The sequence below is a fragment of the Neoarius graeffei genome, chromosome 7, assembly GCF_027579695.1.
Source record: "Neoarius graeffei isolate fNeoGra1 chromosome 7, fNeoGra1.pri, whole genome shotgun sequence".
Lineage (NCBI taxonomy): Eukaryota > Metazoa > Chordata > Actinopteri > Siluriformes > Ariidae > Neoarius > Neoarius graeffei.
Window position 1 is genome coordinate 47,842,719 of NC_083575.1, and position 534,451 is coordinate 48,377,169.

Below are 534,451 nucleotides of genomic sequence, written 5' to 3' on the forward strand. Positions count from 1 at the left end.
TTTCTTGCAAGTGGATGTTGAGAAACCTTTTTCTTAAACTGTTAGACTATTTGCCCACAGTTTTTCCACAAATTGGTGAACCTCACCCCATCCTCGCTTGTGACCAACTGAGCTTTTCCAATTATCAGTTAACCTGTTTACCTGTAGAATGTTTGAAACAGGTGTTTTTGAGCATCCTACAACTTTTCCAATCTTTTGTTACCCTTGCCCCAACTTTTTTGGAACGTGTTGCAGGCTTCAAATCCAGAATGAGTGTATATTTACAAAAAACAGTAAAGTTTATCAGTTTGAACATTAAATATTTTTTATTTGTATTGTATTTAAAATGTATTTATGTTTTACACAGTATTAAAAATGTATTTATGTTTTACACAGCATCCCAACATTTTTGGAATTGTGGTTGTACTTTTTCCCACTGATGTTGTGTTGGCACTGTGTTTTGGCTCATTGTCTTGCTACATGATGAAGTTCCTGCCAATCAGATTGGATGCATTTCTCTGTAAATTGGCAGACAGTTTCTGTTCATGTTTTCCTTGACTTCTGGATTCATTCTGCTGTTACCATCATGAGTTACATCATCAATAAAGATTAGTGAGGCCATTCCAGAAGCTGCCATGCAAGCTCAAGCCATGGCAGTCTTGACCGATGAGTTTGTATGTTTAGGATCATGAACAGTTCCTTTCTTTTTCTATACTTTGGCCTTTCCATCACTTTGGTAGAGATTAATCTTGGCTACAGAATATTTGTGGCTCATCTCAGTATTTCTTTGCAAATTCCAATCTGGTCTTCTGTTTTTTATTGCTGATGAGTGGATTGCATCTTGTGGTATGGCCTCTATATTTCTGCTCTTGAATTATTCTTCAAACAGCGGATTGTGATCCCTTCACCCCTGTCCTGTGAAGGTTGTTGGTGATGTTACTGACTGTTTTTGAGTTTTTCTTCACAGCTCTCACAATGGTTCTCTCATCAACTGATGTTGTTTTCCTTGACTGACCTGTTTGATATCTGTTTGTTAGTATACCAGTGGTTTTTTTCTTTTTCAGAACATTCCAAATTGTTGTATTGGACATGCCCAATGCTTATACAATGAATATGATTAATTTCCCCCTCTTTTCTCAAGAGGCATTTGAAGATCTTTAACATCTATAGTATCAAGTCTTCTGTTTTTGTCCTGTCTTATATCTGTAGTTTTGTTTTTAATGTTTTTATTTCTCCTTTGATTTATTGATTTAGATTTATTCATTTTATTCTATTGTTTGAAATATTTTACCTTATTTTATTTGCCTTTTATTTCATTGCTTATATTTATCCAAGATGATGCACAGCACTTTGGCTGACGCTCATTGTCTTTTAAATGTGCTAAATAAAGGTGACGACCTGACTTGATTTTTCTAATTAAATTGTTGCATTTTTAATAGAATACAGAATATTTTGAATTGTATTGACATTGATATCTTTCTATTGACTCCTGTAAAGATAGAATCTGCTGATGCAGCAGTTGTATTTCTACATTAGTGTAGTTATTTTCAAAAATACATGGATTCCTTAGGTATGAGATATTTTTGTTAAATGAAGCTTGCGCTTCTATGTAATCCTCAAGGTGAGTTCTTTTTTCGATGCAGTGAATCTTTTATAATGACATTTATTTGAATATATCTCATTTTTTATTTAGAGTAGGGTATTAGCTGAAGGGAACACTGATTATTTCAGTGATCTGCAGGAAATTCATCTACTTCGATGATCCATAAGGCAATTCACTCACAGGATGTACATGATTCACATTCTCAAAATTTGTTCATTTAATGCATCCAAATTATTGATCTTTACAAACCAGAACAACAAAACCTTCAAAATGGTAACATCTTTTAGTATGTGCCATTCCAGGTATTGTGTATATACAGTGCCTTGAGAAAGTATTCATACCCCTTGAACTTTTTCACATTTTTCCACCTTACAACCACGAACTTAAAAGTTTTTTATTGAGATTTTATGTGATAGACCAACACAGAGTAGCACATAATTGTGAAGTGAAATGAAAATGATAAATGGTCTTCAAAATTTTAAACAAATAAAAATCTGAAAAACATGGTGTGCATTAGTATTCAGCCCCCTCTGATACCTCTAATACAATCCAGTGCAATCAATTGCCTTCAGAAGTCATCTAATTAAATAGAGTCCTACTGTGTGTAATTTACTCTCAGCATAAATACACTTGTTCTGTGAAGGCCTCAGTGGTTTGTTAGAGAACACTGAAGAACAAACAGCATCATGAAGACCAAAGAACTCACCAGACAGGTCAGGGATAAAGTTCTGGAGAAGTTTAAAGCAGGGTTAGGTTATAAAAAAATATCCCAAGCTCTGAACATCTCAAGAAGCACTGTTCAGTCCATCATTCAAAAATGGAAAAAGTATGGCACAACTGCAAACCTACCAAGACATGGTCGTCCACCTAAACTGACAGAGCGAGCAAGGAGAGCACTGGTCAGAGAAGCAGCCAAGAGGCCCATGATCACTCTGGAGGAGCTGCAGAAATCCACAACTCAGGTGGGAGAATCTGTGCACAGGACAACTATAAGTCGTACACTCCACAAATCTGGCCTTTTTGGAAGAGTGGCAAGAAGAAAGCCATTGTTGAAAGACAGGCATAAGAAGTCCCATTTGCAGTTTGCCAGAAGCCATGTAGGGGACACAGCAAACATGTGGAAGAAGGTGCTTTGGTCAGATGAGACCAAAGTTGAACTTTTTGGCCTAAATGCAAAGCGCTATGTGTGGCGGAAAACTAACACTGCTCATCACTCTGCACACACCATCCCCACTGTGAAACATGGTGGTGGCAGCATCATACTATGGGGATGCTTTTCTTCATCAGGGACAGGGAAGCTGGTCAGAGTTGATGGGAAGATGGATGGAGCTAAATACAGGGCAATCCTGGAAAAAAACCTGTTGGAGGCTGCAAAAGACTTGAGACTGGGAAGGAGATTCACCTTCCAGCAAGACAATGACCCTAAACATGTTAGGACTAGGACTGTTTTGGCCTCTAGAGGCCGCTGTTATTTCCTTTTCATGTCGTGTTCATTTTGGCCTCTAGAGGCCGCCACTGTTCCTGTGTTTTGAGTTTGTGTTAATTGCCTAATTATCTTCACCTGTGTCCTTAATTAGTTTGTCTATTTATACCCCTGAGTTCAGTCCTCTTGTCACGGAGTCTTTGTGCTGTTATGTTTATCTCCAGTTTCCTTTGTACTGTGTTTTTTGATCTTCTTAGCTTTTGTATTTTTGCACTTTGCTTTTCTTTTGGATCATACTCTTTGGTTTTTTTTTGTCTTTTGTTTTGCCCTGTATATAGTGTATATAGTTTAAATAAACCTTTTGATTCTTTTTCTACTTCCGCCTCACGCCTCTGCATTTGAGTCATCCCCCTGGTGGCCTAGTGGGGGTTTGCTGGATTATCACACCAACGAACCAGGTTCGAATCCCAGCAAAACCCTAACAGAAAGACTCCGTCATGACCGACTCAGCAGAGGCTGCTTCAACTGTCTACCCGGCCAACCTTCAGGGAATTATGGCAGCTTTGACACGCTTCGGAGCGACCATGGACACTCATGGACGTACGCTCACCAGCCAACGTGAGGCCCTCGCTCGCCACGAGGAACTGCTTCAGCAAATTGGGAAAACCCTGGCACAGCTGACATCTCTGCCTGCATCTCCTGCCCCTGATCCAGTTCCTGCTCCTGATCCAGCTCCCACTCCTGCTCCAGTGCCTCCTGCAATGCTGCCTTCTTCACCTCGCGAACCCAGCCTTCCTGCACCACAGAGGTATGACGGCAAGCACAGTGAGTGCCGAGAGTTCCTTACCCAGTGTCAACTCACCTTTGAGCTTCAGCCTACCACCTACACTACGGATCGCCGCAAGATTGCCTTTGTGATCACCTTATTAGCTGGTAAGGCGCGAGCCTGGGCTACTGCTATCTGGCAAAGACAGGGACCTGAGTGCTTTGATTTCCAGCTGTTTTCTGAAGAGATGCTTCGGGTCTTCGATCAGGCAGACATCAGTACTGACGCAGCCCGAAAGCTCATGTCCATCCGGCAAGGAGGAAGCGTCGCAGATTACGCCATCTCGTTCCGAACACTCGCAGCAGTAAGTGGATGGAACGAGACTGCCCTGGTGTCAGCCTTCCACCATGGTCTGTCTGACCCCATCAAGGACGGTCTGGCCTCTATTGGATGCCCAAGTGACCTCGAAACCCTCATCTCACATGCTATTCGTCTGGACAACAGGATGAGAGAACGCCACCAAGCCTTGAGCCCCCCCAGCCTCCCTACCTCTACCTGGAGACCGTCTACCTCCTTCAGTGACTGTCCAGAACCCATGCAAGTGGGTCGTACTCGCCTCTCCGCATCTGAGAGGGAGCGCAGAAGGAGGGACAAGTGCTGCATCTACTGTGGCAAGCCTGGTCACTTCCGAGCATCATGTCCCGAACTCTTGGGAAAAGGACCGCCCCGTCCAGCCGAGGGAGGGTTGTGACGGGGCCTACCCTCTCTCCCGGACTCCCTGGCCAAGGAATCTACATCCCGGTCTCCATCTCCTGGGGTGAGTCTGTCCACTCTTGTCAAGCTTTGATAGACTCAGGGGCGGCTGGGAACTTTATGGATATTCACTTCGCCCAAAGCATCAATATTCCGACTGCACCTCTTGAAGTCCCACTGTCTGTGTCTGCCCTCGATGGCCAAGCGTTAGGTGATGGAAGAGTCACCCAAGTTACTTCTCCAGTTTTCCTCCAGTCTCAAGGTCACAAGGAAGAAATATCCCTGCACCTGATTCCTTCACCTGAGTTCCCAGTTATTCTAGGCCTTCCTTGGCTTACTCGCCACAACCCTCGCATAGACTGGGTAACAAGCCAGGTTGTGGAATGGGGCCCTGCATCCCATGCCTCTTGTCTGCTCTCTAGCTCTCCTGTGTCTCCTGCCGAGCCCCCTGATCTCACCGAGTTATCTCAAGTTCCCACAGAGTACTGGGATCTCAAGGAGGTATTCAGCAAGAGCAGGGCCGCCGTTCTTCCTCCGCACCGGGCCTACGACTGTGCCATCGACTTGCTCCCTGGGACTACCCCTCCTCGTGGCAGACTGTTTTCCCTCTCTCAGCCAGAACGCAAGGCCATGGAGGAATACCTCAAAGATGCCCTGGTCTCTGGGTTTATTCGACCCTCCACTTCACCTGCTGGAGCCGGCTTCTTCTTTGTCGGCAAGAAGGATGGGGGGCTCCGACCATGTATTGATTACAGGGGCCTGAATAAGATCACTGTGCGCAACCGATATCCCCTTCCGCTGATGTCCACAGCTTTCGACCTGCTCCAAGGCGCCACCGTCTTCACCAAGTTGGACCTACGGAACGCATACCACCTCATCCGTATCCGACAGGGAGACGAGTGGAAGACTGCCTTTAACACCCCGTCTGGGCACTACGAATACCAGGTGATGCCCTTCGGACTCACCAACGCACCAGCTGTTTTTCAGACCCTAATCAACGACGTCTTAAGGGACATGATTAACCTATACGTTTTTGTCTACCTCGACGACATCCTTATCTTTTCCAAGACCGTGCAGGAGCACCGCCACCATGTCCGCCAGGTTCTCCAGAGGCTGCTACAGAACAATCTGTTCGCCAAGGCCCAGAAATGCGAATTTCATGTTCCCGAGGTCTCCTTTCTGGGATTTATTGTACGGACAGGCCAACTCCAAATGGACCCTGCCAAGACCCTGGCCGTCCGGGATTGGCCTACTCCCAAGTCCGTTAAGGAGGTTCAGCGGTTCTTAGGATTCGCTAACTTCTACCGCAAGTTCATCAGGAACTTCAGTTCTGTGGCAGCACCCATGTCAGACCTCACCAAAGGGACAGGTGGATCTTATGGCTGGTCTCCTCAGGCAGAAAAGGCGTTCAAAGACCTCAAGGACCGCTTCTGTACGGCACCCATTCTGGTTCTCCCGGACACCTCCCAACCATTCATCGTGGAGGTGGACGCCTCGGACAGTGGTGTCGGCGCGGTGCTCTCTCAACGTTCGGAAGGAAAGCTGCACCCCTGCGCTTACTTCTCCCACCGCCTGAGTCCTGCTGAGTCCCGGTACGATGTGGGGGATCGAGAACTGCTAGCGGTCAAACTGGCCCTTGAGGAGTGGAGGCACTGGCTGGAGGGAGCACAACATCCATTCCTGGTTTGGACTGACCACAAGAACCTGGAGTACCTCCAGCAAGCCAAGAGACTGAACCCTCGACAGGCTAGGTGGGCCCTGTTTTTCAGTCGGTTTGACTTCACCCTCTCATACCGCCCCGGCTCCAAGAACACCAAACCTGACGCACTGTCCAGACTGTTCTCTGCCACTAACAGGGAGAATGAAGTCGGGCCTATTATCCCTGTGTCCCGGATTGTGGCCCCTGTCCGCTGGGGTATTGAGGAGGCTGTCCGACGAGCCCAACGCCAGGACCCCGGTCCTGGGACGGGGCCACCAGGCCTCTTGTACGTCCCACATCAAGCCCGGGCCAAGGTTCTCCAGTGGGGTCACTCTTCCCCTCTCACCGCCCACCCGGGAGCTCGGAGGACCCTGGACTTCCTGAAAAGACGCTTCTGGTGGCCTAACATGGAGAAGGAAGTAAGGTCATTTGTCCTGTCCTGTGAGGTTTGCACCAGAACCAAGAACCCACGACAGCGTCCCCAGGGTCTCCTGCATCCTCTGACCATTCCCCGGCGTCCCTGGTCCCACGTAGCAGTCGACTTTATCACGGGTCTCCCTGAGTCACAAGGTAACACGGTCATTTTGGTCTTAGTTGACAGATTCTCCAAGGCCTGCCGCTTCATACCACTGTGCAAACTCCCCTCTGCTCTTGAAACTGCGAAACTTTTGTTTAATCATGTCTTCCGAGTCTTTGGTCTTCCACAGGACATCGTCTCAGACCGAGGGCCCCAGTTCTCCTCCCGAGTGTGGCACGGGTTCTGCAAGGTCATCGGAGCCACTGCCAGCCTCTCCTCTGGGTTTCACCCACAGTCCAATGGTCAGACGGAGAGGCTCAACCAGGACCTGGAAACCACCCTGCGAGGCCTGGCTATGGATAACCCGACATCGTGGAGCACCTGGCTGCCATGGGCGGAGTACGCCCACAACACCCTGCAGTCATCGGCCACCAAGCTGTCGCCATTCCAGTGCCAATTCGGGTTCCAGCCACCTCTGTTCCCGGACCAGGAGGAGGACGCGGGGGTGCCCTCGGTCAACCAATATGTGAGACGGTGTCGCAAGACCTGGAGCAAGGTCAGGAAGACCCTCATACAGACCTCCAGAACCAACCAGACTCAGGCCAACCGCCATAGAAGACCTGCACACGCTTTCCGCCCTGGGCAGCGTGTTTGGCTGTCCACTAAGGACCTTCCACTGCGGGTGGAGAACCGCAAGCTTGCTCCTCGCTACATTGGCCCCTTCAAGGTGGTGCGCAGGGTGAACCCTGTCTCCTACCGGCTCCAGTTGCCCCGGACTCTGAGGATCAACCCCACTTTCCATGTTTCCCTGTTACGGCCCGTACTGACGTCTACGTATGCCCCTGCCCCTAGGAACCCCCCACCCCCCCGCATCTTCCAGGGGCAGACTGTGTTCACTGTGAATCGCCTGCTTGACTCCCGCCGGGTCCGCGGCGGGTTGCAATATCTGGTGGACTGGGAGGGCTATGGTCCTGAGGAGCGCTGCTGGGTTCCTGCTCGGGATGTCCTTGATAAAGAACTATGTCGGGACTTCCATTCGGCCCATCCGGATCGCCCTGGGAACGTCAGGAGACGCTCCTAGAGGGGGGGGTCCTGTTAGGACTAGGACTGTTTTGGCCTCTAGAGGCCGCTGTTATTTCCTTTTCATGTCGTGTTCATTTTGGCCTCTAGAGGCCGCCACTGTTCCTGTGTTTTGAGTTTGTGTTAATTGCCTAATTATCTTCACCTGTGTCCTTAATTAGTTTGTCTATTTATACCCCTGAGTTCAGTCCTCTTGTCACGGAGTCTTTGTGCTGTTATGTTTATCTCCAGTTTCCTTTGTACTGTGTTTTTTGATCTTCTTAGCTTTTGTATTTTTGCACTTTGCTTTTCTTTTGGATCATACTCTTTGGTTTTTTTTTTGTCTTTTGTTTTGCCCTGTATATAGTGTATATAGTTTAAATAAACCTTTTGATTCTTTTTCTACTTCCGCCTCACACCTCTGCATTTGAGTCATCCCCCTGGTGGCCTAGTGGGGGTTTGCTGGATTATCACACCAACGAACCAGGTTCGAATCCCAGCAAAACCCTAACAAAACATACAGCCAGAGCTACAATGGAATGGTTTAGATCAAAGAATATCCATGTGTTAGAATGGCCCAGTCAAAGTCCAGACCTAAATCCCATTGAGCATCTGTGGCAAGACTTGAAAATTGCTGTTCACAGACACTCTCCATCCAATCTGGCTGAGCTTGAGCTATTTTGCAAAGAAGAATGGGCAAAAAGTTCAGTGTCTAGATGTGCAAAGCTGGTAGACACATACCACAAAAGACTTGCAGCTGTAATTGCAGTAAAAGGTGGCTCTACAAAGTATTGACGCAGGGGGGCTGAATACTAATGCACACCACATTTTTCAGATTTTTATTTGTTTAAAATTTTGAAGACCATTTATCATTTTCGTTTCACTTCACAATTATGTGCTACTCTGTGTTGGTCTATCACATAAAATCTCAATAAAAAACTTTTAAGTTCATGGTTGTAAGGTGGAAAAATGTGAAAAAGTTCAAGGGGTATGAATAGTTTTTCAAGGCACTGTAACAATGACTGTAGCGCTACTATTGTGTTATTCTATTATAATTCAATGCTAGTCACGTTTTATAAATGGCTCTATCTTAATGGCTTTTTAACAAATGTACCGTGTTACCAGGGATGAACTTTATATTATTTCCTCCCCCTAACTGGGCATGAAAAAGCCTTTTCACAGGTACTGCATTAACTGATTTTCTCACAGGTTCCATATTTATGCATCTGCTCCGAGCAAACCATTACCACATTGTCACTTGCTGAGTTTAGGCCCCCTGCCTTCTTTTTAGCCAGCAGTGACCCTATTCAGCATTGATGTAACAACTTCATCTCTTGAGTGACACACACACACAGGAACAATTCACAGCCAAGTTACAGAACACAACCCCAATCCCAAATTTTACTATTTTGAAATCAGGCCTACATGCTATGACCTGAATATTACTGGACTGGATCGATTGTTCTAGTGTTAGAAGAAGCACTTCTTTGTGAGGAGGTGAAGCCAGAGTAAACAGCCTGGGTACCACTACTGAAATGCTTCTCTGCTTACATTTTTTAAATGCTGAATTAATGATTTTCCTGTCTCATCCCATCAGAGCATCCTTGTGGAAATGACTGTGACAGACTGAAAAAAATCAATCACATTAATGCAGATTTTTGCTGGATCAGAAGAAAGTTTTTTAAAGGATGTAATCACCTCACCTGAGGCCCAACACTCATTTTGTATGCAAGAGCGGATGGCATCCTCCTGCCATACCCCTCATTCACAGCTTTGGAAAAAAAAATACCTATGTACACCCACACACATAAAATGTCACCGCTCTTGCCAGAGGTGTTGAATGTCATCTGGACCACTTCTCTTGTTCATGTGCACACATGCTGAGACCAAATCATAAAGTGATACATTTAACAGTTATTCCACGAAACTGAGTTGTACATGAGCTGATAGCCAACGAGGCGTGGAGCGCTGAGTCGGCTATAAGCCATGTACGATGAGACTGAGTGGAATAACTGTTCTATTCTATCCACATTCACTGGATTTTGAAAAACAGAGCATTTTTATTTATTTATTTTTTGCAAATTTGATAAATAAAAACTTTATACAAAATGTCAGACTAAATCATTTCCGCTTAGAATGTAAACAAACTGGTGAAATGACAGCAGCAATTTGTGAAAAATGCTATAATTATAATAATTCTTGAAAAATAAAAAACTACGTTCTTACCATAAAATACTTTTATTCCATATTTTGATGCTTTTTTTTGCATTTTGTTTTCCAGTAAAGTTTTTATTTTGTCCTCGGTTGGTTCAGCAACACGCTCTGCCATCTTGTTTTTCTCTACTCCAGTATATGAGCTGATATCCTAGTAGTAGAGTAGCTAATCAGAGTGCACAATTGCTCATATCCAGTGAATGTGGACAGAATCATACATAATATTTACAATAAACCCTATTTTTCTATAGCCATAATTTCCTTTCTTCTTCGAACCTCTTACTATGTCAAATCTCATGTACACCTTATGAAGCTATCAGCTTAACAGCTTGTGAATACTTGTGAGATATAGTGTTCTCCAAAGCTGTTGATAGACTCCTGTTATGTACTATCATCTCTTCAGCTGTGGTGAGTGTAATATTCATTTGCGTCCATTTGAAATTCTGTCTTCTAGCTTGAGTTGGATTCCCACATTAGTTTGTTAGCATTGTTAACTATCTCTCACCATGGTGTCCATGAGTCAGCTATAGATTGTTCTCAGTATGGGGTAGCATGGTGATGCAGTGGTTAGCACTGTTGCCTCCACAACAAGCACGGTCTGGGTTCGAACCTGGGGGTCAACCTGGGTCTTTTTCTCTGTGGAGGTTGCATGTTCTCTTTGTGTTTCTGTGCGTTTCCTACCACAGTCCAAAGACATGCGGATTAGGTCAACTGACTACAACCCCGATTCCGACAAAGTACAAATTGTAAATAAAAACGGAATGCAATGATGTAGAAATTTCAAAATTCCATATTTTATTCAGAATAGAACATAGATGACATATCAAATGTTTAAACTGAGAAAATGTATCATTTAAAGAGAAAAATTAGGTGATTTTAAATTTCATGACAACAACACATCTCAAAAAAGTTGGGACAAGGCCATGTTTACCACTGTGAGACATCCCCTTTTCTCTTTACAACAGTCTGTAAACGTCTGGGGACTGAGGAGACAAGTTGCTCAAGTTTAGGGATAGGAATGTTAACCCATTCTTGTCTAATGTAGGATTCTAGTTGCTCAACTGTCTTAGGTCTTTTTTGTCGTATCTTCCGTTTTATGATGCGCCAAATGTTTTCTATGGGTGAAAGATCTGGACTGCAGGCTGGCCAGTTCAGTACCCGGACCCTTCTTCCACGCAGCCATGATGCTGTAATTGATGCAGTATGTGGTTTGGCATTGTCATGTTGGAAAATGCAAGGTCTTCCCTGAAAGAGACGTCGTCTGGATGGGAGCATATGTTGCTCTAGAACCTGGATATACCTTTCAGCATTGATGGTGTCTTTCCAGATGTGTAAGCTGCCCATGCCACATGCACTAATGCAACCCCATATCAGAGATGCAGGCTTCTGAACTGAGCACTGATAACAACTGGGGTCGTCCTTCTCCTCTTTAGTCCGAATGACACAGCGTCCCTGATTTCCATAAAGAACTTCAAATTTTGATTCATCTGACCACAGAACAGTTTTCCACTTTGCCACAGTCCATTTTAAATGAGCCTTGGCCCAGAGAAGATGTCTGCGCTTCTGGATCATGTTTAGATACGGCTTCTTCTTTGAACTATAGAGTGTTAGCTGGCAATGGCGGATGGCACGGTGAATTGTGTTCACAGATAATGTTCTCTGGAAATATTCCTGAGCCCATTTTGTGATTTCCAATACAGAAGCATGCCTGTATGTGATGCAGTGCCGTCTAAGGGCCCGAAGATCACGGGCACCCAGTATGGTTTTCCAGCCTTGACCCTTACGCACAGAGATTCTTCCAGATTCTCTGAATCTTTTGATGATATTATGCACTGTAGATGATGATATGTTCAAACTCTTTGCAATTTTACACTGTCGAACTCCTTTCTGATATTGCTCCACTATTTGTCAGTGCAGAATTAGGGGGATTGGTGATCCTCTTCCCATCTTTACTTCTGAGAGCCTCTGCCACTCCAAGATGCTCTTTTTATACCCAGTCATGTTAATGACCTATTGCCAATTGACCTAATGAGTTGCAATTTGGTCCTCCAGCTGTTCCTTTTTTGTACCTTTAACTTTTCCAGCCTCTTATTGCCCCGTCCCAACTTTTTTGAGATGTGTTGCTGTCATGAAATTTCAAATGAGCCAATATTTGGCATGAAATTTCAAAATGTCTCACTTTTGACATTTGATATGTTGTCTATGTTCTATTGTGAATACAATATCAGTTTTTGAGATTTGTAAATTATTGCATTCCATTTTTATTTACAATTTGTACTTTGTCCCAACTTTTTTGGAATTGGGGTTGTACTTTAAATTGCCCATAGGTGTGAATGTTGATGTGAGTGTGAATGGCTGTCTAGCTCTGTAGCCACTTTCACATAAGAAACCCGTTAATGTATCGGGTAAAAACAACACAGGATAGATAACAAATTTTCTTGATCATGGTATTGCCCCTGCCTGGTGAGTATAACACATTTTCATATCCACTCAATTTTCCATAATGGTAAAGTAACAGGTGTCATGTATTCCCATCTGACTGTATTTAACAGAATGCTACAGAGCGTGAACCTCTGGGAGACTGGATATGACATATAATTCATTCCATTTCCAGCCATATTTGCCAATGTTTTCTTTCCTTGTTGCTTTGACTTTGCCATCAGTTGTGTTACAGTGAAGCAGTATGAGTATTCAGATTATGCAGGTATCAGTAGTTCAGTTGCAGTATCACTGCATCATCATTTATGTATGTTTTCCCACACATAGGCTGCATCTGAATACTCATACTGCCTTACTATATCGTATGCAAAAAAACAGTATGGCATAACCCACTGGGTGTCCGAATACTCAGTAGGCATTTAATAGTAATTGAACAATACCTGGCTGATCTACTACTGTACATTCATAGTATGTAAACGTACTAGAAGGTACAGTCATGGTTGGGTAGTAGGTACTTAACTGATGTTAGTGCATACTGAGTATTTGGATTCAGCCATAGACTTTACTTGGCAACTTTAATTACTTTAATTTGGTGACCCATTTTAGCCAACAAGTATGAAGAAAGAGAATGGTTTTCAATGTGAGTGGGAATGGGGTATGTGTTAGCCCTGTGTTAGATTGGTGACCTATCCAGGGTGTACCCTGCCATTGTTGCCCAATGTCAGCTGGGACTGCCTCCATGACCTACATACAGTGGATAAGCAGTATAGAAATTGAATGAATGTTCTCAGTATGGCACTCACCTGTCTCTGAGTGGGATCTCCTTCTGTGTTTTGTTTTTCACATCGCCTACCATCTACTGACCTACAGGATGGTGAATACATGCTACTAGTATGGTTGAGTCATCCTCTTTTGCTATACCATGCCCTTCACCACTGAACCTGTGAAGCTAGCTGGACTTCACTAACATGCATACAAGGGCTGGAGTAGACTTCCCCTTGTATATCCACTGAGTCTCCCTTGGTGCTTTGGCTCAGCACGACAGCCCCCACACTCTCATGACAAGTGAGCCTATGGCTAAGTGAAGCTAACCCAGTCATGTGGGTCTCCCTCACTATACCATGCTCTGTTCACTCTTGAGCCTGCTACATTAGCCGGATCACTGATGTATGACACCGGAACTGGGTGGAGTCTCCCTCTGTGTATCCTGATTCAACCCACCAGTCAAATTCTTTCTTGGCGTCTTGTCTTTTTCCACATGTCCCACTGTCTAGCTACTAGTGTTATCTAAGCACTGTTCATAGTTAGCCTGATATGTTAGACACTTGCTAACAACACCAGAGCTGTAGTCAGTTTCCTTCTGTTCTTCATGCTGATGAGGTAGCATAGCATTTTTTTTTTACCTATAATCTTCCACAGGCGGCATGGTGGTGTAGTGGTTAGCACTGTCGCCTCACAGCAAGAAGGTTCTGGGTTTGAACCCAGCGGCCGACAAGGACCTTTCTGTGTGGAGTTAGCGTGTTCTCCCTGTGTCTGCATGGGTTTCCTCCCACAGTCCAAAGATATGCAGGTTAGGTTAATTGGTGGCTCTAAATTGACCATGAGTGTGAATGGTTGTTTGTGTCTCTATGTGTGTGCGCCAGCCCTGTGATGAGCTGGCGACTTGTCCAGGGTGTACCCCGCCTCTCGCCCATGGTCAGCTAGGATAGGCTTCAGCTTGCCCTGTGACCCTGCACGGGATAAGCGGTTACAGACACAACAACAACAATCTTCCACATCCCCATACCCTCACATGTGAGGGAGCTGGTTGAGGTCTTGCTCCTAGTAGTGCACTACCTGGGCCAGGACATGAGGCAGCTCTCTGCTCTAGTTTATGCACAACACTAGGTATGGTCGGACACCAATAAATCATACCGTGCAGCCACAGAACTGCTTCATGTCAGTTTATCTGTGTGATGCATACTTCCATGTTTCTACTGTGCCAAAAATACTTTTGGTGTTGAAGTATGCCTTTCAAGGACAGGCAGAGTCTGATAGCCAGGTGTGTCAGGATAGTGCTATAATTGAATGACTTTCTCCTATGTGCCTTGACCACACTTTATATTACTTAGTCTCATGGTGAACACTAACAAAGTGGTGTCCCAGATCTGTGAAAGGTTTGGCAAGATACAGGAGGACATTTTCACTGATGCTAAATTAACTCACTGTTGACTGTGGTTCAAGCCATAAAGCCTACAAGAACAAGAAGCATTGGCCCTTGACTGGCCTTTCTGTCTTTCCATTGCATGTCCCCATCTATGCTAAAGATGTATGTTGTGACCAATGCAGTGTGCCACTGGACTGGCATCTCACTGGGTGCTCATGAAAGGAAAAAGGTGCTTCTTTTCGACCTTTCCAGTCAGTCATAAGGTGTCAGTTCTGTTTGACATTGTAGCACTGTATGATAGTATTATAAGGCTTTATCTGAGTTAATATTAAAAGGCAGATAGACCCTTTTGAAACTAAGGTCACAATATAGGGTGTTTCAAAAAAATGTGATATTATTTGAGATGTAAATATCCCAGAAACTACACAGTCTAGGCAAATGAAACTGAACAGGTTTAATGTTGAGCAATATAAGATTTAGTCCTCAAAAATTTGAATGAGAAATTCAAAGGTATGTGGATTCCATGAATGATTTCACAAATTTTCAATATATGCGCTGCCTGAGACACAGACAGCGTTCCTCTTTGAACTTTTTGTGCCGTGTCCTAATCTGCATTGCAGTTGGTGCATTTTTAGAGAATTCTCTCATAAATGCACGCTGCACAGTCTTGTTCGACTGTGTTTGAGCGTACTCAAATTGAGGTTCTACCATGCACACAAAACGTCTTTTCTTTTCCAGTGAATGGCATTTCTATACCTAAAAAGATAAAAATAAAAACCATTAAACCTACAATTTTGACCTGTTTCCACACATGCGGTTAAAATTTGAGGTCAATTGAACGAGAATTGGTAAAGTTATTAGATTGTGAAATGATAGCAAATTTTTTGAAACACCCTGTATGTTACCCAGGTGATATTCACCACACATAGTGTTCAGGAGGGGTGAGGTTCTACAATGCAAAAAGGTATTTAGGTGATATTTACTGCCCCTGACATTTATCCATTGTTCATAGAACCATAGTTACATACCTTTCTATTTATGTTACATCATCTCATCTCATTATCTCTAGCCGCTTTATCCTGTTCTACAGGGTCGCAGGCAAGCTGGAGCCTATCCCAGCTGACTACGGGCGAAAGGCGGGGTACACCCTGGACAAGTCGCCAGGTCATCATAGGGCCGACACATAGACACAGACAACCATTCACACTCACATTCACACCTACGGTCAATTTAGAGTCACCAGTTAACCTAACCTGCATGTCTTTGGACTGTGGGGGAAACCGGAGCACCCGGAGGAAACCCACGCGGACACGGGGAGAACATGCAAACTCCGCACAGAAAGGCCCTCGCCGGCCACGGGGCTCGAACCCGGACCTTCTTGCTGTGAGGCGACAGCGCTAACCACTACACCACCGTGCCGCCCTATGTTACATCAAACATATTAATACTACAATCTCATTATTGCTACATGCAAAACTCTACACATCATCTCTCTTCATAAGTCAAACAGCATCATAAAGGAATACAAATTATCTCCAGTTTTCTCTGTCACTGAAGTAGGGGATGTGCTACTTGGCAGTTGGACTTCATGCACCCATATATCCATTCACATACACATTGCTTGGTTTGTACGGCTTTTACCAGTTCCACATTGCTGCACTCCACTTGATACAACATCAGGAGAGGCTTTTTTCTATCCACAGAGCCCATTAAGGTCTCTAAGGTTCAGTCCCTTTGTCATTTTGAGAGTGGACTAGTGCAATTCAGTCCTGGCAGGTTGTGCATCTGTGTGCGAGATGAGAATACACCTTGGATGGGACTAGAGTCCATTACAGGGCAACACACACACACACACACACACACACACACACACACACACACATCTAAATGCAATTTAGAGTGATGTTTTCAGTAGGGGCGGCATGGTGGTGTAGTGGTTAGCACTGTCACCTCACAGCAAGAGGTCCTGGGTTCGAGCCCAGTGGCCAGCGAGGGCCTTTCTGTGTGGAGTCTCCCCATGTCTGTGTGGGTTTCCACCAGGTCCTCCGGTTCAAGGCAGCCATTCAGCCCAAACCCTGACAGTAACCAGATTCCCCCACAGTCCAAAGACATGCAGGTTAGGTTAACTGGTGACTCTAAATTGACCGTAGGTGTGAATGTGAGTGTGAATGGTTGTCTGTGTCTATGTGTCGGCCCTGTGATGACCTGGCGACTTGTCCAGGGTGTACCCCACCTTTCGCCCGTAGTCAGCTGGGATAGGCTCCAGCTTGCCTGCGACCCTGTAGGACATGGATGGATGGATGGATGTTTTCAGTAGGTAGGAGGAAACTGCATGCTAACACACTTAACTGTATGAGGATATGGTTTGACAGAGACTACAAAGCACTTGTGTAAGTGGCTCTGAATAAAGGTGTACGCTGGAGATGCAAATGAACTTCACCACAGAACAGAAATGCTGCAGCCACCCAGGTTTGTTTTGCTGGCATGAGGTTACATCCCACTACTGCGCAGTATACTGATGTGTTCGACACCATAAGAAGCCTAACATTTGATTAGTACATTAATATGAGTTTTGAAACGTATCCCTCGTTTCAGTATGGACCCCCTCTCTCTCAGCCTGAACTTATTGTTCAAGGCAGCCATTCAGCCCAAACCCTGACAGTAACCAGACTGTTGCCAGATTGGGATTAGATCCTCACACGTCTATAGTCTTAAATATAATTTGTATGAAAATAAAGCTGCGTTATCTGATATTATTTAAGATTCTTTAATCGATTATTTGCAACTATTTTTATTGTTATTTTATATAACTCAGGTTTAAAGTGGAGGAACGTTTGAGGAAAAAAGGAGGATTCTTGGAGCAGCAGCTCGGAACAACCTGGCAACCCTGAATGCTGAGAGCGTTGGCCAGCGTTTGAGAGCGCAGTTCGGACTGGGAGATGGATATGCATGCACAGTGTGTGCTGGAGTCAGTGTGCAGATGTTCAGAAACCTGAACTGGAAGAGCACGGATTAAATCCACATCTGTTTCGAAGCAGGCATCTTAAAAAACGCTTCCTCGAAAGACATGCAGGTATTGGCATTAAATCCAAAATAGCATGGGTTTGTGTTGGAGCATTAAGATTATTCCTAAAGGGAACAATTAAGTTAAATGTGCAGGAGATGGACTTAGTCAAGCCACACTGGGAAAGTGATTTGTTCAGAATAAAAACAGATATGTTAGGGAATATAGTCACCACCAGGGGAAAAAAAGATAATAATATTAATTTGGACCTTTATTTATTTATTTATTTATTTATTTATTTATTTATTTATTATTTTGGCACCAGCACTAGTATGGTGACTTAAAGGAAAAATAAGAAATGCGCATTGAGAAGCAGCAGCACTGATACAGGCTTCCAGTGAAGAGTCTTTGGGCTCCTGAATACCTTTTTAAAGTCCGTGGGCGAGCCGCAAAGTGGTCAGGATAGCGGAATGTTAATGTGGAATCACTACATTGATGGCAGATAAATAAATCAGCTAACACTGTTTCCACAGTGGGCTTTAGGATGTGGGGCTTTTAGGCGATGCTATGAAGCGTTTATGCAGCTGTTTATGGCATCAACAGGCTCTTTATCTGTTCCCCAGCCCTCCATCTGTATTACTGCAGGTTCCAGGTTTCCCTAAACCTACTGTAATCTCATGAAGGGAACTGATAAGTTGTGTCTGATGGCAGAGAGCACTGGAATGTGTAGAACAAGGGGACTTGAGGACCGTGACTGTCAATCCCTTGTGTTAAACTGATGGACTGACATCTGATTGATCAAGTTTCATGGATGGTGATATCCCATCCGTTATGCCGACTAGAAATCAAAATTTCATTTTGTCACTTCTGCCTGAGTGTGATTCAGGTCCATTTCCCAATTAACCCCTCTGCTCATCGAAGCGACTTTAATTTCTTGGATTAACAGAGAGTATAGAAATGGCGAGAAGGGTTGAGAAGCTGATGATCAAGCCCTCCAATCTTTGAAGCAATTTACTTTTGTGTCTATCACCAATGTGTAGAGGTGCGACTGAAAGATTGCTGTCACCGTGTGGGATTGCACTCGATTCTGTCACATTTAACACGTTTCCATCTCCCCTTCTGCTTCATGTTCTATGTACAGAAACAATTTCAAGGAGCATAATCACAACCAGTAAATGGACAGTAAAATCGATAAAAGGTGGCTTGAATGAGGGCACTATATTACTGCTGGATTGCTCGAGGATGTACATTAATACTTCAGTTTTATTAATTTACTGTGTTATTGATTTTGGCTAACTGTTTTGCTGTTCTTGCTGAATACGCCCATAACAGACCTTGGAGAGTTCTGTTAACTTGGGCAACATCCATGGTGCTGATGTCCAGAATGTTTCATTATGACTGTTTTAAAAAGGTGAATAGCTGAAGTTTTTTTTTTGCTGCAGATTAGTCTGATCCAATTTGCCACATGAGGAGTGATATGTAAGCCCAGGTGTGATCCCACCTTGTGGGTGGTGGGGAGAAGAAATGCTGTGCTCCATTGCCATGACAACAAGACTTCTCATTCTACCCTGGCTCATACAGATGAGTGCATGGGGCTCTCCCATTGTACCAGTGCCCGAGACAGGGGAGAGGGAGTGGCTGGAACGGGCACTAAACCATTCCAAGCAGGGTGTGGTGAACCCCAGTGGCCAGCAGCGCCTGGAGGAGATTGATAATCTAGGACTGGAAGGGGTGAGAGGAAGTAACAGAACAAGCAGCAGCAAAATGAAACCCACCTGGAGCTCCTTAAAGCGAGGATCCAAACTTCAGGGAAAGACACTGGAGGCCTGGGCTGAGCAGAACTCTGTAAAGAAAACTGATGAAGATCCAACAGGAGATGCCAATGCCTCAGTGGACACAACTGATGAGTATGTTTACCCTGATTATAGAGGCAAGGGCTGCATGGACGAGACAGGGTTTGTGTTTGCCATTGGTGAGAAGTTTACTCCTGGACCCTCCACATGCCCTTGCCTATGCACAGACGAGGGACCCCTGTGTGACCAACCAGAGTGTCCAAAAGTCCACCCTCGTTGTCTGCGTGTGGACACCAGCCAGTGCTGTCCTCAGTGTAAAGAACAGAAGAATTACTGTGAATTCAGAGGAAAGACCTACGCATCTCTGGAGGAGTTTAAGGTTAGACCATACTTGCTGTAATTAATAGCTTGTTATTCCACTGCTTTATAACAGCCTTTCTCAACCGGGGTGCCGTGGCACCCTGGGGTGCCGTCTGGCTTCGTTAGGGGTGCCGTCAAAAAATTATATATTCTAACATTGAAATAAATAAAATGAATTAAAATTCCAAAAAACGATAGTTACACTAACGCAGATCATCGCCGCCTCATGCATCATCAAAATTTGTCTCACGGCCCCCTTTCCCATGTCACAATGTCACTGCCGGGGTCAGCGTATGGTCAGCATGACTGCATAATAATTAGCCTGCAGGTGATTTTTCATTGCCGCGCAAAGCATTATGAGGTGTGTGTGTGTGTGGGGGGGGGGGGCATCGGGGGATGCAGTGTAGTTTTTGAGTATATTTTATATGGGGGTGCCTTGAGAATTTGCATACTTCTGAAGGCTGCCGTGAGTGAAAAAAGGTTGAGAAACGCTACTTTATAAAACACTCAACTCTGTTCTACAGCATAACAAATATGTAAACAGTTATTTGCTTGTATTTCACCAGCTAAGATTGCAGCCATTTCAAGTAATTGCTAGATACACTGGATGTATTATTAAAGGAAAACTCTGGATTTTTTTTAACCTGGGCCCTATTTTCCAATTTCTTTGGGTCCAAATATTGATAAGGACAAAAACGATTGAAATCGGTCCAATATTGAGTTTGAACACTATAATTAGCAACTGGAAAACGGCTATACAATGTAATTCTACAGGGCAATCATTCATGTCAAAGTGAACCGCTTCTTTTCGTGACTGACAGGCTCATAATCTTATTAGTCAAATCAGTTTATTTGTATAGCGCTTTTAACAACAGACATTGTCGCAAAATAGCTTTACAGAAAAATGAAGTCCTTAAACATATGAGCTAATTTTATCCATCCATCCATTATCCATAACTGCTTATCCTGTGTAGGGTCGCAGGCAAGCTGGAGCCTATCCCAGCTGACTATGGGCGAAAGGCGGGGTACGCCCTGGACAAGTCGCCAGGTCATCACAGGGCTGACACATAGACACAGACAACCATTCACACTCACATTCACACCTACGGTCAATTTAGAGTCACCAGTTAACCTAACCTGCATGTCTTTGGACTGTGGGGGAAACCGGAGCACCCGGAGGAAACCCGCGTAGACACGGGGAGAACATGCAAACTCCACACAGAAAGGGCCCCCGTCGGCCACTGAGCTCAAACCCAGAACTTTCTTGCTGTGAGGTGACAGTGCTAACCACTACACCACCGTGCCGCCACTAATTTTATCCTTAATAAATTTATTTATCCCTGATGAGCAAGCCTGAGGTGCCGGCGGCAAGGAAAAACTCCCTCAGATGACACGAGGAAGAAACCTTGAGAGTAACCAGACTCAAAAGGGAACCCGTCCTCATTTGGGTGATAACAGATAGCGTGATTATAAATAACTTGCTTCTATACTGTAACTGTGTCCTATATATGTCCTATATAGTCACAAAATATAATTGTGTAACCAGCAAATTCATTATAGTTTTAGCATGAAGTCTATTTTGCTAAAACCAGAAATGAACTTGCTGATTGCATAATTAGAATTGTCTGACAAGGTGGAAAGGATCCTAAAAGAGATACACCTGTATCTGTTTACCTCAGTAATTCTAAAGAAACTGCAGAAAATGACTGTTTCTACAGTCATCATTTTTATTTTATTTATCTCTTCTTCCAGTCTCTGACGCAGCAACCCCATTCAGTGCCTGTAGTCGATTATCACACTGGGTCTGGTTTCTGATATTTACAAAAAGGAGTCTTTCCATATTGTCAGACACTCACTCATATTGTCATAATCCACTAAATATTCAGGCATTATTTTGGAAATAGACTTCTTCCTAAATTCTGCATGACTTCTCCTTTTGTAAACATCAGAAAACAGACCCCTTATGATAATCAACTACAGACACTGAATAGGGTTCTGTTTCGCCTGAAAATAGAGCCCAGATTAAAAATCCCAGAATTTTCCTTTAATAGACAATTAATTATCTAGTTCTAGTGATATTTATTTAACAGTTATTCCATTAAATCGAGCCGTACATGTATGGAATCAATTTTGTGCCAAAATGTTCATACAATACTTTTGAAATATCAAACAAAAACGACAAATCAAAATACAAAAAAAGAAAAAAAAGTCAATTTTTTTAGACTGGCAAACAAATTATTCGTGTAATCGTGCAAAATATCAGTCTATTACTCTTCAGAAACCTTTTATTTTTGTTCCGCGTCTTTCTCAGTTTTGTTTGACGTGATTTATTTTGGTTGCGATTCCAGCTTTCTCGTTTGCGCTCCCGGACTTTTTGCTTGCGGTTTTGGCACAAACTTCGCGTGTGGGTGGGCTGTCCAGGAATGCATTCCCATTGGGTAACTTGTGTTTGACTGACAGCTACGCTCAGCCATTCCCCGGAGGCTGTTGCGGCCATTTCCTACTCGGATTCTGGCGGACTGTTTGACGAGTGACCGATCCATTGACGGTAAACAAGGATCGAGTGGACTTCAGTGGCGACTATGATATTGAATTTACACTTTGTTGAATTAATTCAATATCATTGTCACCACTGAAGTCCACTCGATCCTTGTTTACCGTCAATGGATCGGTCACTCGTCAAACAGTCCGCCAGAATCCGAGTAGGAAATGGCCGCAACAGCCTCCGGGGAATGGCTGAGCGTAGCTGTCAGTCAAACACAAGTTACCCAATGGGAATGCATTCCTGGACAGCCCACCCACAAAGCAAAAAGTCAGGGAGCGCAAACGAGAAAGCTGGAATCGCAACCAAAATAAATCACGTCAAACAAAACTGAGAAAGACGCGGAACAAAAATAAAAGGTTTCTGAAGAGTAATAGACTGATATTTTGCACGATTACACGAATAATTTGTTTGCCAGTCTAAAAAATTTGACTTTTTTTTCTTTTTTTGTATTTTGATTTGTCGTTTTTGTTTGATATTTCAAAAGTATTGTATGAACATTTTGGCACAAAATTGATTCCATATACATGAGCTAATAGCCGACGAGGTGCATAGCACCTCGTCGGCTATAAGGCATGTACGACGAGATTGAGTGGAATAACTGTTTTATTCTATCCACATTCACTGGATTTTGAGAAACGGAGCATTTTTATTTTTATTTTTTGCAAATTCGACAAATAAAACCTTTATCCAAAATGTCCGACAAAATCATTTATGCTTAGAATGTAAACAAACCGGCAAAATGACAGTAGCAATTTGTGAAAAATGCTGTAATAATAATTCTTGAAAAATAAAAAAGATGCGTCCTTGCCATCAAATACTTTTATTCCATATTTTGTTGCTTTTTTTGTATTTTTTGGGGGTTTTGTTTTCAAGTAGTTTTTATTTTGTACTCGGTTGGTTCAGCAACACACTCTGCCATTTTGTTTGTTTCTACTCATGGTATATGAGCTGATAGCCTAGTAGTAGAGTAGCTAATCAGAGTGCGCGATTGCTCATATCTAGTGAATGTGGATAAAATAAAGTGCATTATATGGCAGAAAAAAAAATGATAGTCAGCTCAGGTATCACTCACATTACCCTGCTGGTTCCCTGGATATCTGTTCATCACATACTGTAGGTGAATTGAATTTTTGTGCACCAGTGGACTCAAGTCGAAATAATTTAATATGTACACATCATACCTTGATTCACTATTGATTTCAGCAGAACAAAATTTGCTGCATTCTTGTTCTTACTTTTTCTTTGTCTCAGTCAAAAGATTCATCAGAGCTTTTTTGTTTAAAAATCTTATCCTTGTCCGCCTGGAATAACCCCATAATGGCAAGATGATATTATTGTTTTCCCTGGTGCTCAATGATCTAAATGGCATCTGCAGTCCCAGAGCTGCTATTCAGATGTAAATCATGATGTTAAAAAAGCACACATTTTGGTGGCTATCCAGTGCTTACTGATTAGTCACAAGCCTTACTCGGACGCAGCACTTGTGTTGTAAGGTGAGAAACAGTATCAGGTCTACAAATATTTTTTTTGAACTCTGAGTCACTCACCAGAGAGATATTTGTAGCTGCTTGTTGTTTGTTGTTAGGTCTCTGCTCATTTTCATGCTTTCATATTTTTCATGTCTGCTTTCATTTGCCTTATCATTGAAGACCTCTGCAACACAAATTAAGTCTATTTACAAAGAATGGCAATATCTAGAGGCCGGGTTTAATATTCCTAATACATATGTAAAAGGCAAGCTTAACAATTAGAGTCTTGGCAGAGGAAACATACTCAGCATAATATGTGTTAAGAAAACCCTGCAGGGCTGTTCTCTTATGGAGGTGAGGTGTGGTTTCATCTGTTCAACATTTATTATCCTTTTCAGTGTAGATGATATGTCACAAGTTCATGCTCAACAAGTTGCCATAAATAAATCCCTTTTCTTCTGGCAGAAATAGAGTACGTAGCATGCTGTTCATTGTTCTCTCAGCTGGAGATACTCTTCATGCGTTTTGTGCCTGGAAAATAAAGAGAAGTGAGCATAACCTGTTAGTAAGCATACTAGGTGTTTTCTGGGGCATTAGGATGTGGGTCTCTGAACACCAATACCTTAGTAAACCTCTGTAAACCTCAAGATTTACCACGCTGGCAGAATTAGTTTCTCTATCATGAAACTGCATTTACAAAACATAGCAGCTACAAAGGTGTGTCATGTTCATCGATCTAGCTGTCTGCCAGAGTATATTGGAGTTGTCTAGCAGACTTTCAGCTTTAATTTGTGGGAATTTACATCCAAATTAGGTGAACAGATTAGGAATTGCAGCACTTTTTATATATAACTCTCCTGTTTTTAAAGAACCAATAGTAATTGGACATACAGTACTAAGATGATCAAAATTAAATGGTCATTTTTGATACTTGGTTGCAAATTCTATGCAGTCAATGACTGCCTGAAGTCTGGAACCCACAGATATCACCAGACGCTCGGGTTTCTTTCATGGTGATTCCCTGCCAGGACTGTGTTTCAGCTTTTCTTAGTTCCTGCTTGTTTTTGGAGTATTTTGCCTTCAGCAAGTGAAATCCATATTCAATCAGATTCGGATCACGTGATTAACTTGGCCATTGCAGAACATTCCACGTCTTTGCGTTAAAAAGTCTTGATTTGCTTTTGAAGTATGCTTTGGGTCATTGTCCATCTGCATTGTGAAATGCTATCTGATGAGTTTGGAAGCAGTTGGCTGAATCTGAGCAGAGAATATAGCCTTATAGCCTGGCTAACGCGACTTCAAAGCTCTCCGAGCTATTGGTCTGGCCAAGCTATTAAGCCAAACCGTTTCCCAGAGCCCGTGCTTGACCCGCCTCCCTGAAATGCCTCAGTTTGCTACTGGTCGAAGCCAGAAAAGGCTGTGACGAAGCTTAAACCAATCACATCACTCTTTCCTCTGACGTATGCGACGCGACGGGGCTAACTGGTAGATTAAACTCTTACCGAAGCCGGTCGGGAGCAAGGCGAAAACGTCCTTCCTTTCAATAAATACCTCCAGGGCTGCTGTTTGCTCCATTTTCAATGAGAACTTCCCGTTGAATGCTTTCAATACAGCATCTACCGCTGTGTTAAAGGCTTGCCGCTGCTCCATGTTCGTGATGTGAATGAAGCACTTCCGGCATAGATTCTGTAAACAATCTATGGCTTCCGGTCGCAGTTCTACTACGTCACTGCCTTGAACACGCCTCTACCCAGGGCCGTTGGAGATGCTCAAAGTTGATTGGTTCCCGATTTTTCGGGAGTTTGGAAATGCTGTAGATAGCCTGCCTGGCCAGACTAAGCTCGGAACAGGCCCTCGTGTTGCATCACGCTTAGGATGGGCGGGCCCAGGCTAATAGCCTTATATTATATGGATATGAGTGTTTTACTGGGAAATACGTCACTCATATTTTTCATACAAACTACATCCGGGACAGGCGGCACGGTGGTGTAGTGGTTAGCACTGTCGCCTCACAGCAAGAAGGTCCGAGGACCTTTCTATGTGGAGTTTGCATGTTCTCCCCGTGTCTGTGTGGATTTCCTCCACACAGCTCCGGTTTCCCCCACAGTCCAAAGACATGCAGGTTAGGTTAACTGGTGGCTCTAAATTGAGCGTAGGTGTGAATGTGAGTGTGAATGGTTGTCTGTGTCTATGCGTCAGCCCTGTGATGACCTGGCGACTTGTCCAGGGTGTACCCCGCCTCTCGCCCATAGTCAGCTGGGATAGGCTCCAGCTTGCCTGTGACCCTGTAGAACAGGATAAGTGGCTACAGATAATGGATGGATGGATGGATGGATGGATGGATGGATGGATACATCCGGGACATGGAGAACGGCAACTGTGACATATTTCTCTATATGTCACTCGTGAGGACATTGATGAATTGTTTTGATAAATTTGGGTACTTTTTGTTTGTGAATGCATCTATATAATAAAAAGAAAATCACACGTTAGCTTGAAGATATGAAGTTTATCTTCTCGTGTTGAAAAACTTGTATTTTCATATGAAATACATCGTGGATCTGAGTGACATATTTCCCCGATATTTCACTCCGATGACGTCACTCCCAATGTTTTCCGACTGACTAGACGTGCGTTGTCAAAATGGTGAATTGGTTCGAAATTAAAATTCTTTTGATTAACTTGCATATTTTTTGTTTTGTGGATGTGTCCATATAATATAAAGAACATTACATGGTGGCGCAAAGATATGAAGTTTATCTTCTCGTGTTGAAAAATGTATCGCTTGTTCGCATCGTTCACTCGTGAAATATGCATTTACTACTCGAAGATAAACTTCATATCTTCACGCAACCATGTAATATCCTCTATTTACACTTCATAATTCATCCTGCTGCTTTTGTTAGTAGTCACATCATCAATAAATACAAGGGAACCAGTTCCCCTGGCAGCCGTACATGTCTACATCATAAGTTATGTGGTATGCTTCAGGTCATGAGCAGTTCTTTTCCTTTTCCATAAATTTCTCTTTCCATCATTCTGATACAATTTGATATTTGTGTTATCTGTCCATAGAATATTGTCCCAGAACTGTATGGGCATTTTTAGATGCCTTTTGACAAACTGTATTCTGGCCTTCCTGTTTGGAGGCTTACCACTGGTTTACATCTTTATGGTAAACCCTCTGATTTACTCTGGTGAAGTTGCCTCTTGATTGTTGACACAGAGTTGAGCTCATATTCGTTATTTAATTTCAACTCCATTACACTGTGATATACTGTACATGATCAACAGCTAAAATAACGATAACTTTGTCATTGTTCAAATGTATATGGACCTGACTGTGTGTACTGTGTATATTGTATATACTATAAATATATTATATGGCTATCACACCCATATCTGGTTCCCATAACTGTTGCTATAAAGTTGGAAGCACACAATTGTATAGGATGTCTTTGTCTGCTGTAGCATTAAAGTTTCCCTTCACTAGAACTAAGAGGCCCAAATATGTTCCAGCATGACAATGCTCCTATGCACAAAGTGAGGTCCATAAAGACATGGATTGCAAGGTTGGAGCTAAAGAACTCGAGTGGCTCAAGTCCTGACCTCAACGCCACTGAATGCCATAGGGATGAATTGGAATGCCGACTGCGTGCCTGGTCACATAATTACCTAACGTCACTAATGAACAATCCAAAATCTAGTAGTAAGCCTTTCCAGAAGCATGGAGATTATTATGACCGCAATCAGGGGACCAACTGCATGTTAATACCCATGGTTTTGGAATGGGCATATATGGGTGCGATGGTCAGGTGTCCACATACTTTTGGATATATAGTGTGTGTATACACACTTACAAACAGTCCATAAATATATGCTCTTTTGGATTAGTGTATAGTGAGTTTGGTATCACTGTGTAACAATTTTGCTGTGTACATATGTAATGTTTATGTGGGTTCATGTACTGTATCTAGGTGTCTCCATGTGAGAAATGCCGATGTGAACCCAATGGGGAGGTTTTGTGTTCTGTGTCAGCTTGCCCGCAGACAGAGTGTGTGGATCCTGTATATGAACCTGACCAGTGCTGCCCAGTGTGCAAGAGCGGTAAGTCCCTTATCTCTTGCTCCCTCCCTTTTCTTTTACACTTTTTGCCTTAATCTTTCTTGGTGTGTTTCGTTCCCTGTCTGTATCTCTGCCTCTTTTTCTCATCTCCTTCTGAGTCTCCCTGTCTCTTATAAGCAAAGTGAAAATCACTTCTCAGAAGCGACTGTAGTGACTTGCCTGCAGTACGTTCAATTACCTCCCCTCACAGTTCCCCAGAAAGACAGCATGGTAGAAGTGTACCATGATTGGGCATTGCATGTGTTTTCATCTCATTCACCCATTGACAACTTGAACATTTACATTTAGATGACATAACGGGTTTTGATTTTTCATGAAAATAAAATAGTTTTGTGAACTGTCAGGATGTTACATTATGTAAATTAAATGTTTGCTACAGAGTTCTTTGTTTCTTTCATAAAATTTAGTTAAGCAAGTAAATAATCAGCTGAGTACCACATAACACCACAGTAAAGATTTCATTTAAGAAATAACTAACCAAAGCCATTTGACTCCCCCACCCCCATTACCTGTAATCTGGCAGTGCTCAGAATTATGGTGGAAAAACTCTACCATTTCACTACATGACAATGAATGACTTGAATAGGGTCAATATTTGCAGACGCATCAAGTTTTAAAATGGCTTGATAACGTTTTCCATGAGCAACATTACCAGAATGGAGAAATTCTTTTACCAGTCCTTCTACTAATAAACCATCAGAGTTCCTCTGCCTGATTTATGAAGGTGAGATGAGATGATTAACTCTAGCAGGTGTTTCAGTGCCTGCTTTCAGCAGCCCAAGGGCACTGATGATTAAACATTTGCACAAAAAACGATGTTATCACTTTATTTGTCTGCAAAAACTGTTGAGTGAGCTGTGGAAAACCACTCAATCAGGAAACTGCCGAGAATAGAAAAGACTCCATTTTCTGCAGTGCTGCCTGATTAGTGCAAATGAAAAATTCGTCTTTGCACTTTCACTTTTCTGGGCTGTGCCTGCTGGCACAATTTGGCTAATGAAATGAGCTAAAAAGCCTGAACATTGTATAAAATAAGTGTATGTGTGGATTGCTGAATCAGAACATATTATAGTGTTTGGGGGAAAGTTTGCAGAATCACAGATTATTTGGAGCCATAGCAATCTAAGATCATTTCACACTGCACACCCTATACTGTGGCTCCCTGTGCTTCTTCTCTGATCCTAATCCAACATGGCACCATTAGCTGTGTTGCTTTCTTCAGCAAAACAGGATGACAACTCAGGATATGGATCTCAGGCTCACAGCTAAAATTCCGTGCTCAGTTGTTAAAAAAAAAAAGAAAAAAGGGAAATTTATTATTTTAAAAAGGCATCAAAATTAATTATAGAGGAATTTTGTTAAGCCTGGCTTGGATGAACAGAATATTTGAATACATGGATATAGAGCCCGTGAAACAGAAAAGCAAATGTCAACGGGAACAGGGGTGATATTAAGACTGAAGCACCAAACACAGCAGCAGAACAAATGCCAGTGTGTGCACTCAAGCAGTCAGGATTTATGCTTTTAAGATGAGGTGGAACTCCTTCCTCTATGCAGAGAATTACAGTTGCTAGTATTTTACGATATTTCACAAGACCACCTAATTTCAGTGTGCTTACCAGGTGATGTGACATGAAAATGTTAATGCATTTTTCTTCTGCATATTTCCGAGTGAAACTGCTTATTTGGGTAGACGAGGGTTTTGACTTTATTCATCAAAATTTGATTGCCATGTGACGGGTGCTCAGGCCAAAACCAACATGAAGTCTGGTCTGGACACTCGCCTGCAGTCAGTTGTGAAGGACAACTCACCTGCAACACCACTGGCACACTCATTAGAGGAGGCAGAGATGGAGGAATAGGATGAACATTTTGTTCTCGGGTCAGGCCATAATTATTTAAGGATGTGTACATGCAGCTGAGAACAGGCAAAAGCAAAGGCCAGTGTAGAGCTGTCTTAGGTGTGGGTGGAGCACAGAGGACGGCAGGACAAAGCTTCAGGGAACAACAGGCTTTTATTGCCAGACTTTTCAGTATAACAATCGTTCCTATTTGGTAAATACACACACACACACACACACACACACGCTGTGTTCTTGTCCCGGGAAGAGTTCTCCTCTGCTCTCCCTCTGCCTCCTTAAATAGGGCGCGGTTACTGGGAAGACACACAAACACAGGTTAATTACCGTCAGGTGTAGTGATTCTGCCACTCACCTTCCCTGGCTCCGCCCTCCTGTCACAGACCGGCGCTTGACCACGCCCCCGCTGCCACATACCCTCACCGCCCGACTCAGGCCGGGCGCCCGTCCGGCCCGCAGCCGACTCCCCCCACCTGACGGGAGAGGAAGTCCGCCACGACCATCTGCGCCCCCGGCCTGTGGACCACCTTGAAATTGAAGGGTTGGAGTGCCAGATACCAACAGGTGATCCGCGCGTTGGCATCTTTCATGCGGTGGAGCCACTGGAGGGGCGCATGGTCCGAACAGAGGGTGAAAGGGCACCCCAGCAGGTAGTAACGGAGGGCGAGGACCGCCCACTTGATCGCCAGGCATTCCTTCTCAATAGTGCTGTAGCGCCCCTCACGCACCGACAGCTTCCTGCTGATGTACAGGATGGGGCGGTCCTCCCCCTCCACCTCCTGGGACAACACCGCCCCCAGCCCTCTGTCCGACGCGTCGGTCTGCAACACAAAAGGGAGAGAAAAGTCAGGGGAGTATAATAGTGGCCCCCCACACAGTGCAGCCTTTACCTCAGAGAATGCCCGCTGCCAGTCGTTACTATAAATGATAATATCATCAAGATATGCGGCCGCATAGGTGGCGTGGGGCCGGAGGACCCTGTCCATCAGCCGCTGAAACGTAGCGGGCGCCCCAAACAGCCCAAAAGGAAGTGTGACAAATTGGTGTAAGCCGAACGGTGTGGAAAAGGCCGTTTTCTCCCGGGATAATGGAGTCAAGGGGATCTGCCAATATCCCTTCGTCAAATCCAGTGTCGAGTAAAAGCGAGCCGTGCCTAGTTGATCGAGCAGCTGGTCAATACGAGGCATTGGGTACGCGTCGAATTTAGACACCGCGTTGACTTTTCTATAGTCCACACAGAACCGGACCGACCCGTCGGCCTTGGGTACCAAGACCACCGGGCTGCTCCAGTCACTGTGGGACTCCTCGACGATGCCCATTTCGAGCATGGTCTGAAGTTCTTCCCGAACCACCTTTTTTTTGTGTTCGGGTAGCCTGTAAGGGCGGCTACGCACTACCACCCCTGGGGGTGTCTCTATGTGGTGTTCTATGAGGTTAGTGCGACCGGGCAGGGGCGAGAACACATCCGAAAACTCGGCCTGCAACTGGGCGACCTCTGTGAGTTGGGTTGGGGAGAGGTGGTCTCCACAGGGGACCGGAGAGGTACGTGATGCCAATGTCCCTTTTTGAACCTCCGGCCCCAGCTCCACCTTCTCCGGAACTACCGACACCAACGCCACGGGGACCTCCTCGTTCCAGAGTTTAAGCAGATTGAGGTGGTAGATCTGTAGCGCCCCCCCCCCCCCCCCCCCCCCGTCCGTTCGCCTCACCTCATAGTCGACGGCCCTGACTCGCCGTGTGACCTCAAAGGGTCCTTGCCACTTGGCGATTAATTTGGAGCTTGACATGGGCAACAGTATGAGTACCTTATCTCCCGGAGTGAACTCTCTAAGGCGCGTGCCCTTGTTGTACAGGCGGGCTTGCCGTTCCTGGGCCTGCCGCAAATTCTCCTGAGTTAGGTGGGTGAGCGTGTGGAGTTTTGCGCGCAGGTCCATAACGTACTGAATTTCGTTTTTACTCTGTGAAGGTCCCTCCTCCCAATTTTCTCGCAGCACATCTAAAATGCCACGCGGCTTACGCCCATATAACAATTCAAACGGGGAGAACCCCGTGGAGGCTTGGGGGACCTCTCGCACTGAAAATAACAAGGGTTCGAGCCATTTATCTCAGTTACGTGCGTCCTCACTTACGAATTTTTTAATTATATTCTTGAGGGTGCAATTGAACCGTTCAACTAAACCGTCCGTTTGTGGGTGATAAACGCTGGTGCGGATCGGCTTAATACCTAATAGCCCATACAGTTCGCTCAGTGTTCGTGACATAAACGAGGTGCCTTGGTCAGTCAGAATCTCTTTCGGGATTCCAACTCGGGAGATGACGTGGAAGAGGGCCTCCGCAATACTGCGTGCTGAGATATTGCGCAGAGGCACCGCTTCCGGGTATCGCGTTGCATAGTCCACCAGAACTAATATAAAGCGGTACCCTCGTGTTGACCGATCTAATGGCCCGACAAGATCCATCCCAATTCTTTCGAGCGGGGTCTCGATTAATGGTAGGGGGCGCAAAGGCGCTTTTGGAATGGCCGCTGGATTTACTAACTGGCATTCGCGGCACGCCGTACACCACCTACGGACATCGCCGCGAATCCCCGGCCAATAGAATCGGGCCATTATTCGGGCTAGTGTCTTATCCTGCCCTAGGTATCCAGCCATGGGATTAAAGTGAGCCGCCTGAAATACCAATTCCCGGCGGCTCTTTGGAATTAACAGCTGTGTGACTCGCTCTTTCGTCTGAGTGTCCTGCGTCACTCGGTATAATCTATCCTTCATAATAGAAAAATAGGGGAAGGACGGGGTGGCGTTCGGCTGGAGCGTTTGACCATCGATTACTCTCACTTGGTCAAACGCATGTCGCAGAGTCTCGTCTCGCGATTGTTCTAATGGGAAATCCGCGAGGGATTCCCCAACAGAAAGAGGAGGAGCCGGCGGCTCCTCACTCTGTCGTGGAGATGACGTAGATGGCTCTGCGACAGCAGCTCCAGCCAAAGTGACACCGGGACCTCCCCCTATCAAATGGCAGGACCCACTCTTTACTAGGCGCGTCATTAAACCCCGAAATCCCGGCCAATCAGTCCCCAAAATTAAAGAGTGGGTAAGGCGAGGATTAAACGCCGCCTTCACTATAGATTTTTCCCCTCTGAAAAATATGTGGACCGACACCAAAGGGTAGCTGTGAACATCCCCGTGCACACACAACACCTTCACCCCCTGTGCTCCCCCAATGCCTCGTCTTGCACCAGGCTTTGGCGGATCGAGGTCTGATTGCAACCAGAATCCACCAACGCCTGATATGTAGCCCCTTGGACACTCATCGGTATGCGATACGCTCCGGCCCGATCGAGGGCAGCCTCTGGCGCGTCGGGGATCCGTACCACCGCGCCCACCTCCATTGCTGCGCACTGTTGTTGCAGGTGGCCCGGCTCCCCGCAGCGCCAGCAAACCGGCCCGGGCTTTCCCTCTGCACCGGCGCTCTGGGGCTCACTCACCTGAGGGGGGGGAGAGACAGACACAGAAGGGAGAAACGAGAGGGCACCACGGGTGCGGCGGGCTGGCTGGGGTGGAGCCGGCCCCCATCTCCGTGGTGGGGGAATGGGGCAAGGACGGGACACAGAAGGGAGGGGAGAAAGAGAGAGAGAAGAGGAGAGAAGAGAAGACGTCGTCGGCTGTCCTGCCGCCGGAACAGCCGCCAAATGATCCTCCGCCAGTCCTACTACCTGATCCAGCGACGCCGGGCGGTGGCACTGGACCCATTCCGCGGTTCCGGCTGGTAAGCGGGCGATGAACTGCTCCAGCACCACCTGATCGATGATTCCCTCGGCGTCGCGATCGTCGGCCCTCAGCCACCGCCAGCAGGCATCCCGGAGCTGCTGGCCGAATGCGAACGGCTGGCCGACTTCCTCCAACCGCAGCGCGCGGAAGCGCTGGCGCTGTTGTTCTGGTGTGCGCCCCACGCGCTGGAGGATGGCCCGGCGAAGGTCTGCGTAGGCCAGCCGGCGGTCGGCGGGGAGCTGTAGTGCGGCCAGCTGCGCCTCTCCCGTCAGGAGGGGGAGGAGGCGCGCCGCGCGCTGCTCCATCGGCCACCCCGAGGCTTTGGCGACCTGTTCGAACAATGCGAGGAACGCCTCAGGGTCGTCCTGTGGGCCCATCTTGGTCACGGTGAGGGGAGACGGGCCCGCGGCCGGGATGTTGGTGGACCCCGCCGACGTGAGGAGATGCCGGAACGCCTCGCGATCTTCCTGCTGGGCCAGCACCAGGGCTTCGAAGCGCCGCTCTTGTTCCTTTCGGAGCGTGATGAGTGCCTGGTGCTGGCTTTGCTGAGCCGTGGCGAGGGCGTGGACCAGGTCCGCGAACGGGGAGGATTCCATGGGGCTGCTGTGTTGGTGCTCCACCTTTTTCCCGGGTTTCGGCACCACTGTAGAGCTCTCTTAGGTGTGGGTGGAGCACAGAGGACGGCAGGACAAAGCTTCAAGGAACAACAGGCTTTTATTGCCAGACTTTTCAGTATAACAATCGTTCCTATTTGGTAAATACACACACACACACACGCTGTGTTCTTGTCCCGGGAAGAGCTCTCCTCTGCTCTCCCTCTGCCTCCTTAAATAGGGCGCGGTTACTGGGAAGACACACAAACACAGGTTAATTACCGTCAGGTGTAGTGATTCTGCCACTCACCTTCCCTGGCTCCGCCCTCCTGTCACAGACCGGCGCTTGATCACGCCCCCGCTGCCACAGCCAAAGTTTGCGCTCTCTTCGTGAGCATCTCAACGTGTTACAAATAACAAATGTTTGGTTATTTTATTTTTATATATATATATATATATATATATATATATATATATATATATATATATACACACAGTGCTGCTTGAAAGTTTGTGAACCCTTTAGAATTTTCTATATTTCTGCATAAATATGACCTAAAACATCATCAGATTTTCACACAAGTCCTAAAAGTAGATAAAGAGAACCCAGCTAAACAAACTAGACAAAAATATTATACTTGGTCATTTATTTATTGAGGGAAATGATCCAATATTACATATCTGTGAGTGGAAAAAGTATGTGAACCTCTAGGATTAGCAGTTAATTTGAAGGTGAAATTAGAGTCAGGTGTTTTCAATCAATGGGATGACAATCAGGTCTGAGTGGGCACCCTGTTTTATTGAAAGAACAGGGATCTATCAAAGTCTGATCTTCACAACACATTTGTGGAAGTGTATCATGGCACGAACAAAGGAGATTTCTGAGGTCCTCAGAAAAAGCGTTGTTGATGCTCATCAGGCTGGAAAAGGTTACAAAACCATCTCTAAAGAGTTTGGACTCCACCAATCCACAGTCAGACAGATTGTGTACTCTAACACTTCCTGATGTGGGTGGAGCACAGAAGCACGGCAGGCGAGAGTTGATATTTGTACGAATACTTTTATTCGGGCTTTTCAGCTTGCTTCCTTTCATCCATCACTCACTCACTCACTCGCTCGCTCGCTCGCTCGCATGCATGCATGCATGCATGCATGCATTGTGGTTGGGGAGAGAGCTCCCTTTCTCTGCTTTCTCTCTCCTTTTATGCTCCGTCCCTGTAACAGACACACACACACACACAAATTGACAGCAGGTGGAATGACTTAGCCACTTACCTTCCCCGACCCTGCCCTCCATTCACAGACTGCTGCTTGGCCATGCCCCCGCTGCCACATACCCCCACCGCCTGACTCAGGCTGGGGAGCCGTCCGGCCTGAAGCTGACTCCCCCCCTGACGGGACAGGAAGTCCGCCACCACCATCTGCGCCCCCGGCCTATGGATCACCTCGAACTTAAATGGCTGGGGGGCGAGATACCAATGGGTGATCCGCGCATTGACATCCTTCATGCGGTGGAGCCACTGGATGGGCGCGTGGTCCGAATAGAGAGTGAAAGGGTGCCCCAGCAGGTAGTATTGGAGGGCGAGGACCGCCCACTTGATGGCGAGACACTCCTTCTCAATTGTGCTGTACCTGCTTTCATGCATCAAGAGTTTCTGGCTGATGTACAGCACGGGGCGTTCCTCGCCCTCCACCTCCTGGGACAAAACAGCCCCCAGCCTTCTGTCCGATGCATCAGTCTGCAAAATAAAGGGGAGAGAGAAGTCAGGGGAGTGTAAAAGTGGCCCCCCACACAGTGCAGCTTTTACCTCAGAGAAGGCCTGTTGACACTGCTCCGTCCACTGGACCGGATCTGGAGCCCCCTTTTTAGTGAGATCGGTTAGTGGGCTGGTGACGTCCGAATAATTAGGTAGAAACCTACGATAATAGCCAGCCAGCCCCAAAAACTGTTTCACCTCCTTTTTGGTCTTGGGCCTTGGGCAGGCCGCAATTGCTGCGGTCTTGTTAATTTGGGGATGCACCTGCCCATGACCCAAGTGGAACCCCAGATACCGTACTTCCACCCGCCCAATCGCACACTTTTTTGGGTTAGCTGTGAGGCCTGCTTGCCTCAGTGACTTTAGAACAGCCCTCAGGTGTTCCAAGTGCCGCGGCCAATCATCACTGTAGATTACGATGTTGTCTAGATAGGCGGCCACGTAGGCAGCGTGAGGGCGGAGGACCCAGTCCATAAGCTGCTGGAATGTAGCGGGTGCCCCAAACAACCCAAAAGGGAGCGTGACAAATTGGTGTAATCCAAACAGTGTGGAAAAGGCCGTTTTCTCTCAGGATAGAGGAGTCAAGGGGATCTGCCAATATCTCTTTGTTAGATCCAGTGTTGAATAAAAGCGAGCAGCGCCTAACTGATCAAGCAACTCACCAATGCAAGGCATTGGGTATGCATCAAATTTAGACACCGCGTAGACCTTTCTATAGTCCACACAGAACTGGACTGACCCGTCGGTCTTGGGAACCAGGACCACTGGGCTGCTCCAGTCACTGTGGGACTCCTCAACTATGCGCATTTCGAGCATGGCCTTGAGTTCGTCCTGAACCATGTTTTTCTTGTGTTCGGGCAAGTGGTAAGGGCGGCTACGCACTACCACCCCTGGGGTCGTTTCGATGTGGTGTTCTATGAGGTGGGTACAACCAGGAAGGGGCAAGAACACATCGGAAAATTCCTTCTGCAACTTGGCTACCTCCGTGAGTTGAGCCGGTGAGAGGTGGTCTCCACAAGGGACTGGAGTGGTCTGAGATGTTATCTTTTTTACCTCCAGCCCCAGCTCCGCTTTTTCTGGGACTACCGACGCCAACGCCACGGGGACCCCCTCATTCCAGCGTTTTAAAAGGTTGAGGTGGTAGATTTGCAGTGCCCCACCCCATCCGTTCGCTTCACCTCATAGTCAACGTCCCCGACTCGCCGTGTGACCTCAAAGGGCCCATGCCACTTGGCGATTAATTTAGAACTCAATGTGGGCAATAATACGAGCACTTTGTCTCCCGGCGTGAACTCTCTAAGGCGCGTGCCCCTGTCATACAGCCGGCTTTGACGTTCTTGTGCCTGCCGTAAATTCTCCTGGGTTAGGTGCGTGAGGGTGTGGAGTTTTGCGTGCATGTCAAGAACGTACTGGATTTCATTTTTACTCGGTGAAGGTCCCTCCTCCCAATTTTCCCGTAGCACGTCCAGAATGCCACGCAGCTTATGCCCATATAATAATTCGAAGGGAGAAAACCCCGTGGAGGCTTGTGGGACCTCTCGTACTGTGAACAACAGGGGCTCGAGCCACTTATCGCAATTATGCGCATCTTTACTTACGAATTTACGGATTATGTTTTTGAGTGTCTGGTTAAATCGCTTTACTAAGCCATCCGTTTGTGGGTGATAGACACTGGTGCGGATAGACTTAATCCCCAGTAACCCATACAGCTCGCGCAGTGTGCGTGACATAAACGAAGTGCCTTGGTCTGTCAGGATTTCTTTCGGAATCCCGACCCGGGAGATAAAGCGGAAGAGCGCTTCCGCAATACTGCGTGCTGAGATATTGCGGAGAGGCACTGCTTCTGGATATCATGTTGCATAGTCCACTCGAACTAAAATAAAGCGATATCCCCGTGCTGACCGATCTAATGGCCTGTCAAGATCCATCCCAATTTGCTCAAACAGAGTCTTGATTAGAGGAGGAGGGCGCAAAGGCGCTTTTGGAGTGGCCGCAGGATTTACTAATTGGCATTCACGGCATGCCGCACACCACCGACGGACATCCCCGTGAATCCCTGGCCAATAGAACCGGGCCATTATTCGGGCTAGTGTTTTATCTTGTCCCAAGTGTCCAACCATTGGATTAAAGTGAGCCGCATGGAACACGAGTTCCCTACGGCTCTTTGGGATTAACAACTGGGTTATTTGTTCCTTGGTTTGAGTGTCCTGCGTCACTCGGTACAATCTCTCTTTAATAATGGCAAAATAGGGGAAGGTCGGTGCTGCGCTTGGCTGAAGAGTTTGACCATCGATTACTCTCACTTGGTCAAACGCATGCTGCAGAGTCTCGTCTCTGATGCGGTGTTGACATAGACGGCTCTGCAACAGTTTCTCCAGTCAATGCCACACCGGGATCTTCCCGTGACCTACTAGTGCAGGACCCACTGCATGTTAAATATTCCATTAGGTTTTTAAATCCCGGCCAATCAGTACCCAAAATCAATGAGTGGGTGAGACAGGAACTAACCGCCGCCTTTATTCTATGCATTTGGCCCCGGAATAGAATTTGGACAGACACTAGAGGGTAATGGTGAACATCCCAATGCACACACAACACTTTCACCGCTTGTGCTCCCCTCAGTGCCTCACCTTGCACCAGGCATTGGTGAATTGAGGTCTGATTACAACCGGAATCCACCAAAGCGTGATATGTAGCCCCTTGAATACTCACCAGTATGGATACATTCTGGCCCGATTGGGGGCGGTTTCTGGTGCGTCGGGGATCCGGATTACAGCACCCACCTCCCTTGTGGAGCTCTGACCTTGGAAATGCTCCGATTCCCCGCCGTGCCAGCACACCGGCCCAGGCTTTCCCTCTGTACTGGTGTTATGGTTGTCACTCACCTGAGGGGGAGACAACACAGACACAGGAGAGGGAGAGGGGAGGACACCACGGGTGCGATGGGCTGGCTGGGGAGGAGCCAGCCGCTGCCTCCGTGGCAGGGGAACGGGGTGGGGAGGGGGGTGAGAGACAGGGGAAAGAGAGAGAGAGAGAGAAGAGAAGTGAGGGGAGACACCTCGTCTGCCTGCCGTCGGAGCCGCCTCCAGATGGTCCTCTGCCAGCTCGATGGCTCGCTCCAGCGACGCCGGGTGATGACACTGGACCCATTCCGCCATTCCTTCCGGAAGTCGAAAGACAAACTGCTCCAGTGCCACCAAATCGATGATCTCGTCGGCATCGCAGTTTTCCGCCCTCAGCCACCGCCAGCAGGCATCCCGGAGTTGCTGGCTGAATGCAAACGGCCGGCCGACTTCCTCCAATGCCAGCGTCCGGAAGCGCTGGCGATGTTGCTCCAGGGAGCGGCCGAGCCGCTGCAGGATGGCTTTCGTTAGGTCCGTGTAGACCAGCCGGCTGTCAGCAGGGAGCTGCTGCGCTGCGAGCTGCACCTCGCCAGTCAGGAGCGGGAGAAGGCACGCTGCGCGCTGCTCCTGCGGCCACCCCCACACCTTGGCTGCTTGCTCGAAAACGTCGAGGAACGCTTCCGGATCGTCCTGCAGTCCCATCTTCGTGAGGGTGGCGGCAGCGGTGGTTGAAGCCCCTGCTGACGCGAGCCGGTGCCGGAACGCCTGGTAATCTTCCTGCTGGGCCAGCATCAAGGCTTCAAAGCGTTGCTCCTGCTCCTTTCGGAGGGCAATCAGCGCTTGATGCTGGTTCTGCTGGGCGGTAGCGAGGGCAAAGATGAGCTCTTCTAATGGTGGGGACTCCATGGGGTAGTTCTCTTCTGTGCTCCCGGGTTTCGGCACCACTGTAACACTTCCTGATGTGGGTGGAGCACAGAAACACGGCAGGCGAGAGTTGATATTTGTGCGAATACTTTGATTCGGGCTTTTCGGCTTGCTTGCTTCCTTTCATCACTCACTCACTCACTCACTCACTCACTCACTCGCATTATGGTTGGGGAGAGAGCTCCCTTTCTCTGCTCTCTCTCTCCTTTTATGCTCCGTCTCTGTAACAGAGACACACACACACACACTAATTAACAGCAGGTGGAATGACTTAGCCACTTACCTTCCCCAACCCCGCCCTCCATTCACAGACTGCTGCTTGGCCACGCCCCCGCTGCCACATGTACAAATGGAGGAAATTCAAGACCATTGTTACCCTCCCCAGGAGTGGTTGACCAACAAAGATCACTCCAAGAGTAAGGCGTGTAATAGTCCATGGGCGTCGCCACCATTGAATGTGAAGGGGACGTGTCCCCCTCACATTTCATAACTCTTCGTTTGGACCCCCCACTTAACATAAAATATTAGTTCACCCAGCGCCGTTTCTATTGCTTCGTGAAAGAATCCATTCCACTTGATCGATAAGAGAATACACAGACCACTGAAAATCCACTCTGGGTTTTCCGGGCGTTCCCTACAACAGCTCACCGCGCGCGAGTGAATCTCAGCGCGAGCAGAGAAATGTTGGTGCAGCTGCTCGAGAGTGGAGGAGGTGACGTCAGCCCCATTGCCACCTCACAATGGCTAGCTTTTGCTGAAATCTTATTCTTTTGTTATCTGCTCTCAAAATTAACCCTAGGCCACGTTAAATTAATGTTCAACTAAACAATGAAATAAGCTTAGCCTAATGGGGTATTCTTGATTGATGGTGAATTGTTTGCAGTATTTGCCCCTCCCCAGACACAATGGACATAAGGACATTCTTTACAAAGCAAAGTCAGAATTTCCCCACAGGACAGGGTTTTTTTTTGTCCCAATGGAAATGTTAGTGCAGTTAGCTGGTGAGTCAATGTTAGGAGATGTATCAGCTAGCTTAATGTTAGCTATCATTTAATTCAAACCCAGTAGGCCTGCCTTACTGTAATGCCAAGAATGAGGTCAAGTCTGCTCTGATGATATTTACTGATTCACTGTTGTGATTTGAAGAACTTGTTTTGTCTGGTCTTTGCTGGTTTTCTGGAAAGTAACATGGGAAATCAGTGTATGGGGAAGGAATAGTAGAAAGGAAAGCGATGGAGAGAGATGGATGTTATTCCAGGTGGATTGTGAAGGAAAGGGGAATAAAAGTTATGAAGTGGTAGAAATTGTGGTGGCACCAATGTAAGAAGGAGTTATATCTATAAATCTATTTGTTATACTGATCTGTAAATGTTACTGTAGTACCACCATTGCATGTAGGTTGACAAAACTGCACTTGCTCATTGTGTGAAGTTCTCTTTTATGTGTCGTTGCTTGACAGTGTAATTTTGTGTTATGAAGACTGCATGATGCCATGTCATTTTTGTTATGAGTATCACTAAATCGGAAAAAAGTAAAACGCACCCACTAAAGTCACTGTTGGTGGTGAACCAAACTGCACTTGTTCATTGTGTGAAGTTGTTTTTTATGTCACCGTTGCTTGACACAGTGTGATTTTGTGTTATGAAGTTTGCATGATGCCATGTCATGCCTGTTCATTGTGTGAAATTATGAATATTCTTATTTTTAAACATACAGTTGAGTGTCACTATTGCTTGGCACAGTGGCATGGTGTGTTACGTCTAAAACTAAATAAAAAAGGAAACACAAAATAAAAAGTAAAATGCACCCATAAAGTCATTGTTGGTGATAAACTGTGTCACATTCATCTCATTATCTTAGGCAGAGCAGTGGGTTTAAAAACAGGCTGATGAGTACATAGACTAGTTGAATGAGGACTTATTGTTGAGTCTCTAAAATAGTCATTGAATTAAGTGACTTTTGGAGGTAAAATTAGGTGTTTAATAACCTGTTAAAAATACACCAGAATGCAGGAAATGGCCTCTAATTAATTAATAAATGTTCTGGGGGAGGACCCCACACACCCCCCGCCAGTGTGTCCCCCCCACATTAAAAATGCTTCTGACGCCCCTGTAATAGTCAGTGAGGTCACAAAGGACCTCAGGGTAACTTCTAAGCAACTGAAGCCCTCTCTCACATTGGCTAATGTTAATGTTCATGAGTCCACCATCAGGAGAACTCTGAACAACAGTGGTGTGCATGGCAGGGTTGCAAGAAGAAAGCCACTGCTCTCCAAAAAGAACATTGCTGCTCATCTGCAGTTTGCTAAAGATCATGTGGACAAGCCAGAAGGCTATTGGAAAAATGTTTTGTGGACAGCTGAGACCAAAATAGGACTTTTTGGTTTAAATGAGAAGCGTTATGTTTGGAGAAAGGAAAACATTGCATTCCAGCATAAGAACCTTATCCCATCTGTGAAACATGGTGGTGGTAGTATCATGGTTTGGGCCCGTTTTGCTGCATCTGGGCCAGGACGGCTTGCCATCATTGATGGAATAATGAATTCTGAATTATACCAGCGAATTCTAAAGGAAAATGTCAGGACATCTGTCCATGAACTGAATCTCAAGAGAAGGTGGGTCATGCAGCAAGACAACAACCTGAAGCACACAAGTCGTTCTACCAAAGAAAGGTTAAAGAAGAATAAAGTTAATGTTTTGGAATGGCCAAGTCAAAGTCCTGACCTTAATCCAATCGAAATGTTGTGGTAGGACCTGAAGCGAGCAGTTCATGTGAGGAAACCCACCAATATCCCAGAGTTGAAGCTGTTCTGAATGGAGGAATGGGCTAAAATTCCTCCAAGCCGGTGTGCAGGACTGATCAACAGTTACCGGAAACGTTTAGTTGTAGTTATTGCTGCACAAGGGGGTCACACCAGATACTGAAAGCAAAGGTTCACATACTTTTGCCACTCACAGATATGTAATATTGGATCATTTTCCTCAATAAATAAATGACCAAGTATAATATTTTTGTCTCATTTGTTTAACTGGGTTCTCTTTATCTACTTTTAGGACTTGTGTGAAAATCTGATGATGTTTTAGGTCATATTTATGCAGAAATATAGAAAATTCTAAAGGGTTCACAAACTTTCAAGCACCACTGTGTGTATGTATGTATGTGTGTGTGTGTGTGTGTGTGTGTGTGTACATATAGGGTTAGTCAAAATTATGTTAACACTTAAATGGTCGAAACCATTTATTCACAAAACGTACATCATTATGCAAGATGATTTACAGGACGGTCTCAGCCTGTTTGCCATCGTGTTCAACACATAGAAACCAGCGAGCAACAGTACCATTTAATCTGTCACCCATGCCGCATGTCTATCTGCTGGAGAAAAATAATCCATTTTGACTAACTAACTAACTAACTAAATATATATATATATATATATCAATATCAGTGTTCAAAATAAGGCGGCACGGTGGTGTAGTGGTTAGCGCTGTCGCCTCACAGCAAGAAGGTCCTGGGTTTGAGCCCCGGGGCCGGCGAGGGCCTTTCTGTGTGGAGTTTGCATGTTCTCCCCGTGTCCGCGTGGGTTTCCTCCGGGTGCTCCGGTTTCCCCCACAGTCCAAAGACATGCAGGTTAGGTTAACTGGTGACTCTGAATTGACCGTAGGTGTGAATGTGAGTGTGAATGGTTGTCTGTGTCTATGTGTCAGCCCTGTGATGACCTGGCGACTTGTCCAGGGTGTACCCCGCCTTTCGCCCGTAGTCAGCTGGGATAGGCTCCAGCTTGCCTGCGACCCTGTAGAAGGATAAAGCGGCTAGAGATAATGAGATGAGATGAGTGTTCAAAATACCTGTCTGCAGTCTGCATTTTGCAGAATGATTTTCAAGATTGCAGAAGAAAAATTAAACAACCTGCAATTTTGCAGAATGAAAAATCAGGCTCGGGATTCAATGGTTCTCAATTTAGCAAATTAGCGGCGCTGTAAATAAACTGAAACCTGCGCCGCGCGAACCTGACGGCGTTTTCCAGGTCAAAGTTGAGCAATATTTACGTAATACCGACAAAAGGCGACGACAACCAAATAAGGGCAGTTGCCATTTTCCGATGTAAGATTTCGTCACTTTTAATACCCGCCGGGAGGACCCGACAACTACCTCGGCAGTGTTCAGCAGTTTCCGCCATGCATCTCCCAGAATTCAATGCGGCACAACAAACATGGCTCCCAAGAAGAGGATTGTTTCTTCGGGGCAAGAGTCCGACAAAAACGCCAAGAAAACAAGGACGATTTTGTCGTATCTCGGCAAAACCGGCAGCCAGCGTGACTCCAACAACAGCAACAGATTGCACGTCTGCGAGGGTGACAAAAAAAAAAGCGAAAGCGAAGACTCTGACTAGTTCTTATCTTGCATACGTATATATTGGTAAATTGTATAGGTTTGTATATATTGTATTGTTGAATCATGCAAAATTATACTGATATTATATCCCTTTTGAAGACAGCAACAGTATTTTACCTTTATTCATAGATACTTTTGAATATTTTGTTTTCTCATACCAAGCTACACTAATACATGTTTTGTGTACATGTTTTATGTTTTTTTCTTTTTTTACTGGTGCTGTCTTGCCTGTGGTGCAGACTAGCACAAAGTAAAACAGTTGCCCTGTAAGACAAAGCTCCTAGGTTCAGTTCTGTAGCTCTCAGTTCTGCCATGATTAGTTTGTACCCAGTTCTCTGCTGTTAGTTTAGAGCAGTGAAGCCTCTGCAGTCGTTCTCAGTTCAGTTCATGACCTTGCACTTTGGAAGCCAGGCAAACACAATGAACCCAAACGTCTTTCCATTTGCCAGTTGGGTTTTATTCCTTAATGGCATCAATTCTTTGCATCATCATAAGATGTAACAGAGTGTAGAATTGAAACCTTGCTTTCAATTTAAAACTACAGGTTGCAGATGCAAACACTGTGAATGAAGTGCATTTTGGGTAACAATCTATTGTTCAAGCTAGAAACTTAATCTTGACAAAATGTAACATGACGTGTAACATGAAAATGAATGTTTTGTTTCTTGAAGAGCAGTTGTGTTCTATTTTTTATTGTGGTGATCCCTTTATTAGTATGTTGTGTGGAAGGATAACGTGTGGGTGTGATAACTAGTACATTTATGAATTAGTTGGTATGCTTCAAGTTGTAGTAGCCCGTAGTGTCAGAGCGAGGGGGATGAAAGACCTGTAGAGGTATCATGGAATGATAACTTTGCTGCAGAGAAGGATCTGTGAAGACTGAAATTAAAAATAGAGTGAGAGAATAAAGAATTACAGTAATGCTATGAGTTGTAAAGCTAGCTATGATGTAAATATAGGCATTATTAGGTTGAGAAGGGTGTAGTATGGAGGCTTGTGTATTTGCAGAAAATATATCCAAATTGCAGAACAAAATTTTGACATTCTGCAATATTGCAGAACACTGGAAAAAAGTATTTCGACCACTGTATATGTATGCCCAGCCCATGATTCTGCAATGAAACAAAAAATATCTGAGGACACTCAGAGGTAGGATGAATTGCTGCACTTTAGTAAAAGCTTACAAAAAAAGGGTAATTTTTTCTTTTATGTAATTAGTACAGATGTATCGTACCGGTATACAGTCTAGCCAAGGCCATGAGCTTGCAAAATTAGTCAGTTATGATATCAGGTTATCTTTAAGTTTGAATGCATTCATAATTTGCTCATTGCATTCAGGATTCTGTCATTTTCAGATTCCATTTCACCAGATTTTGCTGTAAAACATTGGCACATATTTTTATTTCCTGATGTTTGGAGTGTCTGGTAAGTGTGGCATTATTTTTATACCTTGTGTTGCAGGGGTTTCAGGTACAAAGTGTCTGGAACAGATGTGGTGTGATAGGTAGGCAGATGCTCAGACCTCCTGAGATTTACGTAGATCAGTAGTAAGACTTCAAAGCCTTGCTCTGCGACACGACACAATGGCTGCCTTTCCTCTGCACTGCTAATAAGGATCAGCTTATCAGTGCCATCAATATCTTAAATCTTACTTTCTCCACAGCTTTTGTTTGGCATCATTTTTAGTCGAAACCGAGTCTGTGTAATTGTTTAATTGGAACCATCAAGAGGCCATTATCATCTGGCTGGCTCTTATTTGGTCCAGCTACAAGAAAGAGAGCCCTCAGTCTGGAGTTTTAAAAAATGGATTGTCTTCTGTATGAAATCATAGTAGCTGCTGAAGAAAATAAGAAACTGGAGGTGTCATCTTCATTTTGGATCATGGACTTGATGCAAAATGGGAAGACGCTGTGGAGAATTAGTAAATAAACCGGATGCTGGCAGTTTTCCTATAATCATAATGATGCACCCAGTCAATGCTGAGCACACTTTGCCCAGTGGGGCTGCAGTCTGGCCAGCTGATATCAGGTCTCACAGAAAGCCGGCAACTCAAAGGGGATATATATATATATATCTATCATTTTCCACAATTATTAGCCTATCATTTCTTCTACTTCTTCTGCGGCCATTGCAGGCAAGTATTAAAAAGAAAAGTTCAGCTAAGCCAAGGACAGTTCAAGCCTCCTGAAAGCCTTCATCAAGTCATTGCACACTGCATCATATACACCTAAATGTCATTAATTTTATGTGGGTGTTAGGTCATGAAAATCACAGAGATTCTTGAAAGCAGTCCAGGGGATTGATGTCTCCATTTGTTGCTTATGAAGAGGCGAGGTTTAGCTCTTTTTCAGGATTGCTGAATGAAGCATTATGTGCAGTCCCTGGGATGTGTTGCTGGGGCGGTATGCTGGGAGACACTTGAGGAAGTGCCATGGGGTTGAGATGAAAGTGAGTGCTATTGGTAACATCCACCACAGGCAGTTGTTCATGAATATCAAAGAACATCTGCGAGCGGCAGCATCGCTGGGAATTGAATTGAAGGCGCAAACACTCACACAATCATGTCTAGCATGAAAGCTGTGCTTTTAGTCACTCACGGTCTGTCATTAAATACAAGACTTGACATTAAACATTTTCCTGCTGGCTTAGAAGGAGGAAAAAAATCTAATATTTTGAATAGTTGGGTGTATCAAGCAAAACATACAACAACTTCACCAATGTCACAACCACAAACAGGATACTTTCAGATCGGATGGTGCCACGCTTTTTAACTCCATGGCCACGCAGGCAGAACATGTCTTCCTCTTGTACTATAACACGAGCTCACAGCACGGTGCTGTAGAAGCTTCTTAAGAAAACAGACTTGCTGCCTATTTCCCTGCTGTGTACTCCGTTTTGGCAACCCTGCATCATGCAAGCCATCGCCTTGGCAACACATGGAAAAATGGGCGCTCTTCTTGAAGAGCTTAGACACTGGGGTTGCCACAAAGCCAAGCATCGCAGTAAACAGGCTGAGTGAGAGCTGAAAGCCTCTCACACTGTGGAATGGCAGGAAGAGAGACCACAATGCTGAGGGATTAGGGGCTCTCATGTTTTCAAATGAGATATTTAGATGATTGGGTAAAATATTCATGACAGATCATGATGGAGTTTTCAGGGTTCATTATTTGTGCTATAGGCATCACATCATATACAGTGCCCTCCACAGTTATTGGCACTCCTTGTAAAGATTAGTAAAAATGATTAGAAAAAAAATCCACCTTTTGGTGAAGTAGCTTCATCTTGCACTGAAAAAATGAGAAAAATCCAACTTTTATTTGAAATAAATTTATTCAGAGAAAAACAAATCCCTCATCAAGTAATAATTAATTTCAACAAAAACACATGTGCCACAATTATTGGCACCCCTGCATTTAATACTTTGTACAACCTCCTTTTGCCAGTAAAACAGTACTGAATCTTCTCCTATAACATTCAGTGCATTTACATGCACATAGAGAAAATCGAATTTATGCCGTTGCTCGACTGAAATCGAAGTTCTAAATGGCATGTAAACACCTTAGCTAGGCTGAAATTGAACCGAACTTGATTTCTCGCAATCAAGCTACACGACCTAGATTATGCGATTTCTGCCGAGCTACTTAGTGCATGTAAACCCTATCGAGCTACGTAGTCGAGCTGCTTACTTCAGCACTGCCCCTTCCGGAAGTGACGAGTGACGAGACCACAAGCGGGAAACACAACAGCCTCGGTCGGCATGACAAAGAATCATGACAACGGCATGAATCTTTTCTTTTTGTGGCATTGTTTGCACTGTTAAAATTTAGCTCACTTACTGTATCACCAAATACATCTGTACAGCTGTTGCATAGCTGTGAATTGTGTACATAAACAAGTCATTGTATGTGTGTATATATATATATATATATATATATATATATATATATATATATATATATATATATAAAATGTCCAACATCTGAAGAATGTCAATAAAAACAAAACAATTGAACTGTGTGTTTATTAAGACATAAGTTAAATTGTAAGCAAAAAAATGGACTTTAGAAAAATATACAATTGTGCAAAATAAGTTGTCTTACAAAACAGTGGTCTGCGCAGGACAGTTTGTAGCCATACAGTCTGTTAGAGCAAGCCTAACAGCTTGAGCACGGAACTGCCAGTGTTGCCAGATTGGGAGGTTTTAAGTGCATTTTGGCGGATTTGAACATGTTTTGGGCTGGAAAACGTCAGCAGTATCTGGCAACACTTTAGCTCTTCTTCATGACGACAACCGGAAGTGTACCAACACGATGGGGCGTGTAGCGCCACCTGAGGCTCGGGTGCACAATGCACCTTACACAATAGCTCAATTTCACAGTTGCATGTAGGATTGGATTTCTCTGGCACCCCTGCTGGGACCCTTTGCTCGATTACGGACAGTAGCTCGATTTGGATGTGCATGTAAACGTACTGAGTGTATAAGTTTGGAGATACAGAGCAGGGCATCTGAGACCATTCCTCTTTACACAATCTCTCCAGATCATCCAGGCTCCCAGGCCCTCTCTTGTGGACTCTCCTCTTCAGCTCATCCCACTGGTTTCCAATGGGTTCAGCTCAGGGGACTGAGATGGCCATGGCAGAAGCTTGATTCTGTGCTCAAATAAACATTTTTGTGTTGATTTGGACATATGCTTTGGATCATTGTCCTGCTGGAAAATCCAGTGACAATCCAGTTTTAGTTTTTGAGCAGAGACAGACAGATTTTGATTTAAAATGTCCTGGTATTTCATGGAGTCCATGATTCCATGCACCTTAACAAGTTTTCCAGGGACTTTGGAGGAAAAACAGCCCCAAAACATTACAAAACTTCCACCATATTTTACAGTTGAGATCGGATTCTTTTCATTATAGCCAGCCTTCTTTTCACGCCAAACCCGCCTTAAGTGTTTATTGCCAAAAAGCTCCATTTTTGTTACAGCAGACCATAGAACACGGTTCCAGTCAAAGTTGGAGTAGCGTTTCACAAACTTCAGGCACTTACGTTTGTGGTTAACTGATAGAAAAGGATTTTTTCTTTCATACCTTTCAAGTAATCTGTTGTCATGGAGGTGGCGTCTGATGCTGGTTTTGGAGATTTGGAAACCCCAAGATTTTACTTTTTCTTGTAATTCACCAACAGTGATCCTTGGGGATATTGTTTTGCCTCTCTTACCCTCCTCTTCACTGTATGTGGGGGCAAAATAAACTTGGGTCCTCTTCCAGATAAGTTTGTAACAGTTCCAGTTGGTGTCCACATCTTTATTATTGCCCTAACAATCAAAATGGACATTTTCAAGAAGGTACCAATTTATCTTATACCCTGTCCACACTAGGGATTTTGTACTGATATGATACTACTTTCGTACCGCAACACCTGTCCACACTAGCAACTATACCGGTACTGTAGCGGTATAACTGTATCGGTACGAAACCCACAAATGTATGGGTTTCGTACCGGTACAGTATCGGTACTGTAGCGCTTCGCTGTAGTGTGGACAGATGAAGCGGTTCTGTATCGATACAAATATAATGCGCATGCGCAATGAACCATTCCTACTTCTTCCGGGTTATTCATACAATACAATACGCACGTGCTTTCCAGCTGTAAATAAAACGTCAAAATGGCTCAAAACGACCGTGGAGCTACATGGAGCAAAGACGAAGTTATGTGTTTGTTGGAGCTTTGGGGAGACGAGCGATGCCAGGAACAGTTGGAACAGGAGATTCGTTTTCTTTGTTTCTTTCTCAACTGCCTTGCGCGTTTTATATGATTCGACTGAATAAATGACCACCAGAAATACAGACTGTACATTGACAACAAAAAGCACACACACGTTGTTTCATCCGCCATATTCTCGGAAGGAAGTTACTCGGTAACCACGGAAACATTTCGCGCATGCGCATTTCAACTACCGTGAAAGAAAACCGCAAACATTTCTCGCTAGTGTGGACAGATGCACTAAACTGTACCGGTATACTTTGTATCGATACAGTTATACCACTATCGTACCGGTATATATGTGAACACAGCTTTATAACCATTCCTTGACTTATGAAGGTCAACACATTTCTCCCTCATTTGGTCTGTGTGTTTTCTTATCTTTCCCATGTTGATGGATGACTAAGGGAATTTGACCTCTGTGTCACCTCATATTTGTTTCCCAGTTAGTCAGGAAGTCATGGATTACAGCTTGAAAATTCCTACACACTTCAATCAACTCAAAAACTTAAAATTTAAATTGGAAACATGATTCATTTACATTTTCACTATAATTTCCAGGGGTGCTAATAATAGTGGCACATGTTTTTGTTGAAAATAATTATTTGTTGATGAGGGATTTGTTTTTCTCTGGATAAATTTATTTCAGTTAAAGGTTGATTTTTCTCATTTTTTCATTGTGAGATGAAGCTACTTCACCAAAAGGTAGATTTGTTTCTAACCCTTTTGACTAATCTTTACAAGAGGTGCCAATAGTCATGGAGGACACTGTATGTGTCTATGTGTATATAATAAGTATATATTATAAAAAGAATTTCTTGTATTCAGTCCTCATTAAAAGGAAGAGTAATAATGATCATCAATGTAATATTTCAATGTATCCAACAAAATTCTAAATTCACTTTCATTGCATTTTATTATAAGTGAAAAACAGGAAGTGTTTTACCATCCATATATGCCAATTCGTTTTAACTTCCAGAGTTTTAATTTGAAAATCCAGAGCAACATGTGACTTTTTATGATAAAAGTTTAATTAATGTTTTAGCAAAAATATGGCTCACTTCCCATAGCCCCACACCACGAAAAAGAAAATCAAACTTCATTTTTCCTCCAGCACTACAAAGCAAGGTCATTTAGCTGCATTTATAATGCATGTGTGCTGAAAGACTGCATTAGAGGGAGATCTTTTGCTGTGATTCTGAGTGCAGTGTTCATTTGCTATGCTTTGGGCTCTCTTCAAGAGCACGAGCTCTAATGAGGTATAAAAGATCATACCGTTTTCAGGGTTCAAGCTTTTCTCCTCCTTTACTCTTTATCTCAATTACTTCTGAAGCATAGGGAAATGAAGCTCATCCCTGAATGCACCAAAGAACATTTAATGGCATTCCCCTATGAGTTTAGCCATTACACTGCTGCTTTGGTACTTAGGATAAGGGTTAGGACCATGTATCTCTTTCTGGTGTGAAAAATCTAGTGCTATTGTCTGTGACGTGTTCATTTTTATTCTTCATCATTCTTCTTTTTCTTCTCTTTCCAATTGTTCATCACCAAGTTTGATGTAATCATGCAAAAAATCCTCATCTCATCTCATTATCTGTAGCCGCTTTATCCTTCTACAGGGTCGCAGGCAAGCTGGAGCCTATCCCAGCTGACTATGGGCGAAAGGCGGGGTACACCCTGGACAAGTCGCCAGGTCATCACAGGGCTGACACATAGACACAGACAACCATTCACACTCACATTCACACCTACGGTCAATTTAGAGTCACCAGTTAACCTAACCTGCATGTCTTTGGACTGTGGGGGAAACCGGAGCACCCGGAGGAAACCCACGCAGACACGGGGAGAACATGCAAACTCCGCACAGAAAGGCCCTCGCCGGCCACGGGGCTCGAACCCAGGACCTTCTTGCTGTGAGGCGACAGCGCTAACCACTACACCACCGTGCCGCCTGCAAAAAATCCTCTTTTGTGTAAAAGTTAAATATCTAGAACATCATATTAACTAATCTTCAGGGTCAGAGATTAATGTGAGATGCAAATCTTCTTGATGGAACAGCAATGACAGTGTCATTTCCATAAACAGACTTGGTATTCAGTAGGGACTCTGAAACTCGGATTGAAATTATTATAAATACAACTGCACTGACGTTTTGACAGCATCGACTAAATATTCATGCAGATTGATGCACCTACATCCTGAAAAGCCTAATATCTAGGCTTGGTGCATATCAGTCACCTGTGTAAAAAAAAAAAAAGAAAAGAACCCATGTTGCCCAAACCCAGTGTCAGAGGCAATTAAAATGGCATTTTGTGAATCTGTCATTTACAGGGGAAAAAAGCATTTTGAATTTTTTTTAAACTTAAAAGATCAATATAGCATACATCATAAAATAACAGCACATGTGCTAGTTCCCTTGAATCATTTCAACTTCTTGATCAGAAAATCTTAGGGGTATCAGAGCCAATCTGTCTTAGCCAGGCAAGGAAGCTGAAATCACGATTTTTTTCTTTCATTGGCATGTGAATGTGTTCTTGCAATGTCTAAATTTAGGCCTTTGTCATTGTTGTGCCTTTCTGAAAGATATTAGTACAGTTTTTTGAGAGAAACATCTGCAAATAAATAAATAAATAAATAAATAAATAAAAATCAGGTGTCAGGTTTCTCTTATGATTTTGCATTATACAATCGGGTTAATAAGTATTTGAACAGTGACATGATTTTCATAATTTTACATCTGTAAACCATCACAGTGTACCGCGAGCTGTCCTAGTGGTTAGCATGTTCATCTCTTGACCGGGAGCTCGCAAGTTCTATTCGCTGTCGGGTCATACCAAAGACCATCATAAAAATGGTACCTACTGCCGTCTGGTAAGGCACACTGCAATACAGATGCGAGTGGGGAGTCAAACTTTCGCGATTACCAGTGGACTAGCCCCCCACTGTAACCCTAGCTGTATAGGTGAGAGGCTGAGGGCTATGGAAATGGAGATTGGCGCCGCCCAATGCGCCTCAAGGGCCTGGTTAGTACCAAGAGGGGAGACTGCCTGGGAAGACCAGGCAGGTCTGGGAATGTCACCAGGTGTGGGAAGAACTTATGACTTAAACCATCACAGTGGATTTGAAATGAAGCAATCAAGATGTGATTGATGTGTAGACTTTCAGCTGTAATTCAGGGGTTTAACGAAAATATTACATGAACCATTTAGGAATTGTAGTAATTTTCTACATAGTCCCTTCATTATCAGAGGTTCAAAAGTAATTGGACAAACGAACATAATTATAAATACAAGGATTATTTCTTATTTATGTAAATCCTTTGATCTTTGGACTGCCTAAAGTCTGGAACCCATGGACATCACCGAATGCTTTGCCAGGTCTTTACTGTAGGTGCCTTCAGTTGCTGCTTGTTTCAGGGTCTTTCTGCCTTCAGTAAGTGAAAAGCGTACTCAACTGGGTTGAGGTCAGGTGACTGACTTGGCAATTTAAGAATTTTCCACTTTTTTTTACTTGTGTTACTTTAGTGGTATGTTTTTGGTCATTATTCATCTGTACTGTGACGTGCCATCCTATCAGTTTTGCAGCATTTGACTGACTCTGAGCATAAAGTATAGCTCTATACATTTCAGAATTCATCCTGCTACTTCAATCACATCATCCTGCTACTTCTATTCACATCATCAATAAATACCAGTGACCACTGACAGCCATACATGCCCTTGCCATAACACTTCTGCCAAGATGTTCAACAGATGATATGTTATGCTGAGCCCTTCTTTTCCTTTTCCATACTTTTGTCTTCCCATCATTCTGGTACAAGTTAATCTTGGTTTCATCTGACCAAAGAATCTTGTTCTAGAACTGGACAGGCTTTCTAACAAAGTCTAAGCTGTTCTTTAAATTCGTTTTTTAAGACAAGGATTTTTTTAAGATGTTACCTTGACAGTTTCGGCGATAAACTTCCGCCTTCTTCAAACAGTTGGACTGTTTGAAGAAGGCGGAAGTTTATCGCCGAAACTGTCAAGATAACATCTTTAAAAAAATCCTTGTCTTAAAAAACGAATTTAAAGAATAGTTTCAATAGGTAGACATAATGAACTTTTACTACATATTAAAAGTCTAAGCTGGTCTTTCTGTTCTTGAGTGTTACCAGTGGTTTGCATCTTGAGATAAACCCTCTGTAATTACATTCACGAAGGCATCTCTGGATTGCAGACTTTGATATACCTACCTTTTCAAGAGTGTTCTTGACTTGGTTAGATGTTGTGAAGAGTTTCTTCTTCACCAAGGAAAGAATTCTGCAATCATCCACTTTAGTTGGCCTTCTGTGGTCCAGGCCTTTTGGTGTTACTGAGCTCATCAGTGCATTCCTTCTTTTTAAGAATGTACCTTAAAGATCTGTTTTGATTTTTCAGCCTAATGATGACCTTCATTTGTATTGATACGTCTTTGGACTGCATATTGAGAGTTCCCATGAACAGATATCAAATACAAATTCAATACTTGGAATCACGCCAGACCTTTTATCATCTTAATTTGTCATGAAATAATGAGGAAACAGGCCATGCCTTTTTAACATGTGCAGAATGTGGTTGTGGATGTACCTCCATATTGTAGTGCTTGGCAAAGGTTTGCCAAAGTAATCCTGAGCCCATGTTGTTATATCAGCTACAGGTGAATGATGGTTCTTGATACCATGTCAGGGATCGGAGATCACGGGTGTTCAGCTTAGGCTTGCGCCCTTGTCTTTTACACACCGAAATTCGTTTAAATTGAATTGTTTAATGATAACATCATAGAGGGTGAAATATCCAAATCCCTTCATATCCTTCTTTGAGAAACATTGTTTTTAATCATTTCTACAATTTTCTCATGCATTTGTTGACAAACTGGAGAGCCCCAGCCCATCTTTGCTTCTCAAAGACTAGGCCTTTCCTGGATACTGATTTTGTACCAAATTGTGATTATAATCACCTGTTGACATCACCTGTTTCAAATTATTTAATTTATTTAATTGTTTATCATTTAATTATTCATTATTTAATTGTTTTACCTCATTACTAGCCCTAAATTTGCCCTGTCCCAACTTTTGCTGGAATGTGTTGCAGGCCTGAGACCCAGGAATGGATGGATATTAACAAATTAAATTAATTTGACCAGACACACTGCAAAAAATTGAAAACTGAATTTGAGGAGAAAGTTGCTTGATACTAGTGAAATTATCTTGCTGCTTGGACAGATATTTTTACTTGATAAGACATCTTAAAATAAGTTGGTTGCAATCTAGAACTAGGTTTAATAATCTCAAAACTGGTGTCTTGTATTGCTATGCTAGGAAATGCTAGAACGTTTCAACTATTTTCAGGATATTTTCACTTGCTAAGATATTTTTTGCAGTGCAAAGCATAGTGCCTGCTATGAAATACAAATAAAAATAAATGTAGAAATTGCTGTTCTCTTTTTATTTGCATTTTCCATGCCATCCCAACTCTTTCTGATTTTGGGCTTGTACTTGTGAAAATGGAGGGACTATGTAAAAAATAGCTATAGTTCCTAAATGGTTAATGTACCATTTTTGTTAAACTCCTTGAATAAAAGCCTAAAGTCTTCACTTCATTTCAAATACATTGTGGTGGTATATGAAGGCAGAATTACGAAAATTGTGTCACTGTCCAAATACTTACAGTACAGACTCAACTGTATATTGATTGGTGTGTTTAATACAATGCCATTATACTTCTTATTTCTTAAGTATATCCTGTCATAAGACAGATGGGTGTATTTATATTGCACATCCATAAATTCTTTATACCTTGATTTCTCTACCTAGTAATTTTCTTTGGTCTGACATTGTAATGTGATCATGTTTTATGTAAACCCTGAGGCTGAGGTCTCCAGTGTCTGAGCAGTATCTTTTGTCATGTAATGGTTTTTCCTTTGAGATCCCCAAGAGGACCATTTCCATGCTGATTGCGATCTGTGTGAGGTTATGCTGAAGTGGAACACAGAGGGACTGCAGGCAAATGAGATAATTCAGGTTGCATTTATGTACATCAGCAGACGAAGAGGGAAAATGGATATTGTACATTAAAACCATTTTAATGTTTGACTATTTAGGTATTCCAAACTGTCCTACTGTTAATGAGGATGCTACCCAAAACCCCATTAACAGCTACAGAAAGCAACATCATGTTATAGTCTATGGATTCATGCTCATCCGTCTCTGAAGACCTGCATTGTATGTAATGATTTGCATATAGATTCAGCCATACTGCATTCCATTTTCCTGTGCTTTAAGTGAGGCAAAGTTAAACGCTGAGCACACCACTGCATTTTGCTTAATCTCTACAGAATATGGGGCTGGGTTGAGAAACAATTCAGTGCCATTGCTTGGGCTGCAATCAGTGGAGCACAGGTTGTGTGCTGTTTCAATATTTGATGATGTACCATTGGACTCTTCAAGACCAGTATGTGCTTCTCACAACTAATCTACAAGACAAATTTTCCCAACCATTTCTCCTTCTATTTTTCAAAGAAAATGAGCTGGAAAAATGCTTTCAGTTGAATGTTACAAAGACAGGTGAAGTCAAATGCTGAACGCACCCAAATTTCAATAGAGGTCTTGAACACTTCTGACATTTTCACTGCTACTGTTTTGACCTGAAATGCAGCAAAGACAATCACATCGTTTGGAGAAAAATGTGTTTATTGTTAAGCTCTGGAAATTTTAAAACTCCATTTCACTTTTTTATTGTGGCAGTGCATGCAAAGCATGGCATTTCTTCTGTTCTATAATGACTGCATTTTGGTGCAACATGAATTCCTCTCTAGAATAAACAAATGGATTTGAACACAGGTTTTGTTCTCCATGTATTTTAATCCTGAGCCTGCCCCCCCCCCCCCTTTTTTTAATCTTTCTGCATTTAGGACCCAACTGTTACGCGGACACTGCAGTGATCCCTGCAGGTCGCGAGGTTAAGATTGACGACTGCACCATCTGCTACTGCACGTATGAGGAAGGCACCTGGCGCATTGAACGGCAGGCCACCTGTAGCAGGAACGAGTGCCAGCGAAGCTAGGGATACCTAGTGCTCACACCACATCCAGCCTTCACCTAGACAGCTGTCAGTCAAGAGGACGCAGCCCAGCTGGGCTCTGTAACGTCCCAACAGCAGCACTGACTCTCACATACACTGCTGGGATTTTGGGGGGATTACATCTGTCATGACTGTTTGTGACAGCTCGTCACCATCTGACCTCAGCCTGTCAGTAGCATTGTCAGTTAGCCTTGGAGAAAGGCCAGTGGCCAGGCCACATTGTTCTACATTCCTCATGCCGTTGCAGAGCCTGAAATATGACATAAAGTGTCATGTAAAGTGCTGTGTTCCTAATACTGTTATATATATACACAAACTGGAGCAAGGGGCATGGGGGATCAATTCAGTTATATTACTACATAAACTTTGTACAGAGATTTCTTACTAGTGTAATAAAAGATATTTATTTACATATGTATTGATAAAATTACAGAGATGGGAGGATATTTGATTTACAGTTAAATTATATTTTTTATAGTTACTGTATTTTGATATGTTGTCATAAATGTAACAGGGTCAGACTTTAGTGCTACTTATTAGAATGTATGCAGAATAAATAGCTGTCACTGCGGATGAAGGCAAAACATTGTCAGACGTCAGGAAGACAAGCTGTAGCCAGCAATCAAATGATAAACACACTTCTCAGCATGTTCCACAGCACAATGGATGTGTATAACAGTTTCAGTAAATTAAAGGGGGAAAATAGGAGCTGTTTATGATGTTTATATCTTAGGTTTTTCTTGTGTTCTGAACTACATTTGAACAAGAAAGTGTTTCTGTATTTGTGTTTACATGTTTCAAATAAATCAAGTTACACTGTACACTAACATGTAAGCCAGACATTTCTGATTATGTAGGTTAACTGGGGACACTGTCCCACTATGTTGGATGGATGGATTTATTTACACTCACCAGCCACTTTAATAGGAACTTGTTCTTGATTGTCAGATTCCTGTTCTTGACTAGCAGGAGTGGAACCCAATGTGGTCTTCTGCTGTTGCATGCTGAGATGCTTTTCTGCTCACCATGGTTGTAAAGAGTTGCTATGAGTTATTATATCCTTCCTGGCAGCTCGAACCAATCTGGCCATTTTCCTCTGACTTCTCTTATCAACAAGACGTTTTCACCCACAGAACTGTTGCTCACTCAGTGTTTTTTGTTTTTCGCACCATTCTGTGTAAACTCTAGAGAGTGTTATGTGTGAAAACCCCAGGAGATCAGCAGTTTCTGAAATACTCAAACTAGTCCATCTGGCATCAACACCCATGCCACAGTGAAAGTCACAGAGATCACAATTTTTCCCATTCTGATGTTTGAAGTGAACATTAACTGAAGCTCTTGATTTGTATCTGCATGATTTGATGCATTGTGCTGCTGTCAAGGGATCGGCTGATTAGAGAACTGCATAAAACAGTAGGTGTATGGGTGCTCCTAATAAAGTGGCCAGCGAATTTGTCTATTTATTTAAAAAATAAGGCATTCTTAAGATGTATTGATCTGGAAAAAAAAATCAATTTTAGCTAAATTTTCAGTTGTCCAAAGGTCTGAATGAAACCTAGTTGTTACTTATGAGAGATCGCTGCCTCTTTGCAACTCCTTGAAACTAAATTAAGGTTTGGATGATTGCATCAGTGGCTGGATGATGGGGTGTCTGCCCTGCTCACCTGCGAAAGTCAAAGTAGCTTAGCAGAGTCAAAGCCCCCAGTAATGACATTCTGTAAAACAATCAGTGTTCTGAAATGGATGACTGAGAAATATTCTGTCAAAATACTGAAACCCCACTTCATAGAAGACTTCAACATTGGGATTCCTACAGTAAAAACGAGAGTGACAACATGCTTCAACACAAGGTGTTGTGATATTAAAGGATTATGAGCCACGTGCAGCAATGAAAAAAAGCAAAAAGGGTGGAAAAAAATAAATTACTTTCATAATCCCAAATTCCATCTTTTAGCTGCAACCAAGCCTGACACTGCAAAACTGCAATTTCAAACTTGGAAAGAGTGTACAGTATCACTTGCATAGATAAGAAGGCACTTTTTATTTAGCATGCTGTACTGTTTAAAGAACTCTCTATGTATATGTATAATAATCTTGTGTTCCTTATCTATTATTAATAGCACAGATGTTATATTACTTACTTCTGACAGTAACAAACTCAAACAGCACAAATGACTTAAATGATCAAATTATAATACATAATTAAATTAAATTAAATTAAATTAAATTTGCCTTGTGATGGATCTATTCCCACCTCATGCTCAGTGTTCCTAGAATAGTCTCCAGATCCATCTTGAACCTGATGGAGGACAAACTAGTTACTGAAGACGAATGAAAGAATAATGAATTTGCATTTGCTAGTATATAAAACCTGCTCATGACTTATGACTTTATGACAGATTTCAAATTTAACTCAAAATATATTTTTTAAATGCATCTTTTTTTTTTGGTTCATCATACATCCTGTAGTTTCTGTTATTGATTTTGACCCACAACCAGCATATTCCTCCTTTGAGTTGTGCTGTGAGATGGATTAGGGACTGTAGGAAATAAAGTCATATGTATGCACATGCATTATAGTGTGAACTCTGCCATGCTAACAAACACTCTTACCCATCTGTCTGCAGAAGGGCCATAGTCTTTCTGTCTTCTCTGTCTAATCCTGCCTAGAAGCAAGTGTCAGTGAGTAAACATGGAACATACATGCATTGATTTTGTCCAAAATGACTTAGAATTGAGCTGAACAGATAAGGGTTAAGAGCTTCGCCCAAGGGTTCAGCAGTGGCAGCTTGGTCAGTTGAACTCACACCCTTCTGTTTACGAGCCTGAAGCTGAAGTGTCTTAAATAATAGACAACATCCATCCGCTAGCACAGAGACGAGCAAAGCTTGACAATTTTATACCAATCTGCTTAGGCATTTCAGCAATGCGTATAATTGGCAGATACTGAAAAAAAATTATGCTAAATAAAGAGAGCATTTAAAATCATCTGTAAATAAACAGCTTACAGTCATTTATTTAATGATTCTATGGTCTGATCTGCTTTGCATAAAATATGCATTATCACTTGAAAAAATATTTAAACTGGGGAGTTTGACAGTTTTATTGCTAGTGTGTGCTTGGTTTCCTACCCAGTCAGAGTCCAATTAACAACACTAACTCTAAGGACTACATATCTGGGAAGATGCCCTAAATTAGACGACTTCTTTGAAATGAAACTCCCCAAAGTGTATTAATATCCAGCTAGCCTCTGCTTCTTTCAAACAGAGTTCCTAATGATGTGTTGCAGAAGAGCAAAACGATTACCCTCCTCCCTTCTCATACAAATGATATACTTTTCCCCTAACAAGCAGTAACACTGAAGTTTTGGCCTAGAGCCAGCACAGAAAAATCCGCCTGTGCTGAATTAACACGTACACTATTTACATAAGTCTAGGTGGACACAAATTAACACGGGAAGAGTTTAATTCAACACTCTAGGTCTTAATTCAACACAGAGGATTTTGCTGTGAAATTAGTTATGTCAAAACTGATATCTAATTACATATAACAGTGAATCACTTCCTCTGCACCAGAGTTTATTCAAAGGACTGTCTGTAATCTCACTGGTTTTAACGATCCAAAGAAGGCTTTTATAGATTTTGACAGTAAAGATAACTTTTTCAGATGAGTCCTTCAGTGATTTCCTACATAATTGTGGTGATATTGAGAGTATGGATTGAAGAATGAACTGTGCACTGTTGAATGTGTTCCAGGCTTAGTTCATCACTTATAACTTGGCATGAGGAAAAAATGCTCTCAGCGAAAATATCATTACTGACCCGGCTTCATCTTTCCACACTACGACAAGTGACAAAATGAGAGCAGAGACTCAAAATTAGCAAAATTTATAAGAAAGCACAGACCTAATTTATCAGTGACATTGTTCATTATAGAAAGAAAAGTAGAGAAGGACAATGGATGTGGATGAATTATAATGGCTAGAATTTCCAGAAAAACACATTTTTTTTCCTAATGGCATAATGTCTTAAGATAAACAGATAGTTTGGCAGTGCTCACTTTAAAAAAACAAAACAAAAAAACAACCAATTTAATAGATATTTTGAATAAAATGTGTGCATGCAGCTTGAATGATATAGCTTGCAGATTATTGATTGATGTTTTTGCATCATTCTTCTTTGAGCTAAAAGTATAAAAATTCTGATAGCCATGTGTAGCTGGACAACATGCATTATTATTATTATTATTATTATTATTATTATTATTACATAAATAAATAATGCCTACTATTGTGATATCTCAGTGCTATTGTCCTACTGAATAATAGTCTCAATTTTTTTTACTGTTATCAGTATATTTACAACGTCATATACAGTATAGTATGGCTGATAATATCCATCCATTATCTATACCACTTATCCATCAGGGGGAAGCTGGAGTCAATCCCAGCTGACTTCAGGTGAGGGTTCACCCTGGGGAGGTTGCCAATCTATCACAGGGCTAACAGAGAAATGAACAACCATCACACTCACATTTACGGGCAATTTTGAATCGCCAGTTGACCTAATCCACGTCTTTGTACTGTGGGAGGAAACCAGAGCACTCAAAGGAAACCATACAAGCACAAGGAGAACATGAAAACTCCAGACACAAAGGCCCCAGTCAGCCGTGAGGTTCGAACCCAGAACATTCTTGGTGATAGGTGACAGTGTTGCCCACTGCATCACCGTGCTGCCTGGCTGAGAACATGCTTTCAGCAACTTTTATCCACAGGTTCCTCCTACGTATTCATGACTTGTTATTCTGACTAACACATTTTGCTGGTCCAAAAACAGTCAGCTATCAAGTTCTTTACCTACCCAGGTATGTGCACAAGTCTAGAGGCATGAGTACCAGCAAAGTTTGCTGATTTTCTTGCTTAAACACAATTGATTCAGTGTTTCACAGGTGTGATGAAGCAGTGAAATCACTGAATCATGCTGGACACTGCTACCTAACAACTAGCAAACCAAGTGATTAAAAGAGAGAAAACATGGGTACAAAGTTTGTTTTGGACAGAAACAGAGATAGCAGGTAGCTATTGACAATCTGCTTTTGTAAGCAACAGTGGCGTGTTGCATCTCCCTGTGTGTGCGTTATTGATTGGTGTGTGGCTCTGTTGGGGAGTGATTGGGCAGGAAGGATAATCCTGCACATCCTGCTCCATGCCGGAGTTAGTGTGTGCTTAGGGAGAAACCGCCTTTGCGCTCCGCTCTGCTGTGACCTGAATACACAATGTGCTGTGGTGAAGTTCAGCTCAGGAGAGAACATTGCTTCTGTACAGGTGTCTGCATAACTAGATGTCAAGCTGTCTGAACATGAAGTCATGTTAACAAAAACCTATTCTTTTCTCATTTTTCTGTGTAACATGAAAGTAGCATTCTGACTATTTACTGCAAAACATGCCATCTTAGCAAGAAAAAATGTCTTAAATATAGTCACTTATCTAGTATTCCCTAGTCTAAGATTACAAGTAACCAAATAAAAGATTAAATATATTTCTAGAAATATTTGCTCATTTCAAACAGCTTGGAACGATCTTGATCTATTGACAGATAATGTTCATAATTTTAAGCAAAATAGCCAAAAGCTTGAAATAAAAAAAAAGCCCTGAAATAGGTTTAATAACCTTATATTTGGTTTATTGTAATCTTATAATAGGAAGTCATAGATAAAATTTTATTCAAGATATTTTCACTCGCTGTCACTCAGTGTCATTTTTTGCATTGTAACCTGTGCACACTGATTTTGTCACTCTTCCTGTCACGAACCTTTATTCCATTCTGTTTCCTTGTTTCATTGAAGGAAATGGCAACATGTTTTTACGATGGGTAAATAACTACTCTGGGCTGAAATAGACACGTGTTTCTGCGCCTAAAAGCCACAAAGGAGAACATGCACAAAAGCCACAAATGAGCAGGTATGCCAGAAGGAAAGGAGAGTTGTATTTGACATGTTTTAAATGCGGTAGTGCTAAAACACCCAGTTCACTGACAGCAATTAAGGAAGTAAGGGAACGGGCATTCACTTCAGCAGCTACTTTTAAGCATCTTTGGTCCAGGTAATTTCAGCCCACAGGCCAAGAAAATAAAAACAGCCTGACTGTGCAATTGCATGGTAGTTTAATAATGGAAACACAGGGATCTCAAGAGACAAGCCCATTTCACCAAGCAACAGAACAAATCCATTACTCTACATGTTGCCTATCTAATATTGCCTTTTACTCCTTAATTGAAACTGTTGGCTGTTATAAGACAGAGAAAGTCTGAAGGCATGGGGAATTGAGGGGATAGTTGGTGTGTGTGTGTGTGTGTGTGTGTGTGTGTGTGTGTGTGTGTGTGTGTGTGTGTGTGTGTGTGTGTGTGTGTGTTGGAGGAGATGGGGTGGTTAGGAAGCAGGCAGCCAAATTTAGAGGCCGTCGTTTTCACATCTGGTAATGGGATTTCTAAAAATATATATATATGAGCAAGCAGCAATGAGTGCGATGTTTCCAGTGAGGGCACATTACACCAAAATTCACTTTCATGCACTATGCCAGCCTGAAATAATTAATAGCTAAAGATGTGTAATTTGATGCTAAGGCAGAATTTGTCACTTAATAGAGGGGCTTATAAAATAATATCAGTCTAACCATATGTTGATGGGCTTATAAAACAACCTAAGTTCATTTAATTGCACAGTACAGCTTTAACCATCCCAGCAGCTGCACTGTAATGAATACTGTTGGGGGGAAAAGCAACCCAAGCAGAAGAGAGATTTGCTTAGATAAGATATACCATCTTACAACCGCAAATCAGAAAAAGCTGGGACGGTAAGGAAATGCAAAATAAAAAAAGAAAGCAGTGATTTCTAAATTTACTTTGACTTGTATTTCATTACAGACAGTATGAACCCAAGATATGGTCAACTTCATTTCATTTGTTAATATACATCCATTCATTCATTTCAGGCCTGACACGCATATACATGTAAAAACAATGCTTCTCAAAGAAAGATAGAAAGGGATTTGGATATTTCACCCTCTACAGTGCATAATATAATTAAACGATTTAAGGAATCTGGAGGAATTTCAGTGCGTAAAGAGCAAGGGCGCAAGCCTAAGCTGAACACCCGTGATCTCTGATCGCTCAGATGGCATCAAGAACCATCATTCATCTATAGCTAATATAACCACATGGGCTTGGGATTACTTTAGCAAACCTTTGTTAAGCACTACAATACAGAGTTACATCCACAAATGTCAGTTAAATGTTACTGTGCAAAAAGGAAGCCTGATGTTAACTGTGTTCAGATGTGCCATTGACTTCTCTGGGCTTGGAGGCATCTGTGACCATGACACAGTGGAAATGTGTATTGTGGTCAGATGAATCAGTATTCCAGGTCTTTTTTGTAAGAAACAGCCGCCGTGTGCTCTGAACCAAAGACAGAAAGGAACATCCAGACTGTTATCAGCAACAAGTCCAAAAGCCAGGGTCTGTCATGGTATGGGGTTGAATCAGTGCCCTTGGCAAAGGTAACTTTGCACTTTTTTGATGGCAGCATTAATGCAGAAAAGTACACTGAGATTTCAGAGAAACATATTCTGCCTTCAACATCCCGTACTGTTGCACACCTTAAGACTGTTTGTAGGAAAAATGGAACAAAATAACATCTGAAACGTTTCATCACTTGGTGTCTTCAGACCATAAACATCTTTTAAGTGTCATGAGAAGGAATAACAGCATTACAAATTGGTAAATGCTTTACCATCCCAACTTTTTTTGAAATGTGTTGCAAGAATCACAATTGAAATAAGTGTTTATTTGAAAAAAAGGTAAATTTCATGAGGTAAAACATCAAATAATGTGCTGCTGTGTTGTTTTTTTTAATGCAATACAATTCAAAGATTATTTACTTTTTTTTAAGTTTTATTTTCGATTTCAACATACCATCCCAACTTTTTCTGATTTGGGGTTGTACTACTTTAACTGAATCGGATTCAGCTTCTCATCTCATCTCATCTCATCTCATTATCTGTAGCCACTTTATCCTGTTCTACAGGGTCGCAGGCAAGCTGGAGCCTATCCCAGCTGACTACGGGCGAAAGGTGGGGTACACCCTGGACAAGTCGCCAGGTCATCACAGGGCTGACACATAGACACAGACAACCATTCACACTCACATTCACACCTACGGTCAATTTAGAGTCACCAGTTAACCTAACCTGCATGTCTTTGGACTGTGGGGGAAACCGGAGCACCCGGAGGAAACCCACGCGGACACGGGGAGAACATGCAAACTCCGCACAGAAAGGCCCTCGCCGGCCACGGGGCTCGAACCCGGACCTTCTTGCTGTGAGGCGGCAGCGCTAACCACTACACCACCGTGCCACCCGGATTCAGCTTCATATAATCAAAATTTAATGTTCTTTAAAAGAGCAAAGTTTTTTTTTTCAATTGAGTGTCTAATCATTACAATGAGCAACAAATACAGATTTTTTTTCCTCCAAACGGTATTAAATGTTTTATAAATAAGGCTGACGTTTGATGCATTTTACAGCAGATTAGATGATAACTGAATCTGGCAAGCCAATGGTTTCACAGCAGATGGGTCTCAGTACCACACTTCACATTGTTATGTTACAAAAAACATGATTTTATCAAATATTTGTATGAGCATCAGGACACTTTGGTTAGAGCTCTTTTGATTTTGTACAAATTAATTTGTTAGAAATGGGGCCACCACTCACCTTTACCAACGGAACATTTTCATACAAATTGAGTTGAAATGTTACAAATATAAGCATGAGGGCTCCAGAATAAGATATATTCTTTAGTGACTGCTTTTCACATTATGTTATTTCACATTATGGACTTTGTTATGAGCTGACAGCTCACTAAAATTAAACATAAACTCTTCTTGGAGCAGTGTTCCTGTCCTGGGCGTTCAGAAAGCTGTACTCGCTATGCTTGTTAAAGAAGCTTTAGGCTAAGGCATGTTTTGCTGTAGTAAACCTTCTGATTTCAAACAAACATGACAGTTCACAGATATCTCTTCTTCCCAAGTCTGTCATGAAACTACAAAGGTGTACGTTTTTTACTCAAATCAGCTAAATGAGTGTGACAGGCTCAGAACAAGAAGCAGGAAGGAAGCGCTGCATGCAAATGCTGCCCAGAGCAAAACCAGACAGGACAAAGCTGCTTGAGGTGCCTGTTGAAATTTCACTTCTGTTTCAATGGTTGTAAATGCCAGAGCCAGCAGGGCATAAGAGAGCAGAACAGGCAGTAAAAGTGCAATAATGCATGAGATGTATGAAGCAGAATAATTACCATGGTGACAGCTAGGGGCTATAGCCTATGGCATAGGGTTATAAATAATATGAAACAAATTTAGAAAGGGAGTGTTTTGTTAAAAGATGTTTGTGTGTAATTTCTGTAATATGCACAGTTATAATTCACACACACACACACACACACACACACACACACACACACACACACACACACACACACACACACAGTCCTGTGGTCTAAATGTGTCCTCAGCTCCACTACTGGAGCCCACTGCCCTACTCTGTACACAATCCAGCTTATTTAGGCCATGATATTTTGATTTGGATGGAGGCAAAATGTTAAACGTGTGTTGATCAGTGGGCCTCCAGGACTGCCTCTAAAATGTCGGTCTGTGTTTCTTTTAAGACCTGCTGAATTCAGGTGCAGTGCCACAGTCGTGTATGGCAGGACACTGAATGGATGTAGTACTATTTAAATAATTTGAGATGCTGCAAATTATTTAAAAGAGGTGGGGACAGCTGACTAAAAATGGCCTCAGATTTTAGCCAGACACTTTATTTAGCTCTTTCCTTGGAGAACATTATTTCTTACACCAAAAATACCAAGACAAAAATATTAGACATTGTAATTCATTAAGAGTAGTCCTCCTCCCCTCAATGAGCCTGAAGCAGAGAGAGAGAGAGAGAGAGAGAGAGAGAGTAAATGAATTCCAGACTGCATTAATTGAAATGAAAAATAGTATAGCACAAATTACCACCACACAGAGCCTATACATGAGCAGATCCTATGCATATTTCACAAAACAGAGGAAAGAGCAATACTGTATATCTTGCTGTGGCATTCTCATTTTCTTGCATTTATTATGCGACATGATTCAAAGCAAAGTAATCAAAGTAATGCAAAAATACCACATTGAACCATGAACAGTAAATTAACTGTATTCCTACTTGCTTGAACTTCAGTATTAGGTAATCCATGAACACAAGTCCCCACACTGAAAAAAAAAAAAAAAGGAAATATATGGTTGGTCAGATTTTATTGAGTCACACATTGTTTAACCTCCTAAGGCCCAAGCTGTTTTTTTTACATGCATTTTTTATTTCTCTTTGCTATTTGGGCTTATTAGAACCTGATTAGAATAAAAACTAAGCATCATCTTTTGATAAGATGTACTTTTAGAGAAAAAGTGTGTCCACATATGTGGATTCTTGTTCCGAATTTCCATAAAGTGCTGTCCACGCATGTGACCGCTAAGCCCTAGGCCAGGGGTGTCAAACCTGATCCATAAAGGGCCGTGTGGCTGCAGGTTTTCATTCCAGCCATGCAGCAGCACCCTGATTTGGCTTATTCAATCAACTGACACACCCACCCTTTAATCAAGGGTGGGTGTGGCTGCAAGTATTTGACTGTGTGAAGACAGTTCAGTTGATTGAATGAGCCAAGTCAGGTGTGCTGCTGCATGGCTGGAATGAAAACCTGCAGCCACAAGGCCCTTTATGGATCAGGTTTGACACCCCTGCCCTAGGAGGTTAAGAAAACAAAAAACAATGGCGCAAACAAGACCTCAGGAGAGTAAGAGCAAAGGACAAGGACAATAAAATAAGTTCTAACAAGCTCAGTGCTGTCCTTGTTGATAGTGTTATCAATCATGGCATGAGGGAAGCTGGGCAGTGAGTCCAGACACATGTGAGCCTTTACATCATGGCTGGAATCATTACAAACATTAAGAAATACTTTTGATCAGATGCCACATAAATGAGTGAGTCTTCTTGCAGCAAGACATGGATCATGTGAAAACATCAGTCAAGTCATATCAAGGAAGGGTCCGACGTTCTAGACACTGTTTTGGGCAGGGAAGCCATCAGCTTGTGATGTGGTTAAAATTATTTTTGGTTGAAATTCTAGCAATTAATGAATGGATGCCCCCCCCCCATTTCTTTTCTTAGTACAGTTTTCTTGATTAAATTGTTGCATTTGAAAAATGAATTGAAATTACTCGGTATGTTTTTTGTTGTGCGTGTGTAGTTTGACAAGAGTGTGTATTGTGAGTAGTTGTGTTTTACTACAGTGTTACATGGAGGGTGGTGTGTACACACGTATACTTGATGTGTGTGATTCCGACTATTCAGATTATCAGGGTTAGGGGTGTGTACTGTTTTTCATATATAATTTTATTTATTTATTTATTTATTTGACATTTGTTTGATTTAAGGTTTCAGGTTACTGGGATTTTCACAATGTGGGAAACTGTGTATGTAAAATGTGAAATGTGTGTATCCAATTGGGAAAAAAATGACTGGGAGGGAACACATTTGTATGATGTCTATGTATTCTGCATATTAAGGAAGATTCAAAAGGCAAAACTTCTTTCAAGAATCACAGATGGACAGCTGCATGAGTTGGCTGCATTTTGGGGTCATAAAATCTCTAAAACTGTCACCACTTCCAAATCTAATTTTGAAAGGCTTCCTAGTAGCCAATCTTATTTTAAAAAAAAAAAAAAAGACCTCAATACAGATATTTTTCTGAGAGGGGTTGATTTTGTTTGTTTGTGTGTTTTTCTTAAACTCAGGGTTATGCAGAAAAGAGGTATTGTATCTGTGAGTTCATTGGGATTTTTCCAAAATAGAAGGTTCTTTCACTGACCCCATACCTCCGAGGCCACACAATATCACGTGGCCATCACAATAATTCTCTCACTCCACCAAATATAATTGGACTCAATACGCTTGTCTTGCAAAAGCACTAATTTGTTTATACAGAAATAACCTTCTCCTGAAATGTACTCCATACTTAATTTTTCCATTATTATTATTTTTTAATTGCTTCGCATATTAACATTTCAGGGTCATGACTTCAACTACATAGTGCAATGTAATATGTTTGGTACAGGTTATATTTGGAGTTCTATGAAGAAATTGTGAGAATGATACAGAATCTCCAAAACAATTTCAGCAGGGGTTTTCAGGGCTTAAAAAAAAAAAAATCAGTGATGGGTATCTTAGTGGATCAGACTACTGCCACCAGTTTGAAGGAGGTTCGTTCCTAATAGGGCTGAGTTGTTCTGCTGAGTTTCTTAAAAACACACCAAGGATTGTTCAAGTCATCCCAAATTTACTTGAAATTCAGAGGGGAAAAAAATTCAGCTTCTGGAAATTGGGTAAACATGGTGGTGTAATGGATGGTGGTATAATGGATGGTGGTGTAGCGGATGGTGGTATAACGGATGGTGGTGTAGCGGATGGTGGTGTAGCGGATGGTGGTGTAATGGATGGTGGTATAATGGATGGTGGTGTAGCGGATGGTGGTATAATGGATGGTCGTGTAGCGGATGGTGGTATAATGGATGGTGGTATAGCGGATGGTGGTGTAGCGGATGGTGGTGTAATGGATGGTGGTATAATGGATGGTGGTGTAGCAGATGGTGGTGTAATGGATGGTGGTGTAGCGGATGGTGGTGTAACGGATGGTGGTATAGTGGATAGTGGTGCAGCATTTTCACCCTGCGTTTGTTTGAGGTATCCTTCAGGTTCTCCGGTTTCCTCCCACACACAAAAACATGCCAGTAGGGGGATTGGTGTCTCAGCTCATGCCTGGAGTTCCTGGAATAGGCCCAGATTCACTATGACGTTGGCCAGGATAAAGCTGCTACTGAAGACAAGTCAATCTCAGTGTTCGCATAACTACAGAGAATGTATGGCCATTTCAGATAACTATGAAGTACTTTAGAGTGCATATGTACGACAGCAGTTATGTAAATGCACCTGATTATTCTGATTCCATTTATGAGTCACTAGACCTAGCATTTGCTGTGTATAGTAATAAACACCGGGTCAGTTTGAATCACTGTATCCAGCTTTGTGCATAGTGCAGGAGCTATATAAGGCTCTACAAGAGTGTCGATTACTCAGTTAAAAGCCTGAATGTGAGCTCCTACAGAAAGCACTCTGCTGAAATGAAACTGTAAAATCATTTTCAACATAATTACCTTGAGGGGGCATTACATGCCCCACTCCCTTGTCAAATAACATTAATTAGGTTCTGTAGATATTTGCTGAGTATTTGTGTTAAATATGATCTAACATTTACAATTTTACAGTTTATTTATAACATTTAAGCTTTAGTAGAATTATAATATAATTAAGATCATTTATTAGATAAAAAATAAATACTAAATGTTTAACTTTACATTAAAAGATTTTTAAATGGTTTACTTTGCTTGAATGTTTTATTCTGATTATACAGAGGTTTTAAAATGCTAAACATGTTTTCCAACAAAGAAAAAGGTAGTGTTACATATGAGCTCAGTTTGTGAACTTATAAAGTAACAGTTTATCATCATCTCTAGCCGCTTTATCCTTCTACAGGGTCGCAGGCAAGCTGGAGCCTATCCCAGCTGACTACGGGCGAAAGGCGGGGTACACCCTGGACAAGTCGCCAGGTCATCACAGGGCTGACACATAGACACAGATACTGTAACCATTCACACTCACATTCACACCTACGGTCAATTTAGAGTCACCAGTTAACCTAACCTGCATGTCTTTGGACTGTGGGGGAAACCGGAGCACCCGGAGGAAACCCACGCGGACACGGGGAGAACATGCAAACTCCGCACAGAAAGGCCCTCGCCGGCCCTGGGGCTCGAACCCAGGACCTTCTTGCTGTGAGGCGACAGCGCTAACCACTACACCACCGTGCCGCCCAGTAACAGTTTAATACAGAAATTATTGAAGTGGTACTCCAAAACATTTAGATTCCAGCATGCTAAACTAACTAACTAACTAACTAACTAACTAACTAACAGCAGTGATAAACAAAATCATTATTATTATCCATCCATCCATTATCTGTAGCTGTTCAGGGTCGCAGGCAAGCTGGAGCCTATCCCAGCTGACTATAGGTGAGAGGCGGGGTACACTGTGGACAAGTCACCAGATCATCGCAGGGCTGACACAGAGAGACAAACAACCATTCACACTCATACCTACGGTCAATTTAGAGCCACCAATTAGCCTAACCTGCATGTCTTTGGACTATGGAGGAAACTGGAGCACCCGGTGGACACACAGGGAGAACATGCAAACTCCAAACAGAAAGGCCCCCGTCAGCCACTGGGCTCGAACCCAGAACCTTCTTGCTGTGAGGTGACAGTGTTAACCACTACACCACCGTGCTGCCTATATTATTATTATTATCTCATCTCATCTCATTATCTCTAGCCGCTTTATCCTGTCCTACAGGGTCACAGGCAAGCTGAAGCCTATCCCAGCTGACTACGGGCGAAAGGCGGGGTACACCCTGGACAAGTCGCCAGGTCATCACAGGGCTGACACATAGACACAGACAACCATTCACACTCACATTCACACCTACGGTCAATTTAGAGTCACCAGTTAACCTAACCTGCATGTCTTTGGACTGTGGGGGAAACCGGAGCACCCGGAGGAAACCCACGCGGACACGGGGAGAACATGCAAACTCCGCACAGAAAGGCCCTCGCTGGCCCCGGGGCTCGAACCCGGACCTTCTTGCTGTGAGGCGACAGCGCTAACCACTACACCACCGTGCCGCCTATTATTATTATTATTATTATTATTATTATATTTTGACAGGACTAGTCAAACCTGTGGTGGATCATGTTATGTAACAATTCACTTACCTGTGTAGGTTTAAGCGTTTACATAACTTGCATTTTTAAAAATACTCAAGTAAAATAGAAGCATCCTCAAATATCTATTTGAGTATCAATAATCAATATCTAGTAAAAGTACTCAAGAAGAAAGACATTGCCAGAGGAATTTAAAATTTTGATTGTGAGAATTCACAAAGATGGAAGATCAGTGGCTAACTAAAAATCAGTCGAAACACAGTAGCAGCAGTAATCAGGAGGTATAGAATGAGCCCTAGTACCACTAATCAGTGCTGCAATGGCCATTCTCCTAAAATGATGCCAAGCATAGTGCACTACTTACAGAAGGGGCAAGTGCTTCAGATTTGGCACAGGGGATATCAAAATCGGGTTTCTATGACAACTCAAACAGCGCAAAGGACATATAATGTCAACCTCCATGGATGGGGTCCAAGAAAAAACCCTTGCTTACTCTTGAGCATAAAACTGCAAGATTAATCTTTGCTAAAGAATATGAAAAGAATCCTCATGAATATGGGGAGCACGTTCTTTGGCCAAACAAGATCAGGATAAATTTGTTTGGGTCAGATGGGGTCCAGCATGTTTGACGTAAACCTGGCCAGGACTCACACAGTGAATGCACAATCCTTGTTAGGGAGATATACATGGCACCATGAATGCCTATGGATATACCAAAATACTGGCTGACAAGATGACTCCCAGTAACCAGAAGCTTGGCAGAAGAGGAATATTCCAGCATGATATTCTGCAATAAATGATATCTTAGCAAGTTAGAATATCTTGAATATAGATGAAACAATCTAGTATTTCCTATTAGAATAATACAAGACACCAACTCTGAGATTATTAAAACTAGTTCTACATTTTAATCAACTTATTCCAAGATGTCTTGTCAAGTAAAATTATCTGTCCATGCAACAAGATAATTTCACTATTAAGTAATTTTCTCCTCAAATCTAGTTTTCATTTTTTTTTTTTTTGCAGTGTAATCAGATGCGCAGCTTGTGAACAGACAAGGCAGGCAACTGCTTGGGGCCCCCTGGCCCAGGGCCCCCCCGAGATTCGGGGCCCGAGGGCTTATTTATTTTGTTTTTTATTGTTCTTTACCATTGTATTTTCACATTTGGAATTTAAAAAACTTTGGTTTCATACATTTTTCGTTGGTGTCAGATTATTTATAACATATTGGTGATGAACACTGGTCAGAAGGGCCCCCTGGAAATTTTTGCTTGGGGCCACAACAGACTCTAGAATCGCCTCTGAGTGTAATGATCAAATGCGCACTGCCATAATCATGAAAAAGTGCATAAAGAACAAAAAATGTGAAAACTATGACCTGGCCAAGTATGTTGCCAAACTTGAATCCACCCTTGAGGTATTTTAAAGTGAAAGGTAGAACAACACAACCCCTCCAGCTAGAAAAAAATTGTCTGTGAAGAATGGCAGAACCTCTCTCTAGGAGTTTGTGCAACTACTGGTATCCTCCATACCAAAAAGCATTGTGTCTGTTATCAAAAATAATGGTGGACATACAAAGTATTGAAAACAATAAAAGATTTGAATCTCAGTAATCAAAGTTTCAGGTGATATTTTGTCCCATTCTTCCTGTAAACAGGTCTTAAGGTGTGCAACAGTATGGGGTCGTCATTGCCATATTTTTCGTTTCAAAATTTGCCACATATTCTCTTTTGGAGACAGAGGGGACAGACACCCTCTTCTTCCACAGCCATGCTTTTGTAACGTGCGCAGAATGTGGTTTTGCATTACCTTGTTGAAATATCCCTGGAAAAGATGTCGTCTTAAAGGCAGAATATGTAGCTCCAAAATCTCAACATACGTTTCTGCATTAATGCTGCCATCAGGAGAAGTGTAAGTTACCTTTGCCAAGGGCACTGACACAACCCCATACCATGACAGACCCTGGCTTTTGTTGCTACTAACAGTCTGGATGGCCATTCTTGTCTTTGTTCCGGACCACACAGTATCCATTTCTTCTGAAGAAGACCTGGAATACTGATTCATCTGACTACAATACACATTTCCACTGTGTGATGGTCCATCCCAGATTCTTCCAATCTCAGAGAAGTTGACAGCGCTTCTGGACACAGTTAACATAAGTTTTCCTTTTTGCACAGTAAAGTTTTAACCGACATTTGTGGCTGTAATTCCTTATTGTAGTGCTTAACAAAGGTTTGCCAAAGTAATCCCGAACCCATGTGGTTATATCAGGTATAGATGAATGATGGTTCTTGATGCCATCTGAGGGATCGGAGATCACAGGTGTTCAGCTTAGGCTTGCGCCCTTGCTCTTTACGCACTGAAATTCCTCCAGAGTCCTTAAATCTCACCTCATCTCATCTCATTATCTGTAGCCGCTTTATCCTGTTCTACAGGGTGCAGGCGAGCTGGAGCCTATCCCAGCTGACTACGGGCGAAAGGCGGGGTACACCCTGGACAAGTCGCCAGGTCATCACAGGGCTGACACAGAGACACAGACAACCATTCACACTCACATTCACACCTACGGTCAATTTAGAGTCACCAGTTAACCTAACCTGCATGTCTTTGGACTGTGGGGGAAACCGGAGCACCCGGAGGAAACCCACGCAGACACGGGGAGAACATGCAAACTCCGCACAGAAAGGCCCTCGCCGGCCACGGGTCTCGAACCTGGACCTTCTTGCTGTGAGGCGACAGCGCTAACCACTACACCACCGTGCCGCCAGTCCTTAAATCATTTAATTATATTATGCACTATAGAGGGTGAAATATCCAAATCCCCTTCTATCTTTCTTTGAGGAGCATTGTTTTTATGTGTGTCAGGCCTGACACATCGTTATTTGTTTTTCTGGAATGTGTTGCAGGCCTGAAACACAGGAATGGATGCATATTAACAAATGAAATAAAGTTGACCAGACAAAACATGAAATATCTTGGCTTCATACTGTAATGAAATACAAGTCAAAATAAATTTAAAAATCACCGTTTTCTTTTTTTTTAATTTGCATTTTCCATACTGTCCAAACTTTCTGATTTTGGGTTGTAAGCCTTTAGTTTTTAATTTTACAGAAGAGAAAATAACCTACTGTTCAACTTAGAAGTAATTACTATAAGGTGATACAATTTTGAATCATTTGACATTTAAGTGATATTGCATGGGTTGTACACACTTCTGTTGTTTACTGTAAAAGGAAGTTTTTACTTTTTGTCTGAAAAAGAATGTATACATTACACAATTGCATTCACCACTTGTTAACCATGTAGCATGGCTAATGGTAGCACCCAACATGTTCCTCATGATCGATATGTTCTCATAAGCTGAAATGTATATGTTTATCCATGAAAATAAACATGTTTATGTTTAGAGTAGGGCGGCACGGTGGTGTAGTGGTTAGCGCTGTCGCCTCACAGCAAGAAGGTCCTGGGTTCGAGCCCCGGGGCCGGCGAGGGCCTTTCTGTGTGGAGTTTGCATGTTCTCCCCGTGTCCGCGTGGGTTTCCTCCGGGTGCTCCGGTTTCCCCCACAGTCCAAAGACATGCAGGTTAGGTTAACTGGTGACTCTAAATTGACCGTAGGTGTGAATGTGAGTGTGAATGGTTGTCTGTGTCTATGTGTTGGCCCTGTGATGACCTGGCGACTTGTCCAGGGTGTACCCCGCCTTTCGCCCATAGTCAGTTGGGATAGGCTCCAGCTTGCCTGCGACCCTGTAGAAGGATAAAGCGGCTAGAGATAATGAGATGAGATGAGATGTTTAGAGTACAAATTAGGTAGTCTATTGCATAGCTACAGGTTTTGATAGTCTGAAAGGAAAAACGACGTTTTAGCATGCACCCAGGGACGCCTCGTATCCACTGACTAGTCTGTAAAACTCATTTGTCTCTGCCTTTGTTGATAATCATTTAGGCCATGACCTTACTGTGACCTTACCATCATGATTTGAATAAATGAAAGAATCTCCAGTGAAGAAAACAAGAACACTCATAGAATTAGTAAGCTTTTATCTTTTTAATTTCAATATTTCCCTGTAAAGAATGATCAAAACAGTTCACTCAACATATCAATAACATTGTGCAACAATGAATAAATTATTCTGAACTATGAATAGAATAATAAAATAACACTATGAAACATGAATTCAAAAACTAAAACTGTTGCATAATAAAGGACTAAGGATCAGACAGAGACAGATACAAGAAAATGTTTTGTAAAGCTGGATTTATGTAGTTTTATTTTTCAAACACTGTCGCAAAAAGTAATTCTGGTTGCATTCCCCAAGTGTAAGTGTTATCAGGCTATCACTCTGACTAACAAAGATATTATAAAAAATTATATAAAAACATGTTACTAAAAATATATGAGAATGAGGACAGGCAGACTATATAGGTGATGATGAAATTGAGAGTAAGTCTGTGACTGGTCTTCTTGTATTTTGTGTATAGTTATAGGTACGTGTATATGTATGTACTGTATATATGTATTGTATGTGTGTATATATGCATAACATAAGTATCTGTATATATGATTTGATTTGGTCGATATTATACCATGTCGGTATGTCTTGGTATGTTGGTAGTTTTCTTTTTGTTTGTTGCTTTTGTTTTCTTTTGTATATATAGTTTATTATGGCGGAAAGTGACGTTTGATTAGCGGTGGTATAGAGGGTTAGGATTGGATAAGTTATTACTTCTTCCTAATCCTTTCTGAACATTATTATGTTACTGCCTTGTGCCTACGCTTTTCTGTTTGTTTATGACGATGTTTTGATTATTGCATTTTTTATTTAAATTTTTTTTATTTTTATATCTTTCTTCTTTATTGTTCAGAATAAAGTAATCAATCAATATAGAAAATCCAGACAGTGCTGTTCTGAACCACTTTCACGTGTCAGCATCCCCACCACATTAGTAAGCCAATTCAGCTTGAAGGGAAGGTGCAGCTCTACTCTTATTAAATCTGCTGTACGTTCAACTGATTTTCAAATATTTTCTTTGTTACATGTGTCCTGTGGTTCTGCAGGTGATGTGAATATAAATATAACTGCATTGATGATAATTGTACTTAGTCTAACTGTTAGAAACATTAGCAAAGCAGTGGGATGTAAGCGAATGTAAATGTGCAATGGGAAAGAAATTATCATAAAGCAAAACCTGCCTGTCTTGAGCAAGTATTTTACCGCTATTCATCCATTATCTACTACATCTCTTATCCGTCAGCATTGTGGGGGAAGCTGGAGAAAATTCGATCTGACTTTGGGTGGGAGGCGGGGTTCACCATGGGCAGGTCACCAATGTATCACAGGGCTAACACAGAGATGAACAACCATCACACTCACACCTACAGGCAATTTAGAGTCTCCAGTTGACCTAATTTGCATGTCTTTGGACTGCAGGAGGAAACTGGAGCATCCAGAGGAAACCCACACAGGTACGGGGAGAACATACAAACTCCCCCGTCGGCTGAAGGTTTGAATCCAGAATATTTTTTCTGTGAGATGACAGTGCTAATCACTGTACCACCACACTACCCCTTTACTGCTATTCATAGATTTAAATCTACTAAGACGTCATATAGCATGACCCCAGGGTTACCTATTCGATCCTATGTTTCACATTCTCCCAATGTCTACATGGGTTTCCTTTGGGTTCTCTGGTTTCCTTCCAAAAGCATGACAGATTGGCTATGCTGAATTGCCCCTAGTTGTCAATCAGTGCGTTTACATGCACATAGAGAAAATCGAATTTCTGCCGTAGCTCGACTGAAATCGAAGTTCTAAATGCCATGGAAACACCTTAGCTCGGCTGAAATCGAACCGAACTGGATTTCTCATAATCGAGCTACGCGACCTAGATTATGCGATTGTAGCCGAGCTACTTAGTGCATGTAAACCCTATCAAGCTACGTAGTCGAGCTACTTACTTCAGCACTGCCCCTTCCGGAAGTGACGAGTGACGAGACCACAAGCGGGAAACACAACAGCCTCGGTCGGCATGACAACAGTAGTAGAAACGTGCACTTCTGGAGCAATGAGGAGATAGAGTTCATGCTCATTCAGCTTAAGGAGTTGAATATATATATAATATATCTCGATGTTGCTGTCCTCGTCGTCATTCTTCTTGTGAACACGGAACTGATAACTTTGTTTATACTCTTGAATAGCTCTTCTTCATGACGACAACCGGAAGTGTACCAACACGATGGGGCGTGTAGCGCCACCTGTGGCTCGGGTGCACAATGTACCTCACACAATAGCTCGATTTCCTTGTGTGCATGTAGGATTGGATTTCTCTGGCACCCCTGCTGGGACCCTTAGCTCGATTACCGACAGTAGCTCGATTTGGATGTGCATGTAAACGCACTGAATGAGAGTGTGTGTGTGTGTGTGTGTGTGTGTGTGTACGGAGCCCTGCAATGGACTAGTGTCCCATCCAAGGTGTATTCAGACCTAGCATCCAGTGTTCCCAGTATAGACTCCAGATCCACCATGAACATGTCCAGAATCAGGCGGATGAATGAGTACAATCTACAGTAAGCTATGCTATTACAAAGAGGCAAGATGCAAGGGGAAATCTGACTGACATCTCTTCACCAAATTTCAGTCATGTTTTTACCATTTTAGGTTGAATAAGTATATGTTTCCATGTAAAGTCATGAAATTATAGTGTTTATTTATACCAGTCAAATAGGCATGCAGTACAACAAGTTTATTTTCACACATAAATAAAGAGATAATTAATTTTTACTTCAGTTCTAACAGAGTAGCCTATACTTGTTTACTATACTTTGATTAGCAAAGGTACTATTTTTTCCCTTTTTTTTTTTACATATTTGACTTATATTTAGGCGGCACGGTGGTGTAGTGGTTAGCGCTGTCGCCTCACAGCAAGAAGGTCCTGGGTTCGAGCCCCGGGGCCGGCGAGGGCCTTTCTGTGCGGAGTTTGCATGGTGTCCGCGTGGGTTTCCTCCGGGTGCTCCGGTTTCCCCCACAGCCCAAAGACATGCAGGTTAGGTTAACTGGTGACTCTAAATTGACCGTGAGTGTGAATGGTTGTCTGTGTCTATGTGTCAGCCCTGTGATGACCTGGCGACTTGTCCAGGGTGTACCCCGCCTTTCGCCTGTAGTCAGCTGGGATGGGCTCCAGCTTGCCTGCGACCCTGTAGAAGGATAAAGCGGCATGAGATGAGACTTATATTTATTTACTCCTACACTGCAATTAGATATGTTTTTTTCTAATTATTAAAAAGTCTCTATTAGAGCAAACTATTCACTGTATATTTTAACTTAAAGGTACTGACTGCAAAGACATCTGAAATTTTCAAAATTTTTTATTGTGCATGGCATTTTCCTATGTCTCACAAGAACAATATAATGTGGACAAGGTGTGATCATTTTGCTGAGGGTCACTTTTCTCCGTTTTGGAACTGTTTTCCTACCTCTTGAGGGAAACAGTATGGCCCTATACGGAAACAGCTGCACACGAAGAGCTTTAAATAATTAGTATAATTATAGAACTGTGTCACACCAAGATGGCAACATATGGAAAACATCATGACTCTGCATCAACCTCGGAGAGTTTTGAGTCGCAAGTATGTAATTTGTGGTTGATATTCGCGAATAGATCCGTGAAACAAAAGACAAATATATATTTTCTCTGTTACTGCTTTTGTATTATCATTTCTTTCTCTGTAAGACCAAAAAAACATTAGGTGTATAACTCCATACTCATTATTGTGGAGTTGAGCCCATACATTCTATGACAAAGATAGCTAAGCATTAGCTAGAAGGATTTAGTTATCTGTCCAGAAAAATGGCATGTCATCTAACCTTGCTCTACTTGTATTTTGCAGTTGCACTCACTAGGCAGGCTTTCCTTTTCTTTTCCGCTGGCTTTTAGCTAGAGGGAGAACGGAATCCGCCATGTTTGCCAATGCCGACTTGTTTTGGTTAAAAGTAGGACCATGGTGGTCATGTGTTTGCTTGCTTCGGTAATCTCTGGAATCGTAAAATGCGGGACGCGTTTTATCTCGGCAAAACATTTACACACAGGATACAGTGTGTGTGTGCAGCAGCGAAACATCTCGAAACTCCAACAGCAGTAGAAATACAACCCTTTGCCCAGAATTCAACTTTGCAGTCAGAACCTTTAACATCAGTATGACAGGTTTGACATTTCCGGCCTGTCAGCCATAACTCCTCCTGTAGTGAAGCAAATGGGAGCACAAGGTACACATTTTCAAGACTGTAAATGTTTTTCATGTATTTTTCAAACCAAACTGAGGTATTTTTGCCTCACTGACTGTAAACAAACCTTTCACAGTCAGACAGACGGTGCATTTCCTGTCACCGTGTCCACATACAAAACAAAACTGTGATTAAAATAAAATAAAATGTTAACGAACGCTGAAACAATTTAACCACGGATTTGTTTTTCATAATCTGCTTGGGAGACTAAATAGTCTTGGGAAACTTGGCGCCAGTTAATACTTGTAGAGTTCACTGTACAGGTCTGGCCTTAGCACATTATCGCCACCTAGTGGACACATTGTGTATTTGCACAAACAGAATTGTCTCCTGTTGCAGGTCTTGTATTGTGCTCCAAAGGTCTGTCATCACCTTTTTACAAACCAGTCCATTAAGACAACTTCAAACAATTTTGCTGTATAACTTGTAGGGGCACCCATCATACATCACTAATCAAGTGAAACAAATGACGGGTTATGTCCCAAACTGCACAGACCTAGTACTGTAGCCTATTAAATGATATGACAAAGTTAGTTCGCGTTAGTATTCGGCCTGCTGTCAAATATTGAACAGGAATAAGTAATGTACACTGACATAATGCCACGACAGAGGGTTCATCAGTATTCCTTACCCGCTCAGTCGATTGCATACTTGATAGCGGCGTGATCACTTCTCAGTAGGGTATCACTGTTTGGCAGACGAGTTTTGAAGGCATGTAGGCCTTGCTGTGTGATTTTGGATGCGACCGCAGTCTCTAGGTAACAAAGGACACTGACGCTCTGTCGTATCAGTGTCGTTAGTGCAGTAGTCCTCTGTCTCATCACATACTCAGAGAAACACACATATAAAAAGTCGCATCAGTTATTTTGAGCCGTGCTAATGATGATCAAAAGGAGCTGCGCTTCCGGTTTTCCCCAGAATGAGCCTCCTGAGGCAGTCTTCCTCCTCCTCCTCCTGCTGTCAGAGCCTCGTTGCGATGAGCAGGTGGTTATGCAGATGTATGAATGTACAGGGTACAACAGTGAGAGCTTGATGGAAAGAGACAGTGATGCTTTTCTGAAGTTCCAGCCCCAGGCCTCTCCCCCGAGCCCCCGTGTTCCTGTGGCGCTGCTGCGGGATGACGTGCCGCTCACTGAGCCCCTCTCCTGGGACTCAGCGACAGGGACACACACACACTCACACTTACACACTGTGTGCTGCTGCTGCTCCGTGCGACCTGAGCACAGAGACACATCACACTCACACTCCCTCACTTAGACCTTGAGCCTGGACGTGTGAGACATCCGCCAACAAGCTCTGGAGCTCCGGAGTCAAGTTCACGGTGCCAGTTATCCTTCCAAGTAAAGATAATAAACCACAGGTTCACTGTTTTGGTTTTATACCACAGCACTGTTGAATTCTCCAGTAGTACCGACTGCAGGCTAATCACAGGTTTATGTTAATATACTCACTCTTAGCTAATACATATTTGTTTCCATAGTAACAGTTCATAAACAGGGACATGTATGATGGACGAGCTACAAACTCCAGGACTAATAATAAAAGAATGTGTTCTGGGGGCGTCGTGGCTCAGGTGGCTAAGGCGCCATACCATAAGTCCAGGGACCTGGGTTCGATTCCAACTCGAGGTCATTTCCCAATCCCTCCCTGTCTCTCTCTCCCGCTCATTTCCTGTCCTGTCTCTACACTGTCCTATCCAATAAAGGTGAAAAAAGCCCAAAAAAAATCTTTAAAAAAAAGAATGTGTTCTAATTAAAGCTAGACTGCCTTTCAGATTTTTTAAGTGTAGGTCATTAAAACAAGAAAAAATGTCTGCACACTTAGATCCTTTTATTCATTTAATTGCCAAGCTTTCGGTCAGAGACCTTCCTCAGGGCACAAACAGCACAAACTGTTTGTGCCCTGAGGAAGGTCTCTGACCAAAAGCTTGGCAATTAAATGAATAAAAGGATCTAAGTGTGCAGACATTTTTTCTTGTTTTAATAGTCTTTTGGTTTTGTTTTGCAGCTTTTAATCGTGAGTGCGGTGTGATCCGTTTAAATGCAGTTAAGTGTAGGTCATAAAAAGAATTTTCCCTGACACGCAATTGTTTTTGTTTAGTGGACTGAAAGCTACTGAATTTGAATCACAGACTTCCAATTTTATTATCCATCCATTATCTGTAGCTGCTTATCCTGTTCTACAGGGCTGCAGGCAAGCTGGAGCCTATCCCAGCTGACTATGGGCGAAAGGCAGGGTACATCGTGGACAAGTCACCAGGTTATCGCAGGACTGACACATAGAGACAAACAACCATTCACCCTCACATTCACACTCATATTCACACCTACGGTCAATTTAGAGCCACCAGTTAGCCTAACCTGCATGTCTTTGGACTGTGGGGGAAACCGGAGCAGCCGGAGGAGACCCATACGGACATGGGGAGAACATGCAAACTCCATATAGAAAGGCCCTCGCCAGCCGCTGGGCTCGAACCCAGGACCTTCTTGCTGTGAGGCGACAGCGCTAACCACTACACCACCATGCTGCCCCCAATTTTATTAATTTTTAAAAAATAGAACAATTAATGAATTTAGGGCCACGTGGCCTTAAATTCTCTGCTATTTTTTCCTGCTTCACCATGACCAAATTCAAGATACTATGCCATGCAACACATGGTGGGCTTTCCCCGTTCGTGCAAGGCATTGTGGGATGCAAATTTGAAACAGGAGAGAAAAATGGAGGATGTGAGTGTGCGAATGAAATGTGAAAGCCTGACGACAGTAACGGAAAGCAAGAAGAAAAGACATTATATTGCAAAGGAAAGGAAACGCAGGACCAAACTAATAAATATCGGCGGTCAGCGAGCACCTCGGCATGATCAGCTGTTCATTTAGCGACAGAATGATGTAACTGTCAGTGCACGGTCAAAGGTTAACCTGCTCATGCACACAGACTTCCTCTGTGTGCTTGACTGCGCGAAGCAAGTGATTTCATGCACATTATTTGCTCGGGAATCCCCTCAAATTAAATAACTTCCCAGCCACAGGATGGCCCGATATTTTGTGAGATATTGCAGAAATAAACATATATCACAATGACTAAATTTCAGAGGGAACTAAATTTCACCGATTTTATGAAATCAAAAGGCCGTCTCGCTTTAATAAAGAAAAAAGAACAATTGCTGATATGGTCAAGTTTTCTATCTGCTTTCAGATGTTTATTTAATGACTTTAAATAATTTATGGAAGGAGTCTAAATCAGCACTTTGTAATGCAGAGTCTTCAGGACAGGAAATTTGGTGTGTGTGTGTGTGTGTGTGAGAGAGAGAGAGAATGAATTAATGTTTCCTATAACAGTATATCTCAAAGAGTTTTATTCCTTACTACTTACCCTCCTTAACATATTTAATGATTATAGAAACAGGAAGTGTGTAATTGCCTGAGTCATTAATTTTTTTTAATTAATAATTTATGTTTATTTATTTATTTATTGCTCTTACAAGTCCACAGCAAATGTGAGTATGAATGGTTGTCTGTGTCTATGTGTCAGCCCTGTGATGACCTGGCAACTTGTCCAGGGTGTACCCCGCCTTTCGCCCGTAGTCAGCTAGGATAGGCTCCAGCTTGCCTGCAACCCTGTAGAAGGATAAAGCGGCTAGAGATAATGAGATGAGATGAGAAGTCCACAGCAGCAGGGAGATACCTGATCCAGGTTCCACCAGTCATCTGGAATGTGAAGATCTGAAGAGGGTCAGGGTTGGGTTGGGGTCACATAGGGCACAAAGGCTAGCTCATATGGTCCAATCTCACAGAAGAGCTACTGTAGCACAAATTGCTTAAAAAGTTAATGCTGACACCTTTCTGTTTTAGCCAGCATTAACTTTTTCAGCAGTTTGTGCTACAGTAGCTCTTCTGTAGGATTGGGCCATATGAGCTACCCTTCATGCCCCGTGTGAATCAGTGAGCCTTCAACACCCATGACCCTGTCTCTAGTTCACCGGTTGTCCTTCCTTGGACCACTTTTGGTACATACTAACCAATGCATATCATCAGCTTCGAGAATTGACTGTTCTCTTGCTGCCTAATATATCCCACCCCTTGACAGGTGCCACTGTAATGAGATAATCAATGTAATTCACTTCACTTGTCACTGGTTTTATGTTATGGCTGATCAGTGTATATTTGTCCCATTTGCATGTTGCTGAATTAATACAACCCCAATTCCAAAAAAGTTGGGACACTGTGTAAAGCATAAATAAAAACAGAATGTAAAGATTTGCAAATCTTGCAAACCATATATTTCATTGAAAATAGTACAAAGACAACATATCAAATGTTGAAACTGAGAAATTTTATTGCTTTTTTGAAAAATATATGCTCATTTTGAATTTCATGTCAGCAACACATTTCAGACAAGTTGGGACGGGGCAACAAAAGACTGAAAAAGTTGTGTAATGCTAAAAAAAAAACAACCTAATTTGGTTAATTGGCAACAGGTGAGTAACATGATTGGGTATAAAAGAGCATCCCAAAGAGGCGGAGTCTCTCAGAAGTAAAGATGGGGAGGGGTTCACCGCTCTGCGAAAGACTACATGGGCAAACCGTGCAACAATTTAAGAATAACGGTCCTCAATGTAAAATTGTAAAGAATTTGCGGATCACATCATCTATGGTCCATAATATCATTAAAAGATTCAGAGAGTCTGGAGAAATCTCTGTATGCAAGAGACAAGGCTGAACACTGACATTGGATGCCTGTGATCTTCAGGCCCTCAAGCAACACTGCATTAAAATTAGCATTAGCATTAGCTCATGTTTTAAGTCGTTCAAATTCTGTAAAGCTGCTTTGCGACAATGTTTATTGTTAAAAGCACTATACAAATAAACTTGATTTGATTTTGATTTGATTAAAAGCAGACACGTGTCTGTAGTGTAAATCACTGTATGGACTCAGGAACACTTCAGAAAACCATCATCTGTGAAAACGGTTCATTATTGAATCCGCAAATGCAAGTTAAAACCAGATATAAACAATATACAGAAACACTGTCACCTTCTCTGGGCCCAAGCTCTTTTACTATGGACTGAGGCGAAGTGGAAAACTGTCCCGAGGTCTGAAGAAGCAAAAGTAGAAATTCTTTTTAGAAATTATGGCCACAACATCCTCCGGGCTAAAGAGAAGAGGGACCATCCGGCTTGTTATCAGTGCACAGTTCAAAAGCCAGCATTTGTGATAGTATGAGGGTGCATTAGTGCAGGGGTTCTCAACCTTTTCTGCTTTAAGGCCCACCTATTCATGCTTGTAACGCGTTGGGGCCCATTAAAAAAGATCCCCAATTATTTTGGCTCATCTATTCTATTAGAATCTAATAATCTATTGTAAAGTGGATTAATAGAATGCAACATCACTCCCTGTTACAGACGGGAGCCCAGGAATTAAATAAATTCAATAAAAACAGGCTGTTTTAATTGTAGGTATTGTATTTAAAACTGTATGGATGTGCCAGAAGCCAACATAAAACCATGCATGCAGGGCATTCTCACTCAAAAGGGATTAATTATCCAAAAGGGGAGTCTGGTCCATTAACATGAGAACTTATTGCCATGTTTGTGTACAGCAAACAAGCAAGTTATTAAAACAAAGAAGTACACTCAGAAGAAGTGGATACAGAAACCACTCAGTGCGATAGATCCTTACACGCTAACAAAGAAGGATTTTTCCTATGAGTTGGAAAATTATCCATCTGTTGAGTTCCCCGACATCTCAAACTACCTGGTGCTGCAGACATCATGCTACACGGACAAACAGATGAAAACCTGGAAGAGCGTGGAGGAGAACAACTTTTTATATGTGGCTGGGTTAAAGATCTGGGGATCAGGACACTACAAAACAGACAACAGTAGACAGATCTAAGTGCAGGAAGAGTGTTTATTGGCAGGCATGATATTTACAAAAACAAAACACAAATGAAAAAGCTGAATCATAAAGAGTATTTAAACAGTGTTATAAACATGGCTGGAAACAAACATGACCATGAAAATGATGATACTTCGCAAAGCCTCTGTGAAAACAGCGTCCATATTCTGTGTGTGCTGATTGTGCTCAAATCAGTATCAGGTGTTTCCCATAACGATTAGGTCCCAAGAGTGCGCACAACGACCTCTGTGAACATGCATGGCCGCTCGAGCTGTGCCAGACTCAAGTGCACAAAGGCTTGACAGTCAAGTGTTCACCTGCTGTGTGACCACAGCTTTTAGCTCACGTGTATATCACCACGCATCGCCACCAAAACGCCTCATTTTCATCAATAACCCATCGCAAAGCATTGCGAGCTGTAGTGTGACTGCAGCTTAATGAGGTGGATGTGATGTCGGATGCAACCCAGCAGTTTTACCCTACTATGAGTACAACCCCGATTCCAAAAAAGTTGGGACAAAGTACAAATTGTAAATAAAAACGGAATGCAATGATGTGGAAGCTTCAAAATTCCATATTTTATTCAGAATGGAACATAGATGACATATCAAATGTTTAAACTGAGAAAATGTATCATTTAAAGAGAAAAATTAGGTGATTTTAAATTTCATGACAACAACACATCTCAAAAAAGTTGGGACAAGGCCATGTTTACCACTATGAGACATCCCCTTTTCTCTTTCCAACAGTCTGTAAACGTCTGGGGACTGAGGAGACAAATTGCTCAAGTTTAGGGATAGGAATGTTAACCCATTCTTGTCTAATGTAGGATTCTAGTTGCTCAACTGTCTCAGGTCTTTTTTGTCGTATCTTCCGTTTTATGATGCGCCAAATGTTTTCTGTGGGTGAAAGATCTGGACTGCAGGCTGGCCAGTTCAGTACCTGGACCCTTCTTCTATGCAGCCATGATGCTGTAATTGATGCAGTATGTGGTTTGGCATTGTCATGTTGGAAAATGCAAGGTCTTCCCTGAAAGAGACATCATCTGGATGGGAGCATATGTTGCTCTAGAACCTGGATATACCTTTCAGCATTGATGGTGTCTTTCCAGATGTGTAAGCTGCCCATGCCACACGCACTAATGCAACCCCATACCATCAGAGACGCAGGCTTCTGAACTGAGCGCTGATAACAACTTGGGTCGTCCTTCTCCTCTTTAGTCCGAATGACACGGCGTCCCTGATTTCCATAAAGAACTTCAAATTTTGATTCGTCTGACCACAGAATAGTTTTCCACTTTGCCACAGTCCATTTTAAATGATCCTTGGCCCAGAGAAGACGTCTGCGCTTCTGGATCATGTTTAGATACGGCTTCTTCTTTGAACTATAGAGTTTTAGCTGGCAACGGCGGATGGCACGGTGAATTGTGTTCACAGATAATGTTCTCTGGAAATATTCCTGAGCCCATTTTGTGGTTTCCAATACAGAAGCATGCCTGTATGTGATGCAGTACCGTCTAAGGGCCCGAAGATCACGGGCACCCAGTATGGTTTTCTGGCCTTGACCCTTATGCACAGAGATTCTTCCAGATTCTCTGAATCTTTTGATGATATTATGCACTGTAGATGATGATATGTTCAAACTCTTTGCAATTTTACACTGTCGAACTCCTTTCTGATATTGCTCCACTATTTGGCGGTGCAGAATTAGGGGGATTGGTGATCCTCTTCCCATCTTTACTTCTGAGAGCCGCTGCCACTCCAAGATGCTCTTTTTATACTCAGTCATGTTAATGACCTATTGCCAATTGACCTAATGAGTTGCAGTTTGGTCCTCCAGCTGTTCCTTTTTTGTACCTTTAACTTTTCCAGCCTCTTATTGCCCCTGTCCCAACTTTTTTGGGATGTGTTGCTGTCATGAAATTTCAAATGAGCCAATATTTGGCATGAAATTTCAAAATGTCTCACTTTCGACATTTGATATGTTGTCTATGTTCTATTGTGAACACAATATCAGTTTTTGAGATTTGTAAATTATTGCATTCCATTTTTATTTATAATTTGTACTTTGTCCCAACTTTTTTGGAATCGGGGTTGTAAAAAATTAGCTTCAACTTGAAAAAAAAAAATTTGCCGCCTACTAATGGGCTGTGGACCAGTGGTTGAGAAACACTGTATTAGTGCACATGACATGGGTCACTTGTCTGGGAAGGCATCATTAATGCTGAATGATATAAACACATTTCAGAGCAATATGCTGCAATCCAGACAAAATCTTTTTCAGGGAAGGCCTTCCTTCTTTCAGCAAGACAATGCCAAACCGTTTTCTGCACATATTAAAACTGCATGGCTCCGTAGTAAAAGAGTCTGGGTGCTAAACTGGCCTGTCTGCAGTCCAGACCTGTCTCCCATTTAAAACATTTGGCGCATTATGAAGCGCAAAATATGACAAAGGAGACCACAAACTGTTGAAAAACTGAAATTGTATATCAGGCAAAAATGGGACAACATTTCTCTTTCAAACTACAGCAACTGGTCTCTTCAGTTCCCAAACATTTATAAAGTGTTGTTAAAAGTAGAGGTGATGCAACACAATGGTAAGCATGCCCCTGTCCCAACTTTTTTGAAGCGTGTTATGACATCAAATTCAAAATGAGCACATATTTTTCAAAAAACAATAAAATTTCTCAGTTTCAACATTTCATATATTGTCTTTGTACTATTTTCAATGAAATACAGGATTTCCATGATTTGCAAGTCATTGTAGGCTTTTCTGTAGGCTTTACAGGATATGGCATCATTAAGTTTTTTTATTGCATCATTTTAGCTTTTCATTCTCCTATTTAATATGAAACATCAGATTACAAGTTAGATAATTTTCAGTTTCATTTTATTTTGTTGAGCAAACTTGGAGCCTGTTGTGTTAGTTTTCACTGCACACATCCCTGCAAATACACACTGAGTTAGCTCAGCAGGTGGCAGCAGTGCAGTATATTTCATACTGCTTTCCTGAGAGACCTGACACAATAAGTGCTTTTGAAGTTATGTTGTACTTGTCTCAGATGAGACACACAATTTTATTATTTAAAAAAAATCTGTTTGGCTGTAATGTAATGCAGGAGACCATTATTTGATAATAATAGTTTTAATCAAATAAATAATAAATAGTAGAAAATTTCTCAGTTATCTCTCTGACATTTCCTTTCTATCGCTGTCCTTTTCTCTATTTTTTCTCTCTTATCTAGGTCTCTGTCTTTGTCAGAAGAACTTACAAACATAGCTGGATGCATGGATCTTTTGGGAATCTCTGTTGGGACCATTCCCAGTTGCAAACTGTTTAGTCCCATTTCCTTTAGGGTCTCTTTCATCTAGATCTGTGGTTCTCAAAGTGGGGTCCGTGAAGCATAGAAGAAGAAGAAGAAGAAGAAGAAACCTTTATATGTCACATGCACACTTCAAGCACAGTGAAATTCATCCTCTGCATTTAACCCATCTGAAGCAGTGAACACACGCACACACACCCAGAGCAGTGGGCAGCCACACCAGAGTGCCCGGGGAGCGGTAAGGGGTCAGGTACCTTGCTCAAGGGCACCTCAGCCCAAGGCCGCCCCATGTCAACCTAACTGCATGTCTTTGGATTGTGGGGGAAACCGGAGCACCCAGAGGAAACCCACGCAGACACGGGGAGAACATGCAAACTCCACACAGAAAGGCCCTCACTGGCCTCTGGGTTTGAACCCGGAACCTTCTTGCTGTGAGGCGACCGTGCTAACCACTACACTACCATGCCACCCATAGCCAGGGGTTCCACAATTTTTACAAATTTCTTGCAGCGGTGGAAATCAACAAGCACAATACTTATTAGCCTATTTGACTTTTCACATACACTGAATGAGTTTAATCCAAACCTCAGTAATTTAAAAACAAAGAAAGTTCATGAATAAAAAACTCTATGGCTCCAACCAATTGTCAAAATAATCATTGTACATATTTTAATAATGAGCCTAATATTTGAATCGTTGGATTATGTTTAAAAATAAATCGGTAATTAGGGGGTCCATAAAATACAGGTTGTCCCAAAAGTCTCCAGACACAGGGGAAACTTTTGTGTTAAGACAAAACTGTAAATGTTCAGACAAAACTTACACTTTTTAGCAAAGTGCCTTCCAAAATTTTAGCCTTTAAGAATGCCTTTGACAACAGAAGAATGTTATGAAATCATTCTCATAGCTACAGCACAAAGATCATTTAAAGGAAAGCATTCGAAGTACAGTTACATGCATAACACCAGATGTGTTAATCAGTTCATCATGAGTGGGAGAGACAATTCTGTGTGTTTGCAGAGAAATGGCAATCATGTAGAGGATGTTTTTTAAATAAAGTTACATTTTGCTAAAAAGTGCTAATTTCCTTGATTGTATGAAGACTTTTGGGACACCCTGTAGTTTCACAGTTAAAAGGATCCCTGGCTGAAAAAAAAATGTTTGAGAACCCCTGGTCTCAAGGCCCTGAGTAGTCAGTTTCACTATTCACCCCACGGTAACTCCCTTCTGTTCCTTATTGTTTGAAAGAAAATTCTGTGGTTGGCATAAATTTACAACTCTTCAACTCTTGGACTACCTTCTTTATCAGAGAGGTCTGAGATGCCACATACATAGATTAAAGGCACCAAAAAATGGTTTATGTTCAAGGCTTGACAAGGTCATCACTCCACAAAGTGTGCTGAAATGTGTGGAATATGGAGACAAAGATAGATGGAAAAGGAACTTGTAAACCATTAAAATGAGGAACTGTAAAAAGTACCACTGTGAGTGTTAATGCTGAGAAGAGTGCCCCACACTTGGGGTAGGTCAGGTCAACAGTCTCCCTCCCTTTCAGTGTCAGCATCAACGGTAAAACGTCCTTTCAGCTTTCAGAATGAGTAGGATTGAGCCATGTGCAGCTTGAGCAGAGAGGAAGGAGGAGGAGGCAATGTGTAAAAGAGGCACTAGAGGAAAACCAAACACAGGGACTGTTTTTTTTTTTTTCATTTGAAAACGTGTTTCCTACCTGGGTCTCAGAAGAGCTAGTTTACCGGCTTTTGGAGAAGCCTTCCACAGATGGCCGTATCCAGAGCTGAGCTGCTGGTGGTAATCGTGGTTTTCGGTCGACCCAGATCCATTTTCCTGGAGCGACTCGCCCTCTGAAATCTGTTTCCTTTGCTGATAAAGCAGCCCTCCCAGCTTTCCCTCATAGAGGACAAGTTAGCACCTTAAGTGCTTCCTCTTAACTCTGCTTATAACAAGCATTTTTGTTTTGGTTCCTCTACACTTTGTACATGACTTGTTACAAAGCAACCAATCTTCTGTTTCATCTCGAAACACTGCTACATTTGGAGAAGCTGAATGGCTTCATGCCACTAGCTGCACCACCGATTATTAGATTATTTTCTGAGACACTTTATACAATAAAAGGTATAGTGTGTTGACGTTCATCATTATTCTGCTGTTTTGACTGCAACTAAATGTGAGTGAACCTATGTAATTTGTAAGAGCAGTTCAACACTATCATCCGATGGACAGCAGGCTCCTCTGTCCAGAACGGTCATCACTGTCCCACCGGGCAATCCTTTCCTTCAACCTAAAGCTCCTACCCTCCCATTTATTCATGGTCTCAGTGCACAAAAATGGCATAGCCACCAAATGGAGGAAGAAAGAAAAATGTTGCTTTTCAAGAAATTGAGTCTGTATTTGTGAATAGATCTTTAATGGTGTGATTGCACAGACTGCTTCTCTGTAAGTTCAGAATAATAAGATGCTTCATTAGCATAATTTCCTTTGATACAGATGAGACGTTCTGTGAATATGGAGGAATATTTCATTGTGTTTCACTCTCATATGTGTGCGGTGTGTGTGTGTGTGCATCAAAGTGTGATGCCTGCATATTGTTCTCTCAAGTCCTCTTTACATATTGTGACTTCCTCCCTGAATTTACACAATCATTTGCAAAAACAAAATGTTGCAACAGTGCCGCTAAACTTTGCCACTGTTTCATTATGCCTCAGGTGTTTATACAGCAGTAGGTAAACTATGAAGAAATAGCTTCTTTTTCTTAAAAAGACTTTCTGAAATACTCTACACCCCAAGAACTGTGGTTGGAGAATAAAAGAGAAAAGGCAATGTAGCTTCACCTGTTGACAGGAAATAGGAACGTGCTGGTTTCCTGTTTCCCCCCTGTAACCTTCATTTCTGTGCTACAAACCCCCCAGGATTTCACTTAGTTTAGCACACCCAAACATACTTTAATCTAAAGGATGATTTCCCTTCATCGAAGTTTTAACTTTTTTTTTAAATGAGCTCTAATGAATGAAATAATTTTATATTTATATGGAGTAGGCCTTACAGTTTATCATACAACAGTACACCATAAAAAGTTTTATTCAGTAATAAATGAATTCATTCAAGTATCTTCCATCTGTATACGTGACTAAAGCACGTGTCGGAATGATGTGTTAAAAAGAGGCCACCTTACTAATTTTAGTGTGTGTTAGATGCTATTATTGATGCCTGCATACTCCAGTAGCGTGCTTAGCTTGCTGTTTCTGTCTGTTAGTTAGAGAGCAGAGCCGTGGAGGGAACAGCCCTGTCCACACCATTTCCAGAGATGGAGATGTGGTTAGAAGATAACTAACGTCCACGCTGGTGCTATGGACGTTTTACTGGCCAGGGTATGGTTTGGAGGGGCCTCACATCTGCATCTCCTTTCACAAGATACAAAATGCTTTTTCCGAGCTCTCATTCTCCAGGCATTATGAGCCCTGATACCATTAAAATAAGAAGACACAACAGTCACCGCATGCCAAAACCCTCACCACTGCATTTTATATATATATATATATATATATATATATATATATATATATATATATATATATATATATATATATATATATATATATTCTAGTGGACTGGACATTTTTGGTATTAATTAACATCATACAGGTTTATAATAAAGAGAAATTAGAAAATAAAGTGAGACAATATACTTGCAAGGTTCAGTTTGACTGTTGAGTTTATTTTATGCTAATCCACTTTTCTTGCATTAGGCTAATTTTGTTTTTAGAGTTAAACCTTTTAATAAGAAATGGAACAAATCTACCTACCACTACAGTAACACACAGTATTTTAGTGTAGAAGAATGCTATGATTAGATTAGATTAGATTAGATTAGATTAGATTAGATTAGATTAGATTAGATAAAACTTTATTGATCCCTTTGGGCGGGTTCCCTCAGGGAAATTAAGATTCCAGCAGCATCATTACAGATAAACAGAGAAAATAAGTAGAGAAAACTTCTAGATAAATTAAAATAAATTATTTACATATACAAATATAAAAAGAATAAGATATGGGGAAGGGGGGGAAGGGGGGGCGGCGGCAGGAGAGATATTGCACATTATATTGCACATTGTCCGGTATTGCTTATTGTTAGGCTAGGCTACTGCTCCTTCCCGTCCTCTGTCCTCCTGTTACCCCTCCTCCCCCCCAGAGAGGAGTTGTACAGTCTGATGGCGTGAAGGACAAAGGAGTTTTTAAGTCTGTTCGTCCTGCACTTGGGAAGGAGCATTCTGTCACTGAACAGGCTCCTCTGGTTGCTGATGATGGTGTGCAGAGGGTGACTGGCCTCGTCCATGATGTTCAATAGTTTGTCCATAGATCTCTTCTCTGCCACCGTTACCAGAGAGTCCAGCTTCATGCCGACCACAGAGCCGGCCTGCCTGATCAGTTTGTCCAGCCTGGATGTGTCCTTCTTGGATGTGCTGCCTCCCCAGCACACCACGGTGTAAAACAGGACACTGGCGACCACAGACTGATAGAACATCCACAGGAGTTTCCTGCAGATGTTAAAGGACCGCAGCCTCCTAAGGCAGTATAGCCTGCTCTGTCCCTTCCTGTATAAGTGTTTGGTGTTGCAAGTCCAGTCCAGCTTGCTGTCCAGCCACAGCCCGAGGTACTTGTAGGAATCCACAGCCTCCACTTCGACTCCCTCGATCAGAACTGGTCGTGACCTTGGTCTAGACCTCCCAAAGTCAATGACCAGCTCCTTGGTCTTCGAGGTGTTGAGCTGCAGATGGTTCCTGTTGCACGAGGTGTTGAGCTGCAGATGGTTCCTCTTATACCATAGCAATTTGCCTGCACTTGCATTTTTCTTATTAAAGAAAAATTTATTTGTATTATAACATATTTGAATGAGCACAGTAATATAATCTATGTTCAAACCAGTGAGTAAAGAATAAAACACAGTAGGGTGCGCTGTTATAGGAAACTAATAAACAACAGAGTGGTGTGATGTGTTATCCACCAAAGTTGATTATTTTCCAAAAACAGCATGCCCCGAAGTGCTTGATTCCTCTTATACCATAGCAATTTGCCTGCACTTGCATTTTTCTTATTAAAGAAGAATGTATTTGTATTATAAAATATTCGAATGAGCACATTAATATAATCTAATCACTTCCATTACAGCTAAAGTGCTGTAAAAGTAAATTAATTAATTCACAATGTCTGATCCGAATTGAGAATTTGACAATGCTGTTTTAAAGTATGATACTGCAGTTGCTGTGGTATTCTGGGAAAAAATATTTACAGTCCTGGCAGATTATGCCATATGAAATGACCTTACTGAGTAGCTACCACAACATTGCTGTGACCATATTATAATAACATAGTAGGACATCCAGTATTGTTAGCTTACTTCAGTAAAGCATCAAAAGCAGCGTCCTATGCATCTTTCAAGTTTATTTAAGATGCACATTTGAGAGTGAAAAAGTTTGAAAGAAATGATAAATGTAAAACTGAAGCAGTGTTTTTAAAGTAATATGCTGCAACCAATGTGTAGTTGTGTAAAAATAGTTTTGATAACTATTTTAAAAATACTGTATAGTGTTCTTTTACAAAGTGATAGTTGATGCTTTAAATTGATTACAGTAGCTACCTGGCACCTGCTTTACTAGTAAGTTAATGTAAGCTTAAAAGTTTGTTTGTTTGTTTGTTTGTTTGTTTGTTTGTTTGTTTGTTTACAGTGTTGGGCAGCATGGTGGTGTAATGGTGAGCACTGCCGTCTCACAGCAAGGAGGTTCTGGGTTTGAGCCCAGTGGCTAGTGAGGGCCTTTCTGTGTGGAGTTTGCATGTTCTCCCCGTGTCTGCGTGGGTTTCCTCCGTGTGCTCCAGTTTTCCCTCACAGTCCAAAGACATGCGGTTAGGTTAACTGGCTACTTTAAATTGCCCATAGGTGTCAATGGTTGTTTTCCAAGCCTGGAAATGGGAGGGTTGCGGCAGGAAGGGCATCTAGTGTAAAACTATGCTTCAATTAATATACTGTAACATGTGGATCAGTAGGGTTCACATGGCAGTGACCCCATACACGTAAGTGGGATAAACTGGAAGAAGTGAGTGAACATTTGTTTACAGTGGTATAAAGATTAAAAACAAATACATTTTCACTTGTTTAAAATAAGTGGCAGGAATCGTGGATGGGGATTTACATAGTATTGTTCAATAGAACGGTGTGTACACTGATAATTACTGTAAATAAGCTTATGGAGTGCCAGTCCTATACCCTCTTAGGTTCCTCAGCTTTTCCCTCTGGTAGATCTTTATTTTTTTATTTATTTAAATCAGAGAATGTTCTCATGAGAGCCCCTTTAAAAAGTTAAGGCCACTCAAACTCTATCTATATTAAAATAAAAGTGTAATTCTTCATACAATTAAGTCAGGTTTCCATCCCTGGTGCTGGAATACACCTGCCTGAGGCATTTTAGTTTTTTTAATTAATCAGCTAATTGCCAGCCCTTCCTGAGCTGAAGTGGGTGTGTTCGAGCAGGAAAACACTAAAATTTGTCGGACAGGGTATATTCCAGGGTTGGTGCAGTAGGTTAATTCCCTTGTCTGCAAAAGCTTACTGAAAAAACAAATACAACTAGATAGAACTCGACGCCAACGGCGTCGATAGGGATGCCTCCGCCCGGTAGACTACACGCCTTATTAAGTTGTGATTTGGGGATGGACATTTGACCTCACAGTAATCGTGACCTGGTGAAATTACTTGTATCAGCCTTAGAGACATTGTGTTCACAGGGTTTTCGGACAGACATTTGACCTCACAGTGACCTTGACCTTAGACCTTTTGATCTCAAAATCTAATCAGTTTATCTTTGTCCCCAATTCCACAAATGGTGAAAGTTTGGTGAAATTCCTTTCATTCGCCTTGGAGATATTGTGTTCACAAGGTTTTTGGACAGACTTTTGACCTCACAGCGACCTTGACCTTAGACCTTTTGATCTCAAAATCTAATCAGTTCATGTTTGTCCCAAAGTGCACAAATGGTGAAAGTTTGGTGAAGTTCCTTTCATTAGCCTTTGAGATATCGCGTTCACAAGGTTTCGGGACGGACGCACGCGGACAGACATTTGACCTCACAGTGACCTTGACCTTAGACCCTTTGATCTCAAAATCTAATCAGTTTATCTTTGTCACCAAATGCACAAATGGTGAAAGTTTGGTGAAATTCCTTTCATCTGCTTTGGAGATATCGCGTTCACAAGGTTTCGGGACGGACGCACGTGGACAGACATTTGACCTCACAGTGGCCTTGACCTTAGACCTTTTGATCTCAAAATCTAATCAGTTTATCTTTGTCCCCAAATGCACAAATGGTGAAAGTTTGGTGAAATTCCTTTCATCTGCCTTGGAGATATTGTGTTCACAAGGTTTACGGGCAGACATTTGACCTCACAGTGACCTTGACCTTAGACCTTTTGATCTCAAAATCTAATCAGTTCATGTTTGTCCCAAAGTGTACAAATGGTGAAAGTTTGGTGAAATTCCTTGCATCAGCCTTTGAGATATCACGTTCACAATGTTTCGGGACGGACGCACGCACGCACGCACGCACGGACGGACAATCCGTAAACATAATGTCTCCTGCACCTTACGGTGGTGGAGGCATAAAAACCACATTTCATTTCTTATTAAATGAAAGCAACTATTACTTTTTTTTAAAACTAAATTTTAACTACAGCTGGCACTGACATTCTTGTGACCCCCCCCCCCCCCTTTTTTTGCTTATGACCTCCACCTTAATTCATATACAGTTATCTATTAAATTAAAATAAATTAATAAGTATTAGTAGTTTTTATGATATTTGGTGGTCTTAGAAGTCAATTTTCTGTTGCTTATGTATCTCATGTGCTCACGAACTACATTTGAAGTGTATCTTTGATTCTTTCCCCTGAATAATTCCAACAACCTGAAGGTTAGCTGTCTAACCAATGACAGAAAAGAAAGAACTAAAACATTCATCCATCCATTATCTGTAGCCGCTTATCCTGTGCAGGGTCATGGGCAAGCTGGAGCCTATCCCAGCTGACTATGGGCGAGAGGCAGGGTACACCCCAGGGGCGTAGCTAGGATTTTTCAAAGGGGGGGGTCACACACTGACTGGCAGCCTGAGTACATTATGTCACAAAAAATAATTACCATTTCTAGTTTGAGAGAGCTTAGAAACCAGCTCTTCCACTATTGCTGTTTCTTCCACATTTTCTTGATGTTGCATTCTAGAAACGGCACACTAAAACTTAGCTTCAAAGCCACAAAATGCAACTTTGATGGAAAAATATATATAATAAATTGCTTACCTCTCTTCACGTCGAAAGAAGGAGGAAAGTTTCGCTTGTTTTGACATGGCGAATTATTAACACGAGGAAATACTCGTAATTCGCAACTAAAAAGACTGCAGCTACACTGGCAGCTTGACCGTGCTTTCTAGTGCGATCGTGTTGTGCTTGCGCAGAACTGTGTCAGTCCTGTGCGCCTGAAGGCACGCCTTGGACTGCACGCACGCCGTTAACAAAGAACACCTGTCTTTAATCAATGAACTATGTTTGGACTATTTAAGGGCTGCGCCCATGCAAGGACGATGCGAAGTATTACGCCATGTCTAGTGTGCCTTACAGAGCCTTGTTTCCTCTCCTTGTTCTTGTTGACCTCCTGGTTTGTCGACTCCTGTTTCTCATCCCTTGATCTTGTATAGTTTTGCCTCTGATATTCTGTCCGCGCCTCGATTGACCTCCTGCCTGTTTCCTCGATTACGACTTTGCCTGCTGTTTCAGACTGTTTGCCTGTTGTGTGCGTTTCACGCATTTTATGCTCATATCGCACTGTGTATTATTTAATATATCTGCACTTGCATCTGCCTCTCCCGCACACACTCTGACAAACTGGATTTTCGCGCCCAAACCACAGGAAGTCCATACAAGGTTATAGAAACCCTAATGAGGCTGAGGTGACAATCTAGTTTTAAAAAAATGTTAGAAAAATCACAGTGGGCACTTTTCTAATATTCTTATGTGGCTATTGAAAAAATGTATGGCCCGTGACCCCCCCAGCTACGCCCCTGCACCCTGGACAAGTTGCCAGGTCATCGCAGGGCCGACACAAACAACCATTCACACTCACATTCACACCTACGGTCAATTTAGAGCCACCAATTAACCTAGCCTGCATGTCTTTGGACCATGGGGGAAACCGGAGCACCTGGAGGAAACCCATGCAGACATGAGAAGAACATGCAAACTCCACACAGAAAGGCCCCCATCGGCCACTGGGCTCAAACCCAGAACCTTCTTGTTGTGATGTGACAGTGCTAACCACTACACCATGCCACCCAAGAACTACAACCCCGATTCCAAAAAAGTTGGGACAAAGTACAAATTGTAAATAAAAACGGAATGCAATAATTTACAAATATCAAAAACTGATATTGTATTCACAATAGAACATAGACAACATATCAAATGTCAAAAGTGAGACATTTTGAAATTTCATGCCAAATATTGGCTCATTTGAAATTTCATGACAGCAACACATCCCAAAAAAGTTGGGACAGGGGCAATAAGAGGCTGGAAAAGTTAAAGGTACAAAAAAGGAACAGCTGGAGGACCAAATTGCAACTCATTAGGTCAATTGGCAATAGGTCATTAACATGACTGGGTATAAAAAGAGCATCTTGGAGTGGCAGCGGCTCTCAGAAGTAAAGATGGGAAGAGGATCACCAATCCCCCTAATTCTGCGCCGACAAATAGTGGAGCAATATCAGAAAGGAGTTCGACAGTGTAAAATTGCAAAGAGTTTGAATATATCATCATCTACAGTGCATAATATCATCAAAAGATTCAGAGAATCTGGAAGAATCTCTGTGCGTAAGGGTCAAGGCCGGAAAACCATACTGGGTGCCCGTGATCTTCGGGCCCTTAGATGGCACTGCATCACATACAGGCATGCTTCTGTATTGGAAATCACAAAATGGGCTCAGGAATATTTCCAGAGAACATTATCTGTGAACACAATTCACCGTGCCATCCGCCGTTGCCAGCTAAAACTCTATAGTTCAAAGAAGAAGCCGTATCTAAACATGATCCAGAAGCGCAGACGTCTTCTCTGGGCCAAGGCTCATTTAAAATGGACTGTGGCAAAGCGGAAAACTGTTCTGTGGTCAGATGAATCAAAATTTGAAGTTCTTTATGGAAATCTGGGATGCCATGTCATTCGGACTAAAGAGGAGAAGGACGACCCAAGTTGTTATCAGCGCTCAGTTCAGAAGCCTGCATCTCTGATGGTATGGGGTTGCATTAGTGCATGTGGCATGGGCAGCTTACACATCTGGAAAGACACCATCAATGCTGAAAGGTATATCCAGGTTCTAGAGCAACATATGCTCCCATCCAGACGACGTCTCTTTCAGGGAAGACCTTGCATTTTCCAACATAACAATGCCAAACCACATACTGCATCAATTACAGCATCATGGCTGCGTAGAAGAAGGGTCCGGGTACTGAACTGGCTAGCCTGCAGTCCAGATCTTTCACCCACAGAAAACATTTGGCGCATCATAAAACGGAAGATGCGACAAAAAAGACCTAAGACAGTTGAGCAACTAGAATCCTACATTAGACAAGAATGGGTTAACATTCCTATCCCTAAACTTGAGCAACTTGTCTCCTCAGTCCCCAGACGTTTACAGACTGTTGTAAAGAGAAAAGAGGATGTCTCACAGTGGTAAACATGGCCTTGTCCCAACTTTTTTGAGATGTGTTGTCATGCAATTTAAAATCACCTAATTTTTCTCTTTAAATGATACATTTTCTCAGTTTAAACATTTGATATGTCATCTATGTTCTATTCTGAATAAAATATGGAATTTTGAAACTTCCACATCATTGCATTCCGTTTTTATTTGCAATTTGTACTTTGTCCCAACTTTTTTGGAATCGGGGTTGTAAAACATCATATATGATATTCACATTTATTTTTTTACTTGAGACTTTCTCACTATCTGAGGAAAAACACACATCCCCAGAAGACATGGAAACATTTTTAAATAGAATATCATCTCAGTTAGATTCCCAAAAAACTAGTCTGCCTCGTACAGAGGTCATGGCACTGACCAGGTAGGTAAACGAATGCAAAAGTCATTGAATGCTATTACACCACAAATGAGTTTGCAGTACCAGTGGAGAAAAAGTTTTAAAGTAATGATGGATGTCATTTCTCTTTACTTAGTTGAGTGGTTCTCGACATAATATGGATTACTACAGTTGTGGAATAGGTATATTTACTGTATTTTTATTATTTCCTGTTTACTGTTTGATCTCAAAATCATTAAGAAGGCAAGAAATTGCACTAATTAACTTTTGACGAGGCACCTGTTAACTGAAAAGTATTCCAGGTGACGACCTCATGAAGCTGGTTAAGATAATGCCAATAGTGTGTAAAGCGTCATCAAGGTAAACGGTGGCTACTCTGAAGAATCTAAAATATGAAACATTAAACACTTTTTGCTTACCACATAATTCCATATATGTTCCATATGTTATTTCATCATTTTGATGCCTTCACTATTGTTGTACAATTTCGAAAATAGTCAAAATACAGAAAGAACTCTGAATAAGTAGGTGTACCCAAACTTTTAACTGGTACTGTATGTTTGGTGTCCAGTAACATTAATTTATTCTTCATTCATTCTTTGTTTGATCATAAGATTGGATGCCATCTGTAAATATATTTATAATTCCAAATAATTTTGTTTAAAATGTTAGAAGCCAAACACTTAGAAGGAACAATATAATAATTATGCTCTGATACAGTATTATTGTACAATACCACTAAAGAATATTTGCAGCATGTTATTAGTGCTCTTATGAGAAATGCTTATTCAACAGAAGCTTGTCAGTACCTTATTTCCTAAACTAGCATACCTGATTTTGTTTCTTTGGCCATGATATTATTGTGCAGCATCATTCACATAAAAAAATCACCCCCTCAATAGCTGTGTATGCATAGTTCTCTTCCTCTCATATCATCAGCCTCTCTGTCCCCTCTCATCCTCCTTGGTCTATTTGCTATCATTGGCTCAATTTTCATGTTGGGGTCACAAACATAATGGTTGATTCTTCAACAGTCTTTAAGGCGCTTTTCTATACTCACTCGTGCGAAAGATTAATTTCTCTGCCTCCCCTTGATTCCCCCCCCCCCATCATTTCTCCATAAAGAGGGTAAATGTCAGGCATGCCTGACTCCTACTGACACATCCATTCCAGCAGATGATTGCCATAAGGAAATTGACACTTTAGTGGGCACAAGGGAATTTAATTTACTCTGACATCTTGCTGCATAATGTATTCCCAAAGAACGTGAAGCTCCGGATTGAGATTTTAAATAAATTTGACTATTAATGTGATTACCAATCTCAGGCATCTAAATCAATTACAGATTACAAGTTGTTTAAGTGTCTAAAATATGGGCTGTTTAAAGATCCATGAAATAACAATGGACTGCTCAGTTCTATCAGTCGATCCATAATTGGTACTCGTTTAACTGAGTTAATGAGTTTTAACCACTACATCAATCTGTGGTGAATCTGATGAGGTTATATGGTCAACTTATATGAGTGTGTCTCACTCAGTTTGTATAATGTAGTTCGTACATTTTCAGAAGCAAGTTCATATGTAAAACCCATTTTTTACAATATATTATGACTTTGTGACAAAAAGGCTAACTATAATGTTTGCACTACAATGAGCCAGGGTTTAGTTATAATAATAATAATAATAATAATAATAATAATAATAATAATAGAAAAAGCTGAAGAAATTAGTATACATATAACCTAACCATCCAATTCATTATTTGTTTGAACACTATATTCATTGTATTACATTACAAATCTTTTCATATTGGTTTATTTTGGTTGTATTTATGCTGTTTGTGAATATTTATTAGTTTATTGGTCAGAAAATTTTGGCATGATAGTTTCTAGTCTGGAGTTTTTGACTGATTTGTTTCACTTTAACATAGCAATGATATTATTTTGGCCAAAATTTTTTCTTACACATAAAAAAAGGAGTGAATAGACTGGTTACTCTTGTGTATCTGTTGATCTGTTAAGTATCCATATGCAGAACATGCTGTTTGTATGTGAGGTTATGACATGTCTTGATATCCTCCAGTGCTCCTGACCTTTCAGACACAGTCATTTATGCTGAGTCAGTGGGATTTTTTTGGTATCTCTCTGCTTTGGAAGGCCCTGTTCAGCTCTGGTAGTGTTGATTGGAGCCGGAGTACAGTTTGCTGAGTCATATAGTTTGAATTCCCTCTGCCTGGCCTCTGGCCTATGGAGTGGACCTACACCACACCGCCATACTGTCATAGAGCTAAAGAACAAGATAAAACAACGATCTCCACTGGCATTGACAGTCCTCTTAAGACTTTTTAACATAATCAGTAATCATCCAATGAACCTACCCAACATACCAGTGCAGGTAATCCTGCAGCAGCAGACCAATATCATCCATGTTTCCTCACTCACATAGACCAACTGCTTGTGAAAGTCCTCCTGGCTGACTGGAGATAAGAGCAGCGTCCTACTTCACATGACTCAGCAGCTCAGACAGCAACCTGGGAGGGTCAAACATTAGGATCACTAGGAGAGAAAAGTTTGAATTCTCCAACTGGCTTATTGGCTTCCAATGTAGCAATGAAGCAGTGTACTGGAAATATCATTTACAATGTAATGACAAAACATGGGAATGAAATGAGTCTATTTATTTGAACCAAACTTGCTTCCATTCTCATTATTTATTGACATCTTCTATAAATATTAATGAAAAAATGATATCTCTTGGAATAATTGGCAGTATCATCAGTGCATCCATTTTGAGTCAAATGATTAGTTTTATAATAGTAATAAAGGAGTGGCCGAGGATGTTCCCCATGAGATCATGGAACAGAATCGATGTGTTTAATATGACTGGAAACTAAAACGGCTAAGCAAATGTATAAAGGTTTGTAAAGCATTTTGATAGGGTTGCATGATTATACTGTGCTTAAAGTATTGTTTTGCTTCATGTGAGGTTCTTCAGATTTAACATAAAATGAAAACAATCAAAACAACAGTCCAGTAATTTTGTAAACAAAGATACCATCCAATTAAGGTCACTAAGGCAAGAATGGTTAAACCGAAGTGTCATATTTGTAGTGTGTGGGCTCTAATAAATGGAGTGGGTGAAACAGGTCATGGTTAGATGCAATCTATAGAGTGACAGAGAATACATTGCCACGTGACCTTTTTGGCTGCTCAGGAAAATGATTCTAAGTTCCTTAAAAAAAAAAAAAACATTTGAAAATGAATTGCATGGGAATTAACTTGTAAGAGCATTGCATAAGTTGTTGCCAGTGAAGCCCCTGCAGATGACACACCTCTACTGAAGTGAGACTCAGAGATGAAACCAGAACCCCAGCACATGAAGCAAGTCTGAAAGATACTGTAGGCCGGGGAACAAACATGGCTTAGAACATACAGGAAAATATTGGATAGATACCTGCTGATGGAGATGTCGAGTGAGATTAAAATGAATAGGTTAAGGAAGAGCTCAGTCATAAAATGCTGTGCTTGGAAAATCTTTTGGGAAATTATATGTAATGCATTTTATATGTTCCCATTGTATTGTTAGTGAAATCAGGTAACAAGAAGAGACCCTCAGTGCGATCTCACTCTTTCTCTCTCTCTCTCTCTCTTGAGAGAAACTGAATGAATAACCCATGAAGGGTCCACTCTGCTCATCCCATCTCATGCATGGCTGCCAGCGCGCCTCTTTGACTGGCACGACGCAAAGCGAGGTGCCAAGGGCTTGCGGGAGCCGCTCGGCCTGTGGAAAATAAAAGCTTGCGGGAGGTTTCGGCTGATTGCAGACGCGTGAGGCATGCTGGGCTGGAAGGAGGAAGTGCAGTGGGGAGGAGGGGAGGGACCGCGCATCCCCAGCGCCTCCGCGCCGCCTCGGACTGCGCCACATGGAGCGGCGCGCGCCTGGAACAGCTTCATACTGCACCCGAGCCGAGGACTAACAGGTATGGACACCACCTCCACCGCGCTCTCACACACCCACACACTCTCACACACACTCAGGTGCACCAGGTTGGGGTCAGAGTCGAAATAAAGTTCTGCTAGGGGAGTGAGAAAGAGCCGGCATATAGTGGAAAACTTTAGTCCAGGCAGCAGGTGCGCTTCACTTCTCCCAGACTCTAACAGCGTGGAGTGGGTCAAAACAAGTCTCAGAGTTCTCCATCACTATACAATGACCTTACCTTTCTTACTAAATGATAACCAGGAAACAGATTTGGGTTTCTTTTGGACATGGATATGTGACATTTTCCCTCTGGTTTTCCAGAAAGGAATCATCTCCTGAGATCCAACCGACTGATTGGATTCAAAATGTATTTATTTTGCTCGTATACAAATCAGTCTTCACACAGAAAAGTGTAAAACATTTATTTTCGTTACACACATTAATTTTAGGAATGATCTTTGCTGAGAGAAATGTTGTCCTTTACTTTCGGAAGCGCCTCACACTCAGAGGCACCTGTTGCTCTTTCCGCTCTTTACACCACACTTTTCCCTCTCTTTCTTTCTTTTTCTTTCTTTCTTTCTTTTGTTGCGTTTCGTTAAACATCCCATTTCTAATCACTTATTAATATATAAAATGTCCATGTAAGTTCATACACAGTATATTTTCACACCCTCGAATATTTTTAATAATAATAATAATAATAATAATAATAATAATAATAATAATGACCCTGACTGTTATCCCTTTATTCTCACCGAGCAAATAAATATATTTATCCATCTCATATTTTCTGTCAGAATTAATGTGCTCGGTTAGATGAGGTGAAAAACAGCAGGCAAAGTATGAACGATTTGCATGTTTTCCCTCGTGGGACAACCAACCCAAAGCCTAATTTAGTCTCGTTAGCCTTTCCTGTGACAGAAATGACTTTCTGTGTCTGATTAACTTCATGTCTGTGTTGATTCAGTCCCAAGAAACGAAAAATGAACAAATGCGCACTCGGTGATCAGGAGGAACTTTTCTCCACAAAGTGTTCAGTTTTGATTAATTCAATATTTAACATTTGTGGGGTTTTTTTTTTTTTTTTTACAAATTGAACATATACGACTCATATTTTCGGTTAAAATTAAAAAGATAAAACCCGCCCTTGTGCTTCAATTTTCAAATTAGGAAACAAGGCATTACTTTTTATTTATTTATTTATTTATTTATATTTTTATTAAGGTGATTTCTGTGTTTCATATTTGCAACATGAATTTCCTCTTAAAGCACTGAGGAACAACTCAACCTTACAAGAACTTTATATATGCTTAACTAGCATGGGTTTTATATATATATATATATATATATATATATATATATATATATATATATATATATATATGTCATAAATTAAAAAAAATTAAAAATAAAAAGTGCAATTAAACTAGAGAGAGAGAGAGAGAGAGAGAGAGAGATGGACTTGTGAAGGCCAGTCAGTGTAGTGAAGTGGAGCAGATGTAAATGAGCCTCTCCTGGAGTTTTATTTGAGTGAAAGCAGTGAGCTCCAGATCACCATCATCATCTTATACTGACAGAGATCAACTTGTCCAGCACTGTGCCGAAATCCCCATTGATGCAAGACCAGTCAGTCAGAGAAGTTGTTATTCCAATCCTTCCTGAGTTACTAAGTTTTACCCCAGCTAATTAGAAATGGTTAGTAATATTTCAGCTCAGAAGCCCACCCATTCCCATCATCTCTGTGAGGCTTGTAGCAGTTTTTTAGAAGTGCACGCAATTTCTGTAAGGGGTGGACATGCATCAGCAGTTAGAGGCACACTTTGAAAATTAAAAACATCAGCAAAACTACATTTACTCAATTTGGGGCTTACATTTCTGAATGGTAATGGGAAAGTCAATATTTATTATCAGAAACTGAAAAACTGGAATTATAAGAATGAAAAAAAAACATTTATTTGTCATTAACAAGGACTATACATATATATCACTAAATACTATTAAATGAAAATACCCAGACCTTTTTACTTTCCTATAAAACTCATGCCTACTTTTTTGATAGAATTATAAATAAAATGGTTCCATGTACACACCTCATCTGGATCTGGATCACCTGCATAAAAAAGTACAATGAGACAGAAGCTAATTTTGTGACGTCTGTAAACACATTAGGCTGGGAGTTTCAGGAATATCCCTGATATATTATTCAGCAGATGTCTTTAGAAAACATGGAATTTACCAGACGTTTTTTCAGTACAGTGAGTGTGATATCCTTTTAGTTTCACCCAAAGCAAAAAATCCCATAATTCCACCCTTACATAAACTTTATTGCTATAAGGATTCCTTAGATCCAGACTATTTTGTTATATTTTAATCCTGAGTTGAATGAACCAGCTCCAAGTAGTAGCGTAGAAAAGTTGTTCTCACCTCTGAATTCCTCTGACCTGAGCCATGTCATTTTGTCTGTTTAACGGTTTTGCACCTCACAGTCTCCACCCTGCTCTGCTTGAGCGTCTTTGTTGTGCTGCTTTGCTCTTCCTTACAAACACACACTCTCTGTCTCTGTATATTTCACATCTGCAAATGGCGCTTAAAGTCTTCTTACTGTCAACATGTCAAATAAACTACATCTCCTGACAGCAAAGTTACCTGTCGATTGTGTCTATACACATGCAGAGAACAAGTCAAAAGCATAAAAACAGTATAACAATTGCATTAATGGTTAGGCAGTCATATAAAAAGTTATATTCCAGTTCATTAACTTCTTTATTAACTGTCTGTTAAGATAAAAGTGAGTGTTTGATGTCTTCAGAGCAACTTGTTGTCTGTCATTAGCACACAGTTTATTCCATTGAACTTCCTATTCTCTGAAGTCCTCAGTACATTATGACTGACATTAAAATTCTGGGGTTTCTGCCCCTGTATTATATGAAATGTACTAGGAATGAAAATGAAGCTGTTTATACACAGTTGCTCTAGTTCCAGTAATTTATGAATTGAAGTAAATGAATCATGAGTGATCTGGAGCCTTTTTTCAAATATCAATACTTTAACACCTACAGTTCAGAAGTACGTATAGTCAGATCTAAATTATTTGAATAGTTTCCCAGAAGAATGGTAACACTATCTTCACTGGGAAACAAATTTGCTCTGTAATTTGAAAACCTTTAAAACTTTGAGGAAACTTGGCTCACATTTCCTGGCTCACTCCTATTTAACGATGCGTGGTCTGCCCAGGATGCTCACATGGAATTTAAAAATTTCAGTTGCGCTGTGTAATTTATCACTGATATTTTTTTCTGGAATTTACACTTTTTAAAACATGGTTTCATTAAATTAATGACAAACAATTGTGATTAAATACATATACTCATTAAATGAATGACAAACAATTGTGATTTCGTACATACATTTTTTTGAAATAGAAAAAAATGATAAAATGAAAATGCGATCATTTGTACTTTTTGTACAAACACATCAATGTAGACATATTGACACACAATTTCCAGACCTACACCAATACTGAAGAATGTGCTGTCATAAGAAATATTAATGTCTCCACCCCCTCCTTTATCCAGAGCATCACTCTTTCCCTTTACACTAGCTACTCAGAAGAGGGGGCACAATGGGAATACTGACTAAATACACTTAAATACACCCGCACATAATCACAACCATGCGCACAGTCAGAAATCTTGTTCGGCCAAGAAGCCGCGGTGTCGAGCCTTGCAGATCAGCACGCAGACATACGGACTTAGTCTAACCTTTAACTTTTACTCCCAGTACACAAGCACGCCTCCTTCTCTACAAATACACCTAGGTCTAATTAGAGTCTGTGTGCTGTTGTGGAGTCATCCACAGAAAAGCTGAGGCATTGCGACATACGGATCACAAACTTGCTTCCCGCTATTTGTTCCAAATGTGTGGAGCCATCTGTCAGTGAAAACAGGAAGGCCTAGGTTCCCCTTCTCCCAGGGGCGCGCTTCAGCTTGCTTGGCTATTTTCGGGAGCTTCACTTCTCCCTGCGTGGCTGCAGGGCCGGGTGCGGACCTCCAGCGGGAGCGTCTTGAAGTGGCAGCGAGAAGGCCGAGGCTGTTGTGCCCATCTGCTGCAGGCCTGAGGGGACTCTGCATTATTAATGGGGCCACGCGCACTGGTGACTCCTTCGATATGCAGGCCTGGCCAAGGAAGCACTGCTATTTCGGCCTGCTGCATTCTAAAGCACTCCTTTCTTTTCCTTTTGTATTTTTCTTGCACTTAATTTCTCTTGCTCATGTTTCTAGCTTGATGTTTTCACTTTTTCTCCTTCTGTCGTCCCCCCTCTATCATACTTCCTCTCTTTCTTGCTCTCTCTCTTTCATTTACTCCCCCTGTCTTTCTTCCTCTTTACTATCTCTGTCACCTCTCTCTCTTTCTCAGTCCATTTCTGTGTCCACTTCACCTTTTGTTTATGTCTATGGCTTGCCTGTGTGAACGTGTATGAGCGAGCGAGAAAGAAAGAGAGACGGGCTGCCGGGCTTACCCATGCATGCTCAGTAAATTAGAGTGAACACGAGCACCAATCAGCTGGCTATGCCAAACACCCGCATCCCCCGTGACCCAGGGCCATCTAATTTTCTGCTTAATTTTGCGGCAGTCAGTTTGCATTTTTGGATGATTATGTGCTGGGAAATTAACAATAAATAACAAATGTGGTCTGAAAGGCTGCTCTTGAGTTCCCAACACCCCACCCCTGAAGCCCACCATCCAGTTGCTCAGTCTACCCCGGCTGTCAGCCAGGGTAATGAAAATGTCTGTAGTTCTTTTGTAATGTAATGTGCAGGACAGTGGTGTCTGATACTGGAATAGGAGTGTTATTGTAGGGGGTGATGGAGACACACAAAGAAAGGGCATTCCCCCTTTAATCACTAACCGCCCCCTCTTAGAGTGTTACATTTGCAACAGTAGGTGTTGATGAAACTGAAACACTTTTCTCTTACTCTGTCTCTCTGCTTGTCTTCTTCTGTCTATCTGACTCCCTCTGTTTTTCACTTGCTCCTGTTAGAGTATCTGCACAGGATGGAGACCGAAGAGGCACAGGAAATGTCCCAAATAACAGGTATAGCACAATTTCATGCAAGCAGAGCAATGCCAGAATGTGGTAGGCCTCAGTAAACCCAGATCCTGCTTCACAGTAAGCTTCTTAAAACAGCTCAGTCACATCCAGCAGGATGATTAAACACTGTGTTAAAGACATGTTGCAGCAAGCACTTTTCTAGGAAAACAGGGAAACAAAAAAGGAACAAGTAATGCACACATAAAACAATAGGTTTTAACTACAGGACTGAACGTCGACATTCTTGCTTAAAAGCTCCTGACTAAACATACTGGAGCTAGAAATGACAACCTTAATAAAAGTATCAAATACATGTGTGAGTATGGAGAGTTATTTTGTGTTTTATATTTAGGGAGGGACAGCCCCACTACTAATGAGGGGGCAGAAGAGCAAGAGGAGACCATGCCTGTCCCAGAGGACCTGTCCACCAGCACAGGTCTCCAGCACAACAATCGCACTGACAAACCAACAGGTGTGTGAATGTAAAAAGCCCATTAAATCACCTTAAGAGTTTTACACCAACAGTAGAATCTGTGCAATAACCAGAGTCTAATGCAGACCATAAAATACCTCAATTATGATTTGGGAGAAAATAAAACCAATTTAGAAAAGTACTAGGTTTAACTATAATCCAAAGAGTTTATTCCAAGAAATTGGAAAAGAGCCAACAGATGAAAAATCAATAATTTTTTTAAATAAAATGTGTGTTTGCACACTAAAAGTGCTGAAGAAAATGTGAGAATTTTAGAATAAACCTTCACAGGAAGACAAATCTGGAAATGTATTGCCGTAGGGACCTACCTTTTTGGACATACTAAGAAGTTTAATCCAATTCTTCATTCAAGTGTGGCATGGTGTAAATTTCTCATGACTAATTTTCGCACATGTCCTGGACCTTTCAAAAAGCAGTAGTTACCATGTTATCACATGGAGTTTATTTAGACCCTGGTTTGAGTCCCCCTTTTTTGCACATCGATGATTATGATTAGAATGTTTATGTTCCTTTTTCTCCATATTCAGAAACAGAAAAGAGAAGGCAGGAAACAAGAAACTGTTAAACACACACACACACACACACACACACACACACACACACACACACACACACACACACACACACACCTCAAAGCAATTATTTTCTCTTTGTATCAAACGTCCCATTGATGTATCCTTAAAAATGTACAATAAGTACATTTGCCCTGTGTACTTATTAAGCACCACAGTTGAATTTCTACACAGCTTAAATTATAGACTAGATTATTAACTTCTCATATTGCTCCATGTTACTTGGAAAATTAGTTTTGTTTTATTTTGTTTTTTTTTTTAAAGGTTGTTAAAAATATTATCTTGATATCGCTTCAACACCTGGCTGGATGTTCATTAGCTTCACTAGTTTTTGTGCTCTGAGTGCAGACCAGCAGTCTCACAGCAGTGTATTACATGAAATTCAGTGTATTACATGAAGAAGATACTCTGATGGGTGAAATAGAGATTTCTCAGTAAGACATGTTATCTTAGGATGAGAGTCGCAGAGCAGCGCATGAATATGAAGTAGGTTAAGTAGAAGCAAAGTCTGTGATGTGGATAGGAATGGACCTGGCTAAGCTGAGGTTAGCAGATGGCCTGTTTAAAATCTTGATGTGTATTTTAGTTTAGGAATTATCCCCTCCAGTAGTTCCAGATTAGCTTGCCCTGAACACTTTGAAGCTGTAGTAATTTTAAAAAAAAAGAGTGAGAGAAAAAAAGTAAGATGTCAGAGGAAACTGAAATAGGATGTGCAAGAGTTTCCTAAGAAGAACTTGCCAGAACACTGTTTCAACACACATACGGGGAGATAAAATGTTCAGGAGCAACACCAGACTGGCGAAGGCAGCACTACATGTACACACACAGACATACAAGCACACAGGACTGCACCTGCACATTTTGCCATGCTTTCACTTCAACTGCCAAACTACACACACACACACACACACACACACACACACACACACACACACACACACACACACACGATTGTCTTACTATCCTTTTCAGGACCTTACACTGGCATCGTTATTAATACGATGTAGTGTAAATTAATCATAGTGCACAAACTTTCCAGAAAAACAGAAGTCCTTCATCAATTATGCGAAGTAAAATGTGTTGTAGGGTGAAGGAGGTGAAATCAGTAAATATGCATATTATGCTCTGGTGAGACCTTTCGTGTTGTGCTCAATGGAAGTGCATCAGCTAGAGTCATCCGCATTAAATAGCGGTTATAAAGTACTGAAGCTTGTATTGGAGGAACAGAATGTTAGAAAGACTATAACAAAAGTTCATTGTGGACAGCGGTATTTACACCATTCACACTGACAGTACCACACAGATAGCTATTGATTAGTCATTTCACTTCTCACTGACTCACTGTCAGCATGATTTTTAAAGTCCAGACCATAACGTTCATCACACACAGGAAAAAGGGACAGCAAGTGAACACATAAGCAAACTTTAATAAACACTGTTCTTTTAACCTGCAGGAATGTTTTATCCAAAAGCTTATAATTAGAAAGTTCAAGCTGTCATAATTTACTGAATAATTTACTGGCATGAAGGAAATGAATTATATAGGAAACCTCAACATTCAAAATATTTTTGTGAACCTTATGGAATGCTGAACTTCATCTCCAGCTGTCTGACAAGTTACATGTTTGCAAGATAAAATGTTCTACTTCAGAGATTCGTATTTTGCAGGATAATGGGTTTTAAACAGGCTATTTGATACAGGCTGTAGATAATCTTAAATTTTGCCTGTGTGTGTGCGTGCGTGTGTGTGCACTGTCCTTGAAGATGTAATCAGCCAGTGTGTGAGAGGATGTGACTATTATATCTTTGCAGTGCATCACTGCTTCTCAGATTAATGCAGAAACTTGGTAATGGAGCAGTAGCTATCTGTGCTGATCATTTACTGCTGGGTCGCAATGTGCTATTCGATCAGGAGTATGTAAGTGAGACAGGAAGGAGAAGAGCATCAGAATTGCACACACTGTGATGGCTCACGCTGTCAGTTTTCGCTCTGCTCTTAATGACGCCATGCGAAAAAAAAAACACTCTGTACATGCAGACTTCAAGAACAGGGTCATATAATGTCAGCTAGTTCATTTCAGGTCTTGATACTCAAAATTCTTATAATGAATAATCTAAAGATTGAAAGCGGCTCTTAATTTAGTGCTACTTTATAAATAATATTTGCAATTGCAAACTGATTTCTTGAAACTATTGGCCGGTAGCTTTTGTGCCTCTGCCATTTTACAGTCAAACGTTTTGAAGTTCCTAAAAATGCAAAAGAAGCAGTGTCTTTTTTTCCTCCTTATCAAGGGTTGCATATGTGCAAGCGCACATGCACATATTCACACTGAGCACAGCCGTGGTTAAGTGTGTGGCTCCAAGGCAACAAGTACAAAACTATTTTCGGTTTGAGACAACAGTAGCAGTGCCTTGAGACGAACATAGCTGACACCTAGTTTTACAAATGCAGGACTATTGCAGTTAGGTGGCACATCTGTCCCACCGTTAGTAGCATGTATTTTACTGCAAACCTATCACGCTTCAGGGTGATTGTAAATCTGTTCTGCGCTGTTTAATAGAGTTCGGGTTAATGTGACAGGAAGTCACAGGAGTCATGTTGTGAGCAGGATGAAATGAGCTACAATGCATCCTCTCTTTTCTCTGCACTAGCGTAGTGCTCTTTGTTTGTTCTTGCCTGTGGGTTTTGACACTTGCTTCCCAAAAAGGGTAAATTAGGATGTGTGACAAGCATTATATAAAGTAAAAGCTCCTGTTCCCATCTCCAGTTTAGTCACAACTTCCCCAAATCCATGAGAGATTTCAGCACACCAGCAACGCTAGTTCCTTCTGCCAAGCTTAGGTCACATATCTCTGGACAAAACATTAAACGATACAAGCAGAGGGACTGTGAGTCAGCAGCTGTAACGGCGTACCGTATATGAGACGATTTGGATCCACATACTGTATAGCTATAGATCAGTACATATTCCTGTTTTTCACTTAGGATTTTTACAGCATGCAGTACTTGGAAAACTTCAAGTTGTTCTTATAAATTAAATCTTAATAGTGGTTTTATTGTGTGACTTAAGTAACTTGTTTAAGTAGCTTAAGAGTTGCTTGAAATTTACTATATTAATGCTACAAGAGCTAACCTGCTCTCAGGATCAGATCAGACGGAATGTAAGCACGGATCAGTGGCGGTATCTTGCAGGCCATGGCTCATGGAGAGAAGCACTTTTGCTATCAGTATAGTGAGCTCACACATTTTCATCTTTGAGCTGACACTTACTCAACTTCCTCTTAAAATGATCTATTCTGTTTGGTTGCTTCTCCCAGAGTGGTTTGCGGCCTTTTGTAGCAGCGAATGCGCCTCTCTGTCTTTACATATTTCTTCTTATGATATTTTAGATTAATATAATATTTTAGTTAAAATAAAGGCATAGTTAGTTGTACAGAATAGAGCACAAAGAAACTGACGTATGCTCTCTGTATGAGTCATGTGACAGATTTCTGATCCATGTAGTGCACATGAAAAAAGAAAAATACCTTTTGTGTTCCACAGAAACACTGTTTCAGTTGCACAGCTTCACAATTCCCTGTCTGTGCTTCCCTTTCTGTCACTTCTCCATAATTCTTGGCCTTGTTTTTTTTTTTTTTTTCGGTTGGGCTGGCTCTGTTACTGAAGCTTCCCCTTTTCTCCTAGATTCCTATATTTCATTATTTCCACTTCTTCCTCTTCAGTGTGTACAAATGGAGGTGAATGCATGAGGAAATCAAACATGGCACCATGACATGTTAACTACACGACCCAAACCCAGGGAGAACGTTTTTAAGCAAACGGCAGTAGTGCGAAAGCTACTGCATCAAATCGCACACACAAAAAAGTACAGTAGTCCCAAAGGCACAGTCGTATTAAAATCATCTTTTGTCTTCGGAGTGAAAACCTTCTGTAGTCTGTTGTTTTCAGGTTAGCGCTACATTAGCTGTTGTTTTTGTTCTCAAATTCAAACCCTTTCATGCATTAGAAATTTAGATTGTTTTATTAATCACCCTAACTCCCTCATCTCTATAGTCTCACTTGCGTTAGAGTCAGCGTGTATGTATTTACCACGGTTTGTTGGTCTGGTTTACACCGCTGCACTCCTCAGTTTCACAGTGCTTCCTGTGTCTCTGTTTCCTGTTTATCAGTCATTTGTTTCAGAGAACTGTGACACTGAGAGAGATGGGGAATGGAGTTTGTATTTCCCAATTCCTGAGTGAGCAAACTCATATAGGAGTTTACTGTCTGACTGCTCAAAACAGAATTGTGTTTGTGTAGTGTGAAGAGAAACCCAAAACACTTATATTAGAAATTGGCGCTATTATCTAGGTTAGAAGCCTGAGTTTTTCTTTGCAGCTTCTGTTTGAGGTTATCCTTTAACATTTAAGGGAAAAATGTAATTCACACACTTTCTGGTTTAGTACTCAAAAAGAGACACATATGCCCAGATTGGCCTCAGGTTGTACAGTACCAGTCAAAATTTTGGACACACTTACAAATGATTATGAATGAGTAAGTGTGTCCAAATTTTTGACTGGTACTGGATGTCTTTCTCTAAAGTTACATAACATTATAATACAGTAATAAATTCACTAAAGCCTGTACACTGGATATAAACATGAGACCCCTGCCCCAGGACAAAATCAGTTGTCATCTATACTAGAAGAATGTTGAAAGTGTTAGCTTAGGTGATAGTCAGGGTGAGCATTCAGCCTGATGCGTCACTAAACAGGCCCACTGCCCTCTTTTTCCAGCCTGCAATATAAAAGTTGAGGCTCGGAGTGATGAGGAGAACGGGCTGGCCGCTGAGATGAATGGAGAGGAAGAGGAGTGTGTGGCCGAGGACTTGCGCATGCTCGATGGCTCAGGGGCCAAAGTGAACGGCTCCCACGCAGGCCCAGACAGCAAGCCAGCGCCCGCCTACCCTATGGCCGGGGGCATCCGCCTCCCCAATGGGAAGCTCAAGTGTGATATCTGTGGAATAGTTTGCATTGGGCCCAATGTGCTGATGGTGCACAAGCGAAGCCACACTGGTAAGCACAACTGCCATCTACTCTTCCCTCCCCTTAGTGTCACTCACACTTATAGCACAGAAGAGCTGACAGTGTGCAGGGCTTGATAGGATGCACACAACACGCAAGACACACTTTGCAGCTAGATGCAGAGCAGATTAGGAGAGCCTGATGAGGCAGAGTGCATTAAAGTACTATAATGGTCACATTTTCTGAGGAACTACAGTGCATTTTAAAAGTCCTAAATTTGTCCTTGATATTAAAATGACAAATAAAAGTAAACTAAACTCATTAAGGCTACCAGTCTGTGGATTACATGCCACTATTAGTACAGTCGAAAGCATTAACCTTTCAATATCCTGAAGGCTCAAATGTCACCTTAGCTAGTTTGGTGTTTTGAGTGTTTTGTCTTGCTCAGTAAATCTATTCAAGCAAAAATTTAAAAAGGAATGAAGTAAATACCTGTGTATTTAAACTACAGTTGAGGGCAACATCAACAATTAGGCTGGAAGAAACTCTACTAAATTAAAATTATCACAGTACTTAGTTATTTTCTATCTCACTCAAGATTGGTATTCAGTTGTAATGAGCTCAAACCAGTGGTGGGGAACATTTTTCAAAAAGGCACTTAACTTCAGCGCTTGAGAAGCTAATGAAACCCAAAATGGAAGAAAGGAACTGAGGACTAATGCAAATGCAAACAGAAACTACAATAAAAGATATAATGAAGTGCTTCCTATTTAAATATAAATATTCGCTGGTGAGACTGTTCTCCTAAAATGCCTTTTTAATGAGTTTCTTTTTTTCTTCTTCTTCCAGTAGTTTTACTGCTTCACTGGTGACTCTTATTTTATAGGGGGCCTTTGAAGAGAAGCTCGCATTAAAACGGTTCTCTGAGAATGCCACAACACTCGCGCACCCTGGATATTGGTTTATTCCAGAGGCGCTGATCAGGAAGAGTGGCTCTCAAACACAAAGCGCTTCCCTCGCTTTATTTAAATGAGCTCTGCCATTTGCATTGTGATGGGCCACCCTTATTTGAGAGTAGAAGAAGTGGGGGGGGGAAATGAGATTTTGAGATCAAATTGACCCAGGCAGCGGTGCATTACGAAGCTGGCAGGCCGAGTCGGAAAGGCTCGTGTTCGATCTGAGGGGCAGGCAGCACGCACACCACGGTGCACAGTGGGCGGGGCTTCCAGCTCTGACGGGCCTCACGCACTCTATGGCAGCGTGTAGAGCTGTGACCCGAATGTACAGTGCAAACAGGGCCACTGAGAGAGAGAGAGCAAGAGAGAGAGCTGCAGAGAAAGGCCCAGAGTAATCACTGTACGCTTATCATTGACATGTTTGAGGTTTGCCTGCATATAGCTTGTCCATGTAGTGCAAATGACTAACATAGTCACAGAGTAAATCTCATCCTGGATTGAATTATAGATGGAGTCAGGGTTCACAGATATCACAAGACGTAACCGGTTTCTATAATTTACGGTGTGAATAATAATAATAATAATAATAATAATATGAAAATCTTAAAAGTGCAACATAAATTTGAATTGAATTTTTTTTTTATCTAGAGGCATCCGGACACTAGTTAAGTGCTGGAATGTTTTTGTCATACGTATTTGCAATAATAAAGAAAAATAAAACAGTAGAGTTTTCATTTGACCCACCTTCATCATCACCATCACATCATCATCTAACCATTTATACATTTATCATTTACACCATTGTAATGTTGATTTAAAAAGCTGCTTCAAAAACGTCTTTCAGTTAAAATATCCCTATAAATACTGACACTTTTTTGTATTATAGTTTTATAAAATTATGCTTTGACGTCATAGTGTTGTTTTTTTCTGCAGTATCCTAAATAGATAGTTTGAAAATGTGTAGTGTGTGAGTTGCTCAAGTGTACACTTCATGTTTTTTTCTTAGGTGAAAGGCCCTTCCAGTGCAATCAGTGTGGTGCCTCTTTCACTCAGAAAGGCAACCTGCTACGCCACATCAAACTTCACTCTGGAGAGAAACCCTTCAAGTGTCACCTATGTAACTATGCCTGCCGCCGAAGAGATGCCCTTACCGGACACCTTCGCACACACTCTGGTAACTTACACTCCTTTCAATGAACAGCATCCTATTAAAGACTGCACTGATAAATAATCTAATGTTTCGGCCTATTTTTGAGCTGCTGTATAAAGAACACAAACTGAACGCATGGTTCACTGAGAAAAGAAAAGCACACTGAGTGCCATCATTTTTCTTTTGAACTGACAGTTGGAAAACCCCACAAATGTGCATACTGTGGACGCAGCTACAAGCAGCGAAGCTCGCTCGAAGAACACAAAGAGCGATGCCACAACTACCTGCAGTGCATGGGCCTTCAGAACAGCATCTATTCAGGTCAGTGCAGGACTGACTTCGCTGTTCTCACCCTTTCATACAAGCTCAGAGATACGATCCTTTAATAATAATAAAAAATGTAGACTACAATCATCACCTAAAACTAATCAGAGAATATCAGCATATTATCTGTAACAACTAATTATGTAGTCTTATAACATGTAGGCATATTTTCATAGCTAATGGCGAGTATTTATTTATTCCAATTCATAGGTTTACATGATTAAACATATTATTTTATCAATTATACCCAATTGTTTATTTATATTTTTAAAATTTAAATTAAAATATTCAATGTCTCACCATCTCCCTTGGAAAAGGTTGTATTTGATATCAAAGATTATTTTATGATTTATTGCATTATTTGCCTGAGAAGACTGTAAAAAAAAAAGCAAAGATATAAACTTTATGGCAGAAACCTAAGAAAGAATTTAGTTAAAAAAAACAAAAAACAAAGAGGAGATGAGGGTTCACGACAGGTTTAAAAAGGCAAAATGTCAGTGCAGATTATGTCAGCCCAAAAGCACAGGTGTGTATATCTGAATCTTATACGTGGTTTCTCTGTCTTATATTTTATAGTGAAGGAAGAGAACAGCCAGAGTGAGCAGAGGGAAGACTTAAACCTGGCTGCATCTGAGAGAGCTTTGGTGCTAGACAGGATAGCAAACAATGTAGCTAAGCGTAAAAGCTCTATGCCACAGAAGTTTATAGGTAAGAGCGGCAGTTTATGTTCTCTGTGTTTAAAGGAATTTGTATATTTCATAAAACCAGGATAATCGAATTGCACTCATCTCTGTGGTATGTGTCTTAAGACAAATACAGTGTGTGCACACAAACAATGTTTGTAATAGTATGTGGTCATTTATTATTATACTGTACATATATACACACATGCTAAATATGGACTTTATTTATATTATTATACTATTTCTCATTTGGATGTTTTAACTGTAACCTAGGCCACCTATTTTTAATTTTTATGTATTGTATCGGGCGGCACGGTGGTGTAGTGGTTAGCGCTGTCGCCTCACAGCAAGAAGGTCCTGGGTTCGAGCCCCGGGGCCGGCGAGGGCCTTTCTGTGTGGAGTTTGCATGTTCTCCCCGTGTCCGCGTGGGTTTCCTCCGGGTGCTCCGGTTTCCCCCACAGTCCAAAGACATGCAGGTTAGGTTAACTGGTGACTCTAAATTGACCGTAGGTGTGAATGTGAGTGTGAATGGTTGTCTGTGTCTATGTGTCAGCCCTGTGATGACCTGGCGACTTGTCCAGGGTGTACCCCGCCTTTCGCCCGTAGTCAGCTGGGATAGGCTCCAGCTTGCCTGCGACCCTGTAGAAGGATAAAGCAGCTAGAGATAATGAGATGAGATGAGATGTATTGTATCTCTGGGCAAAATAAAGGTTCTGCTATTTTTAAAGTTATTTTAAATGTAATCATTTATTCTTTATTTATTATTGTTCATATTTTTAAAAAATGTCTTTTATAATGAATTCAAAGCACAACAGTTAGCCTAAATAGCTCTTGTGCTCCTTAAACATAAAGGACAGGGAAAGATCATCCCCTTTTTATATACTGATTGGGGCCTCAAAAAAATGTCCCATTCAGTGTGGACTCCATATCAATTTTCTCCATCTCTCTTCCTTGTTCTTTCTGTTAGGTGAGAAGCGCTTTGCTGACCTCTCATTTGAGAACAACTCAGGTGAGATGATGCAGCCATCAGCAGTGATTGACCAGGCCATCAACAGCGCCATAAGCTACCTGGGAGCTGAGGCTCTGCGGCCGCTGGTTCAGACCCCGCCAGGCTCCACCAGTGATATGGTTGTCAGCCCAATCTACAACCTGCACAAGTCCCAGTCGTCGGAGAGCAACGGCATGTCTGCTAAAGATAGCGCAGCCGAGAACTTGCTCCTGCTTTCTAAGTCCAAATCTGCAATGAGTGAGAAAGACGGCTCACCCAGTCACAGTGGCCAGGACTCCACTGACACTGAGAGCAACAACGAGGAGAGGGCAGCTGGGGGAGGAGGGCCGGCGGCAAGTGGTCTCATCTATCTGACCAATCATATGGCTGCGGGAGCACGAAACGGAGCTTTGCCCCTGGTGAAGGAAGAACAGAGGCACTATGAGTCTCTGCGGGCAGTGGGAATGGAGCTGGGCATGTCAGTAGCTACAGAGGGCTTTAAAGTGCTAAGTGCTGAGGGTGAGGAAGTGAGGGCATATCGTTGCGTCCACTGCAGGGTGCTCTTCCTGGACCATGTCATGTATACCATTCACATGGGATGCCATGGCTTCCGAGACCCCTTCGAATGCAATCTATGTGGCTACCGCAGTCAGGACCGCTACGAGTTCTCCTCACACATCACACGTGGAGAACACCGCTACTGAGCATGCAGACACATACACACACACACCTTATGCATATAGAAATGACAGCATACCTACACAGATACACAGTCATCAAATATACAGAATATGTATAATTGTTGTTGTTTTTTTTATTGTCTGAACACTGTGTGCATGCTGAAAAGGTCGATTAGTAATTTAATATACACTGATTAATGTAGACAGATGTAAATATCACCATGGACATCACCATGTCTATTTTTATACAGTTGTGTGAGACACTGATAAATGTAAGAAAATACTTTTTAAAAACAAGCAGTACTGGACAATGGAATTGAAATCGAGGCAAGACAGTAAATTGTTTTCAAGAAAAATAATTTTTCTCCAAATATTTTTTTTTCCTGGATTCCCACCTTAAACTGACCCTGTTTTGGAAGCAGCATTCAATTTATTGAAAATACTACATTATATTTGCATTCATAGCCAATATTGATCAACCAAATTGTGTAACTTTATGAGTTAGTACTCACCTATTCTACTTGTATGTAAATATACAGATTGTCAAAACTATTAAAATACACTTTCAAGTGTTACATGTGAGGTTAAAGATATATGGCAATAAGGATTGTATCCACTACCAGTCAAAAGTTTGGACACATTAGTTTGAATATATGTTTATCATTGTCTTAAAGAGCATTTGATACAGCTATTGAAATTTTTTTCGATGACAAACGTAAATAATGAAGTTAATTAACATGTACAATGTATGTTTTTTTTAACAGCCCATTTATAATTGATCCAAGTAGTTGTTGCTAAAATTAAATTGTTTCCACCAACAAGTATTTTTTATTTAGAACTTAGGAGAAGCAAGCATCAACACGACCTCAGGAAGCTGGCTGAGAAGCTTCTAAGAACGTGCAAAGTTTCGTCAGGAGTACTATTAAGAAGCTGAAAACTAAAATAGTTTTGATTTGTTTAACACTTTTCTTGGTCACGGAATAATTCCATACTTGTAATGTCCCAATGTTAATTTTTTATTATTATTATTATTATTATTATTATTATTATTCTAAAATAGCAGAATATACTAAAAATGAAGAAATTCATTCGATGCACTTGTGTGTCCAAGTGTTTGCCTGGGAGTGTACTTCTTGTATCAGCAGTATTGAGAACTTAACACTTCTCAAACTGAGAACAGCGCTCCCCTTCCTGTATGTATTATGAGCAAGTTTTTGGTCCGTTGTATCTCTTTTTTAATTTTCATGTTTTGTTTTTGTTTTGTTTTTATTATTATTTAACCTCAGATTTTCACAAGATTCGACACATACATATATTAGCATCACTAATGCTAAAACGTGCTTGCAAAATATCAATAAAAAAAATTACATTCAACTAGTGTTTCTGTATTTGTGTTTTTGACAATCTATTATAGGGTGTCCCAAAATTATCCATACATAGGAGAAATTAATACTTTTTAGCAAAAGGTCTTGCAAAATTGTTCATACTTAGTTTATATATTTTTCCAGATCGTCTTTAAGAATGTCTTTGACAAAAGAAGAACATACTGAAACATTGTGTACCAGGAAAAGATATGACACAAAGATCATTTAAAGGAAACCATTTGAAGTGCAATTATATGCATAACATCAAATGTGTTAATGAGTTCATCATGAGTGGGAGAAACGACTCTGTGCATTTACAGAGAAATGGCAATGATGTAGAGGATGTCTTGTAAATAAAGTTAAATTTTGCTAAAAAAAAAAGTGTTAATTTCTCCTATGTATGGCGACTTTTGGGGCACTCTGTATATTAGATAGTCCATTGCAATGACATCAAGTTAAATGTAAAAGCAGTATTTAAAAAAATAAACCTTCATGAGGCATTTAATAGTGAATGTAAGTAATTTTTAATAATTAAAAAAAAATCCTGGATGTAATTCCATAAATCTGGACATCATAGCTCATTTTCTGCTTGTCATTGTAGAATCCGGGGTTGGGGAATAGGGCACTAAGAGCATAGCCATATTTATTTTCTATACTTTTGAGGAGAAAACAGTACTTGACTATTTCAGCGGAAATGACAAAGAGGGAATTTATCAATGTACTGTATGTGTTCCATCAACTTGGCACACCTGCTCTGTCAATAATGAGCAGCAGCTATGCCATATCTGAGTGAGTGCCCATTTACTGTTCAAAAATGTGTTAGGGCACCAGCTCAGTGCAGCAACACACACACACACACACACACACACACACACACACACACACACACACACACACACATCCAGATGGCACTGGTGTGATTGGGTGAAAACGGGAAGCAGCTGTAGCCAACACAGTGTCCCCACGCTTCAGTGGGACCTAACGGTGGAGGCAGCGCATTTGCATGAGAGGGATAATCTCTCCAGCACCCACCCCGACTGTCTCAATCCAAGATCTCACTTCTCCTTTTGATCCAAACTAATATGAGACTTTTTACTGAGACCACACAGCTACATGAATGTCATCATGGACATAAATGTCATGGCAATAGTGGGCCTTAAATGATTTCTATAAACTGTTATTTTTCTGTGGCAGAATGTATAAGATACATCTTTAATAAAAAGAAAAACCCAATAATTTCATGCACAAATTTTAATTTATTTGGTTTTCTGAAATCAACACAGGGTCAAAATTATTCATACAGGATCGAAAATTTACATATGGTCACTTAGATTATTAATTCAGTGGTGCTGAAACTTCCAAAATGTCTTTTAACTTGCCAAGGCCAAGACCTCTTAACTTCTTGTTAGTGATCATGATTGACTGCAGCTGGTAGCTTCTCTTTGCCAACATAAAAAGGGTTTGTTTGACATCACTCATTGGATGGACACAGTATAATGAGAAGTCCAACGAGCTCAGTGCAGATCTGAGAAAAAGGATCATAGATTTACATAACTGACTAATGTCTCTTGGAGCCATTTCTAAACAACTGCAGATTCCAAGATCATCAGTTCAGTATGTAAGTACATGTTGTTGGGAACCGCAAGCTGGCCTAGTGGTTAGCGTGTCCGCCTCTCAATCGCAAGTTCTACTCATGGTCGGGTCATACCAAAGACCATCATAAAAACAGCACCTACTTAGGGTTGCAAAATTCCCAGGAATTTTCAGAGTGGAAAATTTCCATGGAAATTTTGGGAATTAACAGGAATTTATGGGAATTTTGGGGAACTTTCGGGAATTTTCAAAACCAACTTTACTTAAAAATTGATACAAAAAATAAGGTCCTTTTATTCAGATTAGGATATTTCTCTGGGTCTCTGTTCTATTCAGAAGAACATACTGTACAAGCAAAAACAAGCATGTAACTAATTAAACAACTGAGAAATTAATAACCACCAAATGTTTTACAAAAACAATACGGATTTTCCCTGGTACATGTATAATGAATGAAACAATAACCTTAGCCTTTGTGAGAACTTATCTTCAAAAGCAACTTTAACTCTACTTATGATTTTGAAGACTGCTTCCTGTAACTTTTTTGTTTACTAATTATACTTCAACAACTTGAATTCCTTTTTCCTTTTACAACTGGTTTGTAAACCATATCCTGTCAAGTAATTTGCTTGCAAATTATCGGATTAGAAGTAATGATTAGGGTATACAATGCTATTAAAACAATGACATTAAACAGCCTTGCTCCAGATTCAAAGGAAAAAGTTGCACTAATATATTTTACAAGCAGCAAAACTTAATTCAAGACTGTTAGTTATTAGAAATTTTAAATTTTACATTTTTAAAATATTCCTTGTTATTTTATGATGTGGTACCTTTGTGATTAAATCTGCAGACAAGTCTTCAAGTTTTGTAAAATTTTGTAATAAAAATGGTCAAAATTGAGTTTTTGCAAGATTTTTAGAAATCACTACTTGTTATGCAATGAGTTAGATTTCCAGTTAATTCTTATCAAAGTGTACACACTAGAAAAATAATCTATTCAATTCAAAATTACTAGATATCTTGTCTGAGAGACACTTAATAGAAATCTATTCAAATGCAGAGTCGAGAGGTCCCCAACACAAAAAAAAAAATTATTCAAAATATGTGTAGTAGACCAAGGGATACAAGACCTTCTACACTTTTGTGGTAGGGAACTTGGGAATGCGCATTTGACCTTTGACAATTTTGACTGGATTTCTATTAAGTGTTCCTTGGACTAGATAATTAAGATTGAGAATAATAATTTTTCACTGAAAAATCTGAATATAATACTAATATTGAAAAACTAAAAGCCTTTTATTAACTGGCCTTAAGCAATATGTCCTATTCTTAATTAGCACAAAACAGTACATAATTGAAAGAAAGGCTTAACATGGGTTTTAATTTGTTTTTCTGGGTGATGAAATGTTTTAAAATGTTTAAAACTTAATAAATGCCAAAATTGAAAATTCCCAAAAATTCCCAATATTCCCGGGCCCTTCAAAATTCCCAGAAACTTTCCGGGAAAGTTTCCAAAATTCCCAGAAACTTTCCACCCCTTTGCAACGCTACACCTACTACCATCTGGCAAGGCACACTGCAATACAGATACGAGTGGGGAGTCAAACTCTCATGGTTACCAGAGGACTAGCCCCCCACCGTAACCCTAGCTGTATAGGCTGAGGGCTACAGAAACGGAGATCAACGCCGCTCAATGTGCCTTAAGGACCTGGTTAGTACTGGGATGGGAGACTGCCTGGGAAGACCAGGGCATAGCGCGGGAAGGACTTTAGACTTTTTAGACATGTTATTGGGGAGTGTAGCCATTTTGCCAAGCTGCTTTGCTGGAAGAAGACACAAACTTGTTTCAGATGGTCAGGAACAACCCAGGAAACAACAAGGCACAGGACTGCATTGAACTGGAAGCGGCTGGAATATCAGTGTCACTGTCTACAGTTAAGTGAGTTTCACATCACCATGGAGTGAGACCAGGGCTGTAGCCAGCATTTTTAAATTACTGAGGTCTGTGATGTGCGCACAAGGCACATGCCGAAAAATTTTTGACATATTTAAATGAGAGGGGTGAATTACATGTCACACAAGAGATCTATTCCTGAAATTACTTTTAATGGTGTTTGAACTGAATATCATCAGTTTTGAAAAAAAAAATCATGTATGTGGCAAGAGTAAGAATAATTTAAGCTTGTTTAATGGTTTGATCTGGCCCAAGCAATGAGGACAAAAGATACCCTAACCATGTAGCCTATGTAACTAAGATACATTAACAATCTGGCATCCGTTACACCTACACACAAAAAAATTATGGGAAAAAAATCAGTATACACCACCATGTTTGAATAAAGAGTAGGGGTAACTTTAAACTTGTTGAACAATTTGCCTTATCAAGTGTGTGTGTGTGTGTGTGTGTGAGCATACTCTCATAGCCTGCCCTACCTTGTTGTTTTTTTTCTGTTCTTGCTCTCCCACGCACGCAAGATACAGACGCAGAAGACCCAATCCCACCAAGATCCTCTTACCCTCTCTAATGCCGCTTTTCCACTACCAACGCGGCTGAGTTGGGCTGAGCCGTGCCGTGCTGAGTTGGGCTGAGTCGAGCTGAGTGGGGCTGTTGGAGTTGCATTTCGACTACAACCGCGCTGAACCGTGCTGGCTGGAAGTGGGTGGACACATTGGGTGGAGTTAGCGAAAGTGGGTGGACGTCACGTGATGTCGTTAGGCAGCGCAAACAGTGACATCAGTGACCTTTTAAGCGGTAGTCTCACGACCCGGATAGTAAACAATAAACATGGAGGACATGGAGTCATTAGTGTTGCTGGTCTTGGTGCTGTGGCTTGTTGTCACCGACAACGCCAACAGATACTGGCAAGAGCGTATAGATGAGGCGAGGCGCATAAGGCTTCAGAAATTCTCGTAATTCGTAATTATTATTCTTCCGGGTTTACGGTGTTTACAGATCCCAGCGTGCTCGAGGGGTGTGTGTGGGCGTGTGAGGACACTCCTCCTCACCAATCAGTGCACAGGGGAGTGTCTCCTCACTCCCCTAGCCCCACTTGGCTCGGTTTGGCTCGCTTCAGCCCCACTCCAAAACCGTGCGAGTTTTGGGTGCTAAGTAGGGCTGAAGCGAGCTGAGTCGTGCTGCTCTGAGGTAGTCGAAACGCGAGCCGTGTCGGGCTGAAGTGAGCTGAAGCGAGCTGAAGTGAGCTGAAAAAGGGTAGTGGAAAAGGGCCATAATATCACAAGGCAAAGTTGAAACTTTCCACTCTATTGCTTTGGCTTATCGAATGATTTATTTTTAAAATCACAAACAAGGTAGGCTACAACTGCACTGCTTCGAAAATGTAAATTTAACAGCTTCATGAAAGTGCGCTGATGAAAAACCCGTGTCTCATGCACTGCGTTCCATCCCAAGTCGCGCACTCATTCGTTTTTGTGTTCTTGGTCTCAGAGCCACATGAAACAGACACAGAAGACAGAATCAACGTTTAACATAATTAACAATGCACTTTTTACAGAGACGTTTTAATGTTATTCTTTATTTTTTTATCCAGTTGAATATTTAGCGTACAAATGTATTTTCAGCTCTTAAAAATGACCGAGGTCTGGACCTCGGTGGCCTCATAGTTGGCTACGGCCATGACTGAGAGGCTGCCATCCAAAAAAGAAGCCCTGTTCCAAAATCAACACCTTCAAGCTCAACTAAAGTTTGTAGCCTTCTGGAAGAAGTCTTTATTCTCAGATGAGACAATGATTGAGCTGTTTGGCCAAAATGACCACAGGTACAGAGAAACACTGAACCAACTGTTAAGCATGGTGGTGGCAACATCATACTCTGGGGCTGTTTTGCTGCCAGTGGAACTGGTGCATTGCACAAAGTGGATGGAATAATGAAGGAGGAGAACTACCTCAGAATTCTTCAGCATAACCTCAAACCATCAGAAACACAGTTGGATGTTCCAACAGGACAGTAACCCCAAACACACATCAAAGGTGGTTGTGGAATAGGTAAAGCAGGTTAATATTAAGCTTAAAACAGGTCCTGACCCTATCGAAAATATGTCAACTGTGCTTAAATGTCAGTTCAGTACCAAAAAACACACAAATATAATTTTGGCAAGAAGAGTGGTCAAATATTCAAGCAGAATTCTGCCAGATGGCTACCAAAAGCGTCTGGTCAAGCTGAAACTTGCTAAAGGATCTCATTTCATCTCATTATCTCTAGCTGCTTTATCCTGTTCTACAGGGTCGCAGGCAAGCTGGAGCCTATCCCAGCTGACTACGGGCAAAAGGCGGGGTACACAAGTCGCCAGGTCATCACAGGGCTGACACATAGACACAGACAACCATTCACACTCACATTCACACCTACGGTCAATTTAGAGTCACCAGTTAACCTAACCTGCATGTCTTTGGACTGTGGGGGAAACCGGAGCACCCAGAGGAAACCCACGCAGACATGGGGAGAACATGCAAACTCCGCACAGAAAGGCCCTCGTCGGCCACGGGGCTCGAACCCAGACCTTCTTGCTGTGAGGCAACAGCACTAACCACTACACCACCGTGCCTTGCATATTTTTGATCCTGTATGTATAATTTTGACCGTGTTGATTTCAGAAAACCCAAAATAAATTACAACTTGTGCATCAAATTCTTGGGTTTTTTTCTATTAATGATGTATGTTGTACAATCAATCTGCCACAGAAAAAGAACAGTTCAAAGAAATCATTGAAAGCCTAATACTACCATGACATTCATGCACATGATGACATGACTGTATGTAAACTCCTGACCACAGCTGTACTTTAATGCCAATAAAACCTGAAATATGGTGAGCGACTGATGAAAGTGTTGTTTTTGTTGGTGTTGCACATAATAAAAGTATGTGGTGCCTCTATATATTTCAGGTATTCAAGTGATCTCCTTTTGTCTATCAAGGAATAACTCAAGGGATAAGGTTTGCCCAGCTACAGAGGAATTCTGGGTATCTTGTCCTCACAGTCCAGCTGTGGTCTGCCCCTGATGTGCTGACAGCTTTCCATCAGTCCTCTGGGAAACGCTCACTACTTGCACTGCTGGCTAGTTTTACAAAGTTCCAATACTGTAGCCAACCACATGACTGAAATATTCATTAACCGACTTGACAAAAAAGATAAAAAATAAATGAAGCACATTTTTCATGGTCTTCCAGTTTTTCTAAGATTGTTTCATAAAATTTACATGACTGCTTCATTTCATGTGAGTAAAGTCTGTAATCAGTGTCACTCTGCTGAAGGCAAGGAGATCGGCTACACTTTTTCCATCTCACCCTTTGAGATTATTTAGAAACTTCAGCTGACGTTTTTTTTCCCCCGGAAAAAAGGTATTAACAAAAATCACTTATCCAATCATTCACATATAACCTTTTTCATTACCTTGGGTGCAAGCAACACACAGACTGGCTCTTGTCATATGAACTGTAAGAGAAGATAAAAACCAAATGAGTAATACAGCCACTTGTCATTGCATAATAAGTAATCACTAAATGAATATTTCCAGAAATTCTATTTAACTATTAATTACATCACATATGTGGGCGTTTCCTTTCGTAAACACCTGGAGCAGAAGATCAGACACATAGCTATGGATATTCCAAATATAAACCACCAAAGGTTTTCAGACATAAAAATTCACTCCTGAGAAATTTCAAAGTGAAACACAATGGCTGAATATATTTACACGAGTAGAAGCAATTGATATGTATGAATTTGAAGTGGTGGCTTTATGTAGAAATCCACATTTCGTTTACAGAATATCACTGACATTTAAGAGTGAAAGGAGACAGGATGAGTCTGGACTTCTTGTATGTCTCATGATTTCAGGAACTACCCATACTACTATAAACAGCTAGTTTTCCAAAAACAGAATATGTCTTATAGGGGACACTTACATTCTAGTCGACAGTCTTATGTACAGAAAACCAGGAAATAAACCTAAAGTAAATAATGAAATCATATATTTTGTTACTAAAACAGCAAAATATTTTTACTTAATGTTATTTAATGAATACAGGGCTCAACATTAATGGTCACCCAACTGTCCGGGACAAGTAATTGTTTGGTCCGGACAAATAAAATCCACGTCTGCTTGTCCGACAAGACAAGTTGAGTTATTCCCAACTCTTGTGGAAGTTCTGGGAGTCTCTCGCATATTGATAGCGGCTCCCTGATGCCCACAAATTAGATACAATATCCCGGAATCTACAAGTATGTAGGTACATAAAAACAATACAGTACAGGCAAAAGCAATATAAGATTCATTCAGCAGTGACTTGATACCGAGGTCCTTTACCCAGCCACATACAAAAAAGTTGTGAGCCTCCATACTCTTCCACGCTTTCATCTGTTTTGTGGTGTACAAGAATGTCTGCAACACCAGATAGTCTGAGATGTCTGGGAACTCGACTGAAGGGTAGTTTTCGAGATTGTATGACAAATCTTTCTTTCCCAGACTGTAGGGGTTGATTCCATTGCACATAGCAATCTTCTGAATATATCTAAAGCAAGCAGTGGCTTCTAGATAGATAGATAGACAGATAGATAGATAGATAGATAGATAGATAGATAGATAGAGTGAGCCATAATGAATACAGTGAGACTCGTAATGAAGACTCGTAATGCGTACTCTGATAAGTTATTGCTAGTTGTTTGCACTACGGCAGCTGTTTAGACCACCAACTATTTGCTAAGGCTACATGATAAGGCCAAACTCCTTGAAAACTTGATTAAAGTTGCAGAAGAATATAAAATGAGTTAAATAATAGTAATAAGCAGTTTACATCAATAGTATAAGTATTCTACATATTTTATTGTCACATTTTCTACATATAAGCCGATCTCATCTGGTTTACAGACTAGAAAAATTACTCAACAGAGTATTCCGCCCTTCAATATATACTCAACATATAAGCACTCCAGACAATATAGTAATGATACCTTATGCTTTTGGGTCATATCATATCAAATGAACCAAAATTTTTTAACTTTCACGCTCAAAAATTTTTATTTTGTTTAAACTTTTTTGGATGAAGGGGACATGTATTCTGATCCCAACTGCCAAGTTTTAAAGCTGAAATGTTACTATTAGCAGAGATAAACTACTGATTTGGGGTCAATTTTAAGAAATCAAACATATTTCTGGAACCATTTGGAGGACTCTGTATGCTCACTTATAGACTATTCAGGTGAACTATTTTTTTCCTCTAGCCCTATAGTACATACACTTCTGAAATATATAGTTTGAGCTTTCTTTATTGTCACCACTTTCCAACTATTTAGGTCAGAAATAAAAAAAAAAATCACAACGTGAATTCGCGAGTGTTTTTTACTGGTTTTAAAGAGCTGTTTTCTAGAAAACTAAGCAAGTCTCAGACATGCCACTTGGTGACCAAAGTCTCAGTAAACTTTTCAGGCCAGGGTTATGTTAATATAGCTCTAGGATAGCATATGGCTGATATTCAGGTGCCCAAAGGTGCCTAAATATTTTAGTAACAGAAGCAAAACTGGGCAAAATATTTTGCCAGTGCTCTCCAAAGACAGTAAGGGTGCAATCCTGATTTTTTTTATTCGGTCAATATCAAACTTCCCCTTTATCTCCAAGATCCTTGAAAAAGCTGTGGCACAGCAGTTATGCTCATATTTACATAGGAATAACATCCATGAAATGTATCAGTCAGGATTTAGACCTCATCATAGCACAGAGAGAGCTCTGGTTAAAGTAGTAAACAACCTACTGTTGGCGTCTGATCAGGGCTGTGTATCGCTGCTTGTGTTGCTTGACCTTAGTGCAGCATTTGATACCACTGAGCATTCCATTCTTCTGGATAGACTAGAAAATGTTATGGGAGTTAAGGGAATGGCCCTCTCCTGGCTCAGGTCTTATGTAACTGATCACTATCAGTATGTTGATGTAAATGGTGATTTTTCTCGACATACTGAGGTAAAGTTTGGTGTTCCACAAGGTTTTGTCTTGGGTCCACTGCTTTTTTCTTTATACATGTTACCTCTGGGTGATGATATTCGTAAGCATGGTATTAGTTTCCACTGTTATGCTGATGACACACAGTTGTATGTTTCTGCAAAACCAGATGACAGACACCAGCGTAATAGAATTGAGGAATGTGTAAAGGACATTAGACACTGGATGCTTATTAACTTCCTTCTGCTTAACTCTGACAAGACTGAAGTACTTGTACTAGGACCACATGCAGCTAGAAGTAAGTTTTCTGATTACACAGTAACTCTGGATGGCCTTTCTGTTTCTTCATGTGCAGCAGTAAAAGACCTCGGGGTGATTATTGACCCCAGTCTTTCATTTGAAACTCACATTGATAATATTACCCGGATAGCTTTCTTTCATCTCAGAAATATTGCTAAGAAATTTAATGTCACTACACGATGCAGAAAAACTAGTTCATGCTTTCATTACCTCCAGGTTGGATTATTGTAATGCCTGTAGGTACAGTTCCTTTAAGAAACTACATTTCCCATCAGCCAACTTCTGCATTGACCTACGTCACGCCTGGGCGGGATCACCAACATCACATCCTCCAGGAAGGCATAAGTAACGGAACAACGCTTCCGTCTCTCTCTCTCTCGTCTGGACTTCAAGCCATCTGGACACAAAGAGATACCTTGCACCAGAAAACCAGATAAAGACGTCTTTTCTTTTCCTCAAGAATCAGAGTTTCGCGCTTTTCTTTCACCTCTGGCCACGGTAGATTCTAGAATCGCGCGATTTTTAAACTCAGCTTGAGTTACAACCGGTTTTCAGTTATTCATTATACGTACGTACGGACTGGAGCCCGAGCAGTTAATTAATGTTAGAAGCGACCGGCTCCTTCTAATAAAGCGCTGTGCACATTATTTTAATCCGAGATTTTCTTCCCACGACCACGCGTCGGACCAAGAAATCCTCTGCTTTCCACGGAGGCGACTCATGTGCTCCACAACAGTGAAACTCCAAAAGTCTCGGAACATCTCTCCATAATTTTGCGTAGAAGCAAGACACTAAGTAAGATTTGGCTTTTTCGGCAAAAGGACTAGTCTTAGGAATTAGTTTATTTACTTAGTGTGAATTTAAACTCAGGAACTGTTTAAGTGTGCACACTGATTGTGTGTTTCTATCATTGTTCTATTTTGATCTCTCAATTGTTTAATAGATAGGTTTTGCATGCCCCCTTTTTCTTTCTAACACTTTAATTTCATTATTTACACATATTTTGACCTCATCAAGATTTCAGTGAATTTGGTAATGTTATAAAGCTAGTGGGTTAGCTGCTACGGCTAATTCTTCTGTCTCATTAGCATCCAGAGCTAACTGTATTGTCTCCAAGGGACTGTAAGGCCTCACCACGTGGTCAAACACACCTCAGTTAGCATCCCACGCTAGCCTTTTTCTTTGCTAGGCCACAGGCCTCACAAACACACCTTAGCTAAACACACAGCTAATTCCTTTGTCTCATTAGCAAGCTAGGCTAACCTTTTGCTTAGGCCACAGGCCACACACAAGCACACCTTAGCTAGCAATCCATGCTAACTTTTGTTCAGGCTACACACAGGCCTCACAAACACATCTTAGCTAGCATTCCTTTGTCTTAGCTAGCGACACAAGGCTAATCTGTGTCTCCACACGTGGCCAACACATCTCAATTAGCAACTAAAGCTCTTGCTGTACTTAGAAACACGTGGTCATAAGGCCTCTCACACACACACACAAACACACATACCATATTATATTTGTATATAATGATTCCAACTGCTATTATCCATTTTTATCTTTGTTATAATAAATTCATTTATTATTGAAACTGTGTTTATTTGTGTTCCGATATTTTTGAAGTCGCCCAACCTCAAATAATTCAAGGTGCATATGAGTTGTGTAATACGGTAAGTGATCATAATAATTTGGAATATACCATAATTTAGCTGTTTGGTAATTTATTATTAAGCACCAAAATTAATGGTATTATTTAATGATATTTATTAATGAGACTGATTTAACGAGATTGATCACTCAATTACCAAGTGCACCCACATGCCTTACTGTCTGGATGTTCCAATAAGTGCATAAACAAGCTCCAGTTAGTTCAAAATGCAGCAGCAAGAGTCCTTACTAGAACTAGAAAATATGACCACATCACCCATCTTATCCACACTGCATTGGCTCCCAATCAAATTTCGTATTGATTATAAAATACTACTATTGACCTTTAAAGCACTAAATGGTCTTGCACCACAGTGCCTGAGTGAACTTCTGGTCCTTTATGACCCGCCACGCCTACTTAGAGCAAAAGGTGCAGGCTATCTGCTGGTACCTCGTATAGTGAAGGCTACATCAGGGGGCAGAGCCTTTTCTTACAAAGCCCCACAGTTATGGAACAGCCTTCCAAGTAGTGTTAGGGAATCAGACACAGTCTCAGCGTTTAAGTCTAGGCTGAAAACATATCTGTTTAGTCAAGCCTTTTGTTAATAGTGTTTATGAGGTAAAGGTGTAGATCTGGAGGGTCCTCAGACAGAGTGCTTTGGTAAACTGGGCTGTGTGGATGCTGTCAGTCCCCACTCGCTTGCTCACTTGAGTTTGTTGACGGTGTAGTAGCTGGCTGCTTTATGTCCCGGGGCTCCCTCATGCCTGTGTTACCTTCTGGTTCTCTCCTTTTAGTTATGCTGTCATAGTTAGTTTTGCCGGAGTCCCTGCTTGTACTCAGTGCAAAATGTATACTGTACCTACTTATTCAGGTGACATTAGGCATACCTAACAACCTGTGTTTTCTCCCCCCCCCCCCCCCCCCCCCCAAATCTGTTCCTCTGAGTTACATGTCAATCCTGGGATTGAGATGCTGACCTCTTCTGCTCCTTGGACCTGCCTGATCCATCCTGATGCCCTGTGTCTGGTTGGAGTCTCATCACATCGCTCCTGTGGAGGACAGCCCCATATGGACAGTTGAAAGTCACACTTGGAAGACACTCTGGACACTTACAGTAATGCTTTTGTGGCTGAGGACTACAGTTGGCTTGCTAACTTTGGGATTGCGGTTGTCATGAACAGTTTTGCACTCAAGTTTCCATTAATGAAGAGTTATAACATCAATGAAACTGACTTCATGTTAAAACTGTTAATGTTATAGTCATGTTGTCTGTTGTTGTCCAGGTGAGGATGGGTTCCCTTTTGGGTCTGGTTCCTCTCGAGGTTTCTTCCTCATGTTGTCTGGGGGAGTTTTTCCTTGCCACTGTCGCCACAGGCTTGCTCACTGGGGATAGATTAGGGATAAAATTGGCTCATGTCTTGGGTCATTCAGATTCTGTAAAGCTGCTATGGGACAATGTCTATTGTTAAAAGCGCTATACAAACAAACGACTTAAGCAAAATCGATGATGTAAGGCGTGAGGCTCTGGTTGAATTGACATGGAATGACCCTTTTATATCTTTTAGGGACTACATCTTTCAGGGATTTTTGAAAATGACCATTTTAAAAGTAATTATTCTAGAGTTACCTCAATAAAGTTCCAAAAAAACTAGTTCAATCCCCTCAGTGATCTGGCCATCTTATTGTTTACAAAATTCCAGGAAAGCCGAGTACAGCAGGTGCGTGTGCAAAAATAACCACGGTGTAATATCAAATTATTAGACTCTGAATTCATTGAAATTAGAGAAATGGCAATCAAATACCTCAATAAAATAAATATCTGTGGTGAATCTTTATTTCATTTGGACATTCGTTGTATTTTTCTTTTGTATGGTACACATTAACCATCACAATAATTGTAAAATATTTGGCGGGAATTTTACGACAGCGCTGAACTCACTGACTGTTTGTTTTCATTTACAACGCGATTCTGTCACCCTTATTATGTCCAACTTGTTTTCTTTCGGTTTCATTTCTTTGAATTAATTTATACTTCAAGCTTTACTGGATGAATCAAGATTTAACTTTATTTCCTCCAGAAGCTTTGAATTTAAGTGAGTCTAACTCTTAAAACTGAAGCTCAGGTAATGGGTTATAACAACACGCGCACTATAATGGGGCACTGAATAGTTTTTGTTTATTGTTACGGTTAAAGTTTGAGTTTTATTGAAAAATTTAAAATAATTAAAGCATAATGATCATCATAACTATACCTGTGTTTTGATAAATTTTATTTATCACTTTCCTTTTATTTAACTAGTAAATACATAGTAATAAAAAGTTTATCATTAGGACAAGTTAATCCATGGTTAGGACGAGTGGAAAATCTTGCTGCTTGTCCAACTGGACAAGTGGATTAAAAAGTTAATGTCGAGCCCTGGAATAGTCAAATATCTTGACTAAAAACAAAAAGCAAAACTCTGAAACATTAAGCAAGATAAATAACAGGGCCTACTTTTCCCACCACATGGAACCCTAACGACTTGGGGGGGGGGGGGGGGGGGGGGGGAGCCTGATCAGTCAGTTAATTAGTTAGTACACAATCCACTGCAGAAATTAAACAACTGGTCTTAATTAAAACAGTCTAGGATGTCTTTAGAAGTGCTTGTGCAAACACCAGTGAGCTAATAAGCAATGCAACATCCTCAGACATCTGTAATAGCTCAAATTCCCACCGTATCTTAAACTAAGAAAGGAAGCAGAAACAACATTCACAAACATTTCCTAGTAAATAATGCTTCCTTTTAAACAGACTCTTTCACAAAACATGAACGTCCCAGTGCCAGGTGTGGGAACCCAATCCCTGATTGAACAAATTTGATTCCATTCATGACGTTCTTGCTAATAAACTATAACAGGTGTGTTAGCCTATGGAAAACAGTAAGCATCTGCTCCCCAAAAGTAGGATAGAGAACCTGTAACCATAGAGGGCAAACATGAGTGATCACTTCACCCTCATCAGCCCATCCACTGTACAAAATCATTTTCTCTGATTCCCCAAATGCAGCGTCAGACCGCATGGCCAAATCCAGAACAGGAAGAGCAGTGCAAGAGTTAGACTGCGGGTTAGTGTTATCATGAGACCAGAATGCCTGTAACATTGCCCAACTTCCCTCACCAGATCCACATACATGCAGAGAAAAAGGATATTTAGCCGTGAGCTGAAGAGCAATGAGAAATGAAAAGTGGTGCTAGTGACAAAAGCAATTCAGTAAATATGGTAAGTGAACATATCAGCACTATATTCACTATTGGCTCTCCTTTGGATATTACACATTAGTGGAAAAAGCAGACACAGAACTCCTTGTTCCCTTTTAGTATGAACTTGGCACATTTCCTATGTATTACCAGGAAAGGGTTGCCACTAGTTTTAACACTTTATATCAGTGGTTCTCAGAATGGAGTCCAGAGACCCCCATGGGTATGTGAAGCACGGTATGGTTATATGAAATTTACTAGCATAATTCTTTCTCAGAAACACACCCTAACATGCCACTACCATTGGTCTCAATAATAGTCCACCTTTATGGCAGGTGAACCTGACAAAACGGTTAGTGTGTGTAACTGTAAGGGAGGTGAAATTCAGTAAAGTGTGAATGCTGTGAAAACCATTTCCAGTCCTTCAGGACCATTTCACTTTCGAGGCTTACGTGTGAGCTTAGGTACTACCTTATCAGAACCGATTGCAACTGCAATAATCTAGGTAACAGTTGGGATACATTTCTAATGATTACATCTTTAATAAGCATAAAACTATTGAAAACTAGAAAAGCACTCAGAGAGCGCAGACCTCCGCCAAGAATCCTTTAAAAAAATCCGGGATCCAGAAGGTGATCCGGATCACCACCAAAATTTAATGGATTGTTACTTGTGCCCAGTCACGCCTCTGGAAAAAAATTTCAGAGCAATCCGTTCATAACTTTTTCCGTAATGTTGCTAACAGACAAACCAACAAACAAACAAACCAATGCTACCGAAAACATAACCTCCTTGGCGGAGGTAACAACTCATATAAAGGACATTCTCAATGTTTCTCTTAACAGAGCAGCACCAAGAGACAACATTCTGTTTTCACCAAACACACAAATGATAAAAACAATCCATGATGTCATTACTAGAAATGGTTAATCCTCAGGAAGTGACTTAGGATGAATTTTATCTTCAGTAACACTTCAAGAACAGACATCAAGTTGCACAACCGTTAACTTCCACATCCTATGCTAATGCATGGTACATTCGATGGACTCGATCTCATTATTCAGAAGGCTGAATGGTTGATGTAGGCAGGCGACTAGGGAGCAGCAAACAAAGCCTACTGGGACTAACACAGTGGAACGACTTGTGGTTATCTCACTTTGAACGAATGCAGAGCAGTTCTGCAATCAAATAAGATGAGGCCTCTTAGACACTGGACTATAAAACACCTTAAATACACCACTTTATTAGGAACACCTGCCGAATACTGGGTATTTCCTCCTTTATTCTCAGAACAGCCAGTCAACTCTTTATTGCATGGATTCCACAAGGTGCTGGAAACGTTTCTGAGAAATTCTGGACCATGCTGTCATGTTCACACTGTTCTCCCATTCTACCACATCCCAGAAGTGCTCTAATGGGTTCAGATCTGGTGAAAGTTTTGGTGAGCCTGTGCCCAATTTTGCCTTGGTCCTTGGAGGCAGCAATGGCCTGTAGGTTGGAGAAGCAGCCTTGGGCCCAAAGGGTCACCGTTTCAATTCCTAGGACCGGCAGGAAAAATGTGAGGAGAGTTGAGTGAATGAACAGCACTTTCTCCTCCCTCTGTATTCATGACTGACGCTCCCTTGAGCAAGGCACCTAACCCCCAACTGTTCCCTGTGCGCTATACATACGGTACAGTAGCTGCCCACTGCTCTGGGTGTGCATGTGTGTTCACTGCTTCAGATGGGTTAAATGCAGAGGAGGAATTTCGCTGTGCTTGAATGTGCATGTAACAAACAATCTTCTTCTTCTGTTCTTAGTTAACAGGAATGGAATCAGATGTGGAGTTCAATGTGCTGTGCACCGAGATGATTTTCTGCTCGCCATGGATGTAAAGAGTGATTAATTGAGTTACTGTATCCTTCCTGTCAGTTCAAACCAGTCTGGCCATTTTCACTTGAACTCTCTCAACAAGGCATTTCTGTGCACAGACCAGGGGCCTCATGTACAAAGACCTGCGTGGATTTCCCACTAAATATGTGCGCACGTCAAAATCGGGAAATTTGCGTACGACCAAAAAAATCCGGATGTATCAATCAGTGCGTACGAAGGTTTCCACGCACTCTCCTGTTGTACATCCCAATCAACGTGGAATTCGGCACACATGCACGAGCCCCGTTCCCCTCCCCGTCTCCTCCCTCAATTATTCCACACTGAATATGTTAATTAGTATAAATAGACCTGCAGTAAGGCCTGCGTTAGGTAAAAGACCTGGCAACTTTTACTAACGCGTTAATGTTAATTAAATGTTAGAAAATTCGCGTTAATCAAATTAACATTTAACATTTATTATTAACATTTAACATTAACATTTATTCGCGTTAATCCCTGCCTTTAGCACAGTGTAATAGAATTCACATACATCACTTAATTGTTCTGTCACCTCCAATTAAAGTGATGTTCAAAGTGTATGCTTTGAGACATGCAACGGTCACTGATTGTATGCCACTGAATGTGAATGTAGCCTATACCAAAATAACGGTATGATTCGCATCGTCCGCAGTGCCTGCGCCACAATGAGTGTCTATTTGAGTTACATGGGTTTTGAAAACAAAAAAACACCTTTAGTGCTCTAATGTGTACATTTTTTCGGGGACACCCTGTATTTGAGGAAATGTCTTCCTCTCTTAGTAGGCCCAATATTCCTAGCCACATGTAACCAGAAATAAAACATGTGCACATATTTTCCACAATAGGATTTTAATGACAAATGTATTCTAGCAGGGTGCTAGGGAACAACAGGAGGCCCCCAGTCCATCCCACCCGAGCAGGAAGAGGACCCCCAGCCGAGCGGATCCAGCGTCACTGTCACCTGCCCCCCTTCTCCACCGCCTGCCCCTGTCGCCGGGTCCACAGGCCGGGTGCTGACGCGCATGGTCCTTGAGTCGCAGGGGGAAATTTTAAAGGGGATAGAGGCGATTAACGACAACCTCGAGGGAATCCGCGAGGAATTGAAGGAACTGAATAACACGTTAAAAGAATATCTTAAAAAATGAATGGTGTCCCGTCTGTCCTTACCTTTTCACATTGTGGCTATTAAGCGCTGCCGGGTTTGTATGCCATGTCGCTGTAGCACCTCGTTGTGAGGCCCAGGGTCTGGGTCCTCCGGCAGGTCTCGCTCCATTATTGGCACGCCGTGCCGCTGCGCCACATTGTGTAACACGCCACACACCACGGTTGTGTCTGATTTGTACGCACTTGGAAATCGTTTCATATATTGATCTTGGTAATTATGTGATAAGGCTACCCCACACAACATCAACTAATAATATTTCAGTCTGACACCTCGCGGCAAATGCGCGAGGAAGCTCTATTAAGCTAGCTGCAATGCATGGTCCTGCATGTGCATTCTTTAATTTAATTAATTAACCAATAGTCAATGGGAATAATATCGAAATGATATTGCTGGGGTTTCTCATTTCCCGTAATTACAATATGGAAGGGATGGTTGATGGATCTGTTGGCATTTACCCAACAGTCTCGCATTATGTGTCTCGACAATGTCGTATGACTGACATACATTTCAATTCACGCATCCTGATGTTCCGATGCATTTTTGGATGCCTCTTATCGCCATGTCATGACTCTTGACCGAGTAGGCCTAAATGTAGTTGCGTTGCTCTGCCTCTAAGTGTCGCCAAGTACCAAGATGCACCAGAAATGTGCGTACGCCAGCCATGAGGTTTGCGTAGAGTACCGCACTTTTCCACCCCAAGTCAATCTTTGTACATACGAATGTTTGCGCAGAAAGTGACGTACGTAGCTTTTTTGTGCGTACGCAAGCTTTGTACATGAGGCCCCTGATGTTCACTGGGTGTTTTTTGTTGTCGTTTTTGAGCAGGATACTATTGAGAAACGGATCTAAAATTTAGGCAACAAACATGATTTTTAACTTACTATGAGCTGACTAGCCAACATGTTGATGTGTTCAAATTACAGTTTAGTACTAACTGACTATAGCAACAGGAAATCACCATAGCAATATGCCAAATAGATAGATCTGACCATAATCCCACGGACTTAAAGATTACTTGCAGAGGGATAAGAAGCTTTAAGATGGAAAGGGATACATGTTGAAAAAGGACAACTTATGAGTGAGTTAATATTAATATTGGAAAAAAAACTTGGGGGGGGGGGGGGACCCCAAAAAAAAGGATCCATTTATTTATTCATTTTCCAACATTTTCCAAAATCCAGACCCCAGTGTAGAAAATTGTACTGGGTAACAACTGAACTTATAGAAAATGTATCAAGAGGCTTTCAAAATTAAAACATTTCCAAACAAAGAAAGTCAACACTGGTTTCAGTCACCTGTTGAACTTACAATATTAAAGCAAAACACACGTTTCAAGTTTGTTACCATTCAATTTTACACACAGAAATACCGAACAATGATGAAACACACCACAAATTAAGACTTAATGATTATCTCCCACAACCAAAAGTCTTGTTCCATTCTTCATAGAGCTCCAGATCTTTGGTAGACACACTGGGCCGTACAGTCTTAAGAGCCTCCTGAAAGTCACAGTAAAGTATAGGTCGCACCTGCTCGGGTGCGATGGTGGCAATGTCACTCAGCCGGATGCTGCGGATTGGACCGAGTGCTGCTTCACGGCACAGTTGTGTCATATCAGCCCCTGAGAAACCTTCTGTGCTTGACACCACTTTCTCAAGCTCATCAGTTCCCAGCTGGCTCTTCTCCTGTGACATTAGGTTGGTCACTATCTGCTGACGAGCTGTAGCCTCTGGAAGGGGGATGTAGAGTCGCTTGGCCAGGCGACGCCGAGCCGCTTCATCAATCTCTTGCGGCCGATTGGTGGCCCCCACCACCAATATTCGATCCTCAGAGGAGGTTGCAGCACCGTCAAGCTGGACAAGAAACTCGGTCTTAATCCGGCGAGATGAGTCATGTTCTCCATCGGTGCGCTGAGAAAGCAGGGAGTCAATCTCATCGATAAAAATGACCGCTGGCTGATGGCACCGGGCAATGGCAAACAGAGCTCTAACCATTTTTTCCCCTTCTCCCACCCACTTAGAGGTGAGTGATGATGCGCTAATGCTGAAAAACGTGGCACCAGACTGACAGGCTATGCACTTCCCTATGAGCGTTTTCCCAGTACCTGGAGGACCAAACAAAAGAATGCCCTTAGGTGGACCTCTGAGACCAGTGAAAATATCAGGCCTGAGCATGGGCCAAACAACAATTTCCTTAATTGTAGCTTTGGCAAACTCAAGGCCAGCAATATCCTCCCAAACCACAGGTGGGCCATGGTCCATAATTTCACTCATAATCAGTTCAATAATTTTAGGCTCGAAGTTCTTTAGCCGTTCATCAACAGGCTGAGCATCTTGTGTTGGGTCATCCCTGGTGTTGCTTTCTTCCTCCTGCTTTGGCACTGGTGAGACAAATTTGGAGTTGGTCCCCCGGGACCTGTTTGCCCCTAGAGATTTTTTGGTTATTGTACCAACAGGAGCTGATGGACCCCGCTGGCCCTGATGGGAATATTTTTTCTGCTGGTCGACAAGAAGCTGCTCTCGTGCTGTTTTAAAGTTAGTGCCATTAAACTCTTCTCTTCTCTGACCACTACCTCCACCTTCATGACCTCCCTGTGATAGGAATGTGCTTCTGTTGCTTTCAGTTCCTGAACTGTACATGTTCTTCCTCTTAGAGGGATTTGTGGAAGAGTAGAACACAGAATGGTAATTGTTTGCACTGGACACACTGGTACTAGCAAAACTCGAATGAGGAAAAGAGCCAGAGTTGTTAGGGGAATTACAAGTGTTATGAACCAAGAGTGGAGTTACCCCTGTTGGGGCTCTAGGAGCATTATAGGCTGAAGGAAGACCAGTTTCTTTGCTTCTGGTCCTTTCTACAGCACCACTGGTCAAGTTACTTGCTGTTCTCTCTCCCACACCACTGATATGGGGCGTAGGCCAGGGTGAAGGATGCTCAGGTTTACAACCACCAGCAGCACGAGACTCAATCAGACCTTTGCCACAACTCCGACTGACTTCCCCACCAACAATAATGTCAGCATCTGCTGGATCCACAGAGACACTGTCGTCGTCCACCGTACTCTGCATCATCTTCTGCACGCACGGCAGGCTGAACACATTTTCAACTGTTAATGATGACTCCCATTTGTCGCTGTGGTTTTTCTGATTGCGGGCCAGGTGCAGGGCACTGTCGGCGTAGTTATTCAGTCCTGTGCGCTGGTCGTCTGAGTCCAGCACTGCAGCGTAGCGCTCAGTGTAGGTCCTGAATAGGCTGGCAGCTCCAGCCGGAGAGAGCTCGGCATTCGCCCATGCATACTGAATGGACAGAATGTGCGCCCGATAAGCGTCAGCCGTCTGTTCAGGTGTACACGTGCCAGACGAAATGTCAAAGGACCTTCTCTGCCACTTGTCCAGGTGTGCACGGCTCATGCCTGGCCTGCTTCAGTCTGTGTGAGGAATGGCCACAGATTCAGTTAAAAGATGCATTTAATTGAGCGCCTTGCTACATTACTAGCAGTGAATGGTAGTAAATTATGATGACACAACGTGTTCATAAAAATAAATTTGGGCTGTTTCTAAATCACACATTCAGTTTCGGTTTTGCATTAAGTCATCACTTTAACTGACTTTGAGCTGAGCTTTCCAAAAGGACATCACTTCCCATAATCTCTTCCCACGAGTCACTACTGAGCGCTCACTTCTTCTGTGGAGAGTTTAGTGACTTAAATACAGCAAGGCTCAATATTAAATACTCAATAACCTCATGACCCAAATATGAATCAATTAAATATGAACTGATTTGAAAAGTTGGCATAAATATTCATGGTTATGTGAGCGTTTAAACTGCAAAACCCCACGTCTTAAATGCCTCACTTTACTGACAGCTGAACACTCCATGTACTCCAATACAGTGGTGGCTAATAAGAGCTAACAGCTAACCAGCCTGGTGGGTCTGAGTGAGTGAATAAGTAAATAAACAAACACACTCGACACTATTTCCTCAGCAATATATAACTCCCGTGTTCGTGCCGAGCAAAACAACTTACCTCTAGAGTTATGAGCTTCTTGTGTCAGTAATTCAAATAATTTAACAGCGAATAATAACTTTATAAGCGCCTCAGACATTCAAGTATAAACTCACACCATGCTCAACTTTCCCGCCGCCTTCAAAACATTTTTAAATCCCACCCGTATTCGGATAAGCCCCGCCATTACGTCAGGACTGATGTATGAGCATTGACCAATCCAATCCACGAACTGGGTATCTGTCTGTACTACTGGCCAATCAGAAAGGCGAAAAAGAAATATGCCGGAAAATGGTTGGGGGATAAATATCATGTATGTGCTGCTGAGACAGCCATTCGGAACTAGTTAATGCGGTGTTTATTAGGTTACTAGTGCCACCGTGTGGTGAAAAGTGCTCATTGTGTATGTAGGCAAGGAAATATAATTTAACTACAATAACCATGAACCCCTGCTGTGCGCGTCGGTCTTTGCTTATGCTTGTGGCTGCAACGTCACATCAGTGTTGCCAAATCCTTCGTTATATCGTAGGGCTAATAAACACTCATCTCATCTCATCTCTAGCCGCTTTATCCTGTTCTACAGGGTCGCAGGCAAGCTGGAGCCTATCCCAGCTGACTACGGGCGAAAGGCGGGGTACACCCTGGACAAGTCGCCAGGTCATCACAGGGTTGACACATAGACACAGACAGGGTTGGGGGTTTGAGACTTTGCAAATATCAGAAATATGTATGTGAAGGTTCTTAGTCATCCAGGTCATAGTAAACTATCTGAGAAACTCAGGAGGATCTTCGACAAACACAACAACCCTGTATACTTCAGACCCAGTAACAGAATACCCAGGCACAAACAGGACAACGTAGTGTACGCAATTCAGTGCAGTGAGGAATGCACAGACCTGTACACTGGGGAAACGAAACAACCACGTCACAAGTGCATGGCTTAACACAGGATAGCCAGTTCCTCAGGCCAGGACTCTGCAGTCTATCTTCATCTCAACAATAAAGGACATTCGTTTCAGGACTGCAATGTACGCATTTTAGCCAGAGAAGACCAGTGGTCTGAAAGAGGAGTGAAAGAAGCCATCTTTGCCAACCTGGAACGACCATCACTGAACAAAGGAGGTGGTCTGAGACACCACTTATCAGCCACCTACAATGCAGTCCTTGGCACACTTCTCAGAAAACTGAATACACATCCACACCAAGACTCAGCTGACTTCAGTGACTCACATGATGGCAGAGAGAGTCAGTGACCCACAGATCACCCTAACGACCCTCTAGGCTGCAAACACTGTTCACACCCGACCTCAAGCAACCCTAACAACCTGCAGGATGACTGAGAGGGTCAACGACCCATGTGACCTCAACAACTCTCCTTAGGGTTGCTTTTGGTCCACTAGAGGATAAATACCTGGAACTCCCCACTAGTCAGACAGAACTGAAGAAGCCTTTCGGATGAGAGGTGAAGAGTCTTCAAGAATTTCAAGCAAGTTCAGTTGATTCTTTAACACCTACAGCAAATGTCAAAGTATTTTACTTGCAAAATCATCTCAAACACACGTCCATGAATAATCCCAATACATGCCTAAACTTCTCTGTGACCTGGTCTAATAATTCTCATAAATATTATATGACTATGCAATAATATATAGGAGTTTAGTTAAATAACTATTTCAGACAGCTGATTTTAAGACTTTTTTTTTAACCATTACAAGTTGTACCTTAGACAATAAAAGTCGTAATGTTAAACCTGGGAAAGACACTGCAATTGAACAGGGTTATTTTTTTCAAGCAACAGATATCACAATCAGTCTTTGCCGAGACAAGACAAGCACCCAGGGGTATGGAACCCCACACAGAGACAAGACAAGCACCCAGGGCTATGTAACACCACCCAGGGACAAGACGAGCACCCAGGGGTATGGAACCCCACCCAGAGACAAGAGGAACACCCAGGGGTATGGAACCCCACCCAGAGACACGAGGAGCACCCAGGCGTATGGAACCCCACCCAGAGACACGAGGAGCACCCAGGGGTATGGAACACCACCCAGAGACAAGACGAGCACCCAGGGGTATGGAACCCCACCCAAAGACAAGACGAGCACCAGGGGTATGGAACCCCACCCAGAGACAAGACGAGCACACAGGGGTATGGAACCCCACCCAGAGACAAGATGAGCACCCAGGGCTATGTAGCACCACCCAGAGACAAGATGAGCACCCAGGGCTATGGAACACCACCCAGAGACAAGACGAGCACCCAGGGCTATGTAGCACCACCCAGAGACAAGACGAGCACCCAGGGCTATGGAACACCACCCAGAGACAAGATGAGCACCCAGGGCTATGTAGCACCACCCAGAGACAAGATGAGCACCCAGGGCTATGTAGCACCACCCAGAGACAAGATGAGCACCCAGGGGTATGGAACCCCACACAGAGACAAGATGAGCACCCAGGGCTATGTAACACCACCCAGGGACAAGATGAGCACCCAGGGGTATGGAACCCCACCCAGAGACAAGAGGAACACCCAGGGGTATGTAGCACCACCCAGAGACAAGATGAGCACCCAGGGCTATGGAACACCACCCAGAGACAAGACGAGCACCCAGGGCTATGTAGCACCACCCAGAGACAAGACGAGCACCCAGGGCTATGGAACACCACCCAGAGACAAGATGAGCACCCAGGGCTATGTAGCACCACCCAGAGACAAGATGAGCACCCAGGGCTATGTAGCACCACCCAGAGACAAGATGAGCACCCAGGGGTATGGAACCCCACACAGAGACAAGATGAGCACCCAGGGCTATGTAACACCACCCAGGGACAAGATGAGCACCCAGGGGTATGGAACCCCACCCAGAGACAAGAGGAACACCCAGGGGTATGTAGCACCACCCAGAGACAAGATGAGCACCCAGGGCTATGGAACACCACCCAGAGACAAGATGAGCACCCAGGGCTATGTAGCACCACCCAGAGACAAGATGAGCACCCAGGGCTATGTAGCACCACCCAGAGACAAGATGAGCACCCAGGGGTATGAAACCCCACACAGAGACAAGACAAGCACCCAGGGCTATGTAACACCACCCAGGGACAAGATGAGCACCCAGGGGTATGGAACCCCACCCAGAGACAAGAGGAACACCCAGGGGTATGGAACCCCACCCAGAGACACGAGGAGCACCCAGGGGTATGGAACACCACCCAGAGACACGAGGAGCACCCAGGGGTATGGAACCCCACCCAGAGACACGAGGAGCACCCAGGGGTATGGAACACCACCCAGAGACAAGACGAGCACCCAGGGGTATGGAACCCCACCCAAAGACAAGACGAGCACCCGGGGTATGGAACCCCACCCAGAGACAAGACGAGCACACAGGGGTATGGAACCCCACCCAGAGACAAGATGAGCACCCAGGGCTATGTAGCACCACCCAGAGACAAGATGAGCACCCAGGGCTATGGAACACCACCCAGAGACAAGATGAGCACCCAGGGCTATGGAACACCACCCAGAGACAAGATGAGCACCCAGGGGTATGGAACCCCACCCAGAGACAAGACGAGCACTCAGGTGTCTGTAGCCCACAATGCTATTTACACTCTAACCTCAACCAGTTGTAACAGCTGAATCACTTTTATATAACTAATCTCACCTGGGTGAAAATAGACACTCTTTTAAAGGATATACCATCCATCCATCATCTGTAGCCGCTTATCCTGTTCTACAGGGTCGCAGGCAAGCTGGAGCCTATCCCAGCTGACTATGGGTGAGAGACGGGGTACACCCTGGACAAGTCGCCAGGTCATCACAGGGCCGACACATAGAGACAAACAGCCATTCATACTCATATTCACACCTACGGTAAATTTAGACCTATCAATTAGCCTAACCTGCATGTCTTTGGGGGAAACCGGAGCACCCGGAGGAAACCCACACAGACAGCATGCAAACTCCACACAGAAAGGCCCTTGCCGGTCGCGAACCCAGGACCTTCTTGCTGCGAGGCAACAGTGCTAACCATTACACCACCGTGCCACCTAAAGGATATGCCGTATATACTTAATAAAACATAGTCTTTTGTAATATCCTTCTCATCTCATTATCTGTAGCCGCTTTATCCTGTTCTACAGGGTCGCAGGCAAGCTGGAGCCTATCCCAGCTGACTACGGGCAAAAGGCGGGGTACACCAGGTCGCCAGGTCATCACAGGGCTGACACATAGACACAGACAACCATTCACACTCACATTCACACCTACGGTCAATTTAGAGTCACCAGTTAACCTAACCTGCATGTCTTTGGACTGTGGGGGAAACCGGAGCACCCGGAGGAAACCCACGCGGACATGGGGAGAACATGCAAACTCCACACAGAAAGGCCCTCGCCGGCCACGGGGCTCGAACCCGGACCTTCTTGCTGTGGGGCGACAGCGCTAACCACTACACTACTGAAATTCTGAAATTTCTATCAGGCTCAATAAATTATCTATCTATCTATGATGTGGTGTGAAAGGGCAGGTCTTGACATTTGGTACTGGGCTAAGAGCGTATGAGTATTAATTGGAGTGTTTTTGAGGCTCACACTTGGCAACCTTCTCCACACATCCTGACAGTTGAGCTGGGATAAAGAAATGCTGCTGCTGGTGAGGATTTTCTACACCGTTAAACGGGAACAGCACATTTGCTCGACTAATGCCTGGATATTTTAAATCCGGGCTTTTTTTCTGATCTCAGAAATCGCTTTTGTACTTCGTATTGTAGCTCAGATTCGTGGATAATCAGAGGAGCCCTCTGTGGGAGCTGCTGTGCTGTTTATTCACTCCGTTAGCTGTGAGTGGCTAAAGCAGAGTGGAGGAGTCACCACACCCAGACAGACCCGCAGGATGCACCGCCGCTAATCACCGGAGCCAGAGCTTATTCAGAATAAAACCGGAATACTCCAGAGAGACGGGCAGTTAGTTTGCTACGAGTGCAAAAAAAGGGAGAAAGTTTCTTGTTTCTCCAAAGAAGCCATGAAACACCAGGGTCAGGATAGTTTGCGAGGAGACAGATAACAGTAGCTAGTGTTTTAGCTAGCGTGCTAAGTGTCCGGTGTGTGTAAGAGTGTAAAGGCCGGACAGGACGCCGGTACTCTTAGTCGTGTGTGTGTTTTAGTGATAGCAGGCTGTTATGAGTAACCCTACACTCATGTACACGTTTGTATTAAGAGATGACAACAGCAGCGTGTATGCTGAAGTCTCCAAGATCCTCATCTCTACTGGAAAATGGAAACGACTGAAAAAGGACAATCCGAGATTTAACTTGATGCTTGGAGAGAGGAACCGCCTTCCGTTTGGACGCCTAGGTAAAATGTGTGTGTGTATTTTTTGAAAACTCTTGCATAGATTATTTGTCTACTCAATTTATTCCTGTGAACAGTGATGCACTTTCTTCGAGAAACTGTTGGAAAGGCACACAGTATCCTGGTCAGGGTCTCGAACCCATGAGGAGTCAGGAATGCACCATGAATGGAGCACCGTGCACACATTCAAGAACAATCCACCTACTGGCTTGTTTTAGAGAGCTGGAGAACCAGGAGGAACCCCACAAACACTCCGTTTCCACCCAGGGCTGGTTCGGAGCTGGTGCCTAATCTCAAACCAGTTCATGTTTCAACTGCCAAACAACCGGCTAGGACCTGCTGGCCGAGAACCAACAACTGTGGCTGGGGATGGGATTATCATGACCAACTAAAACTCTATGACCACCAGTTTAAAAAATATATATATATTACACTACCATTCAAAAGTTTGGGGTCACTTTGAAATGTCCTTATTTTTGAAAGAAAAGCACTGTTCTTTTCAATGAAGATCACTTAACTAATCAGAAATCCACTCTATACATTGCTAATGTGGTAAATGACTATTCTAGCTGCAAATGTCTGGTTTTTGGTGCAATATCTCCATAGGTGTATAGAGGCCCATTTCCAGCAACTCTCACTCCAGTGTTCTAATGGTACAATGTGTTTGCTCATTGCCTCAGAAGGCTAATGGATGATTAGAAAACCCTTGTACAATCATGTTAGCACAGCTGAAAACAGTTGAGCTCTTTAGAGAAGCTATAAAACTGACCTTCCTTTGAGCAGATTGAGTTTCTGGAGCATCACATTTGTGGGATCGATTAAATGCTCAAAATGGCCAGAAAAATGTCTTGACTATATTTTCTATTCATTTTACAACTTATCTCATTATCTGTAGCCGCTTTATCCTGTTCTACAGGGTCGCAGGCAAGCTGGAGCCTATCCCAGCTGACTACGGGCGAAAGGCGGGGTACACCCTGGACAAGTCGCCAGGTCATCACAGGGTTGACACATAGACACAGACAACCATTCACACTCACATTCACACCTACGGTCAATTTAGAGTCACCAGTTAACCTAACCTGCATGTCTTTGGACTGTGGGGGAAACCGGAGCACCCGGAGGAAACCCACGCGGACACGGGGAGAACATGCAAACTCCGCACAGAAAGGCCCTCGCCGGCCACGGGGCTCGAACCCGGACCTTCTTTCTGTGAGGCGACAGCGCTAACCACTACACCACCATGCCACCATTTTACAACTTATGGTGGTAAATAAAAGTGTGACTTTTCATGTAAAACACAAAATTGTCTGGGTGACCCCAAACATTTGAACGGTAGTGTAGTTTGTCATTGTTGTGCTTGGTGCTAACATTGCTGGGAAAGCAAAGACATATACAGTGACGTAATGGCATGGCTCTCTAGCTTGTGGAAAAGCAAACCGGTTCTTAGAAAGTTCACAACTCCAATTGGCACTTGGTTTGTGTTGGTGAAAAGGGGCAAGAGCCATGAGGAGGAGGAGGAGGTGGTGGGGAACCTAACATATAATTTCCACCAATCCATCTCTTTTGTATTGTTGATGCGGTGCCAGTGTCGGAACTCTATCAGCTGACACTGATCTAAAAATGTCGTCCTTTGTAACCGAGATGACCCTTTGCAATTTCTATTGGCAAGTAATCATGATGAACGTGTGATTTAATGCAACTGTGTCATGTATGTGCTGAATGTATGTAGCAGTCAACGTTATTGACAGTCAAGGCATAAATTACATCTGTGGGTTGCATCAGAAATCTCTCAGACCTACTTCAGGAACACTCTAGTACTTGCTGCTAGCCTTGATTTAATATCAGCCCTGATACTCTGAGACCGGTGCATCAGATTATGCTCACTGCTAAAAAGCCCATATCCATTTCATCCTGTATTATCATGATGATGCTGTCTGACTTGTCTTTAATGCTCTGTAAATATCCAGCATCTTGGGCTCCTTTCAACTCCATTTACATTAAGGTGCCTTAACATTACGGCCTCTGTGAGATTGTCCTGTCCTACTGCACAACAGCAGAGGTTAATGACTAACTGTATAATTCTTCAGAAAATGGCATTTACATGTTAAACACATTTGTGCAGCTCTCCCAAAATAATTCCCACTGTGTTTCTTTTACAGGCCATGAACCAGGACTAATGCAGTTGGTCAACTATTATCGAGGAGCAGACAAGCTGTGTCGTAAAGCATCTCTGGTCAAGTAGGAATTCATTCTTCAGCTTTTTTTTTTTTACATTGCTCAAAGAAAAAAAAATTAAGGCAACACTTTAATCATTAGTCAAACACCAAGTCAGTTAAACTTCAGGGATCTCAATCTGTCCATTTAGGAAGCACAAGTGATTGTGAATCAGTTTCACCTGCTTTGGTGCAAGTGAAGTGACAACAGGTGCAATGGAGAGGCAAAAGCAAGATAACCCATTCCCTTTTGGGGGGGTTTCATGTGGTGGCCACAGACAGTTGCTCTCTGTTTATCCTTCCTGACTAATTCTTCTCTAGATTTGTGTTTTGCTAGTGTCCTTGTCAATACTGATAGCATGAGGTGGTACCTGCTTCCCACTCAGGTTGCACAAGTTCCTTCAGGATGGCACTTCCATACACGTGATCGCAAGAAGGTTTGCTGTGTCCCAGCACAGTCTCAAGAGCATGGAGGAGACCTGCCCTTACATGAGGCAAACTGGACAGGGCTGTCGAAGGGCGCCAACCCAGCAGCAGGACTGGTATCTGCTCCTATGTGCGAGGAAGAGCACTGTCAGAGCCCTACAAAATGACTTCCAGCAGGCTACTGGTGTGCATGCTTCTGACCAAGCTCTCAGAAACGGACTGCATGAGGGCCCGATGTCCTATAGTAGGACCTGTGCTTGCAGCCCAGCACCGTGCAGCTTGATTGGTGTTCACCAGAGAACACCAGATTTGGTAGGTTCATCAATGGCTCCCTGTTCTCTTCGCAGGTTTACACTGAGCACATGCAACGGGCGTGAAAGAGTCTGGAGATGCTGTAGTGAGTGTTATACTCCCTGTAACATCATCTAGCGTGACCGGTTTGGTGGTGGGTCAGTGATGGTCTAGGGAAGCATATCTTTGGAGGATTGCACAGACCTCCATGTCATAGCCAACAGTACCCTGACTGGTTACATACTGGGATGAAATCCTCAGAATGATTGTCAAACCTTATGCTGGTGCAGTGGGCTCGGAGTTCCTCCTGGTGCAGGACAATGCTAGGCCTCATTTAGCTAGAGTGTTTAGGCAGTTCCTGGATGATGAAGGCACTGATGCTATTAACTGGCCCTTGCATTCCCGACTTAAATCCAATTGAGCACCTATGGGACATTATGTACTGGTGCATCCGCCAAGTACTGCTACAGACTGTCCAGGAGCTCACTGATGCCCTGATCCAGGTCTGGGAGGAGATACCCCAGGACACCATCCACCAACTCATCGGAAGCATGCCCGGACGTTATCGGGAGTGCATACAGTCAGGTGGGGGCCGTACATGCTACTGTCACATTGAGTTGCTGTGATGAAATTCATGCACGTTGGATCAGCCTGTGACTTTTTTTCAATGTTTTACTTTGATTTTCAGTGTGATTTTGAATCCAGCCCTCAATGGGTTCATGATTTTAGTTTCCATTGACCGTTGTTGTCATTTTGTTCTTGACAAATTTATACAATGTAGAACGGTGAATATTTTCAACTTGAATAATTCATTCATCGAGATCCGATGTGTGATTTTTATGTGTTCCCTTGTTTTTTGAGCAGTGGAGGTCTTTGATTCATTTTGTATAAGTATCTGGATTCAATTCATTTTCATTATAAACATTTGAAAATGTATCTACAGCTCTCTTCTGTAATTTTTTTTTACAAACTCTGTAATGAAATAGAAAAGTTACACCTCAAATACATTTCATTGAACATCATCTTTTACCTGCAGGTTAATAAAGACTTGTCCAGAGCTGAAAGACTCCTGTAACTGGTTCCCTGAGTCATACATTATTTATCCAACCAACCTCAACACCCCTGTTGCTCCTGCAACCAATGGCATCAGCCATTTGAAGAACAACCCAAAGACAGATGAGCGTGAGGTCTTTCTGGCCTCCTATAATGCCAAAAAGGAAAACGGGGAGGGAACAGTGTGGATTGCTAAATCATCTGCTGGAGCAAAAGGTGAGGACAGATCAAAAACCCATTCACAGCTCGCATATAAAAACAAATGCAGTTAGTGTCTTGAACCTTCTTCATGGTATAGCTTTAGCATTGTGAGTTTCTTGGTGGGCCACAGTACCACATAGTTGAATGTTTAACTACTTTAACACTATTTTAACTTTCCAAATACTTGTCAATCCCAGTAGGTGTTGAATCATATGTTAGACCAGGGATAGCATTAAACTGAAAGCTGTGGCTCTGTGAAAAATGTACCTGTGACCGTTTTACAAATTGTTCTTTTTTTGGGGGGCCCTGCTTAAATAAGAACCCAACCAATAAATCAGAATACTAATATAATTGCCTATAAATTGGTATTGACATTTGTAACTGCCAATAAATGAAAAATTTAAAAAGGAACAGAGTGATGGAAGATGGATTTTTTTTTTCTTTTAAATCCATGTTATGAGTGTTGTGTAGTTTGTCCACTAGAGGGCACAGTGCATCTCCACTGTTGGGAAAACACATTTGGAATGCCACAAATCTCAACAATCAGCTGACCCGAGCAGAGTAGTATAGCGTGTCAAACAGATGTTCAGCTCTTTTCATAGTCAGTTTCAGTTGTACAGATACGTTAATGGTATATATGGACACGTTGTGTTTTTTAGTTTGAAGTGAAATAATTTTTTTTTGTAGTGTTCCTATATAAAGTATCCTAAAATACAGGGGCTGCAAAAGTAGGTATACAGTAATGAAAAACAAACCGTTCACACAAAATGTTATTTTATTGATTATACAAACACATCAATAATAAATACACTAATTCCTCAAATGTTCAAACTGTTTGCCCCCAGCATTCACACACTCCGCTAGTCGAGTGTGGACGCACACTGGCACAAAGGTCTTTATCAGCATCAATTTCCTGGCAAGCCTCCCGTATGAACTGAATCATGGCATCAACAGAACATGGCTTGTGTGCGAAAACCCAATCTTTTACACATCCCCAGAAAAAGAAGTCCATAGGGGTGAGATCCAGCGAACGTGGTGGCCAGTCAACGGCTCCCTGACATTCAGTCCACCTGTTGGGGAAATTCTTTGTCAAGTAGCGCATGCACATCGAGTGCGGTGGTGCCCATCCTGCTGAAAGTAGAAGTCATCCTGCTGCTGCTGTTTGTGTATAATCCTTACTGTATGCCTACTTTTGCAGCCCCCTATATTTGTTATATTAACATTGCATATATGCTATATTTGAGTAATCAAGATGGATTAAACATTTTTTCCCCTAATTAAGTAGGCTATACCTTGAAAACAGATGACTAAGAAATTTGCATGTTTCCAGATGAATAGTTATGTATATAGGCCTAATAAAATAGCTTTTGTATACATGGTTCCCCCCCAAGAACATTTAGGCCTGCTTGGCTATTTTTGTACAATTCACAGTATTCTGTTCGAATGAAGATGTAGGGGTTTGGGTTTTTTTGGGGGGGGGGCGGGGGGTTCTTCCCCCCCCCCCCCCCCCCCCCCCCTTTCCCCTCTCTCTTCCGAGGGATGGGAATTAGTTGATAATATCGATTGGAAATCAGAGCTTTTTTTATGGTTATCCATTAAAGTATAATGGCATTCCAGTTTGAATCCTTTTAAGATCCCTTTTTTATTTTTTATTTTTTTATAAACATTAGGTGCTGGAATCTTGATCTCTCAGGATGCAAACCAGTTGCTTGAGTTCATTGATAATCAGGGACAAGTTCATGTCATTCAGAAGTATCTGGAGCAGCCACTGCTGTTGGAACCTGGTCATCGCAAATTTGATATAAGGTAAGAGAGACAACCTCTTGGATTTTGTCTGTGTAGTCATTGTGAACTTCATGCACAAAGCAGGAGAAAAGCTCGGTGGTTTATAACGTGTTAATCCTCTGTGTGAAGGAGTTGGGTGCTTGTGGACCATCAGTACAACATTTACCTGTACCGTGAGGGAGTGCTGAGGACGTCCTCCGAGCCGTACAACAGCTCAGACCTGCAGGACATGACCAGCCACCTGACCAATCACTGCATCCAGAAGGAGCACTCGCAGAACTACGGCCGCTACGAGGAGGGCAATGAGATGTTCTTCGACGAGTTCAGACACTACCTGCTGAACGTTCACAACGTTTCCATGGAGACCTCCATCTTACCTCAGATCAAACAGATAATAAGGTATGATGGGTAGCTTACAGTCACTCATTACAATCATCTGTTTGACTAAGCAAGCTTCATCTTCTGTGAGAGTGATGAAATAATTCCTTACATGCATTTTTAATCATTATTGTATTATATTCTCAATATAAATAAAACAAAAGGGTGCTTTAAGAGCACCATCACAAGTTACATTTTTGATGCTGTGAACATCTTGATTTGAGACGTTAAAGATGATCAAATAACCATATCGTAAACCATGCCACATTGATTTGGTTTGTTTTTAATATTTTAATGAGCACACCACAGTTGCAGTAGCTGTATAATCACAAAGTCTTTTGTACATAGTATGCAGCCATAAATACCTGTAAGCTTTTGTATGTGACCTAGTAGTTTTACAGTTGTTAAAGCTGTTCAAAATTTCTAGTTCATTACTCTACAGTATTTCGTTCATGGTACATATCTGTCCTTATTTCACAGGGGCTGCCTTATGTGCATTGAACCAGCAATCAGCACGAAGCACCTATCCTACCAGAGCTTCCAGCTTTTCGGTTTTGACTTTATGCTGGACGAGAGCTTTAAAGTGTGGCTGATTGAGATCAACGGAGCTCCTGCATGTGCACAGTCAGTTCTTTACAGATATTTTGGAAAAGAGTATCTGCTTCTTCCCTCCTCCTTCAACTAAGAAATATTTCTCTAGTTACTGTCATTCTACCCTTACAGTGGTGGGCTCTTACTTTAACAGGGTCCTACTGATCTACACTATGGCCAAATGTATTTGGACACCTGACCATCACATCCATATGTGATTTTTCTCCAAACTGGTACCACAAAGTTGCAAGCACACAGTTGTATAGAATGTATGATGTAGCATTACAATTTCCCTTCACTGGATCTAAAACATATTCCAGCATGACGATGACGGCTCTGTGACAGCAGGGTTTGCCAAAGTTTGAAGTGAATGAACTTGAGTGTCCTGGACAGTACACTGACCTCAGCTTCACTGAACACTTTTGGGGTGGACTGGAACCCTGACGGCACCCCAGGTCTCCTCACGTGATGACGTTACCTGACCTCATTAATGCTCTTGTGGCTGAATGGGTATAAATTCCCACAGCCACATTGTAAAGCCTAGTGGACAGCCTTTCCAGAAGAGTGGCAGCAAATGGGGTGGTGGCGGGGGAAACTTTAGAATGGGATGTTCAACAAGTACATATGGGTATGTTGGTCAGGTGTTCACATATTTGTGGTTATACAGTATAGTGTGTTTTCATAGGTTTCTCAGTATTCCAATAACCTCCTCTTAAGTTTGAACAGCTGAGAAGGTTTGGGCCATTTCTAGAAACCATATTTTATAATTCTGAGAATAGAAGTTCAAATTATCTCTAGCCACTTTATCCTGTTCTGCAGGGTCGCAGGGAAGTTCAAATTGTTCCTTTAAATTGTCTAAGGTTGCCATGTTAAACTGATCTCCTTTAGTGTGCAATTCCCTTTCTAAAATGTTCATCCTGTTCTTTCTGTTGAAGAGTGTGCGCATCGTGAGTAACATAATTCATTTAGTTCTTGTTGTCAGCATTGTGAAAATGTTCTCCTCCTCTACTTTTTAGGAAACTCTACCCGGAGCTGTGCCAAGGCATCGTGGACGTAGCCATTTCCACCGTCTTCTCACTAAATGCAGATGCGCTGTCATCCTCCCCTCCATTCTCCACCTCTCCTTCTCTCTCCTCCAGCTCCTGCTCTTCACCCAAACTCAGAGCGCCACAACACTTTGGTCCTTTCATGAAACTGTAAGCATGATGCTGTGTTCCTGAGGAACCCCTCCCTGCTAAAACTCTTCATGCAACTTGTTTTCTTAAAAAAAAAAAATCCACCTATATCCTTCTCTTTCTGTCTGTCACATTTGGGGGGAAAATAAGTAAGGAGTAAACCAGGGAAATTTAACTGGAGCAGTTAATGAGAATGAAAGTGTAAAGAAGTCTGTGGCATAGACACATGCTGAGTATTCACATCTCTGGTATGGTATCAGCTTATTGTTTTGTGCTAGAGGTGGGCTGCTTAGCCTGACTGCATGATTATACTAGGGTTTCAGTTCTGTACACAAGATAATCACAAGAATATACTGGACAACACAAGGACAATCTCGACTGTTTCAGTAAGATTCCTCTGGGCACCTTGAAATAAAGTAGGATGTTTTATGGGATTTAATTCCTGTGACTTTAGTGCCTTACATTTCCACAGACACATTACCCATAAAACCTCAAGTAGATTTTTCTTTGAAATGCCATGCAATGTATAAATACTGAAAGTTAAGTCAGTTAAACTAAACGGAGCCTAAATCAGTTGCAGTTTCTGCTATGGGCTTTAAAGGTCGATTTAGCCTTGGTCATAGTTCAGTATTTTAAGTGACTGTACGTCCCGTTAGAAACCAGAAGCATCTTATTGCTCTCATAGTACAAGCTATATGCTTCGGCATTGTACGTTTGTGTCTATAGGTTCAGAACGTGTTATTTATGGTGAGAAGGCTTGTCAACAAAGTATTGATGTTTTTATAGTTCGGTCTCTGTTGTGTTTGTGTGTACAGCTGTACATCTTGAATATGCTTTGATCATGCTTGAAGAGTGCTTAAATAACTCCAGTGCAACCATCCACTCTGGTACATTCTGCTATCTTTCACCTCCCACATCTGGATTTTTTTTTTTCCCCTCCCCCAGTACAACAGACTTTGTAGTACGGAGTCCAGCACAGCAGGTGACTGACTACCACTGTTTTTTCATTTTAAAATGTTTATTATTTATTTTTTTTAATTCTACTGCCATAGTAATTTTTTTCCACTTCATATCACTTCCCAGTTCATTAAAGCTGAATAAAAATATTTTATTTGTGACCACAGTCCATGTTCAATTAAATGCATGCAAAATGTTTTTATATTGAATACATATCTAGGAATATTTTCAAGACCTATTCAGAATGAAAGGTACATGTTTGGGTTAAATGCACGCTTTGATAAACTCGACTGCGGTATTTAATCCCCTTCCTTTGGTTAGATCTTCAATTCTATTTGTACAGTGTGTTTAATAATACATTTGTCACAAAGCAGCTTTGCAGAAATATAGTTTTAATATACATACAGTACTAGTTAAAATTTTGGACACCCCTACTCATTCATAGGTTTTTCTGTATTTTGACTTTTTTCTACATTGTAAAATAATACTGAAGACATAACTATGAAATAACACATGGAACATGTATGGAATTATGTGATAAACAAAAGTGTCAAAAGGAAATACATGTTTCATATTTTAGATGTACAGTAAATAAAAATGCAGTAAATAGCCCTATTCCACAACTGTAGTAATCGATATATCAAGAACTGTTCTGTTCAACTAAGAGAAACGACATCCATCATTACTTTAAAACATGAAGTGTATTTTAATTAAATAAAAATAAAGAAAAAAAATGTATGAATTAGGTGTGTCCAAACTTTTTTGAACAGTACTTTTGTATGAATTTGTCCCGAATGAGCAGGCCAGAGGCAATGAGATCCCCCCCCCCTTATTTTATTTATATATATATATATATATATATATATATATATATATATATGAGTGATTCCACGCTTATGGGTACTGAAATGGGGACATGAACTTATTTTTAAAAATTCACCTAAAACCATTTCTTTTTTTTACCATCAGGTCACAAAACATGTAATCTTTAATGAATGATATGTTAAAAGATAACTTTAATTTTCTGAGATGTAATAAAAACATATTTATATGCCAAAGTCAAGCCTATGAGTTCCAAAATGATGTCTGTTACATTACTTCTGTTATGATTGTCCATCTCGCGTCTGTTACAAATGAATTACAATCTAGCTATATACCATGTTAATCTTATTGAAAGAATGTGTATGTTTATTCTACTACACATGTTTATTAATTATATTTGCTAAAACATCACCTTCCTATGTTTCAAAAAGTAATTCTACATTGTTAAAATTGAGAATATATATGTCCACAACACTTCTGTTACGTTCTGACTTTGGCATATAAATGTTTTTATTACATCTCAGAAAATTAAAGTTATCTTTTAACATATCATTCATTAAAGATTACATGTTTTGTGACCTGATGGTAAAAAAAGAAATGGTTTTAGGTGAATTTTTAAAAATAAGTTCATGTCCCCATTTCAGTACCCATAAGCGTGGAATCACTCATATATATCCAGTCAGTTGTATTGGCCCTCTAGGATGGTATATTAGGGCCAATTTAGGGGTGTGTGTGTGATTTGATTTATATAAATTAAATTATAGTGGGATGTATATTGATAGTACATGGTGGTGCAAAGATGTGAAGTTTATCTTCAAGTGGTGAACATAGTCATGAATGAGCGAAGCAAGCAAGATTTTCAACACTGGAAGATAAACTTAATATTTTTGCTTATTTTACACACGTGTGTGTGTGTGTGTGGAGCTGGGAGGAAACCTCAATTTGAGATTAAAGTTGGAAAGTCAGGAGAGGAAAAACTTGGATATTCTCTCTCTAATATGTCTGAGATTAGTCATTTTTGTCTTTTTCCTTGCAAATTTGTGACTTAATCTCGGAATTTCTGAACCTGCCCCCTGTATATTTTCAACTTGGGGAAAATTAATCTCAGAAATCGAGGCGTGTTTTTTTTTTTTTTTTTGGTCTGCTTTTTTTAAAATAAAACCTATAGTGACCCTAATATGCCGTCTTCGCCCTCTTATCGTTGTATTGCACTTTGACAGCGTGTGTGTGTGTGTGTTGGATGCATCTTTAGTCTTTGTTTACAATGAATGGCTGTTCCTGATTCAGCAGTGCTCTGTGTAAGTGATCAGACTCACTGAACCCTAAAACATGGTTTAGCTGCAGCAGTATGTCAAATGAGAGCCTTTTATTTCATGAAAAGGACTTGAAGGAATGCCTGTGATGTGACCCTGGGCATGCTGCAGTAGGAATGGTTGATCCTAAAAAGGATTTATGAGGGGGGTTTGTGTCAAGGATGTGTAAAACATTTCATGAAGAAGAGCAAGCCTCATAAATGTACACATTTAGTTGTTAGTCATATTATTATTGTTGGAGCACTACATGTGTGTAAATATGTAAATACTTCATAACTATATATTTTTTTTCAGTCCTGATTTAGCTGAAAGAGAAAGGGTGCCTTATTAAACGTGATTTTTGAAATGCCCTTAAGACAATACGCAGAGTGGTGTGGGGTTGGGGTTTTTGTTTGTTTGTTTGTTTTTGTCACTTTTTCTTGTTTTATTTGACTGGATACTTTGCAAGTCCTTTGACTTGTCAATATATAAATTAAGAAATAATGATACATTTGCTACCCATCCCAAGCTGAGCTAAAATCCTATATTTTCATCAATTCTAACCAAAGATGATTGAAATGCTTTTGTACATTTTAGTTTGATCATTTTCTGTTCTCTAAGGATCTTTGGTGTTTGTGGAATGTTTAGGTATTTTTAAGCCTGAAATTGAGAATTCATTAGTCATTTAAGAAATGTTATGTTGGTCTGAACTGTGCTTATCTGCTTTATATCTTGTTCCCCTTAGTAATGAAGAGGTTGTGTTCTGACCTCGTGTCTCTGAGATCCACATTAAAGCTGTAAAACCCTGATTTGTGCTCAGCATGTAAACCCACCTGTCACCTGAAAAGGTCATCTGGTCTTCTCCTTTCACTCCTGAATGTTTCCTACAGTTAGTATTAAAGGAAACCTATTATTTATCTGAGTAAATAGAAGCACTGTACTGTTTTAGGACGTGTCAGTTTTCTATTTTTGTAATGTTTTGTGCATGGTACATGTGATTTGTATGTTGGTCGTGTCAATTTTTTTTCTTTCAATTTTTTTAATTTGTTACAGCTAAAAAATAAACAATGTAAATTTTAAACATGCAAGAGAGCAGATAAATATTTAACCAAGTCCACTTTCACAAATCTTTTCCTTGGAAACCTAAAGAAAAAAAGGGGTTATGTAGAAATGGACCCGAGCTGGCTGCTGATATTAAAAATGCAGGCAGTTGGTCTGTGGTTTAGCTGCATAATCGTTTATCACAAGTGTTATATAAATAATTTTTTTAATAATCACACATTAAACAAAGCAATGAAGTTGACTTTAAAAGATATAATAAAATATAATTTTTATTATTAAAGTAATAAAATAATTCAGCTTTGAAGTATGGCTGATTTGACCTGAAGGCCAACTGAATTCTGTTCATCTCCAAAGTGATTTGGGAGAGGTTTTATGTTTATTTAGGTATGTGCAGTTTTACAAGTACAGAGCAGTCACGCAACCAAACTTCAATCCATTGTGACAGATGAGGCAGTGGGAGATGTTTAGCCCACACAGCAGACAAAATAAGGAGGCGGAAAAGTAAACAAGGAAAGTGAAGAAATTTGATTTCATTCAAAGGTTTTTATTGCTAAACATTTTTGCAAGTCATGCTGAAAGTTTGGAACTAGTGGTGGAAACTAAGTTTAACAAAGTATGAAATACATTTCCCAGTGGAAAAATATTGATGGAAAACTGGTAAGAAATACCAGCCAATAAGAAAACTAGCATTGCATAAAAGGTGTAACTGTGATGTTAGAACTGTGTAAAAAGGGAAAACTCCATGAGCAGTGGTTTGGTTCACACTGCAGATTGATTCGACTTTTATTTGATTTAATAAAATGCTACTTTTCTGCAACTCCTTAGCCTTTGATTTCTCTTTTGCAAACAGGTTTCCATGACACAAGGTCAAATGTTGTCATCTCATTATCTCTAGCTGCTTTATCCTTCTACAGGGTCGCAGGCAAGCTGGAGCCTATCCCAGCTGACTACAGGCGAAAGGCGGGGTACACCCTGGACAAGTCGCCAGGTCATCACAGGGCTGACACATAGACACAGACCACCATTCACACTCACATTCACACCTACGGTCAATTTAGAGTCACCAGTTAACCTAACCTGCATGTCTTTGGACTGTGGGGGAAACCGGAGCACCCAGAGGAAACCCACGCGGACACGGGGAGAACATGCAAACTCCACACAGAAAGGCTCTCGCCGGCCACGGGGCTCGAACCCGGACCTTCTTGCTGTGAGGCGACAGCGCTAACCACTACGCCACCGTCAAATGTTGTACTAAAGTTAAAATACAAAACAGTATCATATACTTACCACATCGAATGGCCCACAGAGCAAATGAAAAAGAGATGAATCTGAAACAGGTATAAAACCTGCCCCTGCAGAACTTAGTCCATAGTGTATGAGCTCATTTCCAACAAATAACCCATCCTTATTGCTTCAAGTTCTATTAATTGTTAGAAATGACATGGTCCTTATTAAAGTAGGAAAAAAAATTAATTTCTTATGTACAACAAGGGAGCCATTAATGCCTGTTTGTGTTGCTCTTCTTGTTTTTGATGTAAAGCTCAGTTCAGGAGCCGTCTGTAATTACTCATATGTTTAGTGCTGAAGTTATTTTACCCATATGAGAAACCCCAACTAAATCTCAGATTTGTGACCATTTTTCACATTTAAAAACATCACGAAAAATAACAATGCATACATTCAGATACATTTTATGTTGGAGGCTCAATTGACTCAACTTTTATTTGATTTAATAAAATACTACTTTTCTGAGGGCGGCACGGTGGTGTAGTGGTTAGCGCTGTCGCCTCACAGCAAGAAGGTCCTGGGTTCGAGCCCCGGGGCCGGCGAGGGCCTTTCTGTGTGGAGTTTGCATGTTCTCCCCGTGTCCGCGTGGGTTTCCTCCGGGTGCTCCGGTTTCCCCCACAGTCCAAAGACATGGTTAACTGGTGACTCTAAATTGACCGTAGGTGTGAGTGTGAATGGTTGTCTGTGTCTATGTGTCAGCCCTGTGATGACCTGGCGACTTGTCCAGGGTGTACCCCGCCTTTCGCCCATAGTCAGCTGGGATAGGCTCCAGCTTGCCTGCGACCCTGTAGAACAGGATAAAGCGGCTACAGATAATGAGATGAGATGAGACTACTTTTCTGCAACTCCTTAGCCTTTGATTTCTCTTTTGTGAACAGGTTTCCATGACACAAGGTCAAATGTTGTACCAAAGTTAAAATACAAAACAGTAATATCATATACTTACCACATCGAATGGCTCACAGAGCAAATGAAAAAGTATGAGATGTATTTCCCAGTGGAAAAATATTGATGGAAAACTGGTAAGAAATACCAGCCAATAAAAAAACTGGCATTGCATAAAAGGTGTAACTGTGATGTTAGAACTGTGTAAAAAGGGAAAACTCCTGCAGATTGACAACTTTTGAGTTAATGTACAGTATGGCTGATTTGACCTGAAGTCCAACTGAATTCTGTTGATCTCAAAGTGATTTGGGAGAGGTTTTATGTTTATTCAGTTGTGTCATTTTACAAGTACAGTACAGTCACACAACCAAACTTCAATCCCTTGTGACATATGAAGCAGTACAAAGCAAACAAAATGGGGGTGTTAACCCCAAAAACACTTCCTGATTTTATCGTGAGTCAAACAGCAGCACTGGTACGAACGATTAAAGTTCAGAACACCCTTCACTTTGAGCCATCATGTTTTCAATGGTAGACAGTTGTGTGCAAAAGTCTTTGGCACATGTAAAGAAATGCTGTAGACCAAAGAAATGGCTTAAAAATAATGAAATGTTGCAACATTAAAAAAATACTATAAACAGCAATAAGCCATAATAAATGAAACAAAAAGTCAATAACTGGTGTGAGACGATCCTTTGCTTTAAAAAAAAAAAATAGTAGTCTCAGGCAAGGCAAGGCAAGTTTATTTGTATAGCGCATTTCATACACACAGGCAATTTAATGTGCTTCACAAAAAATAAAAGCATAAGAACAGTAACAAAGAATTAAAGTAAAAGTGAAATCATTAAAATCCAAAATTAAAAAGAAATTAAAATAAAGAATTAAAGTAAAATCATTAAAATCAAAATTAAAAGAAATTATGTTAAAGGAAATTAATTACACTTTAGGTAAAAATGAATCAAGTGAAAGCATCTGAAAACAGCTTTGTCTTGAGCCTGGATTTAAAACTAACAACAGTAGGAGCATTTTTGATCTCATCTGGAAGTTGGTTCCAAAGCTTAGCAGCATAGCAACTAAAGGCTGCTTCACCACACTTCGTTTTGACAGCTGGTATTACTAGCAAGTTTTTCTCCTGTGATCTTAGAGACCTAGTTGGTGCATATAATTGAAACATATCCAGTAGGTAGCTGGGTCCCATCCCATTTAATGTTTTAAATAGAAGAAGTAATGCCTTAAAGTCAATTCTATAGCTCACTGGGAGCCAGTGCAGAGACCTTAGGATTGGAGTGATATGGACTACCCTTTTTGTTCTTGTAAGAACCCTTGCTGCTGCATTTTGGATTAGTTGAAGCTCTTTAATGGTCTTTTTTGGAAGACCTGTGAAAAGGCTATTGCAGTAATCAACCCTCAATCAGGCACAGTTGATACAGTTTTATAAGGAAATGAGCTGTAGGTTTTACTGAACATCTTACAGAACCAACCACAGTTCTTCTGGACACTTTAACTGTCACACTTGCTTCCTAATTTTGCACCAAAACCCAGCAGCCTTCATTATGTTTTCTTTTTAATCTGAAAGTGGTGTCTTATGTAATATGCTGCTCAGATTCAAACATTTTTTTTTCTGTAACATTTAATTTTCTGCTGGAAAACGAACTTTTGGACTCTAAAATGTTTTTGTACCGACTCAATGTAGTAGTCATAAAATAGAAATCTATAAGTTTGTACGAAAAAAAATAGGGTGCCCAAGACTTTTGCACAGTACTGTTGCTCATTTAACAACAATTTAGAACAATCAAGAGACCATTTAATGCTTGAGATATTAACTAATGTGATGATTTTTTTTTTTTTTTTTTTTGGGGGGGGGGGGAGCTGTGTGTCACATAAAATTATGGAATCTCCTCGGTACGAGCCTACTGCATACAACATTCCTGTGTCAGTAACCCCACAAACAGAAATGCATCAACATCTACACCATTTAAAAGCTGATCAGCAACCTTATTAAAATAAAATTCTCTCTTTACATCTTTAACCAAAGTCATTTCTGCCTTCAAAATGAATGACTTATCCCACAAATGCATTAAAAACAGATACTTAGCATGTAACATCACCCGTAACTTGAAATATCAGTAAGATGTATTTATATCAGGTACATATAATAATGAAGATAGGTTCATTTTTAAATTACAAATTTATTGACAAAAGACACCAAGCCAAGCAGCTTTTGTCAGTAGAATGTCATTTTTATAGGTCAAACAGAACAAAACACAAAGCAGCTACAATATTGCACTTTGTCAGATGCAGAGAAGCAGCCCAATGCTGAAAACATACGCACAGCGGATAACAAACCTGCATGAACTTTATTCATTTTCCTGACAGATGTTTGTGGAGTTGAACCGTGCCTTCAGTGGTTTATTTTTATTCTTAGAAAAATGGTTCACTCTTTGGATAAAAGGACTGGTATCACTGCAATATTGTTAAGAGTAACTGACTTACCAATCAGTAAACCATCTCCATTACAAATAAAAGATCTGATTTGGTCAGTCTCAGATTACGTAACCTACTGCATGACTGTTCAAAGATACAGTGCACATTCAACCATCTATTGTAACTGTAACTTTAGCTCTCCCTCAACCAATCAACCAGAGTTGATGAAAAGAGGCAATACACATTTCTTCAATAATCTTTTTCAAAATATTTTCTTTAAACAGATATATGAACAATATGAGAAGATAGTCACAAGTTAAATAGAACCAGTCCATCAACTCACCTCCATCCATCTGTATAACTTTATATTTAAAACATGTAACAGATAAAGAAGTAAAAACTCAGCTGACAACAACTGGAAGAAAAGCCTTTTCTCCATGAAACCAGTGAAGTGCAGTTTTCCTTGGTACTTAAATGTTTTATCCACATTCTTAATCATGGACATTTGAAAGAAAAACATCTGGTTAGAGGATCATGTAAGGCTTCTTGGGTAGGCTGGGTCTCAAAAAAAAAAAAAAAAACAACAAAAGGGGAAAAAATAAATCTGATGCCGTAATAAACGTTACAGAATGTAAACAGAAACCTTAAAAACAGGTGTGGGTCATAATTTACAAAAAAAAAAAAAATCCAGGAAAAGCAGGACAAACTTCTCTCATCTCATTATCTCTAGCCGCTTTATCCTGTTCTACAGGGTCGCAGGCAAGCTGGAGCCTATCCCAGCTGACTACGGGCGAAAGGCGGGGTACACCCTGGACAAGTCGCCAGGTCATCACAGGGCTGACACAGAGACAAACAACCATTCACACTCACATTCACACCTACGGTCAATTTAGAGTCACCAGTTAACCTAACCTGCATGTCTTTGGACTGTGGGGGAAACCGGAGCACCCGGAGGAAACCCACGCGGACACGGGGAGAACATGCAAACTCCGCACAGAAAGGCCCTCGCCGGCCACGGGGCTCGAACCCGGACCTTCTTGCTGTGAGGCGACAGCGCTAACCACTACACCACCGTGCCGCCGCAGGACAAACTTATGAAGCTGAATGTCTAATGTTACTAAAAATGAACTGGGTAAAAAATTAACAAATAGGAATAAAGCACATTTCCCACAACTAGACGCACACATCCAAAATCACAGTCAGGTTACCATATCCTACACACACACACACACACACACGTGAGACAAAGAGATGATAAAAACTAATAAAAAAATAAAAGGACAGACAAAACATTAATTATTGGGTTGAAAGTGCAATGAATGTGTAAATCCCTAGCCTGAGCCTGAATAATGTGCCACGTTAAATTTTATTTGATGAGTTTGACCTGCAGGTTCACAGGTGCATTGCAAAATGCATTTCAGTACTCACACTTTTGGGTCTGGGAGTGGGTTGAGAATGCATGATTGTTAGTTCCACTTATTCAGCAGGTGATCGTATAATTTCTAGTGTTGTCCAAAGACATTACACAAGTTACAAATTGTTTGCTTAGTTCTGGAAAGTAAAAGCAAGTAAAGGTAAAATGTCTGTAAAGGGCTTCCTACGGAAAAATAAGAGTCGAGGTTGAGAGAAGGGTGTAGAAGTTGCCTCAGTCCGTGCCCTCACTTGAACCCTCTCAATTTCACCACCACATGCTATGCAGAGCTTCAATGCGCTAGGTCAGTGTGACTGGCACTCAGATCCCGACTCTTCCTCAGACGATTATTTCGTTCCTGTCAAGGATAAAGGAGCGAAGAGAAAAAGCAGAGTTCAAGCAGGTACATCATGATATACTCTAATTCTCTGTGTATAAAGATACCACTAAGACCATTACAAATCATGAGGAATCTCCTACATATTTACAGTTGAAGCCAAAAAGATTTACATACACCTAAGCTAAAGATATTCAATCTCACATCTCCACCTCACATTTCAGCTTTAATTCACAACAGAATTGTCGTGGGTCAAAAGTTTACATACGGTACACAAAGCTGACTGTATCTTTAAACTGTCTGGAACATTCCAGAAATTAATATAAATCTTCTGATTAGGAGTTAACTGGGCTGTAAAAGGGCCTACTTTTAGACACAATGCATTTTTGCCCTTGACGGCACAGAAAAACTCAGCAAGCAACTCAGCCAAGACTTCAGAAAAAAGGTAGACCTCAACAAGTCTGATTCCTCTTAAGGAGCAAGTTACCAACAACAGATGGTACCATGAACATCTGTACAAACAATTGTATGTAAATATACAAGTCTTGGGACCACACAGAGACTGCATCCTTCAGGAAAAAGGCACATATTAACTCCCAGGGATGAACGAAATTTGGTCCAAAAGTTTCAGCTGAAGACGACATCATCATAGGCACTGGTGAAGGAGTTGGGGTTGGCATCAGGTCCTAAAATCTGTACATCCACCATTAGGAGAGTTGTATATCATGTGGCTTGAAAGGCTATTGTGCAAGGCAAAAGCTGCTACCCCAAAACCAGCATAAAATAATTCAGACTGAAGTTTGCAGGTGATCACCATCCATTTGGAGTCATCATCTCTGGTCAGATGAAACAAAAACTGAACTGTTCGAATGTTTTTGAATTCACTTTTTCCCCATAAAGAAAAATTGTGGACTATATTGAAAAAGTATGTCTGAACAAGGAGGCCTATGAGAAGGAATAAGCAAAAATTCTGGGAAAATATTGTGAGAAGCTTGTTGAAGGCCACCCAAAGTGTTTTGTACAAACCCAGTGGCTGGGTATTTTACCGAATTACTGGATTTGTACAAAACACTTTGGGTAGCCTTGAACAAGCTTTAACAAAGTGTTAAATTTAAGTTCAACCAATTAAAAGGCAATGTCACCAAATCCTTTAAAAAAAAAAAGCAGGTACGTAAACTGCTAACCCACTGAAAATCTCATCTCATCTCATTATCTCTAGCCGCTTTATCCTTCTACAGGGTCGCAGGCAAGCTGGAGCCTATCCCAGCTGACTACGGGCGAAAGGCGGGGTACACCCTGGACAAGTCACCAGGTCATCACAGGGCTGACACATAGACACAGACAACCATTCACACTCACATTCACACCTACGGTCAATTTAGAGCCACCAGTTAACCTAACCTGCATGTCTTTGGACTGTGGGGGAAACCGGAGCACCCGGAGGAAACCCACGCGGACACGGGGAGAACATGCAAACTCCACACAGAAAGGCCCTCGCCGGCCCCGGGGCTCGAACCCAGGACCTTCTTGCTGTGAGGCGACAGCGCTAACCACTACACCACCGTGCCGCCCCCACTGAAAATCTGATATAGCAAAATACAACTGGAATAAATGTCACTTACTTATTATTCTGAAATTACCTCATTTGGAATAAGAACAGTGGATAGTCCAATTGAGAAAATGTATGGTAACATCGATTGTGTGGAGTTGTGTAAAATTGAGCTGGAATGTCTTTAGCCTAGATATATGTAAACCTCAACTGTACCTTGAATTTTCAGTTTCAGATCATTTATAGTTCGATGCATCAAGACTATAACAACAGAATCACCAAATTACACCATAAAGCTATGCTTACAGTGTGGCTGGCATGGAGAGAAGGTTTCTAAAATGAGAATACATACCAAAGTTCTCAGGCTCATCACAAATCTGTATGAGAACAGTTTTATTTCAGAAATGAGACACTGAAATGTGCAGCATCTCACACCCACACAGGAAGTCTGACTAGACCAGTCTTAGTCAAAGCTCTTTCCAAATGTCAAACTTTGGTTGCATACAGAGACTCAGATGTTGCACAAAGTGGACCTTGCAGTGTGATAGTTCGGATCTCTTCAAAATTTCAGACATTTATTTCATTTGACTCATTTTAAATGAAGACTGGAGTCACACCTCTTCACTAAATACTGAAAAAAAGACAAATAATGACCATGTACTGATTTCTTTGCTGCATTAAGTCCTATACTAAATTCTGTTATATCTTTAGACCTTGGTAGTAGTCTTAGGCTTATTTGGACTAGCGTTAAGTACTGTATATGCATTTCCATAGAGACTTCTATGGACTTCTCCAAGTCACTCTGAATAAAAGTGTCTGCTAAATGCCGTAAATGTACAGTGCCTTGCAAAAGTATTCATACCCCTTGAGCTTTTTCACATTTTTCCACCTTACAACCACGAACTTAAAAGATTTTTATTGAGATTTTATGTGACAGAGTAGCACATAATTGTGAAGTGAAACGAGAATGATAAATGGTCTTCAAAATTTTAAACAAATAAAAATCTGAAAAATGTGGTGTGCATTAGTATTCAGCCCCCCTGCGTCAATACTTTGTAGAGCCACCTTTTGCTGCAATTACAGCTGCAAGTCCTTTGTGGTATGTCTCTACCAGCTTTGCACATCTAGACACTGAAATTTTTGCCCATTCTTCTTTGCAAAATAGCTCAAGCTCAGCCAGATTGGATGGAGAGCGTCTGTGAACAGCAATTTTCAAGTCTTGCCACAGATGCTCAATGGGATTTAGGTCTGGACTTTGATTGGGCCATTCTAACACATGAATATTCTTTGATCTAAACCATTCCATTGTAGCTCTGGCTGTATGTTTAGGGTCATTGTCTTGCTGGAAGGTGAATCTCCTTCCCAGTCTCAAGTCTTTTGCAGCCTCCAACAGGTTTTCTTCCAGGATTGCCGTGTATTTAGCTCCATCCATCTTCCCATCAACTCTGACCAGCTTCCCTGTCCCTGCTGAAGGAAAGCATCCCCATAGTATGATGCTGCTGCCACCACCATGTTTCACAGTGGGGATGGTGTGTGCAGGGTGATGAGCAGTGTTAGTTTTCCGCCACACATAGCGCTTTGCATTTAGGCCAAAAAGTTCAACTTTGGTCTCATCTGACCAAAGCACCTTCTTCCACATGCTTGCTGTGTCCCCTACATGGCTTCTGGCAAACGGGACTTCTTATGCCTGTCTTTCAACAATGGCTTTCTTCTTGCCACTCTTCCAAAAAGGCCAGATTTGTAGTGTGTACGACTTATAGTTGTCCTGTGCACAGATTCTCCCACCTGAGTTGTGGATTTCTGCAGCTCCTCCAGAGTGATCATGGACCTCTTGGCTGCTTCTCTGACCAGTGCTCTCCTTGCTCGCTCCGTCAGTTTAGGTGGATGGCCATGTTTTGGTAGGTTTGTAGTTGTGCCATACTTTTTCCATTTTTGAATGATGGATTGAACAGTGCTTCTTGAGATGTTCAGAGCTTGGGATATTTTTTTATAACCTAACCCTGCTTTAAACTTCTCCAGAACTTTATCCCTGACCTGTCTGGTGAGTTATTTGGTCTTCATGATGCTGTTTGTTCTTCAGTGCTCTCTAACAAACCACTGAGGCCTTCACAGAACAAGTGTATTTATGCTGAGAGTAAAATTACACACAGTAGGACTCTATTAACTAATTAGACGACTTCTGAAGGCAATTGATTGCACTGGATTGTATTTAGAGGTATCAGAGTACAGGGGGCTGAATACTAATGCACACCACATTTTTCAGATTTTTATTTGTTTAAAATTTTGAAGACCATTTATCATTTTCGTTTCACTTCACGATTATGTGCTACTCTGTGTTGGTCTATCACATAAAATCTCAATAAAAAACTTAAGTTCGTGGTTGTAAGGTGGAAAAATGTGAAAAAGTTCAAGGGGTATGAATACTTTTGCAAGGCACTGTAAATGAACTTGAAACACAGGGATACTCAAGAAATTGTTTCCAAGGGCATTTTGGGGCCATCTGACATTAAGACTCCTATAAGTTATTGCTTATTTAATGCATTTGTGATATTATAACTCAGAAATATAATTACCATGCAAAGATAAACAAAGCACTTTGAAAAATATTGAGCTAGACAAGAATATGTAATATCTAAATGCTGTGGAGTAAAATTATTAGAATGACTACAAATCTTTATCCCTGTGTGGCACTCATATCTTTACAGTTGAATGTATCCGGTTGGTTGATTAACAGGGCACCATAATAAGTTACCAGTGGTGGAGTCGGTCATCAGTGTCACAGCTATAGGTTATTTAGGGTTACTGTGGAGATTAGTAGACACAATGTGATGTGAGCTGTTAGCGTGTGACTGTGTTGGTGTGCACATGGTACACACACGACCAATTAATAAACAAAGTTGTGCTGTAGTTTATCAGAATGGCTTCAGTGGAAAAGTGAGAGAAATAGTGAAAAAGAGAGCGAGAGAATGAGAATTTCTTACTTTGAAGAGTTCGCCCACAGGTTTGTCCGGTACGTTGAGAACCCCCAGAGAGCTGGCCCTCTTCATGCTGCTTCCAAGAAAGCCACATGCAAGCACACTGTCAGTCAGGTCAAAGGGCAGGGGTGAGGGGTGTGTGGAAGGTGTGTATTGAGGTTTTTCACCCACGTGACCAAGTCATGTGAGGCTGCCATTTTGGACGTCACGGCTCGAATCAGTTTGAATGCGAGGAAGGCGACAAACGAAAAACAAAAGAAAAAGGAGCGAGATGCAGAAAACACCTTCACTATCCAGCGACGTAGGGCATTTACAGGGTGAGCAGAGAGAGAGGTATTTGCAAAAATTGAGGTTAGCAGGCTTAGAGAACGACGTTTACCTGCTTCCACCAGGATTGCTCACTGACGTACGGAAGTACACGAAGCCCTCGTCTTTACCTGACTTCAGCCCACATGATCTGTATACCTATGTCGTTAAAAACCCATCACCATACACAGGTATTGATCTGAAAGCGTATAAGAGTTTGGATACCTACAAATATTTTTTGTCAGGCTGGGTAACATGCCTACATCAGTGGGTCGTCCCTGGAGCCGGTGGTCGCCATCTTATTACAGCTAAGGTTTGTTCACATTTTCATTTACTTTCGGTCCTCAGGATAAACAAAATGTCATTAAATGTCATTGAAATAACTTCTTAGTCTGTTGAGACATGGCCCGTTATAAATTTGCTGTTACCAGGCAATGACCAAGAACTGTATTATTAGGGTCGGTGTCTGTGTTGTAGCAGTGTACTAGCAGCTAGCTGTAAATAGCTGCCAGAGCGCACTCCGGAACCTCGGCCGGAGCACTCCGGGAGCAAGCCGGAGCGCGCTCCGGAACCTTGGCCGGAGCACTCCGGGAGCAAGCCGGAGTGCGCTGCTTAATTTGAGGGTGAGCAAGCCGGAGCGCGCTCCGGAACCTCGGCCGGAGCACTCCGGGAGCAAGCCGGAGCGCGCTCCGGAACCTCGGCCGGAGCACTCCGGGAACAAGCCGGAGCGCGCTGCTTAATTTGAGGGGGAGCAAGCCGGAGCGCACTCCGGCAGCTATTTACACTGGATCCGGTGTAAATAGCTGCCGGATCATAATTACAGTAAACTAGTAAATACAGTAAAGGAAAAACTTGAGACTGAAAGGTTTTAACAGTCATCCAAATGACTGAACGTAAACATTGCTACAGTAACATACCAACTATGATGTTGTTGACATTAGCTAGCTTGACCTTCAAAATGGCGGACACCGGGGCGTCACGTGACCCTGTGACGTCAGGTGAAAAACCTCAATAGCTGTGAAGCACGGCTGTGCATTTGTTAACCATATTAATGCAAGTCACACACAGGTTAGGGTCACTCTACAAAAGGATGTGATGTGTCGAACTAAAATGAACACAATGAAGCATGCAGTACTGTGTGTTAATGATATACTGATCTTCTGCTGAAGGATGAGTGTTTACTCCCTGAGAGTGAAAAGGACACATTGGACACCAATGACTTTTTCGCAAATCTATTACAGTCTTCATCTCTATTAATTAAGTGACCTCCTCTAAATACTTTAATGTTCACACTGCAGAGGCTTTGTCTTTTAGCTCAACGTTGCTGCAAAGCCACTAGGAAACTCCCTAACTGGTATAATGATGTAGCCAAAGGTACCCTGGCACCGAAAGAGCATTCCTAATAAGAGGCAGACACAATCAGAACCACAAAACAGCTTTGAACTGGAGCTGAAACGACAGCAGAAGAAGAATGTGTGGGAGAATTCAAGAAAGACAAAAGCAGAAACAAACTGAAATTTACAGCATATATGAGAGAGAGAGAGAGAGAGAGAGAGAGAGAGAGAGAGAGAGAGAGAGAGAGAGAGAATGAGGAAGTGAATAGAAAGCCAGGGCAAGCAGAAGACTTGAAACTAAAGCGGGACTGAGAAAGTGAGATAAAATGGAGTAAGCAGGCATTTGATTCCAGTAGACACTGGATTTGCATGGAAATGTTTATTCAAATTAACAGTATAACAGAAAGCACTTTACATATCAAAACAAAACCATGCAGACAAAATGAACACACTAAAACAGTAAGACAATTAAAAAAAAAAGGTAAACACACAGTTATTTTAAAATAAATTAAAACATAAGGAGAGTGGGGGAAAAAAAAAACCTAAAAAAGGAAACAATTTTTTCCCTGGGTGACCATACTGTAGGGCATACATTATGAGCAAATAAACACTTAGAATTATTATTCTGTATGGTCGTCTGGGGGGGAAAAAACCCCTCATGCATTATATTTAGATGCTACAGAAGTGCATTACTGCCATGCCAGAAAAAGAAAAAAAAAAGATCACATTATAACATGAAAGGTTTATTGTGAGATGTTTCTCACATTTTAACAAGATATTTTCATGTTATAACAAGAAACTTTTCTTGCTATAACACATTATTTGTTTCCTCATTCAAACACAAGTTTGTTATAGCCTAACAATAGAAATTATCTTGTTATAACATGAAACGTTATAACAATAATTTATGTTATAACGAGATAAAAAGTATATTGTTATAGAAAATAAAATGTTCTTGTTATAATGTGATATTTTCATAAGTATCTTGTTAAAAAGTGAAAAAAAAAATTTACAATTCAGTGCGATACTAATGCGTTATTCTTTTTCTGACATGGCAGCAAAATACGCTTCTGTAAGATGCCGTTTCCTTTTTGAGTTTATTAAACAAACACAAGAATGTTACAGAATGAAAGGCTGACATTAGAATTAAGTTAGTGACATTTCGACATATCATGTTACCACTTGAGTGAGTGACAGATGTAACAGGACACATGAGAGTCAGCCAGCGAGCTCGTCTTTCGGTGTAATGCACTGGAAACGCATTTCCATTTACTGTATACCCAAGTTATGCAAGTCAACCCTTTCATCCTTTGAAAGTGTTTAGTAGAGCAGGAGACAGAGTGAGAAATAAAATGTACACATGCTTTAAAATAAATTGCAATGCTGTGTTCATTTTTACATGCATTCAGTTTTGTTCTGTCATAGTTCCAGCAAGTTGTAATTTGTTCTTTGTGGCCGAGAAAGACAGCGCTGTTTACTCATACCCTATATTCTTTCCATTCGTCTGTACAAGTCTCTCCAGAATTTTCTTTTCTATTAGATTCCCACCACCCTCCTCATGAAACTCTAGTCCCATGAGACCTTTGTAATAAACTCCATTTAATTCCCTGAAATCTTCTGCATCATTTCATTCATTTCCACTACAGTTTGTTCTATTGACATCTTACAACACTTCACTACTTTGGTTCACTTCCTTGGTCCCTGGCTATTCAATACTCCCCAACATGCTTGCATTCCTTTCGATCTTAAAAGTCAAGTTGGGGATTGCTGCATCCACAAACTAGTCCCCACAAGGGTTTAGTAAAAACCTTCAAGTCTTAACCTATTACACGTCTCATAAGAGGGTTATTTCACAACAACAATGCACTGGTCAACGTCAAAGTTTGGTCCTACCCAGGGTCAGGTCCATAGCTTCGTAGGTTGGGGTGTTGGGAGGGGAATAGTCTGAGAGGGAAGTGGGGTAGTAGTGATAGTTACCCAGGATTCTTAGGTTCGTTTTCTCGTGAGCTGCCTCCTTTGAGCTTGCGGACGAGTTTCTCACTGCTACGGCGAATTGAGGCTCGGAGTTTACTGAAAGAGCCGCTGCGCTTTAATGATCCCGAGCCATCCTGTGGACAGAGAGGCTTCAGTGTTACACATAAAAACAGTCACATTTACCACATGTGCAGTGCACATGTTTGTCACCCTCATACATGGAGAAACAGTTCTTCTCATGCATTTACTGTGCTGTGTAATCAATTCTCAAACTGTTTTGAATTTCTGATCATCATGCAGCGTGTACGGGTTTCGATCTTCATTCTGAAGTTTCAGCAATAATAAGATGCCCAGAGTAACAATGCTATTACGGTTCATTTATACAGCTGAATATGATTCTTGATCACATTCTTGTTTCTCATCACACCAAAGCAGAAAGATGTTCTGCGAATTTGAACATAATTAATATATAAATGTGTGCAGACGGGCGGATTTATTAGCACCTCAGGCTGTAGAATGACAGCTTAAACTTGATCATAGCCATTGCATTTAACAGCAACACTGATTTATTTTAAGCTTAGCTGATATTTTCATCATTTTAGAGAAAAGAATTTACTGTTGATTGCATAACACATGAATTTCCAGCAAATTAGTGGCTGTTTTACTTTCCGACGCCACATTTAAGTGATTAGTTGAATATTTGGCACTAATCCTGTTTGGTTTACCCCTCTTCGCTCTGCTGCAGTCTCCGCTGTTGTGTGCCTTGAGCACTGCTCCTTATCCATACAGCCGAGTAAGATGTAGAGATGCAAAGAAAACGGCCAAAGACATACAAAAAGGATAGGTCAAGAAAGTCAGAGCACTGACACAAAACAGAAAAAAAAAACTATATGACAATGACCTTCAAACTAATGACACACAGACACACACACACGTCAAGTTGCACCAGAGTGGTACTTACACACAGATATGGAAATTTGTACAAGGAAACAGGCAAAAGCTGTGGTAAGCACACAGTCAGTTTATTAGCGTCAAGAAAGGTAAGATGCAGCATCAAATAGCAGACTCATAGGAAAAGAGGTGCATACAACCCACCAAACATGTCCCTAATTATTTCATTTCCTCCTCATCCACTCATTACATTTTAACCTTCCTGTGTATCAGACATCATCTAAAAGGACCTCATGTATAATAATCATGAAAAGGGATGAAAACAAGTCAGTACTATTCAAGTTTAGACAGCAGCTTAAAGGCATAATCATGCTACTGTACAGGGAGTTCCTGAAAAAAAAAAAAAAAGTGTTTTGTAGTTTCTTTAGAGACAGACAGAAGCGTGAAAAGACGTGAAATAGAAAGGAACAGAAAGCGAGCATCACTGTAAAGGTCAATGGGTAAAACACGTAGATCTGTACATCACACACCTCATGAAGATACTCAAATGAGAGAAATTATGCCTGCTGCCACTGCTACAAAGGGTCCTAGATTAAACCCTCAGAACTAAAGTTAAAGCTCACTGAAGTGGCTGGCAGAAGCAGAGAGAGTGAATCAGATACAGAGAGATTTTTGAGTCCAGTGAAATACACTGGAGGTGGCTTAAGTCTATATTACAACAGAAGCAGTAGGACACAATTTCTCAAGTCACGACTCGGTCATTCCGACATGCTGTGTGGCAAATTCACATTTATGTCATTTCTTGCCATGGGCTATCATGTATACATTGTGTGAATGTCTGTGTTAACCATAACATTATTATAAACATGCATTATCACTGTATAATTAGATCAGCTTAACAGGATTTTCACTCTGGTGCTGTGTGGCAGGGAGCACCTCCAGAAATCGGACAAACCGGGTATTAACTACGTATGCGAGTACTGCGAGTGGTGCCACAGTAGTGTTAAACACTGCAAAATTACTGTATCTGATGTAAACAAGGCATTAGTCACAAATCTGTACACGTCAGTTAGTACGAGTGTGGTATATGCGACAGACTGAAATTTAGATTGATAGACAGATACACAGATAGTAGAGACAGATAAATAGATCAAGCGAGGCTCCTGTGGCGTTAGGATCAAGGAAATAAATGTAATAATTATACAGGGCCACAACTGAGTCAGCTCTGACAAGAGAAAAAGCCAGGGCTGGCCCAACACAAGACTTATTTAAGCCTATCGGAGCTGCTTTGGCCAGCTAGTGCCCAGATGAGGACGAGCAGGAGGATGAAGAAAGGAGCCAGTCGGAGAGAGCAGACGGAAAAGGGCAAAGGAGCAGAGGGAGGTGAGGCGAGTGTCCATCATGCAGAAGGTAAGTTCTACAACCACAACAAGGCATCTGGAGTTACACCTGTACAATCGCACAACAGACAGGCAGGGAGAGAAAGAGAATAAAAGAGGAAGCAGTGTGAGTAGGGAAGTGGAAAGAGAAAGAGAGTAAGATACTCCACAACACAAGATACAACAGCATGTTACATTAGTAGAGATTAAAAGTAGGAGAGAGCAGAGAGATGGAAAATTAATGGACCAAATACAGGACACAACATTGCAACATAAAAAAGTAACGTGCTTAACCTCATCTTATAGTCAGTAAGACACCTAGCTAATTGTTAAAACGGGTATAACATTTACAAATACAGTGTCCAATAGGGCTATTTACCATATATGTTTTAATTATTTACTATTTGATCTCAAATGCATTTAAGCAGGCAAGAAATTGCACTAATTAGCTTCTGACGAGGCACACTTGTTAATTGAAAAGCATTCCAGGTGACTATCTCATGAAGCTGGTTAAGATAATACCAATAGTGTGCAAACGTTAAGGTAAACGGTGGCTACTGTGAAGAATCAAAATATGAAACATTTTGTTTACTACACAATTCCATACAGGGCGGCACGGTGGTGTAGTGGTTAGCGCTGTCGCCTCACAGCAAGAAGGTCCGGGTTCGAGCCCCGGGGCCGGCGAGGGCCTTTCTGTGTGGAGTTTGCATGTTCTCCCCGTGTGTTTCCTCCGGGTGCTCCGGTTTCCCCCACAGTCCAAAGACATGCAGGTTAGGTTAACTGGTGACTCTAAATTGACCGTAGGTGTGAATGTGAGTGTGAATGGTTGTCTGTGTCTATGTGTCAGCCCTGTGATGACCTGGCGACTTGTCCAGGGTGTACCCCGCCTTTCGCCCGTAGTCAGCTGGGATAGGCTCCAGCTTGCCTGCGACCCTGTAGAACAGGATAAAGCAGCTAGAGATAATGAGATGAGATGAGACAATTCCATACATGTTATTTCACAGTTATATCATCATCAGTATTGTGAATACTGAACAGTCGAATAACTATTCAACTGGATAGAACATTTTACATTTCTGTAAAACCAAAACTGGTAAAACCACATTTCTGTACTAATTATGCTGAGGCAACAGCATTAAAGATGAGCCCCACTGGGGTTCGCTTCACAGCTGTACTGCATAGTACCTCTTCTTTTGGCCTGAACAGACACGAGGACACACTAACACCAAGACCAGCCAGAAAATTACACGCTAAAAATCATGGTGAGGGGCCATGAAGAGGAGCAGCACAAAGAAAGCAGAGAAATGAGAATTTTAACATCAGGAAAGGATTTAAAAGACTGGCTGAGATGCACTAGTTGCAAGAAAAACATATGAATCAGAATACATTCATAGAAATATTTTAATTCAATGTTCACTTTAATTCCCCAGCGCGCGCGTGCACACACACACAAAAGCTGAAACACACACACACACACACACACAAAAGCTGAAACTCACACTTTAGAGAAGTACAGAACACACAGCCCATGCCAGTATATTGTGTGTAAACTTAACATGAACATGAAGACTCTGCTGAATGTGTGCACAAGTTTAGTAGGCAACAAAAGGCATACACACGCTGATTAATTTCTGTCTGACAAACAATTCATTTTAGTTTGTTAGTCTGTTAGATAATATATTACACACAGGGAAGGACAGATACTGCTACAAGAGAAAAGTTAAAAGAGAAAATAAGTGTGTGAGACCAGACTCTAACCAGCCTGATGGATGCAACTACAGTCTCCATCAGTCCTGGGAGCAGGATGATTATGGAGAGGAATGCTGAGTGGTTGACTTGCTGCTGTTGCTACGGGAGCAGGAGCGTTCAGATCCAAGATTGCACAGAGACTACAGCAGAGGTATGAGGGTCAAAATAGCAACTAAGAAGCTGCAGCCCGACAGAAGCTCATTCAGCTTCTTCTAAGGGCCTTCTACAAAAAACAGTTAGTCAACAGTGTGGCATTTTATATAATCTTAAAGTTTCTTACTGACTGTCATGTCATATGAATTTGTCATTGTATAACAAACCCTGCATTGTGGAACACAACTTTGTTATCTGGTAACACGAGAAGACACATTGAAAATGAATGATACCCATGAAGAATGAAGGTTTAAATAAGGCTTTCTAATTTCAACCTAGAAGGTTCAGATGTACATTTACTTCATTCCTTCAGTAAGTAAACCTTATGTAATAATTAGTATTTCAATATGCCAGACTGAATATACAAATGGGTTAAAAAGCTCTATGCACTGAGTGAAGACTCATTAGGAGAAGAAATCACTGGTTAATTTGAAACTATTATAGTAAAGCTCTACAGCAAATCAGGTACACAGTTATCAGTTGTATCATATTACCCAAATGACCCATTTCATTCAGTAAAGCCTACATAACAACGACACTAAGACTCCATTAGTATATAAATCACATTCAGCCCGTCTATGAATGTTTTGGTCTACCATATTGACTATAGAAAATATGCACAGTGCATCCTCTCCAAAAAAGTGAAGTCACTTGGCTCTAGCGCCCCTGCTGGCTGGCTGCAGTCCAGCATGTAGCACCACCATCCCCATGTGATTCAATGACGAAATAACAAGGTCACCGTCTTTCCATCCACAGTGTCTAATTTGAACAGTTAGTTTTCCCTATGCTCATATTTGCACATTTATTATTTTCCACCAGAAATTAGTTTTAAAATATTATTCTACTATATCTTAAAGTGCCATTCCACCATTGGATGTATTCTTTGGCATAAAATACAATATATTTTATGACAACATGACTAGACAGAGAAATCTTTTAGCTTCAAAATGATATATCAAACATAATTTTTTGACAACGACAAGTATATTAATTTTGTGACCAAAGTCACCTACCCTTTTAATTTCCGTGCAGTAGTGAAACGTGATGTCATCGGCAGGTTCCCCTTCTTGTGTACCACATCACGTGTGATGTGGCACAGATTATCAGCAATGGCGGATAGAACGCGATTTCCACTTGTCGATTGCTGTGCCGATATTCACCATCGACCGTCTCCTTTGGGCATCACTTGCTATTTTCCTTCGCTTCTTTTCCGAAGCTGACAATCGCGTTCTATCCGCCATTGCTGATAATCTGTGCCACGTCACACGTGACGTGGTACACAAGAAGGGGAACCTGCCGATGACATCACGTTTCACTACCGCGCGGAAATTAAAAGGGTAGGTGACTTTGGTCGCAAAATTAATATACTTGTCGTTGTCAAATAATTATGTTTGATATATCATTTTGAAGCTAAAAGATTTCTCTGTCTAGTCATGTTGTCATAAAATATATTGTATTTTATGCCAAAAAAAATACATCCAATGGTGGAATGGCACTTTAAGAAGGCAAGGATACACATGGGATTGAAGTGATTGACAGCCTTGGATGGAAGAGACCGGTTGCAGCGCCTGCATCACACCCTGTCTGTTGATTACATAATTCTGGACACATGCACTAAAATAAATTGTTTTCCATTTCTATTAAAAAAAAGTTTGAAACATCGAGAAGTTTAATATGAAACGGCTAGTTTAAAGCAAGACAGCCTTTCGATTTCATAAAATCTGTGAAATTTAGTTCACTGTGAAATTTGGTCATTGTGATATATGTTTATTTCTGTAATATCTCACAAAATATCGGGCCATCCTGTGGCTGGGAAGTTATTTAATTTGAGTGGATTCCCGAGCAAATAATGTGCATGAAATTGCTCGCTTCACACAGTCAAGCAGACAGAGGAAGTCTGTGTGCGCATGCGCAGGTTTACCTTTGACCGTGCACTGACAGTTACATCATTTTGTCCCTAAACGAACAGCTGATCACACCGAGGTACTCGTTGCCTGCTGATATTTATTAGTTTGGTTCTGTGTTTCCTTTACTTCGCAACATAACGTCTTTTCTTCTTGCTTTCCATTACTGTCGCTGGTCTTTCACGTTTCATTCGTACACTCACGTCCTCCACTGTTCTCTCCTGTTTCAAATTTGTATCCCACAATGCCTTGCGCAAACGGGGAAAGCCCACCACATGATGCATGACGTAGTATCTTGAATTGGGTCATGTTGAAGCAGGTAAAATTGGCTGAGAATTTAGGGCCACGTGGCCCTAAATTCATTAATTACTCTATTATAAAAACCTAATAAAATTGGAAGTCTGTGATGCGAATTCAGTATCTTTCGATCCACTAAACAGAAATAATTGGGTGTCAGGGAAAATTCTTTTTATGACTTACAATTGAGAAATCTGAAAGGCAGTCTACCTTTAATTGTGGAAGCCCCCAAGCTATATAGCAACCTCGATAGCTATATTATTCAGTAATAGCATCCAGCCAACCAGCTATCGGAATTTGTGCAAAAGCCATTTCTTCATCAGTAATACACCAATAGTATTAGGACGGATTTTATGAGTAGGCTAGTTAGTTTACAGCGCACTCAGAATAGCCACGTGTCCCAAATAACGAGTTACGGTATAACGGTGTGATGAATGGGTAATGTTAGTTACATCAATATAGCGAATTTCCAGTTTATGTGATAAATGTCCTTCCTAGATGTATCCATATTAATGAAATATCTCCAGATGAAACTATTTAAAGTTCTCCGTACAGATGTAATAAAGAGTATTTGAGAATATGCCCATATTTGTCTGACCATTTCTACCACTGTACACTGGGAGAAGTTGGACGGCATACCAAAGGAGGAAGTGTACCCGACTTAGGCTCTTGTCTCTACTGTGCAGACGCTGGCTCCAAATTTGTCAACATGGCAGAGGTATTTTGGCTTCATTTCTATAGAATGAGAGGCAATAGAGCCAGGCCGTCCATGTTTTCTACAGTTGATGGTTCACCATAATAGCGTACTATATATTTATTGTGTATTGGGTTCCCAGTTTTAGTAAATCTGGCACACAGTGTAGATTTCTGTTGTGCATTATGTACTCCTATTTCCTAATGCAACAGTAATGACGTGAAATAAGAGAAATAATTCCCTTGCACTGGACAGAAAATCGATAATAGACTGAGCCTGACTAATCCAAAAATTAAAAATAAATGCTCTTTATTCAGCTGAACGTGTGCACATAAAAACATTCTGGTTTTAAATGGATGGTGATTTTATCTAAACATTAATTAAGCTGAACTGTGTGATTAAACCAAAGAGGCTGCTAAGCTGATAGGCATGTGTGATAAAATTTCACATTAAAAGGACTCTGACACACTGTAACCCTCAAACCTAAGTACTTCTACTGACCTATTAAATCAAACCAGACACCTTAATGGGTTCTGAACAGTGGGTGTTTGTGAGTAAATGTGTGTGGCTGGGCAGTGTGTGCTGCACTTACCCCATTCCATTCGACGCTCATACTCACTTCCTCTCCTCCATCTGGGCCACTCTCGTACTTGACCGTGTCAGATATCAGACTCTCTCTACTACGCTGCTTCTCCTGAGCCTCTGGATCCCCCAGAACCTCCGCCACACGCTGTTTATGGGCTGAGTCCAGACCCTGCAAGAAGTAGGTACATAGGCACGGGTGTGCGCATGTGTATACACACTCAGCATCCACTTCAGTAGGAACACCTGTACACCTGCTCATTTATGCAGCTTTCCAATCAGCTAATCATGTGGCTGCTTCAGCCAACCACAATGCATAAAATCATGCAGATACAGGTTAATAGCTGTAGTCAATTTTCACATTAAACATCAGAATGCGAAAAAGTGTGATCTCCGCGACTTTAAGGCTACGTTCACACTGCAGGCTGAAGTGACTCAAATCCGATCTTTTCGCCCATATGTGACCTGTATCCGATCTTTTATTGACAATATGAACGACACAGATCCGATTTTTTCAAATCCGACCCAGGCCGTTTGGATATGTGGTCCTAATTCCGATTCCTATCCGCTCTTTTCATATGCGACTTCAGTCTGAACCGCCAGGTCGCATTCATCCGACTTACACGTCATCAACAAGCCACAAACGTCACTATTCTGCGCTGAAGTAGGCGGCGGGTCTCTCAAAAAAAGTTACAACAACATGGCGCATAATCACAGGCGCAGATAGAGGGGGGGACTCGCCCCACCCAGATTTAAATTCACCTCGCTCGGTCCCCCCCACTTATAGGGAGGAAAAAACGTCTGTGCTGTCTTTCTTTGCATAAGGCAAACCTCACAGAAAAATCAAAAGACTAATTACCATTCGGTTTATTGAGGTGCACGGCAGTGTATACATAGTTGCAACAACTCACATAAAACAAAACAAAGACTGATATTCGGTTGATTGAGCTGCGCAGACTGCACAGGTTGCCAGCTCGAGCTTGGTTGCTATGGTAACCCACAACAAGTTTGACAGGCATATCGGGGTTGGGGTTGGTTTGCTGGCAGCTTTGTCCCCCCCAGTTTTTTGTCCCCCCCAGTTCAAAAAACGTATCTGTGCCCCTGCGCATGACATCAATGCGAGGGACGCTTCGGGCTGTGAAGGTTCTGAATCTTCTCAATGGAAGGACGCAGAGGTTAGGGAGCTGATTTCCATTTGGGGGGATGCAGCTATTCAAGCTAGATTGGATGGGTCATACCGCAACCGGGCGGTTTTACTTCCGTAAACACTGGCCATGCTCACTGCGTGTGACGTCGTCGTATCCTGCAATGCGCATGCGGAACACTTTTAGGTCGCTTTTCGTTCATACTGAGGATCACATACAAGTCGCATATATTTATTAATGTGAACGACCTCACAAAAAAATCGGATTTCACAAAAAAATCGGAATTGAGCATTAAGCCTTGCAGTGTGAACGTAGCGTTACTGTGGCGTAGTTGGTGCCAAATGGGCTGGGTTGGGTGTTTCAGAAACTGCTGATCTTCTGAGATTTCACACAACAGTCTCTAGAGTTTATACAGAATGGTGCAAAAAACAAACATCATCCAGTGTGCAGAGTGTCTGCAGACTGAAACACCTTGAGAGAGCTCAGAGAAAAATGACCAGACTAGTTTGAACTGACAAGGAGGTCTCTTGTAACTCAAATAAGCACTCTGTGGTGAGAAGAAAAGCATCTCAGAAAACACATCAAACCTTGAGGTGAACAGGCTACAGCAGCAGAAGAAAATATCAGGTTCCACTCCTGTCAGACGAGAACACGCATCTGAGACTATCATGAGTACAAGCTCAGAGAAACTAGATTAGGGGAATCACTTGGTCGTTTTCCAGTCTTTAACTGTCCAGTTTGGGTGAGTCTGTACCCATGAGGGCCTCAGATTTTTGTTCTTGGCTGACAAAAGGGGAACCTCGTCATTCTCTGAACATTTTATTCGAGCACTATACTCATACTGGGTAGGGCCTCCCTTTACTCTCAAAACCACCTCATTTCTTCATGGCATAGATTTCACAAGATGTTGGAAATATTCCTTTGAGATTCTGGTCCATGTTGACTTGATTACATCATGCAATTTCTGCAAATTTTTCAGGTGCACTTTCATGCTGTGAAGCTCCCATTCCACCACATCCCAAAGATGTTCTATTGGATTCAGACCCAGTGACTGGGAAGGCCACTGAAAAACCTTGAACTCATTGTCATGTCCATTAAACCAGTTTGAGACGACTTTTATTTGGTGACATGGTACATTTTCCAGGCTTCAACTGTCCAGTTTTGGTTAGCCTGTGCCCACTGCAGCGTGCACTTCCAGTCCTTGGCTGAAAGAAGTTGAACCCAACATGGTCTTCTGCTATTGTAGCCCATTTGCTTCAAGCCCGTCTGTTTGACATATTGTGTTTTCTGAGATTAGTTTCTGCTCATTACAGCTGTACAGAGTGGTTATCGGAGTTACCGATAAGCGCTCCGTTAGCTCAAAGCAGTCTGGCCATTCTCCGTCAACACCTCTCATCAACAAGGCGTTTCTGTTCATAGAACTGCCCCCGCTGGATTTTTTTTAAAATAGCACCATTCTGAGTAAATTCTAGAGACAGCTGTGTGAGGGAAAAAAAATATATCACAGGAGATCCGCAGCTCGAGAAACATTCAAATCAGCCTGTCTGACACCAAAATCATGGCATGGTCAAAATCCTCAAGATCACACTTTTTTCCTCATTCTGATGGTTGATGTGAACATTATCTCAAGTTGCTGGCCCACACCCGTATGATTTTATGCAGTGCACCGCTGACATATGATTAGCGGATGAGAGATCATAAATGAGTAGGTGTTCCTAATAAAGTGGTCAGTAGGGGTATATCATTTCAAGATATCCACATCACCCAGCCCCGGTCCGAACTTATGATTATATATTAGGAAAAGGAACAATTCTTTCAGACCCACTCAAAACAGTTCAGCTTTGCGATATTCCCCCAGCATACCTTCAAGACAGATCATACAGATACGCCTTCCAACTCTCAAACATTTTTATCACTCTTGCATTAGTACACAAATGATAAAGTAAACCTTTTTTTTGGAGCGCATTGCAGCTTCCTCCAGAGTCTCAGCGGCCTCAAACTTGCCCTGCCGCCTGTACAGAGCACCCAGGTTCTTCAGTGTGGTCGTTACAGTGGGGCTACAGGGAGTACATAGAAGAGGGTAAATAAATAACTGGCAATATTTAAGATATATGGAAATCCTGATTGGTTGAGCTTTCATTAAAGGACCCATGGCATGGTGGTTTGTTGATGCTTTAAACGGGCTCGTGGAGGTTTCCGAATGTTATATCCGCAGCCTTTCTCGAAATGAACCCTCGGCACGCAGATATAGCCTCCTGGGAGAAAGCCCCATTTCAGCCCTTTTCCCAGTGCGTCGTTTTGCTAATGAGAAGCATGGAGGTGGAGAAGGGTAGAGGGTGGGGGCGGGCCATGGGGGAAGGGGAGGGGCTTGACCAAGCTGCACACACACATACTCGCTGCTATCAGCGCCTGTAGCCACGCTGCTAAGACAAAACCCCGTTCTCCCTCGGACTCCTTTCGTAAACTCAACGTGACACAGAGAACAGAGAGTGAGAGTGTTCGGAGTGGTAGTTTACGAACGTATAATACCCTAGGCTTGAACACGCACTCCATAACCAAAGAGGATAGAAGCAGCAACTACAGCAACATATCGCTTATCCAACAGAAGACATGCATTGCGGAGCAATAGTCAAACATAAGCTCATAAGTTACAGTTAATTTCCAGACTAAACTCAGTTTAACGCTGCATGCTTTTCGGTTTTGTAGCGCAAAGTACCTGGCTAACTGCAGGAAGCGGTTAGCTGCACAGCTAATGTAGCCATTGCAAGGCTAACGCACCGATTTTAAAACACGGCAAAACGACTTAACAGTTATACACTTACTTGTTCGGTGTTTGTGGCTGATGCGGCAGGGATGCTTGGTACGGACCCAGGCTTCAGTGACGGTTGATGTGCAAAACCTGCCCTGTACTGTCCCAAGTTGCAGAAACATTCATCAGGAAAATGCTTCCGACAAACATACACCGTCTTAGGTAGACTCGACGGCGTATTATTGGAGTAAATAAAATTAAGCCACTGCGTCTTCAGGGGCTCTCCCGTCGGCAGTAAAAACAGACTCCTTTATGTGTTGTCACATCCATGTACAGCGCAACTTCCATGTTTCGCTCACTTAGGTGGTGCCATGTTGTTGTGTCCTCTATGGTCTCCTCACTACGAAATTGAAGTGACGTATCTATGGTGGCAACTTTTGAGCTGGGTGGGCAATCCATACAGTGGGTGGGAATCCAGAGGGGGGGGCGTGGGGATCATCTCCCTTGCTGACGTAGTAAAGGTAGAGCATATCAACGTGCCATTTTGACGCGCCATTCTCAAATGTTGACAAAGGGTGGGCATAGTTTGGTTTACACATTATGACATTTCTAGCCACTGGGGTGACTTAAGAAGGTCAGAGGAACTCATTTTAACGTTAAAAAACCTCAGAAAGTTAAAATTTCATGCCATGGGACCTTTAAGAATTTCAGCAGGTGACAGTAAACCGAACCACACAGTCCAACTAATGTGGATATGGATTCAGATGTGACTGATACCACAGAATGACAAACACTGTACTCTATCAAGGAAAATGTACCAGATGGTCAGTCACCTGGCTGGCTTTTTAATAAATAAATAAATAAATAAATGAATAAATGAATAAATAAAAAACCAACCTTTCATGTAACAACAACAAAAATACTGACCTGTCCACTTTGCAGGCTTTGTACCAGCCACCATACTCTACATATGGGGAGCCATCTTTCTGCTTTCCCTGAAATATTAAACAATTGTTTACAACCATCCTTATACTCCATGACATTATTTATATTCACAAGTGGTGAATTTTCACTTCTCCTCACTTTACTCTGTTCCTCTCTCTCCTCTGCATGCATCCAGATTGGCTTGTTCTCACCTGCATAAACAGAAAATGCAAAAACACACAATCCAGGTCAAAAACCCATAGGAATAAATAGGTTAATATTTTAGTTTAGCATATGACAGTCGGCATCCTGTGCCGAGTTCAGGCAACTGCACAATTAGCAGAACTCCCTAGTAGCATCTCTTACCATCCACGGAGCCAAACTCCCTCTCATGGGCTCTTGTTAGGATTTCTTTATAGAGAGTCTCTGCTTGCTTAAACTTCCCTTGCTTCAGATAACATGAGGCCTGAAAGAAAGACAGTACGCGAGAGAGAATGCTTTCTTGTCAGTGTTAACAGCAAAAATACTTATGCCTAAAATAGATGAATAAAATATGACAAATCATTAACGTCGAGAAAAGTTACTGGACAGATACTCTGTCTCCTTGACAAATGTCTACTTGCAGTGAGAGTTCAATATGTACAGTTGCGTGTGAACACAAGGGGTCTCATTTATCAAAGCAGACATACAACAACAAATTTTGTGTGCAAGAACCACCAGTATGGAGTAGAATACTGCATATCACAAGCGCATGTGCACAGCTGCACCGAACGGACATTAATAAATCCTACATATTTCAAAGTGATCTGCTTGTGCATGGCCACATACAGAAATGCCCCCAAATCACCACAACCTCACTTCAAAAGGGTGAATCTATCACTATGTGCATGCAGTCGATTGCCAATATTACATTCAGAAAGCCTGCAACTGTGTGAAAATCCCTCATGATTGCAGTCTATCTGTTGTCTTACTTGGAAATGTCATGTATTGCAGCAAGAGCAATATGACTCCATGTAAAACACATCGTCATATGGCTCATAGTTGGGTGGCAAATGACAGATCTGTCTCTAGAGCCTCAAAAGAAACATGCCCCAACTCTAGAGTACAAATTGAGTGTGTACGAGTGTTTTATTGGCCTCTCCAAAAGTGGGGCGAGTTGTTGGCAAATATCAATTAATACGACACTGGATGTACAAATTGCGTGATGAGCAAAGATGTTCATCAGCTCTTGCCCATAACAATCGTTAGCTTGTTTATACTTTATATTTGTGTCACCCGTCTGCAGCTTGCTGTGAGTACCATGTCAATTATGCTGACATGCTTGAGATGGGAGATCCTCATGATCAGTTTACATGCAATTACACTTTTCTACTACTAGGTTTTTCTTCATAAGCAGGGTCAGGACTCAGAAGTTGTTCTAAATATATACATCCTCAAACACATCCTTAAGTCACATTCTAGAAACGTTTGTAGAAAGGTGTGTATGCATAGTTTACACTCAAAACTATGCACATGCATGGCTGTTAAATGAGACTCTTGGTGCAGTGAACTTAAAAGTGCTGGTATGCAAGTCACAGGAAATGAACCCATGGGCCCCATGTGCAAAAGTGATGTGCTCCTGTGAATGAACGCTGAAATGACCTGAACTCCCCAAGTTTCACTAGACGGGCAGACATGCTGAAAACGTAACTTCTCATTATATGGAGTCAAGCACTATTTAAATAAAATAAATTAAAAATATTAAATAATGGCTATGTGGAGGGGGTGGCACGGTGGTGTAGTGGTTAGCACGGTCGCCTCACAACAAGAAGGTTCTGGGTTCGAGCCCAGCGGCCAGCGAGGGCCTCTCTGTGCGGAGTTTGCATGTTCTCCCCGTGTCCGCGTGGGTTTCCTCCGGGTGCTCCGGTTTCCCCCACAGTCCAAAGACATGCAGGTTAGGTTAACTGGTGACTCTAAATTGACCGTAGGTGTGAATGGTTATGTGTCAGCCCTGCGATAACCTGGCGACTTGTCCAGGGTGTGCCCCACCTCTCACCCATAGTCAGCTGGGATAGGCTCCAGCTTGCCTGCAACCCTGTAGAACAGGATAAACAGCTACAGATAATGGATGGATGGGCTGTGTGATGGATGGGCTGTGTGGAGGATGTAGGTGAGTGAACTGCAGCTGATTCACTGTGGTTTTTGCATTAGCTGTGATGGTTATTTACGACAATGTAACTACAAAGAAACTAACGGAACTTATAGATTTACCAGATTGTTTTTGGTCTTGGCTACGTTGGCGTCATCAGGACCCAGCTTGGTCTGATAGATGTTAAGGGCTCTCTGGTAATAATATTCCACCTCATCATACTTGCCCTGGTTCTGACACAGCAAAGCCAGGTTATTTAGCTGCTTCGCCACATCTGGGTGGTCCTTCCCTAGCACCTGTCAGACAAACACAAAATACACACAACCACTCAGCTGCTTAAAAAATGACAAACAAATATGCATGAAGGAACTGTATATTGCAAAAACACAACTGCAAAGATAAGTCAAAGTCAAGTCAAAGTCCCTCTCACGCCAGAATCTGGTTTTCTCAGGCATTCTCCTGTCCCAGTACTAACCAGCTCTTTGAGGTGTATGGGTGTGGCGCCAATCTCCGTTTCAAGATAAGAGAGAATGACAATTTGCATACATGGACACAGTACTGGGAAAAAGTGAAGGTCTCCAAGAAAATCATCATGTAAAATAAATAGATTACATCATGTTTTCTCAGCAGCCACCCTTTCTTGCATAGTGTATAGCACCAGTCAAAAGTTTAGACACCCCTACTCATTCACAGGTTTTTATGTATTTTGACCATTTTCTATAATGTAGAACAATAGTATCGTTTAGTATTCAGTACTGAATACTGAAGACATCAAAACTATGCAATAACATATGGAATATGGTAAAGTGTTAAAAAAAAGTTTCATATTTTAGGTTCTTCAAAGTAGTCACCTTGCTTCATGAGGTAGTCACCTGGAATGCTTTCCAATTAACAGGTTTGTCAAAAGTTAATTCGTGGAATTTCTTGCCTTCTTAATGTGTTTGTGATCACCAAACAGTAAAGAGTAAATAATAAAAACAATAAATAGCCTTGTCTGACAACTGTAGTAATCCATATTATGTCAAGAAACGCTCAACTAAGTAAAGAGAAACGACATCCATAATACATGAATTAATTAATACAGGAAGTGTCTTATTTAATCAAAATAAAGAAAAACATTTAATTAGAAGGCGTGTCCAAACTTTTGACTGGTACTGTACAAACCTACACAGCTGAGATTTTAGCCCAGCTATCCTAAATCCAAACAGAGCTTCACTGAGGATAACATGCATTAGCGATGTAGTTTGTTATTTGTCAACTGGGCAGTGCTATTTCATCATAAACTAGATAGAACTCGACGCCAACGGCGTCGATAGGGATGCCTCCGCCTGGTAGACTACACGCCTTATTAAGTTGTAATTTGGGGATGGACATTTGACCTCACAGTAATCTTGATCTGTGACCTTTTAACCTCAAAATCTAATCAGTTCATGTTTGTCCCCAAATGCACAAATGGTGAAAGTTTGGTGAAATTCATTTCATTGGTCTTTGAGATATGGTTTTCACAAAGTTTGGGGATGGACATTTGGCCTCACAGTAATCTTGACCTGTGACCTTTTAACCTCAAAATCTAATCAGTTCATGTTTGTCCCCAAATGCACAAATGGTGAAAGTTTGGTGAAATTCATTTTATTCGCCTTGGAGATATTGTGTTCACAAGGTTTTCGGACAGACATTTGACCTCACAGTGACCTTGACCTTAGACCTTTTGATCGCAAAATCTAATCAGTTTATCTTTGTCTCAAAGTGCACAAATGGTGAAAGTTTGGTGAAATTCCTTTCATTAGTCTTTGAGATATGGTTTTCACAAAGTTTGGGGATGGACATTTGGCCTCACAGTAATCTTGACCTGTGACCTTTTAACCTCAAAATCTAATCAGTTCATGTTTGTCCCCAAATGCACAAATGGTGAAAGTTTGGTGAAATTCATTTTATTCGCCTTGGAGATATTGTGTTCACAAGGTTTTCGGACAGACATTTGACCTCACAGTGACCTTGACCTTAGACCTTTTGATCGCAAAATCTAATCAGTTTATCTTTGTCTCAAAGCGCACAAATGGTGAAAGTTTGGTGAAATTCCTTTCATTGGTCTTTGAGATATGGTTTTCACAAAGTTTGGGGATGGACATTTGGCCTCACAGTAATCTTGACCTGTGACCTTTTAACCTCAAAATCTAATCAGTTCATGTTTGTCCCCAAATGCACAAATGGTGAAAGTTTGGTGAAATTCATTTTATTCGCCTTGGAGATATTGTGTTCACAAGGTTTTCGGACAGACATTTGACCTCACAGTGACCTTGACCTTAGACCTTTTAACCTCAAACTCTAATCAGTTCATGTTTGTCCCAAAGCGCACAAATGGTGAAAGTTTGGTGAAGTTCCTTTCATTAGCCTTTGAAATATCGTGTTCACAAGGTTTCGGGACGGACGCACGCACGCACGGACGGACAACCCGAAAACATAATGCCTCCTGCACCTTAAGGTGGCGGAGGCATAAAAACAATGATATATTAAATACACAGTATTAACCCATCAAAACATCATGTTTATGCCCATTCCAGGAAGATAAAATGCTATATAAAATTACAAATAGTGTAAACATGTATTAGGCATAATATTTGATCAATTGTTGCAAGAAAACAATAGGGTTTAAGTCAGAATGGAAAGCTGAAATTATCTCCACAGGCCTTTAGTTTCAGTAACTTCAAAGACCGTTACTGTAATGTGATCATACAATCTTGTCTGGCTGTAAAAGTTTCATACTTGGTTTATATTAGTATACAGCCACTAAACTTATTACTGTCTTGCCTTTATAAACACTTAAAGAGCATAATCTGGACCAATTTTTTTTTTTATATATATATGAAAGTATGTCCCTTTACACACTCATCCAGAAGGGTAATTTTGCACAAGGCCATCTGTCTACAGCAGAAAAAAATAAAATAACAAAACGCGTCTGGAAAAATCTCAAGGGAGTCTGGAGCCAGATTCGTGACGTCACCTGCGGAAGCGCCAGCAGGCTGCGAGAGCTCGCATGGTTTCAGTGCACAGCCTGTGTAGACCAAGCGCTCCCATTTCTCTCTCATTGTCCGGTCTTTTGGGAAACGATGAGTACTAATCCCATCAAGATTGGTGTTGCTACACCCTCCTATGATACATCTGTTAACCATTTTAATAATTATGTGATAACGTTGAATAAATTTGCAGAAAACCACCGGGTCGTTTTCTCAAACAAACCAGCGCTGACGTAGGATTCAGAAGGAGTCGTCCCGCACGCGACGTCACGAAAATCAGTGTTTCCTGGGAAATTCAAATGCCAAATTTTTTCAGAGGCGGACCAATTCGCCTCAAATGGCTTGATTTCAACTGAATTTTTTTGGTCTTGTGCAAGGTAAAAAATTTGCAGAGAATGCAGAATATTACAGATATATTTGACCAAAGTTTAATATAAAATAGGAGAATTACATTGATCTTGCTCCTGAATTTACTCATGATATGCACTTTAAAGGACATACTTTACAGGGTGAACAATTAATCATTAAATCGCTGTTTGGGTTTGTTTGTTTTTTTGTCTTCAGCTTCCCCCCAGAACAAAAGAAAAAAATATGCATTGTCACATCAGTACGATTTTTTTTTCTCTCTGTAACAATTTCAAGGCATACCATTCACAGAACTGACTCCTCTGTAATAATTTTACTACATAAATGAACTCAGCCGACTCCCTAAAACCGTAGCTGATCGATTCTTTCAGTTCTCTCAGTGCAAGGATTCAATTATTTTTGATATTAACATAGACCTCAACAATATTACTCTGACAGAATTAACTGAAAAACAAAGAAATACACTAGAAAACCTGATAGGATAACCAGATGAGCTCTATAATGCCAATAAACATATGCCAACAATAAAGCTACACAAATTAAATGAACCACCCTACAAAAATTTTAAATGCAAGGAGGCCTCAAAACCCAAATTTTAAGCAACGTCTTCTTACCAATCAAATTCAATTACATTTTTTTAATGGATAAAGCCTAATCAGACAGACGACCAAAGAGTTGGAGCTAAAACTATGCAACAAAATTAGAATTTCAGACATTCAGCCTCATCAGAGCTACCATTCAACAATACTCTTGTTTCAAAAGCCTAACGATAGCAGCAACTCTGACAGCTTGGTGGAAATTTCACAAGCTCACAAATGCCCCAACCCTGAATACCAAAAGACAAAAAAAGGCATTATTAATTTTCAATTGATCTTTCAAAACAATAACTTTATATAATTCTCATCTCATTCATACATAATCCATATCTAATTAATGGCATTGGGAACAAACAATTTCTTTAATTCTTACAACTCAGACAAATCATACATTCATCATCTTAAAAGAAAATACATTTAACCTTAACTCAATAGGTATTAACATCTCTAACAATTCTTCTTCAAAACACACTCCTATTTTATAGATTAATCTACAATATCTGCACCATGAAGAAAATGCATAGACTAATCAATTATTCCCAGTACTTAGGGATACAGAGCTTCAAAAATACTTTCGACACAACCAATAACACCAGTCTACCTCTTATACAATAAAAATAAAATCCACAAAGTCCACTACATGAAGGGGAAAAAAAAAGATGCAGAAAATTAGTTCTATTGACCCAGTTTCACAGAAATCTGCACACATTGCAAATAAATCACATCCACCCACCTTTTCTCTGATTTCCAGTGCCCTTTTGCAAAGTGGTTCTGCCTCTTTGTATTTCCCACGCTTCCCATAAAGTACAGCCAAATTATTCAGTGTAGCGGCCACCTAAGACAGACACACACACACACACAGTCAGATAAAACCAACAAACGCTCTCAAAACAACAAAATCAAATCATTGTTTTGATATGAGCCAAATCCTTGAAGTCATTAGAGCTTAAAGGAAGTGAGTCAGATCTGACCCAAGATCACCAACATCATTTCAGCCCCGGTGATCTAAACACATTAACAGCCCACAGTGTCTTTGATAATCATCCTCTGATTGAGAGGCACTCCTGAGCCCCGTGCATGTGTGGGCAAGTAAGTGGGTTGCAAAAGAAATAGAGTGAGACAGAAAGTCAGGAGTGATCCTCTAACCACTTTTATACACAGTGAGGATGCAGGTCCTGGAGAACTACTACAAATAAACTGGTAAGCACTACCAGCTTGAACGGTCACATACACAAATTCTGCTGCCAATAACTCATTCTCTCTAACTTTTTCATTACTTTGTCTAAGGTTTTCCTGGGAAGAGATCATTTACTAACAAACAGTCTAAAACCTTTTGAGTAAAATAACAGGGTGTTACACCCCCACCCTCACATACCGCAGGATGGTCTTTGCCCAGTGTTTTCTCTCTGATATCAAGTGCATCATTCAGAAGGTTCGCAGCCTCTTTGTACTTATTCTGGTCCCTGAGAAGAGAAGACAAGAGACAATGTGACAACAGGCTGCTAAAGTCAGTGCTATGACCTCTTTAAGAGAACCTTCATACTTTAAAGACAGTGATGCAGCTACACTAGATCATTTTCTTAGGCTGTGAACAATAGACACACAGGTCTTAGAGATAAAAGTTACAAAAGTTATCAAAATTACAACAATAAAACAACAAAGGACTACAAGATTTAATTGAAAAGGAGTTTTTAAATGTATACATTCCACCCCCTTTTATTTTATTTGACCAGTTCTATACTGGTGCAATCATCATCTTTGAAGTTATCCAATCAAATAGCTGGTTTTTTTAATCATTTACATTTTTTCAGCTCAATTTGATAAAATCCTTTTTTTTCAACAGGAGGTGGAAAAAGACTCAAACATATAGGGTGTGTCACCACAAAATGATTCCAGTGTAGCAAAAGCTCATTCCAAGGCACAGCAATTTAAAACAAGAGTGTGTTAAAAAAATTACCCACTTATTCTGCTAATTTTATCATAAATACACTCTTTAATCAAAATTGTGTATTTTTTATATTGTGTGTGTGATACTGTGTATATATATATGAGTGATTCCACGCTTATGGGTACTGAAATGGGGACATGAACTTATTCACCTAAAACCATTTCTTTTTTTACCATCAGGTCACAAAACATGTAATCTTTAATGAATGATATGTTAAAAGATAACTTTAATTTTCTGAGATGTAATAAAAACATATTTATATGCCAAAGTCAAGCCTATGAGTTCCAAAATGATGTCTGTTACATTACTTCTGTTACGATTGTCCATCTCGCGTCTGTTACAAATTAATTACAATCTAGCTCTATACCATGTTAATCTTATTGAAAGAATGTGCATGTTTATTCTACTACACATGTTTATTAATTATATTTGCTAAAACATCACCTTCCTATGTTTCAAAAAGTAATTCTACATTGTTAAAATTGAGAATATATATGTCCACAACACTTCTGTTACGTTCTGACTTTGGCATATAAATATGTTTTTATTACATCTCAGAAAATTAAAGTTATCTTTTAACATATCATTCATTAAAGATTACATGTTTTGTGACCTGATGGTAAAAAAAGAAATGGTTTTAGGTGAATTTTTAAAAATAAGTTCATGTCCCCATTTCAGTACCCATAAGCGTGGAATCACTCATATATATATACACACATCACTGTAAAACAACCTATATGACTTTGCAGGCCAAATAAACGTGTGCTATGCATTCATTTCAATTTATACATCAAAGTTCATAGCTGATTTTCTCTAAAGGTGATTTTCTGTTATAGTGATGATACCTTAAACATTTTCGCTAAATTCTCTGGACTGGCTGTACCAAATCTAACAAGTGACTCCTTATTTTAAAAAGATAACTAACTTTAGATTTAGAATATCCAAAAAAAAAAAAACCTTTTTGACTTTTGAACAACTGGACTCATTTTGAGGTGACATGCCTTGTGTGTGTGTGTGTGTGTGTGTGTGTGTGTGTGTGTGTGTGTGTGTGTGTGTGTGTGTGTGTGTGTGTGAGAGAGAGAGAGACCTGTAGACGAGGGCAAGAATGTTAAGCATTGTGGCGACATCAGGGTGGTTGTGGCCCGAGGTCTTCTCCAAGTCTTCCAGCGCCTGTTTACACAGCGGCACAGCCACCTCATAGCGGCCCTGAGAGGCATACTGGATCACCAGGTTGTGCAGGGTTCGGAGCCGGGCGGGAATCTCATAGCCTCCCTGCTGAGCTGCTGCTACAGCACTGCTGTGTGGGGGCTGGACTACGGAGAGAAAGATGGACAGAGACAGATTGTGAGAAAGTAATCTTGGTGCCCTAAAAGAGAGAGAGAGAGGGAGAGAGAAAAACGCCCATCCTCTCTAAATGCGAACAGGGTGCATAATTCACTTGGGGTGGGGGGTGGGGCACCATCATTTACAACCCCTATTCCAAAACATTTGGGACACTATGTAAAACATAATTTGTTGGAATTGGGGATGTAAATGGGGGGGGGGGGGACCTGGGTTTGAGGCTACTGGGGCAGAAAAAGAAATCCAATGTGTCTGAAATCCAATGTGGTGTGTGAACTGATTCCATCCAGATCCTTGATGATATTCTGACACACATTTTTTTTTTTTGTAGTAGGAGTAAGAGTTTGAAAATGTGTCCAAACCTGTTGACTGATACTGTATAAACCTGCAATGATTTGCGCAGGTGTGCTGAACTCTCCGATATTAACGGACACCCCCTGAAAACCCTGGCCCCTTCTCCTAGTCTCCCATGCTCTCGCCTGGAGCAACCTCACTTTCTGTCATGATAAATGGAGAATATGTTGAGTTTGTTGATATGAAATAGAATATTACAGTGTATGCTCAAGTTAGCTAAAATTAGACTATCAGTTTGTTTTACACCAGTTAACTACACTGATTAGAGACATCACTGAAATAGTTTGGCCAAAAATGGCTAAAAAAATAATAAAATAAAAACAAGCAAACAAAGGAAAAAGGATGAAGTTTTTTTTACCTACAAAGATTAAACAATCCTACAATGAAGTGTCAAATCCAACACTTTACAAAATGTTAGCAACAATAATAAATGGTAAATACAGAACGATTAAATACATATATTTTTGCTCTCCTGAGCAGGAAGACCAAATCTTCAAGCTTATTGAAAACTTGCGGTCTGAACTGAAGAGTCCAAACACAAATGATTTTAAAATGTACTGCATGGGGGACAGGCCAAGATCCCCAGGAAAAGGCTCAGGGCTGTTATGATTTGAGGGTCTCGATTACTTTGAAATCAATAACTTGCATTAGAAATGAACTACTTAAGAATATTTTTACATACTGTAAAACTGTTTGTGTTTAAAAAAAAAAAAAATCCCTAAACAGCTTCCCCATATCTCATCTCATCTCATTATCTGTAGCCACTTTATCCTGTTCTACAGGGTCGCAGGCAAGCTGGAGCCTATCCCAGCTGACTACGGGCGAGAGGCGGGGTACACCCTGGACAAGTCGCCAGGTCATCACAGGGCTGACACATAGACACAGACAACCATTCACATTCACACCTACGGTCAATTTAGAGTCACCAGTTAACCTAACCTGCATGTCTTTGGACTGTGGGGGAAACCGGAGCACCCGGAGGAAACCCACGCGGACACGGGGAGAACATGCAAACTCCACACAGAAAGGCCCTCGCCGGCCACGGAGCTCGAACCCGGACCTTCTTGCTGTGTGGCGACAGCGCTAACCACTACACCACCGTGCCGCCCCGCTTCCCCATATGATTATGCTAAAAATATATATATGAGTGATTCCACGCTTACGGGTACTGAAATGGGGACATGAACTTATTTTTAAAAATTCACCTAAAACCATTTCTTTTTTTACCATCAGGTCACAAAACATGTAATCTTTAATGAATGATATGTTAAAAGATAACTTTAATTTTCTGAGATGTAATAAAAACATATTTATATGCCAAAGTCAAGCCTATGAGTTCCAAAATGATGTCTGTTACATTACTTCTGTTACGATTGTCCATCTCGCGTCTGTTACAAATTAATTACAATCTAGCTCTATACCATGTTAATCTTATTGAAAGAATGTGTATGTTTATTCTACTACACATGTTTATTAATTATATTTGCTAAAACATCACCTTCCTATGTTTCAAAAAGTAATTCTACATTGTTAAAATTGAGAATATATATGTCCACAACACTTCTGCTACGTTCTGACTTTGGCATATAAATATGTTTTTATTACATCTCAGAAAATTAAAGTTATCTTTTAACATATCATTCATTAAAGATTACATGTTTTGTGACCTGATGGTAAAAAAAAAGAAATGGTTTTAGGTGAATTTTTAAAAATAAGTTCATGTCCCCATTTCAGTACCCATAAGCGTGGAATCACTCATATATATATATATATTTTTTTTTTATGTGAGAAGCCAATAATTATATATTTGACTTCATATTATATTCCCACAGATACAAGATGTGTCATGGCTTTCATGTTACAAGAGGGAGCTGATCTGAGTGTGTTCAGGCTATCATGCTGCATCTGATAATCCATAATGTCCACCCGGATAAAGGACTCTCTCCATGACACAGCCCACACAACCTTTTCATCTGCACTTCACAGTCTGAAGCAATTAACCAACCAGAAAACAAGAGAAAATACAAAATCAGGGACCGAGGGACACTCTGCCTTTCACAAAAAGAGCAACATGAACCTTCTAGTCTTTCTCTGTCTTATTATTGACAAATGTATATAAAGCACAACTTTATTCATCACACACTTGTGAAATTTCCTCTCTGCATTTAACCCATCTGAAGCAGTGAACACACACACACACACGTGAGCAAAGCACACACACATACCCAGAGCAGTGGGCAGCCATGCTAACAGCGCCCGGGGAGCAGTTGGGAGTTAGGTGCCCCGCTCAAGGGCACCTCAGCCCAAGGTCGTCCCATATTAACCTAACCACATGTCTTTGGACTGTGGGGGAAACCGGAGCACCCGGAGGAAACCCACGCAGACACGGGGAGAACATGCAAACTCCACACAGAAAGGCCCTCACCGGCCACTGGGCTCGAACCCAGACCTTCTTGCTGTGAGGCGACCGTGCTAACCACTACACCACTGTGCCGCCCATGTATATATTTCTTCCTCCCAATATGCTTTCAAATACAACATTTATTCATGTCTCAGTTATTTGAAACTGATATTGTATGTTGACTCGAGAGATAGACATGCATAATTAATAAATAAGCTACATTAACTCTGACAGTTTTAATTAGTACAAGATCTCTAAGCGGTGAGAAGAATTGGATAAGAAGACACGGATACTTACTGCCAGAGGCTGGTTCATCCTGATCATCAGGGAAAAGATCATCCAGAGTCTCCCTGCTCGAGTCAGAGTCTTTATCATCCTGAAGGAGAGAGTAGGGCATGAAAGAGGTAAAGACAGAAAATATAATGGGGTTAAAATAAGCAAGGAAAGAGTGAGGCTTACTGTTGGGCTGAGATCCTGGTCATATTTTTTTAGCTGATTCATGAACTCCAGGTGCTTCTTTTCCTCCTCCAGCTGGGCCACGCTCTGTTCACTCTTCTGCAGCCGCTGCTGTGTGCCTGCCAGCTCATCACGCAGCCACTGATTCTCCTGGCATAGCCGCCGGACCTAAAACACACACACACACACAGTTACACAGAGAGCGCAAGCCATGGGAGGGACATGGTGCGTGTATGTTTCTAGCTACACAGAAACTGAGAACATGGGTGAGAAGATAGCTCAAGGAGACATTATGACTGTGTGTTTGCCTCTGTGCATACCTGTGCTCGAAGCTTCTGTTTCTCAGCCTCCACTGCACTCAGGTGCCCTGAAAGAGCCATCATTACCTGCGGAGTTGAGACATGGAATAGCATAGTCAGTCATTCTTATATCCTCTTTGCCCTAATGTTTTAATGAAAAGATTTAAGAATTATACAGAGAGGGCTGATTTTCAACAAAAACAGTCTTTTTCAGAAGATTCGTTCATCCAACCTGTGCTTCACTAAGACCGAGCTCTAACATTTCCAGCGAGCGCTGAATCATGACAGTCTTCTCCTCGACAGCACGGCCTTCCTGGGTTTGTTTGAGGCAACGCAGTGTTCCCATTAGACCCTCCAGGATGGCCTGGTGTTCAGCACGCAGAGCCTCCAGCCCCTGCATCACCTCCCGTGTCCGACACAGCAGCTCATCTTGGGACAGCTTCTCTGCAGGGTCACCCTGCCCCTCCACCTCCTTCACACACACCACACTCGACATTTCCTCACGCATCCTACACACACACACACACACACAAATATTTACCAAAATGTTTCCATATATTTGACTCAATAGGTCATTTATTGCACTTGCTCCTCTGGTTTGTGAATTGAGTGTGCTCAGTGTGTAAAACATGTACAGGCTCTCCTTTCAGAAAAACAGAATGAAAAACAAAACACCCAGACTTTGTGTGCAGCTCATACACCGGTTGTACAGGTTTCAATAAAATGTGAGGGGAGAAAAATGCATTCACAACATTCCTTTTCTCAGCCAAACAATTACCCTTCAGTAATTTCCATCAAACACCATGGGAACCATCCTGGGGGGGGGACACACCAATAATAATAATAATAATAATGAGGTTTCCAAACTTTTAGCGACTCAAACATGACCCTAAATAGACATTATGAATTTTCTATAATGCCAGGCCTTGACTATCCTACATATATTTTAAAAATGACAGATTTATAAAATAGCACCTCTGTAACATTTCAAAAAAACATTTTCACAGTAATACAGTGGTGCTTGAAAGTTTGTGAACCCTTTAGAATTTTCTATATTTCTGCATAAATGACCTAAAACAGCATCAGGTTTTCACACAAATTCTAAAAGTAGATAAAGAGAACCCAGTTAAACAAAGGAGACAAAAATATTATACTTGGTCATTTATTTATTGAGGAAAATGATCCAGTATTACATATCTGTGAGTGGCAAAAGTATGCGAACCTCTAGGATTAGCAGTTAATTTGAAGGTGAAATTAGAGTCGGGTGTTTTTCCAAATCAATGGGATGACCAGGGCTCGAAATTAACTTTTTTTCTTTGTGTCCCCCAGTGGTCCCGAATTCTGTGTTGTATTGTCCCGAATGGAAGCAATAGTGTCCCCATTTTTTTCCTCTCTGAAATAACCAGTGGTTAATATTATCATATGAAGTTACTATTATATTTGTAACTATGCGATTTTGAACCCTTTATATCATTTTTACAATAAGTCACAAGACACAAGCGACACATGTCCTATACATCATCTACTTCAAAATTACAGTTATTGCATTTTCAGTTTATTAAACTTTGGCGATCTCACTGTATGAATAGATACCCGTTTATTTAAAGGGGCCAACTAGCTCATTCAGAAAATGTTTCAACTCCCTACATCTGCAGTACACTTTAGCTGAAAATAAGACCCCTTTTATGTTCATTTCATCTACTTATACCTTGAATATCTGTTGGCACTTATAAGGCCAACTTATAATTTTCACCATTACTGTTATCCATTTTTATGAACTTTCCGTTATCCATTACCGTTATCCATTTTATGAACTTTCGCTGCCGAAATGTGGGTGCAAATGTTAGCACCATCAGCATAGTGGCAGGTCCGAGCCTAGTTGTGCTGCTGACTGACTAAACTTTCTGAACTAGAAAGACACCAAGAAAACTCACTCATTCTGTTGAACGGTATCTTCCGTCAATATCATCCACATCATTCCTGTTGTATTTTATAACGTGTCTAACAGTGTTCATTAAGTTCAGTCAGTTGCTAGCGTTGCCTGCAGACCAGGCGATGACACTTTGGATCCTGAAGGTCCCGGAGACGTTATGTCTGGGCTTTCAGTTTCTTCCCCGCGGTCGGTCCGCTTCAACCACTTAAGCATTTTTGTTCTGGCAAGAGTCGGCGCAGCGTGTGCGGTAGCAATTCCATTTCAAGTCCATATAATGCGGACACCGGCCGAAGATTCTAGAACAGAATGCGCTGCTCTGTAGCCTACGGATGCAGGTGCATCGAAAGTGTAGCTACTATGTATTTTTCGCTGTTAACGTTTTAAAATTAAAATTGACAAATTAGGTGAATGTCTACGTATGTGTTACGGCTTTGTAAATAATATTAATGTAGAACATTTTTTCTAGATCTATTTTTTTCCATTGTCCCGGGATTGTCCCAGATATGATAATTTTGTGTCCCGATGACATTTTTTATGGTCCCCGGGACGTCGGGACACCGTTAGTTTCGAGCGCTGGGGATGACAATCAGGTGTGAGTGGGCACCCTGTTTTATTTAAAGAACTGGGATCTATCAAAGTCTGATCTTCACAGCACATGTTTGTCGAAGTGTATCATGGCACGAACAAAGGAGATTTCTGAGGACCTCAGAAAAAGCGTTGTTGATGCTCATCAGGCTGGAAAAGGTTACAAAACCATCTCTAAAGAGTTTGGACTCCACCAATCCACAGTCAGACAGATTGTGTACAAATGGAGGAAATTCAAGACCATTGTTACCCTCCCCAGGAGTGGTCGACCAACAAAGATCACTCCAAGAGCAAGGCGTGTAATAGTCGGCGAGGTCACAAAGGACCCCAGGGTAACTTCTAAGCAACTGAAGGCCTCTCTCACATTGGCTAATGTTAATGTTCATGAGTCCACCATCAGGAGAACACTGAACAACAATGGTGTGCATGGCAGAGTTGCAAGGAGAAAGCCACTGCTCTCCAAAAATAACATTGCTGCTTATCTGCAGTTTGCTAAAGATCACATGGACAAGCCAGAAAGCTATTGGAAAAATGTTTTGTGGATGGATGAGACCAAAAGGGAACTTTTTGGTTTAAATGAGAAGCATTATGTTTGGAGAAAGGAAAACACTGCATTCCAGCATAAGAACCTTATGCCATCTGTGAAACATGGTGGTGGTAGTATCATGGTTTGGGCCCATTTTGCTGCATCTGGGCCAGGACAGCTTGCCATCATTGACTGAACAATGAATTCTGAATTATACCAGCGAATTCTAAAGGAAAATGTCAGGACATCTGTTCATGAACTGAATCTCAAGAGAAGGTGGGTCATGCAGCAAGACAACGACTCTAAACACACAAGTTGTTCTACCAAAGAATGGTTAAAGAAGAATAAAAGTTAATGTTTTGGAATGGCCAAGTCAAAGTCCTGACCTTAATCCAATCGAAATGTTGTGGAAGGACCTGAAGCGAGCAGTTCATGTGAGGAAACCCACCAACATCCCAGAGTTGAAGCTGTTCTGTACGGAGAAATGGGCTAAAATTCCTCCAAGCCGGTGTGCAGGACTGATCAACAGTTACCGGAAACGTTTAGTTGCAGTTATTGCTACACAAGGGGGTCACACCAGATACTGAAAGGAAAGGTTCACATACTTTTGCCACTCACAGATATGTAATATTGGATCATTTTCCTCAATAAATAAAATGACCAAGTATATTTTTGTCTCATTTGTTTAACTGGGTTCTCTTTATCTACTTTTAGGACTTGTGTGAAAATCTGATGATATTTTAGGTCATATTTATGCAGAAATATAGAAAATTCTAAAGGGTTCACAAACTTTCAAGCACCACTGTACATGTATGCGCAATGCAAATGAGTAAAAACCAAAAGGACTGGTACTGACTGAGCAGTCTAGTGAGAAATGTTGTGTTGTTCGAGGAAAATAATTGACACTAGAGTGGTGTGATACGGTCCAACGTGAAGCAGATGAGCCAGCTTTATGTTGCATAACGCTGTGTGTGTGTGTGCAGAAGCTCACTATACATCTTGTGTACATCCAGAACAATGAAAAGTGGCATAACACGTCAGAGCCAAGACATCCCTATGTGTCAGGTTTCCAAGTCAAACTGTAAAATATCTAGCAATTTAATGCACATTGATGTTCAAAACATCGACAAGCTCTGTTTCTCTTCTAAATCTCCTCTGTTGGATCGATTGTGCTGTCCTCTGTGTCATGGGCTGTGTTTCAAAGCAAAACCTCTGACCTTACAAACAAAATTTTTTTGAACTCAAGAAAATCCAGAAGACTGGACGCAGAATAGAGCTTTCAGGAGGTTTGAAGGCTACCTCAGGGTTTTAAGACTCAAACAGGAACAGGAAAACTGGTTAGTGTGTTAGTAATCAATAGTGGTTTGGAATAGTATACACAGTCCCCTCCAAAAGTACTGGAATGGCAAAGACAATTAATTTGTTTATCCTTATACACTGAAGACATTTGAGTTGAGAATCAAACGAATATGAGACGACAGATCAGAATTTCAGCTTTCATTTCCTGATATTTCCCGCTATAAGTGTTAAGCAGCTTAGAACATGGCACCTTTGGTGCAGACCACCAAATTTTCAGGTAAGCAAAATATAGGAACAGATAGTCTCATCTCATCTCATTATCTCTAGCCGCTTTATCATGTTCTACAGGGTCGCAGGCAAGCTGGAGCCTATCCCAGCTGACTACGGGCGAAAGGCGGGGTACACCCTGGACAAGTCGCCAGGTCATCACAGGGCTGACACATAAACACAGACAACCATTCACACTCACATTCACACCTACGGTCAATTTAGAGTCACCAGTTAACCTAACCTGCATGTCTTTGGACTGTGGGGGAAACCGGAGCACCCGGAGGAAACCCACGCGGACACGGGGAGAGCATGCAAACTCCGCACAGAAAGGCCCTCGCCGGCCACGGGGCTCGAACCCGGACCTTCTTGCTGTGAGGCGACAGCGCTAACCACTACACCACCATGCCGCCCGGAACAGATAGTATTAAAGTAATTTAAAGTCTGCAACACGGCGCTATCGAGCAGGCCATGGAGTAAGCCATGTTTTGGGAAGCTCTGCCAACTTTAAACTTAAAATGTGTATTTAGAGCGCTTACTACAGATGAATAGTGGTCAGATAGACTTTTGAAGTCACGTATATGACCTAGGTAAAAATTTTGTCGAGATTTTGCCAATGTCGAAGACGAGCCTGCGAAAGTTTTCCTACACTCCTGGATGAAGTACGGCTAACAGCAAGCAAGCTAGCATGGCTGACGTTAAAGCCGAACTCCTTGCCTCTCTAAAAGATGACATCTCGACATTAATCAGGTCGGAAATGAAAGATCTTCTTGCTAGTGAATTCGACGCTGTGAAAAGTGAAATTCAGTCGGTTAAAACTGAGGTTGTGAGCAGTGTTTCGTGACTTCGCACTGATCTAGACTCGATATCAACCAAGGTAGCCGATATGGAGCACAGCCTGACGACATGCTCAGATGATGTGACAGATCTCCAAACCACAGTTGGAAAACTTCAATCAGAAGTGTCGGCTTTGCAGCAAAAATGTACGGATATGGAGGGGAGAATGAGGAGGTCAAATATCCGAATAATGAATGTTCCTGAGGAGGCCGGAACGGGCGCTCCATCTTTTGTCACGCAGCTACTAAAGGAAGTGTTCAACTTGGATAAAGATGTGATAGTCGACAGATCTCACCGCACCCCACAACCAGCAAAAGCTAAGGGCAAACCCCGTGCCATTATCGCGAAATTGCACTATCACCAGGACTGTGTGGATATACTGCGCAGGGCGAAGCAAGCGGGTGATGGCTTGAGATACGGAGCACTGCCTATTTCCATTTTTCCGGATTATCCTCCCTCTGTAGCAAGGGCAAGATCTGCGTTTAACGACGTTAAACAACTGCTGAAAGGTCGAGCTGATGTTCGCTATGGAGTCATGCACCCTGCCAAGCTCCGCATCACCTTCAATGGAGTCAAGAGAGACTTTCTGGATCCAAACCAAGCAATGTCATATGTGAAGTCGGACATCATTGGAGAGAGACCCACATCTAATGACTGACAATTTGTTGTGACTATTCCGTCTCATTAAGGTATTGATGAATGTAGTCTATTGAAAGTAGCCACGAACTGAATATTGCCTACAGTTATAACAGGTAGGCTGTTCGCCTCCAATTTTTCATTGACTTTCATAATATAATTTGTTAGCATATTCCTTTTTAGTGCTGTAATTTCGCCACAAGTTTTTTAAGGCTAATGTCACTCGCCTAGACAACATCTTAAGTTTACCTATGGAGAGCGCCTTTTTCTTTGCTACAGCAGCCTATTTGGCAGAGCGCCCTGCTCGAGTTAGAGTTTTCTATAACAAACACTATGTGTGGATTACGCTGTAAGGGGTTTAGCGTTCACCTCGTTCTAGATGACAGGGGGAGGGTTTCAATCGCACCAGATGTTTATCTTTTCTGTTTTATGGAGGACATGTTTTTGTTTGACTTACCGGTATTCAATATGGATTATGGTTTTGTACATGATGTCAAATGGTTAATTCACAATTAAGAGGAGATACAGGTTGTCCAGTAAATTTTATTAGCTGGAATGTCAAATCTTTAAATCACCCTGTTAAACGTAAGAAAGTACTTTCACATCTCAGCCAGCTTAATGTTGGAATAGCTTTTCTTCAAGAAACACATTTACGTATATGTGACCAGTCCAGATTGAGAGGGACCTGGATAGGCCAATTATATCATTCCAACTTTAATAGTAAATCAAGGGGCACAGCTATTCTGATAAATAAAAATGTTCCATTCGTAATGTCAAAGGTGGAGGCAGATACCTCTGGAAGATATGTTATAGTTACAGGCAGATTGTATGAAACTCCAGTTATTCTAGCTAACGTATACGCTCCCAATTGGGATGACGAGTCCTTTTTCTCAACACTTTTTTCTCGTTTACCAGATATAAATTCTCATTATCTAATTTTGGCAGGAGATTTGAACTCTACTTTTTCCCCTTTAGACCGTAGTTCACCAAGAGTGATTCCTCAGACCAGAGCAGTCCAAACCATTGAGCTATTTCTCCAAACATATGGTGTTACAGATGTTTGGCGTTTTCAGAACCCCACTTCTAGATGTTATTCCTTTTTTTCTCATGTTCACAAGACCTTTTCTCGTATAGATTATTTTTTAATTGACAACCGTTTTCTTCCCATTGTTAGTAAGTGGGAATATCAAACAATTGTAATATCTGATCATGCCCCATTGCTGATGAGATTGGACATGCCAACCTCACAAGATACTTACCGCCCATGGCGTTTAAACAGTTTATGGCTCAGTGATGAATGCTTTGTTCAGTTTATCTCATCTGAAATATCAGCGTTTCTAGAAATATAATAAAACACCAGGCATGTCATCCTCAACTATATGGGAATCTATGAAAGCATATTTAAGGGGACAGATTATTTCTTACTGTGCCAAACAGAAAAAGGAGGAAACTGCACATCTCAAGAAATTAATAGATAATATCTCACAGGTAGATAGGTCGCTTGCTCAGACTCCCTCTCCTGATTTGTATAAGCAGAGGCTGATGTTACAGACAGAATTTAACCTTCTGTCGACTAAACATACTACAAACCTGCTCAATAAAACACGTCACAAAATATATGAACATGGAGAGAAAATAGGGAGAATTCTTGCCCACCAGTTGCGCCTAAGGTCTGCAGCTCAGTGTATATCTGAAATAACTGATGAATCAGGCACTAAACACATCAACCACTCTCAAATAAACCAGACCTTTTATAGGTTTTACTCTACGTTATACACTTCAGAGTCTCACAAAGATGACAATTTGTTCAGGTCCTTTTTTGATACCTTAAATATCCCATCAGTTAAGCAGAAAACGGCATCTGAACTCGACCAGCCATTTACAGAAGAAGAATTTTATTCTGCAGTAAAGGTTATGCAAAATGGTAAATGCCCAGGGCCAGATGGGTTCCCCACCGAATTTTTTAGAAAGTTTGCCAAAGAGGCGGCATGGTGGTGTAGTGGTTAGCGCTGTCGCCTCACAGCAAGAAGGTCCTGGGTTCGAGCCCCAGGGCCGGCGAGGGCCTTTCTGTGTGGAGTTTGCATGTTCTCCCCGTGTCCGCGTGGGTTTCCTCCGGGTGCTCCGGTTTCCCCCACAGTCCAAAGACATGCAGGTTAGGTTAACTGGTGACTAAATTGAGCGTAGGTGTGAATGTGAGTGTGAATGGTTGTCTGTGTCTATGTGTCAGCCCTGTGATGACCTGGCGACTTGTCCAGGGTGTACCCCGCCTTTCGCCCGTAGTCAGCTGGGATAGGCTCCAGCTTGCCTGCGACCCTGTAGAAGGATAAAGCGGCTAGAGATAATGAGATGAGATTGCCAAAGAGCTTGCCCCCCTTTTACTTTCTGTATTTCAGGAATCATTTACAGCTGGATCATTGCCCCCAACTATGCGTCAGGCTGTTCTATCTCTTATTCTTAAAAAGGAGAAGGACCCTCTGTCATGTGGCTCGTATCGCCCAATTTCTCTGCTAAATGTTGATAGTAAAATACTGGCAAAGATGTTAGCCCTACGATTGGAAAAAGAGTACTCCCATTATTGATATCAGAGGACCAGACAGGGTTCATTAAAAATAGGCAACTATCTTCTAATATACGCAGATTGCTTAATATCCTTTATGATCCCACTCCACCCAAAGGCACTGAGGTTTTGATATCACTGGATGCCGAAAAAGCCTTTGATCGGGTGAAGTGGGATTATCTTTTTTATACTTTGAAGCGTTTTGGTGACAAATTTATACATTGGATTAAGATGTTGTACTCTCTACCTATGGCAGCTGTCTGAACCAATAATAACCTCTCACCTTTTTTCAATTTGCAACGTTGCACTAGACAGGGTTGTCCCGTCACCTCTTTTATTCGCCTTAACTATTGAGCCGCTAGCAATAGCATTACGTAACAGTATTGAAATTAAAGGCATAATGAGAGGTGGGACAGAACACAAGGTCTCACTGTACGGTATGCAGACGATATGCTAGTATATATGTCTGACCCTGAGATAAGTCTGCCAAAGATGCTAGAGCTATTAAGTTCCTTTGGTAAGATTTCAGGTTATAAGGTTAATGTGCAGAAAAGTGAACTTATGCCTATTGACCCCTCTTGCCAGTTTATAAGCCAACCCCTGCCAATTAAAATTTGCACACATAAATTTAAGTATTTAGGAATTTGGATAACCAATAGGTTTAAGGATTTATATGAAGCCAATTTCCCTCCACTCCTTAAATGCTTGAAAACAGACTTAGACCGTTGGAACCTTCTTCCTCTGTCTCTGGGGGGGAGAATTAATGTTATCAAAATGAATGTCATGCCCCGATTTTTGTTTGTTTTTCAATGCATTCCTATTTTCTTAACAAGGTCATTCTTCATAAATATAGACAAACTCTTATCTGGTTTTATTTGGAATGGGAAAATCCCACGTATACGTAAAGAAGTGCTGCAACGACACAAATTGCATGGCGGGCTCTCCTTGCCCAATTTCAGTATTATTACTGGTCTGCTAACATTAAAAATATACTGTTTTGGATTCATTGTCCTAGCCACGAAAACGGCCCTAAATGGCTACAGCTTGAGAGAGCGTCCTGCAAACAAGTTTCCCTACATGCAATAGCCTGTTCTAAAATACCCCTCAAAGAGCCTGTATCAACATTTTGCAGTAATCCCATTGTGAGGCATTCCCTCAAAATATGGACACAGTTTAGACGAGCCTTCTCTTTATGTGAGATGTCCAGGAGCGCACCTTTAGTTGGAAACAATATGTTCACTCCCTCTATAACTGACAATGCATTTAGGATCTGGACTGAAAAGGGACTGAGTACAGTTAAAGATTTATATGTTGGTGGGACCTTTGCTTCCTTTGAACATTTGAAAACACATTTTGACATTCCCGACTCACATTTTTTTAGATATCTGCAACTCCGTAGTTTTGTCTCCGTGCACCTTCCTTCCTTCCCATCATTACCAACAGATTGTCTTCTAGATAAACTGATTAAGATTCCTCCTTACATTAAGGAGACAATAGGAACAGTGTACTCTCTACTTAATATGGATAATTTGAAACCTTTAACAGCATTAAAACACAAATGGGAGGAGGAACTTAACACAGATATATCAGACACACAATGACAGACTACTCTTAAAAATATACACTCATCGTCAATCTGTCTAAGACATACTGTCACTCAATTCAAAGTGGTTCATCGGTTACATTGGTCAAAAGCAAGGCTGGCGAGGATCAGATCTGACATTGACCCAATGTGTGACAGATGTAATACCGAGTCAGCTACACTATCACATATGTTTTGGAGCCGCCCTAAGCTATTTGAGTTTTGGGATTCAGTATTTGCTTTCTTGTCCAGAGCTTTAGAAGTTAATATTGAACCATCTCCAGTTGTTAGTATTTTTGGAGTAACACCTGAAGAACTTAGTATAGGCAACTGGGGCAAAACAGTTGTAGCATTTGCAACACTACTTGCCAGACGCATTATATTAATGAAATGGAAAGACAAATCCCCACCTACTTTTCAACACTGGATTAATGATGTCATGTACTATCTGATACTTGAAGAAATTCGGTATCATATACAGGGTAAGAACCTTAAATTCTGTCACATCTGGCAACCTGTCCTTACATTAGTTGAAAAGACAGATTCTAATGACATTGTAATGATATAAATCCTACTGTGAATGTGGTCCTCCTTTTAATTTATTCTTTATTTACTTCTAGTTATCCCCTTTTTTTCTCTCTTTTCCCTATTTGAATGTCTATTTGTAGCAGTGGGAAGTATCATTCTGTACGATATAATATGCACCACGTAAACCGCTGTGAACCTGCTGTATGTTGTATGAATGCTTTGTTTTGTGTTGCCTTGCTGGTTTTGTTTTACTTTTAAAGTGGTGGTGCGATAGGGCTGGGTGGGTCGGGGTTTGTTGTTGTATGTTTGTTTGTCTTATGTCAAAATACAATAAAAAGACTTCAGATTAAAAAAAAAAAAAAGTCTGCAACACTTAATATTTGGTTGCATATCTCTTGCTCAGACACTGAGAAAGGGATATGCGAAATCAAAAATCAGTCTCACAACCTGTAGTATAAGAACCCCTGCTATAGAGGGCTACCGCGTGACGTCACCGTACCGCGAGATTCTGTTAGGGCGCCATATTGGAAGACCTCAAGTACATACATACATACATACATACTCAGTGCAGATTAAATGAAATTTATTTTTAATTTACTACTTATCTGTTTTTATTTATATATCTTTGAATTATTTGGACATGGGGAAAAACTATATTTAAAATCCAAAGAGGGACGGAGGGAGGAAAATTAAAACAAAAGAAAGAAATGAAATATATAAACATAAATGTGATAAAATTAAGGATGTTTTTATTCAGTAAACATTTAAAAAAATGTTCTACAACACTATAGCCTAGTGACTTACCAGTAACAAAATGGTCTGAACATATTCTGTACTGTTGTAGATTTGAAGTATTCAGATCCGCTCTGCATAAAGCAGCTAAATACTCTCTCTGTCTCCTGGCAGAAAGCTCCTTGGTTTGCTCCCCTTGTGTCTCAATCACAGCTGGTATTCTGTAGAAAGACTTCTTTTCACCTTTCCCATCAGCTTTGTTAGAACACCCCAACACAGCACAAAAGTTTACCATTGTAGGTTGTTTGATGAACCAAGTGCATGAAATTCTAACGAAAACACCCTAGTCATTAGACACACTAAATGTGTCAGTGGCTGGCTGTAATAAACGCAGCCAAGGGACAAAACCATCAATCAGAGTCAGTTTCTCAACATATCGCTTCCTTTCAGCAGGCTTCAGGGTTTTTAAATAATCTGCCATGTCCACAGATCATGCACAGACTTATCCATTATATCCACAGTTTTTTGCCAAGTCTCACACAGGTTTCTTTCAAGTCTACTGTCTCGTCTTCTTCCGCTTATCCGGGACCAGGTCGCGGAGGCAGCAGTCTAAGCACGGAAGCCCAAACTTCCCTTTCCCCAGACACCTCGGCCAGCTCCTCGGGAAGAACACCGAGGCGTTCCCAGGCCAGCCGAGAGACATAGACCCTCCAGCGTGTCCTGGGTCTTCCCCGGGGCCTCTTCCCGGGGGGACATGCCTGGAACACCTCCCCAGGGAGGCGTCCAGGAGGCATCCGAAAAAGATGCCCGAGCCACCTCAGCTGGTTCCTCTCGATGTGGAGGAGCAGCGGCTCTACTCCGAGCTCCTCCCGAGTGACTGTGCTTCTCACCCTATCTCTAAAGGAGCGCCCAGCCACCCTGCGAAGGAAACTCATTTCGGCCGCTTGTATCCGCGATCTTGTTCTTTCGGTCATTACCCAAAGCTCATGACCATAGGTGAGAGTCGGAACGTAGATTGACTGGTAAATTGAGAGCTTCGCCTTTTGGCTCAGCTCCTTCTTCACCGCGACGGACCGGTAAAGCGACCGCAACACTGCGGAGGCTGCACCGATCCGCCTGTCGATCTCACGCTCCATCCTTCCCTCACTCGTGAACAAGATCCCGAGATACTTAAACTCCTCCACTTGAGGCAGGACTTCTCCACCAACCTGGAGAGGGCAAGCCACCCTTTTCCGGTCGAGAACCATGGCCTCGGACTTGGAGGTGCTGATTCTCATCCCAGCCGCTTCACACTCGACTGCAAACCGCCCCAGTGCATGCTGAAGGTCCTGGTTTGAAGAAGCCAACAGGACAACATCATCCGCAAAAAGCAGAGATGAAATCCTGTGGTTCCCAAACAGGATTCCTTCCGGCCCCTGGCTGCGCCTAGAAATTCTGTCCATAAAAATTATGAACAGAACCGGTGACAAAGGGCAGCCCTGCCGGAGTCCAACATGCACTGGGAACAGGTCTGACTTACTGCCGGCAATGCGAACCAGACTCCTGCTCCGTTCATACAGGGACCGGACAGCCCTTAGCAAAGAGCCCCGAACCCCATACTCCCGAAGCACCCCCCACAGAATACCACGGGGGACACGGTCGAATGCCTTCTCCAGATCCACAAAGCACATGTGGACTGGTTGGGCAAACTCCCATGAATCCTCGAGCACCCTATGAAGGGTATAGAGCTGGTCCAGTGTTCCGCGACCAGGACGAAAACCACATTGTTCCTCCTGGATCCGAGGTTCGACTATTGGTCGAATTCTCCTCTCCAGTACCCTGGAGTAAACCTTCCCTGGGAGGCTGAGAAGTGTGATTCCCCTATAATTGGAGCACACTCTCCGGTCCCCTTTCTTAAAAAGAGGGACCACCACCCCAGTCTGCCACTCCAGAGGCACTGTCCCCGACCGCCACGCGATGTTGCAGAGGCGTGTCAACCAAGACAGCCCCACAACATCCAGAGACTTGAGATACTCAGGGCGGATCTCATCCACCCCCGGTGCCTTGCCACCAAGGAGCTTGCAAACCACCTCAGTGACTTCGGCTTGGGTAATGGACGAGTCCACCTCCGAGTCATCAGCCTCAGTGACGTGACAGTGGGATTGAGGAGATCCTCAAAGTATTCCTTCCACCGCCCGACAATGTCAAAACTTGATTTGATTTGATACTTCCGGTTTCAGGTGACGTCAGTGCAAGGGGTCTATACTGTAATATTGTCAATTTAATGTTACTTTTAATGAATCTCAGTGTCTCCACAAGGCCCACAATACACTAGTACCTGAGCACATCATCCTGTTCTGAGGAAATTACCTTAGGGTTTTGGACTTACTTAACTTTTTTTTTTTTTTGGAATGGGGTACCTATTTATTAATATGGTTCTGGAATGTATGTTTGACCACCACGTCAGCTCATTTCTTAAGATTTCTGACCATGATTTCAAGAATATAAATCCCCCCCACCCCAGTTTAAAAAAAAAAAAACAACAAGCAGCACTCTCATTCGGGCTTTATCGTAGCTCTTTGCTCAGTCATCTGGCAAAAGCTGGCTGCGTCCTCGCTTAGATCAAATCAAATGAGCCTATAACTTTATATTGCACTCGTAACAATCAAGTATACTATAAAACTATAAAATATATTTTTCCTCATATATAAATCCATTCATCACTAAGCCTCAGCCTGACCCAAGCCTGAAAGATGCTGCCATTCCTAAGATGGCGGACTATTTACCATACCAACCAGATGTTTTTAAAAACAAACAAACAAACAAAGGCACGGTGGTGTAGTGGTTAGCGCTGTCGCCTCACAGCAAGAAGGTCTGGGTTCGAGCCCCGTGGCCGGCGAGGGCCTTTCTGTGTGGAGTTTGCATGTTCTCTCCGTGTCCGCGTGGGTTTCCTCCGGGTGCTCCGGTTTCCCCCACAGTCCAAAGACATGCAGGTTAGGTTAACTGGTGGCTCTAAATTGACCGTAGGTGTGAATGTGAGTGTGAATAGTTGTCTGTGTCTATGTGTCAGCCCTGTGATGACCTGTGGCGACTTGTCCAGGGTGTACCCCGCCTTTCGCCCGTAGTCAGCTGGGATAGGCTCCAGCTTGCCTGTGACCCTGTAGAACAGGATAAAGCGGCTAGAGATAACGAGATGAGACAAAAAAAAAAAAAAAAACCTCAGAAACAAAGCTTGTATCCATCAGGCCTGTAGAATTCTCTACCTGGTCTAAAAGTGGCAACTCATTCAAGACTGAACAAAAGACACCATAAATGCAGTCACTGGCAAACGAGATACGGTTACTAGGCACACAAGCTACAGTAATGTCATTTATGTTGGAAATCTAACTAGCAATCGCAACTCATCCTGAACAATAATCCCATTTGTAGCAACAACGTTCAAAACTGAGGCGTTTGCATGTAATGGTCAGTGAAATGGTTCTCCACAGCAAACTTTCCAAAGTAAGTACAGGAGCTTTCACTTATATGAGAATATTCTGAGTGTTAGGCTACTTTGACCGGGGTTCTCTAGACCACACGAAGGAGGTGTCCTTGCAGTTGCTAAGATCTCTTGGCAAGATACAGCAAGGCTGCTGAGACACAAAGACAGGCACGTTTGATTTGGCAAGGGATTTAGAAAAGTGAAAGCAAACATAGGAATGGTGAAATTGAAGCAGAGACATAAAAAACTGCCTACAGAACGTTACAAAACGGGGCAAAAAAAATCAATACTAAATCTCAGTTTATTTAAGCATCACTTTTCTTTATACTCTTTTTAAGGGCCCCCCACACACACACGCACGCACACAGAGCTGCCTGACTGATTGTTGTCCAAGTAGTGAAGAAAAGCACCATGATGGCTCCAGTGTGAGGAAAAGTAGGAAGCGGAGGCTTACAACTCACTCAGAGTTTCATGTGACCCAGAGAAAGGCTGGTAGCCTGACACGTGACCACCATCAGAAAGGAAGCACCAGGGCATGCTGGGAGACAGTGTATTAATGAACTCTCTTGTGCTTCACTCTCTTTTGCACACATCCTCAGGGCATGATGCAACCATAAAACAACAGAAGACAAACCAAACAAAACAACCAGGAGCGACTGCGCTCAAATCTGAGAGCATTTGACAAAATTACAGGATTAATTTAATGTAAAATGACAGGATTATTCATCTCATCTCATTATCCGTAGCCGCTTTATCCTGTTCTAAAGGGTCGCAGGCAAGCTGGAGCCTATCCCAGCTGACTATGGGCGAAAGGCGGGGTACACCCTGGACAAGTCGCCAGGTCATCACAGGGCTGACACATAGACACAGACAACCATTCACACTCACATTCACACCTACGGTCAATTTAGAGTCACCAGTTAACCTAACCTGCATGTCTTTGGACTGTGGGGGAAACCCATGCGGACACGGGGAGAACATGCAAACTCCGCACAGAAAGGCCCTCGTCAGCCACGGGGCTCGAACCCGGACCTTCTTGCTGTGAGGCGACAGCGCTAACCACTACACCACCGTGCCGCCCATGACAGGATTAATTTAATGTAAATTAATTTAATTTAAAATGTAAGACATTTTTTTTAGTAATAAAGCTTTTTATGTGCACTAAATATCACGGATTGGTTATTAATGCAAACTGACATACTTACTACACAAATATCCACGTTACTCAATGTTAGGGCTGACAAAAACCTCAATAATCCTCTTTTTTGACCAGAACAGCACCAAAGGGAGGCGTGACGACCAGTCTAGCTAAGGACAGCAGTTTAATTAAAACTGTCTGAAGTGTAAACTTGTATTTTGAAGCTTTGCTCATGAGGTTCTTGCCTTTGCTTTAGAGATTAAATATACAGTAGCACTATATTACAAAACATGTTCATAGGAAGCAGGTCAATGCCCTTCATCCAAATATACTGACGCCATTTTAAAAAAAAATTTAAAAATCAAGCCAGAACATTTGCTTTTAGTCGTGAGAGAAATTGTGTGTTTAGTGTTTTGATGTTTTCAGGCTCCATCTTCCCTCACATATTAATATGAGGGCTCAATGAAAAACATACTGCTTTGAGTGATGTAAGAAATGATTCAATTTAATACCACTGTTAGGCATAGCAATCACTCCATATTAGCCTATCTGAATTTTCCTAGCAGACCTAAATCAGTCCTGTCTTACAGACACATCAGAGATGAGAAGAGGAGCGAGAGCTGACAATCTGCAGCACAGATAATCACTGCACAGTGTTTTTGCTCCAGGCCTTTGATGTGATCAATCATTTCCTGTATGTCCTAACTCAGATTTATGTGCTCAGAAAGAACTGTTCATATTCTCCTCCTATAAAAACCTTTTTTTTCTTCCCAAGCGCTATATAGAGAGTATGGGAACAATGCAAGTACAATTTATAGGACTATTACGGTATAACCAGAGAGAGAGAACAGACAGGAAATAGGAATGACACTTACACAGGGCCGGTTAGTCAGAACCGATGTGTTAATCTGATCGAGCTGCAGTATGACTCACTATTCTGTTCACCAGGAAACTTATGAACTCATCAGGAGGAGGGTACAATAAATTAATGCGAACAGAGACAACACCACAGCACTAATTTTCTCTTTTGGGGTCGCAGTGAAGTCAGAAACACCACATTGCAACAAAGAGGAAGACGTTGTGCCAACTCACAGGACGGCAGGATATGTGGCAATGGCAGAGGAAACGCTGACATTTTTACTCATTACTATTCAAAAGAGCATTCAGCCAGCTCTGTCTCTGTGCTACCGGGCTCCAACGTCTCAAACAAATCTTTCCCCTCTTTTGCATATGAAACCCGTTAGCATATCAGGTAAAAACAATATTTTCATTCCCACTCAGTATTCCATAATGGTAAAGTCACGTATTCCCACCTGACTGTATTTAACGGGATGCTACAGAGCACAAAACCCTGTGATATGTGTAAAACATGCGAGACCGGATATGACGTACGATTCATGAGGCTGCAAGTCCGTAGTTACAAAAAGCCCAAGATGAAGACATTAGCTAGTTAGTTAGCAACATAGCATCAAGTCAAGCTGCAACAACAGTTCTTTAGTTCTTTTGCTTTCCAGTGAGGCAGTGTGAGTATTCAGATTATGTAGGCGTCATTAGTTCTGCTGCAGCATCACTGCATCATCATTTATTTACATCACCGCCAGCAACGTCATGACCAGTCACAACACGTTAAGCCAATGGTTCTGACTCCCAGTAGAACCGTGGCAAAAGATTATCATTAGTGTTACAGGGTACCAGGGGATAAATTAACTTTTTGACTTTACTGTTTTGCTCCTATCCCCACACAACACCATTAGGTTATAATAGTGATAAATAAACTATTTTCAGCATGAGTATTAATGGGGTACTTTTCACCCTCACTTTCCCAGCATGCATCACTGCCCTGGATGCCCATGCAGCTTCATATTTCAGAGAAATTGGCATTGCTGCAGTCATTCATTCAGTCCTGATCAAGTCTGCAACAAGAAACTATTCTGCTCACGATATATCTAAGGCACTGAATCAAACCCTAGTGCATTTTCCTCATCAGCGTGGTTCATTTGGAGAGATGTGAAGACAGTCATCACACTCTGGCATGGACTAAAACACCAGGCCTGACACTATCTGAGTGAGGTGGTCTCAGTCCAGTTTCAATTCACAGGAAGTGAACCACACATGACATGCATTCAGATGTGTGAAGCATTTTTATTGGTGCAAGCTGCTGAACCAAAGTTATAAAGTGTTAATCATCAGTACACGAGTCATAAAGTGCAAACTGAACCAAAAGACAGAGCTTAAGTGCTGGTCTGGATATTTGGATCAAACCCCTCCCCCCCCCCCAAAAAAAAAAATGCATACACAAAATGGTGTAATCTCGTTATTTATATAATGATCTAGCTCAATTATCTCGAGCACCATCTCCGTGTTCTTCGTGCTTGGGTGATTTCTTCACTCTCTGGATTTATGTGGGGGGGAAGTGTTTTCCCCAGGGCGGCATGGTGGTGTAGTGGTTAGCGCTGTTGCCTCACAACAAGAAGGTCCGGGTTTGAGCCCTGTGGCCGACGAGGGCCTTTCTGTGCGGAGTTTGCATGTTCTCCCCGTGTCCGCGTGGGTTTCCTCCGGGTGCTCCGGTTTCCCCCACAGTCCAAAGACATGCAGGTTAGGTTAACTGGCGACTCTAAATTGACTGTAGGTGTGAATGGTTGTCTGTGTCTATGCGTCAGCCCTGTGATGACCTGGCGACTTGTCCAGGGTGTACCCCGCCTTTCGCCCGTAGTCAGCTGGGATAGGCTCCAGCTTGCCTGCGACCCTGTAGAACAGGATAAAGCGGCTAGAGATAATGAGATGAGTTTTCCCCAGGTATGTGTTCAGCCCATACGCGTCTCGAAGTTTTTGTTGGTTTAATAATGCGCAGTGTGAAATTAAATCAAACCGAACAGCAAATGAACCAAAAGTATCCATTTCACTCCGATTTTAAAATCAGCAAACTAGTAATTGTGGTCAGTCAGTTTAAAGACCAATGAAAATATGTTTCTTCTTTCAATTTAAGAACCCATCAAACCCTTGTTAGGTAGGAAAAGCAGTAGTTCATGAAAAGGTGCAGATTTCTCCCAGTTCTGTTTGCAAGAAGAGGAAGTGAAACATATTGAGCCTGCAAGAACAACAACAAAAAAAAATCTTATCTGAATCTGGCTTCCTTCAGATCTGTAACCAAAAAAAAAAATACTGATCAAGCCAGATTTCAGCCAAACATACATTGGATGCTATAAAGTCTACTCCGTCATGATAAACACCCAAGTTTTAAATACAGAGAGACAATATCTTGTGCATGGTTATATAATATTTCCTCTGAAACTACTGCTCTGGTTTAAAGGCCACTGCTGTGCAGGTTGATGTGAGACACTGGGCTCCATCTTCTAACCAAAACACACAACCCATGCCTTCAGGGACAGCAGAGCAGGCTGTCAAACGACTAAGGCCATTACTTGAATACTAATGAAAAACTAACAAGCCGTAACAACTTCACAGACCGATGAAGCAACTCTTACCAGTAAATACTGGACAAATAATTTACAACACAAAAACACCAGCCTTTAAACTGACTCAAGACAACAGCTTCATTAGAATAACAATGTGACGCTTCACTACCAAACCGAAATAAACAAAACACAGTGTAAACGTGTAGAACAGCGTCAGGACAGATTAAAAAAAAAATACACCCAAAATTAATTTAGTATTTATAAAAAATAGCAGCTTAGTTACATCACAGTAATGTCCCAACTTTCAATAAGGAGGCGGGTTTCCTGAGGTCGAGCTAAACCTTCACCAAGAACGAGTTCAGAGCGGCTTTCAACATTTCCACAAATATCAACGCTACAAAAACGCTTTCTAAAATTTCATGTAAAACCATTTCTGTCCAAACATATTGATGAATAAGTAGCTGCACTCCGTGACACCCACAGAATTGGTTTAAGGCTAACAAGCTAATCAGCTCAGCTAAACCTCGCAGCTTCCTCGCTCGGCCAGTTCGAGCCTCGACCAGCTCTGTTCACTTCATTTCTAACTCCAGCTAATGAAGGCTAATCATTAGTAATTAATCAGGTCCAGAGACCTCATTTACTCGGAATGGATAAATCCAGATGGGAGACTAGCATACACTTTAGCTTGCTAGCTAACAGCCGTGTTTGACATGAGAGGCTGCTGGCACTCCCAGTCAGATTATTCAGTGTCTGCTCTTATAAAGCAGACAAACACTAATCTTACTAAGCAAGTGAGCTAAAAGGACGAACAGTACTTACGGTTCTGTAAAACATCCAGTCGCGTCAAAGTGTTTATTGAGTGCTGTCTCAGGGCTGTAGTGTTTATTGAGTGCTGTCTCGGGGCTGAGCGCTGGCTGCTGGGGCTCTGAATGAGCAGCCCATCCGGCGAGGCGGTGAAGGTGCACTGTGTGCGCTCAAGTGGAGGAAAACTCAACTCCTGCTGCAGGAGCCGCACTCATTCACTCACTCCCTCCTTCATTCACTCTCATTCACTCACTCCCTCCAACACTCTCATTCAGTCACTCCCTCCCTCATTCATTCCCTCCCTCCAACACTCTCATTCATTCACTCACTCACTCCCTCATTCACTCTCTCCCTCCAATACTCTCATTCATTCACTCACTCACTCCCTCCAACACTCTCACTCACTCACTCTCATTCAGTCACTCCCTCACTCAGTCACTCCCTCATTCACTCCCTCCCTCCAACACTCTCATTCACTCACTCCCTCATTCACTAACTCACTCCAACACTCATTCACTCACTCACTCATTCACTCACTCACTCCAACACTCTCATTCATTCACTCACCCACTCACTCACTCCCTCCTTCACTCCCTCCCTCCAATACTCTCATTCATTCACTCACTCACTCCCTCCAATACTCTCACTCACTCACTCTCATTCAGTCACTCCCTCACTCAGTCACTCCCTCATTCACTCCCTCCCTCCAACACTCTCATTCACTCACTCCCTCATTCACTAACTCACTCCAACACTCTCATTCACTCACTCACTCATTCACTCACTCACTCCAACACTCTCATTCACTCCCTCCCTCCCTCACTCACTCCCTCATTCACTCCCTCCAACACTCTCATTCACTCCCTCCCTCCAACACTCTCACTCACTCACTCACTCACTCACTCATTCACTCCCTCCCTCCAACACTCTCATTCACTCACTCCCTCGAACACTCTCACTCACTCACTCACTCACTCACTCACTCCAACACTCTCATTCACTCACTCACTCACTCACTCATTCACTCACGCACTCCAACACTCATTCACTCACTCCCTCATTCACTCACTCACTCATTCACTCTCATTCACTCACTCCCTCATTCACTCCCTCCCTCCCTCCAACACTCTCATTCACTCACTCACTCACTCACTCACTCACTCACTCCAACACTCTCATTTACTCCCTCCCTCATTCACTCCCTCCCTCCAAAACTCATTCACTCACTCCCTCATGCACTCACTCACTCCAACACACTCACTCACTCACTCACTCACTCACTCACTCACTCACTCACTCCAACACTCTCATTCACTCACCCACTCCCTCATTCATTCACTCACTCCAACACTCTCACTCACTCATTCACTCACTCCAACACTCTCATTCACTCCCTGCCTCCAACAATCTCATTCACTCACTCCCTCATTCACTCACTCCCTCCAACACTCTCATTCACTCACTCATTCATTAACTCACTCCCCTCTACACTCCCTCCCTTCTGCACTCACTCACTCACTCACTCACTCACTCACTCTTGTCACTCACTCACGCCCTCATTCACTCCATCACTCACTCACTCCCACCCTCAGTCCCTCACTCACTCATTCTTTCACACCTCACTCACTCATTCTTTCACACCCTCACTCACTCATTCACTCCCTCCCTCATTCATTCACTCCCTCCCTCACTCATTCACTCATGCCCTCACTCACTCTCTCCTGCCCTCACTCACTCACTCACTCACTCACTCACTCACTCACTCCCTTCCATACTCCCTCACTCGCTCCCTCCCACCCTCAGTCCCTCACTCAAAAATTATTTCACTCCCTCCCTGACTTACTCCCTCCCTTCAACACTCTCATTCACTTCCTCACTCATTCACTCCCTCCCTCACTCACTCATTCTCTCACTCGTTCATTCACTCATACCCTCATTCACTCCCTCCCTCCCTCCCTCCCTCCCTCCCTCCCTCCCTCCCTCCCTCAATCATTCACTCACGCCCTCATTCACTCCATCACTTGCTCCCTCCCACTCTCAGTCCCTCACTCACGTATTCTTTCACACCCTCACTCAGTCATTCACTCCCTCTCTCATTCATTTACACCCTCATTCACTCACTCCCTTCCATATTCCTTCACTCACTCACTCTCACTCATTCTTCACTTCTCCCTCCCTCATTCACTCATGCCCTCACTCACTCACTCACTCACTCACTCACTCACTCACTCACTCCCTTCCACACTCCCTCACTCATTCACCCACTCATTCACTCCCTCACTCGCTCCCTCCCACCCTCAGTCCCTCACTCAAGCATTCTTTCACTACCTCCCTGACTCACTCACTCCCTTCGACACTCTTTCACTCCCTCCCTCACTCATCAATTCACTCACGCCCTCACGCCCTCCCTCCCTCCCTCCCTCCCTCATGCCCCCATTCACTCACTCCCTTCTACACTCTCTCACACATTCACTCCTCCCTCCCTCAATCATTCACTCACACCCTCATTCACTTGCTTCCTCCCACCCTCAGTCCCTCACTTACTCATTTATTCTTTCACACCCTCACTCACTCATTCACTCCCTCCTTCATTCATTCACACCCTCATTCACTCACTCCCTTCCATATTCACTCACTCACTCACTCACTCACTCACTCACTCACTCACTCACTCACTCACTCACTCCTCCCTCCCTCATTCACTCATGCCCTCACTCACTCTCTCCCACCCTCATTCACTCATTCACTCCCTTCCACACTCCCTCACTCATTCACCCACTCATTTATTCCCTTACTCGCTCCCTCAATCATTCTTTCACTCACTCACTCACTCACTCAAGACAGATCGCTTCTGAATAAATCTGGCAACAACACTGACCCCCTGATTTAACATCCAGCTATTTCTGTCAACACTGCAAAATTTCCACATGACAATTTTACTCCTGTTACTGATTCAGGTTTAGTAGAAAACTATAACCAGTAGCCACATGTCTGAGCCAAACACCATGAATAATAATAATAATAATAATAATAATAATAATAATAATAGTTCAAAAGAGGTTTTAAGCACCGCCCACTCGGTGCAGTTATGTCATATCACTGGAAAGCTTGTTTCCTGATATGTTTGTCTCATGATGATATACATATCAGTTTCCTTTATAAATCAAAATAACTAAACTGGATTTTTTTTTCAAAATCATTTTTTTCTATATTGAGAACAAAAAATCTGTTTCTAGAGTAAACCTTCCTTAATAAAATTTTACCTGCTCATTCCTACCCCTAATTACAAGGATATTAAATAAATTCCAAAAATATCAATTATTGATGGATTTAGATTTTTTGTAAGGATGTATGATATTTTTCTTGATTAAACAATAAAGACATGATATATTAAACAAACATTTCTTTAAAATTATATCTCTTAAGAGCATCTTTACAGAAAAATAAATTTTAAAAATTAGCCTTTTGGTTTTTTTTTTAAAGTGTTAATGTCCCTAAACCACACTTTTTTCATTGTACAAAGCAACAATCATTATGTTGATTGATCATGTGGTTTTGAACCATAGCTGATCCAAAAGACCATAAATTGATGGAAAATCAGTAAGATCAGCCGATTTGGAATCTGCAGAGACTGAACCGGAAGATCCCGAAGGGGTGCGTGACGTCACACGTGTAACAATCCAGGTATCAATTTCGTCCATGTGTGCAGCAATGGTTAGACCAGTCTCGATATGGGATCACGTTTTGGAGAGAATTCTGATAGTGATTGGGATTCTGAAACAGTCAAGCCGGAAAGTCTGCACACCCCTTCCACCTTCTTGACGTTTTATTACGTTACAGACTTATTCTATAATAGATTGAGTTCATCTTTTGTCACAAAATCCTACGCAAAATAGCCCATAATGACAAAGTGAAAGCAGGTTTACAGACATTGGTGCTAATTTATTAAAAATCAAAATGTAAAATACATGTACACAAGTGTGCACACCCTTTGATATGACGCCCAAAAGTGAGCTGAGGTGCATTTTGTTTCCACTGATACTGCTTGAGATGTTTCTACAACTTAATTGGAGTCCACCTGTAGTAAATTCAAGTGAATGGACATGATTGGGGATTGCCAACACCTGCCTACATAAGGTCCCACAATTGACAGTGCATGTCAGAGCAAACTCCAAGCCATGGGGTCAAAGGAATTATCTGCAAACCTCAGAAACAGCATTGTGTCGAGGCATAGATCTGGAGAAGGGTACAGAAAAATTGCTGCAGGTCCCAAAGAGCACAGTGGCCACTATCATTCGTAAATGGAAGAAGTTTGGAACCACCAAGAATCTTCCTAGACCTGGCCACCCAGCCAAACTGAGCGATCGGGGAGGATGGGCCTTGGCCAGGGAGGTGAGCAGGAACTCGAGGGTCACTCTGACAGAGCACCAGTGTATCATTGTGGAGATGGGAGAACCTTTCAGAAGATCAACCATCCAGGCAGTACTCCACAAATCAGGCCTTTATGGTAGAGTGGCCAGACGGAAGCCACTCCTTAGTAAAAGGCGCACGACAGCCCGCTTGGAGTTTGCCAAAAGGCACCTAGAGGACTCTCAAACCATGAGAAACAAGATTCTCTGGTCTGATGAAACCAAAATTGAACTTTTTGGCCTGAATACCAAGCGTCACATCTGGAGGAAACCAAGCACTGCTCATCACCTGGCTAATGCCATCCCTACAGTGATCCTTCCACAACATTTCGATTGGATTAAGGTCAGGACTTTGACTTGGCCATGCCGAAACATTAACTTTATTCTTCTTTAACCATTCTTTGGTAGAATGACTTGTGTGCTTAGGGTCGTTGTCTTGCTACATCACCCACCTTCTCTTGAGATTCAGTTCATGGACAGATGTCCTGACATTTTCCTTCAGAATTCGCTGGTATAATTCAGAATTCATTGTTCAATCAATGATGGCAAGCCGTCCTGGCTCAGATGCAGCAAAACAGGCCCAAACCATGATTCACAGATGGGATAAGGTTCTTATGCTGGAATGCAGTGTTTTCCTTTCTCCAAACATAATGCTTCTAATTTAAACTAAAAAGTTCTATTTTGGTCTCATCCATCCACAAAACATTTTTCCAATAGCTTTCTGGTTTGTCCATGTGATCTTTAGCAAACTGCAGACGAGCAGCAATGTTCTTTTTGGAGAGCAGTGGCTTTCTCCTTGCAACCCTGCCATGAATACCATTGTTGTTCAATGTTCTCCTGATGGTGGACTCATGAACATTAGCCAATGTGAGAGAGGCCTTCAGTTGCTTAGAAGTTACCCTGGGGTCCTTTGTGACCTAGCCGACTATTGCACGCCTTGCTCTTGAAGTGATCTTTGATGGTCGACCACTCCTGGGGAGGGTAACAATGGTCTTGAATTTCCTCCATTTGTACACAATCTGTCTGACTGTGGATTGGTGGAGTCCAAACTCTTTAGAGATGGTTTTGTAACCTTTTCCAGCCTGATGAGCATCAACAACGCTTTTTCTGAGGTCCTCAGAAATCTCCTTTGTTCATGCCATGATACACTTCCACAAACATGTGTTGTGAAGATCAGACTTTGATAGATCCCTGTGCCCACTCACACCTGATTGTCATCCCATTGATTGAAAACACCTGACTCTAATTTCACCTTCAAATTAACTGCTAATCCTAGAGGTTCACATACTTTTGCCACTCACAGATATGTAATATTGGATAATTTTCCTAAATAAATAAAGGACCTGGGTTCGAGCCCCGGGGCCGGCAAGGGCCTTTCTGTGTGGAGTTTGCATGATCTCCCCGTGTCCGCGTGGGTTTCCTCCGGGTGCTCCGGTTTCCCCCACAGTCCAAAGACATGCAGGTTAGGTTAACTGGTGACTCTAAATTGACCGTAGGTGTGAATGTGAGTGTGAATGATTGTCTGTGTCTATGTGTCAGCCCTGTGATGACCTGGCGACTTGTCCAGGGTGTACCCCGCCTTTCGCCCGTAGTCAGCTGGGATAGGCTCCAGCTTGCCTGCGACCCTGTAGAAGGATAAAGCGGCTAGAGATAATGAGAATGAGATGAATAAAGGACCAAGTATAATATTTTTGTCTCCTTTGTTTAACTGGGTTCTCTTTATCTACTTTTAGAACTTGTGTGAAAATCTGATGATGTTTTAGGTCATATTTATGCAGAAATATAGAAAATTCTAAAGGGTTCGCAAACTTTCAAGCACCACTGTACTTTCACTTTGCCATTATGGGCTATTTTGTGTAGAATTTTGTGACAAAAAATTAACTCAATCTATTGTAGAATAAGTCTGTAACGTAATAAAACGTGGAGAAGGTGAAAGGGGTGTGCAGACTTTCCAGCTTGACTGTATGTCAGATGAAGAGGCAGATGATTATCAAGGATATTAGAGAATAAATGATTATCTTTTTGAGCCCCCAAGATGAGAAACAGATGCCAGTTCACAACAGTCCCACTCAACGCCAATAGCACACCACCAGCCAGAGAGAATTGGAAACACAGATTGGTTTGTGGATTTTTATTCTAAGCTGGCCACTGCAAAATATAGGGAAAATATTTACATGTACCTCAATAAATGCAGAAATACAGTTAGGTCCATATATATTTGGACACTGACACAAATTTTGTTTTTTTACCTATTTACTGAAACATATTCAAGTTATAGTTATATAATGGACATGGGCATAAAGTCCAGACTTTCAGCTTTCATTTGAGGGTATCCACATTAAAATTGGATGAAGGGTTTAGGAGTTTCAGCTCCTTAACATGTGCCACCCTGTTTTTAAAGGGACCAAAAGTAATTGGACAATTGACTCAAAGGCTATTTCATGGGCAGGTGTGGGCAATTCCTTCGTTATGTCATTCTCAATTAAGCAGATAAAAGGCCTGGAGTTGATTTGAGGTGTGGTGCTTGCATTTTGAAGATTTTGCTGTGAAGAAAACATGCGGTCAAAGGAGCTCTCCATGCAGGTGAAACAAGCCATCCTTAAGCTGCGAAAAAAGAAAAAAACCATCCGAGAAATTGCTACAATATTAGGAGTGGCAAAATCTACAGTTTGGTACATCCTGAGAAAGAAAGAAAGCACTGGTGAACTCATCAATGCAAAAAGACCTGGACGCCCACAGAAGACAACAGTGGTGGATGATCGCAGAATAATTTCTATGGTGAAGAGAAACCCCTTCACAACAGCCAACCAAGTGAACAACACTATCCAGGAGGTAGGCGTATCAATATCCAAATCTACCATAAAGAGAAGACTGCATGAAAGTAAATACAGAGGGTTCACTGCACGGTGCAAGCCACTCATAAGCCTCAAGAATAAAAAGGCTAGATTGGACTTTGCTAAAAAACATCTAAAAAAGCCAGCACAGTTCTGGAAGAACATTCTTTGGACAGATGAAACCAAGATCAACCTCTACCAGAATGATGGAAAGAAAAAAGTATGGCGAAGGCGTGGTACCTTTGCCTTAGGTCTTTTTTGTCATATCTTCCGTTTTATGATGCACCAAATGTTTTCTATGGGTGAAAGATCTGGACTGCAGGCTGGCCAGTTCAGTACCCGGATCCTTCTTCTACGCAGCCATGATGCTGTAATTGATGCAGTATGTGGTTTGGCATTGTCATGTTGGAAAATGCAAGGTCTTCCCTGAAAGAGACGTCGTCTGGATGGGAGCATATGTTGCTCTAGAACCTGGATATACCTTTCAGCATTGATGGTGTCTTTCCAGATGTGTAAGCTGCCCATGCCACACGCACTAATGCAACCCCATACCATCAGAGATGCAGGCTTCTGAACTGAGCGCTGATAACAACTTGGGTCGTCCTTCTCCTCTTTAGTCCGAATGACACGGCGTCCCTGATTTCCATAAAGAACTTCAAATTTTGATTCATCTGACCACAGAACAGTTTTCCACTTTGCCACAGTCCATTTTAAATGAGCCTTGGCCAAGAGAAGACGTCTGCGCTTCTGGATCATGTTTAGATACGGCTTCTTCTTTGAACTATAGAGTTTTAACTGGTAACGGTGGATGGCACGGTGAATTGTGTTCACAGATAATGTTCTCTGGAAATATTCCTGAGCCCATTTTGTGATTTCCAATACAGAAGCATGCCTGTATGTGATGCAGTGCCGTCTAAGGGCCCGAAGATCACAGGCACCCAGTATGGTTTTCCGGCCTTGACCCTTACGCACAGAGATTCTTCCAGATTCTCTGAATCTTTTGATGATATTATGCACTGTAGATATGTTCAAACTCTTTGCAATTTTACACTGTCGAACTCCTTTTGATATTGCTCCACTATTTGTCGGCACAGAATTAGGGGGATTGGTGATCCTCTTTCCATCTTTACTTCTGAGACCCACTGCCACTCCAAGATGCTCTTTTTATACCCAGTCATGTTAACGACCTATTGCCAATTGACCTAATGAGTGGCAATTTGGTCCTCCAGCTGTTCCTTTTTTGTACCTTTAACTTTTCCAGCCTCTTATTGCCCCTGTCCCAACTTTTTTGAGATGTGTTGCTGTCATGAAATTTCAAATGAGCCAATATTTGGCATGAAATTTCAAAATGTCTCACTTTCGACATTTGATATGTTGTCTATGTTCTATTGTGAATACAATATCAGTTTTTGAGATTTGTAAATTAGTGCATTCCATTTTTATTTACAATTTGTACTTTGTCCCAACTTTTTTGGAATCGGGGTTGTATATGAATTTGAACATCCAAACACAACGCAGCACTTTCCCATTGCTATTTTTGTAAGATTCCAACAACATCATCCAATTTCAGCGAGTAAACAAGCATGGAGTCAGATGAACCAAAATGACCCAGATAACTGGGGTTCCACACGTGACATCATGCGAGATTAGCCCTGGGGCAAGGCTGCCTTTTTCTGGGAACCAGACACCATGATTTATTGACAGATTTGTGCTTGATAAAATAAATATTATCCCCCCCCCCCCCCCCCGCTTTATTAATTCATTTTGGTTGTTACTAATGATATATATTCATTTTAAAGCATTAGAATAAGGCATTGCATACACTTTAAGTAGAGTGTGGAATGGAGTGAGAGAGTGAACGAGGGCAGGAGAGAGCAAAAGTGAGGAGTGAAGAATGAGTGAGGGAGCATGGAAGGAAGTGAGTGAGTGAGGAGTGAATAAATGAGTGAGTGAGTGTAGAAGGGAATGAGTAAGGGCATGAGTGAGTGAATGAGTGAGTGAGTGTAGAAGGGAATGAGTAAGAGCATGAGTGAGTGAATGAGTGAGTGCAAAAGGGCATGATTGAGGGCAAGAGTGAATGAGTGAGTAAATCTAAAAATGAGTAGGAGTGAAGCCTTATTTGCATAAACAAACATCTCTGAAAAAGTTCTAATGTTAAAAAAAAAATACTTGGAACATTAGTAAAGTGCTCATCTTACCAAAGCAAAGATTGATTGTGATAGCTATTATGTTTTAAAAAATGTCTCTATTCCCGTCTTGCCTTAATATGCACTGTACCTTAACATTTCAAAAAACAAAAATAACTGAACAGTATTAATATGAATGGCGTAATGATTTAACTCAAAACCAAGAATTTAATTGTGGTTAACTTGTTTTTCTGTGCCTAGGGGAATAAAAATTATTTGACTGTTAAAAAATGTTTGTATATGCAAGGGATCAGCATCATGCTCCTATCCATCAACAGCTGAGCCGAAAACAGGTGGACAGACAAGCAGTGGTTTACACATGGCATTTTCCTGTCTCTCGTGCCTCTCCAGCGGCCACTTGTGATATTTTGTAACCGGATTATGTCGTTTTGAACTTGTGCTGGCATTCTTCATTTCTATAATTTTGTTAATACCTGAATAGTTGTTATACTGCATATTTGTTTATATAGAAGTAAACCAGGTTATATACAATTCAACAACATAGTCACAGCAAAACAAACAACAAAAGTGGTTATACATTTGTACTACAGAACACAATTCTTTATATATCCAAGCTTGCTGCATACAAAAAAGTTAAATGACTATACCATATGTGTACCAGAATGCATTTTTAGATTTACATTTTGACAAACTGCCACTGTGATCACTGTTAATTAAATCTTTGTGGAATGTCATGATGTTAAGCTGAACAGCATGGACACAGGAAACTGATTGACAGAGTCTTTATTTGGACATTGTTGTGGGTTTGCCTTTATTCCTCCCTTGACCAGTTACTGTCCTCCAGAAATTCTGTAGAGTTACTCTGGCCATCAGGGTTGTAATGGTGAAGTTCCGTCTGTACCATTCTCTGTAAAATAAAGCATTTAGTATGATTTTACACACACACACACACACACACTTGAAAGTTTGTGAACCCTTTAGAATTTTCTATATTTCTGCATAAATATGACCTAAAACATCATCAGATTTTCACACAAGTTCTAAAAGTAGATAAAGAGAACCCAGCTAAACAAATGAGACAAAAATATTATACTTGGTCATTTATTTATTGACGAAAATGATCCAGTATTACATATCTGTGAGTGGCAAAAGTATGTGAACCTCTAGGATTAGCAGTTAATTTGAAGGTGAAATTAGAGTCAGGTGTTTTCAATCAATGGGATGACAATCAGGTGTGAGTGGGCACCCTGTTTTATTTAAAGAACAGGGATCTATCAAAGTCTGATCTTCACAACACATGTTTGTGGAAGTGTATCACGGCACGAACAAAGGAGATTTCTGAGGACCTCAGAAAAAGCGTTGATGCTCATCAGGATGGAAAAGGTTACAAAACCATCTCTAAAGAGTTTGGACTCCACCAATCCACAGTCAGACAGATTATGTACAAACAGAGGAAATTCAAGACCATTATTACCCTCCCCAGGAGTGGTCGACCAAGAACAAGGCGTGTAATAGTCGGCGAGGTCACAAAGGACCCCAGGGTAACTTCTAAGCAGCTGAAGGCCTCTCTCACATTGGCTAATGTTAATGTTCATGAATCCACCATCAGGAGAACACTGAACAACAATGGTGTGCATGGCAGGGTTGCAAGGAGAAAGACACTGCTCTCCAAAAATAACATTGCTGCTCATCTGCAGTTTGCTAAAGATCACGTGGACAAGCCAGAAGGCTATTGGAAAACTGTTCTGTGGATGCATGAGATCGAAATAGAACTTTTTGGTTTAAATGAGAAGTGGTGTGTGTGTGTGTGTGTGTGTGTGTGTAGAAAGGAAAGCACTGCATTTATGCAGAAATATAAAAAAATTCTAAAGGGTTCACAAACTTTCAAGCACCACTGTGTATGTATGTAATATATATATATATTACACACACAGACACACACACTTCACACTTTATATATATATATATATATATATATATATATATATATATATATATATATATATATATATAGTGTGTGTGTGTAATATATATTACATACACATTTTATTTTATTTATATATATATATATATATATATATATATATATATATACACACACACATACACACACACTTATTACACGGTGGCACGAAGATATGAAGTTTATCTTCAAGTGGTGAATATATTCAAGAATTAGCAAATCAAACAAGTGATTTTTTTTTCAACATGAGAAGATAAAGTTCATATCTTCGTGCCACCGTGTAATGTTCTTTGTATTATATGGACACATCCACAAAAATAAAACATGCAAGTTAATCAAAAGAATTGTAATTTTGAACCAGTTCACCATTTTGACAACACGCATCTAGTCAGCGGGAAAACACTGGGCGTGACATATCGGGAATTATTATACATACAGGCCACTTTTTCTATGGAATAAAAAACATGTATTCTATTCCCTTCTCATGGGTTTATTGACGGTATGCAATATCATCATATTGCTTATCCTCTGTGTATTATGCCACTGTACCCAATGGAGGATGAGTGTGCAATATTGTTACAATATTGCATGTTGTCAAGACAACACGACGTCACATGTCGGAGATGTAAAACTTCCGTGTTAGCAAGTGACAATTTGTAAACAAACATGGCCGCTAGGCGTGCTTCATTAAAAATGGAAGGTTTTGAGAGAATTTTGGCTGCCAGGTCGCTCCGTTGTGTGTAGTCGTCAATGTTGATTTTAAAAGTAACTAAGTAAATTACACAGGGAAAATAATATTCGTCTTGACTGCACTAGCATTGGCCCTCACTAACACTACACCAGCTAGAAGGTAACTGGACTGCCGTGCTAACAGCACCGAGTCACGGGTAAGCTAGCATTAGCCTTCAAGAATGCTGATATGAAGAGAGTATGCATTTATAATAATAATAATAATAATAATAATAATAATAATCAGATATCTTCCTATCTTCCATGCTAGCTGAATGGAGTATATCTGATATACCACTCAATATTATTTAAATATGTCACTCAGGTCCGCAATGTACTTCGAATGAAAAATGTGAGTTTTTCAACACAAGATAGACTTCATATCCTCAAGCCAACATGCGATTTATCATATAGACCAGTGGTTCTCAACCGGGGGGGCGCGCCCCCCTGGTGGGGCGCGGCGGTACTCCAGGGGGGTCGCGAGTAGGCTTCATGTATGGAGGAAAAAAAAAATCTGGGGCTAACAGGCTATAGTAGCTAAGCAGATGCAACACATTTACCCATGTCAAAATGCAGGACATTGGACTATTACATACAAATCAATACTATTATAAAATCTATCATCAATCTATCATAAAATCTTGTGTGTAGGTTATTTTAAGCCCGTGACGCGAACATGACGCAACGTCACGTGAGTGAGTCTGCATACCGTGGCCACCGTGTGAGTGCTTGCCACACACACACACTAGTCTGGTTTCTTGCTGAGTTAACTCGTGCCAACTCTCGCTAGTCTACTATCATCAATCCATCGATACAGCGCAAAACCCAAACAGTCTTTTTAAAGACTACTACCCCACATTGTATTTTTGCTTTCCCCATTTCAGCTCTACCCAAATAATTTGTTGTTTTTGTTGTTTTCTTACTGCTAGTCTACTATGGATAATGCTACTACTGCTGCTACTGCTACTACTACTACTACTAATAATAATAATCTAGCCCAGGGCTATCTATCTATCTATCTATCTATCTATCTATCTATCTATCTATCTATCTATCTATCTATCTATCTATCTATCGATATAAGGTGCTGTAGGTCGGGTGGCGTCACTGCGGGTGAGTGTGTTTGGGGGGGGGGGGATGGGGGCGGGGCGAGAAGAGGGGCCCCCAACTGCAATGAACCAGCTTTGGTGGGGCCCAGGTTGCAAAAGGTTGAGAACCCCCGATATAGACACATTCACAAACAAAAAGTCCCCAACTTTATCAAAACTATTCATCAATTTCCTCACGAGTAACATATAGAGATTTACGTCACGGTTTTGGTTCTCCATGTCCCGGATGTAGTTTGTATGAAAAATATCAGTGGTGCATTTCCCAGTAAAACAGATTGTCCATATAATATAAAGGATTATGACAAGCAGTAGTGATGCATTGCTGATATAACTATCCATCTTAATCAAAACCTGTCAGTCTATTTGAGCTATTTGCTTAATATTCATACATGTAATATTTTTAATGCAAGTAATAAAGCTGTGTATACTTACTTGTTATAGGCTGCATGTTTCATATAGTTTTTGTCTAAGAAGCGTTTATAGAAGGTCGCCATTTCCTCACTGGTTAAATTCCTTTTCCTTCCTGCAATGTAGAACAAGAAAGCATAACAGCAAAACATGCCTTAAAACAGAACAAATCTACCTTTTTATCCTTCACTGTAAATATGGAAACACTTTGCCAGTTAACTTAAAGAACACCACGTCACAAATCAACACTGAAAGAGACTGCATCACCATTTAAGTGTGCAACATCATATTGTGCAGTTATTATCATTACGTGATAAGAAAAAGTGCGCAGATTAACAATGAATTGTACTGGCTGTTCACTCAACAAACTTGTGTTAGCTAAGAAGAAGAAGAAAAAAAAAAAGGACTTCTAATTCAGGAATCACCAAATCTTATCAGCAGAGGCCTGGAGGCCTGCAAGTCTTCATTCCAGCTAGATTGGTTACAGATCTAATCACTGCTTGAACACAAACTTCAACTGATTAAAGTGGTTCCTATGTTGTTGGAATTAAGATCTGCTTTACGTACAAGATTGAAAATCCCAGTCCTAGTTATTCCACACTTCCATTTCCAAACACAAAAAAAAAGAAAAAAAAATGCAGTCTTCCGAGATGAGCAAAACCAATCAGCAACTGGTGGCCAGTGGCAACAGTTCCAATTTTCTGGTGCCAAAGTTACTATGTGCAGCAAAGAAATCACCACAAATTTTCATTCCCAATACCTCACTCCATGCAAGAAATTGATGACTCCACTGTAAAATTGTGAAGTTGTATACATGGCAGAGATGCCTACCCCAAATTTTGAATTTCAGTATTCTTGAAAACATTTTTCAGTATTTTGGAATGACTTTCAGTAACATTCATTTATGCGCATTTCCATTATAAAGAGGTATATATACCAATATGTTTAACATTTAAATTATTAAAAAGAACTGTTTTGTGTGAATTGAATAAACAAAACGCGAGTAGCCATCTCAACTGAATTTCCACTCAACAAATTTCTAGAGCATACAACATATCACATTTTTATAAATACAATAGTGTTCCCTGTTTGCAGACATTACGGTTGACTACCAATCATTGGTATTGAATGTAACTCCTCAAAAGTATTATATTATATTGCCTGGCAAAATGTTCTACCTGTTAACGGATTCTAATAAAATAAAATAAAAAATTCTTATTTCATGCCAAAGAGAGTCCGACATTGTTATCTTAATGTCCCAATATATAAATACTTCAGCATAATGCTTTAGAAGAGACACTGAATAAAATGACATTTATAATTGTATTTAAAACAGTGGAATGATCAATTTTTTGCCACAATCCCAACAGCACTAATCATAAAATTCTGTTTTTGATCATACTACATGTACATTTGTACTTGCAACACTGAAAAGACTTTGAATTAAAGAAGTACAGCCAGTGTTTGATATTTCAGTGAATAAAAATCAGACATGTAAAAAGAAACTGAATAAGTTTAACTCACATTTCATGGCACTAATTGGCAAGTTCAACTCCAAGCACAGGTCAACCATCACCGCTTCAGCACGTGTCACGTTCCGTGTCTTTTCATCCACAGATTTCGTAAAAAACTGCTGGATACCCCCAGATTTACTTTCCGCCTGACTCGCCATTTCAGCATACTCCATATGGTTTTTTTTGGAGTTGACATGCCGCGTGCAGTCATCGCGACCACCATGAGTGATGTTAATGTCAGTTCTACGCAGTTTGCAGTGCGCGTATCCATTGCCCTTTTGACTGGGTGTAATGCACGGCCATTCTACCATATCGAAAATAGCGCGAACAAATGTGCGGAATCTGCGCATGTCACACACAGCATGTGCGGAATCTGCGCATGTCACACACAGCATGTGTGGTTGTCGTAAAAATAAATAGCCTAGCCATGAATCGCGCATGGATTGAAAAAGTCGCTTGGACATTTAAAAACAACTCACTGGAAATTAAGACTTTATAATAATTCCATACAGAATAACACTGTTTGCCGTAACATCGTATTTATGTAACTTTTCCGTACAAAATACGGCCAATCCGTACTAGTAGGCATCTCTGACATGGGATATTAAGATAAAACAATATGATACACTTTTCTAAGTATTATTATATTATTGTCAGTGTGCTTACTTTTATTACTCAGTATAACAACATTTCCACCAAATCTATAATTTTCTTTTTCACCGAAACCATAGTAGCCCTTGTTGGGAAAACTTCACCAAAGTTATATATTGTGATACATATCGTGTACTGCGAAGATAACTTCTGATATATTTTTGCCATATTGCCCATCCCTAATGCAAATACATAAACAGCTAAAATGAACTAAACAGTTGGACCACTTACCATTTTCATCTTTTTCTGTCAGTCCTTTTGCCTTCAGGCGTGACTGTATGTACTCCTCTTTCTCCTACAAATAAATTAGTTCGTTTGCTATTACAAATTATGTTACCATCAGAATAATTTCTGACTCCAAAAGTCAAACATACATCATTTAAAATAATGACTTTTAAAAAAAATTATATACATCACACACACCACCTATACATTTCCACACAATTCACAATGAAATATTGCTCTCTTGTGGTTAGAAATAAAACAGATTCTGAAATTCAACAGAATTGCTGTCTTTCTTCACCTTCCTAAAGGTGAGATTTTGTCTTGTCCAGAACTCATGGTTCCAGTCTTCTGTTTCCTGCCTCAGATGTCTCAGTTTCCTCTCCAGCTGGGTCTCATTCTCAGGGATGTGGTAAATGATAGGCCGCAGGTTTGACAGTCTGTCTGGTGGCCCAATCCAATCATATTTAGAAGTTGATGCTGGGATAAATCTGGTTTTCTTCAGCAAATGAAAACACACAAAACAACAGTAAGCCAGGATAGCGGATATAATATTTAGACTCTATGGAACACTGTAAAGCAAGTATTACATAAACAAAATCAATATTGTAATTAATGAATGATCAATACATGGTTTTACACACACAGCAAGTTCAAAGAAAGTAAATGTTCAATACCTTGAATATTCAGGGTGTTTCAAAAAAAATTTTGCATTTCACAATCCAATAACTTTGCCAATTCTCATTCAATTGACCTCAAATTTAACAGCATGTGTGGAAACAGGTCAAAATTTTATGTTTAATGTTTTTTGCTTTTATCTTTTTAGGTACAGAAATGCCATTCACTGGAAAAGAAAAGGCGTTGCGTGTGTTAGAGTACGCTCGAATACAGTCGAACAAGAGTGTGCAGCATGAATTTATGAGAATTCTCTAAAAATACACCAACTGTAATGCAGATTTGGACACGGCACAAAAAGTTTAAAGAGGAAGGCTGTCTGTGTCTCAAGCGGTGTGCATATTGAAAATTTGTGAAATTGTTCATGGAATGTCTGTGAAGATACTCAGTCATCCAGGTCATAGTAAACTGTGGGTGGTAAAAGAGAGCAACTGGACTTGCTTGAAGATTCTTGAAGACGTTTCACCTCTCATCCGAAAGGCTTCTTCAGTTCTGTCTGACTAATGCTGTGTTCACACTTATACCGGTACAAAAGTGGTATAACTGTATCGATACAAAGTATACCGGTACAGTTTAGTGCATCTGTCCACACTAGCGAAAAATATTTGCGGTTTTCTTTCACAGTAGTTGAAATGCGCGTGCGCGAAATGTTTCCGTGGTTACCGAGTAACTTCCTTCCGAGAATATATGGCATCCGTTATTTCGAGATCTCGAGAAAACAAAACAATTATTCCGTGATCTCGAGAAAACAAAACAAATTATTTCATGATCTCAGCTGGATCACTGTATCTCCGTCGGTAGAGACGAAGCCGGGCCAGTCTTCTGTGGAGGTGCCGCGGACTAATTTTGAAATTATCCCTTATTAAAAGACTTAATGCAATCTCTCCCTGTGTCAACCCCTGATCAAAATATTGCCTTATTAGGTGATCGATTATTCCAGACATTCTAATGACCAAAGTTGCATCTATACAGAATGAGAAATAGCCCCAAAGTCAGCATATCACAAGTCCCTTGGCGCACCTGAATGAACCATTTCTCAGCTGTTTACTCGAGATCATGAAATAATTGTTTTGTTTTCTCGAGATCCTGAATTAGTTGTTTTGTTTTCTCGAGATCCTGAATTAATTATGTTGTTATCTCGGGATAACAAGGTGAATAAAAAAAAAGGGATTATATGAAGGGCCTCTCTCGGCTTCCGTACGGATGAAACAACGTGTGTGTGCTTTTTGTTGTCAATGTACGTCTGTATTTCTGGTGGTCATTTATTCAGTCGAATTGTATAAAACGTGTGAGGCAGTTGAGAAAGAAATAAACGAATCTCCGTTCTTCACTATTTTATTCAGCGAAGACATCGATTGAGGTGTGTAACTTTGTGCATGCGCATTATATTTGTATCGATACAGAGCAGCTTCGTCTGTCCACACTACAGCGAAGCGCTACAGTACCGATACTGTACCGGTATGAAACCCATACATTTGTGGGTTTCGTACCGATACAGTTATACCGCAGCAGTACCGGTATAGTTGCTAGCGTGGACAGGTGTTGCGGTACAAAATCCCTAGTGTGGACAGGGTAAAATAGGGAGTATCAGGTATTTATCCTCTCATGGATGAGAAGTAATCCTAAGGTGTTGTTGAGTCATCCTGTTGGTGTGGGTCACTGGGGGCTGGGTGTGAACGGCCTAGAGAGTCATTGGGGTGATCAATGGATTGTTGGTTCTGTCTGTCCTCCTGTGAGTCACTAAAACAGCTGGGTTTTGGTGTGCATTCAGTTGTCTGGGAAGTGTGCCAAGGACTGCATTGTAGGTGGCTGATAAATGATGTCTTAGACCCCCACCTCTGTTCAGTGATGGCCGTTCCAGGTTGACATGAGAGGATAAATACCTGATACTCCCTATTAGTCAGACAGAACTGAAGAAGCCTTTCGGATGAGAGGTGAAACGTCTTCAAGAATCTTCAAGCAAGTCCAGTTGCTCTCTTTTACCACCCACAGTTTTCGTTCATGGAATCCACATACCTCTGAATCTCATTTAAATGTTGAGGAATAAATCTTATACTACTCAACATTAAGGCTGTTCAGTTTCATTTGCCTCGACAATGTAGTTTCTGGGATATTTACATCTCAAATAATATCAAATTTTTTGAAAACACCCTGTATAATATTTCTGGATCCCTATTAAAAACGTAAGCAGATTTCTGATACTGACTGCTTTGTACAATAGGTCAGATTTTCCTCGTACTTGATTTCTTCTATTGAAGCAGGTATTCAGAAGGCATTCTGACAGATTTGGTCTAAAATAGATCACAAGGTTTTGCACAAACTTGTGGAATCCATGTTAACTCAAGTTCACACTGTCCTTAAAGCAAAAGAAAAAAACCCACCGAATCCTAAGGAACTGAAATTCATGCAAATATTACAAAAAGACTCTAATTTTCAAATCAAGGCACAGTCTATAATATAATTTGTAATTAAAAAACATGCAAAATAAAAGCATTTCCACTAGCTCGTGGCCTCAGTGAAAATACATAAATATGCACTGTGTAAACAGGAAAGCTGGTCACCTCCCTGGTTAAAGACATGGAGATTTTTCTAACTGTTTAAGTGGAATTCTGGACAAATATCACAAACACAGGAAGGCGGAAAACAAACTGTTATTCAGTTCCTGCTCTGAAGAGAAATCATTTCATCACCTAAACAGTAATTGTCATCCAACTCTGACACTAAAAGCACATTAATGGTTTTCCAAACACCTGTAAGTTTGGGACTGGATCCTGCTGGGAAGAAAGGTCAGAGCTCACAGCCACTGAAAGAGCTTAAACCGTTTAAAGCTGATGGAAGTGACATTAAATATTAACTATACTCAACATCTCAGCGCCCACAAACAGACAATACAGTACATAAGGTATGAAATAATGACTTTATATCATGGGATTCAACCCCGCAGAGTGACAGCTACACAACGATTAGTGATCATCCTGTGAGCTACACAACGATTAGTGATCATGCTGTGAGCTACACACCTCTGTGATCCCTGGCAGTGTTTGGTTAGAGCTGTATCGAACACCACGAGTTAAAAACTGAGACCGAAAGAGCAAACACGCTGCTGTTCTCACATTCATTTCAAATCATATCACCACCAACAGGTCATCCTTCACAAACATGTAGCTAACGATCATGCACCACTGTACACTTTCATCACCTTCGTTTTTCACGTGGTTACTTCGTTGGGTTATTTTCAAAATAAAAGTCATTTGAGGTTTCTAAATTCAACAATAATTATTCCTCTAAATGCGTTTGGAGTAGGCATAAAATTAAAATAAAAGCCATTTGAGGTTTCTAAATTCTACAATAATTATTCTTCTAAATGCGTTTGGAAAAGGCATAAAATAAAAATAAAAGTCATTTGAGGTTTCTAAATTCAACAATAATTATTCTTCTAAATGCGTTTGGAGTAGGCATAAAATTAAAATAAAAGTCATTTGAGGTTTCTAAATTCTATTCTTCTAAATGCGTTTGGAGTAGGCATAAAATTAAAATAAAAGTCATTTGAGGTTTCTAAATTCTACAATAATTATTCTTCTAAATGCGTTTGGGGTAGGCATAAAATTAAAATAAAAGTCATTTGAGGTTTCTAAATTCGACAATAATTATTCCTCTAAATGTGTTTGGAGGAGGCATAAAATTAAAGTAAAAGTCATTTGAGGTTTCTAAATTCTACAATAATTATTCTTCTAAATGCGTTTGGAGTAGGCATTAAAATTAAAATAAAAGTCATTTGAGGTTTCTAAATTCTACAATCATTATTCTAAATGCATTTGGAGTAGGCATAAAATTAAAATAAAAGTCATTTGAGGTTTCTAAATTCCCAATCATTATTCTTCTGAATGAGTTTGGAGTAGGCATAAAATTAAAATAAAAGTCATTTGAGGTTTCTAAATTCTACAATTATTATTCTCATTAAATGCGTTTGGAATAGGCATAAAATTAAAATAAAAGTCATTTGAGGTTTCTAAATTCTACAATAATTATTCTTCTAAATGCATTTGGAGTAGGCATAAAATTAAAATAAAAGTCATTTGAGGTTTCTAAATTCTACAATAATTATTCCTCTAAATGCGTTTGGAGTAGGCATAAAATTAAAATAAAAGTCATTTGAGGTTTCTAAATTCTACAATAATTATTCTTCGAAATGCGTTTGGAGTAGGCATAAAATTAAAATAAAAGTCATTTGAGGTTTCTAGATTCTACAATAATTATTCCTCTAAATGCGTTTGGAGTAGGCATAAAATAAAAATAAAAGTCATTTAAGGTTTCTAAATTCTACAATAATTATTCTTCTAAATGCGTTTGGGGTAGGCATAAAATTAAAATAAAAGTCATTTGAGGTTTCTAAATTCTACAATAATTATTCTTCGAAATGCGTTTGGAGTAGGCATAAAATTAAAATAAAAGTCATTTGAGGTTTCTAAATTCTACAATAATTATTCTTCTAAATGCATTTGGAGTAGGCATAAATTTAAAATAAAAGTCATTTGAGGTTTCTAGATTCTACAATAATTATTCCTCTAAATGCGTTTGGAGTAGGCATAAAATAAAAATAAAAGTCATTTAAGGTTTCTAAATTCTACAATAATTATTCTTCTAAATGCGTTTGGGGTAGGCATAAAATTAAAATAAAAGTCATTTGAGGTTTCTAAATTCTACAATAATTATTCCTCTAAATGCGTTTGGAGTAGGCATAAAATTAAAATAAAAGTCATTTGAGGTTTCTAAATTCTACAATAATTATTCTTCTAAATGCGTGTGGAGTAGGCATAAAATTAAAATAAAAGTCATTTGAGGTTTCTAAATTCTACAATAATTATTCTTCTAAATGCATTTGGAGTAGGCATAAAATTAAAATAAAAGTCATTTGAGGTTTCTAAATTCTACAATAATTATTCCTCTAAATGCGTTTGGAGTAGGCATAAAATAAAAATAAAAGTCATTTAAGGTTTCTAAATTCTACAATAATTATTCTTCTAAATGTGTTTGGGGTAGGCATAAAATTAAAATAAAAGTCATTTGAGGTTTCTAAATTCTACAATAATTATTCCTCTAAATGTGTTTGGAGTAGGCATAAAATTAAAATAAAAGTCATTTGAGGTTTCTAAATTCTACAATCATTCTAAATGCGTTTGGAGTAGGCATAAAATTAAAATAAAAGTCATTTGAGGTTTCTAAATTCTACAATAATTATTCTTCTAAATGTGTTTGGAGTAGGCATAAAATTAAAATAAAAGTCATTTGAGGTTTCTAAATTCCCAATCATTATTCTTCTGAATGAGTTTGGAGTAGGCATAAAATTAAAATAAAAGTCATTTGAGGTTTCTAAATTCTACAATTATTATTCTCATTAAATGCGTTTGGAATAGGCATAAAATTAAAATAAAAGTCATTTGAGGTTTCTAAATTCTACAATAATTATTCTTCTAAATGCATTTGGAGTAGGCATAAAATTAAAATAAAAGTCATTTGAGGTTTCTAAATTCTATAATAATTATTCTTCTAAATGCGTTTGGAGTAGGCATAAAATTAAAATAAAAGTAATTTGAGGTTTCTAAATTCTACAATAATTATTCCTCTAAATGCGTTTGGAGTAGGCATAAAATAAAAATAAAAGTAATTTGAGGTTTCTAAATTCTACAATAATTATTCCTCAAAATGTGTTTGGAGTAGGCATAAAATTAATACACAGAGACTACTATATCTACATCTGTTCTTTATGCAATTTACATTAAGGCTTTCTTGTCTTGACTCATGAACATTGCATTTTTCTAATCCCCGTTAAACCCTGAGATTAGGAATGTTGGGTTGAAGCAAGGTTGGGTAGATTTAGTTTTATTTGAGAAATCTGTAATGTGTTTGTGCATTCACATGCAGTCAGAGGAAAACATTTCTGACTCTTTGCCCCAGGTTCTGCAACAAGGATTTAATTTAAAAACAATGTGGCCTACCAACGTCAACAACTGAAGTGAAAAGCCATGCAATATCTCCGGACCTTCTCTAACTACAATCTCTTTCAATACTTCTTAATCCCAGTCTTTGGAAGGCAGTACAATGTTAGCATTATCAGAGCAAGGAAAACGTAAAAACATCCGCAGAACCTCCCAGAAGAATGCACATGTCTGAAACAGGTTTGTTACATTAAAGTCTAACTATAGTGCAGGGCAGTAATCTCCGACAAGGCACATAAATAAATATGCAGCAATATTGTGGCAAATATTAAAAGAATGAAGATAAACTTCTCAGATTACTTTTTTTGTGGGGAAATGTGGAGTGTATTGTAATATTGCTCTTCATGCCACTTTGGGCTTGATTGTATAATGCCCAAACATGAACGTTGGGAACAACAAACAAGCCTTGTAATGAGACATAACCAAAGAACAGTAATGTGGCACCTAGGACACCCCACAACACCCTACTGAAAAGTCTAGCATGACAGAAATTTTTCTTTATTTTCTCACCAAATTTGACAAATCCTATGTGTTCCTTGATAGCCATGATTGAAAATTTCTTGACTGTCCTCTCCAATGAGTGTAAGGACATGAATGATGATTGGTCAGAGTCAAACTTGTAGTGTTGCCAGTCTCCTGACCAACACAGCAAGAGTTTATGGTATTGTGATTCCCTAATCTGACATGGTGACCTTCATGAAGGTATAAAAATACTGTGTCAGGAAAAGAGGGACATAAGGCCTCACACTTTTCTGTTTTTTAAAAAAATTATATGGTATAAAAGGGGAGGCACAGTGGTGTAGTGGTTGGCACTGTTGCCTCACAGCGAGAAGGTCCTGTGTTCGAGCCCAGTGGCTGACGAGGGCCTTTCTGTGTGGAGTTTGCATGTTCTCCGGGTGCTCCGGTCCCCCCCAGTCCAAAGACATGCAGGTTAGGTTAACTGGTGGCTCTAAATTGACCGTAGGTGTGAATGTGAATGGTTGTTTGTGTCTATGTGTCAGCCCTGCGATGATCTGGTGACTTGTCCAGGGTGTAACCCACCTCTCGCCCATAGTCAGCTGGGATAGGCTCCAGCTTGCCTGCGACCCTGTAGAACAGGATAAGCAGCTACAGATGATGGATGGATATGGTATAAAGAATGTAACTTATTAACAGTGTAATAGAACAAACAAATACAAGTGAACAGGCATCAAATCCAATAACAAATGTGCAACAGTTTTCCAACAAGTCACCTTTCTAACAGTAGAGCTGATTCCCCACACGTGTGGGACAATAAACCTCCAGCAGAAGAGTCCAATTTTCAATTTCTATTTCATTTTACCGCATGCGTTAGTATAATATTATAACAATACTTAACAAAATGTAATTTAATTTGAAAAATGTTCCTATGTGTTTACTTAAGTCTGTAATTCCCGGATTCACACTTCCGGTTCCTCCCGTTTCTATGGAGAACGGTTTATTCCACTTCCTGCTGTTTCTGAAAAAGTTGTTGCCAGAACATCATGGTTTTACACTACAGGCACTGTAGTGTAAAAATTACTGAATTATTATTAAAAGATCAAATCAGGTTATAGTCATTGACTAACGTGAGGATTAACCGGTGATAATGAAAAAGAGTTAAGAGTTGTTTCCTGACGAGGCGTCCAATGGGTGACTAATTCTCAAAATAATAATAATAATAATAATAATAATAATAATAATAATAATAAGCAGAAATGAAAGAAAAACGTGTTATTGTGTTTATGAAACAGATTAGCAGGTTGTTCTATGCCTTTGAAAACTCTTCATGAGGAAGAACTCAACACTTTTTATTATGTTATAATCTAACTAGTCTTCTGTTATTACAGTATATTGTCTTTGTCCTGTTAATTTTGATACAGGTATTTGTTTACTCGTATTTTGCACTAAGTACTTTTGTACAGTGTTATATTTTTTATATTATATTTATTTATACTACTCATGTTATTTGTTATCAACGTATATATACCATATTTTTCTTTATTTTACATTCTATATTTTCCCTTCATTTTGTCACTTGATTTTATGGACCACAATGGAAATAAGTGTTTTCACTTTCTTGTGTCATCCATGTACTTTTAATGTATTTACAATTGTTTGTATGTACTTACATTGAATTTACTAAATAAAATCGATCAATCATGAGGTTAAACCTCACAGAGTGTGTGTGAGAATGAGCGAGAGTGTGTGAGTGAGAGAGTATGAGAGAATGAGTGTGTGAGAGTGTGTGTGTGTGTGTGTGTGTGTGTGAGAGAGAGAGAGAGAGAATGAGTGTGTGTGAGAGAGAGAATGAGTGTGTGTGTATGTGAGAGTGTATGAGAGTGTGAGTGTGTGTGTGTGAGAGAAAGAGAAAATGTGTGTGTATGTGAGAGTGTATGAGTGTGTGAGAGAGTGTATGAGTGTGAGAGAGAGTGTGTGTGTGTGTGTGTGTGTGAGAGAGAGAGAGAGAGAGTGTATGAGAGTGTGTGTGAGAGTGTATGAGAGTGTGTGTGTGAGAGTGTATGAGAGTGTGTGTGTGTGTGTGTGAGAGAGTGTATGAGTGTGTGTGTGAGACAGAGTGTGTGTGAGAGTGTATGAGAGTGTGTGTGTGAGACAGAGTGTGAGAGAGTGTATGAGTGTGTGTGTGTGAGAGAGAGTGTGTGAGAGTGTGTGTGTGTGTGAGAGAGAGAGAGTGTATGAGTGTGCGTGAGAGAGGGAGTGTGTGTGTGTGTCTGTCTGTCCCCAGCGGTCACAGGTGGTAATGAGCAGTGGTGGTTTTCACAACACAACACAACACACAGGTACCCGATGGCTGTGCGCTGGTTATGCAGGTGGGTAACTCACAGAGAAAGCTTTAGTGAAATACAGTGCGTCAGAAATGAGTCCGAATGAAGGATAAACTAAACGACTAACTGCTGAATTACTACACAGTCTGATTTAACTTGTTTATATTTTTCTTCTGCGCTGTTAAAGGTAACTTAGAACCAGAACCAGAATCCCTTTACTGTCATTGCACATCCTGGTGATTAGCAGATTTCTGAAGTGGGAACACACTCCCTGGCAAAAATTACACCAAATTTCCACACCCAAGCGAGCGGTTGTGAATTCTGAACCTTGAGGAAGGTAGGCTCACCATGGCTAGCTGTACAGCTAACTCGCTACGAGCTAACTGGTGTATATAAGAGGCTCTCCCACTCTGTGTTCAGGAATTTACTGACTCGATGAAATCGCTTTAATTTTTTAAGGACAGGGTGTGTTATTGCCGTGTGTGGCATTTTGATATGAAATGTCAGACTGTGGAGAAGAAATGATGTAGTTATTACATGTTACTGGAGTGAACATAACCTGATGACTCCCCCCGCCGGATCAGTGAGTTGGTTTCGTCCGTGTGATGGGCGGGGCACTGATGCAGCTCAGCCTGAATCAGCTGCAGCGTCTTGCTGAAGTAGCCCGACGCAAAAATAGATTCGTTTATTGAGTCTAGCTTATGGAAACGGACCTCTGCAGAAATGTGCGCGAACGTCTTCGGCATGTTGAAAAGGTGAGAAATAGCCTGGGTGTCTCTGAAGGTGGTGTTGCCTTTCTCGTTTAATTGTCTGGCGGTGAGCTGGCAAATTGTCTTCTCTGCCCAGATGTGCATGCCAAATGCAGGGCGGTGTAAAAAAAACAAAACCAACCAAACAAAAACCCCAGTGAGGCATGTGTGTCGGAAGGATTTCACTGCCTTTTGCGTCTTAGTCCACATGTGAGAGAGGATTTCTGTTGCAAATTATGGTTGCTTTCCGTGGTGGCAGTATTCTGGTCAGCTACTGGATCATGTACCAAGCAGAGCTGACTAATGTCTTGGGTGTTGACCTCATGTGCATCATCCTCCATATGTGTTCTCATAATAATAATAATATTAATAATAATAATAATAATAGGTTGGTGCATTTGGATTGCATCACCCCACCCTAGCTAGCATATAATCCAAAGCTGTCATGTTGTGGTGTGGCATGGTGGTGTAGTGGTTAACACTGTTGCCTCACATCAAGAAGGGTTCGAACCCCTGGGGGATTCACTGGGGCCTTTGTGTGTGGAGTTTGCATGTTCTCCCCTACCGTACATCATGTCTGCATGGATTTCCCCTACAGTCCAAAGACATGCAGTTAACTCATCTCATCTCATTATCTCTAGCCGCTTTATCCTGTTCTACAGGGTCGCAGGCAAGCTGGAGCCTATCCCAGCTGACTACGGGCGAGAGGCGGAGTATACCCTGGACAAGTCGCCAGGTCATCACAGGGCTGACACATAGACACAGACAACCATTCACACTCACATTCACACCTACGGTCAATTTAGAGCCACCAGTTAACCTAACCTGCATGTCTTTGGACTGTGGGGGAAACCGGAGCACCCGGAGGAAACCCACGCGGACACGGGGAGAACATGCAAACTACGCACAGAAAGGCCCTCGCCGGCCACGGGGCTCGAACCCAGACCTTCTTGCTGTGAGGCGACAGTGCTAACCACTACACCACCGTGCCGCCATGCAGTTAACTGGCTACTCTAAATTGTCCATGTGTGAGAATGGTTGTTTCCCAAACCCAGAAATGGGAGAGCTGTGACCGAAAGGGTATCATGTGTAAAACAATGCTCCAGTTAATGACGTGGATCAATAGGGTCCACATGGACCCCGAACTGGCAGCAATGCTGGACAAGGGAGAAAATGATATATGTTATTGTGCCCATCCTCAGTAGGGAATCCCAGACCTGTAACAGACCCATGCCGTGGTATAATCGGAGCATCGTCTGCAGGAGAAGCATGCGCACACAGCTGTAGGGAAGGTGGATCAACCTTCCTGACCCTGTGCATATACCCGCACGGTATTAAGCATAAACTGTCATTTCGGTTGATGTTTTTCCCCCAGACCTTCATAAAAATGCCTGCAGATGTAATACTGTCTTATTGAATGCCAGCTATTTTAATGCATGATGTCATGTTGACGTTAAAACGGAAGCAAAATACCAGGAAGCAAAGACTACATGTAGAGATTTTTTTTTTAGAAGCTACATTAAAGTACATTATGACGTGAAACATGTCGTCTTGACCATTTTAGCAGGTTTGAGAGGTGAAGTTGGGAATGACCCACATAGAACGTATTATAAAGTCAGTGTGATTTATCCTGGGTCATGGGCAATGTCAGTTATGCAGTGAATGACAGTGGGATAAGCCACATTGTTCCACATGAATTGATTTGGCTTGTCTTTATCTGGTTATATAATCATATCACACAAGATAAGTAGGCTACTTTCCCTGCGGTCCTTTTCTAAGACGGCTGTCGCACAGAAATAAATGTCTAAGATACACTACCTGCCCTTCCTGATGTCAGTGGGATCGTGCGTGATTTCTCTAAATACAGATTTATCGATAATCCTGGACACCTTCAATATGGGGATTGAAAGCATTTGATTTAGTACCTGTGAAAGAAGCAGAGACGCGTTAATTACCAATACTGGCAATTATAAGCAGATAGATGGTGACCTCAGTCATCATTCAGTCCTTGATGCATAACTGGACTCATCCACCCACTGAATCTTGTCAGAATGTGTGTGTTAACACTAAACAGCTTTATTTTTATTTAAAGCTTTATTCTCAGATAAGAGGTATATGTATAGGCCCAAAATTTTTTTTGTTTTTTTTCCAGAGGCCATGTACCTGCACTGTCTCAGTTCCCTTGATGGCATTTTTGTTCTTGCTCCAGGCACCCTTAAAGAGCTTCAGTTTTTTATTTATTCTTTACAAAAGGTGTGTTCCACCGATGGCGTGTCCTCCTGAAAGAGGTGTGAAAAGTTATACACTGTGGAAAAAAAAATAGGTTTATTGCTTCATTGAGCATGTTCATACAAGCAGAGTTAAGGATTCCTCCTTTCCAGTGGCAAGAGACACTTTAATAGCAGTGGACATAGCAGTAATAATATAGCTGTTAGAATTGCTACTTGTGTAAACTTAAGGAAGAACTACATTTCAGAAAGAACTTCAGTGCCGGTGTGAAATGAACATTTTACTTTTAAACATGTGATATCAACTGTTTGGCCTCCTACAGTTTAGAAGCACTTTGCTGTGGGTTAAGGGTGTTTATCAGGATATCCTGAGATATAAATACAATTTTACAAAAGGTGTGTTCCACTGATAAGCGTATCCTCCTGAAAGAGGGTATTCATAAATACAATCGTTTTTATCAGACAACCATCACAGGCAGAAATGCCTTTCTTCAAGTTGTGCTGAAAACAGATGTCGCTTTAACAGCCAAGACTGTGACCTGCGATGCGACTGTGACGTTGCAGACGTCTCTGTGGAATAACAGCAGCGGCTCTCGGCTCCCAGTAAAATACTTTCCGTGGTATTTAAATCTGTGGAGAGTGCAGCGACCGAGGCTTGCTTGTCTGGGGTTTTTTTGCTGGTTCTTAAGAGCATTTACTTCTCATTGGATATCCCCTCTGGAGCAGAGCTTGTAAGTACTACTGTACTGCTCTAATGTTGTCAGTATCACACTGTAGACTCATGTCAGGCAATGAATTAAACCTCAACTAGCTAATATGCCTTCCTGAGGGAAATGTTTCTTTGAATGATCTGGCTATGCTCAAGTAAGCAAGTATTTTTTTTTCCCCTGTTATAACCAGACTATTGCAGTCAGATATTACACGAATTACCTCTATGAATACATTAACTCTGTTCATTAAGTGGATGGCCAGAGTCAGGTGCTCAGAAGGCCACCACATGAAAGTAAGCTGGATATCGAGCCTTCTGCGTTTTCATTTTATAATTATTACTGCCGGTTTAGTTGCAGCTCTTGTCAGCATGTTACATTCCTAAAGGCCCTTTAATTACACACGAGTGAGTAATCTACCGCCTCTTGTGTGACCTCGTCAGTATTTAGGATGTTATAGTACATTTGTTTGCTTTATACTTTCATGACTGGTAATAATGGTTGGAGGATCTTGACATAAGAAAGCAGGCTGAGCTGACACTGTTCAGAAACATCAAAACCTGCCCTAAAGTTTAAAATCTTTGTTGTGGGGGTTTGTTGATGGAGGCCAAAAGGTAATTAATGTACCTTTATGGTTTGTCTTCGATGTTTTTGAACAAACCTGAATCATTACCATCATAATTTTCAGATTTCTGTACTCCAGAATTTCCACATAATGGTTTCTCTTTCTCTGTGCTATTCTGTTTTCTTCCTTCATTCTTTCCATTTTTCTCCTACACCCACACTCCCACCCACACTCACTCACACACTCTCTCTCTCTCTCTCTCTCTCTCTCTCTCTCTCTCTCTCTCTCTCTCAGCCTGTTTGGGAAGCCCTTTGATGGTGGGAAGAGGACAATGGATCATGGCAACCAACAACAGCAGCAACCACAGACCCAGTACATGGCAGGGCCATTCCAGGCATACATGGGCCCTCAGGGTCCATACCCTGGGCCCCACCCTACCCTGTTGCGCCTGGATGAGCTGCAGAAGGAAGTAGTGGCATTAGGACAGCAAGTGTGTTCATTCAGCGGCCTGCAGAGCGATAGAGAGTACAAACGACTTGAGCGGGAGTTGACGCGACTCCAGCTGGAGGTGGATCAGGTCAGGAGCTGGGGTGGTCTTGTTCATACATGTCCCATGTCTTGTGAATACATTGGTGAAATATGAGGGATGCTAAGTTTTACATATAGTAGTTTATGCCATGCACAATTGAATAATGTCATGTGTCTGGAATATGTCATGGGTTTGGTACATGATGCTGTCTGCTTTAAAATGTGTCAGGAACTTGGCTTTATTTAGCAACAGGTTGTTTTAAGGTGTTCAGCTTTTTGTGGGAGCGTATGGTAGTCTAATAAATTAATGAGTGTCGTTTTCTGTAATGTGGAAGAGCAGAGCAACAGTGCACTGTGGTAGGTCAATTAAGTTCTTATTGCGTGATTTATCACTCGCTCCCGAATAAAGCTGGCAATGAAACGTTGTATTTAAAGAACCTTTTTGCTGTCACTTTGAATGATGAATTGCTCCAATTGTTATTTGATATACAAATTGTAAATTAGTCAAATGTTAGGACACACTTGGTTGAAAAAAAAATTTTTTTTTCATTGTCCTGACGGTTTGATAAAGCTTATGCTTGAAATTTGTTTCTAAGCAAAATGCCAATAGTGAAGTTAATTAAATTGTTTGTTTCCCCAACAATTAGTGTTCATGTAGAACCTATAGAAGCCATGAACAAGTGATTGACCTGTTTGTAAACTTTAACAAAAGCCTTTTTATGAAGCTCCATTATGAAGCTGGTTGAGAAGATCCCAAGAATGTGCAAAGCTTGATCCAGGAATACTGTTAATGTCTTCATTATCTGATTTCCCCCACAGTCCAAAGACATGCAGGTTAGGTTAACTGGTGACTCTAATGCCGCTTTTCCACTACCAACGCGGCTGAGTTGGGCTGAGCCGTGCCATGCTGAGTCGGGCTGAGTCAAGCTGAGTGGGGCTGTTGGAGTTGCATTTCGACTACAACCGCGCTGAACCGTGCTGGCTGGAAGTGGGTGGACACATTGGGTGGAGTTAGCGAAAGTGGGTGGACGTCACGTGATGTCGTTAGGCGGCGCAAACAGTGACATCAGTGATCTTTTAAGCGGTCGTCTCACGACCCGGATAGTAAACAATAAACATGGAGTTGTTCGTGTTACTGGTCTTGGTGCTGTGGCTTGTTGTCACCGACAACGCCAACAGATACTGGCAAGAGCGTATGGATGAGGCGAGGCGCATAAGGCTTCAGAAATTCTCATAATTCGTAATTCTTCTTCTTCCGGGTTTACGGTGTTTACAGATCCCAGCGTGCTCGCGGGGCATGTGTGGGCATGTGAGGACACTCCTCCTCACCAATCAGTGCACAGGGGAGTGTCTCCTCACGCCCCTAGCCCCACTCGGCTCGGTTTGGCTCGCTTCAGCCCTACTCCAAAACCGTGCGAGTTTTGGGTGCTAAGCAGGGCTGAAGCGAGCTGAGTCGTGCTGCTCTAAGGTAGTCGAAACGCGAGCCGTGTCGGGCTGAAGTGAGCTGAAAAAGGGTAGTGGAAAAGGGCCATAAATTGACCGTAGGTGTGAATGTGGGTGTGAATGGTTGTCTGTGTCTATGTGTCAGCCCTGTGATGACCTGGTGACTTGTCCAGGGTGTACCCTGCCTTTCGCCCGTAGTCAGCTGGGATAGGCTCCAGCTTGCCTGCGACCCTGTAGAACAGGATAAAGCAGCTAGAGATAATGAGATGAGATGAGACTTACTATCAGATATAATGAACACTAAACTTTTAGTTTGTATGATGACTTGTAGGTATTGCATATTATTGTAATTTAACCATTCATATTTGTGTCTTACCTCCAAGGTGGAGACGGAGGGACGGCTGGAGCTGCAGCAGGCTCGGAAGCGGGCAGCCGGGGAAGTCGAGGGGTTGTTGCGCTACCTGGAGGGTAATGCTACTCATCCATCTCGAATAGCTATAGAGGAGCTGAGTCAGGAGGCCCAGAGGCTCCTGCTGGCAGGAGTGGTGGCTCCATTTCGACAAGGACAGGCTCAGGATGCAGCGGAGACTGGTGAGGACCTTGTGGAGGCTGTGCAGGATGTGGCAATGCGCCTGGCCCAGATCAAGACAGGTGGAAGCGTGCCGCTCCGGAAAGCCCGTTACCGCGCTCTAACCCGCGTCTGTGCTGTACAGGATGTGCTGGAGGGTCGCGTTCGCACGCACACACTTGCCCTGCCCCTGTCTGATGAGACCCATGAGGCCGTGCAGCACATCAATCACGTGATGGTGCAGGTTAGCAATATGGGAAACACCAGGTTTAATTGATTAAGTCTGCCAAGATATTAGGCTTCTTTACTAGTTTAGGGGAATGAGACCGCAGATGCAGAGATTGACTGACTGATGAATGCATTTTCAGGTGAGTGGCGCCCGCTGCCAACTGATTGCTCTTCTGATGGGGTTGAGTGGGCGGGATAGCTGCGCCCACCTAGCACGTGTCCTCACTGAGCTGTTAGTGGAGCTGGACGCACTGGACGTGTCCAGTAACACAGCAGTCAGAAACTACAGGAAGCAGGTGGTGGAAGAGATCAATGGCCTCCTTAAACACCTCGACTTGGAGGGGGAGGGAGATGACACTCGCAGGTAATGGGCGCACACATGCACTCAAATGTACAATGTTTTTACCATCTCTTATTTTGAAATTATAGCATTGCTTTATGCCAGCCTTGGTATTTTATCCAAAGGCTAATTTCTGCCTTTCCTTTAATGGTCTGTTTTATATCTATGATTAAGAAATGCAGTTTAAATCGATCTATTTAAAGTGTAACTCAATCAGTAGACTTTGTCTGCAGGCAAAAATGTGCGTGGTGAAAATCTGTTCAACAACTGCTTAACAGAAATAACAAGACTAGTATGTTTAACTTGGTGTCAAAGTCTCATCTAGAGAGCCTGAGGTGCAGTTATTTCAAGTCCCTCACTTGACTCTCTCTGTGTAATTTGTGATGATTATTTTTTTGAGAGGGTAGTGTAGCATATTTATTGGACACGAGAGAAATTTTTGTCATCAGCAGATTTCCCAGTGGTCGGGTTCTGGTGTTTTGAGACAAATTTAGTTACAGGGCTTTGTTGGATAACCGAGCAGTGCATGTTATAAAGGCTTGTCTTTCAGAAGCTGAACATCGGAGATGAGGAGTTAAATGCTTCTTCCTATAGCTATTTATCATGTAGCTTTTGATATTTTATTGTTCAGTTGATTAAGAGCTTGACAATAAGGGAAAACATCTGAGCAGCAGCATTCCCCTGTGCATGTCGATATGGTAGCAAAATGGTGGAATACGGGATACACAACACCATTTATTTATTTGTTCTCCAAACGTGCATACCCCATCTTAATTATTCAGACAGAAAATTCTCTTCTGAACACCATCCGTTATAAACCTACAGACTCTTGTTTTTATTTATAGCACAGCTCTTCACACCCCAAGAACTGCAAACATCTCAATTACATACTGCTGAGACTTGAATACATGTGCAGTAAGAATAATGACTTTCAGAATGTGTGAGAATAAATCATATATTTAAATAAATCATAGATCAATATCGATTGAGCCATATTAGGCAAAAGGATGCCTTTTTTTTTTTTTTTAAATAAACTCAAACCAGTTACAGGACATGTGCCCACACTGTTTCTTGGATACACTTAAAAAATAAAGGAGCTAAAAAGGTTCTTTGGAGCAATACCACAGAAGAACCATAGGTGTTTTCAGACCAAACACTTCTAGGAGGAGCTATCCCCCAGGGAGCTCCCAAGAGAACTGCATACTTTCAAGACCTTTTTTTTGCATTTGCACTGCTAGTAGGAATGATGTAAGCTGGCCCATGGTTGGTATAGATAGCAACACCACTCAGCGTTCAAGATAACATTTTTTTTTTTGTAGCAAAAAAATGCTACACAGTAGTAATTTTGTGTAGCATTTTTTTGTTTCAGTATACTATACAGTGGGCCAAAAAAGTATTTAGTCAGTCACCAATTGTGCAAGTTCTCCCATTTAAAAAGATGAGAGGCCTGTAATTTTCATCATAGGTATACCTCAACTATGAGAGACAAAATGAGAAAAAATCCAGAAAAATCACATTGTCTGTCTGATTTTTAAAGAATTTATTTGCAAATTATGGTGGAAAGGGCAGCACGGTGGTGTAGTGGTTAGCGCTGTCGCCTCACAGCAAGAAGGTCCGGGTTCGAGCCCCGTGGCCGGCGAGGGCCTTTCTGTGCGGAGTTTGCATGTTCTCCCCGTGTCCGCGTGGGTTTCCTCCGGGTGCTCCGGTTTCCCCCACAGTCCAAAGACATGCAGGTTAGGTTAACTGGTAACTCTAAGTTGACCGTAGGTGTGAATGTGAGTGTGAATGGTTGTCTGTGTCTATGTGTCAGCCCTGTGATGACCTGGCAACTTGTCCAGGGTGTACCCCGCCTTTTGCCCGTAGTCAGCTGGGATAGGCTCCAGCTTGCCTGCGACCCTGTAGAAGGATAAAGCGGCTAGAGATAATGAGATGAGATTATGGTGGAAAATAAGCATTTGGTCAATAACAAAAGTTTCTCAATACTTTGTTATATACCCTTTGTTGGCAGTGACAGAGGTCAAACGTTTTCTGTAAGTCTTCACAAGGTTTTCACACACTGTTGCTGGTATTTTGGCCCATTCCTCCATGCAGATCTCCTCTAGAGCAGTGATGTTTTGGGGTTGTTGCTGGGCAACACGGACTTTCAACTCCCTCCAAAGATTTTCTATGGGGTTGAGATCTGGAGACTGGTTAGGCCACTCCAGGACCTTGAAATGCTTCTTACGAAGCCACTCCTTCATTGCCCAGGCAGTGTGTTTGGGATCATTGTCATGCTGAAAGACCCAGCCACGTTTCATCTTCAATGCCCTTGCTGATGGAAGGAGGTTTCCCTCAAAATCTCACGATACATGGCCCCATTCATTCTTTCCTTTACACGGATCAGTCGTCCTGGTCCCTTTGCAGAAAAACAGCCCCAAAGCATGATGTTTCCACCCCCATGCTTCACAGTAGGTATGGTGTTCTTTGGATGCAACTCAGCATTCTTTCTCCTCCAAACACGACAAGTTGAGTTTTTACCAATAAGTTCTATTTTGGTTTCATCTGACCATATGACATTCTCCCAATCCTCTTCTGGGTCATCCAAATGCTCTCTAGCAAACTTCAGACGGGCCTGGACATGTACTGGCTTAAGCAGGGGGACACGTCTGGCACTGCAGGATTTGAGTCCCTGGCGGCGTAGTGTGTTACTGATGGTAGCCTTTGTTACTTTGGTCCCAGCTCTCTGCAGGTCATTCACTAGGTCCCCCCGTGTGGTTCTGGGATTTTTGCTCACCGTTCTTGTGATCATTTTGACCCCACGGGGTGAGATCTTGCGTGGAGCCCCAGATCGAGGGAGATTATCAGTGGTCTTGTATGTCTTCCATTTTCTAATAATTGCTCCCACAGTTGATTTCTTCACACCAAGCTGCTTACCTATTGCAGATTCAGTCTTCCCAGCCTGGTGCAGGTCTACAATTTAGTTTCTGGTGTCCTTTGACAGCTCTTTGGTCTTGGCCATAGTGGAGTTTGGAGTGTGACTGTTTGAGGTTGTGGACAGGTGTCTTTTATACTGATAACGAGTTCAAACAGGTGCCATTAATCCAGGTAACGAGTGGAGGACAGAGGAGCCTCTTAAAGAAGTTGTTACAGGTCTGTGAGAGCCAGAAATCTTGCTTGTTTGTAGGTGACCAAATACTTATTTTACCGAGGAATTTATCAATTAATTCATTAAAAATCCTACAATGTGATTTCCTGGATTCTTTCCCCCCATTCTGTCTCTCATAGTTGAAGTGTACCTATGATGAAAATTACAGGCCTCTCTCATCTTTTTAAGTGGGAGAACTTGCACAATTGGTGGCTGACTAAATACTTTTTTGCCCCACTGTATATTAAGTAATAAATTTGCGAGTGACAGAAAATAAATAAAGAAAGCACAACTTTATTTATCACACACTTGTGAAATTCCTCTCTGCATTTAATCCATCTGAAGCAGTGAACACACACACACACACACGCACACACATACCCAGAGCGATGGGCAGCCATGCTAACAGCGCCTGGGGAGCAGTTGGGAGTTAGGTGCCTCGCTCAAGGGCACCTCAGCCCAAGGCTGTCCCATATTAACCTAACCACATGTCTTTGGACTGTAGGGGAAACCGGAGCACCCGGAGGAAACCCACGCAGACACGGAGAGAACATGCAAACTCCACACAGAAAGGCCCTCGCCAGCCGCTGGGCTCGAACCCAGAACCTTCTTGCTGTGAGGCGACCGTGCTAACCACTTACGAGTCTTATAACAAGTTTACAACAATGTTTTATTGCAGTGAGCCTTTATATCATTGCGCTAATACAGTATGCAAATGCAATAGTACAACTACTACAGCAAGCTTTAGGACCCATTTTTGGTCATTACTCATATCCAGCTAGGAACGTCATCTATTTGAGCCCTCATTTTAAAGCTAATTTTGTGATCAAGAGTTCTAAGTAATGTTAAAAAAGGTTTTGGTGCACTTCTAAATTTCATGAATAATGCTATTTATACTTAAAAGTTAGAATGCCCCAACATAGTTAAAAGCGAAGTCCAACACTGTAATGGCTTATTTGGTACAAAATATATAGTTTTAATTTGTGCAAATAAACTTTTTTGGACATTCCGTTTCAAATACTGGATTCCGTGTTTTCTGTCCATTTACCGCGATCGCAGAAAACTATTGTCTCTTTTTTTGTTGTTGTTGTTTATCCATCCATCCCCTGCTGGACAATTGGTGACTGACTAACCCATGTTAGGAAATAAGGAAAGCTTATAATTTTCTTAGAGAAGTTGGCCAACTTTTTGCATTGCATTTCTGTGCGATACACTGGGGAAATTGATTAGCAATTCTTCAAAATTGGGTCGCATTTTGCGATGCGATACTGGCTATCTTGAACGCTGATGCCACTTTTGCATGACCTACAACAACAAGATTTGCCTGGGTTTTTTTTGTTTGTTTGTTTTTTCCCCCTCCACCTTTAACACTAAAATGGTGGTTGCTGGTGTTGCTTTGGCTCATGTATTGAACTAACTGATGTACACTTGCATCTGGACCAATCGCTGTACATTTACATCACTCATGGTTTCTCATGTGCTGAGAGAGTACCTACCCTGAAGTAGGAGCTGAAAAAAGTCCCTCAAAATGGCGTTTGAAGGACTAGGATCATTCTCAGTTCCTGTAGTGTGGGGACACAAACATGGGGGACTTTCCTCCAACAATTCTAAGAACTATGAACGGTTCCCCCATCTGAAAGTGCCTCACGTTTGTGTTCCAAAAGAGGTATATTTGCTTGTGCGTAAATAACTTTTTAACCTGTGATTCTTTAGCAATTTTGTTGCTGCAAACCATCAAAAAATGGTTAAAAATCTGTCAGTCAAATGTTAGTTTTGGAAAACAAAATGATTCTACTATAGCATCAAGAACTTTTTTTCTGGCACCTTTTATTTTGAGTCTGCTTTCATGACATTTGCCTGTGCGCTGTAAATCAGTTGTATGCAGCTATTTTAGTTTTGCTTTTTACAAAAGCAACTGTGCTTGAATCTGTATCTAAATTTGAATGGTAATGTTTTTGTTTTTTGTTTCCAGGTATGACTTGACACAAAATGACTCCATCCGTGAAATTGAGGCCATCCGAGGCCGTGTGTCTGTGCTGCGAGGAGAGGTACTGAGACAGAGTGTAGCAAGCCAGGGGGTGGAACTTCAGAGTCTTCTAACTCATCTGGACCAAGTGGACACCGGACGGAACCCCTGCATTAGAGAGGCACGGCGAAGGGCTGTGCTGGAGATCCAGGCAGTTATTACTTATCTTGACCTCCGGGAAGCCCTCAACCGCCGGAACCCTGGACCAGATGAACCTCCAGCTCACGTGGCCGTGTGGCGTGTCCTTGCCAGCCTCTTTGACCTGCATTTTCAAGTGCTTGGCTTTGATGGCAAGAGAGCTGACAAGAGCTACATGGTGCTTGAGGAGTTGCTGACCAAGCAACTTCTGGCTCTGGATGCTGTAGACCCTCAGGGGGACCAGGGAACAAAAGCAGCCCGCAAACAAGCTGTCAAATATGCCCAGAACATCCTCAGCTACCTGGACATGAAGACAGATGAGTGGGAATACTGAGAAAGTGAAGAGGGGAAAAAAAGCAGAATCCTGAAAAGATCCACTTGCACAAAGTGCTTTGAAAATGTTTTGTGCCTAGTTAACGGCATGGAGGCAGAGGACTCGCACAAGTCGATTCTGTATATAATAAAAAAAAAAAAAAAAACTGTCCTGGATGGTAAAAGTCTTTCCCTATATGTACTGCAATTGCTGCTTTTTAGTTTGTCTGGTTATTATCCTCGTCATTGGGCAGTGGGCCAGTTGTTCCTGAAAACAACAGTTTTGTTCACTAAATTGTCTGCAAGCAAACCTATGCAGCGTTTGAGTGTTCTTATGATTCATGATGTGCTTTATTTTTTATTTTTATTTTTTTGTGCTTACAGATGCATCCTTTTTCATAGTTTACTTTGTGCTCGATGTATTATGGAGCTAAAACCTGTTTTGCTGCCAAAAACTTGCTTCCCAGTCGGCCACTTGTCTATAAGGAGCATGTCAGGAGGAAGTTCATCTGCAGTCTTTACTTTGTTTAGTTGCAACACAAGACTCTCTTCCTGCCTACACAATAACTTTTCTCTCATTAGTATGGGAATGATTAACCAACATGTCAGAGACAAATATTTAACAAAAAATTATGATGCCGTCTGAGGTCTGTAGATTGGCTGGTCTGAATAATAGAAATCTTGTGATTTCTAAATCTTGTCACCATAGAAATGTCTGGTCACAAGATTTAGTCCCAGGATTTAGAATTTTCACCCAAATATTTAAGAAAAGCATTTTCTTGGGTTACAAATGATTTAATTTGTTTTGTGAGGGCCTTTTTGACAAAAGTCATACATTTATCTATAAATACCAGCATCTGGGAGGTGTTCTGTTTCAAGAGTGGTATGGTAGTGAGACACAGTGCCTGAAGATGATCAGAAAGAGATTATCTTGAGAAAATCAAATCAAGTTACAAGTTGTATACCATCTAATGAAATTGCAGCATGATGTTGATTAAAGTAGACGGGGAATTCTAAAATATTCCACATAGATGAGCGTGACAAGCTGTCAAAATAGCACCTAAAAACTGTTCAGCCCCTTCCTCTTTTCTCAAATGATCAGGGTTGTCATGGTTGCAAACATTAGGGCTTTGTCCCCTTCTCCTGATAAGTTCATAAGAACATTTCCCTTTGACTATGCAGCGAGTCATTCTGCATGATCAGATGAACTCATCAGCTTTTTTTTTTAAAGATATTTTTGGGGGCTTTTTTTCACCTTTATTGGATAGGACAGTGTAGAGACAGGACAGGAAATGAGCGAGAGAGAGACACAGGGAGGGATCGGGAAATGACCTCGGGTCGGAATCGAACCCGGGTCCCCGGATTTATGGTATGGCGCCTTAGCCACCTGAGCCATGATGCCCCCTGAACTCATCAGCTTTGACTGACTAACCTGATTCTCATCAACCCACTCATCCAACAGTCCATCACTTTTTCTCACTTTTTTTTCTCCTTCAACTTAAACATTCCCTATTGCCTCAGCTGAGTCTGTCAGAGCTTGTTCTTTTGTTTGCTGGTCATGAAAACCTTTGCTTCATGTGTTTAAAAAACAAAACTTGTGGTTTAAAAAATTGTGCTCACACCTTTTGAAGCACTTGGCTGTCTTTACATTTCAGTTTGTTGCAATTACTGGTTATGAGAGAAGACCAATATCAGAAAGTATAAGAAAATGGGGTCATTTTGGAGTATACCTGAAATAACTCTAAATTCAACGGAGGATGTGATGCAATAAAATACTAGTATGAAGGGCAGAAAATTGGGACAGGGAAATGAAGCTGTGAAATACACAGTGCATTGAAAGGAGGAGGTAAAGCAAAAGCCAGATGTGGTAACTGCCTCGGGGTTTGTTGTGGTCTCGTAGTCTGATTCTGTCATCGGCACATTCTGTTTTCATAGGGTGTTGTCTGAGTTTGTTATGGCCACTGTGTCAGTCAACCTGAAAAAGTCGTAACCCAGACAAAGCCAAATACAAAACTAAGTACAGACTGAAAATCCAATCAAAATGCTTCATATTTGTGCACTTAACTTCTGTCTGGACAGCTATGACAAGGCACATAAACCCTCTCAAATTTGCACATTATATCCAGTTTAGTGGTTCTGCCAGACCCACACAGTGGTCACATATAAATGTACTATAATTTTCCAGTGCCGGCAAGTGTGAAAGTGGTTTGAGTTCAATATGTATAAAAGTTGCATTGTTTTTCCAACACAAGTCACATTTCAAATTAACCCAGAGTGTGTTTGACAAAATTAGACATGGCTTGAGACCCCTTTTGGTTTTGAGAAGAATTCAAAATGGTTTTGTTTCTCAACAGATCCATGCATGGTCCCTTTTTCTGTTTGTCACATCAGTGAAGCTGTTTCCATGGTAACAAAATGTGTGGTTTTGCCTAAAAAAAAATACAATATACAGTGTATACAACATGTTTGGATTTGTGAGAGGGAATGTTGATATTTTGAGTGTTATATAGGAGAGTAATTCATGTTTCAGGCCTAGTTAGAGTAATGGCACTCTGCTCTAGGTGAACATTTGATTTAAAGTCATTTGCTTCTAAATACTCAAATTTTCAATTCGACGGTTTAATTTCAGAAGCACTTTCCATATGAATTTCTGTAGTGTGTTGGATACAAAGCAGCTCTGAATTCTCCAATTTAGTACTGGAGACTGATGCCTGATCTGGTGCTAATACACTCCAATGGTTCACTTGTGACCTGTACTATAGAATACTACTTGTTAGAACAATGTGATGTAGGCTGGTACACAGTGACAGCTGTTTGTTTGTCTACTAAAATTAGATGTAATTGGTGGATGGATGCAGATGAATTGATAGAAATTCCAAATGATTGGTGGCTACTGTAGATGACTGTAGAGCTACATCTCAAAGTATGTAATTAGCTATAAAGCATGGTGGGTTTTAGTTTCATCCCATGCTCTTTCCTCTCTAGTGCCAAAACTCAGTCTTTATGCTTGTAGCATATCTCACAAACCACAAAGAATATCAGCTGCATAGATATAGAATGTAACAAGGAATGTCCTATTTCTATGGCATACCAAAGGTTATTGTGAGCTTCCCTGTTCCTAACCTTACCTAATGATCAAGGCTAATTCTGGTATTAAAGAAAGACAAATAAAAGAGAAGGGAAATTTGCTAGTAGTAGTATTATTTTGCTTCTCAGACCACTTGTTTATGTGGTCAGGTTTACAGAATACTTTTCTCAATGTTACATACAATTTCAGATGTTGTTGATTGTGTGAGGCTGGTTTCGTGTGCTGTCTGGAGTATGCTTGGACAGAAAAAGCACACAGTTTTGAACAGCTGTATGAATGTGTTGATTATTTGGAGTATTTACATTTTATTTATCTCTATAGGGAACATGATAAATAAAAAGTGAATAAAAATCCTGTGCATGGTAAGCTGTTCATTTGTGCCTGAACTGGATCAGCTTGTTTCTATGGCAACATTTCCCATTGGAAAGCAAATGGTAGGTAAATTATTCAAAAATTGCAGTTGGATCAAATGCAGTAAAGAACATCTAGAAGACCTCCCTTTCTTCTTCATTTTTCAGCATCCATAAGACTACCAACATGGTATTGAGTTTCTTTGAGTAAAGTACTCTTATTGCTCCTGCGCCAAACTCATCATCATAATCGCTGCCACTCGTATACGAGTGTGGCGGCTGAATGGATTAATGGAACAGAGGTTCAGCTATGACCAATCTGTTGATCGTCTCGACACCGTTGGGCGGTGGCCTTCCTACGCTCACGACGCGCGGATTCTTCAATAAGTCTGGTTTTCTCAAAGTGAAGAACACTATCGCGGGTTATGTTTTTCCAAACATGCTGATCCATTGCTAGTTGATCCCACTCGTTAGGATTGATTCCACATTTCAGCAGGGAGGACTTTAGAAGGTCCTTGTGCCTTTTCTTTGGCACGCCCACTGGCCTGGTACCATGAGACAGCTGCGAGAAGGAGACTTGTTTAGGAAGACGATAGTCTGGCATTCTACAGAGGTGACCAGCCCACCTTAGCCAATGACACAGAATGATTGATTCCAGGCTAGATGAGGATGCTCTCTCAAGTACATCAGCGTTTGTTACTTTGTCTTGCCATTTGATATTCAGAATTCGCCTCAAACATCGCTGATGATGCATTTCCAATTGTGTCATCTGCTTCCGATAAGTGACCCATGTCTCACAGCCATAAAGTAGAGTGGGTATGATGATTGCTTTGTAAACCATAATCTTTGTATTGAATTGGAAATCTTTGTATTGAATTGTATGTCTTTATTAAGAAAATCCTCTTGCTGAGTTTGTTGTAGGCTGTTGCAGCTGCACTGATACGGCTTTGAATTTCCAGATCCAGGGAGGCATTGCTTGAGACAGTACTTCCCAGATACTTAAAGTTATTGACAACCTTAAGTTGTTCGCCATTGATTTGGATTGATGGAAGAGGGTCTGAAAGTGATGGATATCCAGATTCATGCTAAAACAGTCTCAATCTTGCTGATGTTAAGGGTAAGACCCAATCTACTATACGCTATGGCAAAGGCATCAACAGTTCTTTGCATGCCATCTTCAGAACAGGAGCAAGCAGCAGAGTCATCTGCATATTGGAGTTCTACAGTAGTTGTGAAGGATATTTTTGTTTTAGCCTGGAGTCTCCAGAGATTGAAGTAGTTGTCATCAAAGCGATACTGAATGCAAACTCCATCATTAAGAGAAGGTCCAGCTAGTTGTAAAACAGCCCCCATAAACAATAAGAAGAGGATGGGTGTGATCACACAACCTTGCTTGACACCAGTGTTAACTGAGAAGGGCTCACTGGGTTTACCGTCATACAAGACAGCAGCAGTCATATCATCATGCAAGAGTTGGATCATTTTCACAAACTTTTCTGGATATCTGTACTTTGAAAGAATTTGCCACAGAGTAGCCCGATGAACAGAATCAAAGGCTTTGGTAAGGTCAGTGAAGGTAACGTAGAGTGGTGACCATTGTTCTCGACACTTTTCCTGTAACTGGTGGAGAGTAAAAAATAATATCAATGCAACCATGTGTGGGTCGAAAACCACATTGACTTTCTGGGAGCACCTCTTCAGCGAGGGGAGCTAAGCGACTTAAGAGTCTTTGCAAAAAGCTTGCCCACGGCCGAGAGAAATGAGATATGATAATTACCACAGGAAGATTTATTGCCCTTCTTGAATAGAGTCACAATTAGTGTGTCTCTGAGGTCCGAAGGAAGTAGTTCTTCTGTCCATATATATCTGCTCATTCAGAGGATACGCTCAGTGAGTTGATGTCCACCCAGTTTGATGACTGGTGATGAAGGTTGTCCAGTGGGGCCCTACCTCCTGTTTCACCTGCCACCCTGGCTCTAGCCACACATTATCATTCCTCAAAAGATATTTCTGGTGGCCTTCCATGGACGCCGACACCCAGGCCTACATGGCTGCCAGCTCAGTGTGTGCCTGCAGTAAGGCCCCCCATCAGCCTCCAGCCAGCCTACTGTGCCCTCTTCCTGTGCCCAATCGCATATGGTCTCCCATCACGCTGGATTTTAATACTGGTCATTGGCAATAGTACTGTCATTGACCATTTCTCCAAGGCCACCCACTTCATCACCCTACCCAAGCTTCCCTCTGCCAAGGAGACAGCGGAGCTGCACACACACCATGTCTTCTATCTCAGTGTGCAATCTCTTGGCTGAATCAAATGTCCGAATAAAAAAATCTTAATGCTGCAAACGATCTTTTCAGTTACTCATCTGCTTTTTTAGGCTACATCCACACAGCAACGGCAACGAGATTTTATTAAAAAAATATCACGTCCACATGGGCAACGGATCAGTAAAATATCAGGTACATATGGCAACGCAACGCTTGCTGAAAACGATGCAATACACATGTCACACCTCTAGGGGCGCTGTAAGACGGTCCCATCGGAGACACCAGAACTATTAGTGTGCATAGTTTTATATAACTTAATTTTCTTATTGTGTGTGAACATTTTGAAAAGCATTTTTATATAATTTATATAACTTTTTATATTGTGTGTGAACATTTTGAAAAGCAGTCTTATCCAATAAAAAAAAGAAATTCAAGAAATGGTTCAGTTACTTGTTTATTTAAAAGAAAAGCTGTATACAAAAGTGAATGCAATGCAGTGGTTCAAACAAAACAGCGAGAATGCTGCTTGTTCTAGTCATGTGGTTGTGACGTCATCGTAAACAAATCCGTTCTACTCATCCAGACGACTTCGCAACGGCGCCGTTGCCAGATTTTTCCACTCTGGAACCCGTTCTCAAAAAATATCGTTGTGGGGCTCCCAAAACGCCGGTGCCGTGTGGACGCCAGGCCGAAACGATAAACTATTTTATCAGATTCACCTGAATCCGTTGCCGTGTGGACAGGGCCTTATTGTCTAGTAGCAAGTGTCCATCAGTAAAGATACTGTAGTTTAGCAGAATGAGAAGCAATTCTTACTGTGAAAGACATATGGCAATTACAGAGAAGGAAAATCTCGTCTCGTCTCGTCTCGTCTTCTTCCGCTTTATCCGGGACCGGGTCGCGGAGGCAGCAGTCTAAGCAGGGAAGCCCAAACTTCCCTTTCCCCAGACACCTCGGCCAGCTCCTCGGGAAGAACACCGAGGCGTTCCCAGGCCAGCCGAGAGACATAGTCCCTCCAGCGTGTCCTGGGTCTTCCCCGGGGCCTCCTCCCGGGGGGACATGCCTGGAACACCTCCCCAGGGAGGCGTCCAGGAGGCATCCGAAAAAGATGCCCGAGCCACCTCAGCTGATTCCTCTCGATGTGGAGCAGCAGCGGCTCTACTCCGAGCTCCTCCCGAGTGACTGTGCTTCTCACCCTATCTCTAAGGGAGCGCCCAGCCACCCTGCGAAGGAAACTCATTTCGGCCGCTTGTATCCGCGATCTTGTCCTTTCGGTCATTACCCAAAGCTCATGACCATAGGTGAGAGTCGGAACGTAGATCGACCGGTAAATTGAGAGCTTCGCCTTTTGGCTCAGCTCCTTCTTCACCACAACGGACCGGTAAAGCGACCGCATCACTGCGGAGGCTGCACCGATCCGCCTGTCGATCTCACGCTCCATCCTTCCCTCACTCGTGAACAAGATCCCGAGATACTTAAACTCCTCCACTTGAGGCAGAACTTCTCCACCAACCTGGAGAGGGCAAGCCACCCTTTTCCGGTCGAGAACCATGGCCTCGGACTTGGAGGTGCTGATTCTCATCCCAGCCGCTTCACACTCGACTGCAAACCGCCCCAGTGCATGCTGAAGGTCCTGGTTTGAAGAAGCCAACAGGACAACATCATCCGCAAAAAGCAGAGATGAAATCCTGTGGTTCCCAAACAGGATTCCTTCTGGCCCCTGGCTGCGCCTAGAAATTCTGTCCATAAAAATTATGAACAGAACCGGTGACAAAGGGCAGCCCTGCCGGAGTCCAACATGCACTGGGAACAGGTCTGACTTACTGCCGGCAATGCGAACCAGACTCCTGCTCCGTTCGTACAGGGACCGGACAGCCCTTAGCAAAGAGCCCCGAACCCCATACTCCCGAAGCACCCCCCACAGAATACTACGGGGGACACGGTCGAATGCCTTCTCCAGATCCACAAAGCACATGTGGACTGGTTGGGCAAACTCCCATGAACCCTCGAGCACCCTATGAAGGGTATAGAGCTGGTCCAGTGTTCCGCGACCAGGACGAAAACCGCATTGTTCCTCCTGGATCCGAGGTTCGACTATTGGTCGAATTCTCCTCTCCAGTACCCTGGAGTAAACCTTCCCTGGGAGGCTGAGAAGTGTGATTCCCCTATAATTGGGGCACACTCTCCGGTCCCCTTTCTTAAAAAGAGGGACCACCACCCCAGTCTGCCACTCCAGAGGCACTGTCCCTGACCGCCACGCGATGTTGCAGAGGCGTGTCAACCAAGACAGCCCCACAACATCCAGAGACTTGAGATACTCAGGGCGGATCTCATCCACCCCCGGTGCCTTGCCACCGAGGAGCTTGCAAACCACCTCAGTGACTTCGGCTTGGGTAATGGACGAGTCCACCTCTGAGTCATCAGCCTCAGTCTCCTCAGTGGAAGACATGACGGTGGGATTGAGGAGATCCTCAAAGTATTCCTTCCACCGCCCGACAATGTCCCCAGTCGAGGTCAACAGCTCCCCACCCGCACTGTAAACAGTGTTGGCAGAGTACTGCTTCCCCCTCCTGAGGCGCCGGACGGTTTGCCAGAATTTCTTCGAGGCCGACCGAAAGTCCTTCTCCATGGCCTCCCCGAACTCCTCCCAGTTCCGAGTTTTTGCCTCCGCAACTGCCTGAGCTGCAGCACGCCTGGCCTGCCGATACCCGTCAGCTGCCTCGGGAGTCCTGGAGGTTAACATGGCCCGATAGGACTCCTTCTTCAGCTTAACGGCATCCCTTACTTCTGGTGTCCACCACCGGGTTCGGGGATTGCCGCCACGACAGGCACCGGAGACCTTGCGGCCACAGCTCCGAACAGCTGCGTCCACAATGGAGGTAGAGAACATGGTCCACTCAGACTCAATGTCCCCCGCCTCCCTCGGAAGCTGGGAAAAGCTCTCCCGGAGGTGGGAGTTAAAGACCTCCCCGACAGAGTGCTCGGCCAGACGTTCCCAGCAGACCCTCACCATACGTTTGGGCCTGCCAGGTCTGTCCAGCTTCCTCCTCCGCCAGCGGATCCAACTCACCACCAGGTGGTGATCAGTTGACAGCTCAGCCCCTCTCTTCACCCGAGTGTCCAAGACATAGGGCCGGAGATCAGATGAAACGACTACAAAGTCTATCATTGACCTCCGACCTAAGGTGTCCTGGTGCCACGTGCACTTATGGACACCCCTATGCTCGAACATGGTGTTCGTTATGGACAAACCGTGACTAGCACAGAAGTCCAATAACAAAACACCACTCGGGTTCAGATCGGGGAGGCCGTTCCTCCCAACCACGCCCCTCCAGGTGTCACTGTCATCTCCCACGTGAGCATTGAAGTCCCCCAGTAACACAATGGAGTCCCCAGTCTGAGCACTCCTCAGTACCTCTCCCAGGGACTCCAAGAAGGCCGGATACTCTATACTGCTATTTGGGCCATAGGCACAAACAACAGCAAGAGCCCTCTCCCCAATCCGAAGGCGCAGCGAGGCGACCCTCTCGTTCACTGGGGTAAACTCCAACACATGGCGGCTGAGCTGGGGAGCTATAAGCAAGCCCACACCAGCCCGCCGCCGCTCACCACGGGCGACTCCAGAGAAGTGGAGAGTCCAGCCCCTCTCGAGGAGCTGGGTTCCAGAGCCCAAGCTGTGCGTGGAGGTGAGCCCGACTATCTCTAGCCGGTACCTCTCAACCTCCCGCACAAGCTCAGGCTCTTTCCCCCCCAGCGAAGTGACATTCCATGTCCCAACAGCCAGCCGCTGTGTCCGGGGATCAGGTCGTCGAGGCCCCTGCCTTCGACTGCCACCCAATCCACATTGCACCAGTCCCCTACTGCTACCTCTGTGGGTGGTGAACCCACAGGAGGTCGGGCCCACGTCACCTCTTCGGGCTGAGCCCGGCCGGGCCCCATGGGCAAAGGCCCGGCCACCAAGCGCTCGCATACGAGCCCCAACCCCGGGCCTGGCTCCAGGGTGGGGCCCCGGCTGCGTCATCCCGGGCGACGTCACGGTCCTCGGATTTTTCTCCATAGGGGTTTTGGTGAACTGCTCTTAGTCTGGCCTGTCACCTAGGACCTGTCTGCCTTGGGAAACCCTGACAGGGGCATAATGCCCCCGACAACATAGCTCCTAGGATCATTCAAGCACACAAACCCCTCCACCACAATAAGGTGGCAGTTCAAGGAGGGGAGAGAAGGAAAATATTAAAGCAATTTACTGTTTAAAAATAATCTGCAGTATAACTAGCCAAGTTGAAGAAGCTGCTGCCCCTGTGGGTTTTGCATTCTTTCTTCCCTTTCTTATATTCTTCCATTACATATTCTTATGTGCCCTAGTCTACTAATTTGGTGTAATCATTCAACTGTATGGTATTATCATGGTTAGTGCTAAAAATATTGATAATTTCCATTTTAGTAATTATATGGTATGGTTAACTATTAAAGTTTAAAAAAAAAAAAGTTTTTACTATACTAGAAATACACCTGGTATGTTATTCAAAATTTTTGGTTTAAAGCATGTCATTATGTAATGACACCAACATTATTCACCCGCTAGTGATTATTTTTTCTTTTTGGTCTATTGCAACATCAAATTTATACGGCAGAGCAATAGGGCCAGGGTTTTATATTTTATTTGGAAACTTCTGAGAAAAAAACTCAGAATTTTTGAGATTAAAGTTGAAATTTTCGAGAAAAAAAAAAGTCAGAAATCTGTAGAAGGCGGGCTTCCATATGGAAGTGACACTCACTCGCGGCCGGTAGACATGAATGGCTGAGACCAGAGCCATGGAATTCAGAGTTGTGACAACCGGGGTACAGGAAGTCGGTTGGTGATGTGATTCACGTAGATTCAAATACTTCTAGGCAGCGGCTTTCTGTTTGCTAGAGACTAACACAGAACCATTACATAGCAAGCAAAACCCAATCCCGAAATAACATTTGATTAAAGGCCTCTGCATGCTCTTGCGACAAGGCTTTCGCAGATAGCTTTTCGCAGACAGTTGTAATTTATCGTTGAGCGGGGAGTAATAGGCGTGCGCGATGTTATTCACCGCCACAATGCAAGGGGGCGCGAAGTCGCGAAATCGCTAGGAGTAGTTGGTGGGTGTGGTTAGTGGAGTGTTTATCCTCCGGTTACTTATAATGACTAGAACTGGAGTTGTATAGATGAACGTACTTCCTCACTTCCTCAATCAACCGCTCTTCATGCTGCTCCATCTTCGCTCGTGTTTTTAAAAATGGCAGTCGTGAAAACAAACCAAACCAGGAAAGTAGGGAAGCGGAAGTGCGTATACAGCGGATGTAGAGTGGACCAATCAGAGCCCTCTTGTCTGCGACGCTGTCTGCGGTGGTCACAATTTTTGGGAGGTGCGCGCAGAGCGTCTGCGAAGGGGGGGGCTTCACAGACGCCATCTGCGAGGACTGGGTTGTCAGCATAAATTGGCCTTAAGTCGTCCATTTCAGCAGCACTAAACACAGTAGTAGCAGACTGTGGCAGCGGGGGCGTGGTCAAGCGCCGGTCTGTGACAGAAGGGCGGAGTCAGGGAAGGTAAGTGGCAGAATCACTACACCTGATGTCAATTAAAGGTGGAGTACGAGATTTTTTTCAGGAGTATTTTTTACCATATTGCTTGAAAAGCTCCTCACACCCATGTTGCAAGCAGTACAATAGAAGGTTTGACCCAAAAATGAAATATTTTAATCCAGTCTACAGTGTAAAATAAAGGAAAAACGCCATCCAATCCTATCGAACCACCTCAAAATGATTGGATACTGATACGTCAATCAGACTGAAGCCCGCGAGCAGCCCGTCCCTTCTGTGTGTGTGTGTGTGAGAGAGCAAGCAGCCTCTCCCCCAACCCGTGCGCTGCGAGCAGAGTGTCACACAGAAAGCGCAGGATTTTCTCAGTGCGCTCCCTCCAAACAACGGGGATTTACACGAAAACGGAAGGAGATATTCACAAAAGTCTTTCACAGTGAGTGCCACAAGGCTCTCCTGAACACAGTGATGTAATTTTTTTGTCTGTAGTGTAAAAAATGAGGTCACTAGAGCGAGTTAAAAACGAGTGACTTTTCTGCCAAGTTTATAATGGCAGTCTATGTGGCTGCGCGGCTGTCCTCTCCTCACTTTCAGGCTTCTCATTCAAAAACTGCAAGTCCTATCGTGTAGGTAGACACATTGTGTGAATCAGGACAAGTGTGGCTACTACTTTTGAGAAAATTATGTGTGTGGAGTGAAAATTGGGGCTGAAAACACAGTTTAAATGAGAAAGTTTGAGCTATTTTTCCAAGTTCTCTACACTCTAACTTAACGAGCTCCACTGGTGTGTAACGCAATAGACACCTATTATAAAGTCTGACTTTCTCAGGCTTTATAAGGGGGAGGAGGGGTGGAGACGCGGGGGGTGGGAGCATGGCGAGGGCGGGCGTGTTTCTTTTCAAAATATGGCTTGCAGGAACCGTTATTCCAAAATCTCGTACTCCACCTTTAACCTGTGTTTGTGTGTGTCTTCCCAGTGACCGCGCCCTACTTAAAGAGGGAGAGCAGAGAAGCTTATCCCCGAACTAGACGACGGTTGTGTGTGTGTCTGTGTTAGTCACTGGATGTTTCACTGAAAAGTGTGGCAATAAAAGCCGTGGAGCACAGAGGATGGCAGGACAGAGATCAGGTTCGCAAACACGGCTTTTATTGCCACACTTTTCAGTGAAACATCCAGTGACTAACACAGACACACACACAACCGGCGTCTAGTTCGGGGATGAGCTTCTCTGCTCTCCCTCTTTAAAGGAACAGTCCACCGTACTTCCAGAATGAAATATGCTCTTATCTGAGTTGAGACAAGCTGCTCCGTACCTCTCCGAGCTTTGTGCGACCTCCCAGTCAGTCAGACGCAGTCAGACGCGCTGTCACTCCTGTTAGCAATGTAGCTAGGCTCAGCATGGCCAATGGTATTTTTTGGGGCTGTAGTTAGATACGACCAAACTCTTCTGCGTTTTTCCTGTTTACATAGGTTTATATGACCAGTGATATGAAACAAGTTCAGTTACACAAATTGAAACGTAGCGATTTTCTATGCTATGGAAGGTCCGCACTATAATGACAGGCGTACTAACACCTTCTGCGCGCTTCAGCAGCGCATCGATATCTGAGCTCCATATCAATGTGCTGCCGAAGCGCGCGGAAGGTGTTAGTACGCCTGTCATTATAGTGCAGACTTTCCATAGCATAGAAAATCGCTACGTTTCAATTTGTGTAACTGAACTTGTTTCATATCACTGGTCATATAAACCTATGTAAACTGGAAAAACGTGGAAGAGTTTGGTCGCATCTAACTACAGCCCCAAAAAATACCATTGGCCATACTGAGCCTAGCTACATTGCTAACAGGAGTGACAGCGCATCTGACTGCGTCTGACTGGGAGGTCGCGCAAAGCTCGGAGAGGTACAGAGCAGCTCGTCTCAATTCAGATAAGAGCATATTTCATTATGGAAGTACGGTGGACTGTTCCTTTAAGTAGGGCGCAGTCACTGGGAAGACACACACAAACACAGGTTAATTGACATCAGGTGTAGTGATTCTGCCACTTACCTTCCCTGACTCCGCCCTCCTGTCACAGACCGGCGCTTGACCACGCCCCCGCTGCCACACAGACTAAGTCTCCGTCAGCTCTGAATGACCTGGTACTTCCTGGTAGCCTAAATTTGTGACTTTTTTCTCGAAAATTTTGAGTTTATTTTCTCAAAACTTTTGACTTTTTTCTCAAATTTTGACTTTTTTCTTGAAATTTTTTTACTTTTTTTCTCAACAGGTTTGAGATTGTTTCTCGAAATTTCTGACTTTAATCTCGAAAATTCTGAGTTTCTTTCTCAGAAATTTAAAAAATATATGTATTTCTTAGTGGCACTATCACTCTTCCGTAAATTTAAGTATGTTAGAATGGACGAATATTTAATTTGCTTGAGAATGGGATTTTTCTGCTTTTAAGTGGCTCTCTACAGAAATAAAAATTAAATAATTACAGTCAAAATTAGGACTAGTATTTAATTTCCTTGAGCACTCACACTAAATATGTTAAACAAGGCACACCAGTGTTAATTTTAAATCCACTTGTTTGCAACTGTATGCTTGCACAATAAATCACTGCCTGTTGGAGGTCTCACTGCTTAAACAGCAAATCAGATCAGTCAGTGTCACATTTTTCCAAAAGCAAAATTATGGCATGACACTGAAGGGGTCTGAAAGCTCACTGGCTGAAATAGGAGAAACTGTGCACACCTCAACAATATCAGCTCTTCACAGATCTCAAACTACCTGGTGCTGCAGACATCGTTCTACACAGACACATAGATGAAAACCTGGAAGAGCATGGAGTTGAATAACTTTTTATATGTGGCTGGGTTAAAGATCTGGGGATCAGAACACTACAAGATAAATCTTGTATCGTTTATGCCTGGATAAATAGGCATTTCTGAGCTTTGTACGTGTCTTTGTGATGGTTGCTCGGACGATACAAGTTTTAGTATCAGGTGTAAACAAACAAGAGCCGCTCGATTTTCAATCATTCCTGCTCTTCTCTTCCAGCAGGTATCATGCAGGCATCACAGATCCATATACAACCCCGATTCCAAAAAAATTGGGACAAAGTACAAATTGTAAATAAAAATGGAATGCAATAATTTACAAATCTCAAAAACCGATAGTGTATTCACAATAGAACATAGACAACATATCAAATGTCAACAGTGAGACATTTTGAAATTTCATGCCAAATATTGGCTCATTTGAAATTTCATGACAGCAACACATCATAAAAAAGTTGGGACAGGGGCAATAAGAGGCTGGAAAAGTTAAAGGTACACAAAAGGAACAGCTGGAGGACCAAATTGCAACTCATTAGGTCAATTGACAACTGGTCAGTAATATGACTGGGTATAAAAGAGCATCCCAGAGAGGCCGAGTCTCTCAAAAGTAAAGATGGGAAGAGGATCACCAATCCCCCTAATTCTGCGCCGACAAATAGTGGAGCAATATCAGAAAGGAGTTCGACAGTGTAAAATTGCAAAGAGTTTGAACATATCATCATCTACAGTGCATAATATCATCAAAAGATTCAGAGAATCTGGAAGAATCTCTGTGCGTAAGGGTCAAGGCCGGAAAACCATACTGGGTGCCCGTGATCTTCGGGCCCTTAGACGGCACTGCATCACATACAGGCATGCTTCTGTATTGGAAATCACAAAATGGGCTCAGGAAAATTTCCAGAGAACATTATCAGTGAACACAATTCACCGTGCCATCCGCCGTTGCCAGCTAAAACTCTATAGTTCAAAGAAGAAGCTGTATCTAAACATGATCCAGAAGCGCAGACGTCTTCTCTGGGCCAAGGCTCATTTAAAATGGACCGTGGCAAAGTGGAAAACTGTTTTGTGGTCAGACGAATCAAAATTTGAAGTTCTTTATGGAAATCAGGGACGCCGTGTCATTCGGACTAAAGAGGAGAAGGACGACCCAAGTTGTTATCAGCACTCAGTTCAGAAGCCTGCATCTCTGATGGTATGGGGTTGCATTAGTGCGTGTGGCATGGGCAGCTTACACATCTGGAAAGACACCATCAATGCTGAAAGGTATATCCAGGTTCTAGAGCAACATATGCTCCCATCCAGACAACGTCTCTTTCAGGGAAGACCTTGCATTTTCCAACATGACAATGCCAAACCACATACTGCATCAATTACAGCATCATGGCTGCGTAGAAGAAGGGTCCGGGTACTGAACTGGCCAGCCTGCAGTCCAGATCTTTCACCCATAGAAAACATTTGGCACATCATAAAACGGAAGACACGACAAAAAAGACCTAAGGCAGTTGAGCAACTAGAATCCTACATTAGACAAGAATGGGTTAACATTCCTATCCCTAAACTTGAGCAACTTGTCTCCTCAGTCCCCAGACGTTTACAGACTGTTGTAAAGAGAAAAGGGGATGTCTCACAGTGGTAAACATGGCTTTGTCCCAACTTTTTGAGATGTGTTGTTGTCATGCAATTTAAAATCACCTAATTTTTCTCTTTAAATGATACATTTTCTCAGTTTAAACATTTGATATGTCATCTATGTTCTATTCTGAATAAAATATGGAATTTTGAAACTTCCACATCATTGCATTCCGTTTTTATTTACAATTTGTACTTTGTCCCAACTTTTTTGGAATTGGGGTTTTAATTTATCCAAAAACGTATTTATTTATTCTGCCCACTGAGTGCTCTCTCTCGCTCTGCGCGTGCATGTGCTCTCACTCTCTCTCTCTCTGTGTGCATGTGCTCTCTCTCTCTCTCTCTCTGTGTGTGCACGGGTTAAATGCAGAGGAGGAATTTCACTGTGCCTGAGTGTACATGTAACAAAAATAAAGGCTTGTTCTTAATTTATCCTCAAAAGTATTTACTCCACTTGAAAAGCATACAGCAAACCAGCAGATTTGGGACACTATGATATCCTGACCTATTTAATATTATAAATACACCGGAGATGCTAAAGGCAGACAAAAGTACAGATGCCTCCCAATATTTTGAGGCAGGTTTTGCGCATGCTGGAATGTTATGAGAAATTCCTGATCAAGAAAAATACCTTTTCATGACAAAGGGAAGAGCAGTTGTGAACTTTTAATAGTAATAAACAAGCCAAGGCCTAGATCTAGCATATTTTGTGTTTAGCCTTGTCCACATTATCAGTACATAACAAATATGCTGCTAGTCGAGCCAAGCATTAGGTCTAATAAAATATATCACGTCCAAAGCCCACATCCAGATATACATTTTAATGTTGCACAGAGCTTTCACACTAAACGGATATAAAATGTTCTCCACACACACAGGGATGTTTTTATCATCCAGTCTTCCTGTTTAACTGCAGCTCCCCATTTTTCTTGTCTTTCTGGGTTCACTGGGAAGCAGTGAAAAGTTAAACCAGTGTTATCTCCACGTCTGTTATTACATCCAAAAGCATTACAGGTCTCTGGCATTGTTCTTTTAGATGTAACTTCTACAAGTTTATCTGTAGATGTTTACTGAATTGGGCTTACAATCACTCACGTCCACTTGTGCGGCTCATTGTTCAATACAAAGCCCACCGGGCAACATGGCTGCGTAAACAAATCCACACTTACGATGACATCATGAGAAAGTTCTCTGTACCCGACTAAAAATTAGCTTCAACTTGAAAAAAAATTTGCGGCCCACTAGATGGCATGTTGTGGCCCACTAATGGGCTGCAGCCCAGTGGTTGAGAAACACTGCACTAAAGCACTCTAAGCATTCTAATTTCACCGCCTTCTTTCATGTCTTTGACGTTGCCCTTCTGAGCAAGATTGTTGAACACGTTCTCCAAGACATATTTGTCCAGGGATGGTACAGAATTCAGGACTTCTGCGCTGTTGTGGATGTCACTGCTGTGAGTTTGTGTTCCAGACCCTTTTTATAAAAGGCACAATCCTGGTTTAAGGCAGAAAAGGCGTCATGGTTCCGGAAAGGTTCATCGTCCATACTTCTTGTGTTGTCAGGATAAAGCAAGGTGCTGTAAACAGAATTAAACAGAATTCCACCTGCATGTTACAAAGCATATGGATGGCTATTATGGCAATCACTCAGGATGTCACAGTAACACTTCATTTGCATCTATGTTTCCAGTGCAGCTTACCAACTCACCTGGTCTGGTTGAATGGCATTACAGGCATGTACAGCGGTGAAACAAAAGGGAAAGAGGGTAGGGCAAAGAGGCCACCTATAGGAGACAGTGGTACTTTTGAGGATAAGTGGGCAAAGCCAGGGAACTGGCCCCAAGATCCAGATGCCAGGCCATGGACTGGTACTTCTCTTGGCATGTCCATTACTGTAAGGTGGTTTGTCTTGAGAACAGGTATCCTCTGTGAGGGTCTACTCTGCAGACTTCCTACAAAGATATCAAATAGTTCACATAGGTTTTTTTTGTGACGAGAGGAATACGGGGTAAAGCTCCAATTAATTTTCAACCCATTTCGAATGAATCTGCACGTCTTTGAACTCGGATCAGATCAGATTAGTGGTTTTGGCTCAGTCCCTATGTGAAAAGACATCTGATTGTGACAGGACAGGCAGGATTGTGCTCATGGATAAACAGGATAGAAACATGCCATTTGATTTAAAAGCATGATGCAGCTCAGTTTTGACTAGTAGTCATTTTGGCCTACAGAATAAATGATATAGTATGTTCATCATGCCTTAAAGAAAACTACTCTGAGTTTATCAGAGTTTGGAGTACATTTTACCTGGCAGTATACAAGGACATTTGAGAGACAACTGCACTTAAATTGTTTAAGGATAAACCTGAAACAAGGCATGGCCACAGGGGCAAGTTCATTCATAATAATTCATCTATCAAAAAAAATCTCTCACACGCATCAGCATATCAGCATATACTAGTTTTGTAGACAGAAACCAATTACATTTTGGAGATATGCCTTATTAATTCCCTAAAAGGAACAGTGTTATTAAATATATTAAAATTATTACTACTCCAGCCCTGTGATGACCTGGCGACTTGTCCAGGGTGTACCCCGCCTTTCGCCCGTAGTCAGCTGGGATAGGCTCCAGCTTGCCTGCAACCCTGTAGAAGGATAAAGCGGCTAGAGATAATGAGAGATGAGATGAGAAAATTATTACTACTCCAGCCCTGTGATGACCTGGCGACTTGTCCAGGGTGTACCCCGCCTTTCGCCCATAGTCAGCTGGGATAGGCTCCAGCTTGCCTGTGACCCTGTAGAACAGGATAAAGCTGCTAGAGATAATGAGATGAGATATTACTACTCCATTCTCAAAAAAGTTGGGATGTTGTGTAAACTAAAACAGAAAACAGAATGTGATCATTTTAAAATCATGGAAACCCTGTGTTTCATTGAAAATAGTACAAAGACAACATATCAAATGTGGAAACTGACTAATTTTATTGGTTTTTGAAAAATATATACTAATTTTGAATTTATTGCCAACAACACATTTCAAAAAAAGTTGAGACGGGGCAACAAAAGACTGGAAAAGTTAAAAAAACATAAATGTTAATGTTAAAAAACTAATTTGGTGAATTGACAACAGGTCAGTAACATAATTGGGTATAAAAGAGCATCCCAGAGAGGCCGAGTCTCTCAAAAGTAAAGATGGGGCTCACCACTCTGTGAAGACTGCAAGGGCAAATAGCGCAACAATTTAAGAATAACATAATGCAAAATTGCAAAGAATTTGGGGATCACATCATTTACAGTACATAATATTTTTAAAAGATTCAGAGTATCTGGAGAAATCTCTGTATGCAAGGGACAAGGCTGAAAACCAATATTAGATGGCTGTGTTCTTTGGGCCCTCAGGCGACACTGCATTAAAAACAGACATGATTCTGGAGCGGAAACTGCTGCATGGGCTCAGGAACACTTCCAAAAACCATCGTCTGTGAACACAGTTCGTCACTGCATCCACAAATGCAAGTTAAAACCATATATAAACAATATCCAGAAACACTGTCAGCTTCTCTCGGCCTGAGCTCTTTTACGATGGACTGAGGCAAAATAGAAAACTGTCTTGTGGTCTGACAAATTCTCATCTCATTATCTCTCGCTGCTTTATCCTGTTCTACAGGGTCGCAGGCAAGCTGGAGCCTATCCCAGCTGACTGCGGGCGAAAGGCGGGGTACACCCTGGACAAGTCGCCAGGTCATCACAGGGCTGACACATAGACACAGACAACCATTCACACTCACATTCACACCTACGGTCAATTTAGAGTCACCAGTTAACCTACCCTGCATGTCTTTGGACTGCAGGGGAAACCGGAGCACCCAGAGGAAACCCACGCGGACACGGGGAGAACATGCAAACTCCGCACAGAAAGGCCCTCGTCGGCCACGGGGCTCGAACCTGGACCTTCTTGCTGTGAGGCGACAGCGCTAACCACTACACCACCGTGCCGCGGTCTGACAAATTGAAATTTGAAATTCTTTTCTGAAATCACGGCTACCACATCCTCCAGGCTAAAGAGGAGAGGGGCCATCCGGCTTGTTATCAGTGCACAGTTCAAAAGCCAGCATCTGTGATGGTATGAGGGTGCATTAGTGCACATGGCATGGGTCGCTTGCACATCTGGGAAGGCACCATTAATGCTCAGTGATATATACAGGTTTTGGAGCAACATGTTGCCATCCAGACGAAATATTTTTCAGGGAAGGTCTTGCTTATTTCAGTAAGACAATGCCAAAATACATTCTGCATGTATTATAACTGCATGGCTCTGTAGCAAAAGAGTCTGGGTGCTAAACTGGCCTGCCTGCAGTTCAGACCTGTTACCCACTGAAAACATGGTGTATTATGAAGCGCAATATACAACAAAGGAGACCCTGATCTATTCAGCGAATGAAATAGTATATCAAGCAAGAATAGGATGAGATTTCATTTTCAAAACTACAGCAATTGGTCTCCTCAGATCCCAAATGTTTACAGATTGTTGTTAAAAGTAGAGGTGATACAACAACGTGGTAAACATGCCCCGTCCCAACTTTTTTGAAACATGTTGTTGGCATCAAATTCAAAATGAGCATATATTTTTCAAACAAGAATAAAAATTTCTCAATTTCAACATTTGATATGTACTATTTTAATGTTATATAGGGTTTTCTTGATTTGCAAATCATCACATTCTGTTTTTATTTATATTTTACACATATCCCAACTTTTTTGGAAATGGGGTTGTAAAATTATTAATTAAATTTACCACTGTGGACGCTGATCAGGATAAACCAGTTACTGAAAATGAACGAATGAACATGCAAAAGGAAACCAAATTGTAAGCACCATATTTAAGCAATATCACTTGAATAAGAGTGTTGTTATACTGAATATTAGCATGGCTCTGATTTGGCCAAAGGTAATCACTGCAACAAGAGCGAACACAGACAAGTGGAATGATACAAACAGTGAAATGTACCAGTGCTATTGTACTAAATATCAACACTCTGGGAATGCTGTTTGTACAATCAAATTAGTGGAACAGAACTAACTGTTGTATAATTAATTAATTACATATGTAATTATGGTTATTTGTTTAATTAATTTATTATTATTATTATTAGTAGTAGTAGTAGTAGTAGTAGTAGTAGTAGCAGCAAACATTTAGGCATAGCTGACTACTGCACTTGGTATGCTTGCTATAAGATTGATATTGACTTTGAAATTGATGGATAAGGAAATTGACTGCTGGAATTTGAGTCTGCTAATTTTTTATAATCAGATTTAAAAATACTCCACTTTGATGAATAGGGACCATTACTGTGTGTTAGAGGAAGAAGAAGGGCATTTCATACCAGAGGACATTAGATTGGTTAAGTCCTGGGAGATACAGTTTCTGAATGGTGCTACAGGGATGTCATGAGGTGCAGATCTCTGAGGCAGTGGCAGGGCTACGGCTGTCGAGGCATTAGAGGTAGTGTCTAGAGGTACCACTTCTAAGCTGCATCTCTTTCTCTTCCTTGGATATGGCTTATAAACCCAGTCTACATTATAGGAAAGAAAGTTTAAAAGAGTAATTCAACATGGGGCATAAAAACTACAAACAGTCTCAGGGTTGACCTGTTTGTCCTTATATTTTTCTAAATGTCTGAAAACCCTGTGTTCCTCACCAGGAAATTTCTGTCTGTGTTTCAATCTAAGCCTCCATGACTCTGCGTAATAGGGAATCTTCTGTTCTTCAGTCAGCTTCATCCATTCGATCCCAAGCTGCATGCTGATCTCTGCACTGCTGGCGTATGGGTTGGCCCTGGATAAGATAGGCCGGTGTACCCTTGACCAAACCAGGAAGGCATTCATGGGCTTCTTGATGTAGCCTTTTTTATGTATGTATTTTGCTGTGTTAAAATCATCTTGTGGGGAAAAAAAGATACACTTTAAGTTAAATAAATTATTTAAACTACAATTCTAGTTAAACAGTGAACAGAATAGAGGGATACAGCACTGTGCAAAAGTCTTAAGCACCCTGTTTTTTCTCATCTCATCTCATTATCTGTAGCCGCTTTATCCTGTTCTACAGGGTCACAGGCAAGCTGGAGCCTATCCCAGCTGACTACGGGCGAAAGGCGGGGTACACCCTGGACAAGTCGCCAGGTCATCACAGGGCTGACACATAGACACAGACAACCATTCACACTCACATTCACACCTACGGTCAATTTAGAGTCACCAGTTAACCTAACCTGCATGTCTTTGGACTGTGGGGGAAACCGGAGCACCCGGAGGAAACCCACGCGGACACAGGGAGAACATGCAAACTCCGCACAGAAAGGCCCTCGCCGGCCACGGGGCTCGAACCCGGACCTTCTTGCTGTGAGGCGACAGCGCTAACCACTACACCACCGTGCCGCCCAAATAGTTACTGTATTTTTATTATTTACTGTTTGATCTCAAACACATTAAGAAGGCAAGAAATTGCACTAATTAACTTTTGACAAGGCACCTGTTAACTGAAAAGCTTTCCAGGTGACTACCTCATGACCTCATGAAGCTGGTTAAGATAATGGCAGTAGTGTGTAAAGCATCATCAAGATAAACAGTGGCTCCTTTGAAGAATCTGAAATATGAAAAAAAAATGTAAAGGTTATTTTTTTGTCTCGTCTCGTCTTCTTCCACTTATCTGGGGCCGGGTCGCGGAGGCAGCAGTCTGAGCATGGAAGCCCAAACTTCCCTTTCCGCAGACACCTCGGCCAGCTCCTCAGGAAGAACACCGAGGCGTTCCCAGGCCAGCCGAGAGACATAGTCCTTCCAGCGTGTCCTGGGTCTTCCCCAGGGCCTCCTCCTTTTTTTTTTGTTTACCAGATAATTCCATCTATGTTCCATATGTTATTTCACAGTTTTGCTGTCTTCAGTATTTTTCTACAATGTAGAAAATAGTCAAAATACAGAAAAACCCATGAATGAGTAGGGGTGTCCAAACTTTTGACTGCTGCTGGACCTGCCAATTTCCTTATAAAACTGCACCAGTCCACAACAAATCAACTTTATTTCATTTGTTACTGTTTACTGCAATTTATTATGTTTTTAATGGAGAAATATCCATCCATTATCCGTAAACACTTATCCTGTGCAGGGTCGCGAGCAAGCTGGAGCCTATCCCAGCTGACTATGGGTGAGAGGCGGGGTACACCCTGGACAAGTCGCCAGGTCATCGCAGGGCTGACACATAGAGACAAACAACCATTCACATTCATGGTCAATTTAGAGCCACCAATTAGCCTAACCTGCATGTCTTGGAAACCGGAGCACCCGGAGGAAACCCACGCAGATACAGGGAGAACATGCAAACTCCACACAGAAAGACCCCCGTCGGCCACTGGGCTCAAACCCAGAACCTTCTTGCTGTGAGACGACAGTGCTAACCACTACACCACTGCGCCACCTGGAGAAATATTTAATTAAATTATTTTTGAAGGCATCTTTGCTTTGCAGCATTTCTTTCCATGTGCTCAAGACTTTTGCACAGTGCTACAGTTCCTTATTCATCCTCTGTGATTTACAGCTAAATCAGTGTCATCAATAATTTTAGCAAATAAAGTAAATAGAATAGTATAAACAATAAAAATAAAAATCATTAATAATCAAAACTGTGCACACAGGAACTTTGTACAAATATCTTAAAGCAAAGTAGCTGCGCTGAATGATGCCATAGTTGCTAAATGATGATGTAATAAGTTCAGGGTTCCCACTCTAAGTCAAATGTCAAATTCCCTGACTTTGACGGACTAAAAAGTTGAATTTTTGTGACCTATAATAAACAGAAAAACAGGCCACCTTTGTGCTGAGTAAACGAAAGTTAGCCACAGTATTTTAAACCCATTAATTTGCACATTTTATTAACTAGTTCACAGATTATCTCATCTCATCTCATTATCTGTAGCCGCTTTATCCTGTTCTACAGGGTCACAGGCAAGCTGGAGCCTATCCCAGCTGACTACGGGCGAAAGGCGGGGTACACCCTGGACAAGTCGCCAGGTCATCACAGGGCTGACACATAGACACAGACAACCATTCACACTCACATTCACACCTACGGTCAATTTAGAGCCACCAGTTAACCTAACCTGCATGTCTTTGGACTGTGGGGGAAACCAGAGCACCCGGAGGAAACCCACACGGACACGGGGAAAACATGCAAACTCCGTACAGAAAGGCCCTCGCCAGCCACGGGGCTCAAACCCGGACCTTCTTGCTGTGAGGCGACAGCGCTAACCACTACACCACCGTGCCGCCCCAGTTCACAGATTATTTCACTATAAAACAAATTTTTTTACTGCTTAAATATAGTGGAATAACCCAATAAAGAAAAATACTGCATGGAAAATATTGCATTTTAATAAATGGCAACTAAACTTGAAACATGCTAAAATAGAAATTTCCCTGATATTTTATGACTTGGCCCAAAAATCATCAAATCCCCTGACTTTCAATGTCTGGAATAGACTTTTTAAAATTCCATGATATCCCAGAAATTTCAGAACCCATGGGAACCCTGGAAAGTTGCTTGAATTGCTGGTCTGTCATTAGAGGATAAGCTGACATGGAGAACGTGATCCTTGTGTTATAGATTTCTTCCAAGATTTTATTAGTATTATCTCATACAGTATGACACGTAATAATCTTAAAACATACACAGTCTCGCTGTGTACTGACTACATGCACCAGCTTTGTGAAATACTCTCATTCTAAATTAGTAACTATCCATGTGGAAGTTCAGTACACAGTTGATTATAGAGGACTTTCACTGACTTACAAATTTTTGTTTTTCACGCAGCGTCCGGCATACTGCCGGGCAAACAAAGAAACAGTCGGGACAGTTATTAATGATGAAAATGACAAAGTTAATTTTTACTCAGAGTAGGGTACAATTGCTGGGTTGCATCCGATGTCACATCCGCCTCATTAAGCTATGGTCACATTACAGCTCATGATGCTTTGCGATGGGTTATTGATAAAAATGAGGCATTCTGGCGGCAATACAAACGTGAGCTAAAAGTTGTCGTCACACAGCAGGTGAACACTTGACTGTCACATCTTTGCATGCTTGAGTCTGGCGCAACTCGAGCGGCCATGTGCGCTCACGAAGTGCATTATGCACGCTCTTGCAACCCAGGTGTTATGGGAAATATACATGTTCAAATATTCTGCTTTATGATTCTGCTTTCGTTTTTGTAAATATCACGCTTGCTAATAAACACTCTTCCTGTACTTAGATCCGTCTGCCAACGTCTATCCTGTAGTGTCCTGATCCCCAGAACTTTAACCCAGCCATGTATAAAAAGTTGTACTCCTCCATGCTCTTCCAGGTTTTCATCTGGTTATCTGTGTAGAATGATGTCTGCAGCACCAGGTAGTTTGAGATGTCAGGGAACTCAACGGATAGATAATTTTCCAACTCATAGGAAAAATCCTTCTTTGTTAACATGTAAGGGTCTAATCTCATTGAGTGGTTTCTATATCCATTGCTTTTGATTGTACTTCTTGGTTTTAATAATTTGCTTGTTTGCTGTACACAAACATGGCAATAAATTCTTGTGTTTTATCGACCAGACTCCACTTTTGGATCATTAATCCCTTTTGCCTGAGAATGCCTTGCATGCATGGTTTGGCTTCTGGCACATCCATACAGTTTTAAATACAATACCTACAATTAAAAACAGTTTGTTTTTATTGCATTTATTTAATTCCTAGACTTCCATCTGTAATAGGGAGTGATGTTGCAGCCCATTAATACACTTCACAATAGATTCTTCTTCTTCTTTTGGCTGCTCCCGATTAGGAGGTGCCACAGCGGATCTTTCATCTCCATTGCACCCTGTCTTCAACATCCTTCTCTACCACACCTGCCACTTTCATGTCCTCTCTCACCACATCCATGTATCTCCTCTTTGGCCTTCCTCGTTTTCGTGTGCCTGGCAGCTCCATCCTCAACATTCTCCTTCCAACATGCTCTGCATCTCTTCTCAGGATGTGCCCATACCATCTAAGTCTCATCTCTCTTAGCTTAATTCCCAAGCTCTCCACAGGTGCCGTCCCTCTGACGTGCTCGTTCCTTATCCTGTCCAACCTTGTCACTCTCATCGCAAACCTTAACATCCTCAACTCCGCCACCTCCGACTTTGCCTCCTGTCCAGGGGTGCAGCTAGGATTTTTTTTGGGGGGGGGGGGGGGGGGTCCACACACTGACTGGCAACCTGAGTACATTATGTAACAAAAAATAATTACCATTGCTAGTTTTAGGTAGCTTAGAAACCATCTCTTCCATTATTGCTGTTTCTTCCACGTTTTCTTGATGTTGTGTTCTAGAAACGGCACTAAAACTTAGCTTCGAAGCCACAAAATGCAACGTTGATGGAAAAAAATATATAATAAATTGCTTACCTCTCTTCACGTCGAAAGAAGGAGGAAAGTTTCGCTTGTTTTGACATGGCAAATTATTAACACAAGAGGAAATACTTGTAATTCGCAACTAAAAAGACTGCAGCTACACTGCCAGCTTGACCATGCTTTCTAGTGCGATCGTGTTGTGCTTGCACAGAACTGTGTCAGTCCTGCGCGCCTTGGCTCATGCACCTGAAGGTGCGCCTCGGGCTGCACGCGCGCCTACCGAGCTCCGGCACGCGCCCTGTTAACAAAGAACACCTGTCTTTAATCAATGAACTACGTTTGGGCTATTTAAGGACTGCACCCATGCAAGGATGATGCAAAGTATTACACCGCGTCTAGTGTGTCTTACTGACCCTTGTTTCCTGTCCTTGTTGACCTCCTGGTTTTTCGACTCCTGTTTCTCGTCCCTTGATCTTGTATAGTTTTGCCTCTGATATTCTGTCCGCGCCTCGATTGACCTCCTGGCTGTTTCCTCGATTACGATTTTGCCTGCTGTTTCGGACTGTTTGCCTGTTGTGTGGGTTTCACGCATTTTATGCTCATATCGCACTGTGTGTTATTTAACATATCTGCACTTACATCTGCCTCTCCCGCACACACTCTGACAAACTGGGTTTTCGCGCCCAAACCACAGGAAGTCCATAGAAGGTTATAGAAACCCTAATGAGGCTGAGGTGACAATCTAGTGAAAAAAAAAGTTAGAAGAATTACAGTGGGCACTTTTCTAATATTCTTATGCGGCTATTGAAAAAATGTATGGTCTGACGGGGGGGTCATGGGCACCCCAGGACCCCCCAGCTACGCCCCTGCTGTCTCTTCGTTAAGGGTACTGTCTCCAATCCATGCATCATAGCTGGTCTCACGATTGTCTTATACATCTCACCTTTCACTTAATCCACACTTCACAATAGATTATTAGATTCTAATAGAATAGATGAGCCAGAATAATTGGGGGTATTTTTTAATGGGTCCTGACTCATTACAAGTATGAATAGATGGGCCTTAAAGCAGAACAGGTTGAGAACCCCTGCTCTGTTGCCAGAGAAGTACATTTACTTGAGTACTGTACTTAAGTACACTTTGAGTATCTGTACTTTACTTGACTATTATTTTTTTTTTTGGAAACTTATGACTTTAACTTCACTACATTTGAAAGGCAAATATCGTACTTTTTACTCCACTACATTTCTATCAAGGTCCTCGTTACTCATTACTATGAAGCGGCTTTGAAAGTGGATGTTTTTTTTCTTTTCTTTTCTAAAACGTGATTGGTTTTTTCGCAGGTGACACTGAGACAGCCAATCAGTAATCACTAGGGTCACATCACGTCCATAGACTGTATAAAATCAAGATCGATGCTTTCTCAGCAGCATTATTTGAACACAATCAGTTGATGGCGGAATAGAAGGAGGCGGTTCTTCTGGAGAATGCACACACCCATGGCTATACCTCGAACCCATGTTTCAGTTTTCTGAAAGGATTAAAGATACGTTTCATTTTAAATGTTTGCCAAAAACGAACCACATTACAGCCTACAAAAACTCGCTGTCTGAAAAAGCATGAAAGCATATTGAGGTATATAAACATTTTATTCCAAGAGAAAGCTTGCAACGAAGTTGTCTGTGCTTTTAGAGCTAGCGATAACATTGCAAATGTAGCTATACAGTATGGTTAGTCAAATGACTTTCTATGGATTTCCCGCCAAGTTGCCATCGCCTTGTCCACGGCTAATGTTAACACACAGCTAGTTAACTTGGACACTGTTAGTTAGCATGTAAAAACAGAGTTATGCTAACATGAATAACATTAACGTATCTGAAGTCCTTTCAGAAATGTTTTAGCATAATCTTGCCAAATAAACAGAATGTAGAAATCTTTCTTTTCTAGTAGCGTTAGCTACCCAATATGATTTCGAGTTTGGAAAGTCTGCTAGCATGTCAGGTGGAGCTTCACTAACTAGCTAGCTAGCTTAAAGTGCATATCATGGGTAAATTCAGGAGCAAGATCAATGTAATTCTCCTATTTTATATTAAACTTTGGTCAAATATCTGTCACATTTTGCATTTTGTGCAATTTTTTTACCTTGCGCAATACCAGAAAAATTCAGTTGAAATCAAGCCATTTGAGGCGAAGTGGTCCGCCTCTGAAAAAACTTTGCATTAAAATTTCCTGGCAAACACTGATTTTCGTGACGTCACGTGTGGGACGCCTCCCTCTGAATCCTATGTCAGCGTTGGTTTGTTTATGAGAAAACGACTTGGTGGTTTTCTGCAAATTTCTTCAACGTTATCAAGTAATTATTAAAATGGTTAACAGGTGTATCGTAGGAGGGTGTAGCAACACCAATCTTGATGGGATTAATACTCATCGTTTCCCACATTGCGCTCAGGTGACAATTCCATATTTCAATGCAAAATCGCTAGCTGCTAAACTTGGTCTACACAGGCTGTGCATTGAAACCGTGCAAGCTCTCGCAGCCTGCTGGCGCTTCCGCAGGTGACGTCACAAATCTGGCTCCAAACTCCCTTGGGATTTTTCCAGACGCATTTTGTTATTTTATTTTTTTCTGCTGTAGACAGATGGCCTTGTGCAAAATTACCCTTTTGGATGAGTGTATAAAGGGACATTCTTTCATATAAAAAAAAACGAATTTGGTCCAGGATACGCACTTTAACATTAGACCACCATGATGGCACAGCATGTGTTCATTTTGTGAATTCACATTTGTCTTTGGTAACAGCAAAGAGATGCAAGGAGTAGATGTAAAGAAATATGGAATTGTCACCTGAGCGCAACAGAGTGCAACAGAGAAGGCCAGAGAAAGCTACATTGTGTGTTTATAGACCTGGAGAAGACATACGATAGAGTGCTGAGAGATGCGTTATGGTATTGTATGAGAAAGAGTGGAGTGAATGAGAAGCATATCAGAGTGGTGCAAGACATGTATGAGAACAGTGAAACAGCAGTGAGGTGTGCAGTTGGAACAACTGAATGGTTCAAGGTGAAGGTGGGACTCCATCAAGGATCTGCTTTGAGTCCTTTTTTGTTTGCCATAGTGATGGATAGCTTGACGGATGAAGTGAGGCAAGAGTCACCATGGAACATGATGTTTGCGGATGATGTGATATGTGGTGAAAGTAGAAAGGAGGTTGAGCTGGGTTTGGAGAGATGGAGGGATGCATTGGAACGAAGAGGAATGAAGGTGAGCAGTAGCAAAACAGAATACATGTGCATCAATGAGAATGGGGATGAGAGTGTAGTGAAGATGCAAGGAGTAGACGTAAAGAAAGTTGGTGAATTCAAGTACCCGGGGTCAACTGTGCAGGAAAATGGGGGCTGCGATAGTGAGGTGAGAAAGAGAGTGCAGGCAGGGTGGAGCAGTTGGAGAAGGATTTGGGGAGTCATTTGTAACAGGAAAGTCCCAGCAAAAGTGAAAAGTAAGATGTATAAGACAGTAGTGAGACCAGCTATGATGTATGGATTGGAGACTGTACCCTTAACGAAGAGACAGGAGGCAAAGTCGGAGGTGGCGGAGTTGCGGATGTTAAGGTTTGCGATGGGAGTGACAAGGTTGGACAGGATAAGGAACGAGCACCTCAGAGGGACAGCACATGTGGAGAGCTTGGGAATTAAGCTAAGAGAGATGAGACTGAGATGGTATGGGCACATCCTGAGAAGAGATGCAGAGCATGTTGGAAGGAGAATGCTGAGGATAGAGCTGCCAGGCACACGAAAACGAGGAAGGCCAAAGAGGAGATACATGGATGTGTTTAGAGAGGACATGAAAGTGGCAGGTGTGGTAGAGAAGGATGCGGAAGACAGGGAGCAATCCGCTGTGGCGACCCCTAATCGGGAGCAGCCAAAAGAAGAGTCATCGTCTTTGGTAACAGCATTATGTTTTGTAAGCATTGTGGCAATAATACAACAATGTGCTGACAGAAAATGTACTTTTAATACTTAAGTAGTTTTAAAAGCAAGTACTTCAGTACTTAAGTAAAAAATTTGACTGGACAACTTTCACTTGTATCAGAGTAAGATTTAACCAGTGGGATCTGTACTTTGACTTAAGTAATGAAGTTGGGTACTTTGTCCACCTCTGTCTATTGCTCGTTTATACGACCTAAAGTCGTGGCTGTTAGAATTAGAATGCCTTAATTTATTTTCACTATACACATGTACAATGAGATTAAAAGCAACTCCAATCACAGTGCAAACAGCATATAAATATGCAATATAAACACAGAACAAAGAATATAGTGCAAGAAAAAAAAGGGTGCTATATACAGTGTTGGGTTCCACATTATGGAGTGGGTTATTGCGCATTATAAGCATTGCACAGAAAGTCCGGGTATTGCACATTATAAGTATTGCACAGAAAGTCCGGGTATTGCGCATTATAAGTATTGCACAGAGAGAGTCCGGGTATTGCGCATTATAAGTATTGCACAGAGAGAGTCCTATTGCACATTATAAGTATTGCACAGGGAGAGTCCGGGTATTGCGCATTATAAGTATTGCGCAGGGTGGCACGGTGGTGTAGTGGTTAGCGCTGTCGCCTCACAGCAAGAAGGTCCGGGTTCGAGCCCCGTGGCCGGCGAGGGCCTTTCTGTGCGGAGTTTGCATCTCCCCGTATCCGCGTGGGTTTCCTCCGGGTGCTCCGGTTTCCCCCACAGTCCAAAGACATGCAGGTTAGGTTAACTGGTGACTCTAAATTGACCGTAGGTGTGAATGTGAGTGTGAATGGTTGTCTGTGTCTATGTGTCAGCCCTGTGATGACCTGGCGACTTGTCCAGGGTGTACCCCGCCTTTCGCCCGTAGTCAGCTGGGATAGGCTTCAGCTTGCCTGCAACCCTGTAGAACAGGATAAAGCGGCTAGAGATAATGAGATAAGTATTGCACAGAAAGTCCGGGTATTGCACATTATAAGTATTGCGCATTATAAGTATTGCACAGAGAGAGTCCTATTGCACATTATAAGTATTGCACAGGGAGAGTCCGGTAGGGCTGCACAATATATCGAAAAAGTATCGATATCGCGATATCATAGTTTGCGATACACATACCGCAAAAATTACTTAAATTTCGATAAAAGGCACATTTTTCTGTGCCGTCCAATCACATTTGAATGTCAACAAGCGCCGCGGGATAACTCCGCCCCCTATTGCAAAACAAGTAAAAGCCTCGTGGTGATGGCGGAAGGCGGGAGCAAGTGTGGCGAGACAAACTTGTGTGAGGAGGAACTGGTTTCCAAAAAAAAAAAAAATGCACGTCTGCTATTTGGAAGTACTTTGGATTCAGGAGGGGTGATGTACTGCAAACTCAGGTACTTTGCAAGACATGTACCTGTAAAACAGTGGTGGGGCGGCTCACTGGGACAAACACTGCTGTACAGAAGCATAAAAACATAAAACCACGCTCTCTCTCTCTCTCACACACACCACACACACACACACACACACACACACTACCTCTCACACACTACCGCTCTCACTCTCTCTCTCACACACACACACTACCGCTCGCTCGCTCACTCACACACGCTACCGCTCTCTCTCTCTCACACACACACACCACTGCTCTCTCACCCGCATGTGTTATTAACAGATTGTGTTTATGGTGAATCTGTGTTGCTCACCTTCATCTCCCGGGAGCCGCTGAAATTGCCATCTTGAATGCTTTATGTTAATGTAATGTAGTTTTCAGTTTTTTGTTTACTTCAACTTAAGACATTTTCTGCTGCGCTCACAAAAATTAAGAGATTTAAAGATGATTGATGGACACCATTGCAGGTGTAGCCATATTTTCCAATAAAAAATAATGTTGGAATGGAAGCGATGCATTGGGTGTCTTTTTTAAAATGCTAGATACAGGGCAGAACGGCGAGTAGAGGTAAGAAAAACATTATATATTTAATTATCGTGATACATATCGATATTGAGATATTCAGTCATGTTATCGAATATCACATATTTTTCTGATATCGTGCAGCCCTAGAGTCCGGGTATTGCGCATTATAAGTATTGCGCAGGGTGGCACGGTGGTGTAGTGGTTAGCGCTGTCGCCTCACAGCAAGAAGGTCCGGGTTCGAGCCCCGTGGCCGGCGAGGGCCTTTCTGTGCGGAGTTTGCATGTTCTCCCTGTGTCTGCATGGGTTTCCTCCGGGTGCTCCGGTTTCCCCCACAGTCCAAAGACATGCAGGTTAGGTTAACTGGTGACTCTAAATTGACCGTAGGTGTGAATGTGAGTGTGAATGGTTGTCTGTGTCTATGTGTCAGCCCTGTGATGACCTGGCGACTTGTCCAGGGTGTACCCCGCCTTTTGCCCGTAGTCAGCTGGGATAGGCTCCAGCTTGCCTGCGACCCTGTAGAACAGGATAAAGCGGCTAGAGATAATGAGATGAGATGAGAAGTATTGCGCAGGGCGGCACAGTGGTGTAGTGGTTAGTGCTGTCGCCTCACAGCAAGAAGGTCTGGGTTCGAGCCCCGTGGCCGGCGAGGGCTTTTCTGTGCGGAGTTTGCATCTCCCCGTATCCGCGTGGGTTTCCTCCGGGTGCTCCGGTTTCCCCCACAGTCCAAAGACATGCAGGTTAGGTTAACTGGTAACTCTAAATTGACCGTAGGTGTGAGTGTGAATGGTTGTCTGTGTGTCAGCCCTGTGATGATTTGGCGACTTGTCCAGGGTGTACCCCGCCTTTCGCCCATAGAAGGATAAAGCAGCTAGAGATAATGAGATGAGATGAGAAGTATTGCGCGTTATAAGTATTGCACAGAGAGAGTCCGACTTTATATATAAAGTCAGTGCATATTCGAGTTCAGGGTGGTTATGGCTTTTGGAAAGAAGCTGACCAAAGAATATAGTGCAAAAAAAAAAAGGTGCTATGTACAGTGTTGTGTTCCACATTATGGAGTGGGTTTTTGCACATTATAAGTACTGCACAGAGAGAGTCCAGGTATTGCACATTATAAGTTAAAGTGAAATTTGATGTAGGCTCATTTCATTACAGAGCGGGTTATCAGCACTGACAGGTATGCACTCATTCCCTACCTGTTTGTGAAGGAAGCTCGAGGCTCACGGGCTCAACTGCTTCTCCACTGCACGCGCTGATTGGCAGGGCGGAAATGACCTGAGCGAAAGTCACCGGGTCCGGGTTCAGGAAGGGGGAAAGCGGCCTCACTGTAGGACCTGAAGTGTCCGGTTTGTTTCGAAAAGAACCTCCTGAACCCGGATAAAAACCTCTCACATTGCTCATTTCGTTCCCTGAGAATACACTGGCGTTAGTACCGGGGTCACTCTCTTCTTCAGAGCAGCTCAGCGGAGCTGGAGAAACACGCCTGATCGCGGTCATACTGAACGCAGCTCTGCCTCCTTGTTCCGTTTGGAACGCGCTCTTTTCTCTAGACAGAACACTTCCGTCGTCTTGTGTATTCACAGGTTTTCCGCACTCCAGGTGTTTTACAGTCCTGTTGTTTGCTTCTAGTTGTTCGTCGCCGGAACTCACAGAGAAAGCGGACTGTTTAAAACTCTGGCTCTCCTCTTTTAGCATCATTTCGTGTCCAAGTTGGTCGGTTTTGCTTTCTTCCAGGTTCTTGAATAACAGCTGAGCTCTTTTTTTGGGAAGGCTGTCCATTGTCGTAGTAAATAAACGCTTTTCTCTTCAGCGTTATGTAGACTTCAGTAATAATGAATAGTTCGTGTTGCAATAAGCTGATTTATAGTGGGTTTTGGTGTTTTTTAAAAAAAAAACCTCTAAATTTTAATTCTGTTAATGATTCTATTCTTAGAAATCCTAAGGCACCTTTTAGAATGTCGTGACGTCTGTTTAACTATGACGTGGGGGCCATTGTAGATGACGTCTTAGAGATTTTTTTTTTTGGTACAAGAACACAATACAACCTCTCACAGAGGGGAAAAAAACAACCATGTTTCACAGACTTTTTTTAAATAGTACAAACAAAAAAGAAAAAAAAATAGGGGGCATAAGAAAGAAAGCACAACTTTATTCATCACACACTTGTGAAATTTCCTCTGCATTTAACCCATCTGAAGCAGTGAACACACACACATACCCAGAGCAGCGGGCAGCCATGTTAACAGCACCCGGGGAGCAGTTGGGAGTTAGGGACCTCGCTCAAGGGCACCTCAGCCCATATTAACCTAATCACATGTCTTTGGACTGTGGGGGAAACCGGAGCACTCAGAGGAAACCCACGCAGACACGGGGAGAACATGCAAACTCCACACAGAAAGCTCCTCACTGGGCCTTTCACATTTAATTTTATATGGATCATTTAAGCCCATCTAACTCCCATCTACTTTTAGCCAAATATCATATCCATTGTAGGAAATGGAGAGGAAACAAACCCTCATTTTCCTGGGTTTGAACCCAGAACCTTCTTGCTGTGAGGCGACCGTGCTAACCACTACACCACCGTGCCGCCCAATAATAATATATTTTAAAAAAAGGAGCTACACCAGGGCGGCACGGTGGTGTAGTGGTTAGCACTGTTGCCTCACAGCAAGAAGGTCCGGGTTCGAGCCCCGTGGCCGACGAGGGCCTTTCTGTGCGGAGTTTGCATGTTCTCCCCGTGTCCGCGTGGGTTTCCTCCTGGTGCTCCGGTTTCCCCCACAGTCCAAAGACATGCAGGTTAGGTTAACTGGTGACTCTAAATTGACCGTAAGTGTGAATGGTTGTCTGTGTCTATGTGTCAGCCCTGCGATGACTTGGCAACTTGTCCAGGGTGTACCCTGCCTTTCACCCATAGTCAGCTGGGATAGGCTCCAGCTTGCCTGCGACCCTGTAGAACAGGATAAAGCGGCTAGAGGTGAGATGAGCTACACCATACAGCTGGAAATGGGTTAAAACAATAATGACTTAGAAATCTCATCATCTCTAGCCACTTTATCCTGTCCTAGAGGGTCACAGGCAAGATGGAGCCTATCCTAGCTGACTACGGGTGAAAGGCGGGACACCCTGGACAAGTTGCCAGGTCATCACAGGGCTGACACATAGACACAGACAACCACTCACATTCACACCTACAGTCAATTTAGAGTCACCAGTTAACCTAACCTGCACGTCTTTGGACTGTGGGGGAAACCGGAGCACCCGGAGGAAACCCACGCAGACACGGGGAGAACATGCAAACTCCACACAGAAAGCTCCTCACTGGGCCTCATCTCATCTCTAGCCGCTTTATCCTTCTACAGGGTCGCAGGCAAGCTGGAGCCTATCCCAGCTGACTACGGGCGAAAGGCAGGGTACACCCTGGACAAGTCGCCAGGTCATCACAGGGCTGACACATAGACACAGACAACCATTCACACTCACATTCACACCTACGGTCAATTTAGAGTCACCAGTTAACCTAACCTGCATGTCTTTGGACTGTGGGGGAAACCAGAGCACCCGGAGGAAACCCACGCGGACACGGGGAGAACATGCAAACTCCGCACAGAAAGGCCCTCGCCGGCCACGGGCCTCGAACCTGGACCTTCTTGCTGTGAGGCGACAGCGCTAACCACTACACCACCGTGCTGCCTGACTTAGAAATCTGATGTGAAATACTTCCAGCCACCTTCCAGTCTTTTAAACTAAGTAATACAAAATAGTACAATTTAAATTCATTCATAAAACAGGAAAATGAGGGTTTATTTCCTCTCCATTTCCTACAATGGATATGATATTTGGCTAAAAGTAGATGGGAGTTAGATGGGCTTAAATGATCCATATAAAATTAAATGTGAGTAATACTTAATGAAGGAATATTATGTTAGGTTAGGAATATTAGGTTAGCACAGTCGCCTCACAGCAAGAAGGTTCTGGGTTCAAGCCCAGTGTAACGGAGTTAAAAAGAACCCTATTTACATAAAGTGAATTCATCCAAAATTACTGTATACTTAAGATATTGTAATCTCTATTTTTCTATCTTGCTGTTTTTTACGTGCTATAAAGGTTTTCAAGTCGTACCCATTCACTCCAGGTTAAATAAGAGGCTTCGCGGCTGCAATTGTAATTTACTATCACTTCTGTGGGTTTTTTTTTGAGCTCTTGTGCTTCCTGTACTCTCCAGTCAGAGCTCTAGTCTGCTGGAGATTTGAGTGCAGTCGCGATTACCATTCTCATGAAACGAATGTTCATTTTGTGAATGCAGACGGGAAATAAAGCCACAGTGAGGTACTCTGGCGTTGGCCCATCTTTTAATCACCACATCTGAGCAGTGATGAGAACAAAGCCGTCACACTGGTGTCGTGAGCTCTTCTGGATCGTCTGGATCAGCTTCAAGCAGGTCGCCAAGGGCTGCTGCGTTGTCTGCTGCGCTGCAGGACTCCGCATCGCATTTTTGTGGTGATTTTCTGTGTATGACCACTAAGGGCTGCTCTGCATCTAAATTTCGAGTCTAGTGCTTTAATTTCTAATGAGAGTGGAGCTACTATAAGCTACTACTGTGCAATTTAATATCTCATCTCATCTCATTATCTCTAGCCGCTTTATCCTGTTTGACAGGGTCGCAGGCAAGCTGGAGCCTATCCCAGCTGACTACGGGCGAAAGGCGGGGTACACCCTGGACAAGTCGCCAGGTCATCACAGGGCTGACACATAGACACAGACAACCATTCACACTCACATTCACACCTACGGTCAATTTAGAGTCACCAGTTAACCTAACCTGCATGTCTTTGGACTGTGGGGGAAACTGGAGCACCCGGAGGAAACCCACGCGGACACGGGGAGAACATGCAAACTCCACACAGAAAGGCCCTCGCCGGCCACGGGGCTCGAACCTGGACCTTCTTGCTGTGAGGCGACAGCGCTAACCACTACACCACCGTGCCACTCCGCAATTTAATATTTAGATATAAATTTTTTTAGTGTATAATTTTTTTAAAGTCTAATTACTGCAACATTGCTGTTCAGATATTTCTACTGTTCAACATTGTTACATTAACCATATAATGGCAGAGGGAACCACTAGTGAGTCCAGTGGAGCCAAGAGCTTTTCCATAGGCAGGGGCAGGGGTATACTGTTAAGAGACATGGATGGTGGCACTGTGTCAAGTGGGTTTGGAAGTGGGTATGCATGTGCTCCTCAAACACATGCTAGTGATGTTAGGAGCAGAGGGTGTAGTTTGAGCCCAGGTTGGTCTCATAGTGAGCAGTTTTTGAGGGGGGGTGCACAGGTTTCTACTTCAGACAGTGACAGCACTGCCATGCAACACTTGACTGATATGGTAGGCCAGTTGAGAGAGCGAATAGATGACTCCATTGTGGCTAGGCTTATGTCAACTGGACTTATAGAACATAATGCTTGTAGTACGCCTGTGACTGACAAGACAGTGACTGACCGACACATAGCTCTGCACAACAGAACACAACCCCAGTGATAGTACACGTAAAAACTGAACGTGACCCTGTATTGTTTAGGGGAAACAGTTCTGACAGGTATTCAGTTCAAGAATGGATAGACATGACAAAGGCGCACATGAGAAAACAGTCTTACACAAAAGCTGAACAAGCATAGGAGATACAAGGCAGACTGTTGGGCAAAGCAAGAGATGTAGTTACAGTAGCTCTGAGGAGTGATGACACATTGGATGTAAAGCAAAATCCAGAACTCGTATATGACGTTTTAATGCGATACTTCAGTCAGTCCTCATCGTCACTTCCCCTGCAGGACTTTTATACCACACTACCCAAGCCGAAGGAAAACCCAGTTGATTATTGGATCACACTAAACAAAGCTGCAGATACAGCTGACGAGGGATTGCGACGTCAGGATAGGAGAATGGAGAATGTTAGTGGAGAGGTGGCACAAATGTTTGCAAAGCACTGTCATGATCCACATCTCTCCTCCATTTTGAATTGTAAGCCTGTCAGTGAGTGGACTTCCAGAGACATTCAGCTCAGACTAGATGAATATCAAAGAGAGTTCAGGGCCTCGACACCGTCTTACAATGTCCCACAGCTAAAAAGCCATCCTGCTGCCGTGCTTGGCTATGAGTATCCTAACTGTGGACTCTCTGATTCTCCCCCAACTGTCTTGCTACCCCACTTGTCCTGCCCATCATGTCCCCATGCTATGTATCTGTCACAGACTTCTGACCCTCACTCAGCCTTAGCTCCTGTTCAGCAACATGTCCAGCGTCCACACTGTACCTCGCCACCACAGGTGGCATGGCGGCCAGAGGAGAGCGTTCTCAATCGCATGATGAGCATGCTCGAGCAGGTCCTCACCAGGGTGGGGCAAAACACAGACCATCGCCAGAAACGCCCCAGCCAGTTCAGTCTACCTCCATGTAAGATCTGCAGGGATGCTACCTACTCCACTTTGTCTCACTGTAGGTCTGAGCATCTCTGCTTCAAGTGCTTAGCCCCAGGTCACTCCAAACAAGACTGCCCCAACAAAGTCCCACCTCAGTCCAACCCAACTTTGGGAAACTAGGTGACCTGTATTCGGAGGGAGACAATACAGGTCAGAAAGAATTCTCCCACATCCCTGGACCCTGGCACTGATGTCTCTGATTCTGTTAGTTCTGACGTTCATCCAGCAAATATTGTGTATCAAAATACTCACATTGTGGGTGGGAGTGACAGTTTATTTTACACACCAGTGAAGATTGGGGGCACAGTGGCTTTAGGGGCCATGCTAGATAGTGGCTCAATGGCATGCACTGTTAGTGAAACTGCCATGTGTTCTCTCCTTGCTGCTGGTGCAGTGTCTGAAACAGAGAGATTCTCCGCTGATGTGACTCTTGTTGGGGTCGGAGGTCGAAAAGTTCACCCAAAATCAGCTTTTAATATTGACATGGAAGTTTATGACTGCAGAATGATAGTGCCAACCATAGTGGTTGAAGGACAACAACACGATGACTTAATAATTGGGACTAATGTGCTAAAACATATTCTTCAAGAGTCTAAGAAGTGTAGTAAGTACTGGGCAGCAGTCTCTGCACCATCATCTACTGACACTGAAGCTGGACATTTTCTTTCCATGCTGGCTGGTCTGCACAGATGGCGGGGTCCTGACATGCCTGACAAGATTGGTACAGTGCGATGTAACTCAGCCACTTCCCTTGAGCCCAGTTGTGAGTATCTGCTGTGGAGAAAACTGCCTAAAGCCACTCATCTGTCTCCTGGTAGTACAAGCCCGATTCCAAAAAAGTTGGGACAAAGTACAAATTGTAAATAAAAACGGAATGCAATGATGTGGAAGTTTCAAAATTCCATATTTTATTCAGAATAGAACATAGATGACATATCAAATGTTTAAACTGAGAAAATGTATAATTTAAAGAGAAAAATTAGGTGATTTTAAATTTCATGACAACACCACGTCTCAAATTGGGACAAGGCCATGTTTACCACTGTGAGACATCCCCTTTTCTCTTTACAACAGTCTGTAAACATCTGGGGACTGAGCAGACAAGTTGCTCAAGTTTAGGGATAGGAATGTTAACCCATTCTTGTCTAATGTAGGATTCTAGTTACTCAACTGTCTTAGATCTTTTTTGTCGTATCTTCCGTTTTATGATGCGCCAAATGTTTTCTATGGGTGAAAGATCTGGACTGCAGGCTGGCGAGTTCAGTACCTAGACCCTTCTTCTATGCAGCCATGATGCTGTAATTGATGCAGTATGTGGTTTGGCATTGTCATGTTGGAAAATGCAAGGTCTTCCCTGAAAGAGATGTCATCTGGATGGGAGCATATGTTGCTCTAGAATCTGGATATACCTTTCAGCATTGATGGTGTCTTTCCAGATGTGTAAGCTGCCCATGCCACACGCACTAATGCAACCCCATACCATCAGAGATGCAGGCTTCTGAACTGAGCGCTGATAACAACTTGGGTTGTCCTTCTCCTCTTTAGTCCGAATGACACAGCGTCCCTGATTTCCATAAAGAATTTCAAATTTTGATTCGTCTGACCACTGAACAGTTTTCCACTTTGCCACAGTCCATTTTAAATAAGCCTTGGCCCAGAGAAGACATCTGCGCTTCTGGATCATGTTTAGATACGGCTTCTTCTTTGAACTATAGAGTTTTAGCTGGCAACGGCGGATGGCACGGTGAATTGTGTTCACAGATAATGTTCTCTGGAAATATTCCTGAGCCCATTTTGTGATTTCCAATACAGAAGCATGCCTGTATGTGATAACAGTGCCGTCTAAGGGCCCGAAGGTCACGGGCACCCAGTATGGTTTTCCGGCCTTGACCCTTACGCACAGAGATTCTTCCAGATTCTCTGAATCTTTTGATGATATTATGCACTGTAGATGATGATATGTTCAAACTCTTTCCAATTTTACACTGTCGAACTCCTTTCTGATATTGCTCCACTATTTGTGGGTGCAGAATTAGGGAGATTGGTGATCCTCTTCCCATCTTTACTTCTGAGAGCCGCTGCCACTCCAAGATGCTCTTTTTATACCCAGTCATGTTAATGACCTATTGCCAATTGACCTAATGAGTTGCAATTTGGTCCTCCAGCTGTTCCTTTTTTGTACCTTTAACCTTTCCAATCTCTTATTGCCCCTGTCCCAACTTTTTTGAGATGTGTTGCCGTCATGAAATTTCAAATGAGCCAATATTTGGCATGAAATTTCAAATGTCTCACTTTCGACATTTGATATGTTGTCTATGTTCTATTGTGAATACAATATCAGTTTTTGAGATTTGTAAATTATTGTATTCCGTTTTTATTTACAATTTGTACTTTGTCCCAACTTTTTTGGAATCGGGGTTGTACAGTCATGACAGAACCTACGTCAGCACGGTTTGCACCCAAAGGGCTTATGGTCGCGAGGGTCGTCACTCCATTGTGGGCAGATGGATGGGTCCCCTTGAAAGTGATGAATGTCTCAGAGAAGCCCATACTGGTGAGATGTAACGCTAAGCTTGCAGACCTGGTGCCCTGTGTTGCTTTAGAGGATCTAGACCTAGTCAGTCAAAACACTTTAGCCATATCAGACAATTCCATTCAGTGTGATATTAAAAGTGCTGAGGAAAAGCTCAAGTCCATTGGTCTCAGCAAGCTAGACATCAGCCAGTGTGATACATCATCTAATTGTAGAGACAAGTTAGTGGACCTGATTGCTCAATATGAAGATGTTTTCTCACGCAACCACCTTGATTGCAGCAAAGCAGAGGGGTTTGTCCACAGAATTCATTTGATTGATGAAAAGCCATTTAGACTTCCTTTCAGGCGTGTACCACCACGCCAATACCAAAAACTTTGACAGGTTCTAAATGAAATGGAGGAAAAAGACATAATTTGCAAGTTGACAAGTGAATACGCTTCACCCTTGGTCCTTATCTGGAAAAAGAATGGAGATTTGCGTGTGTACAGATTTCAGGTGGCTTAACAAGAGAACTTTGAAAGACACCCATCCTCTACCGCACCAGGCAGATTGCCTAGCTGCACTTGGTGGTAACTCCCTCTTTAGTACCATGGACCTGACGTCGGGATTTTACAACATGCCTCTACATGACGACGACAAAGTATTCAGCATTCACTACACCTATGGGGCTTTATGAGTACAACAGGTTACCACAGGGGCTCTGTAACAGTCCAGGAAGCTTTATGAGAATGATGACTGCCATTTTTGGTGATCAAAATTTCCTGAGTCTTCTATGCTACTTGGATGACACTCATTTTTGCTCCAGATGAAAGCACTGCACTGGCTCGCTTGGAAATGGTGTTTAGCAGACTTCATGCTCACAACTTGAAATTGGCACCCAAGAAATTCTACTTTTTGAGAAAATCAGTCAAATTCCTTGGTCATATAATCGATGAGCATGGAGTTTCTACAGACGCAAATAAAGTTGAGAGTATATGCAGCCTGACTGTGAGTGACTTGATGGAGGCTGATGGTGTAACCCCATCTGAAAAGCGTGTGAGATCTTTTCTTGGAATGCTGAACTTCTATCAGCACTTCATCCCTGGTTACTTTGCCTTAGCAAAGCCCCTGTTTTCACTGCTGGCCGGTCAGAAACAGAAAAGAGGCAGACAGGCAAAATGCACTGCAGCAAGTCGGAAGCTGAAACCTTCTGATTGGACTGCTGATCACAGTCAAGTGTTCACCAAACATAAACAAGCCCTCGTCAGTTCTGTCATTTTGGCCCATCCAGACTTCAGTCAACCCTTTTTGCTGTCTACTGATGCGTCTTTGGATGGCCTTGGGGCCGTTTTGTCACAGATACGGGAGGGTGACACAGTAGCTAGACCAATAGCTTTTGCCAGCAAGTCCTTGACACGGTCACAGAAGAACTATCCAGCTCATCGTTTGGAGTTTCTCGCATTGAAATGGGCAATTTGTGAAATTTAGCCACTAGTTAAAAGGCCATGACTTGACAGTGTGGACAGACAATAACCCATTGATGCACATAATAACTAAACCTAAACTTGATTGTTGTGAGCAGCGCTGGGTCTCAAAACTTGCCAGTTACAACTTTGACATCAAATATGTGCCAGGTGCACGGAATGTTGTTGCTGATGCTCTCAGCCGTGTCCCATTTTGCAAAAGTGTTGGTTACCGTCTGGTCCATGAACCATTCAATGAACTCATCAGGGAAGCTACTGCTGTGTCTGATACGGCTGTTCACCAGACCTTTAAAGCATCAGCCAACCAGTCTGTGGTGAGAGAGAAGGAAACAACTGTGATGGTCAGTCATGCCCAGTCACTTCACGCATTGCCCCAGTCTTTGTCTACACAGGAAGTCTTTGCTGTTTTCCAGTCACACACTGAGTGGGTTTCTGGAGCAAGAACCCGGGTGGTGGCCCTGGTGAGTCACTTACCCCAACTTGTCCCTGAGGGACTGCCCAGCCTTCCTGTCCATTCAGTAAGTGATCTTCGAGACGCACAGCAGCGAGATAGGATCTTGTCTCGGATTCATTTCTATGTAAAGAGGTCTTGGAGACCATCCAGGCAAGAAAGAACACAAGAGTCGCGTCAAGTTTTAAGACTACTTAAGCACTGGGAAAAGTTCATCTTAAGTGATGACATCTTTTACAGAGTTTCATGTGGTCAGACTTCAAAGACAAGACACCATCAGTATGTGGTACCTAACTGCTTAAAGGCTGAGGTTTTGAAGGGAGTACATGACAGCGCGGGCCATCAAGGTCAATCCAGAACCCTGAGCATTGCCAGACAGAGATTTTTTTGGCTGCACATGGACAGAGACGTGAGAGAATATGTCCGCCATTGCCAGCGTTGTATTGTGAGCAAAGTGCTTGAACCTGATGGAAGAGCTCCCCTAGAGAGTATTGTCACTACCTGCCCACTGCAGCTCGTGTGCATTGACTTCTGGTCAGCAGAGGACTCACACAATAAGTCTGTAGATGTTTTAGTAATAACTGATCATTTTACCAGACTGGCCCAGGCCTTTGCCTGCAGAGATCAATTAGCCAAACAAGTTGCAAAAGTCGGTGGTGTAGTGGTTAGCACTGTCGCCTCACAGCAAGAAGGTCCTGGGTTCGAGCCCCGGGGCCGGCGAGGGCCTTTCTGTGTGGAGTTTGCATGTTCTTCCTGTGTCCGCGTGGGTTTCCTCCGGGTGCTCCGGTTTCCCCCACAGTCCAAAGACATGCAGGTTAGGTTAACTGGTGACTAAATTGACTGTAGGTGTGAATGTGAGTGTGAATGGTTGTCTGTGTCTATGTGTCAGCCCTGTGATGACCTGGCGACTTGTCCAGGGTGTACCCCGCCTTTCGCCCGTAGTCAGCTGGGATAGGCTCCAGCTTGCCTGCGACCCTGTAGAAGGATAAAGCGGCTAGAGATAATGAGATGAGATGAGTTGCAAAAGTCCTCTGGGAGATATATTTCTGCATCTACAGGTTCCCTGAGAGAATACACAGTGACCAGGGTCCAAGCTTCAAGAGTGAACTGATTGCTGAGCTTCTGAAGTTGTCAGAGGTGCGAAAATCTCACACTACCCCATACCACCCCATGGGGAATGGCAGTGTTGAATGCTTTAATCGAACGCTTGGCAATATGATCAGAGCTCTTCCTGCTGAGGCAAAGCAGGACTGGCCTAGACGTTTACAAACTCTCACGTTCATGTACAATTGCACCTCTCATGAAACAACGGGTTATGCACCATTTTACTTAATGTTTGGGAGGGTGCCATGACTTCCAGTAGACATCCTGTTTGGGAATATCTTGACTGACTCTGATGTCACCAACTTTGACAGATATGTGACAAAGCTGTCTGATGACTTGAAAGAGGCTATGTTGATTGCTCAGGAACATGCAACTAAAGAGCAAAGTAGACAGACAAGGCTCTACAACGGACGTGTTAAAGGAGCAACAATTGAGATCGGGGACAGAGTGCTTGTGGCTAACAAGAAGGAGTGAGGAAAGAGAAAGATTGTAGACAGATGGGAGCCAACTGTTTATACAGTCATTGATAAGAATGCCAACACACACACACACAAGACACTGTCACAGGATGTGAGCGAGTGGTCCATCATAATTTGCTCATGCTTGTGAACTTCCTTCCTGTACAAGGTGTGCCACAATCTTTTCAGTCTAGCCCCTCAGTGTCCTCTGTCTCTGATGTCAACCCTGTGGCCTCAGGTCAAGTTACATCTGAACGTATGGGTGACCAGGTGTCTGTACTGCCAGACGAGTCTCAACATGTTACGGAAGATGAACAGAGTCTTGTGCGCACCACTTATCCTGTGAATGATGATTGTCTGTCCAGCTCCAATGCAGTCTGTGTGAAGTCTGGTTCTGATGCCTTACATGTGATACATGTCGCTGCAGAGCGAACCAGAGAATGGGTCAGTCGCTTGGGAACACCAACTCAGCAGTCTGATTCTCATGGAGAGATTTGTTAGTGAGCCTCATACTGACTTGACTGATGACATGTTGACTGAAAAGGTATCACACTTAAGCTCTGGACTATCTCACACTAGACACACTGATAAGACTGTGGACAAAGATGATGCTTTGACTGTTAGTCAGCATAATACTGGTTCTGTCAGCACTTCTGTTTAGGTGACACTGCACCACACCATACTACTCGTCTGGGCCGTATTATTAGGCCAGTAAACAGACTTCTTTATACTATAGCTAGACAAGATATTACTAAGCAGTTGCAGCAGAATGTCCAGGCTGTCTGCAGCTCTGTTCAAGCTCTTCAGGCGTAGGTTTTATTTTTGTCTACATTTTGATGGGCCTTGATGTGCCATAGTATTTGATGAACACTTGTGTACACTGCTGTATGTACTGACAGTTTTGGGCAAGTGTGGGATGTGTAAGGCATTCTGCAGCCGGTAGTTGGCTGGGGAGTTTGTCGTCACTCTCTATCCACTGCATCCTTAGGGGATACTTTTTATGGTCGGTCTTCTTGTGTATTGTCCCTGAACATCAGATGTGTTTTTGGTATAGTGTGTAAGCTTTAGCAATTTTGTCCAGAATTCAGTGGGGGCGGGTGTAACGGAGTTAAAAAGAACCCTATTTAGATAAAGTGAATTCATCCAAAATTACTGTTTACTTAAGATATTGTAATCTCTATTTTTCTATCTTGCTGGTTTTTACATGCTATAGAAGGTTAAGTTGTGCCCATTCCTCTGACCAAGTATATTTTCAAGCACCACTGTAAATGTTATTATAACTCTAGAAAACATATCAGTATTGCCTTGAACCGTGTACTTAAACTTGCTGAAATACCGCAAAATTTTAGGGCAAAAGGAAATTTCGGGGGTGGGGGCAAAAGGTGTCAAAAGTTAACATTGAGGCCTGCATTAAACAAGAAACAACAGCATTTCGAAAACAGGTGATATTTAACTGAAACCATAATGTATGCACTGATGGTGTCTAGACCTCACTGACAATTTATAAATCATCCCAATCATAAAGGTGACTGGACTGGGAGAAAGTTAAGGGAAAACTGCTTCCAGTTTTAGATAAGTTATAACAGCTACAGTATTGTGGTAAACTTCTGTTCTATTAAATGTGCAACTATTCACTAAAATGTACATACCACTCAGCAGTGAGAACTTCCTCAGCCAGAAATTCAGTTAACATCTATAAACAGATTGATCACGGATCAATTCCACATTTTGCCATTACTTTAAACAATTCAAGGGTCTTGCATTTTCTAAAGTCAGATAAATGGGACTTAGCAAGTGTGCATGGTAAAAGCCTCAGCAGTATGTGGTGACATGTACAGTGAAGAAAAACACAATTAAGGTTAGAATATATTTCCTCATTTTTTTATTGCAACAAAAAAAAACCCCTAAACATTATTAAAATGCATTGTCATGCTCTGAAAGAAATTAAAGACTGTTCTTACACAAAGAACAATGATCAGTAATAAACAAATGGTTTAAATAATCTAGCCTATTTGCTAGACATTTATACTCCCCTCCCCCCAACTCAGACTAAGTCGATCTCTATATCTGAATATAAAATATGTTCTCATATATATATATATATATATATATATATATATATATATATATATATATATAAAAAAAGCACAGCTATAAAGTCTACACTCCTGCTTCAAGCAGTCACGCCATCCACCTCATGGCATTTCCGTAGTATTCTAGTCCCGTGGTTTGGTTGCAAAAGTGAGGTAACCTGTGTGTCCAGCCATCTCTCTAGGCGGTGTGGCAGTCCGGCAGGTCACTGAAGAGTAGCTGGGGTTTGCTGTAGGGGGAACTACCTCTGAAGCAGGGTCAGAGGCTATCTTGGTACCATCTGTTCCGCCGTCCTCTGGGCCGAAGTCCGGTAAAGGCAGAGTGACAGAGCGGACGTCGTGTACCCTCTGCAGGACCTCCAGAGTACAGATCTCCTCAAAGCCATGCTCGAGCAAAGTTTCACATGTCCTCTGGACTTGCTCAATACATGGAGAGAATGAGCACAAACGACCCCCTGCACACACACAAAAGACAAACAGAGGCCCAGTTTTACATATGCATTATAATCTTAAACAAACATAACTGTTAGCACATCTGATCTGAACACATTTAAAACAATATATTATTATATCATGGACAATTACATGCAAATGTAAATAAAACAGGGAAAAAGTGAGCACAGAAACAATGACCAAATTTCACTTTCATTTAATCCATAATGCTGGTAAACTGTTATACAGCTACAGTACCAATCAAAGTTTGGACACACCTTTTAATTCAATGGTTCTGTTTATTTTTATTAATTAAAAGACACGGGCGGCACGGTGGTGTAGTGGTTAGTGCTGTCGCCTCACAGCAAGAAGGTCCAGGTTCGAGCCCCGTGGCCGACGAGGGCCTTTCTGTACGGAGTTTGCATGTTCTCCCCGTGTCCGCGTCGGTTTCCTCCGGGTGCTCCGGTTTCCCCCACAGTCCAAAGACATGCAGGTTAGGTTAACTGGTGACTCTAAATTGACCGTAGGTGTGAATGTGAATGGTTGTCTGTGTCTATGTGTCAGCCCTGTGATGACCTGTGGCGACTTGTCCAGGGTGTACCCCGCCTTTCGCCCGTAGTCAGCTGGGATAGGCTCCAGCTTGCCTGCGACCCTGTAGAACAGGATAAAGCGGCTACAGATAATGAGATGAGATGAGATCAAAAGACACCTCATGTCTTAACGTAATGATGGATGTCATTTCTCTTTACTGAATTGAGTAGTTCCTGACATAATATGGATTACTACAGTTGTGGAATAGGGCCATTTACTGTATTTATTGTTTAGGTCCATCAAGTGCATTTGTAAACACTGTCACACACATGAGGATAAAATAAAAGATCGCTCAGTACTTTTTCAGCGCAGTGAGCCAATATGACAACAGTAGACTGGACACAAACTCATCCAAAGAGAATGTGTGTACATGTGGTGAGTGGTCTACATGTTACTCATTGCATGGTGGGGAGTACTTTAGCATGCCGACAGATTTTTGGACACAGTCAAAACCTAAATAGTTTGAATTTATATATATATATATATATATATATATATATATATATATATATATATATATATATATATATATGTGTGTGTGTGTGTGTGTGTGTGTAATAAAGAAACGGAGATTGGCATGACTCCTGTTGCGGTCTGTGTGGGAATGCTCCATGCTCACCAAGGTCTTAACACGAGCAAGCCATCAGCCAAACCATGACAAGAATTACACAGAAAGAGAAAAACATAACTGCATGCAAGTTTCTAAACAAAGATATAAAACAAACCTACAACTTTAAATTGCATAAGAAAGTAATTTATGAAAGAGGAGAGACAAAAGTTTGCTGGTGGAAACGGTTGAATTTTCACAATATCCACATTTAAAATATTTAAAACGTGAAAAATGGGATCTAAATCATCTAAAGCAAGTTTTGTGTAGCAAAATATAGCAAAAACAAAAGAATAAACCTTGCTATTCCAATACATTTGGAAGGGATTGTAGGTGAGGTTGCGTTTGATTTTCAGTACAAGTCAGTGCAGGCTGGCCAGATTTATATTCTGATTTAGTAAAAGTCTAAAACCAGAGATTCTCACAGGGATATTGCAATGGGGTAGAAGAAACTGAAGCGGAGTTGAAACAAGGGAATGTGTCGGAATAAAATGTTTTTGGAATGAAGTGTCGGACAGGAGAATATCATTGTGGATGCAAAGCACAAGACTGGATCATGAAGAAACATTTCCACATGCCAAACTCCATACTGTATCATAATTTTTCCTAGTTAAACAAACATCTTCATAAACCAGTCAGTTATTAAGACTGAAAGTCATATGTATAATCCAGTAATATAATGTAGTACTGGGCAGCACGGTGGTGTAGTGGTTAGCACTGTCGCCTCACAGCAAGAAGGTCCGGGTTCGAGCCCCGCGGCCGGCGAGGGCCTTTCTGTGCGGAGTTTGCATGTTCTCCCCGTGTCCGCGTGGGTTTCCTCCGGGTGCTCCGGTTTCCCCCACAGTCCAAAGACATGCAGGTTAGGTTAACTGGTGACTCTAAATTGACCGTAGGTGTGAATGTGAGTGTGAATGGTTGTCTGTGTCTATGTGTCAGCCCTGTGATGACCTGGCGACTTGTCCAGGGTGTACCCCGCCTTTCGCCCGTAGTCAGCTGGGATAGGCTCCAGCTTGCCTGCGACCCTGTAGAACAGGATAAAGCGGCTAGAGATAATGAGATGAGATGAGATAATGTAGTACTTGAATGAGTAGATTTTATGTTGTTTTTGAAAGACAAACACTTTAAATTTTTATTTTGGGCATAACTGATTTTCTTGCATTTTAATGTAATATATTCTAGATAATAAATCATCATATTAAGTGAATCATTACTTGAGCAGTCATTTTATGACATTTTTTTTTTTACTCACACGGTGGTGCTTGAAAGTTTGTGAACCCTTTAGAATTTTCTATATTTCTGCATAAATATGACCTAAAACATCATCAGATTTTCACACAAGTCTGAAAAGTAGATAAAGAGAACCCAGTTAAACAAATGAGATAAAAACATACTTGGTCATTTATTTATTGAGGAAAATGATCCAATATTACATATCTGTGAGCGGCAAAAAGTACGTGAACCTTTGCTTTCAGTATCTGGTGTGACCCCCTTGTGCAGCAATAACTGCAACTAAACGTTTGCGGTAACTGTTGATCAGTCCTGCACACCAGCTTGGAGGAATTTTAGCCCATTCCTCTGTACAGAACAGCTTCAACTCTGGGAGGTTTCCTCACATGAACTGCTCGCTTCAGGTCCTTCCACATTTCAGTTGAATTAAGGTCAGGACTTTGACTTGGCCATTCTGAAACATTAACTTTATTCTTCTTTAATCATTCTTTGGTAGAACGACTTGTGTGCTTAGGGTTGTTATCTTGCTGCATGACCCACCTTCTCTTGAAATTCAGTTCACGGACAGCTGTCCTGACCTTTTCCTTTAGAATGCGCTGGTATAATTCAGAATTCATTGTTCCATCAATGATGGCAAGCCGTCCTGGCCCAGATGCAGCAAAACAGGCCCAAACCATGATACTACCACCACCATGTTTCACAGATGGGATAAGGTTCTTATGCTGGAATGCAGTGTTTTCCTTTCTCCAAACATAAGGCTTCTCACTTACACCAAGAAGTTCCATTTTGATCTCATCCATCCACAAAACATTTTTCCAATAGCCTTCTGGCTTGTCCACGTGATCTTGAGCAAACTGCAGATGAGCAGCAATGTTATTTTTGGAGAGCAGTGGCTTTCTCCTTGCAGCCCTGCCATGCACACCATTGTTGTTCAGTGTTCGCCTAATGGTGGACTCATGAACATTAGCCAATGTGAGAGAGGTCTTCAGTTGCTTAGAAGTTACCCTGGGGTCCTTTGTAACCTCACCGACTATTACATGCCGTGCTCTTGAAGTGATCTTTGCTGGTCGACCACTCCTGGGGAGGGTAACAACGGTCTTGAATTTCCTCCATTTGTACACAATCTGTCTGACTGTGGATTGGTGGATCCAAACTCTTTAGAGATGGTTGTGTAACCTTTTCCAGCCTGATGAGCATCAACAACGCTTTTTCTGAGGTCCTCAGAAATCTCCTTTGTTCGTGCCATGATACACTTCCACAAACATGTGTTGTGAAGATCAGACTTTGATAGATCCCTGTTCTTTAAATGAAACAGGGTGCCCACTCACACCTGATTTCAATCAGTGGGATGACGAACACACCTGACTTTAATTTCACCTTCAAATTAACTGCTAATCCTAGAGGTTTACATACTTTTGCCACTCACAGATATGTAATATTGGAACATTTTCCTCAATAAATAAATGACCAAGTATAATATTTTTGTCTCATTTGTTTAACTGGGTTCTCTTTCTCTACTTTTCAGACTTGTGTGAAAATCTGATGTTGTTTTAGGTCATATTTATGCAGAAATATAAAAAATTGTAAAGGGTTCACAAACTTTCAAGCACCACTGTAACTAAGTAATTATTTTTGATGAGTTCTGTTATTTCAATTTGGGTCATTTATAATAATCATACAGTGGCATGCAAAAGTTTGGGCACCCTTACTGAAAATGTCTGTTACTGTGAATAGTTAAGTGAGTAGAAGATGAACTGATCACCAAAAGGCATAAAGGTAAAGACGACATTTCAGCATTTTCTGCAAGATTTGTGTATTATTTTTGTTTTGTACAATTGGAGAGTGAAAAAAGAAAAGGAACACCATGCGAAAGTTTGGGCACCCCAATACATTTGAGTTCTCAGGTTCCAGACCTTAATTAGCTTATTGAGCTGTGGTTTGTTCAAATTCTTCGTTAGGAAAGGTCAGATGATGTAGATTTCAAAGCTGTATAAATTCTCTGACTTCTCAAACTTGTCCCTAAAATCAACAGCCATGGGCTCCTCTCAGCAACTCCCTCGCGTTCTGAATAATAAAATAATTGATGCTCACAAAGCAGAAGGCTACAAGAACGTAGCAAAGTGTTTTCAGGTAGCTGTTTCCTCAGATTGTAATGTTATCAAGAAATGGCAGTTAACAGAAACAGTGGAGATCAAGGTGAGGTCTGGAAGATGAAGAAAACTTTCTGAAAGCACTGCTTGTTGGATTGCTAGAAAGGCAAATAAAAACCCCTATTTGACTACAAAAGACCTTCAGAAAGATTTAGCAGACCCTGGAGTGGTGGTGCACTGTTCTACTATGCAGCGACACCTGAACAAATATGACCTTCATGGAAGAGTCATCAGAAGAAAACCTTTCCTGCGTCCTAGCCACAAAATTCAGCATCTGAAGTTTGCAAATGAACATCTAAATAAGCCTGATGCACTTTGAAAACAAGTCCTATGGACTGATGAAATCAAAATAGAACTTTTTGGCCACAATGTGCAAAGGTAGGTTTGGAAAAAAAAGGGTGCCAAATTCCAGGAAAAGAACACCTCTCCAACTCTGAAGCATGGGTGTGGATCGATCATGCTTTGGGGTTGTGTTGCAGCCAGTGGCACAGGGCACATTTCACTGGTCGAGGGAAGCATGGATTCGAATAAATACAAGCAAACTCTGGAAGCAAACATTACACCATCTGTAAAAAAAAAAAAAGTTAAAAAGAGGATGGGTCCTACAATAAGACGATGACCCAAAACACACCTCAAAATCTACAATGGAATACCTCAAGAGGCACAAGCTGAAGGTTTTGCCCTGGCCCTCACAGTCCCCTGACCTAAACATCATTGAAAATCTGTGGATAGATCTCAAAAGAGCAGTGCATGCAAGACAGCCCAAGAAACTTGTAGAACATCCTTTTGCAAGGATGAATGTGTGAAAATTCCCCAGGTGAGAACTGAAAGATTATTAGCCGGCTACAAAAAGTGTTTACAAGCTGTGATACTTGCCAAAGGGGGTATTACTAGGTACTGCCCATGCAGGGTGTCCAAACTTTTGCTTCGGGCCCTTTTCTTTTTTGTCATTTTGAAAATGCAAAAGATGAAAATAAAAAATTGTTTTGCTTTAAATATAAAGGGAACAAGGGGCGGCACGGTGGTGTAGTGGTTAACACTGTCGCCTCACAGCAAGAAGGTCCGGGTTCGAGCCCTGTGGCCGGAGAGGGCCTTTCTGTGCGGAGTTTGCATGTTCTCCCCATGTCCACGTGGGTTTCCTCCGGGTGCTCCGGTTTCCCCCACAGTCCAAAGACATGCAGGTTAGGTTAACTGGTGACTCTAAATTGACCGTAGGTGTGAATGTGAGTGTGAATGGTTGTCTGTGTCTATGTGTCAGCCCTGCGATGACCTGGCGACTTGTCCAGGGTGTACCCCGCCTTTCGCCCATAGTCAGCTGGGATAGGCTCCAGCTTGCCTGCGACCCTGTAGAACAGGATAAAGTGGCTACAGATAATGAGATGAGACTTGCTTAACTGTTCACAGTAACAGCAATTTTGACCAGAGGTGCCCAAACTTTTGCATACCAATGTATAACCAGTAATAATAACCAGTTTTTGCTTACTCTATCCACACCTGTCAGTGTCCATAGATGTGAGTGTATAAGTGAGAGATTACTTGGACATACAGTAACTGCATGCAAACTTCTAAATAGAGATATAGTAAACAAAATAAACCTACAACTTTAAAGTGCATAAAAAAAGTAATTTATGAAAGAGGAGAGACAATATTTCACTGTTGGAAACAGAACTGTCAATATTTATGTACTCAAAATCCACATTTAAAAAGTAGAACATGAGATCTAAATCATGTAAAGTAAATTTCGTGTCGCATATATGACTTGTGTCACTTAAGGTAGGAAAGGGGCTTTGAAGAAATGCATTTTATTTGCATGCCATTTATGGTCTGCTTTAGTCTGTGCCTTCAAGGTGGGGTACATTTTGTAGTTAATTTACAATATGCAATACAAGTTTATAATATATAAACTGGGTGCCACGGTGGTGTAGTGGTTAGCGCTGTCGCCTCACAGCAAGAAGGTCCGGGTTCGAGCCCCATGGCCGACGAGGGCCTTTCTGTGCGGAGTTTGCATGTTCTCCCCGTGTCCGCGTGGGTTTCCTCCGGGTGCTCCGGTTTCCCCCACAGTCCAAAGACATGCAGGTTAGGTTAACTGGTGACTCTAAATTGACCGTAGGTGTGAATGTGAGTGTGAATGGTTGTTTGTGTCTATGTGTCAGCCCTGTGATGACCTGGCGACTTGTCCAGGGTGTACCCTGCCTTTCACCCATAGTCAGCTGGGATAGGCTCCAGCTTGCCTGCAACCCTGTAGAACAGGATAAAGCGGCTAGAGATAACGAGATGAGATGAATATATAAACTTCTGCTTTTGGCTCCCTCAGACAGCACTGGCCTCGGCCAAGGCCGTTGCTGGGACACCATCTCCCCCTGAAAGTCACTGCTGTGAGACACACTCGTATTCCTTCCCCCACTTCCCACGGTCGCCGCTTTTACCCCCAGTGTGACAAGCGGGTGCATGACCAGCGCCATCATGGCTGCAGGAGCGGACGGCTGCTTGCTTGCGCTGGGTTACCTCTACCTCCTCCCCTCCCCTGATCGCCCTCTCCCCCCCTCAAGTCCCGAGTTTTCATGTTGTAAAGTGTACTTGTGTTATTTTGTGCTTATGTGCTGAGCTGTTTTTTTTAATGTTCCCACACTGTACTCCTCATAGGAGCATAGTGTGGGGGTTGCTTTTTTTTTCCTCCTCCTCTCTGCTCATCTCATTATCTCTAGCCGCTTTATCCTGTTCTACAGGGTCGCAGGCAAGCTGGAGCCTATCCCAGCTGACTACGGGCGAAAGGCGGGGTACACCCTGGACAAGTCGCCAGGTCATCACAGGGCTTACACAGACAACCATTCACACCTATGGTCAATTTAGAGTCACCAGTTAACCTAACCTGCATGTCTTTGGACTGTGGGGGAAACCGGAGCACCCGGAGGAAACCCACGCGGACACGGGGAGAACATGCAAACTCCGCACAGAAAGGCCTTCGCCGGCCACGGGGCTCAAACCCGGACCTTCTTGCTGTGAGGCGACAGCGCTAACCACTACACCACCGTGCCGCCCTCTCTCCTCATGTTACTCTCCATTTTTTCTTTTCATCCCTGTCTTCCTGTCCTGTCTACTACCCCTCTGTCAATTGTGTGTATGTAAGGACAGGTTGATGGTCAATTTCGCTGATACTTGTGACTAGTGATAATAAAGGGTTCATTCATTCATAATATCAAAAATAAACCGTTCTGCTTGCCAAACAAAGTAACATGAAACACTACAATTAAATGCAATTTGTAAAAGAAATCAACACCCCGTCTCTCAGTTCAAAAGTGCAATGAAGCCTTGATAAAACTGCATGCACAGAGTGTAGCTCTGATGAGCGGAGCTGCTGACCGGACACGTTTGCTGGATATGAAACCACTCAGCTGCAGAAACAGGGCTACGTGCTTGAGCACTTATGCATAGAGCTGTTTGGCCACAGTCACAACAGGGAACAAGGTCGCAAAGACCAACTGTATATTAGACAATATGTTGTCTATACAGCCATATCAATCAGTCATTTAATAAATAAACGAGGGGGATAGGCTTCTTTAAAAATCAATGGCTCAATAAACCAAGTTAAATTCATTGGGAGTAGCGTGTTGATAGATGTGAGAGAAGTAATGCTTCCTCAATGGGTTCCTACATGTTCCGTTGTGTTATAAGAACAGTAATGATTACATAAACTTGGAAAATCATAACGTAAGAACATGAAAATATACAGAAGCTTAACCTTACAACATTAAACATAAAAAACAGTCTGTAGTACCTTTGTCCTTGTCTGAACAATGTGACCAGATTTAGTATTCTATATATTTATTTTAATATGTTGTATGCATGTAGTACAGCTTCAGTCTAGTCTTCAGTTACAGGGGTGTATAGTGTTAATTCCAACATGAATACATTTTCACTCAATCTTATGAGTAAATAACCATTTTTATACAGATATTCCATATTATTGGCATAAAGAGGACACCACAGTATTCCAGCTTTACTGATTTACACTGAACCAAATAAAGCATTTCGTTGCCTTGTATGTGACATGTGCAATGACAAAGTTGAATCTAAAATCTAAAGCTGGCATGAAGCCGCACCGGTGGGTGTTTTTACATTGTGAGCTGGCGTTCCACAACCAGAGGCGTGATGTGTAACAACGGGGCATCGGCATCTAGAGTGATGTATCTCCGTGTTGGAGAATGAATACCTCAAACATACTGCCATTGCTTTCAAAACAATGATGAGTGAACTGAGTGCTGAGGTGCTTTTGTTAGCTGTGCACATTTATACCACTCTTCAAACACAAGCAAAGTTGCTGAGTATCATATGCAACATTAATCACTTCCATTAAATAATTCACATTTAAGGGAAGTAACAACCTCAATACATAGGTTATAACATGTTTTTGTCCTTTAGCTGAGCCAGATTTTTGGGGAAAAAGTCTGTAACAAAAAACTGTGCTTGCAGAGAGAGAGAAGTGGAGAGACATGCAAACCACACGCATGTGTGATCAGAAATAGATTGAGGAGAAAGTAGAGAGAAGTATGTAGAACAGACCTGGGCATTTTACGGCCCGCGGGCCACATCCGGCCCTTTGGTTCATTCTGACCGGCCCACGTAAGGTTAATTAGAAATTACAAAATAAACGTATTTTCTAATTTTACCTCATGCATGGACTGAATGTGCAGTGCTTTTATTTTGAAGTTGTGTTAAAAAAAAACGCAATGTGTGCGACATGAACATGACATGAAATCCCACGAAACCTAATCCCGCGATAACTACTTCCGTAATTTGTCCAGACCAACCACAAACTTGTACGTCATCCTTCAAACGGTCCAGCCAATGACATCACCAGCAGGCGCCGGAGCCCGAGCCGATCTGTAGATCTGATAACTACACTGAATCGACACGGCATCATTATTATAATATGATGTATCTTGCTTGATATGTGGAGTAGAAAGACAATATTGTGATGTCTTTATTGTGTTTTGGGGTGAATGTGACTGGGGAGGAAAAAAAAAAAAAAGGTACAAATGTTCACATTTTGTTAACCATTGTTTTGGGAAATTTGATTGAATAAATGACATTTTTTGTAAGGCAACCTTGTTTGTTTCCATACTCTTACCAGTCTTAGCAGCTTGTAAAAACAATGTTATTTACTGCTTTATATAAAGAAATACAATTAATATTATGCAGAATTTAGTTCAGCCTTTTGGTCCGGCCCTCCACAAAATTTTCTGTTTCTCATGTGGCCCCATGGAAAAAATAACTGCCCACCCCTGATGTAGGAAGTGATTTAAGACAGAAAGGCGTGCGGACCTTAGATGCTATAGACAAAAGAGTTTGAATTCATGCTGGTCTTGGAAAGAAGAATGTCATGGTCAAGAATGTCACACCCTTGTTTCGCTGTGCCGGCTGTCACTTTTACACAGACGTCAATTCCAGTTCTGTTACTACCAATCGTTCTGGCTCAGAGAAGGAAAAACACAGACCCCCGTTCCACATTCGAACATTTTTTACAGAAAGCAAGGTGGAATAAAGGCGTAAGATTCTTGCCTTGAACAGGCTGTGTAAAAGGGTTTAATGAGTCACAGAAACATGACTGTTACCAGTGAATACTTCCTCAGTAAGAACACCAGAACATTAAAAACCCATAAAGCGAGACAGCCTTTTGATTTCATAAAATTGGTGAAATTTAGTTCCCTCTGAAATGTGGTCATTGTGATATGTTTATTTCTGTAATATCAGGCCATTCTGTGGCTGGGAAATTATTTAATTTGAGGGGATTCCCGAGCAAATAATGTGCATGAAAATCAGCCGCTTCGCGCAGTCAAGCAAACAGAGGAAGTCCATGTACACATGTGCAGGTTTACCTTTGATCGTGCACTGCCAGTTACATCATTCTGGTGCTAAGGCCAAACAAAATAATATGTGTTTCCGGTTACCCGACCGACCCTGTAAAAACACTGCGACCCTTCAACTGTTTATGACCATGATAAACAAACTATTTCTCGCGCCCAACCCTACCTGCTTGGCAGCCACCTGGCGAGTCAAACGAGAACCGCTAGGGTGTGTCATATAAACCACTCGGTATTTGCCGAAAGACATGAGGCCTGTCAGGAGTAGATTGACAACCAACACGCACCTCCCTCTACCCCAGCCCTTTCAAACCAGCACAGGCACGGCCTGGTAGGACGGCGCCCTGGCCAGTCATTCGCCACCATGCAAGCGCTGCTCAGCGACTTAAGTTTTGATTTGATCCATGGCTCCAGCCCACCTTTAAACGTTTATAACTCGGACACCGAAGGTCGCAGCAAAGCCAAATTTCGTAGGCATTTCTAGACAGGGGTCACCGTTAGATGCAATCGAATACATAGCTGAACAATGCTGGGTATTCTTGCTAGTGTTACAATGATGATTATCTTAGATTTTTAAGTAGAAAAACTGGCCACCCTTGTGTTCATGCCTCGAAGGGTCGGAGGTAAATGACTGCTTGCACATGCGCAGTATATTTCATCGATTCTTCTGGGTGCCTATAAAATGGAGGTTCACCTCGGAACAAAAAGCAACACAGTGGACAGAAATGTTTGCTTGTCAAATCAGCCTATTGCAATGCAAAAGATATTCACAACAATTAAAAATATTTCCAAATGAAGAACTATAGAGTAACTACAACATTGTTTCCTACAACAAATCACACAGTTCTGACATTCTGGGATCAGTTGCAAATATTTAATGAGTATTTTGCAAAAAAAGTTTTCAAAGGAAACTTCTCACTTTTTCCTACCTACCCTAGAAAATTTGTCGTAAACTTTTGGGATAAACTAATTTTTTTCCCTACCTACCTACCCTATTTTGAAAACCCAGGAAACAGGAAACACGTATATTATTTTGTTTGGCCTAAACAAACCGCTAATCACACAGAGGTGCTCACTGACTGCTAGTATTTATTAGTTTGGTTCTGCATTTCCTTTCCTTCACAACATAACGTCTTTTCTTTATGCTTTCTGTTACTGCCGTCGATCTTTCATGTTTCATTCACACACTCACATCCTCAATTTTTCTCTCCTGTTTCAAATTTGTATCCCGCAATGCCTTGCATGAACAGGGAAAGCCCACCATGTGATGCATGACATAGTATCTTGAATTGGGTTATGGTGAAGCAGGAAAAAAAATGGCAGAGAATTTAGGGCCATGTGGCCCTAAATTCATTAATTGTTCCATTTAAAAAAAACAAAAAAAACAAAATCGGAAGTCTGTGATTCGAATTCAGTAGCTTTCGGTCCACTAAACAAAAATAATTGGGTGTCAGGGAAAATTCATTTTATGACCTACACTTGAAAAGTCTAAAAGGCAGTCTACCTTTAAAGTGCATATCATGGGTAAATTCAGGAGCAAGATCAATGTAATTCTCCTATTTTATATTAAACTTTGGTCAAATATCTGTCACATTTTACATTTTGTGCAGTTTTTTTTTTACCTTGTGCAATACCAGAAAAATTCAGTTGAAATCAAGCCATTTGAGGCGAATTGGTCCGCCTCTGAAAAAACTTGGCATTTGGGTTTCCCGGCAAACGTTGATTTTCATGACGTCGCGTGCGGGACGTCTCCCTCTGAATCCTACGTCAGCGCTGGTTTGTTTATGAGAAAACGACCTGGTGGTTTTCTGCAAATTTCTTCAACGTTGCCACGTATGGTAATTATTAAAATGGTTAACAGATGTATCGTAGGAGGGTGTAACAACATTACATTCTTCATCCAAAGGTGAAGTAACATTGCGCTCAGGTGACAATTCCATATTTCAATGCAAAATCACTAGCTGCTAAACTTGGTCTACACAGGCTGTGCACTAAAACCATGCGAGCTCTCGCAGCCTGCTGGCGCTTCCGCAGGCGACGTCACGAATCTGGCTCTAGACTCCCTTGGGATTTTTCCAGACGCGTTTTGTTATTTTATTTTTTTCTGCTGTAGACATATGGCCTTGTGCAAAATTACCCTTCTGGATGAGTGTGTAACGGGACATTCTTTCATATTAAAAAAAAAACGAATTTGGTCCAGGATATGCACTTTAACACATGCATGTAATGTGTCAGAGCTGGGACAGGCGTTCAGGAGCACCAGACAATTGATTCTTATGCTACCGGTATATAAGCAGACCCATGTTATGGGGCACCGACAACATTTTCTCCACCGGAAGGCCGCCTAGACCTGAACAAGAGGAAATCTACAGTAATGAATTGTCCAAAGGACATACATCAATTGCTAGTGTTCCTTACTCCGTAACCATGGGTAGAGGCAGAATCTTAGCATTTAGCTGCATGCGCTTTAAAAACAAGTGCATATAGACACACATACTCACCCCTGCGTTTGAATGCTTTCTTGGCATGTATGATGGCCTCCCATGGTGATGGGATGTCCAGAAATACTGCATCGGCTACACCGACAACACCAAAGCCATCTTTACACACATCCTGGTTTCGGACAGTCACTAGATGGCCCACTTTATGATCTCTGAACTCTTCTGCTGCCTTTTCTGCCCGCTGGGCATGGAACTCGACTGTGTGCAGGTGGCCATTGGGTGCAATAGTGCGGAGAATGGCATGGGACAGTGAGCCGCTGCCAGTGCCTGTCTCACACATTCACAAAAACATTTATAGCAGGCTTTATTAGAAAACAGCACAAATTTAATTCATCCATCACATACGATTTTAGGCTTTAGTCATGATGCAGGTATGTGTACACTAACTAGCATCAGGTGCCAACGGTAGTGCATCCACCCAGTTCAGTTTGGTACTGGCACAGATCTTATTCAGCTTCACTCTAAGAGTTTCATTTACCCTTTCCACCATTCTTTGTGACTGGGGATGATGCACACAGCCTAGCCTCTGCTTAACTCTCAAATGCTGCAACACTGACTTCACCACTTTTTGAATAAATGCTGATCTGTTGTCTGAACTTATTTCTGCTGGAATGCCAAATCTAGGGATCACTTCCCTAGTCAAAAATTTAATTACTGTTTCAGCACTTTCATTTTTTGATGGCACAGCTTCTACTCATCTGCTGAACCTATCCATTACTACCAGCATGTACTTTTTCCCCTGAACTCTCTTAATCATGTCCACATAATCTATTACTAAATGCCTAAATGGTCCTTCTGGTATCAGTATGGTGACCTAATGGAGTTGTAATTCCTTTCCTGACGTTGTTCTGAGCACAAATTTCACATCTGCTTAATGCCTCATCTACCATAACCTGAAGATACTGTATGGTGGCCAATAACTTTGCTTTTTAATTTTCATTACTACTTCCCCCCGCACAATGGTCTAGACCATGTGCATCTGTTATTAAGATAGTGAGGAGAGATACTGGTACAATGATTAAACCATCATGGGCTCTCCATACCCCATTATTATTATCTCCAGACCCCCCATAACAATTTCTCATAAGGGGCAACTTGATGTTGCATTGTGGCCATTTTTTCCAAGGTGGTGATGGATTCAACAGAGACCATTGGTCCCAGTATAGCTGTTTGACATTTTGAGATCTGTCTTGCTGCCTCATCTGCTGCATTATTCCCTTCTATAACAAAGTTATTCCCTTTCTTATGTGCTTGGCATTTGATAATTGCTAACTTAGGAGGCTCTAATATTTGACCTTGATCTTGAATTGGGGAACCATCAGTTTTCTTAAAAACCCCTTTGTTTCCAACCTGCTCCAAAAAGGGGAGACACACCATGAGCATTGGCTGAATTGGTGTATATTTCTGCTGCTTTATCTTGGGCTAACTTACAGGCTTCTGTTAGAGCTTTCAACTCCGCTAACTGAGCAGAACAAAGTTGCTGACACTGTTCAGCTTTTATCACTGGAAAGGATCCATCTTGCCTTTTCTCAACTATAGCGTATCCTGCATGATTACTCATGTGATCCTTAAAACAGGATCCATCAACAAAGTATGTAACATTATGTGCCTCTAATGGAACATTACATGGCATTTAGCAGACGCTCTTATCCAGAGTGACATACAATGAGTGCAACAGTCAGGTACACTAAATGCTGAACTTCTAGACAAGAAAGTTCTAGTGCCAACTGAACGAGTGACCGCAAAACCTAGTGTAATATTTTGTTGAAGTACCAATACTCAAACAGCCAAGGAAATAAACCAACCATAAAGTACAACTAAACGGAGAACTCAAACGGCTAACACCAGGCTAGACAGTATACAGCCTGGGTTGGTCTGGACCGAAACACAGTTACACAGTGGGCAGGGAAGAAGGGGGGAGAGGTGCAACCTGAAGAGGCGAGTCTTCAGTCTGCACTTGAAGGTGGTCAGGGAGTTGACAGTTCTGACCTCAATGGGAAGGTCATTCCACCAACAGGGAGCCAGGACAGACAGCAGTCTTGATCAGGCTGGGCAGGAGTGGAGAGGAGGCGGGGTCAGGTGACCAACAGTAGCGGAGTGTAGGGCTCTGGCTTGCATATAGGGGCAGATCAGATTCTGGAGGTATGCTGGCCCTCACCCCTTGAGAGCCTGGTAAGCTAGCACCAATGTCTTAAATTTGATGCGAGCTGCAACAGGTAGCCAGTGCAGGTTAGCAAGCAGAGAAGTGACATGGGAAGAATGAGGGAGGTTGTAGACTGGGCAAGCTGCAGCATTCTGGATGAGCTGCAGGGGTCTGATGGCAGAAGCTGGAAGGCCAGCAAGGAGAGAGTTGCAGTAGTCCAAGCAGGAGAGGATCAGTGCTTGGACCAGGAGCAGAGTAGAGTAGGTGGTAAGAAAAGGGCGGATCCTTTGGATGTTGTAGAGAAGGAATCTACACGTCCGGGTCACTATAAACGAGGTTTGCTGAGGAGGAGAGTTTGTCGTTGAACACGAGCCCTAGGTTCTCCGCACTGGGTGAAGGAGACCTAGAGATATCCCCCAGGGAGATGACAATGTCCAGGGGTGGACAGGATGGAGCAGGAATGTAGATTACCTCCATCTTGTCTGGGTTGAGATGCTTTTAAAGCACGCAGCTACTTTCTGTAGATCATGTGAAAAAAAGATTTTGCAGCGCGAGGTCTCATGTCTGATCCAGTTTCTGTCAGTGACACTCTGAAACAGCTGAACAAACACACTGCATTTTCTCTGCAGAAATGCAGTCTAGTTCCAGCTTGTGCTTTCTTTTTAGCATCCTTGTGGCATTTATATGCTACACAATGAGGCATACTTATTTAAAAACTGATTAATTCAGTAAAATATTTGTAAAACTAGCAAAACTATGATGTAAACAGAATATAAACAGCTGAGTTGCTCCAAGTGACCACTACCTGACGTCATCACATGTGTCACTACTGTAGGAAGCCCATCTGGCATTTTGAAGAAAATGAATTTTTCTCAAACACTATTTGGTCTCTGAAAATGAAAAGTTTGATTTTTGAAATCTGCGACTACTTTTACTTAAAATAAATTTGAGAATAAATCTGCTGGAGGATCCATTTAAATATACTGCTCTCAGACTGAAAGATCCTTTTTCCAATGCACGCTGAAAAGACAAACTTGCCCCACTACATTACAAATGAGGTCAGGCAAACCAACATTATAATAATGACAGAATTAAAAACAGCATGGACATCAAGTTAAACTGATAATAGAACAAACGTAGAGTTTTTGGTAGAGAAACATCTTATTAACTTATGAGCACTGCAATTCTCATGTACTACCCAGAAAGGCCTACACCAGCATTAACACCTACAGCAACTTAACCTTAACATTACCCCATATGGTATAATTTGGCACAGTAAAAACACTGATGTTTTATAAACTCATCAGATATTAGGAGTTTTAGATTTATCCCAACTGTATAAAACATTTAAGGAATGGTCTATTGGCTTAGTTATTTGAGTCAACAGAAATGCCTTTTGGAGATATGGATGCCCTTTTAATTTCTGAGAAAAAGGCCAAAATACCTGGGTTGCTAAAAGTTCTGTTTTTAATGAAGGACTACATTTGCGTACTCTAATTCCTAGTTTAATAAGCCATGGCATATCTTAAGAAAATGGTGTTTAGCTAAAAAGTCCTATACAGACAGTTCAGCCTCAGCTGTCTCACCTGATTCACAGACAATGGAGCCTGGTTTGAGGTCCAACATCAGGGTGATGTTGGCGATGTCTGTTGTGTAAAGGATCTGGGTTCGGTGAGGAAGATTCACAGTCCATAGTTCCGGAGTGGGATGCAGTACATACACCCATCCACCTTTACTGCATGTTACTTTCGAACCAAACCGTCGGCCGATTAAGTCAGTGGAGTGGCGAATGGCTCCATAGCGGGTCTGTGTTTGAGCACCAGACTCCACTTTGATAGGCATCATGGAATCATGCCCAAGAAAGATGATGACCACATCTCCTTCCTGAATGAACTCCGAGTACTCCACAAAACTCATGGGACAATTGTGATTAGCTGCAATATTGGAGAAAAAGATTGCTGTAGAATAGTGTTTACTTATGTTACCAGGCATAGCAGTACTTATTACAATAAGTGTGCACATTCTAAGAAGAATGTGCAAATACATGTGGCTGGACAGAAGGAAGAATGAATCCGACTCACTGGAAGTAGCACCATTTCTCACTGATCAGCTGGAGGGGCACAGACGGCTCCATGGTTACAAGCTACCTCCAGCGGGTTGGACTCATTCTTCCTTCGGGACAGCCCCATGTATTTTAAAATCCTCCTTAGAGTGTGCACACCTATTACAATGTCCTCCGCCATGTTCAATAACAGAAGAGTCTCGCCATGTCTCAACCCAAGCATGAAATCGAATTTGATTAAAATCATGTAAATTACCCAGTTCATTCTCTGCACACCTAACTCAAACCATAGATTCAAACATGAGTTTAAAGTTATCATGTTATAACAATATAAAAGATCACATAACATGAAACCAAATTATCACATTATAATGTGAAACATTTCACGTAATATCATGAAAATGTTTTTCACAATTATTTGCCAAAGGCACAGTAAATACTGGTGAATAATAACAGAGATGTAAAAAATGTATGCATTTATTGTCTCATCTCATCTCATTATCTCTAGCCGCTTTATCCTGTTCTACAGGGTCGCAGGCAAGCTGGAGCCTATCCCAGCCGACCACGGGCGAAAGGCGGGGTACACCCTGGACAAGTCGCCAGGTCACCACAGGGCTGACACATAGACACAGACAACCATTCACACTCACATTCACACCTACGGTCAATTTAGAGTCTCCAGTTAACCTAACCTGCATGTCTTTGGACTGTGGGGGAAACCGGAGCACCCAGAGGAAACCCACGCGGACACGGGGAGAACATGCAAACTCCACACAGAAAGGCCCTCGCCGGCCACGGGGCTCGAACCCGGACCTTCTTGCTGTGCGGCGACAGCACTAACCACTACACCACCGTGCTGCCCTGCATTTATTGTAATTGGGTAATTTGTTTATGCATGGAAGTTCATTTATTTTTCACACACAGAAAAAAAGAATTAATTCAAGGATGCGCAACAGGTGCATCAGTCTCAACTGAAATGTCAAATGAGTCTCACATTGGCAAAGATGATATTTACAGTAAGAGTGTGTTAATTTTTTGTAAAATGATTTTAGCAACGATTTAGCATTTCCTATCCATTTATTGGCCAGTTTCACTGTCAAAAAAAGCTCAAAGTCCATCAGCTATATATTATCTCAGAGGTGGACAGTAACAAAGTACATTTACTTTAAGTACACTTTGAGTATCTGTACTTAAGTATTTTTTTGGAAACTTATGACTTTAACTTCACTACATTTGAAAGGCAAATATCCTACTTTTTACTCCACTACATTTCTATCAAGGTCCTCATTACTTGTTACTATGAAGCAGCTTTGAAAGTGGATGTTTTTTTCTTTTCTAAAACACGACTGATTTTTTTGCAGGTGACACTGAGACAGCCCATCAGTAACCACGAGGGTCAAGTCATGTCAGTAGTAAAAAGTTAGCTACCCAATATGATTTTGAGTTTGAAAAGAGTTTGCTAGCGTGTCAGGTAGAGCTTCACTGACTAGCTAGCTTAACTTTAAACCACCATGATGCACAGCGTGAATTCACAAAATAATCCAGTTGGTGGCGGCACGGTGGTGTAGTGGTTAGCGTTGTCACCTCACAGCAAGAAGGTCTGGGTTCGAGCCCCGTGGCCAGCGAGGGCCTTTCTGTGCGGAGTTTGCATGTTCTCCCCGTGTCCGCATGGGTTTCCTCCGGGTGCTCCGGTTTCTCCCACAGTCCAAAGACATGCAGGTTAGGTTAACTGGCGACTCTAAATTGACCGTGAGTGTGAATGGTTGTCTGTGTCTATGTGTCAGCCCTGTGATGACCTGGCGACTTGTCCAGGGTGTACCCCGCCTTTCGCCCGTAGTCAGCTGGGATAGGCTCCAGCTTGCCTGCGACCCTGTAGAACAGGATAAAGCGGCTAGAGATAATGAGATGAGAATCCAGTCGGTCGCTTCAGAGGCATGAGGTATTATAAAAGTGTTGTGACAATAATACAACAATGTGTTGACAGAAAATGTACCTTCAATACTTAAGGATTTTTAAGTACTTCAGAACTTTAACTTCAGTAAAAATTTGACTGGACAACTTTCACTTTCAGAGTAACATTTGACCAGTGGGATCTGTACTTTGACTTAAGTAATGAAGTTGGGTACTTTGTTCACCTCTGATTATACATAACACACACATACATAACTGGATTCAAAGTCTTGAATGCTGTGCATCAACTCTTTCATTAGTGTTTGACATCTAGAGTTAGCTGTGTCTGTGTTATTGGCTATAAAGTAACTAATGCTTGGTTACTAGTATTAGCATTTGAGAATCAAGTGACCTTAATTTGCCTTTACTGTAAAACCGACAAAGTGTTTAACAATTATTTAAGCTAGGATTATGAAGATTTTGGGTGTCCATAGCGAGGTAACAAGACACTACACAAATTTATACACCTTCTGGATTTTTATTTAAGTGTCGTTGTTTTGTCCTTTCCTCATTTACACACACCCCAACATTTTCAAGTCTTATTTAAACATTTCATACTTAGGCTACTATATTCTTGCCATTTTGAAACCTGCTGGAAATGGGGACGCAAGAAATGTGATACAAATTAGTGCAGAAAACTTGGAAAATGTAAGGGAATGTATACAGCTAACCATATCCGTAGTTTCTAGAATCCATGACTAATCTGACAACATTCATAATATTTTTTTAGCCCTCTGTGTAAATGGATTCAGCTAACTGAAGTGCGTTAAACTAGCACTAAATTTCCAGACAATAACACCAACAACAACTGCAAACAGCAGCCTACAAACATGACAGGAAGTCCAGATTTATGAATTTATATCTGAACATTATTACCAAAAACAAGACTTGGTAATAATATACAAGTTCAGATATAAATTCATAAATCTGGACTTCTTGTCATGTTTGTAGGCTGCTGTTTCGTAGTTAATTATGCAGGGGAACTTTGCACATAAGAGCCCAGAAACCACATATAAAGAAATTGGTATAAAAGTATTACATTATTAACATGCAATTATTATATCCATAATAGGTGTTATTTGTGGCACACAACCTTTTTACTCAGGACAAAAGCATGGTTCATACATTAGATACCCATTTAACCCTAAAAGGACCTAAACTACTGAGCAGGATCAGTTCGAACCTCAGAGCTGGTGTGCTGCTCAGTCTGTTCAACTAACATAACTTTCTGCTTTTAGGAGTTTATTACTCTATAGATTCTTTATCTAAAAGTATGTTTGTTTCAAGATTGATGAAAAAAAAGTGTTTAACAAGGTGACTGATTTTCTGTTGGGGTCCCATAACTGAGATCTGTTGCAAAAATATTTCAGCAAGTTAGTCGCTTCTTTGTGTGTCTGTCTTTGCCTATCCGTAGGTTTGCATGCTTGTCTCAGATGTCTGCCATAATTAAGAATATAACTCTTTCTTACAAATTGTAGATAAGTAGTGAACCTGTTAGTTATAGAGTTACTGAAATGTCTGATGTTTATCTGTCCATGCACTCTCCATACAGACCAAGAGACAGTCCAGCAGATACAGAGGAAAAGGACATTGTCTAGTTGTGAAAATGACATTGTTTACTCTTTAAAATAGTCCAGTGGCTGTTCTGGTCATAATATGTGTTACCAATAACTGCTTTCATCTTCGTGTCTTGTGTTTGAATCCTTAGGCAAAGTGTTACTTCTTGATGTAGTTTGGACATAAAAAAAAAAAACCAAACAAAAAACTGTTAGCAGCTTAGGAATAAATGTATCACAGAAATTTCTGAAATTAGAGATTGTGAGCTGAGTTCTGGAATGTAGATAAGCTATAAATATTCTCAAGTTCTGTAGCAATAGTGTAAAATATTTCTGGCTCTTGGTCTGGCCTGCTGTCCATAACGAACACCATGTTCGAGCATAGGGGTGTCCATAAGCGCACGTGGCACCAGGACACCTTAGGTCGAAGGTCGATGATCGACTTTGTTGTCGTTTCATCTGATCTCCGGCCCTACGTCTTGGACACTTGGGTGAAGAGAGGGGCTGAGCTGTCAACTGATCACCACCTGGTGGCGAGTTGGATATGCTGACGGAGGAGGAAGCCGGACAGACCTGGCAGGCCCAAACGTATGGTGAGGGTCTGCTGGGAACGTCTGGCCGAGCACTCTGTCAGGGAGGTCTTTAACGCCCACCTCCGGGAGAGCTTCTCCCAGCTTCCGAGGGAGGCGGGGGACATTGAGTCTGAGTGGACCATGTTCTCTACCTCCATTGTAGACGCAGCTGTTCGGAGCTGTGGCCACAAGGTCTCCGGTGCCTGTCGTGGCGGGAATCCCCGAACCCGGTGGTGGACACCGGAAGTAAGGGATGCCGTCAAGCTGAAGGAGTCCTATCGGGCCATGTTGACCTCCGGGACTCCTGAGGCAGCTGACGGGTATTGGCAGGCCAGGCGTGCCGCAGCTCGGGCAGTTGCGGAGGCAAAAACTTGGAACTGGGAGGAGTTCGGGAAGGCCATGGAGAAGGACTATCGGTCGGCCTCGAAGAAATTCTGGCAAACCGTCTGGCGCCTCAGGAGGGGGAAGCAGTACTCTGCCAACACTGTTTACAGTGCGGGTGGGGAGCTGAGGTCACTGAGGTGGTTTTCAAGCTCCTCGGTGGCAAGGCACCGGGGGTGGATGAGATCCACCCTGAGTATCTCAAGTCTCTGGATGTTGTGGGGCTGTCATGGCTGACATGCCTCTGCAACATCGCATGGCGGTCGGGGACAGTGCCTCTGGAGTGGCAGACCGGGGTGGTGGTCCCTCTTTTTAAGAAAGGGGACCGGAGAGTGTGCTCCAATTATAGGGGAATCACACTTCTCAGCCTCTCAGGGAAGGTTTACTCCAGGGTACTGGAGAGGAGAATTCGGCCAATCGTCGAACCTCGGATCCAGGAGGAACAATGCGGTTTTCGTCCTGGTCGCGGAACACTGGACCAGCTCTATACCCTTCATAGGGTGCTCGAGGGTTCATGGGAGTTTGCCCAACCAGTCCACATGTGCTTTGTGGATCTGGAGAAGGCATTCGACCATGTCCCTCGTGGTATTCTGTGGGGGGTGCTTCGGGAGTATGGGGTTCGGGGCTCTTTGCTAAGGGCTGTCCGGTCCCTGTACGAACGGAGCAGGAGTCTGGTTCGCATTGCCGGCACTAGGTAAGACCTGTTCCCAGTGCATGTTGGACTCCGGCAGGGCTGCCCTTTGTCACCAGTTCTGTTCATAATTTTTATGGACAGAATTTCTAGGTGCAGCCAGGGGCCAGAAGGAATCTTGTTTGGGAACCACAGGATTTCATCTCTGCTTTTTGTGGATGATGTTGTCCTGTTGGCTTCTTTGAACCAGGACCTTCAGCATGCACTGGGGCGGTTTGTAGCCGAGTGTGAAGCAGCTGGGATGAGAATCAGCACCTCCAAGTCCGAGGCCATGGCTCTCGACCGGAAAAGGGTGGCTTGCCCTCTCCAGGTTGGTGGAGAAGTCCTGCCTCAAGTGGAGGAGTTTAAGTATCTCGGGATCTTGTTCACGAGCGAGGGAAGGACAGAGCGTGAGATCGACAGGCGGATCGGTGCAGCCTCCGCAGTGATGCGGTCGCTTTACCGGTCCGTTGTGGTGAAGAAGGAGCTGAGCCAAAAGGCGAAGCTCTCAATTTACCAGTCGATCTACGTTCTGACTCTCACCTATGGTCATGAGCTTTGGGTAATGACCGAAAGAACAAGATCGCGGATACAAGCGGCCGAAATGAGTTTCCTTCGCAGGGTGGCCGGGCGCTCCCTTAGAGATAGGGTGAGAAGCACAGTCACTCGGGAGGAGCTCGGAGTAGAGCCGCTGCTCCTCCACATCGAGAGGAATCAGCTGAGGTGGCTCGGGCATCTCTTTCGGATGCCTCCTGGACACCTCCCTGGGGAGGTGTTCCAGGCATGTCCCCCCAGTCGGAGGCCCCGGGGAAGACCCAGGACACGCTGGAGGGACTATGTCTCTCGGCTGGCCTGGGAACGCCTCGGTGTTCTTCCCGAGACGCTGGCTGAGGTGTCTGGGGAAAGTGAAGTTTGGGCTTCCATGCTCAGACTGCTGCCTCCGCGACCCGGCCCCGGATAAGCGGAAGAAGATGAGACGAGATTTCTGGCTCTTTTCATGTTCTCTATGTACTTAAATGTCTCATTTTAAACTTAACTTGATAATATCATGTAAATATATGATGTCTACTCACATAAAGTTAGTAAACGGGTAATTAAAAAAAATACAGATGTTATAATGGATGAAAGAAAGAAAAACTTTATTCATCACACACTTGTGAAATTCCTCTCTGCATTTAACCCATCTGAAGCAATGAACACACACACGAGCAATGAGCACAGACACATACCCAGAGCAGTAGGCAGCCATGCTACAGTGCCCGGGGAGCAGTTGGGAGTTAGGCGCCTCGCTCAAGGGCACCTCAGCCCAAGGCCGTCCCATATTAACCTAACCACATGTCTTTGGACCGTGGGGGAAACCGGAGCACCCGGAGGAAACTCATGCAGACACGGGGAGAACATGCAAACTCCACACAGAAAGGCCCTCGCCGGCCGCTGGACTCGAACCCAGAACCTTCTTGCTGTGAGGCGACAGTGATAACCACTTGAATATCAGAAACTGGTTCTCTCTTAAACATAAAGTGATACGGATGTGGGTTTTTTTAAAAAATATTTTTACATGCATCCTTTTTTGGTGAAAATGATGATTGATGACATTACAACAAGTAAAAATAATTTGTTTAGGATGTAAATAAAGGGTTAATACTGAGAAACCAGACTTGGCAAATTTTGCAGAGTAGGTTACATATGCTCCCGGACTATAGGGGCTGCTGCTAAAACCCGTGTCACGGAACGGCACGGGACATGTTATCGCTCGGGCAGTGACCTCCTCGCGAGCCGGGGCAGGAGGTCGCATCCCATCCCGTATTTTAGTAATAATCATCGCCAGACGGCAGCAATTATTCCACAGAGTATGTTACCCAAACTATACCATGATACGTGACAGGACAGCTAAGGTAGGAGTTCAATATCCGTGGGCGATAATATGTCTGTGACAATTATTCCGATAATATATCACGTCCCGGGTTTTAGTAATCGTCCATAAATTACGGTTCGCTTATGTAAGTGCACGTAAACAACGAGTCTAACAAGGCACTTACCTTTATTAAAAACGGTTTGAGGTTTATCATCTACCAGCAAAAACGGTCTACACACATGTGAGTAAAGCAACACTGATCACCACCGTGTCGCAGGCAGATGACGTAATGAAAGCCGACACAGCCTCTTCTTCTTTAAGGTTTTATGACGGTTGGCAAACCAACTTAAAGGCGCATTACCGCCACCGACTGGGCTGGAGCGTGAAACGGCAAAGGGGGGGCTATTTCTGTATCTTTCATTCATTCATCCATCCATTATCTGTAGCTGCTTATCCTTTTGTTTTTTGTTTTCCACTACAATCTTCTTCTTCTTCTGGCTGCTCCCGATTAGGGGTCGCCACAGCAGATCTTTTGTCTTCATTGCTCCCTGTCTTCTGCATCCTTCTCTACCACACCTGCCACTTTCATGTCCTCTCTCACCACATCCATGTATCTCCTCTTTGGCCTTCCTCGTTTTCGTGTGCCTGGCAGCTCCATCCTCAGCATTCTCTTTCCAACATGCTCTGCATCTCTTCTCAGGATGTGCTCATACCATCTCAGTCTCATCTCTCTTAGCTTAATTCCCAAGCTCTCCACATGTGCTGTCCCCATGATGTGCTCGTTCCTCATCCTGTTCAACCTCGTCACTCCCATCGCAAACCTTAACATCCTCAACTCCGCCACCTCCAACTTTGCCTCCTGTCTCTTCGTTAAGGGTACGGTCTCCAATCCGTACATCACAGCTGGTCTCACTACTGTCTTATACATCTTACCTTTCACTTTTGCTGGGACTTTCCTGTCACAAATGACTCCCGAAATCCTTCTCCAACTGCTCCACCCTGCCTGCACTCTCTTTCTCACCTCACTATCGCAGCCCCCATTTTCCTGCACAGTTGACCCCAGGTACTTGAATTCACCAACTTTCTTTACATCTACTCCTTACATCTTCACTACACTCTCATCCCCATTCTCATTGATGCACATGTATTCTGTTTTGCTACTGCTCACCTTCATTCCTCTTCATTTTTTTTCACTACAATACATTTATCAATTCTAACAAAAACTAAAATCCCACCTCCTCTAATGAGTGGATTAAAGGTATGTAAGACAAAGAAAATAAATAAAAGAAAACAAATATAACAAGGGATTAGTACAACTGATATGACAATATAAGTGAGCATAAGTTCTTAGCCGGGCGGCACGGTGGTGTAGTGGTTAGCACTGTCGCCTCACAGCAAGAAGGTTCTAGGTTCAAGCCCAGCAGCCGTCGAGGACCTTTCTGTGCGGAGTTTGCATGTTCTCCCCGTGTCCGCGTGGGTTTCCTCCGGGTGCTCCGGTTTCCCCCACAGTCCAAAGACATGCAGGTTAGGTTAACTGGTGACTCTAAATTGAGCGTAGGTGTGAATGTGAGTGTGAATGGTTGTTTGTGTCTATGTGTCAGCCCTGTGATGACCTGGCAACTTGTCCAGGGTGTACCCCGCCTCTCGCCCATAGTTAGCTGGGATAGGCTCCAGCTTGCCCGCGACCCTGTAGGACAGGATAAGCGGCTACAGATAATAAGATGAGATTAAATTACAGGCCTTGTACTATCTACATTAACAGAATGAAACGGAAATTATTTAAATATAGGTACAATACTGTGATAGAGCCCTGGAGCTTCTTAAATGCCCTTTGTAAATGTTCTAGGCCTCACATTCTCCTAGTTCAGTGAATAAACTATTAGCCAATAGGAGTCGCTCCTGCACACTATAAAATAAACGCTCCATCCTGGAGAGCAGAAGTTGAGCATGTGGTCGATGACTGGGATACAATGGGGACTTTATCTCAAACCTGTCTTCATCTAGAAGTAGTATTCCACAGGTAAGCTCAGTGGCGTTCCTAGCTAGGGAAAAGACCAGGGGCTAAGTCAAGTTTTCCAGGGGCTTTTTTTTTTAAGGGGAGATTGGCATACTGTAGATGGGTTGGGGAGGTTAGATCTAACTGTACAAAAAATATCACACACATTCAAAGGTTATGTCATCTTTATTACCATTTTTTTATGGCATAGACGGGTTGGGGAGGTTAGATCTAACTATAAGAAATATCACACACATTCAAAGGTTATGTCATCTTTATTATCATTTTTTTAATGGCATAGACGGGTTGGGGAGGTTAGATCTAACTATAAGAAATATCACACACATTCAAAGGTTATGTCATCTTTATTACTAATTTTTTCAAAGGGGAGATTGGCATAGATGGGTTGGGGAGGTTAGATCTAACTGTCCAAGAAATATTATCACACACTTTCAAAGGTAACGTCAGAGGACGGGAAGCAGTAGCCTAGCCTAATAATAAGCAATACTGGACAATGTGCAATATAATGTGCAATACCTCTCCTGCTGGCCCCCTTCCCCCTACCTTATTCTTTTTTTATTTGCATATGTAAATCTCATCTCATCTCATCTCATTATCTCTAGCCGCTTCATCCTGTTCTACAGGGTCGCAGGCAAGCTGGAGCCTATCCCAGCTGACTACGGGCGAAAGGCGGGGTACACCCTGGACAAGTCGCCAAGTCATCACAGGGCTGACACATAGACACAGACAACCATTCACACTGACATTCACACCTACGGTCAATTTAGAGTCACCAGTTAACCTAACCTGCATGTCTTTGGACTGTGGGGGAAACCGGAGCACCCGGAGGAAACCCACGCGGACACGGAGAGAACATGCAAACTCCTCACAGAAAGGCCCTTGCCGGCCACGGGGCTCGAACCCGGACCTTCTTGCTGTGAGGCGACAGCGCTAACCACTACACCACCGTGCCGCCTGTATATGTAAATACTTAATTTAATTTATCTATAAGTTTTTTTTCTTTATTTTCTATTCTCCATTATCCTGTAATGATGCTGCTGGAATCTTACCTTCCCTGAGGGAACCCTCCCAAAGGGATCAATAAAGTTTAATCTAATCTATATTACTGATTTTTTTTTCATTGATCTTTTTAAATTTATGTAGTTCACTTCAGTTTCTGTCTCCTCATGGCTGTTATTGACTGGTGGTGATGTACAAACGTGATTACCTTAGTCTGCATTTACACACACAGCTATTTACAACCCTGTTTACACCATGATAGTACAGTTTATCTTCTTTAATATTAGCAAGGCTCACCTCTGAATCTTTTCCCCCTTTTCTCTCCCTATATGGATGTTTTCATTCTTTCATGTGGCATTGCTATCGCCCTCTTTCTCCCCTCTCCTTCCCTTTTAGCACAGTGGTTAGCACTGTCACCTCACAGCAAGAAGGTTTGAGCTCAGCCTTTGGGGGTCTTTCTGTGTGGAGTTTGCATGTTCTCCCCATGTCTGTGTTGGTTTCCTCCAGCTGCTCCAGTTTTCCCCACAGTTCAAAGACATGTGGTTAGGATAACATGGGACAGCCATGGCCTGAAGTGCCCTTGAGCAAGGCCCCTAACCCCCAACTGTTTCCCAGGCGCTGTAGTATAGTTGCTCACTGCTCTGGGTGTGTGTGTTCACTGCTTCAGATAGGTTAAATGCAGAGAGGAATTTCACTGTGCTTAAGTGTATGATAGTTATTCTTCTGCTGTCATCCTGTGGTCTTTGCCTGTGCTGTTATGTCACCCTTCTTTCTACCTTTATTGTTGTCTTAAGTTGCCAGATTCTTCTCTTATATTTAATGTTTCCATATCTTCCCTTTTCTCTCCTTGTCTCGTTTTGTTGCTATCCTCTTGTTTGCCATTTACTTCTCTGTATTGTATATATTATATTTGATATTCACTATTGAGAGTGGAATTGTGAGGGTTTTAGGTCAGATGGTCAATGGTCAGAATCAACAATGCTGAGGCAGTCATTTTCTATTCAAAGAAGGGCCAAATGGGTGAGCCTTTCCTGGCCCACTGTTTGCCTTAGTCATGTACCGGTATGTAGACAACACAGTGCACGGAATGATCTATTACAATTGCAACTACTCACAGGTATGGTTAAAGCAGCTTGAAAGCCTGCACTTAGGCTTAGGGAACATGTCTAGGTCAAGCAGTTTGTACACATTGATCATGTCTGGAATTTTGCGGGAATTCAGCTGGCAGGCCTGCCTTGTCTTAGAGATCTGAACAAGTTCATTTCTCTCTAATCCTAATTGTTTCTGTATGTCAACAAATGTCTGGATGATTAACAAGAGAAACACTGAAGAAGCACTATAAGCTCTCCAAAGTGTAAAAAAACAAAAAAAACCACACCCCTGTTGCTTGTGGTAAAGCCCTGCATGTTTGGCACGATGATAAATTCTGTTCATGGGCAGAGCAGTGAACATGTAGTTGCTTGGGGTGGTTTCTCAGGGAACTGAGCTTGAACACTTCTCCACTCATCACAGCAGCTCCATCATAATGTTGAGCCACACATACCAGGTCATTAATCCCTTACCGTAAGATTATGTATTTCTTTCCAAAAGAAACAAAAACGAAAACAACCAAGGCTAGCTTGCACGTCTACGAGGCCATTTGGAGATCGGGGGTGGGTTTCCTGATAAGGTTGTACTTTAGGCTAAACAACAAGCTTAAAGACACTCTTAAGCAACGAACATTGTCTCTGTACATGGTTTTCCTAGACTCAATTGTAAGAAGGTCTCTGAAGAGCAACTTTGCTAAGAGCTTCTTTGCAGGATGCGTCCTCACTAAAGGCATTAGTAGCTGCTAAAGCCAGTTGATGAGGTCACATGGTATTCATTTTTAATCAAAAGCCAATGATGTATAAAATGTTAATATATTGTATCATTAAGCATTACATATATAATGTGGTAATTAATAATTGAAACTATTTTACATTTTTGGACAATAAAAGGAGTGAAATTCCCTCTTCCTATAAAAAGCCTGGAAATTACTATGCAAGACAAATGAAAATATGACCGCATGGTTTGTGCAGACCACACTGTGAGAGGAGTTACAGGCTGTGGAAAGCTAGTCTGGCTAACGCGACTTCAAAGCTCTGCGAGCATTGGTCTGGCAAAGATATTAAGCCCAACCGTTTCCCAGAGCCCGTGGTTGACCCGCCTCCCTGAAATGCCTCAGTTTGCTACTGGTTGAAGCCAGAAAAGGCTGTGACGAAGCTTAAACCAATCACATCACTCTTTCCTCTGACGTATGTGATGCGACGGAAACTGCTTGAGTAACAGGAAGAAGATAAATACCTCCAGGGCTGCTCTTTGCTCCGTTTTCAATGAGAACTTCCCGTTGAATGCTTTCAATACAGCATCTACCGCTGTGTCAAAGGCTTGCCACTGCTCCATGTTCGTAATATTTCTAGTGAATGAAGCGCTTCCGGCATAGATTCTGTAAACAATCTATGGCTTCCGGTCGCAGTTCTACTACGTCACTGCCTTGAACACGCCTCTACCCAGGGCCGTTGGAGATGCTCAAAGTTGATTGGCTCCCGATTTTTCGGGAGCTTGGAAGAGCTGGAGATAGCTTGCCTTGCCAGACTAAGTTCGCACCAGGCCCCCGTGTTGCGTCACACTTAGGATGGGCGGGCCCAGGCTAGTGGAAAGCAGGAAAACATCAACAGTCAGAGTATTTATTTAGAGACAAAACATTCAAGCCATGAAGCCAAACTTCTTGTGTTTGTCATGTGCACTGTTCAGGAGCAAGCACTTTGCACATCATACAAACTCACTCATGTTTCAAAACGCAAAAAGAGCCACACAGTTCCCAAGGATGTTGTTTTACTGCCCTCCACATGACCAAAGGTCCTCAGCACAAATCTGTCTCAAATCATTTGGAGAAAGAAAAAAAAAACCCACCTCGATCACCATACAGAATGGTCAATTTATAATTTAATATTTGGGGCAGTGTTTTTGTTAGGCTAGTAAATTGCACTTATTCAAGATTATGTGTATGCATTATAGTGGTCCATTTTCATATTAATGTCATGTGAATAATTTCACTTGATTAAGCATGTGCATTGCATTTAATAAACTGATCTTTTCCACTGTAAATGCTTGAGGTACAACCTTAACTCAATATGTAAGTTGATTTATTTCCTGTTATCTGAGATAGTAAATGATTATTAGCCGAACTTATCAGGCCTATGCAATGGATAATTAGTAGTAGTAGTAGTATTTAATAACATTGTCATGCAAAATTTAATATGCATTTCTTCATTTACTTCCATATGATAAACAACTTTAGTGTCGTGTTGGGTCGCGACTTGATGTCCAACATAAAATGTGGGTCCTGACGCAAAGCCAGTTGAGAACCATTGTGTTACAGAATACATGCTAATTTGACCTTACTTGGTCAGGAGCATTTGATATGTAATAGTCACTACACCACCTGGGCATTCCGTACTTTCATGGGATTTCTTTTTTTTTAATTTAATCAAACTAAAAATTTCACTTTAACAAATGAACTTCTCATCCCATTCTCATTATCTCTAGCCGCTTTATCCTTCTACAGGGTCGCAGGCAAGCTGGAGCCTATCCCAGCTGACTATGGGCGAAAGGCGGGGTACACCCTGGACAAGTCGCCAGGTCATCACAGGGCTGACACATAGACACAGACAACCATTCACACCTACGGTCAATTTAGAGTCACCAGTTAACCTAACCTGCATGTCTTTGGACTGTGGGGGAAACCGGAGCACCCGGAGGAAACCCACGCGGACACGGGGAGAACATGCAAACTCCACACAGAAAGGCCCTCGCCGGCCCCGGGGCTCGAACCCAGGACCTTCTTGCTGTGAGGCGACAGCGCTAACCACTACACCACCGTGCTGCCCACAAATGAACTTTTCGAAAATATATTTTTCGAAAATGTGTTTAATTTTTATAGCAGGAAACCCTCAACATTATTTATTCAACAAAATTCAGTCCTTGTTGAGATGATTGTATGATTCGGTTTGTGCGGAAACTCATGGGATTTTGTATGCGTGCTCTGCTCCTCAGTGCAGTCAGGGAGCCTTTGCCATGCCTTTTGGAAACAACCACAACCAGCTGAAGATGAAGTACTCGACTGAAGCAGAGTATCCTGACCTGACCAAGCACAAAAACCGCATGTCCAAAGTGCTCACCCCTGCTATGTACGAGTGCCTGCACAGCAAACAGACACCGAGTGGCTTCACTCTGGATGATGTGATTCAGACTGGAGTTGTTGATAACCCAGGTAAAGCTGCTTAAATGGCTTTTGCCTGAACACAAAGCTGAAACCATCTACTCCAAAGCATCACAGTTGCTTGAGGAGCACATAGTTCCTCATTATGTCATTAGCCCTAATGTCAACAAACCAGGTTCAGCCCAATAGATCAAGCTGTTCACGGACTGGATTAGGTGTATTTGGAGTGGGGGAAAGTTACTCAAGTTGTAAACCACTGTCTTGCATGTATAAAATCTAAACAGATTTAACTCCAGTATTAAAGTTAATTGTCCTGGTGGCATCTGGGGCAAGCACTTAATTTTTATCCAGACCTGTTTCAGATTGTGAATACAAATTGAGGGTGTTCTATAACAGAGTTGAATGAACAATTTTTAAATCCATGAAAGGCATGCTGTACAGTGACCTTGCTGAATTAAAAAGGACAAGATTAAAGGCCTTATTGACAGTCTTGGCTCACCAACAGCAGTAAAGTATTACAGGTGAAACCTGATTGAGTTATGAAAACATTTTTACAAATCCCAGATAATTTGCCTCTGTAGATTGTGGGGTTTTTTTTTGTGTGTGTGTGTTATAGGTATATGTCACCCAGAATAACCAGCAGGCTCAACTAAACTGGGTGGCAGATACAAATAAGAAATAAGAGTGATTACTGAAATTAAATTTTGGTGGAAGGCAGGTTGGAAAAAGTAAAAAACTAATGAACATAGGCACTAAGATATAAAACTAATGTTACAAACGAGAACAAAACCGGAAATGAACAATGAAGAAGCCGCAGGACAGAAAAGCAACAAAAAAAAAAGCCTCACTAAGATGAAATAATGCTATTTTTGATTTAAAGGAAAATTGTGAGCAAGGTTTCCAGTTTATCAATTTAATTCCAAATTTGTGGTCCTAACAATCGAATGCTAAATTTGGCACAATTTGTCCTAACTTTAGGAAGATAGAAAGATGACTTGGTTGCTAATTTGGCACCAGAAGAGTGAACAGATGAAGTCTTATTTAAAAAACAAAACAAAAACCACATTAAAAACTGCTGGCAGACAGTTATGATAAAACTGGTACATGAAATGGGCATCCTGGATATATTAAAATTGCATAATGTTATATGTCTAGTTAGACAACTACCCAATTCCAAAGACTGAAGACTTGCTGGCAGTGCTGGGAAGTGGGCAGAGGTTCACAAAATTGGACATGTCTCAGGCTTACCAGCAGCTCCTATTGGATGAAAATTCCAAAACATTCACAACAATAAATACACATCATGGACTGTACCAGTACACCAGGCTCCCCTATGGGGTGTCATCAGCCCCAGGCATTTTTCAGCGCACCATGGATAACTTACTACAAAGACTTCCTCAGGTAGTAGTGAGAGTAGATGACATCCTGGTGACTGGGGACAATGATGCTAGCCACCTGCAGAACTTAGGGACAGTACTGGCTAGACTGACTGCAGCGGGACTTTGTCTCAGAAGAGAGAAATGTATTTTCATGGCACCAGAAGTAGTGTATCTGGGTTACAGAATTAATCACAAAGGGATTCAGCCAGTGGCTGACAAAGTTGAAGCTATTGCAAATGCCCCTAGACCGGAAAACCCAACACAGCTGAAGTCCTTCTTGGGTATGTTTAATTATCATCATTGGTTCTTGCCTAATGTGTCCACCATACTAGAGCCTCTACATGAACTCTTAAGAAAAGGAACACCATGGAAATGGGAAAAATGACAAAGTCAGGCATTCAAGGCAGCGAAAAAGTGCCTCCAGTCAGAGCAACTGACTGCTGCATGGACAAATCCAGAACTGCAGCCCTATGTGAGACAACAACATGAACTGAGCATGGAGGATGGGTGTATATTGTGGGGGAGTAGGGTGATAATACCACCTCAAGGGAGACATGCCATGATTGAAGAGCTGCACGAGGCCCATCCAGGGGTCTCAAGAATGAAAGCGTTAGCTCACAGCTACGTGTGGTGGCCGAACATGGACGCAGACATAGAGGCAGCAGTGCATAGATGTCATGCTTGTCAGTCCAACCAAGCCACCCCAGTAGTAGCACCGCTACATCCGTGGGAGTGACCCACCTAACCACGGATGAGAGTGCATCTGGATTTCTGTGGGCCAGTGTTGGGAAAGATGTTTCTGATTGTCATTGATGCCTACTCTAAGTGGATTGAGGCCCACTCAATGCAGGCTATAACATCTGCCGTGACCATAGAGAAGTTACGGACCATATTCGCCACCGATGGAATCCCAGCAGTTCTAGTCAGTGATAATGGGCCAAGCCTAGTCAGTGGGGAGTTCAAAAACTTCCTAAAAAAAAGAATGGCATAAAACATGTAACAACAGTACCCTATCACCCATCCTCAAATGGCTGTGCAGAGCGTGCAGTGCGGGTGTTCAAGGAAGGAATCAAAAAGATGGAGGAGGGGAGTGTGGAAATAAAGTTATCCAGGTTCCTGTTTAAGTATCGATCAACCCCTCAGACCACAACTGGAGCCACACCTGCTGAGCTCCTCATGAACCGGAGAATCAGGACTCAGCTTGATTTAGTGCGTCCTTCACTAGGGGACAAAGTGGGACTAAAACAAGCCTCACAGAAAGAATATCATGATAAGCATGCCCGGGACTGGGTATTTACAAAGTCTGACCCAGTTTATGTGAGTGGGTACTCGGGCCAAAAGTGGATTCCTGTAACGCTTATTGAGAGGACGGGACCAGTGTCATGGAGGGTGAAAACACAGGATGGAAAGATGGCAAGACGACATCATGACCAGATCCGTCCATGTTACAATCAGAAATGCACAGAAGCCAGCTTCCAAGCAGAGAGTTTACCAGTGGACCTGGCAACCCCTGAACTGGCAGATCCAGAGCCAGGGCATCCAACACCTGAGACGGTTGAGCAAGCCCCCCATGAACTGTCTCTTGATGAAGGAATACGTTTTCCAGTTAGAGTTAGGAAGGCACCTACATATCTCAAGGAGCATGTTCTTCCAGGGGCAAAATAATCCCTGTGGGTGCCTCGAAGAGGGCAGTCTACCCCTACCTTAGTCTTTGTTCATTGTTTAAAAAAAAAAAAAGACTTTGGGACTTGTGAACTATGGGGGGAGGGAATGTTGTAACATGAATGTTGTTTTCATTCAGGCAGTTAGAACCACTAAGGGGTCCTGTGGGTCACATATACAGTATATTGGAGAGCGCAGGATGCTGGGAGTGAGATGAGTGACCGTATGACAGACGTTACATGCAATAAATGCTCCGAGTTAGATTCAGTCCACTGCAAGCTTTCTTTACTTGACACTTTACTACAAAATGTTTTCTGGCATAGAGTAAAATTTTTCTTCAATTTGAGTAAATTTTACTCAGGCAAATTTCCTGTGTACTTTCCTTGGGGTTGGGTTGTTGAAACAAAACCAAATTTGTTTTATTTAAATTTAAAGAATTTATTGGCACAAAGCCAAGAATGAACTTTAGCTAGTTCTAGCTTGACCTTTGCTTCAAGATTTACAAGATTAGTATCTGACATAAATAAATTTGCATTCACAGCAAATTAATGGAAATTGAATTTGTTGGAGAATTTATGAAAGCCATTGATATATAGGAGAAACAATAATGGCCCCAGAATGGAGCCTTGTGGTACCCCCATCGTCACTTCCTTGTGCTCAGAGCACATGTTGCTGATACTAACATACTGTTTCCTACCTGTAAGACAGGAAGAGAACCACTGCTTGGCAATACTGTGTATACCTTAACATTCAAGTTTGGCCAACAAAATATTGTGATTAATGGTATCAAATACCTTTTGATAAGTCAAAAAAAAAAAAAGACACCACAGGAATAGGACTCGTTTTCAAAAGATTGCTGAATACAGTCAGTAAGTAATGAAAGAGCGGGGACAGTGGAGTGCCCAGACTGAAAACCAAACTGACCTTCAAATAAGGCAAGATAATTGATAAGCCTATTATACATCAACTTCTCTTGAATTTTACCAAAGATGGATAAGAGTGAAATGGGCCCATCATTGGTGACAAATAAGGTCGAGTCAGTCTTATGAACAGGTATTACGTTGTTTTAAAATGATCAGGAACACCAGTTAAGAATGAAAAATTTTATAGAATTAGAAGAGAATAGGACAAAGTATTCCCGAGAACATTTAATAGGGTAATTGGAATGCTATAAGGTCCACAAGCTTTGCCAGATTAAGTTGACTGATGTCCTCAATTTCCTGGGGAGAAGCAGGAAATAAGCAAAAGCTAGATAAGCTCGGCTTATCCAAATAAGCGTCAGAAGATTGGGCTGCTTTAGGAATTTTCATATCTAAAGTTTTCCCAATGTTGGTGAAATAGTTATTGAATTCATTGGCAATTTTATATTTAATCAGTACAATTTTATATAATTATTATACAAGATTTCATTAGGATAATACACTTTGTTTGAAATAAATTAATCATTTAATACCCTTCCATAGATTTTTGCTATTATTTAAACTGGTTAAAATAATTTGTGAAATAAGACTTTTTGCTGATTAGCAAGAGGTGTTCTAATTTATTTCTGCAAGCTGTACGTTTAGGGTGATATTTGGCACCTGGATTTAATCTACTTTCTGTATAGTTTATTTTTTGCACCTATTGAAACCTTAAGTGCAGAAGTAATCCAAGGTTTGCTACTGAATTTGGCATCTTTCCTGGAAATAGGTTTCAATGGGGCATGCTTCTCAATTACTTGAGAAACTCTCTGATAAAATAAACAGAATATTTGGTTTTGTCAGGATGCAGGCACTTACTGGTGTAATTGTAGGAAGAAGCGGCGAGCAAACAGTACAAAGCCAAATTGTGAAGCAGAAATCATAGTCAGAAGGCAGGCGAGGGTCAATCAATCGGCAAACAGGGTGACGTAGGCAAAACAGGAAGCGTAGACGAAACGAGGATAGCAAGAGTCAATAACAGTACGAGAGGCAGGGAAAACAAGACTCAATATGAGCCTTACCCATGAAGGTTAGAAACTTGGCAATTGTGTGTTCATCAGAAAGACGACGCATGGTGCTAAAGTACAGAGAGTGCTGTAGCAGAAATCCCTTACAAGCAGTTGTGTCTCCAGCGTACTTTTCAGGAGCCAGGAGTTGCAATGTGGCACTGGAAGATGCCTCAGGGTGTGGAAGAAGAAGAAACCTTTATTTGTCACATGCACACTTCAAGCACAGTGAAATTCATCCTCTGCATTTAACCCATCTGAAGCGGTGAACACATGCACACACACCCAGAGCAGTGGGCAGCCACACTAGAGTGCCCGGGGAGCAGTCAGGGGTCAGGTACCTTGCTCAAGGGCACCTCAGCCCAAGCCCGCCCCATGTCAACCTAACTGCATGTCTTTGGACTGTGGGGGAAACCGGAGCACCCGGAGGAAACCCATGCAGACATGGGGAGAAAATGCAAACTCCACGCAGAAAGGCCCTTGCTGGCCACTGGGTTCGAACCCGGAACCTTCTTGCTGTGAGGTGACCGTGCTAACCACTACACCACCGTGCCACCCATAAGAGGAAGGAGGTCCTGCGACATCACAGTTGCAAGTTGCGTCACCCGTGTGTTAAGGTCAGCAAGCATCTGTTGATGTTCTCCTAACAACCTTCCCTGAGCGTTCAGTGCGGTTTGTTTGGCTTCTTCCGCTACATCCATTGTAGGTGAAGTATCCTGTCAGGATACAGGCACTTACTGGTGTAACTGCAGGAAGAAGTGGCGAGCAAACAGTACAAAGCCAAATTGTGAAGCAGAAATTGTAGTCAGAAGGCAGGCGAGGGTCAGTCGATCGGCAAACAAGGTGATGTAGGCAAAACAGGAAGCATAAATGAAACGAGGATAGCGAGAGTCAATAACAGTACGACAGGCAGGGAAAACAAGGCTTGGTATGGACTGTAAACTCAATGATACTTTGCACTGAAGTGATGTCAGAGATGGGCTTAAGTAGCATTGTGGTAATGAGCAACATCTCATCTCATTATCTCTAGCTGCTTTATCCTGTTCTACAGGGTCGCAGGCAAGCTGGAGCCTATCCCAGCTGACTACGGGCGAAAGGCGGGGTACACCCTGGACAAGTCGCCAGGTCATCACAGGGCTGACACATAGACACAGACAACCATTCACACTCACATTCACACCTACGCTCAATTTAGAGTCACCAGTTAACCTAACCTGCATGTCTTTGGACTGTGGGGGAAACCGGAGCACCTGGAGGAAACCCACGCGGACACGGGGAGAACATGCAAACTCCACACAGAAAGGCCCTCGCTCGCCACGGGGCTCGAACCCGGACCTTCTTGCTGTGAGGCGACAGCGCTAATCATTACACCACTGTGCCACCCGTAATGAGCAACATCTGACTTCAATGTGCTGGTGACCAGGAGCACTGCAAATCCTGGCTGTTGTAGTTCTGAGCGGCCATGTTTGTAGTTTGATGTGCACTGTTGACTTCAGCGCCTCTACTGACAGGTTTACATTATTGTGACCATAAAATACTTTAGTCCAGTCAGTAGATGAGAGTTCATTTAATAATGCGTCATTTGTACAGTTCAAAAGATCCCTCTTGAGTACCTTTTCCTTTTTTTTTAAAATATAATCGAGACTGACTAAATTTATTAATAAGAAATTAATGGTAGGTGATCTGAAATATCAAACAGGATGTTACCACTCGGTATAATGCTGAAAAAAGTTTAATAAAATATTATCAATAAGAGTTGCTAAGTGGCTCATTATTCTGGTAGGCTGGAAGATGTGGGGCTGGGGGGAAAATAGGAAGATAAATTGACAAACTCCTCAGTAAAGCTGACAATTAGTTGTGACCATTAGATTTAAAAAAAAAAAAAAGTTCTAGATTTGAATTAGGGGTCTATAAATTACAGCACATAATATATTCTTATCCTTTAGATTTTCAACTTCAACCCACATAGATTCATACTCCTCGTTACTTTGGCTAAAATCATTTCCAATAATATATTGGATATCCATTTCCAATAATATATTTTATATCCTATATTCTTGTCTTGTATTTGTGTGGCAATCAAAAAATGACTCTTACCATCAAGAAACTCTGAGGATGAACACCCAGACCTCAGCCAGCATAGCAACTATATGGCCAAAGGTCTGACAGTGGAAATGTGCACGAGGCTCCATGAGCATTCCACTGCCAACACTTTCACCATAAATAGTCATTCAGACTGGGGTAGATAATCCTGGTTAAAGAACTCCGGCTAGAATAAATTATGCTGCAATGAAAAGAAGTGTCCAAGACTTAACATCTTCAGTGAAGAGTCTTGCAGTGAATGCTTAAAAAATTAGACTAGCAAGAAAGAGATTATTTTCCAATCACAGATTACGTTGATTGCATATTCATGTAATCATGCCTTGTGTACTCTAGTGAAATCTCATCTATTTGCACGTCGAACTGATTTTCCATGTGTCCATTCCAGACCACCCCTTCCTTATGTCTGAGGGCTGTGTGGCAGGAGATGAGGAGACCTATGAGGTGTTTAAAGAGCTGCTGGACCCCATCATCCAGGACAGACAGAATGGATACAAACCCACTGATAAACACAAAACTGACCTGAACCCAGACAACCTCAAGGTAAGTCATTTCTTGTCAGCTTGAAGTATGGCTTTATTCACATGGATAGATTTTTTATTTTTAGGGTGGGGATGATCTGGATCCCAACTATGTGCTGAGTCGTCGTGTGTGAACAGGCAGGAGCATCCGTGGCTTTTGCCGGTCACCACACTGCAGTCATGGAGAGAGGAGAGCTGGTAAACACACTGTGGAAGGTGCAGTTCTGCAGCAGAGCGTGCCTCCATCTACTGGCCATCTTTTATCGTTTTTAAAAATGTTTTAACTTGAGTTTTCATAAGTCACTAGCTTTGCCTTAAACAATTCAGTACATATTACTCACACCTGTTGCACACTTGCTTATTTATTTAGGGAGAAATAGGCTGACTGGGCTGATAGCAAATTAGTAAGAATTAAATGTGAAATAGTGAAACTAATCCAAATTGCTTTTATTGTTGCACTTTAAGTCCTTTTCACAGTGAAATTCTCATGAAAAGTGAATAAACAAACTGCTAGATTGTAATTTTTAATAGTAGGGCGGCACGGTGGTGTAGTGGTTAGCATAGTTGCATCACAGCAAGAAGGTTCTGGGTTCGAGCCCAGTGGCCGGCGAGGGCCTTTCTGTGTGGAGTTTGCATGTTCTCCCCGTGTCTGCGTGGGTTTCCTCCAGGTGCTCCGGTTTCTCCCACAGTCCAAAGACATGCGGTTAGGTTAATATTGGGACAGCCTTGGGCTGAGGTGCCCTTGAGCGAGGCACCTAACTCCCAACTGCTCCCTGGGCACTGTTAGCATGGCTGCCTACTGCTCTGGGTATGTGTGTGTTCACTGCTTCAGATGGGTTAAATGCAGAGAGGAATTTCACAAGTGTGTGATGAATAAAGGTGTGCTTTCTTTCTTTCTTTCTTTCCATACGTACCATTCAAGAATAAACCCACAAATTCATCTGATGGGTATGCGTCTTAACAAAAGCAAAATGAAGTTCAGATTAGTAGCTGATTGTTGGCTGTGTCAGTTTTGAACATAATAGGTCTTACTATCATGTTCAAAACTGACACAGCCAACAATCGGCTACTAATCTGAATTTCATTTTGCTTTTGTTTGCTACTCCAGGAGGTCACTGATTTTCTTTTTCATTCTGTGATAGTTGCAAACTCTTGGGTTTGCACAAACCAAAGAATCTGCTTTCTGTGGATTTTATGAATTGAGTCATTCATTCATTCATTCATTCATCTCTAGCCACTTTATCCTTATACAGGGTCGCAGGCAAGCTGGAGCCTATCCCAGCTGACTATGGGTGAAAGGCAGGGTACACCCTGGACAAGTCGCCAGGTCATCACAGGGCTGACACATAGACACAGACAACCATTCACACTCACATTCACACCTACGGTCAATTTAGAGTCACCAGTTAACCTAACCTGCATGTCTTTGGACTGTGGGGGAAACCGGAGCACCCGGAGGAAACCCACGCGGACACGGGGAGAACATGCAAACTCCACACAGAAAGGCCCTCGCCGGCCCCGGGGCTCGAACCCGGACCTTCTTGCTGTGAGGCGACAGCGCTAACCACTACACCACCGTGCCGCCCTGAATTGAGTCAAGTGATGACAAATGATACTGATAACCGAAACCACCTGAAGTGGACCAAAACTTTGGTTTTATTGCATACTTGTCAACCCTCCCGATTTCGGCGGGAGGCTCCTGATTTTAGCCTCCGTCTCCCGATCGTATTTGTTAAAAACTGGATGATCTCCCGGTTTTGGGAAATCCCTACCGCCAAGTTAAAAATACTCCCGATTATGTCCAATCAGAATTGTATGAAAAACACTGCTGGCATCAACTGACTTTTAACCAATCAACGAACAGAACGACAGTCACTTCCATAATGTAGGATTCACCCAGGCTGTCCGACATTTTTTACAAGCATTCATTCATCATAGCCACTAAACCCAATACCAAACGGCAAAAATATGAATGCAAATACCAGGTTGCATGGGAGAATGAATTTCTATGGATAAGCAAATGTTCGACCAGCCAGTTACACATTTTAAAGGAACAGTCCACCGTACTTCCATAATGAAATATGCTCTTATCTGAATTGAGATGAGCTGCTCCGTACCTGTCCGAGCTTTGCGCGACCTCCCAGTCAGTCAGACGCAGTCAGACGCGCTGTCACTTCTGTTAGCAATGTAGCTAGGCTCAGTATGGCCAATGGTATTTTTTGGGGCTGTAGTTAAATGCGACCAAACTCTTCCGCGTTTTTCCTGTTTGCATAGGTTTATATGACCAGTGATATGAAACAAGTTCAGTTACACAAATTGAAACGTAGCGATTTTCTATGCTATGGAAAGTCTGCACTATAATGACAGGCATACTAACACCTTCTGCGCGCTTCGGCAGCACATTGATATCCGAGCTCCGTATCAATGCGCTGCTGAAGCGCGCAGAAGGTGTTAGTACGCCTGTCATAGTGCGCACTTTCCATAGCATAGAAAATCGCTATGTTTCAATTTGTGTAACTGAACTTGTTTCATAATCACTGGTCATATAAACCTATGTAAACAGGAAAAACGCGGAAGAGTTTGGTCGCATCTAACTACAGCCCCAAAAAATACCATTGGCCATGCTGAGCCTAGCTACATTGCTAATAGGAGTGACAGCGCGTCTGACTGCGTCTGACTGACTGGGAGGTCGCGCAAAGCTCGGACAGGTACGGAGCAGCTCGTCTCAATTCAGATAAGAGCATATTTCATTATGGAAGTACGGTGGACTGTTCCTTTAAGGTAAAGATACCTTAAATCAGAATATAATGAACATTTGAGTGTGAAATTAAACTGGTCTTCCCTACCATTTCAGAAACAAACTGTACAACTTCTAAAGAGTTTAGTGAAATTTTGCATGACAGAATTTGTTTGATGAGTGTATTTGAATAGTGTGGTAGTGTATTAGTGCTATTTTGAATTTATGTTTGAAAGTTTACAAGTGAATTATCTGGAAAGTGATTGATTTTGATAGAGTTTTGAGGTTTTAAGTGAAAGATTATTAGTGAGTGTATTTTGGTAGGACTAAAATTTTGCATTTGAGTGAATTTCTTTGTGGTATATATTTTGATAGTATGGTAGTATTTATAGTGCTATTTTAAAATTTTGTTTGAAAACTTTCAGTCAGGGCGGCACGGTGGTGTAGTGGTTAGCGCTGTCGCCTCACAGCAAGAAGGTCTGGGTTTGAGCCCCGTGGCCGGCGAGGGCCTTTCTGTGTGGAGTTTGCATGTTCTCCCCGTGTCCGTGTGGGTTTCCTCCGGGTGCTCCGGTTTCCCCCACAGTCCAAAGACATGCAGGTTAGGTTAACTGGTGACTCTAAATTGACCGTGAGTGTGAATGGTTGTCTGTGTCTATGTGTCAGCCCTGTGATGACCTGTGGCGACTTGTCCAGGGTGTACCCCGCCTTTCGCCCGTAGTCAGCTGGGATAGGCTCCAGCTTGCCTGCGACCCTGTAGAAGGATAAAGCGGCTAGAGATAATGAGATGAGATGAGATCCTATAAACATAGCTGCACACACCTATTTAATTCTGTATACAGTATATATATGTACTGTATGACCATGTGTGATTTCAGCTCAAAAGGCACGTTTTTCAAAGAAAGTGAAAATCCTACATTTTAATGAAATTGTGCAGTTATTAGGTATGTGAAAATCAGGTCATCCAATCACTGATCACTGGTTCACTCCTGCTGATTGGGCTTGGATCACATGCACTACCATAGAGGTTATGTCAGTGACTTTAATTTAATGAACTTGATGCATTATTAAAGTTCATTAATAACTTTTTAATTAAAGTCATTGATGCATTATATGAAGCTGAGCTTTAATAGTGTCAAATTTCATTTTGGTTGTTAATACAATTGTCTATCATTTGTTATTTTCAAGTAGTTTGGAGCCTCATCACAGTTTTTGAGGTTCATACAAATTGGATGTCTGACCGGAGTTTGCCATTGAAACGGCTCAGTTAATCATGATTTATATTACTCCTATCCATTTATGTTTTTGTGGTCATTTGTTTACCACTGATTTACAGTCAAAATTTAAAAAATAATGATGACTGAAGATTTTGACAAGGATCATCTATGGAATGGTGAAAATTTTGTTAAATTCCAAGTAGTATGGAAGTTAAGGCCATTTTTGGTTTACACTGAATGTTCAATTGTTAGTTAGTTATAGTTAACTAGTCATTTAGGGATTAAAGAGTTGGCATTATTTTCATGGACTTTAAATTACTTGGTAACTTTTTTTTTTAAATTGAGCTATGTTAAAAGATTTAGAAATTATAATATTTAGAAGGCACATTTTCTCTGAAAATTCCTTTGTTTTTTTAATGTAGAACAATCAACCAAAATTAACCCGATTTCTCAACATTCAAAGTGGCATAATTTTGTTCACATGTCACAGAAAGAAAATTTGAACAGAATTTTTAAAGGGTATTTCAAGCCTTTTTCAGGTGCCATTCATTATTTTATTTATGGTGGTTAATCATCCTTTCTCGCAGCTGAATTGCGAAGGATGCAGTTCAACATGGCCGAGTTGAAAGCACACAAAGGCGCCACAGGCAGCTGCCATACGAATGGCTGATCAGGGAACACAGCTGAGATACAGTGGTGCTTGAAAGTTTGTGAACCCTTTAGAATTTTCTATATTTCTGCATAAATATGACCTAAAATATCATCAGATTTTCACACAAAGTCCTAAAAGTAGATAAAGAGAATCCAGTTAAACAAATGAGAAAAATATTATACTTGGTCATTTATTTATTGAGGAAAATGATCCAAATGTTACATAAAGTATGTGAACCTCTAGGATTAGCAGTTAATTTGAAGGTGAAATTAGAGTCAGGTGTTTGTCATCCCATTGATTGAAATCAGGTGTGAGTGGGCACCGTTTTATTTAAAGAACAGGGATCTATCAAAGTCTGATCTTCACAACACGCGTTTGTGGAAGTGTATCATGGCACGAACAAAGGAGATTTCTGAAGACCTCAGTAAAAGCGTTGATGCTCATCAGGCTGGAAAAGGTTACAAAACCATCTCTAAAGAGTTTGGACTCCACCAATCCACAGTCAGACAGATTGTGTACAAATGGAGGAAATTCAAGACCATTGTTACCCTCCCCAGGAGTGGTTGACCATCAAAGATCACTCCAAGAGCAAGGCGTGTAATAGACAGTGAGGTCACAAAGGACCCCAGGGTAACTTCTAAGCAACTGAAGACCTCTCTCACATTGTCTAATGTTCATGAGTCCACCATCAGGAGAACACTGAACAACAAAATGGTATGCATGGCAGGGTTGCAAGGAGAAAGCCACTGCTCTCCAAAAAGAACATTGCTGCTCATCTGCAGTTTGCTAAAGATCACGTGGACAAGCCAGAAAGCTATTGCAAAAATGTTTTGTGGACGGATGAGACCAAAATAGAACTTTTTGGTTGAAATGAGAAAAGTGTTATATTTGGAGAAAAACACTGCATTCCAGAAAAAGTAGTGGATCATTTTCCTCAATAAATAAATAACCAAGTATAATATTTTTGTCTCATTTGTTTAACTGGGTTCTCTTTATCTACTTTTAGGACTTGTGTGAAAATCTGATGATGTTTTTAGGCCATGTTGAACTACGTCCTTATCCCATCTGTGAAACATGGTGGTGGTAGTATCATGGTTTGGGCCTGTTTTGCTGCATCTGGGCCAGGACAGCTTACCATCATTGATGGAACAATGAATTCTGAATTATACCAGCGAATTCTAAAGGAAAATGTCAGGACATCTGTCCATGAACTGACTCTCAAGAGTAGGAAGGTGGGTCATGCAGCAAGACAATGACCCTAAGCACACAAGTCGTTCTACCAAAGAATGGTTAAAGAAGAATAAAGTTAATGTTTTGGAATGGCCAAGTCAAAATCCTGACCTTAATCCAATCGAAATGTTGTGGAAGGACCTGAAGCAAGCAGTTCATGTGAGGAAACCCACCAACATCCCAGAGTTGAAGCTGTTCTGTATGGAGGAATGGGCTAAAATTCCTCCAAGCTGGTGTGCAGGACTGATCAACAGTTACCGGAAACGTTTAGTTGCAGTTATTGCTGCACAAGGGGGTCACACCAGATACTGAAAGCAAAGGTTCACATACTTTTGCCACTCACACATATGTAATATTGAATCATTTTCCTCAATAAATAAATGGCCAAGTATAATATTTTTGTCTCATTTGTTTAATTGGGTTCTCTTTATCTACTTTTAGGACTTGTCTGAAAATCTGATGTTGTTTTAGGTCATATTTATGCAGAAACACAGAAGATTCTAAAGGGTTCACAAACTTTCAAGCACCACTGTATTGACACCTATGGGCAATTTAGAGTATCCAGTTAACCCGACCGCATGTCTTTGGACTGTGGGGGAAACCGGAGCACCCGGAGGAAACCCACGCAGACACGGGGAGAACATGCAAACTCCACACAGAAAGGCCCTTGTCGGCAACTGGGATCGAACCCAGGACTTTCTTGCTGCGAGGTGACAGCGCTAACCACTACATCACCGTGCTGCCAATTTATAATGCACAAGTTCGTTTTTTGTCACATACCTACAGTTATGTCTTCAACGCGTATCTGTTTGCCATAAAACTGAGGGTTCATTTTTACTGAATACTGATATGTATGTATAGTCTAGCTCAGATCATCATAATTATTTGCATACACATAGCTAAAAATGTTATCAATGAACTACAAAATAAAAACACTTTACATGTAATCCAACTCAATAAATGTATTTAAGGGCACTTTGTGCTTCTTTACATAGGACTGACAGGACACGGATACCATTAGACACATCATTAATAATGCTATTTGAATATTAACACTGAGTGGTGAATGATATAAAATGTTAACTGTAAAGCATATTCCCATTAATATGCAACTCATGACAAAATACAGAGTGGATTTACTTAGATTATATGCCATCAATAGTATAGAGGCTAAAAAAAAAAAGTACATTTATAAATTAAATGAATATGGTGCAGGCGGCACGGTGGCGTAGTGGCTAGCACTGTCATCTCACAGCAAGAAGGTCTGGGTTCGAGCCCAGCGGCTGACAGGGGCCTTTCTGTGTGGAGTTTGCATGTTCTCCCCGTGTCTGCATGGGTTTCCTCCAGGTGCTCCAGTTTCCCCCACAGTCCAAAGGCATGCAGGTTAGGTTAATTGGTTGCTCTAAATTGACCGTAGGTGTGAATATGCGCTTGAATGGTTGTTTGCGGCAACAGATTCAGGTGAATCCGATACAATTGTTTATCGTTTCGGCCTGGCGTCCACACGGCACCGGCGTTTTGGGTGCCCAAAACGTAATCTTTTTGAGAACGGGTTCCAGAGTGGAAAGATCTGGCAACGTTGCCGTTGCGAAGTCGTCTGGATGAGTAGAACGGATTTGTTTACGATGACGTCACAACCACATGACTGAGTGTTTCACACCGGGTAGAAGTGTAACGAACTCGATGCGAGTTGTCAACAAATCCTATAACTTGGTTCATGAATCTCGTCTCGTCTCGTCTTCTTCCACTTTATCCGGGGCCGGGTCGCGGAGGCAGCAGTCTAAGCAGGGAAGCCCAAACTTCCCTTTCCCCAGACACCTCGGCCAGCTCCTCGGGAAGAACACCGAGGTGTTCCCAGGCCAGCCGAGAGACATAGTCCCTCCAGCGTGTCCTGGGTCTTCCCCGGGGCCTCCTCCCGGGGGGACATGCCTGGAACACCTCCCCAGGGAGGCGTCCAGGAGGCATCCGAAAAAGATGCCCGAGCCACCTCAGCTGATTCCTCTCGATGTGGAGCAGCAGCGGCTCTACTCTGAGCTCCTCCCAAGTGACTGTGCTTCTCACCCTATCTCTAAGGGAGCGCCCAGCCACCCTGCGAAGGAAACTCATTTCGGCCGCTTGTATCCGCGATCTTGTCCTTTCGGTCATTACCCAAAGCTCATGACCATAGGTGAGAGTCGGAACGTAGATCGACCGGTAAATTGAGAGCTTCGCCTTTTGGCTCAGCTCCTTCTTCACCACAACGGACCGGTAAAGCGACCGCATCACTGCGGAGGCTGCACCGATCCGCCTGTCGATCTCACGCTCCATCCTTCCCTCACTCGTGAACAAGATCCCGAGATACTTAAACTCCTCCACTTGAGGCAGAACTTCTCCACCAACCTGGAGAGGGCGAGCCACCCTTTTCCGGTCGAGAACCATGGCCTCGGACTTGGAGGTGCTGATTCTCATCCCAGCCGCTTCACACTCGGCTGCAAACCGCCCCAGTGCATGCTGAAGGTCCTGGTTTGAAGAAGCCAACAGGACATCATCATCCGCAAAAAGCAGAGATGAAATCCTGTGGTTCCCAAACAGGATTCCTTCCGGCCCCTGGCTGCGCCTAGAAATTCTGTCCATAAAAATTATGAACAGAACCGGTGACAAAGGGCAGCCCTGCCGGAGTCCAACATGCACTGGGAACAGGTCTGACTTACTGCCGGCAATGCGAACCAGACTCCTGCTCCGTTCGTACAGGGACCGGACAGCCCTTAGCAAAGAGCCCCGAACCCCATACTCCCGAAGCACCCCCCACAGAATACTACGGGGGACACGGTCGAATGCCTTCTCCAGATCCACAAAGCACATGTGGACTGGTTGGGCAAACTCCCATGAACCCTCGAGCACCCTATGAAGGGTATAGAGCTGGTCCAGTGTTCCGCGACCAGGACGAAAACCGCATTGTTCCTCCTGGATCCGAGGTTCGACTATTGGTCGAATTCTCCTCTCCAGTACCCTGGAGTAAACCTTCCCTGGGAGGCTGAGAAGTGTGATTCCCCTATAATTGGGGCACACTCTCCGGTCCCCTTTCTTAAAAAGAGGGACCACCACCCCAGTCTGCCACTCCAGAGGCACTGTCCCTGACCGCCACGCGATGTTGCAGAGGCGTGTCAACCAAGACAGCCCCACAACATCCAGAGACTTGAGATACTCAGGGCGGATCTCATCCACCCCCGGTGCCTTGCCACCGAGGAGCTTGCAAACCACCTCAGTGACTTCGGCTTGGGTAATGGACGAGTCCACCTCTGAGTCATCAGCCTCAGTCTCCTCAGTGGAAGACATGACGGTGGGATTGAGGAGATCCTCAAAGTATTCCTTCCACCGCCCGACAATGTCCCCAGTCGAGGTCAACAGCTCCCCACCCGCACTGTAAACAGTGTTGGCAGAGTACTGCTTCCCCCTCCTGAGGCGTCGGACGGTTTGCCAGAATTTCTTCGAGGCCGACCGATAGTCCTTCTCCATGGCCTCCCCGAACTCCTCCCAGTTCCGAGTTTTTGCCTCCGCAACTGCCCGAGCTGCAGCATGCCTGGCCTGCCGATACCCGTCAGCTGCCTCGGGAGTCCTGGAGGTTAACATGGCCCGATAGGACTCCTTCTTCAGCTTGACGGCATCCCTTACTTCCGGTGTCCACCACCGGGTTCGGGGATTGCCGCCACGACAGGCACCGGAGACCTTGCGGCCACAGCTCTGAACAGCTGCGTCCACAATGGAGGTAGAGAACATGGTCCACTCAGACTCAATGTCCCCCACCTCCCTCGGAAGCTGGGAAAAGCTCTCCCGGAGGTGGGAGTTAAAGACCTCCCCGACAGAGTGCTCGGCCAGACGTTCCCAGCAGACCCTCACCATACGTTTGGGCCTGCCAGGTCTGTCCAGCTTCCTCCTCCGCCAGCGGATCCAACTCACCACCAGGTGGTGATCAGTTGACAGCTCAGCCCCTCTCTTCACCCGAGTGTCCAAGACATAGGGCCGGAGATCAGATGAAACGACTACAAAGTCTATCATTGACCTCCGACCTAAGGTGTCCTGGTGCCACGTGCACTTATGGACACCCCTATGCTCGAACATGGTGTTCGTTATGGACAAACCGTGACTAGCACAGAAGTCCAATAACAAAACACCACTCGGGTTCAGATCGGGGAGGCCGTTCCTCCCAACCACGCCCCTCCAGGTGTCACTGTCATCTCCCACGTGAGCATTGAAGTCCCCCAGTAACACAATGGAGTCCCCAGTCTGAGCACTCCTCAGTACCTCTCCCAGGGACTCCAAGAAGGCCGGATACTCTATACTGCTATTTGGGCCATAGGCACAAACAACAGCAAGAGCCCTCTCCCCAATCCGAAGGCGCAGCGAGGCGACCCTCTCGTTCACTGGGGTAAACTCCAACACATGGCGGCTGAGCTGGGGAGCTATAAGCAAGCCCACACCAGCCCGCCGCCGCTCACCACGGGCGACTCCAGAGAAGTGGAAAGTCCAGCCCCTCTCGAGGAGCTGGGTTCCAGAGCCCAAGCTGTGCGTGGAGGTGAGCCCAACTATCTCTAGCCGGTACCTCTCAACCTCCCGCACAAGCTCAGGCTCTTTCCCCCCCAGCGAAGTGACATTCCATGTCCCAACAGCCAGCCGCTGTGTCCGGGGATCAGGTCGTCGAGGCCCCTGCCTTCGACTGCCACCCAATCCACATTGCACCAGTCCCCTACTGCTACCTCTGTGGGTGGTGAACCCACAGGAGGTCGGGCCCACGTCAGCTCTTCGGGCTGAGCCCGGCCGGGCCCCATGGGCAAAGGCCCGGCCACCAAGCGCTCGCATACGAGCCCCAACCCCGGGCCTGGCTCCAGGGTGGGGCCCCGGCTGCGTCATCCCGGGCGACGTCACGGTCCTCGGATTTTTCTCCATAGGGGTTTTGGTGAACTGCTCTTAGTCTGGCCTGTCACCTAGGACCTGTCTGCCTTGGGAAACCCTGACAGGGGCATAATGCCCCCGACAACATAGCTCCTAGGATCATTCAAACACACAAACCCCTCCACCACAATAAGGTGGCAGTTCAAGGAGGGGTGGTTCATGAATAGCGTATATTAAAGTTGCTGGTTCATGAATCGCGCTTACAAAATATTTTCACTGTGAATATTTATTGTGTAATGGTGCAAAGTGAGAGAGAGAGAGAGAGAGAGAGAGAGTTAGGGCAGAGTCAATCCCGCCAGCAAAAATAGGGGAAAAAAAGGAGCGATCTCACCTCTTCAGATGTTGGTTTAAGTCCTACAATACATTCCTCAAAAAGGGCGTAGAAGAGCAAATTAATCCATCAACATGTAGCATTCAATTTATTCCGGACCATTAAAGATGCCGCCTTCCGCGTAGAATCATACGTCATCCTCGCCACCATATTGGATAGGTCAAAGCGGAGAATAAAGATGCCTCATTCATGTGCTGCGTTTAACTGTACCAACAGGTTTACTGTCCAAACGAGATCACATGGGATTACCTTCCACAGGTGAGACTGGAAAAATACTTTTCATTGTATTTGGTTATTATAATGTAATTTTACGAACAGATTTTTCTGACTTTGTGGCTAATATGAAGTCTCGCGCATAATAGGTTATGCGCATGCGTCCTTACTACTTCTATTGTTCTGGTGTCTCCGAAGGGACCGTCTTACAGCGCCCCTAGAGGTGTGGCATGTGTATTGCATCGCTTTCAGCAAGCGTTGCGTTGCCATATGGACCTGATATTTTACTGATTATTGCCCATTTGGACGCGATATATTTTTAAATAACATCTCGTTGTCGTTGTCGTGTGGATGTAGCCTATGTGTCAGCCCTGCGATGACCTGGCGACTTGTCCAGGGTGTACCCCGCCTTTCACCCATAGTCAGCTGGGATAGGCTCCAGCTTGCCCGAGACCCTGCACAGGATAAGCAGTTCTGGATAATAGATTAAATGCTGCTCTGAACACTAGTACAATATTTACAGTATGTACTGAGGATAGTGATCCTGGTTTACACCACTTAACATTTTATGGTTCTTATTTTAAGACATGCTCTTGCATCAGTTCACTAATTAAACGTCACCCCTGTGAACATGAGCTGTGTTTATCAGGGCTTCTTAGGCTTGTGGTGTCCCTATATACACTGGAAACTGTGTGCTAGCTTTTGTTTCCCCAGTTTAGTGGTCATGTTGAAGATCATGCTCAGTTCAGAAAACTTATGATTCACACTACATGACTTTTTTTTTTTTTTTTTAAGAAATTTGGTTTTGAGAACATGGGACAAAGTAGTTCCATTTGTTAATAACCATGCCTTTTAATCCCCCCCAAGGCACAAAGACAAGAAGACATTCCTTGTGTGGGTGAATGAAGAGGAATGTATCTCCATGTAGAAAGACGGCAACATTGAGGAAGTATTTACTCGTTTCTGTACAGGCGTCCATAAGGTAATCTGCTCAACATTTCAGGAGTGAGATTTTCATACAATTAAAAGTAGCTGAGGAGTAACTTGGAGTCTCCTTAGATGTACTGTAAATAATTGCTGCTTACTAACTCATACCCTTTCAGATTGAGGAGCTGATCAAGAGCAAAGGCTATGAGTTCATGTGGAATGAGCACCTGGGCTACATACTTGTTTGCCCATCTAACCTGGGTCCAGGGCTGCGTGCAGGTGTGCATGTCAAACTCCACAATGTTCACAAGCACATCATGTTCGAGGAGGTGCTCAGGAGATTACGCCTGCAGAAACATGGAACAGGTAAACGATGCCCGTTTAAGAAGGTAACCTGTTTGTCTGAAGCACACAGTGCTGCCTACTTTAGGCTGTTGGTAGTGAATGAGGCTGATGGTTCTGGCACTAACACTACTGGCTGTATTCAATGTGTTAGGTGGTGTAGAGACTGCTGTAGTGGATGACGCGTGTGTGAGATATCTCTAATACTTACCGGCTGGGCTTCTCGGAGGTGGAGCTTGTTCAGTTGGTAGTAGATGGCGTCAAGCTGCTGGTGGAGATGGAGAAGCGACTGGAGAAAGGCCAAGCCATTGATGACCTCATACCTGCTCAGAAGTAAATCCAGCAACCGTCCTACCTTACGTATCCAAAAAAATTCCACCTTTTCATCCCCTTCCACATCCCATTCCTATGAGATAAATACATTCTATACATTCTTTTATTAAAGACACCTTTCATATGGTGACAAAAGAATTAAAGGCTCTGCCAGTTGACATCAGTCTACGGTCTTGTTACAATCAGTGGTTGAAGCCATAACAAATGGACTTATTAAACTGTATAAACAAACTGCTTTCTCTGAAATTATGTTTAAAAGTTAAATCCAATTTTGAACTCAATTTCGGCATTCAACTTACTTAGCATTACTTAACACGACTGAAACGGTGTTCTCCCATCCTTGTAGTAAGCCATTTGCAGGAGCTGAGGCAGGTATCTAGTGTTCAGTACAGGGTCATTATAGGACTGTTGTGCAAACATCTCTGTCCACTCTTATCTTCTGAGTGCCTTTGCCTTCCCATAACCAAGTCAAGTGAAATCATGTAGATATTTTCATAAAAAATTAAGCACCAACATACAATTTCTAGACAAAAATGATAGGTTAGGAATAAATCATGACTGTAGGCTGAAAGAACAATTAAGCCTGCAAATAAAGCCAGTCATGTACACCTGTTTTAATAGAATTCATATATAATCCATAACCATGAGTAATTACAAGTAGCCCTTTAAAATATTAGAGCTCTTGAGAGTATGAGCATGGCAACAACGTAACTAAATCAAAAAGGTGCATTATTTACACTTGGGTGACGGGCATAAAATAAATAAAACTAGTTTCACTTCAGTCTCGCAGCATTCACACAGTGAAAGTGAACTCAAACTGGGTAGCTGGATCACATTCAAGTACAAGCACAGAACCTTGCTAATAAACTTGATTGAGGTGCAGAATAACTCGAGCAATGTAAAAGCATTTTGGCTCTTCAAAGATTTTACATACAGGCTGTTCAAAACACCAGATACCCACCGCATTGCAACGCTGTCTGAAGGGGAATAGAATATCTCTGGTTGTACACTTTTTTTTAGGCCATATCTCAACAAGGCTTCACTCTGTAGGGGATATAGTATGGTGTATCTAGGCGTGCACATTCTTAACCAAAAGATTCAAATCAATTCTCTTTTACAGTATTTAGCAACTTGAGACACACAAATTATTGCTTTTAGCAATGTTAATTTCTATACATTTGAAATACACAGGGTAAGTGGTTCATTAAAAACCCATACATTTGCAAACTGCTACGTTTGTGATTGTACAGCTTTGTTTCTCTATATAGGATTTAATACTTTCATTTTCTTCTACATGAATAGATTATAGACATTCATAGCTTGAGCTCACTGGCAACTTTGGAAGCAATGTTTTTAAAAGCGATGGATGTCCCAGATATCCTCTTAAAACGGACACCGTTGAGTGAGAGGCGGGGCAGTTTGCAGACCTCCATTTCCCACTGGACAAGGCTGTCAGCATGTCCGTCACCATGGACACAGAGAAGCAGGAAGTGTTCACGCTGTTCGTAGTCGCAGTTGTTGGCATCCAGAACTTTGCGGATCTCATTCATGATGGCAGCTGGCTCCATGCTGCTGGTGGTGTTCATACTCCAGGTGAAACGGAGAGAGCGGGGTTTCCCGTCTTTTCCATCTTTCCCTTCATCTTTTTGCTGATCCCCAGGTACATGGCGACTGGGGGAAGGAAAGAACGATGTAAGAAGGGAAAATGGAAAAAAGAAAAAGGGTGGAAAAGAAAGAAAAACAAAAACAAAAAGGATTGGTCGGGTAGGGGTAGGTGATGTGGCAAAATTATATTGCGATACGTGAAGACATTTTTATACAATATGAATCATGACAGACTAGCAAAATTATTAAAAAATTTTAGTGCATCTTGTGACATTAAATTATGTAAAACACAGGAAAGCAGGAAAAATGAAATTGTGTACAATTTTTTTTTGTTGTTCAGAGAGCTACATGTTATGGTAATGGAGTTGATCAGTTTAGCAATATTGTTTGTCTCCCCCAAACAAAACGTAAGAGGTATTTTTTTTAAATAAGAAATTAAAAATATATATAATCTCCACCCAGCCCTAAGTTCTAGTAATAAGTGATGTTCAAACATTTTCGAAGGGAAAATGAGACAGTACAGCAAGTCCATGGTACATGAAATTAAATACATATATTAGCCAGCAATCCACAACTGTTTAAGCATGCAAACCCCACCTAAATAAATAAAATACACACACACACACACACACACACACACACACACACACACACACACACACACACAAAAAAAAAAAACAAAATAAAAACTAAATCACAACAGTACATAAAAAGCCACATGCAATAAAATTGACCATTATGAGACTGTACTAGTTCTGTTTTCATAAGAGCAAAGGTCTCACAGGTCACATTAATGACCATGGTGTGGTGGTGATACTGTATGCTATGGGTTAGGTCAGACATGTATGAACCAAGTGGAGGGTAGAGGATCTCAGAAACTCCTCACCTTGTGCCCTCAAATCACCCGCTTCTCTCAAACTCGGTTGAGACTCTGTTATTTGATTAGAAAACAAAAAAGGAAGGAAAGAAGGACAGCACATTTGAGCCAAGTGTTACAGCATTGGTTATAGTAAGGGAAAAATGAAAATGAGAAAAGAAGGGACTGCAATGAATGAGTTTAAAAAAAAAGGAAGAAGAGTAAAATATCTAAAATGTACAGAAGCTACAGTATATATCAGATGGCAGTGGATATCTCTTACAATAGTCATAATTTTCCTGAGCTGTCATGCTTCTCTCATCACATTGAGCGAGATACCTGACCTAAAGGCATGCTGGGAGGAACCCATTCACATATACACCATGTGGCCAAACGCATGTGACTCACCTCCTAACTATCGAGTTGAGGTGTTTCAGCTACACTCAAGTTGCCAACAGGGGCATAAAATCAAGCATATAGCCATGCAACCTCCATATACAATCAGCAGTAGAATGGGCCATACTGAAGAGCTCAGGGACTTTAAATATGGCACAGTCATTGGATGCTTTGCTATCTGGCAGTTTGATAAACGAAATTGGGTTTGTGGATGCTGGGAGTTTTGCTACCTACCGGGAGGTATAGTGCCAACAGTAATGGAGGACGAGGGATAACGTTCTGGGCTGTTTTTCAGGGTTTGGCCTTGGCCACTTAGCTCCAGTGAAGGCCAATATTAATGCTACAGCATACAAAGACATTCTAGAAAATTGTATGCTTCCAAAATTCTGGCAACAGTTTGTGGGAAAGACCTTTTCCTGTTCCAGCATGACTGGAACAAAGCGAGGTCCCATTAAGACATGGTGCGAGGAGTTTGATGTGTGGAGGAATAATCAGTGGCCTACAGAGAGCCCTGATCTCAAACCCACTGAACAAGTTTGGGATTAATGCCGACTGTGAGGCAGGCCTTCTTGTATAGCATCAGTACCTGGCCTTACAAAGGGTCCTCTAACTGAATGGGCACCCCCCCCAGCTGTGTGCATAATTATCAAAATTAAAATCGGGGGGAAACACACACACACTGTATGTATGTATGTATGTATGTATGTATGTATGTATGTATGTATGTATGTATGTATGTATCATTTCTTTGACATGCATACAGTCAAGCCATTTAGTACATACACACCCTAAAAACACAGCATTTTTATTCAGTGGATTTTAATGTGCCCTTACTGTAGACAAGCTCCATCTATGTATTCCTAAAAAGACGTTTAATGACATCTAAGACATTTTTAAAAAATGGCAAGCAATTAGAGAGTATACAGTGGCCAAGTAGCTTTTATAAAAGCCATATTTCGAGTAGGGGGAGGATGAAGAGGAGGATGGGTCAGGAGGAGGGACAGAATAAGGCAGAAAGTGTACAGACTTACTAAGAGTCTTTGGCGCAGGGTTGGAAGGGACTGACAGGGTGGGGGGCACAGGGGGGGCCCCAGTCCCTGATTTAGCAGCACACTGCCGCTTGTTTGGGTCAAAAGTGACCCTGATGTAGAAAAACAGAGTATAGGAGAGAAAAGACAACCAGTGAAGAAGAAGAAAGGGAGAGAAAAAAGTAGTAGTCAAAGAAGCACACAAAGGAGGGGAAAAGAGGGGCATATTGAAACAGACAGAAGAAACAACAAAGAGCCCATTTTGTCAGTGCTGGAGTATATTCACATCAGTTTAACAACTGTGGATCCAATATTTTTGAAAAATACCCAAATAAAGTTGAGTCCAAAGAAAAGGAAGATGAACATGGTAAAGAAAAGTTTAAATTGTTTAACATTCTATAAAAATAACAAAAAATAAGCTAATGTATGCTGGTGAATGAAGAAAAATGGATGAGGGAGAGCGGCAAAGTGAAAACAAAGAAGATAAGATGAGGGCAAAACCATCCTGAGACAGCCTCTGTAGTGCTTAAAAGCACTAGGTGACAGGATACTTGGTGACAATAAATTTTCCAAGCCTGGGACCACTGATTTATTGATAATTATTGATATTAGCCCCGTAATTGTCAGTCACTCAGGATAAGACAGTCTAGGAAAAGACCAAATCTAAATGGACATGCATTTCTGTAATTTGGAAACTGGTCCTTGATTCAGTGACTTACACGGGACACTGATGAGCTTAATGGCATAAGTAAACCTAGGTTAAAGTGCTAGTCTAACAAAAATTACATCATAAAATCCCGGGTTGTCTGTGTGTGATATGCTCAGACAGGTTGTAAAGTTCACCAATAAATAAAAAAATTGGTTCTAAAAATTAATTTTTTTGCGTCTGAATTCTGTTCCAAAAAAATCACTAAAAGATTGTCTGCCATTATTAGATCGGAGTGATTCACAGGTCAGGGGCGCTGCATGTGTGACGTCATATGGGCCACTGCCTTCTTTTGTGTCCACACAGACTCTATACTATTCTCTGCAATGGCGTGCGTTCTTGATATGATCTTCCTATGATCATCATGCTGTGTCCCTTTACAGAGAGCGGATTTTAAGGTGAACTGAACCTGTTTGAAATTTTAAGGTAAAGTCCCTACAATAATAATAATAAAAGGCCACTGCAAGATTAATTTATAAAAATCACCCTGTGATAAACTTCCCTGTGCGTTTCTGAATCTTCTCGTTGCCTTTTTGTCCACTGAAACACGTGCGACGTTGCACTGCATCTAAAAACATGATTTCAATACCAAATGAATGGACACGCCGTCCTGTTCTCTCTCTCAACTAACTTATCGTTTTTTTCTGTATTTATAGGCTCTGAAAGAGATTCTCTCACATGAGCAAAATGTACACTGTTCAGTTAATACTGTATCTTCAGGTACTATTAACAAATCATTATACATCTTTCATCAAATACTGCCTATAAACAAAAACTTTCTAAACAACCACTCTTTCCTCCTTTTGGTATTTCATCCGAGTGTGCTATAGCCAAAACATCTGTGTTTACTATAGTACAGACAGCAGCTCCTCCTTCTTCTTCTTCAAACACTGCATCAGGCACAAACACAAACAGCCTTTCCACCCTCTCCTTCAATTACAGCATCGGAATTTTAGTAAAAATAAATAAACAAACAGTAATTGCGGTCGGACACCCGCCGCCACCACACACACACACACACACACACACACACACACACACTTTTACTTAACGTTGTGGCACAAAATAGAAAAAGGGTCTACATGGTCCTAAGTGGTACTATTAGAACCAGAAAAGGTTGGTAGTTTTATGAGCAACTTAGTTTTGGACGTGAATCCTCACAAATTCTGGGCTGTTGTGCACTCACTGCGCACAATGCATATGGCACAACGCGCCACCTGCTCCTGCTGCTCCAGCACTAAAAGTGAAAGTAAGTGCCGAATTACTGCTGTTATTTAGCCTTGTATAAAACTTCAGAACTGCTATCGGTGAAAAGGATAAAAAAGTCTAAGGACAACTAACACATTAAAGCAACAGGCTAAGTACAAGCTTGACACTTACTGTGCGGTGAGCTCTTTGCTCTTTGGGATGGCGAGTCTGACTTTAGTTTCCAGATTGTAGGAACCGCTCCACGTACCAGACGACGCTCAGATCCTTCTATGTGAATCTGCCTCACAAATGTATCTTTTTCATAATGTACGGAGCAGACACCAAACCATCCTGTCGGCTTGAAGTTACCTCTCTTTGTCCGTACAAATTGAACCCATTCATTCTGCAAGTGTCCTGCCGATTTTGGGCAATAATGGATCAAAATTCCGCTTTTTGTTTTTATCTGCTACACTTGAACAGCCTTGAACGACACACCTCTTAGGAGGCATGCTTTGGTTTTAGTTTTGTTGTGGAATAAAAATAAAAAAAAAACATTAAAAACAACATGCTACACTTTGCAAAGCAGACGAAGCCAGAAATGCTGTGAACTTTCAAGAGTTTCGCATACGACGTCACTTCCTTTGAATTAACAGTAACTTACCAGGAATGCATTTGTGTAATGGTGGACTCAAAGAGCCAAACTTTACCAACTGAATAGAACATGTTCCCGGTATCGTACTAAAATACAATTTAGACAGTAAACTATTTAACATGTCTAGTTTTATAAGGTATAATTTCCAGGGGTGATGTCATTTTCGTAAGACTAGCACTTTAATGCGTTCTGAAGTCTAAGAATTATTTGCACATATCAATGGACCAAAGATGTGTAATTTTTAAATGATTCCACAAGTTGGTCGTGTTACCTGAAGTTACCTGATGTTCATTTCTTTTGACAATGTTTGCAAAGATGACGCTCACTTATTTTTCACTAGTCCAACACATTTACATAGAAATGACTGGCAAGTTATTTTGGGGGTACAGTTTGACTCATTCTAGCTAAAACCATCACAAACATGCAGTGGACATGTCTGTATAGCTGGTAATAAGTCATCTAATAAAGTAGGCCAAAGCTAATTACTGTCTAATACTAATTTACAGGCCGTTCCTCACCCTTTGGGAACCCTATATGACGACATCCTACTTAATACAATATACACTCACTGAACACTTTATTAGGAACACATGTACCCTACTCGCTGAGAATTATTCAACTGAGCTGCTGCCAGGTCCTAACTCCAGATAGTTTAACCCATTTACATGAGCCTGAACCAGAAGTAGTCCTTTACAGTCAAAACAAACAAAGTTTTTCACCGTTTACTAGCAACAGAAAAAAAAAAAAAAAAAAAAAAAACTGCATAGCTCACATGATTGCAACTTGACTGATCCATGACCATTTCATGGATGGATCATGCTACAACTCATTATCGGCGTATGAGTTTGCAGAAAAACAGATTCACGCGTTATGTTGCCATGAAAACATGAGTGGAGTACACCAGGTAGCCCCAGTTAAGCAGATAGATTTGATTTGTTGCAATCCGTAGCAAGATACTGATTTTAATTTGTCATATTAGCATGCAGATAAAGCTTTAAGGCATGCTTAATCAAATTCGGAGATAAATGAATGCAATCACAGCAATCGAAGAAAATCACTAAAGCACTATATGTTAGTATTCCAGCTCGTTTTAGTTCATTACCCCAACAGACTTGAAGTCCTACCTTTTGGAAAATCTGAATGACATGTTTCTACAATACAAAAAGATGACAAAACAAAAAGAGGAAACATTAAAAAGATGGACAAAATGAGAAAATTAACTAAAGCACCTGCAACAGAACAATTCATTTCAAATTAGAAAACATTTTTGTTCATTTTCGTGTAGTGTCTCCTCTTTAATTAGGCATTTTTTTAATACATACAGTGGTGCTTGAAAGTTTGTGAACCCTTTAGAATTTTCTATATTTCTGCATAAATATGACCTAAAACATCATCAGATTTTCACACAAGTCCTAAAAGTAGATAAAGAGAACCCAGTTAAACAAATGAGACAAAAATATTGTACTTGGTCATTTATTTATTGAAGAAAATGAGCCAATATTACATATCTGTGAGTGGCAAAAGTATGTGAACCTCTAGGATTAGCAGTTAATTTGAAGGTGATATTAGAGTCAGGTGTTTTCAGTCAATGGGATGACAATCAGGTGTGAGTGGGCACCCTGTTTTATTTCAAGAACAGGGATCTATCAAAGTCTGATCTTCACAACACATGTTTGTGGAAGTGTATCATGGCATGAACAAAGGAGATTTCTGAGGACCTCAGAAAAAGCGTTGTTGATGCTCATCAGGCTGGAAAAGGTTACAAAACCATCTCTAAAGAGTTTGGATCCACCAATCCACAGTCAGACATATTGTGTACAAATGGAGGAAATTCAAGACCATTGTTCCCCTCCCCAGGAGTGGTCGACCAACAAAGATCACTCCAAGAGCAAGGCATGTAATAGTCGGCGAGGTCACAAAGGACCCCTGGGTAACTTCTAAGCAACTGAAGGCCTCTCTCACATTGGCTAATGTTAATGTTCATGAGTCCACCATCAGGAGAACACTGAACAACAATGGTGTGCATGGCAGGGTTGCAAGGAGAAAGACACTGCTCTCCAAAAAGAACATTGCTGCTCATCTGCAGTTTGCTAAAAATCACGTGGACAAGCCAGAAGGCTATTGGAATTGTTTTGTGGATGGATGAGACCAAAATATAACTTTTTGGTTTAAATGAGAAGCATTATGTTTGGAGAAAGGAAAACATTGCATTCCAGCATAAGAACCTTATCCCATCTGTGAAACGTGGTGGTGGTAGTATCATGGTTTGGGCCTGTTTTGCTGCATCTGGGCCAGGACGGCTTGCCCTCATTGATGGAACAATGGATTCTGAATTATACCAGCAAATTCTAAAGGAAAATGTCAGGACATCTGTCCATGAACTGAATCTGAAGAGAAGGTGGGTCAGGCAGCAAGACAACGACCCTAAGCACACAAGTCATTCTTCCAAAGAATGGTTAAGAAAGAATAAAGTTAATGTTTTGGAATGGCCAAGTCAAAGTCCTGACCTTAATCCAATTGAAATGTTGTGGAAGGACCTGAAGCAAGCAGTTCATGTGAGGAAACCCACCAACATCCCAGAGTTGAAGTTGTTCTTTATGGAGGAATGGGCTAAAATTCCTCCAAGCCGGTGTGCAGGACTGATCAACAGTTACCGCAAACGTTTAGTTGCAGTTATTGCTGCACAAGGGGGTCACACCAGATACTGAAAGCAAAGGTTCACATACTTTTGCCACTCACAGATATGTAATATTGGATCATTTTCCTCAAGAAATAAATGACCAAGTATAATATTTTTGTCTCATTTATTTAACTGGGTTCTCTTTATCTACTTTTAGGACTTGTGTGAAAATCTGATGATGTTTTAGGTCATATTTATGCAGAAATATAGAAAATTCTAAAGGGTTTACAAACTTTCAAGCACCACTGTATTTGACCGGAGAGCACTAATGTTGGTATAAACATGCATGCAGTTTTGTCTCTGTGAGAGTTCAGGGTTTTGTATGTTTACCTGCGTGTGAGTTTCGAGGTGAGCTTGGTGAGCAGGTTGTTGGTGTTGGCACGGCTGCGGGGCTGTGTGGGTGAGGTCGGTGGCCCGTTGTATGTAGCAGTGCGACGTTCCCTCACCTGCCCGTGGAAGGTGCTGCGACTAGTGGTGCCTCGTGGGAACCGCAGTTTATCAGAAGTAGCAGCATTGCTGATGCTGTGAGTGGAGGCACCTGGGTTCCGCTGATCAGGAGACAAAGACGCACTGCAGAAAGACAGGAAGGAACATGGAGAGTTACATTTTTCTCTCTCTCCTGTTGTCGACAACATCCTGTAGAACTAACAAACAAACAGGTCTTGTACAGTTGTGTTCAAAATAATAGCAGTGTTTAAAAACGTGAGTAAAGCTCAAAATCCTTATAAAATAGTTTTTATTTCCATGCATTGGGAACACTGCACATTATATTCTACATCAAAACATGAAGAAAAATGTATGAATATTTTAATTACTTTACAGAAAATGAAGAAAAATGAACATTGGGCTGTTCAAAAAAATAGCAGTGTCTGCATTTTTCATTACAAACTCCAAATATTTACTGTATAAACTGAAAAAATCTTAAGGATTTAGTATTCCTGTGAATCACTAAACTAATATTTAGTTGTATAACCACGGTTTCTGAGAACTTCTGGCACCTGTGAACAGGTATTCCAGCCCAGGATGATTTGACAACATTCCACAATTCCTCTGCATTTCTTGGTTTTGCCTCAGAAACAGCATTTCTGATGTCACCCCACAAGTTTTCTATTGGATTAAGGTCCGGGGATTGGGCTGGCCACTCCATAACTTTCATTTTGTTGGTCTTGAACCCTGATGCTGCTCGCTTACTGGTGTGTTTGGGGTCGTTGTCTTGTTGAAACACCCATTTCAAGGGCATTTCCTCTTCAGCATAAGGCAACATGACCTCCTCAAGTATTTTGATATATGCAAACTGATCCATGATCCCTGGTATGCGATAAATAGGCCCGACACCATAGTAAAAGAAACATCCCCATATCATGATGCTTGCACCACCATGCTTCACTGTGTTCAGAGTGTACTGTGGCTTGAATTCAGTGTTTGGGGGTCGTCTGAAAAACTGTCTGCGGCTCTTGGACCCAAAAAGAACAATTTTACTTTCATCAGTCCACAAAATGTTTCTCCATTTCTCTTTAGGCCAGTCGATGTGTTCTTTGGCAAATTGTATCCTCTTCAGCACGTCTTTTTTTTTTTTTTTTTTTAACAGTGGAACTTTGCGGGGGCTTCTTGCCGATAGATTAGCTTCACACAGGCATCTTCTAATCGTCACAGTACTCACAGGTAACTTCAGACCGTCTCTGATCACCCTGGAGCTGATCATTGGCTGAGTCTTTGCCATTCTGGCTATTCTTCGATCCATTCGAATGGTAGTCTTCTGTTTTCTTCCACGTCTCTCTGGCTTTGCTGTCCATTTTAAAGCACTGGAGATCATTTTAGCTGAGCAGCCCATCATTTTCTGCACTTCTTTACAGTATACGTTTTACCTCTCCAATCAACGTTTTAATCAAAGCACGCTGTTCTTCTGAACAATGTCTGGAACGACCCATGTTTCTCAGGTTTTCAGAGAGAAATGCATGTACAACATGTGCTGGCTTCATCCTTAAATTAGGGCCACCTGACTGACGTCTGTTTTTTCACAGAATAAATGATCTCACTAATTAAACTCCACACTGCTATTATTTTGAACACGTCCCTTTCACTTAATTATTCGATTACACAGACTCAGGAGCATGCACATCATGAATGTTGGGTCTGTTGGTTTTCTATGACTCTACTACAACTACTGGTAAATTATTTGCCATCTAGTAATATAATTTCCACCAAAAACAGTGATTGATCTGGTTAGTCGTGTTGGACTGCTATTATTTTGAACACAAGTGTATATTTAAAAAGGCACTTTTGTTAGACACTTTTAGAGCATTCTGCTGCCTGCAAGGAAAATTACTTACAAGTGCAATTAAATTACTGACAAATATTCATGAGACGAAACACTAAATCCACGGTACAAGACATACCCCGATACAGGTTTCACGAGACCAGATTGAAACACTGACATTTCAAATGTTAATACATTTATTTTGTAATGACAAAAATCAACCCACTTCAATACAAAAGGGCGTCAAGCTCAGATTCTGCCCAGGCCACCTTAGAATTTTTGTGAGACCCCGACGGTCGATAATCGTAGTCCAGTTATTCATTCATATTTAACATTATATCAACTAACCCCAATAATCTATAGCCTCTGAAATTGTAATCGGACGTTTCTATATGGCCAACAGAAACTATTAAATGGTATGCCCCATTAGGTAATAACATGCGGCAAAAGAAAAGGAGATCAGATTTTATAAAAGGTGTGATTTTACTCCATTATTAACATTATTTTAATACTTTTATATGAAACTGTCATGAACGTATTTCATGGCAACATTATTAATATGGAAATAATGTTTATGTCCAAAATGACTAAATTAAAAAATGGGTACCCTGTGGGTACATGTGGCTACTGCTTATAAATAAAATTGTTTATTTATTAGTATTTTGGTTACCAATTTTGTTTACTGCGTTTTGTTCAAAATACAGTGCTGGGAACTATATTTTCAGAATAGTTAGAAAGCACTTGTTCATGAATTGCCTTAGAAGCATTATTTAGTACCAATGAGCACATTTTGTTTCACAAGTGTAGTGTAAAGATTCTAAAATAAAAAAATTTTAAAAATTAAAGCAAATAGCAGAAGTTTGATATCAGTTTCTCAATATATCTGCCAAAAAGCTCAAAAAACCTTACAAAACCTTTCAGAAGAACCAAACAAAAGCTGTGATAATCAAAAGGTAAATTTTCTTAAAATAAACACTTACTTGATATCGAATCAGTAGCCTTGGCGAACCACGAGGTGAATTTAGTTTGTCTTTTTATCTGCCAATTATCTTCCGATACTATAAAGTTATAACAAGGTTTTTCTTATTTCGTTTCTGGTTCTGATTGGTTCCAAAGTTTATAAAGAAGTAGAACGGGTAATCAAACTTGATCAGGATAAGTGCTGATTGGTTACAAAGTTTCGCTATTGTTACACTCATTCTTACAACACGATGACATACTCGTTCTTGTGTACATTTGATAACGAGAGATCGACTGTTCGTATCGTGAGATGATGATTCGCCGTTCTGGTGATTGTAATGCTTCTGCGCTATTGTTACACTCATTCTTACAACACGATGACATAGTGGCTACTGCCTCACTTCTCTTCTATGAGGCAGTAGCCACAAAAAACTCTCATCACTGCTGTTTGACACACCTGAAATGCAGGAGTACGTCACATTTACCAATTTAACTGTCCACATCAGGGAAACAAGAAGAAGAACTTTATTCATCACATGTACACTTGTGAAATTCCTCTCTGCATTTAACCCATCTGAACACACACGTGAGCAAAGAGCACACACACATACCCAGAGCAGTGGACAGCCATACTACAGCACCCGGGGAACAGTTGGGGGTTAGGTGCCTTGCTCAAGGGCACTTCAGACCAAGATCACCTCATGTTAACCTAACCGCATGTCTTTGGACTGTGTGTGTGTGTGTGGGGGGGGGGGGGGGGGGACTGGAGCACCCGGAGAAAACCCACGCAAACACGGGGAGAACATGCAAACTCCACACAGAAAGGCCCCCGTCAGCCGCTGGGCTTAAACCCAGAACCTTCTTGCTGTGAGGCAACAGTGCTAACCACTACACCACCATGCCGCCCTTGATTAAAATCATGCTTTTACTTTGTATACTTCCTCATCCCACTGAAATTAATTTCTGGTTACATAACTGGCAGCACACAAAGTGCTTCTGAATCATTTTTAGATGCGAGTGTGACTTACATCAAGTGCAACACACAGGCATTGATTTTAACCTGTTTTTCAGCTCAGTCAAGCAAACTGCGATAGAAACCAGAGTGCACGTGTATACTGAGGTTTATGGTGACTATCCTACAGATTACTATACTACGGCTCTGCTGTGAATTATGGATAATGTGAAAAAGCTGAGCAGTAGTGTACTATCAGGATTATTCCTTCGGATTCACATAACTTTGAAGCAATTGGGTTCCCACAAACGTCTGATAAGTACAAGCTATTTACTATGTTTAATTAAACAAACCTCAGGTGACCAGACTTCAAAACCCCCTTGACCCCAGTTTGGAGCATCACAGTTTGCCAATTTGAGAGATCCTGCCCTTATGGAGTTTTTATTAGTGATATTAATCAGTTCAATCCTTTCACATTTTTAACCTACTCCATTAGCTACCATTACATACATACAAACCCTGGCAAAAAAAAAAAAAAAAATTGGAATCACTACTCGTGGAGGACGTTTATTCAGCCGTTTTACTTTGCAGCAAAAAAACAAAACCACAGATATGACAATTATTTTATTTAACAGGTGAACATTCTGGCTTTGTAAAATATACCTCAAAAAATTAAATGAAATTGTTGAAATTAATGGCACTTTTTTTTTTCTCTTTAAGATCAAGCAGAGGAAAAGTTATGGAATCATGAACTCCCCCCCCCAAACAAACAAACAAACAAACAAACAAACAAACAAAAAAAACCAACCACCCACAATTAGTACTTTGTTGCACCTCCTCTGGCTTTTATGACAGCTTGAATTCTTTGAGGCCTGGACTACTAATGAAAAACAATATTCTTTATCAGTCAGGTTCCAACTTTCTCATATAGCAGTTGACAGATCAGCTTTGCAGAATGGAGCCTTGTCATGGACTTTTTTTTTTTTCCAATTTCCACCATACATTTTCAATCGGGTTGAGATCTGGACTGTTTTCAAGCCATGTCATTGAGTTGCTCTGCCTTTCCTGAAGAAAAAAAGTTTTAATGCTCTTTGCTCTGTGGCAAGATGCATCATCATCCTGAAAAATTACTTCATCACCAAAAGTACTTTTGATTGATGGAATGAGAAAAGTGTCCAAAATTTCACCGTGCACCTGTGGATTTACTGTAGAGGTAATGACTGCCGTCTCCCCAGGTCCTTTACCTGACATCCAACCCCATATCATCAATGACTGGAAATTTGCTTGTTTTCTTCAGGTAGTTAACTTTATATTTTTCATTGGAACGGCACCAAACGAAAAGTTCCAGCATCATCATCTTGGCCAATGCAGATTCATGATTCATCACTGAACATCACCTTCACCCAATCATCCACAGTCCATGACTGCTTCTCTTTAGCCCAGTGTAACCTTGTTTTCTTCTGTTTAGGTGTTAATGATGGTTTACATTTGGCTTTTCTGTATGTAAATCCCATTTCCTTCAGCTGATTTCTTACAGTTCAGTCACAAACATTGACTCCTGTTTCTGCCCATCTGTTTTTCCATTTCTTTTGTTGTGCATTTTCTATTTTCAAAGCATATTGCTTTGAGTTTCCTGCCCTGACACTTTGATGTCTTCCTTGGTCTACCTGTATGTTTCCCTTTTACAACCTTCCCATTTTGTTTGTACTTGCTCCAAATTTTAGACACAGCTGACTGAGAACAACCATCTTCTTTTGCCACACTCTGTGTTGAATTACCTTCTTTTAGGAGTCTTAGCCCATGTTTACATTAGACCGTATCAGCGGATCATCAGATTAACGTTTTTAAAACGATTAGCGTGCACACAGCAACACCAATACACGATTTGCGTGCACATAGCAACGCCAATACACGGATACGCTCGGCTCCGCAGGCATCCTGCGCTCCAAATCACTCCGCCCTGAACAGCGAGTGCCCTCTGGAGGGTGCGCACTCCGGCCCTGCGCAGCTCACAGAGCGCGCGAGTGAAGTGCACAAGCCACGATTCGGGACTGAGCCGCTGTGTGTGTGATCCCAGCGCATATCACTTACCACTTGCAAGTGGAAGGATGGCAAGCCTAAAGACAATCATAACTACACAATGGGCAGTATTTGCATCAGTATTTGCAGTATTTTCATACTTTTATACTCTTTAATGAAAGGTGATACAAGGCGGAAGTCCGCGCCGTTTTTCAGCAGTCGCGTCACATGACCAACGCCAGCGAATCAGGAAGGTGGATGTCACAGTGACGTTGTCCAATGAGACGCCAGCTAGAGCTCAGCACAGCGTATCCGCGTATTCTGAATGTTTACATAGCACCGGAGCTGACACGATCTGGATTGAATACGTGGACGCTGGCGGATTCCCGTTTCCCGGCGTTTCCAGGCGGTTTAATGTAAACGGACAGTGCATCCGCGAAGAAAACGAGACAGATACGGTCTAATGTAAACGTAGCCTTATAATCCTTTCCATTGTTTCAACTGACAGCTCTCTTGTTGGGACCATGTTTCCTGTCAATCAGCCAGGGGCAACAGCTTAAGGTCTACAAGCACACTCTTAACTGCAGACTAATTTGCATATTTAGGCTTGGGCAGGTATTTGTTTTAGAAATGCAAGTTATAGGATGATTCCATAATTTTTCCCCCTCATCATTGAATGATTCCATCATTTTTTCCTCTACTTGAGCTTGAAAAAAAAAAAAACAAAGAAAAAAAAGGGCCACTAATTACAACAATTTCATTTAAATTTTTTTTGGAGGTATATTTTACAAAGCCAGAATGTTCAGCAGTTATATAAAATAATTGTGTGTCATATCTGTGATTTGTTTTTTTGCTACAAAGTAAAACAACTGAATGAACATCCTCCAAGAAGTAGTGAGTCCATATTTTTTTTGCCAGGGGTTGTAGATCCTTAGAGAAAAGAGATACTGTACAAAGCATTCACACACGTGTACATGTAAAAGTAACTGTGCCCTTTTGTGTTCTTGTCAAAATATTTTTACCAAAATCCTCATTTGTTAGGAAATAAAAGGTTAACTCTAGAGTCACTACTGTTTTCAAATGTCCATCCATCCATCTTCTACCGCTTATCCAGATCCAGGTCGTGGGGGTAGCAGCCTAAGCAGAGCAGCCCAGACTTTCCTCTCCCTGGCCACCTCCACCAGCTCTTCCAGGGGAATACCGAGGCATTCCCAGGCCAGCCGAGAGATGTAATCTCCCCAGCGTGTCCTGGGTCTGCCCCAGGGTCTCCTCCCGGTAGGGCATGCCCAGAAAATCTCCCTTGGGAGGCATCCAGGGGGCATCCTAACAAGATGCCCGAACCACCTCAACTGACTCCTTTCGATGTGGAGGAGCAGCGGTTCTACTCCGAGTCTCTCCCAAATGACCAAGCTTCTCACCCTGTCTCAAAGGGAGAGCCCAGCCACCCTGCGGAGAAAACTCATTTCTACCGCTTGTATCCGCGATCTCATTCTTTCAGTCACTACCCATAGCTCGTGACCATAGGTGAGAGTGGGAACATAGATGGACCAGCAAATTGAGAGCTTTGTCTTTTGGCTCAGCTCTCTCTTTACCACAACAGACCGGTTTAGCGTCCGCATCACTGCTGACGCTGCCCCGAGCAGTCTGTCCAACTCCCGCTCCCCCTTACCCTCACTTGTGAACAAAACCCCGAGATACTTAAACTCCTCCACTTTAGGTAGCAACTCCCCCCTGACCTGGAGTAGGCACTCCACCCATTTCCGGCTGAGCGCCATGGCCACGGACTTGGAGGTGCTGATCCTCATCCCAGCCGCTTCGCACTCGGCTGCGAACCGTCCCACCGCATGCTGTAAGTCACAGATTGATGAAGCCAACAGGACCACATCATCCGCAAAAAGCAGAGACATGATCCTGATGCCACCAAACCAGACACCCTCCGCCCCTTGGCTGCACCTAGAAATTCTGTCCATAAAAGTTATGAACAGAACCGGTGACAAAGGACAGCCCTGGCTGTAAAATGTACACATTTTAATTGTATAATTACAACTGAAAGAAATTACAAGTTCAGAACCACTTTCACAATATTACAAGTGGTCCAGTGGTCCAACTACAAGTTGGGACTTTATTCTAATATTACCTGTTCTCTTTTCCATTGGGAACAGAGAGGCGATCTGTGTTGTTCCTGTCACTGCACACATACGTGTTCCTCCGACTCATTCCTCCAGATCCTCCAGAGTTATTCTGAGTAAAACCAACACACACAACTTGATCACATATAGTGCAAAAATCACTAAAACTGTAATTATTATTCATGCTGAAAACAATAAACAATTAACATAGGCACAAGCACTCACATTAGGAGAGAGCGAGTTGCCTGTCTTGCGGTCAGGTATGTCTGCTTTATTAGGGTTATTTGCGTTGCCCAGTAAAGGGCTAGGGGGGCTGTGTGATGGAGCTTTACGGACTACAACGCCTCCTTCCTGCTTAGTGTTAACATCTGCTGTGCTGGGAATGGCCCTCTTTACATTACTCAACCCAGTGTTTACAACACCACCCACTGAGAGAGAGAGAGAGAGAGAGAGAGAGAGAGAGAGAGAGAGAGAGAGAGAGAGAAAAGAGAGAGAGATAGGTTTTTTTGTTTGTTTTTTTAAACACTTTGTACGTCACATAGCTCTGTGTGTTCCATATGTTGTTTAAGAGTTTTGGTGTCTTCAGTTTTATTCTGCAGTGTAGAAAATGGTAATACAGAAAAACCTATGAATGAGTAGGGGTGTACAAACTTTTGACTGGTATGGTGTATATACTACAAAATCACTGATACTGTATCAGTGGCGGCTGGTAGTCTTTCAAACAGGGGAGGCTGGTCGGTTACGATATTTCCAGATTTTAAAAGAAAAAACACATCAATTTTGCCCATACTCTTGCCTCTGATCTGGCTGATTGTTGGCAGGGTCACAAACTGTGAAATAACAGGTTCTTTTGGCCCATTAGCCTACTGTCCAATATACATGATGGTGGTGTTGGGGGGGGGTATATTTTAACATTTTATATTTTAAAATTGTGGCATGTTGTTTAAAAATTGATCATTATTGAAAGCAGCTCTTTGTCAGGAACCTCAGCAGTAGAGCTGGGTGCCACACATTTCATTCAATGACACTTTCCCTATATTTTACTTATTTTGACTGAGAAATGTTTTATTGACAATTTTGATAACCCTTCACTTTTAATCCAGGTCTGTAGTGTGAAATGTTCTCGGCTGTGTTTTTGTTTAAAAATGTTTTCCAAATTGTAGCTGTGTTTAATTCATATCCAGAAAAATATATATTCCAATATAATATACTCAGCATAAACATTTTAAATAGATTCTATATTTTTGGTCCATCCATGACATATTACTAAAGTAGCCTATTTACTGTTGTTGATGTGGGTCACTTGCTGTTAGCCAATTCGCTTTCTCGTACCAGGAGAGCTGAAAGGAACGAGTATTATTCCCTACCTTTTTCACCAAGTCAATTTGAGGCGTTGGTCTACCCTGCTCTTTAATTTTAATTTTTTCCTCGAAAGGAAGACTGGCAAATGGCTTCGCCAAAATTAAATCAGCAATGCTTGGCATCCGTGCGCAGCTTTCTTGCTAGCTGACTAGCCCCCTCAAGTTCAAGTTCAGTCACTCAAATAAACGACATTTCTGGAACTAACATAGCAAACTTGACAACACTATATTTACACTTTATTTACAATGAAAATATATACAAACTAAAAAAGCTGGTAGAAACCGTATGTAATGAATGAAATCGAAATGTAAGCTGATCTCTTACAATACACCACAGCACTCGCGAATCTGCATGGGACTGAACTGATGTTGCCAGATACTGCTGACGTTATCCAGCCCAAAATATGTTCAAAACCCGCCAAAATGCACTTAAAACTGCTCAATTGAGCGGGAAACCCCCCAATCTGGCAACACTGTACCGCTGCCTGTCTATAGTTGAAACAAGCTGTCAATCAAATAAAATATCCATCCGCTTTCACCAATCACCAGTCTCCTCGCGGAAACTGCCATGTCCCTCCCATGTGAGGCTGGGAGTCCGTGGGCGGGCGTTTTCGCAGTATTTGTCCAATAACCATCTTGCATTTTGAGATTGAAAAGCGCAGCGCTCCCAAATGCCGCTGAAGTCCATTGAGGCTGGGAGTCCGTGAGACTCCATGGGCGGGCATTTTCGCAGTATTTGTCCAATAATCGTCTTGCATTTTGAGATTGACAAGCACAAACTCCCAATCCACTGAGGCTGGGCTGCATCGCGCTGTCACGAGGGGGAAAAACTCACGCACACATTAGGCGAACTGGGGAAAGTTATAACGGAATGATTTCGCACTGTAGTTGGGTTGAGCACATATATTTCTATAATTCTGGATCTGAAATAGCAATGTTATAAGGTCGGCTATAACATAAGCCTAGCGCAATTCATCCTACACGATGTTCGTCATTTTTAGAGGAGGCTGAGCCTCCCTCGTTGTCTTAGAGCAATCGCCCGTGTACTGTATAATGCACTTTAAAAATCTACCTCTTCCCTTGGGTTATTACACATCTTGTATTCACTGTCTATGCACTACAGTCTTTTTGTTATATTGTATAGCCTTTTTGTGTTGACATAATAAATTAAATAAAAATGTTCAGCTTTGTATTTCTATAATGGTGAATTTAAAATATGAACGGTATTAATTTAAAATGCAGTTAGAATGGTTTTCAGGACTCAAGAGAAAACATTATCTTTCGCCAAAAAAGGTTAGTTATTTTTCTGTGTACATTATAGGCTTCAGAAAAACTATTTGTAGACTTAATTATTTTATATTCCATGCTATTCACAAATGTAAACAGTCGTCATGTGGAATTGCTATATGAATTAGTCCGTTTTAAAACCATCAAGCTGAACATCACCTTGGTCACTGTAGCGTCTAGTTTTTTGATTGGACGAGACACTTCTTTGGACCTTCTGATGAGCTGGTGACTGGCCATTCATCTCACTAGCAGGTCTGTTTTTCACCACAGTGAGATTAGTGCTGGTACTGGAGTCATTCCCTTCCTGAAAAAAACACCCCCACACAGTATATTACACAGTTGCTTAAATATATGAAGTTTATCTTCGGGTTGTGAACATATTCACGAGTGAGCAACGTGAACAAGTGAAAATATTTTCCACATGAGAAGATAAACTTCATATCTTTGTGCCACCGTGTAATATTCTTTATATTATATAGGAAACATCCACAAATAAATAAATAAATAAATAAAACCACAACCCCCCACACAAATTAATCAAAATAATTTTAATTTTGAACCGGTTCACTATTTTGACACCAGGAAAACACGGAGTGACGTCATCGGAGTGAAATATCGGGATTATTATACATACAGAACACTTTTTGGATGGAATAAAAACATGTTCTCTATTCCCTTCTAGTGGGTTTCATTCATTTGGTTTGAGAGCATGCAATATTAGCATATCGCTTATCCTATGTGTATTACGTCACTTTACCCAATGGAGAATAAGCATTGAATATGGTTTACAATATTGCATGGTTGTCAAGACAACATATCACACGTCGGAGACATAAAACTTCTGCACTAGCAAGCGGCTGTGATAATTTGTAAACAAACATGGCAGCCAGGTTTGCTTCGTTAAATATGGAAGGTTTTGAGAGAATTTTGAAAGAGAAAGACACCTGAAAGGAGTGTGTATGTATTATAATATCAGCTGACTTTTTTTGTTGTACATCAGATATATTCCATTTAGCTAGCATGATCTTGAACTTGTCTTCAACTTGTTCAATATCATGCTAGCTGAATGGAACACATCTTATATACCACTCAAAGCCAGCCAATATTATTTAAACATGTCACTCAGATCTGCGATGTATTTCGTATGAAAAATGCGAGTTTTTCAACATGTGAAGATAAACGTAATATCTTCAAGCCAACGTGAGATTTTTCTTTTTATTATGTAGAAGCATGCACAAACAAAGTACCCACATTTATCAAAACAAATCACTGATTTCCTCACAGGTGACATACAGAGATTTATGTCACAGTTTTGGTTCTCCATGTCCTGGATGTTAGTCGTATAAAAAAATCTGAATGGTGTATATCCCAGTAAAACACACATGTCCATATAATATATATCATGTATATAACACAGCGATATTATGTATTTCTATGGTGATATTCACAGAACGTACGGAAATTTACCAATGAGGAAATGGCTTTATTGGTGCAGGTCCTCACCTCGTTGAGCTTCCTGCCCAGCAGTAAGTAGGTGGCTGTGATATCATCATACTTCATCTTGGACAAAGACTCCTGAATCTCCTCCCTGGTGTAGCCCATACCAACCATCACATCTGCATACATCACCCATCAAAAGACAAGTGTGCAAAATTAGTGACGGAATAAATTCATGTTAAAATGTATGCTTCTACATGAATACGGTGGTTCCTTCTAAAATAAAATATCAGATGTTTTACAGTGCTTGAGACAAATGGGATGCTTGAGAGTTTTTCCTGGTAATGTACAGGTGTTGAATTATATGCAACAGTAAATATGGTTATTGGGTTTCAGAGGAAAATGGATAGTGTTATCACACCACCATTGTGTAATTTCATGTACTAGCTACAGTGGGGCAAAAAAGTATTTAGTCAGTCACCAATTGTGCGAGTTCTCCCACTTAAAAAGATGAGAGAGGCCTGTAATTTTCATCATAGGTACACTTCAACTATGAGAGACAAAATGAGAAAAAAAAATCCAGAAAATCACATTGTCTGATTTTTAAAGAATTTATTTGCAAATTATGGTGGAAAATAAGTATTTGGTCAATAACAAAAGTTCATCTCAATACTTTGTTATATACCCTTTGTTGGCAGTGACAGAGGTCAAACGTTTTCTGTAAGTCTTCACAAGGTTTTCACACACTGTTGCTGGTATTTTGGCCCATTCCTCCATGCAGATCTCCTCTAGAGCAGTGATGTTTTGGGGCTGTCGCTGGGCAACACAGACTTTCAACTCCTTCCAAAGATTTTCTATGGGGTTGAGATCTGGAGACTGGCTAGGCCACTCCAGGGCCTTGAAATGCTTCTTACGAAGCCACTCCTTCGTTGCCCAGGCGGTGTGTTTGGGATCATTGTCATGCTGAAAGACCCAGCCACGTTTCATCTTCAATGCCCTTGCTGATGGAAGGAGGTTTTCACTCAATCTCACGATACATGGCCCCATTCATTCTTTCCTTTACACGGATCAGTTGTCCTGGTCCCTTTGCAGAAAAACAGCCCCAAAGCATGATGTTTCCACCCCCATGCTTCACAGTAGGTATGGTGTTCTTTGGATGCAATTCAGCATTCTTTCTCTTCCAAACACGACAGGTTGAGTTTTTACCAAAAAGTTCTATTTTGGTTTAATCTGACCATATGACATTCTCCCAATCCTCTTCTGGGTCATCCAAATGCTCTCTAGCAAACTTCAGACGGGCCTGGACATGTACTGGCTTAAGCAGGGGGACATGTCTGGCGCTGCAGGATTTGAGTCCCTGGCGGCGTAGTGTGTTACTGATGGTAGCCTTTGTTACTTTGGTCCCAGCTCTCTGCAGGTTATTCACTAGGTCCCCCCGTGTGGTTCTGGGATTTTTGCTCACCGTTCTTGTGATCATTTTGACCCCACGGGGTGAGAGCTTGCATGGAGCCCCAGATCGAGGGAGATTATCAGTGGTCTTGTATGTCTTCCATTTTCTAATAATTGCTCCCACAGTTGATTTCTTCACACCAAGCTGCTTACCTATTGCAGATTCAGTCTTCCCAGCCTGGTGTAGGTCTACAATTTTGTTTCTGGTGTCCTTTGACAGCTCTTTGGTCTTGGCCATAGTGGAGTTTGGAGTGTGACTGTTTGAGGTTGTGGACAGGTGTCTTTTATACTGATAACGAGTTCAAACAGGTGCCATTAATACAGGTAACGAGTGGAGGACAGAGGAGCCTCTTAAAGAAGTTGTTACAGGTCTGTGAGAGCCAGAAATCTTGATTGTTTGTAGGTGACCAAATACTTATTTTACCGAGGAATTTACCAATTAATTCATTAAAATCCTACAATGTGATTTCCTGGATTCTTTCCCCCCATTCTGTCTCTCATAGTTGAAGTGTACCTATGATGAAAATTACAGGCCTCTCTCATCTTTTTAAGTGGGAGAACTTGCACAATTGGTGGCTGACTAAATACTTTTTTGCCCCACTGTAAGTGCCTTCTTCTAAAATTCACTTGAATTAGGCTTCACTAACAAGCACACTATCAGTCTATTTCAGTCTACCCTAACATTTCTAGCATTTGCAAGTGATGTTCATGAAGCCAAGAGGGAAGCCTTAGTTGAGGAAGCAAGTAAGAGACTGGGTCTCTGTGTGTGTGTGTGTGTTTATGTAGGCAGATCTGCCATCGTATAAAATCTGTGACCTTCACAGACAACAAATAAAACTGGAGACAAAGACCAATTTTGCTGCATACCTATCCTCTTCCCATCACAAATGTCAGCCTCTGGTTCAATGTAAGGTTTGAGTTCATCCTCCTCTGACCCAGAGTTGATCCAACGATCCTTCATAATTTGCTAGAACAGAGCAAGAATCATTCCACATCCAGTCATTATACATTGGATAAAATAAATCTACAAGAGACACACAAAAGGTGCCCTTTGAAATTTTTAGGAGGTTTTGGACCTAGATACATTAGGAACACCAGGGATGAGAGTGGATGGTCATCAAAAAAGCAGAAAACAAGATAAAGGTATGCGAGGGCGCCAAAGGCGCCTGAAGCCAACGGGGGTGGGTGGGTGGGGGGTGTCTGGGAGGGATACCCCCCTAGGAAATTTTTGAAAAATAAGGCCTTACAAACCACTTTTCCTGCAATCTGAGCTGTAGTAGATTAAAATATTATATATCTGTTGTCTTTTTTATATATTTACATGAAAATGTTTCAAATCAATAGGAGTATTGTTTGAATTCAAAATAAAAATCACATTCTGCATTCAAGGGTATGGTTATAATTCATGATCAACAAAAATGACAAGCTAAATTCACATTAAACTTAAGTTCTATTAATTATCAAAATGTTCATATATTAAATAAAATTTCTTAGGGTGACTGACCTTTTCTCCCTATGTCCTCATTAGGTGCATATGATTTCTTCAAAAAGTCTTTTGAAATATTTAAGTTTTCAAAACTGTCAGCATTATTTCAGATTTACTGACCATCATATACATGTTCAATGTATTAATCAAACGAATGCCAAGTTTATGGGATAATGTCTATGTACACTTTATACAATTATTTATAGTTCACAGTCACCTCTCAATTGATCACTTCGACTTCTTCAGCTTTTTGGCCAAAGACAAAAGCTCGTCAGTCCTCTCTTTTGTAAGAACTATTATAATTGGCTATCATGCTCTCGCCATTGATGCTTTGGCCAATTACATTGTAGATAACACGTATTCTACCACGAGACTTAGCGAGACTAAAGATGGCGAAAATGTAAACATGTAACATCATCGTAGGAATGAATTACGCTTGAGTATCACAAAGGAACATACCCCAACCCCCCTCAATAAATGAAAAAGAAAATCTCAACGGATTTGGCATAATATAAAAAGGTCGATTTTTACTCAGCAAACCGCCGAAAACTCTCTCTCTCATATATATATATATATATATATATATATATATATATATATATATATATATATATATATATACACACACACACACACACACACACAACTCTCTATTATTTATTTATTTATATATAAAAATAGAGGTGTGTGTGTGTGTGTGTATGTATATATATATATATATATATATATATATATATATATAAATAAATAAATTATATAAATAAATAATAGAGAGAGAGTTGTGTGTGTGTATATATATATATATATATATATATATATATATATATAAAAAATATATAATAGAGAGAGTTTTTATATATATATATATATATATATATATATATATATATACACACACATACATATATATACACATACATACATACACACACACATACATACATACATATATATCTCATCTCATTATCTCTAGCCGCTTTATCCTTCTACAGGGTCGCAGGCAAGCTGGAGCCTATCCCAGCTGACTACGGGCAAAAGGCGGGGTACACCCTGGACAAGTCGCCAGGTCATCACAGGGCTGACACATAGACACAGACAACCATTCACACTCACATTCACACCTACGGTCAATTTAGAGTCACCAGTTAACCTAACCTGCATGTCTTTGGACTGTGGGGGAAACCGGAGCACCCGGAGGAAACCCACGCGGACACGGGGAGAACATGCAAACTCCACACAGGAGCCCCGGGGCTCGAACCCAGGACCTTCTTGCTGTGAGGCGACAGCGCTAACCACACACATACACACACATATACATTATATACACATATACATATATATATATATATATATATATATATATATATATATATATATATATATAAAATATACATATATATATATATATATATATATATATATATATATATATATATATAAAATATACATATATATATATATATATATATATATATATATATATATATATATATATAAAATATACACACAACTCTCTCTCTCTCTCTCACACTCACAACTCTCTCTCTCACTCACACACATATACATTATATATATATACACACACACACACACACACACACACACACACACACACACACACACAGAGTTCAAAAGTTTGGGGTCACTTTGAAATGTCCTTATTTTTGAAAGAAAAGCACTGTTCTTTTCAATGAAGATCACTTTAAACTAATCAGAAATCCACTCTATACATTGCTAATGTGGTAAATAACTATTCTAGCTGCAAATGTGTGGTTTTTGGTGCAATATCTCCATAGGTGTATAGAGGCCCTTTTCCAGCAACTCTCACTCCAGTGTTCTAATGGTACAATGTGTTTGCTCATTGCCTCAGAAGGCTAATGGATGATTAGAAAACCCTTGTACAATCATGTTAGCACAGCTGAAAACAGTTTAGCTCTTTAGAGAAGCTATAAAACTGACCTTCCTTTGAGCAGATTGAGTTTCTAGAGCATCACATTTGTGGGGTCGATTAAATGCTCAAAATGGCCAGAAAAATGTCTTGACTATATTTTCTATTCATTTTACAACTTATGGTGGTAAATAAGTGTGTGACTTTTCATGGAAAACACAAAATTGTCTGGGTGACCCAAAACTTTTGAACGGTAGTGTATATATATCACATCACATCACACACACACACACACACACACACACACACACACACACACACTGGTGCATCTCAAAAAATTAGAATATTGTGAAAAAGTTCAATATTTTCCATCAGTTATTTAAGAAAGTGAAAATGTTATTATATTATAGACTCATTACACAAACTAAAATGTTTCAAGCATTTTTCTATTTTAATTTTAATCAGTATGGCATACAGTACAAAAACAAAAAAACCCATCTCAAAATATTAGAATATTTAATTTCGAGTTTGAGTAAAACAGTATGAACACAGTGTATCTCTCGGTCTAGTTCAGTACACGCAACCACAATCATGGGGAAGACTGCTGACTTGACTGTTGTCTAGAAGATGATCACTGATGCCCTCCACAAGGAGGGTACGCCACAAAAGGTCATTGCTGAAAAGGGTGGCTGGAAAAGGTGCACAAGCAACAGGGATGACCGCAGTCTTGAGAGGATTGTCAAGAAAAGTTGATTCAAGAATATGGGAGAGCTTCACAAGGAGTGGACTGAAGCTGGTGTCAGTGTATCAAGTCCCATCACGAACAGACATCTTCAAGAAAGGGGATACAACTTTCGCATTCCTAATATCAAGCTACTCCTGAGCCAGAGACAATGTCAGAAGTGTCTTATCTGGGCTAGAGAGAGAAAGAAATGGACTGTTGCTCAGTGGTCCAAAGTCCTCTTTTCAGATGAAAGTACATTTTGCATTTAATTTGGAAATCACGCTTCTAGAGTCTGGAGGAAGAGTGGAGAGGCACAGAATCCAAGGTGTTTGAAGCCCAGTGTGAAGTTTCCACAGTCTGTGATGATTTGGGGTGCCATGTCGTCTGCTGGTGTTGGTCCACTGTATTTTATCAAGTCCAAAGTCAACACAGCCATCTACCAGGAGATTTTAGAGCACTTCATGCTTCCATCTGCTGATGAGCTTTTTGGAGATGCTGATTTCCTTTTCCAGCAGGACTTAGCACCTACCCACAGTGCCAAAACTACTACCAAATGGTTTGCTGACCATGATATTACTGTGTTTGATTGGCCAGCCAACTTGCCTGACCTGAACCCCATAGAGAATCTACGGGGTATTGTCAAGAGGAAGATGAGAAACACCCGACCCAAAAATACAGATACGCTTAAGGCCACTATCAAAGCAACCTGGGCTTCAGTAACACCTCAGCAGTGCCACAGACTGATCACCTCCATGCCACACCGCATTGATACAGTAATTCATGGTAAAGGAGCCCCAACCAAGTATTGAGTGTATAAATGAATATACTTTTCAGAAGTTGGACATTTCTGTATTGTAAATCCTTTTTTTGATTGATCTTAGGGAATATTCTAATAATTTGAGATACTGGATTTCTGATTTTCATGAGCTATAAGCCATAATCATCAAAATTAAAACAAAAAAGGCTTTAAATATTTCACTTTACATGTAATAAATATAGAATATATGAAAGTTTACCTTTTTGAATTAAATTATGAAAAAAAGGAACTTTTTCATGGTATATATCTCCCCTCCTAGAACTGCCACCTTATTGTGGTGGAGGGGTTTGTGTGCTTGAATGATCCTAGGAGCTATGTTGTCGGGGGCATTACGCCCCTGTTAGGGTCTCCCAAGGCAGACAGGTCCTAGGTGACAGGCCAGACCAAGAGCAGTTCACCAAAACCCTTATGGATAAAAAAAGTCAAGGACCGTGACGTCGCCCGGTATGGCACAGCCGGGGCCCCACCCTGGAGCCAGGCCCGGGATTGGGGCTCGTATGCGAGTGCTTGGTGGCCGGGCCTTTGCCCACGGGGCCCGGCCGGGCTCAGCCCGAAGAGGTGATGTGGGCCCGACCTCCTGTGGGTTCACCACCCACAGAGGTAGCCATAGGGGGCTGGTGCAGTGTGGAGTGCAGTGTGTAGGCAGCAGTCAAAGGCAGGGGCCTCAACGACCTGATGCCCGAACACAGCAGCTAGCTGTTGGGACATGGAATGTCACTTCGCTGGGGGGGGGAGAGAGAGAACCTGAGCTTGTGCGGGAGGTTGAGAGGTACCGGCTAGAGATAGTCGGGCTCCAGAACCCAGCTCCTCGAGAGGGGCTGGACTCTCCACTTCTCTGGAGTCGCCCATGGTGAGCAGCGGCGGGCTGGTGTGGGCTTGCTTATAGCTCCCCAGCTCAGCCGCCATGTGTTGGAGTTTACCCCAGTGAACGAGAGGGTCGCCTCTCTGCGCCTTCGGGTCGGGGAGAGGGCTCTTGCTGTCGTTTGTGCCTACGGGCCGAATAGCAGTATAGAGTATCCGGCCTTCTTGGAGTCCCTGGGAGAGGTACCGAGAGGTCCTCAGACTGGGGACTCCATTGTTGTACTGGGGGACTTCAAGGCTCACGTGGGCGACGACAGTGACACCTGGAGGGGCGTGATTGGGAGGAACGGCCTCCCCGATCTGAACCCAAGTGGTGTTTTGTTATTGTTCTGTGCTAGTCACGGTTTGTCCATAACGAACACCATGTTCGAGCATCGGGGTGTCCATAAGTGCACGTGGCACCAGGACACCTTAGGTCGGAGGTCGATGATCGACTTTGTCATTTCATCTGATCTCCGGCCATATGTCTTGGACACTCGGGTGAAGAGAGGGGCTGAGCTGTCAACTGATCACCACCTGGTGGTGAGTTGGATCCGCTGGCGGAAGAGGAAGCCGGACAGACCTGGCAGGCCCAAACGCATGGTGAGGGTCTGCTGGGAACGTCTGGCCAAGCACTCTGTCGGGGAGGTCTTTAACTCCCACCTCTGGGAGAGCTTCTCCCAGCTTCCAAGGGAGGCGGGGGACATTGAGTCTAAGTGGACCATGTTCTCTACCTCCATTGTAGACGCAGCTGTTCGGAGGTGTGGCCGCAAGGTCTCCGGTGCCTGTCGTGGCGGGAATCCCCGAACCCGGTGGTGGACACCGGAAGTAAGGGACGCCGTCAAGCTGAAGGAGTCGTCCTATCGGGCCATGTTGGCCTCTGGGACTCCAGAGGCAGCTGACGGGTATCGGCAGGCCAGGCGTACCGCAGCTCGGGCAGTTGCGGAGGCAAAAACTCGGAACTGGGAGGAGTTCGGTGAGGCCATGGAGAACGACTATCGGTCGGCCTCGAAGAAATTCTGGCAAACCGTCCGACGCCTCAGGAGGAGGAAGCAGTACTCTGCCAACAATGTTTACAGTGCGGGTGGGGAGCTGTTGACCTCAACTGGGGACATTGTCGGGTGGTGGAAGGAATACTTCGAGGATCTCCTCAATCCCACCGTCACATCTTCCATTGAGGAAGCGGAGGTTGATGACTCAGGGGTGGACTCATCCATTACCCAAGCCGAAGTCACTGAGGTGGTTTTCAAGCTCCTCGGTGGCAAGGCACCGGGGGTGGATGAGATCCGCCCCGAGTATCTCAAGTCTCTGGATGTTGTGGGGCTGTCTTGGCTGACATGCCTCTGCAGCATCGCGTGGAGGTCAGGGACAGTGCCTCTGGAGTGGCAGACTGGGGTGGTGGTCCCTCTTTTTAAGAAAGGGGACCGGAGAGTGTGCTCCAATTATAGGGGAATCACACTTCTCAGCCTCCCAGGGAAGGTTTACTCCACGGTACTGGAGAGGAGAATTCGGCCAATAGTCGAACCTCGGATCCAAGAGGAACAATGCGGTTTTCGTCCTGGTCGTGGAACACTGGACCAGCTCTATACCCTTCATAGGGTGCTCGAGGGTTCATGGGAGTTTGTCCAACCAGTCCACATGTGCTTTGTGGATCTGGAGAAGGCATTTGACCGTGTCCCTCATGGTATTCTGTGGGGGGTGCTTCGAGAGTATGGGGTTCGGGGCTCTTTGCTAAGGGCTGTCCGGTCCCTGTACGAACGGAGCAGGAGTCTGGTTCGCATTGCCGGCAGTAAGTCAGACATGTTCCCAGTGCATGTTGGACTCCGGCAGGGCTGCCCTTTGTCACCGGTTCTGTTCATAATTTTTATGGACAGAATTTCTAGGCGCAGCCAGGGGCCGGAAGGAATCCTGTTTGGGACCCACAGGATTTCATCTCTGCTTTTTGCGGATGATGTTGTCCTGTTGGCTTCTTCAAACCAGGACCTTCAGCATGCACTGGGGCGGTTTGCAGCCGAGTGTGAAGCGGCTGGGATGAGAATCAGCACCTCCAAGTCCGAGGCCATGGTTCTCGACCGGAAAAGGGTGGCTTGCCCTCTCCAGATTCGTGAAAGTCCTGCCTCAAGTGGAGGAGTTTAAGTATCTCGAGATCTTGTTCACGAGTGAGGGAAGGATGGAGCGTGAGATCGACAGGCGGATCAGTGCAGCCTCCGTAGTGATGCGGTCGCTTTACCGGTCCGTCGTGGTGAAGGAGCTGAGCCAAAAGGTGAAGCTCTCAATTTACCGGTCGATCTACGTTCCGACTCTCACCTATGGTCATGAGCTTTGGGTAATGACCGAAAGAACAAGATCGCGGATACAAGCGGCCGAAATGAGTTTCCTTCACAGGGTGGCTGGGCACTCCCTTAGAGATAGGGTGAGAAGCACAGTCACTCAGGAGGAGCTCGGAGTAGAGCCGCTGCTCCTCCACATCGAGAGGAATCAGCTGAGGTGGCTCGGGCATCTCTTTCAGATGCCTCCTGGACGCCTCCCTGGGGAGGTGTTCCAGGCATGTCCCCCCGGGGAAGACCCAGGACACGCTGGAGGGACTATGTCTCTCGGCTGGCCTGGGAACGCCTCGGTGTTCTTCCCGAGGAGCTGGCCGAGGTGTCTGGGGAAAGGGAAGTTTGGGCTTCCATGCTCAGACTGCTGCCTCTTTGTTGTGAGATATATATATATATATATATATATATATATATATATATATATATATATATATATATATATAAAAACACAAAGAGGCGGCTTGTCGTCAGTGCCATTGCAATTCCCCTGACAAGCAGCAGAGGGCGCACAATATAACTTTTCAAACAGTCTCTTCTGTTCTTAAATATGAAAAAAGAGCACACATGTATAAATAAATGTTGGCAAATATTGACATACTCATTGTTGGAATACACTATAGAACACCAGAGGAGTATGAAGGAGAATAATGGAATGTTTTATGTCTTGCAACTAGGAAACAGTGAAGTGCAGACAAAGCTTTTTGTGAGCTCTCTCACTATTCTCCACTCAGAGCATACACAGGGTGCACATACCACAAACTGCAGCTGCATTATTCACTCTTCTATGGGAACAGGACTAGGCTGAAGTTAAAAAAGGATGCCAAAGACACAAACCTCTAGTGTTCCTCTCTTAGCAGGGTTGAGCACCAGGAAACGTTTGAGGAGATTCTCGCAGTCTGTAGACATGTAGAAGGGAATGCGATATTTACCTCTTAACACACGTTCACGTAGCTCCTGCAGAACACACAAAAACAGAAATGACAAATTCTCAATTCAACTATGGATGTCAAACTATAAATGAAATTGTGCATAGAAATGCAAACCTTGAGGTTCTGGCCATCAAAAGGGAGTGATCCGCTAACCAGAGTGTAGAGTATGACCCCCAGACTCCAAACATCCACCTCAGGCCCATCATATTTCTTGCCCTGAAAGAGCTCAGGAGCAGCGTATGGAGGACTGCCGCAGAACGTGTCTAACTTATTCCCCAATGTGAACTGGTTGCTGAAGCCAAAATCCGCTATCTTTATGTTCATATCAGCATCTAACAGCAAGTTTTCAGCCTAAGATAAAACAGATATAGAGGAGTTACTGATCCTTTCCAGCCTTTTAAAATATAAACTGTTATAAAAAGTCCAAGTCGCTCCAAATCACAAATACTTCTATATATGTAACAGAAAAATTGCCGATTGTTGATACTCAGAGATGAAAATATTTACACTCAAAGACAAAATTAGACACAATCTAAAAATTAAATGTAATCTAAATTTTTTTTTAGAAACAATATGAAAAAAATCAAAACGCAATAATGTGCTGTCATAGTTCAGTTACAGATAGAAGCATACTGCTCAGTGTATGCCTAAAACTGGGCATATACCCTACACAATGGATAAAACCAGAACAGGTTAAACAAGAATGCTCTGAGAGCACAATATCCCCCGCTGGCAACTATGCCATAACTCGTGTTTTTAGCCATGTTGAATGCAACTGAATTGAACGAAATTGCAATAAGTGTATTACCAACATATAACAAAAGAATCCTGCCAAGTTTTGTGAAATTCCTCCAAAAATTGTGACAGGAGTTGATTTCAGAAGGTGAGCACCCTTCCCGGGACAGACAGACAGACGGACATCCCCACGACATAATCTCCCTTTGGGCCTTTCAGCCAGCAGGGGATAAAAACTTTTTGCCAAATTACATGAAATTCCCCCAAAAATTGTGAAGGAAGTTGATTTCAGAAAGCAAGCACACCTTGATGAAATTGCCAAAGTACAAGTTTGTTAATAATCAAAGGACATAACTCTGGTAAAATTTGCCCAAATTAAACGAAACTTCAATACGTGTATACTGTAACTGCATAACTGTCATTGCCAAGTTTGGTGAAATTCCTCCACAAATTGTGAGAGTTTATTTCAGAAGAACGTACACCCTCATGAAATTGTCAAAAGTTATTTAATCGAGGGTAAAAACTTTGGTAAAATTTTCACAAACAAAATTAAATCGCAATATGCATATTACCGTCATATAACAAGGCCTTTTGCCAAGTTTCGAGAAATTCATCCAAAAATTGTGAGAGGAGTTGATGTCAGAAGGTGAGCACACCTTCATGAAATTGTGAAAGTACAAGCTTGCTAAAGCAGAACTGAAGTCATTTTTAAACTTGCTTTATTCCTTAATTAACGTGTTATTCAATTACTTTTTCAGTTTTAGTAACCTTATATCGTGACTCATATTGGCAACTAAGTATAATATTTAATTGCAATTATTGGCCTATTCGGTTTTTAGCCATGTTAAATTTAGTTTGTTTGGTCCACGGCAGGCGTCGCTTATCCACACGATCTTCAAGAGACTTGTGCAAGACTTTGAAACGTGAAGTGTTAGCCAGGTGTCAGTGCCGCTATTTTGAAAACCGTTTTCCCAAACGAAATATTGCACAAAAACAAGTTTAAATGACTACGACTGCCTACTTTTTTCAAACTTTCCTAATTGCTATCAAAACAAACAAAACTTCCGGCTTGATTACATCAGCATTCGAAAGAGGGCGCGCATGTCTTTTGACAATGTTGGCAGATGTTGGTAACTTTGATTTCCGCTGTGTTTTACTTGCGTCCTATGATGTCTCGCACAGGTCTCAACGAATCTCCTTTATGGGCATTGCTTTGACATATGGACTGATATATTACATAGCATATTTCAAACACTCATACCTTGCTATAGCAGTGACAAAATAGCTATCAAAAATGCACTTATATTTAATAAAATGAAATAAATAGAATTTTGATAATTTTAAAATATTTGCCTTCAGTTCTCCTTTAATCAGGGGCCACAACTCTGGTAAAATGCAACCAAATTGAACAAAATAACAATATGCGTACTACAGACATAACAATGCTTTTTACCAAGTTTCGTGAAATTCCTCCAAAAACAGAGAGAAGTTGATTTCAGAAAGAAAACACACTCTCATGAAATTGTCAAAGTATAATTTTGTTAATCAAGGGCTGTAACTCTGGTAAAATGTGACTGAATTTAACAAAATTACAATGTGTATTACCGACATAGAACAAGAATCCTATCAAGTTTTGTGAAATTCCTCCAAAAATTGAGAGAGGAGTTGATTTCAGAAGGTGAGCACCCTTTCCGGGACGGACATCGCCACGACATAATCCCCCTTCGGGCCTTCCGGCCAGTGGGGGATAAAGACCAGAAAACATTGCACACATTTCTATCCGTGATTTTAAACAAACAAAGGAGATGGGCATATTACATCTGGCTGACCTTGTTCACCATCTTAACCTACAGTATTGCAGTGTTTCAGTCATTACAAAGCAAACAAATATAAGATGTAAAACATTTGCTGATTTTTAAAATTTGCCAGAAAGCACTAATTGGAGAGAAAACAGAGCTAAAAATCCTGTTGGTGTTACCAACTTAAACTTCACAAATCAAAAAGGTACGTCTGCTAATAACAACAACAACATATTTTCAAGCAGCATGATCTATTACAATCTCCTACTCCTCAGGAACACACTACATTTCATGCTCTGGTAGTTTCTCCTCACTCCACTTAGATGCTATTACGTGTGACAAATCAAATATGTGTTACTAATAATCTCAGGAACATGCCATGACCCTTTCTTATCTCCGTCTTTGACTTACGCAGAGGCATAGATGTAACCAAAAGCCCTCTTACTGTTCTCATGGATTATTCATAACAGCATGTCAGCATGGACAATCTAGATAATGAGTGAGCTCTCAACAGAACATGTTGTGCTTTCTCACATGCAGTACAGAGACACAGCAAAAATATGATCATGTTTACCCTCAGCCAAAAGAGCATGCACATGAACACACACACACACACACACACACACACACACACACGTACCTTCAAGTCTCGGTGAACAATGTGTTTCTGGTGACAGTACTGCACAGCTGATACAATCTGAGAACAACAAAATTTTCATTAAGTAAACTTAAAATCTAGACATAGCAATATCTAAACATCTAGACATAGCAATATCTAAACATCCTTCCATTTATTGCCGATTGCATCTCACCCTCATGTGGGAGGACGGCTTTACCTAAATCGAACAAAAGGTACACTGTGCTCTGAGCAGCACATGAGGGAGCGATCATCTGCTTTCACAAACTGGCTAATGTTTCATCCCGATGAACACAATTGTTTGACCTGTTTTCCCCCCAGTGTCAGTGCTGCTACTACAGGATCTTGTTTACCATTCTTTATCTTAAATCTGCAGATGCAACCACAATTGTCTCATATTCTGAACAGGAAGCAATCTTTTGTAAATATTAGATGTAAACAATATCCAGGTAGAGAACACATTTTTATTCCGGGCATTAGAGATAGCATCAGGGTTGTGCCAGTCCAGATTGTGATTCTGTTTGAATAGCCTACTGATGAGCAGTGCTGGGCACATTACTTTGAAAAAGTAATTAGTTACAAGTACTAGTTACTTCTCCAAAAAAGTAATTGCGTTAGTAACTGCGTTACTTCACTAGAAAAGTAACTAGTTACCAGGAAAAGTATTTATTGCGTTACTTTTTTTTTTTTGCTTACAGATAAACGAGGATAACTGTTCTTTTCTAGTGAAGTAACGCAGTTACTAACGCATTTACAGAACTTTGTTTCCAGGGCACAGTTTGCATTGGACATAAACATTATTGCCTTTGACTTCAACCAGCGTGAAATTATGCCGGTGTTTCCAGTTCGAAAATGCGACTTTGCGGCTTGGTGCTGCCATTGTCTCTTCCCCATCTCTGTGTGCGCGTGTGTGCGTAGCGGGAAAACACAATCGACTCCACCCACCTAGAACATCTTAGCAAATCACGATTTGTTCTCTTGCATTCAAAGGGTGAATGGGAGAATGTAAAAGCCATATTGGTACATAATTATTATTATATATTGCGGTACCGTGTTGCCAATGCTCATGTTGTCAAGGCGCCCATATCAAATTGTAACGCATCACGTTACTTCCCGAGTAACGGTAACGGCGATACAAATATGGATTAAGTAACTAAGTAATTATTCCGTTACCCAAAATGTGGCTCCGTTAGTAACGCCGTTATACTCTAACGCCGTTATTCCCAGCACTGCTGATGAGTAATGAGACTTCAAGCTGAGAACTCAATGGGAACTAACTAGGGCTCCAAAGTTAAAGGACACATTTTAATTCACTTAGTTTGCCAGTCTCAAGAAATCCAATAATACAGACACTGCATAGCATGTGTGGGAGAGAAGAGAGCTCAGATAGTCAGCATTACTACCTCAGAATATTAGAGGAAAAAAAAGGATGAGTCTCTGTGGCAAATCTTCCATCTACAATCCCAAATCAGAAAAAGTTGGGATGGATGGAAAAATGTTAAAAAAAAAAAAAAAAAAGGCAGTGATTTCTAATTTTACTTTGACTTGTATTTCTTTGCAGACAATATGAATGCAAGATATTTCATGTTTTGTCTGCTCAACTTCATTTGTTAATATACATCCTTTCCTGCATTTCAGGCCTGCAACACATTCCCCAAAAAAGTTGCAACAGGACAATTTAGGGGTGGTAATGAGGTAAAACAATTAATTTGGGATTTGGATATTTTACATTTTACGCTCTATGGTGCATGATATCATTAAACAATTCAAGGAATCTGGAGGAATTTCGGTAGATAAAGGGCAAGGGCGCAAGCCTAAGCTGAACACCTGTGATCTCGGATCCCTCAGATGGCATCAAGAACCGTCATTCATCTATAGCTGATATAACCACATGGGCTCGGGATTACTTTAGCAACCCTTTGTTAAGCACTACAACACAGTTACAGCCATAAATTGGGCAGCCATGGCCTAAAGGTTAGAGAAGCAGGTTTGACTCTGGGGTATCTGGGATGGACCATCGCACAGTAGAAATGTGCTTTGTGGTCAGATAAATCAGTATTCCAGGTCTTTTTTTGTAAGAAATGGAGGTCATGTGCTCCAGACCAAAGACGAAAAGGAACATCCAGACTGTTACCAGCAACAAGTCCAAAAGCCCAGCTCGGTCATCATATGGGGTTGTGTCAGTGCCCTTGGCAAAGGTAACTTACACTTCTGTGATGGCAGCATTAACGCAGAAAAGCACATTGAGACTCTGGAGTAACATTTTCTGCCTTCAAGACGACATCTTTTTCCAAGGGTATTTCAGCAAGACAATTCAAAACCACATTCTGCACACATTACAAAGGCAGGCTGCGGAAGGAAAAGGTATCCGTCCCCACTGTCCCCAAGAGAGAATGTGTGGCAAATTTTGAAATGTAAAATGACAATGACTCTGTACTGCTGCACACCTTAGGACCAGTTTACAGGAAGAATGGGACAAAACACCTGAAATGCTTCATCACTTGTGGCCCTTTTCCACTACCCTTTTTCAGCTCACTTCAGCTCACTTCAGCCCGACACGGCTCGTGTTTCGACTACCAAAAACCAGCACGACTCAGCTCGTTTCAGCCCTGCTTAGCCCCTAAAACTCGCACGGTTTTGGAGTGGGGCTGAAGCGAGCCAAGCCGTGCCGAGTGAGGCTGGGGGCGTGAGCAGACACTCCCCTGTGCACTGATTGGTGAGGAGGCGTGTCCTCACATGCCCACACACGCCCCGCGAGCGCGCTGGGATCTGTAAACACCGCAAACCCGGAAGGAGAAGAATTACGAGAATTTCTGAAGCCTTATGCGCCTCCCCTCATCTATACGCTCTTGCCAGTATCTGTTGGCGTTGTCGGTGACAACAAGCCACAGCACCAAGACCAGCAACACTAACGACTCCATGTCCTCCATGTTTATTGTTTACTATCCGGGTCGTGAGACTACCGCTTAAAAGCTCACTGATGTCACTTTTTGCGCTGCTTAACGACATCACCTGACGTCCACCCACTTTCGCTAACTCCACCCAATGTGTCCACCCACTTCCAGCCAGCACGGTTCAGCGCGGTTGTAGTCGAAATGCAACTCCAACAGCCCCGCTCAGCCCGACTCAGCACGGCACGGCTCAGCCCGACTCAGCCGCGTTTGTAGTGGAAAAGCGGCATTGGTGTCTTTGGTCCCTAAGCATCTTTTGAGTGTTGTGAGAAGGAACTGCAACATTATAAAGTGGTAAATGCTTTACTGTCCCAACTTTTTTTTTTTTTTTAAATGTGTTGCAAGAATCAAGTGTTTATTTTGAAAAAAAAAATTTTAAATGAGGTAAAACATCAAATAATGTGCTGTTGTATAGTTTTGAATGCAATACATGTCAAAGATTACTTACAAATCATTGTTTTTAGTTTATTTTCAATTTCAACATACCATCCCAACTTTTTTCCTGATTTGGGGCTATATGTTCAAACTGTATGTGAGAATATGAACATAAAACAGATGTTCAGAACACTGCACCTGTCGAAATTTAGCCCTGGCTTCTTTCTCCTTCATCCTGCCATGAGTAACAAGGTAGTCAAAAACTTCACCTGCACACAGAAATCAAAGCAATGAAACCCATGAGAACAAAGACAAATCTAAAATCTATTACAAGACAGCACAAATAAGAGAAAAGAGGTCAGGTCTGAAACAGATACCCATACAGTATGCTCACCTCCACTGGCATACTCCATCACAAGATAAAGATTCCTCTCGGTCTCAATCACCTCAAACAGCTTTACTGCAGGGAACGAGTAGACAAAAGACAAATTAAAACTTACATTTTACTCATTTGGAGTAAATAATCTTCCAGTGTTTAAACTGACAGCATGATCCTGAACAGATCAATGACTGAATAATGCAGGTTTAAAGTTGGGATATTAAATCTCTTAATTTCAATAGAAACAGGAAAAAATAGAGGGGAAAAAGGCATTCAGATTCATTGATTCCAATTTGCAATGTTTTAACAACAAAAACAAAAAAGTTAGATAGCTTAGATAGCTTGATAGATAGATAGATAGATAAACAGACAGACAGAAATATTCCAATATCTGCAATACATCCAAAAATTGTAAAAAAAAAAAAAGTGATAAATTAATCACATTGCCTAGGCCTAGTTTTAACATCCAAAAACTGATTTCTTCTCACACAATTTTCCATTTACAATGTTTTCCTTTGTTTTGTTTTACAGCTCTCTTTTTTTTTTTAAAACAAAGAAAGAACAATGTAAATAAATTAGAACAGGAACATTTCACCAACAGCTTTGTTTTGCTTTTCCACCGACATGCACTCAATCAAAAAATGAGAAAAAACATTCGACAATTAAAATATTCTACTCAAATAATAGGTGAAACTGTTTAACTTTGCTCTACCAAAAATCTCAATTGAATTACTTTACAAATAAAATATTTTCTCTCTGAAATACGTACTCCAGATAAGACATCTCTAAAGGAACACTTTAAATAAATGTAATTAGGGCTGTGCGATATGGGAAAAAATGAATATCCCGATACATTTTCTCCATTTCACGATACATATCTCGATATATTTAAATCTCCTCTAAAGGATCCCATGAAATCTAACTTTTAGTCTTTACTGTTTTCACTACAATCCCTGCAGATTAAATAACATTCTTGGTTAACTTTACAGGTGGTTTTCAACAACACATTTTAAATTGTCATGTTCGTGATTAATCACAATTGAATTGAAATAAGACTATTTTTATTCAACAAAGATGTGGCACAAACTGCAAAAACAATCTTGAAAATTGCAACAAAGGGGCAATACAATACAGAGCTGCTCAGAGCTCAAACCAATAAAGTGCAAACTCAACACTGAGAAAGACATTTAGCCTAAATAAGAAAAGTGCTCATTCATTAAATTATTTTAAAAAATAGATCTCCAAGCTATTAACCTGACTACTGAGAACCACTGGAATATTCACAATAGAGAGAGAGATTAAGGGAGAGAAGAGAGAGATCTGCAAAACATAATTTTTCTCTTTGCACACTTTTGAACTGAATGTTTTCTGGCTCTGCATCTCAGATGTGTATAATTCCGGCTGCTGCCTTTCGTGATGACAGGTTTTTTTTTTGCACACTTTACAAACTGGCATTTGCTGTTCTACGTCCTCCTCGCGATATCCAAAAAAAATGCCAGATGACTGACCCCTTACTAGTTCTTTTAGGAACCAATTCGTCCGCTTCCATTTTTAATTTGTCGCTGAAATTGACAGAGCTTACATGGTAGCCTATGCAACACCAGCAATTGCATGAACTGAGTCAGCGCTGTAAACTGGAACCAGGAAATCTTGCAGTGTTGCCAGATACTGCTGACGTTTTCCAGCCCAAAATATGTTCAAAACCCGCCAAAACGCACTTAAAACCGCCCAATCTGGCAACACAACCGAAACTAGAAAATCTTCCCGGAAGTTCCTTTCAGCACCGAGATGTCGCCCGGGATTGGTTGGCGAGTGCGTGACGTTATTGTTTTCTTTACCCTTAGGCAGCCTCTCACGTTACTGCCTGAGGGACAGGGAGAAAACCACCGGAAAATATTTTAAACAAACATGAAACGAACGCAAGTGGGAAGATGACCATAAAATACTCGATAGTTACGATATAATAATTTTATGTATCGCACACAGAATTTTCGGTGATATATCGAGTATATTCGATATATCGCACAGCCCTAAATGTAATCAAATCATTATTTTTCATTTGTTCTCAGTCCCAGGAACTCTGTGGCTGTCCTGTCCTGGGGTATGCATATAAGGTCATGCAATTCTAGATTTATAGACGTTGGTGCCGACTCGCTATTTCCTTCGATGATGCTTCATTTCCCTTATTTTGTTGAGCAAAATACTATGCAGTCAACATTTGTTTTTGTACGAGTTATCATTTAGTGCTGAATGATTTGAAACAAAAATAAAAAATGTTTACAAAGTAATATCAAGTAATGAACTTGTGTTGTCCCTAAATTGCATTAAAATGTTTTTATTGCGATATTTCACCAATATGAAAATGATTCCTTGTCTAGCCCGATTTTAATCCTTTTAGAAGAAGTGCAAATAACAACTCCTGTATCACAATATGTATTGTGTTTGGAAGAATGTGTTCGCACTCTGTACCTTGACAACATGTGAATTCATCTTGTTTAAGACCATTAGGTATGTGGTAGAGCTTGCAATTTTATAAATGGTTAGACAAGTGCTTCATTGTCCTTCCATCGTTATGCCTGTTACACTCTGCAGTAGACAGAGCACCAGTAAAGAAATGTCTCCAAGGCAACATGTTGCACTCTCTCACACAGATTCAGGACATCAGGAAAAAAAAAAAAAAAAAGCATTTAAAGCAGTCAGCCTAAACCGACAGAATGAAAACACAGAGCTTCTTTCTGGTGTTTACTTGAAGATACGTCTGCACCAGTGACTCATTATCTTGTGTGCGAGTGTAAAAATCAGAACAAATGCAGAGGAGAAACTCAGAGGATCCTAAACCTGAAAGACATTGTACTGTAAGGCAGACTGGAGTAGGAAATGTGCACACACCATTTACTGACGAGTTTTCTTTTCAACTTACCAATATTTGGGTGGTTTAAAATCTTCATTATTCTAACTTCCCTGAAGAGCTGATGGATTTAAAAAACACACAACAAACATGATATGAAACAAGACATCCAGAAAGGCACACAAGCCACAGACATTATTTCAACAGCTTTAGCTTGGATAGAGTGCTAAAGACACTGAGCAAGTGTTAAGAGACACTTCTGAGACAGTTCACACGTCTTATCCTTCCTGGACAAGCAGTGCTGTTCACTAACCTCAGAACAGAACAAAGCTCATCCAAGCATGAACAGAAATGCAATTTACAAAGCAAAAGGAGTTTTTACATTTGCATTCATTTCACTAGTAATCAGCTTTGAATCTCATGGAAGAGACAAAAAGGGACACAGAAACGTTTGTTTTAAGCAAGTATGCAAGTAAAGGTCTTCATACAATAAAACTGTTATAAACCTGCAGTTTTAAAAAAAAAAATGCAAAAGCTAAAATCACCCAAAGAAAGGAAGGACAACAACATTCATGACTAAATGTACAAGTTACATTTGCTAAGCTACAGTGCAAGTTTATAATAAAATCACTACTACTACTACTAGGGCCATTATTAAAAAATGTTCTGTTTCCGGTCCACCGGCCGGGTGAGTGCCGTTTGTGCGGTTGAATTTTTTTTTTTTTAACGCCGGTTTTTCGACATTTTTTTCGGGTTCGTAAATCTAAAATGGAACTTGATATTTACGCATTCTGCGCAGAATATAGAATTGAATCAGCTCTGCGCATGCGCCATGCGGCACAAAAAAATGGCAGCCACCATGAAGGAAGATCCGGAGTTTTCAAACATTTGCTTAAGTGTGAAATCGCAAAATGGTATTCTAGCAAACAACAAAATAGTAAAGATTCAGAAAAACAAATCATTCAGTGATCATTTTAATAGTGTAATTTCATCCGAACTAGGCCTAACGCTCGATTTAGAACTACAAAAAGTCCGTGTGTCGGACATTTTAAGTACCTTTGTAAAAGTTTTGCAAATGTTGCAGTCAGCATTTAAAATGCTAACAAAGTTTTTGTACAAGTTTCAGTTGATTAAACGGTCATTTTATTAAATGTGTCTGCTTTTGTAATAAAGTACTGAAAGAAAAAGCAAACAGCATTGCAATTTCTTATCCATTCATAAAAAAAAAAAAATCCCTCCCTCCCGACTGAAAATTTTTTTGCTCACCCAGTGGACAGGAAACGGATTTTTTTTTTAAGGATGGCCTAGCAGTCATTGTTGTCATAGTATATAAATCAGGCCAAGTGTATTCATTAAGGCTATATACAGTTAATATGGAAAAAGTTGGACTATTAACTACTTATTAACCGAGCGCAAGGTCTTTATGGGAAAATATCAGACCAAAGTCTTGACAGGGTCCGTACAAAAAGACCGAGGTCTGATATTTTCCCGTAAAGACTGAGCAAGCGAGGTTAATAAACAGTTTATTATATGGCTTTTTTATTTCTAAGATTAAAATAGATAGTCATTATAATGAGGCATGACGCTGCTTTCAGTCACGTCATATTTAATCTTTATTATTTATACCACGCATATATCATGTATATATGATCAAATGCACCTTACAAATTCCAAATAAATAAATTACAATAAATTGCTAACTTTAAAATATTTACAAATTTAAAATTCAATAATACAACTATATATGAATATGTGAATGAAAATAATTCAAAGATTGATAATGGATTATAGAAAATATAATTACTTAGTGTTCATAAGCAATTCTGAATAAAATGTCTTTCCTAAATCTAAAATGTTATAATTATTCTCTTCTCTAATATGAAAACTGTATACATAAAATATAAATACTCAATGTTCATAAGCAACTCTAAATAAAAATGTCTTTACTAAAGTCTTAAATCTGTTGTAATTGTTCTCTTCTCTAATATGGCGAGGCAGTGCATTGAAGAGAGACGGGGAGGCTGCAGCAAAGGCCCCATCACCCAGAGTTTTATAAGGCTACGTTTACATTAGACCGTATCTGTCTCGTTTTCTTCGCGGATGCACTGTCCGTTTACATTAAACCGCCTGGAAATGCCGGGAAACGGGAATCCGCCAGCGTCCACGTATTCAATCCAGATCGTGTCAGCTCCGGTGCTGTGTAAACATTCAGAATACGCGGATACGCTGTGCTGAGCTCTAGCTGGCGTCTCATTGGACAACGTCACTGTGACATCCACCTTCCTGATTCGCTGGCGTTGGTCATGTGACGCGACTGCTGAAAAACGGCGTGGACTTCCGCCTTGTATCACCTTTCATTAAAGAGTATAAAAGTATGAAAATACTGCAAATACTGATGCAAATACTGCCCATTGTGTAGTTATGATTGTCTTTAGGCTTGCCATCCTTCCACTTGCAAGTGGTAAGTGACCTGCGCTGGGATCACACACACAGCGGCTCAGTCCCGAATCACTGCTTGTTCACTTCACTCGCGTGCTCTGTGAGCTGCGCAGAGCCGGAGTGCGCACCCTCCAGAGGGCACTCGCTGTTCAGGGCGGAGTGATTTGGAGCGCAGGATGCCTGCGGAGCCGAGCGTATCCGTGTATTGGTATTGCTGTGTGCACGCAAATCGTGTATTGGTGTTGCTGTGTGCACACTAATCGTTTTAAAAACCTTAATCTGATGATCCGCTGATACGGTCTAATGTAAACATGGGCTATGTCTTAGCACTGAATGGCTTCAGAAGTAGTTTGTTATTTCTGTGAAGAGAATAACAGCTAGGACGCTGCACTGATATGAGACAATTGATATACCGTACTCTGGAGCAAGACCATGAATAGCTTTAAACGTCAGCACAAGGATCTTGAAATGGACCCTTTCCTTTACTGGTAGCCAGTGCAATGACCGTGAAACAGGAGTTATGTGGTTATACTTGGGCGTGTTGGAAATTAATCTTGCCGCAGCATTTTGTACTCGTAGTTTACAGATCGATTTTGCTGGTAATCCATAAACTATTACAGTAGTCAAGTCTTCCCATTACAACAGCATGGACAAGAGTTCGTGTTGCTTTGACAGAGATATTTTCTGATTCTTCTAATGTTGTGAATGGAGTAGAAAGCCATTTTACAAGTGTTGCTGATATGTTGTGACAATGTCATATTTTCATCAAATATAACTCCTAAGTTTCTTGCCTCAGTGGCTGGTCTTATAACAGAATCTCCTACAGACAATTTGTCGATGTGAACTTTATTCAATTGCTGTTTGGTACCAACTATCAGAAATTCAGTCTTAGTGTCATTTATTTTCATCTCATCAGTGATCATCCATGCACGAATCGCATTTACACAACTTTCCATGGCAATAATAGACTCTTCCTCACTGGTGGTACATCCTGGCTTAAATGACAGATATAGTTGTGTATCGTCTGCATACGCATGTATAGAAGGTAGGTACTTCTCAATAATGTTAAAGAGTTTGCTTGAGTACAAGGTGAAGAGCAATGGCCCCAAACATGAACCTTGTGGCAGTCCACATGATAACTTGAATTCCTTCGAAAGACCGCCTTCCAAAGTCACTCGTTGAAACCTTCCTGAGAAATATGATATGAACCAATCAAGCGCTTTTCCAGATACGCCAAATGATGTTTCCATTCATTTCAGTAGTACACTGTGATCCACTGTGTCGAATGCAGCACTCAAATCCAAGAGGACTAACAATGCTACATGCTGTCGGTTCATACTTAATAGGATATCATTCTGGATTTTTAAGAAGTGTTGTCTATATGCTGACTGCAATTTAGGGAGCAAGTCATTTGCATTAAGATGATCACAAGTTTGATTGTAGACAGCTCGCTCAGTCAGTTTCGAGATAAACTTCAGATTACTGATAGGACGTAGATTATGAAAAGCAGCAGTGAGTCCAGTTTTCTTTAGTAGTGGCTTAACAAGTGCTTCTTTCCAGTCTTGTGGAAAATGACCATTGGTTAAGGACGAGTTGATAATCTTTGTAATAACAGGTAACAGCAGATCCAAACAGTCAATAACTAACGAAGAAGGCATAGGATCTAATGCGCAGTGTTTCTTAGATGAAGACGAAACAAGAGTTTGAATATCTTCCTCACTTAAACGCTCAAAAGATTCCAATGTTGTACTGCTAGTTGGTAGACGCTGCTCTTCAGGCACTGGGTCAGATAATTCCATACTAAGGGCTATAGCATCAATTTCCTGGCGAATTTTAGTGATTTTACGTACGAAAAACTCACCTACTTCATTACAAAGTACGTCTTTATCAGGATAGTTGGGAAAGCAAAGTTCGTCTTTAGGAGTTAGCAGATCTAAACAACTTTGCTTGATTTTCACTGTTATCTGAAATGAAGTCAGAGTAGTATGTTCTTTTAGCCTCACTGATGATATAAGACACGTGATTTCTCTGGTCTTTAAAACGTTGAAGATCCTCTGTTGATTTACTTCTACGCCACACCTTTTCCATTTTTCTGCGAAGACATTTTGCAGCGTCAATTTCTGAGCTAGGGTGGCACGGTGGTGTAGTGGTTAGCGCTGTCGCCTCACAGCAAGAAGGTCCTGGGTTCGAGCCCCGTGGCTGGCGAGGGCCTTTCTGTGTGGAGTTTGCATGTTCTCCCCGTGTCCGCGTGGGTTTCCTCCGGTTTCCCCCACAGTCCAAAGACATGCAGGTTAGGTTAGGTTAACTGGTGACTCTAAATTGACCGTAGGTGTGAATGTGAATGGTTGCCTGTGTCTATGTGTCAGCCCTGTGATGACCTGGCGACTTGTCCAGGGTGTACCCCGCCTTTCGCCCGTAGTCAGCTGGGATAGGCTCCAGCTTGCCTGCGACCCTGTAGAACAGGATAAAGCGACTACAGATAATGAGATGAGATGAATTTCTGAGCTATACTAAGGCGCAGAGGGTCTTGTTTTCAGAGTTTTGGTCTTTAGAGGTGCATGATGATCAATTAAATTAGTGAGAGTTGTATCATACATTTGAACAACAATGTCAAGTTCCTTAGGTGGTAAATAAATACTCACGTCCTGATTGTTGGTGCATAACTCAGTAGCAGCTAGCTCACTTTTGAGGGCATCAGATTTTACAGATTTCAGCTTCCTGTATGTTATTTTACGTATTGGAGCCATTGGTTTTAAAACTTGGAAATCGCAGTTTACACAGGCGTGGTCAGATATGAAGTGGTCGATGTGAGGTTTGTTATCAATAATAGAATCTGAGAAACGTGTAATTATAAGATCAAGCGTATGTCCATTTAGATATGCTGCTTGCTCGACATGTTGACGCAGACCGACAGACTCAAGTAAGTCACTAAAAGCTACTGAGTCACCATCGTCTTTGCAGTCCACGTGTATATTAAAGTCTCCACAAATGACAAGTGGTTCTTTGCAGAGAAGCAGCGATTCCACGTAGTTAAAAAATTCAGTAAAGAATACACTTAAGCCAACTTTGTGTTCACTTGAGTAGGGAGGACGATAAATAATGACAAGTCTAAGCTTATTTGCTGGTGAGGAATTGATGACAAACTCTGAAAATTCGTACGAGGTTTTAGAACCAGCGTCCACTTTAGTTACATGGAACGAGTTTCTACATAATAAGCCCGTTCCACCTCCACGACGATGTTTGCGTGGATGATCGAATAATTTGTAACCATCGGGGCATAATTCCACTCGTACGGCATCGTCCCAACCAAGTTTCGGTAATTGCGAAGATGTCAGGTTTGCAATCTTGAGTGATATAATCCACAATATTAGTTGTCTTATTCCTTACAGATCGACAGTTTGCTAAACAAAACTTTAACGCGTTGGATTTGGAATCAAAAGCAGTTTGTTTACATGATATTGTAGTTAAATTCCTTGGCCTTACATCGTAATCAGATTCCTTGTCCAGGCGATTTGAAGAGGTGATGATTGGAATGTTATTATTCACAAAGGTGCTATCTGGAATATTCAATGAAGTAGAATTCAAATTTACGGAGTTCAAATCTTCAAAAAGTTTTTAAAAGCCAAAGATGACGAAGAAATTCCATTTGATGACGATAATGATTTCAAATGCAGCTCTCCAGCTTGACAAGAAGTTTGTAATAGATGTTTATGTTAACCAGCTCTATAGCCTCGACATGTAGGCTTTACTCGAGATATTCCAATGTTGCATAAATTACACCATAAGGCAGAGTTTAGCTTGATATCAGATAAATTAGCACCAATTCCTGCTAAAAAACGTCTTGAATAGGTAGCTACCATTTCTAATATCTCTACAGTGCAGTTTCCCAACAACAGATATAAGATTCAGCCGTAAAAATAAAAATTAACCAGAGAACGCTTGTTGTGCTGCCATCAAAGCGCTCAACCATGTCAGCTCCATTCAAACCCAAGCACACCTGTGATGATACAGCTGTACCACACACAGGTGAAACACAACACCATGCTGTACTGGTTGTACACTCCTGGACAGTAGACTGGAGCAATAAACACACTCTGGCGTGGACACACACTCTTCAGCACCATGCATAACCACGCAGGCACGCTGACGTCGACAAGGCTCGTTTCCCAACAAGACGAATTGCTCAAGTTGCCAGCATTCTCTTTCCTTTCGGACCGGACCGCTCGGGAGTCGTGATGTCGGTTGTTGCAGAGACGTGGAGAGTCGGTGAGGACGCGCGCACATGCACGCGCTGAAACGCTCCGGTATCCGCTTCCGGTATCCAGGGTGTACCCCGCCTTTCGCCCGTAGTCAGCTACATTACATTTGTAATGTAGTTGAGTTACGCATGCAGAATAAACAGCTAGCGGTTTCAAAACTGAATTTCTGTTAGCAGTTTCTGAATGCGCTTCGTTGCTCATTTCTTGAATAATTCTATGACTCTTGTTTGTCTTTTGGCTGTTTTGAGTTCCAATTAATCTTTTTTTGTCCTTTTGTTGTTTGTTTTTTTCAACATTGAAAGCCGGCACCTTGGAAAGAAAGTCTGTAACGTGTGTGCGCGCGCATTTGACCTCATGAACACCACTGACTGAACCTGACCTTCGATCTGAATGAAGCATCTACCAGATGAATACATACAATGTGCCTCCACGACTCCATCTGGGGACTACAGGAGTGGCTGTTAAAGACAGCAGGGCAGAGTGGTGTGGGGTAGAATGATATGGAAATGGCAACAAGGTCACTGGGTTCGGGGGGGGGACACTGGTCAGATTTACCCGAAAATACATTTTTACAATGCCATATTCTGCAAACTTTTTTTAACCAATAGAAGTCAAACTGGGAGACAACTATACAAGAAGGTAACGAGGATTATCTCATCTCATCTCATTATCTCTAGCTGCTTTATCCTGTTCAGGATTATTATTATTATTATTACTACTATTATTATTTAATAATCATCATCATCATCCTCCTCCTCCTCCTTCCAATACATTCCTTGAACTGACTAAATGCAAGGCAATGTTTCTACAGGCCTATCCATATCAGCATGATGCCAAGACTCACTGCTTCATTAAATTAAAAAAAAAAAATCCCAGCTTGCTATGAACCTGCAAGAAACCAAAACAGTGCAAATAAAACGAAAGACAAAAACGCACAGCGTATCAAGAGTACAGTACAGAATGGTCCAGAGCTCCTCTTATTAAAAATTAACACAGGTACCAGATATGATTTTAAACTGCTAACATCAATGAAAAATTATTATTATTATTATTTACAATGGCAGGATTTTATCTCCAAGCTAATAGATCCTACAGAGGGATCACCATTGTGGTTTTCTCGTGCTCTGAAAAGCATTTAAATATTATCTGATCATATACCATGTATTCTTTGCTCTTAAAAGCCATGTCTGTCAATCCATCTTTGCCCTCCCTTTCTTGTAACGTCTACATGACTGCTAAAGAGCACTGCAGCGCGAAAACTCACTTCAGTCAGGGGACAAGTGCAAGATGCACACCCACACGCAATTACACAACCATTTAGTGACAACAAAATTCTCACACATTCATACAGACAAATATGAGCTCTGCAGCATAATATAAAACTCCTGAAAGCAAGGACACTGCTAGAGTAATAATCAAGGGGAACGGGAGGAAGCAGGGTAAAGCAGAGATGGAAAAGACGGGAGAGGATTACAGAAGCGCTGCACTGGCAATGCATCAGAGCAAATTTGAGAAATATAAAAATATGAGGCGAGCAGGGTTACTTGGATGATTTCACAATATGGTGATGAAGCACTCATATATTCACCATCTTCCACGATTATTGGCACCCCTAGTAAAGATTACTAAAAAGGGTTAGAAAAAAAAATCCATCTTTTTTTAACTAGTTTCATTTCACACTAAAATAAATGAGAAAAAAAATCCAGCCTTGAAACATTTATTCAGAAATAAAACAAACCCCTCATCAAGAAATGATTATTTTCAACAAAACACACATGTACCACTATTCTTGGCACCCCTGCATTTAATACTTTGTACAGCCTCCCTTTGCCAGTAAAACAGCACCGAGTCTGCTCCTATAACATTTTATAAGGTTGAAGATACAGAGCAGGGCATCGGAGACCATTCTTCTTTAGACAATCTCTCCAGATCATCCAGAGTCCTCGGTTCTCTCTTGTGCGCTCTCCTCTTCAGCTCACCCCACAGGTTTTCAATGGGGTTTTAGCTCAGGGGACTGAGATGGCCATGGCAGAAGTCTGTGCTCAGCGAACCATTTGTGTGTTGATTTGGACATATGCCTAGGATCATTGTCCTGCTGGAAGATTCAATGAAGACCCAGTTTTAGTTTCTGAGCAGAGACGGACAGATTTTGATTTAAAATGTCCTGGTATTTCATGGAGTTCATGATGCCATGGACCCTAACAAGGTTTCCAGGGCCTTTGGAGGAAAAACAGCCCCAAAACGTCACAGAACTTCCACCATATTTTACAGCTGGGATCAGGTTCTTTTCATTATAGCCATCCTTTTTTTTTTTTTTACACCAAATCCACCTTGAGTGTTTATTGCCAAAAAGCTCCATTTTTGTTACATCAGACCATAGAACATGGTTCCAGTCAAAGTTGGAGTAGCGTTTCACAAATTTTAAGCGTTTACATTTGTAGTTAACTGACAGGAAAAAAAAAAAAAGCCTTTTCTTTCATACCTTCCAAATCATCCATTGGCATGGAGGTGGTGTCTGATGGTGGTTTTGGAGACTTGGAAACCAAGATTTTACTTTTTCTTGTAATTCACCAACAGTGATCCTGGTGTCCACTTTTTTTTTTTATTTCCCTAACAGTAGAAATGGACATTTTCAGACGAGTAGCTTTTTTATAACCATTCCCTGACTTATGAAGGTCAACACAGTTCTCCCTCATTTGGTTTGTGTGTTTTCTTATCTTTTCCATGTTGATGGATGACTAAGGGCCTCTGTGTCACCTCATATTTGCTCCCCAGTTAAATCAGGAAGTCATGGATTACAGCTTGACATTTCCTACACACTCGTCAACACAAAAATGTACAACTGAAATGGGAAACATGCCTCAGTTACATTGTGCTCATGATAATTTTCAGGGGGGATAACAGTGGCATGTGTGTTTTTGTTTTAAATAATTATTACTTGAGGGATTTGTTTTTCTCTGAATAAGATTTATTTCAATTAAAGGTTGGATTTTTCTCAGTGTGAGCTGAAGCTACTTCACCAAAAGGTGGATTTTTCCTCATATTTACCAGGGTGCCAATAATTGTGGAGGACAGTGTCTGTCTATTTATTTTTATGAGTCAGAGCTTTTCTCTGTTGGCCCAGTACCAGAAGGCAGTTGAGGCAGAATATACGCAGAATCCAAAACAGTAGTGTTGTGGAAAATCTAATGGTAACTGCAGTGCGCTTCTGTGCCCAGCTAATAATAGAGACAGGGTCTCTAAATGCCTGTGTCAGAGTGAAGGAAAGTAGTTTCTCCTCCATTCCTCTCCAGCTTTTTTTTTTTTTTAACTTCATCTATGCTCATGGGTCTCTTCTGAATCTCACCACCCACAACACTGGCCCTTCTGCGGCTCTCCTTATCTACTCTTGAAAAATCATCCTGCTGGCCCTCGGTCTCACTTCACTCCTATCTGCTAACTATTTGTCCATCTGCCATTGCTCCACCCCCTCTTAGATGCGAGCACCAGTATGAGCCAAGAGACAAGAAGCATAATGCAGATTTTCTGCAGACTGTTTAGATACACTTTGCCAACACGGAGATGGAAATTCTGTTAATGTTTAGCATTGCAACTAAAAATTCTGCTTGCTCCTTTAAGCAGTCCTCAGATGAACCGTGAATCAATGTCAGGACTATTACATCGTCAGTAGGGGCATTACCCAAATTGCCATAACCAGGCCTGCATATTATTCCTATACCAGTGTAAAAGGCATCATAAAAGTTGCCCTTTATTTACTACATAGCACAGTGGTGAAGGCCATACTGGTCTTGTAAAAGTTCTACAATAAACCCTAGAAAACCCCTAAAAATTCCAACTCGTGCTTCTGACCTCACATGCAGACTAAATGATAAAACAAACTCTAGCCTGTACCAAATCAAAGCCCTATGGACATCATTTCCCACAGACTAAAACAATGTTTCCGAGTCTACAGTGACCTCCCTTCCTGACATCATTTCCTTGAGAACAAGGATACAAACCTGGTGATTCAAGGCATGCCCGAAGTTTTTCCAAGATCAAATAAGTCATTTCTCCAAATGTCCATTTTAATACATGTAAGAAATAGAAGCTACACTCATGTCCAAAATAAAACTTCTAGTTTTAACCCATAATATAGCTCACCTTTTGAAGGCTTGTTGGATTCAGTTGGGTCCTATCAATAATTTTTACTGCCACCTGTTGAAAAAATAAATAAAATAAAAATGACGACCTTATTTAATTTCTCACATGTTTATAACAACATTTGCATTGGAAAGCATGGACTCTTACTTATTCTACGGAAAGCTTTTTTTTTTTTACACACACACACACACACACACACACACACACACACACACACACACTTAGATTAGAAAAATTAAAAATTAATTCACTTGAATCTGCTTTTGTCTACAATAAAAGTTATAGTTACTAAAGCACCAATATTAAACTACGGTGAAATGAAGAATAGAAAATGTGGCTATGTGCTGAAAAGTATTTTTGGGTGTAACTAAAATCTGCATGCAGAGTCTAATCTGTTAACCTACAGCTGGAACATTTCAGTAGAAGTAAACAGCTATGCGACAGGAAGGACACCACTGACCACTCACCTCTCTGCCAGTGAGGATGTGACGACCCAGTTTGACCTTGGCAAAGTTGCCTTTTCCAATGGTTTTCAGGAGCCGGTAATTCCCAATATGAGGATTCTGGTCTTCTGAACCAGAATTACGGTTTCGGCCACCTGACCTTACAGACCGAGAGGCCCCCTCCATACGACTGTGACCATTAGATGTGTGCTGTGAAAGTAAAACAACAAATTATCATCATAATCTATATTAAGGGTTAAGGAACCAAGTTTGGTTAAGCTACCTAGTAAGATTCAGATAATGTCTATACACACGTATACAGTAAATACAAATAAAAATGTATGCAGAAATTACGTACTACTAGCAGGCATGTAATGATATATCGCGCAACGATAAACCATGATACAAATTTATGACGATTCAAATCGATAAAATAAAGAAGGAATCGCAATTATCATCAGGCTGTGTAATTGTAAGTCTTAGTGTTTCCTAGTTGTAATTGCATTGTTTAGAGAGCAGAGAGCACAGTAACATGAAACAGACTTCATTGTACGCGGACATAACACAGCACTAATGCCACCACAACACACAAACGAATCTGAAATGGGAAAGAGCTGCTGTGTAACTGACCGTACAAATAGATTTAATAAGAAATCTGACCTCTCTTTCTACAGACTGCCAAAAGCTAAAAGAAAAGAAAATAGCAGGGAGTAAAATGTTCAAGAAAAGGCCTATGTTTTTCATTTTTAATAAATGAATATTTTAGCTAATAGGCCACTATAGTTTACTCCAACGTTTACAAATGTGGGTAAATAGTATTGCTGATCATTAAGAAAATGAAAAAGGGTTTTTTTATTTAACAAAAGGAATATTTAAAGTTGATAAAGAACAGGAAAATAAACGTTGCATTTTTTTGGTAATAAAATTCTTAATTTACTTTTTTTCCCAAAAAAAAATATTGTGGGAAAATCAAATTGCAAACTCAATATCATGAATCAAATCGAGAACTGAATGAATTCTCGTTCATTCAATTCTCAACTACTTCTCAAACTAATTCTCAAATGCATGCTTAACTACTAGATCAACACCTCCTGGGAACCAAGACAAAAATGTGTCTCTCAATTTTTCATGTTGTGATTTCCTTACTAGGAATTTCCCAGCAACACTCCTAGTCACATGATACATCACTGGAAAGCCAGGATGTACTCTTTACAAGACACCAGGATTCAAGTGAATAGCTTGAAAGAGTAAGAGGGTGTGACGTAAAACAAATGTCAACTACAGAGGACACAAGTCTATGAGTTGGTTCTCAGGAGGATATGTACAAAATAAGTGAAGTACAATGCCACAGTCAGCTCCAGAAATATTTGCACAACAGTAAAGTTGGTTTGGAGGGGGGTGTCATGGCACACTATTGCCCCTTTTCCACCAAAGCAGTTCCAGGGCTGGTTCGGGGCCAGTGCTTAGTTTGGAACCGGGTTTTCTGTTTCCACTGACAAAGAACTGGCTCTGGGGCCAGAAAAACCGGTTCCAGGCTAGCACCAACTCTCTGCTGGGCCAGAGGAAAGAACCGCTTACATCAGCGGGGGGCGGAGTTGTTAAGACCAACAACAATAACAAGACCGCGAAAGATCGCCATTTTTAAGCGGCGAGAAGCCGCAGCTGTACAAACGAGAAGTCAGCCATTATTATTATTATTGTTGTTGCTGCTGCTGCTTCTTCCGTGTTGTTTTTGCTTCGATATTCGCGCCAAGGTTTAAGCAAACGTAGCGACGTAACTGACGTATACAGCGACATAATGACGTGGCACCGCGAGCGATGGAAAAGCAAACTGGTTCTCAGCTGGCTCGCAAGTTGAACGAGTTGTGAACCAGCACTGGCTCCGAACCAGCCCTGGAACTGATTTGGTGGAAAAGGGGTATATGACACTAGTTCCAGTAGTGTCTAGTGAACTCCAGGCTCTAATGTTTGCGGTCAGATGAAAGAAAAACATTTCTTCTGGCTTGCCTTTCAAACAGTTTGTTGGTATGGAAGTAGCATCAAACTGTAGTCTTAGAGACTTGGTGGGGAAAAAAAGACCTTGTTTTGTGTTTTTTCTTTTCATGCTGTAACTAACCTCCAACAGGGTTTTAAGGCTTATGGTATTCTTAAACCCAAACAAAATCCAAAAATAAACTCCTTTATACTAACAGATAATATCTGTATACGGTGTGAAGCTGTTTTATTTTTAAAGAAAAACAATCCCTGGGTGCTGCCATCTCACTCTCGCTGAGGTTCAAATATCATGCTCGGAGTATAAATTATGCGAGAGAATCCAAGATTGTGACATCACTTACACGCTACATGATTTACTGAGGCTGAGATCCAGTGGATATATCGCTTCTAAATTTTTGTTAACAACCCTAAAGATGCCCATGTGTCAAGCATTTGGCTGTAAAAATAAGACCAATCACTGAAGCAGTGAATGAGCGAGCAAACACACATGAGACAGAGAGAGAGAGAGAGAGAGAGAGAGAGAGAGAGAGAGAGAGAGCGCAGTGGCACCCAGGGATTTTTTTTTAAGAATTACGTAGAAGCCTTTATTTGATGGCTCTGTGTTACGAAGGTAAACGGTGTACTAGTGATCCCGTTATGTCACAGGCGCATATCCAGTTTCAGTGGAAATGGTTGCATCCACGTAAGCCTATTTTCAGCAATATCCTAACTTTTAAAACCAATAAATTGTTACTATAAAAAGTTTTATTTTTAATTGAAAAGTGCGGAAGGCACATCAGGGCACTTGGTGTGATCAGCAAACGGTGTTTGTTTTTGGGTTTTGTCTGGCTTTAATCGCTGACCTAGTGAACTGGCATGAGGATGTGTCTTTGTAAGTTAGACTAGATAAAGGTATCTGCTAAATGCAGTAAATGGCAAAATGCTACCAATCTCCAACTGTGATCTTGTGGGGGGAAAAAATATTATATAGCCTCTCTAGCAATATTTTATATTGTGCATGGGGGCAAAATGCATTTTCCACAATTTGTGTCCTCTTCTAAGAAGGTTCCAAGGAATAATAATAAATAATAGTCCAAGATGGTGCTGCAGATGGCAGCCTCAGTACAGAGCGCTCTGCTTGTATATCATGTATTGTCTCTAAATAATGTGTACATTGTCTGTATTGCTCGAGAGTCACCAATGGCTAGAACCAAATTCCATGTGTATGTTAACATACTTGGTCAGTAAATCTAATTCTAAGGTCCCTTACATGGGTTATGAGGTTAAACATACTTTTGTCTCATTTCTTTTGTGTATTCTCTAAATTTCTCCATGTTCATGAATTACTAAGGGTATTTAGCTTCAGTTTTAAACCTAATAACAGGAAGCAGTGAATGCCTGCTTAAGAGTTCCTAAACACTCATGTGAACTTAAAAATAGTATAAAGGGAAACATACTACCATTACATTTTGGTCATTCCCCCCCCACACGGGTGCCAATAATTGTGACAGTTTTTTTATTAATAATAAAAATAATATTTATTAGCATTATCCAAAACAAAATTTGGCTCTTATAGTGCTAAAACAAACAAAGACAAGGACACATTTAATAAAAAAAATAGGCTAAGGATACGATTTTAAATAAATAATCTCATCTCATTATCTGTAGCCACTTTATCCTGTTCTACAGAGTCGCAGGCAAGCTGGAGCCTATCCCAGCTGACTACGGGCGAAAGGCAGGGTACACCCTGGACAAGTCGCCAGGTCATCACAGGGCTGACACATAGACACAGACAACCATTCACACTCACATTCACACTTACGGTCAATTTAGAGTCACCAGTTAACCTAACCTGCATGTCTTTGGACTGTGGGGGAAACCGGAGCACCCGGAGGAAACCCACGCGGACACGGGGAGAATATGCAAACTCCGCACAGAAAGGCCCTCGCTGGCCACGGGGCTCGAACCCGGACCTTCTTGCTGTGAGACGACAGCACTAACTACTACACCACCGTGCCACCCCTAAATAAATATATATATTTTTTAAAGGAAAATATACATGTATACAAATCTAAGAGAAATCTAATAATACTAATAAGCAGCATGCAGCAAAAAATATATAATTGTAATAAAAATTATTAAATTATTTTTAATGAAAAATGTCTGCCTGTTCCTCTCTAATTGAACATTAGATTTTTCATCAGTGTGAGATTTTGGAGCTGATGGTACATATTGCAACTGTGATATGCCTCAGGATAAAAAAAAAACTGAAAATTTATGACACTGTATCATATTCCTCTTTATTACAGTGTTATTTGTGTTAGGTTTATGACAAAACATTCTGAAAGTCAAGAGACAATTAAAACCTGCCTGATTTTTTTTTTGTGCTCATTTGCATAATGCAGTCTTCTGTGCCATCAAACTACAGAATACATTTCAATAACAACAAGAAAAGTATATATTGTGCAGCTCTATTCAATATATAGTGTCAGTTTTATAGATGCACAAATTTTGCTTTGGTGCTACATTACCAGTTATAGTTTAGATTTTTAAATAATATTAGGGATTATAGGGCGGCACGGTGGTGTAGTGGTTAGCGCTGTCGCCTCACAGCAAGAAGGTCCTGGGTTCGAGCCCCGGGGCCGGCGAGGGCCTTTCTGTGTGGAGTTTGCATGTTCTCCCTGTGTCCGCGTGGGTTTCCTCCGGGTGCTCCGGTTTCCCCCACAGTCCAAAGACATGCAGGTTAGGTTAACTGGTGACTCTAAATTGACCGTAGGTGTGAATGTGAGTGTGAATGGTTGTCTGTGTCTATGTGTCAGCCCTGTGATGACCTGTGGCGACTTGTCCAGGGTGTACCCCGCCTTTCGCCCGTAGTCAGCTGGGATAGGCTCCAGCTTGCCTGCGACCCTGTAGAAGGATAAAGCGGCTAGAGATGATGAGATGAGATTAGGTATTATCCATTTGACACACAAAGTTTTACCTGACAAAAGTGGGATGAGCATAAAGCCACTGAATCAGTCTTATTGCCAGCGAGCTTGGAGAAAGCATTTCAGATTTTAAACTGCTGTGAATTTTACAAGGTCCTGATGATGAGAATTGAACTGGTGCAGAACAAATTCTGATCTTGTTAGAGCTGAATAAAAAGGTAAATATCTGCCAGCAGTACGTGAAGCCGGTGGAGAGCAGCACACCATGTACTAAATATGAACAAGACGACGTGGTCATCACTATCCCCCGCCACGAGCGTTTTATGAAGACCTCTTAACTCTTACACCCTCATAAGCCCATTGCTTTAATGTTGACTTATGATGTCGTAAGTGCTAGGACACCTTCATAAAACACTACCCAGCTTTTCTTTCAGTAGTACGAGCACGCAAACTTTCATTGATATAGCTTACGTAGTTTCTGAGAAAACTTGTCCAGATTGAGTCCACTTGTTCAATGTCCAATAATGAAAATCAAGAGCCATAACTTTGAAAAAAATAATTTCTTGTAAAAGATTTTCAAACTCAACTTAGATCATGAATAGTAATATGAGCACGCAAAGTTTCATTGATGTAGCTTATGTAGTTTTTGAGAAAACTTGTCCAGATTGAAACAGACGGACTCCATTCCTACATCTCCCTGCACACTTCATGTCAGGGGAGAAGAATAAGTGAAAGCTAAATACGCCAATTTGTTTCCCAGATAAACATGTAGTACTTACATTTACTTCAATTAACTATGGCATTAAGGCAAAAGCAAACCCATCACATAACATTACACATTTGTAACATGCTATTCTCTTTAAGCGTTGCAAACATGATGACATACGCAATAGAACACATACTGGAAGTGAGTGAACCGTTTCATTAACTTGTTCAGAAAATAATTTAGTAAACTGGTGTGTCATATGTGAAACACTAACACACGAGTGTCTCTACACAAAGCTGACCTTGCACTGTGTAGTTTTAGCTAAACCAAATTGACTGTCTTTTGCGCCCTGCTTTAGTGGTACAGTCTAATCTAAAAAGAAAGAATGAAAAAGTTTTTTTTTTTTTTTTAAATCCCGTGAGAGACGCTATCACAGCATAACGGCAAGCAATGCTGAGTAATAGGAAATATATTAAAATAACGAATGAACTGCTAACACGCAAGGATAAAAACAAAGCCAAGACACCAATATGAAAAATGGTACATTAATTAGGACAAGATGATTAAAAAGTGGGTCGTTAATATACTGCTCTGATGGGTCACTGAGAAATTTTTTTTTTTGGTGTTAGCAAACCAAGTGCTTCAGAATCAAATTTCCGTACCTCTTTTGAGCGGGGGTTCACCGATACTCACTTCTGGTGATAATCATCAGACAGGGTACATCAATGGTGAAATCTGTGTAAGAGGCGTGAGTCGGTGCATTAAAGTGCTGATGACACGTTTTTGACATCTTTGGCGATGTTTTATAACATAAAAAGTAATTCCCGATGATCCATATATTAATTCACGAAGGCGCCTATTTTACAAGTTATGATAAAAAACACGGCTATTTGGGCAAATTTGACGGGGCTGCAGCACCCAGGAGACGAAGGAGGAGGAGCTATATGACGTCAGCGAAAGAACCTTCCTCCTAACTTACCAGTTTGTTGTTGATGCGACAGGTGTTCAGTTTATCATTATTAGTACTTTTATATTTATATATATATATATATATATATATATATATATATATATATATATTAGTTATTATGCCTTCGCGTTGTATTGCCGGCTTTTGCTCCAAAACCCACAAGGATGGGGTAAGTTTATAAGTTTATTCAAGTTTCCCAGAGATCCCGAGCTGCATGCGAAGTGGGTGAAGCAAGTCAGGAGCACTCGTGACAAGTGGGAGCCCTCACCAACATCCGTCCTGTGCTCTGAACACTTCGATTTGGATTGTTTTGACACCCTTCCCAGCTTAAAAGAATCTCTTGAGTGTTCAGTTCAGCACAAATGTGTGTTACTACCATCAGCAGTGCCTACACAGTGTTGCCAGATTGGGAGGTTTCCCGCCCAGTTGGGCGGTTTCAAGTGCATTTTGGTGGGTTTTGAACATATTTTGGGCTGGAAAACGTCAGCAGTATCTGGCAACCTCCCAATCTGGCAACACTGCCAGTATTCCAGAGGGGGTCTACTAGTAGCTATGCCGGATCCAAAGACAGTCCTCCTGTCAGAACATGTGTTGTGAAACGACATAAGATAAAGGTACGTAGAGCTATAGATTCTACATGATAATCATAAATGTAATCATAAAGTCGGCGTGATATCAGTCATGTATTTGCTTGTGAAAGCTTGCAGCTTTCATGTAACTGCCGCCTAGCAATGAGAGGCAAAGGGTAAAGAGGGTAGGCTATCATAGATTCTATTCGGAAGAGATCAACACAATTCTAGACTCCCAGAAGAGGAAGAGCTAGCACTAGAGAGTTCACCGACGTTTTCATGCGCCATTTCCATTGAGTAGAACCAGAGTAGAACAGCCAGTGAACCGTAGCGTGTTCTTCCGCTGACGTCACAGCATGGCCGCGAGCCACGGACCCAGTTTTCTTGCGCTGCGCAATTAAAAGTTGGATATTCGCGTAACAACAGCTTCTTTTCACGTAATTATAACAGAAATCTAACATGTTTGCCATGTTGTATAGTTTATTTAAGAAATTGCATAGAGTCATGTTCGTGTCATCAGCCCTTTAACACCAAAGCTGACCAACACCTCCCATTATTATGTTTATCTCTGTCTGTAATGTCAGACTCCACCAAAAAGCTGGGTTTCCTTTTCTCGAATAAATCTAATCCAGCTCACGATGCCTTTTTTTTTTTTTTTAGTTTAGATAAACTTCAAATGCTATGTACAGTGTTGTGGTGTTTCAGGACTGGATCCTAACACCCCTGACTTATGCGGAAAACCTAGTGGATATTTTAATAATGCTTGTCTGGGGTTTCCTCATATACGATCCACGCATAATGATGTTCTTCATATCACTCGCATTGACGTACACGGATGCGAATTACAGAAACTCCTTTGAGCACATGTCTCTATGTGCAGGGCATTTCTCTTATTGTAAAATCACACACGAGCAATATATGCTCTTCGGGTAGAAAACGCAGTGGTTCTGAATGACTCGAAGGCAATTTGATCCCAATGACAAGCTGCAGTCAGTGATGGTCAAATCACCTGCACGTCGCATCACACCCGCAAGCCTGTGACGCACACGTGACATAAGAAACAGTGTTTGTGCTGCGACATTTTCGATACCTACACAAGGCTGGAGATGAATGGGTCGAGAAACCGCAGCATGAAGCATTCACCTGCAGTTCGTACGGTAGTCGTGACTCACCAAGCAGACAGCTGACTAACCCCCCCTCCTACCCTTACCTCACACCAATGCGCAGTACATCTCAGCAGTGACCACGTATACCTCTGTATATAGAGACGGGCCATAAAAATGGTGCACACTGTTTAAACATACAGTATGCTGGACACATTAGGTAGATTAAAAAAGTCCACTCCTCCTTCCTGATGCTGCAGATTCTGTGTGTGTGTGTGTGTGTGTGTGTGTGTGAGAGAGAGATCATGCTGGGGGTCCATCTGTCAACCTACAAAAGAGCTCAATCTTTTACTGCTGCACTGTGGCAAAACAGGAACAAAAAACACACACACAGCAATGACTTATTCACTAGTTAGTGCACCATTTTAGAGACTATCTGAAAGAATAATGGATAACCACGACCTGAGCACTCGGTGAACGCTTTGGTGAGTGGATTAAATTAAAAGTTCCAGCTTTGTGTGGCAGAGAAAAGGACCATAGACATGTTTCACATCCAGGCAGTGTTACTGTACAGCTAGCAGCATTCCAAAGCAACAAAGACACACAGTAACGTCACCTGGGTGTCTGAGAAATAAACCGGATACTTACATTCTCGGTTTTCCGCTCGTTTACAGATGGTAGTGCTGTTTTTGTTGACATGGTATCGCTGAAAAGACCTAAACGTAAAAGCGACCGGCTGAAATAAAGCGACTCTTGGTGTCTGACCCTGTTTACACCAGGACTGTACTGAGCTCATGAAGCGCGCTGTCAGCACAAACTTAGCAAAAACTTCACACTGGAATACCGTCCAGGCTACAGACCCTGTCCCAGAGGTGAAAATGTTATCCTCCAGTCTCGGTATCCAGCCATTAGAAAGTTTAGAGAGCTGAAGTCTCAGAATAGGCTAACAGAACTAGCACTACGGTGATGTATTCTCTCTCTCTCTCTCTCTCTCTCTCTCGCGTTCTGAATCACATTTCGGATATTTTCTGTCCTGAAAAGAAAACAAAATCACCCCACAAGGCCCGGACTATCCCACCACGACCCCTTTCTAACACAAATAACGACAGTTATTCACTGAAACGGCTCTTTTCGACAGAACGGAGTTAAAACAGTTGTCTTACGAGCCTGAAAACCTGAATGCTCTCTGACAGCTTCATTCCTCAGCCCTCTGTCTGTCGCTTTTGGGTTAAAGCACGCTCCTTCCTTCCTTCCTTCCTTCCAAGATGGCCACCCAATAGCAAACAAGCCAGGAGCTCGAGCGTTATCCCCCTCCCCGACTTGTACTGGGAAAATCCCGCCCTGCTCAACCCTGTCAGCTAATAGAGCAGTGAACAGTCCAATCAGAACACTGGTTCCGAGTGCTCTGTTATATCTGTGGCGAATAGCAACTACTCTGCTGTCCTGGATCAGGGAAGGGAAGGAGGGTCTGTGAAGAACCACAGGAAATGTGGTGTCTGTGGTCGTTGGAGAACCCTCGACCACTTTCTTGTTTCAAAGTTTTAGGAGCTTGCAGGGTAGGATGGGAGAACTGGAAAAAATATGACACCAGTTCTCATCTCATCTCATCATCTCTAGTCGCTTTATCCTGTTCTACAGGGTCGCAGGCAAGCTGGAGCCTATCCCAGCTGACTACGGGCGAAAGGCGGGGTACACCCTGGACAAGTCGCCACAGGTCATCACAGGGCTGACACATAGACACAGACAACCATTCACACTCACATTCACACCTACGGTCAATTTAGAGTCACCAGTTAACCTAACCTGCATGTCTTTGGACTGTGAGGGAACCCGGAGCACCTGGAGGAAACCCACACGGACACGGGGAGAACATGCAAACTCCGCACAGAAAGGCCCTCGCCGGCCACGGGGCTCGAACCCGGACCTTCTTGCTGTGAGACGACAGCGCTAACCACTACACCACTGTCCCGTCCCCCAAGCAGTATATAATGGGTACAAATAAGTACCTTGATTCTGATTCTTAGAGGGTACTGCACCAGTGACAAGCCATTGTAGCCCTAAAGGTACAGTAATGTACTTTATTTTCTGAGAGTGTAGTCAGCTGGGATAGGCTCCAGCTTGCCTGTGACCCTGTACATGATAAGCGGCTACAGATAATGGATGGATGAAATGTGCACATAGTTACCTTGAAGTCCGACAATGAGCCGCAGGGGGTACATTAGTGTAGACTGTGTCTTGGTACAGAAATGGACTCCTACTGTATCCCTGTTTCTAGCAGTGTGGTGGTGTAGCGAGAAGGTTCTGGGTTTGAACCTTGCAGTCTTTAAATGGAGTTCCTGTTCTTTTGGGTGCTCTCAGGGTACACCATGAGCAGGTCATCAGTCTATCACAGGCCCAACTGTGAACAGAGACGAACAAAAATTCTCACCTATAGGCAATTTAGAATAGCCGGCTGACCCAATCTGTGTGTCTTTGGTCTGTCTTTGGATTGCGACAGTCCAATAACACACATATTGGGTCAACCGGCTATTCTAGATTGCCCATAGGTGTGAAATTTTGTTCGTCTCTGTTTACAGTTGGATCTGCTATAGACTGGTGACCTGTCCATAGCGTACCCTGCCCTACTCACTGGAAGTTAGCTGACAGATAAGAGGTATAGATAATGGATGGAAATTCTTTCTTCCCATATCCCAGCTTGTTAGGAACTTGGGGTCAGAGCTCAGGGTCAGCCATGATATAGTGCCCCTGGCACAGAGATAGTTAAGGGCCTTGCTCAAGGGCCCAAGAGTGACAGCTTAGCAGTGCTGGGGCTTGAACCCTCAACCTTCTGAACAGTAACCCAGAGCTCTATTTGGGTGGATCAAAAGATCAAAATTAAATGTCCATATTTTTTCCCTTTACTCTAAATGTCTACCGCGAGCTGTCCTAGTGGTTAGCTTGTCTCTCAACTGGGAGATCGCAAGCTTTACTCGTAGTCTGGCCATATCTAAAGACCATCATAAAAATGGTACCTACTGTCATCTGGTAAGGCACGTCGCAATACAGATGTGAGTAGGGAGCCAAACTTTTGCAGCTCCCAGAGGACTGACCCCCTACTGTAATTGGTGAGAGGCTGAGGGCTATAGAAACAGAGATTGGCATCGCCCAATGTACCTTCAGGGCCTGGGGTGGGTTTCCCAAAAGCATCGTAGCACAAAGATCATCATTAAATGGTCGAGCAAGCATCACAATGAACACTCCCTCTCCTAGTTAAGATGCTTTTAGCAGCTTTTGGGAAACCCACCCCTGGTTAGGACTGGGACAGGAGATTGCCTGGGAAGACCATGCCCTGGAACAGGAGGAACTTTGACCCCAAATGTCTAATGAGTCAAGACCTGTATGGTGTTTGCAAGTAGTCTGTTTTACTGTTATACTTTTTTGTTTTTAAAGTAGGCTAATTACATAAGATGTTAAAATTCGACCAACAAAGCTCATTTTTCTTTTTAACTGGCATATTTGCTTCAAATAATATGAAAGTTTGAAGCTAGTGAGTTTTGTGGTGTTTCCTTTGTCATTTTTGGATGTTCCAAAGAGCATACATACAATATAACCTAATTCATTACTAATTTAAGGGGAAGGTCAATTTTGTATTCATAAATTCAGTAAATCAAACCCCAAAATACAGCAGTTTTAATAGCTCCTAAAACACAATTGAGTGCAAAATTATGAATAGCCTTAGAAAAACAGAAGACAAAGACATTTAATTTAGGACTTTATATTTAGTTCATTTAATGCCACTTTATCATAAGCAATTAAGTGGTCAAACAGTGTAGAGGTATATTAAGAAGTCAATAATGAAATTTAAAAAAAAAATCATATCAGAGTAATAATTTTTCTGAGACATGGGATAAGTCCCAGAGATAACAAGGTAGTATTGAATTTGTGAGGTTACAAAAAGAAACTAAGATACATAATGTTTTATCTTTTTCCACCTTTAATGCAGTATAATACAGCAACCATCAAAACTCATGAGAAAAACAAATAAAAATATTTTAGGGGAAAAAAATACAAAAAAAACTTAGAATAACCTGGTTGCACAAGTGTTCACAGCATGTGATTGTTTTCAAAACACATTGACTAATCACATTCAAACTCATGTTCAAAAGTATTTATCTTTAGACCTGACATCAATGAAGTGATTCTGATTAACCTGATTAAAGATCAGCTGTTTCTGTAGGATTTTCTTGACATCTTGGTTTAATCCAACTGCTGAAGCCAGTCTGCAAAGAGCTTACAAGGCATGTACGGGTTTTGGTGTCAGGTGTCTATCAGGAAAGGGATACAAACACACTTCCAGAACATTAGATGTACCATGGAACACTGTGAAGGCTTTCATCAGCAAATGGAGAAAATTGGGGAACTATAGTGATATTACCAAGAACAGGATGTCCCTACAAAACTGCTGACAAGATGAAAACTCATCAGGAAGGTTGCCAAGAGACCGATGGCGATATTGAAGGAGCTGTAGGTAAGTACTGCTCTGTTCACTCCCTGCATGTGACAATTTCTCATATTCTTCACATGTCTGGGCTATGGGGTAGGGTGGCTAGACAGTAGCCCTTTCTCACAAAAACAGCAAAAAAAAAAAAGCATTCCAAGCCCACCTCAATAACAACAAACCATGTAACAAAATGTGTTATGGTCTGATGAGACCAATGTAGAACTTTTGGGGCATCATTTTATAAAAATATGCATTTGTCACAAAAACAGGAAAACTTATCATCCAAAGAACATGGGTGTTGAAACACGGTGGTGGCAGCATCATTTTGGGGCTACTTCTCTTCACCTGGGACTCTAGTCAGGGGATTTATGGATAGCTCCAAATTATTACATTACATTTATTTTGCAAATGCTCTTATCCCAAGTAACATACAGCGTACCCAGAGCAGCCTGGGGATTAGGTGCCTTACTCAAGGGCACTTCAGCCATTCCTGCTGGTCCAGGGAATTGAACCACTGAACTTTTGGTCCCAAAGCTGATTTTCTAACCATTAAGCCATGGCTTCCCAATCTATTTTGGTACAAAACCTACAAGCTTCTGTTAAACAACTGAAGGTAAAGAAACATTTCACCTTCCAGCACAGTAGTGACCTAACGCAGAAACCTAATTCAAAAAAGGAATGGGTTCAGAAGATGATTGATGTTTTGGAATGGTCCAGTCAGAGCCCAGACCTAAATCCTGTAGAATCCGTGGACAGACTTGAAGGTTGTGCATAGGAGATCCTTTCACAATTTAATACATCCAGAGCATTTTTGCAAGGAAGATTGGAATAAAATTGCCAAATCAAGATTTGCTAACTTGGTAGACTCTTGCTGTATGGCAAGCAAATCGTGCTTTAAGAAAGTATTATTTAAGGGGTGTACACACTTATGCAACTAGGTTAGTGTAAGTCCCCTCCCCCAAAAAAGTGTCTATTTGTTTTGCATTTGAATTTTGTTGGTTGCTATATCACATGCTTATAGCCATCATACTTCTGTGATAAAAGGCAGAAAAGATTTCTCATGGATAAATGCTGACATCCGTTGGTCACTTTTTCTTTCTTTTTTTAAAGAAAGACATCCTGTCACTTAACACTACTATAATTTTTCAGTCTAACTGTTCAGATTTAAAAATATATATTTTAAATTTTTTTTTATAACCACATGGCTACTGCATATTATTGGTCTGAGTGGATTCCCTTGCCATACCTTACTGTCCATTCCCTGAAATTTAGTCCAGCAGGCCTGTAATTTTTTAGCATATTCAAGTGGTTCATTGTGTTCTTCTCTTGGCTAACCAAGTTAGTTCGTTTCCACTATACACAATTTGACATGACCAAGAAGTCATGCTACAGGGTTTGTAAAGTCTAAACTCTTTGCCTCTGTCAGCACTGACCATCTTGGAGAAGCAGTCTGTATGCATTTCTTCTGCTACCACCGATTCTATCCACACTGGACAGAATTCAATCAAACAGAGTCCTGCTTGTGGCCCCAAATTAGCCACGGACAGAATGCCTTAGCAGATTCTTCCCTCTGTCGATTTAATCTTCAGATCAACTGTTCATCTGTCACTGGGGAAAGACACAGAGCTCCACTGTCGAAACAGAGACAGGGCTACTGTCTAAGCAGAGAGAACAGGGAGCGTTGGAAAAAAAAAACAGAAGAAACCAACCTGGCAGGGAGAATGATGTGAACAGAAGAAAACCCTGCTCCATCCAGCCCAATTATATGACTCCGTATATCCATCATAGTAAGTTCTACAGTGCAGTGTAACCATAAATCACAAGCTGTTAAGCAGATAAGCTCCATATGGTAGATATGTGATCACACATTTGTACACAGCAAGAAAAAGGGAATTACAGCTGGTTTGACTGCACTTATTGCCAATATTACATCATTGTTGGAAATCCCTGGCATGCATGCCCTCCACAATTTCATGACCCCTGACTGTTAGGAGGGGTGGAATAGGACTCGCTGTTTCACTCATATACCAACAGCCAGCAATCATTTTTCACAGATTGACAAGAGTGGGAGGTCAGTATCCTGATCTCAATTTGCATCTCTACTTCGGTCATTTCAGCTAAAAACCTTTATCAGCGTTAGCAAGTTGACAAGCAGGAATGACTTAAGTGCCCTTGAACAAGACATTTAACCCTTTGGTGACTGACCCCTTGAAAATGGTTCCTCCAGGAACCATGACGTTTCAGTTGTCAAGACAACGGAAAAACTAAAATACAAATACAAATACAAGAGCATTTTGTTTTGTGCACAAGAGCATTGTGACGTATCTTTCTGTTTTTGTATTTTAGTTTTTCCGTTGTCTTGACAACTGAAACGTCATCGTTCCTGGAGGAACCATTTTCAAGGGATCAGTCACCAAAGGGTTAACCCCCCCAGGCTGCTCTGGGTATGTTGCTGTGGATAAGAGCATCTGCTAAATGCCATGAATGTAAAAACATTGTTTACCTTTTGGGGTGGCACAGTGGTGTTGTGGTTAGCACTGTCGCCTCACAGGGAGAAGGTTCTGGGTTTGAACCCAGTGGCCAACGGGGCCTTTCTGTGTGGAGTTTGCATGTTCTCCCCATGTCTATGTGGGTGCCCCCAACAGTTCAAAGACATGCAGTCATGTTAGGTTAACATGGGGTGGCCTTGGGCTTAAGTGCCCTTGAGCAAGGTACCCAATTACTCCCCTGGTGTTGTAGTATGGCTGCCCACTGCTCTGGGTGTGTGCATTCACTGCTTCAGAGGATGAATTTCACTGTGTTCATGTGACGAATAAAAGCTTCTTCAGAAAAACAAAAACAAACAAACATTCTTGGTTACTATATTATCCTCACTCATTCAGTAATTAGTATGTTTAACTGTGATAGGATGAAGAGCTTCAACCTAGCAGTAGGTGTGGAATTAAATAAGCCATACAAGAGTAGCAATCATTTTGAGCACAGGGTGTCTATAGTTAAAATAAAATAAACCCCAACCCCCACCATCTGAATGCAAGCAAGTGGAAAATCTACTTGCATGTACTGTTGATTTTTCACTGTTACTCCTGGCTGCTTTATTTAACAGGTTATAACTGCAAAACACAATCTATTCCACACTAAGAAAATTAAGTTCAAGTCACATGAAAGCATCCTTTATTTAATGATTAAAGAAATGAAAACAAATCACAACCAACTGTGCAGCTTAGATAAATCCATCAATCAATCAATGTCGGAATATATTTTTCAGTAGAGACAGAGCATGAACATAGTTTAGCAGGAAGACACTGAAAGCGCCATGTTGAAACCATGCCTCAGTAGCAGATATAATAAACTAGTGAAAAGGGTAATACATTGAAAATAAGAGAGGGGACTGAAGAGGAGGCTACTGGGATTCAATTCATTTCATCACTAAAGAAAGCTGGACATTTCTACATTGGCTGCCAAAGACGTCTCGTTTCTTTAAATGGCATCAATGTCAAGGTCATCGTCCTCAGTTTTCTCTGGCTGAACAGTCTCCACTTTCAGCTTTTGGGCAGAGGAAGAATATACAACCTGGAGGGCAGGAAAGAGAGTTACGAGTCATTAAGAATCAAGACCAAGGTTACTGACCCCCCTTTGGAAGAAATTTGAGTTTACAGGAAGTCACACAGAAAAGGTTGGAGAAAAAGGACAGTGTGGCACCTGGGCTCATGTTTAACATACACCAGTCAGTGTGGATGGAAACACTTAAGCAAAATGGAAGGGTACATTTTGCCTAGCTTGGGTTTGCTTTTAATTAAAAAATGTTTTTAGCCTGCATGGGCGACTAATGACAGATTTATGGCTGTGTTTACTGTTGGACGTTTAACTACTCCATGTAGTGTTGTGCTGGTGGGGCTTCATTCATCAGCCTGAATGCAAGCAATAGCTCAACATAACCCTGGACATGTGGAAGAGGAGGGGGAAAAATGCCCTAAAGTCACCAAAATTAATAAACGGTTCTGTTCCATATTCATACATAATTTAGCACAGCACCTATATGCCATTTCCTATAGCAACACTTGCTAGCGCCAGTCTGTTTCAGTGTTAGAATAAAATCATGCTTATGAATTATGATAAAGTGTGTCTGTGAAGTGCAATGTAACTTATGCTATAGTTATGAATACTAGGTTTAACTGATTGGAATTTCAGGATACAACTAGGGTTATGCTATACGTTTTTGTTTCAAGGAAACTGTAGAAAACTTATGACGATTTAAATCTATTCACAACCCTTATACTGACAAGCATCAAGAACTTAAGTAAACACACCCCAAAGCTTCAGAGTACAGCATTATGTTAGTTCTTCAAGACCCATGCATCAAATAAAAAGTGATTAGTGGTTGTATTGACTTACCTCAACATTCTCATCTTCCTCTTCACTTCCCTCACTCTCTTCTTCTGCCTCCTTCAGCCATTTGACAAAAGGAGCAGCCTTAACATGGATCTCCTTTGCCAGCTCTTTAGAGACATATTTCTTGGACACCTTAAGGAAAAACCACGTGTTGTAACGCAAATATGGCAGCTCTGGACAGGCAACTTCTCACCAAGCAAAACAACTTCTGTATGACACTTTAAAAAAAAAAAAAAACCCACACCTTTTCAGCCCATGTGAGGATGACGTCCTCCTCCAACAGGTCAGCATCATAAAGGTCCTTTAGAATGATTGGAACTCTGGGCAGCAACTGAGTTTGGTGCAGCTTCACCACACACTCAAAACCACCCAGCAGATATTTCTGAGCCTTCTTATCATTATGGCAGAACTGTAGGGATGGAACAATTGAGAATGATTCAATATCGGGGGAGGACAACAAAAACAAAAAAAACCAAACCCTTACACAATTCTATATACACTGAACCAAGTCATAACTCTGAATTTCCGATCTCCAACTAGGTAAAATACAAAGAAAATGCTCCCTCAACTCAGAACTCCCACTCATCAAGCCAGTAAGTGATGTCAACTCAACATAGCTGCTCACAGCAAACAAACAAACTTGTTGCTAATATGAACATAAAATGTTATTCCCCACTTTGTAGCTTGACTGCTTGGAGGTTGAAAATGACAATTCTGAACTCCAACTTCCCACTTACTGTACGAGCTAAGTCAGTTTCACATCAAGTCCTCAAGTTAGTAAACCATTAAACTGAACCAAAACTTAACTAAATTCACAAGTAAATTCTTCCTTAAACTGTGCCAAGAATACTTACTTGCACCAGAGATTAGTGCCATTTATGGGCATTAGCTTACTAAAAAAAAAAAAAAAACCTGGTGCAAACAGACTTGAGACTGAAAGCGATGTTTGATACGAGCTGCCTATACCCTGCATCAACTTCTGAAAACCTCCATTTGATGCCCTTACATGAGCCGGTTATTATAGTCTAAAATCCTTTAGAAAATTTAATAAGGAATAAACAGCATGAAGTGAATTATTAGCTAAAAAACTAAGACATTTGTTGCTTGTCTTAAAATATTTTGAACCATGTTACCAGAAGATGGAGTGACTTACGCGTAGAAAGTGGCGTTTATATTTTTTGATCTGGTCTCTGATGTTTTCATTAAAGAGCAGTTCACTCAGGATAAGTGGCCCCATGGCCCTCACATCCAGACGCTCTGCCTCAGCCAGAATCTCTTTGTCTGCAGAGTCTATTGCACCATTTTCTTTCTTTTGCTAGGAAAAAAAAAAAAATGATAGAAGTCATTACTAGCCTTTATAAAATACTAAAATTTTCTTATTACAAGACTCAAAAACCAATGCATCACCAACACATTAAGACATGTTTGGGCAAAGAGGACAATGATACGAAATTGTCAGTTCTGCAGCTCAGGCAGCTTTCTCGAACCTATTTGCACCCATATCCACTTACTTTGACAAAGTTATAAAACATGTTGACTCTTTCCTCCAGGGTTTTCTCCAGGTCATCCGAGATTGTCAGGTTCTTAGCATGGTCACTGATCTCCTCCATCCGACGACGCTGGGCCTCCTCAGTGGTCTCCTCTGCCCAGTCCTCATCATCTTCATTACCATCCTAAAAACACAGCACGTTTTGGCAGAAGAGTCCTTTCCATGTCAAAGCAGTTTTTTTTTTTAAAGACAACACAATACTTAAAATGTTACTTAACCAGAAGTTCAGGTAAAACTATTTTTTAGAAACTGTCCTAATTTAACCTCTAACTGATCCATTATCACTACTTGATGCAAAATGTATTCTAATGACCATAAAGGGATTAAAAAAATAAAAATAAAAAAATCCCCTCACCACAGCTTCTGGGGCATCAATATCATTATGGTTCCCAGCATCACCACTGCCAGAGCCATTTTCCTTGTCCTTCTTTCGGTTTTTCTTCTCCTTCTCTTTCTTCACAGACCCACTATCACTCTCTACATTTATGGCAATTATAAAACAGAGGTGATGCATTATACCAAAACAAATGCATACCAAACCATGAAAAAAAAAAACCCCACCACCCCACACTTCAGGACCTACATAAGAGGTTTTATTTTTTTAAATCCATCGAACAAGCAAATAATTCTGGAACTTGCTGCAACATCAAATTATGATGAAATTATTTAGTCCAAATAATTAGTTGTTTTCATGCCAACAGTGGTATAGGTTAAAATAAATAAATTTTACCTGGTGGATTTTTAAGGATGAATGTGCACAGTTTGTGGCGGGTGTCTAGCATACCCCGGTACCCACAAGCCTTACAAGAATTTCCAATCGTTTGTTTCTTTGGATTAACATGCTGAAAGACACAAATTCAAATTTTAACTGAAGGAGACATGACACCCTAATTCTACACAATTATTTACTTGTTATTTATTATATTATTTAATCAACCACTGCAGTGCAAGTCAAAGTAAGACTTCTACTTACTAAGTCAGTCTCAGGATTATCACACTCGGGGCACAGCACAAACTTGCGTATGAATCCATCCAGCATGTCCTGTAGTTTGTTGGCCTCATGGGAGCCGTTCACTATGTAGCGGTCATTCTTTGTATCAAACTGGGTCTGCGCTCCAAGCTCACAGCCAAAAAACTTGGTTGGATCTTATGGGGAAGGGGAGAGAGAGAGAGAGCGCTTGTCAGAAATAAACTGGCAGGCCCTCACACTCATCACTGTATGACAACTTGGAGAGAGCAGGTCACCGTATAATACCTAATGAATTAAGGTCTCCATTACACATTTCATAAGTTGACTACATAAAACGAGAGACGGCACAAACTCACATGTTGGAGGCCGATTCAATGCCTTTGCAACATCAACCATGTTGACAATGACTGTCTTGATTCCATTCCCTTTGCCCTCCACCTAGTCAAAGAAATGAACAACTCATTATGAACAAAGATGGGCAAAAACCACTGTCCAAGTCACAGACATACAGTTATATTCAAAAGGCCTAATAGGGAATAAGTACCTTGGCAATCAGACGGGGCATCTTGTAGCGGTAGAACTGGTCCGACACATTGCGGTTGACGTTAACAGACATTTTGAGTGTCCTGTGGCACTATCAGCAAGACAAAAAGATCTTGGATGTGGATTTTTGGGTATCTTCTGTCTGGAGAAGACGGGATGACATAAACGACTGTAAGCGTGCTCGGTCTCTGACATGAAAAAGATTTTGCCACAGAGGCTGCAAGTTCCTTGCTCGTGGTCTAGGTTTACACCGCTCGCGTTCCAACAGCTGCGCAACAGCTCTGGAAAAAATAAAAATAAAAAATTCTCATTAGCCAAGTGTACACATACTCCTAAAATAATTACTAATGTTCTATTAACAAGTGTGAGCTAGTACAAGAGGATTCTTGTACAAACTTTGAAGATGTATCAAATTATCCTTAGGTTTGGTTAGTGTTTCTCTTATTCATAGTACCTTTGAGTGGAGTTAGTATGCCAATTTTTTTCCATGTGTAGTTCAATTAAAGTCTGATGCTGAGGGGAAATGACTGAATGATGTAAGGAAGATGATCATAGGTGGTACCTGAAATATCCAGCTATTAGCTGTTCTTCTAATGCTACTAATGGAAATTACATGCGGCATTTCCATAAAACTGAACTACATGGGTTTTACTGAGCGGTCATATTAGGACCCACAAGGGAGCATCTCCCTTGTTTATACAATGAAAGCAAAGCCTTTCATAATCATGTCACATTCGCTAGATTCATCTGCATAATATAGAGCATGCCCAACTTCTTGATGTGCAGGAACTGCTCAAATGGATGCGCCGCCTTCCCAAGATGCTTTGCAGAACCATCAATAATGCCTTGCCGCTATTCAAAGAAAAACTGTATCCATCCATGGTGGCGAACATGCTGAAACAATGGACATCTGGCATAACAGGCTATATCACACAGTGGGGAGGGAGGGGAGGAGAAGGAAAAAAAAAAGTGTGCATGCTCACTGTGCGCACGCACATACAAGTCAAAACTACTAGGCTACATTATATAGTGAATGTGGAAGACCCCACCCACCCCCAGCACGGACTGCTCCCACTTCTACCCTCAGGCCGGAGGTACAGAAGTGTGAAATGCAAGACTGTCAGACTAAAGAACTCCTTTCCCACTGCCATCAGATTCCTGAACAGCTGACAGGAGTCTATAACCATGGACTACCTCCCTGTAAACTGTCCTTGACTGTTTACATCGTTTGTGCATTACTGCCCTTTTTGCTGCCACATCCAATCATTGACTTATTTTTGTATTACACCACATTTTACCTTTATTTTGTACTTTTTTTATTTCACACTATATTGCCTTTACTTTGTATTATTTCTGCTGCCTATTTATTTATCTGTAATTGGCATTCATGGTGGACAGCAAACGAAGAATTTCATTGTGCAAGAGGACATGTCCTTATTGTGCATATGACAAACACTTTGAACCTTTGCAGTATGTATGTAAACACGTAATCGCCTAGATGATTAATATTGCAGGATGAGATTCTTATCATGGATGATACAACATGGCACAACCCTAGCTCTACAAATAACACCCCTGTATGCCGTTCTCCATTTAGCAACGTGTGTACCGTTCAAGAGTCACGTTGACTTTGAGCAGCCAAGATAATATTTGAAACCTTGAATACATCTATATTTTGGGGAACAGTCGAGACACACAAACCCGCTTCTTGTGCCTGGAGTTCTTCCAACAGTCAGGTGGGAGTGCAAATAAAGACATGGAGGTACTGCGACAAAGTGAATTCACCTATTTTATAATGTTTTTGTAAAATGTAGTTGATGTAAAATAACATTTGTTTTATTCCCAGGTAAATATGACCCCAACATTAGGAGGCATATAGCAGATGCATTAAAAAAAAAAAAAATCCCATTTTCACATGCAGTTCCACTTGATGTAAAGTGGAGTGTCCAACTAAACTTGATTCCAATTCTGATTCTTTGGAGCAGGGAACTCAATCAAATTTCAGCGCTCCAATATGCATCTTTAAACAATTCTATAAAAATGTACTCACTTCTATATGCATATTGGTGCAATCTCCTAGCTCTACTGGGGCCAAGCTGTGGCCTAATGGTTCGAGAAGCAGCTTTGGGATCAAAAGGTCATCGGTTCGATTCCCTGAGCAAGGCACCCAACCCCCAACTGCTGTTCTGGGTTGATTAGATAAAACTTTATTGATCCCTTTGGGAGGGCTCCCTCAGGAAAATTTAAATTCCAGCAGCAGCATTACAGAATAAACAGAAAACTTCTAGATAAATTAAGTATTAACATATACAAATATAAAAAATAAAACAAAAATAAAGCGTCTGCTAAATGCCATTAATGTAATGTAACTATTTGTGCTTCCACAGTTCAGTCACTGAGCTTCTCCTGATGGCCGCTTAGCCATCTTTGCAAACACTGATTTTAAAAAAAAAAAAGTCAGCGTTTATATATTTTTCCTTTTTCCCGGTCCGGAAGTCAAGCGCGAGTGCCCAGTTCCTTAAATAACCTCTGAATCAAATATAAAAACGTCAAATTGTGTGAAACAGTCGCTAAACTCGACTCGTTTTCCATCGTGGTGCAGAGTGCGTCATGGCTAAGCTATGCTAAGCTAATCGCGCTGTACGTGCGCCGCTATGGTGTACACGGAGCACGCAGGGCGCCATTTTGATCCGAGTTCCTCGCGTCATTCACACCCTTTATGCTAGCAGCTAGCTAAGATTATTAATGGTAGACTGGGTACAAATCTGGCAAACATAATAAGCCTAACCAGTATTAATAACACTGATCTCAGACCTTGTTCAAACCGCTTACCGTTTCCGTAAAATAAAGACATAAACACAACGCTAGTCGTCCAACGACACAGTGAAGGGCTTATAGTCGAGCTGGAGTTGAAGTTGTTGTGTCGTGATCCAAGAATGTAACCCGACACGACTGGAGAGAAACGGGTCAGTGTGATGCAGCAGATCCAAAAGCGATACTGAAATCTGAGAATAAGATGAAAAATGTCATCTACAAATAAAAAAAAAAAAAGCTGAGATTTATCTGAAATAACAACAGTTATGATATAATAGCTACCTAGCTTATATAACCAGCAAATTAGCGAGGGGAAATATTAATAACAGGTCTATTTGTAATAATAACACCACAAATTCACAATCCTGTTATAAACTGCTCTTCTCACCTCTCTAAAACCTTCCTGCGCCACCACGCAATGGCAGAGGATCTCGGAAATACAACTGAAACTCGATGACGACAAGCAAGCACCGCCCCCTGTTACGTATGAACTCGTCGCTCCGCCTCTGCGTCCATCGGACGAAATGGTTACCTGCAGTAGCGCATGTCATACACAGTGGCAGTTCAATGTGCTTTACAGAGGTAAAAGCAAAACAGTAAACAATAGAAAATAAAATTACATAAAATAAAGGGGGAAGAAGAGAGAAAAAAATAAGAATTAAACAATAGTAGAAATATACAATAATAAAATGAAGTAAAAGTTAAGTAAAAAAACAGCAGAATAAAATAGAATAAAAGTTAAGTAAAGTTTAAAACATGCAGAGACTGTAAAAGTTAAGTAAAGTTTAAAACATGTAAAGATGATGATATTTATCAATATCATACAGTACAATAAACCATACATGGGCGTCGCCACCATTCACGTGTCCCCTTCACATTTCATAATTCTTCGTTTGGACACCCCCCACACACACATTGAACACACAGACCACTGAAAATCCACTCCGGGTTTTCCGGTCGTTAGTTACCGACAACAACTCACCGCACGCAGTTTTCTGGGAAATCAGTGTATGGGGAAGGAATAGTAGAAAGGAAAGCAATGGATGTTATTCCAGGTGGATTGTGAAGGAAAGGGGGATAAAAGTTATGAAGTGGTAGAAATTGTGGTGGCACCAATGTAAGAATGAGTTATATCTATAAATCTATTTGTTATACTGATCTGTAAATATTACTGTACCATTGCATGTAGGTTGATAAAACTGCACTTGTTCATTGTGTGAAGTTCTCTTTTATGTGTCATTGCTTGACACTGTGATTTTGTGTTATGAAGACTGCATGATGCCATGTCATTTTGTTATGAGTATCACTAAATCTGAAAAAAGTCAAATGCACCCACTAAAGTCACTCTTGGTGGTGAACAAAATTGCACCTGTTCATTGTGTGAAGTTGTTTTTTATGTCACCGTTGCTTGACACAGTGTGATTTTGTGTTATGAAGTTTGCATGATGCCATGTCATGCCTGTTCATTGTGTGAAATTATCTCATCTCATTATCTCTAGCCGCTTTATCCTTCTACAGGGTCGCAGGCAAGCTGGAGCCTATCCCAGCTGACTACGGGCGAAAGGCGGGGTACACCCTGGACAAGTCGCCACAGGTCATCACAGGGCTGACACATAGACACAGACAACCATTCACACTCACATTCACACCTACGGTCAATTTAGAGTCACCAGTTAACTTAACCTGCATGTCTTTGGACTGTGGGGGAAACCGGAGCACCCGGAGGAAACCCACGCGGACACGGGGAGAACATGCAAACTCCACACAGAAAGGCCCTCGCCGGACCCGGGGTTCGAACCCAGACCTTCTTGCTGTGAGGTGACAGCGCTAACCACTACACCACCGTGCCGCCCTTGTGTGAAATTATGAATATTCTTATTTTTAAACATACAGTTGAGTGTCACTATTGCTTGGCACAGTGGCATGTTGTGTTACATCTAAAACTAAATAAAAAAGGAAACACAAAATAAAAAGTAAAATGCACCCATAAAGTCATTGCTGGTGATAAATTGTGTCACATTCATCTCATTATCTTATGCAGAGCAGTGGGTTTAAAAACAGGCTGATGAATCTATGGACTAGTTGTATGAGGACTTATTGTTGAGTCTCTAAAATAGTCATTGAATTAAGTGACTTTTATAGGTAAAATTAGGTGTTTAACAACCTGTTAGAATGCAGGAAATGGCATCTAATTAATTAAAACATTTCTGGGGGAGGACCCCCGCCAGTATGTCCCCCCCATTAAAAATACTTCTGACAACCCTGAAACCATATTCTCATATTCCCTGTTTACAATCATAATAAAACACTGCAGACTCCTGTGTGGATGTATGAAAACTGGACTAATAATATTTTATGTTTATCGATGAAAATATTATTTATTTTCCGTTATATATGAAGTTTATTGCAAGGTGGCATGTTTGTGACTGCATGAGTTGGATAACATTGCCTTCACATGAGTCATCTTGTTGGGAGTAACGCGTTACAAAAGTAACGAATTACTGTAATGCATTGCTTTTTGCGGTAATGAAAGGCATTACAGAAAAAAATTTGGTAATATTTTACTCAGTACAAATGTCAGTAACGCGCGTTACAATGCATTTTTAACCTGGAATGAAGTGGTGGTGGGTTTTCCTTCATATAAATTCGCCAAAATCACCGTGAGATCAGCAGAGGTGAAACGTCCGCGCATAATGTTTCACTTCCTTTTCCTTTCGGCTAGTCCAGGGGTTTTCAAAGTGGGAGAGTCAGCGCCCCCCCCTCAGAGAGCAAATAAACAACAGCGCCCCCCCCCCCCCCCTACAATTTTTGTTGTTGCTATACTTTATGTTCCATTCGTATTTAAAAAAATAGTTGTTGTACACATTTTTTTTCTTTTACACATTTTAAACATCTGAGCTTTTTAAAAACATCTTTTTTTTAACACATTTTAAACATCTGTGCTTTTTTAAAACCTCCTTTTTTACACATTTTAAACATCTGCTTTTTAAAAACCTCTTTTTTACACATTTTAAACATCTGTGCTTTTTAAAACATCTTTTTTTTTACACATTTTAAACATCTGTGCTTTTTAAAAATATCTTTTTTTTACACATTTTAAACATCTGTGTTTTTTAAAACCTTTTTTACACATTTTAAACATCTGTGCTTTTTAAAACCTTTTTTACACATTTTAAACATCTGTGCTTTTTTAAAACCTTTTTTTACACATTTTAAACATCTGTGCTTTTTAAAAACATTTTTTTTACACATTTTAAACATCTGTGCTTTTTAAAAAACATCTTGTTTTACACATTTTAAACATCTCATAGCATCGTTAGCTAGCACCTCTTGGCAGACAACACACTGTGGCAGTGGAGCATCTTCAGATCCAGTCCATGAAAATCCAAACTTTAAATAATCGTGGTCATACTTCCTTCTTTTTTTGCTTGGCCCAGACTCTGTCTCCTCACTCACTAGGTACTAAAAATCGATCCATTTTGTCTCTGGCAAAGGCTGGCGCCCCCTAGGGGAAGCGCGCCCCACACTTTGAAAAGCCCTGGGCTAGTCAGACAGAAGAGAGAGATGAGTGAACCTGCAGCTGATCTAACATCGGATAGCACATTCTCCAGATGGGTATACGCCCATTACTTTAAGTTTCACTGTAAACAATAGAACTTCATTTTTTTCTGCCCACACGTTGATATGAGTAAACAGAACTAAGATGACAAGAAAACACTATTAACTCGCAATAAGAAGTTGTCATATCAAGTTCTGAATGTATTCATCTGGAGACTTCTATAACTAAGTGAGCGCAACTTGTCTGGGAAAAACGGGGCACGCAACGGGGTTTCCCCGAGCCAGGAGGGGCTGATAACGTCCGAAGCGGCTCGAGGGGCACTACAGACACAACTCCACGCACGCTTTTGGAAGTGGATCAAATTCAGAAGCTCATCCCTCGCGTCATCATCAGGAACGAAGGTTAACCTTTTACCACTCAAAAATGATCGATAAACTAATCAGCATTGCACATTGCACCTGTTTTATGTGAAGTACAAAACTTATCTAGCCTATATCCTTGTACAGTCCGTTTTGAAATGACGTCACATCCATAAAGGAATTTCGTCACATCCATAACGCTGACTTTTCCTTCCGAAACTCTGTATGAAATACAAAATATTTTAAACAAAGATTTTTTTTTAATATTCACCTTGGACCCCTCTATCAAATGGATATCTCCATTTCGACATTAGGTTTACGATTTCACAGAGTTTGATAAAAATGTACAGTCACCCAAGAAAAGTGATACTTTTTCTGTCACATCCATAACGCATCTTTTATTGGCATTTTCTGGCATGCCCTAGATGTACTATGGGAACTGTTCTTGTTCTATCACTTCTCCAGTATGGTACAGCCTTAAAATATGCAACACCTGTTTAAATACTGGGAGACAATAAAACATGGACTGGGTCATTTGTTGCCATTTTGAGTTCGTCACGTCCATAACGCTGGAATTGCTCATGACCGGCTAGTTTTAAACCAGCCTCAGTTTATGAATGTTAAAAGCCTACTTTTTGTTGATGAGGCTTATTGATATATTGACTATTGATGTGTAGGCGGGCATCTATGTTCAGTTGTAATTACACTTTATTCATGTTGATTCAAACAACTGTTATATTGCCTGCTGCAAAAGGGTCTGTTGAAGGCTCTAGGTAGCTAATTGAAAACGTGGGTTGCACTTGTCGTTAGCGTGGAAGGTCTCCCTCCCTCCCTCCCTCCCTCCCTCGACGTTAGCTTGATTAACGTTGGCCTCAGTCTAAATTATTCATTCATTCATTCATTCATTATCTCTAGCCGCTTTATCCTTCTACAGGGTCGCAGGCAAGCTGGAGCCTATCCCAGCTGACTACGGGCGAAAGGCGGGGTACACCCTGGACAAGTCGCCAGGTCATCACGGGCTGACACATAGACACAGACAACCATTCACACTCACATTCACACCTACGCTCAATTTAGAGTCACCAGTTAACCTAACCTGCATGTCTTTGGACTGTGGGGGAAACCGGAGCACCCGGAGGAAACCCACGCGGACACGGGGAGAACATGCAAACTCCGCACAGAAAGGCCCTCGCCGGCCCCGGGGCTCGAACCCGGACCTTCTTGCTGTGAGGCGACAGCGCTAACCACTACACCACCGTGCCGCCCAGTCTAAATTAGAAAAGCATAAACGAACGTGACTCGTATTATGTCTAGGTTCTACTGTTAGAGCAGGAAAAGGTGGCACATAAATGCTTGTTTGTTCTATCACAATGGAGACCGACTACTTGTTTATTTCACCGACGTTAGTCAGGACCTCAATGTCTGGGCATTTTAGGCAAACGTGGTGCCATTGAAAGCTTGTGCGTCCCGTGGTTCGCAATTTAGTGAGTGTGCTTGCACAATAATAGTGTTACTTTAATTATAATAATTACAACAATTTCAGTTCGGTCACCATACCAATATAACAGAAGTACAAGCTTACGATCCATTTCCTACTTCACATAAGCCTCATCAACAAAAAGCAGGCTATTTTAACATTCATGAAATGAGGCTAGGTGCAATGTGTGATGTTTAAGATGGCAGTGTTTTCTGCTAATGCTTTCCGACCGCCAAACACTTAAAACGCCAAAACTGTACTGTAAATTATAAAAGTATTATATTTGAAACCGTCCTATGGCCTCCTCCACATCCCCTGGTGTACTGCCATGTCTCCTGGCATCTCCTCCACGCTCTGGACACTGTGCTGGGGGACACAGCAAACCTTCTTGCCACAGCACACATTAATGTGTCATCTTGGATGAGGAGCACTACCTAAGCAAATTCAGTGGGTGAAGGAGATTGTCACGTGGTACCTACAAGGGTGTGAAACTGTCAAAATGCACATGTGACCAAAAAAATCAGCCAGAAAGGATGAAAAAAGAGAAATGGTCTATGTGGGGTGTATTTTGGTTATTACCTCTACTTTCTACCCATTGCTTGTTAAATTTGCACAAAATGGATTCATAATGAGCGTTGCTTCGTTACTAACTGGACTGGCTGGTATCACAGAAGTATGATTGACTTGGAGTTGCATTGCATGGTTTTGGTGTTCCCTTTATTTATTGGAGCAGTGAATTTCATTCACACATTCAGTAATGTCTTCTGTCTTTGCACACTCTCAGGACACAGATGAAGAGGAGGATTACACCAAAGGTGTAAAAATTGCCATACTGAAAGTCTTCGAGGATGATGTAGCATCTGTTACGTCCCTACCTACGGTCATCAACATTGGCGTGATTTTGGAAGAGAGTGTCATTGTTCAGGGCATAAAGGACCTTCCTTCAGCAGTCGCATACTTGTTTGGCCTGCTGTATTGCATCAACATGGAATACCCCAAAAACCTGAGATACACTTTTGAGGTTTTACAGAAAGTTTTCCTTGACATGGGAGCACACTGCTGCTCTGCATGAGCTCAATCACTCCGAGGTAAAATGCAGAAATGTCTGCGCTAATGTGGCAAGTCCATTTCTCTCTCTCTCTCTCTCTCTCTCTCTCTCTCTCTCGGAGCTGCAAGTCAGGTGAGGGCAAGAGGCAGAAAAGTTTGTTGAATAGTTAATTGATTGTTTTACACGGATTTTTACTTGTTAATTGTTTAAGGGCTTAAGGTTTATTTACTAAATACTACAGGTCACACCACTGTGTATACAGTAACTGCTTATGTTTACAAGTCCTGTATGTTTACAAGTCCTGTATGTGCTAAAATGTGTGTTTTGAGACTATTTTGATCAAATCAAAAACCTGAGATACACTTTTGAGGTTCTACAGAAAGTCTCTCTCTCTCTCTCTCTCTCTCTCTCTCTCTCTCTGTGATGGGTGTTTTTAAGCGTATTTTTTTAAGCGTATTCAGTGAAATGTGTTGAAACTGTTTTGATCAAATTTAGTAAGAAGAGTCATTTGGAAGAATGTCCCAGTTGCCTTTCCACTTTACCTGGTTTGAAACCCCCAGTGCATGTTTTTTGCATACTGTTAGTATGTGTTTAAAATAAAGGAAATGGTTGTGCACATGAATTGTCTATTTGACTTTTCCCCCCTACTTTTTAATCTAAGTTGTGACAATCATTTAACATAACTTTAGTTTTTAAGTCACAAAAATAGCTAGTAAAAATTTTTCAAGTAAGAAGATATTTTGATTTAATTGATTAAACAAGTTTTGTCCTCTTGTTGGGCATACTTGGAAAAACAAGTAAAAAGATATTTTAATTTAATTGATTGAACAAGTTCTGTCGTCTTGTTGGGCATACTTGGAAAAACCCTGAAATACACTTCTTGATTTCTTAGTTGAGTTTACTCCAAAAAACCCTTGATATGGGTTGCCTTGCTTTTTCAAGTAAACTGAGCAAATATTTTTTTTACAGTTTGTGAAAAATAAGGATGTGAAGAACATCGTAGTCAAATGCACTTTGTGTGCTGAACCTAAAGAACGGTCCACTTCCCGAAATAGCACCAGTAATTTAACTAAACATTTCCAGAGGTGCCATAGTAACATGAAGTTGGCAAGGAAGCAAGCGGAGGATGAGAGTGGCGATAAAATCACAAAGCAGCCAAAATTAACGTTCTGCCACTCTGAGATGCTCCTTCAGCCTCAAGAGGTTAGGAGACTTGTGGTGGAGTATGTTGTTGAAGATACACTATATTGCCAAAAGTATTTGCTCACCCATCCAAATGATCGGAATCAGGTGTTCCAATCACTTCCATGGCCACAGGTGTATAAAATCAAGCACCTAGGCATGCAGACTGTTTTTACAGTTTGGAGCTGGCCCCTTCCTCTTCCAACATGACTGTGCACCAGTGCACAAAGCAAGGTCCATGAAGACATGGATGACAGAGTCTGGTGTGGATGAACTTGACTGGCCTGCACAGAGTCCTGACCTCAACCCAATAGAACACCTTTGGGATGAATTAGAGCGGAGACTGAGAGCCAGGCCTTCTCGTCCAACATCAGCGTGTGACCTCACAATGCGCTTCTGGAAGAATGGTCAAAAATTCCCATAAACACACTCCTAAACCTCGTGGACAGCCTTCCCAGAAGAGTTGAAGCTGTTCTAGCTGCAAAGGGTGCACCGACGTCATATTGAACCCTATGGATTAGGAATGGGATGTCACTTAAGCTCATATGTGAGTCAAGGCAGGTGAGCAAATACTTTTGGCAATATAGTGTATGCTGACTTACATTTTTGTCCTGTATAATTGTTTTTTTTTTTTTTTTCTGGTCGGAAGTCAGAGTAAAGTGATTGAGCTGCCTTTCCTTCGAGGGCTAATAGGCCTAAGCACTTCAATATCATTAAAAGCACTTTGATTTTGTTATTTCTAATTCCGTTTTTCGAAATGTGACTGGGTAGCCTCATATAGCTAATAGTCATTGTCTAGCCGTGATTTAAAAGGCTTGTGGGGGTTTTTCAGGCCAGTTTTATTGTAGGCTACAATTTGCTATAATATGTTCATTTTTGTTAAATTTCTGAAATGATGATGGAGTCATATCCCTTAGGGCTAATCTTTTTTTTTTATGAAGCATAAACTATGCTTAATGCTGTAAACTTGAAAACAATAAAGGCATAGAAATGCTAATTATGTATCCTGTCATATCTTTAGACATTACAATACCTTTCAATTAATGTTAATATGAATAGGCCTAAAGTTACAGTATTTCTATCACAATTTGCCAGACTTTGACCTTTTGTCTGTTCTTGCGACAAAATTTGCCAGACTTTGACCTTCTTGTCTGTTCTGTTATTGTGCCATGAGCCATCACTGTGGCTATTATATTCTACTGTTTTTAACCATAAGCCTAGCTCAGTCAGATACCACATCACCTTCCACTGGATGTGTGATGAGCTAATTGAGCATCTTGAGCTACATTTAGATTGCCAAATCCATACTTCCAGTTATTTTGGTGAGAGTAACTTAAAAGTAATGCAATTGTAGTGTAATGCCTTACATTTTAAATACAGTAATATTGTAATGTAACGAATTACTTTAAAATGACAGTAACAAGTAATAAAAAACACAAAACAGTTTTGAAGTAACTTGCCCAACACTGGCCATCAATATGCTACTATAGAATAAATATAAGTATTTGGGGGTACCTCGTACTGTATGTCTCAAAATACTCTGTAAAACAAACTTTAAAAATCAAACAAAGCCAAAGGGAAAACCATGGAATTTGAATATGAAAGAGATTTGAGGTAATGGGGAAGTACTGCTGTGGATGAAGCTGGTTGGTTCATGTCTGGGGAATACCAGCCATGGGTGTGTATTTAAGCTGGCTGCTCAGAGCTTGTAGAGAAGAAACAAGATCTGGCATAATCGGAGCATTTCATCATAATGCCAACAACTTTGAGAGTAAGTTGTTCAATGGAGAGGAATAGCAAGAAAATGGCAAAAACTTTGAAAATCTTCAACCACTTATTTAAGCAAAAACGTCAAGATCGACAAGAAGAAAGTTTGGTGAATCATATGAGTTCAGAGCCCCCTGAGCCTGCAGATGGTAAGTTATATATTCATTTATTACTGTATATCACTTACTCTTCCAATTCAATGATCATAATGTAGATGTTATGATGACAAAGATAATTGTTTTCATTACTTCCATATATCCCAAGTATTAACACCTACAAGAGAGGATTTGTCAGTTATTTTTGCAACAAACTGTTACTTTGATTGATAGCTATATTCCTCCCAGTTGAAAATTGTGAAGAATTTATTTCCTGTTGAAACCACAACAATATCAAATTTCACTGAGCAGCTTTATTTGTCAGATGGCATTTATATACCTGTTTTTCATTTTCAGAAAATCCCATACAACAACCTGGTTGCCTCATGAACACAACAGATCAGTTTGGTGCAGATCCCCAAATGTACACTCAAGACTCAATTCAGGAGCTAAAAGATGCAGCTGAGCAGGTAAAACAGTGTGGTATCACACCTGATGAAAATGGGGGCTCTGGCAGCTACTCTCAGTGCAGCTTGAAAGAGTACCTCAAAGCAGTGGAAAGGTTTGCTGATAACAACTTTCCTGCACTGCCAACAAACTCACAGTCACACCCTGGGGAATACCTGAATGTCGCTATGGATATGATATGTAGCAGGGTGATTGGATTAGTTCCAGTCTTGGAGGATTCAGGACTATTGAGTTACCTGTGGGACAGTTATAATCGCCGCCTGTTTGACATGTTGCATCTGTTAATGGATAGATGTTCATCAGTGAAAGACTCCTTCTTCCTTCTACAATGGGTGAAAAATGCATACTTTAGGTACGTATGTTACTAATATAATTATGATCCAATATGCTGGGATAGTGCATAACCATGTAAAATGACTTGTCATGATTTTGCTTAATTATTTATCATTTCAGGCAGGGCCATAAAGGATGCCTGAGCACACAGAAGGATGGTTTACTCGGTGTATCGGACCCTTACTTGCTGGCTGATTGGTTGGACTATTCAAAGCAGAAACTCCTCACACTCCTTCAAGACAATATCTCGACTACCCTGCACAACATCTTGCAACATGATGAGCCTGTTTGTGATGACAGCAATGAGGAGGCTTTCATGAAAGTCCAACTTGATGTTATACAGGTACTAGGCAAATAGGATATCCCATTTTTTAATGCACATACTCCTGGGTAATCTCCAATATTAACATCCCTTCTCTCTGTCTCTCCAAAGTGTCTGAATGCTCCCATTCAGGCAAGTAAAACAGTCAGCCACATGCTTACAACTGCTGTACAAAGACTTTGTTGTGATGAACTTCACAGTTTCATACAGAGGTGAGTTTGTTAGATTTTCTGCCCTATACGAAATGACAGCTGTTTTGTTTTTTAAATATGTAAATTAGTATAAAATGAACCATCTCTCTACCAACAAATGTGTGTTGGCAGGTATATGAGTGCACAAAAGGCTGATGAGGCAAATTTACTACATCACTTCAGGACAATTTATACATGTAGGCAACTCAGGTAAGTTTGAAAGGTGATCCTTATTAGGGTTAGTGTGTAACAATATACTGAGCCAACGGTTTAATAAAAAAAAAAAAACAACAACAATATCACAGATCATGTTTTAATGGAGTTCACAAAACATTTTGTTCAGTCCGTGGATAAGCACATTTTCCAAATGATCTAAATGTAAATGTAAAATGTAAATTATTCATATGAAGTGGTCAGACACATTTCCATAACGTCTACTAGGTAATTTCCTGTCAGCCTAAAATGTCTTTCTTAAGAGTGATATTCTGAGTGGTATATGGTTTGGAAATTACTTGTTTATTTAAAATTATGTACTTTGGTTTTGTTTAGGATTTCTGTGTTTCATCTCAAATTATCTTTTAAGCAAGAATGCAGATTTACATGGTCTATATCTTATCAGATTAAGCCTATAATACATTATTCAGCCTATTAAGTTTGATACTATTTTCCTTTGCTTCAGGTCCTATGCTCTGAGTATTACGGATTCAAACAATAAAACAGATTCATCCACTCTCTTGATGTTGGACAACATTGAGAATAATTCTTTGTCCAGTGCACAGCAACAGTTTGCAAACATAGCAAAGGTGAGTCCTTCATGTATTCATGTAAAAAAAAAAGAACAAAAAAGAGAAAAAAAGTGCTGTATTGTAAAAGGGATTCCCTAAACATGCACAGGATAATCTAAATGCAAATGTAATAAAAAAATATCTCACATACTGTAGATTATATGACAAATACTGTTAAGCTTTCTTGTTTAGTTTGTGACTGAGCTTTCTCTGGGTCAGCAGATTCACGATTTACTATTTATTGTTTTCTAAAGTATTACATTTATCAATTTTAGGACAATTTAGAGAAGTATTTCAACAGAAAGGATGGAGATTTACATACAATGATAGACATTATTCAAAACATGGTTACAACTTTACCACAAATGGAACAGGGAAAGGAGATAAAACAGGTATGTATACTGTAATCATTTCACATTTCAATTATATATATCTGAGAATCTCCTGTTCACTTACCTAGCATTCTTTTAAACCTCACTGTATTTTATAAAAAGTTTAGTTTTTTTTACACCTGTAAAATATCACAATTTGACATACAATGACTCTTAATCACTTAATTTCTATGTTTTCTAGCTTATTGTAAATGCAGCACACCACAGTGTTACCAGAGCATATCTGCAGTGTTTAATGCAGAGAAAGTACAAAAAACTGGAAAAGAGATGGAATGATGTGGAAAAGAGAATAATGCAGGATGCTGAATATTTCCACTGTAACTTTGCACAGGTGAGAAACACAAATGTTAATATACTGTACATTCTTGTGAAGTAATATTAGACTCGGTAAGAATTTGGAATTTGGTTCATAAGCTGTCCATGAACACTTTTTGGCTGTTGTAACACACACACACACACACACACACACACACACACACACACACACACACACACACACATATATGCAAGTTATGAAAAGGAATGTAGACTATTTTTTAGTGTATGAATAAATCAAGAAAGTAGTAATCTATTTCACTATCAACATCTATCATGCTTAAACTATTTCTCTAAGATGGTATGCAAAGTAAATGTAATTCTTACTACACAGTAACAGCCAATACAGAATGCTCAGTATGATAGCACTGCAAACTCTCGTGTTTCTGTGTGAATTTGTTTTACATTTTGCTGAATGTCTGCCATGGTTTATTTTGAACGCTCCTTATGGCTAAATTTGATCTGTAAAATGCTATCTAAAGCAAACGTAATTTTAACTTTTTTTCAACAGAATGGAAGTGACAATGAGTTGAAAACAGTCCTGCTGAAAATGGCTGAGATTCTGCAGTGCCGTAATGTAGATACTCTTAAGCTTCTCTGCTCAGGACTGTACATCACATTCCCTAAGGAGAGGTAAACTCGTACACCTTTATGCAATAACAAATTCAATTAGATCCATACATTTTGTTACATTTCTGGTGAATAATAAAGTCTTAATTGAAAAATGTGCTGTTTGTTATCTTGTAGTGAGGAGTACGTACCCGCCCTGCTGCACTGGAGAGGGGAATTGTCAAGACGACAGATTAAGAATGTAATTGATGTGAGTAGGGAAGCTGAAGACCACTTTAGAAATGGAGACCACATCAGAGTCCATTCCCCTATGTACCGTTGGTGCTGTCTTTATTGAACATCAAGATGAAGCAAATGACCAATCAGGCCCAAGACTTTGTGTGCATGAGTTTTGTCCCCCTGGGTTTTGCCTAAAGACACTATTGTAGAACCAAACATGACGCTGATTATCAGGTTATGGGGAATTATTTTAAATTATTTTAACTTTGACTTTCCAGTTATTACTTGATTTATTGTAGATAATTAATTTATTAGTTATTACTTGAATTATTGTATTTTGCTACATTTTGGTAGTAATTTAAAGCTAGTCCTCAGGAGGTGGAATGCTGCATTTGCCTTCTTAATGTTATTTCACAGTTAGTACATGATTTTTCATCATGTTGCATTGGCCTTGTTTCCACAGTTGTATTTGTGTAATGTCTAACTAAGCGAACAGATTTTAAGCTTTTTAACAATTGATTTGTTTAAATATGAACATGAAACGTTGTCTACTTATGCACTTTAAAAGAGCAAGGCTCTGTATGTCATGCAGCAATATTTGCTATCTTTATATTAAATTTATTTTATTAAATTATGTTTGTATTCATACTGAGACCTTGTTGTGTCTACCTGATGTATCACATGTGTTTGAAGACAAGGACATTAGCCTGTTAGATCCTTGCTCTAATTTCTACAGTAAATAAGAAACATTGCTTTGGTATTTTAACTCCATAACCTTCCTTACCTCACTATCAATACTTTTAAAGTGCCTTTAGGGAACCTTACAGCAATGTCCACTTGATGGCAGCATTGTACATTTTTAGTTAAACTAGCTTCAAAGTAAATGATAAAGGCAGGCTTGGAGAAGATCCAACTACACTCATAGTGTGCTGTTTTCTTGCAGCTACAAGAATCCATCCATCCATCCATCCATCCATCCGTAAACGCTTATCCTGTGCAGGATCACAGGCAAGCTGGAGCCTATCCCAACTGAATATGGGCGAGAGGCAGGGTATTTCACTGGGAGTTTAACGTTCCTTAGTGAACAGGTCTGTGGGGAGAGGTCAAACAAAGTAATCCTAAAGATCGCATGAAAGGTACAAAGCAATTAAGTGTACACTGCCCAGATTAGGGTTACCAAAAGCCAACCCTGGACCCAGACCTCTGTCTACATCAGTGGCGGCTCCTGAATTTTTTTTCAGGGGGGGCAATTTTCCCCCGTTATGTCTACACGGACCGTAAATGTCCACAGGACTGAAGTAAATTGACCTACAGTAGGTAGCAAATCAATTGGCCGTACTTGTTTTTGCCTGGTAAATTCAGATATCAATATAGACTCTCTCTTCTCTCCACTAGGTGGCAACACTAAACAAGTTAAAGGCGGCAAACTAAGGTAGCCTAGTAAACTAGATCCACCCGCCTAGCGGCCAAAAATATTTTTGCCAAATATTCACATTTAGTCTGGCTTGCCAGGCTAAAACTAAGGAAGATTCATTGTGAAGCCTTCAAAGCAAAACATTTGGCATCACAATCAATTAATATTACATTACTCATTTATTTTCTCATATTATTTCCAGTATTCTATAATAAGTAGACACATTCTTAATTATAAACATATTCTAATTTCTTCAATTCTAAAGAATGCAATTAAAGTGGCAGGATATAAATCCAAAACAAGTGTTTAAGTTTTGAAAAAGATGAAGAAAAGCATAACCATCAAACAAACATGTGCAGCTTAATTATGTGGGTTTTTTTTTATATGGAATTGCACCATTTTAACAACAAATAATTCTAAATAAATTCTGCAGTTTTTTTCTCCAAGAATTCCTCCAGAAAGCCATGCCTTAAAAGGAAATTTAAAGTATTACAAGCATGTCAATGAACACAAAAGGCTTTAGTTATTTAGCTATACACACAAGGTTACACAAGGTTTTGTAGTCAGTGCAACTTGGCTTAACAAGTTGGAAAAAAGGTAAGGTGCTGCTGGCTCCAATGAACACATATACTGTACAATATATAAACACTGAAAATATGCTTAATTTACACCAAGTCAGAGAGAACTTGAGGCTACTGAAATATTCCAAGCATGGCAATGTTAAACTGCCATTGGTAAAACAAAAACATGGCAATGTTAAACTGCCATTGGTAAAACAAAAACATGGCAATGTTAAACTGCCATTGGTAAAACAAAAACATGGCAATGTTAAACTGCCATTGGTAAAACACACACACACACACAAAAACAACTTTTGCCTAGTAAATTCAAATATCAGATATCACTCCCTTGGTAAAATTTTCTATAGATTTCTATAGAAAAAAAAGTCTATAAAAATTCTATAAAATTTCTAAATTAAATTTTATAGAATTTTTATAGACTTTTTGTAGAAATTTTATAGAGTTTTAATAGAAATTTTATAGAGTTTTAATAGAAATTTTATAGAGTTTTAATAGAAATTTTATAGAGTTTTAATAGAATTTTTATAGAGTTTTAATAGGATTTTTATAGAGTTTTAATAGGATTTTTATAGAGTTTTAATAGGATTTTTTATAGAGTTTTAATAGAAATGTTATAGAGATTATACATAGAAATCTTATAGAATTCCTATGGAAAGTCAACAGAATTTAACGAAGTTTCTATAGAATTCTTTATAGAGTACTGTGAAAATCTCTACAGCAATTTCTATAGAGATTGCTATAGTTATTGAAGTCACCTGCATATACTCGAAGACCTACCCATGAAAATACAGTGAGCAACTAAAAAAGCTATCAAAGGCTGAAAACATAAGGATGCAAGGTGCCATAGAATTCAGGACATCCTACCAAATCACTCTTAACTTCCAAAATGCCAGACCCTGGTACAGTATGACAAAAGCGCTTCTTGCTGAAAGTATTGAAATTTATTAGTTTTATCCTACTAGTACATGTAAGCTAGTTTGCTGCCTTTTTTGTTATTTCCTTTAGCTTGTTGGCAAGAGACATCTTTATAGTTGCTGGAGGGCATCCAAATTTACGGCATGCAAGATCTGAAACAAAAAATGGGATTTTGAAATTTAAAAAAGGAAATACAATTAATGCATTGCTAATCTATTATCAATAACACTTGAGCTATGAGAAAGCAATTCTAACAGTGCAAAAATGAGTAAATGACTTTTTAAATACTGTGCACTACATGAACATCTAAAAATTCAGGAATTTACAGATATGGCTACTAGCTCCATGAATGCACTGTCAATTCTGGCCTTTATTATACAACTGATAGAATATACAAAGACCACTTACCAACAACTGCCTCCACTTTAGTTGGGTCAAGGGCAGGCTTCTGATCCTGGTCTTTAAAGGCATTTGATTTTCTGCCTGTCAGACTTTTCCCAACAAGCTCTGCATCGGTAAAAATGGTCTTTAATAGTCTTCTGGCATATGTTGAACCCGACTTCACTGATGACAAAGCCATCAGGCTAGTTTTCTCAACCAGCACACCTCGTCCAATGTCAACCTGAGGACACAATGATTCAAAATTGATTAATATGCAAATGTATTATAATAGGTAAAATCCATGGTTTCATACACCTTTTCGACGTGATGACAACATCCCTTCAAAATGCCTTAATCAAACCTTCAAAGTCTTGCTGCATTATTAATACTACTGGAGAAAATTAGATTAAACCCCTCTTCATTCATCATACCTTTGTGGTTTCTTTGACTCTGCCAGGGGTGGCTGGTAGGCCATCATTTACATCTAATTGCTGTAAAAGGATAAACATGCACAGTATAGTTAAAAGTATCAATCAAATTTCAAATAATATATCCTCCCAAAAAAAAAAAATCACTGACACCAGTCACTTTCCACATCAATTAGTATTCTCCCAAATAATATGAAATGAGTCAGTATGATGACATGACAGCTGTGCCATACTGAAATCTGCAGCCTGGCCAGTTCTCAAGCCTAGCTGAATTTAGTCAGTGACATGAATGGCAAAATTGACAATATTTGCTGGTAGAAGTCCTAAACTCACCTTCGTTCCTTCTTTTTCAATTGCAGAGGTAGGAGTTACCGGTGCAGTTATCGGCCTAAGTCCTATATTTGGGTTCTGAAATTGAATAAACATTTTTAGATGTAATGCTTTTCCTGTATTACAGAGAATTTGAGGTTGGCACATTCCTTAAAAAATACCCTTTTTTACCAATTATGCATGATTTTTATTTTGTTGCCACCAAGGAGATTGTAGGATGATAGAAACCGGGTGACTCCACTTGATGAAGCTGTCGAGACTAAACGACAAAGCTCGAGAAATGAAATAAATAAGTGGGTCCTAAAGAAGCTAAATCCTTGTCAAAATTATTCCATGACTAAAAACGCTCTTATAATGTAAATCCCTCTTTCATAGTGTTTGTAGGGTTGGAGGGCCATTAAATAAAGAATAGAAAGCCTTGCCTAGCTTTATGCCTAACAAATTGAACAGAATGGACAAAAATTCTTCTATCCACAAGTAGGTGGTTATAGCATCTTGTGTGAATGCCATTGTCTTACCTGTGACTCTGCTTGGCCAACCTCTTTTGTTTTACTTTCCCTAATGAGCATTTTAAGGTTGTCTACTAGAGATCTTGCATCTGTGTGATAGGAGAGGTAGACAATGCATCAACACTTTGAATGATCAGTTCATACCCTATGCATTTAACTTGAAATTGACAAGACTTTGTCCATTATTTCAATGAATTTTTACTGATACTTTTAGCATTCTGCCTATAAAACAGCAAGAAAGATCTCAGAATTGGGGATCGATATTTGCATAGGAAGAGAAGCCCATTTTTTCTGAGGTTAAAAATCCCACAAACTAACCTGTAACTTGCTTGTAGTGCTCAATCTCAGCTTCTAATCTGTTTATTTTTTCTTTTGCCAACTTGTATTTTTCTTTAAGCTTTGGCAATTTTTTGCAGCCTTGGCAACCGTTTTCTTCAGAACTGTCAGTGTCTTCTATTGCTGATGTTGAAATTAGGATTTCTTCATCATTAACCTTCTTTCTCTTGACTTTTCTCTTCTCATTGGCATCCTGTAAAATACAAGAGAAATTTTTGTTTCAGAAAAAAATAATTTCCTTTTAAATTGGAATAAATGTGCAGCAGTTACAGATGGTATCAGAATAAATTGACAGATAATTGATTCTAAGCAGACACTGCATCTTTCATCTAGCAAACATTGAAGACAGGCCTTCCTCGGAAGCCGATTGCAATTTAAGCCCTTTAAAAAGATATAGCAACTGATACCTTAGAGACTAAAAGACAAAAATGGACAATGGCTTTTTATTATATGTACTTACTGAAGAAGTGCTTTCACTTTCTGACAATTCATCAGCCATCCTTTTATTTGCACACCGCAAACTTTTTCCATTCTTCCTACCAACTTCCATGGCAGCCTCGTAATTCTTAACTTGTTCGGTATGCTTGGCTTCCATAGCCTTATCTTTACCTATGATACAAAACATAATGTAATGTAACATTTGAGAACAATACTCTTCAATTACCAGGTGACAAAATAGAAGCATCTACAATATTATTATAATGTATGAAATCAGCCATGTCCAACACATAACTGGTAGGCAATTTTACATGCTTTTTTATTTAATATTACGTTACAACATGGACAGCCTCAGGGGCGTAGGCAGGGGGGGTTCAAGGGGTTTGTCTGAACCCCCCACTTAATAATCAAAAAGTAATTTAAAAAAATCAATGAGCCCTTCAAAAAATTAGAGAGATTAACTAGACTGACTACTGTCTAGTCAAACAAGAACAGCAATGTGATATAAGTAGGGTCATTTTAAGGTCTTAGGCATTTATGGACCATGATGTAGAAACATTGGTTGCATTTGGATAATAAAACTTGCTCTGATATCTGATATTGCCTAGTTATAGGCCTATATTTTTTCTTTCCCTGCACCTGGGCCTGGATTTGACCCCCCCCCCCCCCCCCCCCCCCCCCTCAAAAAATCCTGCCTACGCCCCTGAGCCTTGCCCTTCTTGGTCATATCATCGACATCATCATTACTTAGATTATAGTCTGAGACCTTGCCGGGTTGTTTTTTTTCAATGCCCTCATCCTCAACAGATTTTTACAAACCAATACTTTTCTGAATCTGGAGATTGCATCGTATTAGCAGTATAAGAACTGGGAGTCTGGGATGTTTCAGATTCTAAAATGATAGGAAAGGGAAATTCAACATCTCAAGTTTTGCCCACATTTTCTGCTTAAACATGTTAAACTGCACTCTCCCATTCAAACTCCAATAAAAGTTGAATTTTTAACTTCTGAATTCATATAAAGTGTTACATTTCTAAAAACACAATGAGGTCTAAGGATTCAGAAAAATGTTGGTTGAGTGAATTTGTTTCAAAAATAAGGAAGTTATCACAGAAAAACAACCCGGCAAGGTTTCGTCAAACAGACTATAGGCCTAGAAATAGGATGCTATCATTTTATCATATAATTAAATTTTTTTATCATTAGGCCTATTATTAATAATAATATTCATAAATCGTTTGCTATCGCCTGATTGCTATGATAAAAATATATTTTTATTTTATAATGAATGCGACATGTGCAGCTAGGCTTATTTTCTTACCAAAATCCAAGACTTTAGCTGGCGCTGTCTCTCCATTCCAAGGCATATCATAGATGTTCCCGACTGCTGACTGAAGCTTCTTTCCAAGGGCCATTAACTTTAACTCGGCACCACACTTTCCCACTTCTATTACATCCCATTGTGGTGGATCTTCAATCCATTGTAAGAGTAACCATGTTGTGGTAGACGATGCCATTCTCTCGGATCCACTTGATTTCCCACTGGGCACTGTATTATCACACTTTTCAAAAGATTCTTTAGAATATTTGTAATGCGCGCTTTTACCTTCCTGAGCTATTGACACACGTGGTGGTCAAACCAGTTATAACCGGATATAGCCAGCAGCGGTTCTTAGTCCTGATTGGTGCTTATTTACAATAACAGTGTATAAAGTGTCTAGTATTGTTATAGAAAATACAAATATCTATGAGGGACATTATTTTAATGTTATAAGCTATCTTGATTTGTCAAACTCAATCAGTATTCGAGTTATTTATTTTCTGCATTTCCGGTCCTGCATTCCAAGATGGCAGCCGCTATCCCATGTCCCACGCTACACTGAGGAGTATCTAATCAATAAGTACTGCGAAGAAATAACCAGTTTGAAGTTCATATAGTGATAATCAGAAGAGGAAATGAGCAAAAGGAAAAGGTACCACTCTAGTTTTGAGTCTTTAGATTTCGCTAAAATGTCAGGAAATGCCGATGAATGTGGCCATGATGGACGCGGTGGTGATTGTATTAGTAATCATGGTGCATCATCATCTCTTTCTAATGAAAGTAGTAAGTCATCATTGTTCACGGACACAAGTTTTTCGTCTGACTGCAATGACGGTATAAGCGAAAGGACTGGCTCAGTGGTATCATCGCAAACATCTCTGACATCAAACGACAGTGAGTACTCTTTTGGACAGGATGATGAACTTCTAGGCTTACCCCAACACGACCGTGTCCGTGATGTGGAAAATAAAGTCAAAGATGGAGATGAAGTTGTTCCCAAAAATAATGAAGTGTTAAGAGGTAAGCACTAACATAATCAGAGTCAGTTGGATTGTGAAATTCACCAATTTCTCCCACCCAGTATTTAGATATCTTGTGTCTGATCAAAATAATAAAAGAGTAATAATAAATATTTCATTGCAGGTGAAGAGGGCAATGGATCGACAGACGGTGAAAGTCAAAGTGAAGTGTCTCTCTCTTCTACCAGTCATTCGACCCCTGAGGTGAGTTGCATTTTCCTATGGTTCTTGAAATAGAGATAAGTTAATATGACAAAAATCAGCTTGTTACTTTTGGTATTTTTGGAGAGGATACATGTAGGGTAAAAAGTTGGAGGATTGGCTTCTTAAGATGCTAAACCCATTTTGAATAGATATTAAGAGCCCAAATAGAAAATAGACATACCCGTACTAAAGTTGTTTATTAATTATTTAGAAATGAAAATAAATTAAACAGTTCACTGGATTGTATAGTTTTTATCCACGACGTTTCAAGCGATATCCATCACTTCATCAGGTGAAAGTTTGTATGATACTGGAAATATTCAGTTGCGTCATCCATATGACGTCATTGATTGCATAGACCTGTCCTGGGTAATCCTATCTTATGTTGCAGTGCTGTATCCCATGTTCTAGATAATTTAAACCTTAAACCTCCATTCCGATTCAGTTTCGGGCAAAGTGCTCTTTCATAAACTGCTTCTTTTACTCCCCTTTCAAACCATCGTGACTCCCTGTCTAGTATGGAAACATTTTTTAATGTAAACGAATGTCCTGTAATGTCTGTGTGATTCGAAAACTGCTGAATTTTGTCCTGAGGAGTTGTAGCTCTTATGTTGTCGCTTGAAACGTCGTGGACTTAAAACTACAATCCAGTGAACTGTTTAATTTATTTTCATTTCTATATATTTAACCTGGATGTCTGATAATATTCATAAATTTATTAATTATTGTTTACAGAATCTTGAAAATGGTGAACTCGATCAATATGAAAGATATAATGATGAAGAACTGGCTGAGAGACTTAATGATTTGGTGAGTACAAAAATGTAAAATGAGTTGAGGACTTCCGATTGGGTCGTCCCGGTCTATGGATTGAAATTTGTGAGTGACATAATTAAGGATATTTCATTGTAGGAATTAAACTAATGATTTGTCAAGACTCGGCTGGTGGTGATTTGGGCCAATTAACAATTTATTTCCTCTTCTGCAGTAGTGGTGAACCAGTTGTATAATGATAATATCACGCTGCATGATTTGACCCCTTCACAAATTTTAAGTCAAATCTTGAAGGAATTATGGTAGACAGACTGAATGGCCAAAAAACAATATGTACATACAGATTTGCTCACACCGTATATTATTTTATATCTTCAGGATCAGAACCTCTATGATGGGTGCCAAATAACAAGGCGAGAGAGTATTCTACTCATAATGGGACACATCATAAGGAATCATGTGAGTGGAACAGCTCTGCAGAGCCTACTGACAGTCTTGGAGGCACATTTACCAGCTGGAACTGTATTCCCTGCTTCCCAATATCTTTTTATGAAGAACTTTAAAAACAGTGACATCACTCTAAGATTTCACTCATACTGCCCTTCTTGTATAACCTACATTGGAAGTAATGATATGTGGTGTGAAAATTGTGACACAAATGTGTCTGTAAGTGACTGCATAGATAATGGCAATTATTTTATAACATTTGATGTTAAAGATCAATTGTTATCTATGCTACAGAATGAAGATATTTGTAAACACCTACAAATTGGGGCAAAAAGGGGACTTTGTGATTCCTATGGAGGTCGATTATATCGTAAACTCCCTCTCGAGAATGATGACATTACTGTTTCATTCAACACAGATGGCGTTCAAGTATTTGTTTCATCAAGGTATTCAATATGGCCATTGCAGGTAATAGTTAATGAGTTACTTTATGCTATAAGAAGGAAAAACATTTTTCTTGGTGGCTTATGGTTTGGTGACTCTAAACCTGACATGAATACCTTCCTCAAACCTTTTGTCACTGAAATGAATACACTATCAGATACTGGCTTTAAGTGGGGTACAGAAAATGACAGCCACACCAGTAGGGTGTTTGTAACAACATGCTCTTGTGACTCAGTAGCTCGCTGTCTTGTACAAAATGTGACACAGTTCAATGGTTGGTGTGGGTGTAATTGGTGTTTGTCACAAGGTGAAGTAGTTTCAGTTGGTAGAGGGCATGCAAGGGTTTATAGTATGGAGAACCAACTACCAGTTAAGAGGAATAAAACTTCTCACATAGAACATGCGAGAACAGCTGTTCAGCAGGACAAACCTTGTATGGGTGTCAAAGGTCCATCAATCTTGTTTCTTTTAATGTATTTTGACATTGTAAACAATTTTGTTGTTGACTATATGCACTCTGTATGTTTGGGTGTTGCACGCCAGGTAGCAGGTCTATGGCTTGACAGTTCAAATCATGCCAAAAATTTCTACATTGGTAACTCCATAAAACACCTTAGTGACCGCCTTCAATGTATAAGACCACCAAAGGAAATCACACGTATTCCTGGTGCCTTGCAACACAGAAAAAGTTGGAAAGCTAGTGAATGGAGAGCATGGCTTCTCCATTATTCCTGTGTTGTGACAGTTGGGTTCCTAGGTAAACAATACCATGATCATTGGATGACACTTGTAACAGCTATGCATTTGTTGCTTGCAGACAAACTAGATGATGAATCTTTTCACCTATGTGAATCATTACTCATAGATTTTGTAGTTAAATTTCAACAGCTTTATGGAAAAGAGTGTATGACTTACAATGTCCATCAGTTGCTCCATGTAATGGATTGTGTGAAAAACTGGGGACAGCTCTGGGTGTATTCAACTTTTCCTTTTGAGAGCATGAATGGAAAGCTCACAAAAATGTTTCATGGCACAACTTGTGTGCATAAGCAGATATCAGAAAAGTTTATGTTGATTAAGTCATTACCATCATTATCAATTGGGGCCTTTACCAATAGCCCTAACCTTTTAAGCTTTTTCCAAAAAAATGTGTATGGTTTTGCTAAGGGTATTAAAGAGGCATATAATGAGACTGTATGTATTTTAGGCCTGCCTGTCAGACTTGCCCTCAACTTTGAACAGCTATGTTCATTGAATAATATTGGTGTAACATTAAAAGATAGAACTGTCCAGGCATACCCACGATTAGTTCTTCAGAATGGTTTATATTTCGTATCTGAACAGTTAAAGCATAAGAAACAAGAAAGAAATAATTCCTGCTTTCACTTAAGAGATGGTCGGATTGGGACCCTGCAGTTAGTGGTTGCAGTGTGTAAAAATGAATGTGAAGATGATATATGTAACTGTAAAAAAGAATTGTACTGTATATTTCGACGTTTAACATCTACTCGAATAATGTTTCAGTTAAATACAGGTATATATAAAGTTAAGGGGCATCAAATTAGAGAGGTTGAACTCACTAATGAATTGATAGCATGTAATTTATCTGATATAGCAAATAAGTATATTTACATGAAAATACAAAGAAAGACGTTTGTTTCACTTCTTCCAAATGCCATTGAGCTTGACTGAAAATTAATGTATAGCGTATATCAGCGTTTATTTTGGAAGTACATTTATTAAATTGTCTTAAACTGTAATTTACATTTGGATCAATTGAGTTGTTGATCAGAAGTGTTATTATGTGAGATAAATAAAATAAAGAACATTTTTACTGGAGATAAGTACTGAAGTTGTTCTTTGGATGCAAGGCCTTTTGTCTCAGACTGGAATTTCTGTAGGGTCTTTAAAATCCACCAAATTGTGTTTTTATGGAAATAACCATTATGAAATTTATAAAATTCTGTTGGCCCTAATAAAGTACAGCTTCTATAGAACTCTGTATCAATTCTATAGAAATCGTTTTCTATAGACTACTATTATATAGAATTCTGTTGAGACTCTATAGAAGCTGTTTTCTATAGAGTACAACTTCTATAGAATTTATACTATTTCTATACAACTTCTATTGAAACTATTTTCTATAGAGTATTAGTTCTATAGCATTCTATAGAGATTGTATAGAAAGAGGGGTTTATATAGGATTTTCTATAGAGTTTCTATAGAATTCTAAAAAACATTTTGACAAGGGCTGTACCGTCTGCTGTGCTACTTCCAGGGTGGAAGAGAACGCAAGGGTAGCAAAAACGAGCATTGGCTACATCACAGCCAGCTAGCCAAGTTTTCTGGTGGTACCAGTTCTTGTTAAAACCTCTTGAGCAGGTCTTCTCCCCCTTCGTAGACACTTGCTTGATGTTTAAATTCGGTCTAGGAGGTCCTAGCTGTTTGATTGCTATTTTCTCCTCATTGGCACGACGACTAAAGGGAACTTCTTTCAGAGACGCTATCGTATTGTTGCACTCAACACTCGCTGCCATCTTCATAGAATGTTCACACATTTCCTGCGCAAGTTGCGTTTTCCAGCCCAAAATTATGTTCAAAACCCGCAAAAATGCACTTAAAATTGCCCAATCTGGCAACACTTGCGCGGCGCAACAGGCATATGACATAAGCACGCTGCTTGTGCGAGCACATAAAACCTAATAGAAAATGCATTGGGAGCATGATTTTCGAAAAAAACGTACGTACCATTACTGTCAATGGGAGATTTTGGGGCAAATCTGAACCTGACAGAAATCGCCCCAAAAGGGCGTGGCTACACCAGGCGCGACCTTAGCCTGATTGGACAATGACATTACTGTTGCCGTGGTAGTAGGAGTAGATAAAAAAAAAATCTCCCTCCCTGTTTGGGAGTGCGTCGCCCAAATCGCCCCTATTAACGAGCCGCCAGTGGTCTACATTCACATTAATACATCCATCCATTATCTGTAGCCATTTATCCTGTACAGGGTTGCAGGTAAGCTGGAACCTATCCCAGCTGACGATGGGCAGAGGCGGGGTACACCCTGGACAAGTCACCAGATCTTGGTGGCTGACACATAGAGACAAACAACCATTCACACCTACAGTCAATTTAGAGTCACCAGTTAGCCTAACCTGCATGTCTTTGGACTGTGGGGGAAACCAGAGCACCCATAGGAATTCCACACAGACACGGGGAGAACATGCAAACTCCACACAGAAAAGCCCCCGTTGGCTGCTGGGTTTCCTCCGAGTGCTCCGCTGGGCTTGAACCCAGAACCTTCTTGCTGTGAGGTGACAGTACTAACCACTACACCACTGTGCCGCCCCAGCTACAAGTTTCAATAAATTGTATTAAATCACTCCAAATCAGCAAACTGCCTAAAACCTAGGGTTTCTTGTTGCATCGTCTTACAATAATGCCATGGAGGGCAGGAGCTCTATGCACTCACTCACTCACCCTGACGCCCTGTAGGCCAATTGAACTGTCAGTTGCCAGCCTCTTATGAGGCTGTTTGTGTCTGTCTTGAGCAGGCCTATCTTGAGGCTTGTCGCAGCTTCCCCAGACAATCATTTACACACACACACACACACACACACACACACACACACACACACACACACACACACACACACTTGAGCAATTTAGCCCATGTTTACATTAGACCGTATCAGCGGATCATCAGATTAACGTTTTTAAAACGATTAGTGTGCACACAGCAACACCAATACACGATTCGCGTGCACACAACAATACCAATACACGGATACGCTCGGCTCCGCAGGCATCCTGCGCTCCAAATCACTCCGCCCTGAACAGCGAGTGCCCTCTGGAGGGTGCGCACTCCGGCCCTGCGCAGCTCACAGAGTGCGCGAGTGAAGCGCACGAGCAGTGTTTTCGGGACTGAGCCGCTGTGTGTGTGATCCCAGCGCATATCACTTAACACTTGCAAGTGGAAGGATGGCAAGCCTAAAGACAATCATAACTACACAATGGGCAGTATTTGCATCAGTATTTGCAGTATTTTCATACTTTTATACTCTTTAATGAAAGGTGATACAAGGCGGAAGTCCGTGCTGTTTTTCAGCAGTCGCGTCACATGACCAACGCCAGCGAATCAGGAAGGTGGATGTCACAGTGACGTTGTCCAATGAGACGCCAGCTAGAGCTCAGCACAGCGTATTCACGTATCTCAATGTTTACACAGCACCGGACCAGATACGATCTAGATTGAATACGTGGATGCTGGCGGATTCCCGTTTCCCGGCGTTTCCAGGTGGTTTAATGTAAACGGACAGTGCATCCGCGAAGAAAACGAGACAGATACGGTCTAATGTAAACGTAGCCTTAGAGTAGCCAGTTAACCTAACTACATGTCTTTAGACTGTGGGAGGAAACCCACACAAACATGGGGCAAACATGCAAACTCCACACAGAAAGGCCCCCGTTGGCCATGAAGCTCGAACCCAGAACCTTCTTGCTGTGAGGTGACAGTGCTAACTGCTGCACCACTGTGCCAGAAGCTCCTTGTATGTAGCAAATTTATCTATTAATCTTGATATAGCATTAAAATACACACAATTACTTTGTAAGGTGTTGGTATTATCCTAGTTGGCATAAAAATATGCTTGTTAACTAATGAACTAATTAAACCATATTCCTGCTTGGTGGCTGTAAGCTCAAATTTTGTTAGATAAATTCAGCATTCCTTGGGGGCATGTTTAAAAAAAATAATTTATTCAGTGAAAAATGCATTTATTTATTTTTTAATTTGTCAGAACTGCTTCCTATAATGTACCATTTTGGAAACCAAGCTTCAGATATAGACATACAAACACTAAAGCAATAGCAACTTCTGCTCTATTTAATGAGCACACACAATAAAACAACAGAGGATATGGATGTTATGTTTACTGATTATTACCTCTGCCAAGGTTATGTTTTCGGTAGCATTGGTTTGTTTTTTCCAGAGGTGTGACTGGGCACAAGTAACAATCCATTAAATTTTGGCGGTGATCCGGATCACCTTCTGGATAACCGGAATTTTTTAAAGGATTCTTGGCAGAGGTCTGCGCTCTCCGAGTGCTTTTCTAGTAGTTGTAACTAAGCCTGATTTAGTTACAGGAAGACTCATGTCTTGTACCTGCCAGTAATTAGACACTTCTGTGAAGTCTGAGGCTATTCCCGTTGAATTTTGGCCACATATCAAAACAAGTGTTAAGCCAAGAGTCAGTGTCTGGTAATTTCATTGTTCAACACAATAGAAAGTGTCATTATACACTGCAGTAAAACAGGAAGAAAATGTTTATACACACTAAATAGACAGTATATTACTCTTCCTTTCCATGTTAATGTTCCAGGAAAGTCTATTTAATAATTATTCCACAAAATCAAGTCATATGTGAGCTGGTAGCCGAGTCAGCACGTAGTGCCGAGTCGGCTATAAGCCATGTACAACAAGATTGAGTGGAATAATTACTTTATTATATCCACATTCACTGGATTTTGAGAAACAGAGCATTTTTTTTTTGCAAACTTGATAAATAAAAACTTTATATAAACCATCCTACAAAATCATTTCTGCTTAGGTGGACCTCTTAAAAACCTATCGATGGCTGCACAAATTGACTTTAGTGTTTTTATTGTTGTTGTTTTTTTGTAGAAAGTGCTATCTTGCTGTCGTGCCGAGGTATAGAATAGCTTTTGACATTTATTTAATTCTTCCTCGGACAATTCAGTTATGTAATTTTCAAACTTCTTTGAACTTTTGAACCAGTCTAAAAAAATTCAACAAATTTTAATGCTTAAAAATGAAGAATGCAAACAAACTGGTGAAATGACAGTAGCAATTTGTGAAAAATGCAATAATAACAATAATAATAATAATAATAATAATAATAATAATAATAATAATAATAAGTCTTGAAAAATAAAAAAAAAAGATATGTTCTTACCACCAACTACTTTCATTCCATATTTTGTTGCTTTTTTGTATTTTTTTTTTTTTGGGGGGGGGGGGGGGGGGGGGGGGGGGTTGTTTTTGAGTAGAGTTTTTACAACCCCGATTCCAAAAAAGTTGGGACAAAGTACAAATTGTAAATAAAAACGGAATGCAATAATTTACAAATCTTAAAAACTGATATTCCATTCACAATAGAACATAGACAACATATCAAATGTCAAAAGTGAGACATTTTGAAATTTCATGCCAAATATTGGCTCATTTGAAATTTCATGACAGCAACACATCTCAAAAAAGTTGGGACAGGGGCAATAAGAGGCTGGAAAAGTTAAAGGTACAAAAAAGGAACAGCTGGAGGACCAAATTGCAACTCATTAGGTCAATTGGCAATAGGTCATTAACATGACTGGGTATAAAAAGAGCATCTTGGAGTGGCAGCGGCTCTCAGAAGTAAAGATGGGAAGAGGATCACCAATCCCCCTAATTCTGCGCTGACAAATAGTGGAGCAATATCAGAAAGGTGTTCGACAGTGTAAAATTACAAAGAGTTTGAACATATCATCATCTACAGTGCATAACATCATCAAAAAATTCAGAGAATCTGGAAGAATCTCTGTGTGTAAGGGTCAAGGCTGGAAAACCATACTGGGTGCCCGTGATCTTTGGGCCCTTAGACAGCACCTGCATCACATACAGGCATGCTTCTGTACTGGAAATCACAAAATGGGCTCAGGAATATTTCCAGAGAAAATTTTCTGTGAACACAATTCACCGTGCCATCCGCCGTTGCCAGCTAAAACTCTATAGTTCAAAGAAGAAACCGTATCTAAACGTGATCCAGAAGCGCAGACGTCTTCTCTGGGCCAAGGCTCATTTAAAATGGACTGTGGCAAAGTGGAAAACTGTTCTGTGGTCAGACGAATCAAAATTTGAAGTTCTTTATGGAAATCAGGGACGCCGTGTCATTCGGACTAAAGGGGAGAAGGACAACCCAAGTTGTTATCAGCGCTCAGTTCAGAAGCCTGCATCTCTGATGGTATGGGGTTGCATTAGTGCATGTGGCATGGGCAGCTTACACATCTGGAAAGACACCATCAATGCTGAAAGGTATATCCAGGTTCAAGAGCAACATATGCTCCCATCCAGACGACGTCTCTTTCAGGGAAGACGTTGCATTTTCTAACATGACAATGCCAAACCACATACTGCATCAATTACAGCATCATGGCTGCGTAGAAGAAGGGTCCGGGTACTGAACTGGCCAGCCTGCAGTCCAGATCTTTCACCCAGAGAAAACATTTGGCGCATCATAAAACAGAAGATACGACAAAAAAGACCTAAGACAGTTGAGCAACTAGAATCCTACATTAGACAAGAATGGGTTAACATTCCTATCCCTAAACTTGAGCAACTTGTCTCCTCAGTCCCCAGACGTTTACAGACTGTTGGAAAGAGAAAAGGGGATGTCTCACAGTGGTAAACATGGCCTTGTCCCAACTTTTTTGAGATGTGTTGTTGTCATGAACTTTAAAATCACCTAATTTTTCTCTTTAAATGATACATTTTCTCAGTTTAAACATTTGATATGTCATCTATGTTCTATTCTGAATAAAATATGGAATTTTGAAACTTCCACATCATTGCATTCCATTTTTATTTACAATTTGTATTTTGTCCCAACTTTTTTGGAATCGGGGTTGTATTTCATCCTCAGTTGGTTCAGCAAAACGCTCTGCCATTTTGTTTTTCTCTACTCATGGTATATGAGCTGATAGCCTAGTAGTAGAGTAGCCAATCAGAGCGTACAATTGCTCATATCCAGTGAATGTGGATAGAATAATCATAATTCTCACCTACTTTTTAGAGTTCACAGAGGGTCTGTACTAATATCCTGCTCAGCAAGACACATCAAATAAATACACAAAAACATATAGTAACGTGTACTGTATTTATTTACAAATTTAAAATAATTACAATAGCTTAATCATTTCATGTTGCACATGATATTGCATAAAACAGTATTAATACAACATACAGCATGAGAATTAGAAACATTTGGTATTTTACAGTATTACAGATGATTACTTAATGGCTACTTTGGAGAAGAAATTCCTGCTCGAATGAAGGGGATCCAGGGCATCTCCAGTGTAGCTTTCTGAGGTCTGACCATGATACATAGAGAACGTCTTCTTAATTTCTTTGAGGTCTGAGGTAGAGAGGTCTGCCCTGAGGTGTAGCCATGCAGCGACATGGGCTTCACTGTTAAACAAAACAATTCAGTTTCTGAGGTGTAAAAACTATACTTTACACAAATGTGCACATAAATATGTGGAAAGAGTATTACCTGAGGTCTGGGTAAATCTTCGAGAGGCTGACCAGCTGGAGTTCAATGAACTGTGGATCATTTATTGTCAGCAGTTCAGCTAGCTTGGGCAAGATGTCTTCCAGGCCCTTCATGTTTGACCCCTACATGAAGATAAATGAAACAATATTATTAAACTATATTTCCAAAGGAGTAGAAACACAGCTACAGCCTAAAAAGTATATAAAACTTACAGCCTCAGTAAACAGCGTGTGTATTTTCTGACTATTTTTGCATAATATTTCAACTGCCTTGTGTTGTTTCTTCTCGTTTTTAAGTCTGAGCTTCTTCTTCATCATTTTCCTCACATACTCAGCCAGCACTTCTTCATGAAGCTTGCCAACCAACTCCTGTTAATAAATCAAATTTTAATAATCAAGCAGGCCACCATCAGTTTATACTAAATTGCAGTAACCAGTATATAAATCTGTTAATAAAGCTATACACTTCGTACCTTAAGGCATGCTTCATGTAGAGTTCTGATTTTCTGAAGGTGTCTATGCACCCCTTCAAGCAATTCATTGCACACGTGTTCATTGTGTTTAATCCATTCTTGGGTACCCAGTTTGGAGTATGCCGTCTGTGGAACCACACAGAGATAGGTAAAAGTTTAACAACTCACATGAATCATATCCTTAATGGGAGAATGCAAATCAAAATCAAGACTTTTTAGCAGTATGAATACTAATAGAAACCAAGTACACAATCAATTAAAGGCATGTAGATTCATGAAATGCATTAATATGATAATACATTGGTGAAACAATTAATAAATTAATACACTTCTGCATCTGAGTTACCTTGAGATCTTTATGGATTGGTTTGGTGAAATAATTGTGGCACGTGTCTCTTATCCTGGTCAACAGATCTATACAGTCATTCTTGGTGTCTTGAGCAAAGGGATCTGGAGTCATCATAATGTAATTTCTAGAAAAACAACAACTGTTGCATCTGGGTCCTTCCAAAGATACAATATCATATTGCAAAACTCCAAAGTGAATTTCCAGATGCTTACCTGAGTTCTCGGATACAGTGTAGGTTGGCCTTCAGTACGGCATCAGCGTTCACCTGATTATCTTCAATCACTTTATCAAGGAAATGCTGGTAGCTGAAAAGAGGCCAATTCATGTTAAAACTGTCATAATTGTGTCTATAAAAATTATTCTAATTCAGAATATGAAGTATGAGCATTAAATACAAAATTAATATTTTAAAACCAGCTTGGAACAAATGGAACTCACTTGATAAGGAATTGTTTGAACTGGTGTGTGAGTCTCTGAGTTTTTGACCAAGAGCCCAGCAAATTCTTTGATGAGGTTAGAAGAGAATCCACACACTGCAAAAGAAAGAAACATATCTGCATTTAGAATATCCCACGTTCACATATTTCCAGTACATTGCTTTGACCATAGTTTTCAGTAGTAGTACCTGAATCACATCAAAGGCCAGGTGGCTTACGTAGCAATTATCAATCAGTTCAGGATTAGCTTCCTTCTCGTTGCTCAAGGCCTTTTGACACCATGTCTGCAGCTCATTCTAGGAACGTGACCAAAGAAAGGAGAGAACGAAGGACAAAAAAAAAGGCACAAAGTTAAAGCCCTGAGTGAATAAGCACAAAAGCATCAATACAAATTGAATATGTCAGCCTGAAAGAGTCAAGTGTCCGAGATGTCAGAGATTTAAGAATAACACGACAACATATACCTCTTTAGTGATCAAAAACTGCTCCTCCAACGGCTCAAGGATATCATCAGGGAGCAGTGCCTCAAACTGTTCATATTCAATCACCCCAGAGAGCTCTTTATGCTTCAGAATCCTGAAAACAAAAATGGAGTTCAATTAATAAACAACTTTAAAAGCATTTATAGGTTATGCCTTGGTATGGCTTTCCGTACTTACTCAGGATAAAGCTTGTTCACCCACTGAAGTACACATATGCAGTCATTATTAGCAAGTCCGTAGTCAGCAATTTCCTTGAGCTTGTCACTAAAAACCTGATGGTACATTTTGGCATACAGTTGGCACACATTTTCCTTTGGGTAGCAATTCTTCACATTCTTTGCAATTTTTAACAGGTCTTCCTTTAGCTGTTTACCCTTGGCAGTGATCTCTAATTGGACCGAAGAGTTGATATTAACATTTGAATTTAGTTTTGCCTCCTCCATCCGCTGTACAACCATATTCCTAAGCAGGCAATCATGGGCCAGTCTGCAATTCCTCGGTCTCCATGGAGGACGTTCATTTTTTTCAACCCCTTCCCATCTCCTGTCCTGCTCCTCCTCTTGGTCTATGGCTAGGACTGCTTCTTTGAGAAATTCTCTCTCTTCTTTAGTTTGAACATCAAACGATTTCTCAAATGTTGACATAACTTTCTTTAAAAAGTCTTCAAAGTCTTCATTCAGTTTTTCCTCCTCATCTTCCTTCAGCATACTTTTACTGGATCCCACATCATCTTGTTTCGGTCCAAACAAATGCTCCTCTCGACATATCAGCTGCTTCCCTGCTACTGCAAAGTGATGCTGCTGTAGGTTCTGCTGAAAAGTTAACAGACCCTCTAAAGGAGACAGAAGCACAGAAATTCAATTAGGACCCCAGGACAACATAAACTCACACTCTTTTGCACACAACATTTCCTGGATATGATAGTGCACAATATACCAGTTAACTATATATAATGTAAAGATCATAACACAATATATTTCATTAATGACAGGTACCTGATTAAGCTATTTTCATTTTAACTAGGAGACATAAATGAAGACTAAAACGTTCTTACCTTCAGACTTGATGTCATCCTGGACATGGGTATCATGGGTCTTTCTTTTGAAGAATGGTAGGTTTACTTTAAACACGGAAAATTTAGGCTTAGAAGGTGAGACCCTTCTGGTTATGAGGGGTGGTGATCCAACAGTCATCGTTCCTTTGAGACAGAAAGGAATTATAGATTATAGGTGCAGTGTCAAAAATTATATATCCTAATAACTGGAATGTGGGGATGTGTACGGTTTTGGTAAGTTAGCATGCAAAAATACTGAGAGGCTGAATGGTACGAGTTTAAAAAATACGCCCTATAAATAAATACCTTCACTGCTGAGGCTGTATAAAGTTTGTTTGAATTTTACCAAAGTCAAAAGTAGTGTACTCACCAGCTGTTGCACATTCTGAGTGCTCCGGTTCTGTTGTGCTGCTTATATGGACTGTATCCTCCTCCTCCACTACACACTCACAAGGGAGGAACTGTCTCATGAACAATCACTTTCCCATGCACATGAATTTTCCGAGCAATGGTGTATGATGAGGAAACATCTGTGTTGCTCATTACATGCTATAGCCTGAGCGCTACAGCACTGCTCTGAGATTTGCCCAGTTTTGCCCCGTTATTGTTTTTTGGAAGTGTAGTCCCTGAGTAGTAGTATTTATACGCTATGGTAGTCTACTTGGTGACAGGAGCCGACTCAAACACTTTGAAAAGCTAAATGTTTGCGACACAATCACAAGATTATCATATAATAATCATATCCTACCATTATTTACATTATTCTACAATTACGATATTGTGCCATATGCGATTAGGCGATATAAAGAGCGAGCCTTTCCACTGCACATATTAACCTGCTACTGAGTTTGAAAACACCACTGCTTAAAATGGAAGCATCTTTTAAGTACGATGAGGGGAAAATATAAAATTGATTACCCCAGGTCATTTTTTTTTGGGTTGCTATAGCATAAGCCTAACAACAACAGCAACAACCATCACCTTCACCACCATCACCCCATTATTATTATTATTATTATGAGAATATTTATGTTCTTACCCTCCTGCTTAGCTCTTTGTCCTGAACGAACTCGGTTCAGTAACCTCCAACAGAATGAATTAGATGCCATGAGGGCTCAGAGCTTCAATCATGTAATTTCTGTCATGGGAACAGGTGCATTTGTAACATACATAAAATCATGTGAGAGCTTCAGAAAGGAAGGATGTGGGTTGTGGCTTCTACCTACTGTCTCATACTAGATGTCACAGACCGAAAAGATTAATGTTTTTGTTCATTTTTGCTTGAAATCTCTTAAGATTAAACCATCTAAAGAATTCAGTGTTAAATTCCAAATTGTTTGAGAACTGAGAACTGAGAACTTTGTTACTCATCCCGAGCACTGATACACATGATAACTGTTCTGCCCTCATCAAAGAGTCCCCTTCTTCCACTAGACAGACAGATAACTCCTTTCACATGCTGGTCAGTTGTATGATGGATTTATTTCGTACCACCGTTTGAATTGACAGCATGAAAATAGGGTAAAACTAAAATAAAGAAAGAAAATAAAATACACAATCAGTGTGCTTAATATCAGCAATATACAAACATAGCTAGCCTATCTTAACACAAGATAGCAAGATGTTGAACAATCAATAACCCTTAGTAAACTTGGTCATCTACACAAATATGTGCATTATATATATATATATATATATATATATATATATATATATATATATATACACACACGGCGGCACGGTGGTGTAGTGGTTAGCGCTGTCGCCTCACAGCAAGAAGGTCTGGGTTCGAGCCCCGTGGCCGGCGAGGGCCTTTCTGTGTGGAGTTTGCATGTTCTCCCCGTGTCTGCGTGGGTTTCCTCCGGGTGCTCCGGTTTCCCCCACAGTCCAAAGACATGCAGGTTAGGTTAACTGGTGACTCTAAATTGACCGTAGGTGTGAATGTGAGTGTGAATGGTTGTCTGTGTCTATGTGTCAGCCCTGTGATGACCTGGCAACTTGTCCAGGGTGTACCCCGCCTTTCGCCCGTAGTCAGCTGGGATAGGCTCCAGCTTGCCTGCGACCCTGTAGAACAGGATAAAGCGGCTAGAGATAATGAGATGAGATATATACACACACACATCTCCTTTAAACAATACTTACAGACGATGCTTCTATAAGCGATCTCAAAACAAGATGAATCCAGATGCTGAACTGCTCACTTACTTTACCATGTGCATGCTGTCTTAGATGTAAACAGAAGATCAATATGGCAGCCTACATGTATCACATGACAAACCATGAGGTCCACAAAATGCTAAAACAGAAAAAAAACCACCACCTGAAGAAAGAACTAAACTTATTCTGATTAACCCAGACCAGAACAATAACTGTACATGGATCTTTATCTTGTGGCAGTGGTAAGGTGGTATAACTGAAGTATGAAGTGAAGACTATACTGAATAAAAGAGAAAGGTTTTGCTACTTTACATGTATAGGTTTTCTGATGTGAGATATGGACGTGGGAAACTTTCCTTCTTACAAAATCTTAAACAAAAATCAAGTGCATGCCACCATGCATTAACACTAAAGCATTGTATTTAATTGCTAATGTTGTTGCTTTAATGGTGTAAATGGTTAGCACGGTCGCCTCACAGCAAGAAGGTCCTGGGTTTGAGCCCAGTGGCTGGCGAGGGCCTTTCTGTGTGGAGTTTGCATGTTCTCCCCGTGTCTGCGTGGGTTTCCTCCGGGTGCTCTGGTTTCCCCCACAGTCCAGAGACATGCAGGTTAGGTTAATATGGGACAGCCTTGGGCTGAGGTGCCCTTGAGCGAGGCACCTAACTCCCAACTGCTCCCTGGGCGCTGTTAGCATGGCTGCCCACTGCTCTGGGTATGTGTGTGTGCTCATTGCTCACGTGTGTGTGCATGTGTGTGTTCACTGCTTCAGATGGGTTAAATACAGAGAGGAATTTCACAAGTGTGTGATGAATAAAGTTGTGCTTTCTTTCTTTCTTGTGTGTATTTCATTGCTAATGTTGTTGTTTTAATGTGAGCATCATGTAATTGTGATTGGATTAGTGAAGGGGAGATAAAGCACTACAATCTCAAGACACATGCTCAGTAACTGAAATATAATCATGTGGCATAAAAACACTCATGAGAAGGACTTTTCAGGATAGACACATTAGTTTATTAGATGTCATAGAGGCCCAATTCCTTAATGCTCCAACTTTCTGGTAATTGAAGTCCATAGACAATGTAAATGGAGTGGAATACTAAAATTCATGAATAAACAAGGATATTGCATTATTCATTTTAGTTTTAGAAGATGCTTATCCCCTTTGGACATAATGTGTACAACTGTACACATGAAGTTCCATAGCATTTTTCCTTGTGTCTGAAAGAGATATATACTGTGTAGAACCCAAAGATGTTCAGCTTCCTAAAACACACTGATTCATTTTGACCAATGAGAGGGTTAATCCCACAGAAAATGATAAATAATTAAATAACCAACAAAGTCATGCTGTATTGTTAAGCAAAGATTTACACCTGTCACTCCATGGATATACAGTATAGACCAAAAAGAATACAGTATTACACCATATTAACAAAAATACAGACTGTCTTAAAAAAATGAATAATAATAATTACACAAAATAATTGAGGCCTATATGTCTCTAAAATATTTGTGGATATTTCCCCCCTTTTCCTGCAGTCAGGCCACACCCAGGCAGACACTGGCTTTATATCAGCATCAGGTTGCTGTAGTTCCTGAATGTCTTATGATTCCTACAGTATCTATAACCTCTTTTCACTGTAAAATAGTTACTGTAGATTTTACAGGAATTTACTAGCAATCTGGGTTACCAATAAAGTGCTGTGAAATTCCCAGTAAACAACTATTACATATTTACAATAAAGAACTGTAATATCTTCCATCATCTGTAGCCGCTTATCCTGTTCTACAGGGTCGCAGATAAGCTGGAGCCTATCCCAGCTGACTATGGGCAAGAGGCGGGGTACACCCTGGACAAGTCGCCAGGTTATTGCAGGGCTGACAGAGAGACAAACGACCATTAACACTCACGGTCAGTTTACAGCCACCACTTAGCCTAACCTGCATGTCTTTGGACTGTGGGGGAAACCGGAGCACCCGGAGGAAACCCACGCAGACACGAGGAGAGCATGGAAACACCACACAGAAAGGCCTTCGTCGGCCGCTGGGCTTGAACCCAGGACTTTCTTGCTGTGAGGCGACAGCGCTAACCACTACACCACCGTGCCGCCCCCTGTAATAGCTTACATAGTATAAAATATAACATAACCCAGTACATTTGCTTGACACAGGATACAATTGAGCTGAAGTGTATTGCTCAAGGACCAAATCAAGGCACTTTGGTGGTGTTGGGATTTGAATATGTAGCCTTCTTATGTGTGACTTGAAACAGTAAGCACTGAGCCACCACAACTAGCACAACTAACCTTCATTGAGTCAGTGAAGTTAATTCAGTAGTAGCAGTAGTTGAATTAATGCAATGTTGCAGTGTTATTGTGGTCACTCAGTGGATAAGACTTTGAGAATGTTGTGTGTTCAAATCCTAGCACCACCAAGCCGTCGTGTTTGGCCAAGACCCTAAACTTTCAGCTCAGTTGTATCCTGCATCAGCCAAATGTGTTAGTTTATACAACATTAAAATATTACAGTCATTTACTGCAAATATGTTTTACAGTTGAGCAGCACGGTGGTGTAGTGGTTAGCACTGTCACCTCACAGCAAGAAGGTTCTGGGTTCGAGCCCAACGGCTGACAGGGGCCTTTCTGTGTGGAGTTTGCATGTTCTCCCGTGTCTCTGGTTTCTCCCACAGTCCAAAGACATGCAGGATAGGTTAACTGGTGGCTCTAAATTGACCGTAGGTGTGAATGTGAGTGTGAATGGTTGCTTGTCTCTATGTGTCAGCCCTGTGATGACCTGGCGACTTGTCCAGGGTGTACCCCGCCTCTCGCCCATAGTCAGCTGGGATAGGCTCCAGCTTGCCCGCGACCCTGCACAGGATAACCGGTTACAGATAATGGATGGATGTTTTATAGTTGTTTTCTGTAAATTTTACCCAAATTGCCAGTAAATTACTAAAATTTACAGCAAGGTTTTACAGTGTACTGCCAGTAAAGTCTGTGCAGCTGCCAATTTATTTTTATGCCCAGGTCCTGTCCAAATTGACCTCTCTTCTACTTCATCCTGTTAGTCCTGCTCATTTCCTTTCTGTGTTTACATTGTGTTCCAAAATGATCTGAAATTGCTGTTTTATCATTCTCTGTTATTGAGATTGCTGGGGGATTTCAAAGAAGACAAAAATAGAAGACAACATCATATTCTTTTCTAGCAGATAATGTATCATTACAGGATCTATATCATGATTGGAAAATAAATTAGAAAGGCATCTTATTGTCGAGTTCCTTTTTGAATAATGTTATTAAGCATTATTACCTAATCAGTTAAAAAGCACACAGACCATGTGTTTGTAGCGTCACAGCTTAGACCCTGAGTGGAACCCAGGCATAGAATTCATTGTTATCATCCTAAACTTATTATTCACAATGCGTTTTTTCTAAAAATATTACACATGGGTTTCAGAAGCCCTGATGTTACTTTTATATTAGCTTCTAAAAAATATGGCTCAAACAAGAATTTTTCAACTGGCAACACCAAGCATCTTAAGGCCTAGTTGCCTGGGTTAAAAACAGAAAAACAAGAGCAATGCACATTGAATAGGTTTCCACTTGCTGCTGTCTCCATCCTACTGAAAAGCTCATGTTGCTTGCTTCCAGCATTGACATTTTGCTTCAGGTCAGAAAGCTTCTGTAGGATCTGTCTCTGTCTGCCCCGCCTTACTCCACGAAAATACAGCACTGCTGAGAGATGTTTTTTGCTGGAAATGAGGAAACAATTCGGGATTAGAACACATCTGGATCATGGAGCTTTTCCTTGCCACTATCACCTCTGGCTTTCTTATTAGGCTCTAAATAGAATATCTGCATATGGATTTTTTTTAAATAAAGCTGATTTGTGATTATGTCTAATATTTATATAAATAAAACTGAACTGAACTGGTTCTGACAGAGTGACAGTAAATTCAGTATTAGTATAAAGTGTCTGGGAAAATAACTGGAAATTCCATCTCCCTCCCTTCTAAATAATTTCTTCCACAATTTCCTGTATGTGATTAAAAGATCATACACAGATCTGATACCATTTACGCGAAGCATGTGTGACTCATTAAGGTCTCACACAAATTTCTTGAAAAAGGAATAAAAATCCAAAAGGAGTAGAAATTCCTTAAGAATAAAATCTTAATCAAAACAACCCGCTCAAACATGTAATCCAAGCAGTGAGAGCAAACTCTGGCCAAACACTCCAGCCAAAGAGCTATGATTGTGTAAAATGGATTCACTGTTGGCACAGAAAGACAGATTAGGCCTAGCTGAGCTGTAGTCAATCTATTATTTCTTTAATGAAAAAATAAGAGATGTCAATCATTTGGTCATTACAGAGTTCTATATTTATGCTGAATAATACTTTTGTAAGACAATACTGTAAGTATATTTTACAAGACAATACTGTATTTGTCTTGAATAAAATGTTAAGTAACGAATTTTTCTTTCAGTCAGCAGTTTAACTTCAATCTTTTAAACCTCGTTGATAATGATAGCTATAGAACTAGATTAAAAAATGGACCTCACCTGAAATCTGGATAGTCATCAACCAATGGCTGTAGGCAATTCTTGATTTCACTCTTTTTTGTCTCTCCAATGATCTTTTGCAGGTGGTTCCCTACTGGATAGAGCCAGTGCTCAACAGAATTCTGTGGAGAGATAATAGCAAGACAATGCATTAGTCCAGTCCTGTAGACTATCGTCTTGCTTTTTTATTTTCTGAATAATGATTAGCAATGACCCCATACACAAAGCAGTGCCAGAGATACTTGGAGAGGAAGGAAGCGAGATGTTAAACAAGCTCAACAAACTTCCTCGGGGAAATTGCACACATGGCATAGGATCTTTGAGGATTGCCTGGAAATGCTGACTATTTTTATTAAAATTACACATAACAGTAAAAACTATTATGTTTTTTTATTATTAAAAAACTATTATATGTTTTTTTGGGATGATTGTTGAGTTTAATTTTTTTAGGTTACTATCACAAATATTTAGCAGTGTGATATTGTTTTCCTTTAAATAAACCCTGTTAGTCTAAGATATTAAGTTATTGCAAACCAACCAAGAAAATGCTAATTTCTACACAAACAAACAAACAAACAAACAAACAAACAAACAAACAAACAAACAAACAGTCTATTTTGTCTTTTGGCTTACAGTGTAAAATAGCTTAAAATTCTGATTGAATCCAAAATTTACAGTTGGCTCCAACCACAGAACCAAGTGACCTATCTGCCTTGGTAGTATAAGATAGAATGGGGGGGGGGAATGTGTTTAAATGTGAAAGACACATTCTAGCATTCATTTAGAATGAGCTCATGTCTTTTTTTGATAGTTGATGCAAGATCTATCAAATGATACAAGTCAACACAAGAAAATGACTTTTAAACTTCACAAAACCATGCACAATAGCTAAAGCTTATGAATCTGGGATGAGAAATCTGCTATCAGAAATAAAAATGAGTAAACTAGCTCACTGATGTTTGTTCAGCCACTAATCCAGAACAAGCCAGTAAAATATGTGAAGTGTTTTCTTTTGGGGTACAAAGAACAATGAAGCAATTAATCATGGAACTTAAAGCTTTCCTTCCTGAGACTTATAGCCATAACATTAAAACTATCTGCCTGATATTGTGTACTGTAGGTCCCCCTCATGTCATCAAAACATTTCTGACCTATTGAGGCATGGACTCCATAAGACCTCAGAAGGTGTGCTGTGGTATCTGGCACCAAGACATAGGCAGCAGATCCTTTAAGTCCTGTAAGTTGAGAAGTAGGGCCTTCATGGATCAGACTTGTTTGCCCAGCAATCGGATTGAGATCTGGAGACTCTGGAGGCCAAGTCAACACCTTGAACTCTTTTTCATGTTCTTCAAAACATTCCTGAACAGTTTCTGTAGTATGGCAGGATGCATTATCCTGCTTAAAGAGGCCACTGCCATTAGGGAATACCGCTACCATGAAAGGGTGTACTTGGTCTGCAATAATGTTTAGAGGTAGGTGGTATGTATCAAAGTAAAATCCACATGAATGCCAGGACCCAAGATTTTCCAACAGAACATTTCCTAAAGCATCACACTGCCTCCACCAGGTTGTCTTCTTCCCATGGTGCATCCTGGTGCCATCTCTTCTCCAGGTAAGCAACACACACACACACACACACACACACACACACACACACACACACACACACACACACACACGATGTAAAAGAAAATGTGTTTCATCAGACTATGCTACCTTCTTCCCTTGTTCCCTGGTTCAGTTCTTATGCTCACATGGCCATTGTTGGTGCTTTCGGTGGTGGACAGGGGTCAGCATGGGCACTCTGACCAGTCTGCCACTATGCAGCAAGCTGCGATGCACTGTGTGCTGACACCATAATATCATAATCAACATTAAATTTTTCAGCAATTTGTGCTACAGCTCTTCTGTGAGATTGGACCGGATGGGCTAGCCTTCACACCCCACGCACATCAATAAGTCTTGGGTGCCTATGACCCTGTCACCGGTTCACTGGTTGTTCTTCTTTGCACCATGTTTGGTTGGTATTAATCACTGCATACCGGGAATACCCCACAAGATGTGCCATTTTGGAGATGCCAGACCCAGTTATCTAGTCATCACAATTTGGCCCATATCAAAGTCACTCAGATCCTTACGCTTGTCCATTTTTTGTGCTTTCAACACATTAACTTCAAGAACCGATTGTTCACTTGCTGCCTAATATATCCCTCTCCTTGACAGGTGCCACTGTAATGAGATAAATATATGTTATTTACCAGCTGGGAGGTCCGTATCGTGAAATACCGTGACTGAGGTCTTGAAAGTACTGACCGAGGCCCTCTGGGCCGAGGTCAGTATTCAAGGCCGAGTTCAGGGTATTTCACCATACGGACCGACCTTAAGCTGGTAAATAATATATTTATTTTTTTCTTTACCAAATTCTAACAGAAAACGAGAGCGCCCGAAAGGGAAAACCAAACCGAGCCGAGCCGCCATTTTGAATCCTCATTCACGGCTGTAATGCAAATTGCTTCCTCCTCAGTATACAAGTGCACTTCCATGGCAGACAAAAAACAACATTTTGCCGCCTATGTAGTCCCCTATTTATACAAATAGGATTCATTCAGGATTCAACCATGTTTTTGCTCGGTGTTAGCAAATTAGAGTTTTTAGTTTTCTCCTGAAATGTTTTCTGTTATTTCTTCTTCCTCAGGGTAGTAAAACTCGCTTTCGCTGTGAACACTGTCGTTATCGCTCTCCATGATGTAAAATTAATGCTATTTTCCTGAGAGATACTGGCAAAAATTTATAAGATTTTTGATAATCTTATAAATAAATCTTATAAAAAAAGATAAAGGGCGGCACGGTGGTGTGGTGGTTAGCGCTGTTGCCTCACAGCAAGAAGGTCCAGGTTCGAGCCCCGTGGCCGGCGAAGGCCTTTCTGTGCGGAGTTTGCATGTTCTCCCCGTGTCCGCGTGGGTTTCCTCCGGGTGCTCCGGTTTCCCCCCCAGTCCAAAGACATGCAGGTTAGGTTAACTGGTGACTCTAAATTGACCGTAGGTGTGAATGTGAGTGTGAATGGTTGTCTGTGTCTATGTGTCAGCCCTGTGATGACCTGGCGACTTGTCCAGGGTGTACCCCGCCTTTCGCCCGTAGTCAGCTGGGATAGGCTCCAGCTTGCCTGCGACCCTGTAGAAGGATAAAGCGGCTACAGATAATGAGATGAGATGAGATGAAAAAAGATAAATGTTGACAAAAAATGCTACTATGTTTGTTGTTGTTGTGAACAAGCGAGTCGCCAGAGGTCCGTAACCGGGGTCCGTACCATAGGATACGGACCCACTCGCCAGCCAAACAGAGCGCAGGATTTGGACCGCAAAAAAAATAATCAATGTTATTCACTTCACCCATCAGTGGTCTTAATGTTATGGCTGACTGGTGTAAAAGAACAAGATACATGCATGCTTATGCTTTGTTGATTTTTCATCAGCTTTTAATTGTATGTAGCCCCATATTTTAGCCTATAGGCTTTTACAACTTCCAGGTACTGATTTTGGCACCATATTTTGGCTGGTCGATTTTTTAACAATGAAGCCACAGAGAACCCGTGTTCTGACGAGACAGAAGGCAAAAAGAGCGGTAGCGAAGGCGAAAGTAGATGCATACCAGGAGTTGTACGAAAGACTGGAGACCAAAGAAGGAGAGGAAGACCTGTACAGACTAGCTAGGCAGAGAAACAGGGAAGCGAGGGATGTACAGCAGGTAAGAGTAATGAAAGATGGAAATGGAAATGTGCTGACAAACAAAGAGAGTGTATTAAGAAGGTGGAAAAAGTACTTTGAGGATTTATTAAATGAGGAGAATCCAAGAGAGAAAAGGTCAGATTCATTGGAGACAGCAAATCAGGAAGCAGGGTTGGTTAGTAAGGATGAGGTGAGGGCAGCCATGAAAAGAATGAAGACTGGGAAAGCAGTCAGACCAGATGGTATCCCGATTGAGGCTTGGAGATGTTTGGGTGAGACGGCTGTGGAGTTCCTAACAAGATTGTTTAATAAGATCTTAGAGAATGAGAAAATGCCAAATGAATGGAGAAAGAGTGTGCTAGTCCCAATATACAAGAATAAGGGAGATGTACAGAGCTGCAGTAATTACAGAGGGATAACACTGATGAGCCACACCATGAAGCTATGGGAAAGGGTATTGGAGGCGAGATTGAGAAGAGAGGTAACAATCTGTGAACAACAGTACGGGTTTATGCCAAGGAAGAGCACGTCGGATGCAATTTTTGCTTTAAGAATGTTAATGGAGAAGTACAGAGAAGGCCAGAGAAAGCTACATTGTGTGTTTGTAGATCTGGAGAAGTATATGATAGAGTGGTGAGAGATGAATTATGGTATTGTATGAGAAAGTGTGGAGTGAATGAGAAGTATATTAGAGTGGTGCAAGACATGTATGAGAACAGTGAAACAGCAGTGAGGTGTGCAGTTGGAACGACTGAATGGTTCAAAGTGAAGGTGGTACTTCATCAAGGATCTGCTTTGAGTACTTTCTTGTTTGCCATAGTATTGGATAGCTTGACGGACGAAGTGAGGCAAGAGTCACCATGGAACATGATGTTTGCGGATGATATTGTGATATGTGGTGAAAGTAGAAAGGAGGTTGAGTTGGGTTTGGAGAGATGGAGGTATGCATTGGAATGAAGAGGAATGAAGGTGAGCAGTAGCAAAACAGAATACATGTGCATCAATGAGAATGGGGATGAGAGTGTAGTGAAGATGCAAGGAAAGAAAGTTGGTGAATTCAAATACCCGGGGTCAACTGTGCAGGAAAATGGGGGCTGCAATAGTGAGGTGAGAAAGAGAGTGCAGGCAGGGTGGAGCAGTTGGAGAAGGATTTCGGGAGTCATTTGTGACAGGAAAGTCCCAGCAAAAGTGAAAAGTAAGATGTATAAGACAGTAGTGAGACCAGCTGTGATGTATGGATTGGAGACCGTACCCTTAACGAAGAGACAGGAGGCAAAGTTGGAGGTGGCGGAGTTGAGGATGTTAAGGTTTGCGATGAGAGTGACAAGGTTGGACAGGATAAGGAACGAGCATATCAGAGGGACAGCACATGTGGAGAGCTTGGGAATTAAGCTAAGAGAGATGAGACTGAGATGGTATGGGCACATCCTGAGAAGAGATGCAGAGCATGTTGGAAGGAGAATGTTGAGGATGGAGCTGCCAGGCAAACGAAAACGAGGAAGGCCAAAGAGGAGATACATGGATGTGGTGAGAGAGGACATGAAAGTGGCAGGTGTGGTAGAGAAGGATGTGGAAGACAGGGAGCAATGGAGACGAAAGATCCGCTGTGGCGACCCCTAATCGGGAGCAGCCAAAAGAAGATATAATTAAGTATGCTGATGACTCTGTCATTGTCAGTCTCCTGCAGGACCATGAGGTGGGCCATGGTCCAATCTTGGACAATTGTATTACATGGTGTAAGGACTCATATTTACAACTCAATGTCTCTAAGACTAAAGAGATGCTTATTGACTTCTGCCGTAGTCCTACTACTATTGTATCGACCATCATAAATAGCACGGCTGTGGAGACAGTAAGCGAGTACAAGTATTTGGGCACTATTTTAGATGATAAATTGACCTTTGATGCCAACACTGATTCCATCTGTAAAAAAGCCAATCAAAGACTGTGTTTTTCTTGTGTGATGAATAAAAACAGGCTTGGAAAAATTTTCATATCTGTCAGAAGATCACTAGCGTTAACCTCAGCAGCATTGGGTATGTGTATGAGGTCAGAGTCACACAGAGGACAATGGCCATTTTGGCAGATATTAATCACCCACTTCATTCTGAGTTTTGCCTCCTACCATCAGTGAGGAGCAGTGGCGGCTGGTAGTCTTTCAAATAGGGGAGGCTGGTGGGTTATGATATTTCCAGATTTTAAAAGAAAAAAGAAAAAACATCAGTTTTGCCCATACTCTTGCCTCTGATCTGGCTGACTGTTGGCAGGGTCACAAACTATGAAATAACAGGTTCTTTTGGCCCATTAGCCTACTGTCCAATATACATGATGGTGGTGTTGGGGGGGAGGGGTATATTTTAACATTTTATATTTTAAAATTGTGGCATGTTGTTTAAAAAGTGATCATTATTGAAAGCAGCCCTTTGTCAGGAACCTCAGCATTCAATGACACTTTCCCTATATTTTACTTATTTTGACTGAGAAATGTTTTGACAATTTTGATAACCCTTCACTTTTAATCCAGGTCTGTAGTGTGAAATGTTCTCGGCTGTGTTTTTGTTTAAAAATGTTTTCCAAATTGTAGCGGTGTTTAATTCATATCCAGAAAAATATATACTCCAATATAATATACTCAGCATAAACATTTTAAATAGATTCTATATTTTTGGTCCATCCATGACATATTACTAAAGTAGCCTATTTACTGTTGTTGATGTGGGTCACTTGCTGTTAGCCAATTCACTTTCTCGTACCAGGAGAGCTGAAAGGAACGAGTATTATTCCCTACCTTTTTCACCAAGTCAATTTGAGGCGTTGGTCTACCCTCCTCTTTAATTTTTTCCTCGAAAGGAAGACTGGCAAATGGCTTGGCCAAAATTAAATCAGCAATGCTTGGCATCCGTGCGCAGCTTTCTTGCTAGCTGACTAGCCCCCTCAAGTTCAAGTTCAGTCACTCAAATAAACGACATTTCTGGAACTAAGATAGCAAACTTGACAACACTATATTTACACTTTATTTATACAATGAAAATATATACAAACTAAAAAAGCTGGTAGAAACCTTATGTAATGAATGAAAGTGAAATGTAAGCTGATCTCTTACAATACACCACAGCACTTGCGAATCCGCATGGGACTGAACTGAAATTCACCGCTGCCTGTCTGTAGTTGAAATGAGCTGTCAATTAAATAAAATATCCGGCCGCTTTCACCAATCACCAGTCTCCTCGCGGAAACTGCCATGTCCCTCCCATGTGAGGCTCAGAGTCCGTGGGCGGGCATTTTCGCAGTATTTGTCCAATAATCGTCTTGCATTTTGAGATTGAAAAGCGCAGAGCTCCCAAATGCCACTGAAGTCCACTGAGGCTGGGAGTCCGTGGGAGTCCGTGGGCGGGCGTTTTCGCAGTATTTGTCCAATAACCGTCTTGCTTTTGATATTGAAAGCGCAGAGCTCACAATGCCATTGAAGTCCACTGAGGCTGGGCTGCATCGCGCTGTCACGAGGGGGAGAAACTCACGCACACATTAGGTGAACTGGGGAAAGTTATAACGGAATGATTTCGCACTGTAGTTGGGTTGAGCACATATATTTCTATGATTCGATGTTCGTCATTTTTAGAGGAGGCTGAGCCTCCCTCGTTGTCTTAGAGCAATCACCCGTGGTGAGGAGGTATACTTTTCTTAAGTGGGCCAGGTCTAACAGATACTTGAGCTCATTTGTCCCAGCAGCTGTTGGGTTCCTTAATAAGCTTTAGGTCATTTTGTTATTTTTGTGCATGTATAAATTCCGTGATATGTTCTTGAATATACCTGTACATTATTGCGATCTTACATTTTTGATATGTGTATTTATGTCTATGTTTACTATGTTCTGTGTCATGTTTTATGTGCTTGAGTGTATATTTGTGTTAGCTACTTGTTGCGAATCAAATTGCCCTAGGGGACATTAAAGATAATCCAAATAAAGATCTGTATTATAAGCTGTGGCTCATATAAAGCACAATTTGCCTGCACTTTGAGTACATTTAGGATTCTTATTTGCAGCTTCACAATTTAATCACTGTGCTGTCACAATTCTCAAAAAGACGCAAACCTTAATTGTAAACCAATATAAAGCTACTCACATTACAAACATCAGCAATAGTGAAAATATTAAATGTTCAGACTGGCATTAGTTGGTATTAAATTTCTAAAGAATAATCAGTTATCAAAGTGCACATTGTCTGGTAAACATTATCAATGTCACAACGTAGATTTTATCGTACGTAACACAACGTAGATTTTATCACTGAAACTGTTTTCTTTTTGTAGTTAACTTGAAATACTTTGCTCTGGATTAGTCGGAAGATAGAATGTTGCCACATTAGTCCAAATGAGCAGAAAAGTTGCATAAACTAGCAAAAGAGATTATACTCTGTTACTGGTTATGTTAAATACTTTTATACACTCAGAAAATAAAGTACTTTATTGTACCTTTAGGGGTACAACAGCCTGTCATCGGGGCAGTACCTAAGGTATTTGTTTGTACCCAAGCATACTGCTTGGGAAGATATATGTAACTTTTTGGCCCTAAAAAGGTACACATATGCCGCTTTTCCACTACCAACGCGGCTGAGTTGGGCTGAGCCGTGCCGTGCTGAGTTGGGCTGAGTCGAGCTGAGTGGGGCTGTTGGAGTTGCATTTCGACTACAACCGCGCTGAACCGTGCTGGCTGGAAGTGGGTGGACACATTGGGTGGAGTTAGCGAAAGTGGGTGGATGTCACGTTATGTCGTTAGGCGGCACAAACAGTGACATCAGTGACCTTTTAAGCGGTAGTCTCACGACCCGGATAGTAAACAATAAACATGGAGGACATGGAGTCGTTAGTGTTGCTGGTCTTGGTGCTGTGGCTTGTTGTCACCGACAACACCAACAGATACTGGCAAGAGCGTATAGATGAGGCAAGGCGCATAAGGCTTCAGAAATTCTCGTAATTCGTAATTCTTCTTCTTCCGGGTTTACGGTGTTTACAGATCCCAGCGTGCTCGCGGGGCGTGTGTGGGCATGTGAGGACACTCCTCCTCACCAATCAGTGCACAGGGGAGTGTCTGCTCACGCCCCCAGCCCCACTCGGCTCGGTTTGGCTCGCTTCAGCCCCACTCCAAAACCATGCGAGTTTTGGGTGCTAAGCAGGGCTGAAGCGAGCTGAGTCGTGCTGCTCTGAGGTAGTCGAAACGCGAGCCGTGTCGGGCTGAAGTGAGCTGAAAAAGGGTAGTGGAAAAGGGCCAATAGTTATCTTGAGGTCCAATAATGAGCCCTAGGGGATACATTAGTGTTGACTCTACCTCAAGCATGGGCATCGCCACCATTGAATGTGAAGGGGACGTGTCCCCCTCACATTTCATAACTCTTCGTTTGGACCCCCCCACATTTAACATAAAATATGAGTTCATCCAGCGCCGTTTCTACTGCTTCGTGAAAGAATCCATTCCACTTGATCGATAAGAGAATACACAGACCACTGAAAATCCACTCCGGGTTTTCCGGGCGTTCCCGACAACAGCTCACCGCGTGCGAGTGAATCTCAGCGCGAGCAGAGAAATGTTGGTGCAGCTGCTCGAGAGTGGAGGAGGTGACGTCAGCCCCATTGCCACCTCACAATGGCTAGCTTTTGCTGAAATCTTATTCTTTTGTTATCTGCTCTCAAAATTAACCCTAGGCCACGTTAAATTAATGTTCAACTAAACAATGAAATAAGCTTAGCCTAATGGGGTATTCTTGATTGATGGTGAATTGTTTGCAGTATTTGCTCCTCCCCAGACACAATGGACATAAGGACATTCTTTACAAAGAAGCGAGAAGTCAGTCGAAATTTCCCCACAGGACAGGTTTTTTTTGTCCCAATGGAAATGTTAGTGCAGTTAGCTGGCTAGTCAATGTTAGGAGATGTATCAGCTAGCTTAACGTTAGCTATCATTTAATTCAAACCCAGTAGGCCTGCCTTACTGTAATGCCAAGAATGAGGTCAAGTCTGCTCTGATGATATCTACTGATTCCCTGTTGTGATTTGAAGAACTTGTTTTGTCTGGTCTTTGCTAGTTTTCTGGAAAGTAACATGGGAAATCAGTGTATGGGGAAGGAATAGTAGAAAGGAAAGCGATGGAGAGAGATGGATGTTATTCCAGGTGGATTGTGAAGGAAAGGGGGATAAAAGTTATGAAGTGGTAGAAATTGTGGTGGCACCAATGTAAGAAGGAGTTATATCTATAAATCTATTTGTTATACTGATCTGTAAATGTTACTGTAGTACCACCATTGCATGTAGGTTGACAAAACTGCACTTGCTCATTGTGTGAAGTTCTCTTTTATGTGTCGTTGCTTGACACAGTGTGATTTTGTGTTATGAAGACTGCATGATGCCATGTCATTTTTGTTATGAGTATCACTAAATCGGAAAAAAGTAAAACGCACCCACTAAAGTCACTGTTGGTGGTGAACCAAACTGCACTTGTTCATTGTAAGTTGTTTTTTGTGTGTCACCGTTGCTTGACACAGTGTGATTTTGTGTTATGAAGTTTGCATGATGCCATGTCATGCCTGTTCATTGTGTGAAATTATGAATATTCTTATTTTTAAACATACAGTTGAGTGTCACTATTGCTTGGCACAGTGGCATGGTGTGTTACATCTAAAACTAAATAAAAAAGGAAACACAAAATAAAAAGTAAAATGCACCCATAAAGTCATTGTTGGTGATAAACTGTGTCACATTCATCTCATTATCTTAGGCAGAGCAGTGGGTTTAAAAACAGGCTGATGAATATATGGACTAGTTGAATGAGGACTTATTGTTGAGTCTCTAAAATAGTCATTGAATTAAGTGACTTTTGTTGGTAAAATTAGGTGTTTAACAACCTGTTAAAAATACACCAGAATGCAGGAAATGGCCTCTAATTAATTAATAAATGTTCTGGGGGAGGACCCCCTACACCCCCCGCCAGTGTGTCCCCCCCACGTTAAAAATGCTTCTGACGCCCCTGACCTCAGGGGACAAAAATGGACTCTTACTGTGACCCTATTTTTGTTAGTGTACTGGACATAATTCTTAAGATGTTTTGACAAAGTTTTTTAAACCAATAAAAACCCTGAGAAACATAAAGAAAGACATTGTGGTTGCCATACCATTTCCTGAAATAGCTCACAGAGTTCGCTCCATTGCACTTCTATTTTGTCAGAAGCTTCTTCATTCTTCCTGTTTGTGCATGAGTATCTATTCTTCATTAACTGAGATATATACTCTCTTACCACAAAGTAATGCACATCACTCACGAAGTCCTGTAGTAAAATATACAAAAGATACACAGACAGAAAAAAAGAAAATAGTTTTGTTTACTTGAAAAACACTTTATATTTTTCTTAAGTCTCTAAATGTTCTTTTTTCCAAAATCATTATAACTCAAGGGAAACCCCATTTTAGCAACAAATTCTGAAATGTTTGCTTGTGTGTCTTCTGTAACTATGTGGGTTTAGCAGTTCCTCTATGACTACTTGGTCATCTACAGGATTTCCCAAGACTCCCTATCATGACACTTTCTTCTGCTATAAAATTTTTATTCAACGTAAAATATTTTCCGATTATAGACCGTGATGAAAGCAGGAACTGAAAAGTGGAGGATCCATACTTATTTCATAGGTGACAACAATGTGGGAACAAGACCTTTTAAATTATGTGCTACTCTAATGAGTTCTAAACTCAGATATAATGTAAATGTGATTAACTCAGTTTTTTGATATTTCTATTTCTGTGTTAACAGCTTATTTGAACTATGCAGTGGTGCTTGAAAGTTTGTGAACCCTTTAGAATTTTCTATATTTCTGCGTAAATATGACCTAAAACGTCATCAGATTTTCACACAAGTCCTAAAAGTAGATAAAGAGAACCCAGTTAAACAAATTAGACAAAAATATTATACTTTGTCATTTATTTATTGAGGAAAATGATCCAGTATTACATATCTGTGAGTGGCAAAAGTATGTGAACCTTTGCTTTCAGTATATGGTGTGACCCCCTTGTGCAGCAATAACTGCAACTAAATGTTTGCGGTAACTGTTGATCAGTCCTGCACACCGGCTTGGAGGAACTTTAGCCCATTCCTCCATACAGAACAGCTTCAGCTCTGGGATGTTGGTGGGTTTCCTCACATGAACTGCTCGCTTCAGGTCCTTCCACAACATTTTGATTGGATTAAGGTCAGGACTTTGACTTTGCCATTCCAAAACATTAACTTTATTCTTCTTTAACCATTCTTTGGTAGAACGACTTGTGTGCTTAGGGTCGTTGTCTTGCTGCATGACCCACCTTCCCTTGAGATTCAGTTTATGGACAGATGTCCTGACATTTTCCTTTAGAATTCGCTGGCATAATTCAAAATTCATTGTTCCATCAATGATGGCAAGCCGTCCTGGCCTAGATGCAGCAAAACAGGCCCAAACCATGATGCTACCACCACCATGTTTCACAGATGGGATAAGGTTCTTATGCTGGAATGCATGATGTTTTAGGTCATATTTATGCAGAAATATAGAAAATTCTAAAGGGTTCACAAACTTTCAGCCATCACTGTAGGTGGGTGGGTTACTGGTTACCATACAAGTTATTGGTATTCCTTGTTTGTCAGTTGTCAAATCAAAACAATATCAAAACAAGTTCAAACAAGGATCACAAATGCAGTCACATGAGTCATATCCATATTCAAGTTTACCAAACTTCTACCTCGTGACACCTGCTCTCAATCTCACCCACCCACCCACACAAACACACACACAGTCATTACGAAACTCTGTGATGTCACGGAGTATTTGTTTTGTTTTTTTGATCTAATGGTTTTGACTCTGGTTTGTTACCGTCATCTTTCTTTCTGCCCTGACCTGGCTTGCATTTGTTTATTTTCTTAAATAAAACTGCATTTGTATCCAACCTGAACTGCCTCAATGACACTTTAATAATCAAATGACTTAAGAAAGACATTTTACAAATTTTAAATAAAAATACTTTTTTATAAAGCAGTACATTACATTATTGCTATTAATTTTCATCCCCAATTATTCCATGCTATGATTTATATGTCAAAGTATTTTACTGGAGTGCAGGACTGGTTGGTGTTCATGACATAGCATATACAGTGGTGCTTGAAAGTTTGTGAACCCTTTAGAATTTTCTATATTTCTGCATAAATATGACCTAAAACATCATCAGATTTTCACACAAGTCCTAAAAGTAGATAAAGAGAACCCAGTTAAACAAATGAGACAAAAATATTATACTTAGTCATTTATTTATTGAGGAAAATGATCCAATATTACATATCTGTGAGTGGCAAAAGTACATGAACCTCTAAGATTAGCAGTTAATTTGAAGGTGAAATTAGAGTCAGGTGTTTTCAATCAATGGGACGACAATCAGGTGTGAGTGAGCACCCTGTTTTATTTAAAGAACAGGGATCTATCAAAGTCTGATCTTCACAACATGTTTGTGGAAGTGTATCATGGCACGAACAAAGGAGATTTCTGAGGACCTCAGAAAAAGCGTTGTTGATGCTCATCAGGCTGGAAAAGGTTACAAAACCATCTCTAAAGAGTTTGGACTCCACCAGTCCACAGTCAGACATATTGTGTACAAATGGAGGAAATTCAAGACCATTGTTACCCTCCCCAGGAGTGGTCGACCAACAAAGATCACTCCAAGAGCAAGGCGTGTAATAGTCAGTGACGTCACAAAAGACCCCAGGGTAACTTCTAAGCAACTGAAGGCCTCTCTCACATTGGCTAATGTTAATGTTCATTGAGTCCACCATCAGGAGAACACTGAACAACAATGGTGTGCATGGCAGGATTGCAAGGAGAAAGCCACTGCTCTCCAAAAAGAACATTGCTGCTCGTCTGCAGTTTGCTAAAGATCATGTGGACAAGCCAAAAGGCTATTGCAAAAATGTTTTGTGGATGGATGAGACCAAAATAGAACTTTTTGGTTGAAATGAGAAGCGTTATGTATGGAGAAAGGAAAACACTGCATTCCAGCATAAGAACCTTATCCCATCTGTGAAACATGGTGGTGGTAGTATCATGGTTTGGGCCTGTTTTGCTGCATCTGGGCCAGGATGGCTTGCCATCATTGATGGAACAATGAATTCTAAATTATACCAGCGAATTCTAAAGGAAAATGTCAGGACATCTGTCCATGAACTGAATCTCCAGAGAAGATGGGTCATGCAGCAAGACAACGACCCTAAGCACACAAGTTGTTCTATTAAAGAATGGTTAAAGAAGAATAAAGTTAATGTTTTGGAATGGCCAAGTCAAAGTCCAGACCTTAATCCAGTGAAAATGTTGTGGAAGGACCTGAAGCAAGCAGTTCATGTGAGGAAACCCACCAACATCCCAGAGTTGAAGCTGTTCTGTATGGAGGAATGGGCTAAAATTCCTCCAAGCCGGTGTGTAGGACTGATCAACAGTTACCAGAAACATTTAGTTGCAGTTATTGCTGCACAAGGGGGTCACACCAGATACTGAAAGCAAAGGTTCACATACTTTTGCCACTCACAGATATGTAATATTGGATCATTTTCCTCAATAAATAAATCTCATCTCATCTCATTATCTCTAGCCGCTTTATCCTTCTACAGGGTCGCAGGCAAGCTGGAGCCTATCCCAGCTGACTACGGGCGAAAGGCGGGGTACACCCTGGACAAGTCGCCAGGTCATCACAGGGCTGACACATAGACACAGACAACCATTCACACTCACATTCACACCTACGGTCAATTTAGAGTCACCAGTTAACCTAACCTGCATGTCTTTGGACTGTGGGGGAAACCGGAGCACCCGGAGGAAACCCACGCGGACACGGGGAGAACATGCAAACTCCGCACAGAAAGGCCCTCGCCGGCCACGGGGCTCAAACTTGGACCTTCTTGCTGTGAGGCGACAGCGCTAACCACTACACCACCGTGCCGCCCTCAATAAATAAATGACCAAGTATAATATTTTTGTCTCATTTGTTTAACTGGGTTCTCTTTATCTACTTTTAGGACTTGTGTGAAAATCTGATGATGTTTTAGGTCATATTTATGCAGAAATATAGAAAATTCTAAGGGGTTCACAAACTTTCAAGCACCACTGTACATCAGTAACCGTTCATACCTGTACATGTTGGGGACTCATGTGTTTGCACTGTTGGGACAGAGTTTCAATTTTTTCATGCAATTGTTGAAAGTCTTCATCAGAGGACAGCCACTTCTTTGTCATCATCATCTTTAGCAGAGGCTATAAAGAGTATTAAGAAGTTACAAGTTCATTTATCGAAACATGTTATTATATGTCAAATGAGTCAGAGATGCCCACTCATGATTTTCTTTACCTTAGTATCAGTTTTGAAATGCTCTAGAAGGGCCTGGCTCAGTATGTTAACCAGTCCATTTATCTCCTCACGCAGCTGTTCCACCTGACTTGGACATTGCTTTCTGTAGTTCTCAATTTGCTCGCTTGAAAATCACCCCCACACATACACACAAGCAAACTAGTTAATATTGTGTGATGTTAAAAGCGTTCTCAAAACTTCTAAAGACTCTAAACATCATAGAACAAGTCATATAAAATCATATCTGGCCTTCCTTTCCCAGAAACAGGAACATAAAATAACAACAACAGTGCCAGGACAATGTATTCTCAAAGATCTAAAATGTAAGATAAATTTTACTAATTACTAAATAATGAATGTGAATACATTCCTACACAAGAGATTTTACCTTAAAATATAATATAAAACACTTGACAGTATCGTCAATATAGCTGACCTTTAGTGCAAAAGTTTAATTTATTAAGCACATTCCATCCATCCATTCATCCATCCATAATCTGTAGCTGCTTATCCTGTCCTACAGGGTCGCAGGCAAGCTGGAGCCTATCCCAGCTGACTACGGGCGAAAGGCGGGGTACACCCTGGACAAGTCGCCAGGTCATCACAGGGCTGACACATAGACACAGACAACCATTCACACTCACATTCACACCTACGGTCAATTTAGAGTCACCAGTTAACCTAACCTGCATGTCTTTGGACTGTGGGGGAAACCGGATCACCAGGAGGAAACCCATGCAGACACAGGGAGAACATGCAAACTCCACACAGAAAGGCCCCCGTCATCCACTGGGCTCAAACCCAGGACCTTCTTGTTGTGAGGCGACAGTGCTAACCACTACACCACCATGCTGTCTTTATTAAGCACATTGTATGTAAATAACTCATGTTGATAATATTTAATGATAATATGTTGTATAATCTAATGTTAGCTACAATGTACCAGAACTTTTGCAAGTCATAAAATCAGTGAATATGGTAGACCAATATAATTTTATACACCTACTTTTTAGGGCCGGGCCAAGAAATAATATCTTTATTGTTATAATTTATGCCACAATATGCTTTATTGAGATACATCATGGGTATTGTCAATATCGCTGTAACACTGACTGGTTACTCATGGTGGCAAGTAGCTGATTGGATGTCAATTTTTGTACCAGGTGTTTGAACCTCTCTTATTTTCTAAATAATAAATGTTAATTGATATTGAATAGAACAATATCTTTGTCGTGTTCCAGAGGCTTTTTAAAAAACATGTCATTACTGTTTGGAGGCATTTTTTTGTATCTTAAAAAGGTGGGACGCTTTGTAAACTGTCAATAAAAACAGAATGTGATGATTCTGCAAATCATGGAAACTCTATATTTTATTGAAAATAGTACAAAGACAACATATGAAATGTTGAAACTGAGAATTTTTTTTAATAAACTTTTTTTGAAATATGTTGTTGGCAATAAATTTAAAATAAGCATATATTTTACAAACAACAAAATTTCTCAGTGTCAACGTTTGCACTATTTTCAGTGAAATATAGAGTTCCCATAGTTTGCAAATCATCGCAATTGCTTTTATTTGCATTTTACACAGCATCCCAGCTTTTTTTGGAAACAGGGTTATAGCTTTTGTGAACATAACTATTGTTTTATTCGTATAACTATCATCATGTACATTTTATATAGAAAAAGATTCTTTCAACTGTCATGATATGATTTTCTATATCGCCCATGCCACTTTACATGACTGTCATTGAGCATATGCAAAATATCAATGGTTAAAAAAATTTCACCTCATCATAATTCTAGTCTTCCCTTTTCTGCCAGTGCACAGATAGAACACAGATACTGACTGGTCACAGCTGTTTATGTTGTGTGTTCATCTAAATTCATCGAAGATGATGATAGCAGATAGAACCTTAAGTTTAGCTGTGAGTTTGAAGATAGAGATTTTTATATTTTAAATATTAACTTTGTAAAAAAATAAAAAAGAAGAAGAAGAAGAGGAAGAAGAAGTAGAAGAAATTGGAGAACATGAAGTAAATTTTGTGTGGTTAACCCATGTTGACCAAAATGCCAAATAGAACATTATATTACTGAGGTCACAACTGGACATTTCATGCCTCCAACATAAAGAAGCCATTATTCCATACCATGTAGTGCACTTATTTAGAAAATTGTAATTTTAGTGGAGATTTATCCTGTACAAGGTTGCAGGCAAGCTGGAGCCTATCCCAACTGACTATGGGTGAGAGGCGGGGTACACCCTGGACACGTCGCCAGATCATTGCAGGGCCGACACATAGAGACAAACAACCATTCACACTCACACCTACGGTCAATTTAGAGCCACCAATTAGCCTAACCTGCATGTCTTTGAACTGTGGGAGAAACTGGAGCGCCTGGAGAAAACCCACGCAGACAACATGCAAACTCCACACAGAAAGGCCCTCGTTGGCCACTGGGCTCGAACCCAGGACCTTCTTACTGTGAGGCGACAGTGCTAACTGCTACACCACCGTGCCGCCCCCACATTAATACATTTTAGTTTTAAAATGCATAACTTTTACTACATTTATGCCTGGTGTCTATACTGTACTACTCCTGAGTTTTCGAGCCCCAAAAACAGAGACTTTTGGAAATGCTGATGGCTGTATTTCAGTTTGAAAACACTGGTGTTGCTTTTAGTCTGGATGTTCGCTTCCTGATTGGGTCTTTTCAGTCACAACCTATCCTTCCCTGATTCATCATGCTCCTCTCATGTGACCCTTTTCCAGGAAGGAAAACTGTATCAGCTTTTTATACCAAAAAGCACATAACAAGTATATATAAACAGTTGTGTGATATGTGTTTTCTGGTGTGTTAGTATGGACGGCGAATATTTTTAGATGGAACTAAAGTGCTTGTATGGACAGAGATTGTTTCCATTGTAAAATGCTGTTTAAAAACTAAAATGTATTAATGTGGATATAGCCTCACTGTATCAGTCATGCAAACTGCCTTTGGGAACATTATTTGTTAAGAAAAGTAGCACCTCCATGTATGAGGCAAATTATCTCCCAGAAATGAGTGGGATGTTCACTTCAGGTGAGGGAACAGACCTTGCCCCGGTTGAATGTGAGACTGATAAACAGATGGCAGTGTTATAGTCACTGTACAAGTGGTGGAGCAGGAGCTCATTTTTTAGAATTAGTACTCTGTTTACTCTGTTTATCAATCTATGTCCCTATCATCACCTACAGTTAGGTCCATATATATTTGGACACTGACACAAATTTTGTTTTTTTAACCTGTTTACTGAAACATATTCAAGTTATAGTTATATAATGGACATGGACATACTGTAAAGTCCATACTTTCAGCTTTCATTTGAGGATATCCACATTAAAATTGGATGAAGGGTTTAGGAGTTTCAGCTCCTTAACATGTGCCACCCTGTTTTTAAAGGGACCAAAAGTAATTGGACAATTGACTCAAAGGCTATTTCATGGGCAGGTGTGGGAAATTCCTTCGTTATGTCATTATAGAGCAGATAAAAGGCCTGGAGTTTATTTGAGGTGTGGTGCTTGCATTTGGAAGATTTTGCTGTGAAGAAAACATGCGGTCAAAGGAGCTCTCCATGCAGGTGAAACAAGCCATCCTTAAGCTGCGAAAACAGAACAAACCCATCCGAGAAATTGCTACAATATTAGGAGTGGCAAAATCTACAGTCTGGTACATCCTGAGAAAGAAAGAAAGCACTGGTGAACTCATCAATGCAAAAAGACCTGGACACTCATAGAAGACAACAGTGGTGGATGATCGCAGAATAATTTCCATGGTGAAGAGAAACCCCTTCACAACAGCCAACCAAGTGAACAACACTCTCCAGGAGGTAGGCCTATCAATATCCAAATCTACCATAAATAGAAGACTGCATGAAAGTAAATACAGAGGGTTCACTGCACAGTGCAAGCCACTCATAAGCCTCAAGAATAAAAAGGCTAGATTGGACTTTGCTAAAAAACATCTAAAAAAGCCAGCACAGTTCTGGAAGAACATTCTTTGGACAGATGAAACCAAGATCAACCTCTACCAGAATGATGGAAAGAAAAAAGTATGGTGAAGGCATGGTACAGCTCATGATCCAAAGCATACCACATCATCTGTAAAACACGGCGGAGGCAGTGTGATGGCTTGGGCATGCATGGCTGCCAGTGGCACTGGGTCACTAGTGTTTATTGATGATGTGACACAGGACAGAAGCAGCCGGATGAATTCTGAGGTATTCAGAGACATACTGTGTGCTCAAATCCAGCCAAACTGATTGGTCGGCGTTTCATACTGTAATACAGATGGACAATGACCCAAAACATAAAGCCAAAGCAACCCAGGAGTTTATTAAAGCAAAGAAGTGGAATATTCTTGAATGGCCAAGTCAGTCACCTGATCTCAACCTAATTGAGCATGCATTTCACTTGTTAAAGACTAAACTTCAGACAGAAAGGCCCACAAACAAACAGCAACTGAAAACCGCTGCAGTAAAGGCCTGGCAGAGCATTAAAAAGGAGGAAACACAGCGTCTGGTGATGTCCATGAGTTCAAGACTTCAGGCAGTCATTGCCAACAAAGGGTTTTCAACCAAGTATTAGAAATGAACATTTTATTTACAATTATTTAATTTGTCCAATTACTTTTGAGCCCCTGAAATGAAGGGATTGTGTTTAAAAAAAAATGCTTTAGTTCCTCACATTTTTAAGCAATCATTTTGTTCAACCCACTGAATTAAAGCTGAAAGTCTGAACTTCAACTGCATCTGAATTGTTTTGTTCACAATTCATTGTGGTAATGTACAGAACCAAAATTAGAAAAATGTTGCCTCTGTCCAAATATTTATGGACCTAACTGCGTGGTGCTGAGCTAATGGTCGTGACCAAAAAAAGAAAACAAAACAAAAAAACCAAAACAAAACACAGTGGTGAGTATGGACAGCACAGCCACTGCTCCTGCAATTCAAAAATTCCCAGTTCATGAAATTTATAAGGAAGCCCCCTAACTGGCTCTCACTAGAGCTGTATACCAAAGACCAGACATGTCCTAATGGTTGGGGAAACCCAGGAATAACCAGGACCTCCTGGAGAGATTATATCTCACAGTTGGCTTGGGAACATTTGGGAATTCCCCATGAGGAGGAGCTGGCATCTGTGACCTGGTATAGAGAACTCTGGGTTAGGACCAGGGATTTTCTTAGCCTGTTGCCAGTGTACCTTCCACGAGGAAAACCAGAAGGAAAATCATAAGGAAAATGAATGAATGAATTCATGAATGAATGAACGTATGTAGGTTGGGTATTAATGACTCTATTAGTTTGCTCTGCATTATGAGAAATATTTACTACTAGTCCTTAAATTAAACTTTAAGCAGGAATACAAACCGGTTTACAGACTGTAGCCGGTTTGTTCTGTAATTCAAGACATAGCTGACTTGTTAGAGCTGATTTTGTTTCAGAGCTGTAGGGACTTCCCACAAAGCACTGAATGTGAGCTATATGAAAAAACTTTCCTGTGCTGCTTCTATTAAATCATGTGACTTAACAGCTTGCCGGATATAATCACATGATTTAACATATGTGAAACTGATACTCTTCAAGGGCGGTACGGTGGTGTAGTGGTTAGTGCTGTCGCCTCACAGCAAGACGGTCCAGGTTCAAGTCCTGTGGCTGGTGAGGGCCTTTCTGTGTGGAGTTTGCATGTTCTCCGCGTGGGTTTGCTCTGGTTTCCCCCAAAGACATGCAGGTTAGGTTAACTGGTGACTCTAAATTGACCGTAGGTGTGAATGGTTGTCTGTGTGTCAGCCCTGTGGTGACTTGTCCAGGGTGTACCCTGCCTTTTGCCCGTAGTCAGCTGGGATAGGCTCCAGCTTGCCTGCGACCCTGTAGAACAGGATAAAGCGGCTAGAGATAATGAGATGAGATACTCTTCAACAGAAGTCCATTGAACTGCAAGTGTATCGGAATCTGTGTACCTGAATCATTGTGGCATCTTTTTCTTTCTTATAATTCATCACTGTTGATAATGACATGTTTGGCACATATAATTCTACGCAACTCCATACTAGATCGCATTAAAAAAAAAAAACATTGGTCACTGCATTGTCTCATATCTGCTATAAATAGCAGTTTACATGATGCATGACACGTGTATTCAGTATGAATGGGCATTTAGTAGTGGCAGCTGTTTATTTATGAATAAAATAATTATGGCTTTTTAATCTAGTTGGTATTTTGGTGCATGATCTGATTTATGTTGAAGTAGGGCCAAGCAATTCAGAATTGGGTTGTAAGATATAGCACAGGGCAAATAAGGTCAGAAATTTTTTTTTCTGACTTCAGTATTTTTCTGAAGTCAGAAAAATACCGGCTTAGATAGTAGTTGAAGATATAAATGTTATTTACCAGCTGGGAGGCCCGTATCGTGAAATACCGTGACCGAGGTCTTGAAAGTACTGAGTGAGGCCCTCTGGGCCGAGGTCACAGTATTTCACCATACGGACCGACCTTAAGCTGGTAAATAATATATTTATTTTTTTCTTTACCAAATTCTAACAGAAAACGAGAGCGCCCGAAAGGGAAAACCGAGCCGAGCTGAGTCGCCATTTTGAATCCTCATTCACGGCTGTAATGCAAATTGCTTCCTCCTCAGTATACACGTGCACTTCCATGGCAGGAAAAAAAACTACATTTTGCCGCCTATGTAGTCCCCTATTTATACAAATAGGAGTCATTCAGGCTTCAGCCATATTTTTGCTCGGTGTTAGCAAATTACAGGTTTTTAGCTTTCTCCTGAAATGTTTTATTTTATTTCTTCTTCCTCAGGGTAGTAAAACTCGCTTTCACTGTGAAGACTGTCGTTATCGCTATCCATGATGTAAAACTAATGCTATTCTCCTGAGAGATGCTGGCAAAAATGTATAAGATTTTTGATAATCTTATAAATAAATCTTATAAAAAAGATAAATGTTGACAAAAAATGCTACTATGTTTGTTGTTGTTGTTGTGAACGAGCGAGTCGCCAGAGGTCTGTAACCAGGGTCCGTAACTGGGGTCCGTACCATAGGATACGGACCCGCTTGACAGCCAATCAGAGCGCAGGATTTGGACAGCAAAAAAAAAAAAAAAAATATATATATGTTATTTACCAGCTGGGAGGTCCGTATCGTGAAATACCGTGACCGAGGTCTTGAAAGTACTGAGCGAGGCCCTCTGGGCCGAGGTCAGTATTCAAGGCCGTGGTCACGGTATTTCACCATACAGACCGACCATAAGCTGGTAAATAATATATTTATTTTTTTCTTTACCAAATTCTAACAGAAACTGAGAACACCCGAAAGGGAAAACCGAGCCGAGCCGCCATTTTGAATCCTCATTCACGGCTGTAATGCAAATTGCTTCCTCCTCGGTATACAAGTGCACTTCCATGGCAGGAAAAAAAAAATTTTGCCGCCTATGTAGTCCCCTATTTATACAAATAGGAGTCATTCAGGATTCAGACATGTTTTTGCTCGGCGTTAGCAAGAGTTAGAGGTTTTTTATTATTTATTTTTTTCTTTACCAAATTCTGACAGAAAACGAGAGCGCCTGAAAAGGAAAACCGAGCTGAGGCGAGCCGACATTTTGAATCCTCATTCACGGCTGTAATGCAAATTGTTTCCTCCTCGGTATACAAGTGCACTTCCATGGCAGGAAAAAAACTACATTTTGCCGCCTATGTAGTCCCCTATTTATACAAAATTGAGTCATTCAGGATTCAGCCTTGTTTTTGCTCAGCATTAGCAACAGTTAGAGGTTTTTAGCTTTCTCCTGAAATGTTTTCTTTTATTTCTTCTTCCTCAGGGTAGTAAAACTCGCTTTTACTGTGAAGACTGTCGTTATCACTATGCATGCTGTAAAATTAATGCTATTCTCCTGAGAAATGCGAAAATAAATGTTGACAAAAATTGCTACTATGTTTGTTGTTGTTGTGAACGAGCGAGTCGCCAGAGGTCTGTAACCGGGGTCCGTAACTGGGGTCCGTATCGTAGGATACGGACCCGCTCGCCAGCCAGTCAGAGCGCAGATTTGATGGAAACCGGACCGTGAAAAAATAAAGTAACATAATAACACTGTTGGATCTGAGTGTGTTTGAAAACAGCACTGTGCTATCAGATCTAAATGTCACACGCCCACAATGCTCTGTTCGCCTACTTCACTGCAGGCTCCTTCATTATATAATCATGAAAACAGCAACACAGAGTAACTCTCTAAACATAAGAAACTCAGTGTGTGGGAGTTTGGTGGAAAACTGTACTTAAACTATGTGCTCCACTTTAGATGTTTGACACGAGTACATTAGAGGATTAAAGCATTGACATTCTTTGACATATTTTGTGTTAGGGATTCACAGTGTGTGATAGTACATACTTCAAATCTCTGAAGCTGTTGATGTAGGTAATGTGATATTCAGCCCATAGGGAAGGATCCAGAAGAGTTTTGTTCCATTGTACAAAGGCTGACTCAAATCTTTGGAAAGGGAGAAACAGAGACAGAGAGCAAAGTGAAGCAAAATATGGTATGTTGAAATCCAGAATTTTTTAAAACCTCAGCATTTCAACACAGGTTTTGATTTATGCTTAGAAGAACTCATATATAATAAGATAGCTATAATCCAGTGACATATGGAACACATCCTCTTTTTTTTTTTTTAAAAAAAGGATGTGTTCTTTCATATAAGCTGTCCCTAGACATCTCTCAGGTCATGCACTCAATGATTCCTCAATTAGAGGTCTGAAATATGAAGCAAGAAAATGGCCAGAAAATATGAAGCAAGAAAAGAATATGGACCAAGAAAGCTCCAATCTTACAGTAGCACAGAAAGATGATAGAGAATGAAAGTGAAAGTGTTTTCCAGACAGAATACTTTCAGCGAGTGACAGAATCTCATCTCATTATCTCATCTCATCTCATCTCATTATCTCTAGCCACTTTATCCTGTTCTACAGGGTCGCAGGCAAGCTGGAGCCTATCCCAGCTGACTACGGGCGAAAGGCGGGGTACACCCTGGACAAGTCGCCAGGTCATCACAGGGCTGACACATAGACACAGACAACCATTCACACTCACATTCACACCTACGGTCAATTTAGAGTCACCAGTTAACCTAACCTGCATGTCTTTGGACTGTGGGGGAAACCGGAGCACCCAGAGGAAACCCACACGGACATGGGGACAACAGAGTGACAGAATAACATAACAAAACAACAGATCTACAGTTAGGTGCATATATATTTGGACACTGACACAAATTTTGTTTTTTTACCTGTTTACTGAAACATATTCAAGTTATAATTATATAATGGACATGGACATGAAGTCCATACTTTCAGCTTTCATTTGAGGGTATCCACATTAAAATTGGATGAAGGGTTTAGGAGTTTCAGCTCCTTAACATGTGCCACCCTGTTTTTAAAGGGACCAAAAGTAATTGGACAATTGACTCAAAGGCTATTTCATGGGCAGGTGTGGGAAATTCCTTCATTCTCAATTAAGCAGATAAAAGGCCTGGAGTTTATTTGAGGTGTGGTGCTTGCATTTGGAAGATTTTGCTGTGACGAAAACATGCAGTCAAAGGAGCTCTACAGGTGAAACAAGCCATCCTTAAGCTGCGAAAACAGAAAAAAAACATCCGAGAAATTGCTACAGTATTAGGAGTGGCAAAAATCTACAGTTTGGTACATCCTGAGAAAGAAAGAAAGCAAGCACTGGTGAACTCATCAATGCAAAAAGACCTGGACGCCCACAGACGACAACAGTGGTGGATGATCGCAGAATAATTTCCATGGTGAAGAGAAACCCCTTCACAACAGCCAACCAAGTGAACAACACTCTCCAGGAGGTAGGCGTATCAATATCCAAATCTACCATAAAGAGAAGACTGCATGAAAGTAAATACAGAGGGTTCACTGCACAGTGCAAGCCACTCATAAGCCTCAAGAATAAAAAGGCTAGATTGGACTTTGCTAAAAAACATCTAAAAAAGCCAGCACAGTTCTGCAAGAACATTCTTTGGACGGATGAAACCAAGATCAACCTCTACCAGAATGATGGCAAGAAAAAAGTATGGTGAAGGCGTGGTACAGCTCATGATCCAAAGCATACCACATCATCTGTAAAACATGGCGGAAGCAGTGTGATGGCTTGGGCATGCATGGCTGCCAGTGGCACTGGGTCACTAGTGTTTATTGATGATGTGACACAGGACAGAAGCAGCCGGATGAATTCTGAGGTATTCAGAGACATACTGTGTGCTCAAATCCAGCCAAACTGATTGGTCGGCGTTTCATACTGTAATACAGATGGACAATGACCCAAAACATAAAGCCAAAGCAACCCAGGAGTTTATTAAAGCAAAGAAGTGGAATATTCTTGAATGGTCAAGTCAGTCATCTGATCTCAACCCAATTGAGCATGCATTTCACTTGTTAAAGACTAAACTTCAGACAGAAAGGCCCACAAACAGACAGCAACTGAAAACCGCTGCAGTAAAGGCCTGGCAGAGCATTAAAAAGGAGGAAACACAGCGTCTGGTGATGTCCATGAGTTCAAGACTTCAGGCAGTCATTGCCAACAAAGGGTTTTCAACCAAGTATTAGAAATGAACATTTTATTTATTTTATTTACAATAATTTAATTTGTCCAATTACTTTTGAGCCCCTGAAATGAAGGGATTGTGTTTAAAAAATGCTTTAGTTCCTCACATTTTTATGCAATCATTTTGTTCAACCCACTGAATTAAAGCTGAAAGTCTGAACTTCAACTGCATCTGAATTGTTTTGTTCAAAATTCATTGTGGTAATGTACAGAACCAAAATTAGAAAAATGTTGCCTCTGTCCAAATATTTATGGACCTAACTGTATATTTTGGTGGTAAATTAACTAATGTTATGTCAAACACTTCAAATGTTGTAGAAAAATCTGAGCCGGTGAAATGTTGGTGTCCCCATGATAAATATCTTGTTAAGCTATTTCCACGAGTTATGGAATTACAAACCGTTTGGGAAATTCCTTTAGCTCTTGAAGGCAGCAGCATATAACTCTGTGCTCCAGTTTCACATCAAGCAAACTGGATGCCTGGATTGGTCCGTTAATATTCTGGGGTAAGAAGAGCACAATTTGATGCACTGATCTACAGTATACATAAACACTTGATTGCCCCCTAGACTTAAAATGATGTATTGCATGCATATCTGCTCGCTGAAATTGTAAATAATAATGAATTTAAATTAAACCATATTGGTCAAGTGAGCAACTCTGTGGTGCATACCATCAAGATGTCCATGTGAATGTGAGAGAGGTAAAGTTCCTCATTAATCTGTGGTTTATTTTTGTCTTTCCACATCTCATCATGTTCCAGCTTAATTATGTTGTCCAGAGATGATCTCACATCTACCTGTTACACACAAAGAATCTTTCATTATTAAGTGTGTTATTTGATCACAGTAGCTTTGTTTCAGTGGCACAAAACTTCAAGACTACATATATTAATCTGTACCTTACCTGTAAGCGATCGCAGTATGCATTCTTGATCTGATCTAAAAAATCATCATCTAGTTTAAGTGTCTTCAGCTCCTCCTTCAATTCCAGCTGTAAAGAATCGCTTCCCATAATCTTCTCACTGTAGTAAATGTAACACTATCAAATTAATCATGCCTTATACCAATTAAAATGTTTCTTATAAAACAACTTTTAGACTATTTATTAAAGTAGTAATATAATAATATAATATAGTACTATAATAATAATAATATATAATACTATGGTAATATCTAGTAATATGGTAGTAGTCTTTTGTCCTTATAAGATCGTGCATTTTTAGAAAATGCAGGGGGGAACAATTGAATTATGCCTCTAATATGAATTTCTAATGAACAGCCTTTGCTGTAAATGCCTCCATTATTTGAGTTTCAGAATTATTCATGTGTTTGGAAGTATTGCGCTATCTTAGGGAACTGTGTAGTCACAATGTATTTAAGATGAATGATCAGTAATCAGTTCTTCAGAGACATTCAAAATTAAATCCATAACCTACAAAACGGGTCATGTTTATCAGCATTAAATGTTATATAAACAATGAAAAACGCAGACTAATGGTATAAAAAATAATGAATATAGACATACTAAGACATTAAGTCACATTTTCATAGTTTTTATACAATGTGAATCAAACACTCAAAGGGGAGTCAAATTCACAGACAACAGAAAACTAATTCAGCAACTAGAAACCATAATGACATGCTAATCTCTCGTCTCATGTCTAAAATTATAAACAGTGTTCTTAAGTAATATCATTATGAAACTAGCACTTTCCAAGTTTCTTCAAAATGCTAGATTTCACAGCTAATCAATTTATTGCCAGATAATGAAGTTACTATGCAAACTATGTAACAAGCTTTGAATAATTAATAATGATAGTATAAATATGCAGGTGATTATAGGAAATCGCGTACTGATTGGTCGAGAAACTTGGACTATTTCTCGATAATCACCTCGGGCGACTCGGCAAAACGGCTGCCAATCTGTTTGTCAAGTGAGGAAGAATTACAAATATTATGAAAGAAAATGCTGTTCAAAAAACACTAAAGATGCTGCGAAGTTTGGTCTGAAACTATTCAAAGGTAAGGTGGAATTGTGATTTATCTGTTTCAAAACAAAGTATTTTATGTGAGTCGGCATAGATAAGTGACACAACCCTGCGCCGCACCGTTATTACATTTGCATGCCACTTTTGAAGTTTGAAATAAATTTTTAAACTATTTTTTTAAATAATCACCTGTGTATTTATACTAAAACAATTAAATTAAAACATTAAATTAAACAATTAATTTAAACAATTACATTAAAAAATCTCGACTTTGTCTAAGTTATTATCCACTGATATTCAGTTCACCGGCGAATAATTGTTAAATAATAGGTGATGTACAAATTGTCCTAATGTGAGAATGACACTCCCAATACATCTCATCTTATAATTGGACTGCAATTACTCAAGAACACACTCTATTAATCACCAGGTCCTCACCTGTGGTAACGGTTCAAAATAAAATCCAGAAGGGCGTAGTAATCCTTCACTTCTGTCACTTTTTCCAGAAGCCCTTTCAAGTGTTCTCTCATGACCTTATGAAAGGCCAAAACATATGTTTCGAACACATTAAAGCTTGGCGGGTAACAGGACGTAAGCTCTGCTTTTACTTTCACCAACTGCTCAACAATCACTTTTCCCACTTGTCCTAAATGTATGGCCAACCAGGAAGTATTTTCCTCATGGCTGTCCAGGTGAATCTTCTTAATTGTCTCTTTCACTCCACTTTCTACTGCAGCCCCCCAGACATCTCTCCATCCCCCTGTCTGCCCCACATCTCCTTCCCTCTTTTCCTCTTCTTGGATGATGCCAGCCACCTGTACCAGTAGTTCTTTCCTGCAAGTAGGCTGGGTAGAGGATTGCTGGACAATTTCAGTAAGTTGATTTTGCAGGTTGTTGTCGAGCATACTCAAGTCTTTCTGTTTACTTAACATTTCCATTGGCAAAGCTTTTTCACCCAGTGCTTCTTGCTCACATTGAATCTCTTTTCGCAAGGAGAGTATATTGAGATAGGCCTCTTCCAATACATTATTTTTAATGAAATTGTTAATCTCCATTACTACAAAAACAGATAGGAAAAACAGAGAAAAGCAGACACGATAATGAAGATACATAAAAAATATGTAACACTTCAGTTGGTTTAAAGTGAATATTAACGCAAGAAATGTTACCCTCACAAATAAGCACTTCTCACAAACTACAAAACTACCTAATTCATCTGTGTCTACAGAAAACATTTGATTTTGAAACAGCTGCTTTTTCTTTTCTTTAAGAGAACAAGAGCGATAGGATCAGGCATGTAGGAAGATGCCTTAAGTGCGGTGGCTGCCAACTGAGTGTAAAAGTGTGACATCATAGATACTTAGGGTTTACCCCTTTCATGTCTATAAACAGTGAAGCTAAAAATTATTTAATTTTTTTTAAAAACACAATTACCTGATAAAGGTACTGGGGGGATCTCAGGTAGAATGTATAACTTCCAGACCTTTGCTGTTCCTCCTGTCACCTCTGAAGTTTTCTCCTCTGATGATAGCAAAACCTCTTTGCTGCTTAGCTGCTCTTGTTTGGGCGTATTTTCTTTCTTACTTCCAAAAAACATTCTCCTTCGAACAGATTCCTGCTTTGTAAGCTGTTCTTCTATTGTGTCATAAACAAAAGGACAAGTAAAAAAAAAAAATCACATTATAACTATATGATCACGAATCACCTAAAGCCTTTAGGGTGGCCAACAGTGATCCTATGCAGAAGTAAATAAAAAGAGGAAGTAGAAAAAGACAGGTATACAGAGTGCACAAAGAACCAGGAATTGGTGGCTGTCTATACTGAGGCGTACCGTATGCACGCCTCAGTATAGACAGGAAAAATATATTTTTCCCAACACTTTTGAAATGTGGTACTTACTTGGTGAAGTTGGAGATTGTACCATATAGTCAGAGGAAGTACCATGGTCATTTCCAGTATTTGGCCTTTCTTTGTTTTTGAAGGGCAAAGGACTTATCTCTCCAACTCGTCGAATGCTTTTTCTGACAGTTTTCATAATGCCATTCTTCTTTTTTGTACTATTTATCTGTGTGCTGTTATTTTCTCTCATTTCAGTTGAGAATAAGTCCTCACCACATGCTGAAATGTCACTAAGTCCATCTGCTTCAGTGTTTACGTTATCTGCCATCCTTCCAGCCAAAGGCCTATGATCTATAGGAGTATGACAGAGAAAAATAAATCAGATATGCTAAGGAAAGCTAAATAATCATGAAATAATAAGCATGTAATTAGTTTTGTATTGAAGGGTTGACTTGGCCATGTGATGGAAGTAGTTTTGTAGTTTCAACACCATGATCTTTTTGTTTACTGAAAACATGCAAATTGCCCTGAGAAGGGGAAGGTGTGTATGTGACCACAACTACACTACCTTACAACAGAGGTGGACAAAGTACCCAAGTTTATTACTTAAGTCAAAGTACAGATCCCACGGGTTAAATGTTACTCTGATACAAGTGAAAGTTGTCCAGTCAAATTTTTACTGAAGTTAAAGTCCTGAAGTACTTGCTTTTAAAAATACTTAAGTACTAAAAGTACATTTTCTGTCAATGCATCATTGTATTATTGCCACAACACTTACAAAACCTAATGCCTCTGAAGCAACTGACTGGATTTACTGACTAACTTGTACGTAGAACCTGTAGAGCTGAAGCTCCACCTGACATGCTAGCAAACTCTTTTCAAACCCAAAATCATATTGAGTAGCTAACACTACTAGAAAAGAAAGATTTCTAAATTTTGTTTATTTGGCAAGATTATGCTAAAACGTATTTCTGAAAGGACTTCAGATAAGTTAACGTTATTCATGTTAGTGTAACTCCGTTTTTACATGCTAACTAACAGTGTCCAAATTAACTAGCTATGTGTTAACGTTAGCCGTGGACAAGGCGATGGCAACTTGGCGGGCAAATCCATAGAAAGTCATTTGACTAACCAGACTGCATAACTATTGCAATGCTATCGCTAGCTCTAAAAGCACAGACAACTTCATTGCAAGCTTTCTCTTGGAGTAAAACATTTACATACCTCAATATGCTTCTGCAGGTTGGCCGGTGAGTTTTTGTAGGCCGTGATGTGGTCTACTTGAGTAAATGTCAAAATGTATCTACATTTAAAAGTGCATTAGCCAAGATTTGTCAAAATTTGGCAAGATTAGGAATCTAAATGTTATGTAGGTGGAGTTGAATCAGATTTGAATGCTTTTTTAAACTCCTTTAGCCCACCAGTGTACACAGCTCCAACTCCAGAAACTATGGTGGTTTACCTGGAGTTCGCATTTGCAAGGACTGTCATGACATTACTTTCAACCACAAAAGCAAAGTTACAAGAATCCATGCATCAATCCATTATCCGTAACCGCTTATCCTGTATAGGGTCATGGGCAAGCTGGAGCCTATCCAAACTGACTATGGGCGAGAGCCGGGGTACACCCTGGACAAGTCGCCAGGTCATCACAGGGCTGACACAGAGAGACAGACAACCATTCACACTCACACCTACAGTCAATTTAGAGCCACCAATTAACCTAACCTGCATGTCTTTGGACTGTGCGGGAAATCGGAGCACCCGGAGGAAACCCACGCAGACATGGGGAGAACATGCAAACTCCACACAGAAAGACCCCCATCGGCTGCTGGGCTCGAACCCAGAACCTTCTTGCTGTGAGGCGACAGTGCTAACCACTACACCACCGTACTGCCAGTTATAAGAGTATACACAATATACTACAACTTGTAATGATTTATGAGGATGGTCACAAGGGCATTTACTGTCCTTTTTTCTTTGTAATAAGCTCTTATGATCTTTAAGATGTGGTATTAACATGTTAGCCTTGCTAGCTAAAAGATACGCTGTTTGAAAGACAAGTTATGACTTTATAAACATGCAAGTGTTACATCTTCACCTGCTCGCACTCAGGAACCCACTTCACAGAATTCACAGCGACCTTCAAATACGGCCATCGTAGACCACAACAATCATCATGCATCGCACCATTCCCAGTCTCCAGAATTGTAATCAGACAGACCTGTTCCTGATTATAGCTCACATATTAAAGGACTCTCAGTTACACAGTTACTTTGTGAAGTAACTTTAGTTAGTCAGTTAGTCAAACCTTTAGAGTTTGTGCTGATCACCTGGTTATTGGCCCAGTTTGTGTTTTGATTATCGATTATAGTCTCTGCCTTTGACATTCTGTTTGTGTCTCGCCTGGCCATTGCCTGTTTACTATTACTGCCTTTGCCTCACAATTTGGATTTGTTTGCCATTGTGTTCTTAATAAGCACTCTGTTCTGCCTTTACATCTGTCTGTCGCCTGCATACCTGACACAAAATATTTGGCTCATAATGATTTATGAGGATAGTCATGAATGCAGTTATTGTCATTTTTTTTTAAATGAAATGAAATAATGAGGAAAAATGTATTGAATTGATTGGCTATGTAAAGCCAGCTACTCAAGCATTTCAAAACGTGATATAGATTCCATCTTGGAAAAGCACTGCCAGCATTTTTTCTAGTTTCACTATATTTCATGTCTATGCATTTTAGTTAATAGGAGAATTATCTGTCTGCGCTCAACATTTACTGATTTGAGACTGACACTATGTCTCAATTTACATACTTCCACACTTACACTTGCTATTTTGAGTGCAGAAGTGCATTCACACTGACAAGTATGGCAACATGCAGGGCACTATGAGTACCTAGATGCTGTACTCATAATGGTCAAAAAGGTTGAGTGTACAATGCTGGACACTTCTCATCCTCAGTGCTCACCATATTGGCTATGTAGCGGAAGGAGAAAGACCACCAGCCTATTTTCAGACAGTTGGAGGAGGGCACGTTGTTAACACCAATGATGGCATAATTTCCATTTCGTGTAAAGCGGGGGCACACACAAGTGAGGAAAATTAAAAACACGTTAATTTTTAAGATGTGTGCAAAAAAGCCAGTAGATATTTCAGCAGCTCATGTGACAATCGCAATCAAATGTTGTGACTGTCATTTCTGGTAAGTTTACAACTTGCGGCAGCACGGTGGTGTAGTGGTTAGCACTGTTGCCTCACAACAAGAAGGTCCTGGGTTCGAGCCCAGTGGCTGACAAGGGTCTTTCTGTGTGAAGTTTGCATGTTGTTTGCGTGGGTTTCCTCCGGGTGCTCTGGTTTCCTCCACAGTCCAAAGGCATGCAGGTTAGGCTAATTGGTGGCTCTAAATTGACTGTCGATGTGAATGGTTGTTTTTGTCTATGTGTCAGCCCTGCGATGATCTGGTGACTTGTCCAGTGTGTACCCTGCCTCTCACCCATAGTCAGCTGGGATAGGCTCCAGCTTACCTGCAACCCTGTAGAACAGGATAAGTGGCTATGGATGGATGGATGTACAACTTGCCTTGTCTGATTTGAGACAACACTATCCTGTTGAAATTCATGCACTATGGAAGTAAGTACATAGTGTGCACAGAGTACTACATGGAAGAGTACTAAGGGAAGTTTCTAGATTGAGACACAGAATGAGATTGGGTGGAGTGATGCAATGCTGGTGAGTGTCTATAAAATAACTGACAAGAGGCTCCTCCAAACACAAACAAACCTTGCAGACCAGAAGGCATTTTTCTAACCATGTTTCCTCAGCCACATAAAACACTTGAGTTGAGGCGATGGCATTATTTTTTATCATGTTCAACAGATTTTTCCATGCTCTTGTAATAAGAAGAAAAATGACTATTGCACCTTTAAATAAGCAAGAACACAAGTGATTTGTTTAGTACCTGGGAAAAAGAAATATCTCACTAAACTTTGAAGGTACAAGCACTGCCACCAAATGCTTAATTTTCATCAATAACCCATTGCAAAGCATCACAAGCTGTAGTGTGACTGTAGCCTAACCTATCAATCACAGCAACACTAGCCAAGTATTCACTCAATAATACTTTGTAAAATATAAATAGTCTAAGTATTTTCCACTCCTGCTATTAACTGAAAGTAAGTCAAATACTGTATAAGGCAGCATGGTGACGGGTAGCACTGCCACCTCATAGCTTCAGGGTCTCCAGTCGAACCCGAGTAGTTTGTATGAAGTTTTACATGCTCTTGCCATGTTCATGTGGGCTTCCTCTGGGTTTTCTTGTTTCTTCCCCCTCCCAAACATGCCAATACTGGCTACTCTAAATTTCCCCTGTGAATGAATTGCCAAGCTGTCTGTCTTGTGCCCAGTATTCCCAGGGTAGGCTCTGGAATCACATGACCCTGACTGGGATATATTTGTTACTGAAGATGAATAAAGGAATAATCCATGCACAATGCCAGATATGACAACACAAAGCACAAGGCATCAAAGTAAATCAAAAGAAATCCTCATGCTAAAATGTCTTCATTTAAATGGCATGCAGTTACGACCAATGTGAAATGATATAATTTATAAATATAAATCAGGAAAATCCTGTCCATGCAGTTCCATAGGGCATTTCCAAGTGCCCTTGTGTCATGAACCACATCCATTGAAAAAATTTAACTCTGAACACAAATTTAATTCTGAGGATACAGAATAGAATCTAAAACATTTTAAAACAAAATGTATATTTTTTCACACAATGTCTTAATTAAATCTGCCTTTATATATAAATTAAATCTTTTAAAATTATTTTAAATGTGGTAAATTGTGAAACTTTGAGATGAACACTTAGAGAGTAAAGCCTGGCTCCTCAGTTTAACCATAAACACTTGTTTACAAAACTCAGACACAAAATTAAACTGTTTTTTACAGCAAAAGAAAAAGAAGAAGAAGAGGAGGAGGAAGAAGAAGAGGAGGAGGAGGAGGAAGAAGAAGAAGTGGTGGAGGAGAAGGAGGAGGAGGAAGAAGAAGAAGAGGAGGAGGAGAAAGAAGAAGAGGAGGAGGAAGAAGAAGAGGAGGAGGAAGAAGAAGAAGAAGAGGAGGAGAAAGAAGAAGTAGAAGAAGAAGAAGAGGAGGAGGAGGCAGAAGAAGAAGAAGAAGAAGAAGAAGAAGTGGAGGAGGAGTAGGAGGAGGAGGAAGAAGAAGAAGTGGTGGAGGAGGAAGAGGAGGAAGAAGAAGAGGAGGAGGAAGAAGAAGAAGAGGAGGAAGAAGTAGTAGAAGAGGAGGAAGAAGAAGAAGAAGAAGAAGAAGAAGAAGAAGAGGAAGAGGAGGAGGAAGAAGAAGAAGTGGTGGAGGAGGAGGAGGAGGAAGAAGAAGAAGAGGAGGAGAAAGAAGAAGAAGAAGTAGAAGAAGAAGAGGAGGAGGAAGAAGAAGAAGAGGAGGAGGAGGAAGAAGAGGAGGAGGAAGAAGAAGAAGTGGTGGTGGAGGAGGAAGAGGAGGAAGAAGAAGAGAAGGAGGAAGAAGTAGAAGAAGAAGAAGAAGAAGAAGAGGAGGAATAAGAAGAAGAAGTGGAGGAGGAGGAAGAAGAAGAGGAGGAGGAAGAAGAAGTAGAGGAGGAGGAAGAAGAAGTAGTGGTGGAGGAAGAGGAGGAAGAAGAATTAGAAGAAGAAGAAAAAGAAGAAGTGGTGGAGGAGGAAGAAGAAGAAGTGGTGGAGGAGAAGGAGGAGGAGGAGGAAGAAGAAGAAGAAGAAGTGGAGGAGGAGGAGGAAGAAGAAGAAGAGAAGGAGGAAGAAGTAGAAGAAGAAGAAGAAGAAGAAGAAGAAGTGGAGGAGGAGGAAGAAGAAGAGGAGGAGGAAGAAGAAGTAGAGGAGGAGGAGGAAGAAGAAGTAGTGGTGGAGGAAGAGGAGGAAGAAGAATTAGAAGAAGAAGAAAAAGAAGAAGTGGTGGAGGAGGAAGAAGAAGAAGTGGTGGAGGAGAAGGAGGAGGAGGAAGAAGAAGAAGAGGAGGAGGAAGAAGAAGAAGAAGTGGAGGAGGAGGAGGAGGAGGAGGAGGAGGAGGAGGAGGAGGAAGTAGTGGAGGAGGAGGAAGAAGAAGAAGAAGAAGAAGAAGAAGAAGAAGTGGTGGTGGAGGAGGAAGAGGAGGAAGAAGAAGAGAAGGAGGAAGAAGTAGAAGAAGAAGAGGAGGAGGAAGAAGAAGAAGTAGAAGAAGTAGTGGCGGAGGAAGGGGAGGAAGAAGAAGAGGAGGAAGAAGACTTAGAAGAAGAGGAGGAGGAAGAAGAAGAAGAAGAAGTGGAGGAGGAGGAGGAGGAGGAGGAGGAAGAAGAAAAAGTAGAAGAGGAGGAGGAAGAAGAATTAGAAGAGGAAGAAGTAGAGGAGGAGGAAGAAGAAGAAGAAGAGGAAGAAGAGGAGGAAGAAGAAGTAGAGGAGGAGGAAGAAGAAGCAGAAGAAACAGTCAGCTAGCTGATTGTTATATAATATTCTATCATAGTTACCCGCTAAAGAAGTCTAATGCTCGCCATAGCCCTGTTGTTTTCACCGAAATATAACATTATGCACCTTAAAACTAGCTTAGCCTATATTACCTTTCGAAACAAGCAAACTATTTCTAATAGTCTTCAGGAAGTTGGAAAGGTTTAGGCGATAAACCTGAAAAGCTTCGCACACAGGTAGCCTACTGAATCGACTCCCTTTAACCTTGAGAGCGTCTCGGACAGGCACGACTGCACAGATAAGCAACCCGAAGAGCGGAGTATTAACCCTGTATCACCTCTCCGACGCCTGAGCCGGCTACAGTACTGACTTTCATATCGACCAAACAGCCTGCGATATCATTTCGCTAATTGGCGGACACTTACCATGCACTGCAGGTTACAGAAACCTCAAAGCAAATGCGCAAACCCTTTCCTTTCGCTTCTGTAAAAGCTGTCGAAGTGCACTAAGGTTCACCTCGGGAAAGCACCTGCAGCCATTACAGCCACACACCACTTCATCCAGGTGTGTAGGGGTGGAGACAGCAGCAGCAACAACAACCCACCTAACAAGCCGGTTTCATCCCGTAAATGTACGACTGTAAATATAATCTGAGCAGTCAGTGACTCAGGAAAAGTTAAACTATAGCCTATTAATATAACCTGCGGCTGAAAACACTTCCTATTTTCATACACATTTAGATCTAAACGTACCACACACACACACACACACAGGCTGTAATGTGTGACTCTGTACAGATCTGATAAAAACATACATGAGCTGGAACATAGGGAGACTATAACCTGTTTAATGCCTTTGTGTGTGTGTGTTCCTGAATGACGTCAGCGTTTATGTTAATAATTTGCGGGGGGGGGGGGGACTTTGTGCTTATGACTTGCAGAAGTTTAGTAAAATTATGGACGTATTTAAATAAACCACATATTACGTTACACTGGTTAAATTTAAAAGGAAAGGAAATAAAGATAAATGGTTAAGCAGAGGCGATTCTAGAGTCTGTTGTGGCCCCAAGCAAAAATTTCCAGGGGGCCCTTCTGACCAGTGTTCATCACCAATATGTTATAAATAATCTGACACCAACGAAAAATGTATGAAACCAAAGTTTTTTAAATTCCAAATGTGAAAATACAATGGTAAAGAACAATAAAAAAACAAAAATACGGGCGGCACGGTGGTGTAGTGGTTAGCGCTGTCGCCTCACAGCAAGAAGGTCCGGGTTCGAGCCCCGTGGCCAGCGAGGGCCTTTCTGTGTGGAGTTTGCATGTTCTCCCCGTGTCCGCGTCGGTTTCCTCCGGGTGCTCCGGTTTCCCCCACAGTCCAAAGACATGCAGGTTAGGTTAACTGGTGACTCTAAATTGAGCGTAGGTGTGAATGTGAGTGTGAATGGTTGTCTGTGTCTATGTGTCAGCCCTGTGATGACCTGGTGACTTGTCCAGTCTTTCGCCCGTAGTCAGCTGGGATAGGCTCCAGCTTGCCTGCGACCCTGTAGAACAGGATAAAGCGGCTAGAGATAATGAGATGAGAAAAAATAAATAAATAAGCCCTCGGGCCCCGACTCTCGGGGGGCCCCTGGGCCAGGGGGCCTCAAGCAGTTGCCTGCCTTGCCTGTTCACAAGCTGCGCGTCTGTGGTTAAGCAGTCCACTGAAACGTTGCAGCAGTAAAAATTTAAGTATAAACTGGTCTCTGTAAGGCTGAAGTACATCAGGATTGATTGATTGATTGTTTTATTCCGGACAGTAAAGAAGATAAAAAAATAAATAAATAAAAAATGCAATAATCAAAACATCGTCATAAACAAACAGAATAGCATAGCCACAAGGCAGTAACATAATAGTGTTCGGAAAGGATTAGGAAGAAGTAAATAACTTATCAAATCCTAACCCTCTATACCACCGCTAATCAAACGTCACTTTCCGCCAATTAATTAACTGTAACATGTATAAGCAATTAATTAATAACATGTAGGCTATGATACGTTTTTTGCAGTGTGCGAAATGGGGGGGGAGGGGTCGGGGGGGGGGGTTGACCCTCCCAAAACTACACAAGCCCCCTCAAAAGATGTATTTTAAAAGACCAGGGTGGGTCCCAAAAAGACCCTTGTAAAACAAAATTTTTTAAATTTATGTGCAAATACTTATAGAAATACCTTCACGTGATATGGCAGTATCAGTTTGAATAAAAGCTTTCCTCTTATTTATACATTGTTTATTTACCTTATTATTATGGTATAACATATTATTACGGGATAACAACAACTGATTCCCATAAAGTTTATTATCTAAGTTTTGGGTGACCAGGGTCACTGACACTGACCCCCAACCAAAATCTATTTCGCACACTGGTTGTTTGTGTTTAATCTTTCATGATATTGTAGCTTTATGTTTATGAACAAGTTGGTGTTTTAATGTGCTGTCCATAAACAGACTCGTAGTCTTTTTCCTCATCTCATTATCTCCAGCTACTTTACAGGGTCGCAGGCAAGCTGGAGCCTATACCCCGAAAGGCGGGGTACACCCTGGACAAGTCGCCAGGTCACCACAGGGCTGACACATAGACACAGACAACCATTCACACTCACATTCACACCTACGCTCAATTTAGAGTCACCAGTTAACCTAACCTGCATGTCTTTGGACTGTGGGGAAAACCGGAGCACCCGGAGGAAACCCATGCGGACATGGGGAGAACATGCAAACTCTGCACAGAAAGGCCCTCGCCGGCCACGGGGCTTGAACCCAGAACCTTCTTGCTGTGAGGCGACATTTTTCCCGGACCTTCTTGCTGTGAGGCGACTGTATTTTTCCTTTCTTTTCTTATTTTTAATTAAAATGAGTTAATGAATCGGGCAGCACGGTGGTGTAGTGGTTAGCGCTGTCGCCTCACAACAAGAAGGTCTGGGTTCGAGCCCCGTGGCCGGCGAGGGCCTTTCTGTGTGGAGTTTGCATGTTCTCCCCGTGTCCGCGTGGGTTTCCTCCGGGTGCTCCGGTTTCCCCCACAGTCCAAAGACATGCAGGTTAGATTAACTGACTCTAAATTGACCGTAGGTGTGAATGTGAGTGTGAATGGTTGTCTGTGTCTATGTGTCAGCCCTGTGATGACCTGGCGACTTGTCCAGGGTGTACCCCGCCTTTCGCCCGTAGTCAGCTGGGATAGGCTCCAGCTTGCCTGCAGAACAGGATAAAGCGATGAGATAATGAATCAGTTAAAAGCATGCTTGGCTTTACAAGGTTCATGTTTACTCTGGTTTTTTTTTTTTTTTTTTTACCTCAGCCAGGTGAAAGTGAAAGTAGAAAGTAATTTCACCTTCCAAACAGCTCAGGTGAGATCTGTTAGATTTCTGTATCAGATATAATTGGTTTCGATTATTATTTGTAAAAGTTCTGATACATAAGAATGTTTTTTAAAAGGTCTAGTTAAACTAGAAATAGCATGTAGTAAATATTGATAATTTATGTGATCAAATGTACCGTCCTTCGTTCCACTCGCCTCGCACGTCTGTCTGTGACTTTAAAAACAAAACCTGCTTTTTTTTTCTATAATGTGTTACTGTGAGGAAGTCTGTATGGTTTTACTGCACTGTCAGCGATGTTTCAGTAAGTCTCATGATAAGTGATAAGTTCAAAGTTTAACTGGGATGGTGTTAGAGTAAGCTGTTGGCATTGCTCAGGACCTGAGCATATTCTTTCTTTCTTTCTTTCTTTCTTTCTTTCTTTCTTTCTTTCTTTCTTTCTTTCTTTCTATAGATAGACACAATCCTCTTTTCCCTGTTCACAATGACGTTAGTTGTCAGGAATGCAGATGGGTGCAAACGCAGAGATGGCGTTTATTCGGCAAACTGACAATCAGAACCAAACTGTAAAACAAGCTCAATGACAAAGTGTAGCAAAAGACCAGCGAGGCACACACAGGTTATCAAAGGCATCCCTTAGCAAAAAGTAGTATACTTAAAGTTCATTTTATTAAGTATGCTTCAGTATAAGTATAGCAAGTATACTACAGACCATGTAAAGTATACAAATTAAAAAAAAAAGTATACAAATTTAATACTTTTTCGGACTAAATTGGAACATTTCAAGTTTATAAAAGTATACTTTAAAGTTCATTTAAAGTTTGCAAAAGTACACTTTAAAGTATACAACAAGTACACTCATCTATATACTATCAATGTACTTGGTATATCCCTCTCGTATGCTTAAACTAGTATACCACAAGCACACTTATCGATATACTGCCATTGTACTAGTTATATACTTCTTTTTTTAAAGATTTTTTTTGGGCTTTTTTCACCTTTATTGGCTAGGACAGTGTAGAGACAGGAAATGAGCTGGAGAGAGACAATAATAAACTAAAAATAGGGACTTGAAGTATCCCTTACGAAAATCTACCATGGTTTACTATGGTTTTACCATGGTTTTTATGTAGTAACCATGATTCTACCATGGTATCTCATGGTTATTCTAAGTACTATGAACCAACCATAGTATTACTATGGTTCATCCATGGTAGTAACCATGGTTCTACTATGGTATTTCATGGTGATTCTAAGTACTATGAACCAATCATAGCATTACTGTGGTTTATCCATAGTACTGCAGTAGCTGTGGTAGCATCATAGTTGTATGTGTAATAGGTCATAGTAACTACGAAATTAGTTTAAAAAGGGATAGTATGGTTTTTAAAAGGATGCACTAACTGTAGTATTACCATGCTTTCGTCCAACAGTCAATGCTGTAGAGAAGGATCTTGATTAACAGCCCAGATACATTAACATTTTCTTAGAACCTAAAAATTTAAGTGAACATTGAGGTAAAATGCACCATGGTTTTCATGGTTACCCAAAAAAACATGAAAACCATGAATAACTATAAACCATGGTAAAACCATGGTTAGTTTTCATAGTAAAACCATGGTTAATTTTCGTAAGGGATATAACTAAGGGGCGCCGTGGCTCCATACTTCGAGTCCCTATTTTTAGTTTATTATTGTATACTCTAAGTATACTGTTATAAACGTTGGTTATTTCACTAGTTTACTTGTTATACTTTAAGTTTGCTTGGCATATTACTTGTAGCTTACTATTTATATACTGGAAATATACTCCTTAAAGTATTCTTAAAGTTTACTCATACTATAGTATGTGTACACAAGAGTGTGATGCATTTACAAAATCACAAGACAGAATGTTGAAAACAAATTTGATATTTCAAATATTTCAAACATTTCAAAAACAAAGACCTATGAAATCAAGTCCTTCCTTACTGGAGAAATTGATCAATAAAGTCAAGTCAAAAGTTTTTCTATTTTTGTGTATGATTTTAAGGTACATAAAGATAATGCAATTGAGCACACATACTATATACTGTAAAGTTTTAAACTCCAGCATTATATTATATTAATATATAAATTAAATATAGTTAGTTTTTTCTTTTTTTTATCAGACATCTACAGTGGTGCTTGAAAGTTTGTGAACCCTTTAGAATTTTCTATATTTCTGCATAAATATGACCTAAAACAACATCAGATTTTCACACAAGTCCTAAAAGTAGATAAAGAGAACCCAGTTAAACAAATGAGACAAAAATATTATACTTGGTCATTTATTTATTGAGGAAAATGATCCAATATTACATATCTGTGAGTGGCAAAAGTATGTGAACCTTAAGGATTAACAGTTAATTTGAAGGTGAAATTAGAGTCAGGTGTTTCCAATCAATGGGATGACAATCAGGTGTGAGTGGGCGCCCTGTTTTATTTAAAGAACAGGGATCTATCAAAGTCTGATCTTCACAACACATGTTTGTGGAAGTGTATCATGCCACAAACAAAGGAGATTTCTGAGAACCTCAGAAAAAGTGCTGTTGATGCTCATCAGGCTGGAAAAGGTTACAAAACCATCTCTAAAGAGTTTGGACTCCACCAATCCACAGTCAGACAGATTGTGTACAAATGGAGGAAATTCAAGACCAATATTACCCTCCCCAGGAGTGGTCGACCAACAAAGATCAAGGTGTGTAATAGTTGGCGAGGTCACAAAGGACCCCTGGGTAACTTCTAAGCAACTAGCCTCTCTCACATTGGCTAATATTAATGTTCATGAGTCCACCATCAGGAAAACACTGAACAACAATGGTGTGAATGGCAGGGTTTCAAGGAGAAAGCCACTGCTCTCCAAAAAGAACATTGCTGCTTGTCTGCAGTTTGCTAAAGATCACGTGGACAAGCCAGAAGGCTATTGGAAAAATATTTTGTGGAAGGATGAGACCAAAATAGAACTTTTTGGTTTAAATGAGAAGTGTTATGTTTGGAGAAAGGAAAACACTGCATTCCAGCATAAGAACCTTATCCCTTCTGTGAAACATGGTGGTGGTAGTATCATGGTTTGGGCCTGTTTTGCTGCATCTGGGCCAGGATGGCTTGCCATCATTGATGGAACAATGAATTCTGAATTATACCAGTGAATTCTAAAGGAAAATGTCAGGACATCTGTCTATGAACTGAATCTCAAGAGAAGGTGGGTCATGCAGCAAGACAACGACCTTAAGCACACAAGTTGTTCTACCAAAGAATAGTTAAAGAAGAAGAAAGTTAATGTTTTGGAATGGCCAAGTCAAAGTCCTGACCTTAATCCAATCAAAATGTTGTGGAAGGACCTGAAGCGAGCAGTTCATGTGAGGAAACCCACCAACATCCCAGAGTTGAAGCTGTTCTGTATGGAGGAATGGGCTAAAATTCCTCCAAGCCGGTGTGCAGGACTGATCAACAGTTACCGGAAATGTTTAGTTACAGTTATTGCTGCACAAGGGGATCACACCAGATACTGAAAGCAAAGGTTCACATACTTTTGCCACTCACAGATATGTAATTTTGGATCATTTTCCTCAATAAATAAATGACCAAATCTAATATTTTTGTCTCATTTGTTTAACTGGGTTCTCTTCATCTACTTTTAGGACTTGTGTGAAAATCTGATGATATTTTAGGTCATATTTATGCAGAAATATAGAAAATGTTAAAGGGTTCACAAACTTTCAGGCACCACTGTAGTTTTTAGGTTTGTTTACCTGACATGTTTCAACGTACGACTGTCGTCTTCCTCAGAGTGTCACCGGATGTTGTTGGTGACGCATCTTTTATCAGCTGATGTTTCCGAAGGCGTGGCCTTCCTGTCTGGTTTGACAGTCACGCCTTCTACTGTCTGTTCGTCCCCTGCAAGATGGCACTCCAGGTATGGGAGAGCATGTATGCTCCCTCATCCCGGTTGATGGTCCTCGGGCTTCGCTTACGGATCTCCATGGCCTCCCTGATCCAGCGTTGATGTTTATTATCTTCTGTGCGGATGACTCTGGCATTCCCCCAGTCCATAATATGATTTTCCCTTTTGCAGTGATCTGTTATAGCTGACTTATAATTTTCCTGTTGTGCCTTTTCTTTTATTGTTCGGGTTTGTCTTGTAGCTGTCTCCTTTTCGCACTCTTTCTTATGTTCATTTTTCCTTGTGTTGAAACTCCTTCCTGTCTCCCCGATGTAAGTTTTATTGCATATTTGGCATGGAATCTCATATATGGTGTTGCATCTGTTGTCTAGATGTATTCTGTCTTTGGGATGAACCAGGATCTGACAGAGTGTTGTGTATGGTTTGACAGGTGTGTTATTGTTGTGTTTCCTCATTGCTCTTTGAATGCGTTCTGTTATTCACCTGATGTATGGTAATGCCACTACTCCCCTGTGTTCTTGTTTATTGGTTTGTTTTTTCTCTTTCTTCTGTGTTTTATTGTTCTTGACCTGTTCTGCCCCTTTGGATATTGCCCATTGTGGATATTGACATGCTTTCAGTGCGTGCTGTATATGTTGTTCCTCCTGTTCTTTGTCCTGTGGATCTGTGATTATTGTTGCGCGTTCATGTAATGTTCTGACTACTGATATTTTGTGCATTATGGGGTGTTCGGAAGTCCAGTTTAAATATTGGTCGGTGTGTGTGGGTTTTCTGTGTACTTTTATTTTGATGTCCCCATCTTCTGTGTGATGTATTTTTAAGTCCAAAAATGCTATTGACTGCTCCATTTCCTCTTCATGTGTGAATTTTATATTACCGGTATTGTCTATGGTGTTGAGATGGTCGGTAAGTTGTTGAGTGTGTCCCCTCTTCACTTTTTCCAGTATGTCATCCATGTAACGTTTCCAGAGTGTTGGCCTGTATTCTGCTGGTATTGTAGTGAGTGCTTTCTGCTCCAGATCTTCCATGAAAAAGCCGCACATGATGGCTGATAGTGGGTCTCCCATGGCAAAACCTTCCTTTTGTCTGTAAATTGTATTCCTGAACTGAAAGTATGTGGATGTGGCGATGAATTGAAGGAGCTGAGTGATGTCTTGTACAGTGAGGTTTGTTCGTTTCTTGAGCGTCCTATCTGTTTTTAATTTTTCTTGTACTACCTGTATGGTGGCTTCCGTGGGTGTTCTGGTGAAAAGAGATATGACGTCGTGTGATATGAAAACTTCGTCTTGCTGGATTTTGATGTTTTTTAGTTCTTCTGCCAGTTGTTTTGAGTTTTTGCAGTGTTGGTCTGTGAGTCCTAGTAATGGTTTAATTATTTCGGTGAGTGCTTTTGATAGGTTGTATGTCACTGAACCAATGCTATCTACTATGGGGCGTAATGGTGTTCCTGGTTTGTGTATCTTTGGTGTGCCGTAAATCCTGGGGATGACGTTGGCTGTGGGTACTAAATGATTGTATGCCTGCTTATCTATTTTATTTTCATCGAGTAGTGGTTTGAGTAGTGATTTAAGTTTCTTTTTCTTGTCTTCGGTTGGGTCTTTTCTTAATATCTCGAATGCGTTGTCAGTGAGTAATTCCATCATTCATCATTTTACCATGGAGATCCATAAGCGAAGCCCGAGGACCATCAACCGGGATGAGGGAGCATACATGCTCTCCCATACCTGGAGTGCCATCTTGCAGGGGACGAACAGACAGTAGAAGGCGTGACCGACCTGTCAAACCAGACAGGAAGGCCACGCCTTCGGAAACATCAGTTGATAAAAGATGCGTCACCAACAACATCTGGTGACACTCTGAGGAAGACGACAGTCGTACATCGAAACATGTCAGGTAAACAAACCTAAAAACTAGATGTCTAATATAAAAAAAAGAAAAAACTAACTATATTTAATATATGACATAATGAACGTAATCGAAAGATATAAATTAAATGTTAAGCATGAGTCAATGACGACCTTATTATGCACTTGGAGCAAGATATACTAAGTATTAGTACTTTGTGGCAGAAAAACGTAAAAAGTATACTAAAGTATACATTTTAGTCTTAAAGTATAAGTGTAAGTCTTAGTATTAATGTACTTAGTCTTAGACTTTTGTTTATACTTTTCAGTATAAGCCAAGTATACTTCACTATACTATTCTTAAGTATATAAAATATAGTTTATAAAAAGTCAACTTGGGCGGCATGGTGGTGTAGTGGTTAGCGCTGTCGCTTCACAGCAAGAAGGTCCGGGTTTGAGCCCCGTGGCCGGCAAGGGCCTTTCTGTGCGGAGTTTGCATGTCCCATGTCTCGCCTATCCCAGCTGACTATGGGCGAGAGGCGGGGTACACCCTGGACAAGTCGCCAGGTCATCACAGGGCTGACACAGAGACAAACAACCACTCACATTCACACCTACAGTCAGTTTAGAGCCACCAATTAGCCTAACCTGCATGTCTTTGGACTGTGGGGGAAACCAGAGCACCCAGAGGAAACCCACGCAGACACGAGGAGAACATGCAAACTCCGCACAGAAAGGCCGCTGGGCTCGAACCCAGGACATTCTTGCTGTGAGGCGACAGTGCTAACCACAATACCACTGTGCCACCCGGCGGTCACTGATCTCGATGTAAAATATCTGGAGAGCTCATTGGCTAGTCAGGGTGAAGCCATCTGGCCACCATATTACCACGCACATCGGTTTGGTACGATTTTGTGTAGCCTCGGAAGCTACACAAAACCGGACATGTTATTCATCCAATTGTTGAGAAAAAATACAAACTGGACATGTTATTCATCTAACTGGACATGTTCTTAGCACTGTCGCCTCACAGCAAGGAGGTCCTGGGTTCAAGCCCAGTGGCCAATGGGGGTCTTTCTGTGTGGAGTTTGCATGTCCTCCCCGTGTCTGCGTGGGTTTCCTCCGGGTGCTCCGGTTTCCCCCACAGTCCAAAGACATGCAGGTTAGGCTAATTGGTGGCTCTAAATTGACCGTAGGTGTGAGTGTGAATAGTTGTTTGTCTCTCTGTGTCAGCCCTGTGATGACCTGGCGACTTGTCCAGGGTGTACCCCGCCTCTCACCCATAGTCAGCTGGGATAGGCTCCAGCTTGCCTGCAACCCTGTAAAACAGGATAAGCGGCTACAGATAATGGATGGACGGATGGATACATTCATGGCAGTGTAGTGGTTAGCACTGTTGCCTCACAGCAAGAAAGTTCTGCGTTTGAGCCCAGTGGCCGACGGGGGCCTTTCTGTGTGGAGTTTGCATGTTTTCCCCGTGTCTGCGTGGGTTTCTTCTGGGTGCTCTGGCTTCCCCCACACTCCAAAGACATGCAGGTTAGGTTACTTGGTGGGTCTAAATTGACTGTAAGTGTGAATGTGAGTGTGAATGGTTGTTTGTCTCTATGTGTCAGCCCTGTGATGATCTGGAGACTTGTCCAGGGTGTACCCTGCCTCTCGCCCATACAGTAGTCAGCTGGGATAGGCTCCAGCATGCCCACGACCCTGAACAGGATAAACGGTTACAGATAATGGATGGATGGATACATTCATGAAGATCACTGCAGATTCTATAATAATAATAATAATAATAATAATAATAATTATTATTATTATTATTATTATTATCTCATTAATATTATTATTATTATTATCTCATCTCATTATCTCTAGCTGCTTTATTCTGTTCTACAGGGTCGCAGGCAAGCTGGAGCCTATCCCAGCTGACTACGGGCGAAAGGTGGGGTACACCCTGGACAAGTCGCCAGGTCATCACAGGGCTGACACATAGACAACCATTCACACTCACATTCACACCTATGTTCAATTTAGAGTCACCAGTTAACCTAACCTGCATGTCTTTGGACTGTGGGGGAAACCGGAGCACCTGGAGGAAACCCACGCTGACACAGGGAGAACATGCAAACTCCGCACAGAAAGGCCCTCACCGGCCACGGGGCTCGAACCCGGACCTTCTTGCTGTGAGGCGACAGCGCTAACCACTACACCATCGTGCCGCCCTATTATTATTATTATTATTATTATTATTACTATTAGTGAGGGCGGTGCAGTGCATGTTGGTTATTGTGGTCTGAGGCAGTTATGTTTGAAGGTGGCTGCCAACCCTGGGAGTTGGAGTTTTGAGTGGGTGCAGACGTGACATTAGTAAAATGACAACATTTCTCAGAAAAAAATGGTAACTTTCCCAGTTAGATAACTTTGAATAGAAAATATGCAAAGTAAATTAAATCTTAGTGAGGATTATTGACTAATTTGTCCACCAAAACTAATGCTAATTTGGGATGGCATGGTGGTACAGTCATTAGCACTGTTGCCTCACAACAAGAAGGTTCTGGGTTCAAACCTGGTGCTGACTGGGGCCTTTCTGTGTTGAGTTTGCATGTTCTCCCATGCATGGGTTTCCTCTGGTTTCACGGTCCAAAGACATGAAGATTAGGTCAACTGGCTACTCTAAATAGCTCAAAAGTGTGAATGATTGTTCACCTCTGTGTTAGCCCTACAACAGATTACCAACCTGCCCAGGGTGAACCTCACCTCTGGCCCAAAGTCATCTGGAATTGGCTCCATCTTCCACTGCCATCCTGACAGGCAAGCGGTATAGATGATGGATGATAATTGATTGATAAACACTGTAATAGATAATTTCGCATGAAGATCAGTTGGAAATCTCATCTACAATATATGATATAAGATAAGTCTTTATTGTCATTGTCACTTTTTCAAAGGTATAATGAAATTGAAGGTGCTGTTGACTCATGAGTTATAGAAAAAATAAAAACAAATAAAGTATAAAAATAAATAGTAAAGTATACAGAATTGCACTGATAAAATAGTATAAACAGAATATAAACAGAATTGTATTGGTTCTGTATGTACACAGGTTGCACTGATAAGAAAAAAAACTATATATATATATATATATATATATATATATATATATATATATATATATATATATATATATATATATATATATATATATATATATAATATACAAATTACCAGTGCAATGTGCAATTTGTATACACACACATATATACAACGGTTGTGTATATATGCACATTGGGGATAGGGCCAAGAATAGTTCTATTGCACATTTGAGTTTAAAGCCATATGTATGCTCATATATGCTCACAGAATGGCAGAACGTGAAAATCTTGCTGAAAAGCAACCAAGTGAATCAGTGCTTCGGAAGAGCATTATACGGAAACTCTCAATGAAAAAAAGAAGAGGAAAAGAAGCAGCCGCAGCAGATGACACTCCCAAGCCTGCTGCTTCTGATACACAAAGTAAAATTAATTCACTTCACTCTCACATTTCATTTACACTTCTGAATAATAGTACAAAACAAACAAACAAACAAACAAACAAATTAATAAATACATTTAAAAAAAATGGAACCTGCCAAAATGAATGTAGTATCAAAAAGAATGCTTATAAAGCTGTTTTACATGTACCGGTAATATGAATAAGCTGAGTAGAAACCTTTAAAAAATTAAAATACATTTATAGAGATAGTGTAATCTGCTTTGGTTGATTACAAGCCTAATAATGGAATTGTGTAATCTGTAATCAAGATAAATAAAGCCACACTTAATACAAAAATGAAAGTCCTTAAACCTCTTCATGGTTCTTTCAAAGGAAATTCTTGAAGAACTTTTGATAGACTGAAGTGAGGTTTGTAAGTTGTGTCTTTATTTATATGTTGTTTAGAGCCCTCTACAGATGGCTTTCGGTGGACAAATTGGAGAAAAAGTTTTAGGCAACAACGTAGCCAGGAAAAATCTGTCCCAGAACATGGTGCCACCACCAGCACTGTAATGGGGAAAGAGACCACTAATGACTATGATTTCACAGATAATATTCCGCCAGCACCTTTGTCAGGTAAGTACTTTACTAAGTACTAGAATTTACTAAGACTTATTAATGTAGGATATAATGGATATTTGTCAATGTGTCAAACAATCTTGCTTTTTTGTCTTAATCTTAATCATTTTCTTTCATATGTCTTTGTGCAGTAATGGAGATTAACGATCTCATTGAAAAGGAAAGCTTGAAAGAAGCCTATCAGAATATACTCTCTCTGCAGAAGGAGGTTGAATGTGAGCAGAAAGCTCTGAGTGAAGAAGCATCAGTGAAACTGACCCATAAAAAGAAAGATCTGATTCTGCTCTACAACAACCTGAGGGATAAACTTACTAAAATTGTCTGTCAATCCTGTGCTCAGCCTTCTTGCAAAAAAGAGCTACTGGTGCAGGTGGTTGGCATCATTCAGGATAGGGAAAGGAATGAAGGAAATGTGAGAGTTGAAGGGGGTTGGAGAGATGCCTGGAGGACTGCAATCGAGCAAGGGGTGACAGAGACACTCGGGAAGATTCACCGAGACATCGATGAGCAAAAGGTTTCCTGTATAGAAGTACATTTGGAGCATTTGGGTAAAAAGATTGTGGAGCTTTTGGAGATGGTAAAGTCAGAGATTTTAAATTTGTATCCAGCGAGTTTCCAAGTCTTCGAAACGTATGTTTCTTCTTGTCACAAGTTTGTAAGTGAACACCTAAAAGTGCTTCTGGGAAAGTTCACTGAACTGAAAGATTATAATGCCTTACTGGATTTTATCAACCGCTACCATAGGTGAGAATTTGCAATGAGTATTCTAGACATTTTTATTGAAAAGCTTGACAATAAAATAATATTTACCTCAACTTTACATTGTACCTTACAGTGAGATTCTTAGTAGGCCCTCTTTGCAGCCAGAGATGAAGGAGCAAACGTTTCTCACACTATCTGGTGACTTCCTAGACCAGGTTAAGAAAGCATATTGTGACTGTCTACAGGTAAGAAACAGCCATGTGGACTTCTGTTTACACACACACACACACACACACACACACACACACACACACACACACACACAAATATATATATATATATATATATATATATATATATATATATATATATATATATATATATATATAGTGTGTGTGTGTGTGTGTATACTGTATATATACACTCAGACAATTTTGTGTTTTCCATGAAAAGTCACACTTTTATTTACCACCATAAGTTGTAAAATGAATAGAAAATATAGTCAAGACATTTTTCTGGCCATTTTGAGCATTTAATCGACCCCACAAATGTGATGCTCCAGAAACTCAATCTGCTCAAAGGAAGGTCAGTTTTATAGCTTCTCTAAAGAGCTCAACTGTTTTCAGCTGTGCTAACATGATTGTACAAGGGTTTTCTAATCATCCATTAGCCTTCTGAGGCAATGAGCAAACACATTGTACCATTAGAACACTGGAGTGAGAGTTGCTGGAAATGGGCCTCTATACACCTATGGAGATATTGCACCAAAAACCAGACATTTGCAGCTAGAATAGTCATTTACCACATTAGCAATGTATAGAGTGGATTTCTGATTAGTTTAAAGTGATCTTCATTGAAAAGAACAGTGCTTTTCTTTCAAAAATAAGGACATTTCAAAGTGACCCCAAACTTTTGAACGGTAGTATATATATATATATATATGTGTGTGTGTGTGTGTGTGTGTGTGTGTGTGTGTGTTGTGTGTACCGGTATATACACATGTGTTTACAGAAAAAAACTGTATCTGAGTAGCATATTACATAAGAGAGCACTTTTCAGATTAAAAAGAAAACTTAGTGAAGGCTGCTGGGTTTTGCTGCAAAATTAAGAAGCAAGTGTGACAGTCAAAGTCTCCAGAAGAACTGTGGCTGGTTCTGCAAGATGCTCAGCAAAACCTACAGCTCATTTCCTTATAAAACTGCACTCACTGTACCTGAGACTACTTTTTTTTTTAACACAAAGGGTCGTCTCACACCAAATATTGACTTTGTTTCATTTATTATGGCTTACTGCTGTTATATAGTATTTTTTTATGTTGAAACATTTCATTTCATTATTTTTAAGCCATTTTCTGGTCTCCAGCATTTTGCACATTATTATTATTATTATTATTATTATTATTATTATTATTATTATTATTATTATTATTATTTTAAATTAGGAGACTCTACATGCCTCTTTGGGCAATGCCATTAATGCTGAACAGGAGGAAGTATGGAAGAAGAAAATGACTCCCAATAGAATAAAAGATGGACTATTCCTCATCTCTGATATTTACACAAATGTCTGTGAAGTATGTAAACCATGTTTCTCTGAAGAAATCTACCTTTACAACATTGGATATTATGGTTTTTGTCAAAAACTAGCCTTTGTGTTGGCTTTCCTTGCCAACTGACAGTATGTTTTATAAGTTGGGATAAAGAGTTTTCTGAAAATGTTCATTCTTTAAAATCTTTGCACTTTTGTGACAAAGATAAAGGGTGATGTTTATTAAAATGTGGGAGTGCTATCATCAAAACAGACTTTTTCATATTTAGATTATCAGGAAATATTCTGATAATTGTGCAAAGATTGACGCAGATCTGGAAACGATGGCCATCTGCAAATGCATGGAGGTTCTGAAACACTTTCCCAAAAGGTAAACAAAACTCTGACATACTGACATGACGCCTGTTGCTTTCATCTATTGCATCTATTGTAAACTGTAAATATAAAACATGACTGAAATATCTTTCATCTATAACTTTATTTTACATCAGTTGTTCAACCAATATACACATTTCCATGGTTGCATTATTTCTGGTCTAGATTTGAAGAGGAGTTTTCAAAGCAGAGCCACTCACTGTTGGGCTCAGACTTACTGGACTGCTGTCTGTGGGCTAAATATCACATTGTCTATATCAACAGCTTTAGCTTCCTTAAGTAAGTCTTCAGTAAAAGTAATGCTTCAGAGGCAGTGTTTGTTCTTTCTGCTTGGGCAGGTAATTCACTGCATGACTTTGCGATTGGGTCAAGTAGTTTTTGTCAGAATGATGTGAGTGAAATCCTACGAGTAGTTTACAAACATAACAATTATCACAGTTATACAGTCTCTGTACTGGTTTTGATTGTATGGTAGAATATGCTATCACCCATCCATCCATCCATTATCTGTAGCCACTTATCCTGTACAGGGTCGCAGGCAAGCTGGAGCCTATCCCAGCTGACTACGGGCGAAAGGCGGGGTACACCCTGGACAAGTCGCCAGGTCATCACAGGGCTGACACATAAACACAGACAACCATTCACACTCACATTCACACCTACGGTCAATTTAGAGTCACCAGTTAACCTAACCTGCATGTCTTTGGACTGTGGGGGAAACCGGAGCACCCGGAGGAAACCCACTCGGACACGGGGAGAACATGCAAACTCCACACAGAAAGGCCTTCGTCAGCCGCTGGGCTCAAACCCAGGACCTTCTTGTTGTGAGGCAACAGTGCTAACCACTACACCACCTTGCCGTCCCATGCTATCACCCAGATTCCAAAATAAAAAGTTGGGATGCTGTATGAACTATAAATAAAATCAGAATGCAATGATTTGCAAATCCTTTCACCCTATATTCAATTAAATATGAGACAAAGACAAGACATGACATTTAAATGTTCAAACTGATAAACTTTATTGCTTTTTTTGTAAATATACACTCATGCTGAATTTGATGCACATTCACATTCCAAAAAAAAAAAAAGCTGGGACAGGGACAACAAAAGACTGGAAAAGTTTTGTAATGCTCACTGTCTGGAACATTCTACAGGTAAACAGGTTAATTGGTAATCAGAAAGGCTCAGGCGTTCACAAGCAAGGATGGGGCAAAGTTCACCACTTGATGAAAAACTGTGTGGGCAAATAGTCCAACAGTTTATTAAAAAGGTTTCTCAACATACAATTGCAAGGAATTTAGGGATTTCACCACTGACAATTCATTATATCATTAAAATATTTATTGATTTTACATAGCAACTCAACCTTTTTACAATCGTGGTTATTTATTGTGTTTCTGTTCCAGAGAGCATATAGAGGGCTATAGTGAGAAGTGTCCAAAGCAGGTGGAAGAACTTGCAACAGAGGTGGATGGAGTCATTGACTGTCTGAGACGAGCTCTGCTGGAGCAATTTAGAGTTGAAACTGAGGTGGGCTGTTTTGAATGTTGGGGTTAAATGATCCCATTTGTGTGTGTATTTCGATACAGTTGATAAAAATGCAGCCAAGTGATTTGTAAGCATTATCAATGCTGAATCCTGAGCTTATCTAATTCCTTCCTTTGTTTCAGTCTTACCTGGGGAGTCTAATGACCAAGAACTGGCTTAACACAGATACTGATTTCAATGAACTGGTTAACAGAATAGAGACTTACTCTGAATACAGCAAATCCATAAGACATCCACATGCACAAGTGAGTATGATCATTTGGACTCTTTGTAAATTAATTCCTAAAAGAATGTTATACTTCATCTTATTACTTTATCTTTCTTGTCCTGCAGTCTTTTGCCAATGATTTGCATTACCATGTAGCGAAAGGGTATATATCTGAACTACTGAGGAATAAATACTCCTGCAAAGGCAAGAAGAATGCTGCTGCTGCTAAGATTAATGACCAGTGGACTGAGCTTGTTAAGCTGTTCTGTGAAATGGTAAGATAGAAGTTATGTATTCAGATGAAAACATCTTTCTGCATATATTAATCATGATGTAAAATGTAAAAATGTGTACATGTTGCTAATTCAGGGATCAACCTTAGACTGGCTTCACTCACTGGGATGTCAAATTAGTAAAATCATTGAACAGGAAAGTGAGAAAGATATTAAAAATGTCTTAAAACCATTGGTTGAAAATTACCCAGACATAAGGTAAGCAAAGTCTCTCATTCTTTATGATATTGAATGTTTATCCCAGAGTACTGCACATTTGAGATAACATGTTCTTTCTAAACATTTTCAATTTCCAGTAAAAAGCAATTCTCAGCTATTCTATACTTCAGAGACAGTGGTTTCAAGTTTGAGAGGTCACCAGCCATTCGGTGCTTCACTGAGCTTAAGCGGGAGATAGAGGACAGGAAAACAGAAAACACTGGAAATCATGATCACATCTTCTTCAGTGACATTAAGGTACTTGTGTTAACTGATAAATCTGCATCGCTATTGTTACACACATGCATAGGCTATTTGGACGATTACCAATATACACCAGAATTGTAACTTTTTGTCTTATATAATATGGAGTTTCATATAAGGGTTACAAATAATTTCTTTAATTTTTAGTGAAACAGACATCAGCCTGGTGCCCTTCTAGAAGTCCCAAAGCCTTGATGACCTCTATCATTATATCACTCGTCTCATGAAGGTGGTTTGGGTTGGATGCAAGTGCAGTTTTTGTTTTTATTTAAATCAATATTTATACAGAAATATCCAGTTTAGCATTGCTAGTTTAAATGGATGTAACATAATTAATAAAAATATAACAAAAAAGAAAAAGTTTTAGAAAAAGTTTATTTTATGAAAATAAACAACCCATTTAAAAAGAGCATTCAAAGAATGTACTCAAGAAACAGACACTTGTCAGGTGGTCAGCAAACAACATCCAACAGGTGCAAAGACAAGAATGAATGTTAATGTTAATTAATTAATATTACAGTTAAAACTGTAAGCACAAAACAAGAAAACAAGGCTTGGTATATATATATATATATATATTAGTGCTGTCAAGTGATAAAAATATTTAATCGCGATTAATGTCGCGACTGTCATAGTTAACTCGCGATTAATTGCAATTTAATCGCACATTTTTGTCACATGAAAAACCATTGTAATTCTCTTATCAGCATAAAAAAGTGAATGGGCTTGCTTTGTACTGCAACGCATAACATGTCTTGACACAGCCACTGCAAAGTGAAACCTAAGCCGAGCACCGGGGCTGGCAAAAGAACCATGAGTGAAGTGATCTACTGCTTGAGTTAGTCTACAGCTCTAATCAGAGAGACAGGTTACACAGTGACGGTAGGCTTGACATGCTTGATTATAATATAAAGTACACTATTATATTAACTTTAAGTTGTTCGTTGATAAATATTGCATTGAATCTGATCTTTACTGTTTCAGCTCACTTAACACATTTTGTACTTTTACACTTTCTGCCTGTTGATGCGTCGCGCTGTCCAATCAGAGGCGGCCAAATTTGCATATTACAGGAAGGATTTCTGGGATAGCATTGAGTTTACAGTTCAGAGGGATCTGGCTTCTTTAGACGCTGTCTTCTTAAAACTGAATACATATTTAAAAAGAGCCAAATGAGCCAGTCTTTTGAACGGCTCTTTTCAAAGAATGGATCACAAAGATGCGGATCCCATCAAAGAGCCATAAATCCCATCTCTACTAGCGCGCCCTGCCCATGCTGGTTCTTTGGGGGGGGGGCAGAGGACTCTGGCTGTGCGGGGCGTGGCATTACAGTCTAGCTGCTATCATTTTTCTAAGCAAAGTCTCTGTTCCAAGTTCCTGGCAGTTTCAAAAGCTTATGAAAAACCTACATCATGTCACAGAGCGTTAATCTCGCGATAAAAAAATTATCGCCGTTAAAATTGAGTCAAGTTAACGCGTTAATAACACGACATTTTTGACAGCACTAATATATATATATATATATATATATATATATATATATAAACGGTGATGTGTTTATCTTCGAGTGTTGAATGTATACGAAGCAAACAAGTGAAATATTTTCAACACAAGAAGATAAATTTCATATCTTTGTGCCACAGTGTAATGTTCTTTATATTATATGGACACATCCACAAAAAAAAACAAAAAATGCAAGCTAATCCAAAGAATTTTAATTTTGAACCGGTTTGCCATTTTAACCATGCGTGTCAAGTCAGTGGGAAAACACTGTGAGTGACGTCATTGGAGTGAAATAACGAAAATTATTCTATCCACATTCACTGGATATGAGCAATTGTATGCTTTGATTGGCTACTCTACTAGGCTATCAGCTCATATACCATGAGTAGAGAAAACAAAATGGTGGAGCGTTTTGCTGAACCAACCGAAGGCGAAATAAAAACTCTACTCGAAAACAACCCCCCCCCCAAAAAACAAAAAAAGCAACAAAATATGGAATAAAAGTATTTGATGGTAAGAACGTATCTTTTTTATTTTTCAAGAATTATTATTATAGCATTTTTCACAAATTGCTCCTGTCATTTTACCAGTTGGGTGGCACGGTGGTGTAGTGGTTAGCGCTGTCGCCTCACAGCAAGAAGGTCCAGGCTCGAGCCCCGTGGCCGGCGAGGGCCTTTCTGTGTGGAGTTTGCATGTTCTCCCCGTGTCCACGTGGGTTTCCTCTGGGTGCTCCGGTTTCCCCCACAGTCCAAAGACATGCAGGTTAGGTTAACTGGTGACCCTAAATTGACCGTAGGTGTGAATGGTTGTCTGTGTCTATGTGCCAGCCCTGTGATGACCTGGCGACTTGTCCAGGGTGTACCCCGCCTTTTGCCCGTAGTCAGCTGGGATAGGCTCCAGCTTGCCTGCGACCCTGTAGAACAGGATAAAGCGGCTACAGATAATGAGATGAGATGAGATTTTACCGGTTTGTTTACATTCTAAGCGGTAATGATTTTGTCAGACATTTTGTATAAAGTTTTTATAGAGCGAATTTGCAAAAAATAAAAATGATCTGTTTCTCAAAATCCAGTGAATGTGGATAGAATAAAACAGTTATTCCACTCAATCTCATCGTACATGGCTTATAGCCAACTTGGTGCTATGTGCCTCATCAGCTATCAGCTCATGTACGACTCAGTTTCGTGGAATAACTGTCACTCAGATCCGCAATCTATTTTGTATGAAAAATATGAGTTTTTCAACATGAGAAGGTAAACTTCATATCTTTGAGCCAATATGTGATTTTTAAAAATTATATAGACATATTCACAAAAACTACGCAAGTTAATCAAAACAATTCACTGATATCCTCACGAGTGAGGATATTGGAAAATATGTTACTCAATGTCCCGTATGTAGTTCATATGAAAAATATGAGTGGTGTATTTCCCAGTAAAACTAAGGAAGCGTATTGTTGCCACACCAGAAAAAAGGGAAAAAAAAATCAGTATCATGTAATACCATGAAAAGTCTATTGTTATAACAACATATTTCTCATGTTATAACAATATATTTTCACATTATTATGTGAAACATTTCATGTAATAATTTGGTATTATGTTATAATGTGATAATTTGGAGGTAGCTTGTAGCCATGGAGCCATCTGTGTCCCTCCAGCTGATCAATGAGAAATGATGCTACCTCCAGCAGGTCGGACTCATTCTTCCTTTCTGTCCAGCCCCATGTATTTTAACATTCTTCTTAGAGTGTGCACACTTATTACAGTGTCATCCACCGTATTCAGTAACAGAAGAGTCTCGCCATGTCTCAACCGGAGCATGAAATTGAACTTGATTAAATCATGTAAATGAGCCACATTACCCAGTTCATTCTCTGCACACCTCATTCAAACCACAGATTCAAATATGAGTTAAAAGTTATCACATTATAACAATATAAATGATCACGTTATAACATGAAACGTTTCATGTAATAACGTGAAAATACATTATAACAATAAACTTTTCACATTATTATGTGATACTGTTTTTTTTTTTTCCTGGTGTGGCAGCAATATGCTTCTGCAGTAAAACATTCATGTCTATATAATAGACAAACAAACAAGTAAATTAAAAAAAATGTATGTGTGTGTGTGAGACAAAATAGAATTTATGTGTTCAGATGAAAATACAGTTTGTATATATTTCTGCATATACTCATCACTATGTACTAAAATGTAAAAATGTTGCAAATTCTACTGTTACTCACAACTCACTAGGATATCAAATTAGTAAAGCCATTAAACCTTTTGTACAAAGCAGTGAACATCTATATCAATATCACAAATTTGCTTACATTTAGGGACCTGCAGAATCTTGAATATTAAATATTTAAGATATCAAGCATTTACTGTTTTTGTTTTAAATATTTCACAACCATAAATGGTCTGTGTATTTACAATTTTAATTAAAAAAAACCCCCAAAAACCTGATTTTCAATGTGGTGTCAGACTTTTGGACCCCATTGTATGTAGTGTGTGTGTGTGTGTGTGTGTGTGTGTGTGTGTGTGTGTGTGTGTGTGTGTGTGTGTGTGTGTGAGATGGGAAATGGAGTTGAATATATAAATGTTGCTGTGGAAAATTCTGAAAACTGTAATAACCTTCTTTAAACAATATAAATCATATTGTTTGTAAGATAGTTGTTTACAGCATTAGTAGATTAGGTGTGTTTGAAAGATGTTTTAACAAATATCATGATCTATTTGGGGTAAAGGTGCATTTAATCATGATTCATATTTCAAATATATATATATATATATATATATATATATATATATATATATATATATATATATATATATATATTCACATTTTCCTATTGCTGTTTTTTGTGTATTAAGAGCCATTAAAAACCCTGATCTATCCTACAGTTACTGTCATGTTTGTATACATGAGTGAAACTAGGATTCCTAATTGATACATTTTTCTCTGTACATTACTGGTAGTTGCCACTAGATGGCGAGCCACAGCAGGTGTTGCATGTTATTACAGAGTATGCACTGCCATCTCAAATATAGACTAAAGCATTAAAATTCTGTGTAATCTTAAAAGGATGTGAGATTTATGGAGCTTTGTAGACTTGGAAAGTAATATGTTGCTGTTTGCATCTATACATTTATGACAACTGACCTTGTATCATTAGTCTGAAGCAGCTTTCTTTACTGCTTCATTTCCTTTCATGCTTATGAAACATTGTGATGTGTAAATGGGCTTAATAAAGGTGCTTTTTCTGTTTCAAATTCCAATATATGGATTTGACTTGATAGTGTACTGACTGCTATGGAACCTGATAATTTGTCAAAGGATAATTGCAACATATTAAGATGCACTTAAAGTACCATTCCACCATTGGATGTATTTTTTTGGCATAAAATACAATATATTTTATGACAACATGACTAGA

At 41.4% G+C, this 534,451-nt stretch overlaps 18 protein-coding genes and 1 long non-coding RNA gene across 39 annotated transcripts; 8 read left to right on the forward strand and 11 right to left on the reverse strand.

The window, feature by feature from the left end:
- Nucleotides 1–17,482: 17,482 nt before the first annotated feature.
- On the forward strand, nucleotides 17,483–57,320 carry vwc2 (von Willebrand factor C domain containing 2). Its single transcript, XM_060924703.1, has 4 exons — nucleotides 17,483–17,671; nucleotides 19,045–19,774; nucleotides 27,747–27,876; nucleotides 56,715–57,320. The coding sequence occupies exons 2-4, from the start codon at nucleotides 19,127–19,129 to the stop codon at nucleotides 56,864–56,866; spliced, it is 930 nt and encodes a 309-aa protein (XP_060780686.1). The 5' UTR covers nucleotides 17,483–17,671; nucleotides 19,045–19,126; the 3' UTR covers nucleotides 56,867–57,320.
- A 46,466-nt stretch (nucleotides 57,321–103,786) lies between these two features.
- ikzf1 (IKAROS family zinc finger 1 (Ikaros)) lies at nucleotides 103,787–121,740 on the forward strand. 5 transcript variants are annotated; one of them, XM_060925820.1, is made up of 9 exons: nucleotides 103,790–103,996; nucleotides 104,126–104,425; nucleotides 109,466–109,519; nucleotides 109,869–109,988; nucleotides 115,358–115,636; nucleotides 117,548–117,715; nucleotides 117,887–118,012; nucleotides 118,592–118,723; nucleotides 119,666–121,740. In XM_060925820.1, exons 2-9 carry the CDS (start codon nucleotides 104,281–104,283, stop codon nucleotides 120,388–120,390), a joined length of 1,749 nt encoding a protein of 582 aa, XP_060781803.1. In that variant the 5' UTR covers nucleotides 103,790–103,996; nucleotides 104,126–104,280; the 3' UTR covers nucleotides 120,391–121,740. The 5 variants fall into 5 exon arrangements, with proteins under 5 accessions (XP_060781804.1, XP_060781803.1, XP_060781802.1 ...); XM_060925819.1 differs by having other exon boundaries at nucleotides 103,790–104,425; XM_060925821.1 differs by lacking the exon at nucleotides 118,592–118,723 and having other exon boundaries at nucleotides 103,787–104,425.
- LOC132889387 (uncharacterized) lies at nucleotides 105,814–107,095 on the reverse strand. Its single transcript, XR_009655062.1, has 3 exons — nucleotides 106,849–107,095; nucleotides 106,515–106,534; nucleotides 105,814–106,204 (listed from the first exon to the last, which is right to left on the reverse strand). It is a non-coding gene; the product is annotated as an uncharacterized LOC132889387 (long non-coding RNA).
- An 18,761-nt stretch (nucleotides 121,741–140,501) lies between the features above and the next one.
- Nucleotides 140,502–143,651, reverse strand: fignl1 (fidgetin-like 1). The gene is made up of 2 exons (XM_060924704.1): nucleotides 143,544–143,651; nucleotides 140,502–142,943 (listed from the first exon to the last, which is right to left on the reverse strand). The coding sequence occupies exon 2, from the start codon at nucleotides 142,924–142,926 to the stop codon at nucleotides 140,926–140,928; it is 2,001 nt and encodes a 666-aa protein (XP_060780687.1). The 5' UTR covers nucleotides 142,927–142,943; nucleotides 143,544–143,651; the 3' UTR covers nucleotides 140,502–140,925.
- Nucleotides 143,652–148,141: 4,490 nt separating this feature from the next.
- On the forward strand, nucleotides 148,142–161,946 carry ttl (tubulin tyrosine ligase). 2 transcript variants are annotated; one of them, XM_060925825.1, is made up of 9 exons: nucleotides 148,142–148,185; nucleotides 148,750–148,886; nucleotides 151,043–151,121; nucleotides 152,850–153,082; nucleotides 154,738–154,873; nucleotides 154,982–155,251; nucleotides 155,711–155,854; nucleotides 156,838–157,017; nucleotides 160,813–161,946. In XM_060925825.1, exons 2-9 carry the CDS (start codon nucleotides 148,847–148,849, stop codon nucleotides 160,832–160,834), a joined length of 1,104 nt encoding a protein of 367 aa, XP_060781808.1. In that variant the 5' UTR covers nucleotides 148,142–148,185; nucleotides 148,750–148,846; the 3' UTR covers nucleotides 160,835–161,946. The 2 variants fall into 2 exon arrangements, with proteins under 2 accessions (XP_060781808.1, XP_060781807.1); XM_060925824.1 differs by having other exon boundaries at nucleotides 148,156–148,886.
- A 4,769-nt stretch (nucleotides 161,947–166,715) lies between these two features.
- Nucleotides 166,716–221,455, reverse strand: klc1a (kinesin light chain 1a). Of its 2 annotated transcripts, XM_060925826.1 has the most exons (17): nucleotides 221,297–221,455; nucleotides 201,214–201,490; nucleotides 201,003–201,068; nucleotides 200,686–200,850; nucleotides 200,524–200,602; nucleotides 197,218–197,443; nucleotides 195,558–195,645; nucleotides 194,916–195,017; nucleotides 190,329–190,502; nucleotides 188,445–188,544; nucleotides 188,238–188,290; nucleotides 188,082–188,149; nucleotides 186,354–186,462; nucleotides 183,271–183,432; nucleotides 175,615–175,745; nucleotides 172,004–172,070; nucleotides 166,716–167,494 (listed from the first exon to the last, which is right to left on the reverse strand). In XM_060925826.1, the coding sequence occupies exons 2-17, from the start codon at nucleotides 201,487–201,489 to the stop codon at nucleotides 167,429–167,431; spliced, it is 1,932 nt and encodes a 643-aa protein (XP_060781809.1). In that variant the 5' UTR covers nucleotide 201,490; nucleotides 221,297–221,455; the 3' UTR covers nucleotides 166,716–167,428. The 2 variants fall into 2 exon arrangements, with proteins under 2 accessions (XP_060781809.1, XP_060781810.1); XM_060925827.1 differs by lacking the exon at nucleotides 172,004–172,070 and having other exon boundaries at nucleotides 221,297–221,454.
- Nucleotides 221,456–231,437: 9,982 nt separating this feature from the next.
- Nucleotides 231,438–241,157, reverse strand: LOC132888645 (cytochrome c oxidase assembly factor 8). Its single transcript, XM_060924706.1, has 5 exons — nucleotides 240,963–241,157; nucleotides 237,569–237,766; nucleotides 237,277–237,340; nucleotides 234,905–234,995; nucleotides 231,438–231,578 (listed from the first exon to the last, which is right to left on the reverse strand). The coding sequence occupies exons 1-5, from the start codon at nucleotides 241,059–241,061 to the stop codon at nucleotides 231,455–231,457; spliced, it is 576 nt and encodes a 191-aa protein (XP_060780689.1). The 5' UTR covers nucleotides 241,062–241,157; the 3' UTR covers nucleotides 231,438–231,454.
- A 5,520-nt stretch (nucleotides 241,158–246,677) lies between these two features.
- On the forward strand, nucleotides 246,678–263,119 carry bag5 (BCL2 associated athanogene 5). 3 transcript variants are annotated; one of them, XM_060925829.1, is made up of 5 exons: nucleotides 246,678–246,766; nucleotides 251,265–251,547; nucleotides 253,325–253,753; nucleotides 253,878–254,101; nucleotides 259,174–263,119. In XM_060925829.1, exons 1-5 carry the CDS (start codon nucleotides 246,744–246,746, stop codon nucleotides 259,697–259,699), a joined length of 1,485 nt encoding a protein of 494 aa, XP_060781812.1. In that variant the 5' UTR covers nucleotides 246,678–246,743; the 3' UTR covers nucleotides 259,700–263,119. The 3 variants fall into 3 exon arrangements, with proteins under 3 accessions (XP_060781812.1, XP_060781813.1, XP_060781811.1); XM_060925830.1 differs by lacking the exon at nucleotides 246,678–246,766 and adding an exon at nucleotides 246,812–247,058; XM_060925828.1 differs by lacking the exon at nucleotides 246,678–246,766 and adding an exon at nucleotides 247,074–247,476.
- A 12,985-nt stretch (nucleotides 263,120–276,104) lies between these two features.
- LOC132889392 (transcription factor 7-like) lies at nucleotides 276,105–293,257 on the reverse strand. The gene is made up of 5 exons (XM_060925831.1): nucleotides 292,917–293,257; nucleotides 281,100–281,339; nucleotides 280,785–280,973; nucleotides 277,109–277,352; nucleotides 276,105–276,977 (listed from the first exon to the last, which is right to left on the reverse strand). Exons 1-5 carry the CDS (start codon nucleotides 293,215–293,217, stop codon nucleotides 276,821–276,823), a joined length of 1,131 nt encoding a protein of 376 aa, XP_060781814.1. The 5' UTR covers nucleotides 293,218–293,257; the 3' UTR covers nucleotides 276,105–276,820.
- ckba (creatine kinase, brain a) lies at nucleotides 291,090–358,743 on the forward strand. 3 transcript variants are annotated; one of them, XM_060925832.1, is made up of 7 exons: nucleotides 291,090–291,196; nucleotides 337,946–338,162; nucleotides 345,607–345,761; nucleotides 357,049–357,090; nucleotides 357,913–358,027; nucleotides 358,149–358,338; nucleotides 358,469–358,743. In XM_060925832.1, the coding sequence occupies exons 2-5, from the start codon at nucleotides 337,967–337,969 to the stop codon at nucleotides 357,949–357,951; spliced, it is 432 nt and encodes a 143-aa protein (XP_060781815.1). In that variant the 5' UTR covers nucleotides 291,090–291,196; nucleotides 337,946–337,966; the 3' UTR covers nucleotides 357,952–358,027; nucleotides 358,149–358,338; nucleotides 358,469–358,743. The 3 variants fall into 3 exon arrangements, with proteins under 3 accessions (XP_060781815.1, XP_060781817.1, XP_060781816.1); XM_060925833.1 differs by lacking the exon at nucleotides 291,090–291,196 and adding an exon at nucleotides 303,715–303,779 and having other exon boundaries at nucleotides 337,951–338,162; XM_060925834.1 differs by lacking the exon at nucleotides 357,049–357,090.
- On the reverse strand, nucleotides 306,070–331,126 carry trmt61a (tRNA methyltransferase 61A). 2 transcript variants are annotated; one of them, XM_060924708.1, is made up of 5 exons: nucleotides 331,037–331,126; nucleotides 330,227–330,457; nucleotides 323,393–323,740; nucleotides 319,664–319,930; nucleotides 306,070–306,749 (listed from the first exon to the last, which is right to left on the reverse strand). In XM_060924708.1, the coding sequence occupies exons 3-5, from the start codon at nucleotides 323,721–323,723 to the stop codon at nucleotides 306,421–306,423; spliced, it is 927 nt and encodes a 308-aa protein (XP_060780691.1). In that variant the 5' UTR covers nucleotides 323,724–323,740; nucleotides 330,227–330,457; nucleotides 331,037–331,126; the 3' UTR covers nucleotides 306,070–306,420. The 2 variants fall into 2 exon arrangements, with proteins under 2 accessions (XP_060780691.1, XP_060780690.1); XM_060924707.1 differs by lacking the exon at nucleotides 330,227–330,457.
- Nucleotides 358,744–359,246: 503 nt separating the features above from the next.
- On the reverse strand, nucleotides 359,247–421,172 carry mark3a (MAP/microtubule affinity-regulating kinase 3a). Of its 5 annotated transcripts, XM_060925835.1 has the most exons (17): nucleotides 420,517–421,170; nucleotides 411,644–411,829; nucleotides 411,177–411,230; nucleotides 400,411–400,459; nucleotides 397,506–397,571; nucleotides 397,310–397,380; nucleotides 393,789–393,845; nucleotides 390,729–390,965; nucleotides 390,520–390,639; nucleotides 382,477–382,576; nucleotides 380,227–380,339; nucleotides 378,883–379,027; nucleotides 376,301–376,503; nucleotides 376,084–376,187; nucleotides 368,089–368,328; nucleotides 366,203–366,229; nucleotides 359,247–360,318 (listed from the first exon to the last, which is right to left on the reverse strand). In XM_060925835.1, the coding sequence occupies exons 1-17, from the start codon at nucleotides 420,565–420,567 to the stop codon at nucleotides 359,961–359,963; spliced, it is 2,181 nt and encodes a 726-aa protein (XP_060781818.1). In that variant the 5' UTR covers nucleotides 420,568–421,170; the 3' UTR covers nucleotides 359,247–359,960. The 5 variants fall into 5 exon arrangements, with proteins under 5 accessions (XP_060781818.1, XP_060781819.1, XP_060781820.1 ...); XM_060925836.1 differs by lacking the exon at nucleotides 366,203–366,229; XM_060925837.1 differs by lacking the exons at nucleotides 359,247–360,318; nucleotides 366,203–366,229 and adding an exon at nucleotides 375,683–375,908 and having other exon boundaries at nucleotides 368,227–368,328; nucleotides 420,517–421,172.
- A 6,330-nt stretch (nucleotides 421,173–427,502) lies between these two features.
- Nucleotides 427,503–435,089, reverse strand: LOC132889396 (eukaryotic translation initiation factor 5-like). 2 transcript variants are annotated; one of them, XM_060925842.1, is made up of 12 exons: nucleotides 435,002–435,089; nucleotides 434,632–434,804; nucleotides 431,801–432,080; nucleotides 431,613–431,694; nucleotides 431,260–431,432; nucleotides 431,017–431,128; nucleotides 430,642–430,763; nucleotides 430,249–430,410; nucleotides 429,891–430,052; nucleotides 428,982–429,146; nucleotides 428,741–428,869; nucleotides 427,503–427,918 (listed from the first exon to the last, which is right to left on the reverse strand). In XM_060925842.1, the coding sequence occupies exons 3-12, from the start codon at nucleotides 431,870–431,872 to the stop codon at nucleotides 427,826–427,828; spliced, it is 1,272 nt and encodes a 423-aa protein (XP_060781825.1). In that variant the 5' UTR covers nucleotides 431,873–432,080; nucleotides 434,632–434,804; nucleotides 435,002–435,089; the 3' UTR covers nucleotides 427,503–427,825. The 2 variants fall into 2 exon arrangements, with proteins under 2 accessions (XP_060781825.1, XP_060781824.1); XM_060925841.1 differs by lacking the exon at nucleotides 435,002–435,089 and having other exon boundaries at nucleotides 434,632–434,828.
- Nucleotides 435,090–443,957: 8,868 nt separating this feature from the next.
- Nucleotides 443,958–449,386, forward strand: si:dkey-196h17.9 (exocyst complex component 3). Its single transcript, XM_060924709.1, has 11 exons — nucleotides 443,958–444,154; nucleotides 444,458–444,920; nucleotides 445,022–445,244; nucleotides 445,335–445,435; nucleotides 445,547–445,624; nucleotides 446,094–446,217; nucleotides 446,475–446,591; nucleotides 446,773–446,922; nucleotides 447,418–447,539; nucleotides 447,654–447,726; nucleotides 448,639–449,386. Exons 1-11 carry the CDS (start codon nucleotides 443,992–443,994, stop codon nucleotides 448,726–448,728), a joined length of 1,704 nt encoding a protein of 567 aa, XP_060780692.1. The 5' UTR covers nucleotides 443,958–443,991; the 3' UTR covers nucleotides 448,729–449,386.
- A 1,223-nt stretch (nucleotides 449,387–450,609) lies between these two features.
- Nucleotides 450,610–457,955, reverse strand: LOC132889398 (uncharacterized). The gene is made up of 8 exons (XM_060925845.1): nucleotides 454,349–457,955; nucleotides 453,050–453,198; nucleotides 452,572–452,782; nucleotides 452,263–452,342; nucleotides 451,748–451,822; nucleotides 451,418–451,477; nucleotides 451,014–451,227; nucleotides 450,610–450,757 (listed from the first exon to the last, which is right to left on the reverse strand). Exons 1-8 carry the CDS (start codon nucleotides 454,542–454,544, stop codon nucleotides 450,663–450,665), a joined length of 1,080 nt encoding a protein of 359 aa, XP_060781828.1. The 5' UTR covers nucleotides 454,545–457,955; the 3' UTR covers nucleotides 450,610–450,662.
- On the forward strand, nucleotides 454,321–459,068 carry LOC132889397 (uncharacterized). Of its 2 annotated transcripts, XM_060925843.1 has the most exons (4): nucleotides 454,322–455,368; nucleotides 455,492–455,571; nucleotides 456,307–456,381; nucleotides 456,724–459,068. In XM_060925843.1, exons 1-4 carry the CDS (start codon nucleotides 454,984–454,986, stop codon nucleotides 458,926–458,928), a joined length of 2,745 nt encoding a protein of 914 aa, XP_060781826.1. In that variant the 5' UTR covers nucleotides 454,322–454,983; the 3' UTR covers nucleotides 458,929–459,068. The 2 variants fall into 2 exon arrangements, with proteins under 2 accessions (XP_060781827.1, XP_060781826.1); XM_060925844.1 differs by having other exon boundaries at nucleotides 454,321–455,368; nucleotides 456,307–459,048.
- A 6,086-nt stretch (nucleotides 459,069–465,154) lies between these two features.
- On the reverse strand, nucleotides 465,155–469,539 carry tnfaip2b (tumor necrosis factor, alpha-induced protein 2b). The gene is made up of 13 exons (XM_060924710.1): nucleotides 469,398–469,539; nucleotides 468,729–468,797; nucleotides 468,359–468,502; nucleotides 467,482–468,136; nucleotides 467,287–467,398; nucleotides 467,011–467,118; nucleotides 466,824–466,918; nucleotides 466,598–466,690; nucleotides 466,383–466,509; nucleotides 466,037–466,162; nucleotides 465,777–465,932; nucleotides 465,565–465,686; nucleotides 465,155–465,479 (listed from the first exon to the last, which is right to left on the reverse strand). The coding sequence occupies exons 1-13, from the start codon at nucleotides 469,465–469,467 to the stop codon at nucleotides 465,302–465,304; spliced, it is 2,055 nt and encodes a 684-aa protein (XP_060780693.1). The 5' UTR covers nucleotides 469,468–469,539; the 3' UTR covers nucleotides 465,155–465,301.
- Nucleotides 469,540–473,339: 3,800 nt separating this feature from the next.
- exoc3l4 (exocyst complex component 3-like 4) lies at nucleotides 473,340–511,723 on the reverse strand. Of its 2 annotated transcripts, XM_060925846.1 has the most exons (13): nucleotides 511,569–511,723; nucleotides 504,749–505,039; nucleotides 504,284–504,484; nucleotides 503,288–503,906; nucleotides 501,766–501,883; nucleotides 501,533–501,658; nucleotides 501,260–501,360; nucleotides 498,634–498,732; nucleotides 490,201–490,324; nucleotides 489,984–490,106; nucleotides 485,967–486,119; nucleotides 475,079–475,200; nucleotides 473,340–474,267 (listed from the first exon to the last, which is right to left on the reverse strand). In XM_060925846.1, exons 2-13 carry the CDS (start codon nucleotides 505,014–505,016, stop codon nucleotides 474,060–474,062), a joined length of 2,262 nt encoding a protein of 753 aa, XP_060781829.1. In that variant the 5' UTR covers nucleotides 505,017–505,039; nucleotides 511,569–511,723; the 3' UTR covers nucleotides 473,340–474,059. The 2 variants fall into 2 exon arrangements, with proteins under 2 accessions (XP_060781829.1, XP_060781830.1); XM_060925847.1 differs by lacking the exon at nucleotides 485,967–486,119.
- A 2,752-nt stretch (nucleotides 511,724–514,475) lies between these two features.
- si:dkey-45k15.1 (tumor necrosis factor alpha-induced protein 2) lies at nucleotides 514,476–533,771 on the forward strand. 3 transcript variants are annotated; one of them, XM_060925850.1, is made up of 14 exons: nucleotides 514,476–514,520; nucleotides 523,616–523,767; nucleotides 524,192–524,362; nucleotides 524,497–525,109; nucleotides 525,201–525,312; nucleotides 526,509–526,640; nucleotides 526,885–526,985; nucleotides 527,156–527,269; nucleotides 528,399–528,522; nucleotides 528,663–528,785; nucleotides 528,874–529,023; nucleotides 529,118–529,239; nucleotides 529,338–529,497; nucleotides 529,651–533,771. In XM_060925850.1, exons 2-14 carry the CDS (start codon nucleotides 523,617–523,619, stop codon nucleotides 529,651–529,653), a joined length of 2,076 nt encoding a protein of 691 aa, XP_060781833.1. In that variant the 5' UTR covers nucleotides 514,476–514,520; nucleotide 523,616; the 3' UTR covers nucleotides 529,654–533,771. The 3 variants fall into 3 exon arrangements, with proteins under 3 accessions (XP_060781833.1, XP_060781832.1, XP_060781831.1); XM_060925849.1 differs by lacking the exon at nucleotides 514,476–514,520 and adding an exon at nucleotides 520,240–520,307; XM_060925848.1 differs by lacking the exon at nucleotides 514,476–514,520 and adding an exon at nucleotides 522,973–523,066.
- The last annotated feature ends 680 nt before the right edge of the window (nucleotides 533,772–534,451 follow it).

What these genes read in the sequence shown, in the direction of transcription:
- vwc2 (XM_060924703.1), top strand. Translation starts at nt 19,127, where the DNA reads ATGCTGTGCTCCATTGCCATGACAACAAGACTTCTCATTCTACCCTGG. An exon ending in CATCTCTGGAGGAGTTTAAG is followed by an intron (nt 19,775 to 27,746) that starts GTTAGACCATAC and finishes TACTGTATCTAG; the next exon opens with GTGTCTCCATGTGAGAAATG. An exon ending in CTGCCCAGTGTGCAAGAGCG is followed by an intron (nt 27,877 to 56,714) that starts GTAAGTCCCTTA and finishes TTCTGCATTTAG; the next exon opens with GACCCAACTGTTACGCGGAC.
- ikzf1 (XM_060925819.1), top strand. Translation starts at nt 104,281, where the DNA reads ATGCTGGGCTGGAAGGAGGAAGTGCAGTGGGGAGGAGGGGAGGGACCG. An exon ending in GCACAAGCGAAGCCACACTG is followed by an intron (nt 115,637 to 117,547) that starts GTAAGCACAACT and finishes TTTTTTTCTTAG; the next exon opens with GTGAAAGGCCCTTCCAGTGC. An exon ending in TATGCCACAGAAGTTTATAG is followed by an intron (nt 118,724 to 119,665) that starts GTAAGAGCGGCA and finishes TCTTTCTGTTAG; the next exon opens with GTGAGAAGCGCTTTGCTGAC.
- fignl1 (XM_060924704.1), bottom strand. Translation starts at nt 142,926, where the DNA reads ATGAGCCGTGCACACCTGGACAAGTGGCAGAGAAGGTCCTTTGACATT.
- ttl (XM_060925824.1), top strand. Translation starts at nt 148,712, where the DNA reads ATGAGTAACCCTACACTCATGTACACGTTTGTATTAAGAGATGACAAC. An exon ending in ATCATCTGCTGGAGCAAAAG is followed by an intron (nt 153,083 to 154,737) that starts GTGAGGACAGAT and finishes TATAAACATTAG; the next exon opens with GTGCTGGAATCTTGATCTCT. An exon ending in GGAGCTCCTGCATGTGCACA is followed by an intron (nt 155,855 to 156,837) that starts GTCAGTTCTTTA and finishes TCTACTTTTTAG; the next exon opens with GAAACTCTACCCGGAGCTGT.
- klc1a (XM_060925826.1), bottom strand. Translation starts at nt 201,489, where the DNA reads ATGCGTGAGGAAATGTCGAGTGTGGTGTGTGTGAAGGAGGTGGAGGGG. An exon ending in CAATGCGCTCCAAAAAAAAG is followed by an intron (nt 183,433 to 186,353) that starts GTTTACTTTATC and finishes TACTTCTTGCAG; the next exon opens with GGTCTGGACTCAGCCCATAA. An exon ending in AACGAACCTAAGAATCCTGG is followed by an intron (nt 172,071 to 175,614) that starts GTAACTATCACT and finishes TCTTGGAAGCAG; the next exon opens with CATGAAGAGGGCCAGCTCTC.
- LOC132888645 (XM_060924706.1), bottom strand. Translation starts at nt 241,061, where the DNA reads ATGAATGTGAGAACAGCAGCGTGTTTGCTCTTTCGGTCTCAGTTTTTA. An exon ending in CACTGCCAGGGATCACAGAG is followed by an intron (nt 237,767 to 240,962) that starts GTGTGTAGCTCA and finishes CATTTGCTGAAG; the next exon opens with AAAACCAGATTTATCCCAGC. An exon ending in AAACATGCAGCCTATAACAA is followed by an intron (nt 231,579 to 234,904) that starts GTAAGTATACAC and finishes TTTATTTTACAG; the next exon opens with AGAATGGTACAGACGGAACT.
- bag5 (XM_060925828.1), top strand. Translation starts at nt 247,445, where the DNA reads ATGTGCGCGAACGTCTTCGGCATGTTGAAAAG. An exon ending in TCAATCACGTGATGGTGCAG is followed by an intron (nt 253,754 to 253,877) that starts GTTAGCAATATG and finishes ATGCATTTTCAG; the next exon opens with GTGAGTGGCGCCCGCTGCCA. An exon ending in GAGGGAGATGACACTCGCAG is followed by an intron (nt 254,102 to 259,173) that starts GTAATGGGCGCA and finishes TTTTGTTTCCAG; the next exon opens with GTATGACTTGACACAAAATG.
- LOC132889392 (XM_060925831.1), bottom strand. Translation starts at nt 293,217, where the DNA reads ATGACCGCGATCAGGCGTGTTTCTCCAGCTCCGCTGAGCTGCTCTGAA. An exon ending in CGAGCTTCCTTCACAAACAG is followed by an intron (nt 281,340 to 292,916) that starts GTAGGGAATGAG and finishes TTTCCCCACAAG; the next exon opens with ATGATTTTAACACAGCAAAA. An exon ending in ACACAGACAGAAATTTCCTG is followed by an intron (nt 280,974 to 281,099) that starts GTGAGGAACACA and finishes CCTATAATGTAG; the next exon opens with ACTGGGTTTATAAGCCATAT.
- trmt61a (XM_060924707.1), bottom strand. Translation starts at nt 323,723, where the DNA reads ATGAGTTTTGTGGAGTACTCGGAGTTCATTCAGGAAGGAGATGTGGTC. An exon ending in CTCCATTGTCTGTGAATCAG is followed by an intron (nt 319,931 to 323,392) that starts GTGAGACAGCTG and finishes TGTGTGAGACAG; the next exon opens with GCACTGGCAGCGGCTCACTG. An exon ending in GAAAGCATTCAAACGCAGGG is followed by an intron (nt 306,750 to 319,663) that starts GTGAGTATGTGT and finishes GTGTGTGTGCAG; the next exon opens with GGGGTCGTTTGTGCTCATTC.
- ckba (XM_060925832.1), top strand. Translation starts at nt 337,967, where the DNA reads ATGCCTTTTGGAAACAACCACAACCAGCTGAAGATGAAGTACTCGACT. An exon ending in TGGAGTTGTTGATAACCCAG is followed by an intron (nt 338,163 to 345,606) that starts GTAAAGCTGCTT and finishes TGTCCATTCCAG; the next exon opens with ACCACCCCTTCCTTATGTCT. An exon ending in CATGGGATTACCTTCCACAG is followed by an intron (nt 357,091 to 357,912) that starts GTGAGACTGGAA and finishes ATCCCCCCCAAG; the next exon opens with GCACAAAGACAAGAAGACAT.
- mark3a (XM_060925835.1), bottom strand. Translation starts at nt 420,567, where the DNA reads ATGTCAACAAAAACAGCACTACCATCTGTAAACGAGCGGAAAACCGAG. An exon ending in GCAACTCGCTCTCTCCTAAT is followed by an intron (nt 376,188 to 376,300) that starts GTGAGTGCTTGT and finishes GGTTTTACTCAG; the next exon opens with AATAACTCTGGAGGATCTGG. An exon ending in TCATTCAGATTTTCCAAAAG is followed by an intron (nt 360,319 to 366,202) that starts GTAGGACTTCAA and finishes TCCTTCCCCCAG; the next exon opens with TCGCCATGTACCTGGGGATC.
- LOC132889396 (XM_060925842.1), bottom strand. Translation starts at nt 431,872, where the DNA reads ATGTCTGTTAACGTCAACCGCAATGTGTCGGACCAGTTCTACCGCTAC. An exon ending in ATTGAATCGGCCTCCAACAT is followed by an intron (nt 431,433 to 431,612) that starts GTGAGTTTGTGC and finishes CTTCCCCATAAG; the next exon opens with ATCCAACCAAGTTTTTTGGC. An exon ending in TGTTTTATAACTTTGTCAAA is followed by an intron (nt 430,053 to 430,248) that starts GTAAGTGGATAT and finishes TTTTTTTCCTAG; the next exon opens with CAAAAGAAAGAAAATGGTGC.
- si:dkey-196h17.9 (XM_060924709.1), top strand. Translation starts at nt 443,992, where the DNA reads ATGCCAACAACTTTGAGAGTAAGTTGTTCAATGGAGAGGAATAGCAAG. An exon ending in CTTCACAGTTTCATACAGAG is followed by an intron (nt 445,436 to 445,546) that starts GTGAGTTTGTTA and finishes GTGTGTTGGCAG; the next exon opens with GTATATGAGTGCACAAAAGG. An exon ending in ATCACATTCCCTAAGGAGAG is followed by an intron (nt 447,540 to 447,653) that starts GTAAACTCGTAC and finishes GTTATCTTGTAG; the next exon opens with TGAGGAGTACGTACCCGCCC.
- LOC132889398 (XM_060925845.1), bottom strand. Translation starts at nt 454,544, where the DNA reads ATGGCATCGTCTACCACAACATGGTTACTCTTACAATGGATTGAAGAT. An exon ending in AAAGTGAAAGCACTTCTTCA is followed by an intron (nt 452,783 to 453,049) that starts GTAAGTACATAT and finishes TGTATTTTACAG; the next exon opens with GATGCCAATGAGAAGAGAAA. An exon ending in TTGGCCAAGCAGAGTCACAG is followed by an intron (nt 451,823 to 452,262) that starts GTAAGACAATGG and finishes ATTCAATTTCAG; the next exon opens with AACCCAAATATAGGACTTAG.
- LOC132889397 (XM_060925843.1), top strand. Translation starts at nt 454,984, where the DNA reads ATGAGCAAAAGGAAAAGGTACCACTCTAGTTTTGAGTCTTTAGATTTC. An exon ending in CCAGTCATTCGACCCCTGAG is followed by an intron (nt 455,572 to 456,306) that starts GTGAGTTGCATT and finishes TATTGTTTACAG; the next exon opens with AATCTTGAAAATGGTGAACT. An exon ending in CTGAGAGACTTAATGATTTG is followed by an intron (nt 456,382 to 456,723) that starts GTGAGTACAAAA and finishes TTATATCTTCAG; the next exon opens with GATCAGAACCTCTATGATGG.
- tnfaip2b (XM_060924710.1), bottom strand. Translation starts at nt 469,467, where the DNA reads ATGGCATCTAATTCATTCTGTTGGAGGTTACTGAACCGAGTTCGTTCA. An exon ending in CTCAGAATGTGCAACAGCTG is followed by an intron (nt 468,503 to 468,728) that starts GTGAGTACACTA and finishes TCTGTCTCAAAG; the next exon opens with GAACGATGACTGTTGGATCA. An exon ending in AAGATTTACCCAGACCTCAG is followed by an intron (nt 465,480 to 465,564) that starts GTAATACTCTTT and finishes TTTGTTTAACAG; the next exon opens with TGAAGCCCATGTCGCTGCAT.
- exoc3l4 (XM_060925846.1), bottom strand. Translation starts at nt 505,016, where the DNA reads ATGGCAGATAACGTAAACACTGAAGCAGATGGACTTAGTGACATTTCA. An exon ending in ATTTCAAAACTGATACTAAG is followed by an intron (nt 490,107 to 490,200) that starts GTAAAGAAAATC and finishes TACTCTTTATAG; the next exon opens with CCTCTGCTAAAGATGATGAT. An exon ending in GATGACTATCCAGATTTCAG is followed by an intron (nt 474,268 to 475,078) that starts GTGAGGTCCATT and finishes CCTCATTTCCAG; the next exon opens with CAAAAAACATCTCTCAGCAG.
- si:dkey-45k15.1 (XM_060925850.1), top strand. Translation starts at nt 523,617, where the DNA reads ATGGCAGAACGTGAAAATCTTGCTGAAAAGCAACCAAGTGAATCAGTG. An exon ending in TGCTGCTTCTGATACACAAA is followed by an intron (nt 523,768 to 524,191) that starts GTAAAATTAATT and finishes TATGTTGTTTAG; the next exon opens with AGCCCTCTACAGATGGCTTT. An exon ending in TCCGCCAGCACCTTTGTCAG is followed by an intron (nt 524,363 to 524,496) that starts GTAAGTACTTTA and finishes GTCTTTGTGCAG; the next exon opens with TAATGGAGATTAACGATCTC.